Source organism: Thunnus albacares, chromosome 4 (genome assembly GCF_914725855.1).
Source record: "Thunnus albacares chromosome 4, fThuAlb1.1, whole genome shotgun sequence".
NCBI lineage: Eukaryota > Metazoa > Chordata > Actinopteri > Scombriformes > Scombridae > Thunnus > Thunnus albacares.
Window position 1 is genome coordinate 15,787,258 of NC_058109.1, and position 444,786 is coordinate 16,232,043.

Consider the following 444,786-nt stretch of genomic DNA (forward strand, 5'->3'; position numbering starts at 1 on the left):
AGAAGACATATTGGCCTCCAGCTGCAAAGTGACAGGCTTCTTTTGCTGAGCACAGTCTCAATCTGACTGAGTTTTGACACATGAAACCTTTCCGGTAGCCAGCCAGTTCAGAGAGACCTGCGCTCCTCTGAAAATAACTTAAGTTCCAATTTGAGGGTCTTGAAACAGTTATTAACCATTCTCTTTTTAGCATGTCTACTGCTGCAATGAACGACAGCCTTTAAGAAATAATGAAACACAACTGTCCCACAATCAATCAGTAGTTTTAAAAATGTGTGACTCTGCACTGGTTAGTCGGCTTTTTTTTTTTTTTTTTGCCAATAATAGCATGACTAGTCTAGAAATGTGCAGTATGTTTTTTTATGTATATATGGGCTGCTTTCGTGTGGTGTTGGTTTGTGCTCCTATGTGTAAATTGTGTGTGGATTTGATCTCCAATGGATTCACAGTGATTGGGCTGCAAACTGGTACCAGTCCATGCAAAGTTGGCTACCAGCCCTTAAAGATGTTATCAGACTAGATTAGATTCTCTTCCCCGCTGCCACCTTCCTGGTCAGCCACAAAAACTAAATTTTGGACTAGACAATCAAAACCTAACAATGATTCTGCAGTATGAGAGACGTGCTGTGAAGAAACAGGCTCTAATGTCTCACTAAGCAGTGAGTTATATTTTTGTATTTCTCTTTGTAATATTAGATATAAGGAAGCGGCTGCCACTTTCTCCCCTCCTGAAGATGTTTGTGGTTTTGACACATTTTATTTGTTTTTGCCACACCAGGAGAGTAAATTTCACCAGGTGAAATCCACACAAAGTCTATTGAACCTCTGACCACATTTAATATCACATCTTGTATGTGATGATGTGGAAAAAGCATTTTGTCCCCACTAGATAGCCGTACAAGCAGGATTATTAGACTGGATGCAGTGACTCTTCAAAAAAAAAGAAGAAGAAGCTATTTGCGATGAGTTCCACCAAGGAGAGATTTTGAGATTGTTGCATTTCAATCATTTTTGGAGGCCTTTAAGAGGAAACACTATCTAGTATTTCATAGGAGAAAGAAAAAAAAGCACATTAGAAAAGATTACATAATTTTGTGTGGCAGAACCATGTTTTTTCTTCTTTCACCCATGTCAGGAGACATTGACTTAAACAACAAAATGTTCTTTTTAAATGTTGCTGCAGCATGCTGGGCATCTCACTACAGTGATTATATTGAAGGTGTTGCAGTCATTACACTCCTAAAGTTGGCACATACTACACTAAGCTCGTCATACACTACGGTCTGAAGCTTCTCTGAGATTTTCATGAGCTGTGGTCGTATAAACTGCATCAACACAGTAAATTTCTCCCTATGACTTAACATTGCTGATGCCTGCAGCACGCTAAAGTAGCTTTCAAAAGGATTGATCCCATCCAGTCTTGATGGGGAGGGGGTGATGGTGTCTTGAGAACATCATAGCACTGACTTAATCTTCTTTTCCGTTTAATTTAAAATGCCTGCCAGTATCAGTTTTGATTTCAGACTCTGGGTTGAGCATCATCTGAAGTGGGAGAGGTATTGCACAACTCTGCTGAGCACTTTGAGCTGGCTGTATGTGTTCCAAAAATGATGACGAGCCCAAACTGTTTATACGAGAGAGAGAGAGAGAGAGAGAGACATGTATGCATGGAAACCAAGTGCCACGTTTACACCAAACAGCCTTGCAGTGAAGACATGATCATTGAAAGGGTGGGTGACAGATGAGACACATAAGATGCAGTCCACTGGAGGGCAGTATTTCACTAGAGATAAAAGAAGACACCATTACATTCCTGTTCATCCATGTGATAAAGTGTCACCTCTGCATCAGTTCTTTTATCAGAAGGCAAAACTCATCATGATTCAATCTTTCTGTCATCCTGAAGTGTAAGGTTCATCTTAAGATTCATGTGGCTGAGAGTGAAACTGTTCGCTAATTTGCTTACCATTCAGTGTTTGTTTAAGGTTGTTAAATTTGAAACTGAATCGGAAGAACATCATGGGAAACTTGTCTTGAGTGTTTACTTCATTGTAGTTTGAAACACAAGTTTGGAATTCAGATACTACATACAATTAAAAATTATTAAATCAACAATTTGGGATTTTTAGGCCACTTGGGGGTGTTGCAACAAGCTGTTAATGCAGTACTGACATGTATATACCTTATAAAGTTAATATAGCAAATTTGTTAGCAAACACTTGTTTATTTAAACATACAGCAGACATGGAGAGACAGTAGCATTTCTTTAGAGTTGTGTGTCTGTCCATGTGATGAATGTACAGTATATCCAATATTCACTCTGTTTAGTTCTGTTTTGGTCTTCATCAACTCCTGAGGGAAATATCTGGCTGTTAAGCAGCTAAATGCTCCACTGCGTTCACTTGCTCATTTTCTAACCTTGTCTGTGTGCTGTTTAGTGCTGGACATCAGAGCTTTTTTTCCTGAACACAGCTGCCTGCTGCGCTGAAAGATGCTAAAAAGCTCTGTAAATCTGAGGGGAACCGCTGAGGTAATTCTCACCTTTTAGATTATGCATTGTCTTTTGATCCATTGTTAATCTAAAAATATTGATTAGAGCAGCTTTAAATAAGAATCCAGATCCACAAAGTTCATATTCTGTTCCTTGTGTTACATAATCCAATTGAAAAGACAAAATAATAACAGAATTGCTACAAGAAAAGAAGCCTTAAAACATCTTGTCATAGCATTTGAATGAACAGTACTGTATACTTGATAAATCGTGCTCAAGGTTGCAGTTGCCATAATAAAGATGCAGGCTATTTATTTGGAGTGCCTAGCATCAGTGCAAAATAAGATGTGGGTTATTAATTGACCACCGCTTGGTTAAACACATGCTGAGCAGAAATAGATTCAGGCTCAGAATGTTGTTAATGAGGCAGTGAAAACAGGGTCAACATAATGAATGGTGCTGCAGGTCAATAGCTGGCGATGACCATCAATCCACACAGGATTACAGTCACCCTCACCACCAACATTAAACTAGATATCTGTGTGTGTGTGTGTGTGTGCGTGTTTGTACTGTTTGTGTATTGTCTTTTAAAGCCCCCATGTGTAGAATTTCTATGTGATTATATTGTCTATCAAATTATTCTAATAGCATAATGTGAGACAATACAACTGGTGTGTGTATTGCTGTTAGGCACAGTGTATTTTTTAGTACTACTACTAGGGGAAACCAGAGTCCGAAATTTTCAAATTCTATAGATTCTGAATAAATAATGTGGACCAGTGGTGTGATGTTTCCACTAGGTTTCTAAAAGTTTTAAGAAGTATCTTTTGGTGGCAATTTAGCAGCTGCTTTCACTTTACAATTATCACCACAGAACCACAACAATGTACCAACTAGAAGCTGGCAGACGCGCCTGATTGACACGCCTGTCCGCCTTCTAGGTATTTGAGCAGTGTTGCCAGGTTGGTTCAAAAACGTCATTAATGGCCAGAAAAGAATATGAATACTGAAAAAAAAGAAAAACGTCCGTACTATGACAAACCAGGCCAAAAGTTTGTCAACCCACCCAAGTTCATTTTTACTGACATAATCCATCCTAAAGCTGCACAACTGAGCGGAAAATCGGCAAGATTTCTCGGGCGTAAAATTTTCCACCCCAGATCCAGTTATTTTCAGCATGCAGTGTCAACCAGTCACCACCAGGAAAAGTTGAACATATTACACACATACCGCTGTCAGGCGGGGAAAAGTAGGCTCTTCACCACACAGACAAAGATTGTAGGCAGCGCTTGTTCATTAGTCATTGCATGTTTCTGTAATTATGTATATGATTTATTTGCGAGTAACAACTGAAATTTACACACATACATACACAACACAACAATAACAAAAACAATTTTTCATTAAAATATGTATTTCACACTCGGAATTGCAGGAGGGCCGGCACTCCAGCACCCTTAATGGACCATACGCCCCTGATGTAGACAAAAGAAAAGGCCAGACAGAGTGCATAGAGACACAGTCAGTCCTGTGACCTTTTGCTAAAGTCATCCCCTGAACAGCGTCTCCTGTAGTAATGGTAAATGGTAAATGGACTGCACTTATATGGCGCTTTTCTAGCCTTCTGACCACTCAAAGCGCTACTACACTACAAGCCACATTCACACACACACACACACTCACACACCGATGGCGACACGCAGGCTACCACGCAGGGTGCTGGCACAGCTATCGGGAGCAATTTGGGGCTCAGTATTTTGCCCAAGGACACTTTGACATGTGGACTAGAGGAGCTGGAAATTGAACCGCCAATCTTCCAATTAGTGGCTCTACCTCCTGAGTCACAGCTGCACCTAGGCACCACGCAATAGGCACCTAAAGAGTTTAAAAGGTGCTTTGTTTTTTTAGCCTTTTAAAAATCTACCCACTGTGTGGAAGCTGATCCTGGTTGCTGTTGTATCAGAGTTTAGGGTAACATTAGCAGCTCGGTCCTGCTCTTTATTAGATTTGGGGAAACTACACTACCAGCAACCCCAGCCAAACTTGTTATCTGAGATCTGAGACATTTATCAAACACCTTGGTTAGTCCTAAAAGCTTTTCTTTCTTCTTAACATTAAAAGAACATTATGTACAAAAAACCATGAATCTAATCTTGATTGCCCGAGTATGTAAGCTAAGTAGCCAAACAGGGTTATGTTAGAATAATCTTACATTTTTCTTTTCTTTCCTTTGTCATATTTGTAATATTAAGACTATATCTACACGACAAACAATGTTGTTTCTCTTGATCCTCATGGATCATCAACTAGTGAGGAGGCTGACTTTTTCATAACCTTTTAGCATGATATAATGTATGCAACCATTAAGTGCATATTTAAGACCCCTTTTACAGGATTCTTGTTTTAAAAGAAGTCAGATTTTTGGAGATTTAAAAGAAAGAAAACAACAGCCACAGAAAGACTTTTCAACCATGGAGTTTAGCTTAATTAGCTTTAGCTAAAGCTGATAAAATCAACGATCACTGAAATGAGAAGCTACTTTTGTATACTTATGTCTGAAATCAAGGATTCATTGTTTCTTTATACTATATGTACTGTGCAAGATCAGGAGGCTTGATAGACATAGCAACAGTAACTAACTTAACATCATTCTGTACATCTACAATATCACGCACTGATTGATCTGCAGCATTGTCTTTAATTTGTGAAGGAAATAGGTAGAAAAAACATCCTATTTTGCTCCTTGTTTAAACTCTCACTGTGAATACTGATAACATCTGCTGATGTTAAACACACATGTAATGATGATTGTGGTTCATTCAGCCTGTCAGGTTGTGATCATGATACTTGCTTCCTGTTGCAGGCTTTACCTTAGGATAGAGTGACCAGCTCAGCATGAGTTTTTAAGGGTCTGTTTGGATTCTCCCAATTATATTGAATGTTTTAATACTGAGTGGAGACAGGAATCTTAGAGAAAGATATCTCAAAACAAAATTATCTGCATAATTTTGCATGGCTAGCTGCAAGCTACCTGATAATTTTGCAGGTCTGTAATTTCTCAATCATTCTGTGATACATTTCCTGGAAAGAACTATATATTTGATACTTCTTACTGGGAAAACAGAGTATCTTGGAAGGAAGAAACTAAATTAGGAAATATTCATTCATTCTTGAAAACATTTGTCCTTTATACAGTATGTTGTATCCTGTATGTTGAACTGTATTTTCATCTGTTTTGTGAGTTCAGCAGACCTGCTGGCTGACACACTCTCTACAGTAGGTTATGCTAACAATTAACAGGAATTAACTGGAAGTGTACCAATTCAGCACTGTCTCCTATTTCCCTACAATTAATACTAAACTCCATTGTTCTTTCCAAGAAACTGCAGACCTGTATAATAAAGCATTACCATGTTTTTTTTGTAATGTGGGTGACCTGACCCTTTAAACCAGCTATGCAGAAGCAGAGGTTGTCCAACAAAAAATGAACAAACATTATTAAATGAAATGTTACTGTTGAATACTGCCTCAAACATTCAGTGTGATAATTAGAGCGAAGAAAATCCCACAATTAGACGGACAAATCCAGAGATTTGAGTAGCTCGGTTAGCATTAACCCTGTGTTAGCCTTAGAATTAGCCTGGTAGTGTGTGTAATAGTATCAGCATGCGTGGCTGTGCCTGCTGCGGTGGCACAGCCTGTGAATATAGAGTGGGCTCCCACAGCTCGGAAGATTAGCGCCCGAGTGCATTCAAGTCCATGTGCAAGGGCCCATTTCCAGGAAGAATAGCCCTTTATTGGGCCCCAAGTTGAATCCTGCTGCTTCCCTTTGGCCCAATAGAAAGCTGCAGTAACTGACAGTCCTTTACAATCAGCCAACACTGGTGGAGGTTTTGGGGCTCTCATTCTTCTTTTTTCACTCTTTTTCTCTAAAAGGATTGATTTTGAAATTACTCTTTCTCTGCCCAGTGTGTGTATGGGTTGGTATATTTGTGTGCATTCGTCCGTATATATGTCTTCTTGTGTGTGTACGTTTTTGTGCATATTGGCCTGCACACACACACACACACACACACATGCACAGAGACACACACGTGCACGTTTGAATGCCAGTCTTGGCAATTGTCTTAATGGGATAAGGGGAGACTATGGTTCCTGTTGGGAGGATGAGACTGTGAGAATGACATGGGAAAACACACACACGTTGCATTCATGGCACTAACAGCTACGTTGTCAGTTGATTCAAAGCAAAGGTGATATGTAGTGACTCGTTATCTCCCAAATACACCTCTGGGGTGTAAATACTCTGCACACTAGCCAAAAAAATATACGGCACACCTTTCTGCAGGAGCGAAACTTTCTTTTACAGAACAAATCACAACCATAATCACAAAAATTGAATGACTCATGCGTCTAGTTTTAGAGTGCACACACACATAGATCTTTTGGTTTATCTCACAAAGTGTCAAACTGAGGGTCATTTAAGGAGAATGAAAGAAGTGACATTATAGATTACTAAAGGAGGGGTTAGTGGGGGCTACAATGAAGAATTCTGACCAGTAGGGGTCATCTGTGGCACAATGTTCACAAAGGCCGTCACGCTAACAAGACTGCTACTGTCTCTCAGTTGTCCCCTTAAAACAAATCAATACCTACTTTCAAAGCCTAAGAGAGCAGTCCAAATAAGGGTTATTCCTTTTCAGAGTGTTTCATTTGAAAGCTTTTTAGAGGCCTGGGGAGACAAAACCATCCAGTATTTTACAAGAAATAAGCAAGAAGTCAGAGGAAAGTCAGATAATCTTATGTAACAGAAATGTATACCTTTCGTTCTTATACCTTTAATCATCTTGTGACCTCAGGTTGGAAACCACTGTGCTATCTCCTTTCATCAACTCAAATCATATCTTGAGCAGACAATTTGACAAAATCACCACTGAAAGATGTCAGAACTGTCTTTTAGGGTGTCCTGCTGAACAACAATTAATTTGGTCATTTAAGACGAGAACAACAATATGCTTTAAACAAAATACTTCAAGTCATTAAAAGCCTCTGATGTTTCATAACCATGTACTGTCGTCACAGGAGATACAGTTAAACCTGCAATAGCATACTTTTTTTTTTACCACTTTTTTAACCACCTGTTATCACTTGACCAAAATTCAGTACTTGGATCATGTGATAACATGAGATGTAGCTGGAGGCTTCCAAAAACAAGTAAGAGGACCTTATAATGCAGCTACTTTTGACACCATTTACAATGATATAAAACATAGAAAAACAGCAAATCCTCACATTTGAGAAGGTGGAACTAGCAAATATTTGTGACCATTGCAAGATAAATGAACAATTAACTGATTATTGGCAATTAATTTGCTATCAATCTACTTATTGATAAACTGACCTATCATTTAAGCAGCATGCGTTATGTCCTCTCATCCTTCATTTCAACAGAGCCCTCCATTGTCTGATTCCCATAGTTATATCATACTTCTGACAATACAGGGAGGAATTAATTAGTGAGATAGCGGTGAAATGGTTTATTGAAATGAAAACCTCTTGGGCTTGGACTGGTGTGAAAAATATCTTCAGAATTTTTTTTTTCTCAACTTTTGGTTCCTCCCATGAAATAAAGATGTATAGCCTCATAACACACACATACAGGATTTCACAAACGACATGATAACACACTCCCACACACACGTTCACGCTCCTTTTCTGACTCTCGCACCCAGAGACACAATCACACTCAATTCTCTCCTGACAACAGATGGACAGGTCTGTGATTACCGTCCCACCTCTAAACCTCGCAGGTATTATAGCCCCATTCCCCAGCTCATTGTGTCCATGCTGAGATGTCAGCCGGCGATAAGTGAAATGACAGATTCACAGGAAGATGTGGGGGGTGTCGTATTTCCCAGACTGATCAACATTTCATCTTGAGGTAAGGATGAGCTGAGGAGGGGGAGGTGGATGGACGACAAGGCAGAGACCACCTGACATTTTTTGTATGATATCTCCAGTTTGTCTTCATTAGCTATGCTCCACTGCACTCCAGGATGCGCTAATAGCATCAAAAGACTGTCTGGCAGGTGAGCATGGAGACACATAGAGCTAAGAACAGCTGAACGTATAATTGCAGGTCAGGTTTCATATTATCAGTCTCCCATGAGAAATCTGCAGGGTGAAGGGCTTAAATGAAATTATTACCTTGGTGTTCATCATGCGCTGAGGCTGAAGTCAGTGACTGTGTATGTGTGAGAGAAAATGACTGACAGAAGACATTTGGTGATAAAAATTAACTCAAAAACACAATCTTTTCAGAGAAGCGGTAAACTTTTTGTGATTGAATGCCAATTTACTGTGAACACTTGAGAGCTGAATACTCTGCCCGTATATTTTGACTTTAATATTCTCTCTCACCTCTGTTTCCAGTTTTATTTTCTTTATTTCTTTACAGCTTGGCTCTGGTGATTGAGTTGGAACATTTCGTCCATCCATGTGTCAGTCCAACACTTGGATCCAGAGTGAAATATGTTCACAACTGTTGGAAGATTGACATGAAATTTGATAGAGACAGTCATCGTCCCCAGAGGATGAATTCTAATAACTTTGGTGTTTCCCTGACTTTTCCTCTAGTATCACACATCAAAAGTTTTTTTCTTTAAAAGTTATTTTCTCCATCAAACTTCACTTATTTTCTTGTTATTTTCTTGGCCTCACTAAAATATACTTATTACAAAAAGATGATGTGTCAACACTTAAAAGTTAACACTATTATATGAGCATAGAACTTCATTATTGACCTTTTTGGAACAGTTTACTGTATGTAACAAAATAATTAAAAGATCAAAAGTCCACTTGCAGAAGTTTCAACGGCATCTCATGGTCTTGAAAACCAGTGCTTAGATCTGTCAATTTGACCTTCCACATGGTGAACTTTTTGACATTTCGTAGATTGCACACCTTGAATACTCCATTTATCTCCAACAGGGGAAATTTCCCCATGTGCAACATTTTAATTCATGACATGATTCTGCAAAAATAATGACAGAAAAGACCTTTTCACAGACATTAATCACAGGTGTAACCAATAACATCAATAATGGAGTGCTATATTACCATCTCTCACAGAGGGCATTTTGATTTGTCAAACCATGCAGAAAAGCACAGGTGTAGCTAATAACATTAATGATGTCTGTGTTATACAGTATTTAGGTGTACCAGTAAATATAGCAGTGAGCCAGCATGCCTTCGAACTGGCACACTCATAACAATTATGAATGTTATTAGTGATAACACTGTGTTTGACAAGTCAAAAGAATGATCTATTGTTCATGTTGATTCATTTTGCTCACATAAAACAATGGAGCGATCACTGATGTTATTAGTTACACCTGCACTTCACCTGCTATCACAAGTTAAAATCACCACTGCAAGAAAAGTCTAATGGACAGATACTAACACTGCCCAGCCTCAGTTAGCCCTGAGTGTATTTTTAGTATTTTGATTTTAGTATTTAGAGATTTTAGTGATTACTTTTAGTAGTCTCATCATGCTGCTACAACTATACCTGACTGTTGTGTGTTATTGCCATTTTATTGCTATTTAGCTGTTTATTTATAATTATCTAGTTAATCATATTTCTCTGACTATTTATATATTTTTTATATATTATTTGAACTGATGTAGTTTTGTTTGTGTTTTAACCACATGCCAAACAAACACATTTCTAGAAACTAGAAGATGTCACTTGTCAAATGAAGGCTAATACATGCATCTTGGCCTTACAGTTCTTCTGTTATAAGCTTTTCCTTTTGGGTGTGCCAAATAGGTAAAAATTCTATAAAAGGGTGGATGTTAAATGACCTAGTTGGGAATTATCTTGTTTGTATTGCTGTTTATTGCTTGTTGTCAATGTGAGTCATTTCTTTCTGCTGTGCACTACTAGATGTGCAGTTTCAGAATACACAATAAAATTAATCTTGAACCTCAGTTACTGTTGCTACATCCAACAACTTTCAGTTAACCATATGGTGACTTATATAGTAGTTTAACATTACTAACCACAGGCAGTCAATCACTACAGTAAATGTTGTAGTAGAAAACTTGTTTGAATAGACATAGTCGTCCTTAGCGATGGTACTCATGTTGAGCTTTGAGATCTTCCACACAACTTCATCCACTTGATTTCAAACTCTTCTTTCTTTGTTTTATCAGGATACTAAGTGTTGCTGTTAATTTTCTCCTGCACACATATTTTAACAATCTTCTACAGCATAAATGTAGACACTAAACAGTTGAAGCAATCGAGAGGAAATATGACCAAGTTTGTGTGGAATTGTATTTGGTTTGGTTTCAAATGAACAGCTTTTATACAGTACAGTTATGTAATATATTACGATTAGACTCTTGTTTTGACTTGTGTACTCTCTCTGGGAGTAATTGTTGGTGTCAGTTATTAGTCACACAGATACTTAACAACTCAAGAGAACAACTGCCTTACTGTGTGAAGTTTGCATGTTCTCCCATTTCCTGCGTGGGTTTCCTCCCTCAATCCAAATACAAGCCAGTTAGGTTAACTGGCAAATCTAAATTGCTTGTAGTTGTGAATGTGAATGTGAACACTTGTCCGTTGCTATGTGTCAGCCCCCATGATAGACTGACAACCCGTCCAGGGTATATCCCACCTCTTGCCCAGTGTCATCTGGGATAGGCTCCAGCCCCCGTGACCTCGCAAAGGACAGACAGTAGCTATGAAAATGGATGGATAAATTCCGATTGTATGAAAATATGTTAGTAAATGCCAAAAAATGCTACAGATGATCCATTGCACACCAGCAAAAATATGTCAGATTAAACCATTTATACTTCCTATATCACATAATTAATTATAACATGGTTTCATATCATGTAGAGGAGAGATGCGACTTGTAGAATACTGTGTTACTGCATTTCTACTTTATTGAAGTGCTCGTTGTTACACTAGCACTAGTCCCTTATAGTATTAATATTCAGCATACCAATATCAGCCTCCTCAGCTCTACTGGCATGTGCCCGAGGGTGTTGCTGGCAGGTCTCACTCACTACTGGGTGGCCCTGGTTGGTAGCTACTCAACGCTCCTCTCTTGCCAAGCAGAAAAAGCTATTGGACTCTCCAAGGAAAGCAGTAAGGTTGGGTCAGAGTGTGTGTGTGTGTGTGTGTGTACTGGTGTGTGTACTGGTGTGTGTGTGTGTGTGTGTGTGTGTGTGTGTGTGTGTGTGTGTGTGTGTGTATGTATGCATGCCCACGCGTATGTGTGTGACCCAAGCTAAATTATCACACATTCATTGTTTTGTACTGTTATCTGATACTGTCACACTATTGTTGTGAATGTAAATATTACCTTTTGTTGGACACCAGACTAATTGTCGCATGGGGATAAAAGAAACGCTTGATTCAAGTGGACTGAATAGATGCAGTGGATTGGCTGCAGCTAGTTTGTTGAACCTGAGTTTGGGATTTGTTGCGCTGGGCTCTTTGTCTTGCATTTCCCCTAGCTTCTTTTCTCTTCACTTTCCCTTGCAGTTTCTCTTTGTCGTTGGTGAAAATTGTGCATCAATGCAGTCTAAAGCTTTCTCAGTGAAGTGACCCGTGTTTAAATGTTCTGGGGGCGTCTTGTTGAATTGCTCAAACAAATTGCTGTTGATATGAAGATGTGGGATGGTGTCTCCATTGAGCTGGAGGTTTATACACTTGGCTAAGCATTAGCATTGCAGGGCACTGAATGGCAGATCTGGCTGAAGTTATGACTTTGTCTTTTGTCAGTCAATTTGGGTCCTTCCTCTGAGTGGGCTCCGTTCCAAACATGTCAAACTTATCAAATGGGAGATTTTCAGAGGAATGCCTTCTAGTTATTTTCATTCAAATTTCCTTCTATAGAATAGTTTTGGTACCAACACGTCACACTTTAAACTTCCTTATGGTGAGTAATTTGTGTCACTCACAAAAATGACCTTCACTGCTATGCTGATGATACTCTACTAAACCTCAAACCCTTAACAAACTGGACAACCTCCCATTCGACTTGCTATCCTCCTGCAGCTGAAGACTGACAGTAGTGGACACGTTACCCCTGATGTCCACTTGATGTGTAAATGGAGCATCTTGCTCGCTGCTCTTTTCTTTTTCTCAGCTATCTTTACACACCGAGTATATTTTTGTCTTTGAAGGAAGATTCAAGATTCAAGAGCTTTTATTGTCACATGCACAGAAACACAGCAGATGGCAACACTGATGGCAGTGAACTCTGGCTTCTTCAAGCTCTAGTTCAAATCAGAATATATTATAAAATATTTACAATCATAATAAAAGGAGAGAGAGAAAAGAAAGACAAGACAGAGGCAAATTGAAATATATACAAATATACATTATATTGCACATTGGTGCGCAGGTGCGGTATTGCACATAAATGATAAATAGATTAATAGTGTAAGCACAAAACTCGCCTGTGAATGTACTTGAAGGCCTTTATCTATTAATAACTGACATTTCTGAAATTGCTTCCAGAGGACATTAGAGCCACAATGCAGCATTTTGACTGTTGCTGACATTAGAGGAATGTGACCATTTTCTCAAACATCACCTTTTTCACTAACACTTATTTCATCTATGCTTAAAACTGCTGAAACCAGTGTTGATTTCTGAACATTATGTCTAAAACACACTGAAGTTGTACATAATGGAACTCTTTTTTAACAAATCATTGCGGGCTCCCCACATTAAACATTTACTTGAACAGTCTTTGCACTTCGTCACACATGCACTACCTTTCACTCTACGATGTATACCAGCGTGGTGTTGCTGTTATAATATGCATCTCTGTTTTAAAAGGGGAAAAGGATTGTAGCTAGTGGCCAAAGATGTCATGGGAAATCTTAATATATCTGATTATCACCCAAAATATATCATATCCCTGAAAATGACACTCTGCAGAATGTGAACAGCAGGACATTTTACACTGATGACACATAAATATGAGAAAACCTGCTTCTGTACGAGGCCGCTCCTAAATGTTAGTACATGTATTTACAAATATTGGGGGTTCAAGTAAGTCATAAACTATGCTCCACAAGCCCAAAGAAGTAGATTTGTGCATAACATTTTCTGGTTTAACTCCAGTACGAAAATGTGCAGGAAAAATCAATGGCTTCATTTTTTCTATTGTTTCAACAACTGCTTTCGCAGAATACACAAATGTGCAATGATGAGCACTGAAAAACTGCTCAGTAGCCAACAGTGAAAAAAAACAATGCAATATGCTGCTCAAGTTTTTGTCACAGTTTGTTGTGAAAAGAGCAAATACATCAAGCTATCCTCCTGAGAGAAAAGATGTTGGCTATAGAGAGATTTAGAGACAAATTGATCAGCATTCACAACAGTTATATAACATCAGAAGAGGGCAAAAGAGATTCAGACAGGCAGCTTTATCCACTCTCCTCCTCTCACTGTCCTTCTTTTCTCACTCTGCTTCTCTCCTCTATGTCTGTCTGCTTTCTTTGCATTCCTTTCACCTTTGCCTCTAACATACTACAGTCCACCTGTCTATTCCCTCTCTCATCTCACTCACAGCATCTTGTAAAAGCCATCGGATAGGTTTCCCAGCAACAAGTCTTTTTCCAGTGTCCTAACTGGACAGCAAAGTAACTCTGTCCCTCTGGACTCAAACAACTAAAAGAGCAACTTTGGGGTCCCTTAGGAACGAGGCAGCCAATTACTTTGAAGCATCTTGCTTGGTTTAGAGTCAGTGGGCCAAAAGGATAATGGTGGAGGAGAATGACCTGCAGCTTTCTTGTCAACAGACCATCATGAGCTGCAGTGAAGTTATTTATTTTTAACACATGTCCTCTGGAGGCAATCTCTCTCATATTGTAGTCCAAAATGACTCTTGACCCTCCTAAAGTTTGAGAATGGGCTTTGTCAATTAACTAGAAAAGGTCTAAACTTGTTTTGATGTGCTGGACAATCACAGCACTGCAGCTTCATGTAGCAATTTTAAGGCAAAGACCTGATATTTCTTACTAAGCAAAAAAATGGTAAACCTTGTACCTGTGAGGAAATATCAAAGTTTGATCCTCATCCAGTGTTCCTACTCTGATAATGTTGTACAGGGCAACATAAATAAAGGACTTGACTCTACTTGAAAGGCACAGTGAGTGTTTGCCAGCCGCTTTGGGTGGCCATACTTTTTATGCAGGGCACTTCCTTTAAGCTTCTAACGACGAGTGACCCTTGCGTGAAGGGATTCTTAGAGACTAGGTCAGGCTTTTAGAGTCAGGGGAGTTCCTAGTGCACCGAGTCTATCACGCCTGGAAACCAGGCAATCAAATTGTGTATGAACAAACCCTACAAACTCTCTTTTAAAGCCCACGAGGAAACAATTGTTTGTCAAGAAGCATGGGTTATTAAGACTTTATGACGAGCTGGTCATTCATCATTAGCTGGTGACAACTACAATCCAGTGTTTTTAAATAAGGACTCTAATGGTATTGTACGCTCGGGTGCAGAGGGACTTCTAAATGGGACAAAGGAGTGTGAGTTGGTATGCTGAGAGCAAAGCAGGAGCAACTGCTGGACAAAGGGAACAAGACTGTTGACATCAATTCATAAATCAAACGGGATCACTGCCTCTTTGATGATTAGGACTTGACTTCCCAAAAGCCTTCAACTAACAGCTCAGGTGTCGTGTGTATACAGGTTTTTTTGTTTTGTTTTGTTTTTTTTAAAGTACTTTTTGTGTTGTCTTGAATATGTAAATGCAGACTAATGCCCGACTGATATTTTTGAGGCCATTACGGATAATGATATTTGAGAGTTTTAAAAAATCTGATAGTATATTTGCCAATATTTGTTTAACAACAACAGACAGCATAAACAAATATTTTCCTAATAAAAAAAGAACTATGACCAAATATTTGACTGAGTGGGTCATTTTACAATTGAAAAATAAACTTGTCAGTGCTCTCTGGTGGACAAACTATGTAATGGTGACCTAAATGACCTCAAACATCTTGATCTTTTATCAGATAACATATAGGCTGATACAATAAAGTGATATTGACTGGAACTACTGGCACTGATGATATATCGGTCGGGCTCTCATGCAAGCTTGATATCAGTTTTATCATATCGTGTTGTAACACATCAATGATTTCCTCTTTGAAAACTTGTTATTCTTCTGTTATCAAGACGAAGCTTAAAATGTAAACACACTGGCCATAAATGTCATTTTACGAAATGTTATGATTGGTGTTGTCTTACTAGTTGCATGTTGAATTTAAGTCAGATCAAGTCAGTTTAGTTTTATATACTGTAGCCCATAAACACAAATTACAAATTTGCCTCAAGCAGCTTTACAATCTGCACAGCATACCCCAGCCTCTAACCTTAGACCCTTGATTCAGATAAGGAATTTACAGTAGTCTAATGTCTGCAAGAAAATTTTACTGATAACTGCAAATAAGAGATTAAAAGCCCAGATCCTGGAGAACAGGTTTGAAAATGCATCCAGAAATTTACAAAATGTATTGATTTCTTCCTTCTGACGCCTACAGTAGTCAAGTTCCTGCAACTAGCAAATAGCCTGATGGAATAGCCTAAATGTGCCAGAAAAAATGAATAGTGATATTAAAGGCAAAACGATGATCTATGAGTTGGATGTGAAATACAAAACCCAATTCCAGGCACTCAAGTGGCTGCTATGAAATAAAACAGCATTTCTGTGGTTTTGCCTTGATATAAAAATACATCATTGTGAATTGCTGCGTTTTGCTGATGCATTAAGCCTTTATTTTATTTTTTTATTTTTTATTTACATATTTACAGCTAATGGGGCAGCTGTAACAAGCTTGCAATACGTTGCTTAATAATGTTACTTTCAGTTATTTTAGACAAACTGTAAACCTGATGCTTAAACCAACATCAACCCAACTTTTTTCTCGTGTTTTGCCCGTCTCTCCATGCCAGCCTGCTCTCTCTGTGTCGTGGTAACGCTGATGTGAGAGCTAGACTGGTTACCACATGGCTTTTATCCAAGTAGAGGCGCTTGAGAGTGGACCGCTTGGAGAGTGGGAGCGCAGTCGCACGTTATCCATCGCCTGGTGCAAGATAGACCGTCACTCTGCCACGTCTGGCATTTTCCTTTATATAGTCGAGAGACTCAACCAAACTATTTCACTCAGCGCGGATCCAGATTGTTCTCCTTTTCCTCTTTTGCCCCCTCTCTCCTTTTTTTCACCCCCCTGATCAGGCTTAACCATCTTGCGTTTTGTAAAGGCAATTGTTGGTGCGCATCATCGCGGGAGCCAAAAGGAGGTTTGCCACTGTTCCATAGGAGACTGGTGAGTAGTGCGACTCAAGTTACATGTCTTTGTTTTCTTTTAGACTGATAATTTCTGCTTCATATTTGCATGAAGTTTTCTTCCACGCTTTTTTAGTTTGTTTTTTGATTGACTTTCTAACTTCTCATTAAGCTGTTAACTTGTATCCAGTGAGCAGATAATGACTTAATTGAATGGGTTGATTGATTTTCATATGCACTGTGGCTGTGTTTCAACAAGTTATCTCACGCTAAGTGTTGCATTATAATAATGATACCAAACAGAAGAGTAAGTTTATTTTCACAGAAGCTAGTGGTTTAGTTGTATGTTACTCAAAGCTTCTTTTCTATATGTAATTCTCTTTTTAGCTGGACTTTGGTTGTCTTTTCTATTCTTTATCTATTTTGTCTTCTTTCAGTTAAATGAATAGTTAATGAGGTATTACACTTGACTCCACTCTGCTCCTATTTTATCTATATTTGTGACTGTTTAAAGGGCCATGCAGCTGCATAACCAGTGGAAATTAATTGGATTCGAACTTTGGCATAAATCCGGACTATTATACAGTAGATGGGCGTGGTTTTGCATTAATGGGACAGTCCCATTCATATCTCAGGAAAGATTTCAGAAAAAAAGTTACTGAATGCATTTAAAAGTTCTGGCTTTGATGTCACCTTTTTCAATCTTCTGTGCATGTGGGTGTTTTTTCTCTCTCAGCGGGCTGCTGGAACGTCATGACAGCTGAGAAGAGCGGGCCCGTTATAAACGGTAAACCAGAGGATGGCAGAGACCCGGAAGGGTCCAGCTCCAGCCTAGACAACAGGGAGTACAATGAGAGAGGCCAGTGGAACAACAAGATCGAGTTTGTCCTGTCTGTGGCCGGAGAGATCATCGGGCTGGGCAACGTCTGGAGGTTTCCTTACCTCTGCTACAAGAATGGAGGAGGTAAAGACATTTCCTTCACTGTACCTGTGCTAGTAGACTGGATGTGAACTGGCTGCTCACTAAATAAGGGAGGAGATGAGACAGGTATCCTCATTGGAAAAGATTAGGCAAGTGCAATATCATAACCTTATTAAAATGTAAAAGTTTCCTGTGTAAATGAAATTCTTTCACCTTTACCACAACAAGAGAGCTGTCAGTGTAACACAAATATCCTTTATTATTTCATCCATTATGCACAATCATGTCAATAAAAGAGGCAGGTTCCCTCATTAGCCACTATTAGACTGCACAGTATGGATCCTCTGCATAATCTGAAAAGGTCACCTTGCAGTATGAGTGTGGCATCATAAAGAGCATCTTAATTTCCTCAATAAGAATTTTGTGAATTGCTCCTAAGAGAAGTGTAGAGAATAGTTAGAAGAACTGATAGATGAAGTGGTGTTCATGTTCTCTGCATATTTTTTTTTGTGTGCATAAAGGTGCATTCTTCGTTCCATATGTCATCTTCTTCGTGTGCTGCGGTATCCCCGTGTTTTTCCTGGAGACTGCCCTGGGTCAGTTCACCAGTGAGGGAGGCATCACCTGCTGGAGGAAAGTCTGCCCGCTGTTCGAGGGTAAGAACACGCTCACCTTATATCTTTTCTCAGGGGGTACTCATGAGTTTTTATACAGAACATGGGCAGATAAAAATTGATTCTTGCAAACGCACAACGGATTGTTCACATCTGTTGAGACAGATGCAAACTATTGACTTGTGACAGTAGTCACTGCTGCATCCTGCGTTTACTTAGAGTTTGCAGTAGTTTGAAAATGTAGCCATTCACATGCCGTTTCTGTAACTCTCTGCCCTCTCAGGTATCGGCTATGCAACCCAGGTGATTGAAGCTCATCTAAACGTGTACTATGTAGTGATCCTATCCTGGGCCATCTTCTACCTCTTTAACTGCTTCACCACTGAGCTGCCGTGGGCTGGCTGTGGGCACTACTGGAATACAGGTAGGAGGAAGGAACATTGGATAAGAGAGGAGATTCTTTGTGCAATGATCATGTGCATCTTTTTTGTATCTTGAGAAAAAAGAAAATATCTCCTAGGTTTTTAATGTGCAATGCCTCAAAAATAACAACATGTCATTGTGTATCCACAGAGAACTGTGTTGACTTCTACGGGGAAAATGCCACAAACATCACAAACCCCAACGCAACTTCTCCGGTCATTGAGTTCTGGGAGTGAGTATTTTTTCTTTCTTTCTTTCTTTTTTTTAAATTTACATCATCTTCATGTTCTGTCATGTTCACCATTCTACATTTGCGACTTCTTCTCTGTGGCTATAACATATTAATGGAATCATCATTTGTCTTAAAACACCATGACAGTTCAGGTTGTCTTCAAACATCTCCAGTCCTTCCTAAATGTCATTATGTGTCATATTGCTGAAATTATGAACTGCTGAAAGCTCCAGACTGTTTCACTGACCCCCCCTAACCTTTCCCCCAATAATTAGTCAGTCCTTTTCATATTTGTGTGTCAGCAGGCCCTGGTAGGCCAGCTGTCTCCCAGCTAGAGCCATGTGTGTGGCAGCAGATCAGGCTTTGTCAGTGTGTAACGCTGACCACACTTCCTGTCTTGCTGCCAGTGGCTATGTTTACACTGCTGGGTCATATCTCACTTTCAACCTGCTTACCAACCTTTTCAAAATATATACTACAATCACAACAGTTCAATTTAAATTGTTGTCTGTATTGTTGCCTCTAAATCAAAATTAAGTGAGATGATATGTGTAACAGTGATGAAAATGTCAGATTTGAGCCAGCACCCCAGAGGAAGACATGCCCAAAGGAAATGGCCAAAAAGCCAACCACCATGTTGTTGGCAAAAATAGTAACTGACCAAGCCTTGTGTAATCTATGCCAAGACAGACTGCCGTGTTTTGTACTGTATATACAGCATAAACAAACATCAGAGCTGGAAGGTAAAAAAGCTTATTTTGTCATCTGTATAGATTTTTCATTTGGTACTCCAAAATAATGTTGCATGGCTTTGTCTTTCCATTTCTATGCCTTAACATAAAAAGTTTATATGTAGGCAAGATGGCACTAGACCCTGCTGCAAGTAGTGCTTGGAAAAAAGTGTTTGCAGAGTGTAAGAAAGAGAGAGAGTGAGAGTGTTTGATAAAAGGCTCACAAACACAGATTAATTTTGTACATACGTGCAATAATATTATCACTGCGTCACTAAACAAGCGATATATCTTGACAAAAGTCTTTTAACTGAACCTAAAAAACTACTGAACAAAATATATTAATGTGTTGTAGGAGTTTTTTAGACTTAAAAAAAGGCACCAACTACAGCTACGGAACCAGTTCAATAATTTACCAACTATTGACTACTTGATAGTAGTTTGTTTTACTGGTACCGAATTATTGGAATATATGCGGAATATACTGACCTCTTGTAGACCACTAACTGGACATTTTTTACTGTCATGTTGGGCATTTTAGTGACATTAAACGGGACATTTTTACTACATTTTACTGTTTTAACCCAAACCATGATCTTTCCCTAACCAACTATTTTTTTTGTGCCTAAACCTAACCATCTTAACCCAAACCATAGAAAAGATAGGTGTATCACCTGCAAGTAAAAATGTTCCTCAATTTTAAAACAATTTAAATTTGATCACATGATCTTTCGCAATCAATACCAATATGCATGTGTAATAATTATGTACCAACAATAAATGGACTATTGACACAGAGGAATTCATACCAATAGTCACTTCCTTAAAAAAATCACAAATCAGTAAAGGAATATAAGATATGTTTCTTTGGTAACACTAACTAAACCAAATACTGTTTATGTTGATTAAATAGTATTTATGTGACCAGGTAGAAGATACTCACGCTCTGCTTTCCCCTAGTTTGAACCATATCCTTTGAACACTTAAAAACTACTTAATATTACAATTTACCTAAGAAACTTGCACACCTACATAACATAAACATAAACAGTATGCATGCAGGTCACACTCTAGAAATATGCTGTGCTACGCATACATATAAAACCAATTCTCATGTACTTTAGAGTATGCCCAGGTATTACACACATTAGTGTTCACATCTTGCCCTTTTGGCTGACCAGGAAGGACAGGGGGGCTGTGTTGGACCTAGCCTGTGGCCGGCCACCAAGAACATGTCATGATGATCAATGGCTGGTCAGGATCTCCGGGGGTGAACTTGGTGGCAAAGATTTGGCAAAACCGTTTAGCTCTGTGGCTCCGACTCTCGCTTCTCATCCTCCATCAATGCTGTTGCCTGGCTCTGCTTCAACAAACAGGAAATGCACTGTTTATTCACCACCGCCGACTACCTATGATGTCATTACCGCTGATTACATGACCTGTATCAGGGTTACACCTGTAGGTATATCAAAATGAAGAACTTTTTTCAGGGATAATGAATTAGTAAGACTCCACCATTACAACAACATACACCACAAAATATTCAACTTGCAACAATTCTGGATTGAGGGTTTTGCATTGTAATGTTAGGTCCCATCTAACAGATTCTATCGGCTTGCAGAGGGATGCACTGATTTTACCAGTTGGGATTTTCCTTGGGTACCCAGCTATATATATGGCAGCCATGAGCCTACTGAGTAGCTTGTTGACTAAGTGGTGGTGCTACTCCTGAAGATGAATTGTCAAACTGATTCAAGGTGAACCACAGTGGGCAGTGGGTGTCTGGTTCAGTGTCATGGCTGACTGGTCTGGTGGTGGTCACCCTTGGACGTTATTTTGCCCCAACATTTAAAGGACATAGAGACCTCTCAGAGGGTAACAACTCTCCATTGCCCATTTCAGTTTGGGCAATGATTCTCCTTGGTCATAACAGTGGAGCAGACTGGACTGTTCTGTCTTGTTGATGAAGGCCACCACAGTGACGTTGATCTACCAACACATCCTTGTTGCTCAGTAGCAGCTCGAAGTGTTGGAAGATATGGAGCATCATGTAGGCTTGTATGATGTCTCTCCTCCAGAGCTGCCATGTTACCTACAGTACAGTTACCTCCCCATTCCATCAAGAATGCATTTGTGAAGGTGACCGCTCACTTAGGAGGGTGTCCTCCTCCTGCTAATCTGACCTGACCCTCATAGCACATTGGCCAGGTTGGAGCAGGGACTCAGTCAGGGTACAAGGCTAATGTGATTCAACCCTTTGCTCTCCACCTCCAGGTCTTCATTATCAGATGGCACATAAAAAGTGACTTGTTATTCTTAGGTGTAGGGGCAGATGAGCCACAAGTAGAACGATTGTTGCCATATCACCCTCACCTTGTCATCTTCAAGATTGCATTGTTCCACATTGCATAAATGAAATTGCTGCAGGCAAATCTGCATTATTCACAACCTGGAACCTGCATACTCAACTGCCAGTTTCCAGGTTAGCTGCAGGATGAGTTACCATTAAGGAGGAATGTAAGAAATAGTAACGGGAATCACAGAGGATAGAATAGATAAATACTGGTCAGTCTCCTCAAGGCAATGTTGCTCCTTGAGTCACAGACAGAAAGTGGATTAATGGGTTGTCCTCATGAATATGACAGGTACTGTGGGACACGCTATGCTCATTCTGACTGACTGCAAGTACATGTGACTTTCAGTGTGCTGCGCTGCACTGGAGAACCAATACAGAACAATAAAGCCCTTTAGAGGGCAAAGGCAGTGAGAAAAATAACATAAAAGTAGGTTTGTTTCTCTTTCTGAGCTGAAGATGAGTTATGTGCCTCAAGAAAATGCATTTCGTTGCACATTATATTCAAAAATTGTCAAAATGGACCACTGTACTGGAAACTGAGCATGACAGAGCTTTGAGGTTGAGGAATAGAAGAAGTGCATTACTAATAATCTAGGGGAATATGGTTAACCAGCAGAAATTACATTATTTATGTTACTATTTATATGCAGCAAAGGCAATATTTATTTTTCATCATCATCTCTCTGTGTTGTAACTTGTTTAGTTTGCACTTAGTCACTTTGAGTGAGAGCAACAACTAAATGCCGAAAGACTGATCTCAGAAAGTCTGCAGAGTATGTTCTCAATATTGTTTCACCTTGTTCAGAAAGTGTCTACAATGGATTACGCATGTGTCACACAAGATCATTAACCAAATGCCCTAAAATCAAATTGTAAATCAGTAATCATCTGTGTTCTCTGGGCCAAAACAGACGCAGAGTACTGAAGATATCAGATGGTATTGAGCACATGGGGGGAATGCGCTGGGAGCTGGCCATGTGTCTGGCCCTGGCCTGGTTCATCTGCTACTTCTGCATCTGGAAGGGACCCAAGTCAACTGGCAAGGTGAGACAGATTAATGCACCTTTACTGTCCTGTGTGTCCAACTCATGATGGAAGAATTTGTACATGAATATGTGTGTGCATGCTAATTTGCTGTTACTGTCAGTTTTTATTCCCTGGAGCAGTTTTAATTTTCATTTTATGCACTTAAAAACATCCACACACTAAAGCACTTTCCCTTCTTGTCCTCAAAACAACTCTATCTCAGGAGGTCGCATGCAATTTTCCCTGCAAATAGAGGACAAAAGGGGATATGCACCACCCACTTCTACCTTTCCTCCCATCACCCTTTCCATTTTAATGCTCTCCTCGAGACGCTTCCAGCTGCCCTGAGGAGGATAGCAAGGACTCTGCACCTTGCTTTGGGTGCTCAGCAGCCCTTAAGAAACTCTCCTCAGATTCAATGAGCCAGAATGGGTTGGGAGATAGAGATAGAGTGAGAAAAAGAGAGGGAAGAAAGAGAGTAAAGAGAAAAAAAGAGAGGTGTGAGGAAAAATTAATGGGTTCACATTCTACATGACGGGGGGAAAAAAACAACTAGGCAGCAATGCCTATATCTCCCTGAAGTGCCTTTTGTCTAGCTGTGAAGTAAGAGGGGAGAATGCTTCTTCATGGCTGGGCTTTAGCAGCCGGTCCAAGATTGATTCCTGTATTCACTGGAGGAAAGGAGAGCGTTCATGAGGAGCATGCAGAGTATATCCTCAGCCTCCGCCTCTGCTACTTCTCTCTCTCTCCCACTATGAGAAATTAACCACAGCTAGCTCATTGCAAGAGAGAGGTGCTTTCTTCTCCACAGACCCTACAGCCTATTCAGTTCCGACTCTGCTAAGCTGTTTGCTTTGTTGGCTGTGTTTGCCAGCCATTCTCACGTTTAAGCCCTCCTGTTAGATTTACGGTGAGGCAGGGGCAAGTTTGACCAGTAAATTTGTGGTGGCTTAAATGTTTACCCGTGGTGAGGTGGAAAGAGCATGTGGAGCTTCAAAAGTCCATGGAGAGACTGAATATTGTCCTTTTCATCTCCAGAGAGATGGAGAGAAAGAGGGAGAAAAGGGTTTAGGATGTGTAATCATTTTATTTGTCAAATTAAAGGAGGGATCTGCTAGGCAGGAGACACGTTTTCCCACACTTTCCCTACAGGCCACGTTAGGATTAACAGAGCTTAGAGTGGACAGTCTCATTAAGGCTCATGGATCCTTACTGTTCAAACACTACCTCGGTTAGGATTTGATTCATTTTCAAACATTTTGATACAGGTATTGAAGGTTATGGAGGTTCAAGATATTTCAGTAAAGCTGGATGCCCTCAATTTATGAATTATTGAGGGCACAATAAAGTTTTATTTGTTTTGTGTCAACTTCCCTGGAGTTTGACTAAGAAGTTTACTGCATCAGAAGCTTGAAATGCTGCAACAAAATGAACAAAAAGTCCTTTAGGAGCCCATTCATCAAACTGCTGCATGCAGTAGTACAGTAATGTGACCAGAAGTGTATGGGGAACTGGAGTGTGCATGCACCCATTTTATCTGTGTCTGTAGTATGTTCACACATATTTCTATGTTGTGGATGAAGTTGTGTGTTTGTCCATTTCTGTGTGTGTGTACCCATGCACTTCCGTGCATGCTTCAAAGAGAAGCACATTTTCCCACACTGCCAGCATCACTCCTCTGGGCTTCTGCTGTTTAAGAGATGGGGCCAGAGGAGCCTTCTTTTCTTTTCAGTCTCCTGGCCTGGCTCTGTTCTGTCCTGTTCTGTCCTCAATTGGACTTTGACTGGATGCCAGCTAGCCAGGGGATGTATGTTGCCCGCCTCTGCCTTCCAAGAGGCCAGGGTCTTTGTTCAAGGGGTTTCTAAGAGTCTTGAGATGTTGAGCACAATTCTGCAAAACCTGAATAGTTCAATAAAAAGGGAGTGTTGGTTAGTGCTAGTCACTGTATGGAAGTGCTGCGGTGCTGTACATGATACCCTACCAGACATATATACAGTATATACTTACAAAACAGATGTTCTATTGTGTCCTCTTTATTCTGGTTTTTCAGGGTTGACACTTACAGTAATTTATATTTCTGGCACATGTGGTAAATGTAGTGCTGTAATCTTTGGGAATGATGCTGTATCCTATATGCCATATAACAGATATCAGTCTAGTCATTATAGGTGTTAAACACAAGATGGTTAATCCAGTGTCTGTCCTGAAGATGTGAAGGAATTAAAAAAACAAAGACAGGCAGACAAGGAGATGGCCCGATATTATTCAGTGATGACTATTGTTGGCAGGCTTTTTGTTTTGCACACTTCACTTTGACTTATTTTGTCTGCATCATATCAGGTTATTTAAGTAACTACTGCTGCAAGTTCTGACAGTGAATCAGTGTTAACTGTTTTCTCTGTAATCTGTACATACATCAATATTACAAATATTTGCATATTTGTTCCTGCAGGTTGTGTATGTGACAGCCACATTTCCTTACGTCATGTTATTGGTTCTGCTGATCAGAGGAGTGACGCTGCCCGGAGCATTCGACGGAATCAAGTTCTACCTCTACCCAGACATTTCACGTCTCTCGGACCCTCAGGTAGGCGTGGAACCAAAACATCTCTCTTCCACTGGTAAACGAGTAAAAATAGTTGGCCTCCTTTGAAAATAAGTAGGTGCCAACTAGATGATGTCACCTATGTGCAAGAAAAGTAATAACTGTTTCCACATGTGCCACCTGCAGGGAATCAGTATTACTACTACAGTTTTATAAAGGAGCTGCTGTTTTTCTTGTTTGTTTCTTTTTGAATGTAACCAGAAAGACAGTCATAGAGGATAGAGGACAGACACTGTCACCTAGAGCTGTGTAAATGTTACTCTCTTCTCAGTGTTCAGCAGAAAATATGCACACCTTAGCAAAACTCTTTTTTATGTTAAGTTTTAAATGTAAAACCTGAAACATCCATGCACACTGCAGCTAAAAAAAAAATACTGTAACACTCAATAGCTGCAGGTGACACACACGTCGAAGGTGCAGAAGCTATTATTGTCTTTTCCTGTAGATGGCATACATCATGTTTACAAATGCAGGTCTACACTGCTACTGCTATATTTTCTCGCTGATAGTTGGTAAAAGTTGGACTGGAACTGCAGGTACAGAAGCTGAAAAAGTCTGATGATACTGACAGGGAGTTCTGGGGTGCTTCACATCAATGACACTTTGGTTCCTAAGTAAGATCCTGAAAATAAAGCCAGAACATCATATATGACATGATAAATACTGTACATAACACATTCATCTTTGAGACTTGGTAAGAAAATCATGACTCTCCCTGTATTTGTATTGTTTATGTGTCCTCGACTAGTAATTCTGGTATTTTCAAGAGGATGATCTGTTTGCATTGTGCTAAAACTGTGACTGTTTTTGTCAGAAAGGCAGGAGATACCAACGCAAAGAGACTAGACACAAGGGATTGAAATTTATACCCCTGCCTCACACCCACCTGTGTGGAGCTGAGTAGGTGCCAGGGGGACAGGTGGTGTTATTGTTAATGCAATGGGGGATCAATCGCTCCAAAACACTCACATGTATATCCAAAACAACTGCCTGTTTGATCATTTCATGCAGAAAGAAACTAAATGGTGCCTCTCCCAGGGCAAAGATTGGAAATAGTCACCTATTCCATGTAGTTGGAAACATTTGGCTGCATTTATATGTCCCATTCAAGCGGAACTGATACTACTGTGGCTTAATATGAAGCTAAGATTGTCATATCAGGACCTGCTCTTCCTGCTGCTGAAGAGATGATCAAGGGTCAACTAAACAGTGAGTTTTGAGAACTTGCAGGGTTGAGAGATCAGGATTTGAGGCTAATAGAGGTGATGCATTAACATATAACTCATACACACACACACACGGAGCAGACGTCTTGACCTCGTCTGGAAAAGGCAGACAGCTCAGGTCGCTAGGCAACAGTGCTCCAGAAATGTCAGTGGATGGGGTGTCATGACAACGTGAATTGAGATAGATGAGGAGTCTAAATGAGAGAGTGAGAGAACAGATAGATAGATGGGACTATGTTACAATATCACAGATTAATTACAACCATTATTTAAAAAGATTTACCATCAGTTTGAGTTGTATGAGTATGAGTTAGCTTTAAAATGTTAAAACCTGAGAGTAGGCGCATATGAACCTGTTTATTACATTTCAGGAAAGTTCTTTGTCATGGTTAAACAAGAAAACAAGAAATCGGAAGTTCACTCACACCGGAAAGATTCCTGATGTGAGTTTGGAATTGGCTATTCACTCATCTAACTATGCATGACAGGCCTGCCAATCTTTGGGTCTCTGTTTTCCAAAACCAACAACAAAAGAGCAAAAGTGGATTTATTTGTGATTTGTATCCTACTGTAAGTTGCGATTGTTGGCATGTTGGCTAACTTGTTTATTACCTATTGTAGTAACTTAACATTATGTCCAAGGTTAGTTTGCAGATGATGTTAAATAAAATGTAGTTCACAGGTAGCACATCCACTGACTAGTATTTTCACACTGTGTGGAAGACAGTCCTGGATGCTATCAGGGTTTAAGGTAACATTAGAAAGCTTTCTCTGTCCTGCTCTTCATTGAATTTGGGAAAGTTTACACTCCAGAAACCGCAGTCAGTGCTACCTGAGATAGGATTACATTTGACAAACACGTGTTATCCCAAAAGCCTTTCTCTTGTAACATTAAAAGTTAAAGTGTACTGTTTGAAAATACAAACAAGTAAGTTCAGCATCCAAACAGGGTTATGGTAGAATGAAATAATAGTCTAGCCTTACATTTTTTATTACTTTTATTACTAGGACTAACTAGCTTGGCGCTGCAATACAAGAACAATGCAGTTTAAATGCCTTCTGCATGGATCATCAACTGGTGAGGATGCAGACTCTTAGCCTCTGTGTTTTAGCACAATATGTATGTAGCCATCAAGTGCATATTTCAGACCCACAGTCAGCCACAGTTTTCAACCAACACATGGAGCTAACATTAACTTAATTAGCCAGCTAGCTACAGCTGATAAAAAAAAACACTATGGAAATGGGAAACCTGCTTTTGTCTACTTCTGTCTGAATTTAAGGACCTATTGTTTCAAAAGTAAATAAGAATTTTGACTGGTTAATCTGCCACCGTTACCACAGATATAAACTGAATATTTGCTGTGTGAGAACAGAAATCTTGACAGGTGTAGCAACAGTAACTAATGCGGGGCTGAACGCAGGCAGTCAGAGTTGAAGGCTAAAGGACCAACTTATAGCACACCAATTCAGTGTGATAATATTCCAGTTTTCTAACATGTCTCCTTTGTGTAATCTTTTCATGCTTGCAAAATGGGTAGCTCTCTATTTTTTACATTACATCTGCACAACATATCACAACATTTCAGGAAACTGTAGGCTCCAATTTGATCGCTTCCTCCTCTTCAGACTTGTATCCTGTCTGAACACCTCTTTTACACTGTTCACGGCAACAGCCGGTCCATGGGGTGAGACGTGGATGTGATAATAAGCAATGTTGTTGCCACAGAAATAACAAGAAATTCAGTCAGTCCCTAACTGCAAAGACAGATATGCCAGCCTGTTTCACACGACATATTGGGCAAAACAGCTTCTCATGTGGTTAGAAAAGTGTTAAGAACATACGGTATCATGCTATAATTCTTGTTTGGATGATATACTCTAGTATACAAAGACTTTTTTTACTTAAAACATTCACTCCTGGAAAATTGACAACAATTTTTCACATTTAAGTGTTTCTGAAGTATTTTGAACTAGTTTGATATTCCCATATTAATGAAATTTACTTTGTTACCATAAAAATTTGTACACTGTACATAATAAAATTTAAAAAACAGACTATTCCTAAAAATTACAATAAGAAAGGAAGCAAAATTTGTTTTTTAAAAAACATAGTTGTTTTTGACTTTATAGGCTCTACAGCTGTTGTGCAGTGCATTCAAAGATCCAGTTACATAGTGAAGAGAAAGAGTAATACAGATAGACGGTGAAGGAGGAAAAAAGGGAACAACAAACAAAGACAAAAACAGAGGCACAGAGAGAGTGAAGGAGGGTGATAAAGAAGGGCTGCTGTTTGGCAGAGGAAGACATTACTTCTGACACCGATGTTAAATTAGCTTCCTCAGGGACAATCAGGGCTCTGTTCTGTTCACCATGTGTGTGGCTGTGTGTTACCCGCTCTTTTTACACCCCTGAACTTCATCATGCCTCCCCCATTCTCTTCTTTCCTATACCTTTCTCTCCTCGGCTTTCTCTCCCTCCCTCTCACCCTCACCCTGCATTGTGCATCACCCCTCCTCTTTACACCTCTCACACTCTCATGCTCCCCAACCTTTCTTGTTATCTTTCCAGGCATTACAACTGGAAATGTACTGCTATATGTGTCATTTCTTTTATCTCACTAGTCAAATCTGTCTTCTAACTTTATCTTCTCTTCAGCAGCATAATACCTTCTTCCCCCTAATATCCCAAACAGCTAGAACAAGGTTGTGAATGTGCGGTATCCTTCTTTGTCCAAAGGGTCCAACAGGGACATCAGCAATGCAATAATATATGATTAGCTTACTCAATAGGATCTACAGTTGGGCCCAGGTGGTGATAGCCAGTAGCCAATATTTTGTGCTGATATTATGTCACTATCTTTGAATGTGACCTTATTATTTGCAGAAAAAAATCTGGTGTATATGTGGTTGAACTGTCTAAAAATAACACCTTAATCTTCTATTCAAAACCAGAATGATGCTAAAATAAATGAGAATATATCATAAACATGATTTGTGACATCACAACTAGTCTGGAGCCAATAACGGTCAACTATACAACTTACACATGTGTGATGTGGAAACTTAAAGCCTATAGTGCACATATACTGAGAATGGACTTTTCAGTGAATCAAGAGACTTTTTGTGTCCAGTAGTTAAACTTTTGAAATGAAATTTTAAACAGGAGTAGATGACAAGTTAAGGATTAACAAGGTAAATTAACTTTTTTTGTGGATTATTTTCATATATCATAAAACATTTCTGGAGGGGGCCTTCAGTTTATATCAATATTGTGGACACTCTCTAATATCAGATTTATAATGAAAAACTGGAGAAAATGGATAGAATAGTAGAAATATACTACAGCAATATGTAACACCTTTTTTCTCTCCATGTTCACTTCTTGGAAGGCCTTTCCACTTTTTTGCCCAACCTTCCTTCATTTCCTTCTTTTCCCTTCAGAACCCTTTAAAATTCTCCCCTAATGGCCATTATATCCAACTTTCTCTATAGTGCTGGTCTCATTGATACCTTATATTTGGAAACCACATCCCAGAATACTTGCCTGTGTCTTTTTATATGCTATATCCAACTTTTTTGGACATAATGGTATTAAGACAAGAATGAGAAAAAAACAATCAAAATCAAAGCGTTGCCATGGTATAAAATTTTGTATTTTTGTATATGAAGCTTTTTGTTAAGTTAATTTTATTAGCTGCAGTTAAATTGGAGTAACATTCCTAATACTGTTGGGTGAAGATTTCTGTCTGCTAAATGTTAGCTTTGCAGATGTCATAATTTATCCTGTATTAAATCCTGTAATGAGTAGAAAAATGACAAACCATTATTACTATTTACCAGATGTTAAGAGCATCCCCCACTGACTTAGTGTTATAGGCCTGCACCATTTGTATAATGTGATATATTGTGATGATTATTTGGTATAGATAAAATTACATTAATTGCTGTGTGGCTCAGAAGTACTGGGGAGTGAAATCTAATTGATTTACTTAAGCAAAATATCTTAATGCTGCATTTCTCAAATAAATATCTAACACCTATGCATCTCATTCATAAAAAGAGGGGAAAGTGAGGAGCACGGAGAGTGCATTACAAGAACACTATCTTACAGCCAATGTCATCCAGCTTTCACACAGCAGACAAGTTTCCAGGAGGCACAGTCTCAACATAACCAAACACAAGCCGGCCAAATTAGGCACAACATCAACAAGTGATTCTCTCCGAGCCTGGGCCTTTAAGGCTTCCCTGCGCTGTGCGGCCATCAGCCGAGGGCAAACTAAAGGGAACATTAATGAACATTAGGAGAGAAAAGCCTGTTCTTCCACAGGAACAGTCCTGTGTTTGTGAGGTCACAGAAGTTACCGTGGTTACTCCCAGGAGGGAGCGAAGACCGTGCGTTTGTTAATTGTTTCTCGGTGGGGAAATGAGATTAGTGGCTGAATGGTTATGTGAGAGAGTTTTCAAAGAGCCATGCTGCATTAAGTTTGAATTTGGTAGCACCCCATGCTATCCTGTGGGTCCTAAGGTCCAGTGCTGCACTACAAACTAGTTACATAATGGACATTTTACTGCTGTTTCAGTTAAAAATCTAAACATGTGTAAATCCACATGTAGTCCATGAGTCAAGATACTGTGATTGATTTCCATAATATACATGAACAATACAACTAACATATGTGGTATAAGTGGTAGAAAAAGTACTCAGATTCCACATAGTAAAAGTAATACCACAATGTAAAAATACTCCATTACAAGTAAAAGTCTTGCATTTAAAATCTGATTTATCATCTGAATGTTCTCAAACTATCAAAGTACTTAATATGCAGAAAATGGCCCCTGTGAATTAAATATTGTTATATGTGACATAATTTATGATGATACATCAATTTGTAAATAGCATTTTGCTTGTAGCTGGTCAAGGTGGAACTACTTTCAACCACTTTATATACAGTTTGCTATTTTAGACCAATGGTTCACACCATTGTTCTGCTACATAAATCTTTGTTCACTTTCTCCTTCTTGTGAAATATTGGAGAATTTTATCTCCATGGTCCTTGTACAATTATTTAAATGAAACCATCGGATAAGTTTAGAGAGGAAAAGTCACTTTGGTGAAGCTGCTAACAACTTACAGACATCTGAAACATGACAAGGGGCCCCAACAAGACACTGCTTTATTTACATGAGGTGACTCCCAAAGTTGGGAGCCACCAGTTTAATATGTTTCTTTATATAAGATCTTAACCTGTAAAGTAACTAGTAACTACAGCTGGCAGTGTAGGGGAGTGAAAGTAATTTGTTGTGGAGTTCAAATATAATAACATGAAAATAAAAAAATGTACTTACTGTAAGTACAGTACTTGAGTAAATGTACTTAAAATATTCGCATTTTACCCTTTTGCCTCTATTCATCACCAAGTATTTACTAAAAATGTGCTACTTTGTTAGTAGTTTGTAGTTTGTGCATTGAAACAGGGACCTATCCAGGATGTTTTTCTTCAGCCCAATGTATACTGGGATAATCACTGACCCTAAAGAGGATTAAACTACAAGAGAAAGTTAAAAATGAATGAATCTTAAACAGTCTCCATAAGGGACTTTCCTCTCTTGCCCAGGATGCAACATCAGCAATAGAGCAGCACAACTGCACAACAATTATTCACAGACATTTCACTGCAGCAACTGATCAATTACAAACAATTCCCCATACACGTGTATGATAAAACTGCTTATTTGTCACTGCTTTCCAAAAATAACACATGAGAGTGTTTTCTGATCTGCCACTGTGATGGTTAAGATATGGTTAAGTTCAGGCAACTTAAACTACTTGGTTGAGGTTGGAGAAGGATTTCCTTTATGGTTGGAAGAAACAAACACTGACTTTTGGTAGGACACAAGATGCAAACTGTGGTCTCCAATGTCAAACTAATGTTTTGTGATGTAAAAACATCATCTTGTGCTATTGCTCATTATCCACATTTTTTTAGTACTTTGGACTCCATAAACAAATTTCCATTCACCTACATTGTACTGAGGTGGTGGCAGAAATCTCAGAGTTGCATATCTCAAAATATGAGCACATCAAGGCAACACTATTCACATGCCTAGATACCACTAGAGCTAAGCAATAATAATGTATGTAATTTGGGTAAAGTTGAAGGAAAAGTCTACTGCCCATGATGCTTTGAGTTAGGAAGGTAAAATATTAAATTCTTCTTTAAACCTTAAATTAGACTGTCACTTTTAATCCCCACCAAAAACTGTGGAAAGTAATGGAGTTAGTGAAGTGGAAATAGAGTTATGAATGTAACTAAGGTTCTATGAATTCTGGATGACTGCCAGAGACGGTATGAAATACCCGGAAATGCATCCCAGGCATGCGCAGGAGGTCGAGACATAATACCAACAAAGTCACACATGTGACCTGGGTGACGCAAGCAACCTGACAAAGGGGCCTAACACCCAGCAATCATCTCCTACAGAATCTTCTTGTCAAGTCTCCAAGTGACAATTAACTCTGGTGGTCATCCAGAATTCATAGAACCTTGGTCACATTCGTAACTCTCATTCTATTTCATTATTCCTGACCGCCAGAGATGGTATGAAATACCTGGATGATCCATACTAACAAAGTCACGAGGAATCTGTACTCAATGAGTCCCAGTTGCAGACTGAAGGAGCAGACCGCTGTTTCCACAAGGTGGGGGGCAGCCACAACAACTCTGTAGAAGCGAGCAAAGGTGCAGGAAGAAGCTTAAGCAGCTGCTGCACAGATGTCACTCAGTGGAACACCTTTCAAAGCCCAAGAAGTGGACACATATATGGTATCAACAACCCAGTTCAAGAGCCTCTGTTTAGACAAAGGACAACCCTTCCTGTGCTCTGCATAACAGACAAACAATGCATCAGATTTATGGAATACGGCCTGATCACAAGAACTCAGTAGTGAGCCCGGCCCTTTAAGGGCCAAACATGCAGATGAAGGTGATCTGGGTGAGGATGTCAAATGTGCCTCCCAACTGTGACAGAAGATCTCAGTGGGAGAGACTATGGCACTTCGTCAAGACGTTGACTGATCACAGGAAACCATATCCTCCCTGGCAAGTATGAAGCCACCAGCAGCACTGTGTGGTTGCATCTGTTGATTCTGTGAAGTGTCAGCATGAGTAGTGGAAGTGGAGGGAAGGCATACAGGAGGCAGTTTGGCCAGGGGTGTGCCAGCGTGTCCTGCACCAATGGACTGGTTGGTTCTGAGTGGGAGAACCACAGTGGACAGAGTGTTGATGTTTCTGAAGCAAACAGGTCCACATCCACTCTGCTGTACCTCTCCCAGATCATCTGAACCACCACTGGGTTCAGTCTCCACTTGCCCGGAGGGGGTTTTTGATGAGAAAGCATGTCAAGCATTCTCTGTCAGTGCCTGCCTAAAGTGTTTGATCCCAAGGCACAATGGACATCTGTCATGGCCGTCTTCTGGACTGAGCTACAAAGCTACACTCAGCTACAAATACAATTGAACAAGCACCTTTATCACTGTAAGGCTGGTGATGTAGCAGTAGAGCGAGAAACACTCAAGTCCACACTCTGCTAGAGTCGCCGGTAATTCACACAGGTCACCCTGGTAGGTGTAATTGTATGCAATTACTGTAAAAGTGTTAAGACAGTAGCCAGGGGTGAAACAAAACACTCTCTGCTATGGTTCCCCAACTGTCGACACATCCATCGTAACAAGGCAAAAACACCTCAGCTAGACTGGTCAGTCAAGTATAAAACCCACAAGCTAATACAGCACATGATAGCGATTCACCTGCAATGAGCAGAGACGCTAAGCAGATAAGTGAGCAAGGCACGTCGCTGGGGAAAGAAGTTGGCTACTTTCTTGGGAAAGTCCAACACTTTGTGGTTGGACTTTCTGTAAAACACCCGGCGGAGATGAGTACTGGCTATGCAACCACTGGAGGATGGAATTGTAGCTCCAACCAATAGGTTACGAGGCGACTGGCATAGGTGGTAAAGCACTGATGCTAGCTCATGCTAACAACATGCACAACCTGCATGTTTGGGTGAGAAGATGAAAAGGAAATGACTGCTGGGTGCCAGCCCCTTTATCAGGTTGCTTGTGTCACACAGGTCACATGTGTGACTTTGTTGGTATTATGTCTTGACCTCCAGCCCATGCACGTGATGCATATCCAGGTATTTTATACTGTCTCTGGCGTTTAGGAAGAATTAAATAGAATATGAATATTTAGGCACTGGAAGACTTTGTGTCAACTTTTAGGATGCTAATCCATGATTCATGCCGCTCAACTATGCACCTCTCAGAGGAGAAAGAAAATGGTTTAGCAGAGCCAAAAGTTCATTACAAAGTCAGTGAAAATTAGGTAGACCAGGTGTAACAAAAGAAATGTGGGCTTTCTTTTAGAGTAGATAAAAAGCAACCTCTTGGCATATCATGGTAATCTCTTGTAAATTGGAAAGCCTTCTCTGCTCGCTCTAATTCTGTTCTCAATTAATTTTTTAAAAATCACACAAAGAATTCACATTGTTCATGCTGAGCAGAATTTATGAAGTGGAAATTACAGTGAAGCTTGAACAAGCATATGTCAAATTAACAGATGCCTTAAAGGTTTATGAAACTTTGATTTGTTTTTGAGTGTGTACTGTGCATGTCCAAAGAAAAAAACTGAATAAATCAGCAGACAACATACAAATATAGATGCTTCCATACAGTTCAAAAGATGTCACTTAATGGTTTGAATATGAAAATGAAGTGAATCATATGACATCACCTTCCAGTCTCAAGATCACAATTGAGATTTTGGACCAATGTGTTACAGTCGTCTTCCATCATAAAAACACCAAATGAAGGAATATCTTTTGAAGAATAGTGTTATCCCTTGGGTAGAGTTCAGAAACTTTTAGAATCTATGCCGAGGAAGATTGAGGCTGTTCTGGAAGATGTTGCCCCAAAAACTTCTGTATGTGTCTATGTTAACTTTGTTCCTGTTTGAATTGTTATCTATCTATGTATGTACTGTACGTTTATGCCTACTTTTACCATACATAGGTATGGGTGGATGCAGGAACCCAAATCTTCTTCTCCTATGCCATCTGCTTGGGCTGTCTCACTGCTCTTGGGAGTTACAATTCCTACAACAATAACTGCTACAGGTAAGGATGTGGATACTTGTATATTTAAATATAGGTCTATATATAGGTCTATATTTATATTCTGGGGCTCTACTGGAAATTTTTGCTTGACTCATTGTTCAAAAAACTCCTTGTTAGTTTTACTGATTCTTTACACAGCCCCTCAGTTTAGCCTCTCTCTGAAACATTCCGTTTTAGCTCTTGTCCCCATCCCTATGAGCCCACTCTGTTCTGATTGGCCAGCTCCTGAAAGCTGCATTTCGGCAGATTTCCACCAGCTCTGGAGGCTATGTACACAGGCAGTAGTAGTAGGATTTCATCTCTTTTTCTCATTCTTTATTCGAAATGTAAAAATGTATTTAAGCCAAAATTCAATCTGAAATATGTGAGTGGATAACACAAACAGCACATGATACAACCTTAGCAACCAAGGCGTCAGGATGGACAACTGTTTGTGTCATCACAAGAAGGAAGCGGAGGAAACTTTGCAAACGGAGTGTTCAGAGCAGGCTGAATCCTGAGCTTTTGACTTTCAGGGAGCATTTTACATACATTCACCTCAAGTTTTTGACCATGTTTAACGTAGACATCTGACATCATAACAGTATAAAAATGGAACAGAAAACCACAAAAAGTATGATATTTCCCCTTTAAGTGAGTGAAAAAAAGGCCACTTCTGGGAAATAACTTTGTGTTTGGTATCACTGGATATACTATATAATTGTCAACATGTTGGCAACTGAAAAAGACGGATGGATTGGCACATACTGTACTTTTGAATTTCCATTCATCAGACAGAATTATTGTGCATGAGACTGGAACAAGCAGAAAGTCTGTGTCACTTCTGGTGTAAAGTCTTATATTAAGTATGATCTCTTTCTGTCTTGCTCCTCAGGGACTGCATCATGCTGTGTTGTCTGAACAGCGGCACCAGCTTCCTCGCAGGTTTCGCCATCTTCTCTGTGCTGGGCTTCATGGCCTATGAACAGAATGTTCCCATCGAGGCTGTTGCAGAATCTGGTGAGTGACTATCAGACAATATTTCTGAATAAAAAATCTGAATAAAAAGCACATTTCAGAATTGTAATGTGGACATACGCTATATCAAAAGCAAATACTATAGACTGGAGAAAGCCTGTCTGATTCTTTGTGTCCCCATCCATCATACTAGGCTAAAATGAATAAACATGACCAGTTATATAACTCCACTCTTCACCTAGGCTCTTAGACCACCGCATTATGATTTATTCAAGTCAGTATGAATGATTTAGTGAATATGACAGAGCAAGAGATTTGAAATGTTTGTCTCAGAGCATGGCAAGGACAGAGCTTAATGTTTTAGATAATGTGTTTCTGAGTCTGAGTCTAAATGTAGGTGCTAAATAACGCAACGACTTGCCCCATCTTATTTTGAACCAATCAGTCTTATTTCAAAACAGCATTTCAACTCATCTCATCTCATCTCATCTCATCTCATCTCATCTCATCTCATCTCATCTCATCTCATCTCACCTCTTCAACATCCCCTTAGACCAGATATAGTGCCCCCTTAGCTTCTCTGTACTCATGTTTTGTCTTTAGTTCAATTCCACCCGTTAAACCCTAGCTTCCATGTTATCACCATATAACACAGGCATGACCAGTGATAAAAGAAGAAAGTACATAATAAAACAGACAATAATCATGTCAAGCTCTAACAATGCAGTAATTGATTTTCCAGCCACCTGGGGTCAGTGTGGGCAAAACATTCTGTGAACACATCCATCCATTTTCTTAACCACTTATCCTCTAAACAGGTCTTAAGGAGCTCAAGCCAATCTCAACTGATATTGGGTGAGAGGTGGGGTACACCTTGGACAGGTCGCCAGTCAATCACAGGGCTAACATATAGTATAGAGACAGACAACGATTCACACTCTCATTCACACCTATAGGCAATTTAGAGTCACCAACTAACCTAACCTTTTGGTCTGTGGGAGGAAGCCAGAGTACCTGGAGGGAACCCACACTGGTGGGTTTGAACCTCTTACTGATAGGCGACAGTGCTAACCGCTGCACCAGCATGCCGCACATACAGTGATGTTAGACAGACAGACATGTTAGCAAACAGTAGCTTATTTATACTTCCAGCAGACATAGAGCAACACTTTCATTTATTTTGTGTTTTGGTCCAACCAACTCCTGAGGGAGGGAAATATCTGTCTCTAGCTGCTAAATGCTCCAGTGTTCACCAGTTAGGCAATAACTTTGTCTGTTTGCTGTTTGGTGCTGGACATATAGCATACAGTGGTTTGTAGAGTTTGTAGAGTTAGTTTGTAGACTTTTTTCAGCTGCCCACTGTGGCTGGAAACAGGGTGATGAGAGCTGTGAGACCCAAACAGTAAAGGTGTGGGCTGGAAAACCAAGACGATGTGTTAAAATGTACTAAAATGCCATTTTAACACATTGCTAGTTTCACTCCGCCATTCTGAGGAGAATGGCAGAGTTGGGGGATGACTTTTTATAACATAAATAAACATAAATATTGATAAGAGCAGCTTCAAGAACATCCCACTCAAACAGGCAAATAAAAACAGTCAAGGCTAGAATTAACTAACTATAAAAAACATTAATAAAAGGGAACCTTTATAGTTCTTGCTGTGGTTATTGCTGTTGACTTGCCCCTATCATTTCTGTCAGAAAAATTCTCACCTGACCATGACAAAAAGTAAAATTAATGTTTCTATCTTTTCTGTGATGCAGGTCCTGGTCTTGCATTCATTGCATACCCCAAAGCTGTTACTATGATGCCTCTGTCTCCACTTTGGGCCTGTCTTTTCTTCATGATGCTTATCTTTCTTGGACTGGACAGTCAGGTGAGGATCACCAGAGTCAGAATACAGAGAATAATGATCACTGGTAACACTTGAAATGTCCTTGTATCTGCTTTTAACTAGAAAGTATGATTATGAACTTATGACATTTTCTCAACTTTCAGTTTTAATTCTGTGAACCCTTTTGTGCAACTGTTTGGTAGAACAAACAATAGATGCATCACATGCACATAACACTGGTGGAGGACTTTTCTGTGTATATGTTTGTGTATAATATTTATTTTTTTTTTCTTTTTACATTGCAAATTGCTTTCCCATTTATGGAAATAATGCATTCCTTTTATTTCCCAGTTTGTGTGTGTGGAAAGCTTAGTGACAGCTGTGGTGGACATGTACCCAGAGACCTTCAGGAGAGGCTACCGCAGAGAGCTGCTGATTCTTGGCATGTCTATCGTCTCCTTCCTCATAGGACTCATCATGTGTACGGAGGTGAGACTCAGTTATAGTCAGATCACGAGGTACCACCTGTCAAGTTTTCAAAATATGAATAATATACTAAAACAGTGTTGCAAGAGAGGCTTTCATAACCATTTTCCTACAAAACAGTAATTCACAGGGTTGTCAGGAAGAAATGTTTACATAATTAATGAGAAACAAGAGTGGGTGAGAAAGTAGAGGAAGTACAACAAACTACAACTAAGGACAAAATGAAACTGTTTTTCTGGATACTACTGCAGCAAAGGTTAGCAAAGATTCATGCATTTTATTGCTATGAAATGACTGATTAGGCATGGTAAGCTATGTTTTACTTATGTTTACTGTCTTTAGATGCTTAACAGATAAAGATTTTACATACAAGAAAAACAATATGATAAGCTCATAAACCTACTGATGGTTAATCGTATGTATATATACTGCGGGTATATACTCAACCTGGATTTTTTTACTTATATCCTGAGAGAATATTACTACTTTTACTTATGTAAAATAAACTTCATTTCTGGACAGGGGATATCTAATATTCTTGGAAAACACTTGTTTCCATATTCACATCATCTTATATTTCTATGTAGGAATACTACTCATCATCATCATCATCATCATCAGCTTGATCCCCATCATCAAATCACAAGTTTGAGATGAAGCCCTGTCAGGTACCTCATAGATAAATGATCAAAAATCCATATGTTGTAGATTAAAATAACTAAATTATTTAGTCCAATCATGTGATCCGCTGCCTTTTGTGGTTCAGTGTTTATGAAATGAGCCTAAGATCTCTTCTAGTGGGCACTCTGTTAAAGGTCTGTGGTCAAGTTATCTATCTGTAGCAGCGTCTACTTTATGTCACCAGCTCTGCTCTGCTTTTAAGACCTTTCATCTTTATATTGTAATAATGGACGAGAATCTGGTTTCTCACACTATTAGAAGGACTTTCATCCACTAAAAGCTTTTCATGTCTCCATACACACTGCACTCCATCCACCCCCACTTTAAACGTACTGTACTGTTCTCTAGCGGCCTGCAACAGCCATGAAACATAGGAAAAGAATTTAATGCAATACTGAAGTGAATCTTTGTGAATAATTGCAACAAACAGTACTTTCTCCTTTTTTTGTTTGTTATAGATAGCTACACTTTCAAATGATTTGACCTCAGTTTGTCACTGACCATCCTCATCCATGCTGACATGTCACCACCACATTAAAATTTCCACCTGCATTTACTCCTCTTTCACCACTAACTGCACTCTAGACACTTTATTCTTCTCTGCCACTAAAGCACCATCATAAATAAAATGTCACAAGAAGCCCGGAGAAGGATTTAGTCACAGTTCTAAAGGTCTTCTGGGAGTGTAGTTCAATACTTGGCTGAAGCTTGACCGTGAAGACAGTCAGTGAGATTTTTTGATGATATTCTTAGCTTTTTACTTGCGGTTTAGAGTTGTGGTGTAACCCTGCTCTCAGATTCATGTGAGGTTTTATTTATGATGGCCCTTTTAGTGGAAGCAGAAAGAAACAGATGAGTTGTCTTGAGCAGAGGTACAGTGGGTTAGGTAGAGTGGATGATCAAATGTGAGTGCCACCACTGGGTTGATGGGATAAACATTAACAAACATACTGTCGGTTATAACACACCAAGACACACCAAGTCTTTAAACTTGAACATCTCATTTCATCAGCATGATTTTTTTAAGGGACATTTGTGACTGTTTCTGATGCTCTTTCTATGTGCTTGTATCTGACTGACAGTTCTGACAGAACTTGATCTCAATAAGATTAACCAATGAAATAAAATGATATGTATAGTATATCACTGTGGCCCAAAGTAAATAAAAAGGTAATACTGCTCTCATTGTATCAGAGGCATTATGGACCACTAAGGAACAAAGTGTGTAGTTTGGATTTAAAAAGCCCTCTAAAGAGGTACCTAACCAACAATAAAAAAACAAATAGCACAGCAGACTGCATTCTTTAACACCATGTTTGGTCAACTAAGCACTGGGAACCTCAGTAGAGGCAATTCATTTTGACAATTTGGGGACATATTGTCACTTTCAGTAGGTACAAAAACACATTAGTGCTGGGTTGCTGTTTACATCACTACTGTATATGGCTCTATGCCATCAGTCCCTGACAAGCTAATCAAGCAGACCTGATTCACTGAATATTCAATGTGATCCAACACAGTCATTTACCCATATACTGGCTGTGACAGGAAACTGACACCTGCCTTTTCCCATCAGGGAGGGATGTATGTCTTCCAACTGTTTGATTCATACGCCGCCAGTGGGATGTGCTTGCTGTTCGTGGCCATATTTGAGTCCATATGTATCGGCTGGGTGTACGGTAAGATAAGAGCCTCAACTTGAAACACAACTTGAGATCTCAAAGAAATGTCAGTATTTTTCATTTCTTACCCTTGTCACTTCAGATAACAGTAGTAACGGTCACAAACACACAGTGAACTAACTACACATATGCAGAGCACTCAAGCACATTTCAGCACAGAGAGGCAGGCCATTGCATAAAACATTGTATCATGCTTTTACCCTCCTTGCTGCAATAATATTTCTTCTATGCCCTCTGCTGGAGAAGTTAATGCCTTACAAGGCGCATGAAGCCTTCTACTGAGATATTAAAAATAATATGTTGGTACTGTAGCAATCTGAAAGGTTGCTTTAGTATTTTTTAAGCCTCCGCACCGGCAACAGCTGTGGCCGGAGTGATTATGTTTTCGGGCTGTCTGTCCCATTCTCGTTAATGTGATATCTCAGGAACGCTTTGAGGGAATTTCTTCAAATTTATCACAAACGTCCACTTGGACTCAAGGATGAACTGATTAGATTTTGGTGGTCATAGGTCAAGGTCATTGTTACCTAACAAAATACATTTTTGGCCAATAACTCAAGAATTCATACTCTAATTATGACAAAATTTCATTCAAATGTCTAATAGGATAAAATGATGAAGTGATGACATTTTATATCCGAAAGGTCTCAATGGTCAACTTCACTGTGACATCATAATGTTCTGCAAAAATGCTTTTCTGGCCGTTATTCAAAGCCATAACTCAGGAACAGAAGGGGAGACTGTGACCATATTTCACATTTGGTCAGATAGTGAATTGGTGACACTAATGTTGGGTGTCCACCTTGAAACTGTGGTGATTATATAGATCTTCTGTGCTGCCGGGTTGAGGATGTGTGTGAAGCATCCATGTTTTAGAATTTGTAGCTTCAGCAACATCCGTATCTGAAGCATTGTCAACTGTGATGGCTACAATCAGCTTTATTGGCCAAACATGTGAACACATATAAGGAAAATACACTTAATACCTTTATATTAAATTCCTTCAAAATCTTTACTACAAATATTATATGAGTCTGGACAGACATGGATGTAAACTGCAACTTGACTGGTTGGTGGAGGCATACAACCGTGAGGTGGTATTTCTAGTCTTAAACAGGATTATTGCCTTTTTTCTATTTAATATGCCAAACTCTCTTGCAGTGTGCACAGCTCATGCTTAAAATAAAGAGAAAGAATATATGATTTTGGGTTTAAATATCAGTACATTCACATTATTGTCTGCCTAATTTAAGCACACAATTTGTCAACAAACCCAGTTATATTAAGGACAATATATTTTGCATGCAGCAATGTAGTTTCCAACTAGATTTTATCAACATCTAGTCAGCTGCTCTGTTTAGACAGCCATATACTTTCACAAGACATCAATCACATCATTATTTTGATGACACATACTGCAGAGAAACTGAGTGACACAAATTTGCATTTCAGGTAGTGACAGATTCTACCTAAACATTGAGGACATGATTGGCTACAAACCTGTCTTCTTCATCAAATGGTGCTGGATGATCCTGACCCCGGGCATCTGTGCTGTGAGTCCACCGCCGATACTGCAACAAACAAAAAAACCCCCAACAAAATCAAGAGTAGAAGTAGCATCAAAAAGAGCAAACAACATATCATTTAGATGAGCAAGATGGTGCAGAAAGACAGACAGATGAGGAAGATTCATGTTGATTTATTTTGATCTTATATAGATTCTGAATTTCAAACTGAGTCCAAAGTAAGTTATAGAATAAAGCTAAAGTTAAAAAATGTGTATTTGGTTCATACTGCAGGATAATTTCTCACTTTGTGTCAATGAAATATTAACATGTTACATTGTATTTATTCATGAAACAGCTGGTTTTCATTGTTTTCATATGAATAATACATAAAGGCTCTATTGTGTGTGGCCCTTAGCCTTACATTTACTAGACCACAATAGACTACAGCACCTCTGAATTCAAATGATGAGACCTTTATTCATCAAAAGAGCTGAGGCATTTCTCTCTCACAATGTAAATAACAACCAATAGCAACCAGAATGTCTTGTTTTGTTTGTCTGCCTTGCAGGGAATTTTCTTGTTTTTCCTGATTAAATACAAACCACTGAAGTACAACAACGTGTACACCTACCCTGACTGGGGCTATGGTATTGGCTGGTTCATGGCCATGTCCTCGATGGTCTGCATTCCTCTGGGAATTATCTGGATGATCTGGAAGACTCCCGGCACCTTCTCTGAGGTAGAAATGCACATGGAGAAATCTTACAGCTTCTACGTTTAGCACAGGCGACTACACATTGAATACAGAAACTGAAAGAGTAGAATTTAAAGAGTATTTTAATTGAGTTGGGTGTGCAAGCTCTTCTTTTACTTACTGGACTTTAAATTTAGTCATTCAACTCAACTCTCTTTTTGTCCTTGGTTTAGCCCTGTTCCCCCTCTACTTTCAAATTTATTGTAATATGTTTTAAATCAGTAATATATTAAGTCATGTTCTCAATATTAAGTAGCCTCCTGTCATAAGAAGTAAAACTATTCACCTCTATCCTTACCAGACATTTTATGTCTGTGATAAATGAAACAAATGTTTTTTCTTCCTTTTCATAGTGAATAAACAGACTGAAACTTATTTTTTCATCAGCCTGTCACTCATGACATGTGTCATACTGCCCATCTGGATAATTTCCCAAATCTGACTCAGTCAAAATTCAGTGTTTCTGCATTAGTGACTAAATTTGATGCCATCCAGGCCAGTAAGCATCAGTCACAGGGCTCTTAACTGGATTTGACTCCCAAACAAATAATAGGAAGATAATACAAAGCAGAAGTCTTTATCTTTTAATACCACAGAGATATCCTCTAGATCAAAACAACAATGTGTGAACACTTCTTTTCCTTTCTTCTGACAGTGTGAACACATGTTGTAATATCATTAATAGTCTTTATTTTAATATGACTTTAATTTACAGTAGTAAAGGCCATAAAAGCAGAACAACATTAGTGGCTGTTATATAAGGCAGAGTGTGTCTGACACTAGAGAGAAGTTACATCAGTCCCATTGCTATGAAGTAAAAACAAGTCCAAAGAATCCAGATCTTGTGTCTCTCCCATCTGAATTTCTTAGAGGGATTGTGACACAGTTGGATGATCTACCATCATTGCGTGAGGGAGGATCAAATAAACAAATTGCAGTTTTGTGACATTAGATGATCACTTATGGTCTTTGGCCTTTGGCAGCCCTGAGGTTGTTGATGGACTGATATCACTGGTGTTCTTGGTCTTATCTTGAGTGAAATTCAAATGGCATATAAATGGTAGACTACTTCATGTTGAATGTTTTCCTTGATCTATTTTTAAAAGAAACTGTAGAGGAGGGTAAAACTCATAACTGTAGTGCAGAATTATACTGCCTATATAGGTGATTAAAAATTAGGATGGATTACATTAATTTGGTCTTTTCTGCATGTCTTTTAATATAAATATATTGCAATAAAATATAGACAGTCTTTCTATTGTTTAACAAGATAGCTGGTAAGCTAAAATTTGTTACTCATCACCTATATCAAATGTTTGGAAGACATAATTTGTTATTTTATATGAAATACAATATGTAGTGTCTCACCACTCTTGATGAAGATAATGATGAAGCATGAAACAATTAAATCAATATTCAGTTAAATGTCTGTACAAATGATGTAATGGTTAGTTGATGTTATAATGTGACATACAGTACAGTAAAGTAGATAAATCGACAAATTATTCACTGGAACAAACAGTTCAGTTTTATATTTAGATATATTACTTTTTGTTGGTCACCATATGCGTTTCTATTCCCTTTAATGAACATGGTTATATGTTACGATACTGCTGTTTGTTAGTGGTGTAGTGTGGTGATTGAAGAATGAGAGATGACCTTTTTCTCCTTTTTCTGTTCGGCTCTCTGCAGAGAATGAAGAAGCTGACGACTCCCAGCCCGGACCTGAAAATGAGAGGGAAACTCGGCGCCCTCAGTCCTTATGCCGCCAACGACGCAAAACTTAAGGTCGATGGGAAAATATCCACCATCTCAGAGAAGGAGACGCATTTCTAACCGACTGCCTGACTGACCGACCAAGCTGCCTGCCGTTCAAAAAAAAAAAACAAAAAAAACAAAGAAAAAACCCTACAAACAACAACAACATTACGATCCACCATTACACAAAACAGGAAATGAAACTCGGAGTGTTATTTTTGTTTTGTAAAAAAAAAAGGAAAAAAAAAAGGAAAAGCTATCACATGATTATGTAGTCTGCTTTTGTTTTGCACAAACTTTGATAACAAATTTGTTGTTTTCAGTTAACATTGTGACTAAAGCAGCAGTTTATTTCTTTTCTAACTATAATAATAATATTTTAAAATCTATTTGATGACATACAATATATGGTTAAAACTTGTCCTGGTACCTGTCCTCAGTACTGGTCTCACTAGTATCTGTGCCTTTAGAACAATACCATTGTGTTGTGTTGTAAAAGGCTTACACTGTACATGTATTGGCAAAGTGCTGTGCCTCTCTATTAGGTACTAGGTACCCAAATGTGACTATCTAAGATGTAGCAGCTTGGGGACCACTCTACATAGTTTTGTGTGTAAAAAGAGGATACTGCAGCGTGTCTTAGTACTATAGGAGGGCACTGAATACCCCAGCGAGTAAAACTTTGAGTTGTATATAAAGAGTTTTGCCATTGAAACGTGGACGCCATCTGATCCAGCTGTGACTGTGAGGGCTGTCGAACATTTTTAGGCCTTCTGCAATTCTTATTTACTTGAATTCAATGCTGTTGCTAAGCAACATAGGCAAAACTCGGCTTTACTGGATGTAATTGAATGACATTATGAGGTTATTGATCATCGTGTTAGGATATATTGGGTCCTTGAGGGCTTTGCTGATTTCCAATGCACCGCTCTTTCTAAATAGATGCCTCTGCTCGGGAGGGTTACAGTAATATTGACGGGCAAATAGAAATAGGTCCAGGGTTTAAAGACTCCCCTCAGTTTTAGAGATCTTTAATTTTACATCTCTAGGTTGGAGCTTAAAATCTTTACGTCTACAAATAGCTGTGAGTTAGACTCGCAGGCCGAGTCTAAAAAACACACCTCTCCCTCCTCTAGCTGCCCTCCTATAAGTCGTGGATATCTGTCATTTCACAGTAATTATGCTGAGCCTAACACAGAGTGACAGATAGACGTGCTTCCACCCCTGCATTTTTATTCCCTGCTCCGTCTGTAGAGGAGAGGATGGACACCCATCAGATGAGCATTTCAAAACCCATCTGTCTTCTTATCCTCTCGCTTTATTTTCTTTCCCCTTGTCCCCTTTTCTCTTTTCTCTTGCATGTCCTTCCCCCTCATCTTCAACCTCTGCTTGTCGCCTTCTTTAAATTTTTTGCATTTCTCTCTTTGGCTTCTCTTCATCGTGTGGAAGGCTTTAACAATGACACGGGCCATGTAAGAAACTGTGATGCCGCAGAATGCTTTGTATTTCGTCACCCGTCGGTGATGGTCTTGCTATTGATTGGGATTTTGTAGTGTGTTTCTGTGACCTTTCTTTTGACACTTTCAATCCTTAAACCTCTCTGAAAGAAATACACCTTTTAATTTTCCTGCCTGGGCAACCGCAGAGGTGAAAGCACGGCCTTTACCTGTCATTCATTTAATTGTGCTAAGAGTGAATGAGCTGGTCTCATTGTTCAGATCAATCTCAGTCCATTACAGCATCTTCCAATCAGCACTCAAATGACTCTGAGTCGTCCTTCCTCCCTTCCTTGCTTTGTCCGACTTTCTCACTTCCCTTCCTTTCTTTCCTCTTGTCCTTGTTTCCTGATGAAAATGCAATCAGAGGAGAACATCTGAGGGGATGAAACTCAAATTTCTCTCTTTACAGTTTTTCAGGAGGAGGCAAAGAAAGCAGGGGAAGAAATTAGGAATTGATGAGCTGAGGAAGTGCGTGATTGAGTAGGTAATGAGGGAAATCGAGGAAGTGTTTTGTGATTGAAGCCCCTCCTGTCTAAGCTGTGACGTCCTCTTAAACATGTGATTGGTCCCTCTGGTGTGGTTTCATTATGACATTATCACCTCCTCACTGATGTTTGTGCAAGTTAATAGTTGTGTGCATCAGAAATTATAGCCTGCTGTTTTAACACTGATCATGTTGATGTATATTTTTACATCTCTTTCTAGAAATCTGTGGTCTATTTCTTGAGATGAAAAATGTTTAAAAAGAATTGCTGTAATTAAAAATATACGTCCTTTGTTTTGACTTTTGATATGCCGCTCAAAAGATCTTGTTATAGAAATATAATGAAAGGTGTTTTACTGTTCTGTACTGTTCTACACACATTTTGGTATTCACAGGACACACAAACTGTCTGCTTACTCATTTTTAAGAATAAATATTATAAAGGAAAATGGAGTGTTGACTCTGGTCTTTTTATTTTCCTATCTCACAATTCAGCTGTGTAGCCATGCAGATGTCCAGAAGGAAAAAATACTCTTAGATGACTTTTCCCTCTTAAGGTTTTCAAAGTCCTTTGAAAGGGATTCAATGCCTCTATTTGTGATTAAGGCTTGATAGATAAAATGGTAGGATTAGATAAGAGAAGATGACATTTCACCAAGTCCCTTACAGAGACTGGATCATTGCAGACACAAACAGCAATAAGATACAGAGCAAAAAATGTTAATAATGATGATATTAAAAACTAGCAATGTGTGAATGCATATTGCAAAACAGAATTTAAACATGTTTATGCAAAAAGCAGTTGGTAAAATTAATAATAACAAAAAAGAATGAAATAACATTTACATATGAAATTTATTGTAGATTTGAATGTGAAATTAATAAATCTGTGACTTGTTTGTTTAGATTGACAGGTCTGAAGGTTGTACTGTGGATGTATGTTGGCTAGATGTAGATGAATACTGCATAGGAAGTGTTAAAAATGAAAAACAAACATTTAAGTTAGATGTAGATAACATGCCAGTGTTTGTTGTTCCTTCTTGTTATCACTATCACTGATCCTCTAAAATCCTGATTACAACCCACATGAGCATGGGACTGGCCCTCAGACCACTTTTATTAATAAAAATATTAAATTAAGTGTCTAGAAACAACATTTGTTTTTGTTTTTCCATCATCTTTTCAGATTATTTGTTTGAGAGACCAATATGTAGTGCAGATTCAATGGAATCCCTCACTAGTGTGTTAGTGTGTTTGTTTAAGTGTTTGCGTTTGTGTGTGTTTATGTGTGAAGTCGCTGTGCACACTTCAGAAATCAGCTTTCATTTCTTTGATTTGGAGATGATGTCTTGACTTGATCCAGTAGATGATGTGAATTAAATCTTTTGTTGTTCTGTCACGTTGCAGCTGCATGAGAACTTCTGAGAACAGCTTCTGGACTCTATAGTGATGCAAAACCATTCAAAGAGTAATGTGATGGATAAATGGCTGTCAGTGGGATAATAAGTCTCTCTCAAATTCTGTAAAATGGCTTTTTGCTTTTCTTTTTCTTCCTTTTGGAGATAATATTTATCTAAAACCTCTATCTAAAACTGCACTGCTGGCTGACAGGCACATACTGTATACATTATGAATAAATTTTCCCTAGGCAGGGTTGTTTTATTCCAGTTCTTCAAATGATGGTTAGGAAAAAAGACAAGTGACAGATCCATAGTCACTTTAAATGGGAGTTTTCCTGGAAGGTACAAATCATAAAGAAACACAAACAGTGAGGCAGAAAGATTGCGATTGAGATTGAGATTAGGGAAACGTCTGACCTGCTACTGCTGAAAGGATTTAGGATTAATTTGAATCTTTAAAACTGTACTGAATATTTTTTGGCAACAGTGCGGCAAACTAGCTAGCACTTACACAGCCTCCACATACACAGTATTTATTTGTATGTTTAAACCTTCAATAGCTATTTTTGGCCACATGGGGGCAGCAGAAACAAACTGTGAACACAACATTGCTAAATTATCTTTTAAGTTGATAGGACGAACATGGTAGCATGTTCAGTTGCTTACTTACACATTTACATTTATTTACATCCAGCAGTTACAGATCGACATTATTATTCTTTAGAGTTATGTTTTGTGCACCTGATGAATGTATATTCAATATTCGTAATGCTTCATAATGTTCACCTGCTGGTCGCTAACTTTGTCAGTTTAAAAATCCACTGTAAACTACCTGCTCAGCACCAAGTGGCAGAGCTGTTGCTAAAAATAACACTATGAGAGCTGTGAGAGTGAACCAAAACAGTAAAGTTGCAGCCTGACAGCTAAACATGAGCTAAAACGTTTAGCTCACTGCTCACGTTGCACATTGTCATTTGATAAATTGCTATTATAAAAATATTGATAATGACCGCTTTAGAGTACTTTTTTTATGTATATCTTTATGTTCAAGTCTGTATATATGTTTCACCAATTTCCCCTTTGAGGACAATGAGGTGAATGTTCATTTTGTTGAATTTGGAAGTATCCAAGGTTAATAAAGTTGTTACAGCTAAACTGTTTACTACTTAAGCAACCAGCAAACACAAAGCAATGTTAGCATTTATCTCGTCTTGCTCTGGCTACCTGATGAATGCAAGTCAAATATTCAGTGTAATTTTAGCTCTGTTCCATCGAGTCTTGAAAAATATTTGGTCTTAAGCCCGCTAGGTATTCAACTCTTGTCATCAGCTTGTTGTTAACCTTGCCTGTCTGCTGTTTGGCGTTGGGCAGATAGCATATGGCATTAGACTTTGCTAGAAACAGGGTCGATAAGAATGGCAGAGAGACAACCATGCAAGTGAAAGTAAATGTGTTGGCCTTAAAAACAAATGTGATCATCCTCAGTGACTGTGGTACTATCAGTGACACTTTAACATTCCACAGAGTTCTTTGATTGAATGTTAACATCAAAAAGTTTGAGGCAGGGAGATAACAGACCGCAGCCACTCAGCCAGTGACAGAAGCATGAAGAGACAGGTTGTTACACCAGGTGACTGGCAGACAGACAAAATGAGAGACAAGAAAACAAACACATGCCATTATATCAAGAAAGTAACAATTACACTGTCATACAGCACAAACAAGCAGCCTAACATAAATACAGATTTAGAGAAGTGATGGAGAGACAGGCAGATGCTGATGCAGTAAGACAGATGAGGAAACACGAGATAGCAGATAGAAGAGCAGGCAAAAAGAGAGAAAGAGAGAAGCAGCATTCTTCCCTGCGGTCATAGAGAAGGCATAACAGATTAGTTGACTCACGCACAGTGTTCTGGGGCAGTGCTTCAGGACAGAGCCAAGATAGAAACACAACGCACCATGGCCAAAAGTCAGCCTTGCCTAAAGATCATAGCAACCTAGATTTTTATCCTGATCTTTTGACAGGGAGTGAGTCAGGAAAATAAATGTACAAGAAAATCACTTTTTTGAAAATACATAGATGAAACAATTAGTTTTACTTCAAATCCAATTACCCTTTTATTCATTATTGCAGTAGATTTCTTACTGGAGCTCACTTCTTTGATCTTAAATGTCATTTGATGTTAATCTTTTAGAACAATTGAACACAGAATTGCATAAATGACTACAGTTTATTCATGGTCCCACAGCAATTAAAGCTGTCATTAAAGTAAGTTCAGTTTAGTTTTCTTGGCAAATAGACATTTGTGTCAATTGAGACCAAAAAGCCCAAACTTCCTGCATTGTACAGGTACTACATGTCTCCACTGGCATGATGTTCTTGGCTCTAACCTGATGCAAATGACATCTTGCTCTGCTGAAAGCCAAATGATTATGGGAACGATGGCAAAGAAGGATGGGAGAAATGGAGAGTTATGGATAACGTGTAAACTTAAATGCAGAGAACAAACTGAAGAGACAGAGGAGTCATAGAGTGGATACGATGACAAAAAGGAGAGCAGAAACAGGGATTAAAGAGGACAGAGACTGCAGAACTGTGGAAGTTTGTATTTAGGTAATGAGAATATCTCTACCATCACAATTCAATTTATGAAGATGTATCCAAATTCAAAATTACAGATAAATATTACTCTTCTGTTTTTACCCCCCAAAAAGAAGTGTATGAAAAATCCTTTGGAGGACTGTTAGTGCAGGTAACTTTGCACAGTAAATTCCAAAAATTATTGTGTGAGACTACCATAAGATTATTGTTAGATATTTTTGTGTTATAGCCAAATCAAAAGAGTGAGACTGTGTCATTAAGAGTGGCCTAATACATGCAGTAATGAAGCAGGAGTTCACAGAACATCCCACATACTGCATACAACTTTCACTAAGCTATTTGGCTCAGAGCCTAAAATCAGCCAGAGGTCGTGTTATTGGTTCTGTGCTTATAGAGACTCGGCTTCCACACTAAATTTAATCAGTTTTTGTTCCCTTTTGATCCCCTGCTGGTGTGACATGAGGCTGCAGTTGTTCTTTTATTTTCAGCAGGGGGCAGCAAATTCCAAACTACCATGACTGTACAAGCCTCAACAGCAGGTGAAAATACCACAGTGCATGTACGAGCATTTCTGTTGCACGTGTGTGTGCTCATGCATGTGTTTTTATTAGTGGATGTTTGAACATGCATGCATGTGCATGTGTCTATGTGTGCGCGTGGCATTTTCTGCTCAAAACCATGTATTTGTGTGTTGAAACAGCATGTGTGCGCCTGTGTATCTCTGTGTATCATTAGCACTAAATTGGTGGTTTGCATGCTCACAGTGCCTGACATGGCATTATGTAATATCAGGTATATTTCATCAGGTATATTTTATCCCTGCACACTTGACCTTTCTCCTGAAAAGAAAACGAAATACACAGGCTTAGTAAAACTGAACATTTTGCACATGCATGTTTTGAGTACATGTGTCTCCTTCACTGAGCTGGACCCATGGTTATCATGACCTTCCAGTGTTACGTAGACACAAAACCTTGTCAAAAAGATACAGAGATAGAGTCGGATAGATGGAAAGTGGGAAATAGATGGGTGAACTGGAAAGCAAAAGATGAGAGGAGAAAGAAGGATGTGAAAAGGAAATGGAGAGGGGAGGGGCATGAGTGAGAGTAATCTAGTGTGTAATGAAAGGAGGCAACACAAAGAAAATGGTTTCTGTACCTGGTGAGAAAGAGCGTAGAGAGGCTGGACAGGAAACTCGGAGGTCAAAAAGGGTAACAATGTCCATTGTCCTTTGTCTGAAATCACCAGATACTGCTCCAAATACCAGCTGATGAGAAATAGCAGTATTCCATTGTTCCTGTTTTTAGACAGAGAAAATCAAATGAATTCATATGATATTCATTTTGTGAAAAATTATTCAATATCTCTAAAAGGCAAGGCATCCAGTCTGTAAACAAATGCCATCTGCAAGCCTTTAAAAGTATTGTCATTGTTTGATTTGTATGTGATTTGCTTGTTATGTGCATACTAGGATGGTGGATATCTCATTTTGAAAAAACAAAACAAAGCAAAACTTCATATGCAAAAAAATACTAGAAATATAAATGTACACAGTTGAACATGGCGGTTCTTCTATACTCGCAGTGACAATAAAAGTGGGCCATGAGAGATAATTATGACAAACCTGAAGAAAGCGAGTATTTAATGTCACCAAAAGCGTTCTGTACGTCTGCAACATGAAACAGTCGGACTAAAATTACAGTAGATTCAGCAAGTAAGATAAAATACCAGAGAGGGACACAAACCCAATACATTACATAGAAGGTCATGGCAGAATAGATAACACAGAAAATACAGGTCCCAACACCTGTCCACAAGATGTTTCCATAAAATATGCCTCATGTTTGCATGATTTTGGATTCCCAGAAATTTTGTAGCTAGATTGTGGAAAAATGTATTACTACTACTAAAAGACACGAGTAAGGAAAAACATCTTTGGCCAACCACTGTTAGTGTTTAGGTGTCTTGATATGTGCCCATATTACCTCCATTTCCTCTGCTGGATAGTTAGTTGGATGGCAAACCAAATTCTGATGATATCTGAACCTACGTATTTTGCTAAACCTTATCACTTTGGTCTTAGATGCATTTACTTTAAGTCCAGGCCTGTTGTGAACCTGATTCTGGTGCACTCAAACTTCTATAGCATGTATGTGATCTTCTGGAGTCAAGGAATGCAGATTTTTGTAGCAAGGTAGAGTAAATCCCAGTCCTGTTGTAGCCATATGCTTATTTTATAATCAAATCTTTTTTATGAGAAGAGAATGGAAGAAAGACAGCATCTTTGGTGGATCCTTGTTTTTATTTCAAAGTGCTCAGTCATATCTCCACCTTTATACATAAATTTGGAAGAATCTCATTTGGAAGAGAGAAATTCATAAAAAAATATGAATTACCACCATAATATTTCCCGTAATCCCATAATGACTCAAGAGTGTGTCCAACTCAATTATCAAATCAAAGTTTTTTGTCAAAAAATACCATGAACAGATCCATCTTACGCTTCAGCGTTCTTCTATAATTGTAAGTATTGCTATTTTGTCGCAGCATGACCTTTTTCTTAGGTAATGTAATCCTGCTTGTTCATCTCACAGTCTGTTTTCAATGGTGTCTTTCTCCACTCCAGGATTATCTCTGAGAACACATTGCTGGTGGTCAACAGATAAAAACCTAATAGCACCTTAGAATAGCTCCAAATGGATTTTTGTTGTGTAGTCTTGTGCTGTTCAATCGTTTCCAAGCTGATTAACTTTTTTGGGAGTGGGGACTGGAATACAAAAGAATATTTTTTAAACCTTTAGACTTTCTTTTTAGTTTTACAAACTTATCCTCTGTTTCATTTGTAGTTCACTCTCGGCTTCATTTAATGACTTAAAGTTGTCTTAGTGACTGTGAATTTTTAACATATTAGAGTAAAGTTCAATGTTGTTACAGGTTTAGCATAAAGAGCTTCCGTGTTCTGTTCCAGAAGTAGGAAAACCTCATTCAAAATTCCATTGACATCTGTAACTATGGTAACAACTAAAATTCCAGCCTTGGAATCAACAGTAAGTCTGTGGCTCACTTCATATGTTGAGATGAGGACAGTAGCTTTCTGAAAAACTATCTAATATCATTGTTTAGCAAGACAGGAATGCCTTAGAAGTAGCATTGATGAGTTTTATGGACATGGACAAAACCAAGTTACAATGATGTAAGTACTCGTCCTGCCAAGCTTGTGGTTTTTTCATGTGGGCTGTAGTTTTCTCCTGTGATCACAAAATAATCGTTGCTTAACTTTGTTAAAATCATGACAATTTCAACTTCTGAGTTGTCTTTGAATATGGAAAGTAAACTCCAGAAACATGCTTCAATTTTTTCAGAAAGACAGATGAAAGAAACGCTGAATGAGAGATTGCACTGAGTTGCTATTGAGTTATTGAGGTGACATCAGTCTTCCTACCAAAAAAGAAGATGTAAAAAGTAAATATTCCAACTGTCAATCAATCTATTTCACAAACAAAAAAAAAACAGTCAGTCATTCAACCAGATAATCAATCAATAAATCATTCTACATTTACAACAGTTCACTAATGAAATGGCACAGTGCAGCACTATGATGACATACTCCATTTAAAATACTCTAAAATAATGTTCTGGATGTATTCAAAAAATTACACTTTCAAAAGTCCATTCACCTATCCTATGCTGCGTATATTTGTTCTCTAAATGACACATTCATTTCCACTGATGTTATAGTCAATGAAAAGCTATTACACCGCATGGTGAACCTTGACCTACATGTCAACATTTTCTCGGTATAATGACATTAGCATTGTGTGTGTGAGTGTGTGTGTGTGTGTGTGTGTGTGTGTGTGTGTGTGTGTGTGTGTGTGGGAGAGACAGAGAGAGAGAGGGTGTGTTGTGCGGGGTAAAGATGTCAAATGGGAGCCGACTGCACCTTCTTTGAGTTCTCAGTTCATGGGTCAAAGGAGTAGACGCCTGAGGACCCCCCAGGCATCTTTCTTTCTCTCTGTCACCCTCCCTCTCCTCCTCAGTAGGCAGCAAATGAAGTGTAGCCTGAAATACTCAGCATTACCACCATCTATTATCATCATTAGCAGCATCTTTGATGCAATGGGGAAGTGTTTATTAATTAACCAACAGGGTTTGGTAATAAGTAATTTTGTGTTTTTTTAAATAAATTTCAAGCTTCAAGTATTAAATAAAATGTTGTGAATACACATGTTCTTGGTATATTTATCTCTTCACCTCAGTGTTGCTGTCCTCATAATTTCATAGTTTAATTTCAATTACTGTTACAAAAACTCGGACCTTGTTTTTCTACCTGTGTGCAGCTCACATGGATGAATAGCCGTGAAATAGCCAGGTGACTGCTGTTAAAGGTCAAACTCAGCTGTGTGTGAATGGAAAAAGGAGGGAAGTGTGGTGGGTAAGAGGAGGCATGACCGAGGGAGTGTGTGATACTGAATTTGTTCGCTTTATACCATGTGTGTTCTTTTGTCTGTTCGTGTATTAGCAAGTGTGCACACATATATGTGTGTGTGTACAAGGCCCGGTTCATGTGTGTTTGCTTTGACTCAATGAGTGGTCTATGTCCATTGGGTAGGCCCAGTGTTGCACGGTTCTGCAGTAATAGGTTTTGGCAGCTGTGTAATTTCTGTTGATTTATCCCTGACCTTGGAAAACTCTTCTTCTACAGTGCAGGTGTCATTTCTAACACACACACACACACACACACAAACACACACACACGCACACACAAAAGCCAAACGAGCAAACAGAAACGATAATTTTATGTACACAGTGATTCAGTTTTACTAACACATTCATACATACACCCACCAGTCTGCACATGCATACCCACCAACTCACATTCACATACATAAGCTCCCATCACCCTCCATCCACACACACAAGCATACACACACATGCACACACTTGGTGTTACAGTAGTAGGTCAAGTAACCAGAGACCAGCCAATGACAACATTTCTGATTTTACTGTCAAGTAATGTTGACTGTTTGAATGGATCACTGGTTAGGTGGGACACATGCTCTGTGGTATTTTAGTACAGGCCTAAGAAAATACTGTTTATCATGGTGGGCCTGGCTTATTAAACTGTAGTTAAGGAGTCAAATTAACACAGATAAAATGAAACTTGTTCTTCTGTTGTAGAGAAAAGTAGTGTTTGATTTAATAGGGATTGATTAATATACATAGACTGGATAGTATTATAAAATCTACTACATTTGACATCACCGCCACCAAATTTCTTCATTTACAGTAATCGTCATATGTACATATATATTTGTTTGCATGTAGTATTCATACATGTTTTAGTTTTATTTCCAAACAATGAAAAGTATAATGGAAATCATATCTTTATGAGTGAATAGCTTTTAAATTAATTTTGCTAAGATATTCTACTATAAGAGAAACAAAAGGTTGTAGCTACTGTCACAAACATTCATCAATCTCTATGAGTGTGGTAGAAATTTAACAGTATTTGATGATTATCAGAGCTCATTGTATTGCTCCCCATGGCTTTCTTCTCACTCTCTTTCTGTTGAATCGTACTATCCTTCTCTCCACTCATCACACTTCTCTGTCATTGATCACCAGAATGGCATCTATATGTGTGAGTGCGTCAGGGAGACCCGATCAATGGCAGCAGTACAAGGCAGGAGAGCAGTCTATTTGTACACAAGTGTTACCGTAGAGGAGAGTAGATGGAAACAAAAGTTGTGGCAGTTTATAAATCACATCTCAAGCCAGTTCTGGAAACACTGTAACTGTAACTTTGGGATTTAAAAAAAACATTACAGTTTTTCTTGATTGCTTTCACACTATAACTGGGCCTATTAACTAAACACCCCAAACCATTAAGCCATCTACCAAAAGACAGACCCATTTCCCAAAACTATAAACACTACTCCCCTGTTTTCACTCATGTGCTCGTTTAGAAAGCACTGGCATTCAATATCATTAACTCAAGTCATCACAGCTGGAACTCAATTAAGACACAATTCTCCAGGTGGAAACACTGAGAATCAAAATTGTTCAAACACCAATCAGAACCTCAGGATGGACTGTGGGTCAAAGTGCGCAAAGACCTGAGGCCGAATAAATGTGATTTCTTTATGTACAAACAGTTTTTTTTCCCATTGGTATACATGTAGGTAAATACATGGAAATTATTTTACTGTATTCTATGTTCTTTATCGGTTGCATATTTTTACAGGACACTTACTGTCCAGTTTCAGTTTAATTAACCACAGTACATCGAGGAATTGGATATTTTTAAAATGTATATATGTGTTGTGTCTTTATATTGTGGTCATCATGTAAAGACGTTGTTCTGGGGGAAGATGATAAGCACCATTATTCATTGCAGTAACAGGTTTTTATGGTAGTATTTTGAATGGATATCATCAGTGTGCAACAGCTGTTTTGTAGTGTACTGTGTGTGTTTGATGTCTTTTGTGTGGTGGTGATGGCAAAGTTTTTAGATGTAAAATTACATGGTTTTGAGTGTTTTGAGTGGTTTTGGGAAATGGAGCATAACTTCAAGAAATGTGTTTTAGCAATTGAGAAAAAACATAATATTGGCTGATTTGTTTGATCATTTGCATAAGTAGAGTGAGAAAGAACAACAGACTGAATCTCAAACAATCTCAACTGCATTTTATACAGAAAACTGAAAAACATTCACATTGGCAAAATGACAAAAATGCCAATGTACAGACTAAAACAAATGTATTCAGAAAGACAGATTTTCTGTTAATAATAATGTTCTGATGAACATTATGATCCAGCAGATGGTCTAATCTGAATTTCATAGCTATTTATCTTCTGTGTGAGTGCTGATATAGCTCAGAAATACCTGATAGGTTAGTTGGTTGAAAAACAGATTCATTAATAGCAGTAACAGAGTAGTTTGGGATTAAATTCTGTCTGCATTTTAAAATATATGATGTCTTGTACAATAAGAGATTATTCTTAAATGTCAGTTCTTAACCCCTAAACCATGTTCAGCACCATATTTATACTGAGACTTTTCTTTTAAAAGATGACCATGACTACTGTGTAAATCAGAATTACAGCTAACGTGCCCTTTTCACAACACACTGTGCAGGTCAGGATGTCAAGCTAAGTGCCAAGGGCTTAAATATAGTCTGTGCAGTGTATCACGCACAGGAACGGTAACACATTGAGAAACACTGTTATTGGTGAAGACATTTGTGATGGCTTCAGCAGTTCCCAGTAGATGTTTCTACTAAGTGTTTCAGGCTTTTACCAATGTCTGGTGATGGCTTTACTACAACAAACTGATTTTTTTTATTGCACTGTAAATATATGAGCACATTTTTCTCATCTATCTACCCAAAAATGACAAATTCCTCCTTATCCAACTTTTTCCTGCTCTAATGTTCTTTTTATGGTTCATTTTTATGTTCTTTAGTTCCATCATCCAACCCCTAAAGGACCATAAAGAAGCTCTAACTGCCTATTGGATTTCAGGTCTTTAGTCCTAAGTGTCAATGGTGCTTTACCCTTACACTGGTAATATCTTTATGCAATTAAGCTCTGATTTAATTCAGTTTTTATTATCCTGTCACACCAGTATGCCTTAGCTGGCAAATCTGAACCTGTTTCATGTTGCAATTCAAACTGTAGCACTTCCTCAAGTGGAATAGAACGGTTAAAACAGGTATCAACAGTGTTTTTAATGAAGAAAGCATTTGGTACATTGTGCAAAATGCACAAACTGGGACATTTGCTCCAGATTTTATATTATACAACTTGCAGCATTTCTGTATTAGCAGTGTGTTTTTATGTTCTGTGTATATGTCTTCAAAGGGAGAATATTTTTCCTTCATTTGCTTTTGGTTTTTTTTTTTTAGATTGCAGTGCGATGCTCTCAGACACCGTAGAAATCATGATTTGAATAAAATACCAGTTTGCAGTTAAATAATTGGAGCACCAATATTATCAAGAACAATATGTATTTCTGACTTGTCTACAAATCACAAAAACGTCTGTGACATCATGTTTTTGAAAGTCTTGGTGGAAACTCTGGAGTTCATCATGTTCAATGAAATGGCTTGTATTGCTTGTTATATATCATCTGCATAAGAGTGGAAGCAAAATTCTGCCCAAAGGGTAGCATATACATGGGAAAAAAACTGACCAAACATCAGATTGTTGGGGAACTCCACACACTGTCATGAATAACCAAACTCACAAGAAACCTGTGTGAAACCTTGAGGTATATGGAGGCTGAACACATGGTGCATCTATACCCTATATTATTCACGGGAATTTGACCTTTAAAATGTTTTTTCAATCCATATTTTTTAGCAGCAAACAACTAGTGTACCAACCGTAAGGACAGTAACTATTATCAATCAATCTATGCACCAAACGTGCGAATGGAGTGTGACTTTATATACAATTATGCCACCTTTACAATTTGCTTTGCATTCAGCTAGCAGTGATAATCATGTGCTGAGATGACCATACTGCACTTAAATACACTTGCACTTACTGTAAGCGTCGCTCATCTGTTTTTTTAATTAAACAGGGAAAATATGGTTTAACACTGTCACATTAGACAAGGAAATACAACAGATGCAGTGTATACAGGGCATCAAGCTGAGGCTAATTTTCAGCCTCTAGCTGATATGTGATGCCTGCGAACCTCCTATTCATCAGTACGACACGTTCCACACAGATTTGCCTTTTAATTGATCTTTAATCAGATGACCTAGTGTCAACACAGAAAAGCTTCCTTTGGTATGACTGACACCGAGAGGACATGTTGAGACAAGATGGGCTTTGTCATTTGTTGTTTGTGAGAAGCAATCCAGCTCTGGGCTCTTTGTAAACACAACACACATCAACTGAAGGATTGATTGTACTGTTGGCCAACCAATCAGCCTTATTGGGTCAGGTGGTGACGATGAGTACAAAGAGAATGACAGAGCCGAATGAGACAGAGAAAGAGAGAGGGTGAGCGAGAGCGATGCTATCTGTCCAAAACACCTCTGGCTATTCTAAAATGAAACTCCTCATCATGGCTGTGACCTCTAGCCCCTGTGTAAAGCACAGGGTAATTGAGGTTAACAGTATAATTTGACCTTTGAAGCTTGTGTTTGACTTCTGTTGGAATGTTTCCTGCTAAACTGTGTAAATATAAGAAACAGCCACCTTTTGAATATTCTTATCTTCAGCTCCAGAAGGATTGTAATGTGAAGCAGCAGCATTAAATCCATGGCACAGAGGGCGAACATCACATGGAGGGCAGATAAAATGTTTCAGAAAAAAATAAAGTGGACTCTGAACTGAGAATTATTAATGAAAAGTGTTATGATTATGCTCCTCTCTCTTGCCCTCTTGCTACATAAAAAGACAATCAGTGTTTAGTGTTACATTGGTTTCTCACTTTAAACGTCCATATTGCCCAATGCGTCACATTTGGACGGCCTACCCCCATTCACATTTGCCTTCTTGCCTCTCTCGCTCTCTCTTTCTCCCTCCCAAGAGGACATAATAAACTACTTTGCACATCCACCTTTGAGATTCTCTGGAGGACAGTGACAGGAGCCTGAAGTACTACAAAGCTAACAGCACCACAACTGATGTAACACTACTGAGACACCAGTACACACACATGGACTGTTAACACCTAAGTTACAACCCCCCCCCCCCAAAAAACAAACAAAAAAACCCAACAACATAGAAACAACCGACCATGAATGTGTGATACAAGGTACACATACAGTATGCACACTGACATACATGTATATGTATATGAACAGGCACCTTTTGGAGTCCAGGGACTTGAAAACATGCATGTCGATGAGTTTGGCTGCAGGCAGGTATGCCTCCCTGTGAGGTACTGCTCCTGCCACTTGGTCCCAGCGCTCTCCACCTACCACTTAGAAGGTCACCATGTAAAGCCAGCAGCGAAAAAAACAAATTAAGTTGTTCCATGGGGGGACATCTGTCTTGAGGTTTGGGTATGTGCTGTGGTTGTGTGTGTGTGCAGTGGTTGTTGGTAATTTGGTTGTGATAACCAACAGTTAAGTTGATTAATTACGTTGTAATACAGAGGATGCTTTATAGTATAAATATACCTGCATGAGGAGGAAATAATTTGTCTGGAAGGAAAGCTGTCATTTAGGCCCTATTCACAACATGCGTCTCCGCAAGCGTCCTTAGTGAGCACTTGTGATCGAATCTCACTTCCCCGCTCTATATGCAAATAAAGAAATACATCATTTCCGCTTGACCAAATGCTTTGTTGTTTTTATCTGATGGGAGGCAGCAATGCACTTCCCTTGCCAAGTCTGCCGGAAGTTAAAAGAAGAAGTTTGCAAAGACCTTGGCACACAGTGTGTACTCCATCCACAAGAATCCATTTTGCCTGTTGTTGTGGCTTCTTCTTTTTGTTTCGCACTTTAATATGACGCCGTTGGCACGTGAATGAATACGTACTTCAGCTCACGCAGGGGATGTCAGTTGAGTGGGCGGTCCTTCAATGTAGCCCAGGACACATTCGCATACACACAGCTAAAAGAATGTGGCCATATTCGCCGCAGACCACCTCCGAATGTGGTCTGAGTGATGGGATCTCAATGTTTCCTCAATGCGTCTTGGGTACATTCACACCTATACTTAGAGCTGTCTACTTGTGATTGGATCGCCCAAGATGCATGTTAATGCCAGTTGTGAACAGGACCTTAGATTACGGAATGGTTTAGATAAACACACAGAGGAAGGACACTTTTTAAGCTTGTGCCTACACAGATTTTTTTTTTAAACCAAAACAGATATTTTATGTGGCTAGTGAACCAAACATCATATAACCTACTTTGACTCGTGTTGTGAACAGCATGCAGCTGAATCTGATGTCAACATACACCACATTGAAACGATAACTATGTAACTTAATGTTGTATAATGTGCACACAATGGCCTATGTGCCTGTCAGCCATAATCATAAATAGTTTACCTTACTATTTCAAATTCTGCTCATTGTACACATACCTTCACTCTAACACACTACACCACTTGAACTTTGAATCATTTGGTTGTCAACAATTGTTTTGATTATCACAAGATTTAGTACATCCACGTTCCCAACATTGCAATTGAATTTACCCATTGTAGCCCGTGTATGTGCATATACACAGGCTACTTTGGAGATCTTGTTGCTTTTTTCCCAGTGACATCGTGATGCTAACTACAGTAAACATTTCCTGCTGAACATCAGCATGTGTTTTAGTAGATAGTACTATGTGCAGAGCCAATTCTGCACCAAAATAGATGTAAAGCATATGACACTGAAATCAAACATTAAAAAGTCGTTTTGTTTTTTCCTTGCATCGTTTGATATTACAAATTGTCTTGATACTATTCATGAAACACAGCATTGCCCGAGCTGATGATGTGCTGCTTCACTGAGGACTCAGATGAGATGAGATATATCTTGTGTCAGTGACCGTTTTCATTTTGACCTACACTTCCACCTTTTACAGAGTCTCTCTTCAAGTGTCATTGTCTCCCATTTTCTCTCCCCTTTCTTCCCCTCTATTTATCTTGTTGTCCCCCTCTTTTGCTCTCTATCATCCTATTTTTATCTAATTTCTTCCTTTCTGTTTACCTCTATTTATATCTCTCTCTCCCTCTCTCTGAATGAAGTGTGAAATCACATTAATATCAAGGAGTATAGGTCCCTGAAGCATTTGGCAATCTGATAAGAAACTGCTCTAATTTTAGGATTTATGTACGTCTGATATTTTATAATATGTTGAGAGTGTTCTTGAACAGACTTAACTAATAGAAACAGAACTGCTATTTGCAAAATTTCTTTTCCACATGATGAAATTACTTTTAGCACTTGTTAAAACGATGAGCCTTAGAGCCTACCATTTTTGGATTTGCATGCCAACACATGTCTGTTGAATGAACTTACATCTTAATTATGTCAAACAAATTAAAAACTCCTCCTTGTAAGAGAAACTTTTAAGAAGATTTTTTTTAAAGGGTATTAATCCTGTCTTTCAGGGGATGAGAACACTAGAAAGAATACAGCCAGTCTGAGATAGAAGCTTTCTGTCCACCCTCAGTGTCTGTGCATAATCCAACTATTATCTGAAAAAAAAGGAAAGGCAAGATGGTGCGAGTGTGTTTGCATGAGAGGGAGGAACAATTGATAGCCTGACGATGGAGAGCCTCCCACAGTTGTTCTCAGCAGCCATAAAATCATTATGTATACAGTACAACTACAGTGGAGCATCTGCATCATTGTATTTATATGTAAAACATAATGGAGATCACACACACTGGGTAGTATAGCATAGACTGTTGAGTTCAACAGGGACAAATCTGTGAAATAGTGCTGATTTTATTTTAACACGCAACAGAGATTATACAGCAGGGGGGAATTAGTAATTCCACATTAGAGGAAAAAGCTAATTCTGGTGCTTGACTGCCTTAAAAAGATAGGGAATGTGTCAAATAAAAGTCATGCCAAAGTGAAATACCATTTAGAGCCACCTTGTCATCAAAGGGACTAAACTTTTTGCTGGATTCAAATTTTTATTCAGAATTATTTCCACCTATACCCGAAAATCAGTTTAACTTCAGTTATGTAATTCAAAAAGAATCGGGCCAAAGGTGCCTCAGGTCTCAGTGCAGTGAACTGGAGTGTGATAGAAATGGAACATCTCCTCCTCTAGAGGTTCATTTTAAACTTAATCTATTTCTCTTTCTTGCTCTGCAACTCTTTCTCTCTCTCTCTCTCTCTCTCGTCCCCTACCCCCCATTCCTGTCTTCCTCTTCTCTCTTTTTGTCTCTGCCTCCAACTTTCTTTGTGTCCAACTCTCTCTTACTAATTTCACTCTCTATGTCTTCTTCAGTCTCCTCCACCTTTCCTCATGTCAGATGGTGAATCACATGGTGCAGTTTTGCTCTATTAGTAGAGTCCTGTCATATGACGACTCACCTATCATCATCAAATCAGAATAATGAAGCTTATTAGTCATATTTAACAATGCCTCAACATCCTGCTTTCATTAAAAAATAGCTTTACATGTATAGTGCACTTCCTCGTTCCTCATTTTCTCACTGGCTTTTGCATACATTCCGGAGATGAAGAAGAGGTCTATGAATCTACAAACGGTGGTATAGCACATTACCCAAATTCCCTATGCCTAATGGTGTGTCAACATGGATAGGCTATTAACGTATAATGATGTGCTTTGCGATAACGAGTGGATTATTTGGTTTACTATGCCATGAGCGGCTGCACGGAAATAACACGGGGGAGAGGAGAGGAGGCTAATTCGGTCCTAATTCGATGCCCGAGGCGATCTTATCCGTTTTGTTCTTGTATGTATGAAGTGCCTCTCCTCTCCTGTGAGTGCAATATGGTGAAAAGCTATTTTAGACCCTGTGGATGCAGTGCGAACATCACATCCTTTCAAATTTCCTCAGCACACATCAGATAGTGGATATTCTTTCTGGTTAATTTATCTGCAAGTCACTTCGCCTATTCTTTTGTGCAGTATGTTATATGTTGCATGTTCATTCATGTGTTTCCCATTAGATTGAAATGAATAACTGCAGTATAGAATCATTCAGTTTAGGTTGAATGTAAGTGATATTTCATTGTGTAAAATCTTCATTGTTCAGTAACCTTGATGTCCCTCTGTGACCGCTCATCTTCTTAGGTTAATTGCAGTAGAATGTTTATTCACTCGAGAGTCAAACCAAATGTTTAAAGGTGAGTCTTTCAGGTGTCATGATAGATTTGAAGTCATACAATAATGAAAACAAAAAATAAGGATATTTTATTGAGAGTACAGTAATGGTGTGTGACCTTAAGTCATGATGTCAGCCTAACATCTTGACTATGACATTTGTGTCGTGGAAAAGTTTCTGACCTGGAATATTGAGTTGAAGAGGTTTTTTATTATATTTTGTTCCATCTGTCAACGCTGAGTTATATAATCTTCACATCTTGTAACATAACCACTGGCAGAGCATAAAAAAGTAGATTTACTCATGTATTCATGTGGACTCCTGTGTACTCCACACAACCATGTGCTTTGGCAGTCAGCTCGACGCCTTTCTTTCAGAAACATCTTTTATCCATGCATGTATTATTTGGGAAAAAGTGAAACTGAAAAAGACAAGTACAAAAAATGTATCCCAATGAATTCAAATTAATACAAAAAGTAAAATAACATTAAACATATGAGCTCATTTTTATACAAAACTCACATAATTCACATATTTTACTAAAATAGAAAAATAGGTGTGATGAAAATAAAGCAATACATACAGACGATGCTACCACAGGACTTAGGATACGAGCAGGAGCAGATAGATAGTAAACAGACATCTAAATGTGGCTAAATAGCAGTGTCTGGGGTTTTAAACACCTTCTTACCGTTGACATCACATGACAGGGTCACATGAGAATGATAAGAGAAAATATAACCCGCTGCTGTAAACAAGATAAACATGAGCATTAACAAACTGGATCAGGACACATGTACTGTGCAAAAGTACACCTTTGAAATGTTTTTACTTTACTTGAGTATTTCCATACTTTATACAGTACTTCAACTCCACTACACTATGATAACTACTATTATCTGACAGCTTGTTAGTTTTATAGATTACTATGTTACACACAACACATCTAATCACTTTAATGGCATGGATTAAACTACTGAACAGTATGTAGGGTAGCTCAAATTAGCTACAACAGTAAAATACTGCTTACATGTTAATGCACTGCCAAAGGCCATTCTACTGCATATTGAGAACTTTTATTTTTGATACTAAGCACATTTTGTTGTTTATTTTTATGCAAATTTACCTAAGTAAGATTGTGTATGCAGGATTCTTACCTGAACTGGAATATTTACGTTGTTGTTTCAGTACTTACTTTATACATCTTAATACTTCTTCCACCACTGAACATTACTTCATCTTCTCTATTAAAGCCGATTCACTTTTCTTACTCAGCCTGATAGAGGTCCACTATTCCATCTCTTTGTACTCTTCTCTGGATTTATTGTACATCACAAATGACTATGAAGACCTACTTCATGGTTATTTTGGGATTTTGCGTGCATGTGTGTTTGCAGTATGAGACGGTAAAATAAAGCCAAGTGTTGTTGGACATAAAGGAGTTGCAGGCCACAAAACTGATGACCTGGCCTGGGAGAAGATGGCAGGAGGAAGCATATCTCTGAGAAGATTTCATTCATGTTTACAGTAATATGCTACAATGACGTTACACATGCATCAGAGTTAGAGACAGCTATTGTAGTAATCCTTTACCTTGCGGCTATTCCATATTTGTTGAATCTGCAGAGATGCAATGGTGCACAAGAATGAAAAGATGCAAATGCTACTGACCACAATCCTCTGCTACTACAGTATACAGTATGTCCAGGAAGCTCGAAATTTCTTGTCTGCATGGACAGATGGGTAATCAACCTTGTGGAGCTCGTATGGTATAGTGAGTTTGGGAAGGTGCACCCTTCAACAAAATTCAGTGAGGTTTTGTGAAGAGCAGCAGCTTCATGACAGTATTGTTTCATCAAAGACACATTACAAAGATTTAATGCTACACTAACATGCAATCTTTTTGTGTGACAAAAATAACCACAGGAACATTGGTTCCCTTTACATAGATTATACTTTCTGCTTTATAACTGCAGTTACTGAACTGTTTCACCCCAAGAAAGCGTTTGTAATCCAATGTAAATCACATGGTATGAAGAATCTCAACATGCTATTAGATACTTTCTGTATATCCTGTATATTATTTCTATAGCACAGTTAACTCTGTGTCACAGATCTCATATAATAAATACAAATGTGTCTTTGTCATCTACTGTTTTATTCTACACAGAATCTACACAGGGAACTGAATCACATTTAAAATCCATGGTATGTGATTTAAAAAAACATTAGATTAAGTCATCTTTGGCTTTAATACTCTTTTGTAAATATTAATATTATACAAGTTAAACTTCAAAATCAAGCTGTAAAAATAACTGTATGTTTGTCAGTTAACTATGAATACCTCAGCAATATTCATTCTGCAGCATCATATCAAGTACTAACTAGAAACACTCAGTGGAGCAGTAGATGTGTATGAAGCTTCACATTTTGGATATTCAGCAAAGGTTAATCACACCCACTGCAATGCCCACTTTGGCCAAGTCAATGCGAAAAGTGAGTAAGTTTTTTCCTTATCCCATGATCAACCTTTTCATCAGTGATGGGAATTCAGAGCCAGATCATTTGGTTCAGCTCAGCAATAAGAGATGATTTAGTACCACTTCTGGCTTTTATAATTCTGTCAAATTTTGACCACTGATTGGTATGTGTGCATATATATCACTTAAATTATTCAATGTAACTATACGAACCCTTATAATTTCCAGAATACCCTAATTTTACATTATGTTTGGTATAAAAACCTTAAATAATGTAAAAACATCAAACACCAATACACATATGTATTGAATGTTTTATTTAGATTGAACTGTCCAAAACACAAAGCATTCCAAACAAACAAGAAAATGCTAAATGAAATTGGCAAATCAAAGAGAAAACAACACAGGGCAGCTACAGTCCATCAGAACTGTAGACCGTCAGCCCCCCGCCTGCTTTTAACCTGATGGTATGATCTCTGTCTGTCATCACACGTGATTGATCGCGTGCATATACACATCAACACAACATTCAGTCAGCCTGCTCATAGAGCTGACTCATTCGTGACATCACTACTTTTCATGTAAAACAATTCTCAATTTGTGCAGTTTTCCAGTCCTCTGCAGTGTCCAAAGCTTTGTGTGGGACAGACAAACAATTGGGGTGGTACCAAGCACTGCAGTTGCTGCACTGCACCATCACCTCTCCATTGTGTGAGGTCCTGTAGATACAGTGAACCTCCACCTGAACTGTGGCCCTTAGAGGCTTTGCCTGTATGTTTTTGTGTGGAAATACTGGAGCCTTTTTGTTCTGCAAAGCTCTGTCTCATGTTTTTTCTTGGAACTGGTACTCCTAAGGCCTGACTCCCTCACATAAAACTGATGCAGAGGCCAGTGCAAAAAGTCTGCAACTGCTGGCTGCATTCAGGCTGTCATATATGCAAAGCGCATTTGGTCCACAGAATAGGTTACTCGGTGTGATCGAGTGGTTGTAATTTATGATTAATATTCGCACAAAGTGTGATATGTATAGGCATGTTATGTGTAATGTGATAGTATAGACATGACATAAACCCATATATATCAGAGAACTTCTGTGCAATGTAAAAACAAGCTGCATCCACTTCATCACTGCTGAGCCACGTTTGGGGGTAAAGGATGCTTATTATTTGTTCTTGGTGAATGACTACTTGTCTTTCTAATTTGGTGGCTTGGATGACTTCCTTTGGTGAGTGATTTCTCCAAAGTGTTTAATGGGTCTTGCCTTTGTCCTCTATGCAGTTTCTTCCTTTTCTATGAGACAAACACCATACAAACACACACTTAGTTTACTGTGAATTTTTGGCCTGAAATGGGTTCTCTAGCTCCACTCCCCCTTTGACTTTTCTTTCATCAGTGTGTTACCAGTTCATCCCATGTGGATCAGATAAATTCAGTGAATGTTTGCATAAACTGTGTTTAAACATATAGAATTGAGAAAGCAAGATGAGGAGCATTTCATCACACTCACTAATGGAACTTGCTGACGTCAGCATGGCCAGCTTGTAGCTCTTGGGCACACTGAGAGAGAAATACGAATCATAGCATTCTCATCATGAACACTTCCTTGCCAGTAATTGGATATCTGCATTCTGCAAAAAGCATTTCACTTACTGCTTTGTGCACAAAGTTTTTACATTTTTCATTATGTGACTGAGACAGTGATTAAGGATAGTATGAATGAAGTCTTCAGCAATTCCTTTCCCTGTTAATATGTGATAGTGAGTTTGGAGCAAGGCATTGAGGTTTGTTTGGCAGAAAACCAGATATATGGCCTGCATGAGGACCATGGAGCCATCACATATAACCATAAGTGGATTGATGTTTTTCTGTCCATGTTGTTTTCCATGATCAGTCTGAAAAGCACTTAGAAAATAAAGAATGAAGTTGTGTGGTCACAGGTTACATATGTAGCTACTGGAAAAGGAGAGGAACCCTTGGATTTCTGACCACCAGATCATACATGTAAAAATGACCTGTGCTGTGTTTAGATTTCTTGAGAATACTTCCTGTTGCGTCTAGGTATACTATGTCCTCTTTAGATCACTGGTGGAATATGTTGATGCTTCTCTTGGACCTAACCATTTCACCCTTTGGATGAAGGAAGACTTTCTGAAGAACTTCATCAGGTTCATCTGTTTTTTCCTCTACCATCATCTAAGACTGAGATTTTCATTTTTATGTTTCCTCTCCTTCCTTCTTTGTCTCCAGGAAATGGATTTAAGAACACCTGGCGATGGTGCTTCATCTCTGCAGCCAGACTCAACTACTGATTCCTTAAGTTTTTCCATGGTTTGAAGATAGAGTGCCCTTGAAAGTGTGGTTTGAAGTTGCGGGTGTATTTTTTATTTTTTTTATTTTCTGCTCTGACAGGTCACCTTTGCAGCCCTGTTTTACTATGCACCATCATGTTGCCTCTGAGGGACATGTGTGCTTTAAGAGTGTTATCACAATGTGCACAATGACATCGACTTCTACTGGGCGGTCACTGAACAAGCCTGTGCATTCAAAAAAAGCTGCATCCTAGTGGACCCTTGAACTTTGATCCTGTGTCCTATAAATGCAAAACTGCAATGTTGATGGATTGTGTGAAAACCTGTTGAAATAATGTCAGTACATTGCAGTCCCTTGAAGTGATCATTTTTTTGTTTTTTCCTTAGATTTTGTCCAGGCAGTGCGAGGAATAAAAAAAGAAGGTGGTGCAGGAAGACTCTATATAAAGAATTCTTCTTCCTTGTCATGAGTGACATCATCTTCATTATCACTGTCACTGTCTTTTACCTTTGTATCTTTTTTGTGGACCTGCAAGACAATAAACAGTAATAATTAGAAAACTGTATATTTTTTCTTTGTAAAGTAGGTAGCCACAATTTATCGTGTAATAATCTGTGTTTGAATATTTGGGGCAGTTTTGGAAAACAGCCTGCTGGTGCTATACATAGTAGTAAATGTGTACCATATGTATTAAATAAACATTTTTCATTTTCTCCCATGCCTTGTCACAGTCTGGCTCTGTGTTCCTTAGTTGTTATTCTCCTCCGTTCCACCAGAGACTCTCAGCCTTTTCTCCTTGTTATGTTAAGACTGGACTGGGTTGGAGTAATCTTTTTTGAGTTGTATCTTTAAAGACTGCTGGCATGATATCATTTAAGTTGCCTTTATTAGTTAGACTGTGTCCATTGTGTTTGTGGGTTTTTGGTTTTCTGTTTGCCCTGTGTTTTTCCTCCTGTGTCCCCAGCCTGTTCTTCTCTCCGCACCTGCCCTGCATTCAGCTTCGTTAGCCCTGCCCTTTTCCCAGTGTTTTCCCCAGATTCTTTCCTGTTCTCCTGTTTTATCTTCTCATTATCTCCGCCCATCTCCCCACCTGCACCTCATCTCCTTGTTAGTTCAGTCAGTATTTAAGTCCTGGTTTTAAGTTTAATGTTGTTGGATCCTTTGTTCTGCATAGTTCTATTTCTGGTTTATTCTGTTTTTCCAGCTGTGCTTTGCCTGCATGAGCCTTAAATAAAGAATTTATTCTTCAGCCTCACTCAGCCTGCAGTCTCCTGCATTTGGGTCCACCTGTGCCGCTCCACCTAACAGTTGCTTTCCATCTTCTTCCTTTTAAAAATCTTTCATCTCTTATGTTTCTTCTTTATTTACATCCTTAACCAAACAATAACAGTAACCCCTTGGACATGGATGTGGCAGAATGTTATCTACAGTATGATGATGGACGATCGACAGATGGATGGATTTAATATTTCTGATGTATGCCCTGTTCAGCTTATATCTACTTGTGGATGTGTTCAGTGCGCCTAAAACTGGGCAGAGTTCTGCCCAACAGTTATGGTCGTATAACAGTCATTCCCCTGTTTTCTGCTCTGATTCCTTAAGTGTTTGACATGTTTTGAAATATCCTCAAAAGTTTGTTTTGTTTTGTTTTGTTTTTTTTCTGGACTGTTGAGACAAATGCACATTTTTTTACAAATGGTTAACAAATGTGTTTTACATACATATATTACACATCAGAAAATAAGCTTAAAATGTAATGTTATTGTCAAAAGGCAAAAATATTCGCCTTTCTTTCTGCAAATTATAATGTAGAAATGCATTAGATTATGGTTCTTACCTTTACAAATGTTTTGAAGACAATTCTAAATAGAAATTAGATTAAAAAAATAAATTAAAACACCATGAAGTTCATTTTCCGTGCAAGTACTTTAAATGTTTGGTTTTTTTTACATTTCATTTAAAAGTCTTAGCCTATAAAGTAGGCTACTTAGGCTAATTTAGGTAAACTTCATGATTATATAGGCCTAAACACTATTAAGTAAATTGAGTCCTATGCCCATGAAACAAACAATCACAGTCTTACTAAGAAACAAAGAAGGCCTAAACAAGAATCAAAGGAAAGCACCAAAAAAATCATGTCAGTATTAGGCAAATAGGAACTCACCCATTTTTTCCCTTTGGCTCTGTCATTCCTAGCTTTTGATCTTGTCAATCACACAGTAGCTAACCTCAAGTAACATGTTGGCCTAAACAGACATATATATTTTTTAAACAAAATGTAAATTTGAAAAAAAAGTTGTGAAAATGAAAGGTGTTTGTAGCTCAAAAGAAATTTCAAGTGAGAAAGAACGAGGAGTTGTTGTTTAAATAGAACCACTTGAGGGTTTGTCAATTAAGCTAAGCTATATCATACAGTAAGTGCCCTCTGCCATCAGGCAGGTTTTGCAGCATCGGAAATGGATCTGTGAGGTTCTGCAACAGCTTCTTCCCCCAAAATGTCAGACTTTTAAACACCCTGCTGCCACCCACCGCATAAGCACCTCACCCCAACTCCACACACTGCCCCCTCCCCTCACACACTCAGGAACATCCCCACATTACACACACACAACTTACCATCATCACAGCTGTGCCTCCTATTTATACTGTGTATAATTACCACTGAGGTCACTAGTTAGACATTATTTATATTGTTGATATTGTTATAGTTTTTATAATTCAGTTGTACTGCACTATTTATATTTATATTTTCATAATATTCACAATAACAGTTACACTGCTCATAGGGTTGACTGCTAAAATAATCTCACTGTTTCTGTTCTGCTCACTGTTGTGCACAGCACATTTTAAACACAAGCAGTCATACCATACCACAGTAGTTCTGTTTTTTGTTTTGTAATTTAACTTCTTCCTGTGTGGTATGATGTTTCGTGACTATGTTGTATTTTGTGTCAACTTCATGTCTATTGTTGTATTTTTGTTTTAGCACCTTGGGCTGTGAAACGCCATTTTGTTTCTCGTATACTTTGTATGTGGATGAATGACAAGTAACTTGAATCTTGAATCTGCCACTGTCCACGGTGCTGAAGCTCCGCAACATCACATCATTCCAAATCAAGATTGTCTTTCCCGATCACACTGCGAAGGCGCCCAAGCCATCTTCAGTGATTCAATTATTAACTCTTTACTCCACACACCAAGTTGTATGATGTTGAAGTGGATTTGTTTATTTGCACCTTGCAGTTGATTGTTAAGTTTGCAGGAGCCCAAACCCAAGCCTAACTATTATTACTGGGTCAAAAGCTATAAGCATGTCTGTTAGGGATTCGACTCCCTGTGGAGTTAGCACTGGGTTCTTCATCGTTTGGGGATGGGGTCAGTGCAAGTGCAAGGGCAGGGTTGTTTGGTATTCAGGCTGTTCTGTCCAGAAGCGGTTTGTGTCGGCTTATTTTTTTCTTTTTCCTTTCATCTTCTTCCCTCCTTTTTGGAGGGTTGGGGTTTGGGCTCCATGTTCATTCTTTTTCTATGTCTAAGTACATTCACACAATTTCTCGTGGCTGTCCCTCAACAACATTAGTCCAACATTGCTAGCCATATTAGCTGTGCAACATGCTATCACTAAATTCAACAGGCTAACTTGCTAAATAAACAGTAAAACAGCATAAAACATGGCTTATAGCCTCCAATATTGAGGTCGGGTCACGGACAGCTGGTATCTCACCAACACATACATATACAACAGTTTTCCAGTCTTTGTGGGGACATTTCCATCAAAAATATAGTGAATCAAACAGGTCTGCAATTCCTCAGATGATGGGAAGACATAAAGATTGTTGTGTTGGTTCTTGCAGCAAACAACAGAAGTTTCCTGCAAGAACCAACACAACAGAAGTAGGTTTCAGTGGGCGACATTTACTGAAAAGATGGTGATTAACTGAAAGATGGATAAAGAGAGAGGATGGTCTTTTCTCATAGTTTGGGGGGTCTCTAGACACACTGAGGATAATTATTTATGTTGAAAAGACATGATGAAGTGCATTTTACATAATATGTGACCTTTAAATCTTTGTTTCCAACTTTTCCCTCCTCACCTCCGAGTTAACTGTGGGATGAGTTTCTCAGCTTAGACCCCCTTCAAAAGTCACTCATTTTGAAGGTTTATAACAAACTCCTGTCCTCTGATAGTTCACCAGCTACCCAAGTCAAGACTGCTTGAGAGTGTGAACTGGGGCTGAACCTGAAGGATAACTGGTGGGACGTTGCTCTTAACAAAATTCACACAATCTCAACTTGCGCTTATCTCACACTCATACAGTTCAAAGTATTAGGATTCACTTTTCCAAAGCTTGATTGTCACAAATTTATCCCAGTATCACTGACAGCTTTGACAAATGTCATGCTTCATCCTGCAATCTTACACATATGTTCTATTCTCATCCATTATTTGCTTTGACAGAACTACTTTGATACGATGTCAAAAATACTTTTGTTAACTATAGATGTCTCTCCCCATATTGCCATATTTGGGTTTCCAGAAGACTACAACTGATACACCCCCAAGCAATTAGATATTCCAGCTTTCACTTTCTTACTGGCAAGATGCCATCTTCTTCTTCACTGGAATTCTACTAAAGCTCCCTCCAGCACTCATTGGCTCAGTGATATTATGTCCTTTCTAAAGCTAGAGAAGATTAAATATTCATTGAGAGCTAATTCTGATAAGTTTTATAATAAGTGGCCATCTCTTTTAACGTTCTTCAATCTCTGTCCCCTGATTGACAGTTGACAATGATCTCTCGCCACTGCCCGTACAGAATGTTGGTTTTTTGTGTAAGAATATGGGAAACCATTTCGTTTTCTCTATTGGATGCAGTTTCTGCCTCCCTGCTGTAGGCTGGGAGGAACAGCATTTAGTTTTTTTGTGTATACAAGTAACAAGAAAGAATGACAATAAACTAAATCTTGAAAAAAAAAAAAAAATGAATTGTGCCACTGTGCTCAGAGATATAAGTTGAGCTAAAATTAAAAAAGGACTGTTTAATTGCATTTACGGAGGCTTCCGGGGTGAACATGCTGTCAACTCCCTGTGTGAGTACAAAACTTTTTCTGTGAGTATTTACTGTAATAGTCTAACACAGTTATTAGCTGGGCAGACTGTCCTCTTCCTACCCTTTCCAAATGGCAGTGTGACAAAAGCTGTTACTCCAGGACTAATGATTCAGCATCACGCAATCATCTGTGTTCATTTAAGGTCTCAGTGTTACCCTCCCTTCTCTCACTTTGACTTTTTTCTTTCTCTCTGCTTCAATTTTCTCCTGAATCCTTCTGTTTCACTGCTCCTCTCTCTTTCCACTTCCTCTCTTATGCTTATTCATCTTTCCTCACCTCTTCTGTCTGTTTCCCTTTGTCTTCATTGCTCCTTCCTGCTCTTCATTTCCTCTTCCTCTCTCTTTCTCCTCTCCCTACGCTATGAGTAAAGCATGCCAGTCAGAGCCTAGTAGGCAGAACTGTCACTATTGTTCATGGTAACCTTTCAGTGATGTAGACATGCAATAGTTAAGCCAGCAGCAGTGCCGGGCTGTTGTTAATTCTCCACTGGCTGTTCTCCCTCCAACCCTTCCTCCTATTCTCTGTTTTCTTCTGTTTATCTTTGTCCCTCTTAAGCCATTTTTGTCTTTGTCTCTCATGCCCCATGTTTTTTCTGCTTTTCCCTCCACATCTGTTCCTCTCCAACTTCCTTTCCATGTCTGCGTCTTTCTTAATTACCTTCCATCTTTCCTTTCTTGTACTGGTCCCCCTCAAAATCTCTTCCAGTTCTCCCTCTTTTCACCTCTCCATACTGCCTGGTTTCATCTCTCTCCTTAATCATCCATTGCTCAGTCAGTATTTTCAGTCAGTGAACATAGAAAGCAGTGTTGATGAGACATCTCATTCTGCGTCCAGCGATCCTCCTAAAAATTCACACTTGGATTAAACACTGCACAATAAAAATGCGAAATTGAGAAAAACAAAATCTGATGTCCTTTAAAAATTGTGATGCTGAGCAATAGAGTCATTAAACTCCCTTTTCTGTAAAGGGTCAGAGCAGAAACTGTCATGCATGTGGGGTTGGTAATGAACCAGTAAACAGGAGCATGACCCATGATAATCGTTCTCCTCAATCACCCTTACCTCGTAAAAATGAACCAGAGGAAGAAATGTGTTGTGGCTGTGCTCAAACAAGAAATGTGTAACACAGATTAATTTTCACTGGCATGATCACAACCCATGAACCTTTAAAAATTAACAAATATGGGGCACACCCGGAAACTGGGACCAATAACCAAACAAGGTAGTCTCATAAAAGGAGTTCACCTAGAATATTAATATCTGAGAGATATCAACATTCAAGGGTGAACAAAGAAGGGTCGAATTCGAGCTCTGACTCCTTCAATCAGCCACTTTTCACAATATGTTACACAATAATAACAAAAGAACTTCTTTTAAGATATAACAGTGTTTATTAAACTTAGCAAAATTAACAAAGTTAACAAATGCTTAATTCAATAAACAACTATTCTAAAATCTAATTCTACCAAACAAAACACAACAGCTATGTGGAAGTACGGCGGTAGTACGGCGGTGTCTTGGTTAGACGTGCCTGATGGCGGATAAGGAAAGACAAAGCAAAGCTTTGTCCGACGTTATCTCACCATCAGATGTGCAAAAAAATGTCGGTGCGTGTATGTGTGTGTGTGTGTGCGTGAGTATGTGTTAGTCAAAAGAGAGGGAAGAAGGGGAGAAAGTGATTGTGAGAGGAAGAGAAGCGGTTCCTTTGTCCACAGAGTTACCCCTAGCTCAGTGACATGGGAATAGCGTGTTTTTCAGGGCATGTTCAGTTTTTAAAGGGGCGGTGATGTGATGGCTGCGTCATCAGGACGCTCCGCTGTGCAGGAGCGCCTCCGCCAATGAGAGACTGTATGTTGACTGTTCCCTGCTGAGGTGTGAAAATCGCAAAGCATCCTTGGAAATGGAGTTTGCAATGGACTCCCGTTGTCTGTAAGCAGCATTTTGGTGAAAAATGCTGCTTACAAAACAAAGGAAAAAGCACCTCGTGGTCAGGCCTCACAGGTTACATGTCGGCCTTCCCTGTGTGACCTTGTGGTTTGAGGCCCAACACTACATTTTAGTTCCATAGTGGGGATTTTAGAAGATACTACATGGGTGCAACATTTTTACACTAATAAGTCAGACACACAGAATATTAAGCACTAGATAAAAAGGGATTGCCACTATGCAACTATGGACACAGCTCATGTGTACTTGTAAAGGTGTAGGCAGTCTAAATGTTCCCTCGACCAACAGCGAGGGGTTTGCATCACTTGTGTTGGTTGTCACAGATTAATAAAACTTTCTATAGCTTTCCATATCAGATATAAAGTAGGGGATCAAAAATAAAGTTTTTTTTTCAGTAGGAGTCACGATTAAAGAAGGCCTTAAAAAGTAAACTTGCTCAGTTTCAGATTAATTTTAGGGGCTCAGTGTTGTTATATGTCACAATGTATTATTCTTTATCTGGCTGCACCCCTTCATAAGCCTGTAGCTTCTCCAGGCAAGGTTAGCTCGGTCCCTGTGTGTGCTCTGCTTCATCGGGTGGCTCAGCCACCAAACACCCGCTGGAACCTTTTCACTTGTCATTGTCAGTCTATATCAGAAGTTAGCCAAACAGACAACCATCCTGAGAGCCATGTCACAACACATCTGCTCCTCATACTAAATGTCTATTTAGAAGCACCGATATGAAGAAAATGCCTGTCTTTTCGTCAAGACAGCCAAATGATACTGCAGCAGAGGAGATTTCACTAGCATTGACATCAATCTTGTGATTATCTTTTGGAACTGATGGTAAGAAAGTGGCACATTCTCCAGCTTTACTCACCTGTGCACTGCCTTCAACTTATAGCAATGTCACCACTTCAGGTACCTTTAAATTTGGCAATTCCTCAAACCTCTGGCTTTGCTGAAGATTAAAACACAATGGGAAACAGAACTGAGCATTATCATATCTGACAACTGGTGGACTAAGGCGCTGGAAGAAATAAAACCTTGTGCAAAGTTTCAACTCATACAATTCAAAAGAGTACATGGGCACACTACAGTAAATCTTGGAGAAATTCATATGACTGTACTGTTTTGTGATGATCTCTACGATGTCAATAAAATATGTTTATAAAAAAAAAAGTGGCACAATGCAACATCTGGTTGACACAGGGGTACGATGCACCTTAATACAACCTGTCATCATTCAGAGATCAGCACTGTTTCAGCGGATCAAGAAAGCTCGCCAAAGAACATTTCTCTTTCATCTGTTTTTCAGTTATGAAAAGTCAATAATCTCACCATTACATTAATCAAAAAGTGACCACTGTGTCATTAACTAGGCAGACGAAAAAATTCAATTTCATTATGTTTCTTATGAACAGCTGTTTTTTTTCCCATTCATTATTCAATTTCATGCTCCTCTGTAAAATGAATAAATCTTAGAGTATGTTTTGTAAGAATGCTTCTTGTGACTAGTCCGGGCTCCGGAAGTATAAATGGATTTTAATATATCCATATCCTCAAGACTGAATCCTGAAATAGGGCAGAAAGACGATGTTCAAAGAAACAAGTGTCACAGCAATTATCCTTTATCTGTGTGTGATCTCTCTTTGCCATCAGGCTTTTATACATGATCATCTTTGATCACAGACTCAGAGTTTCTGAATAACTGATAAGATTAAAACCTAAAATCCAGGTTCTAGCTTCAGTTTAGTCATCCTCTTTTCCACCATTTATTCTTTCCCCTCACACTCTCTCTTTATATGGACAAGTTTAAGTTAATTTAACATTTACTTCACAAACAGAAAATAAAAATAAGAAAGGAATGCACTTTTAAAAATACCGCAGATATAATTTGAGCCAACAAACCAAAACTCAGGAATATCTCTCAGACCAGTATCAGTTTAACTGCTTCCAGAGAGAGATTATCGCCACATTATACCCACAGCATAAAATGTTGCAAAATTAAACCCCTTTTCTTCTCAGAAACTGAAACACAGCCTTTGGAGTGAGGAAACACTTATATCTCCATAACTGAGATCACAGAAAGAGACCCTTTCTCACAACAAGAAAAGCCATTATGATTAAATATAGTGCTGCCATACTGTCACTTAAGATAAAATGAAAAAAAAAAAAAAAAGCTCAAAGATGGTGACTGTTCACACACCAAAATCCTCATTACATAGCACAAAACAAAATCTGCAAATAAGATTCACACTCCTAGCAGCTTTGAGCCATGCAGACACTTTCAGCTGTAATTGCTGAGATTTTGAGATATTAATTTCTGAAATGTGACGCCTCCAGAATAAAAAAATGCTGTTATTTTAGTGCTGTAAGTCTTGTGGTTGTCTTTGCATTTTGTTACAAATTTGCTCTGACCCTGTGTTTTGCTATTAACAGCTGACTGAATGTTTCTGCATGTAATATCTGGTGCCGACAGTAAAATGCTTCAGTGAAACACTATAATAAGGACACTTCATTTTTTTAATGGCCAACACTGGTAATGGTATTAATACAAATGAAATGGACTTATATCTGCTTATAACTACATTAGTATGTTATAAACCACTTATTAAATGTTTTATATACTAATTATAAAAGCAAAAAACTTAAAGTGTTACCACATAATTTAATATGAATTATTAACTTATTTATGCAACCTGGGTAGGTGGGGTTATTATTATAATGTGGATTTTATGTTACGCTCAGACACTCAACAGTAAATATCTTGCTTGTGAATAAATCCATGATTCAGAATTCATATTTAAGATTATTTTGCTGATTTGTAAAGAAAAGCAGAAAGGGGATTTGTGACCAGTAATTGATCTGCCTCCTTCTGACAACCCATATCTCACTCAGAATTGACAAAAGGCTGGCCCCCTCCACAGCTATAACTCTGAAGAGCTATTAACCTTTGCATTCATACAGTGAACACTTAGTGAGTTGGGAAAGATCAATACTGTGTTTAACACCCTCATATAGTTCTCTAATTGGCAGAATTGATTGCCATTGAGAGTGGGACTGGTTTCATGGACACAACCTTGTTTTCACAGATGCTTTAACCACATCAACATGATATTGTGGACAAACTGGACATAGTGAAAATATTTAATCGAGTCACCAGGAAGGAATGAGGCTGAATTCTATAATCTTTAGTAAAACCTGCATACCAGCCACCTTATGACAGAAGACTTACAAAACACAATATCAAAAGCATTTTGTTGCACCACTATAAGTCTTAAGTTAGTGTCTTTCTTTCTTTCTTGACCACTTGTTCAGAGTTTGGGGTGGATTGATCTGTTGACAGATGGTGGTGATTGTATGTTTTTGTCTTAATAGACATCCTAACATGGTCATCAGTCATGCATCTGTCTAGAGTCTACACACTCTAATTGTCACATATGCTGACAGAGACGTGCTGTCACACTAAGGACAGTGATTTTCTCCCACAAAGCCATGTAATCCACTACAATTCAATGTCCTTATAACAAATGTGCTGTGTGCACTGTGTCTTTATATCCCTCTTCTAAAACTGTGGTTCCCAAACTTTTTTAGACCACGGCACCCCTTGAAAAGAAACTTTTTGTCATGGCAACCCGAGCCACCCAACCTAATATAACTTGCATAGCTTATATGTATAGAGAAGCTTACAGAACCCAGTACATCTTTTTTGAGTGAGTAAAATATTTGTTTGCAACAGGGTACATCAAAAGAGACTCACCTGTGAATCACCTTCGAAAATCACTTTGAAAAATTCTAACAAAGTAAAGGATTTTCTCTAGAAAGCTGTGAACCTGCCACCTCTACCAGAATTACAGCTAAGTGGTAGCTGTCGAGATGTTGTAAGTTGAAACTCTCCACAGCCTGGCAAAAACTTTTATCAATCAGAAAAGCACTCATCACAACGCTGAAGAAAGCCTGGAAGTGAAAGACGCTGCACAAGTACACGAAACAAGAATCTGGAAATGTTGTATTGAATCCTAGCAGAGAAAAAAAGGAATACCAGGTGAATCCATTAACATGGGTGTAAGAGGTCAAAGCAATTGAAAAGAAAATAGGAAGGTGACAAAAAGTTCTTCTTAGCACATTTTTAGTCATACAGTATATAAAAAACACTCTTATGTCAACTCAAGTGAATGTGATTTCTTCAGTCAAGATACTGAACATTTGCCAACCACCACTTTAGTGATTTGTGCATTTGTTTAACTCCAACAACTCCTCAACTGCTCACACTATAATTGTTCATGCATGTCACCAGTGGTTTTGCATCCTCTCTCTGTGCATTTCACCCACAGGTTCAGTAGTGCATACATAATTTTGGGCCTGCAATGCAGAACAGTGATGTTCTTTGATGCCTTGATGGTGTGTGAAGCTCACATCTGTTAAGTCTTGTCCATGTCATACTAGGATAATATAAATACATGAAATATATCATCACATTGACATTGATGTTTACAGTCAAAGAACATGTCTTTTCACCCTTGAACATGTATAGGGCTAACTTCAACCCTGGGTTATTGTTATATGTTTGATAGTGTTTCTATGTTAACCTGGGCTTGTACTAAACCCTGGTCAGACTGAGCGGGAGCTGTCCACTTCACTGTGGTGCTGATTGCTATTCACAAACAGGAACTTGTTTTCCTTCTATCCATGTGCACATACAGTCAAAGGTACAGTTTGCTTATCTTAATTTATTTCTAATTATTCTATCTCAGTAAATGTGAATTTTATACTGTAAATAATCAGGTATTTTACTTTTAGTAATGCCAGATAAAACTGTTGAAAGAAAGATGATAGCACACTAAAGCTTTGACTGCATGTGGTTGGTGCATGCATTATGCAGGTTAGGCAGGATTTTTTTGCATAGTAACACAAAGATTTTTCAATTGTGGCCCTTTTGGTAGTCCATATGAAAATGTTTTTCTTCTCTGTGATAAAAATATTTACTGTTTCAATTCCTTTTTTTTCTGAGAATTGAGCTTGTTTGTCAGTAATATATACCCATGAGTGTGTGTTATTGTAATCAACAAGTCCCTACGGTGATTATTGTTTCCAGAATATTTTAAATGCTAATGACTGCACCATTAACCATTAACAATTTTGAGTTCCAACCATTGAAGAGGTTTGCCTAATATTGCTTTAAAGAGTGGAGAAAACTATAAATCAAGAAGTTTCAAATCCCACACAGATGAATTTCATACATACAAGGCTTTGCTCAGTCTTAATTTACTATTATGTCCCTGAGTGGGTGTCCATTATGAGGCCAATGACTGGTGGATTGGCACCAATCATCCATGTGGCAATCAATTCATTCGTTACCATAGAAACGGCCTGGGTGAATAGGAGATAAGTAGGGAAGCATGGAGAGATTGCTGACACCTGCTCTCCTTCATTTCCTATCACCACACACACACACACACACACACATTTACTGTAAAATTCCTCACAAACAGCATGTGTATGTAACTGCACACCCACCCACAACTCACACACAATCAGATAATATATTCAAAACCTTGTCAATAAGACTGTAAGCAACATGACACATCGATTGGATTCTAAGGATTTTGTTCACTTTTATTTTTTGCACTTCATTAACTCAAAACTGTGGAAAAGCCACCACAGGGTACAGCGTAGTTATTTGGTTGTGTATAGGTCTTTTCAAGAATAATTACGAAAAATACATCTCATCAAAGTCGAATGTCACAGGAAGGAGTTGTGTTATGCATCATACAAAATCAGGAATAATATAAAATGTTGTTTTCTGTATGCTATTATAATGTTACAATGGTCAGCAACAATACAGAGAATATGTGTTGCTCTCCAACATCCACCACCTCAACCTTTACCTTTTACTGCCCTACATAAAAGATACTTCCTGGATTGTCACTGAACCACCGAACCAATATGACCGTCATTCCCAAGATGACTAGGCTGATACTGACAGATGTCCATGATTTTCTGCTCTGTCAGTGGCCCACAAGTAGCTCCTTCCTTTTGATGATATTGAGCTGCAATTCGTTTTCTACCACATTGCAGAGCACTAATCTTTGAAAGGGAACGGAAATCAAACAGGAAGTTGATGTTGTATTAGATACTACTTTGAAGTCTTAAGGAAGTGTAACTTTTGATGTAGCTGACCCTGAGAAACTTGGTTTTCTGTTAATCTTTGGCAGAACCTGGTGAAAATAAAGGATTGTTGATGTACTCAAACAGCCAGGTTTATTCATTAAACTATGCTACAGTGAGTTAACAGAGTTAAACCTGGAGTCCGAGGTGGGTGAACAGGGGTTGAATAGTGCAGCAGAGGATGATAGTGCAGTCTCCTGGGTCACCGTCATTCTACTCTTCAGCTGCATGTCGGAAACACTGCTCAGGTGGTGGACACACTGGTGACTGTCTGTTAAATAATTCTGGATACCGTGGTAAGTTAACCTCCATGGATATAAGCTAATTCCCAAGCAGGAGTAGCAGGGTGAAAGTAGAAGCTCAAGAAAATACAGATCAAGTTGTGATGTGATCCATGATAAGGAAAAAGGATACACCTGATTGCATTCAGAAAGCAGCAGCATTTGCATAATAACATTTCAGAGAAAAATGTTTAAACTCAATGTGACCTTCACATCATCTATTAAATTGTCTACTGGAGCAATCCTGCAGGAAAAGAAAGCTGTGAGGAGCTAGTGGTGTGTAGAAGGTGTGTGACTGGATCATTACACAACCAATTATGCTGAACTAACCTACAACAGACACCTGAGTAGCAAAACCCCTGGTCCAGCTAGGCTAACAAGGCAAGAAAGATATGAGGTGTTGGACATGCATAAAAAGGACTACAAGTTTAAATTAGCTTTTTTTCATAACATTTTTGTATAAATCCGTTTTGTAGGAAAGCCATTTTGAAAAGAGCAAAAGTGATGGATGTAAAATGTCCAATATCCCAAGAGGGAAACATCCCTTCCAGCACAGAGTACATAATTACAAACATCTATTTATTCCAAGCATGCAGTCTCTCTTTAGTGAATGCTGGTTTATGAAGCTGCAATGCTTCGTCATTTGGACTATCTCATAGACTCAAAATGTTTTTTTAAATTAGGTTCAAATGTTGAAAATGTCACGATGCATTTTGTTTGATGCTTTAATTGAAGTGCCTCCTAGCAACATGTGTACATTCTTAGCAAGCACCAATGGGAGTTAAATGTCAACCACTGGAACATTGGTATCAACCAGTGATAGCAACATGCATCACTATGAACTGTACAGGTACGGTGTAAAAGATATGAGCTATACAGGATCAGATTATAAGGAGACACACATAAGACATGTTCCAGCTCTGCCTGAAAAAAACATCTTAGTATATCTTTAATGTGTTGCCCCTTCTTCCTCTAGGGGATGTTTTTTAAAGTTTGTCCTTGAAATGTCAAATATGAATGGCAGTGGAGAAGAATTTCATGAGCAAAAGCTTTAAAAAATAGTCCCATATTACTTTATACTGTGCATTCTGTTCAGAAATAATAGTTATATGCATCTTAAAAAGTGCACCGTTAAAATTTTAAACTCTGTATGATTATAAATTCTGATACTGTGCACACATGTAGCATGCTCATGTCTGAACACTGACTTCGATATCACACAATTTTGAGTAGTACAACATAAATATTAAAGTTTGCACATATGTGGGGTGCAGTCAATGCACATTATCAGCCAATAACGATCAATATCTCTATAGGTCAGATGAGATGAACACTATTGAACTCTATTTATCATATATCATAGTTGTATTGCTAAAATTGCTTTGCATTGTTTTCAATCAATCTCTTTATTTACTCCCAAAGGGTAATTGTCCAATTGATTTTGTTTCCTTACTTTATCTTGCTTGTAGTTGTCTGCACATTTTTTCATTTTTCATCTCATTTGGATTTGCTTCAAAGAAAAGAACTGATATGCTTACACACAAGACACAATACTTGGGAAGAACTGCGTATCATTTGCTTTTTCGAAATTCTGATTTGTTTTCCAAAATATTGTTCTAAAATGAAACTCTTGTTGAAATGAAACACACTCTGCTGCACAAATAAGCTAACAAATAAACTTTGCCTAAATAACTGTTCAGGTTGTTTGGATTACACAATGCTACTGATTTTAGCAATCATGAGACCATGAAAGCCTACAGGCTTTAAGCTGGAAAACAACATAAAACATTTGGTAGAGCAAACCAAATTCGCATTAACCCCCAGAAACCTCATCTGAGGACCATAATAGGGACTCCATAAAACTTAATAAGGCATTTTCCAGCAGCTGCTGTTCTGTAGCAGCAGCAGCAGCAGCTTACAGGAGATGGAGGAGCACACCAGCTCTGGGAGCGACTGTAGCCTCAGTCTCTGGTCCTCTAGTTCAGCCCTTTCCTTCATATCAGACTAAGACTCCTGCACTGTTTTTCTGCCCCAAAGCTCATACTTTGCCTCAGTTCTTGCCTCTCAATCCAAACATCAGTTTTAACCGTCTACCCCAAACTTTCACTCTGGTGTCAGTCTTTTCACTCAGTCCAACACATCCTCATAATTAAACTACCACACAGCTTGATTGTACCTGCACTCCAGAACGACCCATAGGAGCGTTTCTGAAGGACCCATAGGAGCGTAATATGCCATTTTCCAAAATAGGAGCATAATATGCTGCTTTCCAAAACCATTACGAGTCACTGCTAAAAAATAATTATGTTTTTTGGTGCAAGAATGCTGTGGTTAAGGTCTGGTTGGGTTTAGGCACAAAAACCACTTGGTTAGGGTTAGGGAAAGATCATCGTTTTGCGTTAAAGTGATCACTTAAAACGTGGTTCATATTTCCTTAACGTGTCTCAACCTTCGTCGTCATGGGAACAGTAAACACCACGTCAATCGTTGTTATGATTTTTAAAAAATGCCCCAACTTGCAGTTGGAAACATGACACTCGTGGCTAGTGGCAGGAGGCGAACAGCAGTCTACTGAAGCTAAGTCCACTTTTTGCCATCTAGCCATCCACCCAACCTTCTTACTCCTACTAAGGCAAATTGTCACCTTATATTGACGCCATCTGAACTGCGTCACTTCCCTGGGTCATAATTACTACAGCTTCTAGATGGCATAAATATAACTATAGGCTGTGTTTGCCAGCCTGAATTTTAGACCTATACTGTTGTTTTTCTTGTGAAGATGGGCTGCTGAGTCTAGATGCACGTGGCTACAGCCTTAATTGAGACTTCACCCCAGAGAGCATCAGACCGTCTGTATGCTGCCCGAGTGTCAGCCGGAGCTCCTCAGCTTCTCTAACCTCAATATACCTGCGACTGTAACTTGACTAAATGCAAAACTTTTTTGATCATTAATGATTAAAAGGATAGTCCCTCAATCCCAGACCCACAGTTTTAGGCCCACCTTGCTTCTTAAGTGACCCTTCTCTAGGACCTTTGCCCTCAAAGCAGTCCAGAAGGAAATGGTCAAGGGGCTAAAATCAACCAACCGACCAAACAGCCCATAGCTCTGTTGCCTAGCAACACATCAGCACATATTTCATTTATCAAAGCAGGAATTTGCATTTAAATAGTCATGTGAATTGAACTGATTTCGTTTCCTCCTGTATTTACTTTTCAAAATGTTTTTTTTTTTCTTTTTAATAGTGTGATGATGTATGTACATTAAATATATTCTGTGAATATCTCTGATGACTATCTCCAATTAAAGTTACTGTATTTTTTCAAGCTACACAGGAGAAAAAGATGGCAAAGGATATAAGAGGAATCACAGTCTCCACTCTTCCTCTCTCCATCCTTCCCTCTCCTCTCTGGTGGCAACATCAGACATCCATGTGTTGAGGGTGCAGGTGGCGACGGATGCTGATTCTCTGAAAGCTATTAAGTCTAAATATCAGTCCTGACTCATGGATCACATTCTGTCTGCCTCAATTACATTGACTAGGGGTAACAACCCATAAAAGTGGTTTTGGGAATAGATTCGACGCCCATAGGAAGGACACATATTCCTATTCCATGGCAATTTAGACATAACAAAGATGCATGCCATAAAATCTCAGCAATTGATTAAGCATGTGATAGATGGGTATTCATAGTGTTATCTTAGCCCAAATGGAAAAGCAGTGGAATGCTTTCATTCATCAAGCAGAGCTTCTTTATCACAAATACGTGAGATTCAACACAAACCAGTTAAGTGGAACATTCCAGTTACAGCTCCAACTACTGAGTCCGTCCTTTGTCCGTCTTGTGATTCACATTTCTGTAACTTTGGCAGCTACAAGCCAATCAAAGTCAGTCATCCAGAACCCAAAGCCCCCCGCTGTGTTCTGACATACGAAATACCAGATTGATGTGGAACATTAATACAGGTGTACGAGCATGAAACATATCCTCAGCTATAAATTATAGCATAACCAGAGGCCAAAGTGTATTGATGTTCCCATAACACAAGCCACTAGCCCTCTGGACAAAAGGAGCAGCATTTTGTTTTGATTCAATAATTCATAATTGCTTTCAGCCAAAACTGATATAGATCAATAGTAGTTAAGATATTTAATTTTCTTTTATTAATTTGTCTTTATTATTAACAGGCGGATGTGATTAAATAATGTTGGAAAGACGGCGAGCAGAAGAATTGTTGCTGTGTTGTTTTAGACGTGAGCCACATAATATTTGTTCATTATTATTCAGCTATTTATCTTTATGATGTGTTTATTTATTTATTTATTAACCAGTTAGATTGCTTGTTTATTTCACTTCTAGAAAAGAAATATTTTTATTATGTCAAAATTGGTCAACCTTGTCAATGCTTTTATTATTTTTATGGATTCATTTATTTTTTTGTTACACAATCTTTTTTCTATTTACCTATTTCATTCTACCTGCCTGTTCAGCTTTCCCTGGCTATACATATGTTGTGTTTAATATTAAATGTTTAATAAAAACCTGATCGCAAAAATTATATAATAGTAATTAAATTATAATCTCAGTCAGAATCTTTATTCATTAACATGAAAAAAGTATTAAAGGTACTTTAATGACTTCCACATCATTATTCAGTACTGGTAGTAAAAATTAATAGATGTCGATTGGGAATGTAGGGCAAAGGTCTCATGTCCTGTGCGTGTGTGTGTGTGTGTGTGTGTGTGTGTGTGTGTGTGTATGTGTGTGTGTGGTGAATGTCTGTCAAAAGCTTAACATGTTACCAGACGTAAACAACATACATTCCTCTGAACTGGCCTTCAGTGTTGTACCTACAATACTTGCTGTCACCACTCTACAAAATACAGTTGGTTGTCAGACTAACAGTAAATACTGCGGGAAAAACGCTGAATCAACAACAGCTGGAAATACATTTTGAAGATGTACACGTGAACAAATGTTAGGTGAGCAATGTACAGTGCAGCTTTGAGGGTGAAATGTCACCTCACATGCCACTGAATTAAGTGTTAAGCCCTGCTAGCTGCATAGATGTATGTATAGTAATATTGGTTGGTTAGTTAGTCCACCACATTGGTCCAGACTGAAATATCTTCACAGCTACATATTGGATGGATTACCATTAAAATTTGGTTCAGATATTCATGGTCTCCAGAAGGTGAATCTACTGAATTTGGGGATCTCCTGACTTTACATCTAGCGTCACCAGCAGGTCGATTTTTTAATTTGTGTAATTGGTTTACATGTATTTTACTAATTAGCAAATGGCTGTAGATGCTTAGGGGAATATTTACAAAGGATTTGCTGGATCTATAGGTGTAAAAAGCCAAATTGCATTTGTATTTGAATATGATTTTTGCTTCCTCTGTTTTAATATTTTTGAAAACATAACAATAAATTATATTGAAGTCAATCTAATATGGTGAAATGATATAAAAAAAACACATTGACAGCTATAAAAGCTGCTTTCAAATAGTCATTTGTAGTGAAGCATCAACCATTAAGAACAGAGATTTTGATTCAACCAGAAATAGTGATGTTTTATGTGTTTCCTGCTGCAGATCTGGTCTGAAGCTGTGATGACCTCTTGGTATGAACAAGTATGTTTGGCTCATGATAACCTAACATTTGACCAGCAGTGGGATATAGTCAGAGTTTTGCAAATCACAAGTTAAGTGTCTTAAGTTGTGGCTAGTTAAGACTAGCACACCCCAAGTCAAGTCTGTGTGCTAAACTTTGTGTTTCAAGTCCTTAACAAGTCATTATGTGCCACAAACCAAATGTAATGTAAGTTACTTTAAAGAGTCCATTTTTTATTCTGTAAATTTATAGAAATAACAGCAGACTTTACGTCTAAATCTGATAATGTGAGTATCATCTGTTGTCTGTCTGCTGATCTGCCAAACATATGTTTCCCTCCAGCTCACACAATGTGATTATCCCTTAAAATAAATAAGTTGATTTGCAATTTCATGTCCAACCTCTGGACTTCAGGAGGGTTTCAACTCATTCCAAGTCAAAGGCTAAAGTTAAAATGAAGTCACAAGTCATTGGTGTTATAGTCAAAGTCAAGTTGCGAGTATTTTTGATTTTGTCCAGTCTAAAGTCATCAGATTCATGACTTGAGTCTGGCTCAGGTCCAAGTTATGTGACTTGAACCCGAAACTCTGTATTTGACAAAATCCATCAGCGACCTCACAGGATGATTATGTCTGTGTTTCAGGGGTTGGGAGATGCTTATTTCTTCAAACAGTGACATTTATTTCATCTGTACCAGTGTTGTAAGAAACAATAGAACCCACAAATAATACTCTACATAGGACAATACAAAGAATAGCAAAAATAATTGAGGCTAGATGAATCCATGCTAGCTTAAATGACTACATCCTACTCAGATTGCAGCGCTCTTAAGGTAGCACACTCTGTCATGTACACAGTTTCATGTTGAATGACTAAAAACATCCAAATCCAAATTCTTTGTTTTCTCAGTTTCTAAGCACAGGAGGTGGCAATGAATAAACAAATATGTAAATCTAATTTAATTACCATTTTAATGCCTCATTTATTCAGTCATAAGCTCTTTCATTAGTGTGTAAATAAAAAGCATATTAGAGACACAGACATGGTCACATATTGAGCCTTTAAGCAGGTTTTTAAAATGTTCTTTGTCATTTATTTACAGTTAATAAAAATCAGTTGAAAACCCACCTGAGCAGCCTCAGACCGAAGCAGCAGGTTGTTCTATAATTTCATTTATACTTAGAGCTGAGAAAGACAATGAAAAAGACAACATTATTGTAGATATTCAATGTAGTATGAAAGAAGCAATGTGCCTAATAAATATCTGATTTCAAATTGGAACACTTAAAAAAAATACCTGGAAGAATCTGATCTAACAAGAGCACTGCAGCGTTTAGGAAAGCATTCCCTGCCACAGGTGTTAATTAGTCTGACATTTACATATAATGATAAACCACATTTAATATGACATATGATAGTTCTGTCATCAATCATTAAAAACATGTCTTTCCCAATTGATGTTTTTGCTCGCACACTGAGAATGACATGTTTCATATTCATCTGCTGCACCTGCTGTAACCTTTTGCAACCTGTGTCACTGATATTGTAATAAATCATGACAGGGGTCAAAAAATGTCACGACACACTTACAGACAATACATCTCTCATCACATGACTGTGCATATCCTTAGTGGCATAAGATATTTCTGATAGTTGGGCCATGAGAGTTATTTAATGGTAATTGATTTAAGCTATAAAAAAAAAGCACAAATTTGCAACTATCAAGAGGAAAGAGATATATCTACTCACAACTGCCTTTTGCCTTAGAGTTTTAGGTAATAATTGCAACATAACCTGGCTTGGCAGAAACATTTTGATGTCGCTTTCCCCTCTATCCTCTCCCTCATCGACTCCTACATTCCTCCCTGGCTGTGAGAAGAGTGAGCGAGGCAGGGACGGAGGCCAGTATTTGTTTTACTTTGCTGCTGTGTTTCCACCCTCCCCTTTTTTTAGAAATGCACCCTGGGTTTCTTTTTGTGAATCACCCAGCAACAGACACATCACTATGTCTCCGTCTTTTCACTGAGAGCGGAAACGTCGCGCCGAAGCTCTTTTGGAGAGGCCTAGCAGCGTCCTACCTGACTGCCTTACCAATGAAGAGGCAGACACATTCTATGGGCCCGCAGTGTTACACATAACTGGTCCTGACAACAATCCCTCCCTCTCTGCGCCACCCGAAAAGAGCAGAGGCTTTTTAGGATTAAGAGACATGGAAAAGCTTCAGCATAGGGCTCCTGCTCCGACTATCTGTTTGTTTGTCAGTCTGTTTTTCTGTTTACCCCCTCAGTCTTTATCTTTCTTTCACATGCACAAACACACACATTGATTTCTATAAGCTCTCAAGTGCAAAGCCAACATACAACAATGTTAAAAAAATGTTAGTTCTAACTAGCTAAAGTACACTTTGCATAGACTGGCAAGCATTGAAATTGACTTGGAAAGTGGTTGCAGATGATTCATGCATTTCTCAGAGCTAACATGGTCTTCCAGTATGATAATATCATAAGACTGTAATGTTATGCACTTATGTTGATGAAGACACAGAAGCATTTCAGCAGGTTTTGACCCTGTTTGGACTGTCTTATGAGCTTGTAAAAGATCAGTATTAAAGTAGTAAAGTGTTTGCTGCCAAATAGCCCTCAAAGGGTAAAAACACATAAAATGTCTCAAGAATACTATGAATTCATTTTCAATAATATGCTGTCACTTACTTATTTGTTATGATAGTCATTTTTTAGAATATAGTACTGCTGATGGTATTTTCAGTAATAATTTATTTGGTCCTTGTCTCTTGCATAACGCTATAGTGCTGTTCCTAGATAGGTTTTAATTTTTAGCCACACTAACCCCCCAGAGGATGAATCCTACTGACTTTGGTGATCTTCTGACTTTCTTTTTACAGCCATCATGAAGTTGACATTTGTGGTTTTGAGTGAAATGTCTTGACAATAGACTCTTTCCACAGCAGATATTTTGACTTGTCAAAGCAGAGAAAGCACAGGTGTAATTAATATCATTAACAATAGCTCCTTTCTCCTTTAATTGTCCCAGTAAACCATGTCAGTGAGTGAGCATGCACAATAGAGCCCTTGAACTTGCTCACCTAAATTGAATGCAGCCATCATTAATGTCATTAATTCTCCCTGTGTGTTTCCTGCTTTGACAAGTCAAAATATCTGCTGTGAAATGGGTCTATTGGATGGATTGCCATGAAATTTGGTACACACATTCATACATGCCTCAGGAGGAATTGTAATAATTTTGGTGAGCTCTTCATTTTTCATCTAGCAATATCATCTGATCGAAATCTTAATTTATCCAATACTTTGGATTATAACCAAATATTTGCAACACTAATTACATTCCCAGCAGCCTCTGGTGTACTTTGTTTAGTACTTTGTTTAGTGCCAATTAGAAAATGTTAGCATGCTAAACTAAGATAGTGAACATGCTAAGCATTTTACCAGCTAGACATCTGCATGTTAGCATTTAACTCAAAGTACTGCTGTTGCTAAGTACAGCCTGGGCCACTAGTGTGGTGTAGACTCTAATCCACATGTAGCCAGTTCATAAATAACATTTATTTTACATACTGTAGACTGAAATATATCCTGCTGGAGTTGCAATTACCTAATTATCTACACAGACCTCACCATGTATGCAGAGCCTCACAGAGATAATGAAAGTGAGAGGCGACATATTTCTAAAAGGCTCTGTGAACATGACTGCGTTATAAAATGCATCTGTCATCATTATCACTCTCATCATCATCTGCATCACCATTTTGTCTTTCTCACATGAGCGATAATCTGCTATACAGTTTCAGAGCATCACTTTTGTCCCCTATGTCTGAGCAGTGAAACTGACAGGGGGCCAGCTGTCTGCCTGTGTGTTTGCCTGTACTCTACTCTCTATTACTACCACCTCCTTCTGTAATTACAAGCTCTACTGCACACAGGCTCACCATCAGGTGGGGCCGGGGCCACAAGCGCAGCACCACCAGCTCTCGTCTGTGGCATTTTGAATTCCCTCTGTGTGAGAGCTGCAGGCCAACGGGAGGCTTTTTGCACATCTGAGGTGCCACAGCCTGCAGGCCAATCAGCCAGTTGGGATTAGAAATGCTAAATTTTGTTTAGTATCATTAGAAGGTTAGCTCACCCCTCATTGGTTCACCATCTGGGCAATCTTTCCTCCCCTCTCTGTAGTGTGGCTCTTCAGTAGCACTGTAACAGCACTGCACAGCCTACAGCATGGCGGACACAGACAAAAAGAACCAAAGATGGATGGAAAAGATTTGGGCAGATGAGCATGGGGGGCAGGGAGCAAAGGAAGAGAGTTGTGGGAGAAATAGGGAACATGTGGAAAAAAGAAAACAGAGAAGAAATGGAGCAAATGAATAGGAAAATGGAAATGGTTGAAGGTAGGTACATGTTAGACGTTTTTGACACACTCCAACATTTAATGCATCTATAACTGTGACAACAACATTGCGTATGATGTCACTTGACATTAAAAAAGAGCTGTTTTGACTCCAAAATATCAAAAGTCATGATAAAATGTCATCTAACAGCTTCCCGACAGTGACGACTTGAAAAAGAAGAAAAAATAAATATCACCATCACAGTTTTCATCAAACACATATCCGTCACTCCCAAGGGCAGAAGTAGATTTTTTTTTTTTAAACATTGGTTAATCCCTGTTCATTTTCACAAGTCGAACTTTAACTGTTAAATCCAGTGAGAGTCTAATCTCCCAGTGAGACCCTAACAATTTATCTCGATGTGGGAGTTAAAGTCTGCATTAAGGCTGCTCATTTGGGATGTTCCACAAGGGTATTTCATTTTGGAAGACAGCGGACTAAGAAGATTATAAAGCACAGTTTTCAATTTATCTCACACACCCTGACTCCCTTTATTGGCTGGGACCCTCTTATCATGTTTTGCCAGGAGCTAGAGCAGCACATTGGCATCTTCCTCTGTATCTGCTACTTTGGAGTGGCTGCATCTGACTTATTTTTACCCTTATAGCCTGGCTGTATTATTTTTTTTTTTTACACAATCTGTGTATGCTTTGGATGAATGGGGAAGTATAACATGATGATGGTGAACAAGTGTCACTTATTTGTTCAGTTTTATGGCTACTTGAAGGGATCTAGACATCTCAGTTTTCTGTTAGAAATAACGTATAGCAAAGGCAAACCATGGCAAAACGTTAAGTAACCCATAAAGCCTATATGCATCAACTGGCCCTTGAGTGAGTCAGAAAGAGAGAGAGAGAGAGAATGAGAGAGTGACAGAGAGAGAGAGAGAGAGAGAGAGAGAGAGAGAGAGAGAGAGAGAGAGAGAGAGAACTTGCTGATGTAAAAAAAAAGAGGAGTAAGGATATAAAACCTTGAGACAAGAGGATGCTCCTCTCTCAAACCCGCTGCCATCTCAGTGGTGGAAATGTTGGAGTTGGGGAGGGTCGACTTTGAGGTGACATTGACGCTATGTAGATGAGAGTGAGGATCCTGCGCTCCATGTTACGTCCCTGCTCGCTTCAACTCAGACGGCGGCAGCTCCTTTCCCCGTCTTCTCTCCCCTCCTCTCTTTCAGCACCACTCCTTTAAGGACAGCACCTCGCGCTCAAAGACGCATTTGTCCACCATCCTCCCCCCTCAGGATCATATAATTGCTGGCTGTCGTCGGATGCAAAGTTTTCATCTTTGGTTTTTATTTTGTGAAAGTGCAAGGAAGTAACTTTTTTTTTTTAAATTCGGATTTTCCCATTTTCGGGGAAACAATCTGGCAAGGAAAAGGATCTTATTGTAAGTATGATGTTTTACAGTATGGATAAATTAGGGATAGATTTCTGTTTTGTTGACACACTTTTTTACAAACGAGGACCACTGAGGAATGTTGAATATGCAGATGCGCTGAATTTGCGCACGGCTGTTTGACTGCACTTCACTTGATGGCGACGCAAGAGACTTATCTGATGAGTGTCATTAGCGTGTTTGAGCCTTCAGTCCTGCAGCCACATGTTATAAATATGTCAAATGTAATTATGTAATGTATGGGGGGAAAAAACGTACTCATAATTCTCTGTTCACTGAATCCCAATTTGTCTTGAGGGGGTTTGTGTATTTGAAATGTTTAAGAACCTGGAATTTTAATGACACATTTGATATAAAATGCATTTTATAAAAATATGATATTTACAATACAACTCTGAATATGAACATATTGCCTCGTGTTGCTCATCACAATTACGCACACAGAGGTGACGAGAGCATGGGAGCGCACAGCGCGCGCTCCATGTCTCATCTGCTCAACTCTGATGAGCGAACGTTTATTTGAGATTTTAATAAATAAAAATAGATTTAAAATAAATAACTTATATTTTTAAATGCATTGCTAAGGTGGTGTTATTTGGTACAATCGTGTAATTCTTTCCATTAACATTGCCCATAATTATTAGTAAGTAATTAATTTTTTTTTTATGTGTTGTGGATATTTCATGAAAATGTCTTTCAGTCTGTAAACTGCAGTGATTTATAAGCCACTCCAGGTGATTCATTAGACATTATCGTCGCGTCTGACTCCTAAATGTGTTTAATTGCTGCTCTCTTGTACCGGAGCAGTAGGAAGTGGGCCATTGAATTTAAAGCATAATGAATCAAGCACAAGAGCAGCCTCTAAATTTCTGCTAACATGCATTCACAGGAGGCAATTAAAAGTGATTCTTATTGCTTGAGAAATCTTTATTTGATCCCGTGGGGTTCACGGATCGTGGGCCAGATTTTTTTTTTCTTCTTTCCAACCCCTGAAGAAATGTCATGCATGCAATTAAAATGGATGAACGCATAATAATCGTGTAAAATGATATTTCAACAATAATATCATTTTACACGATTAGCCTTTGCTGAAAATCTCTAATTCAGCACAGGCCAACACAATATCAATTCAATCTTAAAATCTTAAAATCTTATTTTTTATTTTTCTAGAAAACAAGTGATAGTTCCTTTAATGGGGAAAGATAACTCCACTTTCATATAACTGAAATTCAAATTCGCATCATTAAAGTTTATTTTATATAATGTTAATATCTGAAAAGGGGCTAAATCAATTAAACGAATCCCTTATTATTAATATATTTAAAATAAATAGATTTGTATGTGGAACAAGTAAAAGTATCTAATCTAATTAAGGGTTTCTCAATACTGATGGATTTTTTTGTGATTTTTTTTTTTAACTCTTTACATATTGATTTATGTTTTCAGGGTCTCGACTGCTGCTAAGGTGCCTCCGCTTCAGCTCCTGATCACTCTCATCACCCCGATTATTCGTCTCTGCTCGGCTGTTATCTTGGAGCTGGGTGTACAGGACAGAGAAGCTGCTGTCTGCCTGGACCGGTGCTGAACCCCCCCTCTCCACTGGTCAGGACTATCCGACACGCACAGTGACCATGGCGACCAACGGGACCAAAGCCTCGGACGGACACGTCTTAACGGAGACTGTGAACGACGCGCCGACCACCACGCCAAACGACAAACCCAAAACCTTGGTGGTGAAAGTGCAGAAGACGAAAAAGGAGATACCCGAGAGAGAAACATGGGGGGGGAAATTTGACTTTCTTCTCTCTTGTGTCGGATACGCAATCGGACTCGGAAATGTCTGGAGATTTCCTTATTTATGTGGGAAAAACGGAGGAGGTAATCAGGAATTTTGGCAATTTTCCACTTTTCCCATACACCAAAAGGAGTGCAAAGGTCTCGAGATCCAAACCTGCCAGTTTGCACCGGGAGGTTTTATAAATTAAATGAATTTAAATCTATTACATTCCATCATAGCCTCATGCGTAATAGCGCACAAGCAAAAGCCTGCGCGGTGATCTGGGGCGCAGTGTGAAACCAAATACTCCTTTTACCAAACATCTTATCTGGATTATGTTGAATGTTAAAAGATTTATGGTTTACCTTCACTTACACACCTTTACCTCTCAACTCTCATTCAGGGGCCTTCTTGATTCCCTACTTTTTGACCCTCATATTTGCTGGCATGCCCCTGTTCTTTCTGGAGACGGCTCTTGGTCAGTACACTTCTATTGGAGGGCTTGGAGTGTGGAAACTGGCCCCAGTGTTCAAAGGTAAAAGCTACTTTTACACTATCCTCAAGGCTCTAAACTATGTTTTCATGTTAGGTGGCTGCTTCATGAAGGCCAAATTGAATAAAAGACAAAGGTAATAATTTTTTTTTTCTCCCATTGTTTCAGGTGTGGGTCTGGCTGCTGCTGTTCTGTCCTTCTGGCTCAATATCTATTACATTGTAATCATTTCCTGGGCTCTTTACTATCTGTACAATTCCTTCACTACTGTGAGTATTTGATCTTTATAGTCATGCTGTTCCTGAATGTATAAATATAAAAATCTAGCCATGTGCCCTGGGCATAATAGCACTTGAATGCCTTTTGAAAGTTTAGGGGGGAAAATCCTGATAAATCTGTTTGAAAAAGTGCCTATTCACCTACATAGACCAAGTAACCCTGGTTGTATTTTTACATAGTAGCATGTTCTGTTTGTCAGCACCGCTTATATAAGGTGCACAACCCTTAACAGAGTATGACATTTATTACTTCCTTTCCCACATAATTAGCGCCTTACACAAGGTATTGATAAATGCATTTCGGGATGAGGCATTCACTCCTTTGAGGGAAGCATGAAATCTCAGTGTCCCGAATGAGTATCATGGACTTGGCTGCTCGACAGCCAGAAAGAATGGGATCCGGTGGTGGGAGAGTGGTCCAAGTAAAAAGAGCTGTCTGTGTGATTCTTTTTTCTTTTTTTCTCTCTTTAATTTTCAGGAACTGCCATGGCAGACTTGTGGCAATCCCTGGAACACAGACCGCTGTTACACCAACTACAGCATCGTAGACACCACCAACCTAACCAGCGCTGTGGTGGAGTTCTGGGAGTAAGCTGGACATAAGAGTTTGTTTAGATCACAATAATACTTCACTATTGTGAACAGATTTTATCAACACATAAAGGTCGTCTCACCCACTGTGCATAATGAAGATCAGAGTCTGATGTGGCCAGTTCACCAAATCTTTTAATATCCATCTACCCATAGAAGAGGAAATTGTGCACATACCATAAATGGCCTCAAACAAAGCTTAAGAAATAATAAAATATTTGATGAGCTGAAGAAAAATAGTGTGTGCCCATGTGTAGACGTGTGCATGCAAGCATGACTTTCCTTGACTGTGGTGCCTTAAAAAAAAGCTTTAGTGGTTAGAATAGAAAGCCAGGGAGAGGGTCTTTGTGATTATCCAGACCCATGTATGCATATTTGTGCGTGCACCCATGCGTGCTGCATGTATGAGATCAGAAATGCATTTGTGCTGCGTATTAAGACCACTGTACTCTTTCCCTGCAGACGTAACATGCACCAGCTGACCGATGGTCTGGAGAAGCCTGGGGAGGTCAGGATCCCATTGGCTATTACACTTGCCATTGCATGGGTGCTGGTCTATTTCTGCATCTGGAAGGGGGTCAGCTGGACTGGCAAAGTAAGTATAAGGAGAACACAAAGACAAAAAAACCCCAAAAAACAAAGAGAAAAAACAAAATCCACTTAATTTGCATCATTTCACTGCAACAAAACATGATGACATGTTGGACTATTGCTCATATTACTGGGTTTGCGATTACATAACTTCACTTAACCCTTTATTTACCCAGTTTCAATTTGTTCTAGTTTCTTACTAGTGTAGGATGAGCTAAAGTTTGACATAAAATGTTTTTTTAAGGTTTAACAAGCTTTACTGTTAAACTTTACTTATTTTAAAACCATTTGAAATTACAATTTTACAACTTCTCAAGTTAAACATTAGAGTGACACTAAGTAAAATACCAACTCTTCTTTTTCTTTAAGGAGCAATATAACATTATTCATCCAGAGCACCCTACATACAGTAACACAAGCATCTACATTTTCCAAAAAGGGAACCAAAGGCCTAAACTTGGCTTCTGTAGAGCCACACCTGAGCTACAAACATATCAATGTCTGTTTTTTTAATGTATTTTATTTTTTATGTCATAGTCATCATCTTTCAAGAGCAGAGTTTGAATAATTTCATGATTTTTACAGCAGTGTCAACGACAGAATCTCAGCTGGTTCCACTCTTATTCAGTAGATTTTATCATGAATAATCTGAAATGTGTTGATAGCACAGTGCAAAATTAGTTCAAATAAGGAGGGAAATAGCGCGCTGGGAGTGTGCTGAACCCAACCATTCTGGGGTCATCTTGCCTCCAGGGAATGGCTGACTAGGTCACTGTGCTGTGCTGTGGAGATGGTGCTACAGTAACGCTGTTCAAGATAAGCTTAACGACTTACCAGTTTTCACTTCTTGTCCAGTTTTGTTGCCTCGCAGAACAAATACTGTGTCCTGCGAGGCAATGCTCAGTAGCTGTGTGATTTTAAAAGTTTTGGCTTGGTTAGACAATATTCTTTCTCTAACAATGACTTTGTGTCCCACAGGTGGTGTATTTCTCAGCCACATACCCCTACTTCATGCTGTTCATCCTGTTTTGCCGTGGCATCACTCTACCCGGTGCCTTTGATGGAATCCTCTTCTATATCACACCTGACTTTGAGAAACTTAAGGAATCTGAGGTAAGCTCTCTGCTCTCTCTGCTCTCTCACTCTGTAGGCCCACATGTCTAAAAACGTTTTCTGTTTAGTGACAGTTATACAGTAGCTTTACCATCAAAATAAAGATGGCTGCAGAAGATAAGCTGAGCCCAAGTGGGTTGTGTTTTGGCTTTCTACAGGCTACAGTAATGGCCTTTCTAGTGGTGCCTTACAGAACCTGAATTCTGAGAGTATTGAAATAAGTAATTATGGTGTTTGCAGAGCTTATCCAAAAACATTCTTATTTAGTGCACAGTCTTGATACTGTACCAACACTCACAGATAAGGTCTTTAACAATCACTTTTAATTGCATGGACACCAAAATAGTAGAAGCAGATGTGCACCAGCACACAGTTATTTCCCTTGAAAGTAGTGCCAAACATGTAAAAATTGGGACTTCTGATAGATGCATCTCTATTCATTACACTGATGTAGGTTTTAGGAGGGTTGAAATGCACCCCCAGTAGTTAGGCTGATAAATAAATCTGTGTCCAGAGCAAAAACTAGTGCTGATTTTTAAGTTACGTGTGTTTCATTGTTAAAAGAAGGACTCCGCTGTCATCATTAAAGCTCAAGTGGACAATGTAGTGAGGTGTGGTGAGGTGAGGTGAGGCGAGGTCTCACTGAATTGAGTGTGACAAGATGGGATGCAATGGGATCAGAGTGGATAAGATAAGAACAAGTATAAGAAGACATGTAGGTGTTAGAACTACCTGGAATAAGTATTTGTCCCAATTCCTTCCATTATATCAAAGGTTTACAAGAGACAAAATACATTTGTGCACATGGCTTGATATGCCCAGCCTGTTACATTGGCTCAAAATGATGAAAAAGGTCATATCAACAGTAAATAAATATCCGTATTTTTCTATTATTATCTCTATTCAGCATGATTTCTGCACATCTGGTTATTTAAATGTCTTTTCTACTCTCTCTCTGTGTCAGGTGTGGCTGGATGCTGCCACTCAGATCTTCTTTTCCTATGGGCTGGGATTAGGCTCTCTGATTGCTCTTGGCAGCTACAATACCTTCAATAACAACGTATACAGGTAGGTGATTCATGAAATTATTTTAGTTGATTTCCTCATGAATTAAATATCTCATCAGATGAAATTTTACTGCTCCAACACTGGTCACTCACATCCTTTTCATCCTTTTTTTAAGGAGACTGTGCAGATGTCTCTTCCTGGGATTATTTTTGGTTTCCTGGCAACATAGTGTCTACTGCACCTTCTATTTTGGGACTCCAGCTGTATCAGTTGTTTGATTATTTTGGCTCTATCCTCTGTTTTACACTCATTGACACAGACGTTTGGTTTGCCTCAGCCACTTTCACTTTTGTAGAGTAAATACTGGTCAGCAGCCCGCCTGCATACATCTACAGTATAGTTCCAACTATTTTCAGACTGCTGGAGCTCACTGCCATTTTAAAATAACGGGTTAATATAAATGTATTCAGCTGCTGTGCTACTGCAGGATGCAAAATGGCTTTCCACCCTCCCTTTCCCCCCACCCCTCTCGACAATGTGTGACGGGTTGATAAGGAATTGATATAGGCATGACAATGGCTGCCTTGTGCTTTGTCTCTCCCCTACAGAGATTCTGTCATTGTCTGCTGCATCAACTCCTTCACCAGCATGTTCGCTGGCTTTGTCATTTTCTCCATCGTGGGATTCATGTCCAATGTAACAAAGAGACCCATCGCTGATGTGGCAGCCTCAGGTAATTGCAATCAATGATGAAACTCGATAATGACAATAGACACAAGAGATACTTGCGACTGTGCAAAAATTAGCTCTTGAAATTGCAAAATGTGTTATTCCTTCAGTCAGAAGGAAAGTAGGGAAGGTTTAACTCTGCAGCTACATGACAGCTCTGATTTTTGGGTTTAATGAAAGGAAAAATTGCTCAGTCATTTGCAAAACTTGCTGTCCTTTCTAAATACTCAAGTTTGACATTCAACACTCACACTTCTTTCTCCCAAGGACACTTTGGACTTACATTTTTTGCTCCCTCTTGTTTTATCCTGTGTCACAGTTACAGTGCTATCATTATAGCTGAGTGGACAACGGGACTAAAAACCTTTTTTTTCGTTTCTTATAGTCATGGAACTCATATTTTATTAGTCACAAGGTCACAATATCTATAATTTTTGTCTTTTGTCAGGACCTGGCCTGGCATTTTTGGCTTATCCTGAGGCCGTCACCCAGCTGCCCATCTCTCCCCTCTGGGCCATCCTCTTTTTCTCCATGCTGCTGATGCTGGGAATCGACAGCCAGGTAAAGATAATCAAACAAAAATGGTCTCAGTTGAAGCCAAGGACATATAAAAGTGCTTTTGTCACGTTTAAGACCAGGATTCTACTGTTTCAACCGCCGTAAACATTACTGTAACATTAAATTATATTCAAATAACATTCAATAACATTCACTCATGTAAGTTCTAAACCTTATGATTGCCCTAATGTTTTTATTGTGACAACAGTCTATTATGTCACTGAGTTTTGACATGACTCTACAATCTCTCCAGTTCTGCACTGTGGAAGGCTTCATCACTGCACTGGTTGATGAATTCCCTCATATTCTCCGAAAACGCAGAGAGATCTTTATTGCGGTCGTCTGCCTTGTTTCTTACATCATTGGACTGTCTAACATCACACAGGTAAATACTTGTTTCTGGCTGGATAATATACCATATCTCTAAGATGTCATTTGGGTAGTTAGTTCAGGAATACTATGACACAATAAAAAAATCACGTAATAAAACATTTTCCACAGACTTGTAAGCTTCCCAGAGAACACCAGTGGTCAGACCCCCAGCAGCTGACCTATAGTAAACTACAAGACTGTTTACTCAGCGAGGTTGTTAGCTCGCCAAGTAGATGTAATATGAAATCTGCAGAGAATCAGAGATCGAGGGGTCACACTCCCTCTGCGACTGTAGTTCCTATCCAATGTGGTTCAGGTCATTTAACATCATGTTTCAGTTTGCAAACATGAAACAACATGAAATGGGTTTACAGTCATGATTCAGTTTCACTTCCACTTAGTCCAGAGCAAGATGTCTCAGCATCTGATTCCTAATGATTTTAGTGAACACCTGAGCTATTATTTAGTGCCTTTGCACATCGAATATCTCGTAATGTAACTGGCAGATTGCTATGAAATGTTTTGACAACATTCATGCTCTGCTTTTTGCTTTTAATGAACCCACAATCTTACATATAGCACCACCCTCAGGACAAACTTCACATTTCTCATTTCATAACAAAATTGTAGGTATTTGATTGCTCTCAACAACAACCTTTAGTCTTATTATTTCATTATTTATCAGCGTCCACAACCAAGATAGTGAATGAGCTCTGTCTGTAAAGACAAATTCCCAAGGGTGGATACACACTACAACAATTTAATCTGATTTGTTACTTTTAAACCAATTATATCTCTAATTAAAGATTTTAGAGAGGAACATCTGCCATTCTACCTGATTATTCGAATTTTACCATGATGATGCCTTTTAATCACTAAATTAGTTTGATGATTTTGTATTGAAGTACAAATTAGAATCTATGATTAATTGTATTGATCTACAAACATACAGTTATTTGTCTACAGACATACACTTATGTATTATGAACTATGAACGAATGAATGATCTTCATTAGAATGCTTCTGTCCTGCTCTGTTGACTTGCATTCAATACTTCCTATCAGATAAAATGCTGCTGTAGTTGAACCATATATTAACAAGGTCGTCTCTTGTCAAAAGAGATGTTTAATGTATTTTCCCTTACTAGTTTTTGTAAAACATGCCCAACAAAATTACTACTGTTATTTCTGCACAACACACAGTAGAAGTTTGGTTGCAATTTGAAACAAAAGTAAGAATTCAAGAGGAATAAGTGAAGAAACCAAAAGTTGGCAAAAAGTTTGCAAAGATGATTCTGTGTCCATCTACTTGCAAGCTAAAAATGACAAAACCACTGTAGGCCAAGGTCACATTTGCCAATGACACTCGAAGACCGTGCATTGTCCCTCTACTTCTGCCACACTGGATTCCCATCATGCACAGCCACGCTACAATGAGGCAGTTACACTAATCGCTGCTCCAGGCTGTATAAAGTATATCAAGCTTCACAGAGAAGGAGTTGATGAACTGTAGCAGATCTCTTTGAGCTGGTCCCCATAATGGCCTGATGGGGGCAAGAGATTATGGACAGACAAGAAGTGTTTCATACATGTTTGATCTGCACTGGTCCTGCCTGTGCTGCATGTTACACAGTTTCTATGACGAAGGCTTACCCACTAATTCTGTCCTCACCAATGAGACGTCACTAACTCTCACCAGCCACAGCTGCTGGTGCTCTCGCCCTTGATGTTATTCCACTTGACCGGTTTAGTACTGTCCTTCACATCCAATACTATAATTGCTTCTTCTATGTTCCCCCCCCCCATGTCCTTCATATGTCTTACTTCTTCTTTTCTTCTTGTTTTACTCTTCTTTGCTTTTGCAGGGCGGTCTGTACGTGTTCAAACTATTTGACTACTACTCAGCTAGTGGGATGTGCCTGCTCTTCCTGGTCTTCTTTGAGTGCATCTCAATTTCATGGTTCTATGGTGAGCCACACTTATGTCTCAGTAATCTTCTTAAGGATATTATTTCCATATAAAAACAGAATAAACATTTCTGTCTTTTGTTGCAGACTTAATGGGTATCAGTATTCACGATGCTTCATTTTTGCTTCCAGGTGTGAACAAATTCTATGACAACATTGAGGAAATGGTTGGCTACAGGCCCTGTCTGTGGTGGAAGGCCTGCTGGGTCGTTTTCACTCCGCTCATTGTGGCTGTAAGTATTATCTTTGGGAAACATTCAGGATTTAACCAACAATGTACCAGACACCAACAGGGAAATAACACCCCATCAAGGACAATATGTAGGTTTATGAGGTTTGTATTGAGAATGATTTAATCCTTATATGTCCTTATGGTCACTTTAGCTTGATGGCCATGTGCACAAAACCAAAAGCAATCTAATTATTTTAACTGTGCCATCTAGCTAATGTTTGGCATTATTAACTTCCATTAACTTCCATAATTAAATAGCATTACAGTTATACCTTATTACAAGACAATTACAATGCTTAAAAGTGTAGTTTTGGCCAAAGGTCATTTGAGACCGAAACCTCATGCCAACATCTTACAGACACAAAAGTCTGTCATAGTTGAACAATTGTGCAGCTCTGCAGTTCAAACTGTCTGTGAGCATGATGACGGAGATGCTGAGATCTGTTTCCTTGTCTCTTAAATCCAGGGAGTGTTCTTGTTCAGTGCAGTGCAGATGGTTCCCCTCACCATGGGCGACTACGTGTTCCCAGCCTGGGGGCAGGGGGTCGGCTGGTGCATGGCCCTCTCCTCTATGATGCTCATCCCTGGCTACATGGGCTACATGTTCCTCACACTCAAAGGCACATACAAAGAGGTAAGATTAATGTGGATTTAGTCTAATAGTTGATGCAGTTAATAATGTTTGGTCTGTTTTTAGTTGTATTTTCTTAGAAGTAATGAATACTTGCATTATACACCATAAAACCATATTATATAAAGAAAGCATGTGCAGTTTCAAGATGCTTACAACAAATAGTGCACTTACCTGCAAATCTAAATACAATCTTTACAAATACACATAAAATAAATGTTACTATACTTACACATTTGTTTGCTGGTTATTGTTTTGCAGATATGTAGCCACCGATTTCCCATATGCATCACTGCATCCATTGAGCATTTCAAATATCTTTTAGCTAGTTTGAATATTAATCTGTAGTCGGCAGCGAGGCAAGCTCTGTGTTCAGAGTTTCAAGTGGATTACTTTGTATTCAAGATTTTTTGGTGTGTGAGGATAAAGTAATGTAAATGAGGTCTGTATTGAGAATGATTTAATCCGTATATGTAAAACTATGCCATGGTCACTTTAGCTTGATGGCCATGTGCACAAAAAGTAATGTAAATGTGAAACACAGGCCCTGAGGATTTGAAGAAAGAGATCAGTTTTAACAAACAGAAGATGGGTCAGATTAATATTTCTGGACACCCTGGAGTTGTTTTTACCAACATAATCTGGCACCAGTACATTTACCACAATACACTGACCCAGGATTTATATAATTTTCACTTACACATTCAACATTTACATAATGTCTGGCACTGACAGCAGTACAGCAGCAAAAAGACTTCACATTCAATGTTAAAATACTCGGTGTTGCCCACTGTGATTTCATTCTGTGTGTTATAACTGCACTGTAGCACTGTGATTCATTGCTATTCTAATGAGCAAACACATAGGCATGCTGGGTAATGATGTGATAATTGCCATGAGGACTAGCACAGTGATAAAAGGATTAGTAAAATAGAGTTTCTAATTGGTTCAGTTAAACAATTTTAGATGCCTTTTTTGCTAAACCAGTCACCGACTTCTCAGTAAATTGCATGCACTTGTATGCGGCAGAATGGTGCATTCATACATTTTTATTGACATGATGATCTTAATCAATGGCAGATAATACCTTTTCCGGGATGCCATTTACATTAAGAGCTTTTTGATTTGCAGTCATCCACAATGCACTGAATAATAACCGTACATCTATACGGCCCCTAGTGACAGATATAGCTTTATAGCCAGCACTGACAGAGTAAATGGGCCATAATTGCAGGCAGTGCAATAGAGGCTGTCAGAGGCGATGTGCAGGTGCCAGATCCTACAGTACCAGCTGATTGTCTAATTGTAGCAATCAGCCAGCTGATTAGTGCTCAGCACCCAGGCGGACGCGTAGTTTCACAAACACTCGATATAAATGCCTACTGTGACGCTGACCTCGAGTCCAACACTGTCCATAGTTCAGATCATTTGGAAGATTCACCAAGTTTTGGGTGATTTGGCCCATGAATCTTTTGTTAGTAGCTTTTATTTTACTTTATCAGCCGTATCTCAAGCGGTACTCATCCATATAATGATGTATCACATCAGTGAGAATGTATAAATGTCTTTTCTGAGAGTATCTTGTAGAAGATGTTTACACTCTGAGCCTGAGGCGGTGCATTCATCAATCTCACAGCTGTGTAGCTGGTGCGTTTTGTCACAGCTTATGGGTTTGATCACAAACTTTGCATCTATTCAGTTCCTGCTGACAGTGTTTTATTGTAATTTAAACAACACCAGCGCATCTTTCAGCTGTGTGACACCATTGAGGTTATGGCTCATCTTTATGCTTCTCTCCTTTTCAGCGTCTGCGGATGATGATCAAGCCTTCGGTGCTGGTGAAGGCTCAGGAAAACGGCCCGGACCAGCAGACAGAAAACCAGAATCAGAACCCTGCCAACGAGGAAGCCTACATCTAGAAATTTCTTCCTGTCTCTCTGTCTCGACGGCCAGACGGGCGCTCTACACAGAAGAAACGTAATCAAGGTTGGGAACGACCACCAGACTTCCATGTCTGCTTTTATTCACCTACCTCCTGGGGACACGTGAGACCAACCTGATTACACAGTTATTTTTAGGGGTTTTTCTGTTTGTTTATTTGTATAATACAGAGTTATAAAACTTATGAGGAGAAACAAACTACCCAACAAAGTTGTTGTGTAATTATGAATTTCATTATGCAAAAAAGTTAGTCTTTTTAGAAGAGAAAATGTGACTTAGGAAATTACTGTATATTGAATATATAATTTAAATTTGGAGGCCCGCGTTGATTCAATAGTATTGTGCTACTTTGAAGATATTAATTAATCTACTAAACTACAATTACTGTACAAAGAAATTATTGGTTAAATGCATTTTGCTTGTACATGAAATAAAAATACATTAAAATGAATGCAGTGTAGTAGGTGAAAAAATGCAATTTGAAAGTTTGTAAAGTGAAAATTTCAATATTGAAAACATTTAAGGCAAAGACAATATGGGAATGTGCAACAGGTAAGGCCAAATCTGCTTATATGTGTAAAATATAATTTAGCCAGACTATCACTTCCTTGCAGGATCCTGCAGTTCGCCTGAAATGTTTACCACCCATGTCTGGGGCTACCTTTGAAAAGCACAAGTACAGTATGGAATTTGAAGCGTCCAACTTCTTTTGGCTCGATTGAAACCCGTGACAACAGCAAAAATAACTTACATAGGATACATAGCAAGAGACTGTTATAATTGTTTCTTTGTTTTCTAAAGAACAATAACTTTGTATGTTGTCTGAATCTTTTTTGTAGAATCATTTTTAGGTCATTTTCTATATGTGAGAGTGAGAAGGACCAAAATTATACTCAAGTTTAAAAGATTGATGCAGGCAATTGACCCTCTGAGTATATAAATTATGAATTCAAAATCCCACCATGCCTCACTATAGAGCAACAGGGTAGTTAATATGGCATCCACCTACAAGCACAATTTGGATCTGTGCACTACCACCTCTAACACCCTATAAAGGTGTAGCCATTAGAGAAGTCCCACTGTGTGTACAATATTTCTGCCAGAGGGCATATTTGGAAAATTTCTCCTGACAACCAGTTAAGAGGAGAGAAAGAGTTGTGTTGCAATAATAAGCCACAACACTTACTCACATCTATATTTTGAACACTGAGAAAGAATAGGCTGTTTTGATGGATTTCTATGATAGCAACCACTATTCTGACTGAAACCGTTTACTTGTAAATCTATTTAGTAACCCACTCCTCAGGAACAAAGGTGGATCTGACTAAATTCTCTCAGATACTACCATGATACACTGAAATAATTAATGCTATATTTTAAAAACAAGAGTAAATGTCGTCAAATTTCCGTCATTTTTTTTCCTTCCGTGAATCCAACATGCTACCTTAAGTACCAACAAAAGATGAGCACAGAAATCAGTATAAAGACTATAAAACATTTGACATACATACTTAGGCACTCTCAAAAGCTGATTCAAACTGTTTTTTGTGTGCTATTTTGCTAGCATAATTTCTTTCAGTGTAAATGAACTGTGACAGCCTTTACTCATTTTAGCAGAAGCCTTAGTGCGTTTCTATCCTGTGGCAAGTGCAGATTTCCAATATCAAACGAGGAGAGAGACACTTTGGCTGAGTCAAGACAAAAGTACTGTTAACACAACAGGACATAGCCAGATGCTACATAGGCCAACACCACTGAAACTACTCCTTTTCATAGGGCAAAGGAAAACCTATTATTACATATCAAGCTTGTTCGGCAATATAAAAATATAACTGTAGAAGCTGACTTTGTGAGAGACCACAGATATAACTGTATTACTATAAAGGAGGATCTATAAAGAAGAAAATTTGCTTCTGTGGCAGCTACATGCGGCAGGAATCAGGTTGAACCAGTCCCATTTTTTTCTTTTCTTTATGTTTTTTTTTTTCAATGATATGTAAATTAAAATGTGCAATGACAAAGGGTTCCGTGAATTTTGTATAAAGTTACCAATACTGCAGTTTTCTCTCTTGAATGATGTTGTAAACTGGACTGTGTAATACATGTATCTGTGAATGTCCGTACAACCTGAGTTTTTCTTTTCTTTTGTCTAAATGTTGAACAAAATGTGATATTATTTGCTGTTTTCTGCAATAATATTATTATCTCAGAAACTAAAGCACATATCTCTCTCAACTGTAAAAATTATAATTACAATAACAGAATAGAGTAATAATGAAGATGATAATAATAATGTAATAGAAATGTCTAGTCAGAGAATATTGTTTTGTATATTTCTAGCTGTTTCATGGGCCTAATGTAAAATATTCTATGTAAAAAATATAATAAATGTCTTTAGATGGTGTTATATGAAAAAGCATGATTGCAATATATGTTATCTGCAAAAATAAATAAAGACCTATAGATTATAATGTCTGTGTCATGCAGTGGTTATTGTGGGAAAATTCAGTTTTAAATGCACAAAAAAGGATTTTTTTACAAGTCAATCCTGAAAATACATAATGAGTTAATTGTGGAAACTACAAATACCAATTTTATTTGTTAGATGGATTTGACTCTTTGTATAGCTACAAGCGCTGGTTTAAAAGGTATGGAAATGCTCTTCAAATATGCTTTCTGCATTGTTGAGTGAGATGGCTTTGCATGGCATTGACCAGCTCAGGGTTATGTTAATGCTCAATTTATTACATAAGTAGAAATGAATATGCAATCAGCTCCATCATCGCAAGAGATGTTCTCTGTAAACTTAGCTGATGGTTACTGACAAAATGGTTCTCGTCACAGTAAGATCTTTGTGACACCTGCGCAGAGAGCTGTGCCAACAGTGACACTATAGATGTCCTGGCTGACAGCCAAACCCTCCCAGTCACAATGCACCATCCATCTCCCCGCTGTTATGCAGTAGTTAGCCTACAGTTGTCGTAATCCAAATGATCGCTGAACCATCACGAAATGCACAGAAAGACAGAAGTACAGAATGTGTAGACATCATTATTTCAAAGAATTTTTGAAGGAGCAATTAAGTAAAAATCTTGACAAGGCACATAATAAAGGGCGTAAGAATGTACAGTACAGTCCTATAATCTCAAAATATTCTGATCTTTGTTTTCTTCAACATAAAGCTCTGTTTGCTCTTTTTATATTATACTTGTTTATACTTGAAACACTAACAAGAAGAATTGAATTCTCTTTTTTGACATAAACACCAAGGTCACATCTCCTCCAGTCGTCCTAATACCCTCAAGATAGCTGATATCTAATACTTTGATTCTGTGCAATATTGTTGTTTCTTTACAGTTTGACTTTGTCTTACTGCTTATATGAATCTGGCATTTTGCAGTTAGATAACTCATCAAAAAGAGCATCTGTGAATGAAGAATGCAGTTGATATTTGGTGTAGGCTCTGACTTCATCGCTGCCCAAAAGGACGCACCAAGCTCAAGTCAGAAGAGACTGGGGAGTGACAGTAATAACATTATCCCCAGGGAAATGAATGTAGGCCAGTGTGCTTCAAACAAAGTGACCCTGCAGGTCATCTAGCAGGGTCTGAAACCTTCACTTTGACCGCTGAATTGACAAATGAACAATCTATACACTTTGCACAGCAACAGGCCAGGTTTGCAAAGTATGAGAGCAGGCAGGGTTTTCAACTTTTCTGTCTAAAAAGAGGATGTTGAGGAGGAGGCAGGGACAATCAGCTGGAGGGGAAAAGACTTTTTTCCCTGTTCTGTTCAGTTCAGCTGGCTGACCTGGCTGAGCTCCCTCATTCTCATGACAGCAGGCTTCTCACCCCACCTTCCTTTGTGGCTCTTTAACAGTTATAAAAACATTTGCCTTTAGACGTGGTCAAACACAAAATACTTCATTTTAAACACACTAACACCTTTAGACTCAGATCCCACAGGCAGATGCTGGGTTGGAGTGAAGTACTGCAGTAGCAGCAGGTGATTGCAACAGTTACAGCAGTTTTCAGACAATCAAAATCAAAAGAATGAGTGAAGCACAGACAGCTTAAACACATGCTCTAATACAAGGGTGTATTGGATGTACTGTACGTTCCAATGATTACAGTGTGTCATATGAAAGTCGCAGCAGGCTCCAGTCATCTGCCTGAACCAGTCCCCAAGCTTCGCTCCATTTTAGTCATCCCTATCACGTGGAACAGTGACAGACAATTGCCATCTAAGCTCTGACATTATCATTCCTTGCAAGTATATACAAGCTTAGCATTCATGTAAAAATGCATTAGATACAGAGGTCGAAACCAAGATGTTATGTAGAGTCTTCTACAATATGTGTGTGCAGTCATTGCAGCCATTTTCCTGGATGACTACAGTCCACATATCTAGTGGTCACTGGTGCTGGTGCCCAGTTCTATGTGTCCGCCAGGCACTGCCAGCCACTGTATGGCTCCTTACCTGCCAGGCAGCTCAGATACATACCATCTTGTAAAGTGAGATAAATAATATAAACCTAACTATCATGTCCCAATACAAGGTTTAGTTGATATACAGTAAGTGTAACAATTGTTATCGGTGATTGTCATAATGTGAAATACTACCATTTACAACTACTAATACAATACTACTACTTTCAACTAATAATACTGTATTGTATACAAATAGAGTATATTACCCTTATTTCTGGGTGTCCTTACTGAAAGCAAAAACACCAAAACTGGGAAATTTTAAATTACTGTTTGGTACCACAGCATATTATGTTTGCTCTGATCCATGTCTCTGGTGTGTCGCAGGTGTTTGTATGTAAGCATCATCATTGAAAATCACTGGTGCGAGTTATTGAAACGTGCGTGATGTGTGTTTGTGAGTGTGAGAAAGAAAGAGAACTTCAGAAAGAAAAAGACAGAGGCTAATTTTATACCTGGTCAAACACATCCTCAGTTGTACTATACTAGTGATTGTGCATGTCCTTGTGATATATATATATATATATATATATATATATATATATATATATACATATATAAGTCTTTGGCTGCTCATCTGAGCATGCGGTGGTCATAGTGTTAGTTGCAGCGGTGACACAGACATGAGTGGAGCAGCTCTGACAGCTCCAGTCTAGCAGAGGTAGTAGAAGCTCAGAAGTCAGCTCCGGGGCCCCAACAACACACACACTGAGGAAATGGTAATCTGTTTTCTCTCTACACAAGCTTGGCCAAGGCTCCCAGTTGCATGCACACTCTCCAAATGCATCACAATCATTTGGCGCTGACATGCGCAGCACAGTGGGGCAAGAAAAAAGAAAGAAAAAAGACAGAAAAAAATATGGTACTTACTGTTCTCATAGCTGCAAGGCTGTATTTTTCCACATTTGGTTCATGTGAAAGATGTAGGGAGGTTATGCAATTGACTTTGCAAGGGGGCACAGTCCACTGGATGGGTGCAACAGTACAAATGGAAGTTTAGGGGGGGAAAAACACAGCCAGTCAAAAACACTGACACATCATTTGCTTATAATAATAACAACATCAATAATTATACTTTATTTGTAGCTTGGCTTGTTTCATCTAAATGGCATGTGCCAACACATCTTGATTGTTGCAATTTGTTGTATTAAGGGTCTTCAGTTGAAAGGCTTTTAACAAATTTCAAGGACACAAGCTGATATCACTTCTGTTCTGGCCTCTCTTCACTGGTTAGAGTTCATTTTAAGATTTTACTAATTGCATTTAAAGCACCTCATGAGTCAGCTCCAGATTATATTGCTGAATTGCTGCTCCCCTTTGAGCCAAGCGCAGTGTCAGATCCTCCTGCTGTTCCTAAATCTCAGCTCAAGACCAGAGGTGACTTGGCTTTTGAGATCAGGACCTTTCAGCTTTGAAACTCCCTGCCTGAGAATCTGCGGCTTGGAGAATCTGTTTTTTTTTATTTTTATCTTTTATTAATGTTGGCCCCATGTCTTATTTTTCTGGTTCTAACATGTCTTATCTGCTTTATTTGTTTATTTCACTCTCATTTTATCTTATCAGATCCATTCACTGCACTTATAATTTATCTGTTTTTATTCAATTGTATTGCTGAAGTGCTAAAATGTTTTAATCTTTTACCCAATTTGTAAAGCACTCTATACATTTGTTTTGAAGGGTGCTGTGTAGATAAAATGTATTATTATTGTTACATTTATTTCACTTCATGTAGAACATGACAGTTGAACCAGTGTTGACATTTTTCCAATAAGGTTAATAAAATAAAATAATGTCTCATCCCTAACCAGATGTCTGCAGCTTTTAGGCAGAACCTGTATATTTAAATGATATCAATTGTACACTCCCAAGCCTTTCCTTTACCCAGGATCCTTTTCTCCAGCTGACCAAAGCTGAATCAGAATATTGGTGAGCCTTCATGGATTTCCCTCTGTTCACCTTTACAACAGGCCCCTGATAGCATATCTGCTCCCGGCACATTGACAGACAGACAGGCAGAGAGAGAAGCAAATGCCCTTATCACTGCCTGCCATATGATGGGATTAGCTGGAGTGTTGTCTAACAAAGCATTAATGAACAGTTTTAATTGCCTGCGCAGCATACCCTGCCAAGCCCTGCCTGAATGACACACACACACAACACAGGGTTGTGACGCATATTTGTCCCATCTGAAATAGCATTCTAGTGATACAGAATTTTTATTCGTCACTGGAGTATAAACTGACTATTACTGCTGTCATTCCAATCCATTGCTGTACAGTGTGAGAGCGAATATGGGTTTGAAGACGTTCAATTAACTTTAACCTCCATTCAGACTCTCACACAATACAGACTTAATTGAAATCAATAGATGTTTTTCATTATCTTGTGGTATCATATTACAGCAGAGCATCACTGTAATCATTGGATTCAGTACTGCTGCAGCGAGGTAGAGAGAAACATTTTCCATTTCATTTAGCTAAAATTCTATAAAAATATCAACTGTTTCAGATGGGGGACAAAAAATTCATCTTTTTCGTTTGATGAAGAGGCCTATTGCTCATAAACACACAATGGCAACTTGGTCTATCAATACCTATTAGGTTATCCATGAGGGCAATTTTCAAATGTTACTCAGGCTATATGCTCTGTAATGACACCCAAATGATGGACACTTCATATACTGAATGTTTTCAATAAACTTAAGATTACAGTCTGCAATGTGTAATTCTTCCCACAGTGTCATTTTTTTGTATTAATGGTGTACCAGTACAGTATGTACTGATACATACATGTAGGAATATGGGAACAAAATGTTAAGTTAGGGAATAAGGGGGTAGAAATATAGGAACATATCATGCTTCAAGTTTCAAGTTTCTAGTTTATTTGTCATTCCAACCATATCCACATACAAAAATACACATACAGTGGGATGAACATGTGTTCCTTTCATGTTCTGTTTTACACTGCTACGATGTCAGATATCTATGCTAAACATGGTCAAAGTTCCAAAACTTGAGGTGAACGTATGTAAAAATGCTCCCAGCAAGTCAAAAGGCTTGGTTTGCAATATTACCTCTACTTCCTCCTTGTGATGATGTCAGATTGTTTGCACATGCCCAGAAACGACCGTCCACTCCATAGCCTTTGTTGCTAATGTTGTTGCTATGGTGTGAGGCTTGAACCACAGGTTGTTCACATTGCTCAGTTGCATATTTTGGATCAGACTGAAGTTTCCATTTCGAGTGAAGAACGAGGAAAAGAAGTGAAATCCCACCAAGACTGTTTGTTTATGTTGTCTCCAGAGCTACCAGTAGTCTGCCAAGGGGCAGCTTCCTGAAGCTAACCAATCAGAACAGAGTGGGTTCATCGGCAGGGGGGCCTTAAAGAGATGGGAGATAAAAATGTCCTGTTTCAGACAGAGGTGAACTGAGGGGCTGCATAAAGGGTCACTATACTATATATATATATATATATATATATATATATATATATATATATATATATACACACACACACACACACACATATATATATATATATATATATATATATATATATATATATATATATATAAAAAAAAATTTTAACTTTAAATCATGTAAAGATATTCCAGTAGAATCCCAGAATGTAAATATAGATCTGTAAATTTGCATGATACATTCCCTTTAAAAATAATTTATGCTGTAGGCATTTGTATCTTTAACTAAGGGGTATCTATTCTAATATTGTATTCTATGTATTGATAGATACTTTTCTACTGTAGCGTTTCCTTGTTGTCTATATAGACTCGGTTACCAGTTTAGGTACACGGTACACATAGGTACTGTAAAACGAATGCATTCTTGTACAACAGCCCTGCAATAAATCCTACCTTCATGAAGGCTATAATGTTCAAATTTAAAGAGGTGTTGGTTCATTTTTTGGTTATTTTAAAGGCTATAGTTTGTGGGAGTGTTTCTACTCAGTTTTATTGAGAGATAAATATTCAGTCTAGACTTGTTGACATGAATGAACAAAATATTAGAGACAACCGGTGACATACTAAATTATCTGATTCAGATATTTACAGTTACTGATTCAAATTATTACAGTTATTGGAATAAACATCACACTGAAGAGTATATTTGTCACTATGTGCTGGGTAAAATTGTAGCTACCATAGAATCCTTTTAATGAGTAACAGGCTTGTCCTAAAGTTACAAAAGAAATCAATGGTTATGCATCGCAACCCCAGTTCTTTGAATACTGGAAAGGTCTTAGTTTAGCTGAACAGCTAAGTATTATGTAAGTATTATACAATTATTTTGACTTTTACTCAAAAATGTGGACTTGTCAAACACGTCGGGAGACACAGTATGAGGATGTGGAACCAATAAACAGATCCCAGAGAGGTCAGCGGCCTCCACCCTCCACCAATCATGCTAATAATTAAGCAGATGGTGACAAACGGTGCTGCTGGTGTCACTGCACAGCCTTGGAAGATACTGCATGTCTCTGTAACAACACAGGCCAAACACTGACCCGGGAAAAAGCCCAAAGTATCCCATACTGTTCAATCCACAATATTTCAGGTGGAGAGACAATGACATCACCCAAGTTAAACTCCAATCTGCTGGCAATATGGACTAAATCTGCACCACACCTTACTGTTTACCCAACAGCTAGTGGAGAAGCAGGAAGCAGTAAAAAGAAGAAGAAGAGGGGCCATCTGTGGTTAGTCATGTCCACACAAAGCTGAAATTGGGAATGAGACAAAAATTATCAAGAGTTGCATGTTGCCAGGTGTTCAACAACCTCTTAAAAAGTAAACATTCTGCATCAGCTCCAGTGTATGTGCAGGTAAGCAGTAGTGTGAGGCTTGAACCAAATGGTGTTCTTCAGACCCTCTCTGTGTTTTAGAGATGAATGGAGACAGAGGAGGCCTTTGTGACAAAACAGGGAGCGTGACTTCCAGCTGGAAACAGCTCCTTTCTGCTGGCACAAAAGAGTAAAGAGCACCAAACAGAGCTTAACGCTCATTCTCTTTGCTCTCTTCCTCTCAATACTTTGTCTCAGCTGCCCGTTCCCCATATTCTTCTCTTCTCTTCTCTTCTCTTCTCTTCTCTTCTCTTCTCTTCTCTTCTCTTCTCTTCTCTTCTCTTCTCTCCTCTCCTCTCCTCTCCTCTCCTCTCCTCTCCTCTCCTCTTCTCTTCTTCCTCTCTAAGGTATAGTGAGTGATTGCCATGCTAGAGCCTCAACCAATGAACCCATCCTATGTCTCCCAGTCTCTGGGGCCTTTTGCCACGGCACATTTATCACCAAATGTACCAGGAGTGCCGGCGGTGCGGTGCATCTCAAAGCTCAGAGGCAGCCCCGCTTTCCTTGTGTGGCATATTCTTCAACACTGAAGCAGAGAAAACAAAATGGTACAAGACGAAGAACAATACAAAGCAAACTTATGTTTCACCTGTGAAAGAAATATGGTAGAGTGAAGAAAGGAGAGGCTTTATTTCACAAGCATGGATCTTTTCTAAAAGAAAGACATATCCTCTCTCCTTCTTCAATTTATTGCACAGAACTGTGCCCATCTAGTCTGAAAAAACAAAGTTTTTGAGCCAAAGCTGTAGGACACTGTGCTAAAACCTCATGGTGAGCAGAAATAGGAGGTCTTCACTGACACTGAAAACTTCATCGTATTATTGAGGAAGGCTTAATTAGTGTTCCCTTTACTGTCAAGAACCATCACCTCATCAGCCCAGTGCTCAGCGAGGTTGTTAATGGGCTTGTGTCTCTCATTAAACTTCATGTACTTGACACCATTTGCTGAAGATTCATACCAACACATCAGAGAAAAAGGCAAAAATTGCATCCAAAGTATGTTTGTCCTGGGTGAAAGGGAAGACCAAAGAGAAAGAAATGATCAGTTCAGTACCTTAAATGTAAGAGCTGCTTGTTTGAGATTCAGCTACAGTCGCTGTTGGAACACTGTGAAATCTACCATCACAAGTGATTCACATGTGCATTCGTGACAGGTTACAGCAATGCCTCACAGCAAGATACAAGGGTTGGAACATACTGTCTTATATACTTGAAGTGACACACGTGTAGAACTGTGATCTGACAAAAAGGGCTGTATTTCTGAAAAGTCAAAAAGGGAGAAGTTTCACATAGCTTCTGCATTCGTATTTGTGGATGTAAATATTCAATTTGGTATAATTATACCTTTGTCACATGTTAATCAATCTATCCCTATGTTCAGTTGTCTCAGATTTACAATAAAACTTGCAATTCAATTGAATTCGTTTTTTGAGAATAAAGTAATAAATAACAATATTTCATCTCAAGCTCATACTGATTTTCTGGCTGAAAAAGACTCAAAACACACTGAAAATCCAAATTTTTATACCCCTATTTGGAAAACCTGTTGTTGTAAATGTCCTCTTTGGGGAATCACAGTGGCTCAGTGGTTAGCACTGTTGCTTCACAGCAGGAAGGTCCTGTGTTCAAACCATAGCTGTCTCAGATCCTTTCTGTGTGGCGTTTGCATGTACTCCCTGTGTTTGCGTGGGTTTCCAACAGGTGCTCCAGCTTCCTCCCTCCATCAAAGATGTATATGTTAGAGTTAATACTCCTATCAGTATCCCTGACCAAGGCACTGGCAAAAGAAATGCAGTTGGTCCTGCTGCACTGCAACAGCCCCCTGCCCCTGGTGTGTATGTACAGGATCAATCTCCCCATAGGGATCAATAGAGTCCATCTTCTTCATCATTGCTTAACAGCACAACATCCAACTGAGGATGCATCATATGTCAACACCCCTCAAACTCTCTCTCTCCCTAATGCTGCTTATGCAGACAGGAAGAAATCTGATGTCATGCCTGCCTGCCCTCGGCTGTCAAGCCTTCCGAGACACACAAACACACATACATACACAAACGAATGTTATTTACAGTATAATTACTTCCATGACAGTTCAGATGCAAGCTCATCACTCAGTATTATCAAACTATTGAGGCATGTAACAGTCTATATATAATACAGATGGAAAAATCTATGAGTTCTATTACAGTACCACACACATGACCAACGACGATGTTATCCATTGGATTCCTACTCACAAAATGTTTTCTGCAGCCTCAGAAGAAATGTCCACTGATGTTTTCTTTCTGGAGTGTTTGTCATAAGGATTTTTTTTTTCTTATAAATGAACCTCTTCAGAAATTCCAAAAATTCTGAACTCATGAAGAGATTTTCAATGAAATGCCTTACACAAACAAACCCTTAGAGGCCAGAATAACCCTTCAAAACTGGATACTTTTTCCTTATCATATCCATTACCATTCAAATTCAGGCCAGTGTGCAGAATTCTGCAGGAAATAGCAGGCAAAGGATATTTATATGGGTTTATGGAGGCTACAGTTACTATGCAAATCCAGTGTAGATGACTGAGTGATTGCTCGCCTTGCCTTCTGCTCTCTCTCTCTCTCTCTCTCTTGCTCTCCTTTCCCATAACCTGAGCTACCGGAGCAGAACATGCACTTGTCTTTGCTTCATGCTTCAATTTTAACATTGCTGAGGGGTGTGCTAAAGGAAATCGGATGTAATTAGGTGGATGTTTTGAGAGACAGTTGGATATTAACATGAGCTTCACCGCTCAACGAGGTGTTGAATGCCAAGCACACATCACCTGCAGTCACTATATGTTTGCAGACAGATGTTCTTCAAGCAACCCCACCCCCACCTCTCCACCCATTAGGAAATTGTGAGATGTAAGCACAGATGGAGATAATGTGGTTTGAAAAGAAGTTTTAGTCCTGCCGTTTCTTTGCTTTGGGACAAATTTAAACTACACCTTTATGACCTGCATGATCAAACCTGTCCCCTAGAATTTAAGTTTATGTACTACTAATTTGTTCCCCAAATTCCTCAAGGAAGTAGTGAAAAGTGTAGTGAAATGGTTGTGGTAGATGGTAGACGCACAAACAAATGGAGTTTGACACTGGTGACGGAGACATCCTTGCATCATGTCACATATGGGTGAAGACAACCGCAATGTGTATCAAACATTGTGATTTAAGGAAGAATTGGTTTAAGGGGACTTATTTAATTTTCCATGCCTTAGCGCAAATTCATTAGTTAATAGAGACCATACCGTGTATCTGATTTGAACAGTTTTACCATTCATATATGTAAAGCCAACAATGACATTTAGTATTTTTTAGACTTAAAAGATTAAAGTTAATATATTTTTTATTACTGTAATACATGTATTACTTTAAAATAAGCCTTTTGAGCCTCAGTTGTGCCTGCTGATAGGAGTACAACTGAGAAGAACTGACACACACACACACACTGAAAAAACAAAAGTGAAAAGGATATGCTTCGAAGAAAAATGGCAGAGACAGATTACAGATTAAGCGTGCCACATCCAGCTCTCTAACTCTCCCCTCTGTCTCTTTTCTCATGGTAAATGCTTTCCTTTTCTACGTTTGGAGAATGTAGTGGGAAACAGTGAGTCAGGCTGGAGTGCTGAGAGCTGGAGTGGACTGTTAATGCCGCTCAATGAATTAAGAGTCGGTTCTGCTGGTTTACCATTTGAATGAGCGGGAGGCTTGGGAAGGTGGTGAGTTCTGGACACAAAGAGATGCTTCACAGCCCGAATGCACTTTGGTTCACATCTACATGTCTAAATATTTGTTTCCAGGAACACAGCATATTGTACACAAGTGGGAAGACATAATGTACAACAACATGAAAAGGAAAAAAGAAAAAATGCCATTTTAATTCGTGGTTTAAGCAACTTAAGCAAACTGTAATTTCAACAAAAAATGAGACCAGTCTTGTTTAAGTGTGTACTTATTTGGGCAAGCATGCAATTGCATCTATTTCCAGTGATGTAAATTATTAAAAAGGCCAAATCAGACAAATGATTGCAAATTTTACTTATCAGCACACTTAAGTACATCAAATAATACAGTTTAGAACAACTGTTGCAGGGTCCAGGTGAAAAACAATGACCTCAACAAACCACCTGTGTATCATCTAGTTATATACTTAGATATCTATAAGAGCCAAAACCACAGTGAGAGTGCACCTATTTCAGGAAGTGCAGCAGTCCATCATGTTTCTGCTGTTACTCCTTCATGTGAAATGATTGCAGTGGCCGTTCACAAAGCATGACTTGGTCTTATAATGTCACAAGGATAATTCCCCATTAATCAGCTTGCAGCTGGCGATCAGTTGTGGTGAAGTGTTAAAGGTCTGATTTTTGTACACTGTCAGATCAATCAAGCTCACTTATCAAGGCCTTGCCTTCTCATCATAGCCGGTATGACTAGATTCAGGTGTGACTCAGGATTACAGAATACTGCATGGTGTTGCACCATTAGTCTTCCACCTTTAAGTCTATGTAGTCGATTAGACAGCAAAGCCTGCAATAGAACACACTATTCTTTGTAACCCTCAAACTATGTGCACAGGCAAAGACTACTGACCTCTTTTGCCCTGGCACTCCTCAAGTCATAGGCTGTGTCCGAATTTATTCCATATTTACTCCATAGTGCACCACATTAATACTATGCCATTATATTTGAGTGTCTGATTGCAGAGTGTGTAAACGTATTCACTATATAGTGGATCTATGTCCATGACCATGATTAGTAAATGTCTGGAATCTTGATTTGCTGCTCATTATTGAATAAACTATTTAGTGTCTGTTATATTGGGAGTAGAAAATGAGTGAATATCTGATTTCTGTGGTCATAGAAACAGGGCTTTATGTGTAACCTTCATTCCTTCTTTGTTCCAGTGACATTTATTTTATAATAAGGCGATTGTGAGTTGTAGAGAGTAGGATGGTTGTGTGATGGAAGAGTGAATAACTCGAAGCAGGTGAGCACTTTATTCCCCACTAGGCACTGTCACAAGCCTCGCCATCAGTGAGGCAAGCCTATCAACCAAGTCCTGATTATAAAGAGAGTACTTTACTGCAGCCTTACAGGAACCCCACTGAGGTTGCTATTTGTAGAATACAAATGTTCAAATCCAATTTTAGGGCAACTTTTCAAACTTTATGGTGGAAATCCAAAAGGCATTATATGATCTTACTGTGGCCCATCTCCAGATTAACCATGGAGGTCTTAGCCAAAAGGATGTCTGCATGCTGTTTGACTACACATTTTAATGGGTTTTAAGATCTTTTACAGCTCTAACAAGGAAAAATAGCAGTATCATTACTATAGCCAAAGCCTACAGAATGCAGATTTTATTAAATATTCCTACATTTCTGTGCACATCAGCAAACATAAAACAGCTGTAGCATGAACAGCCAAACTAACAGCACACAACTCTAGTACCCCTCAATAAGTATACTTCTCATTTTACGTATTAGGTTTATTTTATTTGAGCATTTGTTTCCAATCTTGTGTTAGTGTTTTGAGATGCATGCTTTTAGTTAATGTCATTGTGGTTTCTATTTACCAGGATATGGATACGTCCTTTTGTTAGACTCAAATATGGGTCATGCCCACACAAATGCTGCCACCTACTTATCAGAAGGAAATTTATTTAGCATTTAGGCTGTTTAACAATGAACAAAAAGGTGGATATTTACACTTAAATCAAATTATCTCTCCCTAAAGCTTCATACATCATTAAAAAAATGTTTAAACTATGAAATTCAAAAATACAAATTAAGATGCTAAGGTTCTGCGTGAACCATGATCCAAATAGAGTGGGAGCATTTGCATCTGCTAATGACACAATTAATCATACAGGCGACCACATGTGTCACATACTAGAACAACACATTCTTTTCATTTCAGCATAGCACGAAATTCCTCTCTCCCACCGACCTCACTTCTTTTTCTGCAGCAGGAATATCTCCAGGCAGCCTTGCAAGACAATAGCGCACAATTACCCTGAGCAAAAAGCACTGTGGCACTGACAAATGTAGTTTTTACTGAGCAGGAGACATTATGTTCTCACATCAGAGTTAAATACCTCCTATTTATCTCAGCCAAGGCGAGAGAGAGAAAAGTGCAAAAGGGAAAAGGAAGGCAAGGGGGAGAGAGAAAGTCAGAGTGATCAAGACAGACAGAGAGAGAGGGAAGTAAGCCGTGGGCTATGGAGACATTGCGAGACATTCCATGACAACCGAGCAGGAGGATTCTGAACCATTTCGTCCTATGTTCCTATTAAGAACGTCACATGCCAAGTGAGGAATTGCACAGTGAGAAGGTGCAGCTGCGTAATGACCTATAGCTTATTTCTCACGCAGAGATGAATGGCATGGGTTATTTTGTGCAGCTCAACTGACTTGAACTGATGTAATTCGGAAAACACGCAAAGACATTTTCACTTCACATGAGAGCCTGTTTAGATTTTGGAACAAGGCTGAAAAGTCTCAGTTTTGCAAGATGGTTAATTTCTTACTTTTGATGCTTTTTTGCAACAAAAACCTTACAAACGGGTAGATTCAGATAGAAGATCTCCAAACAAATAAGCTAACTAACTAATAAAACCATTGTACATCATTACAATAAGTCACAGTAATAGCATTAAATACAAAAGGCCAAATACACAGAGTAACAAAATACTTTCTTCAAAGGATGAAAGACACACTCACAAGCACATGTACACAAAGATAAAAATATAGGGGATTCACGTAGCGGTATGTACCCATACTGCTCTGTATATACAAAAATTAATACAAATAGATAATTAGACATGTCATTGATACTTTGTAATACAGCCAAAGTTCAAGATTTAAAAAATTCATTCACTTTATACATGAACCTACAGTTCCATTTCCATTGCTCCATTGTTTAGTGTAACGAGTTACCAAACTTCATTTGATCCGCAGAGTTCCTCTCAATCTTTAAGAAAAAGCTAAAGATCCATCCGCTTCTTTAGACTCTATGCATTTCCTTCCTCTTGGCACCTATGTCCTATGAGACCTGAACTTAGCCTTTTGCCACTTACTTGCATTGTTCTTTCCTGACTAGAGCTCTCATGTGCATATCAATTTGGATAAAAGTGTCTAATTAATGAAATTGTAATATTATCCAGCAAGCATGAACTGATACAATGTGACATAATTTTGACAATAACCATGTGGGCATAGAACAAAAAAAATCTGTAAATACAAGAAATCAGCCCAAAGCAGTTTCATGCTTTTACAACCTCCCTCACACAAACAAACACAGACATAAGTTGTCCTCACGCCCTGTTAAATGCACACAAAAAACAGAATAAAGGTTATGTTAAGTTTATCATATTTGGCATTTGTATTTGTTTTATATATTTTCATAGTTTTCTTTTTTTCCCTTCATATACTGAATTTTATTTAGAGAAATGCAGCTTCAGATTTCGTCCAATCATAGAGAAATGAACAAGACTTCATTTGACTTCCAATATAAAATATTGCCTGAAGTAAGTATAACCACGTCTCACATGGAATTGGTCACAAGTTCTTAGGAAACATGCAAATCCTATTAACATTAACCACAGTACAATGTACTATTACAAAATGAAAATTAAATATAAATCTGAAAGGGCATTTTCTCCATTCATTTTAGAGAGAACCTTGTGTGTAAGGATTAGCATTAAGTTGGTATTACACTGTATGGAAGTTGGTGCTCATTTGTTTTCACTGTAAATGTACGAGTGCGTTAAATTTTCTCCAAATGTTCCCCCTGTATTTGTCTACACTTCCTCTTGGTGCACCAGTTTCCTACCAGGAACTCTCCTGCTATTGCCCTTGACCAAGCTGCTAGCTTTAGAATAGGAGAAGGTCCCCAGATGCTTCCCTGTGGCTTCCCAGTAGTGAGAATGGGTCAAATGCCAAGGACGCATTCCCCCCCAGAGACTAATAATGTAATAAAATAATTTAAATGAAGTCCTAAAACACCACCTTCTTGTCTGGTTTATTTTCTGAGTTGTTCTAAATTTTAGGGTAAATGCGAACTCAATGTAATTTTTAAATGTGGCTGTATGTTGAAATTGTGTTTATTGGGGTGGATCTGACCCCTGTCTCCCTATGAAGGCACTAGGTAGGTGAATTAAAGTTTTCTTTGCTCAAAATGTGGACTGGTGCCCATTGTACAAATGCTCTGTACCAAGCTAAATGCTACCGCAAACAAAAAATATGCAGACACAGGCACATGTTAGTCAAAATTTCAGACTTCAACATCTTCAAGTCAAAAAAGAGCCACTTAATGATGAATATGACCTGATTAAAGGCAAAATCAGATGTCTAGGATCTCTCTGAAACATGGATGGATGGTGCTTATTAAACCTCAAAGTGGTGCAAAAACCATCCCATAATAATACAGTTACATGGTGCCTGAGCTCTCAAGTATGCTACATTATAATATTTCAAATAACATATGATACTAAGAAAAGGAAATGCATCTCGCTTTGTTTCCAAACAGGTGAAATCAAATTGAATGTCACACTGTAAGGCATGACTTGATTTTCCGGAACATCCAATTTCACAGTGTAACCATGACAGGACTGTCTGTCTCTGTGGTCTTTCATTTGTGAAGGTTATCCAAATAAGACTGAAATGCATCACAGACATGGCCTGTGTTTGTGTGTTTGTTTGTGTGTTTGGTCACTCTCCAGCAATCAGAGGCGCTCTTTCTCTTGTCTCCCTTTCATTTCTGAGGCCCAGCAGTGATTGTGTAAGTCTGGACCCCAGTAAATTACCAGGGGTCATTGCAGGTTCAAGGTCAGTCAGAGCTTCGAGTGAGGGCGAATGAAAGAGGTTCGCCCCCGTCTCCACCTCACCCAGCCCCCCACTCTAAAAGCAGCCACTGTGATTGCAGATAATTACCTCTGCAATGTGGGATGTTTGCAGGGTGTTACTGTGTTGTGTGCATGCACCCTGGTTTCACTACTTCCAGTACATGTCTATTTCTTTATTTCCTTTTTTCAATCGTCAAATTATCTCCATCAATTTCCATAAGTTTCCATCTCTGTTCCCATATGACTTCTGACGTTCATTCAAAAATGAATTTTCCAGCGGTGTGATCTTATGAAGTCTTCGATAGAGGAGGTGCGTATCTCCCTTCTGCTGATGTTCAGCTTTAGATACATTATCAGCATTCACCTATATTTTTCTAACAGCGCCAGTTTTCTTTCTTGTCTAGTAATGTTCTCATGTATTTTTTCAAATGCGGCAACAATTTAATTGTTCTCTGTGTGCTACTGTATAAAAAAAGCTTACAGCTATACCAAACATACACTGTCCGGTCCCGGAAAAACCTGACATTTGGATGATGTCAAGTCTCTTACACAATGGTCATCTTCAGTACAGAAAACCGTCTTTTATAATCTCTGTGTCAGTGTGTCAGAGTTTGTAAGGCTCTAAGGGCTTTCTGTGAGCTGAGGCATAACGCAAGAAGAGCTACCAGCAATGGGTATTTGAAAAGAAAGCTCTGACAGTATTCAGTCTTTAGCATTTAGTGCATTTCATAGTGCAGTGGGCACCGGGGGGCTGGAGGAATTAATCCATGGCCCCTTTCATAAAGTTAGTGAATGCCCTGAGTGGCGCTAGGAGAAAAGCACAAGGCCCGGTAGCGTTGGGAACTGATGATCCATGATGCCTTTATGCTATGCTGGTCTGCATCACTATGCCTACTTCTTCTTCCTCTGTAGCTGTATCTGTTCAGGGAGAAAACCTGACTGCACTCCATGAATACAGAGAAGCTGTCTTAGTTATTATCAGAGAGCATCTACTCAAAGACCCTCACAGCTCAAAGTTCTTTGTCTTTCTCTCTGTCTGGTGTTTACAGCTCACTGATGCATGGTGTTCAAAGTGTTCACAGCGAGGTACATTATCTACACTGTAAACGGTATAAAGCCACTAAACAAGCAAAAATAAGAAATCATCTGCTATCAATATGCATGTAGGTGCGCAGCTATGCAGCGAGCTAAACCACTTACAATAAAGGTCGAAGACAGAAGATGGCCTTTAACGTTTTTACCGGAAGTAATTCTGAAACTGTCAACACAGAATTAGACAACAAATTCAATGATAAATTACATATCAGAAAAAAACTAGACATCATGAACAAGAATTAGACTGAAGCATTTAAATGAATTAGCACAGTAAAAAGGTAACTGGATTCAAAAAAGTAGACCAGCTGTCAATTACAACAAAATTGGCCCAATGAATGTAGTGAACATACACATAGATTCCACAAGAGTAAAAGTAACAAGGGTAAATACATAACAGTTAGCCAACAGTAGCCTAAATTAGGCCAGTTAACACTATTAGAATGTTGTGTTAGCAACACATTAGCCTTGGAAAGCTAACGCTGATCGCAGGAGAACTAACTTAACAAATCAGAAATCAACAATGAGAAAATAGCTCAAATAAAAACTATATCTACAGATAATGTTTCAATGAGAATTTATAGGGAGTAGGCAGAAGATGCCTGTCAAAATTTGCATCATCATACATGTGTTGTAACCATGTCAGTTAAGATGACATTGTTTATGGAACTGTGCTAGTAGAGGTTGCTATTAGCCAACTGCTGGTGGCAGAATATAGCACTATTTTTGCAATAATGAATTTCAAGCTCGGTGATTGGCTGTTTCTTGCCAAAGAGCCAGGTATTTTCTAACGCAGTTGTTAATCTTTTGTAATGACGATTTAACCAAGAGTTTCATGCCAACCAAAGCCGTAGAAGTGCTCAAACTGTGAATCATGTAACATTGTTTATGGGAAAAATGAATGAGACTTTTTCCTCTGGAACCAGGGCACCCGAAAAAGCTCCTCCCACTTCCCAACTCTATTACATTAGAATGATCTCTAATCACTAACACATCTGCATGTTTAAGTGTAATAACCTTTGTTCTGCAATACCATAATATATCATCATACATAGTTAAAGAAATGGAAACTTGGAAATTTGTCGTTCCCTTATTCCATACTTGAAAACAATAGGGAAAATTTAATTTTGCTCCCATGAGCTAATCCACATATGAGCTATTGCCACATTCTTGTCATATCTCGGCTACCATAATTATGAGTTTCCTACATGTATAAATAATGTTCACATAAACCCCCAAATCATAATTACGACTGAGAAACTGGGATTTTTCTGAAAGCTCAGATATATCTTGACACTTAACAATACAAAGTGCCTGAACACCAAGCAAATATGTACACCTCACGTCTGCCAAAGTCTGTTGTTCAATGTAATTAAACCCACATTTATTGGACATAATGTAATTTTGTAAATGCATGTGAAACCCTCCCACAACCAACTCATTTATCATGCAAACTTCCTAAGTTGACAGATGATGTGAATGCTCACAAATCGTTAACATGGGAATCTTTCCAATCCTTCCCATCCATACGACACAGCGTGAATGTGACATAAAGGTCAAGAATAGTTCTATATGATGAGTGGGGTCGCCCCAAATCACATTTGATTGGATACATTTGTTATGTTCAGGATGAGTTATCAAAAAATGTTTTACAGGAAGAGAAAAGGGATTTTGATATATACAATTATTCAAAGATGATGTTTTGACATATATTTGATATTTACCAAGAGATAACTGAACCTTGGACACAGGGATATGGGATTACAATTATTATATTTTACTCTGTCTTTAAAAACAAAAATTTCTTCACAAAGGCATTACTAATTAAATAAATGAAGCAGCTTTCTACATATAGGCATTAGCTTGTATTACATACACTGGTCAACATAGACATTTTGCACATTTCAGATTCACCATGGCTGGCTGCAATGTAATCTTCTGCAGAAGTCTTTGATTTTCTACTTTGCTGTACCATTTGTAATGAGCTGACATCTAATGCCTGCTGTATCTTACCCCCCTTTACATAAACCACACCATATATGGAAATTAGCCGAGAAGATATTGGTATTTCATTAAGCTGTGTAGCTATGTCAGCCTTCCCCCACTTTGACTCCTTCCCCACATTGCTTTTCTAACACCACTGCATTTCCTTTAGGCTTACCAAGTCTAGTTGTTTGAACCATCTCTTTGTATTTATTTGTATTTCTCTCTCTGTGTGTGTTTCTCTCTCTTGTTCTCTTCAGCACCAGTGAACACTACAGCAACCTATTTTTATATTAAACACATAGCTGAGAGGATCACAATGGCTTCAATGCGAATGTGCATTTGGCGGCTCAGTGTGCTGGCCTAAACAGAGACACTTCTCTAGTCATTTTTAGACTCATTGACCCATTGTTGCTGGAGTCAGAAAATACACCAGTGAGGCCAGCAACCTTTTCCAAGCTGAAAGGCTTACAGTTACAGAACAACAAAGTGTCCTCCAAAACAGCTGCAGTTATAGCCTCCATCACAGAATACCTCCTTTCATTGTCCATGCCCATGTGCAAAATTAATGATATTTGATAAGAGCTCTTTGTGATGTGGTGTAGGCTCTATGTAACCAAAGTCTATACCAGTCAACAGTGCTTCACTCAAGAAGGATGCATTTCTTTTCTAATCCACAGTACACGATTTGAGTTTGGAGGAATTGTTAGCTGACATAAGCCATTTCCTTCATTTCAAAGGGTTTCTAAAGGCTGCAAAGCCCCCAGATCCAGACATGACCTAAATGTGGGAATGAGGAGAAATGTCATAGTAGTTGTTCAAGCAATGATTATGACTTGGACAGAAAAATTACATACTATGGGTAAAATATATTTGGGATATTGATGCTAACAACAATGTCACCAAGGTTGATAATGTGGAATACTGAATACAAAACCGATTTTATACATAAATGTGTTAGAGCTTTAAAAAAGAATATAGTCTCACTGGAGGACAAATCAAGTACTAGCCTGTTATGTTCAAACAATCAGTAAATCTAAAAGTCTGTTTTATTCAATAGTTTGGGCCCCATGGGATGAAAACAGTGGATAATTGTTACAGTTTTCCATTATCACAAAGTTGCATCAAAATTGACACTTAAATTAAATTAAATTCTCATATTCAATGCAAAGACATAATCATGAAATCAGTAAACGTGGCCTCCCAATGCCTGAGGCACGGCAAGTGAGATAGCAGCGCTGTTCATTTTAATGATCTCATGCTGCAGTTAACTCATTACTCTTATTATTGTTTGCGGGCTGCTGTATCTTCCAGGCTCATGGGACCTTTGCTTTAGGCCAGTATGTAAAAACTTCAATAGTTGAGAGCTGATATACAGTGTGACATCAAGGGAATTTGTCACATATTGTAAAGTACATATTTTTCAGTTGGCCTTTGCTGGTCAGTGCAGATATAATCCCAGACAGTATGATGAAATGTTATGAGTCACCGAAGAGTTGCACAAGATCTCTTAGTGAACCATCTCCTTAAATCATTGATGCCTCAGTCTAAATTAATTTAAAAGTTTCTTAAGGAATGACTTGTGGATCAGATATGTAGTCAGGCAACAAGTGGATAATTAGTTCTGACTCAACAGCAAACCATGCTCTTTTCACTAGTAATTATGTGAGGAGAGGTGTGAGCCATGTCTGACAGATTTTGCAATGACATTTAAAATGGAATTCATGTCTTGGCCAGTTTTTCCTCAGAAGTATATTTTTAGTCCACTTCATTGGCACTGAGCCTGTCATACACTTCCTTCCTGTAAGTCATACACAGTATGCCAGAATATCTCCTCAAAGCTGAGTATGTAAAAAACACTGTATCACTGTATTGGTAATAAAACTTATACAGAACATGTATGGATGGGTGACAGATTGAAGAGAAAACCTGACTAAATGAGAGGAGAAACATAATGAACACAGGTGATTCCATTACAGGGCACAAGGAGTTACTGAATGCTTAGATGAGTATGAAAATGATGTGACTCCAACAAGTCTTCCAAACTAAAAGACAAAATACGTAATTGGTCCATACAGTACGCTCCAGAAAAACACATAGACACATTTTCTTATCTGACGCCCTTTAGCCAGTTATCAGCAGGACGACATTGTTTGTCTGTGCCATGCCTGTTACTGCCTAAAACTGTTACAAATCAATGTTCAAAAATAAACATGTGGTTAGGTTTAGCCATAAAGATGACTTGGTTAGGTTTAAATGTAGCCTGGTCATAAATGATGGAACCGGACACAGGGCACAATTCTTTTTGTGGGTTCTTTAATTTCACAACTGCACTCAATAAAGAACAGCATTAAAACTACAATTTTGAGGGTTTGAGATAATCACAATGATAACAAAACAGTACAATTTTTCCTGATGAGAGCTTGATACTGGCTTTAGTTCCTAACCATCTACTATACTGCTAACAACGATGGTGATGTTAGGCCACCTGGATTATCACAGTACATTAACGCTAATAGTGGTCAGACTCCAGCTCAAGATTTCCTACAGAAAACTAAATCTAGTGAACTCTAGACATGAAGTATCTATAGACAACAGTAGTGGATCACTTCCTAAATAAATAAAATAAAATAAAAATACAACACAAATAAATACATTTGCACAACCACTCAACCTGTGTCATCACCTTATAGTAAATTACATTAACTCAGGAAAATATATATCCATCAACAAAATACATTTTACAAACACTCTCCCATGAACTCAAAATACATTTCAAGAAGAGAATAATGAACTTACTCTGGTGTGCAGCCTGCGCGCTCAGACACACGCACCTGGGACTCAACAGGACACTCTATCTCCCCTCTAAGTTCAGCAGAAGCAGACAAAAAGGGCAATTTAGTGAAATAGTCAGCATACAGCCCTATGACGCTATTAATACTGTCCGTCAGTTTACTTTATCACCACTCACGCTTCACTGCTGTTCAGTGTTTGGCCTCAGTGTGGCGGGTATATCACACACACACACACAACCCGTTTTACCAATCTACAAAAATCAAGAGGAATAGAGAATCATCATTCATCAAATGTAGTCGGCTAGATTAATTATACTCTTATCTACTGATAATGCCGATCATCTTTGTGTTTTCATAATATATAACAGGATATTTTTCCTACACAAAGTGATAAATACACACCTCGCAGTCACTCATTTTGCAGCACTACAGGTTCCTGGTGCATAAAATCTCATGGGAGCTCTGTACTCCCACGAGATCTACCTTTACGCTGGTCTGAAAGTGTCAGTGCCACCCAAACAGAAAGAAACAGCAAATAGCCCCAAAAACACACTCCACCCCATGTTCACCTGGCTACATAAAGATGGCTGTCAATCAGCGACTTCCTCCTTACATAGACTTTGTCCCTCTATAATACCATCATTTGACTTCTTCCTTTGCTCCAGACGTAATTACTATGACCACTAGAGGGCTCCTGTCACTTGAACATAAACATATGTCGTTTTGGGCTACTTGCCTTAAGGACTGATCTTTGCATTTTTCTCAGGAGGACAGTCTCTTTTAATCATATGCCATGGTCCTCACAGTCACCACTTCTCAACCCAACTGAGCAACTACAGGAGATTTTGGACTGATGTGCTCGACCACGCTCACCAACACTAGATATCTTTCTGGAAGAATGGTGTTCATCATCTCAATAGAGTTCTATATACTTGTAAAATCAATGCCAACAAGCAATGAAGTTGCTCTGGCAGCTTTCAGTGGCCTAACACCATACTAAAAGACTTTTGCCTCTAGTTTCACAACCGTATGGGCTGACAGACCAGCATCGCTTTGTGCAAAGCCAGCAGTGAAATGCGACTGAAGAGGTGGGGCTAATTCAAAATAATAAGCTGTATGGGTTGTCCCTCTACCAGTCAACTCAGCTACTGATATCATGTATCTCATCACAGTGTAACAAAACTGTTTCTCTAAAATGTCAGTTCACAATTCAGATGCATCAGCCTACAGACAAACAGATACTTCTCCACAGCTCCTATCAGAATCTGAAGAGAACACTTGGTCCATCATCTTAAAAATTAGGAAACATGTGTTCTTCACTAGTATCTCATTTAATTCTGGGGATCATTGTTTGTTTGATCCATTACTTTGTCAAATTTGGCTATGCCAGATTTATTAAAGGAAGTGTGATCACAATGAGATCTTCCTTGCAATCACAACAGATAATGCAAACACTGCATTATTTGTGAGAGCCCTAAATCTTTCCAATTATTGAAAAGAAATTGTGTACTTATTGGTCAAATCATACATATGCCTGTATTGCCCTCTGAGACAGCACATACTCAGGCTGTGTATAACCCTCAACAAGCTCCACCAAATACCAATCTTTCTTTGCTGCCATGTAATTTTTAGACATTACCAGAATTTAGTTCAAGATCACACAAATAATATAGTTGTTTTTCAGAACGAAATCCTGCATAGATACTTCAAAATCACAAGACACATGAAAGACGCTGGTGCTAGACACTTGACCTGAAGGTCTTAAAAGTCTGTAATGTAATCAGTGTATTTGAATAAAAGTGTCCAAAGGCTTTTTTGTCGTTGTAAGCCGGATGCTGCTTGCTGACTCGGTTAACTGTTTCCAGGGAGGACCAGGAGCCATACGAAGTGAGAGAACTCGCTGAACCCAGAGTCCTCATCAAGTCTCAAACCCTCAATCGGTCTAGTCACTTCTTGCCTGGTTTGATCTACTTTTCATTTCTCACATGCCAGAAACACTCTTTTCTCAGTATTTGTTACTCCGCACTTATTCTAACTATTCTCAGTTTCAGTTTTTCTATTCTCTCACTCTTTTTGTCTGCCCTGAAATTTATTTGCTGGATACAAAAAACTTCAACAGCAGTGGTTGGTCTGGTTGAGTATCCAACAATACTAAATAAATCATTTGCATTTCTTTAAAGGACCAGTGTGCAGGATTTAGTGGCATCTAGTGGTGAGGTTGCAGATTGCAACCAACTGAATACCCCTCCCCTCTCCCTCCCCTTCCAAGCGTGTAGGAGAACCAACGGTGGCCACAAAACTTGCGAAAGATACGAAAGGCTCTCTCTAATGCCAGTGTTTGGTTTGTCCGTTCTGGGCTACTGTAGAAACATGGCAGTGCAACATGGCGGTTTCTGTGAAAGGCACCTGCTCCCTATGTAGATATAAAGGGTAACAAAAACACAACAATTCTTATTTTCATGGGATCATACGCTAATAAAAACATACTTATGAATATTATATTCCATTTCTGCTAAGTCTTCTGCTAGAGGCCACTAAATTCTACACACTGCACCTTTAAGATGTTAAGATGTTAAGATTAATTGAACCAAACCTGTAGAAACAAACCAAACCTGCTTCATTCTGAAACCATATAAAATGAAGACCAATATTTCACTCAGTATGAGCGTATTACTGCTCTGATGGATTGCTGGAAGAAGAGTGAAAACACTATGTGAGAGGAGAAGATGTTAGAGCTGACAGAGCTTTTTTAGTTTTAGTTTATGGGGCTAAAATGAGGATAGGGTGAGACAAAGTAAAGAAACAGAGGAAGATAAAAGGGGGTGGGCAAGGCAACGTTCATGAGTCAGGCTGTAGTGTCAGACAAATTTCTTTGAAGCTGTACACGGGAGAGCTGAGCTTATGATGATTGTGTGTTCGTGTCTACAATTGAATTAAAATTAGTAGAACTTACATTATTATTCTTATGCCTGTCAGGAAGGCTTTGCTTGAATGTCAGGTTGTTTCCAGTTATATTATTTGGGTTGTCAAGTGACCAGCCCCCATTCCAAATTCCTCATGAAATTGGGTCCGATACACCTCCAGAGAGGTCAACACTACATTGCCCCCGATACACACCAATCCCTTCACCAGCTACAGACTCACTGATCCATACTGACCCAGACACACAGTAATATACATTATTTATTGCATGCATTCTGTATTTTTTATTAATTTTATTATAATATATTGCAGCATAAGACAACTCGGGTAACTGATTCTGCTGCCCTCAAACAATGTGGTGCCCTCTTATTTTTTAAACTACTACTATGTGTCTGCTTGTGAAGTGTATTTGTACATGGAGTCTGCTGGAACTGATTCAGTCTCCAGTGGACCAGAGAATCCGGACTAGCCTGACTGCCTCTGACTCATGGAGAGAGAGAGGCAGAGAGAAAGGAGAATATGACCCCGAGTATCCCCTCCATCCATCGTTCACCATTCATCCATCCATTCTTAATGGGATACTCTAACCTGGCTGTTTAACACACATTAACATCAGAGCTCCCTTCAGCTGGAAGTCTGGCTTTGGAAGCTTTTGGCTGTAATGGCTTGTTTGGAGGACATTACCACGTACGTTTGGAATGGTATTTTGTTGATTTGACACGGATGTAAAATGTCTCGGCATATATGAACTGCTGGGATAGGAATATTATATTTGTAGAAGTGCATACTGTGTGTACATATTAAGTCCAGGGTCTTATCCATCTGAAGTTTAATCATTTTATCATGTCTTTAACAACAGTATTCATGACCAATGCCATTTGTATTGCAAAGGGAATAGGCTCAACTTTTCTCACAGTGAACAGGTGTAACTAATAGCAGAAATAAAGGCTGTTTTTCATTTACGTGTGTTTGTGTTGAACGTTGTTCATGCTGACTCCAGACTGTCCTTTGCCATTTGTTCAAATTCCTAAAACAACCTACATTTACATTTACATCCATTTTTGAGTTATGACTCTTGTCTGTCAAGAACAAAAGTGGGAAGGACCTTGATAGCTCAGGAAAGAGCTGTTGATGCAGCCAAAGTCTACTTGTCAGCATGGAAATAAAGTTACTGTGGCTAAAATGTTAGCATTCTAATTAATCTGTTCAAAGACCAGAATGGATACTGAGACATTCAGTTCTCAAGAACATAGAAATGATTATAGAAAAAGATTGCTGTTGTGTTTCAGTACTTCTTACACTGGGTATTAAAGTTGTTGACACTTTAAAATAAGGGTACAAATCATATACTTAAGTAATGCTTAACTAAAACATGACATGTGATGATTTAATGCATGAATTGTTGAATCATAATATTGAATTTTTATGAAGCTATTTTTTTTGTCAGAGAGCAAATGCATGGTCCTAAAATAAACCTTTATGCAAGAGGAATTCAGCTAATTTGGTCGCATATAAATTAATGTATGAAGTAACTGTGAATTAACATTCCTTAACTGATGATCTGTTAAGTGTGAACTAATCACATAAAGTCATAGTGACTCGATCATTTCTTAATGGTGAGCAACAGGAATTCATGATACATCCTGCATTAATTCATGCATTAAATGATCATGAGTCATGCATAAGTTTAGCAGTACTTAGTATATGATTTGTAGTCTCATTATAAAGTGTTACCGAGACGTTTACTATTTAATATAGGTAACATTAAGAACTGGAATAGCATTATTCCATCATCTTAAGAACAAGCATCAGATTATTTATATCCAAATGTGCTGTCCACAGTTTTATTTCCAGCCGGTTAGAATACTGTAATGGTCTTTTCATCAGTTCTTCTCAAAAACCCTTGTTCCGCTGATTCCCAAGAAAGACAAAAAAACATTAAAGTATTATGCTCATTTCCATCTCTGTATGTTTATTTTTGGACTCCACTAGAGTAACTTTGCATGATTCACAATTCAAAAAACTACTTATTTATCTTATGCTGGCTCTTTACGCAGCCCCTCAGATCAGCCTCTGTCTATTAACAGGCCTTTGTAGCTCCTGTCTCTTTAAGGCCCCCTTCCTGATGAGCTCACTCTGTTCTGATTGGCCAGCTTTCCGGAAGCCTGCCAAGGGGCAGCCGTATCAGAGTCATTTTAAGTTGCTGCTGATGCAAACCTAGCATTTCCTGCTGTACCACTTCAAACTAAAAGTGAAGAAGCCGATTAGCCAAACTTCATTAGCAGTGCTAAAAAGTGGTCAAAATAACAAGATATGGATATATTTGGAGCTATTTGTTCAGTACAAGAACAAGCAGAAACAGCAACAGTGATGATGATGTTTGATGAAGAGCTGCAGATGACAAGCACACCTTTAAATGGGCTTGGAAACCAAATGTTCAGAGCAGTCTGAAGCTGGTGCTTTTTGCAAACAGGAATTACTTCTACATACATTTACCTCGTTATTTGATATGTTGGCCACTTTTAACATGAAAATCCAACATTGTGACATTCTATATATGACTGAAAATAAGGAAAAGCATGATAGACACATCACACCAGATCTCTGCACTTTAAATTAATGCTGTGTATCTATAAATCTCTCAGTTGTTAAAAAACAAGTTACATCTGGCTGTCTTTTATGATATGAATCTTCTCAACCTCTAACCATTCGGTCCAAGTAAAACATGGAGATGCATTTACTTACTATGTAACACAGACCTGGAACAAACTTTCAAAAGATATAAAACTTTCACCAACTTTGAATTCCTTTGAATCCAATGTGAAAACGTTTATGTTTTCTGCTGCCTTTGACAGAATTTAAAACACTCATTATTACCCGCCTTGCACTTATATCTTAACCTATGTGTATTTATTTCTGTTCTCTTTTTCATTTGTGTTGTAATGTTTTATGCTATATTTATGTAACACACTTTGAATTGTCTTTGTGTTTGCAATGTGTTATAAAAATGAATGTGTTGGAAGTAGAAATGTTTATATTCAAGCACGTGGTGGACAAGGTGAAAAGGCTGAGAAGTGTAGACTTGTATCATGGACATGAGGTGAAAGGAAAAATGATAGAACGCTATGCAGAGAAAATGTATATAAAAGTAATTATTTCTTTACAGTTACATCAACCAGACTGCCTCTTTAGGCATCTTACTTTATCAATATGTCTTTGACAAAACACGGTGATGCCAAAAGTTTAATTTCTGTAGTTAAAAAAATGTCATGTTAGCATTATACTGAAGAGCTGTAAAGCAATTAACATCCCATTATAAAACATTAGAACCCAGTGAAAGCAGTGGGGTAAGACAAGTTCCCATGTTTGTTTATCTATTAATGATGAATATCCATTTACTGAGGGCTAAATGAAATGAAATGCTGCTTGACACCAAGTTCATTAATCTGTAACGAGAAACAGTGGGAGATTGGTTATTGAGAACATGGCTCCCTGCTGTTAAGCGGTTCTGGTTGGAAGGCGTAATGATGTTAGTTTTACATTAACTTGATAATATTCTCTCCTAGAGGCACTGCAAAATGTGCTTCCATCAGGGAAGAGTGTGATGAAACTAATTCTTAATGATGTTGACAGTGTGCTTGTTTATAATAGATTTTTTTTTCCTCTTTTTTTTCTAGATTTTTTTTATTATAGTTACATTTTGGTTATTTGAGTGATAGTCTGCTCTGAACAGCTGAACACCTACTGTATGCTCGTGTGCAAAATTACAAGCAACTAAAAACAACATGCGAATTAAATAGTGAGAATAGTGAATTATCTTCTAATTGCAGCTGGAACTATGGTGGTTAATACTAAGAAAAGTACTATTGGTTCATTTTAAACAGGACATATCATGCTTTTTGTGATTTTCTGTTATTTTTATACTTTTATGATTTTGAATGTCTATGTTACACATGGTCAAAAGTCCAAAACTTGAAGTCCTTAAATTTAATTTAAGCTAAGGTTTTTCCACGGGTTGTTCATGTTGTCCACTTACATAGTGGACAAGTGACAAGTGAAATCCTACTACTACTGTTTGTTTGCATAACCTCCCAAGGGGGGGGACTTGGGAAGCTAACCAATCAGAACAAGGTGGGCTCAATGGTAGGGGGACCTTAAAGTGACAGGAGCTAAAACAGCCTGTTTCAGACAGATGCTGAACTGAGGGGCTGCCTAAAGGCCCAGTGTAATATAAACAAGGAGTTTTTTAAATTGTAAATCATGCGAAGATATTCCAATAAAGCCCTAGAATATATACACAGACCTGGAAATGTATGTGATACATCCCCTTTAATGAGTTAGTTCAAGCTTATTTTTAACCACTGTCTCTTTTTATGTGATTTCATTTTCATGTTCAAACAGACTTACCAAACATACTGATGAAACCATTTTTCTGCAGGTTTTTATAATGATCAGGAGTCAACACTAACTGAATCAGGAAGAATTTCTTCTTTTACCGCCTCTGCTTTAGTGAATTTAGACCTTACAGTCGTTGTTTATGTCAGCACTACCTTCCCCAGCTCATGTTTGATTAATTCGAAACTGTGACCTCCACCACCCATGGGTACAGATACCCTGGTGTATTCAGGGTTGAGAAGAAACCAGCAATTAATCTGTCACTTTCATAACAAGTCCTTTGTGTATCAGAGGGGCCAGCAGGCTCCCACAGCACAACCACAATGCACACCTTCTACAAGCCCAGCGTTTAGTAATGTGTGTTTTTGTTCTATAGAGAGACAGGGGCTCCCCTGGTACCCCGGCTGAATGGCCTCCTTTGGTTTACAGCAGGTTGCTGCTCTCCTCTCAGGCCGTATGATTAATGGTTTACCACCATAAATGTAGGTCACCAATGACAGCATTATTATAATGGTACGTGAATAGATTGCCATTATTTACTTAAGGAAAATGAGTTGTCTGTCTGGGAATATTGAGCATGTGGGCAGCAGACCGATCATGGAATTGTCAGGTTGTCAAAATAGGTCTATAAGTAATGCTAAATGACGCCATATTTTATCAGGTAGAAACTAAAGGGAGTGGTCTATTTGTCTGTAAGGCATTAATCTCAGTCCTCTTCTGGTGTCACACATTTTGATAAACCTTGCTTCAGCATTGCCAGTGCAGTGCTGACATCCTGAGTTAGCAATATCTGTGGTAAGTTAATACAATATCATATCATTTTAATCTCTGTCTCACACTTGGACGCTCAAGCTCCACAGCAAAAGTTATTTATGAGTATGTAATATGGGCAAATGCAAAATCTAATACATTTTTAAGCAAGTGGGTCTTTCTGATCAGAAATAGTCTAACTAATTCTACATGTGTACAGTAACTCAAAATCTGATAGTATCAGTGACATACAGTATTTAAACTCTCCTACTCCCATTTTGGAGCAAAGACTAAAATTTAATGCCCAAATTAAAATGGCCATAGCTCCTGAGCCACAGTGATTATATGCATAAATAAGGTCTCGCCAGAAAGGAAATTTCCTAAAGTTTCTTGTGAAAGTGTCAGAAACACTAACGGTGATACAAAAACAGAGCAAAAGGTCTTTGAAGTTAGTAAAATTAAAACATTTTGTCCACCTAAAATAAAAATGACAATGTCTAAATAACAGTCTAGGGCAGTATGGAGCTATAAACTACATACCAGTGAATACCTGCTTCACAATTGCAGAAGATCTGATGACCATTCACACCACATTATGACCATTCTGCAGTGTTTTTGTCATGAAAAGGTCCAGACGAATATCCAAAATTAACATAGAGACTCATAATTTTTGCAAACACATCCTTATTACAACAAAATTACAAAAAAGGGAGAGAGGGACAACTAGTGGACGCTAGTGTTCTAGCAGAGTTAATGAGGTTAAGTAGAATTTTTTTTAATTTTTCTAAACAAATTTTCTTTCTTCTAAAGTGGATATTTTAAGCTGTCTATGCAAAATACTATTCAGTTGTTAAGCTTGTTTTTAATGTCTTTCTACAAAAATAGCAACTGTTATGCTACATTGTGAATGATATTTCTATGGTAATTACTGAAAAACTTTAAAATAAAAATATGTTGTATTTTACGTGTTCCTGAACATCAGAGTTACAATATCCTACTAATTACAATGATTCCTGTTATTTGTAGCCATGCTAGCAGTATGGCCTCAGGGATGGTAATGTCAGTTTATCGGTCCATCGCTTTGGTCCAGACTAAAATATCTCAATATCTGAACATACTTTGCACACTTAATGTTTTAATGAAACAAATTGCATTAAAGTTTAATCAGTTACTTAACATGCTGCATGCTAATCTTTGCAGTTTGTGAAACCAAAGGATGCACAGCAGTCCCACAATGAGGATTTCTTTTGTCATGTATTGGTGGTTTAGATGACCATTGTACCACTTTCCAAAAATGTCAGCCTAGTTATTAAGTAAAAAAATAAGCCAGCATACTGTACGCTGCCTATGCCAGTGGTTTTCAATCATGTGCCATTGAGGCTCAAGAGTCTGCCGGTTTCCGTTCTAGCCAACAGCCAACACTACACTATAGCAGCTGATTTCACTGATTACAGTTTCAAACTGAGTCACACAGCAGGAGGACACATTCAGTATGCACATTTTGAAATACTGAGATGAAGATTTTAAATGTAATTCTTATTTTAGAACAGTTGCAGAAAAGGGGGGAAAGCTTTTACTATCGGTTATAGGATACAAATATACACACATCTTAATTACATAGTATTTCTCAACAAATGGAAATGGATTAAACACTTATCTGCATGTTATACACCTCTTTGCGTGCTGATAAAATCCAAAACAGGTTTTATAGCCTCATAAATCATCCTATTTTGCCTTACTAACACTTACACACACTGAGGTTTGACCTGTTTGTGTTGTTCTTTGTTAAGTTATTAAGCTAAATTCAAGCATAAAATTTTAATTTTCAGTGTCTTTGTTCTGTATTCATAACAATATAGAAAGGGCATAATGAAGTACAGCAAATAGATTGTGATTTTGTGCATTTGTGAGATATGTTTATCAACATAGTTCTCATAGCCTCGGTTAAGATTTGAAGAATGGTTGTCATTGTTAAAGGAAATACATGATGACTGTGGGTAGAAGACAGGACAGAACTTCACACCCTCACATTTCGGTGTGCTTTAAGCATATCACACCACATCCTAATTTCACTTTGAACTTAAACATAGCTCAGTCTCAAAAACACCTATCCTTTTGATACTATCAGCACCCCTTCCCCCCTGCAGTGGGAGCTTATTTGGTCCCTGACCTCAGACCATGCTGACCAACAAATTATCTTGAAAGTATAAAGGTCGGGACATAATTTTACCCCTCTGCTCCCTGACTTGCAGGACAGCTGTCACTTCGGGTGATGTTTATTTTAAGGGAAGTTTCAAAGACTGCCTGCAGAAAACATATCTCATTGTCCTCTCTTTAAAAATAACAACATAATTGAAACCGTGTCCTGGCCAGCTACATCGTCAAGTTATGGATGGCGGGCAATGACTTATCACCTGGACATTTATAGGGAAATCCACCCTGAAGCAAAACTGGTATTTCCTCTTCCAAACCTTCAAAAGATGGCAATATATATGTCAATTTTATACTTTTTTTAATACAAGTTGACACTGACTACACGTTTCATGGAAATTTTTAAAAAGCAATATAAATGTTCACATGAATCTCTTACCTGTTCCAATTTTGACTTTGTTGTTTTCAGTCACATGGTGAGGATTCATTTCTTTGCATTAGTAATTAGTGGGTCTTTTTTCCCAGTTGGTTTTTCATGTTAAACTTATGCTGTCCACTTTCATGACAAAATAGGTCACCCCACAGTCTCCCCTCATGCATTATCACTGGTGTACTTCCATATCAACCTCTTGTTTTGTACAGTAACCGTGCATGTCATTCTCCTGAGACACACGGTCAAAATATTAAAAACTTGCTTTCAAACCTATCAAGCTGAATTTCACGATTCCTCCGCTGCCATGCAAACTGTCTTGATATTTTCGCTACCTTGTCAACACAAGGTCAAAATCACATTTGGATAATCTCAAATCCATCATCCTCCTCTGCATTGTTATGATAAACAGTCAATATAAAATATGCTGAGCGCTGTACCGAACTAGCACAGGGGTGCCATTTCAGGATGACAGCGCCATTGTTGAGGTGGAATAAAGCCATAAAAGGTAATAATTGAGTGTTTCTTTCTTTTTCGCGGCCAAGATCTGGGCTCAAACTGCCACACAACAAAACGCTATAAATCAAACTGTCAATCTGTAGAACAAAGATGAATTTGATTGCACAGTAAGGATCGCTGACTCTGAGGGTGTGACAGGAAAAGCAAGAGTGTTTGTGTGTGTTTGTGTGGGCTGGTGGGGGGGTGGAGATGGATAATGTGTATACATGTGTGAAAATGGATGGAGGTCATGTGATATGTTTTGGTCGGTAGGTGTACATATGTGTGTGGTAGGTTTGCTGTTTCTGCATGTGTGTGTGTGTTTGATGCAGGGATTCATATCCAGATTTGTACTTGATAGGTACATGGCTGGAAATATACGGACAACCATATGTGATTCTTGATCATCTCAAGCTATAATTATGCGCATTAAAACATTGCTACTATTAACAGCATTCACTCTTCTGGGAGTTCTTTCCACTAGATTTTGGAACGTGACTGCAGGGATTTTCTCCCTTTCAGCTACAGGAGCAGTGAAGTTGGACACTGATGTTGTGTGATAAGGCATGGCTCACAGTCGTCTTTCCAATTCGACTCAAAAGCGTTCAGTGGGTCAAGTTCTTCCTCACCAAACTCTGAAAACCATCTCTTTATGGACCTATTTTTTTGCGTTGTCACATTTTGGAAAACCCGAGTACACAAAAGTATGACACTAGGGCTGCAACTAATGATTTTTCTTTTTGTTGATTAAGAATATGATTGTCGCCTCTTTAAGAAGCTGGAACCAGCAAATGTTTGGCATTTTTACTTGGACAATGACATATAATACAATGACATTCTAATTGTTTCAGCTCTAGTGGACAAGGGCTTCCAAACACACAACGTGTATCATGCAAAACAACTCTGCTGCATCATCATTGCTGCTACCGACATATTCACCAAGTAAATAATATTTTTTGTCAGACACAGATGATTGCAAAGCTATGTCAACAGAGGCCATGTCACTTAATAAGAAGACACAAAGCTGACTAACGTATTTTGTGCTGGAGGAAAATCATATCTTACTACTCCCATTCTGTTATTCAGTTTGTATTAATGCTGTCTCACGTCACCTCATCTGTTCACATAAACCTCTTTGTCTTGTGAATTTTTCAGTTAGAACTTGGATGCACTTTGTAATTAAAGTAAATTCATATAGTTCCCCCTTTCACAAGGTGAGGAAACAAAAAAGAACAAAAAACAAGAAAGCACGAGAATGAGGAAGGAAAGTATAGCTAAAAGAGGCTATTTTCTTCAACAAATGCTCCAAGAATAATCACCTCTTCCTTGCATATACCCAGACAACAAAGATGCACCATTCCTCAGACCGTTCTTTGGCAAGTCTTCAAACATCAATAAAATTTGTTACGATTATCTGTCATTTTACAACATTTGTCACAGTGCTCTGCCAAAAAACAGACACAGCAAATGTGTTTTGTTTTTTTTTCTCCAATTTCCCCCTCCTTTTCAAACATTACTGTAATGAATTGGCATGAATGACAAGAAGGTAGTGTAGTGAGAAGCCTTTTCCTTGTCTCCATTAGCAGGTCCTGTGTTTCCAGAGGGGCATCAAAGAGAGAGGAGCAGGAGAACGCAGCCGGGGGGAGGCAGGCTGTAAGCTTCAAGCTGCACATAGAGATAAAGACCAGACATATCTGTGAGTGTGTGTCTGTGTGTGCGTGTATGTGTATGTGCATGTGCATGTGCGTGTGCGTGTGCATGTGCGTGTGCATGTGTGTGAGGGATTAGGCCGACTTTGACTGGCTCTGCTCCATTGTGACAGCAGCTCCTAAGAAGCTGCACACTGCCACATGACGGACAGGCCTTGGAATTGCACAGATAATGTCTGCCTCCCCCTTCTACCCCCTTTGCCTCTCTCTCTCTCTCTCTCTCTCTCTCTCTCCCTCTCTCCCCCTCTTTCCCTCTCCCTCGCTCTTTCGCTCACTACATAGTGTCTGTGTGATAATGTCTCTTAGCCCCAGGACGCTTGAGCTTTACAAATTTGTGTGACTGGAAAAACATGCACTGAAGGTCATTGGTTCTTGAAACTGTGCAATTATATACATTTGATGTTTTGTTTGCGTGCGTCTGTATATGCATAGATGTGAAAGTGTGTGTGGGTAACATGGAGAGTATGCGTGTCATGCCAGAAAATGTCAGTATTGGTATATGTGTTTATATATTAAATATATATGGAACACTTTTTAAGGATAAAGAAAGAAAAGAAGAGAGAGAGACAGTCAATATGACCCCTGTGCAATAAGAGACCAAACAAACCAAAAAAAGCCAAAATGAGGATGTTTTAAAGATGCCCAGGAGTTAAACCAGCCCTAATAAAGCCTCTTCTTCTTGTTCTCTTAGCACAACTGCATTAGGCATTACTGTATAACCCGCCTGAAGAATTTCCTTCTGTGCTTTCATTGGAATGACATAAGCTTGTTTCACCGGTCAGAGTTTTAAATGTTTGACTAAAAACCCTCTGCTAAGTCTCGCCATGCCTGACCCTCCTCATTACCGTCATCGCTAAATGAAATCAGCGGTGACACACTCTGTAATAAATTCTGCGGTATAACCGAGCAGCTGCCAGGGGGAACTGTGTGCTGCATGATTATTCTTCTGTACCTTTGTTTCCAACTGATTTTTCCATAACAAAGTGGGGGATTTTCTTAATGTATTTAGTTGTTATTTGAAGAGGCATATTTTATCAAAAATACAGCTGCCAAATGTTACGGTTTATAGGGCGTCTTTACAATACATCCTCTGTATTTGTAATTTTATCACAAAATTTACTTGAAACTAATATGTTCTGTAGTCAGATGGGTCAGATTTAGTATGAGTACATACTGGAAAACTCTCTGCTTTGCCAAAGAATGAGAGAAATGCTTGCTTTGACCTTACAAACAAAGAAACTCAATCTCAAATGTTCCACTGATTGAGAGGCCCTCATCAAGCTGAACCTTATTTGGGCAAATGCAAAATAATTTTCTGTTCATGGCAAGCATCACTGCATGTCCTAATAATGTTGAATTATTCACCTATTATTATGTCTTTTGTAGATTTTGTGCCTGGAGGATCATGTTGACTGATCTTAGTATCTAGTATAAACTCTGTCACTATCATTTTTGCCTTTCTTATTTGATTTGACATGATCATCTGTTTGTTGAGCAAATCTAATTCTGACCCTTCATCTTACAAATTACATGCAGACATACTTTGTCATTTCATATGCATGGGTAAGATTTTGAAAACCACCTAATTCTACAACAAAATAATTTGTAATAAACAGGTTCATTATGCTTTTCCTTATTTTCAGTTATATATATAATCTGTGTGTGTATGTATATATATATATATATATATATATATATATATATATACATATGTGTGTGTTCATATTAAACGTGGCCAAAGTTTCAAATAATGAGGTAAACGTATGTAGAAGAAATCCCTGTGAGCAAAAAGCAATGGCTTTAGACTGCTCTGAATGCTCGGTTTCCAACTTTTTTCTCAGCTCAAGGCGATGTCAGCTCATGACGGATTTCTTTATATGGTCATCTGCTCCGCACACAGCGCACGAGATCACTGCTCCGCTCCATTAACATTATGCCATTTTTCCATTGTTTTGGGGGTTCTCAAGTAGAGTTGAGCTGGCATGCTGAGTGTTTTTCCATTACACAGCACTGCAAAGTAAAGTAAGTAGTTTACCTGTTGGAGGTGTGCTGGTCACCTGCAGCTCTTCATCAAATATCATCATCACTGTTGCTGTTTCTGCTTGTACTATTACTCCCTGCATTATTTCTAACTGATCCACTGAACAAAGAGCTCCAAATATCTCCATATGTTGTTGTGTTGACCAGTTTTTAGGGCTGCTGATGAAGCTCTGCTAATTCAGTGAGGAACACGTTTCATTTTCTGTAAATTCTTCACAATAATTTAACATGAAGCAGTGAAGCAGGAAATGTTGGGTTTGCATCAGCAGTAACTTAACACGACTCTGATATGGCTGTCCCCCGGCAAGCTTCCGAAAAGCTGGCCAATCAGAACAGAGTGGGCTCATCGGGAGGGGGGCCTTATAGAGACAGGAGCTAAGACCTGTTTCAGACAGAGGCTGAACTGAGGATCTGCATAAAGAGCCAGTATAAGTTAAATAAGGAGTTTTTTGGAAGCTACTCCAGTGGAGTCCCAGAATAAAAATATACAGCTGGAAATGAGCATAATAGGTCCCCTTTAACTCAGCTGTCCCCCAGTGTGGTTTCAGTGTATCATCATGTCATCACCCAGAGGCTCATCATATATGACTTTATCAGTGGTGTTTGACATGCAGTGTACCACTGAGCTCAGAAACACAGACTCTTCGCTTGAAAACACATTTCAGCCTGACAGCAATTGCGTGACAGCAAGAAAGAGTCAGCGGCAGGCGAGTGCCATTAGCACCACCAAATCAAGAAGTATTTCTGCCCTGACATGGACATGCACAACAGCAAATATAACACAATTTACAAAACAACTAGAATATAAGATAGTGGTGTTGAGTTGTACAGCAAATGTGTACTGTCTATTTTTTTGCACCATATCATTGTATCAAGTATACACACCTAACCAATGTAGACTTGATAATAAGCACCTTAATCTTTGTTATATCCTGTTGATCAAAAGTTTTGCTTTTCCTCAACAACCACATCATTCACTGAAACTTTCAAGATTTAAGTTAATTAATTTTGGGGTTTTATTTAACCTGAGGTATAGAAGGGAAACTACAGCTTTCCAGGACATTGAAAGGATGTTATGGATATAATGATTATAATTCTCCAGCATCCTCTCTGTACAGTATAAAAATGTTTCTCAAATGTTTCTCTTACATACAAGGAGTTGTTATTTATCAACTTATGTTCTTTTAAAAAGACCCTGGTAATTCTTGGCAGACATACAATCACAACAATTCTAAGTGAGTTTGTCTTTTTGCATATGTGGAGAGGGTGTCAAAATGCGAAACAATGAGGCTACTCTTTCTTTAGATGTGGTTGTGCATATGCTTTGTGTGTATTCTTTGTATATGTGTGGTTCGAGGAGGCTGTTTGCGAGGTATTAAAGCCCAGAAACTGTTATGGGGCCTGCAGGGTCTGGCCATGTGTTGTAGGTGCATGTGTGTCTGTGTATGCATGTACAATGCATGCATGCACAGCTGTGTGTATGAACATATATGCATGTGTATTGTGTGAGTTTGTGTGTACGTGTGTGTGTGTGTGTGTGTGTGTGTGTGTGTGTGTGTGTGTGTGTGTGTGTGTGTGTGTGTGTGTGTGTGTGTGTGTGTGAGAGAGAGAGAGAGAGAGAGAGAGAGAGAGAGCACGGCTTTTGTCTGTGTCCAGTGCAGTGCATTATTCTTCATTAGAAACAGATGAGTGACTCTGTCTATTCCAGGACTGCCCCTGGGTTCAAGTCAATCCACCACCCAGGCACCCACACACAGACACACAAACAGTGAGTGTGTGTGCACATGCACACACGCATACGCATTTGCATTTTCGCACATTGTCTGTCTTAGACAACAAGAACTAAGTGAGTCAGACACTCAGTAGAAATTAGCATTTTGGAGTTGTATCTCAGCCAAAATAGAAGATTCATCTCTGTTCATGAATACAGACAGAATTTAGTAACTTACATCACGTAACATACATATTTCCATGAACACTCTATTCAATGACTCTTTCTTCATGAATAACAGAGGGAATTAAATTTTCAATTTTGTCCAAATTGAAACATCTTCTGATAAAAATGGCCAAAAATAAAGTGTAAATAAATTGTGTTTCCAAAGTGATTTGGAACAAGAAGCCCTGTTAGAAATCGAACATTATCTTTGTACAACTTTAACATAATCCCCATCAAATTATGCCCTTCAGAAGATCACATTAACATAGTTAGAATAAAAATATAACTCCTTATTTGGAGATCATGTGCTCAATTACCTGAAGTCACCAATCAGCCAATTCTCATTCAGACCAGGTTTTCTGAGGTACAACTGCAGGAATATAAATTGAATTTCAGGCTGGATAGACTGGCATGATGAGCTTCTCTACTATCTATTGGACGGATTTGACTGAATATTGCCTACCTCCACATTGCCGGCTATTTGCTGGGATTGAATTATCCAATATGCTAACACCTCACTATTTCTGCTTACTCAGGAAGGATAAAGCTTTTGCTTTGTTTGGGTTGTTTTTTTAATATGAAGATATTTTTCAATTTATCAGTGTTCAGCATAATATCTTATACCAGGATATAAAATACTATACATGTCAATAATTCACTTCTCATATTCACATTAATATAAATTTAATTCATTCATTTTTTTGTGTGACAGGTAATAAGTAAACAAATATATTGACAGACAGGTAAACAACGAGCCCAGTTTGCAGGACATCAAGCTGTGTGCATAAAAACCTGCACATGCATTTACAATAGGACTCCTCCATATAAGACAAGAGGCGGATTTCACTACTGTAGCCGCCAGTCCATCATCAAATTAGTACCACTGTAAAGAGAAAGACAGACAGACATAGAGAGACAGACAGAAAGGGAGACAAGACACTGTAGAGCAGATTACATAAGTCCTTCACCTCACATGCCTGACTATGTGACTGCAAAATGCCCAAGAGACTGAGGGATGGAGAAAGGCAGCGAGGGGAGAGGAGGTGGGGGAAGCGGAGTAAATTGGAGAAAATTAAGTGGAAGAGGGGAGAGAAGAGGGATTTGAGAGAGACGGGGTGAGTGAGAGGGAGAATGAGTGAGAGAGAGGGGTGGGGGGGGGGGGCTGATGAGAGGTTTATAAAAAGGAAAGTGAAGATGATGTAGAGGGCGTATGAAGTGGGCCTCTGTCATTCTAGTTAATGCCAGTCGCCTCGCCTCGCCGGCGGCAAAAAGACTGCTGCTGAAGAGGCCTCTGATATGCAGCTTGACAAAAGCACTTATCAGATGCAGCGCGGCTTGAAAAATGCTGATGTGCTGAAAAAAAAAAAACTGTTGAAATCAAGTCAACTGGAATGCAGATTGATGACTTTATTCAAATTGTCTGGCTGACGCAACGTGTCAAAGAATGTGTTTTGTAATCATTTCTTACTCATTTTGTAAATTGACTCATTCATCTTGCTCATGTTAATTAAAAGAAAAAAACAATTAAAATGATGTGACAAAATATAGTTTCTGCATATAAAAAAAACCCAAAAAACTTCACATTCCTTTTATGTTCTGGAGTGGTTTCATGCTGAAGATAAATGCGTCATCAAAATAACAAGTGCTGAAATTACATGTTAAAAGAGATTTGGTTCATGCTGCACAACTACACAGCCACTGTTACAAATCCAAATGACTGGAGCTGGTAAGGATTAAGTGTCTTGCTCAAGGACACTTCAGAAGGGCAGATACTTTTATAAAATTCCTTTGGTTGAAAGGCAAGCTCACTACTGACTATCCCACTTTGCTGTGTTAATATTATTACATTTGGTATCTATCCTCTAAGTGTAATTCCAATTAAATCACAGTAAGAGGTTAAGAAATGATGTGCAAGAAAGAATGTTTATCATAAGCAAGTGACAGTTTGATACAGGTAGGAGCAGCTGCAGTAAGAAGGAGGAAAAATTGGCAAGAGTAAAGAGGAGAAAGAGAGCTGGAGGGGAAACATGAGAGGAGGAGTGAAGGGTGAGGAAAGAAGAGGCAGTTAAAGGAGGGTGGAAGAAATGAAGAGCAACAGCACTTTCTGCAATAGGCTTGGGGGAAATGTAGAGGACATCACACCCTCTGACTGAAATGACTGGCAACGTGGAGTCTCCTTCGCTATTGTTTCTAAGGTTCACCTTTCTCTTAATAAACTGTTGACATTGATGGGTTTGTTTACAGAGGCTGAACAAAAGGTTATAAAGTCAAGTCCCAGCGTTAACAGGAGAGTAAATCCAACATGTGAAGGGAGATTAGCTGGAGATTTTCTGCTCTTATTATATTCAGGGACACTGATCTACTGCAAGCGCGATTGATGGTGGAGATTATCAGACCAGCCTTGAGTTTGCACAGGCTTTACTGGAGGTTATGTTGATTTAAAGTGCTAAATAGGGCTTTAATTTGTCTTGTGAGCTTGTAAAGACCCACACTGACACACACAAGATGATTGTCAGTCTTCTTTTATGAGATATTTCAGCAGGTACTAAGTTAACCAGCAGATGTCAGTGTTGACCTACAAAACACAGACATGGTTGCAAAGGTTTTTCAAGTGTTTTCACAGTGTTTCTATGGAAAGGGATCATGAAAGAGAAATTGATTTGCTTTTTACCCAGTCTTTTAGAAAATACATAAACTTAAAGCATACTGATATTATACACGATAAAGGTCATAAGGTCACAATCCATAGATGTGGCTTACAGGGGACATAATATGCAGTTTAGAAAAATCCTTTATAGAAATCAGTAGCACAAATAACAAAAGTGATGTCTGTAACAAATGATTGATTTCCATTACAAACACATTTGGCTTCATCTGAAATATGTAATTACCTGACACAACAATGCAACACAAGTGGCCTGTTTGTTTCCCTACAATCTGTAATTATGGGCTGCTATGGGTTCTCATAGTACAGATTGACCTTAATGAAATTAGGAAGACCTCTGACGCACTTGCTCACACACATATTCATGCACAAAAAATTAGAATACACATATTATTACGTCCACTGTGCCGTGTGCATGCACGGACGCACAAAATCTTATTACTCACACACAGCTGCGGAGCAGAAATAGAAAACTTTGTCACTAATGCACATTCATATCACAGTCTGTCAATTTAAATCTTCAGTTATGTACAGTTAGTATCACTGTGACTACATTTAGCAACGATTTTGTATGGATTATGGATTATAAATATTGATTGAACCATAAAATCCCTGGTGGCTCATTTGTCCCACCCCTCCAATCTCTGTCCTTCTTCTCATATAGGAGCAAAACTCATTTTTTTATCTTTATCAAGAGAAGGCTGACTAAGCCTCCAGGCTGTTTGTAAACAATGGCTGGCTTCCTGCTTTCATGAATAGATTCAAGTAGTTTTTGGCCACATTGCAGCTCTACTTTACTACCTTGATGGTATTTGTTGAAAGAGGGGATTTTCCCAAAGGGGTTAGGGGAGTTCAATATCTTGTGGTCACAAGGACACCTCTGTCACCATCTGCTGTTCCTAACTCGATAAATGTTTCAGTTTAGGATACCATTTCCTCCTCATCCTATTCTCTTAATGATCTACACACACAAACACTCAAACTCCTAATTGCTTTCTTCAGACCTTCCTTCCCCTTCTCATCTCATCCTTCTTTTCTCCCACTCACTCTCCCCTCCCTCCCTTTCCTTCCTTCCTTTCTTTCTTTTCATCACCTCTTCACCCTCAGCTTTTTCCTGTAGCGGAGGGTATGGATGGCAGTAACACTTTATCCATTTTCCCCAGATACCAAAAAACATTTTGGCAGTGCAAGACTGATAGAAACATGAACTATTCAATGTTGCTTGCACGTGGACAACACAAAATGTACCGAATGAAGGCCCTGAACACCCACGCAGGTGTTTTCACTAACATCCTGTCTTCACCAACCTTTCGACTGTGATTTTCCACCATACAACAGCTACACTTCAATTTTACATAATCAAGGTAGCTGTCTACAGTAACTGTGTAATGGGTCATACTTCACACACTCTGCATGCACAAAACGGTGACCCAAAGCTTCATTTAAGTCTAGTGTGCATATCAATACTGCGGATGTCAGACTCACCGCTACCAATTGTGCTGGTGACATGGTGCTTTTCGCTGCACAGCCTGTGTGTAGGCAAGGTGTTATTCTGACTGGTTTTGGCCTCTTCCCAGGTCAAGGTTGGGTGGAGCAATAGAAGGGGTTTACTAAAGTCACCATACTCCAGAGTCCAAGGAGGTGATTTGTCTCATTCAATCAAAAAGGTGCAACAAAAGAAACAGGTTAGTGAGGATGAAGATGGCAATTAAGCTTAGTCTGTAAATGCCCACAAAGTCCTGAGAAGGATTCTATTCAGCCCAAAAATGGCATCTGTAGTCGTGATATTGTAATAATTTGAGCATGAAAATTCATTTTTGAGCTTTGGGAGCTTTATGTGTGATAAAATAATCTGTTTGCTTAGTAGCTTCAGCCAATAGTGCTGGCTGAGGTGCTATCACAGGACCAGTGTGGAACTTGATAACAAATTTGGTAAAAAAAAAAAAAATTAAATGAAATTTTAAAAAATGTGCAAAATGTTCAAAACAAATCACAGTTTGCACAAATTATTTAAAGGTGACAGTGGAAACTGTTTTGACTGCATAAAAAGACAAAACAAAAATGAAATACTACTACTACCACTACTACTACTACTAATAATAATAATAATATGTATTTGTATAGCATCTTTCATACATGAAATGCAGCTGGAAAAAATGAAGAAAAAAAAACACTGTTAACATTAACTTCAACCCTGTCCCCCATATGTTAACTTCATATACTACTAATGTGCAACAGCAAATACATCACAGGTATATGACAAAGTATTGATATTAATGGAAATCATTTGTGATATCATTGTGATGTAAAGACTCTGTATTTTACATTTGAAAAATCTGAATACTTAGACCACATTTTGATTACAACATTTTTACTCAATGTAGTTCAGTGTACTCAAGTCCTGTCATATGAATAAAATATTGAATGTGGATATGGATTTCTGTGATTTTCATACATGTTTAAAACAAGACTGATGTCTGCTCCTGAAAATTTTGATTCTACAACAGAGATTTTACACATCAGCCATTATAAGGAAAGGCTCAGCAAAACCAGCCATTTGTTATCTCGTGATAAATGGATAATTAAGTCTTAATAGACATAATTATGACAAACTACAGCTGCTCTCAGCTTCCTTACTGCTCTGCACCATTTGCTTTGCATACTACTTAGTAGTTTTTTTTCACATTTCAAAAAAACTGACAAAGATCTAGGTGTGTTGTATTATACTTATTCTAATGATGAATTGACTTTGTGTAGCCATGACATGTTTGTGTTAGTACTTTCACACATATGAAGTTCATTTCTTATTCTTTAATATTACCAGAAAATGAACATCAAGCTCTGTCAACGAGTGGAGGAGGACCTTGTTTGTTTGTTTGTTTTGCTGTGAAGACTTGTCTCCTGCCAATTAATTGCAATACATCCTGCATGGATAATACTTCCAACAACAAGAAACTTGAGTTTTTTTGAAGCTGTGAACTTTCCCCTTCAGGGTACACACATCAGACTTCTCTTTAGCCAAATAACCATTACACAATGGCTCTTGTCCTAAAAGGAGCTCTGGATGAATCCCAGACTAATTCTCAGAAGCAGCACATTGGCACAGGCATTAGGAGACTCATAACCCCATAGCTGTGAAGTGGGCTAAATGTGTGATATTGAATGAATGAGAAAATTATATTTTCTCTTGGTGCGCAACCCCAGTGCCTTCAAGTGTGCACACTGCTCCAACCAAAAATCTGAATTTACAGTCGACAAATGTCATATCACTTCAGATATCCTATAGTGAGACTTTGGTCATCCATAAACTGTTTTTTCATCTGCTCAGTACCATGTTGACTGTAAAAGTAACAGCTAAATCGTAACATTATTCACTCTTGATGAGTGTGTTCATTTTGTTTGAGGAATAACCTCAACCAAGATTTTAAATTTCTTTAAATTTGCAGTGTGAAGCATTAGATACTTTGAGTTCAAGCTGCTAGTAAATGACATTGCATAAAACAAATATGACAGAACTTCTGGATCTGTAATAAAGGTTTAAAATGAGGGCCAATTTTTCAAGTCTGTCTTAAAACAACAGCCAGGAGCCCAAATGAACACTGAAATAGGTTTTTCTTTTCATAATCATCTTTCCTGTTTATACTGACCATTAGCCCTTCATAATGTACCTACAATGTAAGTGATGGGGGCCAAAATCCAAAAGCTCCCTTTTTTGCAAAAATGTAAGGAAAAGTTTATCTGAAGCTTATATGAAGCTTCAGTAGATATCAAGTAGATATCTTTCAACATTACAGTCTTTTTAGTGCCAAAGTTCCTCTTTTTGTTACTATACTTCCACCACAGCGCAACAGGGAAACACTGTCCGAGGAAACACAAAGAGGGAATTTGATGCTAAGACAACTGTAAATGTGGCAGATATCCACTCAATATGACTAACTCAGACTACTGAAGCCTCATATAAGCTTCAGATAAACTGTTAAATGCATTTTTAAAGCAGATTTGGAGAGGATCTTTTAATAGCCATTATGAACAGGAGGAATGATTACAGTGAGAAAAACCTCTGTCAGTGTTCATATGGACACCTGACTGTTGTTTTGAGACAGACTTGAAAAATTGTGAACCTATCCTTTAAATGTGCATTTTTATTTTTTTTAAACTTGTACTTTTGTTGTCACCTGTACTTTCTTTAATTATTCCCAAGAAAATGCATCTGATTCACACCTTATCTGGGTTGAGATATGACTTAAACCCAAACAAGACTGTTGGCACACATCCAAGTGAAACCAGTTGCCCTCATATTCTGCGTAAACAAACACACTGCCGACCGTGAGATGTACATTGACATGTTGCCTTATAACGCAGCTGGTAAGCCATGGAGAGACTGGCTCCTTGATGAGGAATCAAGTAAAATAATAAGCAAAAGACTTCTTAATCCAGGTCAGCAACCCCAGATGTGATTTCAAGCTTTAAATTGTGTTTGCTGAGTGGACCTGTTGACATCCATTTAACGCTGCTTGCATTTACTTTTGTAAACAGAAAACAGCAGGAAGACACCGGCCAGTGCTTTGCATACTATATGCTGAGTTTTTATTACTCTAGCATGTGTGTTATGATTGGAGGAATTCATGATGTTACCATGGTCCCTTGTCTCCCCTACTGCATCCAACCACAGCTCACACCCCCACCTCTCTCTGGTACAGAATTTCTATACCATGGCTCAGCTTTGAATAAAAGTTCAACATTTAAGTATTCAACACAGATGTTTTACAATACTGTAGAATTCAGACCTTCAGTAGCTTTTACGCTGTATATTTTCCTTTATGAATGTCCCCCTGCTCAGAATGTGCTTGTTACTGTACAGTGAATCACACACTGAATCATGGCACTGCGATCCACAATGCGCCACTCCATCAGGTGAATAGCCATTCCTCTAGCAAGGTAATTTTTATGGCTCCAGTTGTCCAGCTGAATATCATGTGAACTCCAAAGTCTGTAGAGTCCAGAGAGGGGAAGAGAGACAGAGAGAGTGTGAGCTGCAGAGAGAGAGAGAGACAGAAAGAGAGAGAGAGGGGGGGGAGAGAGAGAGAGGGAGAGAGAGAGAAAGAGAGAGAGAGAGAGACTTTTTCTTTGCAATTTCGACCTCTATCCTCCACTCGTTTTCTGATTTTCTCCTGGAATACAGGCTGGAATAAACAGGACTTTCCGGGAAATTTATATACATCACTGGTAAGTTTTAAACTGTACAGACGCCTATATAATAACTTTAATTATTCAGCTGTTAAAGTTTTTTCTTATAATGGCAACTGAGAAATACAATTTCCTTGTCCGACTATTGTTACAATATCTGCATGTGTTTATCGATCGTGTCCATAAAAGTTTTCATGTGTGATCCTGCAGCGGCTCAACAGGTGGTTCTCTGGCACCGACTTGTAGTATTTCGCATGAGAGCCATTATTCATTTTGATGGATGGGCTCCAGCAGGTCTAAACAGGGCAAAAGATGGCACGATTAATATGTCCTCCCTCTCTTTTGTAATGAAATCAGCGAAGCAATGATCATCACTGATAATCCTATTGTACAATTAGTGTTGAATAAATATCCTGTCCGTCATAGCTGCTGCGATAAGTAGTGTGCGGTTCAAACGCAAAAACACGCAGGGCTGTTTTTTCCCCCCCTTACTGCTATTCATCCCCCTAAGGCATAAGGTTCATAAATATTTGTGTTGCGGAGGCAGTATATCTTATAAACACAGTGAGGCTTTAAACACAGTGAGAAAAATATTTATAATGACACATTTCAGCTCAGATTGAAAGCCAAATAGACTGATGAAACTGATCATAAGATAATCAAACTGAGTGGCTTTCATAAAGATTTGTATGTGAAGAGACAAACGGACAACATAGGCCTACTGACTACTTCTGTGTGTATATAAGGGCTGAATTTTGAAAATTTTGGGAAAAAAAAATCTAATTGTGATTATTTTGACTGATATTGATTTGTGATATTGGAGGGAATGATCATTTTTACAGAGATGTGTAGGCCAGGACATCTCTGCAGCACACAATATTTAATTTAAAATGTTATTTTGACACATTTCACCTTTAACAAATATTGTGCCTCCTCAGTTAGAAAATTGCATTAGGCGATATTCCGATTTTGATAAAATTTTGATTAATTCTTCAGCCCTAATGTGCATGTGTGTTTGCTTTGCTCTTGTACACTTGAACTGGTTTAAATGATGGCATCAAACGTCATCACTATTTTGAAGCTCCTACTGTTGATTAAATGAGGTGTAACCTGAAGCTGGAGGGTTTTTGATTCTTTTGCAACCCTCTCTACGGACAATTAACATCCATCATACAGCAATAGTTCATTGACTGCTTCCTTTACTTTCAGTCTCTCTGGCTGATTTATTTATTTACTTTTGAAGTGATGTAAGCAAAGAGATGCTAACATGGGGTCTGACGAGAGCAAATAAAGCTTTACTCTTCCCAGAATGGACCAATTTAATTACAGTATGACAACCATGTTTGAATGAATCATTTTTCTGAGGATGCTTTGCTAATACCCTCTCAGCCCCCACTAGTGTTGTGAGCGTTTTTTTCCCCCTCTAGTGAGCACTAAACACTTTTGAGCTTGATGTGTGTTTTTCTTTTCTTCCTCCTGCTGAGTGTGTGTCATCAGTGAGTAAGCAGACTTAAACAGATAGACACAGATAGACACACAGACAAAAAGATAGAAAGAGAGAAACAAAGAGTTAACTGGGAATGAAAATCGATGTTTCTACAGAAATCCTGCTTGGTCGTTAAGCAATCTGAACTCTCTTTCTTTAAATATCAAGAATTCAAGTTGTTATTGTTTCATTCAGTCATTAATTCATTTCAGTACTGTAGCATGGATTTTGCTGTATTTTCTGACACTAAGATCTTGATTTACATGTAAAGGATATTGAAATTCCAGGTATTTAAATTCCAATATCTCCAACTTTCCGTTGTTAGGAATTAGATTTGGTATCAGTGGGATTTGGTGTTCTTATTGGCAGAATAACACATACCATAGTTCTCTCTGGTGTGGGGAAAAAGTAATATACTTAATGTTTTATACTTAGCTTTCAGTCCAAGAGTCCCTTAAAAGGCCAAATGACGTATTTTAATTCACAGATTGATCACGGAAAGATACGTCTGCCCAAGCTATGTACAGACACATCCACCTGCATCCATGGCAACAGGTTTATTTCAGTCTACTCTCTTAAAAATCAATACGCTAAACAGTTGAGATAAGTGCATTTCCATCTGAATATTGATATGTTTTGATATGAGATGTCTTGCTGTGCTTTACAGATTCAAATATCTTAACAAACATGGTATACAGTAATGCAGGTTTTTATAAATCCAAAGAAATAGATTCAGTCATTCAACACTGACAGCATATTAGTGTCTCCTTTCCTCAAATCACACAGTTTGTCGGCTGCTGTGTCAATGATGGAATTTGCCACCCTCCCCTTGTGTGTTAAAGACAGCCAGCTGGACAGTGCAAGAGAAAGAGCAAGAGGAATTTTAATCTATTATTACTGTATATCCAAACCAAAAAAGATTAAAGGAAGTGTCTAACTGTATGAAAGCTTCTGTACACAGGTATTTGAGTCTGATTTCATCTGCTCTTGTTAGTTTGTTTATTTCTCATCCATTTGCTTATTTGCTTTTTCAAAGATCCCCTCCAGACATGTTTTAAGACACATTTTATGTGTCTAATATGTTTTTTCCATGAAAAAAAGTTCAATTTCCTAATTAAAAATACATTTATATCTACTCTTCTACTCTGGGCTCACTCAATCCAGAATCTATGAACATGCAAATATTTTTCATCCATTCTGTATGTGCACTGGAGGCTTCAAGTTACCACATCACCACTCCCAAACTAGTTGTACATCATGCTCATACATACGTTCCTTAAACTCAGATTTAAGTTGAGCACAAAGAAACTTTCCACTCTCAGCAGATGAATGTGAAAACGACCTTCTGCTGTCAAATTCTGCACATACATCATTCTGCAGAGTGAAGGTCAAACAAGTAAAGTAACAATGAGAACAACACATTTTCGAGTGGAGGAAAAAAAAAAATCTTGAATGTGAATCCTGTGTGACAAATTGCTGTCTAACCTGTAATGTTCTTTATGTTTTCCAGATGTTTGGATTTATATAACAAATGGACTACAGATCAAGACAACATTGATTTACGTCTTTTCCAGTATACAAAGGATTACCTGTTTTAACTTAAATGTCCACTGGTCGTTGGACCCAAACTGAGTAAATTTTTCTTACCTTGGAAAATCTACTGGTGCATACATGTGTTGGCCCCCAGTTAAAGACACGCTGGCTTATAGTTTTCCACAATGTGACTGAATATAGAGGTGACCATCTCACCTACCATGATGAAATCTGGTCTGTCACCTTCCACAGACCCTCTACACCTCAACACCAACAGCTATGTCAATAACAGTAACACAAGCTGGAGTAGCCTCTTTGATGGTGACACGCTGAGGAGCAATCAAACTCTGTCCCTCCATGTCTGCTTCCACAACGTCCTGCTGGGAGTATTTCTGGGACTCCTTTCTCTCCTCACCATCATAATGAACCTGCTGGTCCTGTATGCTGTGAAGAGAGAAAAGAGCCTGCACACTGTTGGGAACCTCTACATCGTCAGCCTGTCTGTGGCGGATCTGATTGTAGGCACCACAGTTATGCCTCTAAACTTGGTGTATTTGTTGGAGGATGAATGGAAGTTGGGTCGGGCTGTCTGCCAATTTTGGCTTATTATGGACTATGTCGCGAGCACAGCCTCAATTTTCAGTCTGTTTATTCTGTGTTTGGATCGGTACCGCTCTGTCAGACAGCCGCTAAGGTACCTGAAATATCGAACGCGGGGAAAAGCAAGTGTTATGATTTCTGGAGCCTGGCTGCTGTCGTTGATGTGGATTATCCCTATTTTAGGATGGAGGTCTTTCACTCATGTAGACCTTAAACCCGAGGATGAGAACAAGTGTGACACAGATTTCCGCTTTGTCACATGGTTTAAGGTTATTACTGCGGTTTTCAATTTCTATGTACCCTCAATTTTGATGTTGGGGTTTTACATGCACATCTACTTGACAGTGAGGCAACATTTGAGGGACAGAGAGAGAATCATTCATCCGACTGATTCTTTTTGGGAAAATGTGAATGGACAACATACTCAAACATCCGAGAAAAATGACTGCAAATCACCCAAGAAGGAGTGCGAGGGTCCAGTGAAACTCTCAAAAAGACTGCTGGACCAGAACACTTTGGAGCAGACATACTCCCTCGAGGATGCTGAAAAAACCAAAACTACTCCTTCCGGATCTCACAGAAAAATTGGTGCAAAGTGCCAACAGACGTCATTGCTTGCCAAGACAACAAAAAGACTCAGAATGATACCGAAAGCCAAAAGGTGCTCCTTGTCTCCTGGGGAGAAGAAGCTGGACAGTGAGATTCCCCTGAGTCGACCACAGGATGTAATTTGCTCGAGCTTTTCCCCTTTGCTTGAGAAGAATAATGAGAACAAACTTCAAGCATCTTTAAATGAATGTCACGTCACGGTGCCAAACTCAGTAAGCGGCGTCTGTGACATAAATCAGGGATACACCTCTGTGCTCTATAACAACTATGACCCCAGACGCTCTCTACCCTGGACCGAGGAAGGGGTTGAAGATGCTCAATTTGACCCAGCTAATGCAGTGACTCTGAAACAGACATGGCAAAGGTTCATCGACCAATCACGCCAGCGTATACAAAGCCTGAGGATCCATAAAGAGCATAAGGCAGCCAAGCAGTTGGGCTTCATCATCGCTGCTTTCATGTTGTGTTGGATACCATATTTCATAGCCTTCATGGTCATGGCGTTCTGCAAAGACTGTGTGCACCATGACCTTCACATGTTCACGATATGGCTGGGGTACATCAACTCCACTCTCAACCCTTTTATATACCCACTCTGCAATGGGAATTTTAAACGAATTTTCAAAAATATTCTGCACATTCCTTTGTGACATGCAGAATAAAATATTTGGGGTCTAAATGCTGCTGATACTCACAGATGAGGAGGAGACACGTGTTGCATCACTTACACGTGAGCTTTCAAAGTGTAGATAAACCTGTAAATGTATTTTGAGTGTTAATTATTTCTGTTTGTTTGAGATTATTATTTTTTATTTAACTTACTGCACTATGAGTCAGAGTCATAGCAACAGTTGAACTGTCTGAATTCAGTGTCATTTATTTAGTCTGTGTTATGCTACCAGTAATAAGGTGAGTCTAGGAGACCTTTAAACTTAAAGGAATTTGATCTCTCACCCTCGGAAACAGGAGCATGAATTTAGTGTCTTGGCCATGGCTATGTTTCATACAGGAAAAAAAAACAACTTTGTTCAAAATATATTTTTATTTATTTATTTTTTACACAACATACAGAGCCAGCGATTTAACATGACATAACATGACAGTAAATATTTCCAATTTTACAAGCTCTGCCTTGCCTTTGTGAGCAAATCAGTTTAGTGAAGCATTTATGTCATTTGTGACATTGTTTTCTCATCATTAAAACAGGATACAGAACATTAGTCGTCCTTTCCAATGTCAGTCCAGGAAAAACATAAATCTTGGCCATGTGTCCGGTGATCTGTTACAACAGGGAGGGGGAGGATTTGTTATCTGTTCAACCGTCCCTTCTTTTTAGGGTTTTTAAAACATGTTTGAAATGATTTCATTGTGTTTTTACACATTAAAACCACCATCTTTGACAATAATTATCTCTAGAAATCTCCTGCTTGTGTTTTACCTGTGTGTGCTGTGTCATGTCTTTACTATGATAAAAGTAGAATAAGTGAGTGTATCAGCAAAAATACAATATGAAGAACAAATAATACTAAAACAGAACATAAAACTCATTAATTCATATCTGCATATCACATATTTTCACACTGTCAACAAAAAAAGTTAAGTGTCAGCATGGCAACCACTTAAAAAAACAAAAGGATTTTGTTTTTCTTCTAACATGATTGCTATGCTTTTTTACACTCATTCATTTTATGATGTGATGTAGTACCTCTTTTCATGTCATTAGCCAAAGAGCAGGATGGAAGAGAGGAGGAATGCACACCAGTGTTGGAGAGATGCTGACCGCAATGAAAGTACAAGTATGAAGGAAGGTAGTCGCACACTCGTAGCCACAATGCAAGAATAGTTAATAAAGTAAATTAATTAACTGTTATTATTAATATTTCATTGGCATTGGCAATAAACTATTCTTGCATCATGCTTACGAGTGCGCGACTACCTTCCTTCACGACTAGCCAAAGAGCACCAAATATTATTCCACAATATAAAAGCAATCATAAATTTGAAATTCATATTACATTTGTGTTGATCAAATATTCAGTGCATGCACACACACACACACACACACACACACACACACAAAGTGCATCTTCAGGTTCCAGAGACAAAGCATCACAGCGCAATCATGGCTCCCATTAGAAAAGCCCACAACCTAAATGGTTTGATAATAAACATTTCCAACATTTCCAGCATACCATCAAAAGATGTTTTCAGATTTTTGTATCTCTTTTACAATTTGTTTACCTATTACTAATTTGTGAATTATAACACTTGAAATATGATTGCAATACTTGATATATTTACTGACATGTTTAACTCCATCAAAATCCAGAATGAGAAACACATAATGTTTCCTGTGTACAATGAACACAGATGGGTTGTGAGTCACTACTTATCAAAATCAAACAAATCAGAGGGGGGTGGAACTGAGCTACAGGGAGTGATGATGTGAACAGAAGAAGCATGTCTGTGATTGCACAGTACAACAATGTCAACAAAACAGAGCCAGTGTGGGCTGGTATTGAGGAAAAACACACTGATTCCTCTCCTTTTTTTTAAGATAAATTTTGTTATCAAAGCTATTAAGTTCTACAAGCTGTTGTCTGGTCTCCTTTCAGTCCCTTAAAGTTTCATTACATGCAACATCTGTTACTCAGAAGGTAAAGGTGTTTCTAATACTTTAAATTTTAATTTAGTTTTATCATACTCCTTGTTATGACTACCACTACATATCATTTGAGGGATAGTAGTCACTACCCAACCATCCAAAATTAGGCAATGCTAAATACTGTGTTTGAAAATAGTTTATGATGAACACCAAGTGTATGCTACAAATATCTTTATATTAGTTAATCTACATTACTGAGCTGCATCAATATATTGCAGTTGAGTCAAGTCAGTTTTATTTATGTAGCCCAAAATCACTAATTTTACATCCAACATCCTCTATCCAGACTCTGTGTGCCAATAAGAAAAAAAATCTATCCACACAAACCATTGGATCAACATGGAAAAGTGGCATAATTCTGTGTTTTCATAGTGATCTAAGGAACACCAGCAACAGGAAATTTGATGTTGGCTGTAACTGTGGGAACAGTAAAAACATTACTAGCACAGTGACAGTTGACTCTGATAAACCTAGCACATATTTTACTATAAGTCAGGAAGGAAGTTCTCAGATAAATATAGATTGCACGTTCAGATTTGCCAAAACCAACACGAATGGTAAATAATTGCGTAAAGGTGAATGGAAGCCTAAAATATGGGCTATAAATCCAGAACAACAACAAACTTCATTGTAAAACAGCTGAATGTGGTAAACATGTCAAAGTGGTTAGCTTGGTTTCTAGGCACCCAAACTCCAATGACAAGTTATTCAATAGAACATCTAAAGAAAAGGATGTGTGTAAATAAAACTGGAACAAAAAGACATATTTTTGAGTTAAACTTGATAATCTAATGGAAAAAAATCAGGATAAACGCTGCAAGTGACAAGTTGATCTGCAATCGTGCTCACCAAAACAAGGGCAAGAACAAAAGAGATTACAGGTGCAGTGGTGTTTTCATGGCAAGACATATGAGGCCATTTTCCGAAGTTGACAATGAAGCATTTCGGCTATTGCATTCTATCACGCCTGCACTTCAGTCAGTCTGTAATGCCAGCGCTTTACAAGGAACCAAAATCAAAGGTGGTTCAGACCATCAGAGAGGCAGACAGCATGTCAATTACTACAGATGGATGGATCTCCAGGGCTACCCAGAGTTATCTCATGATCACAGCCCATGTGATCACCAGCAAGTGGGAAATGGCGAGTTTTGCGCTTTTTGAAAGACAGAGTGGGGTCAATGTTGCTGAAGTGTTGACATCAACTGTTGAAAGGGCTAATCATGATGTTGCTGTTGCGAGGAATACGGATGTTGTAGTGATAGAGGCCAGGCTAGCATCACACATCAAGTGTTTTGCCTATGCATGAAAGTTGGCCACCCAGGGGGGTTTGAGAATACCCTGTGTCAGTTGTTTGCTGGGTCAAGTGAGGCAGGTTGCAGCCTTCTTCCACTGAAGCTCCACAGCCACCGCTGTGTTCGCATCTAAACAGACAGTGCTGGAGCTTCCATTGCACAAGTTGTGCACATGTCGCCACACGATGGACCAGCAGTTTGGGTATGATTGACTGCTATTTCGAACAGAATAGAAAGTAGCTGTAGCAACAGCTCTCCTAAGCACAGACATCCAATGAAATGCTTGTGAAATCGATACTCTAGATGGCTCAGACATCAGTGATGCTGAGGAGATAGTGAGGCTTCTTAAACCTCTGAAAAAAGCCACCACTGTGCTGTGTGATGAAAAAACCCCAATTGTGTCTCTCATTGGGCCCGTAAAGCATATGATGAGCATAAAATGGCATTCAGCAAAGAAGACTCCCTCACCATGAGCAACATGAAGAGTTATACTCAACACCCTTTCAGACAGATCCACTGGGGAATACAACTACCTGCTGGGATGCACTGCATTGGACACCAGGGTCCAAACTCTGCCTTATCTAGAAGAAGACCAGCGCCAGGATGTGCAATGACAAACGTATTTATTTTAATCTCTTTCTTTCTCTGAATGTGTGCAGGGAAATCAATCTCAAAGCATTTAAAGGCTTGATTTATTATGGCCTATAGTTAAATGTCTTCTAGAAGTGTAGGCCTTGCAAGTGTTTCTTCTGTGATAACAAGATGAGACTCCTGTCTCTGTTGTACCTAGATTTACTTAGTCTTTTCTATCTCAGCTATTTATAGACCCATTTCACTGTGAAGGGAACAAATGAGGGGGGAGCAGGTACCAGTTGCCCCACAGCTGCAACAGAACAGCTTGTTGACCAGACAGACACAGCATATGGAGCTGAGCTGGAACAACCTCCTCCCAAGAAGACAGCATTGGAAGATCTCTTTGAGGGGACTGCTGGGAACCAGCAGCAGCACAGTTCATCAGTGGGATTGAGGCGGAAATGGATAAGTACAGAAGTGAAACATCCATTTCCCTCACAAGCTGTCCGCTCAAGTGGTGGAAAGAAAATGCTCAGCTGTACCCACTGCTGTCCCCACTAGCAAAAGCATACCTCTCCATAGTCTCCATGGAAGCCACCTGCGTCCCTAGTGAAAGGGTTTTTTTTCCGACAGCAGGGGATATTGTGAATGTTCAGAGATTTAAGCTTCTGCCTGAAAATGTAGATGTGTTTATATTTCTTTAAAAAAAACATATAAATTCCAAGCTAGGAACACAGGCCAAGCCTTAGTTTGTTTATTTGAAGAGATTCATTTGTATTATTCATTTATTTGACATGGGATTTGTTTTAAAATTCAATTTAGGTTTTTTTGTTATTCAACAAAAACAAAAAAAAACAGCTGCTGCAAAGATACTGACCTGTAAACAAGGATCTACAGCCATGCTGAAAAGTTGATTCATCAAAGTGATTACAATTCATCCTCAGACAAATCCAACCCGACATGACCCAATGTCATAGCAATCTATCCAATAGGATACATTTTACCCAAAACCAGAAATGTTAACCTCGTGGTGGAGATAGAGGAAAATCCTGGGGATCACCATGGTCATTAGGGTTCATCATTTGGGATCACTAAAGTCTTTATAATTCATCGTCTGGGTAACATGGATATCAGATAATAAAAGATAATAATAAGATAATAAGATAATAATGTAGGATCCCTTCAGACTTTTTCTGCACTGACCAGGGCATTTTGTTAGTTAAGTAAAACTGATAATTTACCCCTAATAATTACACAAATATTTAAACCTGAAAAAACATCACTGAGCAGTCCCTCCACGAAGCATTTCTGCTCCGCGTGCACAAATGTGGTCCCACAAAAACAGGGCTGTGACGAGCATGAGCTCGACCTTCCCTATGCACTTGCAACTGCTCAACACTCGCACACTTGTCAAGTTGACTTTTGAGACTCTGGAGGCAGGGATGGAATAGACAGTGGCTGATGTCTTTTGTTGTGTAATGGCGGTTGGCAAACAGGTTTAAGGTGATTACTGCCTTCTTCTGGATTGTGGATCAGAACGATTACATTTAGTTCTATTAATTCTTGTGTTTTCTAAAAATCTGAAAATAGACCTGTACCCTACATCACCTAAACTCTTCTGCTATATTTCTTTAATACTTGGTGTCATGTGATTCCTTTGGAGTGTAATTTTAAGTGTCTGTCTCTCTTGTTGATATCTAGGACAGTATTAAAATACATGCTCCACTGTTTTCTCCACATTGTTCACATCTACCCGTAGCATGCTTATTCATGATGTTTAATGTACTGTTCAGACTATGTGACCAAACCTCATCCTTTACATAATGTCCTCCTCCTTTCTTTTTCTATTGCTTCCTCTCATTTCTCCTGCTTTTATTTGAATGCTGTGGAAGTATCGACCCCTATTTCCCTCTTCCTTTTTCATTTCTGATTTAATTATACATTTAACCTCTGCGTTGCTATATTTTAAGACCATACTTATTTCTCATTGCTGTTGTTACATACAATGCCAGGAACACGGATGTTTTCTTTTTCTTGTTGCTCCTTTTGCATATTTATCTGCCAGCTCATTTCCATCCACACCAATATGTGCAGGAATCCACATGCAATGAATTTCTATTCTTGCCCTCTTCATTCTGAATATTGTTTGAGCTATGTCAAGTACTATGTCTTGCCTTGTATCTGACTGCATGTATTTAATACTTGTTAGTGCACTACTGCAATCACAACTTATCAAAACTTTGATTGGTTTGACTTCCTCTACCCAGCTTAGAAATAAGACAGCTCTCTCAGGTAACTGCCTGTCTTCGACTGTGTCAGTGATCAAACCAAACAGCCAATCAAAAGTCATGGTCAGTATTCAAAGTGACCAATCAAAGGAGAAGAGACATCAGCCACATCCCCACCTCCAAAGTCTCAAAAGTCAACTTGATGAGCAGGTGAGTGTTGAGCGTAGGGATGATCGAGCTCATGTTCATCACAGCCACGCTCGTGGGACCGCATTTGTGCACACTCCCTTGTGAGGATGCCTTTTTGCATGCTAATACTGTTCTGTGTGCTCATATCACGTGCATGTGCCTGGTTTTTATGTGCATGTGTTATAAGACTAATTAAATGCCATACAAATGTCACCTGCCAACAAAATTCACTGCCATAAACCTTGCAAAACAATTCTTAAATGTTTTGCATGACAGTGGAGGGAAACTGTTTTGTACTCCTTGTAACATTGTGGTCAACCACAAGTGGAAATCTTCACTGGATAGTCACTTTTCTCCCACGAAGCACAAGAAACTATATCTCACTATTCTTTTAATGACATTTTTGACTGATTTTATTTGGTGTTGTTGAGGTGAAAGTTAATTTAATAAAGGTTTATAAGTTAATAAATGGAACTAGTATTTTTTTATATAACTTTGAGCCCATGGTTCTCATGTTCAAAAATAAATAAAACATTAGCTCTGAAATATAGTTGTTTATGCGATATGCAGTATGCTTTTTATTGAAGGAAGTGATTACATATGACTCTTCATTGGTAGTAGTTTTAATTTTTTTTTCCTTTGCTTGCAATTTTTCCCAATTCACTTAATTTCACTGCAAAAAAAAGCAAATAAAACATTGTAAATTGTATGGAAATTTTTGAGCAAAGCTGCTGCAAAATTAAGCCTTTTCAGCCACAATAATCACAAAAAAACTGCGAAGTCCTGGAGGGACAGACTAAGGAAACAAATTGTGGTAGTGTAGGAGGGGTAGGTTATTTGAGTGCAACTTTCATTAAGCCCAGCATCAATAAACTGCAGAGTGCAGAACAAGCAAGCAGGTTTGACCAGCTGCTTCCAGTGTATACCTGCATGAAGCTCACTGTCCACTTTGTTGCCTTGTTTCACTCAACCAAATAACCTGGCTCACAGAATGTCACTGAACTCAAAATGACCCAGCTGAGTTTAAAGTGCATCGAGCAGGTGCAGCTACTCAATCTAAGAAACTCGAGTGGTAAATCAATAGTCCATAAGCCCAGAGGCTATTTGTATTACTATTTTTAAATTGTAAGATGCAATGTTAGTACGAATGTTTATACCACTTTAGACAAATATTTGCAATTTTGCTAAGTTTTGTAGTTCAAAGAAGATAGTATTACAAATCTGTAATATTGTGTGTCTTTCAAAGCTCACAAGCTGTTCAAAAAATCACCAAGACCGAATGTCTTATTGTTTTCTAGATTGTCTTTGGCATATGGAGCACAAAAAATGACATAGGCATAAATAAATAAAATATAATACATGACTAAATAAATAAATACAGAAATAGCCTAAATAAAAGATTATTTATGGAAATGTAGAAAAGAAATCCAAGACATTAATTTAACGATGTCCTTTTTCATTACCAAAATCTATTTTTTTATTTATGTGTTTAATCAGTTGTTTATGCATTCATTTATTTATGTTTATGTCATTTCTTGTGCTCCATATTGTCAGGGATGCAGCCACCACTGAGTCATGTCCACTGTATGGTCATGTCCTCAGTTTTCATTAATTTTTTTTTTTTTAAGAACAGGGTTTCTAATTTAAAGGCTGATTCCAGTATTTATAGACTCAGTATTTCTATACTACTGTACATTAGTACTTGAGCACTTTTAGACAAACAAAAGAATAGATAAAATAGTTAAATATTCAGTATTTTTATACCAGTATTTTAGAATGAATGCCTTGAAACAGCATTAAGACCCTCATGCAGGGAAGTTAAATCTACAAAAAATATAGCTGTTACATTTTGAAGTAATAAAAACGGATTATATTTTAGAGACTTTGCGATTTATGACCTGAGTAGGCTATCTCTAGACTTGACTTTGGCCCCAGTGCATTGTCTCTTGAAGTTTATTTTTGGTGGCCTATTACTTGTGCGGCTATAACTTGTTGTGTTCCTATAATCACAAAATCAAAATAAAAACACAATTGTCAGCGCCAGCAAAAGCTGAGGTCTTCATCACTTGCATTCCTGAACATGATCTGAATTCCCGGCATTTTTTTCTTCTTCTTTTTTCCTCAGGAGTATACTTTAGCGACGGTCCCTGACTAATTGTCGCACAGTCAGGTGTCCTGAGGCAACTTCAACTTCTCCGTTGACCATTCTGGTATTAATGAGCTCGTATAGCTCTTTTGTTTCATTTCCGGAATTTGGGGACTTTTATCTGTTTCTAAACTATTACATTTCGGTTGTGATTGAAACCATTAGTAATGATATAACTAATAAAGTAACGTTAGCAGACGTTACTTCTCGGAGGCTCGCTGCACCTTTGCGCCAATCCTTTCCCTCCGAAATGAAAAGGAACGGCGCGTACAGGTTTTTGTCAGTCTTCTCATGCTTAATCGTTTGCGTGTTCTTGTTTTTGTTCTGGTTCTTTATATTTTACTCAATGATGCTCGCACCGTAAAGCGTAGAGATACTATACATTAGCAGCAGCTAAGCTAAACAGACCGAGCTGACTACTTACCCAGAATGCGTTGCTTTATTGACATGTCCCGCGATCACATGATCAACTTCACCAGGAAGTAAGGATATCTGGTAAGTGTAAAAAGCTTGCACCTTGTCAGGATTTGATAGAGAAAACGTTTGTCTGACTGGGTCAATGTTAACGTAATATGTCTGGTGTTATAATACGGTTATGTCGTCATCGTGTGTTCCGTTACCAGGGAGATACTGGTTCTGGGAACAGACGTTAGAACCGGCAAAGCTGCTGTTGCCCCTGTATGTTAACTTACTGTACAGTGAATAAGAAAGTCCTGAAACAGTCTGTCTGATTTGAACATTCAGCCTGTACCTGTAAAGCCCCATAGTCGTTGAATACTTAAGAATATCTTTAAGGGTAAGATGTCTTGGTGCTAGGTTTTTTTGTTTTGTTTTGTTTTGTTTTGCCTGTAAGAAATCATTCAAATAACATATGACTGGTTTGACTTCGGTCTGTCTTTTTTCCGTTTACATAAACAGCAAAAATGTAAATCTGAATTTTGATCATTAATGTTAATTGTTATAAGATGGCAACTGGAGCTTCTGATAATTTCAGTTCAGAAGAGCAGCAAACAGTTACTCATGATTACTCATGTGGGCTATAAATATCAGAAAACTTAAAAAAAAAAAAAAAAAAAAAAAAACCTTCACAGTTTTCTATAGCCTAAGATGATGTCATCAAATGTCTTGCCTGTGTATTGTCTGAAAAGTGCAAAATCACAAAGACGTTAATTTCACTAAAATGTGAAGACAAATAAAAGCAGCAATTATCATCAAATTTCAGAAGCTGGAAACATAAAATGTTCAACAATTCAGCTTGAAAAATGACTTATATAGCCTAATCAAAATAGTTGCAGATTAATTCTCTGTCGATGGACTAATCGCTTAATTTACTAATCATTTCAGCTTTATTTCATTTTTAATTAAACTATGAGTCATGGTTTTTGAGTGAGTGATTAATAATTTTCCACAAAGCCCAAAGAAACGTCTTTATAATTGTTTCCATAATCTGATCAAAGTCACAAAATCCAATGTATTCATTTATGATTTCCTGCCATGGGGAAATCGTGAATTCCACTTGAAGGATCAATAACTTGTCCTATTTTATCTGTGTGTTACATTTTGTGTGTCATGTTAGAGATGCATACCAGAAATATCCACACCTTTCCATTACAAATGCACTGATTGTTCTATTATTTATTTGTTGCTGTGCGGAGGGGCTGATCTGAGTACTGACTGACTAAATTAACTTATTGATTCAATTGGAAAAAATGTCAGTTTTGGAGTTCATATATTATTTTCTCTTTTTTGTTGTGTGTTCATCATGTGCTTGTGCTGTTAGCAGCAATCATAAACTGTAAAAAAAAATAATGGACGTAGCCACTGTGACTTCACCCATTGGTTTGTGGACTCCCGTGGTTTTGAAGCCTAGAGTTTGCACTTCGACTGTTGCCATCTTGGATTTTTGGAGCCAGAAGTGACCATTTGGACGAGAGGGTGGAGCTGACCATAATGCTAGCTGCTAGCTTGGTTAACTGTGATAATGTTAATGCTAATTTTCACTAGCGAAGAAAAGGCTTAAAGCCGTTAAAACAAAATGTACTTACCAGAAAAACTGAACATTCGACTTCTTAGAGGGTCTTTTAGTACAACCAAATGCTGAACAAGACTTTTTTAGGTGACCAAAATGTTACAATTGACTTTCACAAACTGAAAAATCACTGAAATAGCGACAGCTACGGCAACGCCTATATCTGTGAATCTGAAAACAACACCCACTTGTCAAAGCAGAAATAAGCTACGGAGACCAAAACCTTTTTTTGTACCAGGCTGTAAACATATTTATTTCTGCTGTAAAGTTCAGCATTTTAACATGACTCGCTCTTTGAGCCAACCTCAAGTGGCCATTTGAGGAAGTGCGTTTTTTGGCACTTCCACGTTTGCTTCATTTTTCAGCCCCGGAGGTTGCTGCTTGGTATGTGTGTCTAAATGGCAAAGTTTTTTGTAGAGTCTGCAAGTGTTTCGTAACCTACAACTGTTTCATTTCACAGCTTGTATAACTTGGCTGTGCTGCCTGTTAGTGAAGTTGTGATGGCATCTGACACCAGTGAAGTAGGGTCCTCCGCTGCAGACCTCAAGCTGCAGTTTGCTCCGTTCAGCAGTGCCCTGGAGGCAGGCTTCTGGCACCAGCTTACCCAGAAGAAACTCAATGACTACAGGTTGGATGAGAGTCCCAAGTGTATCAAAGGATACTACTACAATGGTGAGTAGTGGGATCAGATGGTAGGATGTTTTGTTGACGATTTAATTTGTGATGTGAAAACATTTTTGTGGGTTGAGCAATTCATCCTTCACACTCTAATCAGTAATCTGCAAAAGTCAGCTGCTGTTTTTCACTTTTTTGTTTCTTTTTAAACAGTTCTGGATTTTGCATAATGAGTATTTTTAATCATGCACATATATGGAAACAGAACAACCACTTCACATGTTCTTATTTCTCTTCTATAGGTGATCCAGTTGGTTTGCCTACCCGCCTGACTTTGGAGTTCAGTGCATTTGATGTGTAAGTACAACCTTTCTCTTGCCCTAAGTGCTTCTATTGCTGTTGAGTCTGTAAAGGAACAACGCATAATACACATGTAAACAAAAGGGTGAAGCCACCAATTCAATGCAAACATAAAATGTTTTTTTGCTGTTAGAGACGGTCAGACCCCAGCCCGTTGCTGTCCAGCTATTGGAACGCTGTATAACACCAACACACTAGATGCCTTTAAGACCATCGATAAGAAGGCTCTGCTGGAGAAAGAGGCCAAGGAGGTAAAAAAACATCATATTCACTCACACATATGAATTTACAGATGCCTGAATAGACTCTTGATTCTTATAGTTGTATAAGTGGAGAACAGAATAACTGCAGTTCTTTATTACCTGTTGTTTTGTAGATATGGGATGCCATACAATCTGGGGCTGCTTTGAAGGACCAATCTATCCTGTGCAGATTCATTCTGCTGACCTTTGCAGTGCGTACCAACAGTAACTGAACTTGAAATGTGTTAGTTTTATATATTCATGATTTTGTGAAGACTAACTTTCTTTCTTTTTTTTCTTTCATTATTTCCCCAGGATTTAAAGAAGTACCATTTCTACTACTGGTTCTGCTTCCCTGCGCTCTGCTTCCCAGAGGGAATAAAGATTGTCCAACAGCCTTCTGTCCTAGAGCAAGTTTTTTCAGCAAAACAGGTTGGCTTTGTAAATATTTGTATGTAACCAGTGGAATTAATATTTTGGACTTTAGTTTTACTTACAAAACACACAAAATTCTGCAAGTAAATACAATCAGCTGTCTTCCACAGGTCGTTTTGATGTATTTTGGCCTGAAAATGTGAATATTATTCACATGTCCTTTTAATTTCTTTCTTTCCTAAGATCATCCTAACACTCCTAACTGCTAAGACAATGAGACTGTTGCAGCTTTTGATGCAGCTCTGATCAGTATCATTTAAATTTGCTTGTTCTGTCTAGTACTGTATAAGCTGTAGAATAGTATAACGAAAAGAGTTGTCAGCTCTCAAGTTTGCGGATCCAATGAGTCAAAATTATTATTCATTAAAAAAGAACAGGTAGAATCACTCATGAACAGCGTGACGCCAACTGTGGGCCACAGGGATGACCGTTTCTCCCTCTTACCTCTCTATTGTCTTTCTCCACATTAATGATCAGTGTTATGTAACAACCTGACACATAATTGTTTTCAGCAGTTTCATGAACACAAAAATTCATGAAAAACTTGTATTGATTTCAAGCTGAATCTATATATTTACATTATCCAAATTGGTAGGTGTAGGTGTACCTAGATAGTGCAAATAATGTTGTAGGCTGACTATAGGGGGGGTGATCTTATTATCTATTTGTGGTCAGCTGTAATTTAAAAATATTGGATTAGTATAAAAAAATACACTAGCTCTTTGATGTGTTTAATATGCTCTTTCATCAGCAACATGGCATAGTTTATATACACTGTACATAAGATACATTCTGTGGAAAAGATTATAAGAATATTATCATGTGAATGTCTATGAATAGTTATCTCTCAGAGGTTTTGAGACAGTGTTTCAACACAAATGACAAAATATGACAAACTATGTGTTTCTGATCACTAAAATGTTCCTTACTGCAAGAGTTCTCCTTGTCAGAAGTGACATTCATTATAAAATATTTCGTAGTTCATTAACCTTCTGTAAACCCCAAGTGTTTTCAGAAGTACCAAAAGCCATTATAAGTTACATTATTTATGATTGCCCTTTCCATGCTCTGTATATATGGTGGACAGTGTTAATTAGCACTGTCCACCATATATATATATATATATATATATATATATATATATATATACACATTTTACCAATATACCATATAGAACATTTATTGATTATTTTTGACTTCTAATTATTTCTGTCTCAGATCGCAGCCTTGCAGGAGGTCTATGATGGCCTGTGTAGCAAAGGAGGGACCACTGCACTTCCTTACTTCCTAATGAAGTACACAGATGACACTGTTCAGATGGCTCCATTAGAGGACTGGGATGCATTCTTCACTGATACTAAGAAGGTACTAATCTGTTTTTATACTGTATATATATATATTTAATTTTTCAAAGCAACTAATGCAGACATCTTCGCAATTATATCAATATGAGTAAAAAAATCTTAAAAAACCTAATAAAGTTTAATAATAATACATTTTCTATTAATCTAAAATGCTTGGAAAGATTCGGTTACACGTATTTTTAGTTATTTATGTGTGGAAGGTTTTTGTCTACTTTCATGGATTCAGGTTGGTTTCTTTTGTTAATACTGAACTTTTAGTGTCTCATCCCTACCATTAGATTAGATTCTACTGTATTACTCACACATACACACATGCAATCATGCTTTGGTTATGTAAACCCACCATGTTTGGATTTTCTAGGTTACTGTGGGCGTCTATGATCCGTGCACTCTGTCTCAACATCCGGGCTGGCCTTTGAGAAATCTACTGGTCCTCTTAGCTTACAAATGGTAAAATCTTCTTGTTTATGTATGTGTGTGCTGGAAAAAGATGGTAAAATTCTCTTGAGGATATGTTGTCTGTCCCCACTGTGCAAAACATGTCTTTGTGAACTTCACTGTGTATGTTTATGTATGTTTACACTGACTTTTTTAGGCACAAAGCCACAGAGTGAAAGACAGGAAATCTCTGCTTACTAATTTCCTGTCTCTGAAGTGTGGGGCGCCCTTCACAAACATTAGTGTGGTTATGGATACTAATATCAACTTCAAAGGAATCTTGTACCTTTAAAAAAAAAAAAAAAAAAAAAAAAAAAAAAAAATTAAATTGTTTTCTGTCACACTCCAACTGACACACATGTTATGAGAGTTAAGCGAATAAACTTGATAAATTAAAATTGTTTCTAGATGGCAGCACTGGCTTGCAGAAACATGACTGCTGCTATTGAGATTGTGCTACTTGTCAACGAAGCTGTAAATCTTTCTGATATCCAACATCCATTTTGTCTAATATCTAATACAGACATCTAATACAATACTTTGTTTAATACAGTATATTGCTTGCGTTGTAGCTTTTTCTACTTAAAAATTATCCCAATATTTCTCAAAAAGGGAAGATATACAACACTTGTGTGCGTGTGTGTGTGTGAATGTTAGTTATGATTGTTGCAGCCCTTCTCAATGGTCACGTTATTTTTTGTGAAACAGGAGTTGCAGTTGCTCAATCTTGGTAAGTTACAAAGGCTTGTTTGTTAACCCATGACAGGCCCATCTGTGACACACACACACACACAAACACACACACACTAAACAGCAGCTGCTGCCTGTGGACACACTGACAGTGGACAACAGATGCTTTGGATGGACACCATAGCCTTTCCTGTGAATCACACACACACACACAGTCGTGTTTCCATCACTTCAGAGGACATTACATTGACTTACATTCATTTCCTGGAGACTTATCCTAACCTTAACATAACCCTAAACTAACCTTAACTTTAAACCAAGTCTTCACCCTAAAATGAATGATTTACGTTAAGCTACTAGCTTTTGTCTCCATAAGGGCGCTAAGTCCCCACAACATGACTATGTAAACAGATTTACGTCCCCACAGCACGGCTGTGTCTCAGGAGGTAGAGTGGGTTGTCCACTAATCGCAAGATTGACAGTTCGATTCCCAGCTTCTCCGCATGTCGAAGAGCCCCTGATCAAGATACTGAACCTGAAATTGCTCCCGATGGCTGCATCGTGGTGTGTGAGTGTGTGTGTGTGTGAACCTGATAAGCAGGTTGGCACCTTGGCAGCCTCTGCCATCAGTGTATGAATGTGTGTATGAATGGATGAATGCTGACATGTATTGCAAAGCACTTTGAGTGGTCAGAAGACTAGACAGGCCTTATATAAGTACAGTCCATTTACCATTTACACACACACACACACACTCACGACATGCATGAATGTGGTGCATCTTAAACCTCCTGAATCGTGTTAATGAAGGAGCCACCTCTGCATATTTCCAATAATGATATTTTATAATGCTTTAGATGGCCGTTGATGTAAACAATCAGAAAGTTTCTGTCTAAGCCAGCGTGTATTTGTGGCTATACAAAGCAAGCAGTATGTTTTGTTTCTTGCTGCTGTAGGCTGCCATTCAAAAGTTGGTGAGAGGTGTGGTAGCAGGAAAATGGGAGGAAATTATGTAAAACTCCAGTATTAAATGTTACTGGTGTAATATGTCTTGACATCAAGGTGTGAAGTAAATGAAACAGGTCCATGTTCAGTGACTAAGAATAAGAGATTTCACAGAAGTGTAATATCACAGTTCATAAATTACTAAGTGTTTACTGACTGATGTTGTTGCAGAAATGCTGGTAATACATGTAGAGGCTTGAGTTTGTTTTGCTGAGAGATATATTGTACTGAAATATTTACAGAGGAAATATTTCAGCACACCAGTGGGGAATTGGTGCAAGTCATCAGATTTATTAGCAGATATTTAGTCCAAGAGTCCTGGTCTGAGCATATTCAAATATTTACACAAAGATTACAAGCAATTTCCATTTTTGTACACACTTGCTGGTGTCACTCAGTTTAGTCTCATTCTCAGCTGATGACTTTTCAATGACGAGTTTGTCCTGTGTTCTATGTTCACATTATACTACACAGTTTTAAAGTGCCTCTCAATGAAAACTTTAGTTTCCACTTACAATAACTGAAGTCTGATAGGAGATAGATTGCAGAAGACTTATGTATGTAATATTAGGTATACATACATACAGTTAGTCATAGCTGACAGAACTTTGCCATCTACAATCCCTAAAATACTTTTATGTTTGTAACAAATTTAGATACTATTTATTCTTGATTTTAAGTTTATTGCCTTCCACATCCCATATCCCATCTTAGCCAGTTTCTTGTTGCAAACTTTCTTTCTTTATTTCAGCGACTGTATCGCTTAGAAAACCTTGCCTGTGTTTTTGCATGTTTTAGCCTGTTTACTGTAAATCATATGTACTTGATATTAATGCTGGCGATTTTCCCCAAACATCCTGTTGTGCTCTATATTTATTCTGATACAGAAGTGGTCTAATTTGTTATACAGAGTGATAAAATAATAAGCTGTCCTGTGAGCTGAGAAATCAAAGACAAAGTTATGTTATTGTGCAATAATGCACGTAAAAGCGCAGAGTGGTTCACCACACAACAGTGTTGTGACTTTGACATGAAATACAGCAAAACATGATTATAACTGTGATGGAATATTCATCTCCAGCAAGTGTGAAGTCTTTACTGTACATGTTTATTTACACACTGGCTGATGAATGGATTAAAAGAATGTAAACCGGTGATTCACCAGACGAAAGTACAGTTCAACTATTAGTTGAAACATTTAGTCTGGAAATTGGAAGCGCTGTACTGTACACACCTCTGGATTCAGCTCAATTCAGCTTCTTTTTTTTTCACTTTTCCCAAGAGAGTTTAGTTTTCCTTGGCACTTCTTGCTATTTCAAAAAGATTTTTTTTTTTTTTTGTTGCATAATTGTTGTTTATTTAAACAAGGAACTCCCATTGAGGCCAGTTAAGCAATACAGTCCTGTGATACCAGTGGCTTATCAGCAGCAAATACCCCTTTTTTATCCAATACAAACCTCATCCATCTTGAGCTTGACTTCTCAGGGTTCAACATAAACTGTTGACACTGGCTTAGATGGGTGAAGATAGAATTACAATGTAGCTGCAATGTCTCACTTATTCAGCTATTTCACTTGAATTTGATTGTGTAATCTGAATGTGGCCATTCAGCACCATATTAGGGGAAATGTATTTAATCTGTTTTCATCATGTTGTAGTGAGTCATCTATTAAAAATTATTATTTATTATTATGTGAGATTTAAATAACATTTCATAACCTTTCAATTCTAGTGTGTATCTATAGCTTCTCATCTGTAATCTGTGTATGATGGGCCTCATATTCTTAATGCATGTCCTTTTTGTGTGTGTGTGTGTGTGTGTGTGTGTGTGTGTGTGTGTGTGTGTGTGATTTTCAGGGGCTCTAAGCTGGACACAGTGGAGGTGCTGTGTTTCAGGGACAGAACTCTGCAGGGAAGTCGCTCCATTCAGCACAGTGTTGTCTTTCAGGTCAAACTACCTGAACTTCCCCTCAACTCAGGTAATCGCCATTCCTTTTATAATAATAATGATAATAATCTTTATTCATAGAGCACTTTCCAAAACCCATGTCAGAAAAGTGCTTCACAAGGACAGAAAAATAAAATCAGACAAAACATAAAATCATTGGATTAAAAAAAAAGCGTGAGTGTAAGTGTCTTCATGTATGGTTGTACAGTATTTGTGTATGTGACTTTATGTAATATATGTGTGTTACATACTGTCACATGCATGTATGTGTGTTTGTTGGTACTGTATGTCTACACATGTTTTCAGTTTGTTTGCACTTGTGTGAACTTCTGTGTATAGTGTAACTGATCCATGAACCCTCAGCCCCGTTTTACCTTCCACTGAGACAATGTGCTTCTTTCGCAAATAACGCTAATCTCACACTGCTTCTCGTTTATTCCTTTATCTGCTGAATAAGGGATGAAAGCAATTTAAATGGTAATACTGTAGCAGGATGGGGAAGGAGAAGCTCTGTGAACTGTGAAGGTTTTAGTTGATTTCAGATGAGGTTTCTTTGTTTACCTCAGTCTACCTTTAGCACATCTTGGGTTTTAAATTAACTCACAGAGGATGTATTCATGCAAGAAAAGTGGATTCAGCTATTCTATTTGGTTTTCTATGCACAAATTTGGTATTGTTTTGAAAGGGATTAACCAATCTGCTTTTGCTCAACTTTTCAGATACGCTACACTTAAGATGAGACAGTAAGATGAGACTTCATGATAAAAAGTGGGACATGCATATTGCCTGACTTAACATCCATATAAAGCAGCCCAAAATCAAAAAGAAACTATTTAACACACGTGGCCCATTTAAATTGTCCATGTCCAGACTGCTTTCACTATTCATTTTCACTGCATTACACAGTGGCATGTGTGCATCCAGCAGCCAAAGCTGAGAAGCGAAAAGTAAACAAAGACTGCTGGAGCACCGTCCAAACAAAACTGTACAGTTTGAGAAAAAGAAGGATACAAGGACAAAAGAAATAAAATGCACAAATTTGTTTCCACTAACACTCAGGGTTCTCCTTAACTGACTAGTCACAACAACCTGGCTGAATTGTAGGAATTTAAACTAAGTAAGCAATTTGAGAACAAGATTTTTATCAACTTGAGGAACAAATTGTTAATTCAAGGATGCAAATTACTCATTTATGTGCAAAAATAACACAAAAAAGTAACCAGTTTAACCAGTCTCCATCCTTAATTATTTTGGGAAGACGAAAGTTTATGAATTTACATTTAAAGGGTTGGTTTACCCAAATTGCTAAGAATTAAAACAAAAAACATATTTCCTCTTCCCCCTCGTGGCTGTTTTTACAGGGACTATTTGTCTGGAAGTAGAATTTTCTAAATGACAATTTTTAATGCTGTGAGTGAAATTTAAAGGGGACGTATTGTGCTTTTCCTTATTTTCAATCATACATGTAATGTTAGAATGTCAGATGTTCATATTAAACGTGGCCAAAGTATCAAATAATGAGGTAAACCTATGTAGAAGTAATCTCTGTGAGCAAAAGGCACTGGCATCAGGCTGCTCTGAACTGAACAGTTGTTTCTAATCTCAGCCCGAGCCGATGTGACGGATTTCTTTATAAGGTCATCTGCTCCACGCACAGCACGCAAATTCACTTCTCCTCTCTGCTAACATTATGGCATTTTTCCATTGCTTTGGGGGTAGTCACGCCGAGCCATGACTCGAGTCGAAGTAAAATAAGTTTTTTACATGTTGGAGATGTGCTGGTCGTCTGCAGCTCTTCATCAAACATCATCATCACTGTGGCTGTTTCTGCTTCTACTATTCCTCCCTGCATTATTTCTAACCAATCCGCTTAACAAAGAGCTCCAAATATCTCCATATGATGTTGTGTCAACCACTTTTTAGCACCGTTAACTAAGCTCTGCTATTTCGGTGAGGAACATGTTTAATTTCCTGTAAATTCTTTACAATAAGTCTACTGTTATTTAGTCATTTAAAAACTTTTAATTTGAAGCAGTAAAGCAGGAAATGTTGGGTTTTCATCAGAAGTAACTTAACATGACTCTGATATGGCTGCCCTTGGCAGGCCTCTGGAAAGCTGTCCAATCCAATAGAGTGGATTCATCAAGGGGGGACCTTAAAGAGACAGGATCTAAGACTGTTAAGAAACAGAGGCTGAACTGAGGGGCTGCATAAAGGGCCAGTATAAGATAAATAAGAAGTCATTTAAACTGTGAATTATGCAAAGCTACTCTGGTGGAGTCCCAGAATAAAAATATAGAGCTGGAAATGAGCATAATAGGTCCCCTTTAATTCACCTTCATTGTATTTGGGTGGAGGCAGAAATCTTAAAACCTGGAAAATGATGTTAAAATAAATGTCTCTAGTGGTAACTGAGTTGTTTAATGGTTTCTTTGTTCATCTGAAAACAGTTTTCACTTTTCTCACACTGTTAATGTGTTTCTTAGCTTGTCCTAAGAGTGTAGGTTGGGAGAAGAACCCCAAGGGGGCCATGGGACCCAGGATGGTCAACCTCAGTGAATGCATGGACCCTAAAAGGTAACACACACAAGACAAATATGTTTAAGTGTAATGGTGTGGCTTGACTTTGCTGGCCAATAGCTGTGAAGATCTGTTGAAACAGAGTTCAACCCTCTGCTACCCTGAGTTAACACTTCTGAGGATCTACTGAAATTAATATTGTGGACAATGTAGGTCTTCAATTGTGTAAACTGTGTGAATCCAGGCTTGCAGAGTCATCAGTGGACCTGAACCTGAAGCTAATGCGATGGAGGCTGGTTCCTTCTCTGGATCTGGACAAGGTGGTCAACACAAAGTGTCTTCTGCTTGGAGCTGGGACTCTGGGCTGCAATGTAGCCAGGACTCTTATGGTAAGAGTGGAATGATAAATAGATGGACAGACAGAGTGAACAAGTTCATGTATACTGTTTTGAGGGCTTGACAACTTTATAAAGTTATAGATGACCAAAAAGGTTTTAAAAGTGTAGTGGAAAAGTATAATTGCTAACTAGTACTATGGAGCAATGTTTTGTATTCTGTTTGTAGCTACTGTACTAGCAGGGCACATTGATTATCTTCAATGTAAGAACTCGCTACATTTACAACTTACCTGACTATTGTAAGCAGTAAGCAGTTAGAGTATCAGGGTTTTTTTTTAATAAAGTATTTTTTCCCCAGAGAATACTTCTGTTCTCCACAGAAATCTTCCAGTGTCTCCTATTGGGGAGGTAGCGCAACAGAACACAGAACATGATAATTGAATTTCCCCCAGACTCTGTAGAACTGAATCAGCAAAGTGACTTGAAATAAGATCAAAATTGTATTCAAAGAATACAAAATATGCAGATTTGTTTCACCGACTTTAAACACGAACGTCTGACAGAAAACTAAAGGTAGAAATGAAAACAGATCACCATCTGCATTAACATCACCTCCGAAGAACAGGTTTGAACCATTAATAAATCTCTCAGAACCTCAGAATTTGGATCCTCACTATAAATATCAGACAAGACAAAATCCAAAAAGCCCCAACAGACAGAAAATTACGATAACTAGTTGCATGGGAGAGGAGACAGTCCAACTTGTCGCTCTAATTGACTCCACTATCAAAACAAGCTTCCCAAGTGCTGCAGTGTGTGACGTTAAAGAAGAAAAATACCTCAACCTATATTTGATGTACATGTGGAGACCATTATTCACAGAGAGCAGTCAGAAATGCTAAGTCAGGATTTCATGGAACCATTTAATGTATTGGATGGAAACTCAGTTGATTGTTAGTGAACCACTGCCAACTGTTGACAGAGCAACCAACATGTTCAGAACGCTGGCTCTGCAAAAAGCCACAGTCTTAAAAGGACTGTTATCTGTTCTGTAAGCAGCACCTTTTCAGGACAGATGGGTAAAAAAGCCTCCACCAAATTGATCTGCAGCCACACTACTAATGATTTTTCAAAATCTTGTCTGGCCCTGGCCATCACCAGTTCCTTCACTTTGTCTGCCTGTAGCCTGACTTTCACTGTCTGTACCAAGCACATCACACTCTCAAACATCTAATATTGGTTGCAGAAGTTACAGTGGAATTTCATACAAACATACAAACCAGAAAAACAAGAATCAGTCTCCTCTTATGTTAATATTTTGCTCTCCAGTAAACTTGTAAGTAGCAGTAAACTCTGATAAAATGTTGATTTCTCGTGATTTGTCTTTGCATCATGGGAAATCAACTAACACTATACACTGCAGCTGTACCAGCTACTAACAGGCCCCAACATATACTGAGTGCCTATGTTTGCCGGCTACCAAGAAAGCATCTGGTACCTGCCCTCTGACAGGCTCATATTAGATAAGACCCGTCCTCTGGATGTTTTGCAGTTTTATATCAGAATCATTTTTGCAATGATTACAATTACAGCAATCCCATTAGGTTTATTCAATAACATTAGAAATATCATAAACATAATTTACACAAGAACCTTTTGTAATTTTCTGTGTTTACTGGTCTAATGTTCTTCCTGTTCTTCAAATAAATGTGCTCTCCTCAGTGATCAGCCACTGGCTGACAGCATGTTGGTTTGCAAATATTTTTCATACATCACAACTTGCTAGAAATGATTTAAAAAAACAAAAACAAATGCAGACTTTCAGCTTTATAATAGTTTATTCTAATTTCCTCAAGACTACTATTGATAGTAATACTTCTTTTTTATTTGACTTGAAATATGTTCAAATTTTAAGCTAAAGACATTTATTGTACAGAGCACAGTGCTTTGTCCTTTTGAAGTAAATGGATAAACTATGTAAATATGTATTGCGTTTTTTATTTGATGTAAGAAACATAAGAAGTTTGACTAAATGACCATAGTGGAGCACTCCTGGCATATTGCTGCTTGCAGTTACAAAGTAAATTTTTATGTGCGTCTTTGCTTCTTTTACCTCACTTTCTGTTCTGAGAGCACTTTCTCAGACAGCCTGTCAGTCACTGCAGAAATGAAAAGTACCCCAAATTTACCTACCAATTTAAATGGTAGGGTGGCTAGACTGTGTGTTAACAGAGACAGATTTTTATGAAAAAACAGTTTGAATTAAAGCTGCAAGCAGCGTTGAACGGGCCTTTGGGCCTCTGCACACGTCGAGCCGCGGCGCAGTCAAAGGGCTTCTGTCACAGGCATGTAGATGTCTTCAGACCCGGGCTGTTTTCAGACAGTGCAAGACGGAGATAAACATCACTTCCTTTGTCCACTATTTTGCCTGCTGCTGGGGCTGCTTTGCTGAAATTTCGTGGGGGGCGCTATTCAGCCAGTTTGCATCACTGATGGAATACTGTCATGTACACGTGTTCTGGCCGGGAGTCTTATCAAACATGTAAAGTGTGGTGCAGACTGGAGTATTTACAATAAAGTTATAGCAACTTCTTCTGTCATGGCGAAACATCAAATCTCAACAGTGTGAGGATGAGAATTTAGCGCACCGCTAGGTGCTTGGGCCCTAATAAAGGAAAAACTGCAGTACAGAGCTACAAATTCCCCCCCCCCCCCCCCCCCCCCCCCCCATTCTCTCTCTCTCCCTCTCAGTTGGAGAGGAGAATGTCACTCTTCTTGTGAAATATCCTCATAAATCCCATGACTTTGGCCAAATCCTACATTAAAAGTCACATTTTTTTGGTGGGAAATTTCATCGCGAATCCATTGATACAGGTTTCAAAGTGGTCAGACTTATAATTTAGACATCAGAACCATTTGTTTGACACAAAGTGCATGCTTAGAGATTGCCTCCCCATTGGTTTACATTGTAAAGTGTGATGTGGCACTCCAACTTTCAGGGCTTACAGTATCTAAACCGTTCGAGTTATTACAAAGTTTTTAACAACTTTTGTTCAGCACAGTGTCATAAGTCATGTATTCAAGTTTGAAGCCGATACCATTAACACCCTAGGAGGAGATAGTGTTTCTTGGGGGTCCAAAATTGGCGCATACTTTGATGGGCATATTGCAGACTTCCTGTTAGATTTAGGTCATGGGTGTCAGCATATGATTTGTAGGTCTTGATGAGACAAATAATTGAGTTTTGGTTCAATCTCTCTACGACATTCCTACAGGCCGTGGCAGCCATATTAGATACATAGATGGCGCTATAGAGCACATTTTGGCACCTTTTACATTTTATCAAATTTTTCACCAGACCTGATATGTGTGCCAAATTTGGTGAGTTTTTGAGCATGTTTAGGGGGTCAAAGGGTTGAAGTGGCGTAATAATAAAGAAAGAAGAAGAAGAAAGAAACAAACACATGAAATACAATAGGGTCCCCTTTGGGGCTCAGACCCTAATAACTTGAGGTTGTATTGCCTGCATACTGATGTATCCATCATCTCAAAATTGAAGTGGAATTACACGAAGTATTCATTTTGAAATAGACCCGAGTACACAACCTCTCACTCCTTGAAACTGATTACAAAGTGCTGCTCAGGGCAATGTTCATGCCAACAAATAGTGGTCAAGTGTCTCAAAATAATGTCAGTAATAATGAATTCGGTCTCTTCTTTGCTCTCCAGGGATGGGGAGTGAGACACATCACATTTGTAGACAACGCGAAGATCTCATACTCCAATCCAGTTCGACAGCCTCTCTATGAGTTTGAAGACTGTCTTGCTGGAGGGAAGTCCAAAGCCATAGCAGCCGTTGACCGACTCACCAAAATCTTTCCTGGTGTGGTGAGTACTGAAAGACAAATTGTGTAATATGATGTCTTTATCTCTTCTTGTATGTGAGAATCAAGTCCTTGCCTTGTCTCTGAGATCATATCAACTTAGAAGGATTATTTTTACTAGTTTTCATTTCTATAGTCAAAATATTATATGTAAATTTTTTTTCTCTGTAATCTTCTGCAAAATTTAACTGCTTTAAACTGTAGCGATATATTAATATGGATTTTGTTTATGGTAGACTTATAATCATATTCCTGTTTGATTGGTCCTGTCTAAGATGAGATGGTCAAAAAATGCAGAAAATGAAGATGTTACATGTTACTTGAATATTAATGCTGGTGGTTTCATCACTTGCTTAATGGATGAGTGGGTTCTCTTGGGGAAATATTTTGCTTTTTTACTAAATGAAAAAGCAGCCTGACGCTCACAGCAGGACTCTTGTTTTGGTGTGAAAGAGAGTGCCCATCTTTTATTGAGCCATTTGGGTATTTATTGAACTCATAAACCGAATGCATATTTATGATGCCAGTCATAGTGTGCACCTGTGTTGCTGCTGCTTGCATGTGTAGGTCTGAAAGAAAGTGTAGGCCGTTCATAATAGGATGATTCATGTTTCTCTTGCCTGCCCTCTGTCACTGAGGTTTAGGGGTTCATGAAAGTTAAAAAAGTTAAAACTGAATAAGTTAGCAGTTGTTATTATTATTCTCAACCATTTCTACCTTCAGTCCCTTAAAATGAAACAGTCTCTACTTGTGATTCCTCATCATAAGTTATTGCCTCTGTGTCGACGTCGGTTATAAGCAGATTTGCCAAGGAGTGCTTTTTCTTCTCAGATTGTTTAATTTGAAAGATTTTTAGGTATGTACCCAGTATTTCACAAGAAAAAAGAAAACAAATTGGAAAGGCATAAAAAAATAAACATAATTTTGTGTAACAGAAGTATCCTTGATTGTGACCTGTCAGATTTATCTTGGGACCCCATGGGTTGGGGAGCACTGCTTTTGCTAGCCCAAAACACTTATGGGAGATGCACAGTATAGCCCAATTGACCCTGGATTGTTGAGGCCAAAACTGATATCGATATTTGAGTTTTTAAAAAATCCAATAACAAGTAGTTTTGTTTTGTTTTTTTAACATACATTTTTCATAAGGATCCCTTAAAATTGGATAATGAAGGATTGTGATCAACACATGGAACGAGATGGACATTTTACTGTTTAAAAATAAACTTGTATCGTTGGACAAACCAGGGTGCAAAATTAACTTTTTTGTCCACCAGCAAAATGGCTTGTTAATATTCAAATTTTACCAGCCACTCAATAGTTTAATATTGTTTTTTTGGCTCGTTAGTGAAGCAAATCTACCAGCCACTTGCATATCTTGCCAGTATTTGGCTGGAGGCGGAGGCTAATTTTGTGCCCTGGGACAAACTATGTGGTGGAGGCACTGTCTCTAAATTAATTCAGACATATTTTTGGTATTTCTGTCCTGCATTTCCTAGCTACTAATTGGCCGACATACAATATAGCCGCAATAAGCTAATATCTGCCAATATATTAGCCTGGCTCTAGTATACAGGGTAAAAGTGGCTAACTGTGCTAAATAAGGCATGGTTTTCTATTGGTTTTTGATCTTAAGAACAAGTTATTATCCTGAATGTGGTGTGCTCAGAGGAATTTTAACTTATATTTCAACAGTCTTGTATCAGTTAAGTAGAGCACAGTCTGTGTAATTGAATGCTTTCACCCTCTGAGCTTCAAGGCAAATTGTGAGTTTTGACTGAACTGACTAAGAGCAGGCATCGCAGAACTTTCTCGTCCCCTGCGCTCTTGTCTCCTCATCAGTTACATCTCACAGTCTGACTCACTCACTGTCTGACTGGGAAGATGTGATTTAATTACTCTTGAACTCTCTGAGATTGAAGCCTCATTTCAAAGTTGTTGACCCTACAAATCTTGCAATCAGGGCTCGGTAAGGGGTCGTTCCTAAAACGAGATACAATGGGCCACAATTACAGTGTCACAGAAGACCTGTGATGTCCCTTTCAAATGCACACATACACACAAACACACACACACACACAAATAATCATGTCATCAACTTGATATCAGACTCTCTCTCTCTGCCCCCTCTCGCTTTTTCTCTTTCTCTCTTTATGCCTCTAGGAATAAAATAGAAAGTAAAGAATGCAGGCTTAACACTTGTTGGATGGCCCTGTGCTATCATGATGTGTGGTGTCTGTCTAAACATTTGTGTTTGTTTACCCTCTATACTAGCTGTAGCCCGTATCTGTCCTCCTATTTTTATCAGTGTGAGTGTGTGACTGCTTTTCTACCTTCCCTGCTTGTTTTTTACAAACACATAGGCATCAGGTGTCAGTCTGAAAGATGTAAAGAAATATGAACACAGTGAGAGGAAATTCTAGAAGGGCGTTAATTGAACTGCGAGGACCCGGGTCAAACAAGGTCACAATGTTGAAAATGTCAAGAAGCGGATTTCATATTTTGTCTGTGGACAAATATTGTCGAGTGACATTTACAAGGCAGTTTTGAGAGTTGGCACTGACTTCTTTTTTTTTTTTTCTTTTTAAATTTTGTAAGGTTTTGTCAACAGTCAGGTCAGAGCTGGCTGAAGATATCAACAATGGTATTGTGGGATTGTCATGAAAGGATGTTGATCTTTTGAGGAAAGACTGAATGTCTTCTCAAGGTCAGAATGATTTTTTGTCCTCTTGGCTGCAGAATGAGGATGTTTATTGTAGAAATTGGAATGTGATTACCATCTCTGCAGGCAAAAATCCCCCTTGAATGCTTAGCAACACTTACGTCAAAGTGAAATGTAAATTCCAAGACTTGTTAGTTAACAGCTCCCACTCTTGAAATGTGGAGAGGGCGGGCAGAGGATCAACTGATTCAGTTAAAATGGCATTTCTTCTTGTTAAGATCTCACACCTCATCTCTGCCCTTTTCTGTCCTTTTCTTGACTACAAAATTACTATTGACATTTCCATTTGCTTCACTGTCAAGTCTTCAATCCCTGAAGATGGTCACAGTAATCCAAGTTTGGGAATGGACAATAAAATACATGAAGTCATTGAACCCTCAGAGTTCTGCTTTACCCATTTATATGTTTTAGAAGACTTTTTGTGGGATTGGAAGTAGCAATACAAGGATTTCTTTTCTTACTCTATTATTGATTTATACAGAAGAGCCAAATCAACACTAGTTTCAGGTCAGCTGTGGAGATAATGCGATCACACAGTCCACAGAAAGAATATTTGATGACTGCACTTACTATACTGTCTAGACTGTCAGATAATCAGCAGCAAGCAGAACAAAACAACATATTTGGCCTAAAATTTGCAAAGTTTTCAGCATCTTGGTATGGTAAAAAGAAATCTCATACAGCAGCATGTGAAGTTCTAGACATTTATGGAAAGAGGTTTGTCATTTTCACATCCCGGAAATGTTCAGCAGCCTGGAAGCTTTTCCTGTGAAGGGGGCTTTCGGACATTATGTTTCAAAGTATTTGAAGAGGATATTAAATACAAAAGATGATATTAAATACATTTCAATGTATTTTACATACTGTAGCTGTAGAACCCAGTGTTGAATTATTTATATATAAAATATTTTACAATATTTTATTATTTTACCTTTGATTTAGAAGTGAGTTTTGCACAGACCCATGCTTCATCCGCAAGAAAAGTAATAACATTGGCAGTTTAGATGTGTAGATGTAGAGATGCTGATCTGAGCCATCTAGAGACAAGGAAAATAAAAGCTTTGCATAAGGAGTTTATTTTTTTAAATAAACACCGTATGCCTTAAATAAAGAGGAATACCCAGATTTTTCATCTCCATTTTTAAATATTTTCCAGCTTTAACCTTACAGTTTTTATGTCCAGAAATGACATAATGAATAATAATTTGAAATCATATAAGTCAATTTGAAATTAAATTTTTCACGTGTGCAAATTATTTACATTGATAGATTTTTTCATTTTTATGTTTGCAAATGCACAAATATTGCAAAATTAACAGAAAACACAAAATTAGACAGAAAACTTAATGTGAACTTTGCATTTGAGTTGTCAGCTTCAAATGTTTGTTACTTACGGGTTTGTCAGTAATGTCTCTCTCTCTCAATTTTTTTCCAAACTCAAATTTGCTATATTTGCATGAACGTCATGACAACAATACTGCCAAAGCATCAAGAATCTCTCTCTCTCTCTCTTCCTTTCTTTTTCTTCCTCTTGCAGAATGCGGAGGGTTACAATATGAGCATCCCCATGCCCGGCCACCCGGTGAATTTCTCTCAAGCCACTCTTTCCCAGGCCCAGAGGGATGTCGAGCAGCTGGAGAAGCTCATCTCAGAACATGATGTGGTCTTCTTACTAATGGATACGAGGGAGAGCCGCTGGCTGCCTACAGTGATAGCTGCCAGCAAGAGGAAGGTATGAAGGAACAGTGTGTACAATGAGCAGAACAACTACTCTGCCATTGACCGGCGGGGTTGGGGGGGTAATCATATTTTTTATATTAACAATGATTTAAAGATAACATGTAATTTAAAGGGGTCTCGCGCCAAGTAGCCAACAAAAAAATCAGAGTCCAGGTATGATTTGAACTACCTCTTTAAATAAGCTCAATTTGAGCATTTTAAGTCACACGCTTTTTCACTATGCATAGTGGTTATCAGTGGAGGCTCATGAAAACATTAGTTTCAAACACTGTTAAACACTTAAGTTGGTGTCTGTTTTCTCTGCTATGTATACATGACTGTAAAACTGTATTGTGATCACAAATATACACAAACAGAGCATGTTTGACCTAGATATTATAAGTATTTTGACCTTGGTAATAAATGAATTAAATACTGTTCTAATGCTGGGCATCTTTCTCACTTTGTAACATTGTTCCTGTTTTACTTACTTAAAGTTTGGAAATTTCAAATTTGGAAAACTGTTTTACTTCTGTTCCGGGAAATTGCTAAGATAACATTGGCCAATTTTTCTGTTTACGACATGGAATTCTATTAGTTGCTGGGCAACGTTAGATTATTGAACACTGTCAGGAACTGGTAATGCCTCCAGTGATATCACTGATGCTACATGTATTTTGCTATATGTGGTTAAGTGTCTTTTGGGTCTGCTGATTAGGTTTTCTTTATGGCCTGCTTTGGCCATTTGTGCTGTGGGGCTGTTTCAGACGTCCATGTAATCACAATTTATTTTCATTGCTTCCATTGTAATTCATTTCCATCGCTTCTCTGAACATCTAGATGCTTTTAACATTTTAAAGAGCCTTTTAAAGTCTTTTTGAAATGATTTAATGCATTGTGCCTTTTTATTGTTTGTGTAAGATGAGACATTTAGTTAATTAGATTTGGTGCTGTGTGTGTTTAGGAGAAACTGAAAATGTTTCTAATCAGGCTAATGCCTGATTAGGAACATTTTCCCTACTGAAGTGCAAAAACCCTTCATGACTGTCATTTGCCAGAGCAAACTTTTCTTTAATACAGAGGCAAGTTTAACAGTAATTCTCTCACTCTCTAGCTGGTGGTGAATGCTGCTCTAGGCTTTGACACATTCGTGGTGATGCGCCACGGCCTGAAGAAACCCCCCGTCAGTCAGAATGTTCCTGCAGGGGCAGACTCCTCCCCTTCCTGTTCCTCTGCTTCCTCTTCGTCCTCCACACCCGCCGGCTCTGGGCCCTCTGTCCCAGGATCCTCTCTGTTCTCCAACATCCCAGGGCACAAGCTGGGGTGCTACTTCTGCAATGATGTTGTGGCACCAGGAGATGTAAGGAAAACACACAGATAACATGCATACAGGCATATAAATATACCCACCTCAGTCACTCAGGTAAAGAACTGGAATGTGCATGTAGCTGCATGAGTGAACACAAGGCAGGAGGGATTCTTTGAGATGTTTTCTTCAACCAACAATCACTTTTAAAGCTACACTTACGCTTTTATTTTAACAGTAGATCAAATAATTCTGTGTAATATGGAAGTAGTTGCTTGTAGTTAATGAGGAACCTGTGGAGAATTATCACCCAGCTCTGTGGTTCCCCTCAACTCCACAGTTCATTTTAATCTAGTTTGGATGATTGTTTTGTTTTACTGGCACACAAACTCAGCTCTCATTAACCTTGTTTGCAGTTGCAGCAAGTAGTTATTTTAATCAAGTAAGCTCTGCTGCCCAGCACCAAAAGCAAACAGTTATTGACTAGCTGGTGAACAAGGTGGAGCAGCTAAAGAGACACATATTTCCCTCAGGAGTTGGTCAAACCAGCACAAAGATAAATGGAGAGTGAATATTGGACTTAAAGCAAGACTATGTAGCATCTACTGAGCAGCAGCAACAGCAGCCTCTGCTGCCACAAGTGGTAATTACAGGATGCTGGTGCACTTAATTCTGTTGATAACAGGGTTACAAAAAATCTGTCAAGTGTGACTAAACCTTTTTATTGGTCGCACTGGTGCGCTTAAAATTTCTCTCTTGTGTTCCTGTCTGTCAGATATCAGCCTTATTGTACTGTGTCCTGACCACTTTCAGCTGTTTCGGAGCTGTGTGTGTTAAATTACTGCTGATGAAAACATTTCTGACTACGTGGGATGGGTTTTCAGCTAATAAGTGACAGCTAACTCACCTGATGAGCCCTTCGGTGAATTACAATCACTTGTTATCTTGTGCGGGTAGGCCAAGGCGAGAAGGGCGAAATTCGCTTACGTTAGCTAACACATTTATAAAAAAAATTTTAAAAATAAGAAGAGTAGTAATTTCAACATTCGATTAGTATCATTTTTTTTATTATTCGAATTATATTCAACTTCCAAAATTTGCTCTAACAGCCCTACTTCACTCATGTTACAATAGTGCAGCACCCTCACTGCAAGGTAAAATTAGTTAGTCAGTTAGTAAAATTAGTTAGTATTAGTTAGTGTAGGCTACCTGTTGGAGATGTGCTGTAATGAAAATGCACTGAGAGCCTGTCGTCTGCAGCTCTTCATCAGACATCTCACTGTGGCTGTTTCTGCTTGTGTTCTTCCTCTCTGCAGTATTTCTAACTGATCCGCTGAACAAATAGCTCCACATATCTCCAGTTTTTGTTGTTTAGCACGGCTAACAAAGCGCCACTAACTCGGTTATAAACGCATTTCATTTCCAATTGCATTGTAATATGCTGCAAAACAGAGGGGAGATGCCAGTCATTACCTTTCCACCAGTGAGACACAAAGTTTCCTCACCACCCACATTTCTGCCTGTTTCCATTTTTTTAATCCACTGACTCTTTTTGTTTCTCTTTTTTTGTCTCTTTTCTCCCTTATGACCTTTTGATATGAGCAATTTATGAAAGCTATTCATCAACTATTGAAGGCCACAGCCAATTGATGGAAACTATACCATTCAGCTCCAGCTTCTCCTACAAATGCCGCATGGCTCCAGCCTGAACATGTAAATTAGAGACACAGCCTGCTCTCACTAAATGTTAAATGTTAGATAGGAATCTGAGTTTGGTGAATGGATGTGTATTCAATTCAATTTCAAACTTTCAATTCAAACTTCATTTCAGACTCAGTGTCCAGATAAAAGACAGGACATTACATAGAAGAAATTACATATAAAAGCACAATAAAAAATCATGGTTTAAAAAAGAAAGAATATATATTAACGTCTTACAAAGTGACAACTGTACCAGTGTCTCCACAGCTGGAATTGGAAGTGTGTAGTACTAAACCTTATGTCAGATAAAACCCAGATTATTTCATTTTCAGAGTCATTAAGTCGGCAAATAAATGAGATTTCTTAAAACAGTTTGGAAAGCATTGACTCCTGCAGCCACAAAGATTTCACTTGCACTACATCATCTAGGTCTCTTTAGTAATATTCTCATGGCATCATTATAAGCAACTTGAAGTCTCTGTAAGCTTGCTTTTTTGTAGTTTGACCACAAGCGTGCAGTATAGAGTGCTGTACAATATGCTTTGAACAGAGACATCTTCACTCCATCTGTACACATAGAAAACTTGCGTGAGAGACTGATTGCTTGTGCATACATTATGCGGCAGTGCCTATAAATATCATTATCATCATTTATTCTGTAATAAAATGTCCAAGATATTTTTCTGTATTACAGACACCAAGATTATTATCAGCCAAGTTAAAGTCAGGAAATTTTAGACATTTGTCCTCTTTGGTTCTACAGATCATGACAGCGCTCTCACTGGCATTGTATCTGATATCATATTCCACACCATACACAGAACATATACTAAGGAACTGCTGGGGACCAGCGCTACATGGACTAAGGACCGCAAGATCACTGCATACATAATATAGTTCACTAGAGTATTACCAATCATGCACTCAGTATTACAGGCTTTCAATTGCTTGGACAGATAATCAGTATACAGATTAAAAAGAACTGGGGACAAAATTTCCCCTTGTCTGACACCATTGCTAACCCCAAATGGGGTTGAAACACTGTTGCCCCATTTTACTTGCATAGTCTGGTGGGAATACCAGTAAGCCAAAATTCTCACAGTGTATTTGGGCACCCTTCTTTGACTTAATTTAACAAACAACTTTCTATGATTAACACAGTCAAAGGCTTTAGAAGCTTCAATAAAACACACAAGAACTGATGAGTTTTGACCTCTATATTTGTTTATAATTGACTTTAAGGCATATATACACAAGTCAGTGCCATGTTAAGCTTTAAAACCAAAATGATTATCTGTGAAGATAATAAACTCATTCTTTTGGACATTCTTTTGACTTTTGACAGTATGCTGGCTAAAGCCTGTAGTTATCAAGGCTGCATACTTTACCAGCTCTGTCATTATTGACTGACACTAACAGAACAGACAACACTGAGTCTGGTAACAAGCCATGGATTATAAAACCAGTAAAAACACAAAGAGCTATCCTCAAACTGGCATATTTAAGGTGTCTAGCAGTAATATGATCTAAACTCTTTGTTTTGTTATCAGACAGCTTGTTTATAGCTCGGTACACCTCATGTGACATAATCACCAATGAATCATTACTGTCAATATTGTCCGCCTTACACAAATCACTTTGGACACAGTTGAATAAGGTATTATAATGCTGTTGCCATAACTCTTAGCCATGGCATTAGCCCTCATGGCTTGCTCATTTTTACAAATGAAGTGAATGGCATACTTATATGTTGCATTAATGAGCTTCTTGGACTTGAGCACAGGCCCTTGTCTGTCTGCCATAGCCAATGATTTAGAGGCTTCATGGGCTTCAACATGACGCTCAGCCCGATGCTATGTGTCTTATTTTTTGCTTGTAGTAGGGCTTACTGCCTTCGTACAAAGCACTTACTATGTCATTATACATGGAGCAGAGATCTCTCCTAAGCTTCACATCCTTACAATTAACATCACTACTCATAATTGCATCGAGATGCATGTAGATGAATATTACTTAAGGATTTGTCTGTATGAGCATAATAGGCTAAGATGTCTTCCTTTGTGAGGGTTGACCAGTCTATTTTTTTCTGTGTCAACACTATTTCCATTTCTAGATAGCACAGGTAGATGCTCAACATTTACAGAGAAAGCAAAAGGTCGGTCATTACTGCCTCATACAGAATACTCATACACCCCAATGAAGCATGTGCAGCAGCTGTACTAATACAATAATGTAAGTATAACTGTCTCTAGGGAAAAGCACTTTGCTTGACAATATAAAATTATCTTGACAGAACTGAGCCATGTGATGTGAAATAATGAGTTCCTGTCCGAGATATCCACATTCATATCCCCAATGACATTTACATTAGAAGAAGTATTATCTTGAATAAAGGAATTGTTGAAGACAAGCCTATTTAGGTATTCATCCTCATTCTGATGGCATTCATAAGGAGTATATACAGGATAATGAATTCCTTGTCATTGTGAGTGAACTATATTGTAATACACCAGTCAACACAAAGCCTAACCACATTTATCAATGAGTCAGGCTTCTTATTCCATAGAATAGCCGCACTCCCTGGTACCTCTGACTATGCCATGCCAAAGTCAGTTGTAGACTCTCCAGCTCCATGAAAATTTAGTTTAGCTTTTCCAAGTTCCGCTTTGCTAAAAATGTCTCTTGCATACATAGTATGTCAAAGTTCTCCAAAAGGTTGTCAACTTTGCAGCGAGCTTTATCCCCTGCGCTCTAGCCCAAACACAGGCCATGACAGTAGTATGACAAAACCCGAATGCTCATTTAACAGGACAAGGGAGCGCCCATAGGTAGGCGCACTCATCCCCCCCGCAGCAAGTGCAGTGTTTGACCCGATAACTCTAGCCCTGTGCGGCTCATATTAGTGCCGGACAAATGCCCATTCTGGCCATAGCTCCGGGTTGTACGTCATTGCATTCAGCAGATACTTTAAATGAGCCAAATCTGCTGTGTACAGTGTCAGTCTTTTGACAGATAACCTCTTTGGAAAGTTTTAAGCAACGTAATGATACGGGAGGCTTTTATTTCGTCAGCGCACTGTCTGTTTATTGAAGCAGGGTTAAACACAATATCATCTGTCCGTGACTTATCAGCTGTTATAACACAGCAAAAAATGTTGAGTATGTGAAATGACTGCAGTTTTGTCTGTTTATTTAATTACAAAGCTTACACGATATGTCCCCTTTAAGAACATCATCTAAACCTGTTAAAAAATAAACTATTGCTGCCATCCATAACACATTTGATGGTGTTAAGGTGATTGCCCAAACTTCTCATCTCCTCTTCTCTCTTTGTTCTGGAGGAAACTCCGAAGTGGTGTCAGAACATGTAGCCTCATATTGATGTCCCTGCTTTTTTTTTTATATTTCCAGTTGTTTACTTCATGCCATTGTTGTTTTTTGTTGTAAACAGTCAACCAGGGATCGGACTTTGGATCAGCAGTGCACCGTCAGCAGACCAGGTTTGGCCATGATTGCTGGAGCCCTGGCTGTTGAGATGATGGTGTCCATTCTGCAGCACACTGAAGGGTAAGCACTGCGGACTTACGTAGGCTAATTATTAGGAATGATAGTAGTAGTAATAATAGTAGGTGGACCATACCTTGATCGTCCGTTAGTGAATAATATATGTTCTTGCTTGGTTCAGAAACCAATAAAGAAGGAAAGTTAAGTGGTGGAAGTTGAAGACTGTTTTAAACTAGTGAAAGAAATCCTGTTTTATGTCCAATAGCTCAAATGTGTAAGGATACACAGAAAATAGTTCATCATGCCCTTTTTGCTTAATTAAAGTGGTCTATTTTAATTGAAGGTTCTCCACTTTTGGAGATAATTTGAAATTATACACTCTACAAAATGCACATATACAGTTTAATGTTAAAAAGAGAATACCTACACCTCTCAAGAGGGTGCTAATAAATGCTGACTTCTTACAGTATCAAATTGAAATCTTGGATTTTTTTGTAAACCTGGAAGAGGCATATTGAACTTGCCCCCTTCACTGAGCTGTGCCAGTGCACTGCACTTTTATCAAGTTTGACACCTTAATAGTTTCTCTTTAATTTTAATTTTCTGTTCACCTGACCCAAACAACCTCTAAATAATTAGTTGATTTGAAGGTATATCTTGTCACTGCTATTTTTTTTTTTCTTTTTAGTTTTACACTCAGTGAAAATCAGAATTCAGTAAAAGGTCTTTGCTATCACTTTTACAGCTCTGCATGTTCAGGCTCAGCTTTTTTGATCATCAGCAGATGACTGGGGTCCTGTGGTCAGGGATTTTTGCTGGTACTTTGCTCCATACTTAAAAATAAAGGAGATTGTGCCTTTGAGGTTGAGGCTCCTAAACTTTCAGGGCTTTACTTGCTTACTTTTGCTTTTTGATGAAGCAGCACTGCAGCAAAAGTCTTACTGCACTGCAGGTAGCATATTTCTTTACTATGGTTGTAAAATAGCTCCTTGAATCTTAAAAATCCCTGTTGCAGTTTTGTAGTGAAGTCTCTTACTTTTATGCTTCAAAAGTTCTAACACAGTGATTAAGTCAGCTCCCCAGTCTGTACTAGCTCTATATTTCGAGTCACTAATGGGGATGTTTTCATGCTTATTAAGTGTGTGTTCATGTGCACGGGTGTGTATACATATGTCTTTGTGGCACTGTAATAGTGTGTGCCAGTTTCAGTGAAAGTCATACCAAAGTGGCTGCTTGCTGGGTCTGATAAGACAGCCATTTTCTCTTGGAGTGTTTTGAGATGTTATAAGCCGTCACAGAGCTGCTCTGCCTATCCTGGATAAAAAGCTTAGAGAGCAAAGATGAGAAGAAGAGTTTCTGTGTAGGCTCTGTACCTCTATTGTTGTGTAACTCCTTACTTCACACTAAGATCTCCTTTTCTTGCATCTGCCCTCTCTGCGTCCGTGTTCATCACTCTATAGATGTGTTTTCTCCTTTCTCTGTAACCCGCATTCCCATCCCCTTTTAAGGCCCGTACTCTAGCTTTCATATGGAATTTTACCTTGGAACAAGCATGGGTCTTAGAAAATTGCCACGCAGGGATTAATGTTGCAGTAGTTTGACTGACATTTCGTACTTAACAAAACCAGTCTGTGCACAGTGTGAGACTTGATATCTTCGTTATTGTTGGGTAATTCTGTTGAGAGTCAAATATTTTAAATGTGGCTGGATTTATTGGTAAGCAGGAGCTTTTACATCTCATGTAAAATATAAAAGTTTTTAATGTTTGAGCTAGAGTTCTCAATAAAGTTGACTAAATTAAATGTCTTGTGACATTGCATTTTCATATCTGACATCAAATGTGTAAATGTGTACTGTTGTGGGGCGTACAGGGAGTTTTGCTGCCCCTTTTCTCTCTTTCTTTCAAATTTAAATTCAAATTCAAAAGGCTTAATAAAGAAAATAAAATAAATAAAAAAGGTGCCAAATATACTGTATCATCCTCTCTCTCTCTCTCTCTCTCTCTCTCTCTCTCTCTCTCTCTCTCTTTCTCTTTCGCTCTCTCCTACTCTCTCTCTCTTTGTCTCATCATCCAGAGGCTATGCAGTGGCCAGCAGCAGTGATGACAGAATGAATGAACCTCCCACCTCCCTGGGTCTAGTGCCACATCAGGTCAGACATCATGCATGCACATGTTTCATAATGAGGACATTCTGTTCGTTCATTTACCTCCATATGTCTCATCCAATCCAATAGATTGTGTCCCTGTGTTAGCTATGACTCCATATCTGTGTGCAATTATAAGCCTTAAATTCTGAAATGGCCTCTTTTCTTTCTGTTCTTGTATACTTAAGTGGATCATTTCAGTCTGTGAATTCTCCTACTTGCAGGGTTGCTATAGAAATAAAAGTGGTTCTCTCAGGATAGAGCACTCTGTTCTATAATGAGAAGGACACTGTTGTTTACTGACACAGTACTGCAAAGGAGGTTCCTGTGCGTGTGTGTGTGTGCCTGTGTGCGTGTGTGTGTGTGTGCATGAGTGCCTGTTGTAAGCCAGATTTGGGAGCAAATTTTTGAAAACACGCGAGCTGACTCAGTGAGACAAAATTGGTGTCCCCACTTTGGTTTCACTGTGCATCAAGCACAACCAAAAATGGTTTCATGGATAAGGCAAATGGTCAAAAACTGTCAAAAGTATACTTAACAAAGCCAATATGTGTGTTTTATTTATTTTACTCTAAGGCCTTGACAAACAAATAGACAGAAAAACAGCAGTCATGTTGACCGGCAACTGTAAACTAATACACTAGATATGCACAATTTAAATAATAATTGTAAATAACAATGATTTAAACACCATGTTACCTACAACATACTGTGGATCAATCGATGCAAAAAGCAAGGGATGATGGAGAAAACCCTGCTGCTTGTTGCTTTTTTTTTTTTTTTTTTCAATTGCTGGAACAGACAAGAGTCTGCTTCCTGAGATTACGAAACCCTCAATGACAAACTCAATATATAGGGTAACAAGTGGTGACGAGCTACATGTTGCGAGTGCATGACGTATTTAACCAGATCTTGCTGAAGGAGGTCAGGATGTAGATAGTATGTAACTCTGGTCTAGGTCACCTGTCTTGCGTCAGTATTTTGAACAGTTTTTGATTGGCCAGAGAATAGCAATAATCAAGAGACAATAGCATCTCTTATCATCACTCAATGTCTCAGCATTTGGCACATAAAGAATGAATGATATTTAAGCTGTGTTCTGCAAGTGAGAAATCAAGCTGTTATTCTGTTATTATGTAAACTAAGTAAACAGAAAAATGGAAAGACCTGCATAATGTAGTGAAATGCAATACAATGGTAACTCAATCCTTGCGTTCATTTTGAAGCTGTTCACAGTAGTGATGCTTTCTTTGGACAGCATTATACAAATTCTTGATTCTAATATTTTGTCCACCTCATCTGAACATATGGAGTAGCAAAATATTAGGACCTTACATCAGTACAACACCAACATCAACACATCTCTGACTGTGTCGACAACAATTTAGAATGACAAGATTCACAGACGTGTTATTAATTTCACAACTGTTGCTTTTGTTTATATGACAATGTACTGGAGTTTCTTTTTTGGTCACTGTGTGATCACTCAGTGTGTTTAAAACAAAAGATAAGGATCAAACCTCAAACACAGGACTCCACATACCCTAAAACCACCTTAGTTAAGATAGAAATATTTGCATTGTCTGACCTAGAATATAAATACCAGCAATTTGTGTATGATATGTAGCTTTGACTTCAGATACTGTGTGCATGTCTTTGGCTATTATCTGTTGGAATGAATCCTGTTCTGTCTTTTTTATGAATTAAGATACTTGAAAGTAGAAGTGTATATAAAGCCCTGTGGCACACCATTACATACCATAAAAAAAGTCTGAAGTGCTGGTGTTAGCGGAGAACATAATTAATTCAATTTGATAGATCAATGACACCATTGTTGTGGTCAGACCAGTATTAGCTAGAAGCAGTGGGTCGTTCAGCTCTTTAGTTAGGGAAATTCAGAGCTTAATACATAACGATAATCAGTGAGTTGGTGAGGTTATATACTGAGGTCATACTGGCGCTTCTCTGGATGTGTGCCCTCTTATATCCGTTTGTCTATGGTCTGCCCTTGGCCATCGCTTTCGTATATAACTATGAGTTTTTAACAGTTATGTGGAGTGGCTATGTGTCTGGTTTTATGTGGATGAGATGGATTTATAAGCACATTTAAAGATCAATTAATTTTGCACATGACTAATAGTTAGGGGATTGCTTTCACTAATCTATAAGTCGATCTGTTTAGAAATCTGTCAAAACATACGTGTGAATATTAGTATAACGTCACAACTCTCATCTTCCATGAATAACAACGACCCTTTAAGGGGGACGTGTCGTGCTTTTTGTGATTTTCTCTTATTTATATACTGTTATGATGTTGGATGTTTAACATGGTCAAAAGTCCAAAGCTTGAGGTGAACATAAAAAGCCCAGGCTTCTTTTGTAATGTTACCTCTAATTCCTCCTCGTGATGACGTCAGATCGGCCTCCTGTTCTGTAGTCTTTGCTGCTAAGGCACATTTTGTATTTTAGACTAAAATAAATATATGTAATTATTAGGTACAGTGGGTATTATAATGTTACAGTGTAAATGTAAAACATGTTACCCCAATCTCCTCGCAATAGATATCAGTCTTATTGGTTTATCTGCTGACCTGATCTACATGATGGAGTGTATGTTCACTGTAGCTAATGTTAGTCCAGCTGCTGGAAACAGCTGCTCAGCTGCAACAGATGTACAAATACTGTCGCACCAACTTTATCAGTCCATTTACTGCCACAGCTAAAATGCATTTATACTTAGAGCAGGGGAATGTTGCATATACAATTCGACATTTTTGTGTTGATTTTGTTGGAAGCATGTGTAATTAGAGTCCTGTTATCTGACACTCAGCCCCCAGACTGCATTAACCGAACAGCTGTTTCTGTTAAAAATGTTGGTTTAGCATTAGCATGAGCCTCAGGTACCTAAACCATATAGCCGCCAAACAACTCCGTGAACTTTCACAACTTTATGCCTCAGTGTTCATCAACACGACACAGTGAGCAGATTGAGGTACGCTGTGACTTTTATTTTCCTTGGAAGACAGGGAGGTTCGTTTGTTTTATAGTTAACGCAATTCTTATGACTCCACCTGGAGGCGAAACCACATACTACAGAAAATCTGCAGAATGTTTTCTGACAGTTACACACGTCCCTTGTCTTCTGCATTATCGGTTAATATATTATTAATTGGTTGAATAATTAACAGAAATTATCCGATTGATTGATCATTGACATCCCTACTTTATATCTATTTTCTCTGTACTAGTAGGCCCAATATGAGCCTCTAGGAAATTTCTTAATAACCTAAATGTGGTTGTGGGTGGATGTGTTTTAAGATCAGGCACCAAAGTTGAATAGAAACAAAATAAATCCTGTTCTTCTATGATAATGAAACTTATTAATATAGACCCACATGCAATATCTTTCTGTATTATAACCTTTATTTTTATTATGATACTATGCAAATTGGGCAAATTCATGAAATAAGTCAGAACAGTTATCTTTTTTTAATCTTATGTGTATAATAATTAATCAGTAAGAAAAATAAAAACACATACACAGAAAAGTTATGTATATGGTTGATTATTTGAAAGAGTAAAAACTGAGACAAGCTTTGCAAAAAAAGATTGAAAATGGCATTGAAATGACAAAAAAGAAAACTGGCAACAGAAAAGCTGTTCAAAAGCATCTTCTTCCCTTAAAACTCTATTGGTCTAGAGTATTTAAACTTGATGGCTGCATTAGAGAACAGCAGCAATGATTATGTGTGAAGTGGTGCTGAAATCTCATAATTTTACATATTGTGTTATTTGTTTAGCAGGCATCAAGTAATGTAACCTGTCACATGTTTAACACATTGCAGATGGGGAATATGACTTGGCTGTGGCTTTAAAAAAATTTCAGTCAAAAGATTTTTTTTCTGCATTAATCTCTGAGTAAAAAGACAAAAAAAATCATGACAACAAAAAAAAATCTACTAAAAATGTCCTAGTTGACCAAAACCTGAAGGGCAGTCCTACGGTAAATGGTCCAACCTGATTTCAAAAAGACCCATATTTAAAGGAATATTTTTCTGAGAATGCTTCTCTGAATACAAAACCTTTTATAAAACATAATAAGCATAGTTGAAACAATTATATAGTCTGAACTGGAGGATCTCTAAATAGAAGAGTAGATGATTCACAGCTATCCAAACTGTGCTCTTTTGCTTACTGTCTGTTGACACATACTTAAGTGTCTCACCTTCTCCATTTGCATCATCATCACCCTGAGAATCTGAATTTCTGCCATGTGTTTGACACCTCTGCTGCTCATGGTATTTCAACCAAATAATCCAGAGAAAAATGGCATGCAAATGTGCTGAGAGGGAGTGATTAGGAAATAGGATAGTGATGGTCAGGGAGAATAATTCAGGGTAAATAATATGCATAAGGGTGTGATTGTTTGCATGTTTGTGTGTCAGGTGTTTGTATATATCATGGCTGGAATACCCGTTCATGCATTAATCTATGCTATTACTACATTCTGCAGTTGGGTAGTTTGAAGCTGCATCTTTTCTGTGATGCCACAGTGACAGCTTGTGGTGATGTACAGTAACTACATGATGTATTTATGATTTATTTACAAGTGATTGAAGTAAGTGCAAATATATACTGTAGGACGTTTTTGAGCACCGTGTAACCCCCTTTTCTTGCATAAATGCATCATATTCACCACCTTACATTTTTGCCTCTGGAATTGGTTGTATTGTCTTGAGGAAAAAGTTCAAGCTCTGTCACAAAACTCACCAAGCATTGTTTTTCTCTGACCATAACTAAAATCCAGGGGAGTACTCTTATTTGGAGTAAATTTACAATACAGAGTGCAAGAGATTTCCGTTGGCTTCAAAGAATGGCTTATATTGCATCACACTTCAGTGTCAGATGCAGACAATACATTTGACAGTAAAATAAAATAGATCTTTAATGCAGTGCTGTAACTCAGTTTGTGAACAACTGCAGTAATAAGGCGCTTTTAAACTCAGGACTCTGCGTCTGGACTTTGCCTTCTTAAATAAGTAAGATTTATTTATAGAGTACTCTCAATACAAAAGTTACAAAGTGCATCACATTAAAAGCATCAAATAAGCAATGATAGTAACACCAAGATTCATATTTACATAAAATAAAATAGAGTTTACAAAACAGAAATAATATCAACAAAAACAAGAAAATACATTTTACAAAACAGCAAATATCAGTTTAAAAAGTGAGGGAACAGGTTCATGAAGCTGTTAGTATACAATATAAAAATTAATACCATGCCTTTGGTTATCTAATAAGAGTAAGCATACAAGCACCGTAGCAGGAAAATATATATATCTACTTACAATATGTACATATCTGTACTTTTTCTATTCAGTGTATGTGCTGTATAACGGCTGTGTAGATTTAAGTCGAGCTAATTGTCTGTTCAAGTCACACTTGCCCACGCTTCCTCATTGGTCTGACTCGCTCTTTGCAAGATGAAGCACTGTACCGCATTATATTTGATTGTCAGCGGCACATTTTGAGATCTTAACCTGATAGCACTACCACTACCAAATAACCCGGGGTAGTGCAAATTTGGCTCCATAAAGAGGAATTAAAATGGGGGTGAATGAAGATGTTGCAGAGTTAAAAAGCCCAGCCAAGAACTGAAAGCTTTTAACTTCCACCCCTGTTCAATTGACGTGCATTACACAGTAATTGGTCACAAATGTTCGATATATTTGTCTGTTTCACCACCAGATAATTATAGTCAGGAAGTCATTTCATACTCGGGTCTGTGTGCGTCACCAGAAAAACATAATGGGGTAAAGCTTTTATTTAAAAAAAAAAAAACAGGAGGATGTGGGTGTAAGAGAGGAGGAGGGAAGCGATGAAAAGAATATATCGGGGATGAGTGGTGTTTCAGCATGTGTCGCTACAGATTTGTCAATGTGTGTGTGTGTGTGTGTGTGTGTGTGTGTGTGTGTGTGTGTGCGTGTGCGTGCGGAGGGGCATAATTAGGCATAATTATTTATTACATAAATAGGAATGAAGGCTCTCAGCAGTGAGAGATGCACTGTAAGTGTTTCTTTGAAAACTCTCCGACACCAGATGGAGCTCTTGGCATGTTTTTCAAACATGAAAAACAGGAAGTCAAACTGCTTCCAAATTTTCAAGTGCCAGATTTAATGTTTACTACTTTACTACTGTTATATTTAGTTTTCCATATAAGGAATAAAGGCATAAACAAACTTTTTTTCTCACAATTTAGAGACGATTGGCCCAAAATGCACCCATTTAACCCACTATAAAACCAAAGAACAGCTTATTTTTATCGTAGTTATCTGGTGATTTCATCTGTTTATGTCTTTATGGTTAATAAATAATGTACATGTGGTTTTGTACAAGAGTGTTAATGCTTTATTCTGCTCCTCTGTTTCATGTCAGTCAAGTTTTTTGACTTGTTGACTTCTCCTCCACAGATCCGAGGCTTCCTCTCGAGGTTTGACAACGTCCTGCCTGCCAGCCTGGCCTTTGACAAATGCACTGCCTGCTCACCCATTGTAAGTGGCACAAATTGTAACTTAGTAGTTCAAATGATGTGTTTTCAAGTCCAGTTTAGTAACAAGGCGGTGTTTTGACCGTAAACTGAGATTTTGCAAGAAAGATTGATTGAAAAGTAGATGAGGATAAGCAGGTTTGGATTTGCTTATCAGATCAGGATCAGTTACTATGTGACACAGTTGTTTTGAAACACAAAATGCAGCCTTAGCAGAAATAGGGGGATTCCCATCTCTCCCATTTCCACATTGTTAAGTCAGTAGAGCTGTGTTGAAATGTTGTTCCTTGAGGAATACTGAAGACGCACACACACACACACACACGCAGAGAAAAGCTGGTAAAACCATATGGTAGCAATCAGGCAGCAGTTGCTCATTGATGTCAGTGACTGTCGTATGAGTAGATTTAGCTCCCAACACTGCCTTCTCTGTGTGTGTGTGTGTATGTGTGTGTGTAAAGATGGGTTGTTGAAGGGTCCACATATCTTAAATCAGCCAATTGGGGTGGGAGAAATTGTCTTTGTGTTGTTTTTAATTTTTTTTTATTTTACCGCGTTGTCATTGGTCCACAGCCAACTGGCCAATCAGTACCCCAAGTGGCCTTGCGGTTAGCAGCATCCAGTGATGTGATTGGTTCGTGTACGTTAGTGTAAGACCAGAGGGAGGAAGAGAAAACTATAACTTAAAGAGGGAGAAAGTTTTTTTTCAAAAAAAAAAAAAGGTAGAGGGAAAGAAAGGGAAGGAGGGGTGGGTAAAGAGAGGAAGTGCAGGGCTCAAGAAAGGGTGTTGTGATGAGTGGAGGACTGGTTCACTCTCTCTCTCTATCTCTTTCTCTCCTGATCTCAATGCAGTCTTTGTGTCTATAAAGAGGTCATAAAGCCCCAGATCTATCACTTTCATGTGAAGACAGACAGACAGAGAGAGGGAGAAACCAAGAGGCAGAGGGGGGGGGGAGGAGGGAGCTGGCCGGCTTGTAAGCTAAAAGTTTAAAGTTTTCTCCACCTACGCTGCTTCTGAGAAAAAAAAAAAAAAAAAAAAAAAGTAAGTGGAGTTCCACCCCATCTTAAGGTGTCATGTTTCAGCCTGTGTGACTGATGAGATTATTTGGTCTGCACAGAGGGTTCATATGGTTTGATAGGGATTGGGTGAAGCGTGTGTAGTCATGAACAATGAACAACATGAGTTGGGAAAGACGATCCTTCTGCTGCAGCAGGGATAAAGGTTATGTAGTGAAATTGGTGAATATGTTTTGATTTGGTTAATCCCACCCACACATTTTCCCTCTCTGTTTTGCATTTGATTATCTGTCTTTTCTTTTTCCAGCGTCCTCCGATTTCACCTCTCCCTCTTCCTTCCATCTCTCCGCTCTTTTCCTCTCCTGTCTTACCTTTTTTTCCCTTCCTGTTCTCCCTCCCCCATATCTCCCCTCCCTTTTGTGTGTCCCTCTGTCCATCTATCAGTCCGTCCACTGTAATGTGTGTGTGTCTTTGTCTTCACTCTGTATGTGTGTGTGTGTGTGTGTGTGTGTGTGTGAGTGAGCGAGTCCATGTCTGTCTGTGTGCCGCAGTCAGCTGTGTGCTGCCAGGTCACTATGGAAACAAAACAATTCAGCCCCTGTCTGGGCTGGAGCAGTTCCTGTAGAGTTGGGGCTTTTTCACTCTGTGTGTGTGTCTGTGTGTGTGTATTTCCTAACTCTTTCTAGGGCTGTGAGCCAATAAAACTACACGCCAGAGAGTAAATCACAGCTGACGTGGCTTTGTCTAAAATGGTGCCAGACACCTCTTACTACAACTACTTGTACTAACACTACCAAATATGCTAGCACTATTAATAGCAAGAACATTTTTTAAATTTGCAATGCAATGTTTTTTTAACAGACTTAAAACTGATCACTAACACAGCTCACAGTGTTTTTCAGTTAATATGGTCTTTCCTTTTAAACTTTTAAAGGGGACATAACGTGCTTTTTGTGATTTTCTCTCATGTAGATAGAGTTATAATGTCGGCTGTCTATGTATGTCCATCAAACATGCCCACAAATGGCTGTTCAATCTGTAGCCTTTGTTGCTAAGGTTGTTCCATTGGTTATATGCACTGTCCATATTTCGAAATCAGATTTGGGCTCAAACATGTACAGATGTATTTGAGAAGTTTCCATTTTGAGCAAAAAATGAGAAAAAGAAGTGAAATCCTACTACTATTGTTTGTCGGGACACAGCTTCCCGGAGCTAACCAATCAGAACACAGCGGGCTTAAAGAGACAGGAGCTAAAGCAGCCTGTTGCAGACAGAGGCTGAACTGAGGGGCTGCATGAAGGGCCAGTATGAGATAAACAAGAAGTTTCTTTTAAATTGTAAATCATGCCAATATATTCCAGTAGAGCCCCAGAATAAACATAGACCTGGGAATGTGCATATTATGTCCTCTTTAATAAGTGTTGTAAATTGTGTTCATGTCACAGATTGTTAAAGATTAAAACCGCATTCAAGTTGATCTCAGTGGTCCCATTGTGGTTATGTGGACATGCACACAACTCCTCTTGTCAAACATTAAAACCTCTTGAAAGAATCTAAAATACACTTATAGTGATTTGTGATTGTGTTATGAGATGTGTACTATTACACTGAGGTTCAGTGTTATGTCCGCTTTTGAGTGTGTATGTAGTCTTACCATGAATTCAGTGTCTCCTAATAATGGATTATACATCTTAGAGATGAGACTAGTCAATTCATTGATTAGTCGATTGACAGAAAAATTAACTGGAAACAATTCATCTGATAATCAGATTGATTAATCATTAACATTTCGTAATTCCAGCTTCTTACATGTGGAGTTGTGCTACATTTCTTTGTATTATGTGATATTAAACTGGATATCTTTGGGCATTGGACTGTTAGACTAAAAAAAGACATTTGAATACTTTGGGCATCAGAGAAAAAGTGATGGGCATTTTGCAGCATTTTCTAACATTTTAAAGACCAAACAGTTAATCTATTAATCACAAAATAATAGGCAGATTATCTGTTATTATTCTTATAGACTGATAGTTGCATAAAACAGGCAATTTAAAGACCTTATCTTGGTCTGCTGGGAATTGTGACACTATTTCCTGATGTTTTATGGACTGAATGATTGCTGTGTTTTTATTTATCTTTAAAGTTATGCAACTGCAAAATTTTCATCAGTTAGGAATGTTTTATGTCTTTTTTTTTTTTATTAAGAATACTTTGAGCTTTGCTTCCTGTGTAATGTGCTGTTTCTCTGAAATACCAGAGGGCCTGTGTGGTTATTTGATGAGTCAGTACATGTAGACCATATATGTTAACCGGGAAGTCAAAGCTAGTGAGTCACCAGGAACTGTTTACTCATAGGACTCAGTGTACAGTAAGTGTCCGATTATGGCCAAACCACTAAACAAGAACCTCGAAACATTTCATTCATTAGGTGTATGTCAGTCGAAAATTAAACCATTCACGAGTGTTAACGATTATCTCTTGTATGTCAGTCGAAAATCTCCTTACATCATTACTAATACTACTACGAATAATACTACTTCTATTAGTATTCAAACAGTTACTAAATGATGTTGGTTATGTAAAATGCACGCTACAATTTTATTCTATGTGACTTTCAGTCGAAAACGTCTACTATATATACTTTGAAAAACAGTCCGTACACTTTGTTTTGTAAGTTTACCACTGAAGATAAAAGCCCTCTGAGCCACCAGGACCACCAAATGTATGTTTGATATGTTTAAAGATGCCACACACACACACACACACACACACACACACGCAAGCAAGCAAGCACATGACACCGCTAGTACTAGTGGGATAATTTCAATTACACAACTTCAAAAAGAAAAAACATCATGACTGTCAAATAAAGCTAGAGGGTAGAACTTTATGTGGCTCCAAAGGGAGGAAGCTATAGGACAAGTCCATATGTACACGTGTGCATCACATATGTGTGTGTACACTGTACGTACAGTATGTGTAGTGCACCATCTAATCCAGATGTTGATGACTCTGTGTGTTTGTAGCTTGACTTAATTGTTTTTTTTTCCTGTCAGCAGTGTGTGATCGCGACTAAAACCCATCTGGCATCTTGTGAAAGTTTGATATCAGTTCCACTCCGTGCGTCCACATGTGCTTTTGACCTTACTGCATATTTCCCACAAAACTTTTGCCACAGTGATGCAACTCAGAGAGCAATTTGAATTTTAGATGCTTCAATCCACCACAAGAACATTTTTCTACAAATGATTTCTGTTTTTTACCAAGCAGTATCAACTACACCATGATGGAAATGTGCTATTACAACATGTAATTTTTATTTAAAAATATCTAAATTCATACAGTAATTGATGTAGGTGCAATTTTTGGTCATAATTCACAATCCCATCTGATCTGAAAATTTGCTGATATTTTCAATTTTCTTACATTTTTTCAAGCTTTTTCTTCAGCATAGCACTAGCTAGAACTTCTGTCTGTTATTGATCATGGTCTTGTATGTTTACTATGGATATAGATGCAATGATGCAAGTGTGTGTTGTGTGTTTAACTCGGTGTCTGTGTGCATTGCTTTGAGTCACTTTATTAACTTTATCAAATCATCATCACTGTTATCGAGTTGCTTTCTGTGTCACAAGCAGCTATATTACAACAAAGTGAGTTTTAGCCGTTGGCGTCTCATGTAACGGATCCCATGGATGGAAGTGGAGAATCAAAAGAAATAAAAGAGAAGTAAGGAAAGAAAAGAGAAGTTGAAAAGATGAACGAGGGACACGTCAGTGTGTATTGTGTGTGGTGTGTCTGGCTCCAAGACTAGACGCCAGGTCAGTCTGCGAACACACACACACACACAAAGGCACAAGCAGTAATGGACACAGAGTGTGTTGATGTCTGAGGCAGAGGTAACCCTACACCTGCAGAGAAGGGTCTGTGGGCATCTATGAAAGGGTCAGCCAAGCTTCGGAAGGTAGTCAATAGGGCAGAGTGTGTGTGCGTGTGTGTGTGTGTGTGCGTGTGTGTGCATGTGTTGTGGAGAGATGATGTGGGTATTTGAAGTCAGTACTGGTAGGAGATCAAGGAAAACATGTCAGTATGTTTGCAGAGGTGTTGAGTTGTTGCAGAGGTTGTGCCCAAGGACCAGAGGGACAAAGGTGCATATTTTATTATCATATTTTTATTTATACTGTTAAAGATTATTATTATTGTTGTTATTATTATTATCCACTTTTAGAGAACGTTGCTCTTCTGCCACCTCTTAATGTTTTTGATTTAAGTGTTGTAAGTCATTAGCATTATTCACCCCTCAACTCCAAGTGCACATATCAGATTAAAAAAGGACTTAATCAAGCATGTAATGTCTAAGATTTATTTCTTACTCTAAAGTGCAGTAAAAGGTGTAGAGGTGCAGTTGTGTTAGGGAACTTTTTTCACCCTTGTGACTTGAATCAGAAATTTTGAGTTTCACCTGTTTCACCTGAGCAAATAAAAAGAGGTTTGAAAGGGAGCACAGACTATGGCATTCACTCTTTCAGGTCACTTAAGGAGAATTTGTCAGGAAAAGAGAGGAAATATTTTTCATCCAAGCATTCCCCATATAAGGGCCTCCATGAACACAGCTACTTACTTTTTTGTCAGTCATTCTGTAGGTAGGTAGAAAAGGGAAGGATATGCTGGTTAACTGTTGTTGACTTTGTTGATTTTGGGGGTGTAATAAACAATATGATACTCAGTATGCACGAGACCAATACGAAGACATAATGTCCTATAGTGTTGATGTTTCAGTGAGAATTGATGTATTGCCACACTAGCAATACACATTACCTTTTCTGATAAATCATCTGGATTTTTTTTTGTTTTTCTTGTGTTTTTGTCCAGGTCCTGGACCACTATGAGAGGGAAGGTTTCAACTTCCTGTCCAAGGTTTTTAATTCTTCCCACTCATTCCTGGAAGACCTGACAGGGCTGACATTGTTGCACCAGGAGACACAGGCTGCAGAGGTAAATCACACACTCATACACATCTAAGAAAAACAGGTGCGCACAAACACACATACACACACACACACACACACAACCTGCAATAAGAGACCCAGGCTGCACTGTCAACAGTGTCACACTCAATGCGCACTAATAACCAAACTATTGATTTGAGTGTTTGAGTGTGTGTTTATTTTTCTCTCAAGCCAGTTTGTTGAGAGATTTATGTTTATCTATTTTGCAAATTTATATATTTGATGGGAAGTTTTTTGGTGTGTTGGAGCAACCTCACCGATAACAGGGTAATGAGGGCCCCTTCCTGGAACCATCCCTAGGAGGGGAGCATGCAGATGCCCAATAAAATAATGTGAGGCCTCTACTATGTGGACCCACACAACTGAAAAGTCAGGGGAAGAGGTCTGGTGCCTTGCTAATTAGGTGGCCAGAAGGTTATTGGTGCCTACTATGACAGCAACTCAAGAACCTGCTGGTGGACACCAGTGGTGAAGGAAGTGTCAAGCTGAAAAAGGAAAGCTTTAGTTTGTCCTGGCTACTCCTGAATCAATAGACTACCTGTCTATTGATTCATGGGAGGCCCAAAATACAATTGAGTGGTCTCAGAAGCAAAAACTCAGGTGTTGGAGCATGGGTAAGTCATAGAGAATGACTTTATAAAAGCTAATCTTGACCGTCAGAGCACCCAGGCTGCTTTTGAGAAAGGAGGAGAACTGCTAACCCTGAATGGGGATAATTTCTGATTGTGAAAGAAACACTTTGAGCAACTTCTGAACCCTAATTAAAATGCACTTAGTGAAGGAGACACAAAGAGCACCTCAAAAAGCACTGCAGTGGCAAGGAGTTGATTAAATTCACCTTGAGATGCTGAAAGGTTCTGGATATTGTTGAACATTATTAGTGTTGGTTCCAATTTACAAAAAAAAAAAATGGACCAGAGGGTGTGCACCAGTGGTGATACTGATGTCACAACAGGATGCTTATGTGCTAGAAAGGAGGTTGTGGCTGATGTTGTAACATCACATTCAAAAGGAGCAATGCAGGTTCCATCCTGGCTGTGGATCAGTGGATCAGCTCTTCACTCTTACAAAGTTACTGGAGGGGTCATCAGAGTTTTCCCATCCAGTCTACATTTATTGTACGAATGTGTTATGGAAGACTTATGATGGTTTTGCTCTGCAACGTGTTGCATGGGGTACTGTGGAAATATGGGGTCCCGGGGCCATAACTACAAGGCATCTGGTCATTGTAAAACCAGAGTGAGCTCTGTTTCTATTCTCAGCATTAAGTCAAGCACGTCCTCAGTTGGCATCGGACTTCGAGGTCATGATCTGCAGTGACGCAGGCGTTGCACTGGGGAGTTGTAGTCAAGAGGCAGCTAAGCCTGAATGCGAAGCCTTCGATTTACAGTTCATGTGCCAATCCTCACCTATGACCATGACTTCTGGATAGTAACCAAAAGAATGCATACAAGCTGAAATGAATTGTCTTCGCAGGGTATTTGGTCATACCATTCATAGAGATCCTGGTAGGATCTTGGGTTAGAATCGCTGCACCTCCACATTGAAAGGAACCAGTTAAGGTGATTCAGGCTCCTTATTCAGATGCCTCTTTGATACCAGCCACAATACATTATTAGGATTCGATATCCCACCATGCCTGGGAATGCCTCACGAGAAGTGAGGATACCATTGGATACCTGAGGAGAAGGAGTTCTCGGCATTATCGCTTAGCTGGAACCATCACATGGACACGTATAAGAGGCAGAAAATGGGTGGCGAGGAAGAGCTGGTCCCTCAGGAGCTGAGAAAGTTTATGGCTCAGGGAAATCCATACAAAAATCTTCATACAATTTCAAAGCAGAGTTGTCCTCTTTTAGAAACGAAGGTTTTTTGTAAGAATTTCATTAGAGGGATTTCTAAAATGACACATACACACTTTTAATACAAAGGCGGAGATATTTTTTCTTCTGTAACCTTCTTCTAATTGTTCTGCTGCTATAGCAACACACAGTTGATGTCCATGGAACAACGAGTGGAATAAAGTTCCAACAAACATTCAAAATACTTGGTGGTGGAATATGGGTGGTTTTCCTCAAGACTCCCCTCTGACATGAGACAGAGGGAGTGGAGGGAGAGACAGAAAATGAGTGTGTGTGTGGGTGGTGGGGGTTGGGTCTGGTCCTGCCGAGCTGTGGGAAAATCCCACGTACTTTCTCCCCGACTCCTACCCATAATACACAGATGGAGGAGGGGAGAAGAGAATGGCAGGGAAGGGAGAGGGAGAGGGGATGGAGGAAAAAAAGGAGTGTAGATAAGAGAAATGGAGGAGGGAGAAAGAAAGAGGGGAAGAAAAGACAAAAAGATGACTGGAGAGAAAGTTTTAAGAAGGAAGAAAAGTAGAAGCCAGTTAAGAGGAAAATATTTTTTCCTTCGTTCTCCATCTTCTCTCTTGCTCTCTTTCTTTCTTTCTCCCTCCTCTTGGGCCTCCTTTCTTTACTCTCACTCTGGTTGTCTCTGTCCCTCATCCCCCTCTCCTGCTATCAATCTTTACCTTAGTCCCTATCGTTCGCTCCATCTCTCATGCTTGTTCCTCCCCTCTCCTCCCTCTCATCCCCCACCCTCCCCATCTTCAATCAGAAGATGGAGAGATTGTTTTGATTGTTCAGCCCACCAGCGCCAGAAGTCTTAGCGCCTGTTTCCTGTACTCAGATTAGCTATTCTGAAAACTACTGCACTTGGAGGACGTCCCTTCAGGTTTTTTTTTTTATTTCCTCCAATTCCAGGAAGAGACAGAAATTCTTCTCTCGCTCGTGAAAGCATATCATTACTTATTTCATGCGGGAACCCACTAGAAATAGGCCTGTGGCTTGTTTCGGGTCCTGACCCATATTTTCAGCGGCACTGGCCTGAAATAATGATAATTTTGAATGTAAAAAAATAGGGGTTGAAAGGGTCCTCATTGGATCCCTTTTGTGAGTCATCATTGGATGATTATCACTTCCAGTGGCTTATTTAATTACTTGTTGCTTTGACAAGGTTTGAGTCTACTTAAATCATGTAAGAACGTATTCAGAGCCTCCTGTCATCACTAAAAAATTTGCCTTTTTTAAAATGTTAGATGACTACAGGTCTTAGACTGTGTGTAAGCCTAGTGACTGATTAGAAATACAATGGCGTTGGTCATCTATTAGAAAAAGTTTGGCAGTGGATTACAGTGGTCTTAAATGACTAATAAGTTGTTATTTTTACAATGTTCTCTTCTTGCCCTGGTACTGGCTTCATTACAGGCCGTGTGTATTTTTGCGTGTGCATGTGCGTGTAACTAACTTCTAAACTATAATCTACGTCACTAGATACGAGTAATATGTACTTATGGCCTATTTCGGGCGCGTTTGTAACCAGAGAACTACTTTTTATGCGGTCACCACAGGGTTTTGGGGGAGTTCAAGTTCGGTTACAGTTTAGACTGACTGAAGGTTCTCTGTGTGTGTCTTTGTGATTGTGTGTGTGTGTGTGTGTGTGTGTGTGGGAATATGAGTGTGCACAAATCAGTGTGAATGGCTTCTTTGTGAGATCAGCCCTCTTGAGATTATAGTAGGAGCATAGCAGGGTGGGAAATGTACTATGGATGTGGCGTCTGGCAAATTAGTTACATATATTTGAAAACATGTTGAACATTTTTTTAGCATACAGCATGTTGTATCTTTCCCCTCATGAGACCATTCAAGTTTGTGGTAAAAAACATGGCAAAACGTTTCCAAGTATTTTTTGACCTGATCAGTACTTTCTTTTTTTCCATTTTACCCTTCTTTCTAATTTAGTATGGCCAGTTTCTCTATACTGCAGTTCTTGTAACTGTAACAATGTTGGACTGAGGAGAATGTAAGGCCTTAGCAAACAAAGTGCTTGTCAGATCATCTAACAGTGTCTTTTTGGGTGGCAAATGTTTTTTTTTAACTTTCCAAAACAGAAAATTCGACAGTCACACCCAACTCACAAAGCCATTGGTCTGTGTGCGAAGGTGTGAAAGAAGGCAGGGTTTGAATTTCTTTCTGAAGCTCTTTTCTTTCAATCTTTTTCACTTTGTAAAATGGAGTGCAACACCATGAATGCCTTTGAGCGGAGGCTTTATGAAAGTGTGTGCCGTTATCCCCATTTGTACGATTAATCATTTGAGACTACTGTGCAATGAATCGAATCAGAGACAGATTGGGGAGGCAGTGTGATGCGACTAGGAGGAGGCTTTGACGACAGGCTTTAACCTACCTCAGGGTGGCCATTCGGAACAGGTATAAACACATCTGCCGTTAGACATTTTTAGCATGGACGGAATGTATGATGGATGGATAGATTGTATGACGCAGTTTGTTTGAACACTACTGAGGCCTGTAGGCTGCCTTGTCTGATGCATGTTTTCATCACCCACTTCTTCTCTTCCCTTCACACATCAAGTAGTTAAATCTAGTTAACCAACAATAAACATAATTACCATGCTTAATAGAAATACCTTTACTCTAAAGTGGAGTAATGTTAACCTGTGTCCCACCAACCCAGGTTTAGAGGAAGATGAGCCAGGTCAGATGACGCATGTTGACCCATTCAGGTCAACTGTGTTGGCATAAAAGGGCTTTTTGAACTGAGCTAAGTCTCAGTATTTCAACAAATGTTAAAGCTGCGCTGCTGGACTTTTGTCTCCCCCTTCTGGCAGTGACAGTAATTACAAAAACACTGTTGCGACTGTAAAACGGTGGGTAAATTGTTTTGGGTGTCACACAACTCCCAAGAAATAACTTGTTACACTATCATAAATTTTGTTCCATTCAGTCCTATGATATTTGGAAAGTCTAGAGGAGCTGCACGATTAAATTATTTTATCCCTATTCAAGTTAGTAGAGAGCTAACTGGAAGTTAGCCCGTTCAGCCGATGGAAGTCTCTAGTAGCAGCATCAGTTTGCACTCATCCGGTCAGAGCAGGAATGTCAAACCCAACCTGAGATTAAAAACTTGTGGTATACTATGAAATACAGATATTTGTCTGGCGGTGATAAGGTTAATCAGCATTGTGTGAACTCGTTTGGCACAGACATTCATTTATATGTAAAAGTTCCACCCTGCAGGTTTCAACTAGGTAACTGTGTCACAGTTCAGATACGTGTTAGCATGTCAGAATAGGCTATTGTGTTCTGGCTGATTGGCCTTCCTAAATGTAGCCTCACTGTAGAGGGTTGGGTCGGACCAATCAACACTTACAAACACTCAGAGAGCCTGAGAGGAAATGAATGTCTGTACAGGATGCTGTACCTCTGTCAAAGGGCAGAGTACAATGGAGACGGATTTTCTTCACAAAATCTGAGTACTATATTATCACAACACAAAAGGACCATAACGTTATGAAACATTATACCTCTGTCTAGTAAAGTGATTTATAGAATCATACAGTAATTACAGTGATGAAAATGTTACATTACAATATGTTGTCATTTCTGTTTTGTGGCTCTGCAGTCACTCAGTTTAAAATATAAACTAGTTAGATCAGGTTTTGCGCATGTCGTCCCAACTCTTTTAGGAATGAAAAGTTTGTCAAAATCTAGCTGTAAGGTCTCAGGAAAATGCTAAAGAAAATGTCCCACCACTGTGATTAAATAAAAAAGATTATAATTAACATCTGCTAAGTGAAACTCAAATTATGTGTGATGACAGTATTTTCCAGAGTTACTGTACTCACTTTTACAAGTGATATTAGAGGAAGCCCATGATCTGATTTGTCATGGTTTTTATTATATTCCAATCGTCATTTTCAGTAAATAATGCCAATTGCTTCCGTGTGTGTTCCCGCACACATTAATCTGTCCGTGAATACCCAAAATAGAGGATGTGCGACACTCTCAGTACAAAGGGTCTTTTTGCAGAAATCATGTTCCACTCCCTTCCCACCTACTACAACTGGCAATGCCAGTAAGTCACAAGATAGAGACAGCTGCGTTGAACTTTTGAGAAGAATGTGTCACTTGTCACACTTTACTCCTTTTTTGGTTTGATCTTGTGACATGAATTCATTATAGTCTCATTTTAATACAGTGGCTCTTACAAAATTATTTGAAAATGGGTGTAAAACTCAACTATGTTTAAAATTTTTAATCATTTAGGGTTTTCCAGAAACTTGTATTGCAAGTGTTACTTGTGCAGAACAACAGAGTTTGTCTAAAAGGATTTAGGACTGAACTGGATAACATTGATAGATTCATATTGTACAATATGGATAACAATGATAGTTTTATATTGTTTGTTATACAAACACAGGTTACACCCTCTAGAGGGTGTAACCTGTGTTTGTATAAAATCATCTTCTCACGGTCCGTATTTTGAAATGAAATCATTGTAAAATTACCTCAACACACTCCCAGGACTCCTTGGTGTCTGGAGCCATCGATTTGGGAATCGTTTGTTTTTTAGCAGATACTCCAGATATCCAGGGTGACGTATCATCCGTGTGGAGTTCAGCGTCTTGTTCAAGAACAGTTCAACAAGTCACATTTACAGTTGGGAGTGTTGAAGTCATGATAATTTGGTTTCAGGGTGGTCTCACTGCCAATTACTAGCCAATTGTTTTTGGTTCCCAAAGTTTGAACCATACTTGACTTCTAAATAACAGTTTTAAGACATTTTTACCTGCGTCTTAATAAAAAAAAATCACTACAGTTGGTCTTGCCACTTTCCTCTTTTGGCCTGATTCCAATACCCAGAGGCAGTGTTCAGTAACATACAAACCTGTGTCTCTCCAGATGTGTGCATTTGTCTGTGCACCATCAGATGCCACTAATCATCACCTTGAGTCATATGAATACCCCGGAGGAGCAGAGGTTGCCCAACCATACACGCTCGGCCCTGCTCTGGGCTGCGCCTCTCTACGTAAAACAGTGTGCTGACGATAAAGTTGATTTAGTTATGTTGGCTCATCACCAAGCGGCTTGGAAAACATACAAGTACGAGAATGAACACACACACACAGCGACACACAGTATCACAGACTCTCTCCAGTCACATGCCCTTTTCTTCCTTTCTCTCTCTCTCTTTCACTCCCCCACATAAACGCACAGACGCACACACACACAGACACACACACACGCACAAACTCTCTTAGCGTCAGAGGGCCCCATGTATGTCAGAGCTTTATCCAAACACAGCTACGGTTGCTACATGCTACAATTATTACCAGATGGACTCGGGGAAAACATATTAGCTCTGCTTTTTCATTAGCACAGTGCACACCCTCCCATGAGACAGAGATGGAGGGAAAGTAGGAGAGAACATGGGCAGGAAAGGAGGAACAGATTTCAAAAAGTTTACTCAATTTCAGATTTCAAATTGAACACAATTAAGTGTTTATCCCTGAATTGTTGTTTTGTTCTATTTCCATTTCCAGTCTATATTAAGGTCCTCTCAAAATGTTCTTTTGTGTTGCTACGTTGTCAAAACATGTCTTTTTATATCAAAGTCCAACCCTTTTCTTCTTCTTTTTTAAATCTTACACTCAGGGGAGTATAAAGACATTCTGTCCCATGAATGTGATCAAGCCAGTCTGCGCCACCAAATAAAACCTGCTGGTTTACTTAGTTTCATCTCAAATTAACTACAAATAGCAGCAGTGATTTGGGTCTGAAGTAGAGTTGGAAAGTATTGGTTTATTAATTGATTTGCCAACTGACCACAAGACATTTGATCGTCATTTACACAGCTAAAATGAGAAACGTTTGCTAGTTTATTCCTCTAAAACATATGCATTTTGTTCTTTTCTCTGTCATTATCATTTTGCAACATCGCCAACATCATCATCAGCTCTCTCTACTGATACTAGGGCTGCCTCCGACCCAAGACTTTCCTAGTTGACTAGTAGTCGTTAGGTCAAGCCATTAGTCGTCGCACATTTATGCTATCAATTTTATCATTTAAATATGTGTTTTTTGGGGCATCAGAAAGTAGTTTGAGTTCCAGGGCCGAGAAAGAATGTTATAAGTAACATTGTTAACGCTGTGCTACATTACAGAGACATACAAAACCATAATAATGAGCCTTTAAAATATAAATTTTACAAGCGCATGCACAAAGCAAGCCACCTGTTAATAACACTGCTAACGGCAAAAGCAGTAATGATTCTGAATGTGTCGGAACAACCAGCAAGGAGGCTGAGTTACTATTTCCAGTCCTGTAGGTCAGTTAGTTCCGTTAAAACCTCCCAGGAAAGTGCCAAAGCTAACTGATTTCCAGATGAATTGGTGCAGCAGACCGGGTCACTGAGTGATGAAGTTATGCCATTGGTCGGCCGAAGGCAGCCGAGCGATACTTTATTTGTCGCCTCAGCCGGGTGTCGCCACGCGTTGTCACTTCCTGTATCCGTTGTTTCTAATTAAAAGCCCTCTAGCGTTTCATACACTTTCCAACCAAATACTAGGGTTTGACCTAATTTTGACAAGACGCAGCTCCCAAATGGAGTTTGAGGTTTTTCTTTTTTCGTAGTCGGCCAATGAAAACTGGTTGACTAAGACTCCTCTCATCGACTGGTTGACTATTAGGGGGCAGCCGTAACTGATACAATACAGGATGTGACATTACATCTGCTCTGGATTTAAACATTTAAACAACTTCTCTGCATCTCCCTCCTCCCTTGCCTCATGAACGCAGTTGATGGGAAATGTGAGCAATCCTTGATGACCGAGTGAATGCTGTTGAAATTCTGTATTCTTTATCGTGCCTCATTTTGATTTAAATCAGGTCTGTGGCTGCAACTATAAATTATTGTCATTATTGATTAATTTGCTGACGATGTTCTGATGATTGTCTATAGAATAACAGAAAAAAGTGAAAACAAATGCCCATTATAATTTCTTAGAGGCTATTGTGACGTCTTCAAATGTCTTGTTTTGTCTGATTAAAAGTCCAGCATACTATTATATGTAGATATTCAGTTTACTATCATGTACAATATCAGCCAAAAGTTTGGACTAGTACTGTAATAATACAGAAAAAACCTAAAATCCTCATATCCAAGAAGCTTCAACCAGCACATTTTTGGCATTTTTGCTTAAAAATAATTACTAAGACGATATTTGATTGTAAAAATAGTTGCCACTTCATTTTCTATTATTTAAATAATAGTTCTAATCGAATAAAAGCTTTAATCATGCCCCTGTCAGTAATGTGTTCTGGCGCAAAATCTTTTTCCAAGCAGAAATATGTCAAACCACAGAAGAAATTACAATCTTAAAGCTGTTTCTTGTGACATTTTAATTAGTTTATGTGTGTTAGAGTAGTGAGAAGAGAATGGGGTTTTATATTCAGTTTAACACACATTAAGTGGCAGCTTTCATGTTCTAGTTTCTTGGAAAGAACTGTGTGACTCGATATTAATTGTAGGAAAAATGGAGACAAAGTTCTGAGACTGTTATTTTAGTTAGGCTTTGTTAGTTTACAAGCAGTTGTTAATTTTTAGTGGGAATTTCCTGGAAGAACTGCTTCATGTAAACCCAAGTATATATTCATTCATTATTTATTTGTTGTTGGAGACTTTATTCCTCATAAATGTTAACGAATCCTCCTGAACTTTTCAAGTTAAGCTAGCAATTAGTTTATTACTAGGAAGTACCATTTGAACACCATCTCAATTTTACCTATAAGTAGTACCAGATGATTTAGTTCTTTCCAAGAATCTTCCAAGTTAATTATTAGGGAAACATTTGGACATTATGAACCCAACATTAACCTGTTTCCTTTCACATTATTTTTGCCTGGTTCTGTATTTCCATATATTAATGACAAAAGTAATGTGCGCATACACATGCCAGTATGTCAGTGTCATCATGCCTCACTTGCACTAAGCACGTGTGTATTAATGTACCACATGTATGCCAGCTATGCTTACTTGACCTCTATTACACTGCTAATTATAAATGTGTGCTCTACTTGCAGGTATGAATGTCAGCTATGTACAGACAAATCACACCTCCTATCCTTCCTTTCTTTACATAGTTTCCCTCTTTCTCCATCTGGTTCTCCGTGTCTCTAACACATACTCAGTACTATACATAGTTAGTCTTGATCTCCCTAGTTCTCTACAGGCTAAATTCAGAAGCTTTGTGTCAGTCAGTGGACTGACTTTTAACCTTGCTTGCTAACCTTTTTAACCCTGTTCTTAGTGTTTGAAGGTTATTGTCCCTCGTGGATGCATGTCTATTTGTTATTGCGGACTCCTGGGAAGGTATATTTGCACATAATTCTATACTTTCTGGGGTCTGCTGATTCAAACTAACCTCTCATGGTGTCAGACTAGGTAACAAATTATCCTGCATTTATGTTGCTAAAGAGAAATATTATTTGAAAAACTCCTGAGTTTGGGACTCCAAATGTTGGCATGTATGTGATTCTGTATGTACTACACAGTGTACAATGGCGACGGTAGTAGATAATATCATATTTTTATTCCTCTCCTTTGTCTTCTGTATCTTTTCATGCCTCCTCTTCAGTGCATTATTCACTAGCAGTTTGTAGCTCCCGTCATGTTGTTTAAGTGTGTTTTAGTGTTTCCTGTAAAGGGGACTTAGCATGCACATTTACAGGTCTCTATTTTAATCTGGGGCTCTACTGGAATATCTTTGCATGATTTACAGTTTAAAAAACTCATACTACAAAACTTATACTGATCCTTTATGTAGCCCCTCAGTTCAGCCTGTCTGAAACAGGCTGTTTTAGCCTCTGTCTCTTTAAGGCGGGGCGCCTTAAAGAGACAGAGGCGCTCCCAAGGAGTGCACTCTGTTCTGATTGGCCAGCTCTCTGAAGCTGCTCCTCAGCAGACTTCTAGTGGCTCAGGAGGCTATGTCAACAAACCATGCAAACTATAGGCCTAGTAGTATGATTTCACTACTTTTTCTTGTTCTTTACTTGAAACATCAACTTCGTAAATGTTCAAACCCAAATCCAATTCGAAATATGAGAGTGGGCAACACAAACAACACGCAGAACAACCTTAGCAACCAAGGCTATGGAACAGATGGCCGTTAATGGGCATGTGTGACAAGCCGTCAGCTTGTCAGCAAGCTAGAAAAAAAAATGTTGCAAACAAAACGTTAAGGGTGGGTTGAAGCCCTGGATTTTGACTTACAGGGAGAATTTCTACATATGTTCACCTCAAGTTTTGGAATTTTGACCATGTTTAGCATAAATATCTTACATCATAACAGCACTTAATAACATAAAACCACAAAAACTATAATATGTCCCCTTTTAAAGCCTGACCTGGTACCGATGCCAGAGTGACAAAGACAAACAAACAGAAATTAAAATACTATGAATAAAAGAAGTTAGACAAATATGGCAAAGAAGATGAAAACAAAGAAAATAATATTTGGTGAGGTCTCAGTCACAGTCTACAGCCATTACAGTATCTAATAAGTTGAGTTTTGCTAAAAAAAACCAAAAAACAACTGATTTGAAGTCCAAGCAGCATTGAGGCTCATCATTCCGCATAGACAAAATAAGCCTAGATCATAGAGTCATGGAGTTATTACAACAGAGACTAGATATTTGATACCATATTATTTTAGAATATGGTTCGAATACGCCTACTTTTTTCCATTCTGTCACCATGTTTTAAAATACTACTGAGTCTATATTGCTCCTGTACAACAGAGAAGAAAAATCATCTGTTAAATAACAAACATTCTGTGTCAGGGCTTGGGTCAAGTGGGGGCCATGTCATCATTCCTCTAAACCCCCCCCCCGCCCCCCCACCCTTTCTGTCTCAGTCACTGAGGTAACCTGAGTCTCAGAGCTAGCTTAGCCACTCACTGTTTCCTCCATTACAAGGTGCTATCTTCAGCAAAATACCAGTCAAATATAAACACTTAGAATTCATACAACGCGTATTGAAAAAACAAACGTTTTAATATCTGATCAAGGATGTGTTCAGTTCTTTTGTCTCTCTTTTTGTCTCCACAAATAGCACAATATTTCTATCTCCAGCGATGCTTTTGCCTGAGCTTGTGACTCGATATACATGTAGTCATGTTAACTATGTTATTACCTTATTCCTGTCTCTGTTTTGCCTTTTTATATTTTTAGTTTTTATTTCCATATGGTATAGAGATGTCAGATTAAAAAGATGAAGGAGGTGATATGAAGAATAGCAGGTGATAAGATCAGATCCACTTTCGCGAGCACATTACTCCATCCAGCAAGGATACTACTTTGGTGGGCTGTATATTATTAATACACTTGTACACAAGGTTGGTGCCAGTTAGGAGGTCGAGGTGGGGGGCAGAGGGGACGCATGGCACCCAGGACAGCTGTCCTACTTCTTGAGCCCAAAGGGGCCCATACAGAATTACCAATCATCAATCATAGAGGAGTTATTTTCATTCGTCCTAAATAGGACCCATAAAGACATCTTTTCCCTCACTACATGGGAAAACTTACAGAGGCCCCGTTCCTATACATGGCTTCTCCTCCCCGGCGCCAGTCAGTCCAGAGTAGAGACTTCTTCTGTCCTGGCAGCTGGCTGTATGCATAGACAGTTTAGACAGATGACTGGGTTGTGACAGACTTTGTAGTAGTCTAGTCATTCCCATTTAGCTCCTACTCCTCTTCCTCTTCGGTAGCTTTTAACGACCATTTCTGTATCTGTTCTCTCTCAGCATTGCACTTTTAGGATTCACTTTCACTTCCGAAAGCTCTGACACCCACTCAGTCACCCAACATACCCACTTTTTGTTCAGCTCCAGAGACGTATCATATAAAGTATTCAGCTCTAGACAAAATTACATTCTTTTCCATGGATATTATAATTATAGCCCGACCAATACTGGATTTTGATCAGCATTTGGGAGTTTTAGAAATCTAATAACAATATATTAGCCAATAGTCATTTTTCAACGTCTTGATACTGATCCCTTAGAGTTGAACTGTGACCAAGATACATACTAAGCCGGACATTTTACAGTTTAGAAATCATCTTTTCCTCATTAATTACATAGCTGCCCACTCCAGTGGACAAGCTATGTGATCAATAATGACATTGTTTACCTCAAACATAGTTTAACATTTATGTACTGCAGTGTCTTGATACTTATCAGCTGACATATCCACTGCTACCAATATACAGTATCTGCAATAAGCTAAAATTAGACCATACATTGGCCTGGTTGATTTATTGGTTTAGCTTTAATTATGATGTCTTTCCAACTTTATTTTAACACATTCAAAGTAGCATTTTTTTCCAGTTTTTTCCCGTTTTAATTGTTGATTTAAATAGGGTTGTGTTTACCTTGTTCACAAAAAGAGTCCTTTATAAGGACCCGACTTTGTAATTGAAATTTTGTGGTCAAAAAATAGGATGGCTGTTTATAACTAAATATCACACCCCATTGATATTATTTTATGAAGTTTTTTCATCAATTACATATGTTGTCTACCCTTTTTTTTTCTTAGAATAAACAAAGGCACAAGTCAACACCCATCATTATTGTCATTTGCCTTTCAACCTGTTTCTCATGACTTACTGGTTGTAAAACAAAAACCTAAGGAGCTGTGTTGGTTAGTGCATGTTGTTTCAGGTAAGGCAAGGCAGGGCAATATTATTTGTATAGCACATTTCAACAACAAGGCAATTCAAAGGGCTTTACATAGAGCATAAATATAAAATATAAATATAAAAGCAACACAAATCAATGTAAAAAGATATTTAGGTTACATTACACACAGGATGGAATTTAATCTTAAAAGATAGTTTGATGAATTTTGAAGATACCTATGCTGAATTTGAAGGATGTTTATTGCAGTGGTCAAGTGTATACTGTCGGGGGGCTAGTAAATCATTTAACTGAAACCTCAGGAAGTCAATGTTGTTATTGTGTGAAGCACATATTGTGTCCTGCTGATGCTCTATTGTTTGATACACGCTGCTGTACGTGCGCTTGATGCCTCGGCAGAGCTCAGAGCAATTAATAAATGATGTCCCAGAACTCCACTTAGCGGTCTAAATATGAAGCAATATGAAATAACAGAATGGTATCCCACTCTTAACTAAGACAACTTATCACAACCATTACAACTTAAAATAGCTTTCCATTTAATAATGCTGATATTATTAAAAACAATCGTTTGGCGTGGCTTTCCTTAGGCGTGCTTACATCCACGTTTTATTTTTTCATACATCCACATCAAGCTTAAATATGACATGCATTTGTATAAACAAGTCCAACCTCTGTGTGTTTACAGAAACTTAGACTTAGTGGAAGTATTTTCATGAATCCTATCTGAGTGCAGCACTGTTTGTCCCTATGTTCCTGGCCTGGCCAGTCTTTGATACAGAAATACTCTCCAGCTGCATCAAAGACAGAGATAAGAGCTGGCCCTGTGAGAGTGTGTGCGTGTGTGTGTGTGTATATATATATATGTGTGTGTGTGAGAGAGAGGGCCTGCGTGTACATGTCTGAATCCTTTATAGCCTGATTCTGGCCTGCATCGCTGGTCACAGGTAATCTGCCCTGGAGCTGTGGCCTTAAAGAGAACGAACACACACACACAAACACACACACACACACACACACACATCTGGCCACAATGCCAGTTCTTATCTTTTTCCCCCGATGCCGTTCTGCCCAGCACATGGAGGGCAGTGATAGCATCGAGCCTCGGGTTCAGATAATTTATAAAACCAGAAAACGAACCTCTGCAACCCCCCACCACACACACACAAACACACACTCAAACACACCCAAACCATGTATGTTTGTCTGTATGTTTATGTATTTATGCTTGTTTGCATTTGTGTTTATACACTCTCTGTGTGTGTGTGTGTGTGTGTGCACGTGTGTGTGTGTATGCGTGTGTGTGCCCCCATTTCTCTAACTAACTTGCACACACACGTCTGTGACTGCCATCATTTCCTCTGACCTAATTTCCCTTTGAAAACAAAAGCACTTTAATGAAGTGCTTAAAATCTGTTTAAAAAAAAAAAAAAAGAAAATCAAAACCCCGCAGGTCATCCTTTACTGAATGAGTGCATATCGTGTGACATCAAGTATTTAAACCATAAAAAAATTAACAAAAACAATATTATCATTCACTATTCAGGAACATCTGCGTGTAGCCTATCGAGCCTTCCAGTATGAACAGCTTACGCCCCAAAAGCTCATGACTGGAAGTGTTGAAAATAGTTTTCATTCATTCGATAGACTGATGATGAAGGATCGGTTTTGATTTTTTTTTAAATGCTCAGTCACAGATACCGTCTCGCAGTCTGAAGTGCTAAAATGTAAAAATTTGAGTCGTTTCTAAAGAGGATGTTGTCGTTGATTGATTTGCAGAGTGAGCAAGTCTTTGTAATGACAGACTGTGACTGTCTGCTGTTCTTAGCATCACATCAAAAGATCGCCTCATCTGTGGTTTCCTAGGCACTTTGCGCGCGCGTGTGTGTCAGGGCTTGTTGCTTTATAAAGATTAGTTTATCAGCTCTCAGTCTCTTTAAGAACTGAGATCCTTTAAAACAACACACTGAAAGAAAGAAGAAGAAAAAGGGAGACTGATTTCTTAATTTCCTCCTGTCTTTCTCTTGAAGGGTGTTTGTTACGTGTGTGTGTGTGTGTGGGTGTGTGTGTGTGTGTGTCTGTCTGTTCGTGCATGTGCATGCATGCCTACATGCGTGCATGTTTGTGCATGTGCCCATGGGGCTCGACGAGTGTTTGATTGCTCCTCTGACCACACGTAAGTTGGCTTTGACTCACACTTCTAATTAAACCTAGGGCAGGTCTCGACTGGCAACACACACACACACACACACACACACACACACACACACACACACACACACACACACACTGCCTCTGAAGTTGATCTGTTATTGCCATTCGGTTAGTTGCACGCTCAAAACAGTTCATTAGAGTTTATGCTGGTCACACAAACACACACACACGCTAATGCCTCAGCAGAGGCAATGGCAACTGAAGTAAATGGAGGCTTCAAGCTTTTCAGCAGGTTTTGTTTTACAGCAATTGTGATACGAAGAAATACGTTTGAATCATTATGAGCGGAAATAGTAAAACTTTTTTTTATAATGTCATACTTACGTAATTTGGTAGTAAAAAAGTAAATATCTACAGTATGTTTCAATGAGAAGCTAATTTGTAATAGTGAGTTATGAAACACTTGTATGACTCAGACAATGTGTTGATAACCTTCTCTAGTGCACAGGAAATGTGGACCAGGGGGAGATACAGAGGGAGAGAGGAAGATGGAAAGGAAGAGGGAGACGGGATACTGACAGATTAAGTGAGAGAAAGAACAGAAAAGCAGAGCGAGGCAGATGGAGCAAGAGCAAATCTAAACTTTTAAGAAAGAAGGCTTTAAGAGAGGTGGGATATGTCAGCTGTTTGACAAAGGAAGTGTAAGCGCAGCACCTAAAAAAAAAAAAAAAAAAAAAGAGGAGCGATCCATTCTGAGAAAACTGTGAACATTTCGGAGAAAAGCATATAAGAGTTGCCCCTAGAAATGGCAGCAATCCTGAGAAAGGGAGAGCAAATAGGCTAAATATTTAAGGAAAAGTTAAGGACATGGAGGGAGAGTTGTCCTGAAAACGAGGGCGAGCAGTCAGTCGGTGTCTCAGGAGAAACAACAGGACCCAGCTGTTGCTCCACAGGCCACCACACCCAGCCGAGAGAGACTCCATTTGTTGTTGTAGCTGGCCTTTATGACTCTGAGAGAGAGAGAGAAGGGGGGGAGAGAGGGGAGGTGGTGACGATGGAGTCTGACCGACACTGAGTAAAAAAAGAAAAATAGGGAAGAAGGGTGAACGTCCATCCTCTATTAGGAAATAGGAAAAGGAGGGAAAACGGGATGCTACATCACTTCCTGGTTTGCCTTTTCTCTGTCATGAGGTTTGGTTCCAAGGTTTGCTATCTGGGCTGGTTTGCTTTGTTTGATTACCCTGAGACTCAGGAGTTTATGAAAACACAGGCAGGGGACGTGACCTCAGCTGGGACCTACACACCAACCCTGTTCCCACCAGAGCTCCTCTAAACCATGTCTTTCCTCTTTTAACCAGTGTCACACCACTTTCACTCCTCATATTATCCTTCACTTTCCCCCAGATGTTACTTTTGCCCCCCCCCCTCCCCTGTCATTCACCCTTTCCTGTTTATCTCCACTCTCTGCCTCCTATTTAATTATTTATTTTGTTATATGTTCAGAAACAAACAATTGAAGCACATATACTGTAATTTGTGCAACCTACCACACAGGTATGTACAGCAGTGTAGTAGAAATGCAACTTAAAGGCTAAGGCTGGAAATAATCTAATTTTTTTTCTTGTCAACAAATTCATTGAAAAGACCAAAACCAACAGTAGATTTATTCCACTATCAAGTATTGTCTGTGCCACAGACCTCCATTTTTGTCCAAACACTATTAAAAACACATCAATGAATAATGATGATTATGGTCATTGTAGTTTATTTTCAGTCAATCCCACATACACTGTCCTGCTGCTGTAAATACTCACTAGAATACCAAATATGTATCAATCCACAGCTGAAAATAGTCCCCAACAAACACACTATTCAGTTGTGTTTGTGTAACATTTGTTAAAAACTTCATATTATAATTTTTTAAGATGAAATTATATATTTGTGACCTGTTTTTAGTGATTTATGTGTTAGGGAATTATTGGCCTTTGGGTTGACAGACACAAACAGGGTGGAAGTTGAGAGAAGGTCTATTGCTTTGTTGGTTTTGATCATTTTGTTGGATTTGTTGACAATAATAAAAAGAATAGAATAAAGCCTGGCACATTATTTGAAATGATAATTGTCTTAGTCTTTGTTCAGAACCATATTAGATTTATCCTCTGTCTGGTGTAGCTTTAGTTGCTCCATGCCATGATGTGTTTGTAGCCTTTAAAAATAAATTACTGTCATGTCATGAAATTAAAAGGTTTCAAACCTTTTTCAGCCTTCAATTCATATTTAATGAATTTTTACCATGCAGCCCAGGTGAACCATGCCTTTAAAAGTATAATAGATACCTTGTATGTGATAGATAATTAGGAAGAAGGGATCAAGAAGAAACAACTGATGGTTAATTACCTTAAGTTCAGAAACAAACACATTCAACATGTGTGTGTTATATGGAATGGCCTACGTGAGTATAAAGCCCCTAATGTGAGATCAGACAGTTTTGTATGATTCATATGAAGTCATAGTTAATGTCTTTTGTGCTGGATGTGGGTGTGTAGGTCAGTTTTTAATCTAAATCAATGGACAGGACATGTTCGTGAAAGGGCAGGTTAGGTTAGTAGGTGCTCCTCCTCTTCCTGTCTCCACCCATCTCCTCTTCCTCTTCCTGTCTCAAGTCCCAGTGTACCCATGGACACACAAACACGCTGACACACATGCACGCACACACACACACACACACACACACACACTCACTTATATCGGTTCACTGTGTTTCCCCCTGAGAACTGAAGGCCTGGAACAATGAGGACACCAGAGAGAACACAGAGGATCACTGCAGGAAATGGAAGAGCACAAAATGATCATTTAAAACACAGGGGGGTAAAAAAGCAACCTAAACCTGTGTGATCTGATTCCAGACCTACTGTATTACTGTACAAATGAACCATTCGAAGTGGAAAAAGTTTGGATAATACACGTTTGTTTTTGGAATGAAAAGGAACAAAAAAGCAACAAAAAAAAAGAAGTCTCCACAGGATCACCTGTGCTGTCGCTTGGCAGCTGTGACAACAGAGACACTGAATCTTCTGATCCAGTTGCTTCCAGTCGTTTTCGGTTCAGTTATTTTAAACATGTTTGAGTTTTTCACGACTGAAATGTGAATGTCATGTAACAGGAAAAATAATAAAAAAAATGTCCATAAAACGCAAGCAAAAAGGAAAATATAGGGATGTGCCATGAGAATCACAGTTTTCATTGCTAAACCCATGTCTATTCATCCATCATCTCATCCAAGTTAAGCTTTTTTTTTTTGTCTTTGTTTTTCACCGTTTCCATGCAAACTGCAGCATGACTCAGCAAGACTGACTGATGGATGTTCGTTTCTGTTTTGGTACAGGAACACTACAACCGACCTGCAAGATCACATAAAAACATGAATCTTGTCATATTAGAGCTGAAACAATTAATCAATTAATCTATTAGTTGATCAAAAGAATAATAATCAGCAGCGATTTTAATAAATTGATTAACACCAAAAATCCTCTGGTTCCAGCTTTTCAAATGGGAGGATTTTCATATTTTCTCTGTTTCACATCATTATAAACTCAATATTTTTGGGGGTTTTGTAGTGTGGGTCAGACAAAACAAGATATTTGAAGACATGATCTTTTTCATTACTTTTCAGCATTTTATAGACTTAACAATTAATCAATTAAGAGAAGAAATATTAAGTAGATTAATTGATAATGAAAGTAGTCGTATGTTGTCCTCTCTATTTACTCAGTAGTCCAATATGTGCTCCTTACAACCAACACTAAAAATCTGTGTATGTTGCTCAAAGTCATAGTTGTGTGTTGGGTCTTTGCAGGTTTCAGCGATCTTGAGGTCTGTTCCTAGTTTTGTGTGACTATTTCTATGTTTACATCTGACACACCTACATCATCGAATCAGGATCACACGGTCCCAACATCTTGTATTCCACTATAGCATCTGGAATCACTTTATCAAATGAGTGTTTTTACTGCCAAGCAATATTAGCCAAAATCTCTGTTTATTGTGTGGAACTGAATATACTGCCTGGAGACATTACTTTATTAAACAGAAGGAATTAGGAGATTTAGAGTCCTTCAGTAGTATGTTTTCTTACCGTTGGATAGCCTGAAGTGATGATGAGGAGCAAATGAAGGCCTGAATAAGCAGCGAACAAAGAACGTCATGTCACATTATAATGGGAATATTTTTACAGATTAGTCATATTAGAGGCGAGTTTGGGTTATTTCTTATATGAAAAGTAAGGATGAGAATGTGTAGACTCGATGTTTTAAACGCAGTTGCAGTGCTAGTCATAGAAAATGCTTGTTGATTGGATAAAAGTTGTCTTGGGTAGGATTTCCTTTTTGAAAAAAACAAAGAAAAATAGTTCATCTGGTATGGCCCCAACTGTCTGATTAATGTTTTTTCTGCCTTTGGGAGAAAATACACTGAGATTCAAAGTTACATCATTTAGGTCTTACTCTACTCTGGAATCCATCACTGATAAACACTCTGCATGTCTGGACTGCACAATGTAACTTTGTCATTATTCCAACATGAATTTACACAACCAACACAATAGAAAGGTTGCAACACTTTCATAATATTTTTTATAAATCTGGTAGTGCTCCTTTGGTGCTTTGTTACAGCTGTAATGAAAGCCATTCCTTCCTTGCAGGATTTTTTAATTTAAAAAAAAGATGTAAAATATTTCTGGACAAATAGACAAGACCATTACTTCTGTTTTTGTCATGTTCCTGCACCTGCTCTTCAGTAAAACTTTCCAGCCACCAGGAATCTGACAAAATCGAAGCCTAAAGTGAGACGTCACTGGAATTTTTTTTTTTTTTTTTACTGTGAAGCAGCTGCAGGCTCATGATGTACAGGGAAAGTACTTATTTAGTTAGATGAAAATATCTTTTAAACTTGCACTTAGAAACAATTTTGAAATTAGCGCTCAATCCGACGACGCTCTATAATTTAGAAAAAGTAGCATTTTTTTAATTGCTTATGTTCATATTTTATACTGTAAGTGTGTTTATTGATTTCTTTAATAGAGACAATGCACATTGATAAACATTACTGTAAATGCACCAGAACACCCTGGACAGTTGTTACATAGTCACCCTGACATGAATAGAACACAAGATAACACGTCGGTGTTGTTACAATGCACTTTTTACATCTTGGTTGTTTTTAACTATATCTTTTAACTGGATGAAGGATTTTCGTCATCGGACATCTGGATCTTAAGTTATCAGAGAAACAACCTGAATAGATGTTAGCGGCAGCTCGGCTCACACAAAGCCTCTCCCGGACGTCCTGTGCCCACCGAACAGCCTCGGAGAAGCACAGATTTTTTTATGCGAAACTGCTTTATTCAGTGTTTTTACCAGTTTTAATCCCCTTGTACGTTTGTTTTGGAGAGGAGGAGACCTCTGCAGATAATTTGGCTCCCGGTAAAAACCTCCTGAACGTCTGAATCTTAAGTTGTCAGAGGAACAAGCTGAGCAAACGTTAGCAGCAGCTGGGCTAGCAGCCTCCCAGGACGTCCTGTGTCCGCTGAACAGCATCAGAGAAACGCTGATTTTTAACATGAAAGTGCTTTATTCAGTGTTTTCACCTGTTTTGTTGTTTTCACCGGGTCTGTTTGTTTTGGAGAGGAGGAGACTTCTGCGGATAATTCAGCTCCCAGTAAAAACATCTATGATGAACACTGAAGGAATCCTAACCGGGAGAAGCTGGTTGTTAAACATTGAAGACAACAACTCCCATGATCCCACACTACTTCACAACATCATCAAACTCCGTCTTTTGTTATTGTTTTGACTGAGAGACCTTTAGCGGCAGAAATGACATATTGTGTGTTTAAAACATGCCGAGAAGAGTCAGACTACTCTGTCTACTTGTCTCCTTCACTCAGGTATTAGACACAGAGACTCTGGTCACAGTGTTCTTATTTCATTGACTCGGGAGGGAACTGACCTTTTACCTTTTCACCCTATTTTAAACCGTCTCTCTGCCGGTGAAACCACCTCACTGCACATTCCCTCCACATTGTGCAGGAATGTCTGAAGGGAATTCAGGAATGTAGTTGGGAATGCAGCGTGCTGCAGCAGCAGTTGGTGTTACATCGGGCCGCATGAGGTCATTTTCTCTGCTCAAAGTGGGTATGCACATGCATTCGACAGTGTCTGTGTACATATGCTGCATGTCCTTGTAGGTGTGTGTGTGTGTGCGTGATTATTTAAGTGTCTTACTGGAAGAGGAGACGCAGATGAAATGGGGTTTAACACTCTTAATCCTAACTGATCGTTTTACTGTAACATGACACACTGTCTTCCCAGACCAAGATTAGGTCTGAATATTTATTTAACCATTTACATTTCCAACAAAGTTTTCCATTAAATTGTGCAAGAGCAATAATAGATCAGAAATGGTAGACTACTGAATAATTAGGGACTTTAAATAGACTTGTTCCCAGCATGTTGTGCAACCCACAAAAACAAAGAGACTGCGCTCGTATTTTAGGATCCAGACTGTAAAGATTCTCTATTTATCAAACCTTTCTATGGCTGATAGGAAATTTTAAAGCATGCTCCCGTATTTTCAGCAACCCTTTACAGGCACGGATACATCACCTTATTGTTGTAGTGCAGGATATATGTAGGTCTACACACTATAGCCACTTCTTCATGGGTTAGTTTTGAGGACACTTACTTCTCAAGTGCCTCTGAATCATATTCCTGTTCTGAGACTCTTTCATTAAAATCAGAATTTGCAGGCTAGAAATTCAAAGTGCACTCTCTTCTGTAATTACCACCAGACTACTACGCAGCGTCCTGCACTTCAGGTGATGAATGTAGAAATCTACATGTTAATAATAAGCAAAGATCCATCTCACACACGATGGTAACATTTTTAAAGGATCTGTTGAGCTGGCAGCACCATGGCCTTTACGTGCAAGATGCCAAGACATTATGTAAATTAGTAAACATGCTGAGCTTGGGGGCCCGATACAGCTAGTATTTACACACAGATTGAGTCTGCTGTCTTGTGAAGATGTTTCGCAAAGCCACGTTACCCTAACAGGCCTCCGTCACTAATGCAGATAGCATGCAGCACTTCCACCCTGGTGACAGGTGCTGCTTCAGATGGACAAGGTGTCCAGGGACGGATAACATATCAGGCCCCTCTGTCCTGCTGCCTGTGACAGGTATTGTTGGTAATAAATATAACACCATGAAGAAAAATGGCATTTCTACCATCGAGTATAGTAGAAGAGCAGGAAAGACAACAGTCCCTGAACTTCCATTTGGTACTTAATGCAGATATGATGATAGCCACTCTGCACAAGTTTAAAAGCAGCAAACAGTTATTCAGTTAACATTTAGTCCTGTCAGTGAGATGAGGAGAGGAACATAAACATGGAAAAAATTTATTTTTGCATATGTTGACATGTGCAGTTCAATCTCAATTCAATCTCAATGTCCTATTGCAGAAAAAAAATCATTAAAAGAACGCACTGTATTAAAGGCCCCTTTACTCTCTGTGATTTTGGGCCGTCAGAGAGGAAAGTTCACTCGTTATGAGAGAAATGCGAATGCAATCTAAATGACAACCTTTGGTGAAATCCTGACAGAAATTTAAGACCAAATTCTCACAAAGTAACTGCTGCTATGACCCACGTCAACAAACCAAATGACACAGAATAAACTGGTCACTGTGACATTTCATATCAATTTTGAATAAAGTTTAAGGGAAAAAAAACACAAGAATTCCCCTTAATACATTAAAGGCAAACACAAAGCAAAAACAACAGAGGCAAAAAGAAAAAGAAGTTTGTGTGACTTTGCTGCATTTTCAAAACATCAGAGCGGCACAGATGCATAACGAGAGCTGATGACGTGCCTCTGCTGTGTTTCTATTTACATCGTAGCGCCATGATTCACCACACATTCATCGCACATCTGACATGTTCAAATTGATATCGTACAGTCTGACACGGATTGCAGCCAAGATTTTATTAGAACCGTCTCGCACACTGTGACATGCAATAAACTTACATGATTGTTGTTGTTGCACATTCTAAATGTGTCTTAAGTGAGTCAGCAGAAGACACACAAAGATAGTCAAATCCCTCGAATTGTTGTCTACTGCATGAAAATGACAAAGAAGGCAAGATTCAAATCACAAGTGAAGGGACTCTTTTAACTCTCAACTCAAGCTCCCTCTTTTTTTTATCTGCCTTATTTTCACACACTATTACGTAGTTTGAATTGAGCCCAAAGTTAAGATTAAAAGAACCTTTTAAAAACTTTTTTTTTTATCCTAGATAATAGTTCAGGTTCCAGCCAAACCAGATAAAGGTTGTTCCCTCAGGTGATTGTAGACCTTATCACGTCTTTTGTGCTTCAAAGTGCTGCCGTTTCACAGCTGAATACTCCTCCATGCGGGAAACTCAATCCTCAGAGAGGCTACACCCAAACTACATTATTTATTCACCTCAACCACCGTGAACCCACAGCGTATCTGTGTGTATAGTATATGTGTGTATGTGTGTATGGTTATGCACACGTGCATGAGTGGACATGTCATCCAGGGTTGCAAAACTATTTTAGCATCATGAGGTCAACACACACACACCTGCCATTGTTGCTGATTAGGTCATTTCCAGAGCAGTGTTTATTGTAAGTATTGTGAGTTTTTCCATGATGAGTGATGTGTGGTCAGCCAGGAGAGAGGGACAGAACGAAAAGAAGAGTACAGAAAAAGAGAAAATGAAGCTGTGGAGGAAAAATTAGATGAAGGTGATGAATGAATCTTTTTTTTCCCCCATAAATTTGTATCCCTAGGGACAGTAGGAGACATGAGATCTGAAATGTGAAAGGATTCAGCAAATACCAAACAGTTTTGAGCAGAACAAAATAAAAAAAACTTGTGTATTTATTTCCCAACAAGTACATCTCTCTTGCATTGTAGAAGTAGCTGTGTGGGTCTTCCTCCCCCCTCCTCCATGTAAAACCTGCCCTTGGGGGGTCTTATGAGAGGGATGAAAGGGGAAACATCCCCTTCCCCCCACCCCGCCTCATTAACATAAATCATCAAATGCATCCCCCTGGCTAACAGATGTTACATCATTTGTAAAAGGAAACAAGAATTTCCATGGCTGACACTCCTTTGTGAAGTTTGAACTAATTGCCCGGTGCCCACGGTCATGTCATTTTATAGCTCAGAGAGAAAGAGTTTGGGCCCCAATGAAGTTAATGATTATGAAATTTACAAGGATGAAACAGTAAAGGTCTATTAGATAAAAGTCCTGCTATATTAATTCAAAACACTGTCATATTGACATATTTAACAACTAGAGAAATGGCATTAGAGAACCCATTGTCAATCATGATTTGTATTCATTATTTCTTGAAATTTATTAATGCTGAATATGAACAACTTTCTGCCAAAGCTTCAATTTGTGATATTAGGAATCAACAAGTTCTGGATTTGCTCCAAACACAGTGAACATTCGAGTCTCTGTCGGCTCCTGTGTGAGTTTTAATTTGCTGTGGTACTGAATAAAGACCATTTAACACATGCACCTCGTAAAGTCAGTGTAAAAGGGATTTTACATGTCGGTGTCACGTCTGAATAAGTGTCCGATCACTTTTATGTAAAAGTCACAACAGCAGTCTTACTCGGGTCAGACCTGGTAAGATGTCTGTAACACTTCCAACAAGTCTTAATTGAATACCTTCAGATTAACACACAGTAAAGGCTGCAGCAGCAGATGGTTAATTATAGAGAAAGATTCAATAAATATCTTCCACCTATTTAAGAGCAATAAATGTGTCCCTTCATTTTAATCTCTTGCGCATAAAGAAAATAAAATCATTTTTAAAAAACACACAAAACTCTGTTTGGTAGATTCTTGTCATGTCAGCAGTCATGTGCGGGGAAAAGGAGGTGAAAAACAAAAAGACCTTGTTGGACCACAATAATAATCAGACCAGTGCTGACGCCTTATATTTCCTATTTTTTATTCATTCATATCCAGCAAAAGCCTTTATACAGAGCATATGAACAAATGCAGATTCAAGTCCCAACTTGTCAAACATCATAAAGCATGCAGCAGAATTTTCCAACAAAATGATTAAATTTATAAAAAAAATAATTATAGGATTCACTAGAAGAGAAATGGAGTCATTAATTAAGGTTTCAGCGGAAAAATAGTTTTTGAAATCCATCACTGAGAACTGAAAACATTCTTCTTTCTTAATTTCTCAACCCACTGCAGTTCTGAGTTGTGCAATCAGGTGCCAGATATCACTTTTTATTGTGGCTCTCTCTGTAATGACCCTATCATGTCTGACTCAACCCGTAACAAACATTTGCATAATGTGCATCTGTGTCCGAGTGACAAAAAGCCATCAACTTAACAGATAGATGAAGTCAGCAGTGTTATTTCATGTCTGAAAGTATCTCTCCAGTGAGCAGCCTGGGTGACAAATACAGTTTCTTTAGCTAAACTATCCAAGATCACAGTCATGAAACAGAGAAGTGGTTAAACTTCCATTTCCAAACGCTCTTCCTAAACAAGCAGCACACAGTCACTGTTGTATCCAGCAGCCATAAACCACGTCACTCTGTGTGGTCCGCTAATTGCATATCAGATGGAGCCAGTCTCCATGATGAAAGTTGGACTTTGTGCTTTGTGCTTTGGTGTCAGTTCTTATATGTAAAGCAGATGTGTGTTTAATAGCAAAGCCCATCAGTGGTTGTGTGTAGCGCTGCCTGGTTGAATGGGTTTAGAAGTTGGATTCCCACTGGGGCCACCCACACTTACAGTAGGATGTGTTCCTGTAAGTAGTCTCAGTATTTTAAATCAGCTCGGGTTAAGAGCAACAAGCCCTGAGCCGATGCCTGAAACTGGTAATTCCACTGAAGTCAGTGATCTGAGTCGTTGCTCCTTGTTAAACTGTTCAGTACGCCTGTGAGCAAATATACTTTTCCAGAAGCAGCGTTTTGACCCAGGCCTGCAGAGTGGTAAATATCACTAAAGACCCTCATGCTGAGGCTTGTGTTGTATTTGTTGGGGAACAATAATCAGCAGCAGCAGAGAGTTGGCTGTGAATCCGGCAGCCTCGGCTTCCAGCTAAAACCTCCTCTATCTGATCAGATCCCGGCCCCGTTTCAACAACTAGCCTGGATTATACTTGTCATATCAGCTGGAGCCCAACTGATTACAAACACAAACACATTCACACAATGATTACATGCTGCTTACTGTTGGACTTCATGAAACATCCAGCGAGCCTTTTTTTTTTTTTTTTTTTTTAACCTGCAGTGACTCAAGGTCCTGAGGCGATAAGGCTGCTTCAAAGTTAAAGATGTGTAGCCGATTGTGTTCCTGCCAATCCCTTTGAGATGCTGTCATGGTGTGTTGTGTTTGTTTGTGTAGAGGTCTGTGGCGTGGGGGTCAACCAGTTCGGACAAATATAAATCAAGCTTGGGCTGCAGCTATAGATCTGTTTCATTATTTATTCATTTGATGATTTATTCAAAGAGTTAATTGTCTAACTCTTTGAAATGGTGAAAAATACCCATCACAGTTTCTTGTCACTGTTGCTGTTCTCACACAGAAAATATGCAGATTACAATGACAACAGTCACAAATGTAACACTTGAACTCTTAGTCATTTTTGAAACAATGGGTCCATGATTTCAGACAGAGGTGGACAAAAGTAGGCTTCTCATTTCTTGCCAGTGACCACTGAGTTTTGCCAGCTTGTCACTAGGTGATTTAATCAGCTGTAGCTAGCTGGCTATGCTAACTCCATGAGTCAATTGTGATTAGGGCTGCAACTAACGATTATTTTCATCATTGATTAGTTGTTTAGTCCATAAAATGTCAGAAAATGGTGAAAAATGTCGATCACTGTTTGCCAAAGCCCAAAATGACGTCCTCAAATGTCTTGTTTTGTCCCGACCAACAGTCCATAAACCAAATAAACATATTTGAGGACATACAAATATACATAGAGGACTAAAGAAACCTGACAAAACTCACATTTGAAAAGCTGGAATCAGAGAATATTGACTTTTGTCTTCAAAAAATGACTCAAAATGATTATTAAAAAAGTTGGCGATTCATTTAATAGCTGGCAACTAATTGATTAATCAACTAATCATTGCAGCTCTAGTTTTAATCACCGTCTCCATCTCTGACTCATTTTAAAATGAGAACTCTGTAAAAGGGTCTCAAATTATGCACTCGATGGTTTCAAACATGATATTGAGGTATGTTTCAGGCATTATTACCAGTTGATGATCCATGTAGAAGACACGTAAATAAAGAAACAAATATTTTTTTGGATTACAGTGTAGAGCTAGTTAGTCCTAGTGTTTATATGGAAAAATGTAGGATTGATCTCGTATTTCATTGTAGCATAACCCAGTTTGGACAAGCAAGACAGAGATTATATTTATACTTTATTATTCACATTTTCAAACATGTTTCCCTTTTAACATTACAAGAGAAAACTGAGGATGAGGACTGATTGACATATCTGAAAAGTATAAAATACTTCTTGGCTCAGTTACTACTGTAGTTATTAAGCTAGTTAGCTGGACATGGTAACATTAACGTTACGTTAGAGCAGATAAACTCTCTAAACACGTCTGCTTTTGTGTATTGAAAAGGCTAAAAATGTACAGAGTATCACTTTTACCACTGGCCCATCTACACTGCTTCAACGTGTGGAGAAACTCAAAGCTTGACCTGCCTGCCGTGCCCAGTTACAGTTGCTAAGCTGTGATTGGGCAGTCACTGTTCAGGGGGGAGGGGTTTAGCGAACGGTCAAATTCTTGTTTTATCTGACCAACGGTGCCTAAAAGACTTAATAATAGACCATTTACAACCATATAAAACATATAAAAACACTAAAAAAAAAGAGAATGTTCTGCATTTTTCCTTCACAAATTACTTCAACTCTTAATTGTTACAAATTGTTATCAATTAATTTTCTGTTGATCGTCAAATAAAGGGAATATAGTTTGTTTTATGTTGTTTTTCTGCATGTCCATGTTGTAGTGAATATGTGGGAATAATGTGTTATGCGTAGGTTTAAACCGATTTGACTAATCATTTCAGGAGTTATTCAAGCCTTCCTAAAATAAATGAAGCCTTACATTTTGATTTCTTGTTGTCATTGGTTTACATCCCGCTGCTTTATTTGTTACCATTGAATAAAAAGAAGTTAGTGAATTCAATAAGATCCCTAATTGGCCTGAGCTGAGAAGTAATTTATTTTGATCTGAGCTTTACAGAAATCTGCTTATGTATTGCAGCAACAGAGGTAAATGGTTGAAAAACATCCCAAGTATTCACCAGAGCTTGAAAGAGTGTAGTAAAGTTGTTGGCTTCAGTTTGCCAAAGCTATTCACGTTACATAAGGTCTCCCACCCTCAGATCTCCCCCTCTCCCCCCTTTCATTTTGCACAAAAGATTCCTCAAAACACACACAGAGACACACACACACACACACACACACACACATGCCATCAGTGCGGCATGGCAGCAGTCCAGAGAGGGGCTCCAGTGTCGCTCCGTTTCAAAGAGCTCTTTGCTTGCTGTCCTTTTGATGCTCGCTCCCCAGCAGCAGTGGAGCAGAAATGCCGAGTGTCCAGCTTTGATATGAATTTGTCCCCGATTCTCCACACTGCTCTGAAACTCTCAAACTATACTGAAATTACACTAACGTAAACTATAGAGATGTAAGACCAAAACAACGCTCTGATTTCAGCATGAGTGTTCACAGCACAGTGTGTTCAGGTTGTCATGCTGCAGCACAGGTTAGACAACTTTTTTGTAGGGTTCCCTCTTAAGCTGAAGTACTGGCACATCTGACTTTTGGCCTCATGAAATCCAAACTTCTTATTGAGCATTTTCTGTTGACGCAGGTACACACAAAAAAAAAAACTTAACAAAGCCAAAACAAAAAAGTGCTTAAAACATAACTGTTTGAAATGGATTCTGAATGCCAAAGAGGGAAAAAAACAAACAAATAAAACGGAATATACGACTTTGTTACTTCATGCAGTTCATTCTGTTGCTAACTTCATTTTTTAGCTGAAGATCCCAATTCATGGCATGTTTTCAATTGGTTTATTGTGTGATTTAGATAACTAGATGTGAATTTTCCCTTAGGGATCGATAAAGTTTAGATATAAATCTTCTTTAAAAGCATAAGTTCAACATTTTGAGGCAAAATGCCTGACTGTTTCCTTTCCTAGTGAGATGTAAACATCGTTAACAATTTAATATTCGTCATGTGTGTCAGGTGTGGAGCTGGAGACGGCACGTAGACGGTCAGCCTAGCTAAACATGTCTAAAGTCACTTGTGCCATGTTGTATCTCATTTATTTTTATCAGTACAGAAAACAGAAATGTGATATATATACATAAATGTGAAATGTGTTAGTATAACAGAGTGTCACTAGCAGACCTGGTAACTGCACAGTGATGACAAGACTCAGTGTTGTTTGCCAAGAAGTAGTTACAGAACATAACTCCCCCTGAATCCACAGTGTTGTTTTCTGTTTATGTCTGGATAAAACAAATGAGATACAGCGTGTTATAACGCGAGCTTCAGAGGTGCTGGTAGGGGGTTTATTTTCCACTTAGAAGAGAGCCAAGCTAGCTGTTTTCTCCCAGCTTCCAGTCTGTATAAGAAGCTAATCTGACAACTTCCACTCTCCAGCTCTGTGCTTGGTGGTGTCAATAGTCTATATACTCCCTAAGCCATATTTGAACGAGATCCAACTATTCAATAAGTTCCATTATTTCCCAAATAATTATTTGCACCTTTCTTCCTGCTCCTCTTGAATTTACACCCATTTTCATACAGAAATAGATTTCACATGGGATGTACAGTAGTCATTCCAACATATGTTAGCTAAGATTTAAGCCACATGTTGTGCAGCTGCTGGTTCAGCGATCTTGAACCTTTTTTTTATTCCAATTCCAGTTCAGCCAAAATGCATCAGTAATGAGTTCAGTTAATAGTTTTTGTAGCTGTTGGCGAGCATAACCCCATGGACGTTTGTCACATTTCAAAATAGGTTCACCTCTGTTTTATGAGCCTGACATGTAGTGAAATATGTACAAAACCCGTATTTTTGATCCACTGTATAAATCACTAAGAGCCCTTGATGTGCCGTATTGATGACATGAACTGTACTTTGAGAGGAAGTGGCAGAGCCATTTCTGCCCCCTCAGTATTGAGTGTGTCTCCTCCATGTTCTGTTGTTCCCTTCGCACTGCTGTAGTCATTTACAGCAGGGCTTCAGCACACAGCAGTCATTATAATGATATGTGTAATTATAGTCTCTCTTTACTCTTTGTACTCTTGCCTCTCTTCAAAAACACAACACAAAGTGTTTGAAACTAGTTTCAGTGCTTAGAAAGAAAAAAAATCAGGATGACACATAATTTTATGGAATCATTCACAGTTTTAATCACTTGGTTATTTCTAAAGATGTTTCCTGAAAAAAATCTGCAAATTGTTAGTAATTACAGAGAACAAAGGAATTTCCCTGGAAGAGCGATTCATTCATGATTCATTTATTATCAGAAATTTTCTCATCATTGTATGTTGAATAGCTTTTCTGTATACTAATTTTACATTTTTGCATGTTCAACTTGTGGAAATGTTTTGGAAATCTCTATGATAGAGTCACTAAAAACAGTTTTGGAAACCTATTGTCAACATTTGATGTTTACTTATAAGTTAAACCTTGTAATCTTTAATCTGATTTTCATTTTATTTATGTATTTGTACAACTAATCATACTGGTTGTAGATAGTTTGTGACGTTCCTGTAACGACTTTAAATGTTCTTATACTGTAGGACATGGAGCTGTATAAATAAGTTTGTAGTAACAATGGAACAAATAACTATGTGTAATGTAAAATTATGACATCCGGCTCTGCAGTTCCTCTCAGCTCTACAGAGCTTTCTAACATCTTTCAGCTCGTTGTTTTGGTTTAACAGCCCACGATTTTACTGTTTTGGTTCACTCTCACAGCTCTCATCGCTAGTTTTCCAGTGAAAAAGCTCTGATAATCCCACTGTACTATACCTGCGCAGCACCAAATGGCAGAGAGACCAAGTTAGCGACTAGCTGGTGAACATAGTGGAGCATGTAGCAGCTATGAGCTAAATATTTCCCTCAAAGGTTTGGTGGAGACCAAAACAGAGCTAAAAGGACAGTGAATGTTGGACCTACAATTCACCAGGTGGATAGAAAGTCGGCTCCATAGCAATATTTCTCCTAATTTCTTGGATGTGTAGGAAATCAGTTGTCTGCTAACAAGTTCACCATATAAATTTTGTTTTTTATCAGTTATTAGCACAACCCAGTCTAACCCGTCTACTGGTTAAGACACGTCACATGACTGCAGTGTCTGTGGTTTGACTCCAGCAATAGACCATGTATGTCCTTCCCGTCTCTTTCTATCTTCGTATCCCCTCATTTCTCTACTGTTGTTACCTAACAAAGACATAAAAATGACAAAAATATATATTTTTTAAAAAATCTGTTATTATTGGGATTATTGGGAGTTTATTAGAGCTTTTCAGTCTTACTGGGTTTTAGTTCTTGCACTGGAATTCACATTTTGGCTCAGTTGTGAGGCAGCGCTTTCAAAGGAATGCAGCACGTATGTGTCAAAAGTGTGTGTGTGTGTGTGTGTGTGTGTGTGTGTGTGTGTGTGTGTGTGTGTGTGTGTGTGTGTGTGTGTGTGTGCACTGACCTCACTCAAAGCCATGTGTGTGTAACATTCCAGACAGTGTTAGAGGTATGTGAATTACGTCTTACAGAGAGAGAATGTGAAGAATCTGCTGCCATGAGAAGGCCGCTGTTGTTTACTGACACAGTGCTGCAGAGGAGGTTCCTCTGTCTGTGTGTGTGTGTGTGTGAGTCAGTCACATGCTGCTGTCACTTCCTGGTAAGGAACTTCTTAGCCGTGATTGTGAATAATTATTTTCAAAGCTGTTATACAATTGATGCCTAAAGCCAAGAAATGAGAGCCGCCGTATGTTTTCCAAAGAGCATTTTGTTGTGTCTTCATATGTTTAGACGGAAATCTTTCCTGTTTACCTGTCTCATCCTGTTTTGTTTTGTTTTTAATAGACTCAAACATTCATGGCCATTAATAGCAGTGTGTTAAATGACTGCAGCCTCTCAGAGCCCTTATTATTTTGCATTGGTTTGTACTGTGGTCACTGTGTATATTTATGTGCATCTTTAAGTCCAGTAATTTATCAATTATTTAGTTAATGTGAAACAGCTCAACAAAGTTGGTAGTGCCACATTAAGGGCATTTTCTATTTATGTTAAAACTCTATATACATACTGTACACATTAGACAGACATGAAGCGTAAAAGTTCATACCTCTTTGGCTTTTCCCAGAGCTGTAAACCACATCTTACTAATCAAACTTCATCTGAAGACCATGAGGTGAAGTTGAAATCCACAAAAATTCTTGAGGTTATTTTTTCTTAAGGTTATTTTATCAAACTACTATTATTTGGTAGACAAAATAATAACCTTTATGTTATTTTTCATAACATTTCTTCTCTGTTGTGTTTGTTTCTCATCAGATTTGGGATATGAGCGACGACGAGAGCATCTGAAGGACTGGAGGAACAAATCTTCTGAAGTTTTGGACACCAATCCATGTTTCTGTTTCTTTTTGTTTGTTTGTTTTCTTAATCCAGGAATCTCACAAGTATACGGGACAAGCCTCTTATCAAGCACATTGATAAAAATCCATGAAGACAAGCACATTACGAAAACTTCAGGAAAGTAGCTAAAAAGCTTTAAAATTCCTGTTAAATGTTATAGAGCCACATCTTCATCCATCAAGGAGTCTGACCTTCAGAACTGAGCAGTAATGTGGTAAAAATAATAAACAGTAAGAAAGAAGGAGATTGATTTTACTGCTAAAGTATTCAGTGAATGTTTTTACGGTTGCAGTAGAAACAGGATCAGAGCTTGACGGAGAGAAATTCACTTTCACCGTGTGTATGAGGCCGTTGTATTTAATAAGACATAAGTACCTGTTTCTATCACTTGACGATTGTTAATCAGTCATATTAACTCGAGATTTACACTCACTGTTAGGCGGCACTTAAATTTCCTGAGCGAAAAAACAACAAAATACTTTTTTTTTTGGTCTCAAAAGCTTAAAAAGCTTCATTGGACGGTCACAGGTTCCCTCCCACAGTCTCTCCATCATCACATTTAATGGGTTTGCTGAAGAGTCCTCTGGCAAGACACTGGCATACTACATCTGCTCACTCATTCAGCTTGGAAAATAGCTTCAGATAAATGACGAAAATACAAAAACACAGTAGACAACTCAGCAAATCCATCCATCCGTGTGTCTGTTTACTGGAGACATCAGTACATACAGTTAATATGAAAACCTGCTTCGTTTCTTTGCAAGTATTCAGAGGAAACCTGCACACAGATGTTCAGACGTACAGTCGCTAAACTGCGGCTTCAGAGATGAAGATAGTGAAGAGTTAATGTAGAAAAACTGGAAGCTACAACTGCACAGTTTAATCTTAAAGAGCCAAACAAAGGTTTTTCATGGTATGTGTGAGTGTAGATGCATGCGTGTGTTTGTGCAACTTATGTTTCTCTTTTTTTTTTTTACTTTTATTTGTCTGAACTGCTAATATGTTCAATATTGTCAGTGTAACGAAATGTAAGTCTCTACAGCCGCTTGGATATTTTGTGGAAGAGGATTAGTGCAGTTTGAGAAAAAAAAAAAGTTCTGAGATTTATTTCAGAATTTGAGATTTAAGTCAGATTTTTGCCTCCAAATTTATTGCCAGAATTGAGATGATAAAACTCTGGATTTTGACTGTTTTCATAATTCTGACTATTCTCAGAGCTGCTTTGTTGCACTAATTCTTTTCTCTTAAGTATTTAACAAAACTGTAATAAAATGTCTCTTTATTATTTCTGTTTACTTCTGGTAACTTTTATTCCTGTGGGGGGAAAAGTGTTTTATGCCTTTTATCACACTACAATACATCCTTCCATACATTCAGTTTAGCTGCATCCATCTAATACCATTTAAAAAATGAACTGCTTTTACCATCTCTCTTAACTGGTAACCATTATACAACCACAAACACACCAAAACAACAATAGGACAGAGGCCCACAGTGGTTTAGAAGCACTTTATTGTTCATCAAGGCTACTTTACATACAAAAAAGGTGGCCTGCCAAAACCTTTTTAGTAGGAGACACAGAGCCACAAACTGACTGTTGTTTTCTTGATACAATTTTTTCTTTTTACAGTTCAGAGTATTACTACCACTAAGTACATGCTACTTCCACTTCAAAAAGGACCTGGAAAATGTGGTACAGAGTAAGGACCGACTCCCCTTGATTTATCTGCACAATTTCTTGTTGTTCACTTCATTACAGATGCAAAATGGCCTCCGCAGATGGAGAACTGTGACATCAATGCAAGTTTGAGCTTGCTTAATACTTGGATCATCTCAGCCTCACTGACTGGCAACAAAGCAGATGAACTTTAGAACGAAATATGAACGAAAATGTTGGATTCACGTCTTCAGTGATTTCATTTTTTTGATCCAGGCAAGTTAAATCAATCTGACAAATGTTCTCAAATGGACTGATGATTTTACTCGTGGCCAAGTTTCCATCTGTAGACTAAAAATGGTTCAATTGCAAGACTTTTCAAACCCCACAGTTTATATTCTGTATATGAGGTGGCGGAAATTTTCCCTGCCTGCTAGCCCATAAGATTATTTAACAGTTGATGGGGGTGATTTGGAGATGGCCAGCAAGACGCACTGGGCTAGAGGCAAAAAAATATGATGATATGAACAGCTCAAGAGACTCTACAAGGAGAAACTGTATTTACTCATAAGTAAAACTTTTGTTCAGATGTCTCAGAAGTCACGTGAAGGAACCAAAGTTAAATGATTGCAGAACAGTGGGGGACCAATGGAAGTAGCGATTGTCACCGACAGACCAGTGGCTTATTGTGGTTTTCATACGTTTACTGTGTTCCTGCACTTGAACCTTTACTCTAACAAGACAAACTATAAACAAAAAAGATCAACTTTTTTCACAAAAAAAGAAAATGCAATGATTACAATATAAGGACAGGGAAAAACAACAATTAAATAGCTACATATCATTAACAAATTAATTGTTCCTCAAAAAATACCTACGATTTTTTTCTCTGTACATTCGTTACGCACAGCGTAATGATGGTCTCATAGTTACCTATTATAAAAAAGTATTTTTTATTAAGTGATTTTCCTACAGTGTGTAGGGAGTGTGTGCCGAAGCAGAAAGAGAGCCTCCTACCTTCAGGGTGGTAGTGAAATGATAATGAGAAAGAATAATAATAGAAAAACAAAAAAACCTCTGGACACCTAGCCCTTTCCCTCGTGTTTTCTAGCATGCTGCTAACTACATCCAATCGTTAATCAGGATCAAATGAATCTGGGGGGTGGCGGGGAGGGGGGGAGGCATTGCTGCGAGACTTTCAAAAAGACTTTCAGTGGCAGCTGAACGTCACCTGGCTCATAGGCCATGCTTACAGAAGCTCAGCTCCTGAAGGCTCAGCCCCCCCACAAACGTCGCTGTCCAAACCACTCTGAACCTGTCACAGAAAGCACATTTACACTATAGAGTACTTAAACCTTCTGGAAGTCAATTCTCTGGCAGTTGGGTTGTGATTCAAAAGATTCTAGAACTTTTATCATCAGTTCCGGTTCTGTAACGTCTGTTCTGAGAGCTGAGGATGGAATGTGTGGACATTCTAGAACACTGACACCATTCAGAGAACTCTTATGTATGCATCCGTCATACTTGTTAAATATGACCTGAAAAAAAACAAAAAAAAACAATAATCACCTGTCAACCTCAGCTCAGAGACATGAAATCATTCTGTACTTTTTCACCTTCCACTGTTACTGTTACAACCTCAGTTCTCTAAGTTCTGCGCTCTGAATATCCTCAAAAATGTTATGCTGCTGTTGTTCTTTTGTCATACAGTTTGGATTTATGGCCAATTTGCTTGATGAAAAGACAAAAAAAACAAACAAAAAAAAAACAAAACAAAAGATGACACTTTATAATTCCGGTCAAGATACAAAAAACACTGTCGACAGGGTACTCTGGGACAGTTGACCCTGGCTGGTTGTTAGCTCTGTCTGTTGATGCGGAGATATTGAGTGTGTGTGTATGAGTCCTGTACAAAGTTCCCTACAGGAGGAATGTATGCCATCATGGCGCAGGCTCTTTAACAGAGTAAAATTCATTTGCTCAGACTGCAGCAGTCTAGCTTAACTGCAGCAACAATACAATGTTGTTCAGAAAAGAAAGCATTGAAATACAAACAAAAAAAAAAAAGGTCTGGACAACAAGTCGGGACACAAAAAGTCAGCTGCTGAAGTTTGAGAGAGCTGTGACGTCACACTATAAATTCAGATGTTTTTTGAAAGCGTCTGTATTTTTCTAATAAGATTTTGTGGCATCAAATAATTCTTTAGTGTGATAAGTGTCTACCAGCTGTTTAAGATCACTAACTCTTACCTTAAACCAGATCTTATTTCCCCAAAAGCATCACAGCCACTAGTCTGTCCTGTATTAGGCATTTTTCAGACTGCAGCAAAGTTATATTCACAAGCAAGAACTTGGGTAAAAGCTGGTACAGAAGTGGTGCTATTAAGACAGCAGCCAAACAGACTCACGAGAATAAAGTCCACTTCATCTGTGGCTAAGATGCTTTTCTGGAAAACAAAACCCTGCTGACTAATTTGTGCCGATTTGGTGTCTCAGCTCAGTCATGCTGAGGGTTGTAGCATCCTGTACCACCGATGGATCAACATCTTAAGAAAACCTTTTTTACAGGCTGCACATCCCAAAGCCAACTCAGCACAGGACCGACAGTCGCTCTGCCGCGAGGACGGAGCGGATCGCTTGACGTGCCGAAATGGTTTTGAGATATGCAGCACTCATCATTAAACAGAGCCTGTCCGGAGGCTGTCCCGCTATAGATGTTTGTTACCATACTGATATTAATGGAAAACAAAAATACAAAATTGTAATAATAACAATAACAATAATAACATGGAGTACAACTGACCCAGCAGTGAGTGTATAGTGTCTATGTCTGTTACTGACAATGAACAAAGTAACAACTAACGTCCGAATGAAAAGGCTAATAGTAGTTAAGATTGAAATGCTTAAAAACACTAATAGATACCAGCTATTAAAAAAAAACAAAAAAAACAAAAAAACATGCATCTGTAAAAGCATTAGTTTACCCTTCAAACCTTGTAGAAATCTACCAAACCACAGTGTGTAGGAGAGGGAGGGAGGCAGGGAGGGAAGGAGGGATAGCAGGGTGTAAGCCAAATGTAATTAAAAGTCACAAAAACAAAAGGCATGTTTGAAGAGATCTAAATAATATTCTCTCCCCCAGTCGAGAAGCAAGACTTTTTTTTTTTTCAACCACAAAGTGACATACAGCTTCTATCCCCTCATCACTGTCAGCAGTTAAGCCTATGAAACACATCAAAGCACATTGTTCAGCAAAGCCCAACCTACGACACACTACAGGTTGTTTCGACTGCGTTTTCAGCTCTAATCTCCTCTCGTAATGACCGTGAGATGTCCGTCGACACCACGGTGAGCTGATTTGACAACCTGACTGTGCTTGTAAAAATCAAATGCAACCATTTGGCACGATTTGCACACCTGAAGTAGTTTTGTTTGTTTTTGTTGGGGCGGCGATATATTTATCTATGCCAATACAGAGAAACGCTGTTTTATGAACAGTAGATGGACCTGTATTTGCTGTACTATGTAGGGCTGGGCGGTATAATGAATCGATATCAAATTGACTTAAACTATGATTTTTTCCCCACAAAATTTCTACAGAATGCACATTTGCGTAGTGGAAAAAAAGGTAGGTGAAGAAATGAATTCTAGGGGTGAACCTGCTGCTGCATGTTTCCTGCTTAAGGTGGAGCGTGGTCAGTGCCTCCCACCATTTACCTATTTATTTATACCCTCACCCTTAATACAGAGCCCCCCACGACTGCAAGTGTGACGTCATGTGGAGCGACACTGTAGTGAAGTGCTGGTGAGTGAGTAATGGAGGAAACTGTCCTTCATCCATAGTTTGGATTTTGAACTGGTTTCGTTGCAGGATAAATTTATTATCACCTCAAAACAAAATATGTTTTTAATTATCTTCAATTTGTTCACCCACCTTTGTTTTTAGTTAATAGCTGCACTAGTCAACATGCAGTGATGTCACAATTAATGTTATAACAGGACACATCCAAATCCATATTATGTTTCACATCTCTACTATTTTATAGTGCCCAACCCCAGTGGTATGTATTTTCTATTATCTCAGAAATGCATTCGATAAATAATGCATAATAAAGTGGCTTGTATTTGTCTGTCTTTGTCAGTATGAGATTATGCTTAGGTAGTTTTTCAACAAGAGTTAATGGCAGATCAAACAGAACAATTGGATAATATCAGAGTGTGTCAAAATCAGCTGTATCAGTCACAATGTGTGCAGTGCCAGATAACAATACCGGCATGCCATCCTTTAACCTTCTACAGCAGTAGTGCAAATCAGACCAAGTCAATCACTTAAGTATACACATACAGTAACAAAACCACCAGATCACATACACAGGAGAGAGATGGTGCAGGAAGGAGGGAGAGCGAATGAAAGAAGATAAAAACAGAAGGAGGGGATTACAAGAAGGCTTTTTGTTGTTTTGTTTTCGAGGTGGGCAGAGATAAACATCAGTGTCTGAGGTTTCTTTGGTAGCACAGTCAGGTGGTTTGTGATCGTTTTCTCCAAAGAGTTTCTCGCTTATCTTTTTTTCTCTCAAATGTCGGGCATCTCATAACACAGAAGCAGTAACACAAAACTACTGTTAAAGAAACAAACAAACAAACAAAAAAAAAAGAAGAAAAGAAAATTAATAATTAAAACACCACCTTTCCTCTCTCTCTTTTTATGTACATATAACTACAGACACTTGCTCAGCTCCAAGCTTGACATGCAGGGGTGATGAATAATTGGAAGGAGCAGCTTGATGCTCCAGTCAAGTCCCAAAGTCGAAACCTCATCACGTTACTGAATCTTGTCTGGCATTAGCATACCAAAGGACAGAAGGAGAAAAAAAAAAACAATAACCATGTCGTTATTGCTTCATCGATCCTCTATGAGTGCATAGAGAGGTTAGAGCAGGCTTGAGAGTTTTGGATGTTTTTAGCAGACCAGCAGGCAGGCATTCCCTCTGGGATGCTGGTGACGGACCAAAGTGACGGAGGGGCGTGGGTGTTGGAGCCGGTAGGATTAGGAGGGGATGGGAAATGGGGAAAAAAAAATCCCTCTTAAATCCCTCCTCCTTCAGGAGACCACAGAAGGGGAGTGGTTGTGATTGACCATGTGACTGTCGGGGGAGGAGTTTGGGCTGCTGCCGGACGAGGAGGGACTCCCCTTGTTTTTGATCTGCAGCCAGGTCTCACCCAACGCCTTGGCGAAATGGTCGTCCACCGAGCCCGTGATGGACACGGAGTTGGTGGCGGCAGGTTCGGGCTCCTTGTAGTTCTTCCCAAGGCTACGACGGAAATGCTCCTCAATCACCGGGTCGCAAGCTGTGTTGGCTAAAGGAGGGAAGATAGAAGAAGGAAAAGGAAAAGGAAGGGAAAGTTTTTAGGTCATATAGTGCAAAAAAAAAAGAGAAAAAGCTCATATGTATAATGGTCAGTTAGCAATTTATTGTTCAACATCAGTTTAAAGATTTGGTAATGTGCATTTTAGGTCAGTGGAAAAATACTAACTCCACTTTTTCATTGCAGTTTTTTTTTTTTTTAATATTAAATCACTGTTTTAAATTTCACTGTTAACCTCAATGAGATCATAAGGATTTCTCAAGGATCATAAAAACAGCCACAGTAAAGTTATCAACCCACAGAAAACATGACTGACACCCATACAGGATAAATAAATCAAACGTGTTTGGCTGAGGATGTAAGTGACTTTTAGTACAAAAATAACAGACAGCAAACATAAGGCAGTAAATAAAGCGTGTCGAGGCCTCAACACAACAATCGGTGTGCTATAAACAGAAACTCTGAGACATGCTGACAGAAAACTCCATCATGAGTTATATAAGTCAGCCTGAATGTGGATAGTATGAGTTGCTGTGTTTTCTCTGAAGGGTGATTTGCACTCGTGGAGAGGTTTGCCACAAACTGCACTGGATGGGAAATGAGTTTGTTTCTAAAATTATATCCACTTTAAGGGAATAATTAGCTTAATTAAAGTCTTTTAGTGTTTATCAATGTTGATGATATTCAGATATTGATCCGGTCTTTGAAATGTCATCACACTTTGTGATTCATGTTCACCCCTCACTGTTACTGCTAAAATAAAACCCAAGTACTAAATACAAACTAAATATACCCCAATGTGGAAGAATCAGACACCCTATGTCTGTTTATCTGAACGTGTGGACTTACTGTTGATTCTCCTGTAGTTGTTAGTGAGGCCTGAGCAGCCGTTGTGGGAGACTGGACAATGAGACAGGTTGCAGTTGCGGTTGTTGGCCGGGGCGCATGTGATCACTGACGGACGATTCTGCAACACAAAGACACAAATTTCGACGTTTACAGATCATCGAAAAACAACCGCAAATTGCTGGTCAAAATTAAAGAGAGAGGACAGAAAGAAGAATGCAGAAGAAAGTGGGAAACATTCGAGTTAAGAAGAGAGAGCAAAGGGAGGTTTGATATTTGAGGGAGAGAGAATGATTCATGACCACAACGCTTTTAAAACATTTTCAGCCTACAAGCCAAATAGGAAATGTATACTTTCGACCAACCGAGGAGCCAGACTGATGAAAGAATGTTAGTCATGTCGTGTGGGGGAGACCTACCAGGGTTGAGGTTTTTACCCAACAATTTAAGAAAGATGAATTCAGTATAAGAGCCAAAGAAACAGGATGTAGCACATTACCTGCTGGCGTTCCACTGCGCTGACTGTGTGTGGCACTGTGGCCATAGCTGCTGTGCTGCTACGTGCAGACTCCACCATGCTGTTTTTGGTGAGTGCCAGTGGCTGGTCCATGCTGGCTAAGCTGGCCAGGTGGTGATGGTGGTGGTGGGCATGGCTGTACAGGTGGTTGCTGTGGACTCCCATAGCACTGGGCACCACCACACGCTCAATGGGGCTCCGGCTCTGGTCCTTGGAGACAGGAGAGCTGCGATAATCTCCATTAGGTTTCCTGGGAAACAGAGGGAGACGCGTGTTAATTTACAATGAGCACTGCTACTGTGTATTTTTTTAGGGTTGGAGTTCAATATCATTTCATTGAATCCTAATCTGGTGGCAAATCTGTTTTTGAATCCTTGTGGAATCTCTATTGTTAAGTTTCAAATTGTTTTAAGTAATTTAAGTAATACATAACAGACTTAAAATATTTACTGCGAGAGAGACGGTTGAGCTCAGTGGGAAGGAAATGAGGAAAGAGTGCTGGCTGATAGAGTGGAGAGATGGAAATGGAAAGAGGGAAAAAGATGAACAGTGGAGAGATGAATAAAGACAGAGAGGTAAAAAGGGGCTCAAAGAGAGTGAATGAGATGAGGGAGAAAAGAGGGAAGATAAACAAAAGGACGATTTCTAAATGGGGCTTTGTGTCAAACACTGCAGCAGCTATTAATACTGACCTCACACACACACACACACACACACACACACACACACACACTCTTGGTTCTCAAATTGCTGGAGTGTTTGATAAGACTTTTGTACAAGCACATGCTCGCTCGCACACACACACACACACACTCGTCTAGGAAGGAGGAAGGAACACTCTCCCAACTTTATCCAAAATGGATCGACTCCAAACTTATTCCTGCAGAGAGGGGCAAACAGGCACGTAGTTCAAAGCTCTAAAGTGGTTTCCTCAGTACAGCAAATCAACTTTATCTCTCCAGCGAACCTGCAGCCAGCTGCACTCACTGCTGTCAAGATCAAAACTTGGAAAATCCTGCAGTGTTAATGCAGCATAGATACTAGGAGTGTAGCAGTACACAAAATTCACAGTTCAGTATGTACCTCTGTTTTGGGGTCACAGTTCAGTACAATTTTGGTAAAGCAAGAAAAAAAAAATAAAGGTAGAAAACAACATTTTGGTCTTTTATTTAGAAAAATGTAAACATCATTGTCCAAAACTATTACTTGTACTTAGTTGTGCTGTAGTAGAAAAAGAAAACAATCTTTATGTTTCTTGCAGGGAGTCAGGACACCTGCTGACAGCTGTTTTATGCTGATTTATGGTCTAACTGTATATAAAGTTGTTCAAACCAGCTCCACCTCCAGCAGCTACAACAGCAACATGCTGCTTACACACTGATGCTTCAGTATTAATAATCTGGATTTAGCCTTTTACTCATATGTTTGATATTCGTATTCCCTTTCTGTTATGTTTTATTTCTACTTGAACTGAAACTGGTGTGCTGTCTTGGCCGGGTCTCCATCGGAAAAGAGATTTCAATCTCAAGGGACTTCCTGGTTAAGTTAAAAAAAATGCTGAGGACCAAACCGCTACTTTTACTTTAATACTTTTTAACTACATTTTTCTCTTTCAGAACTGGTTCTCATGATGTGCTGTCTGACCACATCAGAAATCAAATGTGTTAATTGTTGTTCTGAACGGCTTCACTGAAACGCGGAGTGAAACGCGGAGTGAAACGCGGAGTGAAACGTGGAGTGAAACGCCGACTGTCACAGAGAGGGGAGGGGAGCGGGGAGACGCGGTATTGTTTCACTATGGACATAACGGTGCATATTTTAATAATAACGTTGCACTCGTCAGTATTGTGGGTCTCTCGTTTGTTATTCTGACAGCAGCGACACTACGGGGTAACCAGGCTACCTTGGCTAAGATGGCTAGCATACACCTATGAGCATGCAAAATATTCCGGGTGGAACTCGCACTCTACAATTATCGTTCCACATGTCAGACTAAGTGGATTATTAAACCATTTTGACAGTAATTGTTCGGGTCACGGAGCGTATTCTTCGTACAACTGCATGCACTGAACTGTAACATCCGTACCATGACAGTTTGGGACGAATACATGTACCGTTACACCTCTAGTAGATATGGACTCATGGATGTATTAAAGCTGGATACGTTGTCGCCACTCAGTCTTGTTTGCCGACTAATCCCAGTGGCCACTAGCATTACAGCAGTGAAAAAAATCCCCTGCAGCCCAAAAAGTTTTCCCACAGATCGCCATTATAAAAGAGATATTTGTAAAACTTGACAGGACACCTCAAACTGCAAACAAAGTCAATTACTGACTTATTGTATTATGAGTTTATACCATGAAGGTTTTCTATTGTGAGGGTGGGGCCTGTGAGAGAAACACTTTTTTTGTTTTTTGGCTTATGCACTCTGTGAGCAGTGAATGGGCATCATTTTGTTGTTGACATCCCTGCCATTGTGTTTTTTTTTTACTCTTTTCTTACTTCCCTTGACTTGTACTCCACAACACACTGTCCACAATCATGGGCTGAATACTAAGAGTGAAAGAAGGTGGGCTGGCCACTCACTTTCCATATGAAAGAGAATTACTCCCCACCACAAAATGAAATCCCTCAGTTCTCTCCAAACTGTGAGCTCATATTTTAATCGTAGAAAAAGCAGAGATAAGGATAAGAGTTTAAAGTAACGACAGTCTAACACAACACAGAGTTTAGATTTTTTTTTTTCCAGCACTCTCTGATGATAATGACTTAGTTTGATGTGTAGTGAAGTGGTTATGCCTGATACTGTGCACACTCGCCTGCAGTTTAACAGGTAGCAATTATTTTGCTCAGTGCGTCAAATGTGGTCTGTGGTCTGTGTTTGAGTGTGTGTGCGTGTGCGTGTGTGTTCAACTGTGTATTACACCCTTCCTGCAGCTCCACTTCCCTCCCACAATTTGAGGCCCAGTTACAGGGAGCAAAATTCACTGTACTCACCTCTAGCTATCTCCTTTTTTCTTCCCCCACATGTATACACACATCCTTTCACAACTCAACACGTATAAACACCGAACTGACATACAAGCCTCAAATGGGGGAAAAAGCAATCAAATTTAGTATAAAATAAAAAGCTGCACTCAAACATTGGTGGGTAGACTAGAACATAAAATTCCCTCTTTATTCTTCACCAGACAGCATGTGGAGGCATTTCAGCAACCATGTGGCAAAGTCTGAATGAGAATACACAACAACAGGCTCAAAAGTGAAAATGCTGCGGCGGCCCTTTAAGGTTTGTTTGGATGCAAAACAACAAGTCCAGGCAAACAGTTGTAGATCCATGTGACCAAGCAACCTGACTGCTGGGTCAAGCATCTGGAGCCCACACAAATAAATAAGTCTCCACAGAATACAGAGAGGGAAAGAGGAAGAGCTGAGGAGGAGGAGGAGGAGGAGGAGGAGAGGGGAGGGGGGGCTGCATGTGAATGGTTCAGACCTCTACTATAAGAAAGAGTGAGGTCGGTAGTTTCCTTCGTTTGTGCCGAGAGCTTACATTAGCAGAGCTGCCCCCCCCCCCCCCCCCCACCCCCCTCCCCACTCCCCCTCTTTTTTTCCTCGCTTTGTCTTTCTTTTTTCTTTTCTTTTCTTTCACCATCAGCAGCAAACTTCCTGAGGGTTAAAGAGGGAGAGACTTGGCAGTGCTCATGAAAAACCCTGACCGACAGCTCACCAACAGGATTTTATGTTTCCCATAATGCTATCAATTTTCAGTTTCATTCTTTATCATATAATCAAAAAAAAATAAAACGATATCTCAATGCGTAGTTAGGTGAATCACAGAAATCTGTTCGTAATAACGACAAAATGTTTAAATTATTTTTCTACAGGAGCGACTTTTAATCAACTGCTACAAACCAGACTCCTGCTGTATAATTCTGTTATCTTCAAATATAAACAATCCCTCAGTTAGCGAAGAGGCCAACAGATAATAAAGCTTGCTGTCTCTCTCCTCCCCTCTCCTCCCCTCCCAGCAGCTGGGTCTAGAGTTAGGTTGTGGAAGTTGTTCCAAACTTTAATCATTGCCAAAGAGCAGGCATGCCCACATCCTCACACAAGAGGGGCCGTCGCAGGAGCCAGTGAACGGGATCAACAAATCAGACCAATGAATGGCGTAGCTGTCGAATCCTCCGCCGCCCCCGCCTTCCCCTCGCCTGATTGCCCACCAAACCCCGGACCGCATTTCATGCCAGGGATCAGGCATTCAAAACCCACCCTGTGCCTTTGTCTCTCTCACTCACCTCTCAATTATCATTAGGGTCGCAGCTGGGAACAGAGGGAGGATGGAAAGGGCGGACGGCGAGGGTTTGACATGAGACATGGGCATAGGGGTGGTGACAAGGGCTAGTGCTGAAGAGAGAGGGTTGCCAGGCTAGAGGAGAGGATAAGAGCTAAATGTGGGAGAGAAAGAGAGAGCATTTGAAAAGTAAAGGTCTTTGAAATTTGGTGATACAAAGAGTATAGGGAGACAAACCGAATAAAAAAAAAAAAAGAGGTATGAGAAGTAGAGATTTGTGGAAAAAAGAAAGGTGATGAGGTGAGGGATGCAACTTGGTCCTATTCCACCATAAAAGTTCACAAGTTATCTCATCACTCAAGCCAAACAATAATACAGACAACAGTGGAAAGGGGCTGCACTGAGGTGAGTCAGAGAGAGAAAGGGAGAGAAGCTCGGATCTAATAACAGTCGTATGAGTGTGAGAGAAAGCAGTCAGTTATACAAAGGCCAAGTAGGTTCTTATTAACAGCAATTTCACTGCGAGCTTCTCATTTATGTCCAGAAACTATTGTTTTTTGCCGGCTGAGATGACAACGATAGATTTTACCAGCTGTGGCTAAATGACATTACTTCACTAAGTTGGCCAAACTACAAAATGAAAGCCTTGACTTCCTAAAGGAGGTCACAGTCAAATCTGAAATGATATATCTTGATATTCTGCTGATCAAACCGATTTGAATGTATCAGACTTCTAATAGTGAGGCCAATTCATAGCAGGAAGCAAATGCATCTTCCATTAACACTTGGCCAAAGATGGTTTCCTAGAAAGAGACTCAATTCTGTAGTGTTATATTTAAAAGGAACGCCTGAAATATCTTGTTTAAAAGTTCAAGAGATTGTCAGGTCTACATCCAGATGATCATGATCACTGCATCATGTCATTTTTTCTCCATTAGCTAGGTAGCTAGTAGTTGAGTGTAAATGACTTGTGAACAGTAATCAGAGATTCTCTGTAAACTCTGAACAATTATATAATAATAATAATAATTAATGATTCATAAAGGGCAATGCTACATATATAGCATCTAACTAAATTCAACTGGCTGAGGTTGTGAACATACATTAGCATTTAATGTGTGTGTAGTGTTTCTGCCCTCTCAGCTAAAAGCTAGTAATAAATCTGGATTGATTCTTATTGATTTTTTTAGAAAACAATACTATAAAGCGCAAGGTTCACATCTAAATGAATAAATGAATATGACATCTGAGCAGACTGAGATAGTAAATTAGCAACACAATTTAACTCTGGTAAAACATGGAATGTGGTTTCTTTTACTAATCAGATTTTCATTAAGTTCTTACATAAAATAATAGAATTTTCTTATTTGTTTAGTCTAATGGAAAACAAAACAAATCAGAAAATTCAAATACTTTTATCTTGACAAATTTCTGAAAACAAATCATGTGTGAAAGGCTTTTTTTATATATTGTATGTGACAGTAAAGAGAGTAGAAAGGGGTGATATCTCAGGCTGACATTTTGGTTTCGGTTGACTTGTTTTGAAAATGAGAACCGTGTGACTGACATCAGAATGGGCCGCTTAACACAATGAAATAAAGAAAAAGATATCTATTTGATTCTATTTTACTAGACTCTGGGTTATGTGCAGCCTGGCATTAGTGGTAGTCGCTGTGGTGGGCACTAACTGAAAGATCCCTTCATTTAAAACCCAGAGAGTCCAACCCTCAATACATAAATGATATAGTCATATATCTTGAACAATATTACACTACTCCCATCTGTCATTAAGTACAGCCTTTTAAGTAACCATTCACATGACACCCTGTCTTCAAGTCAACCTCAAGATAAAGATCATGACTGTGATCATGTGTTTAAATGACTTAAAAAGAAAAGAAAAAAAAAAAACAGCTGTAGGCCTGTATTCTTGTAAAATCTGAAAACTTGTAATTTGTTCTTGCTGGCGTAACAAGCAGCTTTGTATGAGCAAACTTGCCTAATTGCCACAATGGAAAACTAAATAAAACAAATATAAACATGTGAACTGACGACTCTAAAAAAATATGGTTTGCTTTTTCAAAGTCTGCCAGGTTTAATTCTATAGAGACTGCCAATTTGGTGAGTTAGCTTGAGGCAAAGATACAGGAGCTATAAAAGTCCGAGGCTTTTACTCACAATTGTGTTCCAAAGTCTTCTGAGAAAACCTCACTACAAATCATAAGTTGGGCAGAGGTTGATATCCTACTCCTTTAAGAAATAAAGAAAGAAAGAGCGAGAAGTGAGAGAGATACACACACAGGAAACATCTGGGAAGAATCAGGGCGTAGAGAAAAGACAAAAAAGAAAAAAGCAGAGGAGGAGGATGAAGGCTCAACCACAGGTTACAACCATGCCCAAGCTCTGCGAGGTCTGCAGAAACCCACAAAATGGATATATATACACACACACACACACACACACGCACATACACACACACACACACAAAGTGAGCCACAGGGCTTACCCGGGCTATGTATATAAAGTATACAAACATCTCAACACAGTTTACTCTGCTCAGTCCAGGCTTTGGTAGTGGGACACGGCGGAAGTTAGCAATAATATTTGCATTCTTTAAAATAGAAAAGTCAAAACCCAGAGGAAAAACCATTTAACGGATGTCATTTACAGAGCATAACTGTTAGTTATTATGTTATAAATTAAGTAATCATCCTTGACATACATCTAATACAAAACATCAGATAAAATTCAGGATAAAGCTATGTTAAATGGCATATTATGCCTAATTTCTAGGCAATCAACACAAGCGTTTGCCCCATTTCCGAAACAACTCTATCTGCAGATTTTCACTCATGCAGAAATACTGATAGAAATCAAGCACATATTTGCCAGTTAACTGACTGCAGTGAAAGAGGAGTGAAGAAAATCCTTTGTTATCAAAGCTGGGACAGATCGGATATGGGAACAACCACAACAAGAAGGCAAAGAAAACAACATGTGAACACACATACACACACACACACACACAGAAAAAAAAAAAGAGATCCACATGCTCTCCCTTCTTCTCTCACATGCTCACACACTACATAAATAGTCTCATGTAAAATAAGAGGGTAACAATGACTTCATCAGCTTTGGCCAGGCTCACACACACAGACACACACATACATACACTCTTCCTCTCTCTTATTTTCTCCCCATTTGGCCTCTGGAGAAACTTTCATGAGAACAACTCGCTGATGAAGTTCCCAGTAGAAAGAAGCTGCAGTTGCTGTAAGCTACAGTTCTTCTTACTGCAGTAAATTGACTTATTTTTAAACTTGCTTGGATGTGCTTTTAGCTCCTGTATCTTTAAGAGTAAAATAGCATAAATGCAAATGAAAGATTACATACTGCTATAAAAAAAAAAAAAGCATGAAGCCTGACTTCAGACCTCTGAAACCGCTGTCCACAAGCCAGATTTTTTAGCAATTCAAATAACAAAGTGAAAAGAAATGGCAATCCAGTCTGATTATCAGGCTAAAAAGTACGACCAAGAACAAGGACATAAAGAAGGAACAACTGCTCCAAGCAGTGACACCAAACACTGTTTGATGTAAAGTTTACATTACAGCAATTTCTCAGGTTTTATCACAATCTGAAGGAATAATTATGTTTTACTGATAATTTACAGACAGACAAATTCTTAATTTGGATGTATGCTCTATGTCTGAGAAAATTAAATAATTTCAAACATGAACAAAACTACTGCCCACTGAGTCACGTGTAATGTGGCTGCTGTAAACTTTCCTGAATTTTTTATTCCCTGATTAAACACCTATACAAAGTATTTATCTGTGACTGGCTCTTATTTTTAAAGAGAAATGAAACAGCTGAGCAAAAGGACTTTTATACTGGAGGATCTACAACTGCAGAGTGGCGGGCAGGCGAGCAGGCAGCAGCAAGCTTCCAGCCCGCAGGCTCCAGTGGACAGGATAAGGCTTCTTTGTTCAAGACTCCTCCTACTCCTCAGAGAAAATGAGAAAGTAGCCCCCGCTGCCTGACAAGGAGCCCAGTCACTACACACACACGCACACACACACACACACGCACACACACACACGGGCAAACACACATGCATATATGGACAGCACACTCACACACACACACACACGGGCAAACACAAACACACATGCATATATGGACACACACACACACAACGACACATGTGCATACCTGCACAGACACATGCAGACTTGGTACAAACATACAGATCACATTCACTGCTGAGCCTGACACTTGTATTACCATTATTTTCACTGAGACTTTTTAAAAGCAGGATTTACCATGCCATAAACTTTTCTTTATTGACTTCATAGCACAAACTGGCAAAGATATTCTTGAAAACACTAAGACTGCTTGTGAAAAATACATCCAAAATTACATACTTAAATACACAAGCTGTCTACAAAAGTAAAATCAACACAAAACGGTGATCCCCTTATAATGCTTGGTAATACTTTCTATAAAAAAAAGCTTGAGTTTGTTCAGAGAGTTTTCTTTCTCTCACCCCAGCCTGTCCCTCCCCCTGACTTCAGCTTGTTGTGATTGGACAACAAAGGAAAGCTGACCTTCCTTCTACATTGCCCATCCCCGAGTCTGAGGTGTCAGGTGTCTGTCTGTGTCAACACTTCATTGAAAATATGAGTGAACTTAGAGACAAAAAAAAAAAAAAAAAAAGAAAGAGCCAACTACAAGAAACTCAACAAAAACACAACCGATACAGTCAGCACACAGGAAAACTGCCATTCAAGCAGAAACAGTGGAAAAAAAAAAAAAAAGGTGAAAGTTTTGTTGTTTTTTTTTTAAAAAAAGAGAATGAACACAAAAGCTTCCAAACATGCAGGAACAGTCAACATTGAGCGGCGCAATCAGTGTAGACAAAAAAACAAGCTACACAGACAGAAGCAGCCAGCAAATTCAACAGCTAGAATGGTGTCAGATAACCATCTCTGGACATCTGAACTGTGTGTTTATGTGCAGGTGTGTGCGTGTGTGTGTGTGTGCGTGTGTATGTGTGTGTGTGTGTGCGTGTGTCGTGGGGGGTTGCGAAGGTTCATTTTCTGGTTTTCTCTCCAGCTTTTTCCCCAAGAACTAAGTCCATCATTTTCAAATTAAGCCTAATCACTGTTCCTACAATAGACAGATGAGTTAAATGAAGCAGAAAGCTCATGCATGTTAAAGACTAGCTGACTGTCCCCTTCCCGACAGTGTTTTCTATAGAGGGAGTTTTTACTCATTATTTTTAGCTAAATTTCTTCTGTAACGACAACCCATCATTCTCCACTTTAGAGTAATCACTGTTCTTTGGACAAACACGAGAGTCTGAAACGAGCAGGAAAATTTTGAGAGGCTAACTCTGACTGCAGGTTTGAACAAGTCATTCAGTAGTTACCTTTGCCAGGGAAGCAATGTCCTCAGAGAAACCTCAAATTAAATGACTAAAAATAAGATACATTTAGGATGGCCCTGGGGTGAATAGGTTTCCAGGATGAAAAAAAAATATCTTGATGAAGCTTTGTGACTTAGAAAGCCCTGAATTTAACTTCAAGTTGCAGCATGTCAACTAGCAATTGACTTTTTTTTTTTTTTTAGGTGGAGATTAACTTTAAAGTACCTTGAGTCAAACGACTTCAAGGTCATAATTAAAATGAAGATTAAATAAAGGGATTACGGCTTATCACGGGTTACTTCTAGGAAATAATCATGGTACAATGAGCAGTTTGAAAAGCCTTAAACATCACAGACTGCAGTTATATTTGCACAGGACCTATTTCTGACTACACAAAATGGCCACTGTAAAATGGTTGCGTTTTGGAGCTGAGACAAGGAGTTGCAATATCAACTGAAAGCTGATATGACAATAAGTCCCATTGTACTTTGGCAGACCGACTTACAAAATAAGTCCAACTTGTGATACACGAGTAGAATCATTTGCTTATCAATGCATGCAGAAGTAAACCGCATGGTGCATGAAAAATGTCTCACAGATAGTGAAGAACAACTGAGACAATAGAATAACACACCAAGACGGAAGTCGCATTTACTGCCTGGTTTCCCTGAAAAGTATAATGTTAATTCTCCCACCGCTGACACATCCATAAGAGCAAACAAGATGACTCTGCACAAATGTCAGGTCATACAAGCTAATCCTTTGTTATGTGAGCACAGTCACAAGATGAAGGAAGAAAGACCCTTTCCCTTGTGCCACTAGAACGACTTGATTCAACAGTCATAGAATCCTACCTGTAACACAATCTGCACCGAAATAGCCCTGCCCCGTCGCACAGGCAAGTGAACAGCTTTGGCAATTATTTCTGTCATGTGCAGACTCCCCAAGTAAAAACTATAAATCATTCTGGACAAAAAAAAAAAAGGATCCATTCAAATTTATAGGCAATTTATTGATCTGAATGCTGCTCAGAAGGCGCTTTGATACTTGTGTGTGTTTTTTTGCTGTGACTAGGTCGTCCATGGAATACATTATAATTTGCTGAGTCCTCTGCAAATAATCATGCTGCCAGCTACAATTAATTGTGAATACTACCTGTATTTTAAGTTACAGGACATATTGCTAAGAACTAGCATGCACAGGTCTACCCAACACCTCCCTGACAGTCTCTGCAATAAATAGCAATGGCTAGAGTCCCATGACTGACTCAGTCAAACCGAGAAAGAGAGAGGGAGCTCTGCCTCCACTGCCCCTGGCCCCAGCAGTCCTTCGCCACCAATCAGAGCTCAGGAATCTCTGGAATCTCTGGAAGTGCGAATGTGGGAACGTTGGAGATGTGAGTAATCTTTCTGTTGTGCAGTCCCTGTTTCCAAGCTTGCAGAGATCTGTGGCTATAAGGAGAACACTGTGGAGACAGCTAAACCTGGTGTATCATACTGGAGTCCAAACTGGGACATCTGAGAAAGCCTGCCTGTGGACAACTTCACCAACCGAGGAGCCCGCAAACACGTGGCCAAGAGAAACACTTGCATACACAACTAAAAACTGAGTGTTTTATGTGTGTATATGTAGTAGAGCCTGACCGATACTGGATTTCTGGGGCCGATGCCAATACCGATATTAGGGAGTAAAAAAATTACCAATACATCGGCCAATAATCTTATATATACAGAATATATACATAAACACACATTTTTCACAATGATCCCTCAAATGTGGTTATTAAACACTTGTGACAAAGATATGTAATGGAGGCATGACATTTTACAGTTGTGCACTGAAACAGGCATATACTGGACAACCTATACACCGATACCGATAATGGCTGATAATATCGGCTGATCGATATATCGGTCAGGCTCTAACATGTAGTTTCTAAGAAGAAAGGTGACTTCTTCACTTGCTGCAGCGTGTTTGTGTGTAAGAGACAGAAGAGCAGAGACAGAAAAAAAGAGAAAGGTGCAGTGATACGAAATTGAAGATCCTTAATTTTCACTTGCACCTCAGGAAATGGACATCTAGAAAATAACTCGATTGCAAAGTCTCCATAATGGATTTTATTAAAACGTGTTTAAGTGTCTCAGTCGGTGTACTCACAGCTGCGCAGCAAACAGTCGGCTGATCTTTGCCACATGCTCACTGTCGTCCATGTCGCTGTCCCCCTGGTCCCCGCTCAGCTTCCTCTTGGTGGGGCTGATGGGAGGAGGACCTGTCCTTTGGCTGGAGATGGAGGAGGAAGAGGAAGATGATGACGAAGAGGATGATGATGATGAGGAAGACGAGGATAGGGACAGGGACTGGAGTCTGGGGTCCCCCCTCAAAGCTGCTTCACCTAAGGAAGGAGGACAGAGAGGAAGAAAAGAGACAAAGCAAAGAGATTGATTATTAGTAATGTTGAATCTTTGAGGAATAATTATGAAGTTCAAAGTAAAAAAAAAAAAAAAAAAAAAAAAAAAAAAAAAAAAAAAAAAAAAAGCATCGACTACACTTTTAGGATCTCCAAACACAACAGAGTGAACTGACAGTTGTGCTGTGGCTGTTCAGATGTGGCTTCTTACACTTCTAACAGGGTGCTTACTCATTAATGTAAATATGGTAATTAGTTATAATCACGGTATTTTCAAGCAAATGGCAACTGTTTTATTGCCACTTTAAACAAGTTTACCACAAAAACTACTTCATCACAGTGAATTTACTGTACAGGCAGTGTTTCAGCTCAAATTTTGGATTTTGTTGACTTATACAGTTTGCTGAGAGAGGCACAAACCTCTGGCATGAGCAGAGGAGTAGCTGGTTAGGAATGTTTTGGAAGAAATAGTTGTGGATGGGTTCTCCATACGTGTGTGTGTGTGTGTGTGTGTGTGTGTGTATGTGTGTGTGTGTGTGTGGTGTGAACTATTTCTCCCTCTCTGTCTCTTGACTCTGCTTTCCTCCAGTCTTGTCCTGGTACAGAAGGCCTACAGAGTCAGTGAGTGGGAGTAAGAGCAAAAGAGAATCAGGAAAACTACCATTGGCTCTGTCTCAGCACGGGGACTTTCCACTGCTTCGGCTTCATGTATCTGTCTGACTTTTCCCAAACAAAACATACAACCTAGACTAATACTCCCAGTCAGAGTCATAGCTTTCTCCATAACTACTAAGAGAAACAACAATTACTCCAATCCCTTGCAATGCAACTGACTGTTCCTGCTTCATTTCAGATCATTTTGTATAAAACCATATCAAATTTATCAGTATTAGGATTTATCAGCATTTATTTTGAATATCAAATAAACAAGTGATAATCAGATTTTACTAAATTCAATAATATAAAAATCTAGGTTAATGTTGGATTTATCATTAGCAATGCATTACTGTACTGTTGTTTATTGTTAACATTTCTGGACTGTCCTAAAGAGGAGTTCCCCTGTGCCCACAGTCCTCTTGGATGAGGAAGTAACTTTTGGATGCATGAGGACATAAAATCTGGGGGAAAACCTGTTCAAACCGAGCTGAAAATACTTATATGATTAAATCATTTAGCGGGAAGTAGCATGCACCCAAACACAGTGTAAGAACTTTGTAATGTAATAAAATATGTGCTCTGTTCCTCCAATGTTCCTCTATGTATGTTTAGTCTTAGCATGGCCTCCCAAACACAGCAGCACCTCCTCCCCCCCTCTCTCTCTCTCTCTCTCTCCCTCTCTGGCATGTTCCTGCTCGCCCTACTGTGTACCATGGCAACAAGGATGACATCATTATTTTTGGCAGGACAGAGGGATGGCAATAAAAGAAGAGAGACTGTGACACCGGATTATCCAATCAGGATCCAGGGCACATAATAGCTTATCAGAGGTTTCAGGAGTGAAGCGCTCAACAAGTGGTGAATCTGTGAGTGTTTCTCCTGCAAACAAGTAAGACATTTGACCGTATGGAGTCAAATCCTGTTGGCCTAACTGCTGCACCACAGTGACACAAATTGCACAAATTGACACTCAGTTGACTCAGTAAGTCCCACATTCATGAAGGCTATAATGTTCAGTTTTTGTTGAAGCTGGTTTGGATAGGTATTGATTCAGCTCAAGTGATTTTGGAGACTGTAGTTTCAATATCACCTCTAACATTATGACCTTCATGAATGTTTTGGAGTCATTTCAGGGTTGTTAGATTAGACTGCATTAGTTTTAGCTAGGCGTACTAAACTGGCAATTGAGTGAATTTATTTCTCTTACCCTGACAGACTTTTAACAGGATTGTTTCTCAAATATTAAAAATGTACTTAACTACATATTACAAACAAAATAAAATACAGAAGTTGGCAGAAGGAGCGAATTGCAGGGACCAAAAGGACAAACAATTACAAGGGAGTCAGTATTCTCAAATCTAAAGACAGATGGGAACAAGGAAAATCGGCAGGTACTCACACAACTGCACAATATAATAACTTACAGTACAATGGTTTTTACATATCTACTCTACACACCAGTACTTGTTTTTTTTTTCCTTTAAACCAGCAGACAATCAGTGGAAAGCAGGCAATTACACAGAAGTAAAACTCCTCTCTATCCTTTCGCCTCTCTGCTCTCTCAGTTCATTAGGTCTACATGATCAAAGCCTATTTCTCTTGACAGAACTTCAAACAGTTTGGAATCAGGATGAGATTGGATTACAAACGGAGGTGAACCTCTCTCTCTCTCTCTCTACTTCCCAGTATCTCTCTCCCTCTCTCTCTCTCTCTCTCTCTCCTTCCCAGTATCTCTCTTTCTCTCTCTCTATCCTTTTCCCCTCCAGATACTTATAAAAGATGAGTCCAAGCTTGTCCTCTTCTCTCTCTGCAAAGCTGCAAAGTGATTATTTTTGGCCGAGTTTCTCAGTAACCTGAACTTGGCCCTCTGGGGGTTGTCTTTATTTTTCAAGTCTATGGAGGTTTTTGTTCTTTAAATACTCAAAAGGACATGCTACACTGGAAAAAAAAAAACTCTTCAACAGAAGTTCTTGTCTTTGTGAACTGAACTTTTAAACCGGATGTTAGATTGGTTTGATCTCTGACAGAAAAAGGAAAAGAGAGCAAGACAGACAGACAGAGAGGGAGAGAGGTTGACAAAAGTACATGGCTTTGAGGAGGTTTTCAACCTTGTTTATTTTCTACTGCTCAGCAGCAAAAAGGGACAGTCAGCATTCCCCTGAACCCCTCACTGCCAGGCCTACAACTGATAGCAGCTTTAGAGAGAGAGAAAGGGAGAGCTGGAATGAGAGAGACAGACAGATGAACCAACGGACAGAGAGAGCTCTATAACATTGCAGGGCGGTCATACATATCTTCCACAAGAGTGTTGAGTGCAAATCAATCACACAACTGGCTAAAAACAATTTCCAGAGATATAATCGACACAACGGTTTAATATTATTGGGAATACAAAAAAGCAATTAGTTGGTTTTACATTGCAGGAGACTGGAGTGTTGCTTTTCTTTTAAGTACACATTAGGGCAAATTGGTGTTAATTAAACAAATAATGGACTTCCTTTGACACCAACAGTGATGTTTATGTCATAACGTGATATTACATTGGTCCCCAAAAGGCACACTGTGAACTTTTCTTCTCAGTTAGCCATAGAGTCGCTAGTGGGAGAAGCTATTTCAGGCATCCCTGGTTAAAAGTCCCATTCATTTTTCCCACAGATGATGTTACGTGACTCACAGTTGGAGCACTTCTACCATTTGGAACGGCATGAAACCCTCCTGGTTGAATCATCAGTCCAAAAGATTAGTGATTGCATTAGAAAATATCTGGTTCTTCAATAAAAAAAAAGTCAAAAGTACAAACTTGTTTACCTTAAAACTATGAGAGAGACGTTGACTAAAACTCCTGCGGTTGATTTCAGCAAGAAACATCTAGCCTAATTACAAAGCTTAAAATTCTGTTACATGCATCACTAACGGCAGGAGGAAGCTAAAGACTACAGTGGTGAGAAAATGGACAATACAAACTAAAGCTTAAGCCGATTCACTTTAAAATCATGTGTAAATTTTGATTAAGAAACTATGGGACTATAACCACTATGCTTTTAAATCCCCAGCCCTCTGATTCACACCTCTAACTGGCTTTTTCTCCATGGCAACGGCGGCCGTGGCTCATGGGTATTGTAGTATCAGGACATTACTTCTCAGAGACGTTTAAATAATTTACACTGATAGATATAAACCTATATGATCATTACATTGTCATGTGTTTCTATGTTAAGTAACTTTTAGGATATCGTTTAAATGGGAATACAGAACTGGTGAAAACACTTCTGAAACTAGCAGCTCCTTTGGCACTAGATGTGGTAGGGTTTCACTTTCCTATTCTACACTTCAGCATGAAACAATGGTATTTGACCCCAGTCCTTCAGTCCAGCCAGGCTATCTGCCATCACAACCACTGATGTCCTTTAGGCAAACTCTACAGTATATGACTACTGCAAGTAAGTAACTGAAATCTGTCATTCATGGATAAGGTTGGGTACCGTTCAGCATTGTACATAAATTCCCAGAAATGGTTCAAAAAGGTTTTTCCTACCCAAACCTACTCAGTTGAATTGAGATGAGTTAAGTGATACAGACATAAAGATACAGAGGAGGTAGTAAGGGGAAGAAACATTAGAAGCAATGAATGTCACCTTTCACATGTTATAAACTTTGTCAGGCAATTTAAGAAAAGAAACAATTAACATAACCTGATTAATAGCCTGGAATTATTGACAACCTTTCAATTTACTACAGCACGCAAACACCTAAGTCTGAATCTAGATCGGTGTCTTTATACTAAACTCTGTGACTTAATTCATCGGCACAAAAAACAAGACATCAGTGAAACCTCTCCATTTATCATATGTTTTGATTTTTTTTTTTTTTTTTTGCCATGAAGACGACGCTTGCAGGATTTTACTACACCTCACTCCAGATATCTGATTATTCAAACAAATCATTAAACCTCAGATTACTGGGGAAGTCAGGATATTGCAAACCATCTAAACACTTTAAGTGAAGTATTACACTACTAATAGACCACATATTAAAACACCTAACTCTTGATCAGGGTGTATGTTCACACGTACTGTGTGAGATAAATGGTTAAATGTCACACCAACACTTGCTAATAAACACTGATGATGATGAAAATAACAGTGGAAGAGCTTTATTGAAGAATTGAAGCTCTCAGGACGATGCACCAATAGTAATGAATTTACACATGTGTGTTTGTGGGGGAATGTATTCAAATATGTGCGCTCATGCAAACAACAACAAGCCAGCACACTCACAGTATCACAAAGCTCCTCCAACCCCTTCTTGGCTCAACATGTTTGAACATGAATAGGTTTTCTTTCACTGCTTTTTACTGATTGGCCCTTTCCCCCCTTTTTTATCTCAGAGTTCTTATCATGAGGCACATGATGGAGTCAGATTTGAGCTAAGTCAGCTAAAAACAATACATACACAAAAAAGACCAAAAAAACCGTATAGATGGACTAACCCTGCAGAGATGTGCTTCCAGTGAGAGAAATTACACATTGAGTTTGAAACATTATGTCAAAGAGACACCCAGAGGACACACAAGTATAAAAATATCACTAAAGAGTAGTCCCCTCCCCTCTTCACTCCTGTAATTTTCTTCACTGAGTTCACTGGGTATGAAACCTGAGAAAGATGAGTAAAACCTTCTGATTGGATTCAATCCCAGGCCAGTGGCAGTTTTATCTGCTACACTATCACTGTCAGGAGGCGAAAACTGTCACTGGAATGACACAATAATGGCACATGTACCCAAACTCCAGAGCAAAACTTGAAAAGTCACATGCCAAAAAGCAATAATCTTAACTGCAGTCTGTCAAACAGGAATTACAGCAACACACTACTTTTTTTGCAAAGTGTTAGAAACAGACAAAAACACAACTCTGTCATCAGAGGCCACTATCACATGCTTAATCACTACTACTTGCAGTAAAAGTCAGCCTCAACACAGTAACTCATCACTGCATTTGTAATGTTGATATGTAACTACAACTCTTTTCCCTCTCCTTATTTGATGAATGGTACTTGGCCATATGCCAAACTACCTCTCTGACCCTCTCCGCAAAATGATTTTCAGTCGTCACACAATTTTAATATGAGTGCTAATACAAGTTCAAGAAATGTTTTTCTTTCAGGGCTAGCAGGGTTATTTCTGCATGCTCCAGAGAGAAACAGGGTAATACAGAGGGAAAAGCTTGTTTTTACCCACAACAACAGAGCAGAGAGGAGTTACACTACTCCAAAGACGGCCACTTTGCAAAGATATTTCAGCTCCTGCTCTCTGCCTTCATGACATAACTTAAAATTTTATGCTGCCAATGTCTGAAATAACTTGTAGTCCACAAGGAGAAGAGAAGAGCTTATCACACTGACACAGACAGATTCTGAAATGCAACTTCCAGTTTGCTCTACTATTAACAAAAGAAAAATCAAGTCAAAAATCAGTGTCCTCCCAGGAGACTTTGCCAGAATCTGATTCAACTTAAGGCAGACATATAACCAGAAACATCACAGTGTTAGTAATGTGTTAGTCTGCTGTGAATAACAGAGAGCAGAAAGTCAGAATAATTGTGCAGACTAGTTAAACAGTGTGAGTCAGCCATAGGAGAGCCATGAAATTCACACATGGCTTACAGCCTTTGATCTCAATCATTAGCCAGGTCTTCCTTTTCAGGGGAGCATTCAATAACACGGAAAAATGATAAAGACAGGCTTATAATCACACTTCCACTTTTCAGATAACGAGCAAACAGTCAAAAATGAGAATAGAAGCTAAGGTTAACTACGTTGCTAACGGTTACAGAGTTACGTTCCGTTGGAAAATACAACGTACGCTGAAAAGTTACTAACTGGTTTTGGTTTGTATTCATAAGTCATGTAAACATCAAACAAATCAATATATATTAAAATCTACATCTTTTCTTTTCTAGGTATGTGGAAAGTGCTATATTTTGTAAAAGCTTCGACGGTGTCAACAACGCTGCTAACGTTAACTTCACTCACATCGTTAACGGGCAACGGCGACTTCCAAGTTCTACAAACAACCGTTAATAACAGCCACAAAACAGCCCCAAAACCCTCCATTTTACCTTCGTAGCAGAGAATGCCAATGTTGTTGTTCATTTTGTCCAGATACTGGTAGTTCAACAGGTCCATTTTCGTTAGTAGCATTTATCGAGTTTTTACAACAACAAAAAAAAGACCAGCTTTTTTTTCCTCTCCTCTCAAGCGACGGTCAAAAAGCTAAAAGGCCCAGCCTCCAACTTTAGTTTTCTAGAAACCCCCTTTAATAAAACCCCGCAGAGAGGATACAAACCGGATTCCCCCAGTTACTCTAATGAGTTTAGTTTTGTTTTAAAATGCAGGTAAATGTGTCGCGGTGACAAAGAGCAAAAAAAAAAAAATAAAAAGAGTAGCGTCAGTTCTCCTCACAGCCAGCTGTAAGTCGACTGCACTGACACGCAGGCTATGCTTGGTATGACTCCGCTGCTGCACCACTGGTTTCCTCTGCTGCTGAGAGGGGCGCACTGGGCATGCTCGCTAAATCCCTGGAGCGCCTCAAATATCAGGGATGTTTTACGCGCAAGATCAGCCTCTCCAAACACATCCAGAGAGAAAGAGAGAGAAAGAGGGGGGGCGGTAGAGGGAGGCAGACCAAAGAAGCTGCAATCCCGTATTCAATTTTAGAAGAACACAAAACAGTGAAAAAAAAAAAGTATCTTATGCAACAGTTTTGCCATCATGCCAGGGATTGTTGAGGTAGCACAGACGCACATGGTGCTCTAGGAATACAGAGATGATAACTAAAGAGATTAAAAGTGCCATAAAATACGTTATGGTCGCTATATCGCGGGGTGTGAGTCCCTGCAGGAATATTATGGGGATATAGTGATAGTGTAGCAGCTATAAAGTTTGATAAACTATTATAACTGTTGACTTTAAACGTATCTGTGTGGGGAGTAAAGCAGTGATTGTTTATAGATACAGTATGGGGGCAGGGAAATGAGAGAAAGGGAAAATAAGGGGAAGGACAAAGACAAAAAAGTTTAAACAAGGACATATAGCTTCTTTTTTTATGTTGTTTCTACTTTCCTGCCTGGCTCCAATAGTGTCCCATTAGTCTTCCTTGCTTTATATGTGTCACGTTCCACACAACAGAACAGAGATAATGTAATATAATACACTTTAGACATTCAGATGAGCCCTCAAGAAGGTATATGGACATAGTTGCACGTACTGTATGGAAAAATCATAATAGTATAGATTAGAGTAGTTTGTATAAACTGTGTGCAATATGAGGAAAACGCTTACAAATGCTTGAAGTAGTTTTATAAATGGAAGGAAAACAAACTTCAGTGTGTTGATGTTAATGAATATAAAAAATAACCAAAGGTCCAAGGAAGTGTTCTCAGTTTCAGAGTGGTTCTCTCCTGCCCCCTGGTGCACGAGATGGGCAATAAAAAAAAAAAAAAAGGACTGGTGTGGAAAAAAGCAGGAGGTAAATGAGATGAAAAGATGGAAATGGGTGTAGTCATCATAGATGAATGTGATTTTGACTGTCCTCACATTACACGGTTCGTGTGGATAGAGTGGAGAACAGTTTCCTCAGGGTGCTTGACTGAGAACATAATGAGCAAGGTGTGGCTGCGCTTCAGAGTGTAAGTTTATACTCGCACAGTTGCCGTGCCCATGTGCATGTTTTCGTGTGACACATACCCACAAACACACAGACCAGGAAATGAGCAATGTCATGAAAAGGTCACACAAATACCTGTGCTGTCATTACAAACTAGATAGATAAGACTTGGTTTTATAGTCATAATGAAATATATTTTAAAAAGCAATAGAAACAACTGCTCAGTAGGACACAAAATGTAAAATGAACGAAAAACAGCATAATGAACAGATAATGAATTGTGAGAAACCTCAAGTAAGAGGAGAAGTTTTCAGGCTAGTGGATTTACTTTCCTATCCAGGCCTCCATGTAGTTTAAAAGCACTTTTATAGTATAGACGACATTACCAGCAGACTGGCCGGACCTCATTCAATCCCTAAAATCATGACTGACTCTCTGACCTCTGCCTCACTAAACAGGCCTCTCTCAACCTGTAACACTGCTCAACTGGATTAACACACTAATACAGAGGGCTTTACCCCCTGTTTCTTTCCACGTCTCTCACAAACACCGAGACTCAGCCACAACTCCAAAACAAACACAAACACAGTACGTATGCAGCTATACAAGAAACACTCATACACCTACCCAACCCTGGTTCACAAATACACAACACATCATTACACCCCCGCCTTTCTTTCTTGTACACACACAAGCACACACATACAAAAGCCTCCCCCCCTCTCTCCTCCCCCTGGCCTCCCCCTCTCAAGCCAGCTCAGTTCTTGTCTTATTGGATAGCCATTGTTTCTAGTTTCACACATTGCAGGCTGAATTCAAACCGAGTCTCCATGCGGTGCTACTGCCACTGTACAGCTGGTGTTGTAGGTTACGACTAACTCAGGCTCATGAAAGCATCTAAAAAGTGAGACGCTTGAAGCTTGTTGCTTATTCCTCAGCTTGTATTGTATTGTGTACAAACGTGTGTCAACATGTAAAAAAGTTTTTGCAGGAAGTCCAAGTTAAATTGTTGAAAGCTTTATAAAGTTATGGACTGTGCAGTGTTAGAACTTTTCAGGAAACATGATGAGAGTTGACATCTTTTAACAGAGGGTTGGTGTAAGACGATGGCCGTATGGGAATGTCATTAGAAAATAGGGTAATCTTTAAAAAAAAAAAAGTGAGGAGAAAAGACAATTCTGCAGCAGCTTTTAGAAAATAGGGATCTAAACATCATGGTTTGAATCTAAAACAACATCCATTGGCAGTAAGCTTGTGCCAGACTTAAACAGAGAGCCACAGTACACAAAACCTAAATAATTCCATGCAGCTGATCTGTCAAACACAATGACTGAGACTTTCATAATGCGATGAGGCAGCTCATTGAAGCTTTTAACAGGCAAAAAGACTTAGTGACTCTCCAAAACCTTTAACTGTCTAAAATGGAGCTGATCTGTCTTTGTTTCACCACAGGAGAGAACCAAGGATGTTTACAACCTTCTACTCTACATTTACAAGGGGCATGCTTATAAAAAATACTCATAAAGTCATCATGAATGACATAAGTGATGATCAAGTAAAGTACACCTTTCCCAACAAAAATCAAAACAATCAGTCTAGTTTATTAGATTATTAGATGAATAGTTTGGTTGGGCTGCTTTTACTTTAACATACACACTTGTCTTCATATTCTCACAAACACCTTATGTAAAATTAACTAATAAAGAGAAACAAGCTCTTTACCACAGTGTCTTTGTTCTCTCTGGGCATGCTGCAAGACTGAGTAAGTATACTAAGGAGATTAATGGTTATACAACAAGTTGGTAAAATTCCACCTCTTTCTTCCATAGGGACAAGTTGTTACACATAACTTATCCTACTGTGGAAATAACCTTTTCTCCTCACTGTTTCCCCGAGCCCGTTTTCTTGTGACTCACACAAGTGTCAAAATTAAGAGCGCCCTGTGAGCACTGATGACTTGCACTGATGTCAGCTATAAGAAAAGGCAGGCTGCGACATTGCCCCTGTTAGAAAAACTACCAACATAATTAAAGATAAACGTTTCTGGAAAAGCATTACTGTCTGTCGACTAAACCTTATTTTACCAATTAATAATTCAACTACTACAGGATGAGCTGGCTTATAAAGTGCTTGTCCTTAAAAAACAAGTACGCAGACTTCAATAACCAGGTTTGAATTGCTCTCAGCAATAACTTCGATTCATCTCTTGAATAAATGGGTGGACAGTCTATCAGTCCACCCATCTTTCATTTAGTGGTGTGAGTACACACAATCACCTTTCATCTCCAGTGAAGAATTCCTGCTTTCCTGTCATTATCCCCTTACTTCCTGCCTGTCCATTTATTTATCTAATCTATGAGGACAAGGCACTACCAAATCTAGTTAATCTCATGCAGTGTTGTGTGTCTCTCTGAACAGGTCTGAGCTTCTCCAGGGAGTGGGTGTGTCTGGATAACAACACTGCATAGGCCAGGTGGTGATTCATCCTTATGCTTTATTAACACGCTCCAGTGTTGTAACACAAACACTGACAGAATAAAAGACTGGAAGATGATGGCAGAGAGTGTAAAAAAAAAAAAAAAGACTGCCTTGCTTCTGCCTCTCTCACCTCTCTTGCTTCCCTCCTTGATTTCAGCCTTTCCAGTTATTTGTTAATCTTATTAAATGATCTGTATGCTTTGTTGAAATGCATAAAAGTTTTTAAAAGTGGAGTTCAACATGTGAGTGACTACAAGAAACACAATCTTTAAAGTTGGCAGAATGACTTTCACACTGGCAGAGATCAAAGGTCAAATCCTTGATTGCTTTATGGTGCCCTCTGTTGAAATACCATCACACCACTGGCTTTGTTTACATGGTGACATAATGGATTGAAGACGTTTATCCCCTCTTAAATTCGTTGTCTCAACTTTCGTTATCATGGCGGTTACTTAACTGTGAGTTTTACACAGCTCTTGAGGCTGTAAAAGGTTTGATTACATAAATAATATCTACAAACCCCATAGTAGGACAGACAGACCTGTATTTCAAGTTATGATACTATAGATTGATGCTCTACATTTCTTAACTATCTACAAATTAAATTTACTAATCCCATGTGGATGAATTCTAACTTTTAGATTACCTCTTTAAAAATCCCTGCTTCTCATTAGCCAGAAGTTTGGTTTTCTGTGAGGACGTTTACATCATCTCACTAAGCATTCAGAGGCAAAATTACACAGCTGCAACAAGACACCATTGCAGACGGTTCCTGGGAGTGTTGAGATGAAAAGATCCTCAACATATACTCACAGAAGAGGAAATATCAGGTTGCCACACCGAAACGATGATAACAACAGGTGATTGTGTGTGTGTGTGTGTGTGTGTGTGTGTGTGTGTGTGTGTCAGATGTTGAAGGTTGTAAACCCTGTCAGACGTTAACAAATCTAAAGTTTTGTTTAAATTTAAATACTGGTCCCACATCTCACTCGCTGTGGGCATGTTTCATTTTCACCATTATGTCATCTGATGGGGGGGTTTTTAAGATATGAGACCATTTATACTCAATTTTAACAATTCTTTTAACCCCTGTATACTCAATCTTTATAAAATGAAGAATACGCAGAGAAGGTGGTTCCAGTTATGATACATGCTGTAACCAGCAGGTAATGACAGAAACAAGGTAAATGTTTAATGTCATGGGGATAACATAGACCTTTCCTAATTTTACACCTAAATGTACACAACTAAATGATTTTGTTTTTGTTATATCCCTTCCCATCATGTTATACTGTTACTACTGTTTTTAAGTTGAAAAGATGCTTTATATTGACAGTTTAAGGTTTAAATGAGGATACTGATATTTTCATCTATGAAGTATTTGTACACCATGTGAGAGTTTGATCTGCATTAGTGACACCTCCAAACTATGTCGTATAGAATTACCAATACATGATCAGCGTAAAACAGCCTTCAGCCACGACCATCGCATCCACACATGGTAACCAACTGGAATGTGAACCACGTGGACTGTGATGGTTGAGATGAAGAAGGGGCTGTACAACAAGCATGGAAGACCATTTCTGAACTCAAATATCACACAGTACTATAGCTGCATCAGGAGCCCGGATCACCTGTTCACTATGATCATTACAGTTTCTCAGTAACGTTATACAAGCTGCAGTGATACAAATGAGATAAGCCAGCTGCGGCCTGTGCAAAATGTTCTCTGAGAGCTAAGACATCTGAGTTGTCTGTGTCATGCTCTTTCTTATTGCCCATCTGCCCTGATTCTCCTCTACTGTCTCAGCAGACTGTCTCACTCTTTTCTCAAAGTAACCTGCTGTCTATATGCTCTTTTTTGTCTCCTGTTTGAGTTTCCCCCTCTCATGCTGTCTGTACTCCTTGTTCTATTGATTTAACAAAGCTGTTCACTGATAATGCAATATCAGGCCTTGGCAGTCTTTGTTAAATGTCCATCTGAAATCCCTTCTTTGCTCCAAATCTTTTTTTCTTCACTCACTCTCGCTCTAAGTGCTCTCCGTTCCTCCTTCCTCCTCCTTCTCCTCCAGCTTCCAGAGCTTGCCTGCCAAATTTTGTTTACGACATAAACAAAGCAGTCGTGAGACAGACAGCGGCTGCACTCTCACATTTTGTCATTTCAAGGTTGGATATTTATGTTTCTGCAAGAATGCAAAACACTGGAACATAATTCAAATCTGATTGGAAGATGCAAATCTTCTTCTGAGCAGGAGGTTGAAACTCAGACATCTCAGGTGTCACTGATATCATCTGCAGAAAAATAACATCAGTTCAGGGCGTTTTTAAACAGAACATTCACTCTTAAAAAATGAATGTGGATAAAACATGTATCCAGTAAATTGGTTAGCTGCATGGTTTGTCATACACTTGAAAAACAAATTTGGAAGCTTGTCAGTGTCTGTTTTGTTGCTAAAGCATTTCAAAAACACAACACCTGGCAAATCTTTTTCTGGTAATGGAAAATGATCGCTGTTCCCATTAGCCAGTGGGACCTATGACAACATTCTTGCCATGCTAACAATTAGCTGGTAACAAACTGACTCCGGGGGCTTATTATTTATTTGCCAAGACTGCTCCTACGTGGGACAGCAGGCTCTGTGCCACAACCACTCATGTTCTGCATCTGTGCCTGGATTACAGCCTCGGCATGCTCAGATGTCGTCAACACAACCTTATCACTACATGCCGAGGCTCCAAATACAATACATACTTTTCTAAGTGGAGTATGTTCACAGACTATCAGGTATTGCTATGTATCACTCTTCCTGTTTTCTTCTAACAAATTAATATTGTTGAACCAGATACCCTTGAAATGTCCTTGAATATTAAATAATAAACTAAACTCAAATTAGGGCAAAGAGAAACACAATCAATACATGATGAGTATTGTTTCTTTAAATATATTTATATAAACCCCAAGCAATGTTAAATGCAATAAATAATGTAAACCTGTTGTATTAATATGTTATGCACTGCGCTATCTTTGTGAATACCTGTACATAAGGGATAAATAGCAGTTCAGTGTTTCAGGAGTCATTAATCAAATCAACTCAAAATGTCACTGCAGTAACACTTCTTCTTAGCACTATAAAGGTTAACTTTTTCTTTGTGGGAAACATTGCAATCCTGTTTCATTTCATTCTGAGTAACTATGGCGAGTGCTATCAAAAAGAGAGGAATGTTAAGTATGTGTGGTCAGCACAGCTCTGAGAAAAAGTTCCTAAGACAGCAGAGCTGGTATGGGACTAGCAAGCGTGGCATTTACTGAGAGGGAATCTAGGACGTGGGTTCTTAAACATTTTCAGTCAGGAAGCCAACATTAAGAAAAGTAGCTTTGGCCAGGGCCCCGAATTCTGGCAATCATTCTTTTCAGATGAGGACTGATAAACCTGCACATTTGACCTGTTGAAATTTGGATACACATTTGGAGCTGAAAAGCTCTACCTTGGAAAGGCAGTACCTTTAAGTGTGTTAAAACTTGGCCTTTTCAATGTGGTGGTTGAAGTTCCTCGCTGGCAGGTGAGTGTATATCGAAGGAGGTGCATGGTTGTCTTTGCTCTCTCCAGGTGGAGCAGTGGAGTTAACAATAAGGGCTGCACTACACGGAAAACTTTTGTTTTTAAAGTTTAGCGGGCCTTAACATGTACATCTAAATATAGTATATATAGACTGAACAACTAACAATTGGTGAAAGGAAATAACATCATTTCTATCTTGACCAATCTATGTCAAAAATGAGAATTTTTTTTTTTCCAAACAGCAACTGTTTTGATATGATGTGACAAAATCATTTTATTGTAAATTTTAATGTTTTAATTAATGTGCAAAACAGAAATGCTTGAGTGTTGAGGAAAACAAGGATCAATTGTATTTAACCTTGTGGCTTGGCACGGTGACCCTCTGACACTTGACCTTTGACCTTGTGACCATGGTGGCCCCTTGCCCCTCTATTCTTAATGGCCACCCGCTGAACCATGACACTACCAAAGCAATGACGATGACGTAAGTGCCTGTGTGCTTGTATGTGTGTGTGTGTGTGTCAACAGAAAAGTATGCGGAGGGAAGCGTATGTATAGGCACAGAGATGAATGGAGGAATGGAAGACAGCAACAGGTAGACTGAAGGGAGGAAGCCGTCATTCCCCACAACCTGCGTTTAATCTCCCTTTCCTGCACGGATATCCGCAACCAATCTTGAACATAAAAACATATATTATATGTCTATTTATCACAGCGCTGGATAATGATTAACTACAGTGCAATCTCTGTTAGGTCATACTTTCTTTTACTTTTACTTTTTGATCAAATCAAAGCATTTAGGAGCAGTGACAGGATTCCTAATACCTCACATTCTGTACATCGATGCCTTTTATGATCGAAAAAAGGAGGTAAAAAGGGGATAAAAGAACGAGAGCACTTGTGTAACGTAAAGTCAGTGTTAAAGTGGGACGAGTGTTACATTGTCTGAACATCACTTGGACCTAGTCATCCATGAGTACTTCACTGTGCTGATAAAAGCTTTGCTGATAACCAAGATTTATCTACTTTAGACTCCTTGACCCACACACACACACACACACAGTGATAGGAGGTGATAACTCTAACGGTGTTAACGGTTAGTAGCATCATAGAACCCCATTTATCAATAAGAAAGGTAACAGACACTGACTGTTGAACTGATGAACTGATAGTAAAATAAGCAATAAAACACTGTTGGTGTTTGAGACAATAGAGTACAGTCTTTCAAGTTTACACCTCACCTTTTTATTTACTTTTTTTTTTTTTTTTTAATTGTTTGTGGACACAAATTTGAGTACGCACACAAAGGCTACTGTATGCACATACAAGCATGCTAGAGTCTGCTCCATAATGTCCCTCGCTGTGTTGTTTATGACTGCTACCATGAACTTTTAAATCATAAATTATGCTCAGTCACTCACTCAGACTCTTACATCAGTGCTTATCTAGACATGCAATCGCAAGACAGGCAAATTAGTTCAGTGGTAGCAACGTGTTGTGTAATGATGGGTTTTTTTTGAAAGTCAAATTAAAATCAAATTCATCGGTGATATTCTAGTAAAATACAACCACAACACACACAGATCTGAGGACAGAATACAACAACTATTTGCTTAAAACTAATATTTTCAGTTATTACTTTTCACGCTTGTGGACGTAAAAGATAAAAGATAAAAGATAACAAATGTGTCAAGCTCCTCATTGCAATATCTGATTTTTGGCTTGACAAAAGGCAAATTCATGTTACACAGCCTGGGAAATGAACAAAAATACATCATGTAATGTTATGGCTGAAAACCTTATATTAAAAGTCATATAATTTCTTGTTTCCCTAATGGCTCCATTATGTTGCACTAAATGAACAACAGACACACTTTTTTGATCATCGAAAAGAGTGATCTCACTGCAAAAGGAGACCACTAGCTGCCAACAGGTACATTACATCAAAGCCCACCTTCTTTTTGAGACGAGCTGCCTTAGAAAAAAAGCAAGGTCCATATTATATGTTAAAGTTTAAGCTCTCTTAACTTGAGAATGCTTTAAAAAGCCATGCAGGGAAAATAGGTCACAGAGATGGATTATTCTGCTCACCATCTGTATGCTTCCACTATTGTCTAGTTGTTTAACACCTGTGTCATGTTACACACGCTGCATTGAGAAAAATCTGTCAGAAACCTGAACAGGCTGGAGGGCAAACCCACTCCTTGCTTAAGAAGCACCCCCCAAACCACACCCTAAAACCCAACCCCTTCCACCCACAGACATGAATCCTTGGTCAAATAACCTCCTACTTGGACTACTGTTTGCCTCCAGCAAGGTTTAGACAAAGCGTGGTGATGCAAGGTCTCTGATTTCACTTTCGCTGTTGATCTACCGCATTAAAAATCAACAAGCTCTGACTGGTCTTGACTGCTCACTTGCTAGGAGGCCTAACAGGCAGTTTAAAAATGTGCAAAATCTGATTAACCAAACTTGCTGTAGCTCACACTTATACAACATTACTGAGGACACCCAAGTAGAGCTGCAACTAACAATTATTTTTTGATTTATCGAGTAGTCATTTGGTCTATAAAATGGTAAATGTCTTTTCACTGTTTCTCAAAGCCCAAGGTGATGTCCTTAAACGTCCTCTTTTGTTTCGAGCAACAGTCCACAATCCAAAGATAATCAGTTTACTGTCATAGAGGACTAAAAAAGCCAGACTATAATTACATTTGAGAGGCTTGAATCAGAGAATTTGGACCTTTTTTCTTTAAAAAAAAAAATGACTCAATATGATTAATCAAGTATCAAAATAGTTGACGATGAATTTTTCTGTCCATTGACTAATTGATGCAGCTCTACACCCAAGACTAGCACTACAAAATGAGACATACAGTGTTTCTAGGTGTCTGATGTGCTTTAAAATTAGCTTTCATTATCTACTTCATGAACATAAAACTATGTACACACTACAACAATGTCCAAATGTAGGAACCACTTCTGCCTCATTTTAAGCCACGAAAAAACATGTTAGTGTACAAATATATTTTAAATTATATTACCCACCTGCCTAATGCTAAAGGGAGACATCAGCTGACACAAAACTGACCACATTTAACATTAATATAACAGTGTGTCTGGCAAATTTAGACAATGAGGATTAGATATTTACAAGATAATGATTTTTTTCATTATCAATTGATTTGTGGATTACTTTCATGATTAATCGTTTGGTCTGTAAAATGTCAGAAAATGGTAAAAAAAAAAAAAAAAATGTTCACCATTTCCCAAAGCCCAAAATGCAAACTAAAATGTCCCGACCAACAGTCCACCCCACAAAGATATTCAGTTGACTATCAGAGGACTAAAGAAACCAGAAAATATTCACATTTGAGAGGCTGGAACAAAAGAATTTGGGTATTTTTCCTTAAAAAGTGACTCAAAACAGTTAATTGATTATCAAAATAGTTGATGATTCATTTTCTGTCAATTGACTAATCAATATATCGACTAACTATTGCAGTTCTAATACTTACACCCACCCAAGACCAAATATATATACAGGAGATGGATAAAATAATTAGGAACACCTGACAAAATCACAGAATCCCAATTTTTGCAAGAAAATCTATGATTTAAGCTCAGTGTTGAATAAACTTTACGGTGATTGCAGTTTGTGGTGTCGTCGTGTCAGAATGTAACATACTGGATATAGGGGGCCCTGTTTAATAGACTGTTTCCCTGAGACCAAACTCTCAGCAAGAGCTCGGAAAAGACTGGCGGCATTTGAACAAACCATGGAAACAATAACAATGAAGGGGAGATTCTGTAAGTGTGTGTGTGTGTGTGTGTGTGTGTGTGTGAGAGTGTGTGTGTGTGTGTGTGTGTGTGTGTGTGTGTGCGTGCGTGTGTGTGTGTCTAAACAAACAAGCGGGATTTGAGTGTATGTGTATCTACAGTATGCGTGTTCAGAAGTAGAGCAGAGGACACTGTACAGATCTCAGCCAACCACCTTCTCTTGGCACCGACTCCTCTTTTGTTGTGGTTCCTGTCAAAAACAAAAGGTCCATATTCCATCTCTTCAGCAGGGCCCTAAACCACCGGCCCTGTTTGGACATCCAAGACCCGACAAGCATAGCCAAAGCCTGCTGAATTCACACTAAAGACACAAGCAAGAAATTACTCAACAAAAATGCTGTATTTTAGAAAACACTGAGCCATAAACAAAAATATTATGAGCTTGGCTGCAGTGGAATCCAGACGGTTTAAGGTTGATTTCAAACGTTGCTTCCAGGAAGGGTGGAGCGCACAGCAAGATGTAGTTCTTCCAAGTATCCACCAAAATTGCTATGGAGGGGTGACGTCAAGTATTAAGCATTTCTCTGTGTCCACCATTAAATATAAAGGCACAGATTACTTCACTGCTGTTTTAGTGAGTGTGTAATTACTGTATATTCAAGGTCGTGAATGTTTGACTTGAGACCTGTGATTAGTGTTGCTTCCAGACAGCTTGTCCTCCAGCCGGAAGGTGGGAGTTCAAGTTCACTGACAGCGAGGATCTGCCCTGCTACAGTGTACATGTGTGTGTGTGAGATATAGAAAGTGAACTGACGAGTATTTCCTTCTTCTGGGATCATTATAGTATCACAACACATCACTAATAGTGGATCTAAATGCATGAACCTCGACTTGCCAGACATCTTCTCTGATCTTCTCTCATTCATATTCTTCACTCCAAACACTTTAACACTCTGAAACTCTTGCTAAGTTGCTATAATCAATATTTTTTATATGAACAATAGATTAAATGTGAAAGGGCCTCCCGACTGTACTTTCTGTCAGCTCTACGGAGCTTCTTTCAGCTCATTGTTTTGGATTTACTTCCTGCAACTTTACCCTTTTTGTTCAGCCTCATTGCTTTGCTTCCACAGCATCGTTTTTGGCTGCAGCAGGCAGTCCACCACCTGCCCAGCCCCATACAGCAGGCAGTTAATGTTATATATTTGTAATTTATTTCTCTACTGTTATATTGTTGTTTTACTAGGTTTACTACTTATGTTTTACCACTGCTATGTCTGTCTACTGTGTGTGTATATACACAACACTTATTGTATGTTGGTCTGTCCCTCTTCTGTTGCTCTACCTGAGGTTTCTCCTTTACTTTCCCCATTAATGAATTTTGGGGGATTTTTTTCCTGTTCTGAATTCATGTTCAAAGTATAAAAGGTTGTATTTTGTACAGATTGTAAAGCCCTCTGAAGCAAATTTGTGATTTTGTACTATGAAAATTAAACTGATTTCACTTGAACCTGAGAGGCAGAGCAGAAATGTAGATCTAAGGTGACAATATATCAAACTTATAACTGTGGGCTAAAGCCTTCTGCTCTGTAAAGATCAACCCATCACAAATTTTATGGTTACAAATTCCAAGTACAGTCATTACAAATTTGCAAGCAGGAAGAAATACTGAAGGTTTCAAAAAAGCACTCACTCAAGACTAACCACAATTTAACACAGACAGTTTTGGATAATGACTCATATTATAAGAGAATTAATTAATCTGGACCTAGGCCAACAATTCTACTCTGGGATTACTTCAGTATATTTTTTTACTCTTTAGCTAAGCAGCATGACCTCGGACCAATACACTATTCATGTACTGTAATTCTGTTTCCCTGAAGACAGCGTTTGTGTAATTACCTGTGCAATTCATTTCCAACAGAGATGGGTTACCTGCAGGGGTGTGTTTAAAAAAAAAAAAAAAAAAAAAAGAATATTGCTTCTCGTTTCAGGTTCTGAACGTTGTGAACAGCCACACCGGCCCTGACAAGTTGTGAAGGCACGCTTGAGCCTCTCCCTGTTCTGTGGCAAGTGCTCTGGTGTCAAGTGCTGCATGGGCGTTACATACAAAGGCTTGTCAAAAATGCAAATAAGCAAGCAGAGGTTACTGACTCAACTGCCTGTTAGCCTGGTCGGCCGACTGACTAATAGCGAGTTTGTCTGGCAGACTAGCTGGTTGGTTGATTAGTTTAGTAGGCTGGTTCGCCTACTTTCTTCTGCACTGTTGTAAAAACAGGTCGAGAGCATTGTCTATGGACAAAGAGGCCATGCACGACCCACAACAAAAAGTGACATCAGCGCCGAGGAAAAAACAAAAACACTGCAGGGGAGCGAGGGAGCAGGGGAGGAGGGCAGGAGAGCTCCCATGCCATTATACTCAGAAGTGCAAGGAAGCTGATATTCAGCTCATTTAAGCCAAAGGATTATGGGAAAAAAGCTGGTGACACGGGAGATGTTACAGTTGAAGCTCTTTCCAAATATTCCCAGTCTCTCAATACACCAATGAACACAAGTGATTATCTAACATTATCGTGTATATATTCCAAGTTAATCGGCTATGATGCAACTTTTTCAGAAAAGATAGTCAACTTTAAATAAGGAATTTGAAGAACTCTCCTCTTTTTAAATCATAGTGATGCTTCAGGAGCTGCAAATTCCTCCACAACATAAACAAATTCACAAGACTGAACAAAACCACTTGCCAGCGTTTTAAAATGCCTCCTCTATGACGGTGAAGTAAGTTTAAGTGCAACACAACCACACAGAGCAGTTATTAAATACATAACAAACGATCTGCTAAGCTGCTGATGAGAAAATAACAAGCCAAACAGTACCAATCAATTATCAGTGGTATCCACTGAATTTTAAGTGTCCTTGTAGATTTCCCCTCAGCTCAGAGGCCGGCTGGCTGTGGAGAGGCCTGCTGAGAAGAATTGGCCATTTCTCCTTAATCTCGGAAGGAATTTTTTTCAGCAACGCCAGAAATCCTCAGAAATGATTAGGAGAGCAGGAAGGAAAAGACGAAGCAGGAGAAGTAAGACAGAGCCACATAGAAGAGAAGGGATGGAAAGAGAGAAGAAGATGGACAAAGAGGAAGAGGACAGTGACACAGGCAGAAAGATACAACCAGGTGCAAAGAGACAGAGAGAGACACCCCACCCTGATTCCAGTGAAAGCAGGTTAACACAAGCAAGCAGCTGGTTAAAAAGCAGTGCTAATGGCGGTTGAGTGCCGTTGGTCTTATTTGCCTGTGTATCTGCAACTGGAAGCTTACACAGCACAAAGACGCCTATTGTGTCATGGCAGAACACAACAACACAGGGCCCGCAGGCTTATAGTTGAACATAAAGTTGCACTTCATCAATATGTAACGCGACACTAATCATACGAATCGTTCATCCACAGTGACACCTTTCAACAGCACGAGAGTCTGGACAAGAACGTAGTCCGACACACAACAAACACAAGAGGAAGTGGAAGTCTGTTAAAACTTACTTTCTTCTTCATTCGCATGAACAAATGATGCTGCTCTTGACAGAACATCCAGTGGTGTCTCCATGCTTGGATGCCTGCGGGACAGAGGGGAGGGCACTGTGTTGAAAATGTATAAGACAAACTGACAACTCTTTGGCTTTGTAGTGGCAGTTTACACACAAATGTGTGACAGATGACAAGTCATTACAAGCTCCAGGTATTAAAAAAACAAACACTGGCTTAAGATCTCACAGGCCTCTAATGACATCATTTGAAATCACTGGTGTATTATTTGAGAACTTTCTATATCAGTGCAAGTGAGATACCTGAGTTTCTGTACAGATACACAAATAAGACTTTTTTTGTAATAGCACAGTTAGAAGAATAAAAATATGTTTATTAATATTTTGCTACAAAACCATTTTCTTCTTTTGACAAAGCATGCCAAATTTCTGTTGTTGTTGGTTTAAGCAGCTGCATAAGTAGAATACAGTCTTCCTGATTTAGATATGTAATGCAAATATCAGATATGACATAACGATAAGTATACAAAACTAAGAATGTGACCAAGCATTCAGTGCCAACTTTCACTACTACTGACACATTTCAGTGAGTAATCAGAAGGTATTGAGGTCTGATAACTAATCACCTTCTGATATTTTTGATATGCTGCGGTTGAGATGGAAAGTACATTTACTTAAATACTGTACTTCCGTACAATTTTGAGTTATTTGTACTTTTTACTTCACTATATGTATTTAACAGCTGTAGATTACTTTCCAGATAAGGACTTTGTGTACAAAATATATGATCGGCTTATAAGATATGATGCAACTACCCAACAGTATGTAAAGTAGGGCTTGACAATAAACCAAATTTATTGGATTATGGACATTATGAATGTCTCTCTGACCTAAATTTACTCTCACCGAAGCAGTCTGAATCCCATATAGTTACTCTGAGAACTACTAATGACATGTAAGTCAAAGGTCAACCAGTACAGAAGTCAAGAACTATGTTAACTGTTGCAGACAAACATATAAAAAGTAAACAAGAACAAGAAAGCGATTGTCATGTACTGATGTCTTTACCATTGTCATTATCAAGATGTGAGCTGAACTCTCATTTGACATTCAGTAACAGCTACTGGATAGATTGCGTTCCTGTGAGCAATTTTCTATTCAGTTGGACGAATCAACAGACATCGCCAGTGTGGCTCAGTTGATTGTTTTGGTTTTCTTTCCATGGGAGGAAACATTTTGGAGGACTTTGTGTTCTGCAAGGAGGTGCCTGGGAGGACAATGGGTGAGTATAAATGCTGTCAAGTTGAGTCCAAATGTAATTTGAGTAAAATTACCCTCTGTTTCAAACTATGTAAGCGGTATTAACATGATTCAAATTGAAACATGTTTTTGTTAATCACTATGAAACAGGTCTGAAGTGTTTGGGTTGAGAAGTTTTAGAATACATACAGTTCCAGTGGCATCTAAGAGTACAAATGGTAATAAGCATATGCTCAATGGGTGTTATGATTATGAGGGGGTCCTTGGAAAAATGTATCCCATGTAAGGGGTCCCTGGCCCCAAAAAGCTTGAGAAACCCTGTGTTAAGTAGTTGAGAAAGTAGCTCCACTGTGACAAGCCACAGCATTAAACTGCTGCTTACATATGAATGCATCAGTAACAATAGTATAAACAATATTATAAATTATATAATATATGACTTTGCTAGGGGCCACTCTGCATAATGAGTACTTTTACTTAACTGATACCAAGGCTACTGTAAGTACATATTGTTGATAATACTTCCTTTTAATGCAAGACTTCCACTGGTATTGGAGTATTTTTATATTTTATTGATACTTTTACTTTACCCTTTTTAAAAAAAAAAAAAAAAAAGTGATAAATACTTATTTCATTACTGTCTTTGTGTTTGTTTTATTATTTCTGACCTTCTTATGATATTTGAACAGAATTATTGGGATTTTTGCTCCACAGTGTCGAGCCTTCAGTCTGCTATGAGAGGTATTTGTGGATAAAAAGGCTGCAGCGCGCTTCTCTTCCCTCTTTCTGCATTCCTAAGATACCTTTCCCTCATTTCTGCAGGAAAATGGCGTTTTGAGCAAGATAGTCATTAAGACCTATCCCTGCAGCTTCAAACTAATTACCTCCCCATCCACAACACTATCTACGTGGTGCGCGCAAAGAAACACGACAAACTTTTTTCTAATGAGAGCGACTCGGACAAAAATAATGTCGGTGGCAAGTGCGTCTACGTTTATTCTCACCAGCAGTCCTGAGTGCTTCCTTATCAGAGAGAACAAGGAAGGTCCACACACAAATATTATATCTTTAACAAAGCTGGCAACACGGAAGAAATGTATCGCTGCTTGGTTTTGTGATTAGGTTTCAAATCCCTGGAGGACAGCATGTTGCTTTCTTTACATGGGAAAGTTTGGGAACCCGCCAGTGTTAAGTTAGCCTGCCTGCCACTTCATATCGTCAATGAAACTTCAACTATCACCCTCTTGTAACAACTGCCTGGCAGTATTTCAGCTCTGTTTTAAGCTCATTCTCCACACAGTCTTCATTAACACGCTGAATACTTCACAAAAAGCTGACTGAATGTGTCCCGTACGACTCCAATAAAGAGCGCACTCTCATCCTACAACCTCCGAAACAATGTCACAACTTCATGTTTAGCAGCACATTTACATACCTCCTTCAAGCGCCACTTTGGTATCTTCCAGTATTATAACGTCCACACGCAAAAATAAATAAATAAAATTAAAAAAAAAAAAAAAAAAACACACAGCACGCGCGCACACAAAAAGAGTATATATCCCACAGAAATAGAAAGCAAAAGCCGCGGTTAAACGCTCCTGTACGAGAGAAGACAATAGTAGCAGAGCTGTTGGTTGTAAACGAGGAAGAGGAGGAGGAGGTGGAGGAGGAGGAGGAGGAGGAGGAGGAGGGAGGAGGAGGCAGGAATGCCTGGAATGATGGAATTCAGTTCCTAGCAGGTGGTGAAAGTGAAGCGCGCTGATTGGTGGAGCCGTGAAACAGTGATATCAGCATATATTATTATGATAATGACCCCATTGCATCACATCCTCTGAAGGTCAGGCTGCTGTCACCGTGTTTATGACTCATATGAAGAGAACTCCTTCCCCGTGACAACAACTGTGTCACTGCCTTTGAGCAAGGCAGTTAACCCTTTAAATGCTCAGTGACCGGCAGCCAGTAGTGAAAGAAGTAATCAGATGTTTGACTTAAGTAAAGTAGTAATATTTCAAGGTACAAATACCTTAAAGTCCTGCACTCACATTTTACTTAAGCACAAGAGGTTTTTTAAAGTTCCAAAAGTAAATGCCATGGTGAGAGTAACTAAGTACATTTTTGAGGTATTTGTCCTTTATTTGAGTTTAACATTGCTTTACAGATTTAGGTTGTTAATACAGAATATAACCAACAAATAAATAATAATGCATTATTATAGATTAAACTACCCAGCAGTATCTAAAGTATAGAAGAAATAAAATCAAGTAAAACAAAAGTAGAAATTGGCCCCACCTTTACCAGTTGTAATATCAAAGTGCATAAAATGCATAATTGTCATCAAATAATATAATTATTTGCAAATAGTCCATTCTGTATGAATACTTTTACTTTTGGTACTTCATTTTGTTGTTTCTGTGCTTTTATTGAAGGTACAATTGTAAATGCAGAACTTTTACTTGTAACAGTATTTCTACAGTGATGTTTGTACTGAGTAAAAGTACCACTGAGTAAAAGTATTCATAATGCTGGCTGAATGAACTCTGTTAGTGTTACATGATGCTTTACTGTGTATGCAGCCTTTTATGTTGTAGCTGGCTGAAGCTAATTTTTGCTACTTTTTGTACTGTTGGTAGTTTAAGCTACAAGAATACGTCAAATTTATATGATCATCTTTAACCTGTAAAGTACAGCTGTCAGATAAATGTAGAGGCCAAAGACTAAAGTTGCATAAAATGGAAATATTCAAGTTGAGCACAAGCACCTCCAAACTGGTCTGGGGCTCCAGTGCAGGTGCCTGATTATGTTTTCTAAAGTGTTAAAGTTATTTTTTTAAAAAAGGTTCTTTAACATTTTTTGTAGATCGATAGTAGTCAGTATATATTTATAATGCTCCTTTTGGTCTATGTATTGTGTTTTATGTATTGTGCTTGTCTACAAGTACATACTTGCTAAGTTATATACATTATGTAATGTTAAAAAAAACATACTTTATCACAGCAGATATTTTGACTCATCATAGCAAAAGGGAAAAGCACAGGTGTAGCTGACATAAATGATGGCTGTTCTCCATTTCGGTGTACAGAGAAGCCGAAACAGCGAGATAGCATGCAGAATACCGAAGCCCTAAAACTGACACCTCAATGAAATGCAGCAGTTAATTAATGTCATTAGTCACACCTGTGCTTTTCTTGCTATGAGTCGTAATGTTTGCTAAAAAAAAAAGGCTTGCTGTATGATGATAATTTTTAATGCAATTTTACTGTACACGAACCTGTATTTCTTGTATTGTAATAAAATAACGTCCCCCACACAGAGTAATACTCAAGAATAATCTACTGTCAGTAATCAGAATGAGTATCTCACTTCAATCTGTCGCAATAACATTTGCATTGATCCCCCTCAATGGGCTCTTAGCTAAGTTTACAGAGCAGCAGAAATCAAAACAGAGGAGAGAACCTCATTTTTATTATGTGATCATAATGTCAGTTATATCTTGTCATACTGGCTAGTGATTATATTAGTTACATTGATAAAGTTGGCTAATCCTAATGACCAAAAATGGAAATACAAGGAAAAAAATTAGAAGCCTGATGGAAAGAAAGGGGAAGTAAAAGATGCAAAGAGACAAATCAGCATCCTTTTGTATTCTGATTAAGTTCTTCTCAATTTTTTAAAAAAGAAGCAAGTTGCCAAAAAAAAAAAAAAAAATCACATTAGCAAAAGCAGTGAGCAGACATGGAAGAAATGTTTGAGTTGCACCTTCCAAGGGTCAGGATGTCCTGAAATAGACTAGAGGAGGATTTTCCTTTAATTATGGACTCTGTGGATTTAAATAATGTAAAAAAAAATTTAAAAAAATCACACAGCTGAAGACAGGAGTCATTCCTGTTATATCAAAAAGTTTATTAAATCCATTTCTTGTCACTATCTTAGTTATCAACAAGTGCTTTTGAGGAACCAATCAATGCGTTTTTACATTGAAGGACTACAGTCATAACATGATCAGATCATAACGATAACGGGCAGTGGAGAGGTAACAGTTTCTGTTAACAATTAGGAACATTTTTATTTTGATAACGGATAAGATAAAACCCTCCAAAAAAGCTTCTCAAATACGTGTGACCCTATTTTAAGTTCATGAATACTGACAGAAACACAGCGTAGCCATCAAAACTCTGTGAAAACATGAAAACATTGAGATCTTTGGCAAGGTAGGGAGAATATGTAACCTCTGATGACAAAATGTTCCCCACAGAAATATTCTCAATTTCTGTATTATTTCATCATGTTAGCAGTCAATAATCATCAGTCATTTAGTTAGCGCCATTTACACAGAAAATGCCCAAATATAACACATGCATGATCCACATGACCCCCAAGTAATTTCTTCCTTAAACACACTGATTTTGTGCAGTTTTTACTCCACTGGCTCTCGACGTAGCCAATTCAGCAGTAGCACACTGGCCACTGTAGTCATCCAGAAAGGTCCAATCTGTAGTAAATGTCAGCCATAATTTAGTCAAAGTCGTGAAATGTCAACCATTTTTTTTAAACTTTTGTTTTTTTTTTAAATTTCATGGTTAAAGGGCAGTTGAACAGATGGATTCACATTATTCACACGTCCAAATACCTGGTCAGTGATCACATTCATAGGAGTGATACAACCAGACATTAGTGTGTGATTGTTTGAGCTACAGTTCTGTCAGGTTAGAAACCAAAAGATGGACGCCGACTGTCCGGCTAACAGTTACAAAGACAGACGGGATCAGGACATCTGTGAAACAGACGGCTTCCTCCTCCAGCCCTTCCACATCTTCAACAGTTTCTTGGAGCTGTACGACACTGTCTTCCACATGCCTGGGAACGACAAGAACACAAACCATCAACAACCATGTTAAAAACACTTTTCAGTGACTGATCTTAAGAATAAACTTTACAAATGTCCTGCCCTGCCATTTCTTGAAAGGCTTTATAGCGTCGTCCATTTTTCTAATCAAAGCTAAGAACCACAGAATGCTTAAGGGCCATACTGAGACACCAGAAACAGAGCGTGACTATGAATAATTTAGGATTTTGTAAAAAACCAAACAAAGGAATGCTTACCAGCTGTAGCGATGCCTTTGATACTCTGCGTTATACTGGAGGATTTCACAATAGAAGAGACACCTGAAGAGAAACAAAAACATACTCAAACATGCAATTATACAATAATTAATATGTCTTCACTCTGCAATATAGTTTTACGAGTGCACCTTCTGGGAAGAGGGTGTATCTACTCTCAAGAGAAAAAACTACCAGCTACGTTTTTGCTTACTCGTACAATATAAAAGTGACATATATCCATCCATCAGTCTATTACAGCTGAATGAGTCTAATCCCAGTAAAATTACATTAAGCTGCAACACAATCTAGCTGCCCTTGCAAATAACAGTGATCGGACAAACAAGGATGTTACAGTAAAGTGTTTTTTTTATTCAAACGTGATTCTGTATCTGATAAATTTGATGGTATGATGTATTTCAGTATTGTGTTCCACCAACTGAAGGATACACTGGCTGGTCTAGGTCTGAAACCAAGAGTGTTGATGGGATGATATGTTTAGTTTATTACTCATTTTGTTATCCTATTGACAATATACTGGCTTTGTTAGTATTCATAACATAAGTCTACCCTATCTAATATTCACCACACACGATATCTGCCTTGATCTATACATCTAACGCGCACTGCATCTCAGATCTCATTAAGTGAATTTTAATGAAACATCTGGGAGGGATTACGTTTTCTATCTATCTATCTCCCTCCTCCCTCTCTCTGTTTTTGCTTTTCATACTGTGCCTCATCTCCAGAGATCATATTCTGCGGTAGGTTGTCTTTTCTCATTTTTTCTCCCTAAATCTTTTCCTCTTTCCTACATCACTCCAGTCATTCTTTACCTTGTTGTACAACAGCTCCACAGTCTGGGTCCTGAGCCACCTGCAGCAGGATCTCCTCCACGTCTCGGTTCTTCCCCGGAGGGTCAACCAGCTTTGTGATCCTTTGCTGCAGGGTCCGAGGCAATGCCATCAGCTGGATGAACTGGCCCTCTGGGCTTTTGTCTACCTGCAGGAAAAACAAACAAGAATAAATGAACAGACAAACATACGGGAGAGTGCGCAGCTGTGGCTCAATACCAGCAGCTGCACCGACTATCACATCCACAGGTCTCATCTATGTTATAAAACACACAGGAGAAGTAAATAACACAATGATATCACCTGTCAAATTAGCATGTGCTTGCATTGAACTATCTCATCTTCTGACGCACAGTATACCATCTGTAATTTCAAGTCTTTAAAATTATCTGTTGAATGGTGTAAGCCCAGCAGGAATCTCTGCAATATTAAATTCTTTCAAACCAGCCCAGATCCTGTGTCTCAATGTAGTCTTGCCCTAGGGCCCTAATTAATAAAAACAGACCAATGTTCATGTCATGTCATGAAATCTAATAACCCAATTTGGGTTCACACCCATACTGTATTAAGAAACAGAGCTTTAGAGCACACTAGGAAGTATAAGAGTGTGTCTATAGTGGATTATCTTTCTCTTAGTGAAAATATACTTAATTTGAGTAATAAAGCATTTGTCCTAAACTGTTTTCAAAGCTCTTAAGTCACAAAACTGCCCTTTTTCAAGCTTTTTTTCAGTATTTCAAGTGAAAAGTTGTGGTCTCTAGCACTACACTTGAGATCAGAGTGGGTAGGACTATACTGAAAAAACACCAATAACAGCCTTGCAATGGTGAAAATGCCTGATGAAAATATTTAGCTAAAAACCAGTAAAGCTGGAAAAGATTGAGTCAACTGCACATCAGTCTGGAGCTGGAGTTGTTGCTTGTTTGACTTCTCCCACACTGTCTAATGACGTACAAGTGTATTCCCCTAATGTAGAGCTCATAGCACACAATTCCCAAAGTATTGTTCATTGCAAAAGGTGTCACACTCATAAACATATGACACCAACAATAGATACCCAGTGCATAGCCCTAAGCCTCCCGCCACCAGCACCTACTGAACAGGTTATTTCAGGAGAGTGTGATGTCTCAGGAGGTAAGTATTTTGTTTGGTGCAGTATAGCAGGGAGTGGTAGTGACAGTCAAATAACAAAAAACAAGAGGGAAACCTTACACCAAAGAAAATGTTGTGTTTAAACACATATACTCCACATATACTGCACACACATTTTTCATGTTGTTCTCGTGGATGTTGTATGTAAAGCAGGTAAAAGAGCAGAGTGCCAACTTAGTCACACCCCATTTAAAGTTTTCTACCAAGGTAGAGAGTACACGCTGTACTATTCAGGTCCAAGCGGTGTCACAGTTAGCTTGAAACCTTATTTGCCTCTTTCAAAAGGAAAAGGCAAGACATATTAATATTAATATGAATATTTCAAAGGCGGTACTGCTGAGAAGTTTCACCCACAATTATGGAAAACAGCGTCTTTTTGGCAATATGTCTATTTTGATTGTTATGTAAGGTTTTTTCAGGTATTGTATTATAAATTAGACAAAGCAGTATGTAATGAAAAAGGCCAAATTGGTTTATAAGAATTTGAATGATGTGTTGTAAACATGGAGCCACTGACAGAACATGAAATCCACAAACTGTGCTTCTGAGGAATTCAATTATGGGTTTTTTCACCTATTGGATTTTTGACAGTTTACTCCATTTTGGGCCATGCATAATGAAACATGAGTGATGTGGTTAAAAAAGGCAAAACTGTAGATGAAGCACAAAAAGTTGAGCTATCTAGTGAGATAATAAAATAAGTTTTACGTATGTTTTTTGTGTCTCTTTACCACGTTTTACCTCTAATTTTCCTTGTTGAGGTTTGTAGACCACTTGTGGGCAGTCCCTCAGGATGTTACTATACAGAATCCGGAAGTGCTGAATGTTGTCTTTGACGATATTGGCCACCTTGGATTTATCCTCTCCAATCACCATCCTAAAATCGCCTTGGGAGGCACAGACAAAATGTTTTTCCATTAACGGACATCGACGCAGAGGAGTCAAGTAGGTAAAAACAAGGCTGCAGAGGTGCTCAACAACATTAATTTAGCCACTTCTGCTTCTCTTCATTACATCTGAACAAATCAAACAGGTTGGTTCTGTACAGCAATGAAAAACTAATTTCAGTATCAATTATTCTTTTTGATTGATCAATGAATCGTTTAAATTAGAGCCAAGAGCCCCAAATGAGATTGTCAAAATATTCATGAAAGCAGTAAATCCTAACATATAAGAAACTAGAACCAGCAAGTATTTGTCATTTTTCTTAATAAATAATTTAAACAATGACTCAGTTATCAGTTTAAAAAAATGCTTGTGTTATTAATAGACCTGCATGCATCTTATAAATCTGTATAGTACATGTTTCATTTTACTTAAGTTTTATGTAGTTGTGCAGTTCAGTTACCAGCATAAGAAAGACCAGCTATCTGCAGGAAAAGGTCTTCCTCAGTGAAGCTCTCTGGCAGCATGAGGAAGGAAGCCGTCACAGCACTCTTCAGGTTGGCCACCAGGGCAGCACGGAGCTTTAAGTTCTCGTTCTGCACAAGCATTCTCACCTGCATGGGAACACAAACACATGCACGCACGCACATAAGCATGAATACATGTGTCAGAAAAGCCTGAGGAGATTTTACTGAACAGATCAGTTAGTTATTTTGGTCAAAAACATTGCCCTGAACTTTTTTTTGAAACACACCTTTTCATTGTTTCAGCATATTTCAAATAACTTAGTTAAAAGCTGGGAAAACATTTGAAGGGTTTTACAATAAATAAATAGTTTGTGACATAAATAATTGCACAATAAATAATCGTTTTTATACAGCTTTATTTTTCTGACTGATTCAGTAACAAACTGATGATGATACTGACTGGTTTATGAAGGCGGCCAGCAACATACATGGTCTTCCAGTGCATCAGGTCTTCAATCAGAGACTCTGTACTTATCACACCATATTTGATTGTCTGAGAAGAAGAAGAAGAGAAGGTGATAGAAGATATATGGTTAAGACATTCTCGCCATACAAAAAAACATTCAAACAAGCTTAGATTACATTTGAAGAGAAAGCCATGTTTGCTTTGCCATTATAAATTATATTAATATGGATCCAGAAAAAAAGGGAGTGACTGTTCACAGTTTTTATTTATCCTTTTTCTTGTGAGAAGTAGACAAAGCTTAAGCAACTGACTGCTTAAAAGTCACATCAGGAGATTTCAGTGCCAAGAACATTAAGTCACTCCCTTTAATAGCGCGTCCATTTTTTTTTTTTGTGCAGCTGTTTCTTGTTTTGAAGCACATTTCCCTTAATGTTCGTGTTTTCACTTTTGTATGTCTTTTAGCAATTTCAGACTTGAAGCACGTTTTTCTTGATGTTTTTGTATGTGTTTTAGTATTTGAATTCTTTTTTTTCCCCCCAACATGTAGAGTTTTTAGATTTGTAATCACCCTTATGGGAGACTACCATCATCTCTTATAACTTACAAACACAATATGGTTTGGTCAGTGGACTGTTGTACCTCTTTGAGACATAAATATGCATGTGAGAGCCTAGTGATTTACCCTCCCATCCACAGGCACCAGTGTGTTGTAGTATATCGCAGCCCCGTGTTCATTTTGTATGGAGCTGATCATCCTGGGCCCCAGCAGCTTGAGGATGGAGTAGTGTTTGCGGTTCTGCAGCAGATTCATGGTGTGCCACGTCACTGGGTCGTCCACCGCAAACACAAAGTCCAGCATGTTCTTCTAAATATATTAAAGAGAAGCACAGCAGGGATTATCACTGTATATTGTGATTGTGTATATTATGATCATGCCATGATATCATTTAATAACATTCTTTTGTCCAAATTAATTAAACTGAGCAAACAGCAATTAAAAAATATCAAACAGAGTGATTTAAGTAGCTTCTGATTCGCAGCTTCTGATTCAGGGTTACGAAAAAAGTTAAGGGAAACATAAATAATGATATTTAGCAGCTGATTCTTTTTTTTCAAAAGCCTCAATGCTGTTTAAACCCACTTTCAGATTTGTGAAACCTTTATTTTGCTCATGAAAATTGAAAAACTGCAATTTTACTGATATTTTTCCTTTCAGACCACATTAGACCGGGTCCAGATCAAAAGTCACTATACTCAGATTCGCCAAATCTGGACTAGATTAACATTGAAACACCAGAGACTTATTAAAACACAATTTCAGATTTGTGAAACCTTTATTTTGCTTATGAAAAATGAATAAACGGCAATTTCACTGCTTCCCCCCCTCCATGGGGACCACTTTAAATCAGGTCCAAATCAAAGAACACTATAGCTACTTAGAACTGTCAAATTTAATAATAATAATAATAATAATAATAATAATAATAATAATAATAATCAAGCTAGTCCAGATTTTTTTCTGTTTTCATAAGCAAAATAAAGGTTTCACAAATCTGAAAGTGGGTTTAAATTGCAGTAAGGCTTTTGCTAAGATGTCTAACACTTTTATATAAGTGTAACTGGTGAAAAAACAGAGAATCAGCCACTAAATATCATTATTAATGTTTCCCTTAACTTCAGTGTCATTATTTAAGTTTATATTACACATGTGTGAAGAGTTTTGTCTGATGAAATGCATAACAGTGGAGCACATAGTTCACGCATTTGAAACATTCCTGAATATTGAGATACAAAGTTTGTTTTTGTTTTTTCATATTTATATAGGAAAAATATTCATAATAATATAGTGATATAGATTTTAAACACATTTCCCCACCCCTGTATCTACTAATACTGATCCTACCCAAGAACATGTTTCACTATTTGTGTGCAAGGCTAAAAACCTATAAACCCCTGTAACAATGTCTGTTACAAATAAAAGACAGTATAAATTAGGACACAGAGCAGGGAAGTTGTCTCCTTTTAGTGTGACTGTTTTAACTCACACATGTATATTAAGGTTAAATTATAATGTCACTGTGAGTAGCGTTAACTTGTGGTGTGAGTTAGGAAGCTGTCAGGACAGGTGTCACTTACGTCCATTTGACCTTGGCTGGTGCCGTGTTGTTTGAAAACACCAGATCCATAGGCAAAAGCTAAGCTGATATCCTGGGGGAACTGTGACAAAATCCTCCTGTAAAGCACGCCGGTGTTGTGCAAAGCCGGTAGAGTCATTTTAAACTAGCTACGATAGCTTCCCCAGCAGTAACACAAGCTAGTTATCGACAAGACAGACAACTAATTAACATGTAAAACGAAACTCCGGGCGAGTAAAGTAACAGAAACATTTCAGACTGAAGGATACAATGCCACCAAACGCAACCACAACCACAACCACTGGTCTATATTAAAATTATGTTTTTTATCGTTTAATTACATCCATCTGGCCAGTTCAGGTCAGCTGTGTAGCTGACAGTTAGTGTCGACTAAAATGTGCGTCACGGATTCTGCTGCCTGCCGCCTGGTGGCTCACGGGAAATGTAGTCGGTAAACAACCATGAGCCGTTAAAAAGCCAAGACAATGATTATAGTGTGAGTTATTTTGCACCCAACGACATTTATGGTCGAATACTAAAGTGAAATGTAAATTTGGCGACAAATTACTGTATTTTAATAGGCCTGCTTGAGGGGGAAATGGAGAGAAATCTGATCAGGTATTATTTTAGCCGGCAGATGGCAGTTTTCTATCATGTTTAGCAGGTGGCAGTGAGGTAAAACCAATTAGTATGGATGGTTGTGAGTAAACCCAGAAAAGAGGCTACCTGCAGCTGCAATAACAGCCTGAGTCTGATGTGTTATGCAGCGCCAAACTCCTAACAAAAAACTCCCATGTATATAAATATATACTATAATAAATATATACTGTAATATAATATAATATATATAATACATAAATTTGCTGCACTCTGAGAATCATGATGTATGTTTTCTTTTTTTTATTTTGTCTAAATGCTTTATTTTTCAGAAATGAATGATAATTGTGAGAGTATTAAATATATTTGATATATTTTGCTTGCATTTTCTGTCTGTCTTTTTTTTTTTTAAACAAACTTTACTGGCTGCATGTGAACTGCTAACCTGAGGAATCTTAAAAGCCTTTTAAGTGTGTGAAAGAATAGAATAAACTCAATAAAAGTCAGGTCTGATCATCTAATTAGATTACTTTTTGTCTATCTAGTTTCACTCTCTGTGGTGTTTAGATTTTGCATTGAATTACACAAAAAAATCCATGAGAATTGAATCTCTCTGACATGACTTTGAAAATTGCTCTTGTCAAGTTCCATACTCTCATATTTGTTTGCAAAGTTTTGTGCTTGAATTAGTGAAGATATTAAATAAAACCCGTGAAACCAAATGAAACTGAATATTGCATGACAACCATGAAAAAAGAGACCACATTTACTGGCTGGCAGCTTAAAAACTCTCCCAATGGTTCAAACTCGATGCCTGATTAAATCAAAATTAATACTGAATAATATTCATATTGAAAAGCCAAAAGATTGGAGAGGCCGTCATCAGTCTTCACTACTGCATTAGTCGCTAGTCTTATACGCCCAATGCTCAAATCTATTTGACTGAATTAATATTGAATGTAGATTCATGACAGTTGGCAATATGTCTACAGCTCATTATGGGATTGTCAAGGCCGGGACAAATATTATCTTCTTAGTAATTGCCATGAGCCATTTTTTTCAGCCAAATGAATATTGATAAGGTCACTGAATCCTGACTAATGAGCTCACTCACTGTGAATAGTGCTTTGTTAATTCAGGGACAGTGAAGCACCAGGTTGAGTAAAAAGGTATTTTCCATCATGTTGAATTAACACTTGTGATCATGACTCTATGTCGTCATGTATCGTCCATGTATTAATCCATATCTGGTAGCCATTTTTCCTTCCTGTGTTGTATTATCATTGTGGTTGTATATTGTGAGAATCTATAATGCCATCCCCACAGAATTCATTCTATGTATTTTCATGGCCAAACAATCCTTATTCAGCAGTAATTTAGGCCCCGTTTACACCTGATATCAACATGCGTCTCGGGTGATCCGATCACAAGTGGAAAGCTTTAAGTGCGTTTACACCTGGCATTAACATGCGTCTCCACATGCGTCCTGAGTGACCACATGTGATCGGATCTCACTTCTCCGCTCTATGTGCACATAAACACGGACATAATTTCCGAGAGAGAGAGAGAGAGAGAGAGAGAGAGAGAGAGAGGCAGCGATCTCCCCGCAGCTGCATCTCTCCACTCAGAGACATCGTGCGCATTTAAGCATAAAATACAGCAGCATAACTTCATTGATTATTTAAATCTCCGACACGCCGATCTAATGTTAATTAATGTTCTGTGTTCTTCTACACATCCAATAGGTCACCTGTTACACACACAGTCCAGGTTCATACAGTGAAACTGTTTGGAGTAAAGCAGTCGTCCTCCTGATAAATCCTGAGCTCATTATGTTCAGCAGCGCAGCAAAACTAAAAACTGTAGTTATCAACTTGACAGGACAGAAGAAACTATCCAGCAACGTTTAGCCTCTGAAATATTTTTTTAGACAGACAAGCGAAAAATTAGGCTAATGGTTTAATTTCTATTCTAACTGTCGATTTGAAGAGGGAAACCGGTTAAGGGAACGAGAAAAACAGGAAAAAACGGGATGTGGATTACGTTTTTAATTCACATGAAAAACAAAATAATTAGTTTATCCTGTTATCAAACATGTTGAACAGCCTTGGACAGAGGGTCCTGTGTCTAATTTGCCGGAAAATAGAGGACGTCAATTGAGTAGGCAGTCCTTCAATGTGGTCCAGGACGCATTTGCGTTTACACTCCTAAAAGAATGTGGCCACATGCGGCCCAGACCACCTCCTAATGTGGTCTGAGTGATCGGATCTCAATCCGCATTCAATGCGTCTTGGGTGCGTTTACACCTGTATTTGGAGTTATCCACTTGTGATCGGATCACCCGAGACGGATGTTAATGCCAGGTGTAAACAGGGCCTTAAGGGCAGATGAGGTGGTTTTCATGAATTGAGATAAAGTTACACTGAAGTGACTGATATAGATCTCTGCATGGACTGAAATATACAAATATGTCATATGTCATCCATGCTCAGTCTTGCTGATATTTATATTTGGAGCCTTTCTGGGAGAATTGTTTTGGAGGCTGGTCATTAGTATATTTTTCATTAACCAATTAACCACCAGCTACAATAGACCAGCTACACAGGACATGCCTTCCATTAACCTGAGTCAGTTATAACACCTTAAGGCCAGGTGCTTTTCACTGAGAGTGTATGAATAAAATATATTTTAAAATGTCACCAATCAGCAGAGTAGTAAAGATTTACAATATAAGGCAACACAAATAAGTAGATTGTTTAAAGATCCCCTCCAGACTTATATGTAAACCTATAAAAAATACTCTGCTTTGACTAATAATTAGTGTCTGATATGTTTTTTTCCACAATAAATGTTCAGTTATGTCGTAAAAAAATACATCTCCTCCTTCTTCCTCATTGAAAAACCCAGAATCTATGAATATGCAAATATTTTTCATTTCCAAAGTTTAACTGCTGGACACAAGATGTCTCCTTCTTCACTGTAAAGTCAATTCTCAGTGTATGTGCACTGGAGGCTTCAAGTTTACTGGACCATAATTGGCTCTAAAATCGCTGTGATGTCACAAATCCTGCTCATCTACTTACACTTCAAACTCAGATTTTTGCTGAGCACAGATAAACTTTCCTCTTTCAGCAGATGAATGTGAATACCTTGAAAGCCTTCTAGCGTCAAACTCTGCACAGTGAATCTCAAGTCCACAGGAAGACAGACTTATAAATATACATAACTAGCCACAGTGAAAATCCTCCCATCGCACCTCCATCTCTCCTCACAGTGTTTGTGTGGGCCAGTGTGTGAAAATGACTGAACTGATTGGAATGAAAAGAAACGCTGCTTTTGTTATTTTCTTTTGGTATAGGAATGACTAATTGACCTGAATCGATGTTTGTTGTGATTGCACGTTTTTTTCCAATTTGAAGTGATTTTGTCAAAGTTTCTACCCCTATAGATTAGTTTGTAAGTGCTCAATGATTAAAACTCTCTGTACATCTCCTTGAGTTTGAGTGGACGCCTCAGGAACAGTTCATTTGGATGTACACAGCTTTGATTGGTATGTCTTGGCAGAAACCAGATTGAAGTGCAGCTTGCTGTTAACTGTTGCTGTTAATACATCGATATCTGTCACCTCTTCTGGGTTTACAGGAATTTCAGGAGGCATTTTATATTAAAACTACAAGAAATACAGATTGCACTAAATGATGCAAATCCTCTGAGGCAATTTCAACCTCACATGAGATTATTACGCTAGCCTCCAAACACACACATCATACGTGTATAATACAAACATGTACACACATGTGCACTGACTAGGAGAATCTTTTCAGCTTTTGCACGCCTGTTGCCATGGAGATTGCCATTGCTGCCCCATGCCTTGTGATGGAACATCAAAAGAAAATGCACCACTAACCACACACACACACTCCTGCAGTTGCACAGCTGCTCCAGACCCCTTTGTGAAAGAGAGAAAGAGAAGCAGACACTTTTATCTTGCCCTGCTGAAGGGTCACATGTCACTGAGCAAGGAGGAATTAGCCAATAATATTCACAATATTAGAGTCAGAAGCAAGTGAAAGACAAACTAAAATGCACGTTTGAGGTAAAATGAGACATGGGGTGGTATCTTGATTGACAATAGTGCAAGAAAATGAGAAAAAACATCAAAATGAATAATCAATTAATAATACACATAATTTGTGTAACTGTTGAGTTCAATCAAATGCGTGGTTATTGTACATTCGAGTGACCTACCAGGTTTGAAATAGTTTCAGTGAAGACTAAGATTCATATTGACACAAAATGATTAGCTTAAATGTCAATTAAGTATAAACATGTATGTTGGTAGTGAGAGAGTTAATGGGATGATTACGTGAGGGGAAATTTCTATAAATCAATATGTGATTTCAGGCTGGATTGTTTGAGCCACATTAGCTCATTAGTTGCTTTTATTTCACACACACACACACACACACTGATCCGTCTCAGTTTTCTGAGTGAAATCAACACATCTTCTAGCAGTCAGGTGCTTGTTTTCTCATTAATCACCTTTGTAGCTGGGTATCTGCCCTCTACACTAAACTCCTTAAGACCTAAAATTCATTATCTAGATATATGAGTAAATATGCATATTGATTTAAGGTAGATTTTAAGACTAATCTAAATGTCAGGTTAGTGACTGACAGGAGTCTTAATCTGTTCTAATTATAATACATATCAATGTTATTGTGAATGATATTTCAACCCTGTGGTACACATAATAGTGACGTCCTCAAGGTCAATTCTTCTCAGTTAGCTTTTGTTAATGATAAAGTGCTATTCTAGTAAAAAATAATGAGTCAGCTGCACTCATTTAAGAATGCTTCTTCCAATACTGCTTGACAGCTAACAACAAAACGTAGGTTTGACTGCTACAAGTTCAGGTTCGTTGCTAACTGAAGAGTTGTTTTTTTTTCTAAATGCCAACTGATTTTGCTCATTCAGGTCTTACAGTACATTTGCAAATCGCCCCTAAATGATCAATGTTGGTGCATCTCTGTGCCATCTTCCAAAACGGACCCAGTCGCTGTTGTGTATTTAATGAGGCTGATTAATGCCATGATTGCAGATCTTTGATTTATACATATTATTAATACAATACAAACGTACAAATACACATAATACAGACCAGTTTTAAAATCTGTTGTAATCGACATAATATAAATATTTTCCCTCTTTCAAACCAGGCGAGGTCTGGCATGCTAAACCAAAGCGTTATCACCTGTACTTGTAATTACTGTACTGTTAGATGTGATGTTGAGCTGTGACGTTTGCCATATGCTGCAATTAAATCATTTTAGGGCTAACAATTATTTTCATTATCAATTAATCTGATGATTATTTTATCAATTAATCATTTTGTTTATAAAATGTCATTGTAAATATTGAAAAAATGCCACCTATAATTTCCTAGAGTCAAAGGTGATATCTTGTTTTGGCCAACAGTGCAAAACTCAAAACTTCACTGTCATGTACAACAAAGCATCAAATCTTCAAATTTGAGAAGATGAAGCTGAGCAAATTTTGGCATTTTTGCTTTAAAAATGACTAAAACCATTATTCAATTATCAAAATAGTTTCCTATTAATTTTTCTGTTGATCGACTAATTGATTAATCGACTAGTTGTTGCAGTTTTAGATCATTTATTCGTCATCAAACTGAGCCTTGACTAGCCTACAAGCGCTGCTGCAGATCTGACTGTAGGACCAGACTTGTTGTTGACCATCAGCCATTGTTATAGATGTCTGACTATGACTCATTAAACAGATCCATATCAGTTTATAATTGGAACTGTATTGCCAGCAAACTAGCCCAGGTTAGGACATATCTGATGCTCAACATTCACATGAGTGTAATGTTTTTACACCGTATTGTATCCTTTGCAATATGGTATTGTATGGAAGCTGTCAGTGCACTGCTCGTGCCTCTTGCTGCATTGCTCATTTGAAAGCTTTACTGCTGCAATCACTTGCTACAGCTGCTGTTGCTGTTCATTTCATAAGCTTCACGTCCACCAGAGCATCCACCTGAAGGTCTTAGTTACCCTGGGGCAAAGTTATTATTGTCACTCCCCCAAACCCTGCTGCACTGAGCAGTAATAAGGTCAAATCCCAAACACTGAATATCAACTGTAGATATTCTGCTTTCACATAATTGGTTTGGCTGATTGAAATGTGAGTTTTTATTATGTGTTGGACTTTTGTTCTACCGGTTGCTATGGCAGTTTTAAATCTTGAATTTTATGTTCCTAAAAATATACAGTACAACTAGACCTATCACAAAAATATAAGCACCGGTCTCTTCAGCACTGCAACACACGCTACAGGTTATATTTCGATGAGTGTTTGTGTGTGTGTGTGTGTGTGTGTGTGTGTGTGTGTGTGTGTGTGTGTGTAGAGGTTAAATGGTGCTTTGGGGGATTTGCTGCAGATGTTTGAGTTGTGTGTAGGTGTTTTAATCTTGTAGCTCCATCCATCCACCCAACACTGTTAAAGTTCATTCAGAGACCTATCTTTTATAATAGCTTGGCTGAATCCACGCTATTCCCTGAAGTAGTTTCAGAGGCTGGAATAGACATTTTAATGTTTTTTCTTGTCTCCTCAACCGAGTCACAGCATCATCACTCATTTCTAATACAGGAAGCTCAATGAGGTGACATCTGTGAAGGTCTAGTGCGAGTCCTTTCTTAAGACAGGACAAGCGTGTATAACTCCTTTATAACTCCATAGCCGCATAATAACCCCGTCGATTCCTCCTTTGTTTTCAGTTAACCTGCCAGTGCATCTGAGATTTCTTAATGCAAACTACAGTTTACTCAGTCTTTATGCTCCAGTATTAACTGCCCCATTACATCGACTCATTAAACAGACTGTTATTAATTGAACTTGAGTTGAGTTGAAATTGAACTGATTAATTCATTAAAATAATGGAATTTACAAACATGTGCATGCTCTTCTGAGGCTGCGGCATGTACGACATGATGTCATGAGTGCCTACGGTTGAGGCCAGATGTGCACAGAACACAAGTGTTCAGATTTTTCATGGATTATTTAAATTGAGCCGGTGAAACTGCAGGAGGTTTCTCCCTTGCATATTCACTCACATGTATGGATATGTGATATCTGTTAATCCCCCAGAGCAGCATTTAACCAGGCTTGTGCACACCACACACAGAGCTGCACACACACACACAACATCACAATCAAAATAGGTGTTAATATCACACTCTCCACCAAAATAGCGTTTTATATTCTGAAATTGTAGTCCTGTCTGCAGTTGAAGACAGATCACACTAATCTTTTTAATTAGTGAATGAATAAGTTTTTAGTATAATTACTCATTTTTTGATGCAAGCATTTATTAATGCATTATTAAATGATACACACTTTTACTTCCTGTGTATGTGTGTCAGTGCGTGTGCATGCGTTTATGGTCTGAATGTGCTTGTATGTCAGAATCTGTGCTTCTGTATACACGTTAGCGTGTGAATGTGTGTGGATGTGCACACACACTTGTGCATTCTGTGCTTGTAGTGTGTGTGCACTTGCGTGTTTTGACAGATGAGTGATGCTGCAGACATTGTGGATCCGCTATGTTTGCGTATCCTCACTGTGTTTCCTCCAACGCAGCAACACAAGAAAGATCAGATCATATCATACTCTCCTCTCTGAGCTGTCGCCATACGCAACAACACTCAAGTTTAAAGAGTGGAACAATATTTGGGCCATAATGTTTTTCGTATGCTGTTGTAAATATATATTCTATTGCTCGAATTTCATGCACACAAATATTATATAATATGTTTGGAAATGTGTTGTGTGTGTATGTCATGAAACATGTAGGCCAGGACAAGCTTAGGATGTCGCTACAGTTCACACTGCAGCTCTGTGACTCACTCTGGCTCTCTTCTGGTTGACTAAACACAACCTCCCCCCGTCACTGGGCTTGACTCATCGTGACTTGCTACAAATGTGCATCCTGGAAATTCTCTTTTCAGGAGTTAATACAATTAGTAATTCAACTTTACCACTGTGTTGCTTGAGTCCAAAGATTGACTGCACTGCACTGACATATCTCTTATGAAACATGTTTTTTTTTTTTTTGTTCAGCAAGAAAAATGGGTTGTCCACTCACCTTTTTTTCTGTCATCAGCACATTTTCTGTCATGCGGCACATTACATAAATACGGAAGCAGCCTAGAGGCATTTGTCTAAAGCTCTGTAGCAGTTTGATGTTCAACTGTTCAATTCTAAACATTAGAGGTTTGTAAAAGGTGAGTGATGGCAGCTGATTGAATGCGATACAATAACGGGGGGTAATCTATACGGTACTCCTGCAAATTGCAACTCTCATGTGTGGAAAAACTTATGACAAACACAAATCATGAGTCACACAGGAAAAAAAGCTGAGGTTCAAAAGAGATGTGGCCATATGAGTGGTTTAAAATAAAGCTGAAAAGCAACCATTCAATTGCATAAAAGGTCAACGAATACATTTCCATCAATTGAGAGAATATCAGTGCTAACCAAAAGCCATGAGCGTCCAGAAATCTAAATGCTTGGCAGTGAATAAGCAGTCAAATCTGATGGACGGTTTGGAGAATATTACTAAATTAGTGAAATTGCTTTACATCCTTTGCGGAATAATTAATGTACCCCTTTAGAGAAAAGAAAGGACAGGAGGGTACTGTAGGTCTGTATTTTCTTCTGCAGTCGTTCCCATTCCAGGCTGTTCTCCTCAGTGTGTGGGATTTTCTTCCCGCTTCACTAATCTTCTTTCTCCTTCTTTGTCCTGTCATCTCGTGGCTTTTTTTTTTTTTTTAAAGTAAAGCTCATAGCAGCAAACAGTGCAGACGCAGCCTTCTGCCGACGGCATTTAGGAACTGTGCTCCTCTCATGCTGTAAATTGTATAATGAAGGCAGGCATAGGGAAGATATATTTGTTTTAGAGTGAGGACTGAAAGAGACACGGAAACAAATAGTCTGAAGCTTTCACTGAGTGGTGTAGAGAAGGAACTATCTTCTCTTTAACTGAAAGGAGTGCACTGTGGATCTCAGTATGAGGTTGTGTGATTGTTCACCTTCATCATCCATGTTTTTAAGTATGTAGTCATCATAGAAATCTACAATGTTGGTATCCTCTGATAGATGCTATTTTACACGCTGATCGCTGCAATGCCTCAAGGGGGACACATACTTTTTGTAATTTCTGTTATTCTTATACTGTTAACAACAGTTCAACATGGTTGAAGTTCCAAAACATGAGGTGAATGTATGTGAAAATGCTCCCTGTAAGTCAAAATCCAGGGCTTCAACCTGCTCTGAACGCTTTGTTTGCAATGTTACCTCTACTTCCTCCTCGTGATGACATCAGATTGTTTGCACATGCCCACAAATGGCCGTCCATTCTGTAGCCTTTGTTGCTAAAGTTGTTCATGTTGTCCACTTGCATATTGCGGATCATATTCAGGCTAAAAATACAGATATACTTGAGACGTTTTCATTTGAAGTAAAAAGAAAAAAAATAGTTGAAATCCTACTACCACTGTTCCTCCGGAGGGGGGACAGCAGCTAAAATGGCCTGTTTCAGACAGAGGATGAACTGAGAGGCTGTGTCAAGGGCCAGTATAAGATAAATAAGGAGTTTTTTAAGCTGTAAATCATGCAAAGATATTCCTGTAGAGCCCCAGAATAAAAATATAGACCTCGAAATGTCCATGGTATGTCCCCTTTAAAGTGGAATTTTTAGGAAAATGTTATTGCACTAATTAGAGATCATACTATAGTGATAAAATGATGATGCGAAATGCATCTAAAATCATACAAAAACAGGGTCTCATCAAGCTCGGCTGCCCTTGGTGAGTACCACGTGCTGCTTTCTCAAGCTGCAGAGCAGCACACATTATCAAAGAGCAACACGTTCCAATGGAGGGAAACATTTGACTGATTAAATCAGCCGAAAGCAGAAGAGATGGATGAATCTCTGTCCTTCTCCTCTTCTGTTTCCTTGATTTTCCTCCTGTCCTCTCCTCAGGCATGTTCAATACAGTGGTTTAAATTACATATGAGCCCTGCCCTCCATTATGCCACATACTATTAACAAAATATTGACCAAGCACATTATCAAAGGGGGGGGGGGGGGATTAATCCTCTGGAAAATGTATCACACACTCAAACACATAAGCCGACAGTGGAGGGGGAATAGAAAGACAAAGGGATGACTGGAAGGCAGGTTGGGAAGAAGGCAGAAAGATGGATGGAAAGATGGCGGGAGAAGGAGGTGGGGCCTGCAGAGTAGGGTAGATGGTGTTCCCATCTGTGAACTCCACCTTATGCACGCTTGCAGGAAACCCCTTCCACTGGTTGCACACGGCACGCAGCGCTATAAGTGCTGCAGCACGACACACACACGTAGTCTGTGATGTAGGAGGAGGATGACAGGAGAGAAGAGGAGGCAAGGGGGAGGGGGAGGCAGCCAGTGAGCGTGCAGAGAGAGAGAGAGAGAGAGAGAGAGAGAGAGAGAGAGAGAGAGAGAGTGAGTGAAAGAGCGAGCAAGGCAGAGGAAAAGGGCAGAGGGAGCGTGAGCGAGCGAACGGGTGAGATAAGCAGAGAGATCAGCATCTCTTGAGCGCATTCAGCTTGCAGCAATTCAGGAGGTGGGCAGGCAGTGTTGAGGGGGGAGAACACCGAAGGGGGCAACACCACACCTCTCTCTCTAAAATACACACTCCACACACGTCACACACACGCATTTGTGAGGAGGCGTGAGGCTGAGGAGAAACACTATATACACGCGCGCTGTTCTGCTGGCTTTGTTGCGCTTTGGAGAGCTGTCTCTTGAAGACTGGACCAGAGCTGTATCCATCGCTTCATCCATCCTTCCTTCCTTCCTGCTTTCCATTCCTCCAACACAGAAGCAGCTCTCCGTCACCCATCCCTCAATCATTGGGACTGATTTGCTCTCTGTCATTCTTCTAACCTCTGATCAGTGTGTGTTTCTCTCCCTGCTTCCCGTCTTTGCTCTCACCCCATTCAGAAAGTGAATTCAAGAGGCACTTCTTAGAGAGCAACCGACCAACCGACTGCAAGACCGACCTTTACCGACCGCAATCATGAACTTCCTCCGACGCCGTCTCTCTGACAGCAGCTTCATGTCCAACCTGCCCAACGGCTACATGACAGATCTCCAGAGGCCTGACCCACCTGCTCCTCCTCCCCCCACCGCCTCCTCTCCTTCCCAACAAGGTGCAGCACCTGCCATGGCGCCTGCCCCTGCCATATCCCCGACCAAAACTCCAGTACCGTCCCAGGCACCAGCCAGCTCCTCTGCATCTCAGGAGCGCCGTCCGTCCCAACTGGCTCAACAGCCTCAACAGGCCCAGTCCTCCTCCTCTGGTGGTTCCTCTGGCTTCTTCAGCTCCTTCAGCTCCATCACCAACGTGGTCAAACAGACGGCTGCTTCCGCCGCCGGGTTTGTGGAGCAGTCAGCGCCTTCTCCCTCACTCTCCAAGAAGTTCAAGATCCTGCTGGTTATTGATGAGCCTCATCATGAGTGGTAAGTGACTTCAATGATGGGTTGAGTACTGTTCAATTGCCCGACTGATGGGAGGTTGACATAGCCGGTCGCTGTGTTGAGTGTTGTTGCTGAATGAAATTGGAATTGGCTTGGTGACCCTTAGGAAACAGGCTCATTGTGTCTGAGCTTCCGAGATAATTTGATAAAGCTAATTTAAGTGTAGGTACATTGGCTTAATGCTAACTGACCCTGATTTGAAATAAGATTCATTTGTGCAGTCCTGGATGAGATTAAAGTAATTATGTGGTTCACATGTTCCAATACAGTAGCGACACACAGGTAATTACGAACATTTTTTATATCTCATGTGAATTGTGAAATGAATTCTTATATCTTTATTTCTTTATTTTGATTGTTTTTGTTGTAATGTCTTTGTATTAAACTGTTTTCTGTTCTCTCACTGAAGCTACGCCCAAAATAGAAACAGCTCAATTAATCTGAACAGACAAGACAGCTTTTCTCTGGGGTTCAGGTTCACACATCCCACCACCCAGCACTGTCACCTGCCTCTGTTTTTGTGTGTTTATATGAATATTTATGGCCGCATGTGTGACTGTGTGTTCATACTAATGCGTGTATGTGTGAGTGTCAAGGCTAAGAGTAAGTGTTTCATCCCTTGACAGCTCAAGTTGGCTAACAGGATATTATCCCTATGCTATCAACTCATACATCATACTGTACACTGTCATAGAAGAGCATGTAGCTCTGAATAAAACATCGCCTTCTACAAGTGAAATGTGACCCCTCTGCTCTGTAATAACATTGCTGTCTCACTCTGCTGCTGCAAATGTTTCTGCAAATCACATTTTCAGGCTATAAAGGTTTTGTGTGTGGATGCTGATGATAGATTTTACAGCCGTTCATTGCTGTCATTATGTGGGTGTAGTTTTATCCTGTCAGCCTCGTATTGGATGTCTAGGTGGCAGCGGCATGAGACATTTTTGACCTTTTCAGTTTAATGGACATTTTTGTAGTGTTGTTGTATGGCATTATTGTTTGTAACACCCTGCATCAAACGGGGTGTGTTTATGCTTGCAAAGAAAAAAACATGTTGCGGTGAAAAGCTCCAGAACAAACAAGTAAGTGGATCTTCACTTTTGCTGTTTCCAAGGCCAAGAAGGATCTGTCAAACGAAACCTGGTGCTCAGAATCATAGAACGTTTGAACTCCTACAGTTCATGACAACTCGAGAGCAAACTCCATCAGCTAATGAAGACTGGATGATACTGTCAAAAGCTCCAGAACAAGCAAATTAGTGGATCTTGAGTTTTGATTGTTTTGTCAACTTATCCTTGGTTTGTGGATGTTAGTTGTATTACTATATCTTTGAGATGCAGACTCTTCTCATTTTGGAAATACTGTACATCTTTATATTTGGAAAGATGAACTGGAAAAATTTATTTCAGCTCCTAGTTTATTAAATCTTTGAAGAGACACTTTAGTGCCCAGACAGAACGTGAATGCGTAACCTTTTTGGGATCTTGCCATTGTTGATGTCTGAAACAGCAATTTTAGTGTCTGCAAAATGAATAATTCACTATATTTCTTTCCAGTAATGCCAACTTTGGCAGAAATGATATAGTCTTTGAAAGGGTATTGTACTGTGTTTCAATGCCAAAACACTACCTAAGCATTATATAGCTGTGTTGAACTGGTGCCATACACCATTGATTAAGTAATGCCTGAGTCACAGTCACTGGAGCTTGATGAACTGACTGAATTTCATCAGTGACTGCAGTGGATATTATTTCAAACACGATCAGCACAAGATTACCTATAAGTGTGCATATGTGTGTGTGGATACATGCAGGAGTATTGAGGTTCCACTACACTGTATGGACCGAATGGGAATGTGCACGAGCAGCTCTACATTATGGTAATCCTGTGTCTCTTGCTGTGAGTGTTTTGGTGGATTATGATTGGATGGCTGCCACCCATGATGTGGTGATGTCTGAATGTGAGACGCTGCAGCCTACATTCAGAAAAGAGACCATTAGATTCATGGCTTTAATGAATGCAATCCTGCTTTTACAAAATCTGTAATGACAAAACATCAAAATCAGTGTATATCTGGTTATAATACCTTATCATTTATTTATTATTTTATTATATTATAAACTGCCACCACATTTTTCAGCACCATTATGTGAATGAAAGTACACCTTTCAGCTGCCTTTTACAACCATGTTGTAGAGAATCACGGAAGCTTATTGTTTCTGTAACCTCTCATTAGCTGTGTTTTCCAAAAACGGCCACAATTTCGCAAAAAAAGTTTTTACATTCACTTGAGGTGGTTTTTGCCTTTTTTGAAAAAGAGTTAATGTGCTAAATGGGAGATGGAAACGCCTTTGCTGAATAAATTCTGATGTAGTGAACATTTAACTCACATGACTCATCAGCTATTTCCTCTGTTAGCGTCTTCTTGGATATTCCCATAATGTGCAAAAACATGGCCAATACTGGCCAGCATGAAAGAGCAATTACAACTTGCCCAATTGAAACAAATTCCTGAAGACCTCTCTCCATTTTTCTCTCATAGATGAACAAGGCTACTGGTTTTGTTTCCAGTTCGCAACCTCTTCTTCCTCTACTCTGTTTATTTCAGCCATGCGTAATGTAGCCCATACCGACAACTTCTGACACAACCACGCTTTGTGTAGCCTATTTTATTTGCTCCAAACCAGTTGATGGAAACGTGCCTAATTCACATTTTCTTTTTTTTTTCTTTTTTGGGACATTTAAAATTCGCTTGACATCAGATGGAAATACAGTTAATGTCTTTTAACATTTTAAGTGATTTGTAACCACAACTACCAAAGTGTTTTTACTCACATGATGTACAGTGGTTTTACAAAGAGGGCATGTCATTACTCTACATGTGAGTGAGTCTTGGGTGACTATTGATTCCCGTTACAGTGAGTGAATGCTGTCACATATACTGTACTAAATACTGTACAGACTGTTCAGGCCATTATTAGGTTCTTGCAAAATCTCTACCATATCTTTGCTCTGGTCCCAACAGAAAACATTCCTGAATCCTGAAGTACAAATGCAAATTAGCTGCAGGGCAAGGTCAACTTCAATGATATTTAGTCCCGAAAAGTAATATCATGTAATATTTAAGGAATGTGATGCAAAAAATTTAAAACTTGACTTCAGCATTATTTCCAGGCGTCCTCCCATTTTGTTGGTAAACAATCTTTAAGCCAGAGAGCTTGACATTAATATTAATTGAGGGGGGCTGCCTTCCCTTAAAGCATGTGGGCCAGAGAGGCATTCAGCTAAATGTTATTGATTTTCCACTCAGCAAAGAGCGAGACTTTAAGCTTTTAGTAATATAACTTGGGAAACAGAAAATTACTGGAAATTGTATGTATTCCACATCCACATCAAAGGTAGATTATAAAAAAGCTAAGTAATGGATACAGAGAGACATTATTTCTCTGGTGATTTACACTTTGACATTACTGGTATCTGCACAGAAAAATAAATAGCTCCTTGACGGATTGCATCAGCCTAAAGCTGGACTTTCACTTGGTGACCGTCTTCACCATCTTTCCTTCATTTCATTTTTAATGAAATCACAGAGCTTGAGTACAAAATGAGCACACATGGAATTCTGAGGATGAAAATGCAATCAGTTGAAGGAGACATTTATAATTTCAACTCAAACTTCAGTTTGGAAAGCACATTTGGTCTATAAGAAGTTTCTATGAATCAACCCACACTGCCAGTTTAATACAGTATCAGATTGCTTGTCATCTAAGAATGTTCCGCAAACAAGGCCCATTTTACCGCCACACCAAGGAATGACAAGCTAAGTTTGATAAATAGATTGATAGAAAGGATAAAAGGAACGAGCATGCTATTAGTACTGGTCATTTCCACTTGTCAATTAACAATTAACTGAGATAAAACATTCTCATAATGTCTAGAATGGATGACAGTAACAAGAGGCAATGAGGCTCGTACTTTCACTTTCTCTGTCTGTCTTATTTTAGTTATCTGTGCCATCACTCTTCTTTTACTAAATCAAAACTCTACTCCCTAATTTCAGCTTTTTTCATCTTGAAAAATGACAAAAACTAGCATGAAATCCATATTGCATGCACTGCAAATCGTTTAGGAGAAACTAGACACGCAGTTACAAACGGGCTATAACTCCAACCGCAGGCATTATGAGTCTCTCTGCATCTGACGGCTCGTTCTCTAATCTCCTGAATATCGACTGTGCTACTATGATGGCTTTCACTGACTGTGCCACAATGGGAGTCCAGCAATAAAGCTGCGAGATGAGAGAGTGAGTGTACTTGCAGGAAATTCAGAATGAGAGTATGTGTGTGTGTGTAGCCTACATGTAGCCCTTATGTAACAGACCACTCCTATTGAGATGGATGAGGGAAGAGACAGAGTCCTCCGGGGCCTTTCAAGGTGATATCGGCACAGAAGGGAGGATTAGGATGAAGAGAGGGAGAAGATCTGGGAATCTCCTGTCATCGCTTTCTCTGGATGGCCGTGTGGCGCTCTTTCCTGTTTGTCTCGCCCTCTCTGTGTGTTTTTCTCTGTTTTTTTTCTCACTGCGTCTCTTTTATCACGACGGTCTCTCTGTGTGTGGCTCCAGAGAAAGTGCTCCGGGTTCATGATGCGATGAAGTAATGAGAAGAGACGTGGTGATTCAGCAGTTTCAGCCCAGAGGCCACATCTGCTCTCTTTCCTTTGCTCTCTCTATATCTGTCTGCATCTCTCTTGCTCCCACTTTAGCTCTCCCTGTCTTTATCTCTTTATTTATCTATGGAATATGTACTCTGCCTGCCTGAGCACCAGTGAGCGTATTCACCACCCAAGTATCCATCATAGGAGATTATTTTGGACTGTTTACTATGACTCATAGTGGGAAGTTTTTCGGTTTGATTCCAGGTAACCTAATCAGGGATTGATGATGAATGCTACTCAAATGCTTTGCAGTCAAAGTTTGACCTTTAACTGGTTGGTATTTGAAAGTGTACTGATAAGCCAACAACTAGCACCATTTAAGTTGCAATTGCTTCACAGAAGTAGAAGCTTTACTGCATCAGTTCTCGCAACTTAGATTATTTTCCTCAGAAACTGACTGTAGAGAATAAAATCTAAACAATGGGGTTAGGGGTTTTTTGGTTTGTGGTGGTTGCTCAGCAGAAAACTGTTTTTATTAACTCACATCTCTTCTCGTATGAGTATAATGACCTGGATTGAATGTAAACAAGCGTATGAGGTTTGTGTGGGCGCTTGCATTCTCGCGTGTGTTAAAAAAAAACGCTCTATTCTCCCCGCTGCCAGTGGAGACATGAGTACACAGTGAGAGCAGGTGGGGAGGTGGAGCTTTGAATATCTCTATCAACATCACACACATATGCACACTCACACGAGCACCTGCATGCTCTGTTTCTATTTTCTGTCATCTAATTATACATGAAAGGAAAAGAAGAATTCAGTATTTTACACTGTTTTTCGTTTCTGCTGACCAAGTTGACTATAGAACAGTGGTTTGAGAATAAACTAGTTCATTGTTAGATTAAAGAAACCACTAAAAATATTTTCTCTGCACTTGAAATACACCTTTTCATACACCATGGAGCACAGTACAGTACATAGACTATAAACAGCAAACAGGTCACATCATTTTCAAGGGTGCTTGTGTTTTTCTCTTGCATGCACTGTAGGTTTGACTTCATGGCAGTGATTAGAAATCATCAGTTGCACTGTGGCTCTCAGCTGCAGGTCACATTTCCAAACACTGAGAACTGACCTTATTACAGTCAGTGGCAATGTCATGTTGAGAGTGCTCTTGGTTTTGACCTCCTGATGTCTGGTACCTCTCAGCTGCTGTCATACTAGACCAGTGCCATTTTGAGTTCCAGGGATGACACAGAAAACAACTCCAAGGTAAAGTGTGTAACCTTGTAACTTCCAAAAATGGATGTGATGGTGGTACAAATTCAAAACATGGTGAAAAAATACTCCCTACAAGTCAAAAGCCCAGGCTTCAACCTGCTCTGAACACTTTGTTTGCAATGTTACCTCTATTTCCTCCTCGTGATGACGTCAGATTGTTCGTGCTCGCCCACAAGCAGCCATCTGTTCTGTAGTCTTGTTGCTAAGGTTGTTCCACGGGTTGTTTACGTTGTCTACTTGCAGATTTCAGATCGGATTTGGGTTTGAACATGTGTGGATGTTCCATTTATAGTAAAGAACGAGAAAAAGAAGGGAAATCCTACTACCTTTGTTTGTGTACGTAGCCTCTGGAGCTGCCAGAAGTCTGCCAGTGAGCCGCTTCAAGGAGAACAGAACAGAGCGGGCTCATCTGGAGGGAGGCCTTAAAGAGACAGGAGCTAAAACGGGCCATTTCAGACAGATACTGAATTGAAGGGCTGCATAAAGTGCCGGTATAGGTTATATAAGGTGTTTTTTGAACTGTAAATCATGCAAAAGTGTACCAATAAAGCCCAAGAATATAAATATAAACTTGGAAATGTGCATAATACGTTCCCTTTAAACAAGACTTGACAGGAACCTCAAGTGACTGTATGAATTATGACTCGTCTCTCAGGAACGAAGGCAGAATTAGCTTAACATTATTATGGCACAGCTGTGGCTCAGGAGGTAGAGCAGGACATCCACTAACCGCAGGGTTAACGGTTTGATTCCTGGCTTCCTGTCCATGTGTCGAAGTGTTCTTGTACAAGACACTGAACCCCAAGTTGCTCCCAATAGTCAGGCCAGCACCTTGCATGATGGCTCTGTTGCCACTGGTGTCTATGTGTGTGTGTGTCTGTGTATGTATGGGTGAATCAGAAGCTATTTACAGCAATCGAAAACGTTTTGTCCGTTCAGATAGAAAAGCTCTCTCTATGTAAGTGCAGACCATTTACCATTAGTGCTGCAAAACCTTTTAGACAGTGATAAATCAGTCCTGTAGTGTCAAATAACAATGACTGCAATTTTACTGTTTTAACCCAAACCATGGGAAGGACTGGCATATCACCTACAAGCAAAAATGTTCCTCCATTTTGAAACAGTTTGAATTTGATCATGTGATCTTGCACAATCAATACCAATGCGCATGCATAATAATTCTGTACTAACAATAAACGGACTATTGACACAGAAGAATCTGTACAAATAGCCACTTCCTTTTATTTATGGGTGTAGAGATGTTAGAAGTTAAACTAAATCTTTTAAAAGGATGTCAAAACTGTTGCTGCTAGTTAACCTCATTGTTCCTTATGACAAATGATCAATTTAACTTTGTTTTGGCATGATTCATTGTTCAGGCTACAAGATACTGCTGCCTGTGGCTTCTTGGATAAATCAACTTTTTTTTTTTTTTGGAATAAAGCCCCTCAAACTGTTTGGCTCTTTTACAGTAACAGCCTGTTGAGGTGTAAATTTATGGAGGCAGGAAAGTGCTGTGCTTATTTAATTGCCTTTCTAAGATGCCACAGTTTAAAGCGTGAAAGAAAAGAGCAAAGTCATGAAAACATACGTACAATCCACAGAGGAGATATTTTCTTTCCTGTCACATTCAAATGAGCTAAAAGGCTAACCGCTTTTCTACAGTGAATGTAATGGATGACCTAACAGGCCTTAAGGATAAAAGCTCTTCATGCTGGTTAGTCGGTCAGTATTGATATAGTCAGTGCCACAAATCTGCATTCACTAATAGTCTGGTCTCCTGGGAGCAATCACAAACCTTCTGTTATTTACTGTAGGTGTTCCTCACAAAGATGGTAAGGAATACGTTACTGTATTAAAAATACGCAAATCACAGAAGCCACATAATCACTTACGTATTTTCTGTATTGACCATGTATAATTAAATATTTGACCTTTTAAAGAATACAGTTACTTGTGCAACTAGGTCTTATTTCTTTCAGGCTTTTGTCTTTATTTGACAGACAGTATAGAGACAGGAAATGTGGGCAGAGAGGGGCGTGGCATGCAGCGCGGGTCCCCAGAGTCAAGCCGTGGACGTTGTGGTTATTTGGTTTGTGCCTTGACCATTAGGCCACCAGGGCTGCCAAATAGGTCTTATTTTATGATGCCAATAAGTGTAACAGTGTAGAGCTTTTACTTTATATGTACATGTAGATGTATAGCAATGCCCCTCAGTGAAAGAGCCAAAATATATATAGACTATATGTTTAAACCAAGCACTCCTCCAAATTAAATGACAAAATCTGGAATTTTTCAACACATTTCAAAACAACTATATGAGTGTTTTGGTTTTTTTTACTTACCGCGTTAAAGGCAGGATGACATCACTTCTCAGTGCTTTCCAAAACTCTGCCACTGCTATAGTTGTGGTTTGGTTAAGGTTAGGAAAAGGTCATGATTTTGATTGATTGTGAATAAACACATTGTGTCTTGTGCCAGTAGTCACAGCGGACCTTTTCTGTATTAAACCAAGATGATCTTTCATTAACCTTAAAAACAAATACATTTAATAATACTTTAGTTGCTACCAGTGGATATTCTATCACGATATTGCATAGGCCTAGATGAAATATGTTGCCAGTGTGCATTTTCCTGATATGTTCTGTATAAACAGTGACTTGTGACTTGCCCACAGTGTTGATTGACATAAATAATCCTCATTATGTTAATACAAAACATAATGTGGGCAGTTTTACGTTCCTTTCAAAGTGTAATTGCAAATTCGTTGCATAAAATTTAATTTCTGGGACACAGTGTTGATAAGATTGCAACAGTTTTGTTTGACTCAATTTAATATAATTATGCTCAAAAATTTCAGTATTTCAAAGGCGTTTCCTGTATCTTTGTCACAGTCTTAACTGGCAGAGATTTTTCTAAACTGCAGATTTCTCTGCATTTGTGAGGTGAACTGAATTATTTTTCTTCACATTATCATCACTACAAATCTTTGGTGAAATACCTGCTTCTTGTGAGAAAACATTGCAAAAATAGAAGTCTTTGAAAAATCGCTGGCAGATGGATGGTGGGAGCAGCACTTACGTCAGCTAATACGTTAGCGGACTGAGTTGGCTGAAAAATGTTTTTGTCTGTTGAAAATACAAATAGTTTTGTGTTAGTTGTGATGTTAAGTCAGTCTGGTGAAAGACGGGAGTGGATTGACTTACACACACTTATAAGCCAGAGATGAGGTTATCTTGATGTACCTTGTAATGTGGCTTTTATATTGGTTATATTGTTTACCAGCATTTTGTATTTTTTTAAAATGGGGATTGAATACCTCATTTGTATTTTGTCCAAACATATAAGCTATGTTTGCAATAGGCTGAAAAATAGATTACCCGTTTTAGAAAGTATCCTTCTTCAGATAGAAAATCTATATGAAAATATGAACTAGTCTTAGCCCAACATATCTCATTTCTATATATTACAGGTGCATTCAAGTACATAAAAATTACAAAATTACAACACAAAAAGTAAGCACAGGGAGTAATTAATACTTAGTGTATTGTAATCAAAATATACATGTCTGTAAACTATTTAAGACAGCAGCCAGCCAAAATATTTTATTCGAGGATATGATACTACCCTCATAATACATTGCAGAGTAAATTCATGTAAGTGCTGCACTTCAAAATCCATTATGTGAACATTAGTAATCACTATAAAAATTCATTTATTTCCAGTTATCAGGGCATTAGGTGAAAGATCGATTCCCAACAAGACATGGCAGATAGTTCAGGGTATTTTCTTTATTTAATCTTTGTACATTTTGACCTTTAGTCTGATTTTGGTATGTGCATATTTTATAAACAGACCTCTTCAATCCTATTTAAATAACCTCTCCAGCAGGATGAAGAGGCAATGAGCAAATAACACAGGCAATTCTGGATAGATGCATCTGTTGGAGCTACTACACAAAAGCCTCTTTAAAGAGGTTTGCATTAATAAGTAATAAGTAAAATAAGTAAAGTAAAATCTGGTCAAACTCTGGTGATGAGTTAGTTGCTGCAATGGACTGATTGATCAATAGAGTGCCCTTTACTATCTGCTCTTCGCAGCTAAAAACAGATAGAAAGGGGCAATTGGGAAAAGCTATTTGTTCAATAATACAAAGAAACAGGAGTTTGTTCGTATCACTGATTGTATTTCTGTTGAATGCTACTCTGAGTCCTCTGCAGTGTTCCAGAGATAAACCTGTTACTATGCATGAGGCATACAGATACCTAAGAGGTCCATAAACGAGACCAATCAGCATCACAACCTCGGGTGAAATAGTCCACTGTTGCTATGGCAACAGGTAATCCTCTTCAATATTCTTGAAAATTTCTGGTTGAAAAGAAGCATTAATGTGATTTCACCACAAAGAACTGTTTACAGTTTCCATTTAGTTTTCCTGCATGAGTTGCACAGATAAATGGAGCAACTGAGACATCAAAATTGTCCACTTGCACACAAAAAATTCAGCTACTTCATGTCACAACTCACCCTCTCTCTCTCTTTCTCTCTCTCTTGCTGGCTCTCTACATTTCACTTTAACTGTTGTTGACATTTTACAAGCATGAAATACAACATTACACAGTACAGATTCAGTCAGGAGCCATTCAGTTGATTTATTAGTCAATTAATTGATGACCTCATGTATTTACAGACCTGTCTGATTAAGTGTAAGGCTAAAGGGTGATTCAACTCTTAATCACACAGGGTTGCTGTACCAAACTCTACAAAAGCTCTGGGTTGTGTGCATGGATGTATTAAGACAACCAGATATCATGTTCCATGATGACCAGATGAGCCAGTGGAAACCATGTGATTGTGGCCACTATGTCCGGATCACCTCATAACTAAGCTCCCAGCAGTGCTGGTGATTTTGGTGTACAGTGGCCACGATCAGAATATCAAGTCACATGACACACATTGACAATGGCTGTGTCCCATAAGCAATCAATACAAAATAAATAATGAGAGGATTTTTTTTCTACGTACTTTCACAATTTAAGCTATTAGTTCAAATAGAAATTAAAAAGTCCAACAGCTGTTTCAGTAAATCATTTTTGTGCCAGTCATGTTTGAGAGGAGTTCTTAGTAACTATAGCCAGTTTCAAGTGATTTACCAAATCAGGTCGCACTATTAAAACCAAAGAAATGTCTTACCTTGTACAGGAAACACTAATAATGTGTAAATCGGTTGCTATAAATATCTGTGTTGCCCAACAAGAAGCAACCGACTAACAGGAAGTTACACCGTAGCATCAAAACTGTAACATAACTTTCAAAAATAAAAGTTTTAGGGGCCAAAAGACAAATTTAACTCTGTCTATTCAATTCTCTGTGAATATGACTTTGTTTTATTTATATCTTCATACTTAGAGAAATATGTGTGTTTTAGAATTAGTAGTATTCATGCAGTTTACTGTGAGAGGGAAATATCCGATTATGCTCAGCAGTTCCACCTGGCAATCAGTAGGTGTAAACATTTAGTAATGACTCATCTCTAAATAGGTTTGGTTTTAATTAAATCTACACTTAGTAAACACTTAACATTATAACTAGGCTAAGTTTGAACTTACGAACAGCTGCTGCAACCGGCTCCTGGTGAACAACTTTAATTTGAACGAATGAGGCTCCCAGTTTTCTTCATACATTCATGAGTGGAACACGTCTGATATCACTAACTGTGTTGTCACAAGTGCAACATGACTGCTAAATTCTCCCATTCAGAGAAATGCAGCAGCAGCAGCAGCAGTTTGTGAAATTCATTATCCTTTCAGATGTTGAAGCACTTACATATATATGGTTTGGTTTAAATTGGATATGTGTAAAGTTTCCCAAAATGTCTATGAGAGAGACCAGTAAAGTAGAGCTAGTAAGTGGACCCTGATTTACAGTACAGTTGTATTGTCAAATTCTTTTGAATAGTTACAGTGTAGGAGGAAGTGTGTGAAGTGCTCTGAATGTCCACCTATTGTATGTCGTTTTCTCTGTTTTTTCAAAGCACTTAATGAAACTGGCTTGTACCTCATTCACAAACTCATAAATTCACAACCACATTTCAGCAGGCGGCTGGTTTTTCACAAGGTTGAGCTGTTAGCTGTCGAGCTTTTCTACAGAGGACATTGTTGTCACCAGTCACCCAGATGAAGGTATGTTTACTGTTACAAATTATGTATATGTAATCTCGTATGTGTTTTCCTGTCACTGCTGAAAATGAAATACTTGTTTAACAAGAAGAGAACATCAGCTCAGTTTGTTTATACAAAAATGGACCAGTTAACTATTGTGCCAGCACTATGCAGCATTAAAGCCAATTAGAGTGTGTGTGTGCGTGCGTGTGTGCGTGCATGGGTCCGTGTGTGTGTGTGTGTGTGTGTGTGTGTGCATGGCTGAAAGTTCTCCGTCACTGAATTCCAGCTTGGGGTCGTTTTTTATTTGAAAATAGATAATTATGTCTATGGAAAATATTCTTGCGTAACTGTCATGTAGCAAGAATATGGCTGTATACAGCCATAAGGGACCCTTTGTTTTGTATTAATAAAGTAGACCTACTTTATTAATAAAAACCTTTGTTTACACTGTGCATGTGCAGCAAAGTAGCATGTAAGAGAACTACAGTGGCCAAGGTGAAAACACGAAAAGTGCTCGAAAGCCAGTGTGTGGTTTGTCCATTCTGAGCCACTGTAGGAACATGGAGGTGCAACATGGTGGAGACAGAAAGTAGACTAACATTTGGTGCCAGAAACGTGCAGTACCCGGTTCTTGTTTCTGTACCATGTGCTCAGAAAAGCTTGTTAATGGCAGTAGCGATAAAAAAAAAAAAAAAAGCTCCTTTGCCATGTCACTGTGCACGCACTGCAATAAACCACCACATTACTGGGAGCTACAGCGACATCCGCCACTTCATCGTCAATGCCAGACCGTACAACCAGAAAATACATATGTGCACTTTCATTGCACACCATGACCTTGCCTTCACAATTTCCCAACCACTGGTCGATTTGTGTAAAAAGCTGTCGGAGGACAAAAATGCTTTGTCAAGACTGTTTCCAGTACTCCAACAAGCTATGTTAACACCCATGACATTACCCCTTAATTCAGACACTGCTTATCTGATAAGTTATCTTATAAGTTAAAAAAAAAAATATTTATTTTTTGTTATTTGTATCAGTTGTAGTGATGTTCATTTTCATTTTTTTTTTTTCATTTTGTAAACCCCCCTTCCCTCCATTCTTTCTTCTAACCCCCCAACACATTTCAGGCACAGAAATTTTCCTTGCTGTGTGTGTGTATGTGTTTGTGTGTGTGTTTGTGTGAGTGAGTGTTTCTGAGAGAGAGATAGCGAGAGAGCAGCTTTGGCACTTGCTGTGATAATATCACCAGCAGAGGAATGAGTTATTATGTAAACATAAATATTTAACTAATTCCTTGAATCTGATTTGATCTGAGCAGCGTAGCCAGCAACAAGTACAGTTTTTAACCATATAGTGGACCACGTGCGTAGGTGTTTGATGTAACAGAATGCTGCCTATCATTACCGACACTGTATGTCCTTGTTAAAGCCATTGAACATTTTCAACAAATGAAAAAGAGCTCTTCTCTGACAGAAATCATTTCTTTAACAAAAGGACCGTATTAACAGTGTGGAAATTCAACTGAGGAGGTTAAAACATGAATTTTAGATATTTTAATATTTTTACTATCGGTATGAAGCCAGTTGGGCCAAAGCTGCAGCCTCGTCTCACTCCACAACACTCCACTTTACATGCACAAAGCACACACAGGCAGCACACGCACACATAATACACATGCCAGCAGCAACATAATAAACAGTACTGCATCATTTCAATATTGACATGCGGTAATTATTCATTTTTACTGAATTGGATTTTTAGGATTGATGATTTGCTGTAGAACTGACCTTGAGCTTCTGCAGGTCTGTATCATTTGATTAATCACACATTTCCCATAGAATTAAAGGAGGCATTGCTGATATTTCAGGCAGGGCATGGCAATATTATTCTCCATATTCACAAAAATCAAATTAAATCCCTTCTAAATATCTGGACAAGTTTGATCCAAGTGAGGGGACACAATATTATTTGGCCTGTTATTATTGTGCACAGGTCACGAGGGACTGCATCAGCAGAGCACAACAGCTGAGGTACAAACACTGCTCAATGGTATTTTCTCCTCTCATACTTATAAAAACAACAACAACACTTAAAAATGTGACAGTGGTTTTGCGCTGCTTTCATAACATCCCTCCATTGTCTAATTTCTGTTTATCTCAGATCTAACAGCCACACAAAGACACACATATGGTTCCCTGTTGTCCTAGTTGCTATGGAAACATACTAATCATACTGGTTTGTATTTCAGAGGCTGACATGAAATATGTGCAGCATTGTTGTGGCCATTAGTGTACAGTTGCAGCCTTTTAAAAGTACTCACATTGCGACACATTTTCCCTGGGCCTTGCAGAAATCAGCGGATGGCTGTTCTCAGAGGCTTAGCAGGGAAATGTATTCAACTATTACTGATGAATTATTCCCCATAATACCTGCCCATTTACAGCAGTTACCTCTCCACATATTGTATGAGGACTTGCAGTTTCTACTAGACTCAATGTTCTTTGCGTCTAACTGTTTAAGCAATTACGTTATACTCTAATTGTACTGAAAGTACACGTAATTTGATCAGCTCAGGAGTAGTGCAGTGCAATAAGCTGACTGGACAAAGGATTTTTCCCTTGAGCCAAACCTGTATGTACTCAGAGCTCTGCACAGAACTACCTAACGGCATAAAAGTCTGCTGCGTGATTAAAAACAGGCTGCAGGCTTCCCAAAAGCAATTCTGAGTTTCTACGGATTCCCTCTGGCAAAATTTATGTCTGCTTGGTGTATCCCCTTTTGTCTGCGAGCTGTGAGAAGAATATGTTCAGTTTATTTGTCCCCCATTAAGCTGCAGTCGATGTGAAGAACTGTTAGTTTTGGAATCAGCAGGGAATCAGGGGTATCTGACAGACAGAGGAAGCAAGGAGTAATAGGCAGAAAAGAGAAGTCAAATAGAAGAACAGAGGTAATGACAGAAAACTGGTTAGGATGCGCAAGACATCTACATGGCACAAAAGGAGATGGAGCTCAGCAGAATCAAATATTCTCAGTTCCTGTTTTACATCCATAACCATTTGCTACTTATGTTTTCTGTCAAGGAACTGAATCAAATAAGGCTCTGGGGTTTTCTCCCTCTGCCTCTGTAACTACTGTATCTGTTAGTGTATGTTACTCTCTTCCCGTCTTGCTTTCTCTCACTGTCTCAGTTCAATCCATATAATGAGAGGCCCCTGATCCATCAAAGGATCAGATAGGCATAAAGCCAGTCTGAGCCTCTGGCTGCTCCACTCACTGCCGACTCTTGGTGTTGCCCACACATATTTTGCAACAGTGGGATACAGTACAAGCCATTAAATATTTCTAGACTTTATTCATTGAGCCAGGATTTTTCTTGAGATTTGTTTTTTTTTTCAGTATTTTTATTTTTATTATTTTTTTATTTTTTAGGAAAAAACTATCTGGTTCCAGCTTCTTTCTGGAGTCTTTAGTCTTCATTGATTGTAAACTGAATATCTTTGAGTTGTGGGCTGTTGGTTGGAACAAAACAAGACATTTTAGGTTGTATCCTCAGCTTTAAGAAACGGTGATCAACATTTTTCAACATTTTCTGACATTATAAAGACCAAATGATTGGATTAAAGGTGCCCTGTAGAGTTTTATTGCTAGCAAAACAAAAGTTATGTTTCCATTGAGTGCTACTCTCCAAAACTCATTTGTGTTTCTTGGAGGTCTAACAAATGTGCTGAATGCATTTCTTTCCTCAGGAAACATTTGCAAGCCGATTTTGTTAAGTATTTAAAATCCTGTATTGTTTACATCCATGTTTACTATCTTGCGGTCTTCTTCTTCACTGACTTTTGTTGGCACATTGCTGTGTTTCTTGGCGCATTACAGCCACCTGTAGATCACTGGAATAGTATGAAACCATCGTGTCACCTGCATGCATGAGTGCATACATACACGTGTACTAGACAAACAAAATGGGGACACACTCATATAAAAACGGCTCTAGATACATTAGGTACATAAGTTATCTTTTACTTGCCAAAATGGCAGCACTGAATGGTCAACACAAGGTTTTGTACAAGTTTTTCTTGTGAAATATTTCAAGACCAGTATACATAGTATGAAAATGCAGTTTTTCCTAGTTCAAAGAAGACTCTGGATATTGGAGATCATCCATTTTGATGATCCAGTACAATGTCAAAAACAGCAGAAGGCATTTTTTTATCCTCTAAAGTAAAAAAATCTCATAAAATCTCCACAGGTTGACTCACAGCACTGTCATATCACCCAAACCTGGTTGACATCAGTAGCATGAAATTATAAGCTCTTACAGTGTCGTATAGAAAGGTGGGCTACCGATGCACTGTACTATTAATCAGATGAAGTGTTTTGTGAAAGATGAAGTGATTTAGATAATGAGAAAGCTCTGACCTTGGTTCTATAGTGTTTTGTCATCATTTTCTGCAGCAGAATACATGCTGTCAACAGAGACGACATAAAGTACCACACAGCAACAGGAAAACTGCAGACCCCACACATATACTGGTATACAATACAGATGCTGTCTCACATCATGAATCTAACATAAGTTCTGCAGTGTCGGCCAAATTTAGTGTCTGCTGAAGCCTGTTCTTCTCTCAGTTGTTGTAATAGCCGAACTGAAATGTCACGATGTGATGAAGCGGTCTCTCTTAAAGGGTAATTCCACTATTTTTCAACCTGGACCCATCATTTGGGGTCTAAGTGACTGATGGAGACAAAATGGACTGCAATGTAATCCTTGGGGGGGCAAAGGTCAAAGTACGTCCATGACATGCTCAGATTGTTATTATAAGTGTCAGACAATGAAAGTAAACAGGAACTAGCCATCTGTAGCAGCATTATGGCTAACTGTGGGGGCAGTTTGCACGTCGGTTTGTTTACGTATGAGGCTGTGGATAACTCAGCGTCATGCTAGAGAAGTAGTAACTTAGTAGATGAAAGTAGTAGTTCATGTCTGCAAGTTTCCAAATTGCAAGGATAAAATGACCAGATCCACACTGTGCAGTTTTCATGGATTACTGCTGGACGATAGAGACTTGCATAATCTAATACCTCATACAGTTACATGTTGAAATCAAATTTTTCTTATCGTGTGGAGTTGAACATTTGGTCCAGGCAGCCCTGCTCTTACAGTTGATTCTGTGGAGGAGAAACAGTCTCCAGGACAACAATGTTGATAAACACTTTAAATCAATTTGCAGTAGTTACACATCTGGGATTTCTCTCATTCATGGACAATTTACCCCTCTTCACTCATACGGAGAGGAGAGCAGTGACCACAGGAACACCAACAGTTTCTCTGAGATAACCGTTACTGTATGTTTGCTTTTCTGATGGTCCTGTTAACGTTCTGACTCCATTCTTCCTTTTTCTTCTTTCAGTTGTTTTATCTCCTCTCTGTCCACTCAGGCTCAAATAAATACACTTGGCCAGTCAAAGTGAAATGATTCAGGATCGTCCTCATAATAGTCCATGGGATAATCTGTCATTGCACTCAGTTTCCTTACAGTCTAATTGTGGTGAAAGTCAGCCTGTGATGGTTCAGTTAGCCAGCAAACTGCCCCGGATGTAGTTCCCTATGCAGTTAGCCATAATGCTGCTACAGGCGGCTACTTCCTATGTTTATTTACTTATAATGACAACCTGAGCCTGTCAGTGGCAAAAACAAACACTTATGTGTATGTACTTCAACAGGCAATTCAATTTCCCCCAAGGATTGCATTGCAATCCGTTTCGCGGCTGCCGGCTGAAGTGATCTCACTCAGTACTTGACCAATCTCGAAAATTTTTGTCCCCATTAGTCACTTAGACCCCAAATGATGGGAAAATGGTGTCCAGATTCAAAAATACAGGAATTACTTACTTTAAGTTATTTCTCTGGTATTGAAATAGAAATGTGTTGGGTTGCTTTTATAGTAATCAGTCAGTAGAGCAGCAGCAATGAAGAAAGAAAGTGGAAAGCTGAATGTAGCTCTGACTGTAAACTCAGTGAGACCTGATTAGCTACAAAAGCTTTTAGGGTTTTATCCAACTGCAGCGTAGCAGCAAGTAATAATTCTCTGAGGTCTTAAATGGTTCAGTTGAAATACAGCACAGTTAACAGAGACACACACATATGTTTGCACTTCTACACTTGTGAGGTCTTTTGACATACAGTACACATACCCTAGCACTTAACTTACTCCTTACTTTGACCTTAAAACCAAGTCTTACTGTCTTTTCACACCAGAAAAAATTAAATTCATTTGTGTGTCCTGAAGTAGGTGATGCTGCAAATTTGTACTGATGCACTGACTACTTAACTTGCACTCCTGATTATTCACCATGAACTCAATGTACAACCCCTCCTGTCTCATGATTGACTGCAAACTGTCTGACATCTCTTTTGTGGAGCATTTATACTTCAACAGAGCAGGAATATTGTATATAAAATTGGAGCATCTTTCATTTTGGTTGCCTCAAAGATAAGCACCATCCTCCCAAGAAAAAATGTCAGCATCAGTCATCAGTAGTAGTGACATATGTTTATGTCTTTTATGTTCAAGTAACAAAGTCATATACTGGCTGCAGAAGTTATTAGGAGAGGAGTAAGTGGGAAGATATTGTTGTGAAGCCACAAAGCCACAGAGTGAGGGGTGGTTGAATGGGTCAACAAAATGTCAGATTTTGGTACGAGAGACCACTGTTCACTTCCCACTTTTCTACCAACAGTCAACACTGATTTCTTTTAACCAAGAACATGATTGTTTCCCAACCGTAACAACCAAGCAGTTATTATTTTCCCAATGATTGTGAAGGTCCTCTAACATTAATAAAGTAGTAATTTTAATCCAAACCACAATACTTCCTGACCAAGCTGCTTTAGGGCTTAAAGCTTAACCTCAGAAAATGATTGTTTCTGTAACAATGAAGTGAAGTGGTTTTTGAAGGCATTTACAAGTTATGTTAGATAGGAGTGGCAGATCAGAAAACCCTTGTGTTGTTCTAGACGGCAATTACAAATAATGTATTTTGTTGTTTAAGGACTTGATGGATTATGGCACAAAATTGTGTGTCAAAATTCACCAAAGTCAAACTGAACATGAATGCACCACGCAATTTACTTTGCCTTCACTAGCAAGTCCGCTGATTGATGTGATTCTAATTGAAATTTGATGAATTGCTGGTTTGATTGAGCCGTGAACCTTTAAACAAGAAGAAGATTACTGGCCAAAATGTCCTCCTTTACAAAAGCTTGTGACTCTTTATTTTAACAGCACACAAAACATGCAGAATAAGCCTCTCGTATTCACTGTTTCTTCCCCTCCTCTCTGTGTGTCTCTCTCTCCCACACATACATATGCACTCCACATATGCCGCATAACTCATCTATGGCTCTGCAGTAGTCGTAAGTGTCAAACTGTCAATATGGAGGCACAATAAACTGCAAAGGCCAAGTTGGAGATCACTTATTTTCCACTCCCCATATAAACAGACATACACACTTAAATGCAGACATAGACACAAATGAGCACAATGACACATGATGTTGTACTGGCTGCGTCACTGCAAACTGCATTCAGAAGAATTAAGGGGCACTCCAACCTTGTGTTCTCGATTATTTCCAGTTGTAACTGAGGCAAAGTAATGAGGCTAGTGGGCCTCAAGGTTGGACTACACCACCTGAGGCTAAAAGCCTCAGGAAAACTAAAGATTGACATGGATTCCCCACAGATAGTGGTAGCAAAATAATACAGAGATGTGGATATTGGCTCTGGATGGGCTAATTTATTGAACACTATTTATTAAAAATCAGGTTTAGGGCGGTTTTATTCATACAACATGATAAAAGCACAAAACACAAAATGTTAATGAGGTTAATGCAAACTTGCCACGGACGCTAGAGGAAAAGATAAAATCAGTAAGTCGTAAACACACCTCAGAATCTGTTGGAGCCAGACATGTAGGAGTTTACCTGAGTGCTACCACACACTCGTGCACTGTCAACTAAACACAACAAGACCACACAATAGTGACAAAGTTGAAAATACACAGTAACCACATCACACCACCACATGCAGTAAAGGGGAGAGGGGCGCCAGCAGTTCACCACCCTGTTCATCTGGCAGAGACACAAGGGAAAAAAGGGGAAAAAGGTAAGAGGGCTGAGGTTAGACCACGCAATAGACAACAAAAAAAAAAACCCTGCAGAAACATTAGAAACCCCAGAAGCTGGCACCAACATTTCCATGGTCTATCCATCTATTAGCCGGATCTAGTACAAATCCATATACAAAATCAAGACACAGATAGCGGCACAGTAGCATACATGCAAAACAGCAGCGGCTATAACAACCCTAAAATTACAAAAATTAGAAAACCGGATGGTACAGTAAAAAAGCTTACTAAATAACTTATGTGTTTACATTGTTTAAATAAACCAGTGTTTACATTGGTAAACCCAGATCTGGCTCCACAGTCAATGCTACCTCAAGCAACTGCAGGACATTCAAGGCAACTGTAGTATTATGTAAACCAATGTTATATATCACAGACAATATACACACACACGCAAAACTGACTGACTAAACTACAAGGTAACTTTTAAATCAGTGGGATGTCAACTTCCATTGCCCTCCCTGAAGTGAGCTCCAGCACAACAGCTACATATATACTGTATATATATATATAATGTGTTACAAGTGTTGAAATCACCTAATGCCATGTGTTTTGTAGCATTAAGACAAGCTGTTGTGTTCATCAAGGTTAAAACAAGCTTTAAAACATACCTTCCAGGATACTAACCTGTTCCCTGGCCACACTGGACCGCATGCATCAAGAGTGATATCCTGAGTGCTACCTCCATATCAGCTCTTAATGAGACAATGATAGTCTCCAGGTACTTCCATGGAGAGAGAAAAACTGAGATAGTAGCATTACCGGGCCGAAAGCCTACTTATCACATCATCATGACTCATCTTTTCTTAATTGGAGAAGCTGCAGCTCTTCCTGTAAACACCATCAAACATTCAATGATACAGTCACTTATTTTGTTCATCTTTTGGTTCCATCACATTAACTTTCTTTTAATTATTTTGGAAATATTCACTGATTCGAGACTTTGCCTGCCGCTTTTGTCCTCCTGCCTCTTTTCAGTCATTTTTCTAATTGACAGTCATTGTTTCAGTGCCTCCCTGTAGCTCACAGTTATTCATGCTGTCTGCAAACAGAGGCCTTATAAATCAGTGGTTAAGTAACTGAACTACTATATTGTATGTGATAGCTGGGAGCGGATGTCACTACACTTTAACTATCCTCTAAAGGAATAATTAGAAAGAGATTAGAAGAGATGAAGGAACGAGCCAAAGATGCTTTTTTTTAAAAACCTGGTAACTAATTCTGTCTTCTGTAGATAAATGTGTGTGTATATATATGTGTGTGTTTGTGTGTGTGTTTCCATATGTGCTTGCACAGTAGGTACAGGCTTGCGTGGGCAGCTTTGCAGTGAGTGCCTGTGTGTGATGTTATGAGGAGGGCTGCTTTCTGCATATATATTCACCACACACCACCACCATTCACACACACACATACGTTGTGCATTTCACAAACCCCCAGGGGAAGTCACATGACACATCTCAGCAAGCGCTTTTACAAAATGCCAAAAAGAATTATAGCTAGAATATGTCAACATTTAGCTAAACGTGTTCTGCCTTTTGAGTCGTGACTGGAAAATATCCTCACTCATGAGCTCATCTCAAACACCCACATTGAAGTTTTGCTGCTGCCGATAGAGAGCTGCTAGTGTAAGATGTGAAGGGCAGAGAGGAAACTGTAGTGAAATAGTGTCTAACTCTCTCCAACATGGCCGGAACATTGACTTTCAGCTGGCAGAGCTCTTAAGGCAGCAACGATGAGGCTTGATTGGCCCCCATCATCTACCCGCAGCCTCCTCACAGGCCGTGAAGCTTCTGTGGATTTTCTGGAGTGATGTTGCTGTCTTTAAGAAATCCTCTGGTTTAACCCTCTAGTGTGCAATTCATCATGCACAAGACAAATGTGAAGTGGTCCTCAGGGCCAGTCGGAGGTCCTGCCTGATCAAAGAGCCCCATTTCACTTCATTGACTTTTGGTCATAGGATAAGGTCTGGATAGTGTTCACTATAGATCATCTCAGTCGTCTGCTTCTCTTCTCCAACCTTTGGTTTCTCCTTTTTGGCTCCTTTTCTTTCTTAAAACTTTGCTCTCTGTTTTATGAATTGAAAACTTGTTTTTATTATCCTTAGTTATCCTTCTCAACCCATTGGCTATAAAGTGTCACCCATTTTATTCATTCGCCTGTGACAAAATAGGAGAAAATTAATTGCAGGTTGGTTCTTGTCAGGGCAGGGTATTATGTTTTCAAAATGTTGTCCTGCTGAACCTCCTGAATTTGAGAAATTGCAGGTAATTTTGGGACACATCCTGCTTTTTTCAGTGCAGTGGAGGATTTGTGAACATGACAGGCCATTTTTTGAAAGTCATTAAACCAGTTATTACTCATTCACCTCATCCTCATATATATCACCTGTTGTTTGAAAGGAGTAATCTTTCCCACTCTAAACCATTTTTTCCCTATATTTTGCTGCTGTATCAGGGAGGAATTGGTTTTAATAATGTATTGTTGGCATTATTTTAGTGCTGTTCGCTATTATTTCACTGTGACTCCACTACAGCTGCAACGGTTAGTCAATTAATCAATTAGTAGATCAACAGAAAATTAATCGCCAGCTATTTTGATAATTGCTTTATTGTTTTGAGTCATTTTTTAAGACAAATATACTACAATTGTCTTGTTCCCACTTCTTAAATGTGAATATTTTCTGGTTTCTTTAGTCTCATATGATAATAAACTGAATATCCTTACGTTATGGACTGTTCATCAGGACAAAAGACATTTGAGGTTTGCACCAAACAGTGATTGAAATTTTTCACCATTTTCTGATATTTCATAGACTTAAAAAATGAATCAAGAAAATCATAAACAGATTAATTGTGAATGAAAATAACTGTTAGTTGCAGCCTTAGACTCCACTGAGTATACCGGAGTTGTAAGAAAACTACTTTCTTGTTCTATTTTTCTGCAAAGACAGAAATATTGAATGAATGAAAACATCTCCTCTGTCTCATTCAGCTGCAGAATTCCTAAAACCTTGCTGTGGTTATGAGACACTGGTGATTAACAAGGCAATTTAAAAAACGCTGTCCCACAGCTAGCAGAGGTCATGGAAAATTAATCTTGTTTGATCTCTTGGGACACTACAAGATTTTACTCTATTAGTGTTAATGCAGCAGAGCTGGTGGAACCTCCTCTGCAAGATATCGCGCTATTAGGTATTCCTTCCTCAAAGGGCCAAAACTGTCATACTGACTGAATGGCTAAATGGTTAGTGTAATTTGTGTATAATCCTCAATTAATTTATTTTTAGATGTTACCCCAATAGTAAAATCCATATTTATATATCTTGTAGCAGACAGCTGTATCAGAAGGTTGTCAAAAACAAGCAAATAACCAGAATATGTTACAAATTAAACTAGAATCATATATCTAAAGATAAAATACTGCAAATGAGTCATTTTTAAGTTGTAGGAGAGAATATTAGACATGATACCAGTGTTTTGTGGTGCGCAAGGGCTCAAATGGATGTGTGCTTGCTGATCTATTTGGAGGCTACTGAATCTTATAGTTTAATTTTTGATAAAGGTTAATGTCTATTAAAGTAGATGTGAGTTTAATATTTTAGAAGATCATTAGCTGAATCAATTTTGTTGTCAGAAGCTTCAGGAACTTGTTATGTGAATTGTGAAAGCCATCAGCACAGAAGGAATACCATAAAACATACGACAGTGATTCCTTCCAAAAGTCTTCCAAAAGTAAAAATTGTCACAGTAACTCAAGTCCTGTGAAAAAGTAGTGTGAACAAAAATGACACGATCCGAGGTGTCTGGAATCAGTTTCCCTCTCATATTGGTGTAATTCAAATAATAAAAATCATGAGTTCTGACAAAAATGTAATTTTAGTCTATTATGTGCACTGTTGTGTAACCATTTTGTTTTGGCACGAGAAGATTAGACATAATTCCCCGCTTTGTCATTGTGAGATGATTTCTCATAAATGACGAACAACTCAGAGGAAATAGATATTAGAAACAGAAAATACAGTTTATTTGTTTGTTGATGCTGTTGCATTAATGCCTCGTCTTGTGACCAATGAGTATCCAGGAGGAATAATTATATTTGAGGCTGCAGGAAAAACAGGAGAAGGAAGGATCAGCAGAGGAAAATATAACCAGTGTGCAAAAACTGGGATTTGAGAGAAAAAAAAACATGACGAGAGGAGGGGGTTCTCCTTCTTTGTGTGATGTCACTAGGGGTTAGTAAAATGGGACTAAAGGATGATTGGAAGTGAATGGAGGACAAAATAACTGCAAGGACATGCTTTTATTTGCCAGAGAGAGAAAGAGGATTGGTGTGGAGAATTGATGTGTGTGCAGGAGGAAAAAAAATGTTTAGAGGTGGATACGGTGAGCTGTAGCAGACAGATAAAAGAAAGGAGCCAAACGGCTGAGAAAACATCAAAGAGCGAGAAAATGTCTCAGAAGGATGTAAAGGATAAATGAATGGAGGGAAAGTGTGTGTGTGTGTTTGTGTGTGTGTATGTGACACAGAAGGTTAAAGAGAGAGAGATTAGCACTGAATAGTAACCGGAAAGATCTGCGACACGTGTCTCCATCGTCTTCATCGACTGAGCACCATGGCGCATGACTGCCCTCAGGGGCGCTGCACTCGGCCATGTCATGGCTCAATGCTCTCACACACACACACAGTACGAGAGGCCGACAGGAGGATGGGAAGGGGTGAACGAGTGAGGGAAGAGAGAGAGGTAGAGATAGAGAGTGAGAGGTTATAGTCGCAGGAAACGGAGATTGAGGTATGGAGAGATGTCAAGTGAAGGAGTCAGATAAGGCGGGAGAGGAGGGGCAGCGAGTGGGAATGCCAGGCCAGCAAAGCTGAGACATTTTGAGATCCATATACATACATACAAATGGAGGAGGAACATCAGAGAGGAAAATATTTCCACGGTACTGCATGTCTGCACCAGCTTAGTTAAGCTATTCTCCTGATTCATGTATATTTGTGCACAGGTGAGCCTGTGTAAATCAAAGCTCAAATTCATTTAATACAGTGTGACTGGGTCAGCAGCGTGTTGGTTTAATAATGAGAATAGAGCACTTCCCTAATATGAAGCTACAGTAAGGCCACCGAGTCTCAGTGGAGCTGCAGTTGCCTGTGGCCCGTTGAGATACAGAAGCTCAACTTCTATTATCCCTTAATGCATTTGATACCTTTCGTACACTGATTGTGAAAAGCCTGAGGAGCTGTAGACCAATATTAGAGAATATTAGATGTTAGTCTAACAAACCGTTTGTGCTCATATGGAAATATTATGACCCTTCAGTCAACATAACTATATTCTAGTTGGTCTCTGTATTTTTATGGTTATTACATTTTTGTGTTTTATGAGTATTTAATGTAGCACCAATTACCCATATGACTCATTTTATTAAGTAACACTGGTAACATCATTAAAAAAGGCATAACATGCACATTTTTACACAAAAAATACATTTGTTTGAATTAATGATTGGATCAGGTTTACCCGTAGTAATTAAAATGTCAAATAATGACCTCAGGACTATGCTACTGGAATCCTGAGATAATGATCTACTGAAGTTTTAAATTAGTTTTAATAAAAGTTTAACAGCTTTTTTTGCATTCAGGAAGCACAATGATTTAATGAGTTTGAAAGTACTTTAAACTGGAGCTTTAGTTTTTGCTGTAGTTTGTTTAATTTAAGAAAAACGTCTCTATGCAAAATACACTGTAGAACGGAAGTTGAAGGAATAGCCTGGTCTAGTTTCTGTGGGACAGGACGACCTCTGCTGTCTATCATTACCTCCTCTCTAGCAAACACTGATGTTAAGTGCACTGCATATGTACTCTTATGTGATGCCATGTGTCAATCATAATGCTCAAAAACTCTCTTTACAAGCATTACAAGCCCTAAATTGAAAATTTAAACGGAAGGGACACAAACATCTCATTGACATTCTGAACATTCAATGTGGTTCTCTGTCTCACTTTAAACTCTTTATCTCTGACATACACTCACACACACACACACACACACAACAATGCTGGGAGCCTCACAAGAAGCAATTAATAAGTTGCACTGAACCAAAAAGAAGCAGAGGTCCTTGCTTTTGCCACTATGTGACAAATCGTTATGCAGAACAATGAAAGAGGGAAACCACATTAAAGGACTTAATGAGTTTGCGCCTGCGCCATGTGTGCATGCAGAGCTGAACAACCCTAATGAGTCCTTTCCTTTGGATCTTAGCTTAAATTATAATACACAGCAGACTGTGTGCCACTTTCTTATTCAGTTGAGTGTTCACATAAATGGCTCAGTAGGAACCTAGATTGTTTTTGAAGTGTCCATATGGCAAGAGTTCCTGCATGATGTGACTCCAAGGCAACTGAATTTAGGCAGCTGTCAGCATGAAAAAGCTCATCTCTTTATTAATATGACACATTTTCTCTTGAGTAGGTTTTTTTCTTCAGGGGCTAAATTACCTTATTGATTCGTTTTCACTTTTCATTTTTCCTCAGTGTTGGAATATCTAAATTCCGTGTGAATCTCAGTCTTTGCCACTGCCAAGTCCCTCTGCCAGTTGGGAGCAGAGTGCCCTCATACCTAAACGACACAATATGTTTGTCATTGACTTCCAAAATGATAATTAGCTCTTCTTGAAGGGTTTTCTGATGTGGTGCCGCTTTCAGCAAGACAACATGCCCAACAGCCCATCACACCTACAAGGGGGCCCCCAAAGGTTCACAGAATAGTTTAAACAAAAACAAAACAGTCAATATAAATCTCTAGTAGTACCTTTCTACTTCCCTTAAAAGTAGTCTCCTTGAGATGTGATACACTTGTCCCAGCGCTTCTCCCATTCCTGGAAACATTTCCTGATGTCATATTTTGTCAGCGTGTTCATTCCAAATTATAGTTTCACCAAGCTGTAGGCTCACGCTACCTAGCGGCAAATCTAATAACTACAACTGTATATGAATGTTCCAAAGACAATTTGTACCAGCGTTTTGTCACCTTCATAGCATGTTTAACTAACTGTAACTATTTGGTGAAGGTTAGCGTGGTACTATAATATCACACTGCTTCTACTTTTTACCAATTTGCAAGAAGTTGCTTGTCAGGTGAACGTAAAAATGTAGTGTTTGAGCAACCGATCAATATGTGTGATTTTCTGGTGTCGCTTGGAGAAGGTGCAAACTGCCACTTTCTCCTCAGATATACTCATTACCAGCCACTTCTTTAGCCACATGTAGTTTCATTGGCACATGTACAGAGGTTTACACTATACAGTACTCCCACCCCATCAACAAGCAGGAGTTACTACTTCAGCCACAAGACTTCCCACCTACAAACACTGCAATCGATTGAGCCACACAGGATTCATTGATAAATCATTAATCTATCCGTCTGTGAGTTGCAGAGTTTTGTAATCCCACAGACTGGTACATTCATCGTGATGGGGAGTGTTCTTTGTGCTCTGTATGCAGAGATGCAGATTATATGGCCTCCCAGGTCATGTCTGCAGGTCAGTGTGTGTAAATTTTCAGATTTGTGACAATTTCAGTTTGAGTTTTATAGATGAAGAATCTGATAATATTTTTTGTGCTTATCCTTGGATTGTGAATTGTCTAACATGGATATAAACAATAATAGGCATCACCTCCTTATAATGAATGTGCCTATTTGTGTTTATGTATGTGTAAAGGTGTCATATTTGAATGATCTTGCAGTGATAAACAGTAACTTGCAGTTTAGGTTAAATCTCCATTAACCCCAATGCAAGCTGCTTCCACCTCACACAGACTAAACTGATTAGTCCATCAGAAATTGTAAGAGAGCCGTTTCATGGTTCCTTTTCATCTAACTCTCTTTCCCTCTTGCTGTTAATACCTCCTTGTACGCCCCTTGTCTCTGGCTTCCACTCACGCATTCTGTTGGAGAGTTTAGAAGTTAAAACAAACCAATTGAGGGAAACAGAGTCTTCTGTTCAGTTACTTAATTAGCAGCTTGGAGGCTATGTCAGCTATAAAACACTGAATTACATCAGATTTATACGATGAATCACTGCAGACGCCCTGTGACGCTGTTTTAAAAATAATGTTATTGCAGTGAAATAAATAGCAGCTGTCATACACACCTGCTATGTATTTACCTACACACAATAAATAAAAGGCCCCTTTCTATTACACTGAAGTAAGATCTCTCTGACTTCTGCTATATATGATAATATAAAATTTCACATTACTGCATGGAGACACTTCAAAAATACTTTGAACATTATATCACCTGCTGGAACTATCGTCCTATTTTTCTAAGAAACATGAACTGATTTAAATGTGTTTGTTACCTCAAAAATAAAACTGCAGTCATAGCTCCAAACCAAATTAATGATATAAGTTGTAATTTTTGTGTCTTGTATGATTTAGGAATAGATTAGTGACATTGGGTAATAATAATAACAGATTCTGATGAAAGAGCATCGCTCCACTCCATTCATCTGTATTATGAATCCAGTAAATGTTTGAACTCCACATAAGAGGGTGTTCTCTGCAGAAATAAATATAAAAGAATTATGCAAGAATCATTTTCAGGAATCATTTCATTTACAAATGGATCACAGAGTCTATTTTTTATACATTTTCTTTTCATTCTGACAGGATTATCTTGCCATCATGAGATTGATGAAATGTCTGTAGGCTGAAGGAACAATCCATCAGTACACTTTATTCTGGCACGTACAGGACATACTGCTTAGTCATGCAAATTGCATTTGGGACACAATATCAACTAAGCTTAGGCACAACCAGCGCTCCAGCAGATTTATACTGTGGACAAAACTCTGTACACAGCAGCAATTTCTGTGCTGTGTACAGAGTAAGCACAACACTAGCGAGAGTCAAGGGTGTATTTTGTATTTAGTCCTATGATTTGTGGCACAGAAACAGAGTGAGCTTCTGCTCTGGGGACTACCCTTATAATATGATTAACTTGAAAAGCACTGCTCTGATATTACTTTGTTGTGAGCACCACATTTCAAATGTAAACCTCTGCGAAGCCAAGTGGCACCAAGACTTATTAATCCCCGTCCTCTTTCTCTTATAATTCCCGTATTTCAGTGTATATTTAATTGTATGTAATGTAATTTTTTTCATACTTTCCTTTCTGAACTGGTTTCAACTGGTAGACACAATGTGTAACTGGTGATGAGACACTGACATGGAGATATTGCTTTGTTTTGATGGGTCACAAGCCAAAAAGATTGGGGAGCACTGACTCTCAGGTACCTTGTGCTCCAGTGTTTGCATACAAATCTTTATACTTAAACTTTTAACTTTAAAGGGCAGGTTCATAAGTTTTGAAGTCTGTCTTAAAACAACAGTCAGGAGCCCAAATGAACATTGAAATAGGTTTGTCTTGCCATAATCATTCCTCGTGTTCATACTGGCCATTAGAAGATCCCTTCATAATTCACTTAAAATGTAAGTGATGGGGGCTAAAATCCACAGTCCTCCTTCTGCACACAAATGTATTTAAAAGTTTATCTGAAGCTAATATGAAGCTTCAGCGTCCAAATGAGTCAAATCAAGTGGATATCTTTCAACATTACAGTCTTTTTAGTGCCAAAAATATGAAAAGAGGGAATTTTATGCTAAAAAGACTGTAAATGTGTCAGATATCCACTTGATATGACTAACTCAGACTGCTGAAGCCTCATATAAGCTTCAGATAAACTATCAAATACATTTTTGCACAAAATGACTGTGTGGAAACACTGTGGATTTTGGCCCCATCACTCACATTGAAAGCACATTTGAAGGGGATCTTTTAACAGCCAGTATGAACATAAGGAATGATTACAGCGAGGAAAATCTCTTTCGGTGTTCATATGGGCACCTGACTGATGTTTTAAGATAGATTTGAAAAATTGTGAACCTAGCCTTCGAGATAACTTTAAACTCCTTTTCAATCTTAAATAAAACAGTAGAGAAAAAAAGAATAACAATAAATATTTGCATTGCCAAAGTCTGCATACGGAAAGTCAGAGGAAGGTTTCTTGAAGCATCTGATTAATTATCTAATTCCCGAAAACTGTCAGTGAGGAATCGACTGAAAAAATGAACAAGCTAGTTAAAGACCGGCTTACTGCTGAGGCTCAGTATCGACACAGGATTGATCGCACTCTGTGCAACAGAGCAGTAAATTACCAAAGCTTTAATCATTATATTTTCTTTTAGTACGAGATATGAGTGGCATCAATTACTTTATCTTTACAGCATCATGCTGGATTCAGTAGCACAGGATATTTAAGCCTTTGTGTTTGTTTTAGAGATAGTAATGAGTCTGTATGATACAATGAGAGTGGAAAACAGGATAGGAAGATGACACAGGTAATTACTTTAAATTGCAACAACAAAGATATAGCAGGTGCTGTGGTTTTCGTGCTGGTGCAAAGCCAGTGATGCAAGGGAAATCTTTTTGATTATTTTGTGCTGTTGCTCCAAACAAACTCACTTGTGCCATGTTGGATGTAGTCATGCAGCTAAATATTTATGTAGATTCTGTGTTGCAGTAAAGTTATGGTTTTATTTTTGATAACAAATGTGATTTCCACCTGCCTCTCCCACTAGATATAAAGTGTTTCTGTATTGATTTGAAGAAATAGATGGTTCTTACCTCTAATGCCAGTTTATTCAATCTTGTGAACAGTTAAAACAAGCTATTTTCTCACATTCACAGTGGTAACATTATCATATATCACATCACAAATTTAATCGTGTTACAGGTTACTGTTGTTGTGAGCTAACTGTTCATATTTGTTTTTTAAAATAATCATGGTAGCAGGAATTTCAGTTTTTTTTAAACCTAAAAAACTGTACATCTCACTTAAAAGGGAACATCATCTGTCCATATAAACATATCTGTATATTTATACTTTTGGACTCTGTGGCAAGGCCAACCCGGTCAAGGTAATTAGATAACTGTCTGCTGCTTTTAAAAGAGAGAACTGATGTCATCGGCCTGCTGATGATGTATTCCCTCCTATAACAATGTGAGGTATTCATCTTTGCTTAAGCCACTTTTTCAGATTGCACTATACTGTGCCAGGACTGTTCTTCTGCCCTTGATCGGCAGAATTACAAAAATAATTAGGCAGAAATACATTTGTGCCATATGCATGCAGATGTGTTTTTGCCCTATTTCATTAAAAAAATTAGCTCACAATATTTCTTATTCTGCTGACCCATAAGTTACTCTCATCCATGAAGGACAACAATATGCACAAATAGGAGAATTTAAAGTTGCATTGATTTTGTTTGTTTGTTTGTTTGTTTTTTTGGCCACTAAGCAGCAGAACTAGTCTTAGTACAAAGTTGATATGGCTAACATTTTATTTACACATCCAGCAGACAGTGAGCCACATTAACATTCATATGTACTTATGTTTCTGTTTACCTGACAATTTTAAAAATAAAATCCAATATTCACTCTCCTTTTACCTCTGTTTTTAGTCTCTAACAATTCCTATGAAATATAATTAGCTCTTCAGCTGCTAAATGCTCCATTATGTTCACCAGCTCATCATTAACTATCTTCTGTTTGGTGCTGAGAAGGTAACATACAGTGTGTTTATCAGAGCTTTTTTGCAGAGTAACTGTCTTCTGCAGCTGAAAGTCGTTGAAAGCGGTGAGAGTGAACCAGAACACTTAAGTCAGAGGCCATAAAACCAGCAAACTGATTCTGAAAGACATTAAAAACCTCCACAGAGCTGAGGGGGACTGCAGAGTTTGGCCATAATAATCTGTTGGTTCATAACTGCAAGTTAAGTTATAAGAATATTGATTGAACTGTGCAGTTTTAAACATTATCTTTTAAACTTTTCACTGTTTGAATGTAAAACTACACAGAAAGTTTAGTATAGTGGTGCTTCAGCAAACATCAATGACTGTTTAACAATCAACAAGTTACAGTAAAACAGTCCACACACCATTATAACCCACATTTCTATTTCATGTTTCTCTCAGTGTCAACACATTGCACAAAGCACTTGCTGTAATGCTTTTAAATGGAGTGATGGTCACCTCTGTAAATGCATCATTTACTTTATATCTCCCCTGCTGACTGTCATAACCTGGAATCGTTTGTTTGTAACTCTTCCTATCAGGCACGATGCCAATAGGCGGATCAGCAGTTTTTGTGTCCTTGTCTGTCTTTCTCTCTCTTTGTCTCCTGGTCTGTCTGTCTCTCTCTCTAAAATTAAACACTACGCCCCAAGCACTGTCACGACTATGAGCCGGTGTGGGCGATGGACACACACACACACACACACACACACACACACAACCACATACAGCCGTGCATCATACAAAGCAGAACAATAAGTGAAGTGATGATGACTTTGCAAACAGTTATGACAGTGAAATAGTGATAAGAGTGTGGGGAGTTGATTGTAGGTGTATGCTGTATTAATTAATGTGTTGATGTGTATGTGAGAGAAAGTAGGGGATGAATGCTTCTTCTTGCAAGGCTATTGTTGAATAATCTTTCACAAAAACTAATTTTTATGATGCTGAAATCAGCACAGATAACTCCTTTGATGTCCACCAGGTGAATTTATCTTTGACACATCAGTTTTTAGTTTTCAGCTTGGTATTTGCTGCAACCTTGCTGCTCCTGTCAACGCCTCATTTGGTCTGAATACGGCCTAAAGGTCACTTCACCCAACTTTCTCACTTAGCCCTGATCTGAGCTTTTGATTTAGTGAGCTTCTGAGCTGAAACTTACAGGAATAGTTGGATTTTTTAGGAAATTACTCCCTTTCTTGCTTTGAGTCATCTTTACAGAGAATATCAATTACTCTCATGTCTGTGGTTGAAATATGAAGCTGAAGCGAGCAGGCGGTTAACTTAGCTTAGCATTAAGACTTAAAGCAGGGGGAAGGAGCTAGCCTGGCTCTCTCCAAAGGCTACCAAGCTCACAAATTAACATGTAAAAGCAACAAGTTACATTCTGAAAAAAACAAACAGCCTGCGGCCGCTGGCTTCATATTTAGCATGCACACATCACAGTGGTATTGATTTTCAAAAAGTTTAACTATTTCTTTAAGCTAGCATCCCAATAAATGGAAATGAATGGAACTTTATTCATGCTATCAAATCATACAAAAATTATATCTGGAAAAACTCAACAGCAACATATCTTTCTTGAAACTGAACTATTTTCTACTCAAGTATGACCACCAACAACTGTCTTTTTCTCTCTGTGATAATCCTACACTGCCTGAGTGCGTCCTGAGAGGGTCTGGTTAATCTCATCACCAAATTGAGAAACTACATTAAATATGAAACCTGAAGTGAGGCAGACGTCTTGTTTTTATTCAAGCGATAAGGAAATGCACGACAACGAGCCGACAGCTGATATGAGCCTGAACTTGTTGTCCAGTGTCAAACTGAAGTGCTGCTTCACTGGCAGCTGAATTCTTCAAAACGTCACTCAGTCTTGAAATAAGCCTCTTGCCTATATCTGTATGTCTGCCTGTGTGTGTTTCTACGTACATGTGCATGTCTGTGTGTATTTTAAATAGTCTGTGCTTGCAGGTGTGTCCAGACAGGTTTAATTAGAGCAAACCAAAACACAAAAGTAAAGTGAAATACAATAGACATGTATTTCCTTTATATGGATGCATTTACTGTGTTATTATCTTCCAAAAGAGGCAGGCCAACCTCAGACAAAAGCTCAACAGACATCTGGATAAAGTGTTCATAAAGTCTCATTTATGCCAAGCCACGGCAGGATTGTCTGCAATGATTTATCTGCTCTCTGTCTTGCTGCAGACAGACACTCTGTCTCAACCCCCCATTAAACCAGGAAGGGCACTCACCTTAGTTTCACCTCAGTGAAAGATGAATCAGTGTGTGGCTCTCATTCCAAGACCGGTCATCTTCTTGCAAAAATCAGAGGCAGCAATTTTGTACTTTGAGATTGTGTGCTTAATAAGTTACTCATCCGCTCTGCAGTGGGATCAACATTGTCCATCCAGTACAATGAAGTAATATAAAGATTTCTGGTACATGCGAGACACTGTTTCACTGTTGTTCCATCACAAGAGGACCTGAATAGATTTATGCCCTGCTTTTCCAAAACAAATGAGTTGTCAGTTTAATCCACTGTTGGTTTTTCCGACTCTGTATCCATCACAGCCTTTCAGTCAGTAAATAAAATATTCAGCTGGAGTGGAAATCTTTAAAACTGAGAACACAACTCCCTAAATCTTAAAAGCCCAAAGTGACTTGAGGGCAGGTATCCTGGTAGGGCATATGTCTCACTTTTTGAAGGGTCACTGTGTTGGATTTAGATTTAGCCCGTGAACTTCTCATCCATTTTAGTCAAGTTTCCTCCTGAGCTTATTCTGCTGTATGTGAGCACTTTTGTCAAATCCTTTATTCTTATTGTTCCTCTGATGTTAAAACCAAACATTGACTACACATTATCTGAGTCTATCACATAACTTACATTAACCCTGGAACTGACACACATAACAGTCATGTTTTCTCAACAGAGACAAATAAACTAGTTAAGTAGAGTGGAGAATGAACAGAAATGCCCAATATAGTAGCAATAAATCTGATGCAAGCTGTTGTAAAAGTGTCAGGCAGAAACCCTGCTTTGAACAACAGAAATGTCAGCACCTGGTGAAGTCATTGTTGAATCATTTGTATAAATTTGACAACACTCTCAGCCCAGTGGTGCACCTGCATCTCATCTGTATGTGCTTTACTAAAAAAATGAATCTGCTGTAGAGCTGAAACAATTTGTCTGTTAATCGATTCGTCAACAGAGAATTTATCTGCAACAGTTTTGACAATCGATGAATCATTTCAGTCATTTTTATGGATGGCTCTGGGGATGGAAATGTTTGTCGTTCGGTCAGTCCACTACTTTGGTCCAGGCTGAAGTATCCCAACAACCACTTGATGAATTGCCATAAGATTATGTACAGACATTCATGGTCCCCAGAGGATGAATCCTACTGACTGTGGTGACTTTTCCTCTAGTGACACCTTGAGTTTGATGGCATTCATGTCCCCCTCAGGATGAATTGTAATAACTTGTAATCCCTGATTTTTTAATATTTTTTTATCTAGCACCATCATTGGATCAACATTTCAATTTGTCCTGTAGCTAATTCAGTTTATGACCAAAAAAATGACATTCCCAACTGTACTTTGTGTTTAGAGTTGATTAGAAAATGTTAGCCAGATGGTGAAAATGGCAAACATTATATCTGCCAAACATCAGGATGTTTGCATTGTTACTGTGAGCATGTTAACATGCTGACATTAGCACAGAGCTCAAAGCACTGTTGTGTCTATGTACAGCCACACAGAGCTGCTAGTGTGGCTGGAGATGTTTAGTTAAGTCTTGTTTGAACAAAAACACCAAAAAATATAGTCTGATTTCAGCATCTTTGGGCTGCTCTTCTCTGTCATATATAATACTGAACTAAACATCATTGCATTTTAGGGTGATGATTGGATAAAACAAGGAATTTCTCAAATGCCACCATGTGCTCTTATAAAGGATAATGGATAAGCTATTTTAAAATATTTTCTGTTATTTTATATACAAAACAATTAATCAATCAATTAATTAATCAAATCAGGAGTTTAATTGGTCTACAATGATCCTTGCTTACTTTTTTTTTTTCTTTGAAGGTTTCCATTGTAGGAGAGAAATACAACAGTCTAATCAGACTGAGACTTTTCTGGCACAGCCAACAATTTGCAGTAATGAGGAGGTTAGTTTTCTTCTGCATGGAGAAGCTTATTTTAAAATGAGCAATCATGTCCCTTATTTGCCACTAATTGTTAAGCTTTGTTGCTCCTGCTAATTACTGAACCGAACACCAAAACCACTGCATTCAATGTGAATGAAAACAATACTGGCTAATTGGCAATACAGATCACACTCTGACAGGAGAGAGGATGGCAGAATATTGATACTGTTGCACCGAACCTGATAACAAGTGCATAGAATATAGTTGTATCTGTCCAGTAAAAGGTGTCTGATACTGTTAACAGTCACTTTAACAGACTTAAAAAATGCATCATCTTAAATATGTTTCCATATAGTTTGACTATGCAATTTTTATCTACTTCTTCTCTCTTATTCTTTATCATAAAACCATCAATAAATGTCTCCTAATTACCATTCTTCCTCTCAGTGAATTGCTCAGTTTGTCACTTTCAATGTTCTCCTGTTCATTTACTTATTGATTTTAGCATTAATGACTGAAAGGCAGGCCATGATTAGCTGACACTGCTGATCAATCTCGCAATCCCTCCCTCCCTCCCCCGCTTGCCTCCTGAACAAACTTTTAATCTAGCCATCATAACTACAAATCAATGAAAATCCAGCAAATGCATAGCTTTTTTAATGCCTGAAATATTTTAAGAGTCAGACCTGTCATGCTTTGGTAGTTTGAAAAGCTACGGACATGTTCTGGTGACTGGCTGCTGCTGTCAACTGCCATTCAGAAGTTGATTGGAAGCAAAAAAAAATGCAAAACCAGGAGGAAATCTTAGGAAATTCCTCTGTAAAGATATGAAGGAAGACAAAAGCTTCACTGAGATCTCACTAAACTAATAGTTTGTGCATTATTGTAAATGCTGAATAATTTCACCTGGGTCACATTATTGCAGAATTAAAAGCTTTTAAGAGGACGTATCATGCACATTTTCAGGTCTATATTTATATTCTCGGGCTCTACTGTAATGTCTTTGCATGATTTAGAGTTAAAAAAAACTCCTTATTTATCTTATATTGACTCTTAATGCAGCCCCTCAGTTCAGCCTCTGTCTGAAACAGGCTGTTTTAGTTTCTGTCTCTTTAAGGCACTCCTCCCGATGAGCCCACTCTGTTCTGATTGGTCGGCTCTGGAGGCTATGTTTCAACTGCAGATGGACTCAAACTAGTAAAACTGAAGTTAATTTTTTTCTCAGCCAACAAACATATCCCTCTTATTTCGGAAAAGTATAAAAAAGATAAGAAAAGGTGAATGTTAGATAAACTATAGGAGACCATGATGGAAAAACTGCAAGGTAGAGGAGGGCGGGTGATAAAAACAAGAGAAGCTATTAGAGGAAGGCAAAGAAAGCTTCTGCAGCACAGTTAAAACAAAGCTGTCAAATTACAGGGACAAGATAAAAAAAAATACTGTCACTCCTGTCTGCTTTCCAAGGACAAAAAGCACAAAAAAAACAACCCACACGTAGCACACACACAGTTCAGCAACCAATCTCTCAATATCTGCAGGCGGGATTGAGTGAAACCTTAAGAAAGCAATCAAGCTTTTAGTTTGAAGTTATTCCCCAGACAAGCCTTTTTTTCAATAAGGCAGATGTGCTGCCATTGGGGGCTTTAACACACACTAACACACACCCACACACACTTCTGAGCATGCATGTGTGTGTGTGCATGAGAGCACAGCCTGTCCTGCAGGTCATAATTTATCACAGTAATGTTATAATACCAAACACACACATACTAATCTCTCTACCACCACACACACACAAACACAAACTTCCAACTCTACAAGTTATACAATCTACAAATGTATTTGTCATTAAGTTTACAGCAAGATGTTTATGTTTTTAATCATCTGGAGTCTCCATTGTTAGAAATTATTCAACTTAGAAGGAAAGCAAACAAGGAGTACTGCACATCTTTACATACTAAGATTATATATTTGCTAAGAATTTTTTAAAAAGTCACTATTAAAAAAGCTTTCTATTAAAGGCTTTATCAGTGGTTAACACACCTAATATTATAGTAATGCTTTATATATCAGTAAGAAGCCATAAATATGACCAACTTTGGGTTTCCAGGTTGTGAAAAATCCCTCTGGCTGCTGCCTCCTTCAGCATGACACTTGATTTGTCTTTCTAGCAGGATGTTTAACTCATTGGGAAGGCAATTTCCAACTGTTTTACCAATTAACTTCTGGAAAAGAGCTGCAGCGCATCCAGATGAAATCTATTAATGAACAACATATTGATTCTCACCGATCTATAAAGCACAGTAAAGCCTGTCGTTACTGACTAACTAACCAGATTTTTAAGCTAATGTTTATCAAATGTGCTCATCTAGATTTTAGACTGTATAGAAGATGTCAAAGTTAAATTGACTTGTAACCCCACATATTGTTGTACAGTACTTCAGTTTTTGCCAGATACACTGACATGATATATTTACATGTAGAGAGGGTGTGATACCTGTGTTCCTGCAGGCCTGAGATGGAGGATAGTGACAGAAGGAGGTGTTACATCCTCCTGTGCTGCAGCTAAATAATTCAAGTGACATCTTCACCTCAGGGAAGAATACGTGAGCCAGTACTACTGATTTGAAGCTTTGTATGCTGTTCATATTCAGTCAGTGCAGCCAATCAGAGTTCTGGGATTTTTTTCCACTCATGATGTGCACAGGGGTGCACTTAAACACTCACAGCTACTGAAGGACACATGCCAGACTGATCCTCCTGGATAGAAAAAAGAAGAAGATGAACAAGTAGAAGCTAGAAAATTCTGTGTATGCTTGTTAGTTTGTGTCTGATGAGTCTCTGGACGATTCACTGTGGTTCTCAACTACTCTGTGTTACACACTCTGTGTCACAGCTGTTACCTTTACACCAGTCAGCATCCAAACTCAATTTTATCCTTTTTATTTACTGCAGAACTGCCTGTGTTTCTCAAATTTTATTCTCTCAGCTTTTTTTTCTTTAGCCCTGAATAAAAGGAGAATTCGTGAGCTTGCGGTGTTCTGTTTAATCAGTTGTCCAATACAACGTACAATGTTAGTACTGCTCTGTGAAATCCAGCCAGTTTCCTTCAAGGCAAGGCTCTCATTCAAGTTACTTTGTACAGCATCTTTCAACGACAAGGCAACTCAAAGTGTTTTATATAAAACAAAGAAGGCAAGGTGTAAAAGAGACATGAGATATTATTAAAAGTTAAATAAAATCTAAGATCAAAAAATGAGCAAAAATAGAAAAAGAGAGATCAGTTGAGAAGTTACGGTGCAGCTATGGTGTCAGATATGAATAAATAGTCCCAAATTCACTTTAATAAAAGGCAGGGGCTAACAGGCAACTGTTCAGTCTTGATTTAAAAGAACTGAGAGTTTGAGTAGACCTCATGTTTTCTGGGAGTTTGATCCAGATGCATAAAAACTGCTGAATGCTGCTTCTCCATGTTTAGTCAGTCAGTATACATCATGCTGTTTTCTCACACCCATCTTTCCTTCCTCCAGTCTCAAGTGGTATTCTTTTGTACTAATCTACAAGTAAATAGCCTAGTGTAGTACTTCCCAACCAGTGATGTCAGAGCAGGTGTTTGTCATCAGCTAACCTGAGTAAAATACCTGCCTTTACACCACTGATTCAGACGAGTGCTTGATGGAAAACAATGAGCAGTGCAGCAACATTATGTTACCACTGTCAGTCAGTAACGCTGCTCTGATGCTCTGAAAAATTTAAGAGTTAGCATGCAGTCAGAAAGTTTCCATAGAGACTAAAAATTAATTCTTGTTCTACAGCTGACGTAGTTCAACAACCCCTGTGTTATTCCTTTGACTGTACCTCTATATCGGTGTGCACCTGCAGTAACAGCGTGCCCACCAGCCATATAATTACACACCTGCTATCTCCCACCACACTGGAGCTTACTAGATGGCTCTAACACGTATTGTGTCCTTTCACCCTAACAGGCACAGTCTTGTTTTACAGAATCACTTGTGGATTAAGTGAGGAGAAAAAGAGATGGTTTGGGCGTGCATAGTCTTGCATTACCAGAGTGACAGTGCTGTGCCAGAGAGGGAAGATGGTCTGGCAGAACCCACTTTCATTTTTATACAGGTTTTTGAAATAAGCATTCTTGGTTATATGAATTTCTTAAAGGATTTAGCTGATGATTTTCTATATTTTTCTTATTGTCAACAAATCTCACATGCAGAGCCAAACCAACAATAAACCCACCTTACTTACAATTATTGTGTATCCAAAGCCTGATATATCATTATTCCTATGTGCCTTAGTCCTCCGTTGTTGTCCAAAAACTATTAAAAACATGTCAATTAGCCACGCCGCTGCACTGGGAGACATGTTCCTTCACCATGAAGAGTTTGAGCATCTTTGTTTAGAAATGGCTCCAAAGATCAATGTAAACAGCATCACCTATCTACGCATATGCAGTGGCGTCTGCCTTACACAGAGCTGCTCTCCAGAGACTGAAAACGTGATTGTTGTTATTAGTCTTTGGAGCTGTTTCTAAGCAAACTAATGTGACCATAATATTCATGGTGAAGGAACATGTCACATGTCACCTAGGAAATGGACAATAACCAATAAAAGTAAATACCAGCTCTGTATTTTTATCAAGTCTGGTTGAGATAGTGCGCAAATGCTGCTTTGCTTCTTTAATCACATGGATTCTCTCCATTGGTAGACAATTATGTCAATATGCTGTTCCCGGAGATTGTACTTCCTACTTTTTAAAACACCATAGCAACACAGTCTGCCTCTCACTCTTGTCTCACTAAACCGATAAAAACGGTTCATTTGCATGCATGTGTTCTACTAATGTGTATTGCATTGGATCAATCATGATCACCACAGTGAGGAAAAACAGAAAGTTGGGTGGGGAAATTTATGTGTTTAAGGAAGGAAACTGAGAAACAAGGGAGTGTGGAAGAGAGTGACAAAGAACATCAAATAATGATACGTATCATGCTTTAATGGGCTGTAGACACTCATCACATCCTGATTATGGTGTCTATTCTTATCAACTCTAACTCATTATATGATTCAGGACTTGGACTTAAATTTGTGTAAAACATAGCTTGAGCCGAATATTTTCAGACTAATTCTGAACATTTGATGACCATTCCGCAATTAAGCATCCAAATTTATTTTGGGATAATTGTTTTTACCATGAATCCTTGGTAACCAAGTAAACAAATAATTGCTCCAACATGATGTGCAAAAACTTATCTTTTATCTCAAAATATCTTGATAATTACACTGAAATGGTAAATAGGCAAATGCTGTTAATACAAGTCCATATTGTAGCTACATTGCACATCAATCTTTCTTATGTTAAATGTAATTTGTGTATTTTTATCTCCCTGACTTGCAGTACTTACTCCACTCATTCCTTCTCTGTATTTCTCTCTTTTTATGTTATCTCTTTCTCTTTGTCCCTTTCTCCATTACCACGCATTGATTTGAAAGGTTTAATTTCCACACGACTCTGTGTCTGTCTCAGACTCAGACTCCATAGATCAATAACGAAAAGTGGGAGCGCATCAAATGACCCTGAAAAAAATGGAGTCAACAAAGCTCAGCTGTTGAATTTAACCCGGCACAGAGCCATGTTTTTTTTTAGTGGCTTCTCTCCCAGCTCCACAAATCTGTATCAGTTATTGTCAAGCGACTTGTCCATCTCATTTGTCCATGTCATCATGATAATGTGAAATCATAATAGCAGATTTATGGGCAAAACATGTAAGGTTTACATGTTCTAGGCTGTACATCTTTACCCAGAGCCATTACTAATGACTGTATGTGCTACTTATTTTTAAAATTACAGTTATATTTCTAATATTACATATTCTAATATATAGAGAGTTAGTATTTCTTATCCTCAAATTCCTACCTCCATTCCAACTCCATTTCTCAGATGTTTACTCCAGATGTATCTGCTTGAGCTCCTAACCCCATGAATTAAAGAGTGCACGTAGTGATTGTAATTCACTTTTATTTCAGTCTTTGAGAGCCTTCCATCATGCCCTCTGAGTTACATTATTCTCAGCAGCAGCTGGATAATAGCTAACCTGACACACCAGATGGTTTGTTACACAGAAACATCTGAGAAGTCGTCCTTGGAAACTGTTTGGGAAAGGGCAGGCACTTTCAAAATATACTTGGCAGGTGATTGGATGAACCATCTGTCCATCACCGTCGATCACCATCTTACTATTCAAAGCAGCTGGATTCACAAGATCACACGAGAATCCTCATAGGATGCTGATTGGTTCTGAACCACCGGTGGTTTGGACACAAGCGCATAACTTGAAGCCTGACAAGATGGATTTTCACATGATCTTGTGAACTTGCAAATCCAGCTGCTTCACAAGGTAGGCTAAGATAACAGCAAGAGTGAGATCTAAATCTTAATATCACCCACACATCCTGCTGCAGTTACTATAGAAACTTAGATGGTTTCCGCTTTGTAACAGAGTGTGTTGGCAATTTGGGTTTACAAAAAGATTATATTGCCTCCAACATCCTTTTAAAAGAAGAATTAATTGCACAGTTCAGGGGTGCAGACAAAATTCAATTTGCTTGATCTTAAAATCCATCTGACTCACAATTTAATTTATGTTTGCTTCTGCAGTATCCCTATTTGTGACTGTTTTTTTTAGAATCCATTGCCAGTCATTTAAATGTTTTAAAGAATTACACAGAAAATATTTCTTAAAGATACTGTCTTCAGTTTATCTCAACTTTTTCACTTGTAATTCATTAAATAACACACTATAAGTATTTTCCCAAATGTGACTGGGGATGGGAGATGTTTAGTGTGATGAAACAGCATCTGGATCTCTGTCTCTGAGAATGTGTCAGCACTCTTCTTATGAAATTAATTGTTCTGGCTTCATTTCCTGTTTTTTGCCTGAGTGAAATTTCAAAAATCTAATTAAATTCAATTAGTGCTCAAGCTTGTTGGTCTCATCCTAATCAGATCATGTGCCAACACCATCCTAAATGAGGAAAACATTGCTGACTTGCATTCCTTTAAGTCTCATTATAAGACACGGTGCTAGGAATTGAATACAAGGAGCTTTAGGGATGACCTGCCAGGGATGATAAATTAATTGCAACTTCATAATGTGTTATATCCTTTAGCCTAATAGGACTAAAGTCTATAGCCGTGTTAGCTGTCCGGTGAGGCACAACAGAAAACAAATTTATTGGATGGACGAAAACATTTTTTCAAGTCTTTCTTCTTTACCACTATGTAGAGTGAAAGTTTGGTCTGGGAGTGTGTAAGAAAAGCTGGAAAAAACGCCCCCTATTGGTCATTTATTTTTCCATGGGGTTGGGTTGAATGCTACTCACGGCTGGTATATAATTTAGATTGATTATGTGTCTGTTAGACCCTGATGAAGACTTATAGTCGATACGTGTTGGTCTGTTTGATTGCCTGTGCTCAAAGAATAAATGTATTATTTCACTTGAAGATGAAGTGCCTTAGTTTTTTTCTCCATGGCTGTCTGCGCCACTTAAGGACAAATATTCAGCAAGACTTCCTGCATTCTGCTTTTTTGAAAAGCTGGAAATTTGTTTTGGCACCTTTATATTTACTTAACAGTCTTCCAAGCTCAAGCACTGCTCGTCTATAGTCTGAAATGGATCCTACAGATAAAACAAGATTGTTTGTGTTTCACATTATTTGAATACCAAACTGGATAGTGAAGGTAACAGACCACTGGATAGCACTTTCCATGTTACAGGTGACATGTATCAGGTTGCATGCTTTTGATAAAACACTGTGCACTCCAGGTCACTGCAATGTACTTGAAATTTCTGTTAAAGCTGCAATAATCAATAGTTTTTATTCTAACAGGAGATCAGATGACTATGTGTAAGTTAGCTCTGCTCTCTAGAGTGTTTAGCATCTTTCAGCTCATTGTTTTGGTTTTAAGGCTGCAACCTCTGCTCTCATCAACCTTGTTTTTCAGCAGGATTGGATAACTGCAACCAGCCCAACGCCAAACAGCACACAAAGTTGGTTAACTAGCTGGTCAACATACTGTTAAAGAAGGAGCAGTTTAAAAGCTAATGTAGACATTTTCTCAGGAGTTGATCAGGACCAAAACAGACTAAAAAGAAGAGTAAATATGGGATTTATATTAGTACAGTGGCCACAAACACCATTAATGTTAATGTTGCTTTGTGTCTCCTGGATATACAGTATAGGTGATCGTTTGCTTACAAATTTGGCATAACAACTTCATAATGAGATTATATGTCACTTATCTGTTCTCAACTTGTTCTGCTCCCCTTAAGTGGCCTTAAAAAATCAAGTGATACAGCTTTAAAGCATACGCATTATGCAGGTGTATGCTAAAACAAGTTCTTGTCAACCCACAAAAATTAAATATGAAAGTTTTTTTTTCCTCTTTGTGACAAGCATCTGTTTCCTGTGCTGTGTCATTCACCTCAAGTTCTAATAGAGTGATTCATATTTGCACATGTTTTGATTATATTCCATCAAACTGCTACATTATGCAGTTTGATGGAGTAAAAGGAGAAAGCTAGATCCGCTGCCTTTAATCAGAACACCATAATTGTCCATTACTGTGATGGCCTGACATCCCATGTCTTTGTGTATAGTTTTGCTTCGTTCGCTGCAGATACTGAACACATACTGAATGTGGAGCCTAATTTACTCTGTAATGAATTCTTCTGAGAAATTGTAAGGCAAATTTTGAATTGACGCTGCAGAGAGAAATAACATTTTTCAGTCAAAAACATGATGTTTTTAATGATGTAAGCAAGCTTTCAGTGTTTAATTTACAGGCGTCATCATAGCAACACTGGAGCGTGTTCAAGCAGCTGCCCATTTTGATGAAAATGCACCATAACGGAATTGCACCGTCTAGCACAGCTGAAAAAGATATACTGCCGTAATTCTGAGGTTATCAACTGTGCTGCATGGTTATTGATTGTTGGAAGTGACTGCATCATACCCTCAAAGTGTTTCTCTCACAGATGGTATGATCCTAATGAACTAGACTAACAAACCAGATGCTTCTGCGCTGTACTACATGATGTCCTATGAGGTTATATGGAAGAAATCTTATATACATATTTAATTTGACAGCATGGAGAGGAACCACCAGTGCACATTCAATTTGATTTAATGTCATATTATGGTACACAGGCTGGTATACTGTGATATTTAACAAGGATGAATTATTTTATTAGATGATTCAAGGAAGTTCAAGGATGTAGACGTGAACGGGGTTCACTTTGGACTGCAGCAGTGTTATATTTGGACAAATTTTACTGTTTGAAGATAATGCAACTTCTTGTTTTCCTTACAAATCTATACTGTAGCAGGTGCATCAACAAATGCACTAAAACAAAGATTTCCAGAAGGTTAGATGCCGTAAAGGTATATGGTCTCTATTTTCATTGTCAGCAAGGGCTTCAATAACATGTTAGCTCTTTCTGGGCTACACTCATGATTACTGTTTTGTTTAGCATCAGTGTATGGGCTGATGATGTAAGCAGTGAAAACCATCTGCGATCCATATACAGGGTTGTGTAAAATGAATTTTTTTTCTTTTTTTTCATCTGTCTGTTGGCTGGCAGCCTGTACCTCTTTGCTTGTCTCTTGTCTCTGTCCATCTGTCTGTCTGTCTATCTGTGTCTGTGTGCTCTCCATCTGCCTGCCTTTGTGTTTACTCATAATCTGTTTCTACATCACTCTTGAGCAAATTGCAGCCAAGATATTAAGAAGTCAACATCAAACCACACTGTTATTGGATACATTCATCATTCAAACTGCAAGACGGCTCTTAATATAGCAGCAGAATTGCAGCCCTGACAAGAATTTAATGATTTTCAATGAAAATTACACTAATTGCAGTTTTGGTAAGGCCACACTGACTTCCTGTGTCAGTCTGAGGTGTTCTAAAGGTCACTAGAATAAACTTTCCCTTACAACTGAGAGAGTTTGGCCGTTAAAAGTGCACAAGCGGGCATCCATTTTCTTTCTCTTATTTGTTCCACAGGAAATGTGATGTCCAGTAGAGGGCAGCATAGACAACATAGAGAGCTTTTGAGTGTACTAATGGAAAACACTTCTCTTTTCTTTTCTTCTCTTCTCTTCTCTTCTCTTCTCTTCTCTTCTCTTCTCTTCTCTTCTCTTCTCTTCTCTTCTCTTCTCTTCTCTTCCAGGGCCAAAGTGTTTCGGGGAAAGAAGGTCATTGGGGAGTACGACATCAAAGTGGAGCAGGTATTACATTGATTTTTATAGACATATCATGCTGCAGAATCGTTTATAAAAGGTTGGAGGGGGGTCTGAACAGAGATGAAAGTGAACTGACACCATATTCAGATGTTTGATATGGAAATGCTTTTACTGACAAGCAGGGACACTGGTGCACAACATTTTCAATAAAACGAAAATGTCTTTCAGATGAGACTTTTTTATTGCTTTACACAGCAAGTTATATGTTTCTAAAAAGAGCTCAAGTGTAAAAGCGGTTTATTTAACCTTTATTTCACCAGGAAAAATCTCTTTTTACAAGAGAGTCCTGGCCAAGACAGGCAGCAGCACAATTAACATAGTTGTAGACATAAAAGGACATATAACAATTTACAATGAATAAAAAGAATAAATTAGAGAATCATAAAATATCAAAAATATTCATCAATATTCATCACAAGTCATCTACATCAAACATCTACTGTCAGATGAGCCTGCCTCCAAGTCATTTAGAATTACTTTAAATTCGTCCAGTGAGCTCCCGAAGATTCAGGTAATTTTGCAACTGATTCCAAGCAGAGGGAGAAGCATACTTAAATGCCAATTTTCCTAATTCAGAACAGGCTTTAGGGACAGATATTAGGAGTAAGTCCTGGGAGCGAAGACAGTACCTTCCCATACTTTTCTGAAGGATGTTGAACCATAGGTAAGATGGAAGCAGACCAAGAATAGCCTTATATATAGGGAATGGTTAAGTCTACAGGTGGACAAGGCAGACCATACAACCCAAGCATACAAAGAGCAATGGTGAGAAAGGGCTTTAAAATTTGTAATAAACCTCAGTGCTCCATGGCAGTTAGTATCCAGTGCATGTAGGAATTGCGAGGATGCATGCATGTAAATAACATCGCCATAGACAGTCGCAGCAACAAGTCTCCTTTTGGCCTTAAAGGAAAAGCAAGACTTCTTTATAAAATAAAAACCCAACTTAAACTTCAGTTTTTTCACCAACTTTTTCACCAGAGTGAGAATCATCTATTACAATTCCTGGATATTTATATTGAGATACAGACTCAATCTCAGAGCCCTGAAAAGTGATAATAGATAGATAGATAGATTCAGTGCCTTTGATTTTGCATTTAAAAACATCATTAGTTTTGTTTTGTCAGCATTCAAAACAAGTTTTAAATCACACAATGCATATTTTACAGTATTAACAGCAAGTTGTTGCTGATAAAGAGCCTGATTTGGTGTAGACGCAGAGCAGTATATCAAACTGGAAACTGTGGAAACTTTGGTGTGCCCCAGGACTGATTCCTGGGGCACACCCTTGGATACTCTAAGGGAGCTAGAAGTGATACCTTCTACTTGCATGCACTGAGATCTGCCTTATAGATCATTTTCAAACCAACAGTTTGTTGTGACAGGCCTACACTGATAAGTCTTTGCTTCAATATTGCATGATCCACAGTATCAAAAGCCTTAGATAAGTGAATGAAAAGTGCTGCACAATGTTGCTTGTTGTCTAAAGATTCAATAAAATCACTTACAGTACTACTTTTAGGGCTGCTGTAGTTGTGCTGTGTTTTCTCCTAAAACCTTATTGAAAATCAGATAAGATATATTTAGCAGAGAAAAACTCTTGTTCACTTACAAGGGATTCCAGTCCCTTAATCAGGACAGACAATTTGGAGATGGGCCTATAATTGTTTAAAACTGTAGGGTCACCCCCTTTCAACAGGGGAAGAACAAAGGCAGATTTCCATATAAGAGGAATTTCGTTATCGTCCAGGGAGAGATAAAATCAGCTGCTAGCTTTAGAAAGTAAGGCTCCAAGTTATCAGGACCTGCCAATTTTCTAGTGTCTAAAAGTTTGAGGGCTTTATGCACCTCTGAGACTGTAACTGGATTAAAATTAAAGGTTTAACTTACCGTAACATGACTGTCAGAATAAACAGTAGGGAATTCTTACAAGTAATGTTGAGAGAGTCCCACAAGGGACCAGAGGCAATGAAACGCTCAATAAAACAACTAAGCATTTTGGCCTTATCAGTGATTTTATGTCAGTCCTTAACAATGCAAAGGAAGCTCTTTGCCATTTTTATTTACAGATAAGGATTTAATAGCCTTCCAAAATTTTAAAGGATGGTTTAGAGTGTTTGAGGTTTCAGTGAGGAAATAATTAGCTCTGGCTTTTCTAATTGCAACTGTGCATACATTGTACAGTCACCTGAAGAGCGGCCAGTCTGAATCAAGACCTGATCTCCTTTTTCCTATGCCACATTGCACTCATGAAGTGAGTCAGATAAATCTGTGTAGTGAACCATGCACTGTCTCAGCCTTTTACTCTGTACATTCTGAGGGGAGCATACTTGTCGACAAACTCAGTGAAACCATCATAAAATAATTTCCAGGCATTTTCAATGTCAGCAATAAGGTTTATAATGATGCATGGCTTGGTTTTGGAAATTGTTGTATTTCTAACTGTGGCAGTGGACACAGTGGTCACTAATGTCATTTGCGAATACAGAGGCAGCTGTGTATATATGAGGAACATTTGTTAGGATTAGATCAATTTAGAGATTATTTTTCAGATTAGGTCTAGCAGGACTATCAACAATCTGAAAGAGATTTAGTGAGTCACAATAAGCTTTAAAAATATCAGGTACCGGTTATAGCCAGTTTATATCTCCAATAATGACAATTTCACTAAAATTCAATGCTGATAAAAGCTGCATTAAAGAAGGTAGAGAACCACTGACAGCTGAAGGTGTCCTAGAGCAACCAACCGATTAAGAGAGAAGCACATTCATGTGAAACTTACTTTTGATAAAGATTGCAACACCCCTGCACCTTTTGGGTCAGTCAGTCCTATATAGATTATAACCATCAATACTATTATCCTTGTTTGTATGTCCTATTGTAACCATTTGATTTCATTTGATTTCCTTTATTTAACCAGGTAAAAGTCACTTAGAGATTAAAATCTGTTTTTCAAGAGAGACCTGGCCATAAACAAAAACACCAAACTTATTCATTGATGAAAATTATCCAAGCTTACATATTGGTGTGAGGCAAAAGTATATGAACCCTTGCTTTCAGTAATTGGTGTGACCCCCTTTTGCAGCAATAACTTAAACTTAATGTTTCCAGTAACCATTATTGGCCCTGCACATCAGCTTGTAGAAATTTTACCCCATTCCTACTTACAGAACAGTCTCATCTCAGGGATGTTGGTGGGCTTCCTTACATGAACTGCCCGCTTCAGGTCCTTCCACAGTATATCTATAGGAATAAAGTCAGGACTTTATAATTCCAAAATATGAACTTTCTTCTGCTTTAACTGTTTTTTGGTACAACGACTGACATTAAGGGTCGTTGTCTTGCTGCATGACCCACTTTCTGTTGATCTTCAGTTCACGGATGAATACCCTGACATTTTCCCATAGAATTTGCTGGTACAACTCACAAATCATAGTTCCATCAATGATTGCAAGCCGTTCTGGATCAGAGGCAGCAAAGCAGCCCAAACCATGACACCGCCACCACCATGTTTCACAGAAGGAATAAGGTTCTTATGCTGGAATGCAGTGTTTGCTTGTCACCAAACATAACGCTTCTCAATCAAGGCAAATAGTTTGATTTTGGTCTCATCCATCCACAGAACATTTTTACAATTGCCTACTGGCTTATCCAAATGGTCTTGAGCAAACCATAGACAGGCAGCAATGTTCTTTGTGGAGAGTAATGGCTTTCTCCTTGCACCTATGCCATGCACACCACTGATGTTCAATGTTCTCCTGATGGTGGACTCATGAACACTGACATTAGCCACTGCAAGAGAGGCCTTTACTTTCCTAGACGTTACCCTGGGGTCCCGTGTGACCTCCCGGACTATTACACGACTTGCTCTTGATGTGATCTTTGTTGGTTGACCACTCCTGGGGAGGGTAACAATGGTGTTAAATGTCCTCTGTTTGAGCATGATCTGCCTGACAGTCAACTGGTGGAGTTCAAACTCTTTAGAAATGGTTTTGTAACCCTTTCCAGCCTGGTGAGCATCAACAACTCGTCTTCTAAGGTCCTCAGAAATCTTCTTTGTTCGATACACTTCCTTAAACCTGTGTTGTGAAGCTCAGACTTTGATAGTGAAGAGCCAGATTTCTCTTCTTTAAATAAGGCGGAGCCTCCCAAACTCACCCCTTATTGTCATCCCATTGCTTGAAATGCCTGACTCTAATTTCCCCTCAAATTAACTGATAATCCTAGAAGTTCACATGCTTTTCACATATGCACAAATACATTAGATCATTTTCTTCAATGAACAAGTTTAATTTTTTTGTCTAACTTGTTTAATTGATGACTCTTTATCTAATTTTAGGAATTGCATGATAATCTGATCACATTCTAGGTTATATTTATGCAGAAATAGAGCTAATTCTAAAGGGTTCACTTGTAAGCATCACTGTATGACATTCTGGTTTCATATTGGTTGAACCACATAACCAGAAAACCATTTTACAATACTTAATGACTGCATTTGAAATGACTATATTCTCTGGGGTTTCGGACCAAACAGTTTCACACCTAATAGATGTTGACAGTTAAATTACAACCTCAAGTCTCACCACAGAAACAAAAATAGACACCAGAGGAGACAGGAGTTGGCAGCTATGAGTCACAGAGAAATCTGCTCTATATTTGCAACAACACCAAGGAGAAGCATACATACATTATTTTACTAAAATAACCACACGGTTTATGTAAACAATATTATGGATTTGTTTGTATCCTAATAAATATAGATTTAAAAATATGCAAAAAACCTTCAAAAGTATGTACATAAAAATATTTTCCTACATCCTGTTTTACTCTCACTGCCTCTGAAAAAATATATTTAGAAAAGAAAGTAATTCAGTATTTATTTGCTATATTTCCTCCCAGTACAAGTGATTAATTCAAATAAAAAACAAGAATGATGTGCACCATATGAGCATGGCTGTAATTATGGAATAGAGTTGAGGTATTACATCTTTTCCCGTGCGACCTTGAACGCTGACAACATACTAATTTGTTATTCTGTTTCTTTGGGGTTGTTTATTTATAGCACAAGGAACCATTTATAACAGACGTGTTTATGCAGCAATTACCATATAACAGGATTCCTGTGTATTTCATCACTGTCTATATCAAGACTTAATGTTTGTAACTGATGAAACTGTCCTGTGTCTTCTTTCCATCCTTGTAGGCTGAGTTCTCAGAGATCAACCTCGTCTCACATTCAAATGGAACCTGTAACATTGACATGCAGGTCATCAGGGGCGGGACCAAAGTGGTCAGGTCAGCACCACATACATACACACACACACACACACACAAACACACACACACACGCGTGCGCGCGCGTGCGCGCACACAAACAAACACTGGTTCTTTTGTGTTCTTTGAGAAAAACAAAGCTGTTATTTTGGACTCAAATCTCACTTCCTAAACCCAAACGTTTACTCTGTGTTTTAAAAACCCAACAGTTATCCCGACACTCACATTTATTTGAAAATACAAGGAAATACATGCAAACACAAAAAAATACAAACTGTATAACTTTCCAGCCAGCCTTCAACCCCTGATTCTAATTCATAACCTACTCCAGAGATAATACTTGGTCCTAACAAAAACGTTCTCAGTTTCAGAGTTGTTTTTTCTTTTTTTGGCTTTTCCAGCCTTTATTGAAAGTGACAGATAACATGAACAAGTTCCAGGCCAGAATCAAACTGTATGTATCTGAACCACTCAGCAACCAGAATGCCTCTTTTCTAAATTAATTTGAGTATATTGAGACATGTGGTCCTCTCATGGAAGTGTAAGAAGATATGGACTCCATGGACATCAACTGTCAAGGACTAGCTTTTGATGATGCATCATATATTAATTGTTCTTCTCTCATGACCAAATTAATGTAATCTACAATCCAAGAGTGCAACTAAGAATTACAAACCTGATAATCCCCTGATGAGAAACCAACCCAATAGATAAGCATGGGTCCTCACAAATGTTAATTTTACTTTTGTCGCAAGTATGTTTGGTGTTTTGATTTTACGTTGATTTTAAGTATAAGAAACACATACACATTACTCTTAACAACAAAATGCAAACAAAAAATATAATCTGAACCTCAAACTCAGCATTTTCATCAGCTGACATGCTGCAGCATAGCACTGTTGTACCATGTTTGCACATAAACGATGATGATGATTCAAAGACCTTTCTATCAGATTAGACTGAATGCTTTTGGAAATAATAAAAAGACTCATTTACTGTAAACACTGATCAGTGGAAAAAGGGCCGAGGCGTATGGCCACAACCATTACCGGCAGACTGGCACAGTAGTTCTACAGTACGCACAAACATGTGAGTGTACTGTAAACCAGACAATCACACAGACACACTCACACACCACAAACCACACTGACACAAACACCAGTGTCCCGGCTGAAGACAGCCAGTGATTAAGCAAGACTCTAACTCCCACTGCTCACCAACCAACAAAACCAACAGGAAATGAAGACGGCAGCGTCAGTCTGATAATCTCTGCCCTGTAATTATGCTTTATGAGGGGTTGGTCCACACATACTCACACACAAACACATAGTCAACTGTGACCACTGCCTGAGATAGTGTGGAGTCAGGGAAACTTTGATTCATAGACAGAATGATTCACATCCACCTGTCCTGACAATTTCATGTCTGCAGAAGCATTATTCTCATACAATGGGTGTCATTTAAGCTCCTCAAAGACCTCAAGAGTTGTATCATGGCCTCAGTTTCACCCAAACATAGACTTTCTGCAGAGAAAATTCATGAGTTTACAACATAATGGTCAGTCTGTCTTGTCTGCCTTGTCTGCCTGTCTGAGTTCAAAACAGGCTTTTTAGACTTGAACGGTTTTAACAATCTGCATTTGTCTATTTAATTGCACTGTGTCCATCGATTTCAAGGGAAAGCAGTGATTTTTGCTAACTGCTCTTAGTCTGTGCGTTGCTAAGTAACCCTCAACCTGAAGATGTAATCTTGTCCAGACTCTGAGCATGTCACTGCACAATTTACAGCTCTTCTCTTCTATTTTCTATCTTTTATCTGTTTTTATTTCATTGTTTTTTTGACTGACGACAACCGAAATAACTCAATGTCAGATGTAACAATATACTATGCCCTACAATTTATGACATATTTACAAGTTAAAACATATAGACACTCATGATTTGTAATTGATCATTGAGCAAAAGTTCTGGTGTCAGAGTTTTAAAACTTTGGTGTAAGGAAGAGGCTGTGTGTGTCATACTATGTGGAAAAGACAACGTCATTACACAGCAGGGATAAAGTCACTTAAATATCTCCATTTTGAGTTGTACTGTGTGACAGCAGATGGACTCTGGTCGTTTTTGGCTGGAACATTTGCTAATCCTTTTGGTGCATGCATGCATGGTTAACTTCCATATGCTCAGCCACACACATCTACATGCAGGTCAAATGAGAAGAAGAAAAGCACACTTCACTAAATGATATTTGATAAAGAGATCAAGCAAGCAAGCAAAGTTTATTTATATAGCACATTTCACAGACACCAGTCACAAAGTCCTTTGCAGTCAAAGAAATAAAATCAAATACAATCAGATCAAAATGAATAAAAACAAAGACACCAAATAAAATATACAAGGGGAACAGGCATAAGAGACCAATTACAACATAAAATACCACATGCTACAAAAATGCCTGTCTGAACAGATGGGTTTTTAGCTGCTTTTTAAAAGAGTCCACATTATCCAAAGACCTCAAGCTTATTGGAAGACTGTTCCAAAGCTTAGGTGCTGCTGACTGGAAAGCACGATCTCCCTGAGTCTTAAAATGTGTCCAAGGTACACTTAGAAAACCCTGGGTGAAGAACCTAAGAGCTCGGCTTATGGTGTGGGGGTGCAGAATGGACAGTTTGTAAGCTGTGTAAGGAAGATTTATTAAGGCAGGTAAAAAGAGAATTACAGTAGTCCAAATGTGATGAAATAAAAGACTGTATTAGCATCTCCATTTCATTTATTGACATAACAGACCAGAGTTTGCCATGTTTCTTAGGTGAAAGAAACATGATTGAGTCATGTTTCTTTCACAAAGTGATCTTTCAAATGCAGTCATGTTTCAATGTGAGCTTAAAAACCCATGGTTTGGTCAAAAACACCAAGATTACACAGAGAAGACTGAGAAGATTAGGATAATGCACCAAGGTTCTGCCTGATTGATGAGTAAAGATTATCAGGACCAAAAATCAGGACTTCACTTTTGACTGCATTTAACTGCAAAAAAATATTTGCCATCCAGTGCCTAATTGTGTTTGAACAGTTCAGTACAGAGTTTGTGAAGCTTTCAGATTTAAATGAAAAATACAGCTTGATGTCATCAGTGTGTAAGTGGTAGGAGATGTTGCTAAAACTACTGATAATCTGTCCTAGTGGCAGCATGAATATGGAGAATAAAATGGGTCCCAAGACGAATCCCTGGGGGACACCACATGACAAAGTTGCGTTGTCCAACACAAATTCACCTACAGAGGGTCTGTCACCTCCTCTGTGAGATATAAGGGGAACTAGTCCATTGCAGTCCCGGAAATGCCCACCAGATGATTTAGCCGGTGGATTAGAATGTGGTGGTCCACAGTATCGAATGCTGCGCTGAGGTCCAATAAAACCAAAACTGAACAATCTCCGGCATCTGCAGCCATTAAAATATCAATTTGAGAGCCATTTGAGTGGAGTACAGTTTACAGAAACCAGACTGAAATGTATCAAACACCCTGTGCAATTCCAGTATTTGAACAAGTTGCTTCTCAGCAACTTTTTCTAAAATTTTGGAAAAGAAAGGAAGTTTTGAAATGGGCCTGTAGTTCTCTGTCAGGGAGGGGTCCAGGTTTGTTTTCTTCATCAAAGATTGAACAATAGTCTGCTTAAAGTAACTGGGGACACACCCTGATAGAAGAGAGCGGTTTATAATATTGACTATGCAGGGGCCACTAAAGTTAAAAACCTTTAAAAACAGAGAGGTTGATAGGACATCTAGTGGGCTCGAGGAGGGTTTCATTGGTCCTAACAAGGCTGCAATATCATCTATGGACACAGGACAAAAGGACTGCGAGATGGATGAATTTGAGGAACCACTAGTGAGTGGACTGGACAAGGGTGAGATATTTGCCCTAACATTTACAACCTTGTCTATAAAATATTTAACAAAGTTATTGCAGTCACTGTTTGAGAAAATTGGTAAGTTAAGGGTGCTGGGAGAGACAATATAGTTAGTAAGAAGTAAGTAAGATGATCTCTCAGCCTTCACCATATTGTTGAGGATACCTATGAGTTCACTGAGTTGCAGTCTGTGTACGTCAAGCTTTGTGGCTTTCCACAAGTGCTCAGTCTTTCAACATTTGCGCCAAAAAGTCCAGATAGCCTCATTCATCCACGGGGGTGTGTTTTTGGAGATGTTTCTAAGTTTCAGAGGAACCAATTTATCCAACACTGAGGAGCAGTGAGTGTTAAATGATTGGACTAAAGTGTCCACGTTTCCATCCTTTAAAACAAAATTGCTGTCAAACACCATAGAAAAATTGACAGCCATAGCCTCATTTATGATGCGGGTGCGTCTCATATGGCAGGAAAGCTGAGACTCCAATGTCGAACAAATGTCAAATAAAATACATTTATGGTCACTGACACATAAGTTCTTAGAGCCAACAAAATGAATATCTATACCATATGTGTGTGCCCACCTGTGTGTGTAGAGCCAGGACTCAGTAAGATTAAGAAATTCAGAAGCAGCATTACACTTAATGTTCACATCGAGAAATCATTAAAAATCATTCACGACAGAGTATGCAGAGAACTTCGTGTCAGCAAATCCCATGAAAAGACAGAAACTAACAATGTGTTAGCCTGTCTCTTGTTTCACGTTACATTGTGACTTCCATATAGCTTATCAGCCTATTTGTTCCTACGTAAATAGATCTATAAAATCTAAATATACTCTATATTTTCTTTTTTTTTAAGCAAAATAATTTCCTAAAACAGCTGGGAACTGTGGTTTTTCGTAAACATTATTCAAACAGGAGTAAACAGTGTATTTGTTGGGGGTTATTTTCAGTGGGGCATTAACACACATTTGAGTGGGACTGACTCAAAATAAACTACACCAACCATGTTTATGATAATAAAGGAACATGTCACCCAGTGCAGTGTTTTGGCTCATTTATATGTTTTTAACAGTTTTTGGACAACAATGGAAGTCCATGGCAGAGAGATATAAGCTACTGTACCAGTTGTTGGCTACACATACAATACTTATAAGCAGGATCAGTTCATTGTTGTTTTTTGTCTTTTCTTGAGATTTGTTGACAATAAGAAAAATTGCAGAATATCACCAGGCTTGCCCTTAAGATATGTTCATTTTAAGGTGCATGCCTGCAGATAGACTTTTTGTCTTGCCAGTATCCACTAGATATCTCACCTCTTGCTAATCTCATTGGTGCATGCCTGATTAACTTCCACATGCTCAGCCACACATATGTACATCCAGGTCAAATGAGAATAAGAAATGTACACTGTCATTAAAAGCACAATGATATTTGATAAATAGAGTGCAAGAGACCATTAAAAATTATCCACAACATATAACTCCTCTTTGTTTTTCTTTCTTCCTTTTTAAATTTCCATCAGGAAATGTAGCTGGCAGACTTTACCAAAGGTCTTTAAGTTCTTTTTTGTGAGTTGTTACAACTTTATTCTTCCTGGAAATGTTTTACATTTGGTTCAGTGCATTAGGTTAGAAATACAACCCACAGTGAAAAACCTAAAGCTGAAAGCTAGTTAGGCTTTACTGACAACACTAATTCAGGGTATAAAATTGAGAGTCATTGCCACGTTGATCTCTACTTCTTACTGTCACCAATAAAGAGATTACAGTCACATTAATTGCTGTGTCCTCTCCTCCAGACTCTTTCAGTTCCTCGGAGTGTCTGATTAGTATTCCCAATGCATGAAGAGCTGGTGGTGGTCACACTGGGCCAGGGTTTTCTCTCTCTCTGCCTTGTTCTCTCACTCCTCTCTACATCTCTTTTACACTGTATTTTTTTCTCTCTATCTCTTTTCTCATACCTCTCCACTCTCTCTCTCTTTCTTTCTGCCTTCCCTCACATGCCTTGTCCCTCTTACACACATGAAAGAGACAAAAGGAAAAATAACAAGAGTCATGCCCTATCACTGTCACCCTTCCACTGTGCTGAACTGCAATGAAAATTGTTTTTGCCCTTAACCCGCTGGTCATAAATTGCTTTTCTTAGCTCCAGAGCTGTGGTTTTTACTGTTTGTTTTTGGAGACCCACATATTTATAAAGTAAAACATAAACAATTCTACAAAACCATAGAAGATCATGAAACACCAAACTTGAAACTCATTTTTAGGTGACTGTCAGCCATTTAGCATTTTGAATGATGTTTACGTGTTCAGATTTGGCTCCATTTTGTGTCTATTTTTGAATGCCAGATTTCCTCTGCACTCTGCACGGTTGGCCTGGGGAAGGCTTCAGACAGCCATGTGCTAAATTCTTGATGGACACATGCCACTTCATTTCACCTGCCAGCGATGACTCACCAGGAGATCAAAATGTGTGGGAGGTTTAAACAAGCACAGGGTAAAATGTGGTCGTCAGAGTTTCTGGTAACTTTAGCAGCTCTGTCTATGCTTTTCATTGGATTTGGTTTATGCTCCAGCAACCCCAGCCATCATTACCTAAGATAGTGTCGCACTGGCAAAATTCTTATCTTAAAAGCCTTGTCATTTTAGATGGGAAAATCAATGGTTGTTGTCTGGAGACAAGACGCCAGCTTTTGTCTACCTCTGTATGAAATTAAGGACCAATTGTTAAAAAAGTTGTAAGTGCTTTTTGAGTGGTAAATCTGTCACCATTATTTTTGTAAAGTGCATATTAGTTGACAGGCATAGCAAAGGTAAGTAAGGGGGGCTTAGCGAACCAACAAGCACAAGAAGTACCAGGAACTGAATCTCAGGAGCCGTTGTGGTTGACAGACATACATATAATGTTAAAGGACTGAATTTTAAAGGGCAGCCGTTATTAACTTTAGAAAGCAGTTCTCCAAAAATCATTCACAGACTGGTTTTAATACAACAATATGAGCAGTGTGTCTGTTTACTGGAGATGTGAGTTAACTTAATTATCATTACAGCCAGCCCCAGTTATCTGCTTGTTGCCTTATTGAGTAATGCATTAAAACATGGCGAGTCATCAATCATTTTGTTCAGATTCACTGCTCAATTATGTTAAAGCGCTCACAGATCTCCAGGTTTCTGTCCATGCTCACTGTTTGAAACACAAGTGTGCTCCAAAAAGCACAGATGACGCTCTATTCTAAGATAAGACACATGACCACTCCATAATTTTTGTTTTTTTGGCAAACATTAGTAGTTTAGGCTGCCAGCGAGACTTGTGTATCTGCTCCATCACTGCCACGGCATCCTGGAAGCTCAGAATAGCACCTTTTACTGGTGGTTTTGTGGGTTTTTAATCTGCACCATGACCTGAGTTTAATGTCATCCCATCTCTTTCTTCCATGCAAAAGTGTCTGGGGTTATCAAATTACCCTGCTGCCAGACACTGATAAGTGACTCATGCTGGGCTTCTTTGTGATTCTGTTATGAGTCAAGCTGTACAGGAAGATAATGACACCTGTGTTGTGGTTAAAAAAAAATGTATCTTTCCAAATGTATCTTTGTTTCTTTATTTCCTCTTCTGTTTCCATACTAGGTCTTTCAAGCCTGATTTTGTCTTGGTGCGCCAACACGCCTTCAGCATGGCCCAGAATGAGGACTTCAGGAACTTAATCATCGGTCTGCAGTATGCAGGCGTCCCCTCTGTCAACTCTCTGGACTCCATCTACAACCTCTGCGACAAACCTTGGGCTGTAAGCAGTTTCAGCAAAACTAGTTCACAACTGCAAAAACCGACACAGTGTTTTATTCACAGCAGATTGCAGAAATGTGGAAAGCTGATTTTAATGATGCCAGAAGCTATAAATTTCATTTTTAATCAAGATCATTTTAAATATTTATTAACAATCTCATGACTTTTGTGGGTCCAAGAAGAGTAGACTACCATGACATTGATTATTACTATATAAATAATGAGTATACTCATAGTACAGTATTACATGTTATAAATGACTCAACTGTCCAATGTGTTCCAATTGCAGTTGACTCTCTTGCTCTGTTTTTTCCTTTTATCCTCCACTTTTCCTCCAGTTTTCCCAGCTGGTCAGTAATCAGAAGAAACTGGGTTCAGACAAGTTCCCTCTCATTGATCAGACATTCTACCCCAACTATAGAGACATGGTGAGAGTTTGTTCTTATTATTACCCAATGTATGTTTTCAGTAGCCCTGCAACAAACTTGTTGATAGATAAAATTGACAAAATTGACAAAATTTCTCGACTTATGTTCTCAAGATTTTTCTGTATATTTAGTAGTTTAACTATTTGTCTCAGGGTAGTGAAATGTGCTGTAAAAGCAAGAGACAATTGACTTCCATTAAGATTTCTGTTGGATGTCACTGGCAAAATAAAAAAACATATTTAATTTAAATAATTTTCCAAAATGCAATTCACTATATTTTTTATATATTAATTGTGATTGTCTTAAATACTCTAAGGTAAGTATAATTTTTTGTAAGATATATTTTCTAACCTTTTGGTAACTTCAGCAGAATAGAAGTTAAAAAAAAAGAGTCTGTGACACAATATACCATTGAGACATTTTATATACAATCTTTTTTGGTACATGGAAATAGAAAACTCTATTTAGACAGAAACAGAGACATAAATACACACCCAAACAATTCTTTCAGTAAAAAACAAACATGAAATTGTTTGATAATACTTCACTAAAGCCATACAGTTATGATGCATTATAATCATATTGGTTATGTCAATTATTAACACATTTCAAAATATATCATACAAATTACTGCATTGTGCAGGTTGAATGAAACTGTTTTTTTGTTGAATGAGACTCTTAATATAATCTTTAAATAGTGGCGCATCCTGCATTTTAGTCTGTATGACTTCAGTGAAGTAATCCAGTAACAAGACAGGGGTCAATTCACATTTGGGCCTTTCAATTCATGTTGAGTCATTATATTAAATAATGCCTATAAAAACAACACTTTAATCACTAATTATAGCTCAGTCATGAATATCAGTTATTTCTTTCTTGTACCAAATATTTTACTATCTTTTCTTGTATTTTAACATCGTGGAGAATCCACTTCCTGCATTTAAGGAGTTAAAAAAAAAAGTGAATTGAACCTTGTCCTGTTACATATGTCCTCTAAGGAGGAGGTGGCTTTGCGTCTACAGGTGGCAGTGCTGTTGTTAAAGCGCTGGATTAGATTTTTGGCACAGGAAATAGTACAGAGTTCAACCGAGGAAACTAAAACACACTAAAACCACAAGAACCTCTATGCTAAGACAAGATCCGGTTAGCCTGTAAAATGTTAATTCTCAATGAAGTACAATATTTACAATCTCAAGAATTATTGTCATACTGTATATAATTCCTGTGTCAGATTTTGTCAAAATATATTTAATCCGGGAATGTCTGGTTGCTTTGCTCTATATTTACTGTATATACAGTGCATTTTCATTTGCATGGGGCAGTTATTTGAGAATATATAAAGGTAAATAGTTCACCAGTATGTGTAGGGGAAAGGTAGCAGTGCTGCTGCAGTGTGTCTGCAAATGTTAAGTGCACAGAAGATTGGTTTAAAGTATGTAAAGCACACTTTGCAATGCAAGGTTGTGGCATTACATGGGGGGAAATTTTGGCAGGTTTTCTGTACTTTTCATTTACCTGCCTTTATTAGAATGCTTATTTATCTGCAGTAAATGCATAACCTATGTTACTGCTGTAATTTATGCTTAAACAAATTTGAGGTCTTCAATATTTGCCAAGGTTATGCATTTACTGCCAGGCCCCTCAGAAGGGAATGCAGAAAGTGGATGGTCTGCTGCTGTTCTTATTCTGTGGAAAACAGCAAGTGAAGTGGAATGTGTGAGAGCGAGAAAATGACTCAGAGGAATGTTGAAAGCCCCTGCAGTTTATGAAAAATGTTTCTAGCATCGCTCTAGCAACCACCTGAGCCCTGCTAAAACAGAAGCTCAGTGTCGGGTTATGCTCCCTAACATATAAAATCAGCCAATTTTTCAGTGAAATCAGTCGCTATGTAACACATTAACATCGGCAGCCAAATTGGAGCTACATACTGTAAGCCAAAGCAGGAAATGTTTCTGACTTGAGGCATTGCAGGAGTCAAATGGAGTGACATGAATTTCAGGATTACAGGTCAAGGGTCAGTCATGTCCAGGAAGTCTTTCTCAGGAGGGGGCCCACCCCGGTACCAGCTACAGGTTGTGTCAGAGCGGCGGATGCAGGCGTACTGCCGAGCCTGCTCCCCATTTAGGCTGTTATCCAGCAGCCAGTCAGTCCACAAGCACTCGTTTTCTCCTGTAGACGCACACGGCACCGTGTAACAGGTGTTGATCTGAGGAGAGAAGAGTATTTGTTCACTCATCTTGTCAGTTCCTGAAATTAGCCTCCTCTGTACTGTGAAGTTTTGTGAGGTGAAAGTTGGAAGAAAACTGGAAGATGATATGAACAGAGTGCCTTTATAGACACATGATGCCATCAACAAGTGTTGATCAGGAAGAAAAAAATCACAAGACACATGAAAATATTTTGTTCCCAAGTGGAAAGGAAGTTTAAGACAGAGTGAAAAGTGAGAGGTGACTGTTTCTGAAGCCGAAGCTCAGTACAACAGATAGCTGATTGAGACAAAGATAAATATATATTAACGAAGAAAGAACAATCTTGACTCACTCTGCACTCACAGCCCATCTGGTATCTGTAGTTGAGATTCTTCTTTTGTGAGAGCGATAAGTTGTCCCAGGACTCCACCAGGTCACACTGGCCAATAGAAATCCTCCCATCACTCCACATACTTCCTGTTTAGTAACATCACAACACCGGCATTGAAAATTTAATCTTGCATTCAGCATATAAACTTGTCATATAAACATGTCACCCTGTTTAACAGCGTCAGTCCTTGTAATAATATGAATGTAAATGTTATAAAAACTAACAAAAACTTTAATAGTAAACACTAGATCACAGCTCCATCCTATTAAGATGAACAGCTAAAACAATTTAGTTTGAATAATCTAACTATGACTGCTATAAATATGTCCAATATTTTTGGTTACAACACATCTGCTTGTTAACAGAAAAGCCATTTGGGGCAACACAATCCCACCACTGCCACTTTTGGCTTTACTGCAGTAGCAAGTAGACTGCCTTTTTCCTCCTAAAAGTACCAAATAAAAAGCAAATATTGCCTACTGTACCTGAGAGCAGATACCCTGCTTTATTGTTGGAGTCCAGTTTGACTCCACACAGCGAGGAGAAGACTGGAGTGTACACATACTGGATATCCTTGGCCTTGTCGAACCCTTTGAACATCTGAACACAGAGACGTTCAGGGTGAACAGAGTAGAAAGTTCAAGTTCAAGTTTTAAGGAAAGGAGAGGTACAAATTTAGGAATTTACATTTTTGCAGTGCAAAGAGGAATTATTAAGGGACTAAAGCACATTTTAAATGTACTATACGTGATTAGTTGCCAACTATTAAATTTATCGCCAACTATTTTGACAATCAATTAATCATTTTGACTCATTTTCTAAGAAAATTTCCAAATTCACTGATTCCAGCCTCTCAGATGTGAATATTTTCCTCTATGATAATAAACTTAATGTCTTTGGGTTGTAGACTGTTGGTCAGGACAAAACAATACATTTGAGGACGTCACCTTGGGCTTTGGGAAACAGTTACCAACATTTTTCACCATTTTCTGACATTTTATAGACTAAACAACTAATCGATTAATCGAGAAAATAATAGACAGATTAATCAATAATGAAAATAATCGTTAGTTGCAGCCCTACATGAAATACAGCGTGTGTAGCAGCAGCAAAAACTGGTTGTAATTGTGAAATGTGGATTTGATCTCTACATTTTGTCGTCTTCACTAGGTCTGAACTGCTTGTTGTTGCACCCAGACTTTTTACACACATAAACAATACAGCTATACACAGCAACATGAACAGTGAAAATGATGCAAGTCAATACCAGCAGCTGTCCAGAGATCTTACCTTGATCATTTTGATTTCATATTGGATCATCTTCATGTAAGGTGAGGAGCTGTTGCTAGGCGACACAATCTTCTCTCCAGAGATCTTTGCTCTTATCACTGTCAGGGGGGGGGGGAAAGGAAAGAAAGGAGGATTTAGTTTGATTGAAATGCCAAATAAATGCAAGACACAAGTTGGAGTGTGATTTACATAGTAGAGATAATGGAAAACACTTTTTCACCCTATTATGCATGTTTACGGTCAATTGGTTAGAAGTTTTTTCTCCTTCTCTTGTTTTTTAAACTGTTATCAGAAAAGATAGACAGATATAAAGATAAATAGATCTTCCTGACCACCCACCACCCACCCAACACTCCCTCCTTTCCATCGTTTCTTCTGTCATTCGTCTTTCTCCCCACATAGACAGTGTAGCAGTCCCTCTCAGTAGTGATACAGGATGTGTCCCTCCTCTCCTCTGGGAGGGAAATCAAAACTCACATGGAATAACAAGTAGCTCTCTGCTTGCACACCCCCATTAGCAGACTCCACACACACAATTATGTATACAGTGTATACTCTACTAAACACACATGGCATGCGTACTTACTCGAGCCAAACCATGTCTGGCACAGAAATGACTCCATGTTATTTTATAAATCAAGTAGAGAGGTACAGCAGCAGGATAATTGGTCTGTGGTTCTCAACAGGAAGGTAAAAGTGAAGACCTGTAATTTTACAGCCTCTGATTTAGAGATAAAATATTAATTATAATCAAAATATCATTTATATTGTATGTTTTACCGAGCCAAGCTACAGCATGTCCACAGTCGTCATCAAAACGTATTATTATAGGCTTCCACCAACTCTTGAAATCTGCCCTTTTATACATCTGCACTACTCATAATGTCATTTCCTTAACACTAATAACACTCCTGTAGTTCAATCAGTCAAACATCATTAAGTTTGTTATTATAGCTTTCTCTCTGACAGACTAGCTCAAAAATACCTACAGAGTGGCTCTGAACATGTCAGACAGCTGCATTAGTTATGCAACCACCTGAAAAGTAGTGTAGAACAATATACTTACAACAATGTGTCAAACAAGGCCACATTTGACCATTTGCTAAACTCCTCTCCCAAATAAGTGTCCAATCATAGCTTAGCAACCATAACTAGCTACTGCAGACCCGTCAAGCTTTAAGTGGTGTACATTGCACTGTAAGAAGAGGGATACTCTGTAAACAAAGAGTTTGGAAAGTGTTTTTCCCCCCATTTGCCTTTAAAAATCAAAAATAGAAGAGCAAAAGTGTATTAAATGGATTAAATAGTGTGTTTGCTCTAACATAAACTGTAGTCATTAGCATGTCTGGCTAACTAGCTTTCTACCAACAGAGGTTAACCCAGCGTTACTTCCAAGGCTAGGGACATTTTGTACTACATTATTTTGTGGGGTTTCAGCTTTAAATGTCTCCATTCACAACCAGTGCATCCACAGTGTAGTATTTCCCCACAATAGTCAGATTTCCATCTGAATATCGTGCATATTTTGGCCGAAATTTCAGAAAACTGATAAAAGACACTGTGAATTAATGTACATTTCCATCCACTACTGTTTTGTGAATATTAATAGTAGTGCATCGAAGTAAACAGTTGGTGGCGCTGATTCTCCTATTGAGTGCACTAAACCACAAAAAGAAGAAGATGGCACAATTAATAGATAAATGATGACATAATTAATAAAGCAGCAGTCAAAGCTGAAGCAATGGAAGTGATACAAAGTGATACAACAGCCCTGTATCAGTTATACATACACGTATTGAATGCTGCCCAGGGACAAAGAAGAGCTTAGGTACATTTAAGTCACATGCATGTGTATGTCATAATTTATTCACTGAATTTGTTTCCATTGCACTGTTGTCGCATTTTGCTTTTATCAATACATCAACTTTTCTACCTAATCCAAAATTTTTTATGCAATATTTCGACTTTTTTCTAAGCAGCCAAACAAGGTTATGTTAGAACGATCAGTCTTATCTTGCATTTTTCCTTGTCATACTCAGTAGTATAGTACCAGGACTAACTATCTCCACACTGCAATTCTGTTCCATTATTTCCATGTCTTCTTCATGTAACATCACCAGTTAAGGACGCTAACTTGTTGCCTGGGACACATAGCATTAGCTTTAGCTTCAGTCTTTTATTAGCACAATATCATGTATGTATCCAACAAGTGCACATTTAAGACGCCTTTTCTCGTTTTAAAATAAATGATAAAATCTGTAACAACTGTCATTTCAGTCGACAAAATTAATGTTTGCTGGCTAGAAATTAGAAGCCAATGTTTGTCTACTTGTGTCTGAAATCAAGGACCCATTATTCTGAAAATTACCAATAATTTCAAGTGGTAAATCAGGGCTTAGCAATCAGGCAATCAGTTCCTTGAAAATGACTTTTCACCAATTGATTGATTTTATAATGTTTTTTTTATGCTGTTGATGCATAATCAGCAACATAAATTCAAGATACTAGAATGTCTTTATTATTTGACATAGTGAGCAGACAGTTTTCTTTTGCAATTGCCTGTGATTCCCATTAACACTGCAACATAATTGTCATTCCTTTTCTTCCACACTGCTCTCTCTAGACGAGAGAAAACGGTCCCCTGTAGCTGCACCAGAGTGAGATGGAGGCAGAGAGACAGACAAACAGGGAGGCAGAGGGAGTGAGTGACCTTGGTAAAGCCATGAAAGAAAGAGAGAGAAGCTACAGTATAAGAGAGGGGGAGAAAGTGTGACCCTGCACCCCTCCTAATCCTCACCCTCTCACACAGCTAAGCAAACCTCCCCCTTGTTTTTGCCTCTCGCTCATCACATAACTACACCACGGTTTTGTGTGCTGGTAAGGGGAGGAGGAGCTCAGCATGTACTGTGAAATTGCTTCAGGAGAAGATTTTTTTTTTGACAAACACACAAGAACATTGAAAGGCAGGCAGACATACAAACGTACAGACCGACAGTTAATGCGAACTTGTGCAAGGTGTTTTACAGTTCAGTCAGAGTGCTCCTTTGAAACAAATTGCATTGCCCATGGCAAGGCAGCTGGTCCAGGGACGTTCACTTTACAGAAAATGTCAGAGAGCACAGTCCTAGACGCTTATTCGGTATAACTTTGATATATTTCATTCTTTTACTGCATAATTCATCGCCAGAGGCCCAAACAGAGAATGGTAATACATCTGAAAACATTAGACCTGCATCCATTAGTAAATTAATACAGTGCTGTTGCAGCTGGTATTATACAAAAGTGAAGTGGGATGAAAAAAACAACAGCAAAGGGAAAGTGACCTAATACATCTGAGAAAATACAAGAGTAAATAAAATTAGTAAGCACACCTGCCTAAAAACTCACCTACACACGTGTAGCTGTGGCCTGAAAAATACACACAAAGAATTAAAGCTTTAATTGAGTATTTCTATTTTGTGCAACTTTATACTTCTGCTAGTCCACCTCTACTCCACTTTCCTCAACCTTCTAAAGGGAATTTTTTTCACTCCACTGCATCTATTTGACAGCTACAGTTTGTAGTTAGTTTGCAGATTGATTTTAGTGCATGTCTCTGGGGATGGCAATGTCACTCTGTTGGTCACTCCACCACCTTGGCCTGAAATATTGTAATAACAATTGATGGATCGCTAAAAAATGTTGTAAAGACCAGATCATTGGCCTCAGAGGATGGGGCCCATGAAAGCCTAATGACTTTTGTGATCCCCTGACTTTTCCTCTAACACCACCTTGATGTTGAAATCTGTGGTTTTGTGTATCTCAAAATATCTCTACAAAATCATAACATTTGATACAGACATTCATACTCATTCTCATACTCCTCATCATGAATTGTAATAACTCTTAATAACTCCCATACTTTTGTTTATGATACCTACCAATATACCTGCAAGACTAATGATGTTCCAATCAGCCTCAGCTGCACTTTATGTTTCGTAATAATTATCAAATGTTAGCATGCTAACATGCAAAACTAAGATGGTTAACACCTGAGCCACTTGGTTTTTTGTACATATTACTACAAACATATACAAAATTCTGATCATAAGATTCATTGTTAAACATTTCACTGTCTAAGATATGAGAAAGTACTACTGTAGTATAGTAGTTTCATGTAGTACCACTTAAACCAGCTACAGCATTAAAATGCTCCATAAAGGTCAATGCATCCATAATTTGAACATAATGAGTACACAGTGAGTACTTTAACTTTTGATCCTAAAGTAAAAGTGCTACCAGTACTTGTGTTCTTAAAAGTATGCTTCTTAATGATATTCAGAATTGTGTATAATATTGAACACTAAAACATGAGTACACCCACCTCCTCATCTATCATTTCATCATTTAAAAGCACTGTTATTACCACTGCACAGAAATACACTTTACCAATAATGGCTATCAAATTGTTGCCTTTTTTGTTCAGTTCAGCTCTTTGATCTGCACTTCCTTTGGCAAGAAGAACCATATCTTAAAGTAGATGAGGTGCTTTGGCAAATTAGTTGCCCCACTTAAATCTTCTCTTCTGAGCAGAGTAATGGGTCTATGTGGCCTATTAATGGAAAGTAATACCATAACAGTGCTGTGTGTAAGGATCAAAGAGTTGGCAGCCTGTGCTTTGGCTATATATCAGTGCAACGTGGAAGAGGAAAGAAGTTGCTACAGCCAATAAGCCGAGAATAGTACAGTCATTTTTCATTACAGTAGATTAGTGGATTAATAATTTATTGAGAAAACGTCTTTTTATACCAGATAAAACTGACAAATCTGACTTGGATCACCTTCTGGACAAAGTAGTTTCTGGGCAATTATAGTACGTTTGATGACTTTTTTTGCAGAGATTACTTGTAATTACTGAACTGCAAAACTCGTTTTATTCCAACTTTGTTGTCTCTCTTTAAAAAAATGATTCTTTTGGCCCAGATTCTCTGAAATGTTTACCCCCTACCTAGACATCTTTGAACTGTGCAGGCAAGGTTACCCGCTCAATTTAGTTGCTGCAGCTGTGGTATGAACAGGAATAAGGATAGACACGCCTGCAGAATGAAAGTGGCGGTGTATCTGCCTCACAGCTACATATCCAAAGAGAAATATTGCAAACTTGTACCATGAGAACTGATGTAGTAACTAACTTCCCCCCTCCCAGATGAATCGGCACCCTTGTCATGCTCACAAAGCTGGACTGTCAGCGGGCTTTCACACTGATATTGTTAGTATGCAGAACATTAGACCAAGCCTATAGACATGGAAATGAAGTAGGGAGAGAGAGGGGAATGAAAGAGAGAAAGATGGAGTAGGCTGTGTTGGCATGGCTTGGCCTCTGTCCAACACACACACACACACACAAGCTCACACACACAAACATGGCCAGGGAATCGTCCAAGGTTTGTGCGGATGGTATATTACTCAGATGTACAGCTTTATTCAAAGGGCTCATCAACGCGGACAACACTGTCAGGTCATCCGAAGGCCACAACCAGCCAATGCTTAGAAAACAACCAAGACAGTGTAACCACAGATGCCACAAGATAGACGCACTTAAGTGAAGGATTTTCCTCATTTGTAATTCATAGGTCTAAAAAGTTGGAAACCCAAAATGGACCACTGACTCTTCTACCCAAATCTGAGATGAACATGAACATTTAAAACTCAAACACAGACCTGAGCCCCAAACAGACTCAAAGGAAAAAAGCCTGTGGTCAATTGGAACCGATTTTGTTTGGGTCCAGTGGACACAAGTTGGGAAAAAGTGGTTCAACATGCAGCCTTTCATTTAATGTCTACTTGTTTCAAAGCCACATATTTAAAATTATGAGCACTGGCTACATGATAAACATGAGTATAAAATGCAGCTGTTTTCAAGGCTTTTGTGCACACCAACCAAAAAATCTATGATCATAAAATTGGACTCAATGCCAAACCAATTACTACAAAGTCTAGACTGACACCTGGTTCAGGCCTGTCCTGGTCTAACTTTGCAATGGCAGGTCTGTCTGAAGACCTCAAATTGTTCAGTCACAGAAAACAGGATAATCATACTTACAGGACTGCCATCTCAATCATGGATGACACATTTCATATGTCCTAAAAACACTGCCCCAGATACTCTCATTGTGTTCTCATAACCCAGTTCTAATTTGAGGGTATGGAGGCTTTGAAAACAGGTCTCAGCTTCCATTTCATAACTACTATTATCTGAAATACATTTTCAGAGTTTTGAAGGAGGTGATTCTCTCTAAACCCAAATGGAGATATAGACCAATTAGAAAACACAACTAAAAAAAAAAAGCAATTTCCTCTTCTACTTTCTCTTTCCTTGTCTCTCTCCCCTCTGCTGGAGTGTAACCTTTGACAGAAGCACATACTCCAGCTTTCCACAGTCTGGAGCCAAGTACTCAGAGTCAGAGCAGAGTGTTGGTTTTGGCCTGTGCTTAGACAAGAAAGAACTGGATGATGGGGGGCGTCAGACAGAGAGACAGGCAGACAACCCGACAGACAGACAGACAGACAGACAGATAGAAAGTAGACCGAACGATTCAGCGCTGACTGTTTTTTTAGGGTTTGTTTTTTTGTAATTGACCACAAGAATACTGTGTAACTATATTATGTGTGTATGTATTCCTATGAATATAAATTATCAATAAAAAACTGAATGTTTTATCAGATTTTAACTCTACAAATTAATAATCAATCAACTAACAGACTACATATAGAAATGCTGTCCACAGCTTTTCTATATCGAGCTTTAATAACTTGGACAGTCTACTTTCTCTGCATTAAACTGCCAATTTCTATGGATATAATTGGAAAAAGCCACAATAATAAATCAAAGTCATGTCAATTAACTACCATGTAAAGCTTAGCCTTGGAGCTCTATTGATTGGTGCTTGTCACAGTAGGTTTAGTAGTGTGGATTGGATTTCTCCCTTGCTGAAAAAAGAAATCTAATTAAGTTGATCAATAAGCCAAATCATCAATCAATTACTTAAGAAGGTGGCCTGTTCTTTCCTTTTTGTATTATTACATTCACACTCCTCAGAGCTTTTCTTCAGAAGTTTTCTACTATTATTAAATGCAGCAGTTTTTTATATTCTTTATCTGAGTGAACAGAAACTAAACTGGCTTTACAGCAGTTAATAACTTACCGATCTCAGCACTGCAGAAGAGCTGTTGTGGGTGTGCTGGGTTGCAGCTACATCCCTCCACACGTTCCTCCATGCCTGCACCAAGCAAAAGGAGCACCCAGAGCCCCAGACACACACTCCTTTCCTGGGACATGGCCATGATGACTCTGGCTGCCACTGACTGCTCCACTGCTCAATGAACGCTCGGCAGCCTCTTCTGATCCTGTTAAGTTTCCCCGGGAAGCAAATCAGGCCAGCAAAGGAAGGCAGATAAGACTGTAGAGTTGAAGTAGTAAGATGAGCTCTGCTGAGCTGAAAGGCAGCTGTGGATAGAAATGTTTTCATAAGTTTAAAGTACACAACTGAATTCAAGCTGGAGCAAAGAACTTGAATGAGTCGGAGGGTAGGCGGCTGCTGCCACTGCTCTCTCTCTCTCCTTTCTCTCTCTCTCTCTCTCTCTCTCTCTCTCTCTCTCTCTCTCTCTCTCTCTCTCTCTCTCTCTCTCTCTCTCTCTCTCTCTCCCTCTCTCACTCTCTGTAGACAACACACAGAGAAACTTACAATAGTTGGATCCCCTCACACTCTGGTCTTGAATGCTGAGAGGGTCGCACACAGGGAGCCTCTTATGTACTCAACAACTTAGGGACAGCCTCCTCAAACACAGAAAAAAAAACTACCATCCTTTGCCTCTTCTTCTACCCTCTTTTGATGTCCTCCCTTTCCTTCCATAGGCAGCCGTAGGTGTATTCATGATTGTTGTTAAAAATATGACTGATCGTTTGAGCTAAAAAGTTTTGTGCAGTTTTTCTTTGTAAAGGTCAAGATTCATTTTGTAGTGTTTTTCAGATCGAGCTTGTGTGATCATCAGTCTAGCATCTGAGTCATAAATACAAATGGTGATAATAAAAGTTACTGGGACAGTTGTAGAGTTTAAGTATTGTATTGGTGGGAGATGTTGCAGTTGCATGTCAAGATATGTCAGAGCATCTGAAAAGAAACAACAGTAAACACCGAAATAAAAACTTGACAAACAGATAGAGAATTGAATGAAAAAATTCAGTTCTAAGATCTTGTTTATTTTGTGTTTTCATGTTAAAAACTACAAAAAACAGCAACAAAACACCAAAAAAAAACCCTGGCATTGACCTTAAACATTCAGTAATATTATCTCAATAGATATCCTTGATATATGTGTCTCCATCAATTTCCTTGTTTGAATTTCATATTTGTTTAAATAGACTGGAGTAAATGTCTTTTGTAATTTGTTATCACAGTCTTTAAATCTTATTTTTGATAAAAACAAGTAAAAATGTTGATAATCAGGTCTGATCATTCTAACTTTTTCTTTTTCTCAGTTTCCTTTTTTTCCTAGAAATAAGTGTTAAATTTGTAAGACAGAGCAAAATATGGCAGATCATTTCAGTGCCATCCCCTCCAGATTTGTATCATTTGCTTTGTAATATAATTGGACTTAAAGAATCAATATTAGATTAAGTTAATTGTATCATTTAAGATGATTGTTTTTTGCAGTACTGGGTCATAAAGGCTTGCTTACCTCTACAGCTGTTACAGCTGTAGTCATTCTGCGTTGTTCATATTATTCATCCTTTAATCTGTTCCTTTTCAGATTACAACACCAAGTTTCCCAGTAGTGGTGAAGATCGGACACGCCCACTCTGGAATGGGAAAGGTAATGCTGATTCATTTAATTCAACTATTGTACAATCACTTAACTTCTGTATTTACTGTATAAATGCAAAATTGAAGCATCATCTTAATGCAGATTAAAGCTCTGGCTTCCTAAAATTTGTTCCAGTTTAAGCACTGGTTGTTAAAGGACCAGCGTGTAAGATTTTGGGGGATCTATTGGCAGATAATGTTTTCATTAGTGAACAATCACCTGAAAACAAGAATCGTTGTGTTTTTGTTACCTCAGAACGAGCCCTTTATATCTACATAGGAAGCAGGTCCTCTTCCACAGAGCCTGCCATGTTGCACTGCCATGTTTCTACAGTAGCCCAGAACAGACGAACCAAACACTGGCTCTAGAGAGGGCCTTTCATGTTTTTCGCGTTTTTTGTGCAGCCACCATAGGTTCTCCTACACACTTGGAAGGGAGTGGTTGAGGAGAGGATATTCAGTTGGTTGCACCTCACCGCTAGATGTCACTAAATCCTACACACTGGTCCTTTAATTAAATGATACAAATGTTGTGTTTGAATGGACACCATTAGACTGTTGCATCCTTTTACAAATTGCCATTGGGAGGTGCTTTAAAGTGTGCCCAGATATAGTTGAATGGTTACACTAAACACCATCACATCTGGATCTACACTGTTAAATTGTACTGTGTAATACTTTCTCTGACTGATACAGCTAATGTCGCCATCATGCTGACTTAAACTACCACTCAATATTCCTTCTCCATCCTCTGCTCCTTTACATGATTACAGCACACCTCTTTATATTCTCTCACAGTCTTCCTCTTCTCTTCTCATCATCCTGTTATTGATTGACAACTGTGTTAATATTTTCTGGGTGAAATCAGAGTCAAGTGTTTATCCACTCCTTATCGATCCATCTCACATTGTTCCCCTCAACTGCTCAATCTGATATTGTGTTATTGTTCTCTCTCTGGACCTCTTATCAGCCTGTGCCTTTTTGCCTTTGTTTATCCTGCCATCTAATCTCTGCACACCTGTAATTTACCACAGATGTAGTTTTTGTAAGTCACCCCCTTTTATGTCTGTTTCACTGCTGTTGTTTCTTCTCTGCAAGAGGAATAGTTTTCATGATCAATTATGAGTGAGAGCACTTCTGTGATAGCGTACACTGTGTTTTTTGATGAATTGGATCATGGATTATATTGAAGATATGCAAAGTACATGGAAAATGCTACACTGCAAGCCACGAGTTTAGATTGTTCAGATTGTTTACTCTTTGTACTTATATAAATGGTTTAACAGTCTGGGAAATATGCTTATTTGCTTTTTTGCTGAGAGATGAGTGGATCGATGTCACTCTCATGTATGCTAAATCTGAAGCTGGAGCTAGCAAGAGGTTAGCATAGTTTGTTAAAGACTGGAAGCAGGGAGAAACAGCTCACCTGGCTCTGTCCAAAGGTCCTACTGTAAGGTCCAAATTTTTCTTTTTAGAGCTGATGGACGGCATATTTTTTTAACCTTTGGTAGGAGCCAGACTACTTCCCTGTTTCCAGTGTGTGTTACTGTCTCCTTGTATTAGCAAAAGTACAAACACAAAAGTTGTATTGATCTTCTTTCTAACTCTTAGCAAGAAAGTATTTCCCAAAATGTCAAACTGTTACTTTGAATTAAACACAGCTCAAAAATGAAAACTACTAGTTTCATGAACAAAAAAATGCATAGTAATTTTTTTTTTATTTCTCTATAGGTCAAAGTGGACAATGTGAGTGACTTCCAGGATATTGCAAGTGTGGTGGCCATCACTCAGACCTACTGTACTACAGAGCCATTTGTAGATGCCAAGTATGATATCAGGGTCCAGAAAATCGGCGCTGACTACAAGGCATACATGTAAGTGGGAAGACTTTTCTCTCATATATTGGGTGTGTTCATGTGTATACAGTGCTATATGCATATTTTGTGTTTGTAACGCATTGAATTCTGGGCTCAGGACATGTACATCAATAGTCAGGGGAACACTGACATTTGCTTTAAAAGCATAAACATGGCAACCTGAAATGTAAAGTACACACTTTAACATGCCAGTTCTGTGTATCCTTCATGCTTGTTGTTGTTTTAAAGTACTCTCAGTGTAAAACAAAGATCATACTACAACTGGCCTATTTAACAAGCTGCTAATCATCCTGAAAACCGTCAGCGGTGCTTGTTGCCTGACTACACTGACTATTTTGTGCTGAAATCCAAGCTCCTGCTACAAGGTTGTCTAAATCTGTCTGCCTTCATTTAAAATGTCTACAAGTGTAGGTTTGTGTCTGTTGTAATTTAATTTACGATTTCCTCTTCTTTTCCAGGCGAACATCCATCTCTGGTAATTGGAAGAGCAACACCGGATCTGCCATGTTAGAACAAGTAGCCATGACTGACAAGTGAGCGCCGCTTCTACATTAGTGATGCTCAGGCTGCACTTTTGTCACACATGTCGCTCTTGTGTTATGTCACAGTTAGTCACATTGTACTCACACAGCAGGTTCATTCAGCTGAAACCAGTTCACACGGGTAAAAACACAGCTGTTTGGAAATCCGTTAATATTTTCAGTGGACTGATGCTGCTTATTTTTTAATGTGTATTCTGTGTATGTACATATAGAGTTGTTGTGAGTTTGGTCTGTGATATGAAATGTGTTCACACCAAACTTTTCTGCTCATGACTAAAATCTGGATTATAGACCTTTTTCACTGCAGATATTTTGATTGATGTTAATTAATGATGTTAATAATGCATGCTGGCTCAATATCACGGCTTATTTAGATATCCAAATAAAACAGAGCCATTACAAATGTAATAAATGTGCTTTTTTCTGCTATAACAAGCCCAAATATCAGCAATTAAAAAGGTCTGTTGTCAGATAATAGGAGATTGTGTGTATTAAGGCTGCTGCACCAATGTCTGTATGGAGTGCCACTGACTTGCTTTCTGAAAAAAACTGCAACACTGCAATATGATCAAAAAGCTAAAAAGTTGATGCATAAATACTAACCTGAAGTATATGAAACAGTAACAGAGTGGTTATCTCCCTCTGTTACTGTTACTAGTTATTTACATACAGTGTCTGATTCATCAAATGACTTTTGGCCCAAAAGCTTGTTTGAACCCTCACTGCCACCACAGGATGAGGAAGAATTTGCCACTTACATGTTGAAATACTGAGTTGTGTGTTTTAATTTGTAAATCATTGAAATATATCATGAAAAAATGCAAAAAAAAACAACAACCCTTAATTTCTGACAGCTTGTGACAACATATTGTGTTATAAAATCTCTTTGGACAGTTGTGGATAAAAGTAGGATTACTAGTAATAATGTAGTAAGGTTTCATATACTTTAGGTCAGTATTGACATGTTTGTTTGTTGCCCTAGTTTGATTGTGTGCAGTTTTCCAGACAGCAAGTCAATTAGATTGAGCTGCAACCCAAGTCAGCAACAGCACCTTCAATGGCTTCAGCTGATGCAGCCTGGAGCTAGAGAGCATGTAGTGTCAAGTCAACAGATATAAAAGTCAATATTAGTGATAAAATAGTGTGCAAGAACAAAACTTTTTTTTACAAGCTAAGCAAGATGGTGTAAGGCAGAAGTTCTGTTTTTATTCCCACTCCTGTTTTAATACAACGTGAAATAGTTCCCACTCTTCTTGACTTGCCTCCAGTGCCAACAGTCATTGTACATACTGTGAACACATTACAGCAACCCTTATTAGACCTAATCCAGTTGTCATGCATTCTCCTCTCTGTGAACAGGTATAAGCTGTGGGTTGATACCTGCTCAGAGATCTTTGGAGGGCTGGATATCTGTGCTGTCAAAGCCATCTGTGGGAAGGATGGTAATGACTACATTACTGAGGTGAGAAAATCACATAAAGGAAGGAGAGATTGATAGATGGATGAACGGATCTGTCAAACATTTGATAAAGCCATAAATCAAACAATCAAACAGTTGCTCTTTTTTTACTGTCACTGTATTTATTGACCTGCTTATTGTCTAAAACCTTGCACCATGTTGGCATCAGCCTGTCAGAGTTGTGTTTTACTAATAAGGTCTTAAATTTAGCATGTCTGGCCTAATTTATACTGCTGGGACCATAGATTGTCTGTTTGGGAATGAACTGATTGAACCTAACCTGAATATACATTATGAGTTTGATAACTGTATATATGTCTCTTTTTCTACAAACTGCTCTGTCTGGGTTTTTTCAGCTAGTTTTCCCCCGTATCTTGTCAATTTTTCAGCATATTGGTTTCATGTTTTATAGTCTTGAAGTCAATACCACAATGGTTCTGAATAACACATTAGAGTAGGAATGTGCTTTGCTGTAATAATACCTTTCCTGAAAATCAAATGCCGCAGTAGTTATGTCTCAGTATGGAAAATGTCTAAATATTGTGATCCCAGCCATCAGCTTTGGAAATAACATTTTACAAGTGAGCTTTCAAAGTCAAGTGGTAAATTACATACAGTGACACAGAATACAACTTTAAGATTGAGAATGTGTCATTGTTTAGTAGAGCAGCATCTACCCACCTATCTCATTTCTAGCTGTAGGCAACAGGACCCAGACACTGTGACACAGCTGGTGGAGTTAAATCTGAAGAGGCAGGTCAAGGGTAGACAGCTAATCTCATTGCTTGGTTGTCAGGTTGTTAACATGGAGCTTGGTTGCAGTGACAGTAGCCAGGAGGAGTGTCTGGGCACGAGAGAAGCAGAAGGGGACAGTTCAGGTGGGCAGGACTGTGGAGGGGTCTAACAGGGATAGTTGAGTGAAAGGGGGATAGATGCAGGGCGAGAAGGAGAAACAAGCTCTGGTGGAGAGACGGTTTCGGGTTAAGACAAGGAGATGTGCAATTTCAGGCCCAGATAGCAAGACATGTTCAGGTTCAGGTAAAGAGGTAGAGTCAGATTCAGGCTCAGACAAGGACAGGTTCAGGTTCAGACAGAAACAGATTTAAGCTCAGATAAATAGACAGACAGAGACAGTTAGTTAGTTAGTTGGCTCAGACTCAGATAGAGAGACAGGTTCAGGACCAGACAGAAAGACACATTCAGCCTCAGATAGAGTAGGGCTCAACCAGAGAGGAGGTCAGAAGAAACAGAAGGAACATAGTAGTGGAGTCTTGGGAGTGCAGGGCGGTGAATGACTGGAGAATGAGCCATGGGAATCAAGGCAAACACATTTGCACTGACAGTTCCCGAGTTGACATAAACCCAAAATATGACGAGCCTACAAATGATTCTCTAAGGGACTCAGGGTGTCTCTCCGCCAAGGCACCAGGGAACAAGACTGTGAAGACATAAGCAGAAGGTTGGCTTGCAGAAGGAAGAAGGCTAGACAGAAAGTAGGCAGTAAGATAGTCAAGCTTTGAAGTAACCAAGCAGGAACTGGAAGAAACTGGGAGACACAGGACCTGGAGCAGGGACTAATTTGGCCGCAGGATTGAGCTGTTGAGTGGCCAAGATTTCTGCCAGCTCAAGGAGCAACTCAACAAGCCACGGTTGCATTTTGGCAGTAAGTATAGAGCCACTCAGTGGTGTAGGTCAAATCAGCCCCCTCATCCATGGAAAAAGCTGGGTCAGCTGGGTCAATTTTTGTCAAAATTCTGGTAACTAGTTATTTTTAACTGGACCAAAGTGGAGGCAATGATACTGCACATATGGTTTAAACAGTCTGTCACATTTGAAAGTTAATAAACAAGCTTACAGTTGCTCACAGACTGGCAGTCAAAACTGGCAAACAAATCCAACAGTGCTGAAGCAGGATGGCAGGCATTTGCACAGATAGAGGTTTATATAGAGCAAACAGGTAAGACAAATTCCTGTATAATGACACAGTTCAGTGTGATGACATTGGAGCCACAATGACACCTACACACAGTCACTGTTGCATCCAGGCGATGTTTCTAAGCATCCCACTTACATGTTGAAGTAGTCTGGCTGTCGGAATGAAATATGCAGTAGTTATGTGGAGGGTGGGTTATATACCATAGTGAGAAAGATGTAAAAACATGTCTACCCATGAGTCATCTCCACAGGAAAGGTGTTGTGGTTTCCACAGTGAAGCAGCAAAATTGTCAAGTAGATAATACATACAGTTGCCAGGCTGTTGATTGCTCCTAAAATGTCACAATATGTCCTGTCTTGTTTAGGGATGGCCTGGCTGCCACAATGATGAAGCTTTTGGGTTACTGAAAATAAAGATGATGCCCATATTTTATGCAGAAACATGCTGTACAGTCTGTGTGTGTGTGTTGACGGTTTTGTTTCTTCTTTCTTCTTAATCTTCTTTCTTTCTTCATGTTTGTTGTCATATTAGAGAGAGAAAATAGAAGACGAAACAGATGAAACTAGCAATGCAATGCAGTCCTAACATCACAAACGGCACCAAAACATTAGAAGCCAACTCCAAGTTAAACAAATTCTACACAAATCTTCTACTTGAAAGAAAAAAGCCCTTAGCACACCTTATTGCTGTTACCACACCTCTAGTATGGTCCATTTAACCTCCTAATTTGACCTTTCAGTTACTTTTTCAATCTTAAAGCACACATTTTCTAATACATTCCCTCTGTCTTTTCTGTCCAGGTTGTGGGTTCATCTATGCAGTTGATTGGTGATCACCAGGCAGAAGACCGTCAGCTCATCTCAGAGGTGGTGCTGACTAAGATGAACCAAGCACTGGCTGCCAAGACATCGGGGGCTTCCCGCTCACCTGCTCGCTCTCCTCAAGCCCAGAAGCCAACTACTGTGCAGCCCCAGCAGGTAGAGGTTTAGTTAAAGGTGCATTGTGTAGAATTTAGTGGCATCTAGCAGAACGGACTTGGCAGAAATGGAATATGACCTAACATAAGTATGTTTTAACTAGTGTAAGAGGGCCTTTCATGTTTTTCATGAGTTTCACAGCCACGTAGGTTCTCCTACACGCTTGGAAGGGTAGGGGGTGTTGAGGGGTATTCAGTTGGTTGTAATCTGCAACCCCAACACTAGATGCCACTAAATCCTGCACACTGGTCCTTTAAATTAAATGCATACAAAACTTAAGTATTTGTAATGTATGACCTAAAATAAATAGCTAAAATAATGCATGCAACATTTGCTTCAATTTTGCTTGTGAGTATAATGAGAGGCAGGTTTTTCTGCCTGCAGGAAAATCATTTAGTGGTAGCAGCTCTTCACAGTTCACTGCTTATTCTTTACCTAAACCTCTTACTCATGTTTTTCTTTCTTTTTCTCTCTCTCTTTGTTTTTCTTCCTTTCTCCCACCCCCTCACGCTCTCCCAGAGTGCTGCCCTTAAGGAAGGACTGGCAGATCCAAATATGACCACGGGCCAGCGCCCTCAACCTCAAGGTTGTCTGAACACTGTTCTCCATTGTAATACAAGTGCTGCCGCTGGAGGGCCAAAGCATGTCTAGGAAACACTTTGAATCACTCGGGACAGTTCGCTCTCAAACACCTTAAGGGAATTTTTCTGAAATGTACTAAAAGTATCCAATATTTGAAAAAAGTAATGCCTTCTATGTCAAAACAAGTACTGCCACCAGAGGGAAAAGCTCATTAGGTTTTTTTTTTCATGTTGACTAGAAAAGATTGCCTTAAATAAAAAAAGAAATTATCTTTACAGTGAGGAATGAATATGGGCTAGTTTTTAGTTATTGGCGCTCTTTGGAATGTTTGCATCTGATTTACAGTTTAAGCCGAAAGACTGTAAATGCAGAGATACCCCATATCCCAGATTACCATTACAGGTGTCACATCGCTGAGGTAATATAGTAAATAGTTATGAATAAGAGCAGTTTATGTCATGTCTGCATTCTCCTCTTCATCTCTGTTTGTTGGAAGGTAACAAAAGTCAAACTGCCTCAGACTGATGCATCGGTATTTTTGACTGTAATCTGGGTTCAAGAATAGAAAAATGCCATCATTGTTTCAAACTATGGTCTTGTCTCTGTTTACCTTGTGACTTTCACTTGAATTACCAAGCAAACGCGCAGTATATTGCACTTAGTCAGCGTGCTGAGTTTAATTGCAGCCATAGCATCTGTGTTAGTGTTGTGATGTTTGTGCTCAGGGCTGACGTGTTAAAACTAAATGTGCCTGATAAAAGCAAAAGTGGTAAAACAGCATTAGCATTGTAAATGAACAGAGCCATTATTATTTGTGTGATCCTGTCTGTTGGTGAGTGTGTGTTTGCATCTCCATTATCTTGGATTCAGTTTTTCTCTTTTTGCATGGAAGTGGCAAAAGCTTGTAGTCCTTGTGGTGATGTATTTGTGTGGATTTTTTAGGATTTCTGGCTTTTTATATTTTAGAGGGATTATTAGAGATAAACATGTGCCTACAGTGTTGAGATGCTTAGATGTGCAAATCACATTGCGGTTTAATTTATTTGAATCTTACATTAATATTGCTTTTCTGAGATAATCTAACACTGTTAAAAATGACTAGTAAATAGTGGCAGACATAAGCTTATTTATGGATGATAGATAGATAATCTGTTCATTTTTATGTATTCTTAAATGTACAGCTCGTGATCACTGTGAAAATTAAGTTCTGGTCAGCTCAGTTGGGCTTCTGTCTTAGTGATTTACGCTCGGCTTTTGAATCCTTCGTTTCGGCTTCAATATCTTGTTATGGTGCAAATCAGTTTATGGTTAAAAAAAAAAAAAAAAAGATTTCCTTCTGTCAAGTACCAAAGGGCAAGATCTGAATGTTTTGTGAATAACCACTTGTTGTTCTCTTTGATTGTAAATTAACCTTCATCGTTCTGTGTTATAATACCTGAGACAAGACAAAGTGGTGTTATATAGTGCACACTACATATTTTTCTTCGCAATTACAAAACCTGGTTACATATTTACTGAAGAGTTTCAAAGAAAACAAGCATCTCTTTCTTTCTCTGCATGATCATTCCTTATTTGCCTGGATCCAGACCGTTGAATTATTGATCTTCATCATCTGGCTACAAATATTTTCAAGTCTGTATTTCTGCAAAGAGATTATGAATAGTGCCAACTCAGGTCAAAGTCTTTACCTGTTTGTTCACCTGCAAGGCTGAAGTACCTCCTCACATAAAGTAGTTACCAAAGTGAAAAATATCATCTAATAGCAGTCAGCAATTGTTTTATTTATGTGCCTGATGAAGTATTGTATTGTCTGCAACTTTTTATGCTGCCGTCCTGGCCAGGTCTCCCTTGTACTTACCTGTTTAAATAATGGTTAAGGGAAAAAGAAATAACAAATGAATGATTATAGATAGACAGAAGCATAGATAAGCACATTTCTAAAAAAAACTAAGAGACTGAGTAATTCAGCAGTTGTATCCAAGCAAATTCTTATGGTGTCATCCTTTACAAATTATGTTTGTAAATGGTATTTTCTTTGGTTTTTATGCGTCGTGAGTTCCAAGCAACCATTGGGATGCTTAATGACAAACTCTGATAAAACGTAAGACTGGCTATTTTGCTGCCTGACAGCAATAACTCCGAGAATGACTGGGATGAATTTTCATGGAGGTTTTGTAGTGGTCAAATCATGTAAAAACAATATTATTAAAATGAACAAATATATAGATATAAATTAATAAATATTTTCCAACTCTTCAAAGAGGCTTTAATGTATAATTTACATATTTAACCATAATCCTGCATCCATGAAAGTGACTAATCTTTGTGCAGTAATTGGAAACTCATCCCTGCCTAGTCCTTCACTACTTAGCATGTTTATGCCTCTTGACTGGTTGCTTTGCTGCCTGTGTTTGAATCATTCAGTCGTTTAAATGCTTCTATTCTTTTTTGGTTGTATCATCTTTCCTTTTGCTGTTTACTTCCTTTCATTCTCCTGCTCTTTCCTTTCCTCTCATTCTCTCTTTTCATCACCACCTCTCCTTCTAATGGCCACATGAGCTGGTGTGCATAAAGGCAACTAACACTTGGCATGATAGGCGAGTCACCACTCCTTCTCCTCTCTCTGTTGATCTGCTGCCCCCTGCTGGTCATTACTGTCCAAACATTCAGAGTCTGCTTTGCCTCAATCTGTCCTAGGTAGATGAGTTCCCTAATGGTCAGGATTTCTATGAATGTGAGAGGTCATTTTGTGAGTGAGCATGTTAAGAGTCAAGCTCATTATCTGTATCATGTTCTGCTTTGGTGTCTTGATGAGTGTTACAGACACCTGGTTTTCTATCAGCTGCACTAAAACAACAGGTGCTAGATTAAAAAAAAAATTATTATTATTATTTTTCTATTCTCTTTTTGCATTTTTGCCTTTGGTGTTATATAACAGTGGAACTACAATCTAATAACTTTCTTATTTCAATCTCTTAGGTGCACCAGTGAAATCACAGAGCGTAGACCCATCATCAGAGTCAGCTAAGAGAGTATCTGAACCGGTGTCAAAGCCCAGCCAGGCCCAGAAAACTGGTCCAAGTCAAGTTCAGAAACCAGCTCAAAGTCAGAAGCCAAGCCCAGTCCAGAAGTCCGCCTCAGTCACAAAGCCTCCCGTGCCGAGGCCTCCCCCGATGACGAGAGCCCCGTCCCTCGCAAAGTCAACCCCAGATTCTGCTTCCAGCCCGGCCCCAGCCAAAGCTTCACCATCATCCCCAGCTAAATCAGCAGCAGCCGCAACTCCAAGCTCTCCCAAAACCAAAGCAGCAGCAGCAGCAGCTCCAGCGCCAGCCAAAGTCCCAGCCCCAGCCCCAGCCCCAGTCCCAGCTTCAGCCCAAGCACCAGCCCCAGCCCCAGCCCCAGTCACAGCCCCAGTCACAGCTACAGCCCCAGCCCCTGCCTCTCCCCCAACTTCAGCTCCCACCACAGAGCAGCCCAAGCCCCAGCCTCAGGGCTCCCCATCCCCAGCTCCAGGCAAACCAAAAGAGCTGCCCCCCAAACCCACACCACCTGCAAAGCCCATCCCTCCTGTGCGCAGGAATTCCAGGCCACAGCTCCAGCCAAAACCGCAAACCTCGTCTCCTCCCAAAGCTTTACCTAAACCACAGCCCGCTGTCCAAACCCCAGCACCCACTCAAGCCTCAGATACTGCCTCAGCCCCAGCCCCAGCACAGGTTCAGTCCCCCGCCAAAGCCAGCCAGTCCCCACCTAGTGTCCAGTCTCCAGCTAAGGCTCAGCCCCAGGCCAAGCCACCCTCTCCTTCCCCAAACCCTGAGCCTGTCCCAGCCGAAGCAGCCGCAGCCCCTGAAGAGGCCCAAGCCCCTGTGGAAGAACAGCCAGGATCCCAGCAAAAGACCCATCCTCTGCTGAAGTAAGCGCCATATTATCAACGCACTGTTGATAATGCAAAGACATGCATTTTAATGGATCATACTTTGTGTTAAAAATCCTCCTGCTGTAGTGAGATAATGTACTGTATGTAATTGTATTCCACATTTTGATGGCATATTATTATTATTCGCCACATGACTATTCATTATTATTGACAACACTTAAGTTATGGATAGAATTTCTCAAGGAACATCGTACAAATATCGTGGGTGACTTTCTGGCCCTCTTACATTTCCCTGTTTGTTTTCCTTCCTTATGGTCTCTCTCACTTACTTTAAACATTCACATTATCCTCCCTCATCCTCTCCCATCCTTCATCCCCCATCCCCTGCATCCTATTATTCCTTCCCTCCTTCCTCACCCCCTTGTCCTCATCCCTCTCTTTATCCTCTCATTCCCCTTTCCCAGTAAGTCCCAGTCCCTGACCAATGCCTTCAACGCCTTCAGCGACTCCTCTTTCTTCCGCGGTGTCTCAAGCTCTGGAGGTGACGGCCAAGAAGAGGCGAAGGCCGAGACCATTCGCAACCTCCGAAAGTCCTTCGCCAGCCTTTTCTCTGACTAAACACAACCGAACCATAGTCAGCCCCTTGTTGATTCTGGCCCTCCCACCCCTCTATTGCCATTGGCCAGTGATGACTTGATTGACATTAAATGTGAACCAGTCTGAGATTAAACTTTGTGTGTTAACTGTACTGTATTCCCTCCGTCCCGGTCCCTCTTCTCCTCCACTTTCAGCTTCTCTGTGTGAGTAACAGTGAGGCCTGCTGGGTAGGATGTTCAGTGAATGATACTGTGCCAGAATAATTGGAATGAAGGAGTTACGTCATTGATGTAGAATAGAATAGAATAGAATAGAATAGAATAACAAACAAAAAAAAAACAAAATCTATATTTTTCCCAAGACACACTTATGGATCACTTTCGGAAGTATATGAAAAGTATAATATTCAAGACTACAGATGGAATGTACATACAGTATATATAAATACAGTATATAAATATAAACATATATAACTATAAAGGGAGATAAGCCAATAATATTGAAAAATATCTAGTAGCACTTTTCAATTAGCTTTTGTCAGTGACATAACTCTTTCATTCAGTGGCTGGATTTATACTAATTTTAAATAATAACCATATATTTGACATTTGATGGTTTCCCCTGTGGTTACAGTATTCCTCAGTTTTGATCAATAAGTAAGTAAAAGTGTGTGAGTAAAAGAAAAAAAAAAGACTTCTTTAAAGAGTTTGTTCCGGTGTAAATCCAGCCGTTGTGTCTCTGGTCCTTGGACTACTGGGCTCGTCATTGTCGCACAGTAGCACCCCCTTTTTTGTCTAAAAGCCTTGAAGTTCATTGTCGTGTGAGGGAGTTTGAAATATGTGTATGTTCATCTGTGTTCAATTGTTATGCATGGCTCCTCCAAGTGGCTCAGTGTGACTTTTGGAGCAGAAGGGAGCTCTATCAGTGTTGAGTTTTGCCCTACGTTGCCTCTCTCTCTCTCTCTCTCTCTCGCTCTCTAGATGTTGTAGCCTTATTGTGGACATGTTTTCAAATCACAGCTACATCTGCTAGCTGTGCAGACCTGAGTCCATTACAAATCGAAATTCATTCATTTACCTCAAGTGCTCGAACCCTATTGAGGGCAAGACTGATTGGGACTTTTGGGAGCTTTGGGATTGGTCCAAATGTGCCAGACAGAATAAATCAATCCTAAAAAGTAGATGAATGCATTTCAAATAGTAAAAAGACTCATGTCTGAAGCTGTGACTGGTGATTTCTTGTTTCACCTCTGTGTAGATCTATCAACAGTATTGTAATTTGTTGATTATTCTCATAAAAAGACATTGAGACAGTAGTGCAATAACACCTCAACATGATTGTTGAGTGCTGTCACCCTATTATAAATATAAATATGATCATCCATACAGGACCTATGTATCTGTTAAATACCTTATTCTTACATTCCCTTTAAGATTCCTTTCAGTGGCAACTTTCCAGGTTGCTTTTTTACTGCAGTCAGCAGCTGGGTGTCAGATTATGCCATATTAAAGGTGTCGGTTTTTGTGATCAATCCTATGTGTAACACAGGATTGAAAGCACCCAGTATCCTTGACTGGTCATTTCCAGCTGAGTTGCTGCATTTCAAGTTCATATGTGTAAAAAAAAAAAAATCTCAACACATAAGTACTGCATATCAACCTGTCTGCTTATCCATCATCAGTGCTATGTTGCAAGTAAATGATAACATAGACTATTGTATTTGTATGTACGTATGTGTCATCTCAGGAGTATTTTTTTTGTAATATATTGATCAATTTATTTATTTTTTGAGGCTCCATATTTATGGTACAGTATATAGGCTATTGTTTGTTTTGTATTGTGTTTTTATTTGTAACGCAATACTGCTTTGCATGATCTGGTGACTGATAATGTTTTATTTCTGTACAGATAAAAGTTAATAAAGATGTGGTTCCATCATTCCACTGATTCGCTATGTGAGATTCATGCTGATGGCTGTGATAACGTTTTCTTTACTGGTTACAGCAAATACATGTATACCGATGCTAAAAACTAGCATTAGACATAAAGTGTTGCTAATAATAACAACACACATCTCTCTTTAACTGTCTGCCCATTAGATAAATGGCTGTAGCACAATGAGATTATTAGCATTGGCCTTAATATTTTGTGTTAGGTATTTTATATCAGTGCAGCTTCTCTCTCTAGCTTTTGCTTCAATATTTAGAACTTCAATACAATAAAATCCATAGACCCGAAAATCCTCTGTCTTGCCCTGATTTTTGACCAGAATCATATCCATATCTGCTGAACCAAACCACTTATACTTTCCAAAGGATCAGCTACTTTATCAGTCTTTTATCAATTGCAGAAAATTCTGTGACATCTATTAGTTGACATGATCAAGACTCACTTAGTAGGATTTGTATAATTATGTCATTAGTACATTGACCACAACAGGGTGTCTAAAGTAAATCTAAATATACAGTATAACAGAATTATGTTGATGTTTCACTTCACTTGTATTGACTCTAGATTAGTTCACACCTGTGTGATTTTTGCAACTGAGCCAATAAAGTAGGTAGAGGAAGACATAATTCACATACAGTATCCCAAACAACATCTGTTGTCTTGTATTTTTTTAAATAGCGCACCATCAGGCAACAATTTGGTCTCTGTGGTAAAGAATGAGCTTCTGGGGTCAAGGTCCTGGAGTTTGGAACCTTTCAATTCACACTTTTTATAAGTTTTTCATGTGTAAAAGTTTTTTTCCTTTTCTTTTTTTTTTTTTTTTTTTTTTTTTTTTAGTTTGTCCTTATCTGAACTTAGTCTAAGAAAAGAGGGTGCCATGCTGTACAGATTGTGAAACTCTATGGGGCAAACCTCTGATTTGGGAACATATATAAATAAATGGAGTTATTTTGACCAACATGTTCCAACATAAGTCCTAACTGTGTTAAAAATGGCAAACAAAGTGAGGACTGGGTCAGCACAATCTTTCACTGCAGTTTGGAAAGACAAACCACGTTTAAAATCTGGCTGGAAAACATGAACTCTGCTCCCTCTGTGAAGTCATCAGATCTTTTATTGAACAACAACAAAGGTATCATGTAATACTTTTACAATACACACAGTGAACTGTGCCAGAATTGAACCAAATGAGGAAATCCCCTTTCTACTTGCCTCCCTGTGAGTTCACAGTGTAAGGTCAATTGCAGCTCTGTTTGTTCTGTGTTTGTGCTCAAGGACACATCAGCAGGACAGGTGGACGATGCCTGAACAAGGCCTTGAACTGGTTTCCTACAGCTGAAAAACAGACTATATATCTACCAAGACATCTGTGACTGTGATCACATGACATCTACGAAATTAATGATTGTTATGCAGCTTTTGCTTACTCACCACATTAGAAGTATTGTAATATATCGTTAATACTATAGAGGGGGGAAAGGGGAGAATACTTTATATCTTACAAATACAAACACAACACTCAAGCATGTAAGAATGAACTTCTATCCCAGATATTGTTTGGCTGATCTGTTGCTGTCTAGGATCTAAGATTATCAAGTCATCTAACTACTTTTATCTGGTAAAATAAGCATATTTTAAGTGTCCTGTGGTGTCAACAAGCCATTTTCAACAAGGTGTGAATCGATGTTAAACATTAAGACCTGTGGTCTAAAGATTGACTGTTGAATTACCTGTGATGAGCCAGCAGATGGCACTGTATACATGTAAAAGAAATACTGAGTATGAGTATATTTCCTATCTGCAAACAGATGGTGAAGTTTTATGTTCAATGTGTGTTTTTTGACTTTAAAATACTAACTTGCGTGTACAGTAATCGTTGCCCTGTGTGCATATGTGATATGTTTGAAGTGTCCGTGTGCTTGTGTCCATGCAGTGATGTCATTACGGGCCATTTTAAAATGCTGCTAATAGCATCTTTAACCTATCACACCCCATTGACGCCCAAAATTCCTTTTGCATTATAAACAAAAAGTATGCTTTGTACATTGTTTATTTATTCACTTAGGGAGAAATTACCAAACGCTTTCACATATTCATGCTGTCAAGAAAAAAAGTCAATGTCAAGGTGTCATCTAAATCAGGAAGTTTTAAATACATACCACATTTGAATGGCGTAAGCACAAGAATAACCTGTATTGTTTAATAGTGAGCCTGATTAATAAAACCATTTCAACAACGTCAGCCTTGATAGATGACGTGAAACACGCACCATCACACGCACGGTCTGTCTCCATTGCACACAAATATGTGCAATGGAGACAGAGGAAACACGGTCTCTTGGTTTTTGGTCCATGGGACAAGAAGCCAGTGGAGATCTGTGGGAACGTCTCCATCACACTGCTCATAGGGACATGTACGTAGGCGGTTAACGCACCAATACAAGCCTTTACTAGCCAAAGGCTGTTTGTCTTGGTGCTCATCCCGACCTACTGGAGCCAGAGAAGCACATAAAGGAGCCTAACTGAGAGCCAGGGAGTGTGGACGCGAGGAGGAAGAACCAACCAGTGCGTTGGTTAAACATTTCAATATACTTAGCTCTTATTTCATCCGATATGTGTTTGAGGATGGAGTGAAAATCAAGTCATTGTGACCTATTTCCGGGTGTCGGGCACCACTACGATGTTGGTTTCAAGGGTTTCATTTTTATCACCGCACTTTGATTTTGAACAGCTTGCTCCTCGCCAATGCCTGAAAAATCACATCGGTTCCATTTCTTAAAAATTACTGTTTCACAACAGTGTAGGCGAGTCTTGTAAGGATACACAAGCACTTTGATGATGAACATTTTCAGATACCAGAGTTCCAGTCTATCCAACCAAAAGAAATACCGCTGGGACTCAACTGTATAAACAATTAGAAATGATTGCTGCGTTTTGTTTGTGACAGCAAAAAACTCTCAGGGGTGTCATTCTTTTTAGTTCAGCATAAAGAAATTCTGCGTGGGGAGGATTGTTACGCATGTGAGAGACAGTGAGAGAGTGAGTGTGTGTGTGTGTGTCTGTAAATAAGCAAAGTGTGCCAGCTGTCTTAGTTCACAGTATTAGGGTTATGATATATCAAAGGCTGAAATCAAGCTGACAACTGCATAGTGAAAGTCGCATAATATAACCGCATTTAACATTTTGCTGCCTTTAAAACTGTGATCACACAAGACTTTATGGTGACTTCCTGAACAGTGAGCAGCTGGGTTTCACGTCTGTCACTTCTCAAGGCCTTACAAAACAGGTTGGAAAGATACATATATGAGTTTAACTTTGTCTTTATCTTGATCTCTGAGAAGAAGCATTAATCAGGATCTGTTCACACGTTTCATTTGGTTTTGTTTTTACAGTGAAATTCTGCACTGTTGCAGACATCGGTTTTCTATCATGTCTGAAATTTTTGGGCTGTGGGTGTTTTTATTTAACACTTTGAAACTTTAGATTGTTTCAAGAATTTCAAGTGTAAAATCTGCCAACAACAGACCAGGCAACAGCAAAGACCATTTACCGGTATGACATTTAATGACACAGGTTTCTGTAGCCAATTAAATATTAAGCTCTTTTTTCTTTTATATACATTCCGGTGATAGCATTATGCAAATAATGACACACACATGATGATTCAAAATGAATTGCTATCGAGTCCTTTCACCTACATACCCATCAACCACGCAGTGCCATTTAGGAGCTTTGTCACTGGGGCAGACAGAAGGTCAGAGTCTGGTCAAGTGACACTTGGACAAAAACAGGAACATTTATTTCTTCATGGACTGACCTTTTTAGTTGTGGAAACATTTCTTCACCAGGCTGCTCTATTAAATGTTTCTGTGTGCTACTAGAAGCTTGAAACCACATCGAACCAGAACCTTTCAGCTTGTGAGGACAACATTTAGTAGTCAGCGGTGCCGTATCTCAGTCTGAACTCAAGTTTAATTTTATTATGAACAATTACATCCCAAACAGTTGCTTATGGTATGGGTATGGTTTAACGATTTTAATTTGTGATCTTGTGAAAAGCACTTTATATCTGATGCATTGTACATAATTACAATAAAACAACATCCAATATCTTGAGATAACATGATGTTATTTCATGATAAGTGACTTGAAAAAATCGAAGAACCACAACTGCTTTAAACCAACAAAGTAAAAAAAGAAGAAAAAAAACCAAGTAGATTCATGTGTCTGGTTTAGGGCTAAAAATAGGGTGAGGTTTAGGTTAGAATTAGTCTGAGGTCTTCAAAAAGTCAACAAAGTGAAAGCATCATCACAATCAGGATGTCTTCGACTAAACAACCTGTTGCTCCATGAACAATGATTTTTTTTTTTTTAAACAAATAAACTAGTTAATTTAGTTGCAGAATCTGTCAAAAGTGTTTTTCCACTGTTAATATCCTTCAGTCATCTCTCAACACGCAGAGTTTATTAGACCGAACCTTGTGTGTAAACAAGATTGTGAAAGCAGAGACGTGACTGTTAAGATCTCATTAGTCATTATTAGTTCTCTACTTGACTTTGAGGGGGTAACCCTACAACCAACTAATCAGGTAATGATTATGTCTTTAAATAGTTTTTTTTTTCTTTTTTGTTGAGAGTTAAATGTGAATACCACCCTCACACATGCACAGTGGCTAGTAGCAGCCATTTTGGTAGCCAATTAAATTGGCTTAGCATAAAGGCTGAAAACACTTATTGACACATTATATCACGTTTGTTTAATCCATATAAATCCATATAATAAGTGTAAAAAAAAGTGATGGACACTTTGTTGTTTTATACGTTATGTAGCTACAAGTTGTTAAGTAGATACAAGGTATGTAGCTACAAGACTATTTCTGGTTGAGGAGCAGCAACTTTCTGGAGTCTTCGTCGGTTGCCTGGCAACTGCTCCAGGCCAAGAAATAGCCTGGCACATAAATCAACGACTGTAAAACCACAACTTGACGTTTTATCGGTTTTTGTACGGATTAAACAAACGAGATGTAAATTAATGTGTTACTTTAGTGAGCGAATGGAGTTGCTGGTAAGTGGATCTTGTAACTTGTGGTCGCAGCCAGACAGGTGGTTTCCCCGTTTTTTCAGTCTTAGTTTGTGCTAATAAGTTAGCCGACACACAGACAACAGTTAAAGGAACTAACTGACGTTAACTCTCCGCAAGAAAACTGAAAAACCTTTCCCAAAATGTTGAACTGCTCCTTTTATCAATTTGGCTTGTGTCAAAATTTAATTTTCAACAATAAATTAACTAGCCATAAACAAATAAATAAATATACTTTCATTTTAAGTCTTTTTTTTACCTGTCTCTTCCATCATAGCGCAAACGACTAAGTTGAAATGAAGTAAATCGGAGCCGTAAAGGGTAATTTGATGCCTCTGCGTGTGTCCTCAGGATCCCGGGCGGTTGTGTGGAGAGGAGGGAGGAGAGAGAGAGCGAGAGAGAGAGAGGCAGGCAGAGAGCGGCTACAGCAGCAGCAACAGCAGCATGACCAGAAACCGTCACAGCTACCAGACCTCAACACTTTGACGCCGCGGTCCTGTGGAAGCGACGAGACGCCACGGTGTCCCAGGCTGACCCGCAAACAACCGAGGAGGACCACCCAAAACAAGCAAGTGTGATCCTCTGCGCTTCAACTCTCTGATTCAGGTCAGTCACCTTCCGCTCAGTTCATATTTCGCACCGTTGTGTGTGTGTTGTGGCTGCAGCTGGTTGAATCATAACGCAATGGAAACCACTTTAACGTGCTGTTTAATCCAGTTTGCATGGCATGAATAGAGGATATTACAAAATATGCCACCGATATTTAATATTTTATTATTTCCTGAGTAAATCAAGATGTATTAAATCAAAAATTCTTACATTGTTTGACCTCAGAATGGTTGAAAATCCATTCAAACTTCAGTCACCCTACCCCGTTATCAAAATTTCCTCTTGATTTACGGATAACTAGATTGTATATCTTGTGGCAACTCTTTTTTGCAATGTGACAAACTTCCAGTGCCTTACAGATTGGGGGGGTGGGGTAAGGTGGGGGGTGGGGGGGAGGTGGTGAAGGTAGGGGTGGGGGGTGCGGTCACAGGACTGACAACTGGCACACAATCAGGTGTTGGTCCATAGTTCTACGGGTCACAGTGTGAATGTGAGTTTGACATGCAAACACCAGGCAGAGATTTTTACCATCAAAGTGGTCATAGCTTCTCAGGTGAGTGTAAGAGATTGTTTGTTTTTTACTTCTCCGGGCTTTAAATGCTGAGCAATTGTCATGATTAACTTCATTCACATTTTTATATATATATATATAAATAAAATATATAAAAATATATATATATATATATAGCCCTGTCACTTCTTCATCTTTCCTGTCATGTGAGGCATTTGCAGATATTACACAACGTTCATGCAGTTTTGTGTTTAAATCTTGGCTGTGACTCAGCATAATGTGGACACAAGCTCAGGGGCCAACACTGATTTCTCTCTGAGGATTGCTGAGTAGGACTGTGGTGAAATGCTCTCGTGTGAAATGGCCGAATGTTTTGTGATATAAAGAGAACTTATCAGTTTGTCGGGCAAGACTCGGACTGCCACTGTCAACAGTGAGTCTGCTTTTTCGCGGTATCTGTGGACATCTTTCTTCATCACTTGGTATGATCTTCATATGAATAATCTGATACTACACAATGAGCTGTCAGGGGGACTTGATAGAGAATTACTTTACACTTCCAAAACAAAATGTTTTGATGTATTTTTTTTCAGCCTATCACTTATGCGACTTTGTTTTTTCGTTTTGCTGTCATATTGGACGCTCATTTTTCTGACACTTAAAGAAACATGCAGTGTTTTTGTATGTGTTTTGTCCATTAACTTAACTTTACTGCAGACCATTTCCCAAAGCATAGTTTTTTTTAAAATTTGTCAAAGTATTTTGCTAACTACTTTATGCAGAAAAGAAATCTTGTAGCGAGTATAAATTTGTTTGACATTACATATCCATGTAGAGCTGAAACAATTAATTGATCACCAGAAAATGAATCAACTATTTTGATAATTGATTCATCAATTTCTGTCATTTTTGAAGAAAAATGCCAAACATTATCCAATTCTGGTTTCTCAAATGCAAATGTTTTCTGCTTTTAACTATCATATATGGTAGCATTTTTTTGTTAGATCTTTTGTGACTGTTGTAATTTGAAAATGTCACCTTGGGCTCTGGGCATTTTTCAATAATTTCACACATTTTACAGACAATACCAGCAATCAGTGAATCAAGAAAATAATCAGTAGATTAAGCAATGACGAAAATAATTGCACTGTATTGTCACCCAAAAATAAATGCAGCGATTATCTGTTTTACGCTAATTTTAAGACTCTGCAAGTTTATTTTAATTGTGTATTGATGTCACCTAAAAGCAAGAAAGATATGAAATTAATTCATGGCGGCTTTGGTTTCCATTAACACAAGGCAGGCGATATGTTGTTGATAATAAATGAGCTAAAATGTGCCAAACCACCTTCAAATCTGCAAAACCACTCTTTCAAAGAGTGATGCAGTTATATCTTCTTATACTCAGTGATATCAAATTTAGTGGAAATCAACAACTCTGTTAAAAAAAGCAACATATCCTCAAAAAACATACAGTAAATATCTGACAATAAAAAGCAATAGGCAAGAAGTTGTCTTTTACCAGAAAAAAATGCTCTCTGACCTTTAAAGCCAATCAAATTATTGGAAATAAATAGCAAAATGAGGAGGTCTCAGAGAGTAAAAATCAGCTGCTTGTTCCTAAAAAAGTTTCAGTAGGGGATTGTCAGAACGCTATCATAGCTTTAAAGTTATTAAAGGTTAAAAATGTCATCACTGATGTAACATGGCTATTTAAAATTAGGAGAACTTATGATTAATTTGTGGTTGAGAAATATGTTTTGGAGAAGTTATAAAAGGAGCTTTCTCAGATAAAGAATTCTCCTCTGGATTGATCTCATAACATCCCTTTTTACACTTCTTTTGCCTAAAATTCATGTTAAATTGGAAATCATGGGGAAATATGGCATAATTGCCATATTTTGGCCTTTACTATATATTTATGTTTCAAGTGTCCTCTTCTTTGGTAGCTGTTTGAGTTTTGGATTTTCTGTGCAGAAAGTGTAGAAAGTTGTGTCTAGTACAACAAAAGGATATGGTAGAAATCTCTGGTTATTTAAATCAGCAACAGGAAAACACAGATTATTGGTAAAATCATCCTGTAATCTCTGCATGAGCTGTTTAAAATCTGATTGACTAAATGTTTTGATACAGCGCCAGTCAGTCAGTGATTACCGGTATTATTATTGCTTATCAAGTTATATAATTCCCAAAGAGAGGTGTGTGTGTGTGTGTGTGTGTGTGTGTGTGTGTGTGTGTGCGTGTGTGTGTTTGTGTGTGTGTGTGTGTGTGTGTGTGTGTGTGTGTGTGTGTGTGTGTGAATAATCTGGACTTTGCTCTGTTGTCATAAATGAAAGGAGTGCCTGGAGATACCATGCTATGTTTATGTTATGTCCCTCACACGGTCTGAAAGTCATTTTTAACTCTCTGTAGGCACCATACCTCCACACATAGCTTTGTTTGAGCTGGTGTGAAGACATAGCTCAGGTTTTTAAAGAAGTTGGATTTCTCACACTGGGATTCGTCAAACGATAAGAAGCAACATTTGCTTGTGTTCTAAGCAGTGGCTTTAACAAGTTATATATGAAACCTCTGGAAGAGCTAAATACAGTCATTGCGTGAATGTATGATGAAAGGAAGACATTTGTTTCTGTGAAATAGATGAAATAGATGTAATGAGAGTTGACACGCTTCACTTTAGCCCACAGATAATAAACAAACCACTTTTACCTCCACACCGCCAACATCCTTGTTTGGTTACTATAATGCAATTTTTCACATTGTTGTTGTGAAAGTTTTCAGATAAGCCCACTTTTGATTCAGTGTTATCAGATGGAATTGAGACCATGTTGACGCCGTTTAGCCATAAGTCATCAATTTGTTTTTTAAATTAAGTGTAATTGTTAACTTTAGGGCCAATCACGTTACCATTTACTGTCTGCTTATAGGCAACATTTTGGCTGCAAAATTGGATTTCCTTTGACAGCAAACAAATTTTAGTCCAAAAGCAGGTTGTTTGCTCTTCAAAAATGCAGCTCTACTGGTTAATGTTTTATGTCTCCATCATGCTTTGATGTCCTCTCTTTTTTATTGTATACCACAAAATGTTTGCAATCTGAACTGTCTTCCTGGAGCAATCGTCTTGCTAATTGGAATTAAGGAGGATCATGATTTATGATGATGATGATGGTTTGTGGAATATATTTGGCAGAACCTGTTCATTTGTTACAGTACTGCAGACAGTTCGATCTCACATCCAGCTATGGCTGGAAGGTGTTGATCTACAAACTAGATGGGGTTGAACAAAGTGATCTAATTCTTAAAGTGTTCAACTAATTAGATAGCAATTGTTCAAATGTTTAGTTGGTTTTTGGCAACTATTTGATTATTTGATTTGAAAACTGAGAAGGCTGGCTGTGTTACATTTATTTTCTTTCAGTTCCACTTATTTTTATTTATTAAGTTTACCAAAGATTTTACAAAATAAATCAGCTGCAACTGTGACACGGTTCATATTCTTTTTCTCTCAACAACAAGAAGACATTGTGGAAAGAAAACGTTTAAATCACATCTGCTGTCTGAGAACTGATTCATATTGAAAGCAACATCAAAGCAAGTTCTCAGTCCGAACCCTAACTCTCTTTACACTAAATGCAGTCCATGCTTGGATAAAGAAGATCACATGTTGATGCAAAAATTGTATAGTCTATTGCAACATTTATATTTGAAAACAAATGTTTCTCTCCTTTTGTCCTTCCATCTACCCTTAGGTTGCCTTTTTTGCAGCCAAAAAGTTGATCTTTACAAGAATGATAATGTTTTCCCCCTCAGACATTAATGTTTAGAAGCACCTTTTCCGGCACCGTCATTAATAGCAAAGACTACTGAGCAGCTGCAGCCACTTTGACAGCAAAAATAAGCAAATAATAAAACAAATGTACAAGCTGTGCAGTATCACATTGATCACTCTAACAGCTTGATTCCACCAGACATGCTGTAGCATATTTCTGGAGCGTCCCAAAAGCGGCTCTCCACTGTACCCCGCTAAACATACACGCCTAGTCTATATTTGACGGAAGCCGTGTCAAGTTGCACAGAGCAGATCAAGCCAGACAGGAAGTCAGACACAGAAATGCCATAGAGCATCTTGTCAGTTTTCAAAATAAAGCACCCCATGCAGACTCCTAATCGTAGATCACATCACTAAATCAACATTACATTATAACCGGTGGCACCAGGCCAGAAGTCAACCAGTCGGAGGATGTTTGTCACCATGGATGACGAGAGGTTCATCTTGAAAGTGGAAAATTTTATGACACCACTGCTGCAATGACAGTCCCGGAGGGGTGGCTCTCTTCTCTCTGGCGCTGCTGGAGCAAAACGCTCCACTTCTGAAACGTTTCCACTGGGGTATGACACCATGCAGAGGACAGAACAAAACGGTGTCACAGCCGGGACGTGACGCAGCCGTGCCCGATGGAATCAAGGCGTTACACATTGTTACCTCTGATCCTAGTCACCTGCTTTGGATTCAGTGCATAGAAATTAACATCTGACCAGAGAGCAAGAATGCAAATTAAACTGGACTGGGCAAGACATTATAGAATACTGGTGGTAAAATGGACATTTTCAATTCAGACCAAGTTAAAAAAAAAAAAAAAAAGTCAAAGTATTATAAGGTAATGCTGGTTTTATGCAGTTTAGATCTTACTTTCATAGTTTTGGCCATAATTCCTATCAGTAATAAAAACATTGCGCAACAAGTTAACAGCTGAGATCAAGGCGACACCAATGAAAGGAAGCCAGATGGGCCATGAAATGTGAGTGGTTAGACAATCATACTGGTCTTAAACAAAGCCCCAAGTTAGCTAAACATATTTGGAAAAAAGGCAACTGGTCAAAGTGTGATCCAAACTGTCAGTTGTAAACATCCATGACAATTTACAGACCAACTTCCTTGCTCAATTACCATAGTTGTAGCAATGCTACTTGGTTCCCAGATCTCAGCTATTACATGCATGAATACATTGTTATCATGCCCAATAGAAATTATGGCTAAACCTAGGTAAATAAGACTGATGTTGGAAAAAAAACATAATTATCACTAAATAAAAGTCTTAAATTAGTCCATAAGGCAAGACCCCAAGATCAGGTAATAATGCAGGACCCACCGAAGGGCCCTTATCATTTCAGCTACTACCATGCTTTAGTGGTGCATCCTCCCAAACAAATTTAAAAGAAATTACCATAACTTAACTAACTCAAACATAAAGACACACGTCCACTAATAAAAACAAACAAATATACTCTAATAAGAAGAGTTTTCTTGCCAATGCACTTTGACATAGATATTATTCAACAGACAGTAGGATATCCAGCAACCTTTGTCCCAATTTCCCTTTTAGAAAGACGTGGGAGCAAACAGCAGCTCCTCAGGTCAAACCATCTTTCTCTAATGGGAACTTCAGATTGACTCAGACTTTGTGTGCACATGGTTCTGCATGGTTTACTGGATGTGGTATTGCTTGAGGCATCACTAGTACAGGTCTTGCTGAGGATGCTGTACATAACCAGACCCCTTGATTTTAAAATGGCTATTAATTAAATGGAAGAGGATCTTGGAGAAAAAGCAAGAATAGAGACTGTCATTAGCTTCTTGATTTTGGGAACTTTTTTGTTTTGTCCACATAATTAACTAATTTTTGAAACAATGGGTTTGTGATTTCAGACATAGGTAGACCAAAACAGGCATCTCATTCCTAGATATGATTTTAATGACTGAAATGACCATATTGCTGGCAGATTTGATCAGCTAGCGAGCTAATTAAGCTAACATTGGTGAGTTGGTGAAAACACTGTCTCCAAATTGCTTGTATTGTTTCCACCTGAGTCTTGTAAAAATGAGAATCTTCTTCATTAAGTTCTTAAATATGCACTTAATGGCTACATACATGATATCATGATATACTTGTTATGATGTAGCCTCGATGCATACTTGTTTGTATTTTCACACAGTATATTTTCACTTTTAACATTAATAGAGAAATGGCTTTTAGGATATCAGGACTAACTGATGTGTTTGGAAAACGCTATCTTAGGTAACTTCTCTGGGGTTTCTGGAGTGTAAACTTCCCCAAATCCATTAATGAGCAGGACAGAGCTGCTAACTTTAGGATGGTTACTACTGTTGGTAGTGAGCTAATTAGGTGGACATGTTAATGATTGCAGCTTACATGAGAGCACACACTTACATTAAACACACAGTTTAATGCATCCCTTACACATTTGCTCATTTTTGGTTTTGGAAAGGCTAAAAAAAGACGCCACCCTCCAAACTCTTTAAATGCTGAGTATTTGCTCTTACCGCAGCCCCAGGCACGCTGCCCCAGGCACGCTGCCCCAACATGTAGAGAAAGCCAAAGATTGACAGACCTGCCATGCCTAGTTAATTAGACAATCACTGTTTAGAGGAGGGACTTTGTGAATGGTCAATTGTTGAGCCAACTCTGACATAAATTTTTCACATTTTAAATCAACCTTGAACCTTCCTTTTTTCCAAACAACAGTTTCCTTTGCGTAGACCTTTCCTGACACACATGCTTACAGTGTGTTCTGTGAATGAGAGTCACGTCATGTGTTGTTTTGTTATTGTTCTGCCAAACAGCAGCTGAGAGAGCACACTCCCGTCTTTTCCTCTACACTTCGAGGAACAGGGCATGACCCTTCCCATATTGTACCTCTCCCTCTTCCTATCATGCTGCCCTCTTCTCACTCCCTGTCTCTGTCAAAATACAAGTTTAGCTATAAATCCTCACCACTGTCATGTCTCACATGACTCCCACAGCTGAGATCACAGTTGCATTAAGAGATCTTTAACAAGTGTTACATCATCATGAATGACAATTTTATTGAATCAGTCGTTTATCACCATATCTGCCTTCTTCCCTCATCGTCATCCTTCCCCATTCTGTTTCTCCATCCTTTCTAACACTTTCAATGCAACACCTCTCCGGCTCTAAAATGTGTGTTCATGTATGTTTGCAGTGTGTCATAAATGGAAGGAGTGCCTTAAACTATACTTTGTTTATGCTGTGCACACATGTGCTCATACACATATGTCTTTCAGTGTAACACATGGCACATGCGAGGCCTTGACAGCATGCACCACTCCTTCCCCCTTATCCAGTGAGGAAGCTCTTGAGGCTCAAGGGACTCATCAACCATTAACTCATAACTATTTAAAGGAATTAGGGGAAAGTTCATGTCCTTAGATTATTGTGAAAACTACAGATTCCCAGAGAGCAACATATGAAGCTGACACACACACACACACACACACACACACACACACTCCTCTCTTTCAGTGTTTCTCTAATAATGTGTGTTTACTGACCTGCTCATGTGCTGTCCTTATCTGTATCTGAAGTTAGTTAGTTTTGAGAGTTGTGATGTACTTACATGCCCCTGCAAGTGCAAATATAAGCAGAATGTGTATCTGTGTGTCTGTATGTGTCTTTAAATGTGTCTTTGTTTACATGAAAGGGTTTGAAACATTTCTTTACAATTCCCCAACGTGCTGTTTCAGTGGCGTTCCGTCACCCTGTCGTCCTGTGATACAAGACACACCTCACGTCCCAGTCACATTATGAATCTGACAGCAATGTAGAACATATCCTGAACAGTAGTGTGTGTGTGTGAGTGTGTGTGTGTAAACCTGGCAGGCTCAGCCCTCCCATTACAATGGATAATTAAATTATGAGACAATGATCAAAAGGCGGATTGACAGATTGAAGAGTTAGATTAGCCCTTTTTGTTTCTAAATTGTTGCAGGAACAAATTATATCTTAAACGTTTGTTGATCTGGTATACATACAGTATACTTAGTGTATGTATGATTTGTGCATGATGACCAAGTAGACAAAGCCAGACCCGGTCTGCCCAATCTCGATTAGTTGATTTTGACAGTCGGGAAATAAAATTAAACAGTGTGTGATGAATAATTCAATCGCATCATTTGTCATCTTATTCAGTCACTTGTCGTTTTTGTTATGATTAGTCAAAACATGTTTTATTTACATGACTGGAATCAGGACGTTGCCATTACATTTGTAAGCAGGAGTGTCTGCAAGACGAACAACACAGACAATGAGGAAGAAGACCATCTATGAATGAGAAGAAGTGCGATAGAAGGTCTGAGCACATGCAGTGACTGGATGAATGGGATGAAATGGGAGGTAGTAGGACAGAGGAGAGGCTGGACCAGGATGAAAGGCGTGAATGATCCTGGCTCAGTCTGAACTATAAAAAACTTCCAAAAAGTGCAAACTAGTGAGATGTGCTTTGAGTGAGAGTGTAGTTATTTTATAATCGACTTCATCAGGTCTTAGTGCAGAGGCACAGCTTAGTTTTAAGGGATATTTTTTAAAATCCTGGGAAATATGCCTATTCACATTCTTGCTGTGAGTTAGATCAGAAGATTAATACCAGTCTCCTGTCTGTGTGCTCCCCGTAAAACCACAACTTGTCATTTTAATATTACCGTTTGTGTTTGAAATAATTAAAACAACATATGTTCACTTATGAACTTTGGACATGGTCGGCTTCAGCCCCATAGTTAACGCACAGACCTTAGAGTGGTACCGAGCTTCAGTTAGCTCTCTCTTTCTTAGTCTGCAGTTGGTGTTGCCCTATCTCTCAATCCACCATCTTTGCTAAACTTGGCACACACGAGAGTTTGTGTTCTTGTGAGATTTTTGCAATTGTTCTGTGATGTGATTTTACTCAAAGCCTATATGCCATTTCCATGACCTGTACCAAGCTATTGGTGTGCATTCACCAGACAACTCCTGCTTATTCTACAATATGTAATCATACATATCCCATCATCTAGTGTGTTTTCTCTGTATTGTTTTTGGGCATTTTTGCCTTAATTCAACAGTGCAACAACAAGGTCCCCGTGCAGTTATGTGGCATGTGCTGTAACCATTCAGCTACCACCGCATTTTCTCAACTGTTAGTCAGTTGTTCATTATCTGTTTCTGTCTGGCTGCCAGCTGTACTTAGACTTCACTGCTTTAGTTCCATGTTTCTTTCCGCTGGCTCACCAAAAAACACGTTCTAGCCTCTCGCCAACACCTGCAAGAGGAAGGGTAGCAAGCGACCACCAACCACAGCAACTTTTAGTATTCACACCTTTCGATGTGAGCACACAGTGGTTAAGAGTTAGTAAAGACACATTGCTCATGGTACTGAACACTGACACTAGACTAGTCATAGGGCATTGTGTTGATTAGTCAAACTCATGTTGCATTTAAGTTGATAATGCATTCTCTTTTTTTACTACATGATTACTTTGGGCACACATAATTTGCACAAAAATATATAACTTGATGTAAGGAAACACAAAACCTGGTCTCTTGAATGATGGAAAACCCATTCTACGATCTTATCTGATAAGTTATTTTTCAGTTTTCTCCCAGACCTGAGGTTTGTCAGATGTACTGTAGTTTCGACTTGTACATGAGGTTTATGTTTCAACCTACCATACTGTACCTTTTTCAGACTGTTAAACATGGTGGTAGATTTGTCATAGTGTGGGCAGCTGCCACCTGTGAACTAGGTTAACATTTGCATGGCCTTGAAATGAAGCCAAAATACAAAGTCATTTTACATGAACAGGTGCATTTACAGGTATAAACTCTATTCCCAAATCTGTATGTCAAGACAGTTAAGACCTTGAGCACAATGCTGATTGAATTCAGGTTACCTTATTTACCTTATTTAAATATCAGAGTAATGATGACTTTCCTTCTTTGAAAACATGCGCAACATTTTGAGTAGGCATTAAGTCATTCTGATGAAAAAGTGTGGCTGTACTCATCATTAGGTCAGTGATACTCAAACAGTTTTTCATTAACGTCTTATTAATGTTCCTTTCCACTCAGTTTCTGCAGCTTTTGTACCTCAGTAGTTGCTTGTTGACCATTCTTTTCTCTTTTCTTTCAATCCTTCAAAGCTACTGTCAAACTAATATGAGACCACTTGACCCTACCTGTCCAACCTTGTCCCCTTTGGGTAAAATAAAATAGCTGTGAGTGAATGATTGATGGCAGCAGATAGCTGCAGCTCTCTGTCTCTGGATTGTTCAGTCTTGCCTCTCCTGTGTCTCATTTCCTTGATTATTGTTTCACTTTATTTAGGGTCGCTTTCATTTCACATATAATACATTTTTCTTTGAAAATATGTGTTTATCCCCATATAGTCACGTAACTCGTGCTCAAATGAAAATGGAGGCAAATGGGGACAAACCACTTCTCCATTGTTTGACCTTATGCAAGCATTTCTGTGTATTTGATTTAATAGAATCTGAACACATTTATAGTCGCAGAAAAATATTCCTGTAGCATGTGCCAGGCTATGTTATGTTGTGACACACTTGTGATCAGCTGTCTTTTTATTTTTACAGGGACAGTGCACATTGATCAATATTACTGTAAATGTGCCAGTGTTAGCTGAAAGACAGGTGAATAAAAATGTATACAATTTTAATATATCTTTTAAAAACTATGGTGGTTTAATGATTTGAGATAAAATTCTAAAATCATCATTAAACATATGTTATTATATGGTATAGTATAGCTAAAATCTGTTCACCCTCAGATAAAATGGGAACAGTAACGGGCACAGCTATCATATTCTGGTTAGAAACTGATACCTACGAGTAACCATTATGATATATGAAATTAAATCAGTGGGCTAGCACACTTTTGTGCTGGTATTGCATGAGGAGGCAGAAGTGACTGCGTCACTGCTGTCACATCGACACCGAGTGACTGAGTGGAGGGAGAGAAGTGCAACCAGAGAGGCATGATGAGGTCGCCTGTCAGTGTGAAGCAACAGGAAATCATCTGCATCTGATGTCTACCACTTTACACACACACACACACACACAAGCACGCACACACACACACACACACACACACACACACACACACACACACAAGCACACACACAAGCACACATGTAATAGACAATAAAAAAGACAATACTTTTAAGCACATAGGCGCACATACTACACAATACAGGGCTGTTTGGACATGCAAACAATACACATAAAAATGAGGAATAAAAGACATATACACACATGCACAGGCCACATGATAGTTAGCTGTCTGAACTTATGCTGAGCCCAGACTCTGTCAGAGAGAAAATGTGTGTAGTTCCCTTTCTATGGGTCATCACTTCCTGAGGAAAAGCATGACCACACACACACACACACACACACACACACACACACACACTCACACACACTCCGGTCTCCTCTCATCTCCTGTCACTGCCACTGCCACTTAGCTGCTAGTCACTGAGTTGACACTTAACACTCTAAATTGAAACAGGAGAAATAAGGTGAGTGGACTATACCCTGTGTGTGTGTGCATGTGTGTGTTTGTGTGTGGCTGCCATTCAGTTGGTCATGTTACAAGCTACATGTTATTATCTGCCATATGTGATAAACATGCTTTAGACTGTCAGGTAGCTGGCATTTGGACATTTAATTATGGTGTGTGATTAGCTGGTTTCCATTTTTAGTCTTTTAAGAGCAGACATCAGTGCTTATCAGTGTGATACTGTGGGTCAACTGGTTTTATTTGACACACAGTTTGCCTTCTCTCAGATACTTTGTCACCTCATGAGCTGGCTTGGGTTTGTGTGAAAGAGCAATGTTGTGATATTTGGTAGGGCCAGTAGGCTCCGAAACCTGCTCATAGTTTTTCGTTCAGGTTTTTGTAACTCTGTCATGTGAGGTAGCTCCATACTGTCCGTATTCTTCAGACCGTCCTCTGTCTTTTGTGCATTTTTGTGTAAATCCACAAACTGAGTGCTCTTTTGAAATAAAGATACAAAGTTTAAATTAGGATTAGATGTGAAGTTGTTTATTAAGTTATTATATATATTTTAGGATTAAAGAATAGCTCTCTCAACAATTCAAACTGTATGTAGATGACTATGTTGTCTGAAATGCAGAAAAGCACATTTCCTTTAAGTGTTGCCTCCCCCTCAACTCGACCCTTTCAGCCTGACCTCAGGTTGACCTGATGTTTACAATGCTCCACTTTCCTAGCTTTGGAAGATGAAATACAGAAATTTGATTAAAAACGTAACAGAAATCAGAGAAAGGTTGGGTGCTGTTTTACTCAGAGCTGTGCCAAGCAGACAGAGATTGTGGTTTTTAACCTCGCACTGTGCCAAGCTTTGAAGTTTCATGAGTAAATTCAGTACCAACCAAGCAAGTGGGTTTTCAAATGCGAGGAGACTCTCGATTCTGATGAGAGGGCAGACCAGACCTCTGGCTGCACCTGGTTTTCCATTACTCTCCTGTTTGATCATTTAGATAAAGAGGGGGAAGGCCCTTTCAGGTAATTCTTCCTATCGTGGCTTCACACCACCAAAGTAAAAAAAGTGCTAATTTCCTGAAGAGTGAAGCAGGATGGCATTCTGCACCACTTTCAACCTTTTATACCCTGCTGTTGATGTGAGAGCACCTGATTACCATTTTATTTTGTAAAATCAGCTACTTAAAGTATAGCATCATCACAACACGTGATTTTTCCGGTGTCCCACAGTTTCCTCATGCAGGGCTAACCAGGCAAAAACCAAGCACACTGAATCTTTTCAAAGAAATTGTGGGGACTGTGAGACGTGCAGGCGGGCATATCTTTGTTTTAGTCACTGACGCTGAACCACATGCTGTTTTACATGAAGAGGTCAGGAAGTCACAGAACTCTGTGCACTCACTTTGTTTGTGTCACACTTACACATTTATATACACGGGACAACTGTGATAATATAAAAGGTTTACTATGCAAAAGTTTAAAAAAAAGCAGACCACACCTTCTAGAGGGTAAAAACTCTGTAACCTGTCACTTTGTCTTGAGGATGTTTTAAAGAAACTTGTCAAGTATTAGAATGAGCTAAATTAGGGCGTTTGTATTTTCCTTTGTATATACTGCATTATTTCAGGGTTCTCATGTAGCAACCCAAATAACAATGCTTTTGATCAGGTGAACGCGTGGTTTGACACTAGTGATGCAGCTCTCACCCACAGAGTGGAGCATAGTTTTTATTCAAACAGAAAAGATAAGAGTGGTAATGCCTCTGAATGCAGCAGGGCAGGTTCTGCTTTTTGTCTTTGACATTACTAAATATGCCAGACCGGCTTCTTTGTGGACTACTGTTGTGTCTTGAACGGCTCTGCTCTTTGTGCATTTTCTTTGCATGACTGTCAAATGACTCCTACAGTGTAGGAGGCTTTCACACCCTCAGAAGAAATTATGGTGATACTGAATATTTCCTGACTGCAGGGCTTATTCATTGTGAGTTTTTTGAGTTATTTTAGTTTTATTGCTAAGCTTTAAAAGCGTTTTCTGTGTTGTTACTTTCTGTATATAAACTGATGAAAAAAAGCCAGGTCATTTAAAATTCAATAAAACTTTTAAGGGATAACTTACATATTAGAGAACAGATTAAAACATGCAACATAGAATACAAAATTGAAGGATTTCAGCCACTTTCTCTACAGAAATCTGATCCCCAGCCTTTGCTTCAGTCTCTTCTGGACTGAATCATTGCCGTTGTGAAGAAATATGAACGTGAAAAAATATTTCATTCGTTTTGCAACTTTGTCCCTGAAGGAAAGATTTCACATCTCGCTGTTTGAGCTCTTAGTTGGATCTCTTTTTTCCTGGACTGCTGCTTTCAGGCTGGGAGGACAACGTCATTACCACTCCTAAAGTTAACATAACTTTAATTTACTTAACATGCTTTATTAGATGATTGTTGCGCCCAGTGTGTTGGCTCACGAACCACACGCAGCATCAGTGTGGTTCCTAAGTACAGTAGCTTGCCAGACCTGCCTGCCAGTTTGCCGTTGGTCTTTTGTTATTATATCATGTCTGATGCAATAGTTGATAGAAATACTCCTACACACTGTACTCTTACCTGGAAGACAAGTTCTGACGTGGAAATCTGAGAACTGGCACATGCTCACACACACACCCATTCGCAAACACAACACACACTGCAAAGCCTTACTTATCATCTGTCACCTTTTCTAATGTCTGACAGGGTGTTTGCCCATACATCAGTCACAGACACAAACACATTGAATTCAGCAGATTTGGTCCGTTTTGATAAACACTGTCAGGAGAAAAGTTACAGTACAAACTTGTTTCACCTTTGATTACGACATGATTTAAGCACTTTGGTTTAACTGCCAAGCTGCAGCAGCCTTCCTTTTTTTCTTTGTGTGCTGAAAAGCCCTCTGAATATAGAGCAGCACTGACATGAATCTACTAAAAGATGGGGTTTTCTCAAAGCCTCTTGGGTGCAGTTTGATTTCTTGAAGTGGTCTGGGGACTCGCTCCCTGTCACCCCTCTCACTTTATCTCTCTTATACTTCATCTCTAGAGCTCTCTCTCCCACTAGATTTCTGACTCTGTATAATGACTTGATGCCAACCAGGACACAAGTTGCTCCAAAGCTCACTCTATTTTCGGTTCAGATCGGCTGGCAACCAGCCAACAAACGGAAAAATAACTAGGTTTCTCTGGTTATTAATAGTCAGCATTTTCCCCGCAGCAGCTTCCAAGGCAGTGGAAGCTACAGCCTGCAGATACACACACACATTCCTGTTTCTCTCTTGTTCTGAAACAATGTCACAGTCAATGTGAATTTTAAGTGGATCCCCTGCTGATTTTAGTTGCCACATTCCAAACAAGTAAAAAAGGAAACAATAAGTTATTGAGCGAGGAGGATGTTTGTTCCACGGGGATGTTTTGCCAAGTAATTTGGAGCCATTTCAAGCCATTTTTATACCTGGTGTGACTGTGCCATCTCAGTATTCTTATTTTAGATTTGTCCTGTTGCATAATTCATCGCATTCTTTGTTGCATCGGGCACTCGAGGTTGATTAGGGGAGGTTTATTTTGAGATTTCGTGTTGGTTACAAAGGGTTGTTTGCCAAGCCAGGTGGTTCAGTGAACAGACCTTTTACTCTATTGATTATTTATAAACTGTTGTTAGTTCTTCCTCCCTCTTAAAGATGGGAAAGTGATAAGATAGGTAGTTTCCAGTTTGGATGTTTAGGAAGACGTGGATCAGCTTTTTTCCTCCTAGAAAACCCCCATGAAAAAAACACAGCCAACAATGAATTGATCCTACTAACAAGTATTGTCTGTGTAGCTGAAGCCTAATTGAGCTTCCTCTGTGCCATAGATCTACACTGTTGTACAAAAACTATTACAGTGTTCCTTCCTACAATGAACATGTGCACTGAAGAATATTTTATCCCACACACACCATTCTGCTGCCATAAATACTTACAAGAGCACCAAATATGTATTAATCCATGGTGGAAAATAGTCCTCAACAAACATAGGATCCTATATAGAGTGAGATTTACTCCTGTTTGAGTAACTTAAAACTACAATGACCAGCTGTCTTGGGAAATTATTTAGACTGATTTAAAATTAAACTATATATATTTTGACCCATTCTTAAGGATTTACATCTTCGGTAGGAACAAATGGGGTCACAGTAGGTAAGTTGGAAAGCATTAAGAGACTGACTAGCACATTGTAGGTTTTGGTGGGATGGTATTATCTCATGGTCATTTGTTGATAAAGAATATCACCAATCTTATCCTTCAATATCTTAACTTTTTTTGATATTATTCAGCCTTACTTTTCAAAACTGCATCTTTGATTTGTGGCCTTGGTTCCTTGAAAATGTTGTCTCTTGTCATGAATTCAAACAGCTTCAAACAAGTTACTTTAGTCGTAGGGCCTGTAGTTTAGAAAGTCAATAGATCATAAAAACAACATATTCTACTATTTTCTGCAGAAGCACACGACCTTGTACAAACTTGCCACTGATTATATAGCCTTGATTTGTGAGGCTTTCGTGTGTACTGTTGTAAACGCTGATGACTGGACTTTGACCATCTCGGCTGACTTCTCTCCTCCAATGGCTGATCATCTGAGTTAGATATTGGAAAGACTGAAAAGAGGAGCTTTCATTCATTTGTACAACACAGAGCTGAATATCTAATGGGAGTTGTATGGTAGACTCCTGTGTCGGAGACTTTCTGAATGTTGATTAAATCATTTTTCATACATTTTCAGGTCCATTTGTTCATTTCTCTTCAAGTAGCAGATAGTTGTTAAAGGATAAATCTGGTCATATTCTATGCTGTCAACAAATCCCATGAAAAGACCAAAGCCAACAATGAAATGATCCTACTAACAAGTATTGTCTATGAAGTTAATGCTTATTCTTCTCTGCTGTACACCTCCGTTGTTCTCCGAGTGTCATGTTCCTTCATATATGAAAAGTGTAGGTTATTTTGAGTCAATCCCACATACATCATTCTGCTTCTTTAAATATTTCCTGGAGCACCAAATGTGTATTAATCCAAAGCTGAAAATAGTCCCCAACAAATACATATCAAACTACTGTGCTCAGCTGTTTTAGGAAATTATTTAGACTGTTTTAAAAATGAAAAGTAACATTTTTTCCCCAGTGGCTCACTTGGCCAGTAGATCAGAGTTTTACTGGCCCCTTGTATATTTCCACTGCCCCGGCAGCCAAAAAATGAAAATAACTCTTTTTTTCATAATTTTGGTGATTTATTATACATAATATGTACAACAGTGAAACTCCCTTTAGATTTGGTTGTTTTACTTTAGTTATTGATATATAATGTTGATATATTACACAAATATGCGAAATGGGTAGGGCAAATGCTTTATGTCGAGGGATAGGCACATATTGGATCAGTAAATGAATGGTGTTTAAATGTAGGTTTTTCCATATTTTGTGTAAAGACAGATAGTATGGAATACATAGGGAGAAGAGAACAGAATTTATGATAATAACATTTCAGCGAGTATGGATGACCTTGATAATAAACTCAATTAAACAAATTAACATTAACAACATTAAATAAATGCTGAGAGATCTGCAGAAATGTACTGGTGAACAGTGAGAGAAAGAACATAATGACATTTAACCTCAGGTTAGTTACTTTAGGTTTAAACCTATATTAAACACAGTTCAACAAACAGAGACAGAGCAGGAGCCACAGAGTTGAAAGATACACCTCAATAATGTCATAAAAAATACTCCTGGTGATCAGCAGCAAGCATTTCATTGGTTTTAACTAAACTGTATATGTTGCCATTCATAAACCTTGGTGTCTCCTGCAGACACTGCTGCTGTCAAAGTCACACAGAAGACATGCATATAACTACGCAGTGAGGATGCTAACTGGCTAGTGAGTTAGCCAGAAAACTGTACAAAACATACCACAGTCGCTGTTTTCTACGTAGGAGTATTGTTGCTTCCACAAGAGTAGAAAGGTCCTCTTTCTTTTCATAGCCTTGTAAGTTTTTTTCACTGACATTTTTTTTGAGTACTGGTACACCGTATTTGGTGACCCACCAGATTCACCGGTAAGAGGCTAGCGGGCTAAAATGCAGCCTTCCCCACGTGTTTTTCAGGAAATCATGATGCATTTCACTAGTAATATGTCTCAAAAACGCACTCATGTTGCAGACTCTGATTAGCCGTCACTGGCCCATCTGGGCCAATCAACTTAACCTGCATAAACTGTCACTGGCTTTCACTTTCACAGTATGAACAAATGGGCTGAGGGCAAAAAGCCACAGAAAGGGCAGGGAAGTCAGACAGTATTGAGAGACAGACTAACAAAATATTTATTATCGCCAGCCTTATGCTTTAATAATGCTGACCAAAATCCAAACCAAAATAGATATTTTCTTTCCAGGAAATATAAATAAAAAGCAGATAGCAAATATCAGAATGTTACAGCAGTTTTCAGCACCAACCCAGTCCATAATTACTAATCAGTAACACATTTTGGCACTCAGAAGGTGCAGTCTGTTCCACTCCAAAAGCTAGAATCGTACATCCCTGGCCTCAGACAGACTGAGGCTCAAACAGTGCTGCTTTGTGTGTCCTTTGGTTGGGCAATCACACAGTGAGCCACCCAAACAGCAACAGAGGAAGATGGTGTTATGAGCATAAGAGACGTTCCTCAGTGCCAGAGTTCGTCTTGTTCTCCCTGTGACACAATCTGCCTCCCTGTTTACTAGATAACAGACAGACTACAGGAACGAACCGGATGGATACTCATCATGGCGTTATTATGGGAGTGTGTGTATGTGTGTACGCATTGTTTATGTTTTGGGCTTTTCTCAACAGACAAACATAAGTCATTAACACAACGTACATTGCTGCGTGTGGGTTTGTCTACATATATTTTCATGGTCATCTCTTCCTCTGCTTTTCCTCCGCTCTCCTTCTCTTATCTTCCTCCCTCTCATTCTCCCTTTCCTCTCTCTCCCCTCCTCTCTATTGCTGATTCTTGTAGTGTTGTTTTATTTTAACAAGGCCACATGCAGTCAACAAAGGGTATTGCATCAGCTAACGCGTCACTGCTTCATCTCTCTGCACAGTAGACATGGTGGACACCCAGCAGCTCCTAGCCTGGCCTGTCAGTTTCAGTCTGAGCGCCGTGGATCTGTCAGAGCTGGACGACAGCTCCCACTCCCTCGACATGAAGCATTTGTCCACATTAGACTACGCCTCCATCTCCTCCTCCTCCTCCATCCCTTCCACCATGTCTCCCTCGCTGGTATCTGCCATCTCCGTCGGTGTGGCCTATGACTCCAGTCCACCACAGAGTGAAGACCACCTGACCAACATGGACTACACAAGCATGCACAGCTACAGGGCAGAGCTAGACACGCACAGTAAGTCTTTGTGATGGGTGTAACCAGAGCTAAAACTTGTTATATTGTTTCTTTGTTATTCCTGATTAAATGCAAACAAACGCTTATCAGCAAAATTGGCTTGTAGGAGGTGGAAATTGATTTATTTGCAACTTCTTTGAAGCAGAGCAAGAACTCACATAAGGAAGTGTCTTTGTGAAAAGGCTGCAGGCTTACTGTCGGGGTATTTAAGATATTTATTCATACGTCTGCTGAAAATCTTAGAAGAGTGGTTAGTTTGATATTACATAGTTTAATGGATATAATAGGTGTTTTTGGTTTTTTTTTAAATTATGTAATAACTTTAACTTTCTGTTTGTCTGCCTACTTGGTGTCTTACTTGCCTGATGATCTGTTTTTCTGTCAGATTCAATCAAGCTGGAGCCGCAGTCACCACCACAGTATGCTGACAGTCCTGTTTTCTCCAAGCTCCAGGATGATACATCAACGGCATCGTCGCTAAACATTGAGTGTCGTGTGTGTGGAGATAAAGCCTCTGGGTTTCATTATGGCGTCCATGCCTGTGAGGGCTGTAAGGTAGGACTGAAAGATATTAGTAAAAATTGAAAAAAAAAGATGTTTAAACCCCTGGATTATATTACTAGTGACTAGTGTTGCAACTAATGATTATTTTCATTATCGATTAATCTGCTGATTATTTTCTACATTAATTGATTAATCATTTAGTCTATAAAATGTTATAAAATTGTGAAAAAGACCCCAAAGATATTCAGTTAACTATCACATTAGACAAAAAAAGCAGAATGTTTTGAATTTTTGTTCAAGAAATGGCTTTAACAATTATTCAATAATCAGTTTCAGATTAATTTAATTACTTCAGCTCATCACACTGTGCAGACTGCCTTCTGCTTTGTAGGGCTTCAGACATCTCAAGCTTGAAAGTTTATTCAAATTAAAAGGGTCGTTTTGTTTTGTTTTGGCTTGAGTGGATTCCATCCAGCACTGTTTTGTTTTCATACTGTTGTTCAGTTTTCGCGAGTTTGTACGGAATTTTTAAAAAAAAATTTCTGTTTTCTTTTTCGTTTATAAATGGTCTGGCTACCAGTCATTTTAGAGACACATACTGTGGCTTTAATTACAGCACACAGTAGTGGAAACTAAATTGGTCGCTGCTCTAAAATAGTAATGCTCAAGATCAAGAAAAAAAAGTCACTGCCGTGCCACCTTCGAGTCATGTCAGGAAATGACAATGGGTGTAACGATTTCTACAACGAATCACAAGGTTTTGTTTTTCTGCCAGTCTTCCTTTTTCTGTCACAATGTGTCACTCTTAGTTGAAACATGTTGGTGGAATAACTAATTCTATAATGGATGGAGAGAAGTGTGCAATTTTTCATCTTTTTGATGTCTGTCACTTTAACCACAAACCCCATACATTTTCCACTCAACAGAGGCTTGTGCTCATACAGACATACAGCCAGCCCCTCAAACTCTGTCTATCTGTATAGAGTATAAATAACTAATAGAGTGCGGGGGAAGTTTCACACATGTTTCCATTTTTTGACATTGTCCTCCAAAGAAATGAAACAGCAGCAATACCTTGCCTTTTGTTCCAAGAAATTTTCATGTCTAAATGATTTCTAACAAATATCTATATAAAGCTGCTTGACATGTTGTGTTCCATCAAGTCTCTACAGTGTAAAAAAAAGATTACCCTAACCCTGTAATAGACTTTCAATAGAATATGGTACATTTTGTTAGATTAAATGGCTTTTAATTACAATAAACATACATCTACCTTGTGAATACTCTGACACCTTTTATAATATAGTCTTATATTATTTTTACTATAGCATTCATCTATAGATTTTATAAATGACCATTCAATTTAACACATCACCCAATGAACTATTTTTTTTTAAATTTTGCTAAAAGTCACCTGTAATTAAACAAACTTGAGATATGAAACTTGTTTTAAGACAACATTTTAGAATAAAACTTTGATACACACTGAGTGACCAAAAAAATGGAAACATCTGTATGATGTAACTCAATGCAATACAGTACAATAGACCTTCAGACCTAAATACTGCCTTAATACAGGATATGTATGGTAATATTGTTTTAGGTTGTTTTTTTCAATCATCAACATTAAAAGGCCCTAACCCAACAAAGAATTGATGTCACTAACTTGCCTGATAAAGTTAATCCCACTGCACCACACAGTAGACCTCCATTGTTGAGTTTGCTAGTTCTCTAGTTTGGGTGTTGACTAAATTTTATAGTACATTTTGTTCACCTCATCTACATATTGCAGGAACAAAAGGTATTAGTCTAAATTATACTGTACCTTCAGAGGCTGAATGAACGTAAGGTACTGTAGTCATTGTTCTTCTTGAGTCCCAGGGGAGACTCACCAGAAGAGGGGGTCAGCCAAGCAGGCAAACACTTAATTGTTTTAAAACAGAAAACATTCTTTATTGAGGTGGAGTCTTGACCCCCCCTTTAACTTCCTTGTCCTTTAAATAACCTACGATTAAAAACGAACATCTGTGGATTGAAGGAATGAAGATGCCAAACACACCAGCTTCCACTTATATTGTGCAGATGTGGATTTTTTTCACTTTGGGAAAAGAGTTAAGTTTTTCTTTTTGTGTCTCATTTATTATGTTCATTTTTTCTTTCCATTAGCTTTCTTATTCATCATAGGCAAACACTGCAGCAATCAACAAACTTGTGACTGGGTGTAGGAGTGTGTGTGGGGAGTTTGACCATGGCTGCATAGCTAATAGCTGAGATAAGCACAAGTCTTCCTTTAGTCCCAAGGTTGAAAACATCAGAGTGCTAAAACGCCATCTGCTTTTAAATGCACTTGTGGACAATGTGATTGATTTCCTCACAGATTAGAAAGAATCAGGTGTCTACTCTGCGTCTGTCAATCAATAGACATTTTGTGCTGCTCCACCAAAAAGTAACTTGAATCAGAATATAAATTATTAATAGAAAATGCAAAAACTAAAATGATTAGTGATATGTACTTTCTCTTTCGTGTAATCTTCCACCTTCTCCTCTCTTTTCTAAACTATAACAAAGATATAGATATTTCCTGTACTTACAAGGCGCATACAGTACTTGCTAGTCTTCGCAAGATGTGTTTCTTAACTTTGTGTCTGACCATACTTTTATTTGCCAATCCAATACACGCACTGTCTCAATCATTTTATTTTCTCAAAGAAAAGAGTTACATTAATATAAATAAATGCATATTTCCTGCAGGAAGACTGCTGAAGAAATCTATAAGTAGAATACTTAGAAGTGGCAGTGTAGAGCAAAGGTAAAAAGAAAAACAACAGATGCCTGGTGACAATTCCTGTAAGTAATTGTCTGTCTTTCTCTTTCGTAGGGTTTCTTCAGACGCACAATCAGGTTAAAGTTGGTGTACGATCACTGTGATCTTCACTGTCGCATTCACAAGAAGTCTCGCAACAAATGCCAATACTGTCGCTTCCAGAAGTGCCTCAATGTTGGCATGTCACACAACGGTAAGATAGTTGATACTGTCATCACACCTTTTATAATAATCAGTGGGCAATCACAGCATGTATGATGTCCTTATCATACATGCTTATTTTTTTAGCAAAGATACATTTCAGTATGAAAAAACATTTACAGTAAGGCCAGAAACAGCTAAACGACACGACAATAACAGAAGCGTGTATGTTCTTTAGACAGGTATAAACCCTCTGTTTATTTTTCAATTCGATTCAGTTTTATTTATATAGCACCAAATCACAACAAAAGTCATCTCAGGGCACTTTTCACATAGAGCAGGTTTAGACCGTAGTCTTAAATTTACAGAGACCCAACAATTCCCCCATCAGCAAGCACTTGGTGATGGCGGCAAGGAAAAACTCCCCTTTAACATGAAGAAACCTCAAGCAGAACCCAGCGCTAGGTGGGCGGTCATCTGCCTTATTTTCACAGTAAATAAGCAGATGTAGGTTACAAGATAGGTTCCTCTTTGTGGCTCCAGTGCCTTTTGCAGATACGTCTTCACCACACTGCTGCCAATTGGGTGTTTGAGGTGTTGTGGTCATACATGCAGCATCGTACACCACTGTCTTATCACAACCCTCGGATCATTTTCAGTTCCCATCACCCCTTCAATGTACCTGTCACCCCAACAGCACAATTCAAAGGTTAAATTGCGGTCCAAGGCCAACTTTAAACCCCACCCCACCCTCATGTGCCTGCCTTTGTGGCTGTCTATATTAGGCCTCCCAAGGCTCAAAACAACAAAAAGCAGTACCTGTGTTGATGATTTGTAACTCTCTGTTGCTTGTGCTGCTTTCAAGCTGAAAGAGTGAGTCACTGACTCACCTTTTTTTTATGCACAGTTGTGCAATTTGCGCATTATGAGTGGAAATGCTGGAAATGCTAAAAAAAAAGTTGTATAGATAAAAAGAAATGGCAGTAACATGCAATGACTGCAAGGTTTCTCAAGCTTCCTGAAGAGATGTAAACAGCTGCAGAAGAGGTCATCAGATCTAAGTGGACCAATGATGAGACTGTAACATTCCTCAAATTAGAACGCATGACATGAGACATGAAACAAAAATAAGTACCATATTTCCATCATGTTTTTGAAATTGTTTTCTTTCGTTTGAGGCATTCTTTTAATTACGTCATCTCGTGGCACCCTTTTTTTCTGCAGTGGTTTAATGGCATGGGACTGAAGAATTAGTGCCAGTAACCGCTTATCTCTACGACTCTAATTTCTAATATTCACATAACAGAGATGGATGGAAACATGCATTACATTGCATTTTCTTCTGCCAGTTTTCTAGAAATTCAGTTAAATATTGCAACTGATTGTTGTAAATGTGCCAGAGTTAGCCAAAAGGCTGTTTTTCATCCCTAGTCAGATGTTTCACGGTCAAATTAAAAGTAATAAAAGTAAAAACAAAACAGTTCTTGAACTATTTTATAAGCACGCATAATAAAAAGAGAATAATGTTAAAGATACAGGACATCATTATGTTACATTATCAGCCTACAGTTTACAAGCAATTGCAATTACATTTTTTTCAGCGATTACACAAAACCTGTTGTGCACACATTGTTAATATATTAACTTTGATTTTAGAAAAATATGTTTGTAGTTTCAATTTTAGATTATTTAAAACACAAATGCAAAATAAAATGCAATGAGCAAATCCACATCTACAAACCCCTACACAGTCATGCTACACCTACACAGGAGTTTTCACTTGTACAGGTTAGAAGCACTTAAAGGCCGTCAGGAACTGCTGAAACCTCCCACACTCAGCCGCCTGTAGGCAGATCAATTGTGCTCTCAGTCCAAATGCAGTTTACTTGTGTTTCTACTGCTGTTTCTGTGTAGATTCACAAGCAGTAAGAGTTTTTGTTAGATCTGAAACAAATATACGGTTATCGCACCATGTAGTGGTTATGTTGTTCATTTATTCGAACTTTTAACACGATTATATTGACATAAATTCTCTATTCTACTCGGACATTTTACCAAAACAATTTAGTTTGATCAGTGAGAGATATCTTTCTATGAAGAAACATCTGCCCTCATCCATCACTGTTCAGCTGTAGCCAGCTTCTCTTTTGTTAGCCTTTGTTGGCCACTGGGGCGCATCAACTGGCACAGCGGTAGCCGTTTTCATATCAAGCGCTGACACCACCTCTGCAGGTGAGTCCCAGCATGGACTTCATGACTGTGTGGGTGTGTACAGTTCGTGCTTGACTGACATCTCCCTGACTCTCCTGTTAGTTTCGTTGCACCTGTTAGGGTGGGACAGCTTACTGCTTTCACTCTTTTGATGTATGAACCTGAATCTCTTGAAAATGTTCAGCACAGTGCCACATAATTTGAGTCTAAAGATCTGGTTACTTTAACTTTCCATCCAACAAAAGTGCTTCCATCTCTGCACTGAAAAAGGATGTGATGTCACAAGTCCAAATAAATAAATATTGAGCAGAGTCAGCATGAACGGTAAACAGTGTATGAGAGCAAAGCTGCACTTTGTAGTCTGCTAGTGTAATATGGTGCAAAACAGGGTGATGGCACACTGTTAGAATAATGACATCTTCATTTCCAAATACACAGCAAAGGTCAACTATGACCTGTAAGTCTGTCAAAGATGGTCACACTGACACAGGAAACACATTCTTAAACATTTCAGTCACACATGCAAATATCTGCAGACTGTTGTGTAATTGCACTACTAAGAAGGAGTATAATCAGATAAATAATCAGAAACAGCTGTGTGGGTGCAGTGTAATGTTAGCACTGTAATGAATAAACAAGCTAGTTTGAGTTTCAACTTAACATTTGAGATATTTAACTTTGTTTACTTTTTTCTCTCTATTTTTTGTTTTCTTTTGCTATGTACACATATTGTATAATGCAGTTTTGAAGCTCAAAGCCTTAAATGATAGGGTGAGCACTGTCAATCTCTCATATAAAGTCATTGAAACTGAAGGCTAAATTTTTCTCCACGCCCTGTTTTTCAACTGACAGACTCTACCTTAATTTAAACAAAACATCATTATGCTCAGCTATGCCTGTTATTAGCATCTACCATATTTAGTTTTCTTACTCCTCTTTATCTGCCACTTTATCTCTACCACTTTCCCTCATATCACTTTACTGTTATTTCACGAGGGACAGTCAGTGCTTTGTAAATCTGCTCTGTGCAGGATTTATTTGATCAATAATTGACATCTCAGAGTACATAGACCTCAACTGATTTCTCCAAACTACTGTGTCACCACTGTGGGCTTGTTGCCCAGTTGGTGGTTGAGCCACTTTAGTTTGTATTCATTTGCTTAAGGTGTGCATTCATCACACAGTCAGCATTACACAATCATAAAAGCTGAAGTAAATGCAGAGTGCAGGCCTGAATGGAGAGATTATTAATGACTTCCACTGACAGAAAGAGAAGGGTTTAACCATTTCACAACTCAGTGTCGAATTTCATTCGCATTACAAAGAACATTTTCACCACATTCAGTATTAGATTTAGACTACAATTTGACCTTTGTCAAGTAAAATGCCACTTAAATGAAATATTTATAACTTGTGAAATTCATCGGCAAAAATTGTATTTACTGTGAGTATACAGGTTATATCCACTTTTGAAAAAGCAGCATACCAATATTTACAATCAGCATATAGATACAGCGAAATAGAAAAGGTAAAACCAGTGCACATGCAGTTAAAAAAAATACATTGATACAATGTAAGCTTATGAATACAATGACATTTCAAACAGCATCAGTAAATTTGGCAAATGATCATCTGGAATTTGCCTAAAATGTTAGAAAAGGATATCGAGGAAATACGGCTGCAAAACACCACAAAATAGATTAAAGATCTCTTTAATCTCTGGGCATCTTAGACACCGAAACCTTTGGGGGAAAAACAGAAATCAGAACTGGCTCTTTTGTTGTTTATTTGTTTATGCACAATGCAATTAATCCTGCAGAAACAGGCGAAGAAGAAACTCCGTACTCAGAGATTTAAAACATATGAGATAGTTTTTCAGGTTTTGCATTGAGCTGTGACATAGACAGACAAAGGGAAATACATTCTGCAATTACTTCACAAGACACACCTCATAAAATCAGACTTGTTACTGTATATGTTGTCACTAGTGGTTTTTCCATTTCACTCATTGATGGTATGAGCTGTGTGACTCATAGGTGTCTGAACATTGACTGCGCAGCTCTGTAAGATTTTCAGAGAAATGGAATATCTTATAATTCAGAAATTCAAATTTCTTGGAACAATCTTGGCAGGATTTCCATTCTTTAAAATGTCTTTGTGTATGAATATCAAAACTATGTTTAATGTAGTGACATCAGGACAGTTATTACTTAATGCTGTCATTGTAAAAAGATGAGTTAAGAAAGTCCAAAAATAGCCTGTCCTTTTATTTCAAAAGTTGTACAAGAAATACAAGGGAAGTACATTTAATAAAGCCCTGGAGGGCGGGAGTGGATGAACCCAGTTAAAGAGTAACTGTCCGTACGGGACGCTCCGAGAAATAAAACAAACACCCCCGCAAGGATGCACGGGTCATTTCATTGGTCAACACTACACCTGGCCTTTTATTGGTTGGGGAATTTTGACAGGGTTATTGCACAAAAAATTTGAGAGCAGAGCAGAAATCTGGATGCAGACTTTTCACGAGTGCACAGAAGCAGCCTGCGTTGCGAGGAGAAGGGCTGAAGCTGGCGAGCAGGAAATCTGTGCAAGCAACAGTACATCTGAGTGCAAGCACACAGTTTGAGCAGAAGCAGAGCAAATCTGCGTGCAAGCAGAGGCTATTTGAGTGCGAGGGCAGGGTTTTGAGGGAAAGAATTACAAAATCTCAACATGAAATCAATAAATCATGTTCTCAGATTGAAAGACCACGCTCTTGAATAAAGATAGGAAAAAAGCCCCATAGCCAAACAGCTGTGCAATAGAAACTGACTAAACTAACACCAGAATGGAAAAGTTCAGCAACAACTTCACCAGTTAGAGGTCAGGATAGGAACACGTAGAATATATCAGTGCCTGTTTTGTTACTTCTTATTAAGTTCATTGGTTTAACATCATAATAGCACAATATTTAAGAGGAAATTGTGTTATTTCAGGAGGAGAACTACGAGGTGATTTGTGGTTGATGATTTTGTAAATATATACACATCACAGACACTGCTGCTAGCGGTAGATCACTTAAGAAGAAAGTAGATCTGCATGTTTTATATGATGTATCACCCAAAAATCAATTACTACATTGACTCATTTAGAAAAACTTGCAGCTTAAAGGAGCTCGACTTTTTTTGCAAAATGTGTAGCACACGGAAAGACAAGATTCTGTTTATCTGTGTGATTATTCTTGCTTTTGTTTGTCTGTCTGCATGTTCTTACTGTATATATCTGCCTGCCTCTTCTTGTATGTGTGTTTATTTGTGTACTAATGCATGTTTCTATCTGTCTGTTTCCTTTCCCAGCCATTCGTTTTGGCCGAATGCCCCAGGCGGAGAAAGAGAAGCTGCTGGCCGAGTTCTCGTCTGACATGGAGCACATGCACCCGGAGGCAGCAGATCTGAGGGCTCTGGCACGGCATCTGTACGAGGCCTATCTGAAATACTTCCCCCTCACCAAGGCCAAGGCCAGGGCCATCCTCTCTGGGAAGACTGGAGACAACGCGGTGAGCAGCACTGCCTTGCATTTTTTTAATTCTTCCTTATTTTTATTTATTTATATTTATACTAGGGGAGCATCTTGCCTCCATAGGCGAAAACCTATTAATTAATTTTCAATGGGATATCTGAATAAGGAACATTTACCACATGAACAAGATTCTTTTGTAATATTTTAGGGCCAAGGCAACATTTTCCTTTTTTGGTTGTGATTCCCTATTAAAATATAGCAAATTCTGCAGAATACTGCACAGATAAAAATAGCAACAGATGATTTTAGACCAGAGAATGTCATTTCTTCCGAGATGTTGAGTGTTCAGTTATTTTTTCATGTCAGCATTTCAGGCATATTCTGCTCCAGGAACTGTGTGTTTGAATCTCAGATTGTCTATAATCTTAGATGCGCTTTATAGCTGAAGTATGTCTCTTAATCACACAAATCAGGAACAGAATCAAGTTTATTGCCAAGTAGATTTGCACTTACAAGGAATTGGCCTGTTGGTGTTGTAGAAATGGAAATGGAGATATGATGGGTGTGGTTGATCAGGTTCACACAATTAAAATCAATTAATAAGTCAATTCAGTCAAATAATAAATATAAAATAGATTCTCGGAGAGAAAAATGTGCTTTAATAATGATAATAATAAACAGTTGAACTCGATGTTCACTCAGCAGTGAATGTAATATGGTGACTGCATATCTTTGATATGTTGCTTGCATTTGGTTGCAGTTATCATGTCATCGGCATTTATATCTTCATCCTGCTCTAATATGAGCTGATGGACCATCTTTTTCTCCACTATGAATGAGACACACAGTGCAAGTTTGACCCACATGTTTGGTAGTTTATTTATTAATTCCACTCTGGGAAATATCACAAGCAACAAAGGCAAGGACATGTACAGTAATCCATCTTAAGCAAATAGACTGGATCGCATATTCCAACCTGAATTTCATATTGGAAATACAAACCTACTTGTCCATGAAAAATTTCTTTGTATCTTCACTTACAAAAACATTATATCAGAAATACAATGGCCACAATTTGCTTCCATTTGCAGCCTTGAGTTGAAATGAAACAAACAGCTCCTCTGATTTTAAATTGTTTGACTTGCTGTCTTTGCTAAAACTTTTACCAGTATTGTCTTCACATGCTTAGTTCACATGAGGTCCTTTCAGACTATTATTGCTGCTCTAACAGGAAAAGTGGAACAACTGGTTTCTACATGTCTTGACTGTTATAAAACATCTCAGATTACAGTGGTCAAGCTATGCAACAGGATAACGTAGCTTCTCTGCAGTTTGATTCAGCTTCAACATTCCTACTCAAAACTTCAAACTAACTTATTCAGACAGTTGGTAATTTATGCGAGTGGGCTGCAGGAAAATATCCAATATCATCCATTTCTGTGTCTTTGTACTTTTACGATGTTGAACCTTCATATTCAAGAGACCCGATCAGGAAATTCATTTCATGTCAAAATCAAGTTGCAGACAGAAAACTGCAGTGAATATTCTGTAATGATCCACAGTTTGATGGTTAAAAAATAATAAAAATGGATATAAAACCCATATCTATATTTCAAATCTGCAGGATTAATGCAAAACTTGCTCCAGTACCTTTTATGGAGCATTGTTGGCAAACACAAGTCAGCATATATAACTTTCAATATCATATGAAAAATATCATCTTTGCAAATATGTTGAATATGTTTTGATAACTCATTCTTAAAGTAAAACCTGATCAAGTAAACCTCATCAGTTCAACCTTATCAAACCTCTGATTCAGATAAATCTGTTTTACTAAACAACTGATCCAATCAAGTAAACTGTCATGAAGTCAAATCAATTAATTATTAGAAATGGTCAGAATCAGTAGCTTTTGAAACTTTTAATAGAAATTGAACCAATCAAGCAACTAAAAAGCTATTTTAATAAAATATAGAAATATGTTCATTTAAATTGCGAACAGTAAACAATGGAATTGAGGGTGTTAATGAACCCAAACGTACTACTCACAATTGTTGCCCTCAAGAATAAAGTATGACCTAAACTTCTTCTTCTTTTCATTATTATTATTATTATTATTATTATTGTTGTTATTGCCTTTATTAATGAGGACCAGCTGTAGAAGAAGCGTCTGCTTTTTGTTTCTCTTTTTTGTAGCTTCTTCCTGTTAAGTCAAAAGAGTTCAAGGCTCCTTTGCATCTCTTTTTCCTGCTTGTTATGACTGTTCATCACAGTGATAGCAGCTAAATGGCACAGAATCGTCTGTTTGTTTGAGGGAGTCCCGGGTTATTTACTAAACCACAGCAAACCTCCTGAAACAAATTGGGAGTCAATGATTTTAGCTTTAGTGGAATATTTACATATTTTAACATGCACGGCCTTGATACCAGTTGATGTGTAATCAGCTTTCAACTTGAACTCTGTCAGCATTTGTGACACACCAGTAGAGTTAAAAGAAGACAACGCTTTTTACAATTCTTAACCTAAATAATTACATGTTTTAAATCGTAAAAATAGACAGAGAGCACAAGCAAGATTATGCTTGTGTACAATGAATTTGACAGTCGAAGGGGATGACTGTGATGTTTTTGTGGAATGGCCATTTTACTTTAAAACACAAACTCAACCTGCAGCCTGTATATTGATTTTCATCTCTTTAGATAAACAAGCCCAAAATACCTTACAATTGGCAGACAGCCTTTTCCAGATACCAAAGTAGTGGAAAGGTATCCTCTGACTTCCGTGATTTTGTGTTTTTCTGATGCAATTTCAAACAAGAACATGAAAATTTGACTTCTGTTTTGCTTTGATTTTCTGTTTTATCACACATTATATGCACACATATTAGTTAACGTTAGTCTATATAACTTTTGCTGAACAACGGCCACTTTTATTGTGAGTAATTATGAATAATGACAAATGCTAAAACGTGGCGTAACAATAGCACAAGTAGAGAAGGGGTCAGTAATGTCTGTTATACGGCAACGTCTATCTATAGTTCGCTACCATTGGCTAACATCAGCCACAGACTGCTGGTCACCAAGAAAGGCTGTTGCAGCAAATACGAGTGCAACTTTAAAGGCCCATGAAATGAAAAATACATTTCTCAAATTTTAATCCTGTGTCCCTGTGTTAATTGTTCATTTATCTCTATATATATGTCAAAAACCAATAATAGAGTATTTTTACATCAAAATCCATCTTTTCTCTTCCTTTAGCTCCATGTATCACGCCAAACTCAAAGCCCGCCCACTTTTAGCGGTCCAATCAAATGCAAAGGATTTGATTTAAATCCCTCTTGTAACTGTACACCGTTCAAATATTCTGTTTCACTGGGAAATCACAGTACAGAAGCTAAAGATGCTCTAACTTCCGTTTCATGGGGCCTTTAATTCAAATGCGTTTTTGGACTGCCCAGGTTAAAATATATTTATAAAAAAATAAAATAGCATAAAAGACGACACATTTCTACCAGCTGCAATCTGTTTAATTTCCTCACATACGGTAGGAATTGATTGTTCACATCAAAGCCTTTTTTAATGGAATAACCTGCTGTGTGATGTCCCATTATTCATTTTCCCACTATGGAAAGCAAGATTGAAGTGTAAGAATGGTGCAATTCATCTGTCAGGCTAGTGCATGTCTTGTTTTACCAAACAGTAAGCGCGACTTTAACTCAGTTAAGCTTCATTTACCTGGAAATGATGTTTTTGTCTGCCTCAGCCTGCAGCTAAGATTTATTTGCTTTGCCCATCAGACATATGAGATGTGCTGTGTTTGCTTTTGCAGTTCTGATGAATGAGCCATGACCAAAGTGCATAGACAGTATGTGATTACATCTGCAGCCCCTATGTCCTCAGAAGACCTGCAGTATGAGAAGCTGAAAGTGTTTCTTTATTTTTTTTCGCCTTTTTTCCTTTCTGTTGCTTTGTCTCGTCTCTACCTGCTCTTTCATATTCGCACAAAACTTTCCTCTTACATATATTCTTTCCTCTCCGCCTCCAGCCGTTTGTCATCCATGACATGAAGTCTCTAATGGAAGGGGAGCAGTTCATTAATTGCAGGCAGATACCCATCCTGGAGCACCAGCAGCAGACCTCCGCCCTTACACTCGGACATGGAGGTCAGTAGTACCAAATATCAAAATCTGTTTTTGTATCATTTTCTTTTCCTAATCATTTTCTATTCATTAATAAATATAGTCTCAAGATATTTTAAACATTGCTGGTTTGGGACGTAAAAAAATGTTTCTATTCACATATCGTTCATGGCAGGAATCACAGCAGCTCACCCAGGGTCGGAGTATGGGATCATGGGAATGACAAGCATCGGCGATCAGGGGCCAACAGATGCTGTGGAGCTGCGTTTCTTCCAAAGCTGTCAGTCACGCTCGGCCGAAGCTGTGAGAGAAGTGACAGAATTCGCCAAGAGCATCCCAGGATTCATCAATCTGGATCTCAATGATCAGGTGAGATGCTTCGGCTGTGCATTCGTCCACATAATCCACATCATTCACTCCAGTCTCTTGCAAACAATTTTGTTGTTGACTGATGATTATGTTTAGAGGGTTTTATGACTATAAAACCGTTACTTCACCATTTCCCAGGTAACTTTGCTGAAGTACGGTGTGATTGAGGTCTTAATCATCATGATGTCGCCTCTGATGAACAAAGACGGGACCCTGATCTCCTACGGCCAGATCTTCATGACGCGGGAGTTCCTCAAGAGTCTCAGGAAACCCTTCTGCCAGATGATGGAACCGAAGTTTGAGTTCTCCGTCAAGTTCAACACTCTGGAGCTGGACGACAGCGACATGGCGCTGTTTCTGGCTGTCATTATCCTCAGTGGGGGTGAGTGTTCGTTTTTTTAGGGCATGTTGTAGATTTCATAGGTCGTAGTAATCTATGAGTACACTTATTAGCCTTAAAGTCTTTACTTGCTTTTAGTGTTGTAGGTATGATATATAATATCTTAAAATAAGTTACTCTAAGACATTAATGTCATTTTTTGATCATTTCATGATTTCTCAGGTTGTGCAGTTATAATAGAAATATGAATTCTAGCAGAAATGTTCACAGAGAATATGAAGGGTTGTAAAGTGGCTCCTGTTAACAACCTGAGATATCATTTTACACGCTATCTTTGGCCAACCTTGACCCATTTATCAGTTTCCTTGGAGGCATGAGATGCTATTGGAAAAGTAATGAAGCAGAACTAAAGGTGAATGAATCATTTCATCATCATTTCATGCGGGAACAATAAACAGCAAGTATATCATCTGTAACGAGATTCAATAACTGCAAAAGTGATGTGTTGTTGACAGATTTTTATACAGTTGGATCAGGAAAAAAAGAAAAGGAGAAGTTTCGCAGACAACAACTTGAATGACTGAAAATCACTCAACTTTGATGGTTTTTGACATTATTTATGATCAGGAGGGGGAGGAATCAAAGAAATCATTCCAATGGCTTATGGGTCAAGTTAACACTACATTTCTGGGGAACAAAAGATCTCCTGACATTTCTGAGCAGATCCAAACTATTTGGCCTAATGCTGCTTCAGCACATGACTGCTTGATAAAAGTCAAGCCTTGAACCCTGATGATTTAAATCAGACATTTAAGTCAATTATTAACCTAAACGATTGAGATAAAAGCTGGAGATGAAGAGAAGTAGCTTTTTCTAAAAAGCAATAATGCAGGTAGGCGTCGCATTCAGAGACAGCTTAAATCGAGAGATTGTCAACCAGAAGGAATGTTGACCTAAGAGATCTTTGATGTTTTATTTGCACCTCTCATTTTTATTTTAAATTCAGAAAATGTCCCAGAAATGTCACTGATTTATCTTACCTGTCTCTGTCACCCATCCAGACCGTCCAGGCCTTCTGAACGTGAAGCCCATCGAGCAGCTTCAGGAGACGGTGCTCCATTCGTTGGAGCTGCAGCTGAAGCTCAGCCACCCGGACTCTCTGCAGCTGTTCGCCAAGCTGCTCCAGAAAATGACCGACCTGCGACAGATCGTCACCGACCATGTCCACCTCATCCAGCTGCTGAAGAAAACTGAGGTGGACATGTGCTTACACCCACTGCTGCAGGAGATCATGAAGGACTTGTATTAGAATTTGCTGGAGGAGAAAAGGACAAGTAGACAAAAGTGGGAAGAAAAATGAAAGAGACATTATTTTAAGAATCATGAGTTGTGAAATAAAAAGATGAAGCCCTTGTGCTGCTGGTGTGTTGTAAAAAGGGAGGCGGCCAGACAGGCTGACTGACTGAAATTGAGAAAGAGATGGGGAAGAACAGGAAAAGAGAAATCAAGGAAAGAAAGACAGAATCTGTTAGATCTTGTCTAGACAGCAGCATGTGAATAACTTGCGGTGCACAGTCATTTAGCCGCTGCTGAGCCTGGACATTTTGTTATGAGTAGGCTGCCAACTTAAATATGAAACTATCCCATTTTGCACCAATCAGAACGAGCGTCTCAAACTGAAAGGCTGGGGGGACTTTCTGATTGGCAAGCAAAAAAATTATGAATGCTCAGCTCAGTCTGTTTCACACTGTGAATATTTTACACCACGTGTCACAAAGTACAGTATGTGTTGTTCATGTGCAGCTTATCTACATGTTGCGTTACAACCGTCATAGGCAGCAGAGTTTATGTGCTTCAATACCTCTGAACACACACACAAATGCATGAGCGCTCACATACACACAGACATGCACAAACAGTCTTTTTCTGTTTTGGCATCAGGGTGATGGTGCTATCTCTTTTTAATCAGCTTTATCCAAAGACAGAAATCAGATTATTGCCTGTAACATATTTTAGCTTCAGACACCTGATGAAACTGTGAGAAAGTGTGAAGCCAAGAAGAAGCACATTCCCATGATAATGTTTGCTCTGTGTGTAAACCGTATACGCCATATTGTGCCTAAGATATGCCGTTTAAAAACATTATATGTATTATACATATATAATGTATAATATGTGTTCATTCTACAGCCTTAGTTGTTTTATTTCAAATCCTGAAAAAGAAGTTGAGTTATAATTTTTACTATGAAATTATTTTGTATCTATGCAAAGTGTCCAATGTGTCTGATCAATCAGATGTATTTTTTTGCGGGGGAGGGGGAGGGGGGTGTTACACAGACAAAGGGACTGGATAAATGTGGGGGGGAGAGAAATTTGTTGTAAATAAAAATATTTTCTAACTTTTTATTTGAAATCTGTCTCATTTTTTGATGCGTGCATGCACATGTGCCATTAAAAGCCATTTTCAAATAATGCTTCCTCTTAAGCATTCCAGTCACCCAAACTCTTGGAAATTAGTTTTACAGCCATTACATCAGCTGTCCTCGGTGTCTCTTACCAAACACACACACACCCTGTTGGAAGAATTGCAACATCTGAACTCTGCTGAACTGTGCCGGAAGACCAAGATCTGTGGATACAAATTTGATCAGCAAGCAGGGAGTTGGGTTTTATTTTTAAGAGTTCAAACTTTTTTTGACATGGTGCTTGATTATTATTTTTTTCTTCTTTGAGGTGGGGGTCCTTCATCTTTTATCCCTTCTTTTAGACGGATCAGTGTAAAGAGAGACCTGAAAAAGTGAGATAGCGGGGGGATCACGTGCTACAACTGCAGAGTCAGAGTTAAACCAAGGACATCACACTTTATCCCACTGAGACATCAGGCCACCTCAACACATCACATAGGTTCATTTACACAGAGTTTTCCCGTTCTGTGGCTTTTTACCAAGTTACAAGCATGCATAACACAAGCGCATTTCTCTTTTTGCACTCACAGTCGATGCATACCTTCATATGGGGAATTTACAGTCAATAAAATCAACCATTGGGATTAAATTTTACAAATTGTAGAATCAGTGGAAATTGGATTTGAGTCAGTAGAAGCCATCACACCTACGAGTCACATTAAAAACACCTTATTTGTGTGACGATGAGGTTCCTTTCACCCCTTTAGACCATAAAATGTACCTGTGTCCATTATTGCCAGTGACTATTAGTAAATAGCAAAAACATTGACCAGGGTCATTATACATCTCAAACATATGAGATGAACATATATTGTCCTAACAAGTAGCCTACATATAGAACAAACAACAAATTGAAAATCACAGTTAAATATATATATACATTTTCTAAGTCTGTCTTAAAACTAAAGACTGATCCCCAAATGAACATTGAAAGAGGTTTTGCTCGCTGTAATCATTCATCCTGTTCATACTGGCCATTAAAAGATTCCTTCCTAATGCACTTTCAATGTAAGTGACGGTGGCCAAAATCCACAAGCCTCCTTCTGCGCACAAATGAATTAAAAAGTTTATTTGAAGCTAATATGCGGTGTCGGCCGTCCAAATGAGTCAAATCAAGTGGATATTTTCCAAAAAGTTGCGGTGGTCTCTCTTTATGTTAATATCCTTCCCCTGCAGCCCAATAGGGAATTTCATACTAAAACAACTCTAATTTTGGAAGATATCCTTTGATTTCACCAATTTAGACGCCTGAAGCCTCAAAAAAGATTCTGATAAACTGTTGAATAAACTTATGCACAGAATGAGGGCTGTGGATTTTGTCCCCCATCACTCACAGTGAAAGCATGTTAGGAAGGTATCTTCAAATGGCCAGTATGAACAGGAGGAACAATTACAGCAAGTAAAACCTGTTGCAGTGTTCATATGGGCATCTGACTGTTGTTTTAAGACAGACTTGAAAAACTGTGAATGTATCCTTGTTGATTTTAGCTACCAGTTGCCTATTTATGTATTCTGCAGTCAGTCCTTTTAGCTCTGTTTTGCTCTCCACCAACTGCTAGGGGGAATATCTGGCTCTTTAGCTGCTATAGATGCTGACTTCATCTGTGTGCTGTGCTGGGCAGGTAGCGCACAGCACTAAAACAATGAGGTGAAAGAAGCTATAAAGCTCCTCTAGAGCTGAGAGCGACTGCAGAGTCATGTGATAATTCTGGTTGGTTTGTTACTATGAGTAACACCTTTCGTATTCAGTCATGTAATCGGTTGTTAATACCAAAAAAAAAAAAAAAAAGATTTTACCACATTTAAACCATCAATCACAGTTGCTCTTTTTTGTTTGTTTTGTTTTCACAAGTTATCTTGATTTAAATATTTAAATTTATCTTACCCTTTCGTGGCATTGGGCCACATGGGGCTGCTTCCTGAAAGAGTGTCTACACCCCCAAATGACACAGTATACCCATTTCAACTTCTCATATGATTCATCAGAAACATGTCATCAGATCTTAAAATGTGTAAGAATTAAGATATTACGAAACTGGAGACTTTCTGTTGCCACAGGGTGATGGGTATCTTTGTCTTTATCTTTCTATCTGTGTAGCGATAAATGACAAGCAAAAAATGGTGGAAACAAAAAGATCCAATCAGGAATAAGAGATATGCGAGAGTAGTGAAAAGGCGAAATGATGAGACAAGGGGAAAGGCAGCAATAAGTGAGGACATGCTGAGAGAAAAGCTGGGAGGACGTGAGAAAGCAGCAGTTTAAAGGAGAAGTTTGGCCCCTAAAAATAAGCCCTTGAGCTGGCAGATGATGGGGGGGTTTTCTGGCTCGGGGCCGGATGGTCCTCTTGGACGGTTGATGATGATGGTAATTAAATGTGTTCTTTATGTCGAGTCAGCATATCCTCACTTTGTTATGGCCGGTCTCTGCTGACCAAACCCTGCCAAGATTCCTGAGCTAATCTGCCAAATAATTTTCAGAAGTATATTTCTGCTGTTGTCTGTCCGCAGAGCCAAGTCCAAAGATAGCGTTTGTGTGATTTATACAAGGAAGTTTTGTTTTTGCTCGAGTTCCTTAAGAAACAGCAGCTTTTCTTTTTTACTCCCTTTTGTTTTAATATCAGAGGGGAATTTTACTCCCACCAATGTGTGATACCTGTGTCTATGTGTGGCCTCGAACAAGCCTTGTTTCTGAAGCAATACACCTGCCACTGTAGGACAGATATAACTCTCAAGAAAAAGCTTTTTTTAATCTGGTGTTTTTATAGAAAACACTGCAGGAATTTAAATTAAGGCATCTTATGTTCTTGTGAGCTCTGCAGGAAAATAGGTTAGACTCTCAGTAGTAGAAATATTGTAGATACTTAAATTATAAAGAGAGCGTAACATCCTATCCGTGTTGTAAAAACATGTATTAAGTTGTATAATGTAATAAAACAGGGTTTATTATAGCTGACTGCATCAGCTTTATTTCAGTATTTCAACAGCAAGTTTTTAGTTGCAGTTTTTATGGGTTATTATTAATATTTATTACTGAGTGAGATTTTTAAAGGCTGAATATGTGTGTTTTGTTTTCATAGTTTTTTTTCTTATTTTCTTTAGTCCTTCATCATCATCAATCCTATGGCATGAAGTAAAGTCTATTAGGAGCTCTATGCATTGGCCTGAAATTCTTTTTGTGAACCTACATTTCACAACTTCTGATGTTCCTCAGCTTTATATTATCGAATCCAAACTACACCTAAAGATTTTTTTACTTTGTTTTATTCAAATTTTAGGCTTCAAGTCATAAAAATATTGTAGATACTCAGTTTAATCCCAATAATTAACTTTATTTCATATGCATATATATATATATATATATATATATATACAAGGTTATATACATATATACATATATTTACAAGGTTTCAGTCCTTTTAAATGTGCTTTAATATTATTTAGTCTGTTTTTTTTGTTTTGTTTTGTTTTGGTTTCTTGTTTCTTTCTTTTTATGTGTAACATCAACCTTCACAGGAACTGAAGATGAAAATGAGCTGAATGAGCAACAATCATGTTGACATTAATTTATGCGTGATGTCCCTGATAAATAAACAAATAAAATAAAGTAAAGATTATATGACAGTGCCAGCTCACATCATTGATTTGATGTAGCCCAACATGAGAACAGTATATGAAAGTACACGTATGCATGAAAATAAAAAAACATTCTGATGCAACATGAAGAAATACCCACATGATCTTTCAAACGTCACTGGTCTTCCACCCATCAACATTTTTCAGATAATGTGTTTCTTCGATTTTGACTGACAGGGAGCATTTTCACCTTTACACAACATCGCATTATCTTTGTCAGGTGGATTTCTTCCATGTGATTCACCCATTCGCAAGCCAAACACAATTTATTGACACTTGAATGGAAAGTTAATGCAATGTGATGATAAAATGTCACCTGACTGTTCTTTCATATGACAAGAATGAAGGAAACTTACTGTTCATCCTTCTTGTTTTGTTTGATCAAGTGAAAGTCTCTGTATTTTTTTCCCCTTAAATTTGCTGTGTACAGACAGAGTAAAACATTTCACTGTGAACGTTTTGCGAAAACATTTAGCTTTTTTCCTGATGCTCCTACAAGGAGCACAAATTATGTATTAAGTTAGCTTAAAAAGAAAAGATTAGATCAAAAACACAAATTATTTGGAATTTTTAAAAAAGGAGCAAGTCATTATGAAGCTGAATTGGTTGGACAAGCCACAGATTGTGATGAAATCTTTGAAAGAGAATTCATGCGAACTTCTTTCATTTTAAAGGATTCGTCCTGCATTCTGGGGACTCCCCCTTTTTGTTTTCTTACGGATATTGATACCATATGTGCCAGTTAAATATACAGCTACAGCCTCTAGACTATTAGCTTAGCATAACGACTGAACATGAGGTAAAAAGTTGCTCGGCTCTGTCCAAAAGTAACAAAATCAGCTTTCCAGCACCTCTAAAAGCTCTAAATTAACACTGCGTGCTGATTTTCCCCATTTCCAATATTTATGCTAAGCTAAGCTAAGTCAAGTTTATTTATATAGCACATTTTATATGACAGGTGTAGACTCAATGTGCTTTAAAACATATAAGATAAGCACATAAGATAAGAGCATACAAGATAAGAAGGTATTACATAAAAACATAACATAAGATAAGATAGGCTATGATAAGAAAAAGGGAATAAGAAGGTATTATTATCATTATTAAAAAAAGGAATAATGATAATAATAATAATACTGATTCTAAAATAAAAGTTTTACCCATTAGTTTGCTTTTAAAAGAAGACACTGCTGTAGCAGAATTCCAGAGAGTAAGACCATAATGACTGAAAGCACCATAAAACATAAGCTGATTCAGAATTTATTTATCTTTATTATCTAGGGGTTCCAGACCCATATTTAGGAGGACAAACATAAAAACACGTGGTACTGATCCTCTTGTGTAACTCTCTGCAAGAAAGTGCAAGAGAGAGTTATTAAACCCTTTCTCAAAAAGATCTATAGGATCATTGGTCGCAAAGCTGCAGAAATAGAACAGACTCAATGAAGAATGGTTCAAATATGGCTAAAACTGCCTTAAATTTCTGATGGTGGAGCCTGATGCTGCCTGATAAGACAAAAGAAACTTAGTCTCTCTTAAGTCGACAGCGTAGACAACATCCAAAGCATACTATTACTAGATCTGGGCTCTAAAGGAAAAAGAGCGTCATTTATTTCCCTACAGTTTGACTGGCTATCATCATTCAAAATGCTGCTCTATGTGGCTGAAATGAAAATTAGGCCTTTCAGTGGTTCAGAGTGACCCGGGTCCCTTTTGGCCTAGTTTTACCCAAACAGCACATCCTCAGGGGGGATCGCAGTGTGCCCCCATGAGAAGCTTCAGTTGGTGACCCAACAAACAGACAGTCATAAAAAAATAGAGGAGGTCAAGGCCATTTTTGAAGTCCAGTGGCTCAAATTCATCAAATGAGATTTTCATCAGGATGAATACTGATGGATAACGGGTGTTTTACCCTGATGGAGATTTGGGCTGAGCCAGAACAAGAAGCTTATAGTGCAAACACAAACTTTAATGAAGACTACTGAGCCGA

At 38.6% G+C, this 444,786-nt stretch overlaps 9 protein-coding genes and 2 long non-coding RNA genes across 19 annotated transcripts; 6 read left to right on the plus strand and 5 right to left on the minus strand.

Annotated features, from left to right (window-relative positions):
- Nucleotides 1–16,578: 16,578 nt before the first annotated feature.
- slc6a11b (solute carrier family 6 member 11b) lies at nt 16,579–45,983 on the plus strand. Its single transcript, XM_044349329.1, has 15 exons — nt 16,579–16,867; nt 17,564–17,791; nt 18,271–18,405; nt 18,647–18,787; nt 18,937–19,018; nt 23,017–23,149; nt 25,584–25,718; nt 36,035–36,138; nt 37,013–37,137; nt 38,860–38,972; nt 39,282–39,419; nt 41,674–41,776; nt 43,232–43,332; nt 43,856–44,026; nt 45,734–45,983. The coding sequence occupies exons 2-15, from the start codon at nt 17,581–17,583 to the stop codon at nt 45,875–45,877; spliced, it is 1,836 nt and encodes a 611-aa protein (XP_044205264.1). The 5' UTR covers nt 16,579–16,867; nt 17,564–17,580; the 3' UTR covers nt 45,878–45,983.
- A 48,871-nt stretch (nt 45,984–94,854) lies between these two features.
- On the plus strand, nt 94,855–110,019 carry slc6a1b (solute carrier family 6 member 1b). The gene is made up of 15 exons (XM_044349330.1): nt 94,855–95,259; nt 96,715–97,146; nt 97,449–97,580; nt 97,707–97,807; nt 98,295–98,404; nt 98,870–99,002; nt 99,977–100,111; nt 101,076–101,179; nt 101,728–101,852; nt 102,297–102,409; nt 102,660–102,791; nt 104,643–104,745; nt 104,877–104,977; nt 105,443–105,610; nt 107,413–110,019. Exons 2-15 carry the CDS (start codon nt 96,900–96,902, stop codon nt 107,524–107,526), a joined length of 1,818 nt encoding a protein of 605 aa, XP_044205265.1. The 5' UTR covers nt 94,855–95,259; nt 96,715–96,899; the 3' UTR covers nt 107,527–110,019.
- Nucleotides 110,020–131,181: 21,162 nt separating this feature from the next.
- LOC122981524 lies at nt 131,182–132,071 on the minus strand. The gene is made up of 3 exons (XR_006403261.1): nt 132,035–132,071; nt 131,809–131,883; nt 131,182–131,702 (listed from the first exon to the last, which is right to left on the minus strand). It is a non-coding gene; the product is annotated as an uncharacterized LOC122981524 (long non-coding RNA).
- Nucleotides 132,072–156,270: 24,199 nt separating this feature from the next.
- hrh1 (histamine receptor H1) lies at nt 156,271–161,607 on the plus strand. Its single transcript, XM_044349438.1, has 2 exons — nt 156,271–156,354; nt 159,312–161,607. Exon 2 carries the CDS (start codon nt 159,556–159,558, stop codon nt 161,191–161,193), a length of 1,638 nt encoding a protein of 545 aa, XP_044205373.1. The 5' UTR covers nt 156,271–156,354; nt 159,312–159,555; the 3' UTR covers nt 161,194–161,607.
- A 7,790-nt stretch (nt 161,608–169,397) lies between these two features.
- atg7 (ATG7 autophagy related 7 homolog (S. cerevisiae)) lies at nt 169,398–245,950 on the plus strand. Of its 3 annotated transcripts, none has more exons than XM_044349491.1 (19): nt 169,398–169,700; nt 172,126–172,337; nt 172,583–172,637; nt 172,774–172,891; nt 173,017–173,094; nt 173,198–173,314; nt 174,536–174,682; nt 175,043–175,131; nt 178,672–178,793; nt 181,249–181,339; nt 181,527–181,671; nt 185,350–185,508; nt 189,764–189,958; nt 191,060–191,305; nt 196,403–196,518; nt 198,531–198,606; nt 205,074–205,154; nt 211,040–211,162; nt 244,572–245,950. In XM_044349491.1, exons 2-19 carry the CDS (start codon nt 172,166–172,168, stop codon nt 244,602–244,604), a joined length of 2,163 nt encoding a protein of 720 aa, XP_044205426.1. In that variant the 5' UTR covers nt 169,398–169,700; nt 172,126–172,165; the 3' UTR covers nt 244,605–245,950. The 3 variants fall into 3 exon arrangements, with proteins under 3 accessions (XP_044205426.1, XP_044205425.1, XP_044205427.1); XM_044349490.1 differs by having other exon boundaries at nt 169,399–170,131; XM_044349492.1 differs by lacking the exon at nt 169,398–169,700 and adding an exon at nt 170,316–170,432.
- A 199-nt stretch (nt 245,951–246,149) lies between these two features.
- vgll4b (vestigial-like family member 4b) lies at nt 246,150–289,742 on the minus strand. Of its 2 annotated transcripts, XM_044348566.1 has the most exons (6): nt 289,541–289,742; nt 286,844–286,917; nt 264,919–265,153; nt 253,025–253,292; nt 252,529–252,646; nt 246,150–251,670 (listed from the first exon to the last, which is right to left on the minus strand). In XM_044348566.1, the coding sequence occupies exons 2-6, from the start codon at nt 286,905–286,907 to the stop codon at nt 251,414–251,416; spliced, it is 942 nt and encodes a 313-aa protein (XP_044204501.1). In that variant the 5' UTR covers nt 286,908–286,917; nt 289,541–289,742; the 3' UTR covers nt 246,150–251,413. The 2 variants fall into 2 exon arrangements, with proteins under 2 accessions (XP_044204501.1, XP_044204500.1); XM_044348565.1 differs by lacking the exons at nt 286,844–286,917; nt 289,541–289,742 and adding an exon at nt 271,942–272,373.
- Nucleotides 289,743–291,988: 2,246 nt separating this feature from the next.
- Nucleotides 291,989–299,565, minus strand: tamm41 (TAM41 mitochondrial translocator assembly and maintenance homolog). The gene is made up of 8 exons (XM_044349999.1): nt 299,163–299,565; nt 297,709–297,891; nt 297,021–297,113; nt 296,557–296,707; nt 295,950–296,095; nt 294,039–294,204; nt 293,206–293,268; nt 291,989–292,959 (listed from the first exon to the last, which is right to left on the minus strand). Exons 1-8 carry the CDS (start codon nt 299,298–299,300, stop codon nt 292,868–292,870), a joined length of 1,032 nt encoding a protein of 343 aa, XP_044205934.1. The 5' UTR covers nt 299,301–299,565; the 3' UTR covers nt 291,989–292,867.
- Nucleotides 299,566–310,370: 10,805 nt separating this feature from the next.
- syn2b (synapsin IIb) lies at nt 310,371–397,655 on the plus strand. Its single transcript, XM_044348176.1, has 13 exons — nt 310,371–311,345; nt 357,688–357,745; nt 362,967–363,058; nt 370,572–370,728; nt 371,066–371,155; nt 383,816–383,878; nt 385,600–385,742; nt 386,204–386,278; nt 387,647–387,749; nt 390,483–390,659; nt 391,179–391,245; nt 394,221–395,151; nt 395,580–397,655. The coding sequence occupies exons 1-13, from the start codon at nt 310,903–310,905 to the stop codon at nt 395,731–395,733; spliced, it is 2,553 nt and encodes an 850-aa protein (XP_044204111.1). The 5' UTR covers nt 310,371–310,902; the 3' UTR covers nt 395,734–397,655.
- LOC122980305 (metalloproteinase inhibitor 4-like) lies at nt 371,600–382,846 on the minus strand. Of its 2 annotated transcripts, XM_044348183.1 has the most exons (6): nt 382,750–382,846; nt 382,210–382,511; nt 375,026–375,123; nt 374,221–374,335; nt 373,697–373,821; nt 371,600–373,361 (listed from the first exon to the last, which is right to left on the minus strand). In XM_044348183.1, the coding sequence occupies exons 2-6, from the start codon at nt 382,346–382,348 to the stop codon at nt 373,164–373,166; spliced, it is 675 nt and encodes a 224-aa protein (XP_044204118.1). In that variant the 5' UTR covers nt 382,349–382,511; nt 382,750–382,846; the 3' UTR covers nt 371,600–373,163. The 2 variants fall into 2 exon arrangements, with proteins under 2 accessions (XP_044204118.1, XP_044204117.1); XM_044348182.1 differs by lacking the exon at nt 382,750–382,846 and having other exon boundaries at nt 382,210–382,613.
- On the minus strand, nt 387,644–403,088 carry LOC122980306. The gene is made up of 3 exons (XR_006403023.1): nt 403,001–403,088; nt 388,428–388,590; nt 387,644–387,715 (listed from the first exon to the last, which is right to left on the minus strand). It is a non-coding gene; the product is annotated as an uncharacterized LOC122980306 (long non-coding RNA).
- A 44-nt stretch (nt 403,089–403,132) lies between these two features.
- On the plus strand, nt 403,133–438,043 carry pparg (peroxisome proliferator-activated receptor gamma). Of its 5 annotated transcripts, none has more exons than XM_044348179.1 (9): nt 403,133–403,347; nt 422,377–422,673; nt 423,059–423,228; nt 426,056–426,194; nt 431,689–431,888; nt 435,896–436,013; nt 436,165–436,358; nt 436,497–436,740; nt 437,760–438,043. In XM_044348179.1, exons 2-9 carry the CDS (start codon nt 422,382–422,384, stop codon nt 438,005–438,007), a joined length of 1,605 nt encoding a protein of 534 aa, XP_044204114.1. In that variant the 5' UTR covers nt 403,133–403,347; nt 422,377–422,381; the 3' UTR covers nt 438,008–438,043. The 5 variants fall into 5 exon arrangements, with proteins under 5 accessions (XP_044204114.1, XP_044204115.1, XP_044204112.1 ...); XM_044348180.1 differs by having other exon boundaries at nt 403,155–403,347; nt 422,380–422,673; XM_044348177.1 differs by lacking the exon at nt 403,133–403,347 and adding an exon at nt 403,839–403,903.
- Nucleotides 438,044–444,786: the final 6,743 nt, after the last annotated feature.

Coding starts and splice junctions, on each gene's coding strand:
- tamm41 (XM_044349999.1), bottom strand. CDS start 299,300: ATGACTCTACCGGCTTTGCACAACACCGGCGTGCTTTACAGGAGGATT. Junction 293,269..294,038: donor TGGAGCTGTTGTACAACAAG/GTAAAGAATGAC, acceptor GTTTCTCTTCAG/GTGTCTCTTCTATTGTGAAA. Junction 292,960..293,205: donor CAAAGGCATCGCTACAGCTG/GTAAGCATTCCT, acceptor TGTCGTTCCCAG/GCATGTGGAAGACAGTGTCG.
- hrh1 (XM_044349438.1), top strand. CDS start 159,556: ATGATGAAATCTGGTCTGTCACCTTCCACAGACCCTCTACACCTCAAC.
- atg7 (XM_044349491.1), top strand. CDS start 172,166: ATGGCATCTGACACCAGTGAAGTAGGGTCCTCCGCTGCAGACCTCAAG. Junction 181,672..185,349: donor ATGTAGCCAGGACTCTTATG/GTAAGAGTGGAA, acceptor TTTGCTCTCCAG/GGATGGGGAGTGAGACACAT. Junction 191,306..196,402: donor ATGTTGTGGCACCAGGAGAT/GTAAGGAAAACA, acceptor TGTTGTAAACAG/TCAACCAGGGATCGGACTTT.
- pparg (XM_044348177.1), top strand. CDS start 403,852: ATGCAAACACCAGGCAGAGATTTTTACCATCAAAGTGGTCATAGCTTC. Junction 423,229..426,055: donor ATGCCTGTGAGGGCTGTAAG/GTAGGACTGAAA, acceptor TCTCTTTCGTAG/GGTTTCTTCAGACGCACAAT. Junction 436,741..437,759: donor TGTCATTATCCTCAGTGGGG/GTGAGTGTTCGT, acceptor TCACCCATCCAG/ACCGTCCAGGCCTTCTGAAC.
- syn2b (XM_044348176.1), top strand. CDS start 310,903: ATGAACTTCCTCCGACGCCGTCTCTCTGACAGCAGCTTCATGTCCAAC. Junction 311,346..357,687: donor GATGAGCCTCATCATGAGTG/GTAAGTGACTTC, acceptor CTTCTCTTCCAG/GGCCAAAGTGTTTCGGGGAA. Junction 391,246..394,220: donor CCAGCGCCCTCAACCTCAAG/GTTGTCTGAACA, acceptor TCAATCTCTTAG/GTGCACCAGTGAAATCACAG.
- slc6a11b (XM_044349329.1), top strand. CDS start 17,581: ATGACAGCTGAGAAGAGCGGGCCCGTTATAAACGGTAAACCAGAGGAT. Junction 25,719..36,034: donor CACGTCTCTCGGACCCTCAG/GTAGGCGTGGAA, acceptor TACCATACATAG/GTATGGGTGGATGCAGGAAC. Junction 38,973..39,281: donor TTCTTGGACTGGACAGTCAG/GTGAGGATCACC, acceptor TTTATTTCCCAG/TTTGTGTGTGTGGAAAGCTT.
- slc6a1b (XM_044349330.1), top strand. CDS start 96,900: ATGGCGACCAACGGGACCAAAGCCTCGGACGGACACGTCTTAACGGAG. Junction 101,180..101,727: donor TTCAATAACAACGTATACAG/GTAGGTGATTCA, acceptor TCTCCCCTACAG/AGATTCTGTCATTGTCTGCT. Junction 104,978..105,442: donor TCACTCCGCTCATTGTGGCT/GTAAGTATTATC, acceptor TCTTAAATCCAG/GGAGTGTTCTTGTTCAGTGC.
- vgll4b (XM_044348565.1), bottom strand. CDS start 272,023: ATGCTACTAACGAAAATGGACCTGTTGAACTACCAGTATCTGGACAAA. Junction 265,154..271,941: donor TGGCATTCTCTGCTACGAAG/GTAAAATGGAGG, acceptor CTCCTTCCTTAG/GTGAAGCAGCTTTGAGGGGG. Junction 252,647..253,024: donor GCGCAGTGGAACGCCAGCAG/GTAATGTGCTAC, acceptor TTTGTGTTGCAG/AATCGTCCGTCAGTGATCAC.
- LOC122980305 (XM_044348183.1), bottom strand. CDS start 382,348: ATGGCCATGTCCCAGGAAAGGAGTGTGTGTCTGGGGCTCTGGGTGCTC. Junction 373,822..374,220: donor AGCAGGGTATCTGCTCTCAG/GTACAGTAGGCA, acceptor GTTACTAAACAG/GAAGTATGTGGAGTGATGGG. Junction 373,362..373,696: donor AGATGGGCTGTGAGTGCAGA/GTGAGTCAAGAT, acceptor TTCTCTCCTCAG/ATCAACACCTGTTACACGGT.